The 576,716-nt window shown below is 39.7% G+C and overlaps 1 protein-coding gene, 2 long non-coding RNA genes and 1 pseudogene across 21 annotated transcripts; 2 read left to right on the top strand and 2 right to left on the bottom strand.

The window, feature by feature from the left end:
• The first annotated feature begins 31,656 nt into the window (after positions 1 to 31,656).
• Positions 31,657 to 66,997, top strand: LOC124097091 (uncharacterized). Of its 5 annotated transcripts, none has more exons than XR_006853111.2 (10): positions 31,657 to 31,994; positions 32,350 to 32,424; positions 34,311 to 34,480; positions 43,069 to 43,137; positions 45,327 to 45,407; positions 48,310 to 48,422; positions 48,837 to 48,953; positions 55,547 to 55,747; positions 63,757 to 63,833; positions 65,493 to 66,997. It is a non-coding gene; the product is annotated as an uncharacterized LOC124097091 (long non-coding RNA). The 5 variants fall into 5 exon arrangements; XR_006853112.2 differs by having other exon boundaries at positions 45,327 to 45,411; XR_006853114.2 differs by lacking the exon at positions 43,069 to 43,137.
• Positions 66,998 to 247,714: 180,717 nt separating this feature from the next.
• Positions 247,715 to 535,178, bottom strand: Cobl (cordon-bleu WH2 repeat protein). Of its 13 annotated transcripts, none has more exons than XM_046451290.2 (17): positions 534,941 to 535,178; positions 461,981 to 462,184; positions 447,718 to 447,928; positions 444,626 to 444,854; positions 441,984 to 442,028; positions 437,873 to 437,970; positions 433,618 to 433,692; positions 394,121 to 394,294; positions 337,687 to 337,864; positions 334,094 to 334,264; positions 292,913 to 293,222; positions 270,622 to 270,719; positions 267,473 to 269,349; positions 265,069 to 265,188; positions 263,687 to 263,950; positions 254,564 to 254,640; positions 247,715 to 249,082 (listed from the first exon to the last, which is right to left on the bottom strand). In XM_046451290.2, the coding sequence occupies exons 1-16, from the start codon at positions 534,979 to 534,981 to the stop codon at positions 254,572 to 254,574; spliced, it is 4,164 nt and encodes a 1,387-aa protein (XP_046307246.1). In that variant the 5' UTR covers positions 534,982 to 535,178; the 3' UTR covers positions 247,715 to 249,082; positions 254,564 to 254,571. The 13 variants fall into 13 exon arrangements, with proteins under 13 accessions (XP_046307246.1, XP_058437913.1, XP_058437912.1 ...); XM_058581930.1 differs by lacking the exon at positions 534,941 to 535,178 and adding an exon at positions 534,438 to 534,685; XM_058581929.1 differs by lacking the exon at positions 534,941 to 535,178 and adding an exon at positions 499,944 to 500,258.
• LOC131424458 (dimethyladenosine transferase 1, mitochondrial-like) lies at positions 358,153 to 381,154 on the bottom strand (annotated as a pseudogene).
• A 20,251-nt stretch (positions 535,179 to 555,429) lies between the features above and the next one.
• Positions 555,430 to 562,184, top strand: LOC124097101 (uncharacterized). Of its 3 annotated transcripts, XR_006853124.2 has the most exons (4): positions 555,430 to 555,502; positions 556,465 to 556,541; positions 560,851 to 561,076; positions 562,077 to 562,184. It is a non-coding gene; the product is annotated as an uncharacterized LOC124097101 (long non-coding RNA). The 3 variants fall into 3 exon arrangements; XR_009227480.1 differs by lacking the exon at positions 555,430 to 555,502 and having other exon boundaries at positions 555,529 to 556,541; XR_006853122.2 differs by lacking the exons at positions 555,430 to 555,502; positions 556,465 to 556,541 and adding an exon at positions 557,335 to 559,921 and having other exon boundaries at positions 559,972 to 561,076.
• Positions 562,185 to 576,716: the final 14,532 nt, after the last annotated feature.

The following is a 576,716-nucleotide window of genomic DNA, read 5'->3' as shown; positions in this document are numbered from 1 at the left end:
GATCCTATTAAAGAATATACTAACCTGGGCAAAAATAAATGTTTTATTTACTTCTAAAATATTTCAGGAACAAAATGCCTCTTGATTCCTGTCGAGGATCTTTGATATCTTCCAAAAATTCCTATAAAGTTTTCCTTCTGTCTAGCTTTCTCACACTAAATATTTAGAGTAATAACAGTGACTATTTAGACACCCAACAAATCACAACTTTCACCACAAAGACTTTCATCCTCTTTGCCAGACAGCTCTGGAGTGAAGTCTAGGCTTTCTCAAAAGGCAACAGAATACCTTTAATTTACAAAAATTAAATTCCATATTGGACTGATATCAGAGACAACTGTGTTTTCACTAAGTAAGAAGGCATTTATGAGGACAAATTAAGAAATACATGAATAAAATGAAATTGAAGAAAAGGCTAATTCCTATAAAAAGTAATTATACAATTTCAGAATGCTGTTGCTAAAACTTGTAGACAGCTTAAAAGTGAATCAATAATTAAATACAGGGGTTGGGTGTAGCTCAGTGGAAGAGGACTTGCCTAGTATGTTCAAGGCCATAAATTCAACCCCCAGCACTGCCAAAAGAAAAAAAAAAAAACATTAAATACAAAAAGGCCACACTTCACGCCACTTGTATTGGGGGCACCTTCAGACAGTGCACAGTCTAAATGCTGTAACTCCTCAGAACATGAGGACAAAGGAATACAGCAGAGGAAGTAAGTTAAAATGCAGGACGTTTTTCACCTAACTGCCAATGTCAGACATTCAAATTCAAACACACAGAAAACTTAAGCAACAACTTAGCTTCATAGCCCTTTCATCTTGTCCAACCCCACAAGTGTCCTTCCTTCAGTGACTCATCCACCAGCAGACACCAAGAGAGGTCCATAAAGATGGTGCACCAGGCCAAGGGACAGATGCTGACACAACAGAAAGACCTTTGGAACTGGCCGCCATCACTGAAACCAACAAAACCTAACCTAAAAGTATAGACGGGCCCAGGCTCCACCTGCGTCTCAATTTTAGACTCAAGTAAAACCAACAGTAACAGTTCCATTTACAACTTTCTCTCATACCTTTTTTCCACACAATCCACCAGCCTTTGGATTAGCTTTGGTTGTAGAAGCAAATGAAAGCCACCCACTTCCTTCCATCTCAGTGGCCGCCACCTCTCCCTGACATGAACACTGCCTCATCATCTCCCAGTACCTTCTCTGTGCCCACCCACCATTCTCCAACTCCACAAGGCCTATGACTTAGCAATGGTTACATGCCATGAAAATCCATTTTTGTTGCTCTAACAAAATACTTGAGACCAGGTAACTTAATGTATGGATGGAAGGATTATTTCCAACAGATGAAATTTGGGGGCAAACCTTCAAACCATAGCATTCTTCCCTAGCCCCTAAAATTCAGATCCTTCTCACATGCAAAATACATTCATTCCACCCCCACAGCTAGAAAATTTCAGCTCCTTCCAGCATCAACTCAAAAGTCCAAAGTCCAGAGTCTCACGTGAATCAGTGATGGGTGAGATTCACAGCACTACTCATTCTATGGTAAATTCCCTCCTTCTGTGAATCTGTGAAATTGAAACAAGTCGTCTACTTCCAGACCATAATGGTGAGACAGGCATATGACAGACATTTTCATTCTGAAGGGGAGAAATAAGCAAGAAGAAAGGAGTAATAGGTCCCAAGAAAATCCAAAACCTAACAGGGTAAACACCATTAAATCTCAAAGCTCCAGAAAAAAATTCCTTAACTCCATATCCCACTTCATGGATACATCTAATACAGAGGCAGGCCCCCAAGGCCTTGGACAGCCATAACCCCACAGCTTTGATGGGTGCAGACCATGTATCAGCTCTCTCAGGTTGGAGTCTCATGACTGCAGATCTCCCAGCTCCAGCCCACACTCATAATTCTAAAACTCTAGGGTCTTGGTAGTGGTCCAATTCCCACAGACACTGCCCTAGTGGGGACTGTGTGCAACAAGTCTCTGCCTGGTCCATGGCCATCCACAACAGCCTTTATAATCTAGGGGGGCATGCTCTGAGGATATCTAAGTAGCCGTGCCCCGGAGACCTTACATTCTGTTTTTCTGAAGAATTAATACCATGTGACCTGGCCATCATTTACAGATTTTTTCCCTCCGGAGCAGCAGGTTTAGCCATGCCTGGGGCCACCTAATTCATAGCTGGAGACACCATGGAGCACTGTACCAAAATGCTGAGAGCAGCAGCAGTGCAGACTCAGGTGGTTCTGTGCAGTAAGCCCTTGGAGAATGCCCCAGGCTCATCCCCAGAAACCATTCAGGCCTCTTAGATCTCTGGGAGGGACAGACTTGAAGATCTCTAGGTTGCTTTCTGGGTCCTTCTCCCAATGTCTTGCTAAATAGCACCTTGCTTCCTTCTCTCCCTATTAATCTCTTAAGCAAAAGATCACTTGGCCACACCTTAGATTTTCTCTTATAAAAATGCTGTCATTCTCTACCACATGGGCAGGCTAAGAATTTTGCAAATCTTTCCACCCTTTCCCATGTCCTTAATTATAAATTCTATGTTGAAGTCATCTCTTTGCTCTCTCATTTCACTATAAGCAGTCAAAAGTAGGCACGCAGCAGCTTGACGTCTTTGCTGCTTAGAAATTTCTTTCACCAGATATCCTAATTCATTGCTCCAAAGTTCTACATTTTACAAAGTCCTGGGACATAGACACAATTCTGCAAAGCTGTTCGCCACTATTAGAAAGAATGGCCTTCACTCTAGTATCCTTCACACTCCTCCTCATTTTTGTCTGAGACCGAATCAGAATGCCTTTCTCTAACATCTCTATCAACATTCTGATCATAACCACTTAAGTAATCTTTGAGAAGTTCCAGATTTTTCCTCAACTGCTCACCTCCTGAGTCCTCACCAGAATCATTCTTATTGCTCCATTCATGGCAAAACAGGATTTTTCTAGCCTGCTTTTCTAGATTCTTCCAGCCTCTACTCATTACCCATTTCCAAAGCTGTTTCAACACTTTCAGGTATTTGTTACAGCAAGGGCCTACTTCTCGGTACCAATTTTCTATCTTCATCCATTTTTGTCTTATATAACAAAATACCTGAGACTGTGTAATTTATACGGAAGTTCACTGGAAGCTGAGAAGTCCAAGAGCAAGGCACCAGCATATGCTGGACATCTGGTGAGGGCCTTCCTGATGCATTACCACATAGTGGACAACATCACATGTTGAAGTGACCAAACATAGAAGATTTGCTTCTTGGTCAGTGCAAACACAAAGAGCACAACCAGAAGATAAAAGAATGGAGAAATATTAACCATAGCATGTAAAGAGAGCACCAGAGTTGTCCACAAAGCAATGTTCTCCCAGATTAAAGGAAGCTTGGTGATTTGATTTGGCAATCTATATACATATATTCATTTTAGGGGGAGATGCATTCCTGAGCATGCACAGTTTAGAATGTCCACTTCTGCTCATGCTCTTATCAGCGTCACAGTTCAAGAAGAAAAGATGGCGGGTGCATTCCTAAGCACGCTCACCTCAGGTCAAGGTTATAGAGGACAAAGTAAAAAGTTAAAATGGTGGACAAAAAAATGTAGGGTGGCCAACATGGATGATTCTGGGCATGCTCAGTTCAGGGTCGGAAAAATGACAGACATAAAAATTTCTGGGCATGGGCTGGGGATGTGGCTCAAGCGGTAACGCACTCGCCTGGCATGCGCAGGGCGCTGGGTTCGATCCTCAGCACCACATATAAAAATAAAATAAAATAAAGACGTTGTGTCCACCAAAAAATAAAAAATATTCTCTCTCTCTCTCTCTCTCTCTCTCAAAAAAAATTTCTGGGCATGTTAAGTTCAATACCATAACAAGCCATGTGTTTGCTAGGAAGTTAAGAAGGGAAAAAAAAAAAAAACTTAAGAGTGTCTTCAAGATTTTGGAGATCATGGCTGACTCTCTAAGTTTCTCCAAAAAGTTTTAGCTAAGACAAGAGAAAAGATAATTTAAAGGTACCCCAATGTAGGGATCTGATCCTAAAAGTGCCTCTCACTCAACAACCAATGGCCAGAGCAAGCATACCAGCTCAGGTCTCTCTTTTTCTTCTTACAAAGTCACTAATTCCATCACGGGGGCTCCACCATCATGACCTCATCTAATTTTGATTGCTTCCAAAAGGCCCGCTTCTAAATATCATTAATATATGAATTTAGGGATTCAGTTCCCAACACATGAAATTTAGGGGGACACATTCAACCTACAACACTTGCTACACTCTAAATGCATACAAACACTCAAAACCAGCTGCCATGTATGATCCAAGGGCTCCTGCCTCCCCTCAGACTACCCAGAAACCAGTGTCCCATGATTAATTCACCTTATCCACCAGTCACACTTTTCCCTCAGAGGCTAGGCATGTTTTCTGTTCTCTATCTGGAATTCTCCCAAATATCCAAGCCTCCAACCTCCTTCCACCTTCCTGTCTACAGCCCCACTGTAGAAACCAGACTCCCATCTACTCTGTCCCGTCTCTGTGAGATCTGGCTGCTCTGTGTACTCATGTACAAGTAAGTCCACAGTGATTCTGTAGCTCGGTCAATTGACTTCCTCTTCTTCAGAACACAACAGGTTCGTTGTTGCTGTTTCTTCCTGCCTACTTGTTTTGCAGTGATTTCTCCTCGGAGAACCAACTCTGAAGCTTGGGACCCCTCTGTCCCAATCACTGCTGTATCCTTGACTCTCAGCACAAGATCAAGCAGCTCAAATCTTTGGTGAACAAATGAAAAATGCCCCGATAGGCACCTACTTAAATAGAGTAAAGCAATCCTCCAGAATGCTAGGCATCCAAAAAAAGTATGCAGTGGCCACAAAAAGTATGCAGCGCACACCTTTTATCCTAGTGATTTGTGAGGCTGAGGCAAGAGGATTGCAAGTTTGAGGCCAGCCTGGGCAATTTTGCGAGAACCTATCTCAAAATCAGCGGGGCGGGGAAGAAGAAAAGAAAAAAAAAAAAAAGGCCTGGTATGTACCTCAGTGGTAGAGTGCCCCTGGGTTCAATCCCCACAAGAAAAAACAAAATTTTTAAAAAAACATGCAATAGCCTTTTAAAAGAGCTCCCATAGAAATGAGTCTCTGGTCTGTGGCAGGCAGTTTCAAAGTGGTTCAGAATCCAGCTTCTGCCAGCTCCAGGAAAAAAGGCAGACACAGCAAGGATTTAGTCTCTCAGTGCCTCTATTTTTCTCCTTAACCTGTAAAATGAGGACCACAATCCCAGCCTCATGCAAGAACAAAAAGACAGTAATTTCTACAAAAGGCTTTGCACGGGATTCACAGAAGTTTAACTATGTGAGGAAGAAGGCAAAAAAAAAAAAAAAAAAAAAAAAGCCAAGGAGTAGAAATAAGGAGTTGGTGCTGTGAAAAGATACACGTGACAAGCCTACATGTGTCGTGATTCTACACAAGGAAAAGCTGAAGAACCCAGAACAACTCCCACCCCCACAGAGGGCTGCCACATGGTACAGACAAGAGGCGGGAAGTGGCAATCTCTCACTCTGCACTCTAGGTTTGAATTTTTTAAATAAGGATCTCAAATTACTCGTCAAATCGAAATCTATGTAAAAAGTGCTTTAGTCAAGTTCTGAACCAAAGATCCTGTTTGCTTCTCCCAGCCCTCACCCCAAAATCTACATGCAGATTCCCCGTGATTCTCCCTCTACCCTAGGCCAGCTCTCCCTCCCTTTCTAGGGATTCCAGAGAAATCCCTGCTCTATACCTAAACACAATGAGCCTATTAAGTGCATCAGGCTTAGTCACATGAACATTAACTGCACAGACCCTTCTCTGTACAGGCTGCTTCCAGAAGTGCAGAAGGACTTGGCCTTCTATTTTTCTTGTCTTTTCCTTCCTTCCTTTCTTTGTTCTTCCTCGTCTTTCTTCTCTTAAGGGGTTTAAAACAAGACAAAGACAGATGTGCATACTTGGAAAGTAAAGAAGAAATACACTACTGCTTGTAGATAAATTATATAATGCAATCATTAACATTATTCAAGCAGGAAGTTTTGAGCGAAGCAGGCATAGCAAACAGATAAGATCTTGCCCTCCTCCATGAACAGCTCTCTTGAGAAGTGGAGTCAATGTTGTTCAGATGCTTTATCAGCACACCAAAAGAAGCCTGTTATCAAAACTGGCCAAGTTACCCTGTAAACCCCAAAGTCCAAATATGCATCACTTCTAGGACCCGAACTTCAGATTTTAAAGTTAATCACATCTTTGCATTCTCAGTTATCATTCTTTATATTCATTAAGTAACTACAAAGAGCCATCATTTTTCAGGGTAAAGTATATACATTCATATGTAAGAAAAATTGATCCTTCAGCTCAGAAAAATCAACATTTTAGCAAGAATACTAGAAATACATGGTTCATCCAAATAAGAATGATAAGAAAGTAATTATAAATGGCTTTGAAATGAATTACTATTGCACTAGGCAGGTATGATAAGATATAGGGTATGGACCTAATAAAAATTTAAAGTGACTTTATTTAACAATGCAATCTTTTTATTACTTTTCTAAAATTTATCCATAGTTTTTAAAAAGACTGTAAATGATTCTGTTGTACTTGATACTCTTTGTCCCCAGTTAAACCACTGCAGCAGCTGAGTCCCCACTATCTGGCAGCCCAGTCCTATGAAGTGGGAGACCCTATGGTACAGAAATACTGGACTACCTAGCCCTTTCAGTGCCTGATTAACCCATTACAAAAGTGATATCTGGGTCCTGTATTATGAGAACAGTGACCCTGTTCTGCCTGGTTAGACTTGGGAGAGTCCAAACTGAGTGAGCAAAAGAAACCACGTCATGTTCTACAAACCACAAATTCTCACGTGTGCAGAGGGCCTGGGGTGCTCATCTGCTTCCTATCTCGGGGTTCTGAGAGAGAGCTTTTCCCACTTGTAGGAAGTGATCTGTGTCCAAAAATATCTACACAGTAGCCTATAATGCTGCCCCAGCTGGGACTTCTCAGATCCCAACACCCTCAACCACATGCCATCGCTGATAGCTCAACCCTGCAGTTGCTCTCCACCTGGCACCAGCTCCCAGGATGTAGAGATGGACTGTGGAATGAAAGTGGCAGACATGTAGCAATGCTTTGGCTCTTTTCTTTTGGACTAAATGAACTACACAACCAACAATGTCACAATTTAGGAAAACCAACGTGGGAAGCTGAAATAGCAGATCCTGCACTTATTTCTGGTTTTACCTGGATCTGGTAATTTAGGTAGAAAAGGTAAAGGCTTGTGTTGTGACATCTTTCTATTTTCATGACTCTCAATTTAGAATCAATTGCCCTAAAGGAAGAAAATATTCTTTCTATACCAATAAGGACGCTTTCATCACTTTTCCAGTTCTCTTAAACCTCGGACTCATGGCCATCTGCTGTGTGGTTTGTTTTAACTTCTCTAACAATCTTCCTTAACCCTTTACCTGATCACCTTAAGTCCTGAAATTCATTATTCTTTCTATTCATTATTTCTTTCATTAATTCACTCAACAAACACTTTTAAAGTGCTTTCTATGTTCTCAATCTTAGTACCATCAGTTACACAGCCATCTCCAATCTGGTCCCTAACCTTGTTTCTGTAGGTCTACGGGTTCAAGATGTCAGGAGTATGGCCAAATCTTATCATTGCTCAAGACCTAGGAATGAGAATGTGGAAAGACAAACAACTCGTAGCATGCATGATCAACCATCGCTTTTATCAGTTCTGCAAAAACTACGTGCCAATGTTCAAACACATTCTAGATGAGCTTGTCCTCAGGGGTCTGGAAGGGGACCTTTAGCTTTTGACCTCCCGGCTTCAGGCGCCAGCCAGGCTCACAAGGCCTTTTGATGGGGCACAGCACAGCACATCCAAGTGTCACATGGGCAAGGGCAGGAGAGGAAGAAAGGAGTCGGGACCCTCTGCTTTTTCTGCAACACCCTACCCTCATTTCTCAGCTCACCAAAACCCTCCTTTTTACATGTAAGATAAAATGGGCTACCTGTTCAAACTGTGCAGGTCATTGCTGAGTATGATTAGCTCTTTTTTGCTCCAAAGCACTCTTAATTATGTTAAGTCATGTTCCAGTGCTCCCCTAATTTGGTGCTTAAGAGTTATGGACCAAGTGTCCCCCCGGATCCCTGAGGTTTAAGTTGCTGAGTCTGAAGTTGACATAATAAACAGAGATCCACCAAGGAACCAATGGGTCTGACACTCCATCTTCACAGGAAGGGCCAGGGCTTCAGAGTAACCCCTGGACTTTCAGACTGATGCTCTACTCCCACATGTCATATGAAGCCCAGTGATGATGGATCTCCAACCCTGGGGCAGAACCTCCAGGATCAGAGAGGCCGAAAACTATCTTCAAAACTCTAAGATGCGATCTCTCCTTTTCCTTCTCATTCTCTCATAAGTGTAGGTTGGAATTTTCTGGAGACCACAGGACATGTGACTACAGACGCAAACAGGAAAATCCAGCTGCCTTCTTTGAAACCAGACATTAAAGGAATTTTCAAAATTTTTAAATAATGCCGCTCTTTTTGTTCTTTTTTCTTTTTTCAAAAATATGGCTATTCTTCCAAAAAAGATGTTATTCATATTTACAGATGACGGTTTTGTTTTTTGTTGTTTTTAAATGGAAGGGTTTTTTAAAAAAATTTCTGCCGTAATTTCTAAAATGTTAAATGTAAGTATATATAGTCATATAACCACAAGCTCTTTGTGGTCTTCAGTCATTTTTAAGAGTATTAAAGGGCCCTGGGACCAAAACAGATTAAGAACTGATGCTTCTGATACAACGTCCTTTGCCTCTACAGCCCTGCACGCCTGGGGTTGCTCCCCTGGGAATCATGACCTCACCCAGCACCCAAGACTTCAATGTACATGGGATCATCCACCACCCCCTGGACACTGCACTGCTTCTCAATAGAACTCTTCAGGGAAACTCCTAGCTTTTGTGCAATAAGAACCCATGGAGACTTCTTCATTTAAATAGTTTTTCTTAAAAATAAAATTGACTTCCAGAACTTTTCACCTGAGACCTGGCCACACATCATTATCCCTAGCCAGACCACGTGCAGTGCAGCAAGCTGCACACAGCCTGGCAGGGCAAGGCAGGGCAGGGCAGGGCAGGGCAGGGCATTCCATTCTGCTTCTCAAGGGACTAATAGGGGCCCCAGGAGGGTCAGAGCCTTTGAAAAGTGGCTCAGCTGTAGTCCCTAAAGGCTTATCCTGCTTGTTGATTCTGGCAAGATGCATAACTCTGTCATTTAGAATGTTCTTCCAATGCCTCCTGAATAAGCCACACCAATGGGGAGAGACAGAAAGAAAATGTCACACGTCCAGTATTTCCAGTTTCCCGGCAGAGTTCGAGGCCTGGCCCCGGGTGAAGTGCAGCCGCATGACGGACTGCCTCCTCGGGGCTGCCAACACTCACAGGTGGCCAGAGCCTCCCCATCTTCCCTCTCTCTGTGTGAGAACAGGGGCCAAAAGTGAACAGCACACATCAGTGCCCAAGTTTAGGTCCTCCCAACCACAGAAAGAACAACTGTTCTCCACTTATCCTGACGCCAGCTATCTGTGTCCTTCTGTTCAAACTGTTTGATGTTTTAAAAGACCATAGTCCGCTGCCGGGAAGGAATGATCCGAGGGGCTATAGAGAGCGACAGTGTGTCCCAGGCCTCCGCAGCTCCAGCACGAGGCCCCCCTTTTTGTTCGTGGCTGGATTACTACTCTGGGGACTGGACACAACACTTGAAAGAGGATCTATTTCTGACCTAAGAATGTGAGATGTACTCTTCCAAATGGGGCAAGGCCTTGCTCACACCTCTGACGTCTACCCCTGAGCAGTCAGTATACTGCAAGAGTAAAATGTTCTCCCTCTGGGAGGCCAAAACTGACCCCGAGAAGGTATTACAAAGTGGACCTAACGTGAATGCCTTGTGTACCCTAAACCTGGTACCAAATCAAAGTGACTATGGGAAATCACAAGAGAGACGTGGATCTATTCAGGTAAATTCACTCACCACGGTCACCATTCCTTCAGTCTCAATTGCTCTGAAAAAAACAAGAAGGAACAGGGCTGGGGTATAGCTCAATGGTACACCTGGCACATGAGCGGTCCTGGATATGAATGCTAGGACCACAAAAAACAAAAACAAAACACACACACACACATATATATATATATATATATATATATATATATATGTATATGTATATCTTGTGTATATTTATGTGTATATATTGCACACACACACAACATAGTTGTGGAATTGTGGTACAAGATCTATTTCCTGTCTCTAAAATCTAAAGCCTTTGCTATCACACTCAGAACTACAAAATGGCCGCCACATCTGGAAACAAAGGAGAACTGACATTACTTACAATATAGTACAAAATAATATCACCTATGTTCCCAAACTTACCAGCCAGCTTGTAGTTCTGGTTTCAGACCATTCTCAATTCAAGAGTTCCAGGGTTGTCAAAGAACACAGAATTTTCTTTAAAACAAACAAACAAAAAAACTCCCCCAGGGAAAGGGAACTGAGTACCTAGTAACCCAAAGGGTGCTGGGCATGCTAAAAATCTCTCAGCGAAGCTCATACTCAACAGTGAAAGAAGTAAAAGCTACTCGCCCAAGATTGCAAACAATACAGGGTTTTTACTTTTGCCACTTCCATTCAGCACAGGGAAGTCCTAGCTAGAGCAATTAAGCAAGAAAAATAAATAAATAAAAATAAAAGCCATCCAAACTGACAGGAAGAAGTAAAATCATCTCCTCTCAATTTAAAAAAAAAAAAGGAGGAGGAGGAAATCTTTATGACTTAGAATTTGACAATGACTCCTCAGATATCACCCCAAAAAGCACAGGCAACAAAAAGAGTAAAATTAAATTGAAATTCATCCAAAAAAATAAAATTTTCATGCATCATGGGACACCACCAATACAGTCAGAAGATAACCAATAAAAAGGGACATAATACTTGCAAATCAAATTTGATAAGAGATTAGTATCCAGAATATGTGGGTTAAAAAAAAAAATCCCTACAACTCAAAACCAAAATGCAAATCCAGACCACAATGAGGTACCATAGTAAGAATGGTACCTTACTAAGGATGACCATAGTAAGAATAACAACAGAAAATAAGTGGAGAAATTGGGCCCCTCAGACACTACATTTTACATTCTTGATGAGAATGTAAAATGGAGCAGCCACTGTGGAAGAGTTTGGCAATTCCTTAAAAAGATAAGCACAGAATTACCATATAATCCAACATCACATCTAAATATATGGGGAAGAGGGGGTGAAAGTAAGTACTCAGAAAGATAACCTGTACAACAGTAAGCATAAAAGCACTATTCACAATAGCTGAGAAGTATAAACAAGCTAAATACCCATCAACAATAGAATGGATAAACAAAAAGTGTTGTACATATTCAATGGAATATTATTTGATAATAAAAGGGTATGAAGTGTAAAAAAAATGCTACAACATGGATGAACCTGGAAAACACCATGCTGTACAAAAAAGCCAGTCACGAACACCACAGATGATTACTTTTGTATAAAGTACTCTAGACAAGGAAATCTGTGTAGACAGAAAGAGAGTTCGGTGGGGTTGGGTGGGGTGAATCGGCGGGTGGGGGGCACTGATAGCTAAAGATAGAGGGTGTCATTTTGAGGTCATGAAATCATTCTAAAACCGGACAACAGTAGTGATTCCAAATATCTGGCTAATACATACAAAATACGCGCATGTATGTCTTAATCTCTCCACGCTGCTATAACAACATACCTGAGTCTGGGTGATATATAACGAACAGAAATTTATTTCTCACAGTTCTGTAAACTTGGAAGTCCAATATCAAGAGGTACGCAATTAACTACGAGAGCCCTCTTTGGAATCCTTGAGTCTTCCCATGGTAAAAGGCAGCAGGGCAAAAAGAAGACCCCACCTAGTTCCCTCCAATCCTTTGATATGAGCACTAATCTATTCAGGACCCTTCACCTCCCAAAGGCCACACCTCTTAATACTATTGAATTGGTAATTACATCTTAATGTGAATTTTGGAAGGGATGTAAGCATTCAAACCATAGTATGTGGACCCTCCCCCAAAATACATGTCTTTCTCACAGATAAAATACATTCCCTTCCATCTTAATAGCACCAAGTTTTATCTCACCCAGCGCCAACTCAAATTTTTTTAAAAATATTTAGTTAAACACAATATTTTTTAAAATTTTTCTATTTATTTATTTATTTTTATGTGGCGCCGAGGATCGAACCCAGTGCCTCACATATGCTAGGCAGGTGCTCTACCATTGAGCCACAACCCCAGCCCACCAAATCAAATTTTAAAGTTCATAGTTTCATCTAAGTATCACCCAAATCTGGTATCAGTGAGACTCAAAGGAATATTTCATCCAGAGGCAAAATGTCCTCCAGCTGTGAATCTGTGAAATCAAGCAAGTTGTATTCTTCCAAATTCAACAGAGCAACAGGCACAGGACAGACATTTTGATTCCAAAAGGGAGAAAGAAATAAGAAAGAAGATGTTAACAGGTCCCAATCAAATCCAAAACACAACAGAGCAAATATTAAATCTTAAAGCTGGCGAATAATCTTTGACTTTTCAGTGTGCTCCATCTTCTGAATACACTGAGTAGGAGGCTGGATCCCCAAGGCACTGGAGGGTCCTGCCCCCCACATCTCCGCTAGGTACAGCCCACCCAACAATTCTCATGGGTTGGAGTCAAATGCCTGCAGGTCCCCCAAGCTAGTGTTGCATACTGGTGGCTCTAAAGTTACAGGCTCTCAAGGGTGACCCTGCTACCATGGTACCATTGAGCATTGTCCTTGGAAGGGCTCTCTATAGAAATCCCTATCCCCAAAGCTCCATCAGGCATTAATGTAGCAGGAATTCTACACTGGCCTTGCCCTTGTGGCAATTCTTTGCCTGAGCACCCAAGATCTCTTTGAAATCAAAGTGGAGGTAGCCATGCCTGCACAGATCTTACACTCTGCATGCCAGCAAAGTTCGCACCACATAAAGACCTGCACCTTCAGAGGCAGTCCTCTAGTTGCATCAGGGCTTGCCTGAGCCATACCTGGGACAGCCACGGAGTACTGCACCAGAATGCAGGTACAGAGACTCAAAGGGGCACTAGGCAAAGGAATGCTGCGATCCTGTGGGCACCGCCTTTGAAACAGTTTTGTTCCCTGGGCCTTGATAAAAGCTAGGCAGTATTATTAATCCCCCAAATGCCTTCAAGGTTTTTCTTTCTTTGTGTTGTTGAGTCGTATCTGGCTTCCTTCTGCTGTTCATATATCCTTAGTATTTTCTCCTAAGCATGCTTTTATAATTTAGCCAGGGTGAGAATTTTCCAAATCTTTAAATTCTGTTTCCCTTTTGAGTATAAATTTTCCCTCTAACTCATTTCTGTCTTTTCACATCTTTGTGTAAGCAGTTAAGAGAAGCCATGCAGCACCTTGAATACCTTGCTTGGAGAGTTCTTCTGCCAAATATCCTGCTCTTCAGGTTATCTGAATCAAAGAGTTCACTGCTCTTTCACTCCGCCTTCCACAAAGCCCCAGGACAAGAGCACAATTCAGCCCAGTTCCTTGCCACTTTCTAGTAAGAATGATCCTTCTTCCAGTTTCTAAAAAATACTCCTCATTTCTTAGACTTCATCAGAATGTCTTTTACTCGCTGTATTTCTACAAGCATTCTGATTACAACCACTTTGATAATTTCTAAGACTTGTGCTCTCTATACAGCTTCTCTTCTTCTGAGCCCTTACCAGAATTGCCCATAAGACTATTCACAGAATCTGGTGTTTTGTTTTGTTTTGTTTTTAGCACACACTTCTAAATAATCCCAGCATCTACTTCCCATTTTTAGGTATTAGTTATAGTAACAACCCATTTTATACACAAATTTCTTAAGTCTGTTTGTGCTGCTATAATAAAATATCACAGTCTGTTAATTTATAAATAATAGAAATGTACTGCTCACGGTTCTGGAGGCTGGGAAGTCCGAGATCAAGGCGCCAACAGGTTCTGTATCCTCTGAGTGCTGTGCTCTGCTTCCAAGAGGTGTCTTGTGCTGCATCCTCCAGAGAGGACACACACACCAAGTCCTCACATAGTAGAAAAACAGAAGAGAGTGGATCCACTCCCTCAAACCCTTTTAGAAAAGCCCTAATCCCATTCATGACATCTTTGCCCTCATGACCTAATCACTCCCAAGGACTCCAACTTTGAATACCACCTATCGCAGTGGCTGTTTAGTTTACATATGGATCTGGGGGATGCGTTCAGATTATGTCAACATGTATATATACACACACAAACACATAACAAATTGCACATACCTCTGAACATACTAATTATAATTAAACTGTACATTTTAAATTTAAGTGAGTGAATTATGGTATATGAATCATATCTCAAGAAAGCTGTTTTTTTTTTTTTTAAGACAGAGAGACAGAAAAGCTACGTGAAAAGCTAACCCCATAAAATATCAGCAAAAAAGGGGTTCCTATGTCGCCTAAATTTGGAATCACCATAGTCATCTTCCCCTTTGGATTGTCACAGTACATGGTGTACTAAATTTTCTCAACAGTTCTGCCATAAGAAACCAACTTTAACCCACCATTTCCAAGCTTCTTTGGCTATAGGTGACTATATCTCATAGTACTTATTAACCTGAAGAAGCACTAAGTTGTCTAACATCACAACATGACTAGGAAAATTCTTGTTAAAGGATGACTAGGAAGCATTTTTGTAGCAGAATTTTTCAAAAGGTGGCACTAAGAAGAGGTGATCCACAGAGTGAAACCTTACACAGAGAAAACAGACCTATGGGTACAAGTAAGAGGAACACTAATTTAATGTCACGTCCCCTAACAGGGAAATAATCAGGACACCCAACTCTACCTTACAGGGCACAAAAAAGATCATGCTGACAGAAGACAGTGCAAGGGCCCCAGAAGGCAGCCTCCCTGGGACATCTTTGTTATTTCTCTTCACAGTTTGAAAGCCCTTCCTAGTTCCTAACTATAACCTGAGATGTGGAAGCACTTAGCAGGGGCCTCCAGAAAAGAGAGGCATTAGAGTACCCAAGCTCAACGTAAACACAAATAATAATAATAATAATAATAATAATTAGTAGTAATAGCAGCAACAGCAGCAGTAGTCCTGGAATTGAACAGGGGCGTTTTGCCACTGATTTATATCCCCAGTTCTTTTTATTTTTTCTTTTGAGACAGAGCCTTGCTAAGTTGCCAAAGCTGGCCTCAAACTTACGATTCTCCAACCTCAGCCTCCCAAATTGCTAGGATTACAGGACTGCACCACTGAGCCCCACTACAAATTTTATATTTTGAAATGCAGGCAGGTAGGGCTGCTCAATCTGTTCAAAACATTTCTCAGGGTTCTACCATCCTTATTAAAAAAAAAAAAAAAAAGAGAGAGAGAGAGAAATCACCAAATAAAACCCACAGGAATCCAAGTAAATAGAAAAGCAGGATAATGTGCAAATATTTATTATTAGAATAAAGCATGGGCATATTTAAGAATGTCACTTATAACAACATCGGGCTAATCACAGGAAATGTGTTGGCAAAAATTCCTAAAGAGTGAAGTGACCTGTTCAGAGAATTTCTAGAGAAAAAGAAACCAAAGATAAAATGGAGGAAAGTACATTAAGACCTTACCACACAAAGCCTCCGTCACTAATTAGCTACACAGGCATCACCATAAAGCCAGTCAGAAAAAACATAATCTCACGTCCCATACCACACGTACCAAGGCTGCATTTTAACATGACCCCTAGGAGAATCACATGCATATTAAAGTTTAAGAAGCTCTATTTTCAAGCACTGTTAATATTTAACTTATATCCGACCTGAAATGTGCCTCAAGAAAATAAACAAGTTAAAAAATATATATTAATATCACTACAATAGTCCCTCCTTACTCATGGTTTCAATTTCTAAGGTTTCAGTTATCTGCGGTCAACCAACGGCTGAAAATATTAAGTGGAAAATTCCAGAAATAAACAATTCATCAGTTTTAACTTGCATGAGTAGCGTGATGAAATCCTGTGCCGTCCTGCTCTATCCCACCCAGGATTTGAATCGTTTCTTTGTCCAGCATATCCACACCGTAAAAATTTAACATCCACCTGTTAAATCACTTAGTAGCCATCAGAGTAATCAAATTGACTGTTGGGGCACTGCAGTACTTGTGTTCAAGTAACCCTTTATTTTACTTAATAATGGTCCCAAAGTGCAAATTTTTTTACAGTACAATGTTATAATACTCTATTTTATTAGCAGTTGTTGTTAATCTCAGTAGTGCCATAGCTTGGAACTGGAATGTCTCCCAAAGGGCCACACATTAAAGGCTTGGTCCTCAGTTTGGCACTAGAGGAGTAAGTTGGAAACCATTAAAGGAAAGGGCCTAGTGGGAGTTTTTAGGTCACTGGGGTCGTACCCTTAAAGGGGACTGTGAAATGCCAGCTTCTCCCCAACCCATCCCCTACCCCACCCCACCCTCTGCTTCCCAGATGCCGTGAAATGAGCAGCTTTATTCTACCACACATTCCCCACCATGATATACTGCGCTACCACGGGTCCCAAAGCAACAGGACCAAGCGACCAAGAACTAAAACCTTGAATTCATGGGCCATGAGTCATGAGCCTGAGATAATCACCTTTTTTAGGTAACACTAATGTTGGCACTAATGGAAAACTGACATTAATATTATTTGCAGTTTCAGATATCCACTGGAGGTCTTAGAACACATCTTCTATGGATAAGGGTGGGAATCCTGTATTTATCACTGAGTCATCCTGAACCGTCTCTCTTCTCACTGTCCTTTTCTACACAATGAAAGGTTTTTGTATTTTCAATCTAAGTAGGGCAAGAATGGGCTGAGAAGACAGCCTCAAACAACTCCAGTGACTCCAGGAAGAGTCCCTGTCAAGAGCTGTCAGAGCACTCCCTGCAGTTCTCACCCCCACCTACGTGCTAAACCACTGCGTGGAGTTGCATGGCCTTGAGTGACAAATGCAAATAACCAGTCTCAAGCCACCAGTACTACTTTGATAACAAATAAGTAAACAAAGGTTTATTAGAATATAACCCCATCATGAGTTAAAAACACTGTAAGTTGAAACGCAGTTAAGATACCTACCCACAGAGCATTATAGCAATTTAGTACACTAGGGTGTCTGTCGGCTATTTCCCCTCACGAGCTTGCTCCCAGAATCGCAAAAGAGGATAATAGCACGTATTGCTATCCCAGGAAAAGAACAAAATTCAGAATTCAAAGAACATTTTCTACCAAATGTGTATTGCTTTCACACCATCCTAAAGCCAAAAACCAGGGACCCTGGGTAACGAATTCTATGAAATATGAGTAAATACAATCCACCGCGCCAATTTTGGATGAGTGGCCACGCCAACTGCCAGACTTGCTTCTCACTCTCCTGCACTGGGTGGAGCTGGGGGAGCCCTGGGGACTGAGCCAACTTCTTTTTTTAAGTCTGATGGAAGAGTGAATAAGAAAGCCCACACAAAGGCCTCTTGTTGACACATGTTCCCAGACCTCACAGGGGCCACAGGGCTCAGATTGCCTCAACGCCACCCGTCATTCTGCCCTTGTCCCTCCAGTCAGGCAACAACTCCACCAGACAGGAGCTGCCAACTTTCCGACCTAATCGCCAGAAAGCGGGGTGGTTCCAAGGCCAAGAACATAGCATCGCTTCCCCAGCTTTGTGCCTGTTAAGTATCACCTGGTGTGCCTCATAGAAATGGTGGATGACATTTCCCGGGCCTAGAAAATTAGTAGCAGAGAGCCAAGAGGGGCCCAAAGATAAGCATTAAGCGGCAGGAGTTCAGGGTACACCCTGATGTTCCTGGTCTTTCCCCACATATTTTTCCACTTGGGCATTATCAAAGTGCCGCTTCCCAAGCCTGAAAGGAATATAAAACTGTTCTAGTCCAAGAGAGTTTCCTAAAATATTCTTACTAAGTCACAAGTACATACTGCAACAAGCTGCCTGGCTTTTGTGGGGCCACAAGGGTTGAATGTCAGTGAATTTAGACTGTCGCCTAAATGTCACCTAATTCTAAAATTCAAAAGATGCAGTGTTCTCTGAAAGTTCAGAAGCCCAGTTCTGGGTGGTAATTACATGAGGGCTGGAGGAGTAACTGGTGATGGAAATCCTTAGGAGAGATTTAGGAATAAAAATAACTCACATTTTTATTCTACCAATCTGGAACTTTCCCACCCACTTCAAACTGGTAGTGAATTTGCCATTAACTCCATTTACTGTGTTCTTCCACAGTTAGCATACAATATTCTTAATTCTACAGGGCAGAAACTATTATTCCTGCTGCACTGGTCCAGATACAGGGAAGGACAAGAAGCACAACAGGGATTCAATCCTAAATCCACAACATGATATCACACCCTACACTACTATTAAACTGTGCTTCAGCACAGAGTTGCCTGGAACCTTGAATATAAAGTGTCTTTTATCACCTTTTTTTTTTTTTCTGGACTAACAGAAGAAAGAGAAAAATAAGCTCCTCTACCCTGCCCCCACCCAATATGCTGAGCACAGGGGCCATGGCTAAAGGGGAAATACATGGGCTGCGTTCCCGCTGCAAACAGGGACAGTATAACCAAGATGCTGAAAAGCAAAGGAACAGAGTCAAGCAGTAAAATAAAGGCAGTACCCGAGCTCCCTGACCAACAGGTCAAAATCCCTGCAGTCATTCATTGCATTTCAGACTTAAAGAGAACCGTGACCAAAAAAAAAAAAAAAAGAAAGAAAGAAAGAAAGAAAAGGGAAAAAAAAGAAAGGAAGAAACGGAAAAAGAAAGAAAAAGGAAAAGGGAAAAAAAAAACACCCACTTTTTACTCACTGGACTAGGAACGAGACTGTTAAGACAGTGGTCTCCCCAGCCAACAGCTACCTGTGTGCCGACTCCTCTGTCCAGGCCTCCTATCAATACACTGGCAAGGACTCCTGCCATCAACAGAAAAATGGCAGCTGATGAAAGGGACAGTCAACGTGTAAACAGGTGATCTGACTGTTTTTCTGAATATGGAGGGCATGGAAGACCGACACGTACATATGAACAATTTGTTGAACTCCATCAAAAACGTAAAACCTATTCCAATATCTTCATCACGCCAATTCTCACTAATTGATATTCTCCTTCCATAGAGCAGGACGTTTTTATGGATAAAGATGCAATATTAAAATATGTGTTTAACGAAGGCTTTTTATGCCAGACTATACGCCATCAAGGTTTAAAACACATCCAGGCAGACCTTGGTATTCTGTTTTTAACAGAGAAAACAGGTCCAGTTACCCCGGATGCCCGTATCTGCTCATTTCCCAAGCTGGTTCCCACACGGCTACCCACCACTTGGCTAACAGATAGCGGATGAGATATCTCCGAGTTCCTGTTACAGGTTTTTATGGGGACAGTTATTACTTGTTACATAATATTAAGCAATTAAGATTAAAAATGGTTACATAATACTGTCCTACAGCTAACATCAACAGAGGTTCTCGCGATCCCGGACTGCAGGCGAGCCGGCAGCAGGCGGCGAACAGCGCGGCCGAGACCGCCGGCCATTCGCGTTCGCGAGCTCGCGGCGAACTGCCGACCGCTAGGGCCTTTCCGCAACACGTAGCGCTGACCCTTTCCGACTGACCACCGTGACCTTGGCTGCTATCCCCTACCCCCGGCCCCCCGATGATATCCCCGATGGCAGTGCCCACCTGCGTACCTGGAGAACCCGCTACCGCAGCCTCTGCCGCACGGGGTCGCTGCGTGCGCGCCACCGGCCCGGGGAGGGCTCCGGCGCCCGGCACTGCCCGGCGCGTGGACAGCGCTCCGCATGGACAGCGCTCGGACACGCGGCTCGCGCTAGTTCTCCACGGCTCCGCCCCGACCAGGGGCCTGCAGCGCAGAAAACCAAACCGGAGGGCCGAAGCCCAGGCGAACACCAGGCGAACGCGCGCTAACACGCTAAGCGAACCAATGCCGCCTCCGGGGACGCCATCCCGGCAAGGGTGCAATACCACCCCGCCTCCCGAACATGCCCAACTGGACCCACCCCCATCACTGCACAGGTGCCAGGAGGCCAGTCCAGCCTAGCCGACCCCTGTCCACGACTGCACTCCTCGGCTTCCACGAGACCGGACACCGCTGAGGACAGGGACGCGGCTGGGTCCTTGCGCACTATGGGAACCCCAGGACCAAACCCATGTGACGCGGCCACGCCCCGAGCCCCAGCGGGGGCCCTCTGCTGCCCAATCCCCGGATCCCTGGTTCTCATGGCAACCCTGAAGAACCTCTTGCTCCCAGCATTGCTTCTTCCCCTCCCCCACAGGCCCCCTCCGCCCTGATGGGCAAAAACACGCATGCTGGCCGTTATCGTGACGCCGAAAGTCCTCCATATCCACCCGTTAAACCAGATTCGGAGAACGGGGCTGAATAGTGGGTCCCCCGTAAGTCGGACATGCCACCAGCAGAACCACTGTCCTGAACTGCATGGGGGGGGAGAGAGGGCTGAGTGACCAAGGCCAGCTAGTTCTGTTTTGTCAAGCCCACTTTCGCCTCACACCCCTCCCTCAAAATGTCAGAGCAAAAAACAACCAGGAAGGAAGAGGCTCTCTCTGGAAGCCACAGGCATAATGCTATTGGACATCAACGAAAAAGTAGGGTTCCATTTAAATTAAGAGTTAGTGAGGAAAATAATAGATAGTATATATTAAACATCTGCTATGCTATGCAGCAGTCACTTCTCCCTCTCCCTCCCTCTCTCCCCCCCCCTCTCTCTCTCACACACACACACACACACACACACACACGAACCTGCAACAAAGGAAGCAGAAAAGGTCGGGAGATATTTGTGACTTCATACAAACACACACACAGTCATCCCTCACTATTCTCAGAGGATTGATTCTAGGACGGCCACTGATACCAAAATCTGTGGTTGCTCGAGTCCTTTATATAAAAATGAAGTCGTATTTGCATATAACCTGTGCACATCCTGTATTCTTTAAATCATCTCTTGATTACTTATAATACCTGATACAATGTAAATGCTATGTAAACAGTTATAGTATATTGTGTAGGGATAATGATAAGGAAAAAAGTCTGTACATGTTCAATAGAGATGCAATTTTTTCCTGAATATTTTCGACCCACGGTTGCTTGAATTTGTGTATGCAGAACCCACGAATACAGAAAGCCAATTGTATTTAAACACAATTGTGCAATAAAGGAAGCAAAAAAGAAGGTTTAGAGATATTATTTGTGACTTTAACAAGGTCACAAAACTAGTAAGCAGTAGATTTTACAATCTTCTCTACCAGGGAACATGGTAGAAAAAGCTAGAAGTTGTAGATAGCAGAAAGAACAGTGACAGCCAACAGCTGGCAATGGATTATGAAACTGAGATGCTTCACTATCTTCACATCTACAAAGGGAGCAAGGAGCTTCAAAAACCAAGTCTGAGCACTGTGTGCAAAACAGCAGAAAAGCTGCCCAAATCCAGCAGGCTCAGAGGCCAGCTCCAATCCCTAACTGCATCAGAGTAAGAGGCTATGGAAACTGCAGATGTTCACCCCAGGGAGCCGAGGTTCCAAGGTGGTCAGGATCACAAAATTCCAATATTATAAAGTCGATCAAACAAAAGCAGATTTGAGGCAGGTTCTGAGAAAAGACACCAACAGAACATTAAACCCAAATCAAAGGGCAAAAAGCCCTTCTCTCAATCCTGCGGACCACGAATAGCCCAGCCTGCTCCTGCCTGCTCCTGGAGGCACTGCATTACAATCACCTAAGGTGTGAAGGCTTTTCACTTCAACTGGGCACCACCTAAGTGGAGCTGTTACAGAGTGAACATCACAAGGAATAAAATGGCAGACGGAAGAACAGAATCCATCCCTGAGATTCTTTTAAAATATCAAGCACAGAGAGATTCCATACCTCACTGAAGGCCCCAAGAAAGAGGCTGGCAGGGAGAATCTGTCTTCCTTTGGTACACCAGACTCACTAGAGGCTTGTCTGCAATTCTGACATGGTGACTCCACCCGACCTCCGCAGTCAATACCACAAAGGTGGCTTAGCTGTCCCTAGGCCTCCCTGCTTGGCTGCTCTCTGTCTGCGCGGGTGAACTCCCTTAGCTGAACATCACACCCACCCTGCACGCACTTAGGCTACAAGAGTTTACATCCACAAAGGGCTTCCCTAACACACTTCCCTGATTTGGGGGGGGGGGGGGGAGATCCGAGCTCAATGCAGCTCTTCCTAGATGTGGGAAGAGCAACGGAAAAAGGTCCAACATTGGGCAAGGAATCAGAGAAGTCCTACTCTGCTAGAACAAAGGAAGATAAATCTTTTGAAGATACCAAAACCCCCGTGTTATGGGGGTAACTGACTTAGGAATGTATAAGAGCTGAAAGCTAAGTCAAAAAATAGAAAAAGTTTGCTATACTCAGGGAAGTCCAGAAAATCTCATTAGAGATTAGAACTATCATTAGATTGCCAAAACTATCAGAACTATCTAATAATCCTTAGATTAGTAGAAATATCATTTACCTCCAATATTGGAGGGAAGGCAAGGACCAAAATAAGAGGATGAATTAGAAATCTACTGAAGAGTTAGAACCACAGACTCTCCTGGGCTCCCTCACACAGATAAGTGAAGGGGCTTCTTTTCTGGAATCAATGAGACAGGTCTCTGGACATAGGTCAGCAGGTTCATTCAATTCTTTGGTCCTAGACTGAAAACAGGTCAGTCAAGGGAGCTCCCCAAGCCTCACTTCAGAAGGAACAAATAAGGATTCTCAGAGTCATGGAGAAGAAACCTGAGGCATGGGTTCCTCCTCCACATAACTGGGCAGCTGAGCATCTGTCCATGAATCAAAGCACCCACTCACAAAGACTCACAGGATAAAAGACGGAATTCCAACTTCCCACAGGGAGCTGTGAGCCTCACCTCTCTGGGCCCTATCCTTGCCCACTGCAGAGCATGTTCCTCCCAGGGCTCCCAGGTACCTTGCAGCCTGCATGGGAACCACTAGGTTCCTCCAGGCCCCCAGACTAATAACAGAACAGTACAGATTCACCCCTTGGATCATGACAAGGGGCACTGATAGAAGATACATCCTCCACTCCCACCTGTTCCTCAAGTCTGTCCTGAGGATCAGGAGTTCCCGCCACAAGTCAAACCCACACTGGAGCCCCCCCCCCCACCCTGGGCAGCTTCACTGAGTTCCATGCAATGCGGCTCAGCAGGATCCCTCCTTCCTGCCCCCTCCCCCAGCTCTCCCACCCTCCTTCAAACACACAAGTGTTTGCCATAGGTCTGCTTTCCAGGTAAGCCAGACACAAACAAGCAGAAAAGTTTAAAATTGGAGAGAATAAACTATGCATGAAAAGTTTTTTTTTTAAGTCTCTTCAGCTGAGATAAAAGGGGCTATTATATCTACAGAAAAAGAATATCATGCCACTAAAAAAAAAAAAAAAAAAGAATATTTCCTTCTGGTGTCAAAAATGGGTTAGTTAGCATGGGTTCATTGGCTGTAACAAATGTACCACTCTGGTTTCAAATTTTCCATAGTGGGGGATATCACAGGAGGTCGGGCAATTGTACTGTGAACTTAAAATGGCTCTAAACTAAAGTCGATTAAGAAAAAAGAAAAAAAAAGATCCTTGAAAATTAAAAATGTCAAAAGAAACTTAAAATAAATTGGAAGGTTAAAAAGATCAAATTAAGGATATAATCCAAAACCTAAAACAATACAATCAATATAGAATAGAAGATTAAAAAAAATAGTAAGAGATCCAATGTAGGAGGCTAACAACTTCCATTTTAGGAAAAAAAAAAAAGAGAGAAAATGGAAGAAAACAAATTAAAGATTTTATTCAAAAACATATTCAAGACCAGAAAGAGGGCTGGGGATGTTGCTCAGCAGTATAATGCTTTCCCAGCTTACATGAGGCCCTGGGTTGGATCCCCAGCAAAAAAAAAAAAAAAAAAAAACCCAGAAAGATTTGAATTTCCAACTTGAAAGGAACCTCAACATGCTGCATAATATATGCAGACCCAACAAGACACCTCTTCAAGGACTTCAGAATACACACACAGAAAGAATACCCTAGAAGCTTCTACCATGACAAAACGAAAGGAAACAAAAGCCAAAGCCAAAAAATAGAAAGAAACACTTTGGTATTCTTTCATACTCAGAATCAAGAACCAAATGAACTTTATTCTCAACCCCACAACCCCATACTGCCTAAAGACAGTAGGTGTCCTTCAAAATTTTTGAGGGAAAACTGTCCTGTTTAGAAATTTATAAAATCATAAACTGTGGAATTAGAATCAAGAACATTTTCAGACATGCTCGGTCTCAAAAAATTTACATCCCATGTATTTCCAAATTTTGGGAATAAACCAAGAAAGAGCAAGTCATGAAATCTAAGAGAAAAGCAAAGGGCATTTCCAGGATGATGGAGATGAAAGATTCCAAGATGACAGCTGTGCAGGGCGCCTTCAGAGTGACCGTTCCAAAGGGCACCTGGAAGACTGCTTGCAAAGATAAAACCAGCAGATTACCTAATGCTTCTGAGATTCATATAACTGTGTAAGTTTGAGGGGAGTGGAGTGAGTAAAAACATCTAAGCAGAAACAACTCCAGGATAAAACAAAATAACGTATAAAGAAAAAAAAGTTTCACTATATACTATATGGCTCAAATATGAGCAGCATTTAGGGTACTGTCCCCACTCTGCATAATGATCTTGATAAACTTACTAAGGAGGACAGGAGGAGTAAGCACAGGATATGGCAAAAGGGTGAAACCTCAAAGAAGTATGTGAAAAACTGGGCTCTACTAGGGCAGTGGAACAGGGATAAATGGAAAGAAACTGTAATATATTATTCAGACCTCTATTTAGAAATATGAAGGTAAACATGGGGGAAAAAACATCCTGATAATCCTGGTTATTTCTGGGGAATTAGGTGACTCTCTAAACTATGTCCCTCCATCATTGATTAAACTGAAAAAAAAAAAAAAAAACAGTTCAAGAGTCAAGGAATTACAAAGCCAGGTACCCCTCCAGATGAACACAGTAGAGACACTCATGTGGTAGGGACAGTGTCTCAGCAGAGGGCCACAACAGGGGTATCTGTCTGCATCCCCTCCCTCACAGCCTGCAGGCCTCAGAGTGCAGGGTAGGGCGGGCAGGCAAGGCCTGCAGTTGGGGATGACCCAAGAAGGAAGCAAGGAGCTCCTCTTTTTGCTTTATTCCCTCCTCCTAGGCTCCCCCATCCCAATAAGGAGATGCAGGCCATGGCGCATAATGTTCTCATATCTCTAGGAACATCCTGGAGCAGTTTCTGTGAGACCCACACAATTTTCATTGGAAGAGAACAGGCAGCTCCCTAGAAATGGCAACGTGGAGGCTCTCAGGGAACACACCACAGCCTGTGCTGGGCCAGGTGACGCTGCCAGGGTGGAAAGGAGAGCAGCAGCCTCTGCCTGAAGCCAACCCATTCAGGACAATCAGAGGGTCACTGAACTCGCCTAGTTCTACCTTCTTCCCAACACAAAGACCTTCTAAGGAGAGCTCTCTCAAGCAGAGGCCCAGACTCAAGGAAGGGTTTGTGCTCAGGCACAAGGGTACTATACAAACATTTAAATTTAAAAGTCATTCAATTCATAGCAGTTTTTCATCATTTTAAATTTCCTGTGGTAGGGAATCCTAAAGTTATTGCTCTGGGTAGTATTCTTTATCTAAAATGCCTGGTATCAGAGTGTTTTAGATTTTGATTTTGTTTTTCAGATTTTGGAATATTTGAACACGTATGAGGTATCTTGGGGAGGGAATCCAATTCCAACACAAAATTCATTTATATTTCATATATACTGTATATACATGGCCTAAAGATAATTAAATACGATATTTTTACTAATTCTGTGCATGAAACAAAGTTTCATGATGTAGAATTTTCCACTTACGGTATCAACTTGCCACCCTAAAAGTTTCAGGTTTGGGGACATTTTGGAATTCTGGTTTCCAGATTAGAGATGGTCAACCTGTGTTAGATTTGTGATAGTATTAAGGTTTTTATATTAAAAGGATTTCAGGTTGGAGTACATACACTGAGCTCTTTCCATGCCATGTGCTTTAGTAGCCCATGTTAGTTGGTGAGATGGCAGCTGCTTGTGCCTAGGACCATTTAACTGGCTCAAACGCTGCTAAGACTTCAGGGAGGAGTGGGCTGCCCACCAGTACAGCCCTTGGATGGGGTTCAAAGGCACTCCCAAAGGCATGGTCAGCATATCCAGGATGAGTGGCTCATGTTCATCTCATTCCAACCTCAGGGGCCCAAACACAAATGTCATAGGCTCCACAAGGGATCTCTCTGTTCACCCAAAACTGCAGCCAGCTGAGCTTGTGCCTTTCGGGGGTCTTTGCATCTTTTGCTGCAGGTCACAGAGAACCAATTTTTGATACCTGCTATACACTATTATCTGTTTCAAATGGTTTTCAGAAAAGTGAAGTCTATGGTCCTTCACCTCTCTTTGATCTTAGCATCCTACCTGTGAGGAGTTCAAACTGCCATGCTAAACATAGTCAATAAAAAGATTCTTAACAGTGACAGTGGCCCACAGAACATTCAGATCAATTCAACAAGGTTCTGCACAATGAATGTGTGCAAAGCACAGCAAGACAGAAATACGAAGAGCAGGGTCCCCTTTCTAGCAGACCTTAGAAATGAAGAGAAAGGAAGCGATCAAACATACAAACTACTCTGAGACTGACTGCACAGTACTGTGACACATCACCACCAAAGTCAGCATGTGCCATGCACTGCTCCTATCATTCACACAAACCTAATGTCATTCTACTTTCATGGCAACACTTAGAGATGAATCATCTTATAATTTCTGTTCTATGAAAGAAGTTAATTAACTTTTTCAGGCTCACAAAACTTGTAAATGGTAAAACCAACAGTTCAATTGAGGCAATAAGCCTCATAGAATGGTTAGTGTGAGCCACTACCTTGGTCTAACAAAGCAAAGAGGGAGCAATATGATGGGAAAGGCAACCCGCACCCAAATGCAGTACCTATCTCCACTGCCCTGGTAAATGTTAACAATAAAAACTGGGGTTGTTGCTCAGTGGTAGAGCACTTATTTGGCATGTGTGAAGCACTGGGTTTGATTCTCAGCACCACATATCAATAAATGAATAAAATAAAGGTCCATCAACAATTAAAAATGCATATTTTTTTTAAAAAGTCTATTGTGTTGCTGGACCCAGCCTAAGTAAAAAGCTCTTTGAATTTAAGATCTGCTCAAGGAAAATCCGTATATAAAGCAGATGATTGAAAAATATTAATATTCTAAAATAGGAAGAAGGGAAATCTTCTTATTGTCTATATGCCAAAAGCAGAAACCAGCACCCCTCATTTCTACCTCTGAGATGAGTTTTGATAACCCTAAGAAATGGTTTTTGTTGCTGACTTCTCAAAGGACAATCACACCATTTTTCATCCCATTATTAAAGAACTTGTCAGTCTGCCTTTACATGATTGAGCAGGTGGTTTTACCCTTCCCCCCGCTTTTATGTACCCAGAGTGAACAGGTCCTGGTATCACTAGGAGAGTAGACAAAAGCCTCCCAAAGACAAGTGGCAGGAAAGGTTGCATCTCAGAGTCTGGGAGGGCAGCTAAAAGTCAGGATTTCCAACCAGAAGGGAGAACAAAGAAAGCCCCCTAAAAGTGTACTGCTCAAATAATATTAACACAAATTCAGTACCATCCAGTGCTTAAATAGATCAGGGCAGTCATACACCCATTACTGTGAACACCCTGAAGAACACACCTCAAATCCCAAAGCACCTGTTTGCCAAGCCCCGCCACATAGTTTGACCAACCTAATTTCTTCCATAATCTCCCATATTTCTGAACTGAATTTTATTAGAAAATAACAAGAACAACATCAAAACTTGTGGAATGCAGCTAAAGCAGTGCCTAGAGGGAAACTTCTAGCTTTAAATGCTTACATTCAAAAAGAAAGGTCTAGATTCAGTCCCAAGATTCACCTTAAGAAATGCTTAACAATCCAAGAAATTCTAAGACTCTTTAAGATGCCACTAAAGGCACAATAGATTCCTTTGTTGAAGTAGTAAGTAGTTTGTTTTCTATACATTGTAAAGTTTCTGACCCAGCCAAATCATCAAAATTAAAAACAAGCAAGAAGGAAATAAATTTCCATAGATAAGCAAAAAATAAGATAGATTAAAAAAAAACTCCACTAACAGAAAAAGTTCATTTAAATTTTGAACCTACGACTGAGTACTTAAATCAAAGACAAGGCAAATATTTTCTCCTCACAAGCCCATGCAACTCCACATTACTTTAATAAACGGATTATGCAGTCAACATGCAAATGCACATGCTTCTCTCCTATGAAACAGGACCAAAATCCCCTGCAGTTTGCTCTGAGTTCTGTCAGGTTAGCAACATAATTCCACTTACACTCTCAAATAAATGCTACTATTCTGTAGGCTCTTCTTCCCCTGTAGTTAAAAGGTGGACAGAATTCCAAAGAAATAAGTTCCTTAACTTATGCCACTTTAAAGCATTCGTTTTTTATCAGCTGTTCCAACCAAAAAAAATCTGCAGCTCCAAGATGAAGATAGATTTCTTTGTTCACTCAGGAGTTTGAGTTTCATACATTTTAAAGTCTCTGACCCGTCTAAGTCATCAAAATCAAGAGTTCTGAGCCAGCACTTAGATTCTAACTTTACTCTTTTCTCCTGCTGGAGACTGACAAGACACAGACCCTGTCACTAAAAGTGAGCCAGGGCTACCCTGGGTTCCATTCCTGGCAGTGGGCAGCATACAAAGCCCGGGACAGTTAGCTGCCATGAACTTGCTCAGCTCCAGTTTCCTGGTCCACAAATGAAAACCATTTTAACCAATTCAACACTGCTCCAAAAGCCACGCAGACCACAGATGATATGCAACAGGTGACTTTAGGGGTACTCCGATTTTCTATTTTAATTACCGTAAACATAACTACCATATCAAACTTATGACTTCATGGATATCAAAGTTTCTTCCCAAAACAAATGTGTGTTCAAGTATAAAAAATAAATATCGATAATGGTTTCGCCAATATGGGATTAATCTTGAAGGCTGGGAGTCACCAGATTAAGTAACATCATGCCACAGCCTCTTATTGTCCAGCTGTGTGAGTGGCAGGGTGTACTTCCTCCATGCCATTTCTCCTTCAGCAGTGGATGCACTTTTGCACAAGCATAAAACACACAGGACTAAAAAGAATCCAAAGCTTAGGCTCTAGTGATAGTTCTATCGTTTGCCAGCCCGAACGACCTAAGGCGTGCCAATTAACCTCATGAGCCTCGGTTTCCAGACCTGTAAAATGGGGATCAGGGGGACTATACAGTGGATTAAAAGCAACAAGGCTTTTGAAAGTGTCTTGTAAACTGTGAAATGCTACCAAAGTATCAGTGGCTACACTTCTCAGTTACTGCAATGCCTGCTGGGCATGTAACTCTGTCTGTCCTTAAATTCCCTCCCTGTAATCTGGGGATTGGCCTGTGCAGCCCTTCTCTTTCAAGTGCTCCCAGTAAAACTCAAATATTATGTGCAGGAATCCTGGAGAATTGATTTTTAACAGAAAAACCTGGACATCAGCGATCATTCCTGGTGAAAAAAATGTTTGAATTCAGGACTTTTACTTCGAAAAATACTTTCCTAATAGACACTTCATCATTACCTTAGTCAGAATCCACTCTGCTGTAAAAATCTAGATTCTACCTCTCTGTTCTCCTGGAAAGAGGAGCTCTAGGTCAACTCTTGTTAAAATATTACCATCATTGTGCTATAAACCCTAGTCTATGCCTGTTGCTGCGCTAACAACATGTGTTCTTAGTAAAACAGAGAGAAACGTTAAATAGAACACCATTTCTTGAAACTCAGGGGCTCCAAACAGCTGAATCAGCATTTTGTGAAACAAAGTCTTCTGGGCCTGGCCTTTTAAACAGCAGCAAAGAGAAAGTTGTGCAATAACGCAAATTTACTCACGAGCGCTACTTGTTTGGGTCTTTTCTTTGCATCTCTTGAATGAAACCTTTTTCAAGAAAACATTCTTTCAAAAGCATCCTAAAGATCAAGGCCCCTGTAAAATCACCTGTGGCTCCCCTACTTTACCACAACATTTTATCAAACCAAACGATAAGAAGTTGGCCTTTCTTCCAATCCCAAGAAAATTCGAACACAATAAAAAGTAAAGAATACCCTAATTTCCATAACGCACATGCTCAAGGGCCCTCGCCAGGCAGGCGTTTGGAGAGGCAATCAGCAAAGGCGGAGAGTTGCATCAGAAATTTCCTTCTGCAAACGGTACCGCTCTTATCACGTTTCCACGGCTGGCGGGCGGCTAGTTCGCGAGCCCTCAACTTGGTGTTAGGCCCCAGTGGCGGGTAACAGGGTCACTTCACCGGACCACGAAGAAGAAGAAGAAGAAAAATCCTCCGTCGGAGGCTGGGCCGCGCTCGGGACTTGGGAGTGTCTGGCACCGCTGCCCGGCCCGCCTGGGCGCGCGCGCCGAGGCCCCGCCGCGCAGCAGGAACACCAGGGGCTCCTGGGGAGCCTGGGCGCCCACCCTTCAGGGCGGCGGCCCGGGGGAGCGTGGCCTTGACCGCAGCCCCCGCCCCAACCCCCTAGCCGACGGCGTCTGACAAGATGGTTCAAGAATGCGACGCTCGGACTCCACACCTCCCCCCAGGGGTCGAGAGCGCAGCGGGGAGAGCCCGGCGGGGCGCCCCGCCGCCTCGCCAGCGTACCCGAAGTCCCCGTCCCGCCTCACAGTACTGCCCGCCACGGGCCTAGGGTGCAGAAGCCCCCGGCCCTGAGGCGACGCCCTTCCGTCCGTTGCGCCTCCGCGGGGCCCGCCGTCCCTGGCCGCAGCCGGCCAGAGCGCAGACAATGACGGCGGGGACCCGCCCGGCCCGCCCGGGCCCCGCGGCGGCGCGGACCACAAAGTAACTTGCTGCCGCGCTCCCCGCCCAACTCCGTACCTGCCGCGGCGCCGCTCCTCGCCGCCTCCGCGTGGCCGCCGGCGACACTCAGTGCAGCAAGCGGCGGGCACAGAGTCCCCTCGGGGCGAGGACGGCGTGCAGGACTGTCCCGGGCGCCCCGCACTGCAGCCTCCGCCCAGGGGCTGCGCGGAAACTTTGGGCTCCGGCGGGTCTCCGAGCGCCAAGCTCGCCCGCCCTCTCAACAGCAGCTCCCTTCCCTTCCTGCCTCCTCGGGGCCTCCCCACCCCCTCGAAGGGCTTTAAACTCGCCCGGCCCCGCCCGCCCTCCCCGCCTCCGCCTCCGCCGCCGCCGCCTCCGCCTCCTCCCCCGGCCGCTTTTCCTGCTCCTCCTCCCGCCGCCGCCGCCGCCCGGACCGCTCGGCGGCCGCCAGCGCGGGAGGAGCCGCGGCCTGGGCGCAGGGCGTGGCGCGGGGCGCGCGGGCCCAGCCGCCTCGGGGGCCTGACGCGCCCGGAGCCTTCTGCCCCGGGCCAGCGCACGGGAACACCTCCTGCTGGCCCCCGGGATCCCTCGACACCGAACCGCGACAGTCGAGCAGCCGACAAATCGGACCCGTCCCGAAAGGCATTTTGTAAACGAATTGTTTGAAACTCAAAAAGTGTTAACTGTACAATTCAAATCCTTTAACCGGGACAAAACGAAGAACGAACTGCGGCTGGCGGTCCCTGGCCCGGTGAAAGGCAACCTGGGTTTACTCACAGGCGGCCAAGTCTAGGGCCTCGCTTCTCCGAGCCTCAGTTTCTTCGTCTGTGTGTGTGAGTATTGGAAGGCGGGCGTAGAGAAGCCCTTCTTTTTTCCTTAATGCTGCCTCGAAGTTGGGGAATAAAGCCCGCCTGTGAAGTGATGTCCCGGGATTCAAAGAGGTCGTACCGGGAACATAAATTGACTGCTCGACGGATTCCGGAATTAATGAAAATCACTGCCATAAATGATTCTTAATGTCTCTATTGTGTCAAAGTTGTAATACAGATAGTGTGACTTTGAGTGTGTCTCTTTCTGGGTCTTGAAGTTATAAAAACACCTACTGCAATAAATTACTTTCAGTGAGCAAACACTTTGTGCAAAACATTCAAGAATGCTCGTTTTTAACCCTCACTCTGGTCCTCTTAGGTGATTCCTAGGAAATACCCACTGTACAGAGCCGGAAACTGAATCTCCAAGTGATTTCTGAAGGTCAAGTAGCTGGTAAGTTCAGGGCAAGAATTGAAAACCGTTCATTGTCCCAAAACCCTTTTTAGGCACTTTTTTTTGTTTTAAACTCTTGTTTCCAGCATAGTTGTTCTCACCTTAGACCGTTGTAATCAACGAAAGGTCAACCTTTTCTATAACTGAAACGGGCCTCTCCAAAATTTCTGTCCTTTGGTCCAAGTTCAGAATCCCAGAAGATAAAAATCAAGAGAGAATAATGTGAAAGGATCTTAGATTCCTGGAAGAAAGGAGCACAAAGGACTCTTATTGTAGATAAAGAACACAAAAGAAAATTAAGGAGAAAACTATTTGAGCCAACTTTGGGCAAGTTTATAAGCTTTGAACATTGTAGCTATGCAAGACGTGCTCTGATCAGAAATCCATGCCTGTTCCAGACAGAAAGCCTGACAGGTCATGGGACTTTTATAGATGTTTGAAAATTTCTACATACTTGGACATGGTATTTTTTTCAGAGCCATTTGTGGATAAGTTCCACATTCCATGGCCCCTTACTCCTCGGCACATTGGTGTGTTTTTTTCTACGAGTAGGGAGATTATCTTACACAGCCACAATGCAGTTACCAAATTCATGAATTTATGTTGATAAGATACGTGTATCTAATCTAGGTCTATATTCCAGTTTTGCCAGTTGATCTGATATACTTTACAGTATTTTTTTCCTCTTGATTGTAAGATCTTTTCTAGGGCCAGACATTGCATTTAATTGTCTCAAATTGTGTGAGTTTTTAGATATCACTACCAACTGAAATAAGGTGGAAATAAGTTTCAAGTGTTCTCATCCTGGCATTGATTCCTAGAATTCCTGGGACAGGCCCTCATTCCCACATTTCCTGGCTCACTGAGGACTTCGGTGAGCAGGACCCACACAGTACTACTTTCTGATAAAAGTTCATGAACTTGCCACTCTGGAGTTGTAGAAGCTGCAACTGGCTCCATTCTGTGATCCTGGCTGAGCTAATCCTGTGACAGACTACCTTAGTAATTTCCTATCCCCCAAACTACAAATATCCCTACCTATATGCTTCCTCACAGGAGGATAGCAGCCGGGCAATATAGAAATGATCCTGGAGAACTCTACCTCCTCAGGCAAGACAGTGTGCCTTTATAGTTTCAAGCACCTCACCAAGGGGAAATGTATGAGCTGGATTTAGATCTCAGGACAAGAAACAGGATTCCATGATAGTGAAAAATTCAATTACCCAAATATGAGCTAGAAGATTCGTTCAGCTGAAAGTAGAGAATCTGATAGACTCTATTTTTTTAATTAGTAATGAATTGATTAACATTTGTCTCCCCAGTTGACTGTAAGCATGGTGATAGTGGTAACCATGTGCCCTTCACTAGTGTCCTTCTGGTAGTGGGGAGTCCCTAGCACAGAGAGGGCATTAAGTGGAACAAGTTATGTTGAAAAATAGTTATCATGCAAATGAATTTATCAGTAGTGTAAATGAATGGAATAATGGAATGATTCACTGTGAGCCTCAGGCACCATCTCGAACATTGCCAGTAGCCTTGGCAAAGAGAACGAGAATATGGTGAGTGGCATCCTGATGGCTGCTAGATGCTCTGACCAGCTGTGGTCCTCACTTCTCTCATTTGGTCACAGCTGTCCCTCAGCCCAGCCCCCATCGCACATGGTGCATGCATATGTTGCCCGGAAGGCAGAGCTGGAAACCAGTTATCATCTGTACAAAAGACTACCCACCAGCTCACCTGTGTGGGGCAGGGAGAGATCTGCAATCATAAGACAATCATAGTGCCTACCCCAAGACCAGGAGGAACCTATACACATTGCAAATTCCCATGCTTATCTAAGTCCTACAGCATCCATAGCTGGTGAGTTAATCTGCATTTTTTAACAGACTCCAGAACCATCTACGTGTGCACCAGTATTCCAAATACTTCAGCTCCTCAAACCCTCTAAACCAAAGTCATAGGCTGCCTCTGGAGTCCAGATGTGAGGAGACTCGTCACATTCAAGGACTTTCCAGTGATGGCAATGCCCCCATGGAGTCCTGGAACATCAAACATGGTAAGTAAAGCAAAAAAGGAACTAAAGAAAGGCACTTAGGTCCAGAAAGAGGCATGCACTTTAGACCAAAGCCTGAAAGACCTTGTAGTTACTTAGTCATAAAACTAAGTAACTACATTTAGTCATAGTACTCTGGAGATGGAGCTGGTGGGGAGGGACAGAGTCAAGAAATCTGTCAGAGACCAGGCTGATGAGGTAAGTGTGGACATATTCATTTATACATAACCTAAAAGTGATCAGAGGGTATAAGATATGCCGCCATTGGATTTACCAATATAATCCCCACCCTCCAAACTGGAGCTGCCCTGTGTATAGCCATCTGGCCCAAGTCCAGTTCCTTAGATAGGTGAGTCAGTGGGCAGAGTGATGAGTTGCACCTAGGATTCTGAACTGGAGGGGTTCTAGACCAAGGAGACCAGGTGAGGACAAGGCAGTTAGGCTCAGTATACACAGTTTATGAAAAAGGAAGATCCAAATAAATACTCTTCACCTCCCCTTTCCCTAGGTTTAGGCAGCTCCTGTTTAGAATTTTCATAAAATTCCATTCTTTGTGATACCTTAATATAAGCTCCCATGTTCCTAATAGCTTAAATCAAAATGACTTTATAACCAAAACAGGGGATCTCCGAAGGATGTTTTTACAGTTTGGTAAACTGAGGTATATTTTGCTGAAAGGAAAATTCAGTTATTTTAAAAAAATATACTTTTAGGATTTAGAAAGGGATGCAGCTGAGCAACCAATAAAGATACAGAGCAATTATTACCCCAAAAGTTTGCCTCTTAGTAGTCTCTCAGAGTTGATCTCCACACTTCCAATAAATAGTAATCTACTTTCTCTCCTCATAGTTTTGCTTTTTGAGAGTGTCTTTTGAATGAAATAGGGCAGAATGTCATTTAGCCTAAGTACTTCCCTTTTAATACAGATTAGGATCCCACTATATGAAACTGCACATCAATTTGTTCATTCATTCACTGGTAGAGATTTGGGCTAGTCTCAGTTTTAGGCAATAACAAATAAAACTGCTAGAAGTGTTGTATAAAGGTTTTTCTCAAAAACCTAAGTTTTTATTTGTCTTTGTAAATAACTAAAAGCAAAACTGGGAGGTCATATTGTACGTTTCATTTTATCAGAAACTGCGTATACCATTTGCATGCATGCCAAAAAATGTATGAGTGTTCTAGTTGTTCTGAAAAAACACTGGCTAGTGTCAGACTTTTAAATTTTAGCCATCCTTATTGGTATATAGTGATATCTCATTCTGATTTGAAGTTGCATTTTCCTCATGGCTTATCATATTGAGTTTTCATACACTTACTTGCTAAGCCTATTCATTGTTTTGTGAGAGGTGTATCCAAACTGTGTGCCCATTTTTAAAATTGGGTTGTTTGTTTTCTTACCAGTGAGTTCTGAGGGTTCTTTATATATTAGGGTATTTCTTTAGCATATATATGTCTCACAAAGATTTTTTTCTCAGTCTTTTCATTTTTTCAACAATGTCTTCCGAAGAAAAGTTTTCATATTTTAAATATTAAATCATCAATATATCCTCTCATGGTTTTCATTTTTGGAATCCTATTTAAGAAATGCCTGCCTAATTCAATGAAGGAACAATTTTCTTCTGTGCTTCCCTCCAGAAGTTCTATAGCATGAGCTCTTAAATTTGAATTCTTTTTTTTTTTTTTTTTTGGTAGGGAAGGGGAAAAGTGGTTCTTTTTGCATCTGGATATCTGCTTGTTCTACTGGGTGGCTTGAAGAAGTTAGATGATTCCAACTGAGTTTTTAAAAGCTCCATCAGGTTTTAACTGAGAGTCAAGGAGACCAGTTGAGAGACTTGCAGGTGGGAACCATGGTGTGACACAGGGGATGAATGAGAATGGACAGATTGGGTGAGGGTGGAATAGAAAAGAATTCATAAAGATGGGATACGGGTGATTGGAAGCATTTAGTGGGACTGAAGATATAATATAACCTTATAGAGGGATTTGGAAGACAGGGAATTATTGGAAAGATCAGCCTGGGCAAATGGTCAGCACATTTCTTGGGTTTATGTTGTTGGTGGTGGTTTTGGAGTGGAGGTTGGTTTATATTGTACTTAACATTTTTAGAAAACAATTCAAAGTCTGAATCTTTTCTATGAATCACATAAGTAGCTTCTCTTTCAAAATCAGCAGATCTGGCAATACAGGTCCCCATTTTTATTTAACAGCAGTGATCTTTTCCTGAGCAGCTAAGGCAGCCTCTTCATGGGGTATGCCTGTCAACACAAGTCAGCTTCATATAAAGGCTCAGTGCCTTTCAGCTGGAGCCTAGTGGCTTTGCCAGGAGCTTAGAGAAAGTATCTTTAAGGCTCACTTTTTCACCTGGAAATGGGGATCAGAATTTTCTACCTCTTTGGTGACTCTAGAGCTTAGATGAGACTACAGAGACCATGGGGCAGAGAACACAGTGCCTGTCATATATAGAGAGAATCAGGGTGCAGGGAGAGCTTGAGGTCCATGCTACTGTGGGAAGACGCCATCATAGAACAGTGGCAGAGAGCTTAGTGAGTTTGTCACCTCCCCAGGGCACCCTCTGAGACATCTTAATCTTAGTTGAAAGGATACTACAACCATTAAGATGCTTTGGGCTACAAGGAACAGAGCAAGGCTAACCAACATCACCCAGAAACTAGGAAACTAGTTTTAGAAACCTAGTAACTGCACAGTTTTGCCTCTAGTCAACCCTCAGGCAAAGTTTACCTGACATATGTCCCCAGTGGTGTCAATATCACAGAGCAGGTGCTGCCTCAGGCATCAGTTCTCCTGACTACTGTGTTCAGAGGGTACAAGAGGACATTTCTTCTCCCTCAACTCATGCCAGAAAACTTCAGGAGATTTCTACTCACATGTTAGGATCTAGGATGTGTCATGACATGAAGGACCATCCTAGCAAGAAGTAAGATGAAGATGTGAGCATGTTGGTTTGTGTGTGCATGTGTGTTTAGTATTGGGAATCGAACCCAGGGCATCATGCATGCTAGGCTGCTAGGCAAGTGCTCTGCCACTAAGCTACACCCCAGCATCTGGCATTTTTAACTTCTGTATTTGGGGCACTTTTTATAGCAAGAAAGAAGAGTTAAGGATAGGGGTGACTGGTGAGTGGACAACCAAAAGGACATGGACAAATAAATGACCCTTCTAGGAACAAAAAACCAAGACTTCCATCTCATTTAGATGTAGCTTCCTAATAAAATACAATCTGGGAATTAGAATCCTAGGGATGGCATGCAGTTCCAAATCCCTGGGTATCCAAACCTAGTTATGCCTATAAAACATGAGCAATTTTTCAACCTCAAAAAAAAAAAAAAGAAAGGAAAAAGAAAAAGAGAAAACTCAGCTTTTTAACTCAATTAGAAGTTAATATAACCACTAATGTCATTGTCGTATAAACTTTACTTAATGAAATATATCTCCATCCCCAAACACTTCATGATCTTAATAACTCAAGTTCCATAGCTAATAGAAGAATCCAGAATAAGGGCAAAATTACTTAATTGTTAAAATAAAAATAATGTAGAGCTACTGGAGATTTAATATTAGCACAATTTCCATAGTGTGTGAGGGGGTAAAGGAATGTATGTTTTTAAGGCAACACCTTAGAGTAACGTTTAAATTGTTAAAGCCAGAAAGTATTTCCATTATCAGCATCCACTCTTTAAAAGGATTAATCTGCCTGCAAGGGTTGTGAGACTACACAGAAAATAGGACAGATAATCCTGGAGATGTACTGGCTAAAGGATCATACAGTTGTACTTAGAGTGTTGAGAAGCCCCATCCAGGTGGAAGGTGATAGAGTTTTGGCAGAGAGGATTGTACCTCTGTTAGTCAAATTTGAATTGACTGTTTGAATTGCACTGAGGGACAATTCCGTTTTATAATAATGTGCAGAGAGTCATTCTCTTTTATTTGAAGATTGAGTAGCCAATCGTGACGATTTTTTCCAGAAGAAACTGTTTTCCCCTCTCTTTCTTCCCATGTCTTTCTGTTTCATCATCTTTCTTTTCATTCCTTCTTCATTCTCAAAATCAGCAACATCTTTTAGTGTCTGCCCTACATAGGCAGAGAATATATGTTTGTATGTGTATATGTATATATATATATATATTTCCATCCATCCATGGGCCAGTAAATATATATGTATGCATATATATAGCATATATATAGCACATATATATAGCATATATATGTGTATGTGTGTGTGTATCACATTAGACCAGCCACTTTGAATACATATTTCAGTTGATCCTCACAATAAATGTTTAGGTAAATAGGTAAATGCTTTACTTTTATAATTAGGGAAGCCAACGCAGAGAAGCTATGAGCTATGAGACTTCTCAAGGTCACTTAACAAATAAATGACAGGGCTGGAATTTGAAGGCACATTTGTCTGACTCTGAGCCCCACCTACCTATTCCCTCTATTCTGAGCTGTCTCAACTGTCATTTCTTGTCATTTTATTATTTGCCATGTAACCAGTCATTTCAACATATGACCTCATGAGATGTCTTTTGTGCAAAATTCTGCAATTAGATTTTAATATCATAAACTTCTTGCTATTTAGGATAGGTACTCAGTTATTTTTGGATCATAAAATGTGATCTCATTTCTACTTGTGAATGCAAGGTGGAGGACAGGGAGGGCCAGGAGAGGAAGATATTAAGTCCTTTATTGCTGTGAAAGATTTTAACCTGCCCTGGTCCTCCCACTGACCCTTTGCTTTTAGAGAATTTGAGGACTCAGTCATAATGGCAGCTTGGGAATTCTGACCTCCTGGAGCCCGGAGACATCCACAGGATGGGGACAGCACCTTGTTAAGTAGACCTAGAAATTGACAGTAGGAAGAAGAAGGGAACTAGGTCTGTGGGTAATGCAGCCAGGCAGTAGATCCAAAATGTCCTACAGGTGGGTTACCCCATAGGTGATGCATCACCAGGTGTCCTTTAAAAGTATATCATAGGGCAAGTTGATAGAAAGGGTCAGCAAGGCACGTGCATAGAATGAAGTCCAGGGATAGAGATGCAGTCAGTCTCTGGGCAAGAACAAGATGGACCTTCCATCCAGCAGGAAGTGTATTAGAGTTCAAGGTTTGTTTATAGAAAAGGTGGGTATCCTGCTGCTTGGAATGGGGCATGAGCTGACTTCCTGAACACCTCTATGGGGTTCTATCCTTTTCTCCTTGGGATTAGATGAACCACAGCATCTGCAGAGGTCTTTGAGGAAAAGTGGATGAAAAGAAACCATTTATAAAGCCTGTGCTGTGGAGCATCCAGGGGCCAGTGGCCTTGGAGTTGACTCATTCAGTTAGCAAATGCTGATTAAATGCTTACTATCTGCAAAGCACCATACAGATATAAAGTAATTAAGAAGGCAATTAGAAGGTTGGCATTGATGGTCTTATAAAGGCTTCCTTAACAAGACTCTGGGAGTGTTGGAATAGGCTCCTTAGAGAAGCTGTGATGCCCAGAACAGAGATGCCCCTAGGAGTGCCTCTCACAAGGAGGCCTGCATAGACCCTCCAAACTGTCAAAGGACCTAGAGTATTTGAGTCATCTGGAATCCAAGGAGACAGCTATGGCTCCATACGAGCAATCAGCAAGGACTGCATGTAGCAGCTGCTTTCTTAAAAGCTCCCATCTCTGCATGTCCCATAAACAGCTAGGGGACTCTTCCTGTGGAGGTCACTGGGGACTTTGGAAATAGGGACCATCTCCCATGAAGGCAGCTCTTCACAATGTCCTGGTGGAGGATTGATTTGGGGGCTGTATATTCTCCTCTAAGAACTTGTGCTTTAGAGTCAGAAATGGATACAAATTCTGCCTTTGTTTCTTATTTAGTTGTGTGATTTGAGGCAAATTATATAGACTTTTCAACTCAATTTCTTTAGCTATAAAATCAGGACAATAGTTCCTACCTAAGAGTTGTTTTAATGGATTTTTATATTTTACTTAATTGTTTCCCTAATGATTTAACAATCTAGTGCAGCATAATAAACCAACCCAAACTTAGTGGCATGAAACAATTGTGTATGTAGTATTATAAGTCAGTGATTAAATGATTGATTGATTGATTGATTGATATTGGGGGATTGAACCCAGGGATGCTTAATCACTGAGCTATATTCCCAACCCTTTTTAATTTTTAAACAGGGTCTCTATAAGTTGCTTAGGGACTCTCTAAGTTGCTGAGGCTGGCTTTGAACTTGCAATTCTCCTGCCTCAATCTCCCTATTATTGGGATTACAAGCATGAGCCATGCTGGGGGGTAATTTAGATGCAGCACAGTAAGGATAGTGGTGCTTGCCTCTTCTCTACCATACCTGTTAATCAGAGTAATTCCATGCTCCAGAGATACAATGGTTGGCTTAGCAATGGGTATGGGAATCAATTCAAACCAAAAGAGTAAATTGGGCCAGGGGTGTTTATCAGGGGTGCCTAGAAAAGGAATTTCCTTTTGGACACAAGCAGTGACTGAGAAAGTGTAGAACTGTGGGTGTGCTGGCAACCTTTCTGGCTCCATGGGGCATCTGTTGACAAGGAAGCTGACCATTCGGACCTCAAAGTGGAGCAGCAAAGGAATGTAGACACCCCAGACCACTTAACCCTGGTCCTCACATTCCAAGGGTGGACAAATGTCCCCATTATTTAGTTTTTAAACTATTGTTGCTTACATATGCAGCTTAAAGCATTATGACTAAATTAGTTGTTCATTAAGATAGCATGCAATACATACCTCATAAAGGGAAGGGTCACCTTTCTGCACAGAAGGCTCTGGCCCTTTTGCTATCACAGAATAAGGTACTCCAAATACTCACGAGTTAGGCAGGACTACTTGATCATTAATTCTACTCTTTTATAAGATGTGGATTTCCCTATGTAGGAAAGGTAAGTTTGGAAGCCTAGAAACTGAGAGTGGACCGCAAATCTTCAATGCAGGCTTTGGACCATCCACCCTGCCCTCTAGCTCACCAATAGCCCTGGCCTGAAACAGATTGTGGACATTTTTGGAAGATGCATTTGTCACCCTATAAGATGTTTTGTTTGTATTGTCTTTCAAAAAGATATGTACATACACATGGTAATATATTGCTTTTCAGAACGTGTTAAGGAATAACATCACCTACATCCATTCCTACCATATTAGTCAAATATCTCTTAAAGAGTCTCTTTGAATTTCAATGCCCAAATTCCTCACAAACCCCAAAAGACACAGAATCAGGGACACTGCCCCCCCCACACACACACACTGCATTATTCCATTTTTTCATTATTTTAGGGAAATAATTGAGGTTGAGTAGCTTTATAAAGAAAAGAGGTTTATTTAGCTCAGAGTGCTAGAGGTTCAAGGACATGGTCTGACATCAGCTCAGCTCTGGTGAGAGCTTCATGGTGATGGCATTGCAATGGCAGGAGAATATTTGAAAGGGAGAGACAGGAAGCCAGGGGAGGTTCCAGGTTTGCTATTTTCTTTATAAACCTCATGTGAGCTAAGCAAGATTCCAGTGGAACCTTAATCTCTTTTGAGGGCAAGGTCCCCAGTGACCTCCCATTTCTTAATGTCTCTTCACCTCTTAACACCAGCACACTGAGGACTATGTATCCAACACATGGACCCTTGGTTCACACTGCATTTAAACCACATCTGAACCACAGCAACCACTCAACCTGAGATGAGGCTATCACTGATCACTCATGGTAGGGTCTTTGGGGAATGATAGGTACAGTCCAAAACCCTGCAGAACAAGTTATGCTTCCAGAAAAGCTATCTAGAAATCCCATTGCAGTAAAGAGGACAGATTTGGGGATTTGTGATGGCTGTACCCCCTATTTGCCATGAGGTCTTGAGGAAGCCACCAGCAGACACCAAGCTGAGCATTAAGGTATAATGCAGGGATTATCTACTATGGGGTGGAAAATGAGTAGATAATGTGTCTGAAGCGCCTAGCAAGATGCCAGCCCACAGAAAGTGCTCATCAGTTAGATTTTATTATAACCACTACCCGAGGCACCCTGGTAATACTTGGAGTGTGCTCAGTTCCCACACTGCCATTTGGTGAGACACTTATTCTCATAGTCAGATGACTGTACTCATCTGTAACATCAGGAATCAACAGCTCCAACTTCATAAGGAAGCTTTTTAGGATTAATGGAGTGTGTATACATGGAATGCTCAGCAGTGTCTACCATCAGTAAATGTTGGGAACTACTGTGGATTCACTGTAGTTTGTCCACATCGAGACTCATGTCCAGGCTTAATTCTCCAGTGTAAAAACTTCAAGATTCTGGGTCCCTTAAAAAGTGGGGCCGAATGGAAAGTGATTGGATGACCATTCTCATGAAGGTAATAATGCTGGTTTCCCTGGGTGGATTAATTCTCTTGAGAGTGGGCTGGTAAAGAAGAGCTAGGCTGACTCCTTCTCAGTCTCTTAGTTTCCTGTCTCACCATATGATTTCTCTCTCTCTCTCTCTCTCTCTCTCTCTCTCTCTCTCTTTCTCCTTCTCATATTCCTCCTTCGTCCCTCTCTCTCGCCATGTGATGCTATCTGCCACGAGGTGCTGTGACCAAGAGGTTCTAAGTGGATGCTGGTACCATGCCATTTGGACTTTCCAGTCATCAGAACTGTGAGCTAAATAAACCTCTTTTATTTATACATTATCCAACATCGGGTGTTTGCTATAGCAATGGCAAATAAACTAAGACAGGCACTCTACCTCCATGTGAGCAATCCATATTTGTTGGGGATTACTATGTCTCTCAGCTCCATTGTTGTTTGTGCTCATCCTGCCAGGAAGATAACTTGACCCTCTGGTCCTCAGTCACTTTCTTCCTGGGGAAGAAAAGACTCAGAGCCACAGATGCGTCTGTCAGATGACAATGTCCAAGGAATATATTGTATACCTCCTGCCCAGGACAGGTCACCTGCCCCATCCCCACCTTATTAAGTTAACAGGTCCTTTAAAGGGATGCCGACCAGGTAAGCTTTGAGCTGGACCCCATATCCTCTCACCTGAAGGGGGACTCACTATACACATCCAGTCCTGGGACATTCATGAAGTTCAGATGGTGGAACCTGACATCAGTGACTGTATAACAAAAGAAAACAATGCTGTATGACACCAAACATCTCTTTTTACAGTCACCGGTGAAAGAATAAATATCCTTTATATTCACATGTCTCCAAGAAGAGTTAAAAAAAGTACTTGAAATGTCAACTATTTATATAACCTTTGGCCTTTCCCCAATATGATGTCCACGGTTCCATCTCAACACAATAAGAGTGAGTTTCATGTTCTGTTTTGGCTTTAGCTGCCTTAAGGCACCCCTTTCTATGAATCGATACCCTCCACATGCTTGTCTGTTGGGCATTTGGCTTGTTTCCAGTTTTTGACTGCTGTGAATAGCATTGCAATAAACACCCTCGGGCAAGCTGCTTTTTTTTTTTTTTCTTTAAAAACCCCTTCACATATCTTCCTACAACACTAATGTTTTCCTTTCCTTCTTTTAGCATAGCCAAGGAAGAAAGGATTCACTCAAGTTACCCTAAGCAAAAGGGCTCCTGATGAGGAATCTGCCTGTAACATGTGGACCACAGACTTCTCTTTCCTCCTTGTTATCTGCCTGTCCTTCATTTTACTGGCTGTTCCACTTGTGTAGCATGTGCCCTGTGCCTACCTTTCCTCAGGACTTTGTGGCTTCTTCCACGCTGACCAGTTTCCCTACAGTTTTGATTTCCGTTACCATAATAGGTGCCATAATTCATATTCCTAAGCAAGGCTACCCTCTTAGTCTAACCCACATTTCACACAGGGCTGGAGATCACTGATGAGGCAGGAGGGCCATATCTTGAAGGGAACTCAATGTAATTTTATCTCCAAGTGAAATTTTGCAAATCATTTCCCAAATCTCAGTGATTAAACCCTGACACCCTCTTATTTGCTCAGAATTTTCTGGGCCTCTTTAGACTAGACCTAGACAGGTGGTGCTTCTACCAGCATTAACTGGTGTCCCTCCTACAAAGCAAAAGAGCACAGGTGGGCTTGGGGGCTGCCAGGGGCTTCACAGTCTGGGGCTCCCAAGCCAGGACAACTGCCTGGGCTCCATGTGACTTTATCCTCCAGTGACTCAGACATTGTCTCAAGGTGAGCTCCACTGGGCAAAAGCTTTTCAAGTTTCTGTGTCACATTTGCTGAGGTCATACTGGCCACAGCAAGACAGGAGCCAAGACCAGCATCAGTTTGGGAGAGTGATCCTTAAGGGAACAGCATGTGATACAGTGAGCTTCAAGGCCATTGTTCTAATACCACCACATACAGGCATGAAGCCCTGAATCTCACTGAAAAGGGGTGCTTTTCATATTTCAAAGGTTTCATTTCTGGAACTGGTCACTGTGAATACATATCTTATAATTAAGCCTTGTAGTGTCTCATGAATAGCATGATCCTATTGCATCTTTTGCCTGTTTTTGTTAAAAGGTTCTTTTTGTTGTTGTTGTTTTGTTTGGTACCGGGGATAGAACTCAGGGACACTTCAACACTGAGCTACATCCCCAGCCCTTTTATGTATTTTATTTAGAGACAGGGTCTCACTGAGTTGCTTAGGGCCTCGCTAAGTTGTTGAGGCTGGCTTTGAATTCTCGATTCTCTTGTCTCAGTCTCCTGAACCACTAGGATTACAGGTGTGTGCCACCATGCCTGGCTTTTTATGAAAGGTTTTTATGTCTTTAATGTAAAAACATTGGGAATCTACCACACACCTTTGCAATCCTGCTTTAGTAAATTTTTTTTCTCATTTTTTTTTTTTTTAAAACCAGGTGCTGTACAAATGGAAGTGTCATAGCCCTCGACTGGCCCCTCCCAACCTTGGGTCATAAGCCTGGTAATAGGGTCAGCTGGTAAGTAAGCTGTTCTGGGGTGAGGTGAGGCCAATTCAGAGATAGAGATTAGTGTGCAGGACATTCATTGAAGGGTATTCTTGGGAACACCTGTGGAAGGGAAGGGAGGAAGCAGAATTGGGTGGGGGAAGAAGTGGAACAGCACTGCAGTCATAGGATGTCTTAGCTGGCCCCATGGGGAGCTTTGGTACAATTAATCTGAGCCCTTATTACCAACCCTCCCCCACTGAGCAGCTGTTGGAGGCAGCTGCTCCCAGTAAGAGGACCTAAGGTTGGGCCAGTCTTGAAGAGAGACTCCAGTGGATGATGGCAGCCATCCACACTCACAGCAGCTGGGAGAATGAAGCCCTTAGTCAAGGAAGGGGAACTGGGCCACATGGTCTGGCATCCACATCACTTCCTATATTGGTGTTTTCTGTTGCTATAACAAAGTTCTTGAAGCTGGGTGCTTTTATTTTTTTATTTTTAATTTCAAATATATTTTTTATTAGTTGTTCAAAACATTACAAAGTTCTTGACATATCATATTTCATACATTCGATTCAAGCGGATTATGAACTCCCATTTTTACCCTATATACATAATGCAGATTCACATCGGTTACACATCCACTTTTTTACCTACTGCCATACTAGTGTATGTTGTATTCTGCTGACCTTCCTATCCTCTACTATCCCCCCTCTCCTCCCAACCCCTCCCTTCCCGTCTTCTCTCCCTACCCCATCTACTGTAATTCATTTCTCTCTCTTTTTTTTTTCCTCTTTCCCCTCACTTCCTCTTATATGTAATTTTGTGTAACAATGAGGGTCTCCTTCCTTTACCATGCAATTTCCCTTCTCTCTCTCTTTCCCTCCCCCCTCTCATCCCTGTTTAGTGGTGATCTTCTCATGCTCTTCCTCTCTATTCTGTTCGTAGTTGCTCTCCTTATATCAAAGAAGACATTTGGCATTTATTTTTTAGGGATTGGCTAGCTTCACTTAGCATAATCTGCTCTAGTGCCATCCATTTCCCTGCAAATGCCATGATTTTGTCATTTTTTAATGCAGAGTAATACTCCATTGTGTATAAATGCCACATTTTTTTATCCATTCATCTATTGAAGGGCATCTAGGTTGGTTCCACAGTCTAGCTATTGTGAATTGTGCTGCTATGAACATTGTTGCAGCTGTGTCCCTATAGCACGCTCTTTTAAGTTCTTTAGAGAATAGTCCAAGAAGGGGAATAGCTGGGTCAAATGGTGGTTCCATTCTCAGCTTTCCAATGAATCTCCATACTGCTTTCCAAATTGGCCGCACCAATTTGCAGTCCCACCAGCAGTGTACAAGTGTACCCTTTTCCCCACATCCTCACCAGCACTTGTTGTTGTTTGACTTCATAATGGCTGCCAATCTCACTGGAGTGAGATGGTATCTTAGGGTGGTTTTGATTTGCATTTCTCTGACTGCTAGAGATGGTGAGCATTTTTTCATGTACTTGTTGATTGATTGTATGTCCTCCTCTGAGAAGTGTCTGTTCAGGTCCTTGGCCCATTTGTTGATTGGGTTATTTGTTATCTTATTGTTTAATTTTTTGAGTTCTTTATATACTCTGGATATTAGGGCTCTATCTGAAGTGTGAGGAGTAAAAATTTGTTCCCATGATGTAGGCTCCCTATTTACCTCTCTTATTGTTTCTCTTGCTGAGAAAAAAACTGTTTAGTTTGAGTAAGTCCCATTTGTTGATTCTTGTTATTAACTCTTGTGCTATGGGTGTCCTATTAAGAAATTTGGAGCCCGACCCCACAGTCTGTAGGTCGGAGCCAACTTTTTCTTCTATCAGATGCAGAGTCTCTGATTTGATATCAAGCTCCTTGATCCATTTTGAGTTAACTTTTGTGCACGGCGAGAGAAAGGGATTCAGTTTCATTTTGTTGCATTTGGATTTCCAGTTTTCCCAGCACCATTTGTTGAAGATGCTATCCTTCCTCCATTGCATGCTTTTAGCCCCTTTATCAAATATAAGATAGCTGTAGCTTTGTGGATTAGTCTCTGTGTCCTCTATTCTGTACCATTGGTCCACCTGCCTGTTTTGGTACCAGTACCATGCTGTTTTTGTTACTATTGCTCTGTAGTATAGTTTGAAGTCTGGTATCGCTATACCACCTGATTCACACTTCCTGCTTAGAGTTGAAGCTGGGTGCTTTTAAAGAAAAGGTTTTGTTTTGGTGTTTTTATTTTGCTTAGCTCACAGTTTGGGAGGCTGAAAGTTCAAGATCAGGCAGCCCCATAGATTCAGCCTCTGATAAGAGCTCCTTTAACTGTCATATGGTGGCAGATGGCATCATGGAGAGTGTATGTACAGAGAGAAAGAGAGTGAGGAGGATCACATGGTAAAATAGGAAGCCAGAGAGCAAGAGGGACAGCCCATTCTCATGGGAATTAATTCACTCTGTGAGAACTCAGCCTTTCCAAGGTCAGCACCATCAATGACCTGATTACCTCCTGCTAGGTCCCACCTCTTAAAAGTTCTACTACCTCTTTACATTGTCACACTGCAGACCAGGCCTCCAACATACGAACCCTTGGGGGACACACTCAAACCTAATCTCCTCTTCTTATAAGGACATCATTCCTATTGGATTAACCTTAAGGAGGTTATTAAGGAGGTTATTATACCTTAATAACCTCCTTAGGCAGCCCATCTCTAGATATTGTCACATTGGAATCAGGGCTTGTGGATTTTGGGGGGATACGAGTCAGCCACAACACCTTAGAGTACAGTTTCCATGCATAGCCTCTTGTGATGATGGGTTCCAGCCCTGGCTATGTCTGGTCATTTTCTTTCCTTAGCTACTTTTCAGAATTCTTAAGCTTAAATATAAAGATGTGGTTATAGAGTAAGAATTTTTTACTTTTCTCTCTAGATAAAGATCACAGTCCGATGGTGTGCTGTCTTTCAACATGGTCATCCTAATCAAAAGATCTTGGAAACATCCTCTTGGGAGAAGTCTCAGGCAGAGTTCTTCGGCCACAGCAGGTGCAGCCTCATCCCTTTGTTTTTCCAGAATCCTCTCTGCCTTCCTCTCAGCACTCATTTCTCTAGGTTCTAGAACTGTCCTCTCCCCTACCTAAATCCAGCCTAGAGTTCTCACTGTCCAGTAACCAGGGCTGAGAACTCTAGAGAGGGAGCCAGGGACTGATAGAACCTCCAGGGGAGAGGGGTGCCAGCAGGGCCAGGCCAGATCACAAGCAAAGAAAGGGAAGTTGTAAAGACAATTTCCAAGAGAGCAGGTGCCTGAGAAGTCCACAAACTCTATGGATTATCAGCGCTTAGGAGAATAGTGGACGTGAAAATTCCTGGAGACAAATTATAAGAGTGTTTGACTGTGAGGGAAGATGGGGGAAAGAGAGAGAATATGGCCTTCCTGATCCCATCCTGTAATTCTTCCAGAGGCATGCCGTTTCCCTTCCCACTGATGACTGCAGTCAACATATTCTCTGAACTCCAGACTTGTGTCCTCAACTGTTCACCAGACATTTCCACCTATGTGTCCTGCACACTCTTCAAGTAAGTTCATCATTATAATTTGGGGGACTCAACCTTCTTTTTATTACCCACTCACATACCAGAGCAGTATACAAAATATGCTGCCCAAGGCCACCCACCCAGTAGAGCGATTTTCTCAGAGTTGTCCTCAGACTGGTAGGATCCATCCCTTCTGCAATAGTGTCAGAAATGCTGAGGGTCCTGACCAGAATCAGATAACTCTGGTGGTTCTGCAATGACCTGAGCTCAGACCAGTTCTGGCATGCTGGCCTTTGAGAACTACCAGCTAAGAATGGGAAGACCCAGGACAGGACTCAGCCCAGACAGAGACGGGCCTGCCGGGTCCCACATCTTTTGTACTATTAGGAGCAGATCTTTGTTTCATGTTTATCCTTCCTCTTTGAGCTCTGGGGAATAAGGATTCCATCCCACTCACTTTTCACATCAAAACCTGCACAGTGTCTGTCGTGAGTAGAGGCTCAAATGCTTTTTGTTATAATGAACCGCCATCATGAAATTGTTCAAATGATTAACAGTGTCAGAGATGTCCTGATGCACAAGAAAAAATGGGACCATTTCTGGCAAGTCCTTAACTTGGTTGGGCTCTGCAGCTGCTGGTAAGGAGAAGCTATCAGTTGACACATTTATATGTACCTTTGTAGGACAGCATCTCCTTATAGCCTTGCTATCTCCTGAATATTCCAAGTGTATTTCTTTTTTTTTTTTTTTCTTTTTTTGGTGGTACTGGGGATTGAACCCAGGGCCTTATGCACACAAGGCAAGTGCTCTACCAACTGAGTTATATTCCCAGCCCCAAGTATACTATTTCTTAGTACAGATTTTATTAAGATTATTTTTGAAATTTACTTAAACCACATTTTTTTACTCCTATAAAAATATTAGGTGTGCTCTGCAATTTGTCCTGGCCCCTACATAAAATGGTCTTGTGTGGCAGCAGCTATGAATTTGCAGGTATCCATCCCTTATTCTCCACCTTGGTGTAAGGTCCCTGAAAGTCTTCACCACACTGAGCTCTCAAGAAATAGCACAAGGCATGGTTGAACCCAGAAAATGGCTTAGAGGAAATAAGTTTTGGCTTTGCTGAAACAAGATATACATGGAATTTCTCAACATTTTTTTTTTTACTTCGAAGTCATAATAATTCATCCAATGAATAAACTTACTGCCTACCAATTGCACTATGATTTACAATGTAAGACTACACCTCTCTTCCTCTTTAGTTGACTGGACTATTGATAATTACCTGGCCCAAAGTAGCCAGTTCAGAGGCTAGTGAGAGACCAATGAAGTGGTCTAGATTGAAACAGTGCCCCAGTGTCTTCGATTCTTGCTTTAGAGATTCTATTTGGGAAGTATGGAGAGACTGACTTAGTTTGCAGTGAAGGTGTCAGGGAAACTAATGTCATGAGATCATATCCTCTTGGAGGATGAACAAGCATTCCCTGGCCTACATTCTCAGGTGACTAGAGACCGCTTTCTATCCTCCCAGAGGAGAAAGGAAGTAGCAACCCCCTGGAGTACAGTACTGTCCTTCTCCTGTGTTGAAATAGGCAGGCTTGCACATCACCTGGTAGGCTTGCAAGTACCTCACTGCCAAGTCTCTAAGCCTGAGAGGCTGAACACGATGTCACTAGACAGGGGAAGCAACTGGTACCTTCTGTGCTCAGGAGCTTCAAGGAGCTAGTGGCCCTCTGCTCTGCTCCCTCTAGAATAGGAAGGCTCTGCCCTGGCCCCCAGCAAAGCATCCTGTCTTCCCCGTGGTTATTGCCACCTCACCTACCTGCCCTAGTTTACAGCAGTTTCAAACTAAAGTACTTCTCAGTTAAAAACAAAGCTTGCAACACTAAGGAGTCAGGATATTCTTATTATCAATTTGGGGAAAGAAGAATGTTGTTGACTGAATTCTTCTCATTTTATTCACGTTTTGATACCTGAAAGGCATAACCCTGGTAGGGATTTCTGCTGCTTTAGAAAACTAGAGGAAAATACAAACTTTCACATGGCAATTAATGGATTGATATAAAATCTGTTAGCTTTGAATGGCTTTGGGAAAATCACTTAGCTTCTCTATCTCATTTTTTATTTCCTCTATAAATTGGCATCTTGATGATTTTGTATTGCTATAACAAAATACCTGAGTCTGGGTATTTCTAAAGAATAGAAGTTTATAATTTAAAATAGCATGTAATATTTGTAGCATATTATGAAATATGCTATTTCCTAATTTATAATTTAAATGCTATTTATAAATTTATTATAAAATAGAATACTATGAAAGCTGAAAATAAAGTGAAAAAGTATTACATGTACAATAATGATAAATATGAAATGTCCAATTTGTATTTTCTTAGTTATTGCAAAACACTTTGTCTTGATACTGCGTTAGTATTAAAAATATACCTTCTTATAAATTCTATTGAGTCTTACCACATTGATTCTCAATCTCTGTGGTATATATTGGTCACATTTTAATTGGAAGAATTTAAAATGAAAATTCAGATTCATTATTTATAGGAACGTCCTGCCCTGGCCCCCCACCATGTTTGGGGTATGTTTGGGGTAGGACCTGAGACCTAAAATTTTCAAATGTTTCATGGACTGTACATTGAGCATCAATGGACAGAAACTGCTTTCTCCAATGGCTGTAGTTCAAAAGTGTCAACCAAAAGTCCATTTGTTGGCCATTTATTCCTCAGATTTATAGGTTAATGGTATTTAGAGGCGAGGTCTTTAGGAGTTAATTAGAGTTAGAGGAGGTCATGAGAATGGGTCCCCATGATGGCATTAGTGGCTTTATAAGACAAAGAAGAGAGACTTAAGCTGGCATGCTTCCTCTGTCTCACGATGTGATACCTTGTGCCGTGTTACCATGCAGCAGCAAGACCCTTACTAGATGCTGGCACCAAGCTCTTGGACTTCCCAGCCTCTAGAACTATGAGCTAAATAAGCTTCTATTCTTTATAAACAAATAGACTCAGGCATTTTATTATAGCAGTAGAAAACCATCAAGACACCAAGTTATAGAGGAAAAAAAAATGAGGTTCCAAGAAGCTAAGGGGTTTTCCTACAGTCTTTCAAAGCTCACAGGAAACCATGATTTCAAATGAGTTCCTTCCACTCTGAGCTCAGGATCTTTGTGCAGCATAAAAATACCTTATATAATGTAATACTACCTCACTTCTCATAGATGATAAAAACTTACAGTCATAGATTTCCCATTGTCGTACTCCTACTCCTGCATGTTTTAAACCCTGTACAGAATTCTTACTTGTTTTGTTTTAAGCAATTATCTCTTAATGAATATTTGGAGATTAGACAAAATATCTTTTCTACTTATGATGCTATTTTCCATGACTGATGCCCTTCATTCCTTTGTGTGAATGCAGATTTAATTTTACTATTTTTCTGCTGATGACAATTGCTTTGAAAGTTCTTTAAAATCAGAAAAAGTACTTATTTGCTTTCGTTTCTGAAAACTATTTTCATTAGACATGGAATTCTATGGAGCGTTTTTTTGTTGTTGTTTTTTTTTTTTTTAACGCTAAGGATATATTTCAGTGTTCCTGGCTTGCATATATCCAGTAAGTCTGTTGTTGTTTCATGTTTCTTGTCCCTGTTTTTAGTTGTTTCAGTGGGAGGGTAAATCTGGTGTTCTTGATTTAAGTATCCCTCTTACTACTTCTTGGCCAAAGGTTGACATTCTTTTCTCGATTCTAAGGACCTGTGGCCTCTGTTTGTGTCTTCTCTTAGGTTCCCAGGAACTACTGATCACTTGTAGATAGGAAAGGTACCATGAGCTCACCTGTCTGTGTATCTTTGCTGCTGTGTTTGTGCTGCATGCAAAGCTTCTTCCTGACACTTTCAGCCTTCTCTGGCGTACTTCCCCATTGGTACATTCACTCAATCACACCAGTAGCTTCAATGGTGGAGTTTCATATGTGGTAAAGGACTTAGTCTCTATTATATCCTGCTCCCAGTCACAATGCTCACATCCGGAGAGAAAGCTTAAGATCCCTAATTCTCCTCATCCATATGAGATAGATAATTCATATCGTCATTATGTGAAGCTTAGGGAAGGCAATGGGCACCAAAGCATTTAAAAATCAAAACAATTCATTAAAACATGAGGTATTATCTGGCACTTGCATTTTGTATGATTGTGTCTAACAACCTCAGGTTGTACTTTAGAATATACAGATAAAATTCTCAGTTAGAATTAAGAGGAGCTAGAGATGTCTAGAATTTTTGCCCATGAACCACCACCACCTCAGCCAAGGTTTGGCAAATCCTATCCCTTAGGCAATCATGCCTCTCAACACCCCTTAAACATCTCATTCACCACCTGATGCAATAAACCATTCCCAAATGCTCTTCATCTCAGACTTTGGTTAGGGAAGTAAGATGACCCTAAGTATAAATCTGGACAAACTCTGATGCCTTTGGGAGAATATAGTCCCTGAGTGAGTACTTTTGATCTGCACAATGTTGAAAATGCCCATTCAGGCAGAGCTGGGTTCTCTATAAACAGTCAGTTCATTGGCTCCCTTGTCCTGTATCCATTGATCTGCCTGATTTCTGAAGACATCTGGCCCCAGCCACTTAAGCAGAGACTTCTTTGCTGAGAGAATGGGAATCTTTTTGCTTTATATTTAGGAAAGGAAAGACTTCTGTTGGCATTTTTCTTCAAGGGTGGTGGTTTTCATGTTGTCTCTTAACACTTTGCAGTTTGATGACTTCTCTTATGCAGTAGGTATAGTAATAAAGCACTTTCTCTGGAGTTTCTCATCTTTCTAAGCCTACTCGTTCTTTACTCTCCCATCTGCTATGCTAGATTAACTCCCAGCCCCTGTGCTCCTACTGCTCCTTAAAGCTTCTCTTCTTGTTTCTGTTTCATGAATATTTTTCTTACTTGATCTTTCATGAGCAGATAGCAATGAATACTTCTGATGTGTTTGGGTTTATCCTCATAATAGCTTCTGTGGTAGTAGCCATTATGGATTGTATGGGGAGTCCCCCCAAAGCTCCTGTATTATTAATATGGAGGCAAAATCATTATATTATGAGAGCTGTGACCTAATCAGTCCATACTAGTTGGAATGGACTGACTGGGTAGTAACTATGGGCAGGTGGGTCATGGATAGAGGAGGTGAATCAAGGTGGGCATGACCTGAAAGACTGCAACTGCCCCTTGGCTCCTTCTCTCTCCTCTCTCTCTCTCTCTGCTTCCTGGCTGAGGAGAGAGCTTTCTGCTGTCACACCCATCTGCCATGATGTGTAGCTTCACCTTAGGTCCAGAGCAATGGAGTTTGCCATACATGGACTGAAACCTCTAAAACCATGAACCCCACATAAACTTTTCCTCCTCTAAGTTGTTCTTGTTGGATATTTTAGTCATGGCACTACAAAGCTGGCAAACTCAGTTGTTTTATGAATTTTGATGTTATTTGGTACATACATATTTATCACAGATCTTATTGTATACTGCTCACTTAAGATTGAAAAGTGCCCTTCTTTGTCACATTTTTTTCTTTGCAATATTTCTGTGTTTCTGAAAAACTCTCATCATAGAAAATAATTATCAACCAGATTCCATAATTTTTGAAATTAGTTGAAAGGGATTTAGATATTAATTGTTCTATTCTTTTGACTTTTCTGAAGACCTAAAAATTTTAAAATTGAAAAAGATTTGGGAGGATAGTACTGTGAAAGTCACTCAGAGTTCATGTTCAACATATGTTAATCCTTCTGGTTTGGGAGATGTGGTAGAAGTAAACAGTTTCAGTTACAAAAGGCTTGAATTCAAATTCTACCTCTTACCACCTTAGGCAAATCACTAACCTCTTAAACTAGTTCTTTACCTGTAAAATGATAGATGTGTTGGGGAATTGTTATGAAGATAAGATGTATTGATGTACATGAAGTGACTTATAGTATGTTTTAATTTAAAAATTCACTATTTTTGCCAAATACCAGTGCATGTATTTAGCAAACATAACATGGCACTTACTATGTGCCAGATACTATTCTAAACACTTTTCAAATATTAGTTCAAGTAATTCTCATAACAATCACTGCATAGTGCTCTGGTGATCTCCATTTTACTCATGATGAAATACACACAAGAGATAATTACTTTACCCAAAGTAACACAGCTGATAATTATGAGAGACTGGCTCCAAATCCAAGCAGTTTGGCTCAAGAATCCTTGCTTTGATCTGCTATATCTCAACATAAATATTAGAGAAGAAACATCCTGTTATTGGATAGGGAAGTCTGCTATGTTGTATTATTGATTCACTGGGATCATTTTAATATAATTTAAATGTATATTTTAGATTTTTCGGAATATTGCATCAATAACCCAGCTTCTCTGCCAATTTTGGCAAGTAAATTTAAAAAATTAAATAAATACACCTAGTTCCAAACAAAGCAAACCCAATACAACAGCATGAAACAAACAACATGAAAAAAAAGCCTTCCTGATGGATGAAAATCTAGATGTAGGTCAGTTAAAATTCTCTTCCCCAAATTGACGAAGGACAGTTTCCAGTGGGCAGGTGAAAGCCACTGACTACTGATGCATACCTTTACAGATTCATCTGTCAACCTGGTGGAGTAGGTCTCTGCAAGGCAGGAGAAGATGAAGAGGATGGGCAATGGTTTATTCAGCTTCTTCATTGCTGTGACCAAAAGACCCAACAAGAACAATTTTAGAAGATGAAAAGTTTATCTGGGGCTTCACAGTTTCAGAGGTCTCGTCCATAGGCAGCTGGCTCTGTTCCTCAAGGCTCAAGGTAACATTAAGGTAGAAGAGTGTGATGGATGGTAGTGGCTCAAGAGGTCACACTGAGAAGCAGAAAGAGTCTAAGCTTGGGTCATAAAATACATACCCCAAAGGCATGTTCCCAAGGACCCACCTCCTCTAGCCACACCCTCCTTGTCTGTTGTTATCACCAAGTTAACCCCTATCAGGGGATTAATTCACTAATTATGTTAAACCTTTATAACCCAACATTTCACCTCTAAACCCTCTCGCATTGTTTCACATGTGAGTTTTTGGGAAACACCACATATCTAAACCATAACAGGCAATCAGGAGACTCAAGCTAAAGGATCTTCTCTGTGAATTAGCTCCTCTGGGGCCCAGGTAAATCCAGTAGTCATGTGGGCAAAAGGTACCACCACCATGTCTGTGTTCCCTAAAGGAGAAGTTAAGAGATATATACAATTAGAAGTATTGATATCTGCATGCTGATGAATTATGATACATATTGCTATGGTTTGAATGTGTCCCCCAGATTTCAAGTGTTGAAAACTTAATCGCAAATTCATATGTTATTAGAATTCAAGCCTTTGCAAGGTAATTAGGTTTAGATGAAGTCACAATGGTGGGGCCTCCATCATGGTACTAGTGACCTTATAAGAAGAAGAAAGGAAAACTGAGCTCTCATGCTACTCTTCCTTGCTGTATGATGCCTGCTGCCATGTTATGATACAGTAAGAAGGGTAGTGATTAGATACTGGCACCATGCTCTTGGACTCCCCAGCCTCCGGAACCATCAGATAAATAAACCTCTATTCTTTATAAATTACCTAGTCTCAGATATTTTGTTATAGTATAGAAAACAGACTTAGACACATTTCTACCCAAAGACTATGAAGGAGGAAGGATTGCCTTGAATATCATAATAGGGAACGTTCTTTTCAGGCTGTAGAAGACAAGTCATCTGGGGATCCTTATCATACCATGTTCAGCTAGAGGAGAAAAACTGGCTGCTTAGGGTACACTTAGTTTTAAAGGGTGACAAACTGTTTGACCAACAAACACCAAAAAGGGCTTTTGAGCCTATGGTAAGTTAGTATGAGATCATGCAACTGTTAAAATATAATAGGACAGCTAAGATAGTGCCTTCACTGACAGGCACACAAATGACCAGTGTCACATACTGCCTTTATTTGCAGACAGGCTTGTCCTTCAGCCTGTTCAGGCTGTTGTCTGATGTTAGCACTGGGATCAGCTTTAGAAAAAGCTGAACAGGGGAGAAGATTCATTGGTTATAACTATTGAAAGGAAGACAAAAAGATTCAGAGTCTGTAATTTTCCCACCCACATTAAGTTATTTGGATAAAACTCTGCTGTCATAACCAGACTGAATTCACTAAAAATAAAGTATGTCTGAGACTACTTCCTTAGGTTTGGCCACTGGCTCCCTATGAGAAAGAGCAGAGAAGTTTGGGGGGTCTTTACTAAATACAGCCCCATTTCAGAAAGTGTTAGCTTTTGTTGAAATTTATTGCAGGAGATTTATCGACTCGTGAGATAAATATTGACCAAGTCAAAGTCAAGGTTATTACTTATCTTCAGGAATAATAAATCTTGGTGTTCTTAGTGACACAAAGTCAATATGTACTTTGCTGCATAAATTCCAAATGAAGAGTTTCATTGAAACATCTGTAAATCTCTCCATCATGACCACTAGCATAGCTTTTTAAAATTTACTATTTAAGAAAGAAGAATACCCAGGCCTGGTGGAAACATCTGCTGTTCACCTCTATGAATCGAACTAGGTAGTCCCATTTCCACTGTGAAGAATCTCTGATTCATTCACCAGAAATATAGTCCACTGATTGTGAGTTGATCCCTATTGTCATTGATACTGAGTCAGAAGAATCAAAATTCTTCTCATTCTAAGAAAGAGGCAAAATAAACTCATGGATTACTGACATACTGGCTGGTACATTTCAGGATTAAAAAGCATTTACTTTTTATCTACGTAAAGGATGGATTCTAGCAAAATTGAAGGGAAAAAAAAGGAAAAGGAAATGAAAAGAAAACAAAATCTTGGCATGTAGCAAGGTTTCTGCTTCTAGTATTTGTCCACCTTTTCAGTTTGAACCCCTCTGCAAGCATTCATTAGTCGCTACAGTAACTAGGGTACAAACTTGATTTGGTAAAATTAGCTAGGGATGCAGAAAAATGGGAGACCACTGAATCTGAACTCAAGGAGTACTTCTCCAGGGAGCCTTGGGAGTGGGAAGGCTTCAAGGATCTGTTTTATCAGGGCTCACAATGGCAGTCTGCTGCCTAAAGATGAGTCCCACAATTTTTTTGTTTCCAGGAATGAAGGTGGATTGCATCTGTACAGCTGTGTTCCATTGCATCGTGCCTGGCCTCCACTATAGAATCTTAGACTTGGAATGGGAGTCCTGTTCCCTGGTGCTGCTCTGTCACCTCTCACCTGCAGTACTAAGCTGCTATCTAAGTGGCCTCTTATTGTTCATTCTCTATTTTTAATTTTTTTTATTTAATTAATTTATTTAATGCTGTGCTGGGGATTGAACTCAGGGCTTTGAGCCTACTAAGCAATTAATCTTATACTGAATTATACCCGAAACCCTTCTGGTTCATTCTCAACATGGCAGCCACAGCACCTAGCACAGTTTAAGCCTGATCACACCATTCTTCTGTTTAACCTCCTCTGATGACTTCCCATCTGCATTCGTTTCTTAGGGTCTACCACACAAAAAAATACAATCTGCCCTTCATATCCGCAGGTTCCACAGCCATAGATTCTACCCCGTGGATGAAAAAAAAAATATTTGGAAACAAATTTCAAGAAACTTTCAAAAACAAAACTTGAATTTTCCCTGTGCCAAGCACCATGATGAATCCACTAGAATAAAGGGATGTGTATACATACTTTGACGTAGCCTCCCACCATGAAAGAGAGAAAATGTTATACTGTTGAATCATACTATGTAGTTAGACCTACTGTGGTTGCATCTGTATGACTTTGTACAGACTTTTTTTTTTTTTTTTGGTCAGTATTTCCTAAGTAACATAGTATAAGAACTATTTACATTGTATTAAATATCATATGTAATCTAGAGATGATTTAAAGTACGGAGAAGGATGTGGGTAGGTTATATGAAAACACTGCTCCATTTTCTATAAGAAATTGAGCATCCTCAGATCTTGGAATCCACAAATTGAGCAGCTTAAAACAATAGAAATTTATTCTTTCTCAGCGTCAGACTGAAAGTCTAAAACCAAGGAATCAGCGAAGCTAGGTTCCACCCACAGGCTTTTGGGGAGAATCCTTCCCCGTGTCTTCCAGTGTCTGGTGGTTGCTGCCTGCCGTCTGGGGCATGTAAACACATCTCTCCAGTTCTGCTTCTTTTTCACATGGAGTCCTTCTCCACGTGTCTCTCATGTGTCCTCTCATAAGAACACCAGTCATTGGACTTAGGAGGACCTGTCCTATCTAGGATGACCTCATCTTAATTACTATGCAAAGACCCTATCTCCAAGTAAGGTCACATTCACAGGTGCCAGAGGATAGGATTGAGCCCTGTCTTTGGAGAGGGGGTCACAGTCCCACCCACCACATCATCTTCCTCAGAATGAAACTGAACCTGTGTGCCTTTGCCTCTGGGGTCCCTATCCACTGGCTTCTCCCTCCCTCCCAGTGTTGTCTCTGCTGCTGTCCCCATTGCACACCGTTCCAGCCATTCTTTCTGATTCCTGAGCAGACCAGACTCCTCTCTCTCCTCCAAGCCTTTTTCTTGCTTTTTTTCCCCCTTCTGCCTGGAATCTGTCCTCAAAAGAGCATCTCCTCTTCCTTCAGGGCGCAGAGAGCCTTCCTTGGACACGCGGGGAATACATCTCCACTTCCTCTTTGTCGTACCCCTCTGGATGCTTTACCTCCATCTCAGATAGCTTTTTTCAACTCATATTTATCATTTCTCTTCTTTACAAGAATCTGATTTTCTGAATAGCAGGCACCTTGCCTATCTTGGTCCTTCTTTATGAACCATTGCCAGGCAGAGCAGACCCCTACCTAATATTCTATTGAAGGAAAGAATGCTGCTTCTTCTATCACAGCCCTGAGGAAGGGACATTTTCAAACTTCATGGTAGCCTCTTTATCAGGAAACTTGACTCTTCCTCCTCCTCCTCCTCCTCATCATCATCATCCCTCCTCCTCCTCCTCCTTGTCCACCTCCTTTTCCTCCTCCTCTTTCTTCTTCTTTTTGTACTGGGAATTGAATCCAGGGGGCGCTTTACCACTGAGCTATATCCCCAGCCCTTTTATTTTTTCTTTTGAGACAGGGTCTTGCTAAATTGCTGAAGGTCTTGCTAAATTGCTGACATTGGCCTTAAACTCTTGATGCTCCTTCTTTGGCCTCCCAAGTGGTTGGATTACAGGAGTGCACCACCATGCCTGGCATTGACTAATTCTTGTTGACACTTTCTGTGACACACTTTTGCTTTGTGCCCACCATTTGGAATAAATTTAATCCTGCTGAAAAAGTTATGAATTGCAGGTTTTAAGGAAATTCAGGCAGTTCGTACACATCTGTATTTAGCATTAAATACTCTATTGTAGTGAAAATATGTTGAGACTTTTTATTTGCCTTTCGCTTATTTAAAAGCTTTTTAGAGTTTATTTTGCTTTTTAGAGTTTGTTACACTTCTAAGAGCATAGTGCCTTTCTAAAGTTTTTATTTTTCTACTCAAATCACAAAACAACCCGGGATCTAGAAAAACTCACATTCAAAGAAAAGACTCTCCTGAGCCTCATTGCTTAGGACACCTCATATTTACTCAATGGAGCTGACTTTGTAGAGCTACCTGGGTTTGAGTATGTGCCTATCACATGCTGGTTCCATCACTTTAGGCTAATGGAGATGAATCTTTGTCCTCAGTACAGACAGTAGTACTACAAAGGCCCAGTTTTGTCACCCCGTGTCTCCCTCTTCTACCCAATAATGGAGCTCCTATACTCCAGGGGTAACCTGGCCAACATTGGGTTCTTACAAGTGTGCTTTTCTTTTTCTTTTTATTTGTTCAAATTAGTTATACATGACAGTAGAATGCATTTTGACACATTATACATAATGGAGGATAACTTCCCATTCTTCTGGTTGTACATGGTGTAGAGTTATGCAGGTCATGTAATCATATATGCACATAGGGTAATAATGTCTGATGCATTCTACTATCTTTCCTAGCCCCTCCCCTCCCTTCACTCCTTTCCATCTAATCCAACATGTATCTATTCTTCCCTAATCATCGCCCACCCCGCCACCTTATTGTGAATTAGCATCCACATATCAGAAAAAACATTCAACCTTTGGTTCTTTGAGATTGGCTTATTTTGCTTGGTATGATATTCTCCAGCTCCATCCATTTACCGGCAAATGCCATAATTTCATTCTTCTTTATGGCCAAGTAATGTTCCATTATGTATAGACACCACATTTTCTTTATCCATTCATCTGTTGAATGGCACCTAGGTTGATTCCACAATTTAGCTATTGTGACTTGAGCTGCTATAAACATTGATGTGGCTAAATCACTGTAGTATGCTGATTTTTACGTCCTTTGGGTATAAAATGAGGAGTGGAATAATTGGGTCAAATGGTGGTTCCATTCCAAGTTTTCTGAGTAATCTTCATACTGCTTTCCATAGTGGTTGCACCAGTTTGCAATCCCACCAAAATGTTTGAATGTACCTTTTCCCCCACATCATCACCAACATTTATTGTAGTCTTGATAATTGTCATTCTTACTGGAGTCAGATGGAATCTCAGTGTAGTTTTTATTTTCATTTCTTTGATTGCTAGAAATGTTGAACATTTTTCATATATTTGTTGATCAATTGTGCTTCTTCTTCTGTGAAGTGTTTGTTCAGTTCCTTAGCCCATTTATTGATTGGGTTACTTGGTTTTTGTTTGTTTTTTTTTTGGGGGGGGGAGGTGTTAATTTTTTTGAGTTCTTTATATATCCTGGAGGTTAATACTCTTTCTGAGGTGACAAGTGTGCTTTTCAATCTCTTTGGTCACTATGAGTTTTCTCCTATGAGACCATTATTGAAACTCAATAGCCATTGTGGTGGGGTTGGAATGTAGGGCCATTAGGAGATTGGTAGGCCATGAAGGGGGATTAATGCCTTTCTCGCAGGTGAAAGTTTATTCTTGCAAGAATGGATTATTGTAAAGCAAGGGCACCCCTCTTGTTTTTAGTATTCTTCATTTACCTTCTTGCCATTCCAACTTCACCTGGCATGAAGAGGCACACATCCCTCAGTAGATATGGTTGCCTGATCTTGGAGTTCACAGCCTCCAGAACTGTGATATTAAATAAACTCTTTTCTTCGATAAGTAACCCAGTCTCAGGTATTCTGTTATAGCAATAGAAAATGGAATAAGACAAGGGGTCAGCAAATCTTTTACATATGTTAGTAAATAGCCCTTCCAATTCATATAGATTCAGCTACCAATAGGAAAGCAGTCATACCTGAAAATGGGCAAAGCCGTGTTTCAATAAAACTTTCTTTATCGGCCCCAAAACTTGAATTAGGCATAATTTTCATGTGTCCTACAATATTCTTCATTTGATTTCTTCAACATATATTTAAACATATAACAGCCACTTTAGCTCCCAGGCCATATGAAAACAGGTGATAGTTAGGTTTCGCTTATGACCCTGCTCTACGGGGGGAAAGGGCACAACTGCTCATGGTGACTCAGAGAATTAGTGAGTACATGTTTTAACTCATAGCCCAAGGCATGAACAATAATGGTATTCATTGATCCCTATCACAGAAGAAAACTGGTGCTTTCTGTGACATAAAGCAGGAGACTGAGGCCCAGCATAATTTTCATATGTATAAGTTTAGACCTGCGGCTGTAACACCTATTCCTCACCTAAAGCTCAGAGCAGTTTTCTGTCAACTGCCGATTGACACTGATGAGCTTGATATCCTTTTTATACTTTCCCTCACTTAATTTTACTTCATGTGCTTTGATCTCCCTTTTCTAGCTCTCTCTTTTCCAGGATGTCAGTGTTTCTCTTAGAAATTATTAATATTACAGGGAGCTGGTTAACCAGGAACTGGGATAGTTTGGAGTTAGAAAGTCCCACTCTCAGGAAGGCTCTGAGGAAGGGAACTACATAGAAGACAAGCACTATGAGATGTGGAGACACGAACAGGTTGTTTTCCTATGTATGCACAGGAGAGAAAATAATACAGGGATTACTGCTTCCTTAAAAGTATGTTTTACAGAGTTAAAGACTACAGATTTTAGGCGTCAGAAGCAAACTACACAAGTTCTAATCTCATCTCAACTTTTGCCAGAAGGATATGACTATGGGGGGCAGGGCACATAAACTCAAACCTGATAGCTTCCCTTATACAATTAAGATGATAATCATAACAGTATGATTAAGATTTCCAAAGCTATTATGTGCATATCTCTTGGTTCTGTACATAGTATGGAACATTTAACAATATTAGCCAATTTCTTAAATTAACTTTTTATTTTGGAATAATTTTATTTATAGAAAAATTGTAAAGGTAATACAGGGAGTTGCCATAAACCCTTCAGCCAGTTTCCTTTCATTGATAACATCTTACATAACCCTACGACATTTGTCACAACTAGGAAATTAACATTGTTATATACTATTAATTAAAATCCAGACTTTATTTGTGTTTCTCCAATTTTCTACTCATCCTTTTTTTTTTCTTTTCCAGGATTTTATCCAGGATCACTGAATACATTTTGTCTTCATATCTCCTTATTTTTTTCAATCTATGGCAGTTTCTTGGGCTTGTTTTAATTTCACCATCACCTTCATGAAGCATACTGGCCAGATATTTTATATGTTTTCCGTCAATATGAGTTGGCCCATGCTTTTTGTTTTATTTTTTTCCCCCTCTGTACTGGGATTCACCTCAGGGGAACTCTACTATTGATCTACATCCACAGTCCTTTTTTATTTTATTTTGACATAGGGCCTGGCTGCATTGTCCAGGATGGCCTTGGACTTGTGATCCTCCTGTCTCAGCCTCCTGAATCACTGGGATGACAGGTCTGTGTCACCACACCCAGTTAGCTAATGCTTTTTCACGATTATGTTGGGGTTACGTTTGGGGAAATGAATACCACAGAGGTGAAATGCCCTCCTCATCGCATAATGTTAGAAGTCCATGATCTCAGCGTGACTCATTGCTAGTGAAGTTAACCTTGATCCCTTGGTTATGGTGGTGTCGGCCAGATTTCTCCACTGTCAAGTTGCTTGTTTTTTCTTTACCAATTCTATAGAAAGTGAGTCCTTGGGTCTCTCCCACATTCCAGAGGAGAAGAAATAATCTTCATCACCTGGAGGGGAGAGAACTTTGAAGATATTCCCCTATATTATTTATAGTAAGGAAGATTTGTCCCTTCTTATTATTTATTTATTCAATTTTTTTGTTTGTATCCATCTAGATTTATGAACCGTTACAGCTTTGGCCACTGGCTGCTCTTTCAGGATGGCTCCTATATTCTCTTATATTCGTTTTTTTCCCCCTGAACCTTGCCTAGTGCATGCTAGGCAAGCACTGTACCACTGAGCTACATCCTTAGCCCTTCCTATTTCTCCTAAATTACTCATTTTTTGAAATATTTTTAAAGGAGCCCTTACTTTTAGTGTCATGAATTACTCCAGGCTGATCTGGAATATAATTATTAATACAATCTTAGAACTGTAGGAGGATACATGATTTAGGGGCCTTTTATCATTTGCTCTGGCTGGAGTCCACTTTCCCTTAGATGCCCATCAGCACACAGCTTCCTGCAGGCTACGAGAGAAGGGATTAATTAACACACAGAACTTCTGTCCCAGCTGGACCCGAAGGTCCTCACTTGAAGGGGCTGTATCAAAGCTGAAAAGAAGTTTCTCTTTTCCTGTGTTGATAACCAGAGGCTGCTGGTTACCATATTCCCACCTCTTGGGAGAACTCATCTACAGAAGAAGTCAATACAATGGGAGGCAAAGCTGACCCAGAGAGACAGAGATCTGCCTGTAAGATTTGACTTTCTGTCCAGTTCTACTTGATGATCTTCTGAAGTCTCTAGTAAAGCCTAGAGGTTCCCTTTGCTTTTTAAGCTCACCAAGTGTATGACTTGTTTGAGGTACCCAGGATAAGAAAACCACCCCTCTGCGAACTTCTCCCTTTGCAGAATTAACCCTCCAGTGGACACCACATCACAGTGCCCACACTTGCTCACACATGGACACAATCATTTTGCTTATAGACTGAATAAAGCTTTAAATGGACTTCAGGAAGCTGCATTTTGAAACCTAGTAATCACCCCTGTCTTTCACTTTATGTACATATACATTTCTGATATCAGATTTGTTTCAAATAATGCAATATTTCAGTATATCCTTTTAATAATTTTAATAATAACACTACCTAATGCTCATAAAGACATGATGGAACCCATCCATTCACATATTATAGGAAACAGAGTTAAAGGTTATACAAATCAATCTCCATAAGATTATGGATATTTTGATCCAGTAATCTCACTTGGGGATATAATCTGAAGAACTAATCCAAAACAGATAGAATCATAAGTAAAAAAAAATTATCATTATGATCTGATAATTTAATAAAGCTGGAGAGAGTTGAAATGTTCCACAATAGGGACTTGTTGGAAAAAATAATGAAATCTTAACTCTGAAATGTTATGTGATTTTTAGATATTGCGAATATGAGGATACTCAAGCAAGATACAAAGATGTTCATTATGGAGACTGCATGAGTTGGCATAGATTGTCTTACCTCAGAAAAAGAGGAAGAAACTCCAGGAGTTCGAGGACACAGGAAAGTTCACGTGGGTACAAAGTGAGAAGTCTGCCGCCTGCAAGCCTGGAAGAGAGTCCTCACCGGACACCAGTCACGCTGGCTCCTTGATCTTGGACTTCCTGCCTCCAAACTGTGACAATATCCATTTCTGTTGTTTTAGGCACACAGCCTGTGGGATTCTGTTATGGAATCCTGAGCTCATAAATACAGGAGCAGAGAGATATGAGCCTAGGATATCCTTGAAAATGAGAAACACTGAAAATAATTGATGAACAACAGTCATGTCTACTAAAGAGGGTGAAATAAAACAACATAAACAGAATGGCAGAATACATGTTTGATATAATAAGTATCAGATACTTTCAATTCTCTTTTCCTAGCCTTTATGCTATTCTTTTATTTGGGGGGGGTATATTTTTTATTTGTTTCTTTTTAGATATACATGACAGTAGAATGTATTTTGACATAGCATAAAAACATGGAGTGTAACTTCCCATTCTTGTGCTTGTACAAGATGAGGAGTTCACTGGTCATATATTCACATATGAACATAGGAAATTTATGTCCAATTCATTCTACTGTCTTTCCTATTCCCATCCCCCCTCCATTCCCCCTCTTTCTCCCCTGACCAATGTGTTGAACCTCCACTCCTCCAGACCCCTACCTATTGTGAGTCAGCATCCGCATATCAAAGAGAACTTTGGGCTTTTGGTTTTCTGGGATTGGCTTATTTCACTTAGCATGATAGTCTCCAGGTCTATCCATTTACCAGCAAATGTCATAATTTCATTTCTCTTTATGGCTGAGTAATATTCCACTGTGTGTGTGTGTGTGTGTATATATATATACACACACATACCACATTTTTTAATCCATTAATCAATGTTCATAGCAGCTTGATTCACAATAGCTAACCTATGGAACCAACCTAGGAGCCCTTCAACAGATGAATGGATAAAGAAAATATGGTACATATTCTATTCTTTTTTAAAAGACTATTTTATTGATATAGCTTACAGAGGGCACCTACCATTCAGTTGATGTTTTAGTATTCTCACAAAGTTGTACAACTCTTACCATTGCTCCACACAATGTCTTCACTCCAAAAGGAGACCCTGTGCCTATTAGCACTCTCCCCCCATTTTCCCCTCCTCCCAGTTCATGGAAACTCCTTGTCTATTTTTGATCTTCAGGGCTTTGCTCATTCTGGATATGTCATAAATGGAATGACGCACTCTCTCAGATCTGAAGTTATGGCATCTTCTGGCAGGAGGTTCCTCCCTCTGTGCTGTCCCCTGGAATCTGTATCAACACTAGGGAAGTTTTAGGACTTGCCTAGTTTATTTTGTGACTCTTGGTAACCATGACTTCCATTAAATGATATCTTGTATCTAGGAAACTGATGTTGCTTAATTGTTTTTGTTGTTTTTTTCAGTCTAGGGGATAAATATGACACCTGTCACTCTATGTTGACCCTAAGTGGGATCCCCTCACTACCTGTACACAATTTTATATTTTGTGTTTCACATGAGATTTCATTTGAATAGTGTCTTATGGGGACTGGGGTTGTGGCTCATTGGTAGAGCACTTGCCTCGCACGCATGAGCCCCTGTGTTTGATCCTCAGCACAACATATGAATAAACAAATAAAATAAAGCTATTGTGTCCATCTACAACTAAAAAATATTTAAAAAATAATAGCATGTAATGTGGACAGAAAACAGTTCATACACTTCCGACTAAGAGCAGTGATCAAAGGAAAAGAAGGAGAAAGAGAGCATAGACCTAGGATTTATGGTATACGGTCCATGCCAGAAAACTCAGGTGCAACTTATCAAAATGTCAATTTTTCCTCAGAACTTTCTCCTTGAGAAACATTAATCCTTCCAACTTTGTATTGTCATTTCAATATATTTTGCTATCTTGTACATTAAAAAAAATGTAATATGAGTATACATTTACTCATATTAAAATTATTTTTTAGCTTTGTCTTTCTCTTAGGTAACTGTAAACTCCATGAGGCCAAGAGAATATGCTATGACTTTATCTCAGACTTATCATAATTCCTGGCTCCTGAATGTTCTATATAATCATGTTATACCAAATCAATCATATAATCTCTTTTAATTCATAAATCAAATCCATCATGTAAGCAAGCTGATTTTCTCTTTTTTAGTAGGGAAGAAAAAGAAAGGTAAAGAAGTTCAAATATTCTGCCTAAGATAAATAGTCAAGAAACCGGAGAGCATGGACTAGGATCCGGCTCTGAATCTAAGTTCATTTGCATCTCTGGAATAGTACCCTGCAATAGAACCTTCTGTGGTAATGAAAATGTTCCAAATCCAGGGTGTTCAATATGGCAGCCACTAGCCACATGTGGCTAATGAGTGTGACCACTGTGACTGAGGACAGTAAAATTTAAACTCATTGAAATGTAAATAGCCACCTGTGTCCATTAGCTACCATGTTGTACAGTATAGCTCTAGACCATTACAGATGTACCTCTTTTCTCTTTCAAGAGACAAGAAGTTCTGATCTGAGAATTTTTAAATTGGTTTCTGAACAAAGAAGGAAATCTGCAAAATGTTTCAGCCATAATCTTGCCATAAAAGAAAGAATACTGTCTAAATTTTAAAAAAAGACTGCATCTAAGAGAAACGATAGATTAAAGGTTCAATGACAAAAATGACCAAATGAAAAAGTATTCTCTCAGAAGAAAAAGTTTCTTAAAAAAAAAAAAAACCCACAAATTTCCAGATTCAATGAGGAATGATTTGATCTTAACTATCTTTATTTCTATGTGACTAGCTTGGTAAGAGTGTGCATATAATTAATATATCTCTCTATATATACATATAATTACATATACATACATATAAGTACATATAATTAATATCTCTCTATAGATGTATATATATACATACATAGATAGATATAGATACACATATGTAGATAGATAGATAGATAGATATACACACACTTACATACTTGTTCTTTTAAAATCTCTTTAAATCTTATCCTGCAAAGAGGAAAAATCTCCCATCAGTGACCATCCATGTGGTGAGATATGACCTCACTGATAGTGGTTCATTCATTCTTATCTCTCAATGTTAAGGGCACCCAAAAGATCTCCTCTGTCCTGCCTAACTTGTCTCTTTCTTCTTGAAGGATGATGTGTTAGTTCCCTAGAGCTGTTGTTGCAAATTACCACCAGCTGGGTGTCTCAAACAACAGAAATTCACTCTCTCACAGTTCTGGGAGTAAGAAATCCAAGGTCAAGGTGTCGGCAGGCTTGATTCCTTCTGAGGGTTCCTCTTCCCAGCTTCTGATGACCATGGCAGTCTTTGAATTTCTTGGCTGATCTCTGCCTTCACATTCACATGGTTTGGGAAGAGGAAAGATGGGCAGGGGCTGGCCATCATCATTTGAGGGTGTCTGTGCAATCCTTGCTCTTTGTCCTGCAGTCTGGGCTCCAAGTACATGACATGCACCTGGTTCTATGCCAAACTGGACTCCTGAGAAGAATTGACAGAGAACGTTTGCACTGGCCACTCAGAAACAAGATGGAGAAAATCCACTCAGTTTCTGAACAGAGAACTGTGAACTTGACACTTCAGGGTTGGTTCTATTTGGCCAAGTTTGTGTCAAGGTGAGGGTGCAGCCTCACTTCTATTTCCTGCTCTCCCTTTCCTAGTTCAGCTTCCTCCTAGAATCCAGCTGTGCATCCTTTCTGTGGGTTTACTAAGCTCTCCCAATATTCTTCCCCGAATGCCTTTTTTATTGTCAAAATTCATATAAGGAGAGTTTATCTTTAGCAACTGAAAGTCTTGACTGAGACTCAGAAGATGGAAGGACAGAAAGTGAAGGAAAGATGGTAGATCAGGTATCCTGGGCCGTGCTCAGAGACAGAGGTTACATTTAAGTTGAGAGAATTGCTCCTTCACCCTCTAGCACCCCCAAACCAGCAGTAGGTGCTTTCCCAAGAACAGGTATTGCTCCATGGTTTCCACAGACGGGTTCCAATGAGTAAGATGAGGCTTTGTTTATCATTGCTTCCCCACCCAAACCACACTCAAATAAGCAGTGAAAACCTCCAGACCTTAGTCATCAGTCGAGGTAAATTATAAACTTCTAAGAGTGTGGCTTCTCTGAGATACCACATTTTCCTCGTATAATGAGCCTGCAGTTTGTGGCAAAGAATGACTTAAGAACAAGTGAACTCACTGTCTAAAAGGAGAGTTTTTATCACTATCAATTGCTCTCTGACTGACAGGGCTGTTATTTCTTTCGGTAGGAGAAAAGGCTAAAATACAGAGAGAAAACCTAGAAATAAACACAGCCTGCGTAATGGCAAGGTTTTGTGTTGCCAAAGTCAAAAGAGCAAGTTCCTGGGTAAGAAACCTCATCTACTCCTTCCCCTTTTACAGTGATTCTGTATCATCCATGGAAATTAAAGCAGCTGCCACATCTTCATCACAGTAGCGGCTGTGCTGCACTGGGAGGCAACAGGGTTGAAATGCCGTTCCCACAGTTGAGAAGCTCAGAGTTAAACTGGAAGTGGTCAGCAGTGCCCTAGGCTGCGTATGAAAAGTCCTCCAAAGCAGGTGGACAAATGTTGCCTCATGGACCCAGAGAGCTCCAATGGAATTTGCCTTTGGGGGGACATCAAAGGCTTCCCAGAGGAAAGGGCATTGCGGGTAGATACTGCAGAATGCATGGGAATAAGCATGCGGAGGACATGAAAAGTATAAGGTAGGAGTGGGTGAGCTCAGATAGTAATCAAGGACTTGACCTGAATGGAATGTGGGACATGGGAGAGGAGGCCAAAGGAGAAGAAGGGATGGGGTCCCAGAGTGTACTGGTTGGCAATAGCAGGGAGAGAAAATGTCTCACAAGCTTACTTATCATGCAGTGGTGGACATAAGCAGATTTAGGATTTAGAAAATCACTCTCGCAGGAATGTTGAAGGTGTACGTGGAGGCTGAAGGATGCCAAGTTATACTGGAGCAAATTATTGTGGGAAACCAAGTGAGGTATCCTGACATGACATTGAGGCATGGTTTGTAGTCTTTCTGGTCTTGCAAACCAAAGAGGAAGTTGAGCGAGTTCCCCTTTTTAAATGTTCGCCCCACGGTTAATTTTGTATTGTTACTAGGAAAATTCTTTGAGGCAGCAGCAGAAGGCACATTGCAGATGGCAGAAATATTTTTCACAGCTTTTATGGTGGATAACAATATACTTGACATTTTTCTCATTAAATGTGAGCTTTGCTGTATGATTAAACACGCTAGGCATCTGTGATCTAAAATTACAAATGTGAAAAGCAACAGCTCAAATGTTTCAGTCAATAAATACACAGGAGACAGTCAACATGTAACAACTCCTTCATATGCTCTCTTCAAGGAGCTGCTCCGCTGACATTGACAACGGTTTTGGGAATGGCTTCACCTTCACGCTAAGGACAGCAAGGACACTGATGTCCCAGACTACTAATTACACCCTGGAATTCCAATAGAGGTGAATGGTTTCCATTAGGAAATCTCAAAACGCTGAGGACCGACAGAGCTGGGGAGAGAATGGAGGTTTTATTGAGGCAATTAGGGAATTACCCAAGGGATCCCTGGAGGGGTAGAATTGCACTCAGCAATTCAGACATAATGGAGAAGTGTGTAAGGTTTGTGGATGAGTCCAGTCATCAGTAGCAATGTGCTTGCTGTTTGTTGAGTCAAGTCTCACCAGTGTATGTGTAGGCGTTTGTGTATATGAACCCACGTGTGTATAAATGTGTCTTGCACTCTCTGCCAAGGCGGGAGACAAGGGTTCCTGAGTGACAGCTTTCCTCCCCTAGGCTGATCATGGATGATCCATTGGCACAGGCTGCCTGTTGTCTCCACTGAGAACAACTTTTGTGTCTAAGTTAGCTTCCTGGCTAGGGGTACTGGGTCACTCACTGACATCTGCATGAATGGAGAATAGACTATGGGTGTAACCATGTGGACAGACAGAAAACAGGCAGGTGTAGATCTCAGCGAATGGAAGAGAATCCACACACAGTGATGATAAAAAGCAAAAGCAGAAATTCCAGCTGAAGAGATTCTGCCTAAATCACGGGAAAGGATGCTATCATGCTTGGTGCATCTGCATGTTCTGAAGACATATTCAGTGTACAAGGATGAAGGGACTGAGAGACTGAGTCAGGAGGACAATGGGGGCGGGGGCAGAGGAATGTGGCAAGGTGGCTGAGAGGAGCAACTTGGAATGAATGATAAAATTATAGAACAGGGGTGGAGGCAGCAGGAACATAGTCAGAGTAAGGAATCCACCACCTAGCCACAACACAACCCTGTTTCTGAGTCATGTTAATAGGAGATTTCTTTTCTCTCTTTTTTTTAATACTTAATTGATTTTATTTTTTAAACATGACAGTGGAATGCATTACAATTCTTATTACATATATAGAGCACAATTTTTCATATCTCTGTATATAAAGTATGTTTACACCAATTCACATCTTCATATATGTACTTTGGATAATGATGTTCATCACATTCCACCATCATTGCTAAACCCCTGCCCCCTCCCTTCCCCTCTCACCCCACTGCCCTATGGGAGCATGGGAGGGATAGACAAACTCTAGATTTCTTTTCTTGGGGGCATTGGAGCCAGGCTTCTGCTTAGAAACCCAAATTCCCCAGTGTCCTTGACAGTGTGCCTACATTAGTTTGCTCATGCTGCCATAACCAAGTACCCAACCTGAGTGGCTTAAATTACAGACATTTAATCACAGCCCTGAAAATTGGAAGTTCAAGGTCAAGGTGCAGGCAGGACTGGTCTCTCATGAGGCCTCTCTCCTTGGTTTGTAGATGGCATCTCTTCCCTAAGACCACTTGTATGGTCTTCCTACTGTATACATCTGGATTCTTATCTCCTCTATTAGGATACAGATTGGATTAGATTCTAATGACCTCATTTTAACTTAATAATCCCTTGAAAGGTCTTATTTCCAAATACAGTCATATTCTCAGTTATTGGGGTTAGGACTTCAACATACAAATTTGGAAGGGACCCAATATATCTTATAACAGTAACTTCAAGACCCTTGTGGGTGACCCCACGTGCTACCCCCCAGGGCTTATTCAGGAAGTTTCACCCATCATTTCCTCTAGTTATTCTTCCCTGTCTGGGAGATTCAGAGCCTAAAGTCAAGATCTCTGATATGTCTCTCATTGCTAGAAGAGCTCATCAGGCTGAGATTGGCTCTCAAGTCCTCTGAGAATCAACCAGTAGGTGAGACACCTATTCTCCTACTTGCAGTAATGATGCCTGGAAGAGAGAGAGTGAGAATGATAAAAGTCTCCCTCCTTTCCAGCTAGTGCACATGAAGAGTTGAGCATCTTAAAGACAAAGGATGGGCTCTTACAGATAGTGTGGCATTTAAAGGTGACACAGGCATGTTCCCCCAGCCAGACTTTATTCCTTCCCACCTGGCCCTAAGTAATTGAGCAGCAGGGAAAGTCTGGCCTCTCTCCCTGCATTTGCTTCTGCCTCCTAAGTAGGGGAAGAACAATGGTGAGATATAGACATATTTCTAAATGAAATTTTATTGAGTTAAAGTTTCTCCTTTCAAGTGGCTACTCCTTTATCTTGTGGTTGGCTCACTGAGGTAGGGCTGAATTTAGTTTGTGACCTAAGAAGTCACCTTGGGCTTCTCAGCTCCTGAAGTTTCAGCTGGGGACTCAGTTGTGACGTGTTCTCTCTAGTCCAGTTCTCAGGGAAGCCCTATGCTTTCCTTATCAATTTAGTATTTTGCTTCAGATAAGTGAAGCCTCAGGAGGGGAAGAGGAGTATGGGGTAGTATTTATACACTCAAGTTTGTCCTGAATTGTCAATCATTCCGCTAGAAGGATTTTATAGGTTGTTAAAACAATCAAATAAAATAACATGTCAAGTGCCTAGATCTTGCCTAGGTTTCCATAGAGTAGATATTCAAATATTAGTTCCTTCCTTCTTTTCCATACAAGGAGAGCTCCCTTCAGTGGACCCTGCTCACAGTTTTATTTAGGTCCAGGTCTATCTAGGATCAGGAAATTTAAGCTCAGAGGCCAAAAAAGAACTGGGCTTGAAATCCCAAATGTGATTGGGGAAAAAAACACCTGGAAAGGTGGGACTACAGCATAGGTACCACTCTCCAGGTGTCTGTGACAGAAGACATGGTAGAAGGAACCCACAGATTGGGTAGGAATATTGTCCCACTCTCACTTTTGTTCACGTTTGGTTGTCTCTCTCCATGGCACCCAGAGTGGACTTGTTCAGATGTTAAGTTACAGCATGATTCTTGTCCATTAAATTTCTCTGTTGCATTCTTCCACACCATGTAGAGAAGCCAAAGTCCTTACAATGGACCATAAGTCCCTCCATTCCTAAATGTCCTTGACCACTTGTCTCCTATCTCTCTCCCCACTGATATGCCTTGAATATGCCAGGTAAGCTCCAACTGCTTACCATTGCCACGTGTTCCTTCCTCATCTCTAATTCCCCCCATAGGTGAGGGCATGCTCACTTCCTTACTGCTTGTGGATCTTTATTCAGATGCCACCTTCTTGGTAACCCTTCCTGTCTCCATTTCCTGCTTTATTTTTTCATCATTAGCACTTGCCACCAGCTAATATACTTAACTGTCATATTATTTTTCATAACTTCTCTTGCCTTGAAAATAAACTACAACCATTTTTATTGCTATACCCAGTATTCCTGGTACATAGCAACCCAAAATCGAATGAATTGAATGCACAAATGTTCATTTGTGGAAGGAAGAGAACACAATCTTGATCTGCCCATGCCCATCCAACCACAGAGAGCCAAGACCTTAAAAGTCCAATTGCAGCCCAGCTAATTGCAGTCAAGACTATGAAGGTTATCTATGCCCCAAAACTGTGCTAACCTGTCTCCATTATATCAAGAAGTGGACCCCTGGAAAAAATAACAAAAGCAATTTACTGGTAAGCTATAATGGTTATCATTATATTAAGGTATCAGGAAACTAGCAATTCAATGTGTACTCATGCACCAGGGTTGGGAATAAATGAAAGGAATGAAAGTTCAGTTCAGAGATCCCCAAACACATATTTAAGGAGTAGAAACCTTGATAAATTAAAAATGCCAATATGCTGAAAGAATAAATCTTAAAAAAAAAAGAACATGAACTTGCTATAGGACAAGAGATTCTTGGACATCATTAAAAAAGAGCTGTGAAAGTTCAGCAACTTGGTAGGAATCCAGTGGAACCACAACCAAATCTGTCCTGTCTACATCAGTATCTGAAACCAGAGGTGGCCTCTCTGAATGGCATGTGTGTAGCACATGTAGATGAGTGTGTGAGGGAAGTTTTGCAATGACTGAACACGTGCGTGAGAAAGAACACTCCATGAAGGCAAGGGCCACCTCTGTCTTTTGACCGCTACTGTTGACTTAAAACCCTGCAGGTCATGGATATTCAATTAATATTTATAGAATGAATTCATGCTAAAAACTAGACTTTGGGGTCATTGATGCTTTTTAAAAGTTTTCTCAAGGACCCAATACAGAGAATTGTTAGTGGATATTATATGACATTCTAAAAAAATGTGCATATGTGTTTATGAGTATACGCACATGCAAGAGTCTGGAGAAGGTTTTAGAGCCAACAGCTCAGTTTCCAAGTATCTGGGTGGCTCTCTTGGCTGTTTGATTGTATTGCCTTCTCAGCCACCTTTTGTCAGTGACAGAAAAATGGCCTAAGGTCCAAGGGTGTGGGCCTTGGAACCAAGCTGCCTAGTTTGAATTTCAGCTCAGCAGTGTCCTTTCCATATGACCTTTAGCAAGTTCCTACATTGCCCTAAGCCTCAGTTCCCCCATATATACAGGAATAATGATGGTTCTTCTCCTAGCGTTGATTTCGGGATTAAGGGAGGTAATCCAGGTGAAGCTTTTATTGGTGTGCCTCTCATGTGGGATGTGTTCAGTGAGGGGTCCATTCTCATCATGCCTTTTTTTGAACAGGGAATGTAAGTATGAATCCGTCACCACCTCCATGGAAGCAGGGCAGAGAAGAAAGAGATGGGTCTTGTCTTGCCAAGTGGAAGCTGGGAGTGGGTCAGTCTTGGTCTTTTCCAGGACAGGAGGGAGGGTGTGTTGTTACTTCTGAAGATTTTTCATGCTAAAGAAATGAGCCAAGACTGGGGCTATCAGACAGAGCCCGGTTCCAAATAGGACAGGGTGGTTACATTCTGAAGAAGGCCCAGACACACCGTCAGGGTCTAGGGATGGATCTCAGAGTCACGTAGAAATAGAAATAATGAGAAGTCAGATTAGGACCCTATCAGTGGTGGGTGTAGGGATGGTCCTGAGGTACTACCTGGAAGATTGCCACCTACTGGCTCCATGCTGGTTTGTGCTTGAGTCAGAATTACTTAAAAGGTCATGGACAGGGCACACAAGGAAAGAAAACAGCAAGGCAGCCCCAGGAACTCTCTGGTGAGTTCAGATTTAAATAGCACATGAATAAAACATCGAAAAATGGCATCATATTCTATGGGGAATATGAAAGAAGCGTGAGTTTATAATGCTAGTGTCAGGAAGACTAAGACCTGATGTGCACCAAAGGTTACAGAAATTCCTAACAGCGGCAAAAGGAGCTCAGAAAGAATAGGATCAGGAGGATTTGAGGCTCATAGTACCGTGATGATAGATGGCAAAAACAGACAAAGAAAAGCCAGTGACAACAACAACCACCAAACAACTCTTTGGCCCTAAGTCACGAAGAATGTACTAGCACTAACAGGAAAAATGAAGCCCAGTGGGAGTGTGAGAGGGTCAGGGAGAAATTCTCAAGTAGCTACTCTTAGCATATGTGTCACTGATGAGTTTCTGGGACCTGCGTGGAGTCTCAAATTTAAGGTAGAAACCACAATTTCGAAATCCACATATTTTTTTCCTTAAAAACACTGGAATTCTTGCAATATTAGATGATTTGGCAACGTTGGGCCCTTGTTCCTGGATGGTAAAGTTTGAGGGCTTGCCACTAACTTCAGATGGGCATTCCCAATTCCTCATGGACTCCTTCCCTCTCCCCGCCTCCTATTTGGCTCCTGTGGACGCTTGAGTTTATGTGTGATGTAAGTGCTCTAAGTTCATCCAAGTCTTCACACATCCCAAGGGACTGAGAGACCTTGTAATGACAATATTAAACTTCTGTGGGTGATCTTGAAGGAATCCTAGAAATCCTAATTGGTGTTATGAAATAAAAATGAGCAGGATCACTGCAATTCTCAAAATAAAAGAGAGTGAAAAGTTCTATGAGCAAGTTGCAGAAATACAATTATATTTTGAATTTTTTGCATGCTTGTGACTGAGACTGGAACCCAGGGCCTTGCACATGCTAGGTAAGTACTCTACCACTGAGCTACGTTCCTAGCACATTAGGTATTTTTAATCATCATCAAATGTAAGTCTTGTCATGAAGTTTTTCTGACTATGGCAAAGGCCACATCCTCCAACCTGACCCTCTTCTGATGTTGTGACCCAATGATTCGGATGAAAACAAGTAAGTTATAAATATAAAAGTGCATATAACACAAAGTTAGGAAATAAACTTAAGCTGTTCCAGTGAAATCCTGATGAGGCTAAGTTCCAACCACATCCTTGCATGGGTAGGGGTTGGTGTCACTACAGAAAAGCATATGTGACAGAAAATAAAGTAAGGATTTGGAACAGAGTAGGTCAGCCCAATTTAATAATGCAGCTCCCAAAATGCAAATCTGAGCTTTAACTTCTTAATTGAAATTGTAATGTCTAGAATGAGGAAAAAATTTTCTGTCTTATAGAATAGAACATATTCCCAACACAGCACATGTGTTTATTTCAAACATTTCTGTTCTTCTTTGTATTTCAACATTTTATTACATATTTCAAGTTTTACAGAAAATTTGACAGAAAAGTTGATATTGCACCACAGTGAACACTTGTATATTTGCCACCTAGAATCAATAATTCTTAATAATGTGACATTTCAAAAATTTATTCATATATAAGAGTATGTATATATATGGGTATGTATGTGCACATACACATATGTATGCATGTGTATGTATGTATTTTTCCTGAGTCACTTGACTAAAAATCTGCAACTTCAAAGGATAAGGATAATCTCTTGCATAACCACTATACACCCACCAGTCAGAAGAAAACTGATAGTAATTCCTAAGTGTAATCTAACATCTAGTCCATGTGAAAACTTGCCCAGTAGTCTCTAAGAAGTCTTTCATAGCTTTCTTGATAGTTCTTCAACAAGTGAACTAAATCTGCTTTCTGTTTTTTTCTTTCTTTCTTTCTCACTACTTCCCATTTCAATGAAATAGGTAGATCATCATACAATTGTCTGAGAATGGCCATGTAAGATGAAGAGCAAATTTGGGGGAGGGAAATAATGAGTTGCATCTTATGAATTTTGAGTACAGGTCTGAAGGTCAGCAGAGAGGTATGAGCTACAGACAGACACTTGGGAGACATCAAATCAGAGGTTGTAGCTTGCATGTTGGGAGGGTGTGAATCATCTAGGGACATTGTCACCATCATTGAGACATCAAGCTCTACTTGGCATTGCACTGTCTTTTATTTGTTTAGTTTAATTTTTAACATTTGCACAAATTAATTGTACATATTTATGAGCTACAATGTGATGATTTGAAACATGTATATGATGTGTAAGATCAAGTCATAACAATTAACATTTCCATCTCCTTAAACATTTTTCATTTCTTTGTGTTGAGAACATTTAAACTCTTCTAATTCTTTATAAAATATAAATTTCTGTGAGCTGTAGTCACCCTACTGTGTTGTATAGCATCAGTACTTATTCCCTTAATGGAATTGTATTTTGATGCCTGTTATCAGGCATCGAAAAGCTCATGTGTTGGAAACATGGTCCCCAATGCAGCAAGGTTCAGAGGTGGAGCTTGGAGGCAAAGGATTAATCCACTTCATAGTTGAATGGACTACTGGGAAGTAAGACCTAGTTGGAGAAAGTAGATCACTGGGTCATGTCCAGAGTTTATCTCCTCCCCAGTTTCCTCCACTTCTTCTCTCTCCCCCCTCTTTCTTTGCTCCCCTCTCTGCCATGAGATGATCAACTTTCTTCCTCCATACTCTTTAGCAATGGTATTTATGTCCTGGAGCTGGCCAGCCATGGACTGAATCTCTGAAACCATGAGCCAACATAAAACTTTCTTCCTAAGTTGCTTTTGTAAGGTATTTTGGTCACAGTTAAGAAAAGCTGACTAACAAAGTATACTTTATCCAAACTCCATTTCCCCTTACCTTAACCTTTATAACCTGTAGTGACCACTATTCTATTTCATATATGAGTAAGAACATGAAATAATTGTTTTCCTGTACCTGACATTCCATATTTCTGCAAATGACAGATTTTCATCCCTTATTATAGCTGAATAATATTCTATTGTGATATATACATACATCTCAATTTATTTATTCATCCACTGATGGGTACTTAGGTTAATTCCACATCTTGCCTATTATAAATAGTGCTGCAATAAACATAGGGGTATAAGTATATCTTTAATATGTCAAGTTCATTTCCCTTGGATATATAACCTAGCAGTGGGATCATTAGATCATATGGTAGTTCTATTCCTAGATACTTGAGGAAACTCCATATTGTTTTCTATAATGGATAATAATATCCATTATTTACCCGTTATTATATCTATTAATTATATCTGTTAATTCTATTGCTGTTGAGTATTTTGAGTTTCTTGAATATTCTGGGTATAAAACCCTTGTAAAATGAATGACAGGTGAATATTTTCTTCTGTTATGCAGGTCCTCTCTTGGCTTTCTGATTGTTTCCTTTGCTCTGCAGAAGCATCTTACTTGGTGCTCTATTGAGGTGGGTTTTGTTTGTTTTTTGGTGGTTTTTTTTTTTTTTTTGGTATTTTTGTGTAACTGTGATCAAAAAAACCTGACAAGAACAATTAAAGGAGGGAAAGTTTATTTGGGACTCCCAGTTGCAGAGGTCTCTGTATGTAGATGGCTAACTCCATTGCTCTGGGCATGAGGTGAGGAAGAACCCCACAGTAAAGGGATGGAAAACAGCTTAGGACATGGCACCAGAACGCAGAGACCTCTGCTCAGAATGGACAAAATATAAACCCCAAAGGCATGCCCCCAAGCACCCACCTCCTTCAGTCATACCCCACCAGCCTACAGTTACCACACAGTTAATCCATTCAAGTAGATGAATGCATTGGTTAGGTTAAGGTGATCATAAAACAATGAGGTCACCTCTAAGCATTCTTGCATTGTCTTGCAAAAATCAATTACAAACATTGATAAAAGAAATAGAAATGGAAGGATAGACAGATAGGCATATACCTGTAAACCAGCTACCCAGGAGGCAGAGGCAGAAGGATGGCAAGTTCAAGGATAGCTTGGGAACTTAGTGAAAACCCTTTATCAAAATTAAAAAGGGAATCTGAAAGATAGCCCAGTTGTAGAGCACCCCTGGGTTCAATGCACAGTACTACCAAAAAAAAAAAAAAAAGAAAAAAAAGAAAGAAAGATATCCCATGTTCCTGGATTGAAAGAATTTATATTGTTTTTTTAAACATCAGAAATTTATTAGTTGCTCAAAACATTACATTGATCTTGACATATATCATACATTTGATTCAAATGGGGTATGAATTCTTATTATTCCCACGTGTACAGATTGCAGGATCACATCGGTTACACATCCACGTTTTTACACACTGCCATACTAGTGTCTGTTGTATTCTGCTGCCTTTCCTATCCTCTACTATCCTCCTCCCCTCCCCTCACCTCACCTCCCCTCTCCTCACCTCTCTCTACCCCATCTACCATAACTCATTTCTCTCTCTCTCTCTCTTTTTTCCCCCTTCCCCTCACATCCTCTTATATGTAATTTTGTATAACTATGAGGGTCTCCTTCCATTTCCATGCAATTCCCCTTCTCTCTCCCATTCCCTCCCACCTCTCGTCCCTGTTTGATGGTAATCTTCTTCTCATGCTCTTCCTCCCTGCTCTGTTTTGAGTCACCCCCCTTATATCAAAGAAGACATTCGGCATTAGTTTTTTAGGGATTGGCTGACTTCACTTAGCATAATCTGCTCTAATGCCATCCATTTCCCTTCAAATGCCATGATTTTGTTATTTTTTAGTGCTGAGTAATATTCCATTGTGTATAAATGCCACATTTTTTTTTTTATCCATTCATCTATTGAAGGGCATCTAGGTTGGTTCCACAGTTTAGCTATTGTGAATTGTGCTGCTATGAACATTGATGTGGCTGTGTCCCTGTAGTATGCTGTTTTTAGGTCCTTTCGGTAAAATGTCCATTCTATTCAAAGTGATTTACTGATTCAATGCAATCTCTATCAAAATGCCGATGGCATTCTTCACTGAAATAGGAAAAAAGAAGCCTAAAATTTAAAAGGTATGTGCATGCACACCGACATGCACACACACACACACACACACACAGGTAATCCAGTTCATTGGTGAAGTTTACTTTTAAATTTTTTGTGTGTGAATATTTTGAATGGGATTGCTTGATTTTTTTTTCTCAGCAATGTCTTATTGGGGTATAAATAGTACTGATTTTATTTGCTGATTTTGTATATTGAACTTTACTGAATTTATCAGTTCTAACAGTTTTTTAGTGGAGGCTTTAGTTTTTCTATATATACAATCACACTATTTGGAAACAGGGATAATCTGACTCCCTCCCTTCTTATTGGAATGCACTTTATTTCTTTCTATTGGCTATTCTTCTGACTTAAGACTTTCACGACTATGAGGAATAATACCAGTGAACATAGAGATTCTATATTATGGTTTGCTGGTACTTTGTTTAGAATTTTTGCATCTATGATCATCAGGGATATTGGTCTATAGTTTGTGTGTATGTATGAGTGTACACCCTTGTCTAATTTTGGTATTAATGTAATGCTAAACTAGTGTAAGTTTGGAAGGTTTCCTATTTCATATTTTTAGAATAGCTTGAGAATAATTGGCATAGCTCTTCTTTCAAATTTTTATAAAATTCAGCTCTCAAGCTATCTTGTCCTGGGCTTTTCTTTGTTGGGAGATTTTTCTATTACTAATCCAATCTCCTTAGTTATTATTGGTCTGTTCAGGTTTCTTTGTCCTTGTGGTTCATTTTCGATGGGCTGTGTATCCAGGAATCTATCACTTCTTTTAAGTTTTCTAATTTTTTGTCATATAGTTGTTCTAATAGTCACTAATGATCATTTACATTTCTGTGATATCAAATTGTAACATCTCATTTTTCTCTGGTGATTTTATTAATTTGTGTTAATTTTTTTTTAGTTAGTATAGCTAAAGATTTCTTAATTTAGTTTATCTCTTTTTGAGAAACCAACTATTTCACTGATCTTTTATATACTAGTTTGGTTTTTGTCTTAGTCATTTTACTTTTTCCCCTCTGCTCTGACTTTTTTTTTTTTTTGTACTGGGGATTGAACTCAGGGGCATTCAACCACTGAACCACATCCCCAGCCTTATTTTATATTTTATTTAGAGACAGGGTCTCACTTGGTTGCTTAGCGCCTTGCTCTTTTGCTAAGGCTTGCTTTGGACTCGAGATCCTCTTGTCTCAGCCTCCTGAGCTGCTGGGATTATGGGCATGAGCCTCTGTGCCTGGACCTCTGCTTTGCTCTTTGTTATTTATTTCCTTTACTAATTTTGGGTTTAGTTTGTTCTTGCTTTTCTAGTTCTTTGACTTGCATTTTTAGGCTGTTTATTTGAAGTCTCCCCTGCCCTTTTCTGATATAGGCACTTATTACTATAAACTTCTATCTTAGTACTGCTTTTGATGTATCCAATAGGTTTGGGCATATTGTGTCTTAATTTTCATTTGTTTCAAGAATTTTTTAATTTCCATTTTAATTTCTTCATTGAACCATTGGCCATACAAGGGCATGTTGTTTAATTTTCATGTATTTGTATGATTTCTAAAGTTTCTCTTTTTGACTTCTGGTTTTGTTCCATTGCGGTCAAATAAGATACTAAGTATGATTTCAATTTTCTAAAAATTTGTTGACATGTGTTTTGTGTCTAAACATATGGTCTATCCTGGAAAATGTTCCATGTGTTGATGAGAAGAATGTGTATCCTGCAGCCGTTGGGGTGAAGCATTTCTGCAAGTGCCTCTTAGATCCAATCCTGTATAGAGTATTGTTTAAATCCGATGCTTCTTTGTTGATTTTTTGGTCTGGATGATCTGTTCATTGATAAAAGTAGTTCAGGGGAGTCCCCAATCATTATTTTATTGGAGTCTATTTCTCTTGTTAGGTGTATTAATATTTGCCAACAAAGCCTGGAACCAGGGATTATTAATCATCATATCAAAAAGAACAACAAAACATTGTAAAATCACAAGTGAAAAAAATGAATAAAAAGAGTAAGAAGAGCTTATGGGGTGATAAAATCCCATGGAAACTTGATTTAAGGAGCTTTCCGTTAAGGGTGGCCTTCTCCCCCAGTAGTGGTTTCCTCTTGTTTCTGTTTTTGAGATGGGGGTCTCAGTATGTTGTTAGTTTCAAACTTGTGGGCTCCAGTGATCTTCTGCCCTCAGCCTCAGTGTGTGGCTGAAATTAGAGACACATACCCCCTACCCTTCTCCTCCAGTAGTGTTTTGATAAAAACTCAGCTTGATGCACATGTGAAGTGACTGATACCCATGTGGGCAACACTTGTCAGAAATCTACATGTGCAATACAACTTATTACGTTTTTGCCCGAAGTTGAAAAAAATAAAATAAAGCATAGAATAAAAAGGAAAAGAAGGAAATGTAAAAGCGAATACTTTTAAATTCTTCCCAGGAAACACAGATTTTATTCCTTGGTCATTTTATTACAAAAATGGCTTCTTGATTTATAGTAAATGTCACTCATATCTGAAAAACAACAAAACCAATTCTCACTGTCATGTGAGAATTCTGTCCCTAAACATCATTTAAAAATGATTTGTTTGTTCTGCTAAGCAAGTTAAGTCTAATTCTGTATGAAAGAATGTGGCTGGGTATCCCATACGAGGCAAACACACTGTTCTGTCTGTCACTCTTTGAAGAAGGAATGGGAAAGGAGAAATAGAGGAACTGTTTTCTCTCTGATTGACCAGAGAAAAGTTATTTAATCTCGTTGGTCTTCTTTCCTCAAATGTGGGCTTTCATATGGTTATAAAAATTAACTTCCATCATAGTTTCTAGGATTCCTAAGCCTTGATCCAGTGTAAGATTTAAAAAAAAAGTTTATTCCCTTTTTGAATTTTGTTTTTAACTAGAGGTTATTCTTTTAAAAAATCTGGCTTTGCCTCTTGCAAGATCTGAACTAGATCTTCTGTTCATAGAGGAGGCACTTTCCTTGCGAAGCAAGGAAATTTCTTGTGGCATTTTCCTGCCAACCCCTACGCATCCTCCAACGAGTGGGAGTTGTCTGGTAACCAAACACAGTCCCCATGAAGAACCCAGTGAGAGGTTTCCCTTTGGAGTGGGGGATGGGAAATAGAACAGAAGCAGATTTAATCATGGGTTTGCCTCTTCCTGGTCTATATGTGTGGCTCCATCTGCCTCCGCCCAGGGAGTAGGTGGAGAGGAAAGTCTGATTACAGTTTCTAGCCCTTGAACATCTTCCCTACTGCCTCTTCCAAGGACTTCAGTTCCACCAAATCCAACTAATTGAGTGATATTAAATTAAGAAATTGAAAGGTACCTAATCCTATAAGAGGCATCTCCTGGAAAATATCCATTCATCTGTATTTATTTACGGAATGGCATTTGAAACCCTATCCTGGTTGCTAAATGTGCAAAGATGAATAAAACAAAATCACTCTCTCAGAAGGTGGTAACCAAGGTGGGTGGAACAACTGTAAAGAGAGAAATTGCGCTGGAATGTTGTGGTATAATGGTGATATATCTAAAGTGCATAAGTGGTTAGTTATGGTTTAAATATTAGGTGTCCCCCCAAAGCGCATGTGTTGAACAGTACGACAGAGTTTAGAGGTGGAATGATTGGGTTATGAGAGTCTTGACCTAATCAGCACATTAGTCTCCTGATGGGATTAACTAGGTGGGAAGTGTAGGCAGGTAGGATATGTCTGGAAGAAGTGGGTAACCGTGGGCATGCCTTTGGGGTATATATTTTGTCCCAGGTGAGTGGAACTCTCTCTGCTTCCTGGTGGGATGTCCTGAGCTGCTTTCCTTCATCACACTCTTCCACCCTGCTGTTCTGCCTCACCTTGAGCCCTCAGGAATGGAGCTGGCTGTCCATGGACTGAAACCTCTGAAACTAGGAGCCCCCAAATAAAGTTTTCCTCCTTAAATTGTTCTTATCAAGTCTTTTGGTCACAGCAACAGAAAAGCTGACTAAAACACGATCTGAAGAAGGGGCTCTGGCCATGGAGGATATTGAAGCTGTGTTTTGTAGGGAACTATAAGTGTTCCATGTGGCTAACAGGGGACAGAAGATTCTTGATAAATTCCTAAAGTCTGAAGATAGAACAAAGACAGGTAACCCATTTTGGGATGGCAGTGCTGCCAGTTTCATGATTAGGAGGCAAGAATGATAGTACTGAGGTGTGTGTGTCTGTGTGAGTGCGTGTGTGTGTATGTGTGGTGTGTGGTTCATTTAACTTTCTCCCCTTAGACTGATTTGGAAGAGATTCCCAAAAGGAATTTCACCTCTTATTAGAGTCAGAGCTGCAGGCTGACTCTATTTTCTAAATCCAGTTCTGCTTATTCTTAAGTCTCTGCAAATGGTTGTGTTGTATTGCACCCTTGTATGCCTGGTTAAGTTGGGACAGTTTCCCAGAATCTCCTTCCCTGGGTAGTTTTGAGTTAGATTTGGCCAGAAGAATTTGGGAGACTACCGAGAATCAGAATCAAAGTGGCAGCCATGACTCTAAGTTCATTGCACTTGGATATAGGGTAGACAGATGCGGCTGTGCCCAGTATTCTCCTTGCTCTAAGCTCTGCACCCAACTCTTCTTCCCTAACCTCTCACACCAGAACCCTGAGCACACTCAGAGGGTGTAGTAACCAGCCACGGTGCCAACTTCTCAAAATGTTATCCGTAAGCTACCCAGTGCAGCCCCACTTTGTTGGCTGGACCTGTTATTAGCCTTTTGGATTTTTCTAGAAGCCATCACCTGGCCTGGTGAACTTCCTCACACCATGCCTACTCACACCATGGTCTGGAGCAAGCTGGAAGTGAACCCTTTACAAACCTTCATTCCCTGGCTTTTTTTGCACATTGGGTGAAGCCTTGTTCCAGTAACAAATACCTTGTCCCTGTCAGGGTTATGGTGGGTCTGCTGTCTGCTTTCCTGGCCTACCTGGACTGACACAGTGGTGTCCAGCCGGGGCTTGCAGCTTCTTCCCTGTATTGAAGGATTTGTTTTCCTTCTGCTTCCTGATCCTTGTTCAATTTCAATCTCTTCAGTCCTTCTACCCTATGCCAACACTTCAACTACTAGAAAAGCTGCCACATTTCCTAGTTTTCCTTCAGAGATGCTGATGCAGAGGATCTGGGTGAGGACATGGAATCTGAATTTCCTAAGCAGACTCCCCTCCTGCTTACTGCCAGATGATGTTGCTGCAGTACATTGGGTGAGTTCTAGACTGGTCCTTGGGCCTTGATTTCATTTTCACCTTTGCAGATAAGATTACCATACCACATCTCCTCACTCTGATATTTAAGCAGAGCCTTATCCTATTTCTTATCAGCATTTGGATTTTGAGGAGAGACTTGTTGACCTCTACAGCCTCAGGGAATACTGGTTTCGAAAGACATGTTGCTAAATAAATGAGAAAAGAAAAGAGAGTTGGAGATCAAGAAACAGTGAAAATGAAATGATGGTCCAATCTTGGGGTAGGATCTGACTTCACATGGACCCTAAGGTCAAGGCGGGAGGGATGAAGGACATCTGCAGGGATGGGGCATTTGCCTGACTCCAGAATCCGTTCCATAAGGAGAAGACATCTTCCTTGTCTGATCACAGTCCAAGAAGCCTGCCTTCATGTGTGTGGGCAGAGAGAGGGCTCTTGGGGAAGTCACTTCTTCCTTGGCCTCAGATGTAGGACAGCTAGCTGGGATCAGGCATATCTTAGCTAGCTGAAGGGCAACCAGGCCCAGGAGGATATAGGCACAGGTTCTGGAGTGTGCAGATATGGGATTAACTTCTAGCTGTCACTTATTTGAACCAAACAAAGAAACTGAAATTATTATAATACCTCTCTATCCAAAGGTATTCTGAGGGTAGAGAGGGAATGACAGAGCAGCAAGCACAATTTCTGGCACCATGAGGTTTTCAGCAAATGTCAGATCCCCTTCATGGCTGGCAAACTACTCTACAACCTCTTCAGTCCTGACTAGGCACACCCTTCTGAGCTGCCAGGCACCGAGACAGGTTGCCGCATTCTAAACCTGTTGCCATTTGTACCTCAAATGCTTACCTAGCTTGCGACTTCATGTTGTGGGATGTTCTTTCTTTCTCTCCTACTGGAAGAAAGAATTGATAGATGCCTAGATGTGGCCTAAGGAAGTTCCCAGGCACAAAGGACTTATGGTCAAAGGCATTGGAACGGCTGTTTGGCTATGCATGAGTTACTTGCCTTGATCAAATCTTCCAAGTGGGGACATAGGACAGATTCCTTATATCTAATCCCAGCTATTTCTCTGAGATGTAGCTCAGTGGTACTGTGCTTGCCTAGCATGTGCAAGGCCCTGAGTTCCATCCCCAGACTGCAACAAACAGACAAACATAACATAACCAAGCACAACAACCTATATAAACTGTAGTTGTAGGACCCAAAGATTGGTGCTTTGCTCTTTGGGTGGACACTTCCTTCCCTTGTCCTGCTTTCTGTGACCTGATCCCTGCCAACGATCAAATAAGGTTGGCACATTCCTGGGATACATCAGGAGCCAGCCTACAGACAAGTTTTTGAGGGTTCCTGATACATTGACTGTCTGAAAAAGTGATGGTCCCAAGAAACAGAATCTCCTTCAAGCTCCACAGAGTGACAGAATGCTTGAGGAAACTCAGGTGGAAGACTCCCGAGAGTGAAGACCTATGAGGACCCAGAAGCTGTGGTTACTGCCGCTCTCAAGTGTTCTCAGGGCTTCTTCATCTTTTTGTCCCTGAGAGAGTCTCCAGTTTCATTAATCATGCTCTCTCATTCCTTATTAAAACATGCACCCCCAAACAATGTATTTCTAGCTCCTGCGACCACCAGAGACTGACCTGAGCCTCTTTCTTCCTCAATTCAAATTTCTCATGGAGGAAGATTCTGATTTGCCTTCTCATGGCAGCACAGCCCCACCTACCCACTGCACCCCCAGCTGTCTCCTTCAAATGCTGTGTGGTTCAGGAAAGTCCATTAAGCCATAACCACTGGCACCAACTGTATCATCTCTGGAGGACCAGGGCTCCCACTTAGAGGACAGGCGCTGTCCAGGTGAGTCACTGTGCAGGCCTGCTCTTGGAGGCTCGAGCTAGGACTTTTCACAGTGAACCTTTGAAAATGTTGGGTTTTTATTTACAGTTAAGTATCCTTGAACATGTTGCATTATATTGAGGCACCATATATTAACTGTATACAAGACTGGCCAGCTACAGAGCTGAGTCCCCAACCTGGCCTGCATTGATGTCTATTGTTATTCTACTGGTATAGTAATGACCATCAAACTAGATTTGGCCTGGCCATGAATGCCCATAGGCCTTATGAGCCAAGGACTTGGCTGCTTCACAGATAAAAAGTCTTTTAGATACACCCCGCCACACACACATTGTTTCTGATATCTCTGGGGTGCTTATCTGTAACCAAAAATAAATTCTAGTGGTACAACTCTGGCCACTGCTGGAATGCAGCCAGCACTAAGCAGTTTTGGAGAACCTATAAACACAAAGATATGCCTGTCTGAATTAGAGTTCAGCTCTCCCATCTTCTCCTTATTATTCCCATTTTCTCCAATGATGCTGCCAAAATGAGCTGCACTGTGAGGGGGTTACCACAGGCTCCTGCAGGCTTGGAGGCTGGTCAGCCTGGATCTTTCAGGCAGTTATGGCTCCAATGGGTGAGAGTTAAGACTGCCTTCTTCCTTGGTACCCTTAAAGAGCAGAGCTCCAGTTCCTTATGCAGGTCATGCCACTGATGGCACTTGCTGACACCTAGCTGCCACTACAGGTGTCTTAAATTCAGAAATGAGTTCCCAGTTCAGGTGCCTCATACCCTGAATGAAAGCACCCTAGCAGTAGCAGAAACAACCAGGGAAATTTTTCTAAAGGACCTATAGTGCTTTGGGACAGAGAGGAGACATGAGTTCTATTGCTCCATGGTAGACCATCTTAAACTTTGTAGTATAAAGTAATCACTTCATTATGCTCATGAATTCATGGGACAGGAGTGAGACAGGACTCAAGGCAAGACCGTCTCTGTTTTTTGATGATGGGAATTCATTGGGGAAAAGACAGAAATGACTGAATAATGCAAACACCTGGGACTAAAGGACCCCTTCCTAGATGGCCTCCTCACTGTCTGCTGCCTAGGCTGGGAATGTTGGAAGGGTGGCTAATCTGGGACCAGAGCATTAATGTGGGATCTCCATGCAGCTCAGGGTTTTCAGACCATGGCAGCCTGGCTGGGAGTGGGAATGACCAGAGAGGGGCACTCCAGGGAGCAAACATTCCAAGAGGGCTGCATGGGCTCTTCAGCCCAAGGTGTGATGGTTCCACCTATCACTTCTACCTCAAGCAGAAGTGTTTGAAGCAGCAGCAAGCATCCTCAGATGCAAGGGAAAGGACACAGACCCACCTTCACTGAAATCACACCCAAGTCACTGATATGACAAGTATTGTTATAGCCATCATTGGAAAACATAATATCCTGGAGCTAACAGCTCCTTCTAAGCTTTAGACTGTAGGGTTCAATATCCAGGGTAGCTCCAGCCAAGAGAAGCAGATGGGGCAGTAGTCATCCTGGACAACTGGAGAGACAGGACACAGTACAACTGTCTCCTCCAGCACCAAGGATGTCCTAGCTGTTTTTTCATCTTCTGTTGCAATCCCTCCTGAACAATATGGTTTTGTAAGCTCACCATGTCACTTTCCTGTGTAAGAAGACTATTATGGCTTGGATGTGAGGTGTCCCCCCAAAGTTCATGTGTGAGACGATGCAGGAAGGTTCAGAGGAGAAATGATGGGTTTCTAAGAGTCTTAACCCAATCAGTGATTTAATCCCCTGATAGGGATTCACTGAATGCTAATTGAAATGGTAGGGTGTGACTGGAGGAGGCAGGAATTGGGGTGTGGCTTTGGGGTATATATTTGTATCTGGCAAGAGGAGACCTCTCTCTTTGCTTCTTGATCATCATGAGAGCTGCTTCCCTTTGCCACTCTCTTCCACCATGATGTCCTGTCTCACCTTGAGTCCCCAGGAATGGAGTCTGCTGTCTGTGGATTGAGACCTCTGAAACCGTGAGCCCCAAATAAACTTTTTCTCCTCTATAATTGTTCTGGTAGGGTCTTTTAGTCACAGTGCTGAAAAAGCTAATGAAAACCAAAAAAAAAGGATAAAAGCTTTAAAATGTAGGTTTTGGGGGATGAAGAAGGGTGAATTATTTCAAAAATTTTCCAAGATTGCTGAGTCAATTTTACTTGGGAGTCAGTTCAAAGTCCTTGATGCCTTTCTATCCCCCCAAGTTTGGCCTGCAGGTGTGTATGTCACAGGAGGACAAATTTGTGGTGGTCATTGAGGAGTGAGGAGACAACCTTGTGATATGATAGTATACCCTTTTCACCTATTCACAGGAATTCAAAGGAAGCCTGACCCCTGTTGAGAGGAATCCTTCAGAACTGAGACTGATCAATGCAGGTTCCTGCAAGGCTCAATGTGCCTCCTCTGAGAGACCTTGGGACGCCATTACCAGCTGACAAGGGCAGCCTAGATATGGCTGAATGTCTCAGTTTCTAGAATGAGACAAGATAGCATCATGTGCTGACCTAAGGTGTATTTTCCTTTTAGGAAAAAGCCACTTTGGAGGAGGGTGCCTATTGTTTGTGATGAACTCCTCTCACATACCATTCTGGGTCTACTCAGCTCCCCTGTCCCTGCTGTGTGTTTTTCAGGGATGAATGAGGTAGGGTACCCCAATAGATTATCTTTCCCTTAGGATCACCACCTGGTTCACACCTGCTAGAGACTCATGGAAGGAAGGAGAGAAAAGTCTAAAGTTTATTCCTCTGCTTCCTCCCTGAGACATCATCCTAAGCCAGTCCAGTTAGAAGGGTCTAAATATTAAATGCAGTTGACAGGAAAATTCTGCACCCTTCCTATCTTCTGAGACCAAGTGTTCAGAGAAACATCAGTGCCATATAGTGTTAGTAGGTAAAAATGGCTGTGGCATTGCATCCCTACACAGTGTGGTGACACAACACAAAGATGGACTTGTTGATAAAAGACCCCAGACAGCTCCCTCACTCCTCCCACCATGTGAAGACAGCAGTAAGCTGCAGTCTGTGTGTGCACCAGGAGAACAACTCCCACCTGACGTCAAATCTACTGGTGCCTTGATCTTGGATTTCCCAATCTCCAGAACTATAAGAAATACATTTTAATTATTAATAAGCCACCCAGTCCATGGCATTTCTTATAGCAGCTTGAATAGATTAAGACACCACAGAACCCATTTAGTAGCAAAATAAGCACAATATCCATGAGATCATAGGATGCACTGAACTCATTATGGATCCATGCAGCAGTAACTGGCCTAATAGAAGAGAGGGATGGCCTATGAAGGAACAATTCTAGGGTAAGATGGAGTGATGTTCTGTAAGACTGGGCTATGGCCAGTATTTGTGCTAGGTCCCCTGTAGCTGGATTAAGTGAATCTGAAAAGGAAGGGGTGGAATAATTATTATTTCCAGAAACCTCTCTTGGAGATTGTGCTTCCTGTCCCTATACACTTAGGCTCTTCCGGGTTAGCATGCCTGGTTCCATATGGAGACATCCTTCCATAGAGAGACAGAACACAATAAAATTTCCATGGAATTACAAAGAGCAACTGGCCACTTTAGGTTCCAGTGAACTGGAAAGAAAAGCAAGCATGTCCTGTCCTTGTGGATTCCTGTAAGGAACTGGGGTTGCTGACACACCACAGAGACGGGGGTGGGGATCATGGGTCTAAATATTAAATGCAGTTGACAGGAAAATTCTGCACCCTTCCTATCTTCTGAGACCAAGTGTTCTGAGAATCATTTGATGATGACCTGAGACTCAAGAATGGTTACCCTTGATAATGGCCTGTTTGGGAATGCATCTCCCATTGGTCCTTCACCAATCCTTCACAGGCTGTCCCTCTATTCTATCAGGCCACTTGCTGCTGCGTGGGTCCAGTATGAGTTCAGTGGATCTTGTGGTCACATGCCTATTGTTCTTATTTTGCTACTAAATGGGTTCTGTGATGTCTTAATCTATTCAATCCTGCCTTCACAAATCCTGCCTTTTTTTTTTTTAACTCTGGGTTCCCTGGGCTTGTTTCCCATATCAAATATTAACTTGTAAGCATTTGCTTCAGCCTTTGTTTCTCAGGGACTCAGGCCAAGACAGTATAATGTGGTGAATGGGGCATGCAAACTTGGGGTGAGAAGCTGTGGAGGAGTTAAGTGCTCTACATAATGAGAAGGTCAGAAATTTGTGTTAATGGAAAATTTTGTTTTCTTTACCTCCATATTGAACTCATATTTCAGGAGTGAAGTTTTGAAGGGACATCACATTTTTGGCTTGTTCGTACATCTTTCTGGGCCTCTTCTCATTTTATATCTTATCAAGCTTTTAGGTCACTATTTACAGCACACACATGTGTAATGCTAAGTTCCCACTGGTCTGGAAATTGATATGATCCTTCTTAACATGATGTGATTGTTCTGATATATAGAACATGGACATCCTTGGGAAGGAAAGGTTGCACGTTATGCAGTCTATTCATTGACCATGGTTGTTGGTAAGTTTCTATTACTGTGACAAAATACGTAGCATACTCAACATAAAAGGAGGAGAGGTTTATTTTGGCTCATGGTTTTGGAAGTTTCAATCCCTGGTTGTTTGGCCCTATTGTTTTGGGCCTATGGAAGAATAGTACATCATGGTAGAAGTGTATGTTCACCTTTTGTTGGCTGGTAAGCAAAGAGAGGAAGGAGCTAGTATCCCAATATCCCTCTTAAGGGCACAGCCCAGCGACCTAACTTCTTCCTACTAGGTCCCCCCTCTTAAATGCTTCATCTCATCCCCCAATTACCAAGCCTTTAAAACCCAAGCCTTTGGGGGATGTTTATTCAAACATAGCACATGTGAGAGCAGCAATTGTTTAAATTTTGAGAATTTATCTGGAGATTGTTTTGATCAAATAGATTTTTTTGAGGAGGGAATAGACTCGGGAACAGTTGCATTGCCATAAAACATGAACAGGTGAGTGACTGCTGCTTAAAAAACCAAAAGCAAAAACGACAAAGTGTGAGACAGGAATGCTGTATGAGAAATTAACCTATGGTGGGGCATGGAGGGGGGAAGAGCTCTGGTATCATACCAACAATGCCTATCAGAAACACTTCAACCAGAGCTTCTCAAAGTAGCCCTACTGTCAACTGCCTGGTACCCACAGCAGCTATAGGCCAACACTCCAGTAGAACAAGTTGTGGGGCCTTAAACTCCCACACAATCAGGTTTCCTTTATGCCTGAGCTTATGGTTTTATTCCTGGAAAGAATGTGGCCTTCTAATCCAATGCTTCTGGGTTAGCATCTAACATCTAACCTTTGTTATCCACTCTGGTCCAGCATGCACCTCTCTTAATTCCTCAGGTTCAGGTATGAGAAACTAAGGACAGCCCCTATATCCCACAGCCTGCTGAAACTGTTCAAAATAGCCCATTCTAAGTCCATTTGCCCTGCCTTGCCTATTTCTTCCTGTATAAACCACAGTGAAGGCTCTTGCCATCATTTCCCTTCTCAGCTCCTGACATACCTCAGTGGCTCATGTGCTATGCTTCCTGCCTCCAGGGAAATGTGAACAACAACCTTCTTCCTTCATGACAGTTATCTCCATGCCTACAATTCTTATCATATCTGATTAAAATAAATTCTTGATAGTCTGGAAATGACTTTATAAATTTTTAGTCCTTTAAAACTAGAAGGACACATATAATTTAAAGTGAAACTAAGAAAACCATACATCATGGAATGGCCAGATTTTTAAATTATATTCTCCTTCTCAGTGCTGAATATCAGAGCTGAGATTCTGGTCTGGAAGAACCCCTCTGCCCTTCATCACCATGCATTATCACTTGTACACTGACATATGCTCTTTGCTTCCTTAGCCAGTTCAGCCACTGGCTGTGAGCTTCTTTAAGACATGGTTTCCAGTTTTATTCAACTTCCGTTTTCTTCATGTAGTATGGAGTCCATCACTCAGAAGGCCTGGAAATTGTGTTTAAGAAATGAATGGTTGGGTGACTATGGATCCATTGCTTTGGTGCCATGCCTACCCCTAGCCCTGATGAAATGTAACACCATGATTCTAGACAGGTGTATTCAGCTATTTGGACTTGGGTAGTATAAGAAGTAATATATTTGGTCTTTGTGCCTAGTTCCTGTCACAGAGGAATTTCCTGAGTGATGGGAGTATGGTTTAGACCGCTTTTAATAATAACACCTGAGTTCATGGTTTTTTTTTTTGTTGTTGTTGTTTGTTTGTTTTTTTTTGAGTTTGTATTTTTGAGGTGACTTTGGGCGGGACCACTGGGGTAGTGTTAGGATAGAGCCATTTACCAGAAAGACCATGTGATTAGAGGACTTGATCATTAAAGCTTTCAGCCCCAGCTTCAATTTCTAGGAATGGGGTTGGGGATTGGATATTAAGCTCTAAAATATCTTAAACAATGAGACTGGATGAACATTCAGGTTGGTGAGCACATTCATATTCTGGGGGCATGGTACATCCCAACTCAATGGAGACAGAATCTCCTGTTATTGGGATCTTTCCAGAACTTTCTGGTTTTCATCCATATCCGTTCAATTATTCTTTACAATAAAACAGTAAAGTGATTACCTGAGTTCTGTAAACCATCTTTAGATAATTATTGAACCTAAGCACAGTAATCATGGGAACCCCAATTTATGGCTGGTTGATGAGAAGTACAGATCTCGGCCTGAAACTGGAAATTGTCACCTGGAGTAGGGGGCAGTTTGTGGACTGACACTATCTGAGGCATCTGATACTATCTCCAAGTTGATAGTGTAAATGCTAAATTGAATTATAGGATACCTATTTGAGTTCTGATGAAAAATTGCTTAGTGTATAGGGAAGAAACCTTATATATCAGTCATAGAAGTGTTCTGTTTCATGAGAGTAAAGGAGAAAACATGCTTTCCCAAGAAACAGCTAAAACAAAATAGTAGGTAGCTGAAACAACTGAAGACTATTTTCTCATAGCTCTACAGCCTGTGAAGTTCATCATCAAGGTGCTGGAAAATGCAGTTTCTGGTCAGGTTCCCTTTCTGGCTTGCAGATATCTTCTATTTTCTCGGTTCTCTCATGGCCTTTCTTTTATGCTTGTGGAGAGAGTGGGTGAGAGGAGAGAGAAGGGAGAGGGGAGCAGGGAGCCTGCTCTGATGTCTCTTCCTCTTCCTGTAAGGACAGATACCTGTTTTGTGGGCCCCCACCTCATGACCTTATTTTCCCTTAATCATCTCCCTTCAGCCCTATTTCTAAGCAGAGGAACAGGGGAGCTAGGGTTCACCACATGAATTGGGGGGATACAACTCAGTCCATGACAATAAGCTATGAGGAAAGAGTTTTCAACCCTAGAGTAACATGCTGGTGAGTTGTATTCACTTGTTAGGTGCATCTACATTAGATACTTCAAAGTTTGCCGCTATCTTACAGAAAACCGAATGGAATGAAGGTTAGCCCTTTCATGACATTGCATCATTTACCTGCATCCCATTATACTCTTTTAAGTTGTGGATGCCTCCTCTGGAATTGTGCATAACTTCATATTGCCCAAGGGAGTATGTCTTGCAAGTTAACATCATCAGTATCTGGGTGGATCAAAGAGTGGTTTAGGGGCCATGAGGGCTGTGCGTTTGGGGACTAAATAGGTGTAAACCTGAGATAGCAGAGGTACACGAGTAGGTTCTTGGTTGTGCATGTGTTAAGTAAGCCACTTGGATTCTATGGGTTTTGGCAGAGTATTTCTCACAGGATGCTAATTGTCATTATTATTTTTGTCAATGTTTTGTTGGCTAAGGAAATAACAAGGAAGTAGATTCTGAAATTGGACACAGGATTGGTAAAAGTACTGTGCACATTGGCAGGTGCACCAGTGGGACTTTCCAGGGGCTCTTTCTACACATATTCACTTGCCAAATCAGCCCTTTGAATGGGATGTATCCTGAGGGAATGTTTCCCAGATCCACAGGGAGCAGCCATGGTAGATTCTAACATATGAGAACTAGATTCTACCCTTTAAAACACTTGTTTTGAATTAGACATAGCTTAACATGCCAACAAGATACTAATAGCTTTGATTTCTCTGTATTCCTGTTACTATTTTATTTCCAAAAGCAGAATCCAAATCTTTTACTTGTTTAGTTTTCCACTGCAATTTACTCATATTGTATGCAGGTCAGATTGCTTTCTGTTTAGGTTTTGCAATGACTAACTTTCTAGCTCTTAAGTGCAATACTCTTACTGTAGAAAAACCTATAGAATGAAGGGCTTGAGTCTCCATTGGGAAATGTAGGGCAGGAATCTTAACCTCTTAAAACCATGCTGGCCTCATGTGTATTGGATAAATAATTATGTTCACTCAACTCACACATTTGTTTATTTAGTCAAGAAATATTTATGGCATCAGTTTATAACTCACTGTCATCTGTTGTCTTTGCCACCACTCATTTCTATAAGCAGAATAGCCACAGTGATTTTCAAATTCTGTCTAGTTTAGAAATAGTTTTTATTGTTGTTTTTGATCTATTGCTGACTAATATTCTCATAAAGTACAATAAAAATGAATTGCTAAAGAAATGAAATAAGTCATACAAATGATAAACTCTGACTTTTTATTATTAGATTCAATGACATAAAATTATATTACAATAAGTATAATTAGAACAAATATATTATTATTGTTCTGAAATTTTCTGAACACTCTCACTATTCATCTCAATTGCAGCTTGGTAACAGATGGTTCCTGGATCAGAACCCATCCACAGACCATGTTCCTCAAAGTGCTGAAACTGAGATCCTTCTCTGGACTTCCCATAATAGCAAATGGCATCTGTGTGCTCCAACCAAAATCCTTGCACCAGTTTTGTAAAACTTGTTTTTGTTGTTTTTTTTTTTTTCCAGTTGGTCCTCAATTGGAAGTGTGGACAAAAATGAGGGAGGCTGTGAGTTATTAATCAAGTCCTGGCTGTGTGGGGCTGATTGCTCCTCTAGTTATTGCTTGGCCTCCTCGACTGCTACAGATATTTGGTTGGCTTCCCAGTGCTGGTGGCTGTGGGATATGGGTCAGAGCTCTATTTTTACATATGGTCTAACCATTGTCTGTCTGTATATTTACTTTTTCAGTAGGTATGAGGGTGGGGACAGAGTCTCCCTTAAACACTTCCCTCACCCCAAGTGTTTGTTGCATTTTAAATTAAATCACACATACCAACATGAGCTGCACTAATGACAGACAAAAAAATATTAGATAGCAGGGCTTTCAGAAATGATCCTGTATTACCCAAGCCATGTGTCTTAGTCCATTTGTCCCACTGAAACTGCAGTCTTGACACAGGTAATTTATCAACAACAAGTATTTATAGCTCACCGTTCCAGAGGCTGAGTGAGAGGCTTGCCCCCTCTGCTTCCAAGATGGCGCCTTGTTGCTGCCTCCTCCTCCTGCAGGAAGGAAGGCTATGCCCCCACATGGCAGAAGGTGGAAAGGCAGAGGAACATTGTGTCGGAAACCTCTTTTATGAGCTCCTTAATCCCATTTGGAAGGGGAGGAGCCCTCAAAGACTAATTGCCTCTTCAAGGCTCCACCTCTTAATAGCATCACAGTGGGGATTAAGTTTCAACGCATGAATTTGGGGAGCATTCAGACCATAACACCATGGTTTAGCATACTTTTCCTTTTGCTTAGAGATGAGGCACCAATATTAAAGAGATAATAAAATGAGGAACATTTAAAAGGAAATCAAGAAAGCTCAATATAGAGGCAACACAAAAGACAGTGAATGAGGTAACACAGATTCCTGGGACAGAGGGGTTGGCCCAGTTTTTATAAACTATTGGCAAGAGGAGGCTGTTTAGATGAAGGGTGCTAAGAAAATAAGTGTCTATTTTTAAAAACCTGATTGAGACTTATGATAGATGAGCTCTACATGTGGCAGTGGAGGGGTGGCTCAGACATTAGGCCTTGACATAATGGGGTACAGAGGCAGAGAGTGCAGGTTAAGGAAGCAAGACTGAGGTGATTCTGGGAGCATGAAGCCTGGAAGCTCAGGCTCTCTGGAACAAGACGTCTTATCTCTTTAATATTGGTGCCTCATCTCTAAGACAGTTTCTATGATGTGGGTTTCAATTCATTTTATTCTTCCCATCTGGGAAAAACATCCCACACTGCTTATTGGACTACATCCTTTAGAAATGAATGCAAAATATGCTGAAATATGGAGTTACTGCAGTTGCTTTGGCCTTCCGTCCCCTTCCCAAGTAGACAGTGATTTTTTTTTTTTTTTTTTTTTTTTTTTTGCCAGACTCTGCTAGATCTGCCATTGCCCAGGGACCTGAGGATAGAACAGAGGTGAGGCAGAATGGGAAAGCAGGCCCAGGCAGAAGGAACAGCCAAGGCTTAGTGGCCTGGAACAGCATTGGGATTCCAGGGAGCAGCAAAATGTTCCATGTGACAGAAGACTGGAGTACGTGAGGAGAAATGAAGACGTCTACTGCAGTGGTCCAAAGGAGAGGCAGAATTGTGTCATAAAAGTCAGAGTAAGAAAGTCAGGCTGAGCTGCAGATTACTTCAGGAAAGGATTGCACCTGTATACATCTCTGAACTGTTAACTTTACTGCTAGTTCCTGGAGTGTTGAAGACATTTACCAGGTGACTGTTACTTGAGTGCACCTGCACAGGAGAGGGCCACTCTTAAACGCCCCCTGAACCACGATGTTGTTAACTGGCTCACATTTCTGTGAGATGGGTAGGAAGGAAATGTGATGTGCACAGAGAAGAGGGAGGGGGCAGAGTGTTATTTCCCACAAAGGAACAGAGGGAGTCAACGACGAATTTTATATAGAGTCAAATCTAGCCCTCTGAACAAAAAAGGAGATTTCATTACTAAATCTGGTCAGCTGGAGACAGCCCTGGGGCAGAATATGTAACCTATTAAAGAAACAAAAACCCTTGTAAATACCCTTAAACCCAACACAGTTATGTTTAATTCAATCTTGCTTAATCAGAATCAACAGGGAAGAACAGAGACTTTTGAATCATATTTACCTGGGGGTCATTCCCATTCTTTGCTTTGGTAGCTGGTTGAAGTAGCCAGCCTCTTGAAGCCTCTAGTGTCCCCTTTGGGTCAATGAGGGCAATAATAAGACCCATCTCATCGGGTTCTTGTGAGGGTCATATGAGGTAACGTGCAATACGTGCCTAACATGCCCAACCCATTTCGGTTCATTATTATTAAGAATAAACCTCAAAGTAGGGTTTACTCTGACCTTAGGACCTGATGTCTTCTTACTTCTGATGTCCAGGTTTGGTTTCCTTGCTAATATTCCTTTCGCCACTTATAAAAGAGGTGTGTCTAAATCTCGCTACATCATTATGAAAACATGGCTCACAGTGGATCATGTGGGCGGTAGCCAGACACTGTGTCTTTGTTTGGTCATTTAGTGATGTAACCCTTGAAAAATCCTCTCTCAGATAATTCTGTTGGGAACATTTTCCAAGCCATTAAAATGTTATTCTTCCAAGTCCTCTTGCGTGGGCAACAGGGGAATGGAGACAAAATGCAATGTCATTTGGGCTTTGCCTAAAATGAATTGAACCCTCCAGGCAACACAGAGTGTGACACTGATAATGGATTTCCTGAAATCAGAGCCATGACTTGCTATGGTACCAGTCTCCAGATGCAGGTTGAGGAGTATCTCATTAGCACGATTTTCATGGATTTGGAACCGGAGGTAATTTCAACAAGGTGCTGGAGGAGGAGATTACTGCTGCCGGAACCAGGGGGAAAATTTTTTCTAAGCAAATTAGTTCCTATTGATATTGATATTTCAGAAGAAACATTTGTCTAAGATAGATTAGCATTTTGGGGATACTCATTTACATAGAGGTAATGATAATTAATTACAAATAATCCTTATCTGTTTTTAAAGCAGTTCCTCTAGGGAAAAAATTCTGCAAGGATTGTATGAAGTTATTCTATGCAAAGGGTAGGAATTTGGGGGCCAGAAGAACAAATTAATGCAACCTCCTAATTTTGCAGACCATTAGAAGGGAGGAAGGTGGAGACTACCTGGAATTATAGCGATGATACACAGGAGCCTAGAACAGGAAGAGCAGACAGGCTTCCATTATTGCCCCAGCTCAGTGGATTGGAAGAGGCTCTCAATACCACTAAGAGAAGGACCCTGACATGCCATCCAAAAGGGCATAGCCGCATAAGGGCCTCCATGTGAGTGAGGGCCATTCCTGGACCATTGTCTAGATTACTGTGCTAACCAATCCACATTTATTACACACCGATTGTATTTTTTTAATCTGTGATTGAAAACTATGTATATCCCTGAAGGTATGAATTCAGAGCCTAGCCTAATCGTAGCATATCTTCCTAGAGATTCAATTTTCCTCCATGGCAGGTAATTTATAAGATATTTTCTAGTAAAACAAATGGACTAGAAATCCAAAATCATATGAATTCTAATAATAAAACATGAGGATTTAAGAACACCTCATGGTTATAGTTTTAGCTTCTCTATATAAAATGCACTCAGGTATATTTTAGCAGCAAATCTGAGAAGTATATACAGATAAAGTAGAAAGTCCTGCTTGGATCAGAGTTTATCACTGGAGTCAAACATCCTTCAGGAGACGAAGGACATGAGGATATACTTGACTTAAGGACAGTAGTGCCTCCTGACAGAACTCACAGGGAAGAAAGAAGGAAAGAAAGAATTTTGAATTTATAGTTAGGTATCATGGAACAAGATGAGAACAGCAGGTGATGTTGGACTTCACCTACTATGAAGCAGTCACAACAGAGATTGAGTATGTTCAACATAACTGGCTTTAATAGGTCTCTGATTATGGTAGACCCTCAAGGCCACATGGACTGGCCGACTTTATCGAAGACTACAAAGACCCTAAAAGCCCCATTAGCACAGAATTTGTTCCATTGGAGAGTGGAAAAGAGTGAAGTTTCGGGTGATTTTTAAGTAGAATTTTTAAAATGGTCATGTGAGATTGTCAAATGCCTGACTGAGCCCAGGATATCCTAAGTACTTCTTTAAATTATTCTACTTTTCATATACATCTTGTCTCCCTGCTTTGGCTTCCCTGAGCACTACAGGTTTCACTGTATTTAGAGACAGCTATTCACATTCTCCCAAGGTCCCTGTGATAACTGGGTGGACAGCCCAGAAACTCCAAATCCTCTCCTGGGCTGGAGATAGGGAGACTATGAAATGTTAGGGCGAGGAGAAACCTGCCTGTTATTGGCAGAGCTGAGATTTGCACATCTGCACACCTAACTCCAAAGCTGATGCTCTTTCTCACACCTCATATGCTTCCATCAAGAGGTGTGTCACTTACACACAGGGAGTGTGTAAGCAAAGAACCTAAGGCCACCTAGATAAGAGGCCAGAGATCGGATGGGAGGCTGTGGAGGTTGGGAAGCTGTGGATTGAGGAAAAAGAATAGCTGCTACTGACTATGAATGCCTGGTTTACAACAATGATTCTCAATCTTAACTTGGCATTGAAATCTCTCAAGGAACTTTGAAAACACTCATGTGCCTGGCCATAGCCATAGAATGTATTTGGATTGGTCTGGGAAAGTGCCCATTATCAGCATTTCTAAAAGAGTTCAGAGGTGATTTGAAAGTGCTGTAAGGGCTAACAACTACTGGTTTAGGGGTTTCATTTTCAACCAAAGGTAGGAGGACCTGCTGAAATGCCCACTCCCTCTTCCCAGGGTAAGGAGGTAGTAAGTTTGGAAAATGCTAGGAATTGTGGGAGATGGACTAGAGGAGAAATTTTGAGCAGTTGGATACACAGGAGGCTGGGTGCCCTGTGGAGTGATGCAACCTGGCAATATGACAGCCTGAGGAGCACTAGTTAGGAAATACAGACTGAGTGTGGCATTGGGACTAAGGTGACTCTGAGTGACAATGGGGCAGGGAGAGAAGACTCTGCAGTCCCAAGGCTTAGGGAGCTCCATTTCCTTCTCCCCCTGTAAAGTGGTGGAAAAAAATCCTCTTCTAGGCAGAAGCAGTGGGTGTGGGCAGGGGCTTCACTGATAATTGCATAAAGAGCAATTGGGAAGGGAGAGTGAATGGGATGTTGCATCTGTAAAAGAAAAAAAAAAGACTGCAATTGTCGAGAACATTTTGAGTTGGTGTTTCAATCAGAGTTCCATTAGAGAAAGAGAATCAGTAGGATAAATGAGAAAAAATACAGAAGATAGATAGATGATAGATATATTTGATAGAGATAGGGATACGTGTAAGCTAGAGAATAGGTAGGTAAACAGATAATAAATATAGATAGTTGGTAGATAGATGATAGAGATCTAAATAGATGATGGATGACAGTTGTATGGCCCACATGATTGTCAGGGCTAGTTGGGCAAGTATGAAACTTGGGTAAAGTCTTCAGGAAGGGTAGGCTGGAAAGCCTTGGGCAGGAGTGGAAGTTGCAATCCACTGGTGGGATTTCTTCTTCCTTAGGGAAACCTTGGTTCTGCTCTTAAAACTTTCAACTGATTGGCTGAGACCCACCTAGGAAATGCTGGATAATCTCCATTATATAAAGGCAACCCTATTTACAAAGTACCTTTACAGCAACACCTAGGTTAGTACTTGACCGAATAACTGGGTACTGGAGACTAGTCAAGTTGATACACAAACTGACCCTTTCCAGCAGCACCATTTTTTAAAATCACACCTCAGCCCACCCCATTTCATTTTCAGCTCTTCATCTTCTTTCTGGTGGTTCTTATCATTTTCATCTCCATCTCTGGACTGGTATTTTTTCCATACTTTTTTTCTGGCCCTGTGCTTGGTGATGAGGAGTTATTAGTAGAGTGAACACCTTAGAGTCAAGTAAAATTTTAGCCTGAATTAAATCAACTGACAACCTGGTGAAGAAATTCTGGTGGAAAGAAAACAAGATAATGGAGATTTTTGTCATGGGTTGAACCTTGTGAGGGTCTCCTGTCACTGTTCTTCTGGGTCAGCAGCAGCTAGATGCTAGCAGTTTCATATGGCATGGAGGATGGCAGTGAGTGGGGAGATGGAGTAGGGAAGGTGTCATTCCCCCTGGTTTAGTTTGCTGTGGTTGGTGCACAGACTGTCTGCTCTGAAGGAGTGGACAGAAACATGATGACTAATGGAAACCTCTAAGCCATGGTGCTAAGTGTTGGTGCATGGATAGATGGAAAATACCACCTGGGTCATTGGGGGAACTGAGCTGGCATTGTAAGGGTGTGTGTGTGTGTGTGTGTATATATATATATATATATATATATATATATATATATATATATATATATATATATAAATATATTTTTTTCATGCAAAGTGCATGGTGAATGTTTGACTGTCTTAGCAGTGAAGTTATGGGACTTTAGATTGTTCTCTCTTCTTGCTTCCTTACTCATTGCTATCGAAAACAATATGTAATGGATATTCTATTCTATTCTATTAATTAAATCTTATTCATAATGCTTTTTTAAGATGAAAGCCTAGAAATGGATTTACTTGGTTCAACCATATGAAACATGGCATGGCTGGGGTGCATTGCCAACTGCCCACCAGATTGGCTTGGGACATTTCCTTTCCCCTAGTCATGGGTGAGAGGGCTTGTTTCTTTACTTGTCATCAATACTATTAGCATTTTTGTCCATGTGACCACAAGTCATAGTTTATCATTTTTAATTCACTAGCCTTGTTGGAAATTTATTGTGAACATCTATATTTTCTTTGTAATCCTATTTTTTTTTAATATAGGAAGTTTTAAATATAAAAATGGGCTTCCATTTTTTATACTTTTTAAAACCCCAAATCAGTCAAGTTTCAGAAACTAAGATTCCTATCTAGGGCTGCTGAGGCTGAACTTGAGCTGATACCAGGTGACTTGATAGGTTTTAAGGAGTTTTTCTATCTCTTTGCATTTTTTTTGTTTGTTTTCATTGTGTAGAAAGTTTATCAGGCTGTTTGGATTCATCAGCTAATGTTTGAGAAATGCTTTACAATCATTATAAAAATCCCCAAGTTTACACAATTTTATCAGAATTTTTAGCTGATGTATATGTATATGTAAATATACCCAGAGGTAAAGAAAAGGAAAGAGATAGAGAAAGGAAGAAAGAGAGGGAGAGAGATTGATATCTCGAGGAAAAGATCATTTCCTTGAACACAGGGAATCCAACCAACATGTGGGGCCATTTGGTAAGTGATGTTTGTGGGACAGTCACTGCAGTGTGGATGCCTGGTTTGGTTTGTGGGGGTGAATATTCATCATCCTATGAATTCTCTCCATGTGCAATGGCTTTTAAAGTACATCAAATGGGTCTGTAATGGTCCAGATATGAAGGTGAAAGTACAAGTCAGACGATTGAGCACAATTTGCTTAGAGTGTTTTCCCCCTCTGGGAATTTGGCTATGTGGATGTGAACTTTTAAAAAGAATGTTCTGTCTGTTGATCCCAAGATACAAACATTGACACTATAGCCTATGGGAAAGGATGATTAGAGTTAAAGAAGTCTGGATGAGTTCTTTGCTAAATTAAAAAATATTTGCATAAAATCATTTGAATACTGAACTTATCTTTATAGAAATAACGGCTCTAGTGTAGACATTGGGCAAGCATAGATTATGAAAAGTTTTTGAGATTTCCTACTTACATTTTGGAGCCTGGAATGGGAAAGATTGTCAAGGGAATGCTTGTTTCGTTATATTGAAATGATTCCTTTCCCTAAGTGATTGTATTGATCTGGTTAAGGATGGACTTTTTAGTTCCAGCAGCAGAACTTCTGAGCATGGTGGCTTTTACCAAGAATATACGAGCAAAGTGAACACAATATAGCCTCGTCTCTCGCCTTTCTGAGAATTGAGAGAATCTCTAATAAGATATGAGAGAAGAGTGGTGGTATAGTTTAGTCCTCCTGTAGATCCTGAAGAAACTGGGTTTATTCCTTGTCAGGATGGAGAGGAATGACCACTGCATTGGTGATCTTGGAGGCTGTGCCTTGTTGCTTCAGGATTTCACAGAGAAATATGATTATCTGGCCTAGACTTTTATCTAGAATAGCCAAGCATCCAGGGCAATCTTTTAAATTTTTAAATTTTAAAAATTTTTTTCTAATTAGTTATACATGACAACAGAGCACAACTTTTCCCTTCTCTAGTTGCACACGATGTAGAGTCACACCATATGTGCAGTCATACATGTACCTAGGGTAATGATGTTCATTCATTCCACCATCTTTCCTGCCCGCATGCCCTGTCTCCTCCCCTCCCCTTTGTCCAAAGTTCCTCCATTCTTCCCATGCCCCACCCCCATTATGGATCAGCATCCTCTTATCAGAGAGAACATTTGGCCTTACCTGCAGAAGCCCAGGTAAAGGTGGCTGCCTCAATTCTTACCTCTCCACACATTCTCCAGAAAAGTGCAAGCCCATAAAGACAGAACCGCACAAATTTCACAACTTGCATGCTTTACTAATATAATCAAAAAACAGAAAACACAACTTCCTAACACTTACATGCTAAACATAAACCTCAATTTCCCATGTATTATTTTCTTGGGTATAAACCCAAGACTTTACAGAGAATAAGGTGGAGTCTCAAAAAATAACAGAAGAGAGAACATGGATACCAAGACTGAACTGAAGCCATCCCCTCAAAAGTCCACTTTAAGCACCCAGCCCCGCAAACAAAACAAACCAATAAAACTGAAAAGGAGCTCTAGCGTTTTTGATCACTGGCCTCGGAGCAGACCCAGAGGGCATGTAGGACCTCAAGAAACCACCCTGTGAGGGCAACACTTTTGAGGATAAGAGAGGGAAAACAAAGGGAGAGGCAAATGTTGGAAACAGTTTTGAGAGCAGAAGAAGCCATAGGGAGAAGGACACACAACCATTTCTCCTGACTCCCTAAAAACAGTCACCTAGAAAAAGAAGTTGTACTTTGCTACACTGAAGAGAAAAGTTGTCTGGAGCTAGGACCACGAGCCCCATCCACTCAATGGGGGTGGTTCAAGCAGGTTCCACCTACACAATGCCACAGTGAGAAGAAAATGGGAAAGGACAGCCAAACATGGGGACTGGCATATGAATCCTCCCCAGCTATTAGCCCTGAGCATAAGAAAATATTCCAACATGCCAGACCAAATTAAATATCCCCAAAGAAGTATTTGAGGTAGATATATCTATACCTATGTATCTATACATTAATATATCTATTTACTTACCTATATATAGATTATATTTATGTAATACACACATATGCATGTTTGTATGTAGGTACATAACACACACCTGGAATTAGAAATTCAAAATCTGAGAACACACATGCACAGAAAATAGGAAGAAGTAAATTGAAAGCCTAAGATGGTAAATATTCAATGCAGTTTAATTTTAGATCTAAGCCTATAACAAAGGTCTAGATAAGAGTGGATGCATAAACCTTAGTGTTATATGTTCTGTCAAGTAGAAATAGTGCAATTTAAAATGGTATGAGAAAGGGGAGCATAAGATCAAGTGCAAAAAGCTCATAGATTATTTAATAGATAGAATTCAAGTAGTCTATAAAACACTGATAAGCCAGATGGTAAACTTAAATGCGCAAAGCTATAAATCATATTCTTAAGTAATAAAAATATTTAAATATAGAAAGTAAATAAAGCACATCACAAAAAAGAAAATATCACATATATGAGTTATAACAAAAAATACAGAGTTGAGAGCAAATATAATAATCACATTACTGTGAGTTGGCCCCCAAACAAGACACAGCTCTGGCATATAAGGAACACATCTTACCCCCAGATGATTAGAGCTCAGAAAGACTTCTAAGAATGGAGAAAGTTGTTCTAGAAAAAATGGAAATGAAAATGCAGGAACTGCAATCATAATGTCAGTGTAGCATAATTCTAGCAAAAGAGCAACCAAATGACTAAAGAAGACCATTTTTTAACACTAAACACCATGTTTCACAGAGAATATATAACATTATGAATTAAGATATAACATTATGAATAAAATAGTGCGCTAAAACATAGGAACCACCTTTGTAAAGCAGAAGCTATAGATGACTCAAAGAGACACAAGAGCCCTCTAATAACAGGAGAATGTGGTATGCATTCTTAGTACATGGCAGGCCAAATGGACAGAATGTAAAGAAGGTGGATGAAGGTCTAAATAAGGTACAGCCTTTTCTTTCTTATTTCCTTTTTACATTGATGTATTATAATTACACATAATATTGGGATTCGTTATGCCATATTTGTGTATGCACATAACATAACTGATCAATCTCATCCCCTGCTACCTTCCTTTTCACTCTTATTCTTTCTCTCCCTGATATACTTGCTCTACTTGGAGCTCTCTTATCATTATTACTTAAACAGTAAATTATAATTACAAATATATATGTATATATGAGATTCGTTGTGGTATATTTATACAGTGACATAGCATAATTTGGTAGAGTTCATTCCCATAACTTCCCTCTCTCCTTCCCTTCTACTTCCGTCTTTATCCCCTTCTGCTATTGATCTCTCTTTTAATTTTGAGAGCCCCCCATTTTTATTCCTTTCCCCCTTCCTCTCTAGCTTCTGCATATGCAAGAAAACATTCAACCTTTAACTTTCTGCTTCTGGTTATTTGTCTGAGCATGATGTGTGTTAGTTCCTCCCATTTACCCACAAATGACAAGTTTTATTCTTTGTTATGGCTGAGTAAAACTTCATTGTGTATATTTACATTTCCTTTATTTATTCATTGGCTGATGGGCACCTAGGATGATTCCATAACTTCTCTATGATGAATGGTGCTATTATAAACATTGGTACTCAGGTATTGCTATGTTATGCTGATTTGGGATATTTTGGATAAATATAAGTAGAGGGATAGCTGGGTCATGTGGTGGTTTTATTCCTAGTTTTTTGAGGGAACTTCATATAGCTTTCCAAAGTGGTTGCACTACTTATAGCCTCACCAACAATACATGTGTGTACCTTTTCCCCCCACATCCTCAGTAGTGCTTTGCTTATTATTATTTGTATTCTTGATTGTCATTTTAACTGAAGTGAGATGAAATCTCAGTGTAGTTTTGATTTTCATTCCCCTGATTAATAATGATGATAAACAGTTTTTCATGTATTTTTGGCAATTGTATTTTTTTTTTTTTGAGATGCATCTGTTAAGATCATTGACCCATTTATTGATGGCAATTCTTTTTGGTGGCAATACCAAGCCGTTTTTGTTTCCATAGCTGTGTGGTATACTTAAAAATTAGGGTTTCTGATGCCAACATCATTGCTCAGGATTTCTTCAGCTATTCTGGATCTCTTATTCTTTCATAAGAATTGTAGGACTCTATTTTAGTTCTTTGAAGAACATCATTGGTAATTTGAGAAGGTTCATATTGAATCTGCTTATTGCTTTCAATAATATGGCCATTTTGACAATATTATTTCTGCTTATCCAAGAACTTTAGATGTATTTTGATATTCTAAGATCTTTTTCAATTTTTTTCTTCATTGTTCTATAATTTTCATTCTAGAGATCTGTTACCTCCTTGATTAAATTTATTCCTAGATTTATTTTTTTTTCTTTTTTGAGTCTATTGCTAATGGAATTGTTTTCCTGAATTTTTCTTTTTCTTTTTTTTCTCACCAGATTTATTATTGCAGTACAGGAAAGATATTGAATTTTTAGTGTTAATATTGTATCCTGCTACTTTGCTAAATTTGTTTATTAGCTCTAGAAATCTTATGTTGGAGTTTTTGGGTCTTCTGCATGTGAAATCATGTCATCAACCAACAGAGATAACTTGACTTCTTCTTTTCCTATTTGTATCCCTCAAATTCTTTCTCTTGCCTGATTACTCTGGCTAGAGTTGCAAGAACTATATTGAATAGGAGTGGTAAGAGTAGGCATCCTTGTCTTATTCTGGCTTTTAGAGGAAATGCTTCCAGTTTTCCCCCATTTGTTCTGATGTTAGCTTTGGGTTTGTCAAATGTAGCCTTTATGATGTTGAGGTAAATTTCTTTTATCCTTAGTTTCATCTTTTGTGTGTGTGTGTGTGTGTGTGTGTGTGTGTGTGTGTGTGTGATTAAACTCAGGGGCACTCACCCACTGAGCCACATAACCAGCCCTATTTTGTTTTTTATTCAGAGACAGGGTTTCACTGAGTTGCTTAGCACTTTACTTTCACTGAGGCTGGCTTTGAACTTGCAATCTTCCTGTCTCAACCTCCCAGGCTGCTGGGATTACAGGCATGCACCACCATCCCGGGTTCATTGGTGTTTTTAACATGAATGGATAATGGATTTTGTTAAAGGCTTTTCCTGCATTTATTGAGCTGATCTGGTGATTTTTTGCTCTTTGATCTATTTATGTGCTAGATTACATTTATTGATTTGTATATATTGACCCATCCTTAAATTCTTGAAATGAATCCAACTTGATCACAGTGTAAAATCTTCTTAATGTGTTTTTTGATGTGGTTTGCTGATATTTTATTGTATTTTTATTTCTGTGTTCATCAGGGATATTGATCTTTAGTTTCATTTTCTTGATGTATCTTAATGTGGTTTTCATATCATATGAACTGAATTTGTAGAATAAATTCAGGAGTGTTCTATACCTTTATATTTCATATAATAATCTTAGGAGGATTCACATTCTTAGCTGAGAATTCATCTGATTCCAGGCTTTTTTGTTGTTGTTGGAAGACTTTTCACTGTCTCAATCTCCTTGCTAGATATTGATCTGCTTAAGTTTTCTATATTCTCTTGGTTCAATTTGGGTAGGACCTTTGTGTCTAGAAATTTGTCAGTATCTTCTATATATTGATTGAAATATAAGTTTTCAAAATAGTCCCAAATAATCCTCTGTATTTCAGACAAATCTGTGATGATATTTCTTTTTTTATCTCTAACTTTGTTGATATGATCTTTTCTTTCTTTTAGTTTGGCCAAGAATTTATCAATCTTATTAATCTTTTTAAAGAAGCAACTCTTTTTTACATTGATCTTTTTTATTATTTTCTAATTCTCTCTACTTTTGACTTTGGTCTTAATAATTTTCTGTCTTCTACTGATTTTGGAATTAGTTTGTTTCTACTTTTCTAGAGCCTTGAGATTAGATTTTTTTTGAGATCTTTCTTTTAAAAAATGTAGGCTTTTAGTGCCATAAACTTTCCTCTTAGAACTACCTTCATGGTGTCCCAGAGATTTTGGTACATTATATCACTATTCTAGCTTGATTCTAAGAAATTTTAAAATTTCTTCTCTCATTTTTTTCTAGGACATTCCTCATTCAAAAAGCATTATTAAGTATCAATGTGTTTATTTGTTTTCTATAATTTTTTGTTCTTCATTTCTAATTTTATTCCATTAAAATCTGTAGTATAAAAGAGATTATGGCAACTTAAAAAATGTATTTGCTAAGACTTGCTTTTTGACCAAAAGTATTGTCTATTTTGGAAAACATTCCATGAACTGCTAAGAATTATATATATATATATTATAGATCAGCATTTACATCCTGCCAAATTCAACTTTTCTTAAGAAGACATATACATTGACCAAAACTGATGATATTTGAGTTTTTAAAGAAAGGATCAAGGTGTTCTATAAAATAGAAATATAACTGTCTTTGATCATAAGACAATAAAATTAGAAATTAATCACAATGTAACAGGCTAGGCCTTCTGCACCTAAAAATTATAAAAACAAAAAGCTCCTATTAAATACCTATCAGGTGAAAGGAGGAAATACAACAGACACTGTCTTCTAAAAATTAATGACAGTGAAATAATTAAATATTAAGATCTATAATCTATATTTAAGCTAGTGATCAGAGGAAAATCTATTGCTGTAAACACACTAATAAACATTTAAAAATATAAATAAATAAATAAATTAAAATGTCATTACTGAAAGGTAGAAAAAGAATAACCAAGTTAACTAAAAAGAGCAAAAAGAAGACAAAATAAAGATAAAAGATATATTGAGTTAAATGAGGTAGAGTATGATAAACAGTAAATCTAATTAATAAGTCAAAACACTGATTTTTTTAAACCCATTTTTTTGTAAGAACAAATTAGACCAAACATTAATTTATCTAAACAAGAAAAAGGATGGGGCAAAAACAAATGTACAAACTATGAAATGAAATGACATTGAAACATGGTTGGGGGAAAAATGACATTGAAACAGATGTTTTTCAAATACACAAAATTATTATGAAGATTTATATGCAAAATAATTACAAATATAGATGAGATTGATAAATCTTCATAGTAAAAACGGGCGACTTATCGGAGATGGGGACAGAAGGATCAGAGAAGTATGGAAGAGATGGGGGAAAATGATACTTTCTGAATGTTCCTTTTTGTATAAGTCAGACTTTGGAATTATATTAATGTTTCACATATTCAATATGTAAAATAAAGTCAGTAAAGATGTGGAAAGGAACCCTAAAATGTATACAAAGTGAAGCAAATGTACTTATTTCAGAACCACATTGAAGAGAAAAAGTAAACTAAACAAAGTGATTTTTTGAATTCAGCATTTTGACTGTATATCCCTGGGCTATAAACAAACAATAGTAAATAAAGACTCAACTCCATGTAAGAAGTTTAGTGTGGGTTAGCAATTCTGAAATTATGTTATGTGCATGCTAGTGTATTCTAGAATCAAGCAATACATAAATAGATTGTGGGTAATAGAAACCAGGTTTCTGAGTGCTGGAGAAGGCAATTATAAACGTGAATATAGGAAAAGGTAGAATGAACTCTGTTAGTGGAATGTAACTGGATATTGAAATGGGATTGAAAGTATCAGTAAGAACTCATGATATATCTTATCTACCTATTTATCATTATGTATATGTGTTCCTAGCTCTGTCCACTAAAGGCAAAAAAGCAATGACATCCTGGCAAAAATGAGCAAAACCAGTGCCAAGATCTCAGTTTCTAAATGTACAGTCTGTTAGAAAGAAACTGGGATCCCTGAATAAATTTGCTTATTTTAAAATTGGAACTAGGGAAATACAAAGTAAGTCCAGACTATCTATTGCTCAATAAAGTAAGAAACAGCTGAGAATGATGAAAACATTTCAAAGGGATACATAGGCACATTTAAGGAGCTCTACTGGCTGGAACAATTGATTATCAAAATTAATAATATTGGGAGATCAAAGAGGACAGATTAGAGGAAAAGTGTATTTTTCCAGCTGTTCTGTATCTCAGCAGTGTCTGTATTGCTTCTCAACAAGGTGGGTAACAGCAGAAATTCATGGAAATTTAATATTGGACCCCCGGAGACGTAAAGACTCAGCAATTCGGGTGCTTTGAACAGAGGACATGAAAGAATACATTGGAGTCAAGCTAGTGGTGGCAGTGGTGCTAGTTCACCACAGTAGGGAGGGTAACAAACACACAGAGAGAAACACAGCAAACTAATTTGGCATGGAAATGGGGAACAGAAAAGCAGTCTCAACTTAGCTAAATCACCGGCCGTAGATCAAGCTGATGTTTGAAAAGTGTTCCAAGTTTCTCAATTGGCAATAGAGAGCTAAGGTTGGGAGGATCTCAAAGAGGTCACGCTGTGGCTTGCTGCTGTGGAAGCCCAGGAGTTCACAGCATATGTCACTATACTGTCCCTGTAAGTGCCTGCCATGTTTTCTAGGGTGTACCTAGCAGAATGTGATTGAAATGGGCATAGAAAAAAAATGTGCTCTGGTGTTTCAGTTCCGGGATACAGAAGGGAATACAGCTTGTTTTACCTTGGACTCTGGTGGTTCATGAGACCAATAGAAGAGGGTCAGTAGACTCAACAGGTGGGCATGATTACAGTCAGGGACTGAATCTGGGAAGGCCATACTTATGAGTGGAGGAGTGTGTAAGACTTGTCAAGGGTGGGTTTCCCCACCCTATGAGTAGAATTCTTGGAGCCTCCTGAGACCCACACACCCAGCCCAGATCAACATCTTCCTGGCTCTAAGGGTGTGCTGATATAATCTTTCCAGAGAAGATACCATTCAACAAAGCTAAAAAGCTCCAATTGGAGCAAACCCCCAGCTCCTGTGACTTCCTACTTAGAACTCTTTATCTGCTCTGCCCTGGAGTACATCCACCTAATCTGTCCAGACAAAATGCCAGCTGACAGTAATACCCTTCTGCCCTACCTTATACTGATGTGAAGGAAAGCTGAGCCCTCTTTCAACCAGCTTTGGTTCCAGACCACACCAGCTGGAAGCCTGGTGAGCAGCACAAAAAGAGAATGTGTTTAACAGTCTCCAGCCCTTGCTCTATCTAGGGAGTACTAGTCCAAGAAGAAACAGAAAGAAAGGCACTCTGTCATAGGCAGTGAACATAATCTTTGTTGACAGTTTTGATAACCTCAGAGGAGACAATTTCTTCAATGTTTTATTAAGAATTTTTTGTGTTCTTTGTGCATTTGCTATTTAATTTGTGAATATGCACAATATACATATTTGCTTCTTTTTTCTTTTTGTTTTCATTTTTATCATTTTTTTTCCTTTTAGCACCCATTTGTTAATTTACTTTGTCTTTTGAGGGTTAGGTTTTTAGTTTTGTCATTGTTTTGTTTTTGCTTCTCATATTATACTTCCTTCTTCCCCTGATAGCCAGATTCTCTTGTTGTCTGTCTTTATTTTTGCTTCTTTTATCCATGTTTTCTCCTCTTCCTTTGGAGCCTCTCTTCTGCTTTCTCCTGGTTCATATGTTAATTATTTTAAACTTGCTTCTGCCTTTCTATCCCATTTTCTTATCTCTTAGTAAACTGTAGTTTTATCTTTTAGAACTATTTAGTTCATATATATACTGCCCCTAACATTCATGCTGCTGCAGTTATTAGTACTATGAATGGCATAACTGAAACTTCTTTATACTATATCTAGTTCACTGCTGTCTATCATTTTACTGTTGCTTATTACTGACCATGAAATTTCATTTCTTGTGGTAATTAGTGATGTAGATATCATAGTATGCATCATGTATTTATTTTGATGCGGTATATGGTTCACTGCTATTGTTGTTTTATTTTCCCCTTTTCTATGAGATGCTGGGGATCCCTTGGATCATTACATGTTCACAAGGTAGAGACTCTGCTGTTGAGCTATACCAGCAGACCAGCCAAGAGACAATATACCTTGCTCGATTTACAACTAAACCCCTACTCAAACTTCAACAATACTTTTAACACAAAAAATAGGGGTGGAAAAAAAAAACTTGTGACCGAACTCCAAGTAGGAATGGCTAAAGGGTGTTCTTACGTCCCACTCATGGACATCCATTTCTACAGAGAAAACAAAGGAAATAAAACAAACACAGTGGACACCACACCTTCAAAGGACCTCAACTTAGGTTACTCCCTTGCCTTTTAGAACATACAGAGTAGTCAGGTCTAGAAGAGCAATCACAGAGGGTATACCCCATACATTCTGCTGTATATAACATAATCACTTTATCTACAGAAGGACCCAACTCTTGTGATATCTGCAGGGAAAGTGGGATCCTCAAATCCTGGTTCAACTGCTTCAAACTACACTAAAAATCACTGAAGAACAAACTGGAAACTATACTATAAATCCACTTTGAAATATATTGAAAACTTTACAACAACCTCATGTCCCAGGACAAGAGAAGTCTGTGCCCTAAAACAGCCCACACATAAAAGTAGAAAGGAAAACACAACCAAACAGATACACAAATCTCAACATAAGAATAAGGATTATAAAAATAAAGTTACATGACACTTTCTAAAGTTTGTAGTTCACTAGCAATGAACTTTAAAAATATTGAAGTGGGTGAAGTACAAATTCAAAATGATGATTATAAAAGTGATCAATAAATTCAAAGATAACACAGAAAAACAACTGAATGAATCAAGGACGTCAATATAGGATATGAATAATAAATTTAACACAGAAATAAAAATATTAAAAAATAACCAATCTGAGATTTTGGAAGTGAATGACACAATAAATCAAGTACAGCACTCAGTGGAAAGTCTCTCCAATAATGTAGAACAAGTAGAAGACAGATTCTCAGAGCTGGAAAACAAAGTGGCTGTCTTTGAACATTTACACAGCATTAAAGAGTAGAAAATAAGCAACCCTGATCAAACTATACAAGAATTATGGGAAAACAGTAAAATAAATATAAGAATTACTGGAATTTAAGAGGGTTGTAAAATGCAGGCTTATAGCATGGATACTCTCTTTAGGGAAATAATAACAGAAAAATTTCAAACCTTGGGAATGAGATGGATATTCAGTAAAGGAGACATTCAGAATCCCAAATAAAAATTTTTTAAAAGTTATCCATGATGTATTAAAATTAAAATACCTAATATAGAAAGCAAGAATAGAATTTTAAAAGCCTCAAGAGAAAAAAATATCAGGTCATTTTTAGAGACAGGGCAATCAGAATTATTTATGCTTTCTCAGAACTTATTCTAAAATCCAGGAGAGCTTGCAATAATGTATTCTAAGCCCTGAAAGAAATTAACTGTCAACCAAGTTTGACCTATCCAGCAAATCAATCCTTGAGAATTGAAGAAGGAAAATGAAAACCTTCCAATATAAACAAAAGTTAAAAGTATTCATGACTACTAAGACAGCTATACAGAAAATGCTGCACACAGAAACAAAAAAAAAAAAAAAGAAAGAAAGAAAGAAAGAAAAAAGAAAAACAAAACACTTGACTCCAGAATTTGCAAATGGATAACGGATGAATGGTGTTGGAAGGGAAGCTAAGAAAATGTGAAATAGGACCAAATTAAACACAAAAATAAAATGGAAGGAATTAACAAACATTTTTCTACGATAACACTGAATGAAAATGGTCTCAACTCTCCAATCAAAAATCGTAGACTGGCAGAATGGATTGAAAGACAAGACTCCAGTACATGTTGTTTGTAATAAACTCATCTTACAGGTAAAGAAAGCCACAGGTTGAAAGTGAAATGATGGAAAATGACATTCCATGCAAATGGAGCCCCCAAATAAGCAGTAGAAGTTACTAACTTTCAAAACCACAAGGCAGACTTCAAGTCTAAATTAATCACAATAGAAAAGAAAGTCACTTCATACCCTTAAAAGGAGAATTAAATGAGTAGATATAGCAAAAGTCAATATGCTCCAAATATCAGAGCACCTAAACACTATTAGACTTCAATACTGGGTGATTTCAACACACCTCTCTCATCAATAGATAGGCCATCCAGACATAAAATTAGTGAAGACTCTTCATTCCTAGTCAAATAGATCTAACAGACATTTATAGAATATTTTATGAAATGACAGCTGAAATCAGTTTCTTCTCAGCTGCATGTGGTGCCTTCTCCACAATATACCATAAATTATGCCACAAAGGAACTTTTTGGAAATGAAAAAAAACTATACAATTCCTTGCATCTTATCAGATCATAATTGAATAAAAATAGAAATCAACACCAAGAAAAGGCACATAAAATACATAAACACATAGTGATTGAACAATGTACTTTTGAATGATGAATTAGTGATAGAAAAAATCAGAGAAGACACTTTAAAATCTCTAGAATTAAATGAGAATAGAGGAGCAATACATAAGAATCTTTGGGACATTGTGGAGACAATTTTAAGAGGAAAACTTACAGCTACAAGTGCTTCTAAAAGATAATCAGAAAGATTCCAAACAAACAACTGAATAATGAAGTTCAACTCCCTATAAAAACAAGAACAAACCTATTTCAAAACCAGTAGAAGGAAGGTAATGCTTAAAATCAGAGTTGAAATCAATGAAATAGAGAAGAAAGAAAATACAAAGTATAAATGAAATGAAGTGTTGGTTCTTTGAATAAATTAACAAGATTAATAAACCTTCAGTCAAGCTGAGAGAGAGTGGTCGTGCGGGGAACAAATTACTAAAATTAGAGATAAAAAAGGAGATGTAACCACAGACATTATAGAAATCTTAAGGATCACTAGGGACTAATTTAAAAATTTTATTCCAATATAATTTAAAAATTATAGAATAAATTGATAAATTTCTAGACTCATATGTCCAACCAAAATGGAAATAGAATGCAGAAAACCTAGAGACCAATATCAAGCAAAGAGATTAAGTTAGCAATAAAAACAAAAAAAAAAAATCTTCCAACAAAGAAAAGCACAGGAACAGATGGATTCTCAGTTGAATTTTACTAAACTTCTAAAGACGTACTATTGCCAATACTGTTTAAATTATTTTGAGATAGAAAGTGATGGAACACTTCCAAATTCTTTCTATGAAGTCAGTATCACCCTGGTACTAAAATCAGATAAGGACACCTCAAGGAAAGGAAACTACAGATCAATATCCCTAATGAACATAGAAATAAAAATACACATTAATATATTAGCAAATCATATTTTTCAACACAATAAGAAGATTGTACACTATGATCAAGTTCATGCCAGGGATGCAAGGAAAATTCAACACATGCAAATCAATAAGTATAATTCACCACATATATAGAACTAAAGGCAAAAATCTTAAGATCTTCTCAATAAATGCAGAAAATGCCTTTAACAAATTCCAGCATCCATTCAGTTAAAATCATGAAAGAAACTAGGGATGGAAGGAACTTACTTCAACATCATAAAGGCTACATTTGACAAACCCAAAGCTAACACCAGAGCGAATGGGGGAAAATTGAAAGCATTTCCTCTAAAATTCAGACAAAGACAAGGATGCCTACTGTCACCACTCCTATTCAATATAGTTCTTGCAACTCTAGCCAGAGCAATCAGGCAAGAGAAAGAATTTGAGGGATACAAATAGGAAAAGAAGAAGTCAAGTTATCTCTGCTGGTTGATAACATGATCTCACATGCAGAAGACCCAAAAACTCCACCATAAGATTTCTAGAGCTAATAAACAAATTTAGCAAAGTAGCAGGATACAATAGTAATTCTAAAAATCTAATAGCTTTCCTGTACTCCAATAATAAGTCTGGTGAGAAAAAAAAAAAGAAAAAAACCAGGAAAACAATTCCATTAGCAATAGACTCAAAAAAGAAAAAAATAAATCTAGGAACAAATCTAATCAAGGAGGTGACAGATCTCTGGAATGAAAATTATAGAATACTGAAGCAAGAAATTGAAACATATTTTAGAAGATTAAAAAAACCTCCAATATTCTTGGATAAACAGAATTAATATGGTCAAAATGGCCATATATCTAAAGCAATATGCATATTCAATGTGAACCTCCTCAAAATGCCAATGACATTTCTCAAAGAACTGGGAAGAAGAGTCTTAAAATTCATAGGGAAGAATAAAAGATCCACAATAGTCGAGGAATTGAGCAATAAGAGCAGTGCTGTTGGGATCACAAACCCTGACTTTAAATTATACCGTAGAGCTATGTTAAAAGCAGCTTGGCATTGCCATAATAACAGATATGGAAACCAGTGGAGTAGAATAGAAGGCCTAGAGACAAATCCACATAGATCTGATTCCAACAAAGGTGCCAAAAAATATATGTTAAAGAAAGCCTTGTGTGTGTGTGTGTGTGTGTGTGTGTATGTGTGTGGTGCTGGGGACTGAACCCAGGGCCTTGTGCATGTGAGGCAAGCCCTGACTGAGCTATATTCCCAGCCCTAAAGAAAGTCTTTTAAACAAATGCTGGGAATTATTATTGTGCATATGTAGAAGAATAAGACTAGATCCCTATCTTTCATCCTGAACAAAAGCCAAACCAAAGTGGATCAAAGACCTTGGAATTAGACCAAAAACACTGAAACAGCTAGAAGAAAACATAGGCCAATACTCCAATACATTGGCACAGGCAACAACTTTCTTAATAAAACTAATAAAGTTCAAGAAATAAAACCAAGAATCAATAAGTGGGATGACATCAAATTAAAAAGCTTCTTCGGCACAGCAAAGGAAATAATTAAGAGTGTGAAGAGAAAGCCTACAGAACGGGGGAAAATCCAGCTACTCTTCTAATGGAGTTTAATATCCAGAATATATAAAGAAATAAAAAACAACAAAAAAGTAACTCAATAAATAAAAAGGCAAATGAACTAAACAGACACTTCTCAAAAGAAATAGTGCAAATGGCCAAAAACCAAAAATTAAAAAAAAAAATGTTTGACAACCTTAGTAATTAGGAAAATGCAAATAAAAACTACATTAAAGTTTCTTCTCACTCTGGTTAGAATGTCAATCATCAAGAATGCAAATAAATGGGACTAGAGTTGTGGCTCAGTGATAGAGCACTTGCCTGGCATGTCTGAGGCCCTGGATTTAATCCTCAGCACTGCATATAAAGAAATAAATACATATATACATAAATAAAATTTTTTAAATGAGGAAAAATTATTTTAAAAAAAGAAGGCAAATAAAAATATGTGCTGGGAAGGATGTTAGGACAAAGAATACTTTAACACCCTTGGTTGGATTATAAGCTTGTACAACTAGTGTGAAAAATCACCATGGAGCTTTGTCAAAAGACTAGGAAAGAAACCACCCAGCCATACTAGTACTTGTATTTATCCTAAAGAATTAAAGTCATTATACTACAGTGATACAGGCATGCACATGTTCATAGCACAATTCACAGAAGCCAAATTATGGAAACTGCCAAGTTGTCTGTCAACAGATGAATTGATAAAATGTGGTATAGATATATCATGGAGTTTTATTCAGCTACAAAGAAATCATATCATTTGTTGTAAATGAATAGAACTGGAAAACACCATGCTAAATGAAATATATCAAACTCAGAAAGTCAAAGGTGACATGTTTTTCTCACACATGGTAGCTAAAGGGGAGAAAAAAAGAAACAAATGTCGGGGGGGGGCCTCATGAAAATAGAAGGGATACAAGTATATTTGAGCTAAGGGACAAAGAGGATGGGGGAGAAGAAGATTGAGAGGGGAGATATTTAGGTCTGAAAGTCATCAAATTATATTGTTATATTGTGTGTATTTACAAATACATGACAATGAATCCCTCTGTTGTGAACAATTGTAATGCACTAATAAAAGATGAAATAAGAAAAAGTTAATGTTAGCAGTAGATTCTAAGCTATTGAAGAAAGTAAGATTCTGTAAGTTCATACCAACAAATTAATGGATAAGGAAAGGAATGAAAGGAATAATATTTTTTTACAGACCAACCAATAACCGTAGAAGGGTTGATGGAATTTCAAAAGCACAATTTGGCAAAAATTGTGTAAAGTTGTGCCTAAAATTATAGCAGCTAAAATTAATGAGTCACCAGTATTGGGACAAGGTGGTATCCTGTGCCTCCTGATATAGAGCACTGAGAAGAATATAAGATTGCTATGGTGTTATTCCTTTCAAAATTGGTGATTTGAATCAAATTATAAGAAAATAGCTCAAGCACATTGTACAAAATAACAAATTTAATTTCTTTAAAAATGTTAATGTAATGGCATATAAAACCTGAGAAACTAAGATGAAGGGAGACCGAAGAGACATAGTAACCAAATGTATGTATGATAATCCTATATTGGATCCATGATGAGAAACATTTTTTCCTCTTGCTATAAAGAACATTATAATGATTATTGGTGATATATTAATAAGATGTATAGATTTGTTTGAATTTCTCAATTTTTATAATTATACTGTAGTCATATAGATTATCCTCATTTTTTATACACATTGAAGTATTTATAGATTATGTAAATATGTATTCCCAAATCATTTAGAAAAAAGTAGAAAATAATATAGTTGATACCAACATTTAGGAAATTTGTACAAAGGGTATTATAAGAATTGTTTGTATTATTGCTACTGTTCTGTAAATATGAAATCATTTCATATGGAAAAGTTTTTTTAAAAAGTCCAAAAATAATTGAAAGATATCATTAAGATAACAGAAATTGAAAATATTTACAAAGTATATAATTTACAAATACTTGTAGCTATAATGTATAAAAAAAGTCTTTCACATTAAAAAGAAAACCAAAAATAATGCAATATAAAAAATGGACAAGGGACTTTGAGGCACTTCATAAAAGACAGTACCCAATGACCAATACATATGTAAAAAATATCTCAATATTATTGGTAATGTAAGACATGCAAATTAAAATGGAAGGTGTTGGAGAAGATAATGCTAAGTAAAGTTAGCCAATGCCCCCTTTAAAAAATGCTGAATGTTTTCTCTGATATAAGCAGGCTGATTCATAGTGGGGTATGGAAAGGGAGCATGGGAGGAATAGACAAACTCTAGACAGGTCAGAGAGATGGGAGGGAAAGGGAGGGGGCAGGGGGTTAGCAAGGATGGTGGAATATGATGGACATCATTATCCAAAGTACATGTATGAATACATGAATTGGTATCAACATACTTTATGTACAACCAGAGATATGAAAAATTGTGCTGTATATGTGTAATAAGAATTGTAATGCATTCTGCTGTCATTTATTTTTTAAAAAAATCAATAAAAAAGAAATATTTTCACATTTTCTCTAAAAGAATAAAAATTTACAATATATGGCTACAAATTTTATGTGAATTTTAAATAATATAATACCATGTAGCAATAAAAACAAACACATGTAACAATGTGGATGAATCTCAAAAAATATGAAGTTAAAAAAGCTAAACAGAATATCTAGTATGTAAGTGTCTTTATCTATCTTCTATCTATCTATCTATCTATCTATCTATCTATCTATCTATCTGTCTATCTATCTACCTACCTATCTATCTAATCTAGACTACAGTGATAGAAGTATTTGGAACCTGTTGGGAGAAATGAGGAACCACCAGAGGACTTCTTGGGCTATGATATTATATTCTTGAGCTAGGTGGTATAAATACAATTGTGTTCACTTTGTGATAATTAATTACATTAACTTTTTTATCATTTATCCTCTGTCCTACTATATATGTGACATTCAGCAAAAATTTACAAAAACAGGGAAACTAAGCCAGATGTGGTGTTGCACACTGTAATCCCAGCTACTAGGGAAGTTGAGGCAGGAGGATCTCAAGTTCAAGGCTAGCCTGGGCAACTTAGCAAGACCCTATCTCAAAATAAAAGAAAAAGAGGGCTGGGGATGTAGCTGATTGATAGATTGCTTACCCCCAGTACTACAAAACACCCTCCAACTGCAAAACAAACAAACAAACAAACAAACAAAAAACAGGGAAAACTAAAGAGACAACAAAAATGGAAAAAGCAATTTGTAGAAGTGATTCTGTCATGGAGCTGGGAGAGTGAGTTCTAAAAGGTAGTAATGCTTGTGGATCTAATAATACCATCAAAACTAAATCAAACTGCAGATACACTGTAAAGCCATTCCATCACCCTGCTTTATGACTAAATTATAAAGGCTTCACTTAGTTTAGGGTTAAATCTGGGAACCAGGGGGAAATATCTTGCTAATGATAACATTTGCAGGAGTATACGGAGTTAAGCTCCCCACTGTCAATTGCAGAGACCCCTTACCAAAATGGGTATCAGAATTCCTTATATTCATATAGGTTCATTGCATTTAGTTTTTCACTTGATAAACTTTGATTTTGTACTCACTCTGAGATTTGGTAACCTGCTTTAGTAGAATCTAATGCTGTTTATTCTGTATGCTGGCTTTACCTCCTCTAGAACAGAAGAGTTTCCCATCCCCATTTGTCATGGTAACTTTTATTTTAATATTTCAAACCACAGAACAGTCATTCTTCATAGTCAGTGGCTAATTAAATTTAATGATCTGTTTCTGTGCTCACCAATGTTTCCTTACCCCAGCGCTGTCCTCTGGGTTTTCTTTTTCTACTACAGAGAAGAATGTTCTCAATTTGTTCCTTTAGTGAGCTGTAGGTGGTGAACTCTTAGTCTTTGAACATCAGAGAATGTCTTTATTTTGCACTCTCATTTGAAGAATGGGCATGTTCAAAGTTCAAAGTTCACAATTAATTTTCCTTGGCATTTTGAAGATAATTTTCCATTGTTGCTGATTAGATGTCTACTGCCAATCTGTTATTCCTTTGTGGTGATCTATTTCTTTTTTATTTTGTGTGTTAGCTTGAAGATGTTCTCTTTATTCTTGGTGTTCTGCCATTTCATAGCCATGTGTGTGGGTGAGGTTTTATTTTCATTTACCCTGATTAGAGCTCAGAGTGAATTGTCTGAAAGACCAGGTTATTTCTACAATTCTAGAAAATTCTCAGTCATTATTTCATGAAATAATTATTTCCTGTTATTCCTGTAGCTCGTTTTTAAAAGTGAAATTCCTAAAAAAAATAATATAGTGTGCCCTCTAAATCTATCCTCCAAATCTCTTAACCATTGTCTCATTCAAATAAAATCTTATTTCTCTAGTGAGCATTCTGGATAAATTCTTCATGACTAGTTTCAAGATCTCTATTTTTTGGCATCCATTTGAGAATTCAATCAGTTTTTTTTATTTATTGAATCTTTAATAGCTACATTCGTCATTTATAAAAAATTTTTATTTTTTATGCTATTTTTCTCTATTTCTTTCTTCTTAATTCCCATGTTATAATTTATGTGACTGACTTTAAGGAAATCATTTGATACACTTTGGGTAGCTGTAAAGTCTTGTAACCACCACCACAATCAAAATAGTGAACATTTCTAATACTGCAGTAAGTGCCCTTGTGCCCTTCATAGTTAATTTCCTTTCTAGACTTGGCCTAAGGGGGAACTCTGCTTTCTCTTACTAAGGTTTTGCCTATTTTAGGACTTTAGAAAGAAGGGATCATGTAATATACAATATTTTACTTTCTCTTTCACTTAGAATAATATCTTTGTGATTCACCCATATTATTGCATGTATTAGTAGTTTGTTTCTTTTTATTGCTAGTAATGTCCAACAGTTTTTTAAATTTTAACTTTATTGTGGTAAAAACACTTAAGAAAAAATTTACCTTTGCAACAATTTTTTTAAATACACAGTACATTATTGTTGACCATAGGTGCAATGTTGTACACAGTAGCTTTCTAGGTCTTATTAATCTTGATTAAATGAAATTTGTCATTGCACCTCTAAGCTTTCTTGCATTGTCTCACACATGAGCTTTTGGGGGACACTTCATGTCTAAATCTTAATAATCTCAATGTGGTTTTCTATAGCAACAGAGGAATTCTACAATTCATAAGGTGCCACAGAAGAATACATATAGACAACTTGACCTTGAGAAAGAAGAACAAATTTAGCAGTATCATACTTCTTGACTTCAAAACCTATGATAAAGGTACAGTAATCAAAACAGTAACAAATAAAGACTGGCATAAATACAGATACATAGACCAACAAAATAGTATAGAAAGCCAAGAAATATATTCATTACACAGTCAAGTAATCTTTTAAGATACTGTGTATTGGGCTGGGATTGTGTCTCAGCAGTAGAGCACTCACCTAGCATGGGTGGGACCTGGGTTTGATTCTCAGCACCACATAAAAATAAAGGCATTGTGTTGTGTCCATCTACAAAAAAAAAGTTTCTCTCTCTCTCTCCTTTAAAAAAAAAAGATACCATGTATACACAATGGGGAAAGAATTGTCTCCCCCAAAAAATGTTGTTAGAAAAATTGAATATAAAAAAACCCTGAACTTTTGTTTTACACCATACACAAGGTCAACTGAAAAATGGGTTAAAGACTTAAGTAATATATGACACCCTAAAACTCATAGAATAACACATAGAAAAAGAGTTTCACAAATTGATTTTAAGAATAAGTTCTGGATATGACAACAAAAGCACAGAAAGCAAAAATAAAAACAAGTATTGTAAACTCTTTTCTCTTTCATTCATTGATGGGCCTTTTGGTATTTTTAATTTTTTGCTATTATCAATAATGGTGCTATGAACATTCACATGCATTTCTTTGTGTGGACATGTTTTCATTTATCCTGGGTAAGCACCTAGGAATGGAATTGTTGCATAATGTGGTAAGTGTATGTTTAGCTTTATAAAACTCTGCTAAATTTTTTCTTTTTCCTATTTTTTTTTCCTTTCTTTTCTTTTCTTTCATTTTTTTTAGCACTGGGGAACAAAGACATCACACATGGTAGGCAAGCACTCTACCACTAAGCAACATACCCACCCCTTTTTATTTTGAGATGGAGAATTTCTAAGTTTTCTAGGCTAGCCTTGAACTTGTGATCCTTTTTTATCAATCTCCCAAGTAGCTGGCATTACAGGCATGCACCACTGTGCCTGGTGAACTTTTTTTCAAAGTTTATACATCAGTTTACATTCCAAACAGAATATATGAGATTTTAACTAGCTCCACATCCTCGTGCAATAGTTGATATCGCTAGTCTTTAAACTTGTAACCTCCTTAGTATATGTGTAATGATATTTCATTGAAGTTTTATGTTTTTCTGGTTAATAATGATATTATACATGTTTTAATGTATTTATTGGCCACATACATTCTGGATATGAATATTTTGTCAGTACATGCTTTTCATATATTTCCTCCATACTGTAGTTCATTCTTTCATTTTCAAACTCTCCTTTAAAGAGCAAATTTTGTAATCTTTTTTTTTAATTTTTATTGTTGGTTGTTCAAAACATTACATAGTTCTTGATATATCATATTTCACACTTTGATTCAAGTGGGTTATGAACTCCCATTTTTACCCCGTATACACATTGCAGAATCACATCAGTTACACATCCACTGATTTACATATTGCCATACTAGTGTCTGTTGTGTTCTGCTGCCTTTCCTATCCTCTACTATCCCCCCTCCCCTCCCCTCCCCTCCCCTCTTCTCTCTCTACCCCCTCTACTGTCATTCATTTCTCCCCCTTGTATTATTTTTCCCTTTCCCCTCACTTCCTCTTGTATGTAATTTTGTATAACCCTGAGGGTCTCCTTCCATTTCCATGCAATTTCCCTTCTCTCTCCCTTTCCCTCCCACCTCTCATCCCTGTTTAATGTTAATCTTCTTCTCATGCTCTTCGTCCCTACTCTGTTCTTAGTTATTCTCCTTATATCAAAGAAGACATTTGGCATTTGTTTTTTAGGGATTGGCTAGCTTCACTTAGCATAATCTGCTCTAATGCCATCCATTTCCCTGCAAATTCTATGATTTTGTCATTTTTTAATGCAGAGTAATACTCCATTGTGTATAAATGCCACATTTTTTTTTATCCATTCGTCTATTGAAGGGCATCTAGGTTGGTTCCACAGTCTTGCTATTGTGAATTGTGCTGCTATGAACATCAATGTAGCAGTGTCCCTGTAGCATGCTCTTTTACATTAATGCTTTGTTCTATGGTTTAAATTTTTGTGTCCTGTTTAATTCATCATTGTGTAACTCAAGATCACAATGATTTTCTTGTATGTATTCTTCTGGAAGTTTTGTAATTTAGCTGATATATTTAGATCTAAGATAATCATATAAACTGTGATGTGGGGTAAATGTTGAGGTTGGCCTTATAGGTTGGGCTTCATTTCTAGGCACTATGGCACTCCAATACTCTATATGTGTGTTATTACATCAGTGCCACACTGTCTTGAATCCTGTAGTAAGTATTGAATTAGATAGGACAGACTCTCCACTGAGAGAGAGAGAGAGAGAGAGAGAGTTTTCTTTAAAAATTTCCCTTTTTAATCTTTAAAAATTAATAAGTACATGAAAAGATGCTCACTACCATATGTCATTAGGAAATTGCAACATAAAGTAATTAGGAGATACTACCACATACCTACATGAATGATCAGAATCCCAAATACAACAGAAAATGCTGCTGATGATGTGAAGCCTCAGGAATGCTCCCTCACTGTTGTTGGGGATGAAAGGATACAGCAATGTTGGGAAGCAGTTTGGTAATTTCCTACAAGGAAGGCTAAACCTAGTATGACCATTCAAGTCAGATTTGTGCTACTTGGTATTTACCCAAAAGAAATAAAAACATTGTTTCATGTGAAAACCTTCACATCAATGTCTACAACAGCTTTCTTTGTAATCATCAAAACTTAGAAGTAACCAATATGTTTTTTAATAGGTGAATACATAAACTATGGCAAATCCAAAACAATGGAATATAATTCATCATTAAGAAGAAATGAATTGTAAAACCACAAAAAGGCACAAACTTAAATGCAAAATACTATTATGGTTTGAATCTAGAATGTCCCCCCAGAGACTCGTGTGCTCAGAGCTGGAGCTTTGGGGAAGTGATTCAATCATGAGGACACTGACCTCATCATAAATCCACTGATGGCCAAATCTACTAATGGACAAGTAGGACCTAGTTGGAGGAAGTAGGTCATGGAGGCATGTCCTAGAATATGGGTTAATCCTCTCTCTGGCCCCCTTTTCTCTTTGCTTTCTTGCTACCATGAGCAGAGCAGCTTTTCTTCACCATGCCCTTCTGTCATATTTCTGGGATGGAGCCTGCTGACCATGGACTGAACCTCTGAAGCCAAGAACCAAAATAAACCTTTCCTCTTCTAAATTGTTTCTGTTGGGCGTGTTCATCACAGAGATGAAAGGCTGATTAACACAATTACTAAGTAAAAGAAGCCAATGTGAAAAGGCTACATACAGTAAAATTCTACATATATAACATTCTGGAAAAGGAAAAACTATGGAGACTAAAAAATCAGTGATTGTCAGGGCTTGGGGGAAAGGGAGGAATGAAGAAGCAGAATGCAAAGGATTTTTAGGAGGATAAACTTGCAGTCTATAATGATGTTTGCATGCCATACATGTATCCAAACCAAAAACATATATATGACATCAAAACATGAGCCCTAAGGTAAACTACAGACTTTTGCCATACTGAAGTATCAGTGTAGCTTTATGCATTGTTACAAATGTACCACTCTGGTGTAGTATGTTGACAACTGGGGACACACAGTGCACATGCAGGGGTAAGTGGTCTGTGGAAATCCTCTGCACTTTTCTAGTCAATTTTACTATGGACTGAAAACAGTTCTAAAAAGGGGCTTGTATTAAAAAAATGAACATACTTGAAAAGATACTATGGAGTTCATTTAAGAAATAATTTATCAAAATACAAATAATTTTATTAAAAATATATTTAGTGCACTATCTAGAGCAAAAATCATCTATAATGTTTCCATTGTAGGAAAAGATTTTTTTAAAAAATGTGTTTTAAAAATCTTCTAGAGGACAAGGTATTAAAAAAATCAGAGCTGAAGACATGGCTCACATTATGTATATTTTCATAATCATTCAACTTATGTACATATGTACATGCATGTTCAACCAGTTACCAGTCCATACAGCTGAACCATTTCCCAAGCCATCCTTTCCCATCTTGTCTCTAGAGATATGATACTTGTTTTGATAACTTACTAAAATCTAGGTACAGAGACTATGTACCCATCTAGGAACTTGGTGAAGATGTATGGGCTGCTGATAGTCACTATTTCATTTTCTGTTTTCAAGGCATGTCAGTGTTATGGTTTAGATCTGAAATGTCCCCCAAAAGATCATGTGTTGAAGGCTTGATTTCCAATGCAGCAGTGTGGGAGCCTTTGGAAAGTGGATAATAAGGGCTCTAACCTCATCAATTGATGGATTCATAATTTAATGAACTATTGGGAGATGGTAGAAACTTAGGCAGTGGGGTCTAGTTAGAGGAAGTAGGTCCATGTGGGTGTGCTCTTGAGGTGGATGTTTAGTGCTGGGCCCCTTTCCCTCTGTTTCTCTCTTTTCTCCCTCTGCTTCCTGGCTACCATGAGGGGATAAATTTGCTCCACCACACACGCCCTTCCATGATGATCTGCCTCAGTACAGGACCAGAATCAATGGAGCCAACTTATCATGGACTGAAACTTCTGAAACAGTAAGCCAAACTAAGTCTTTCCACCTTAAAGTTGATTTTCTGAGTTAACCGGTCACAATGACACACTTGAACAACACATTCATCATATACTTATTGAGTGCTTATCATGTGGAAGCCACAGGGGTATTCACCAGGAAGGTGAAATAATCTCTTTTCAAGGGATCTCTAATCTATTGAGTGCATAAATTTATATTATGTAATTAATTTTGCAACTTGGATGCATTTTATAATCACCAAACAAGGTTTATAACTCCTTCAACTTCCATTTTGTTATTATTGAAAATTTGTATTCCAGAATTGCACATTTGGTATATTTACTTTACATCCCCAATTCCTTATACCATACCAAAGACTCAAGGGTGTTTTGGATGTGCCCTGGGCTACATGGCTTGATTAATTTCCCTTTATTATCTCCTAACTTGAGTTTAATTTCTTCTTATCTATTTTGTTTCTATCCAGAGATTTTGAGACGTTGATGAAGATGTACAGGGGAGAGGGTTAGAATAATTTTCTCCTCTCTCATTTATTAAGGCCCTCAAGCTCAGCTCCAACTTCACTTTCCTGTGTTAAACATAACCAAACACCCCACCCCTAACTCAACTATCCTAAATATGTTTCTAAACTTCAGTTTGAGCTCTAGGATTTCAATTAACATTTTTTTCACATCTTTGTCCTTTATAGGAGAACACACTAGAATAGAGATGTGTATTCTATTCTTGGTTATGCCATTAATTTTCTGGGTGAATTTGTAAAATTACTCAATGTTTTTGACCCTCCAGTTTCTTTCTCTTTAAGGTAGGTATCGTTATTCTGGCTGCCTAATATTGTTAGCTTAAGGGTCAAAACCAGGGTCCACAAATGTTAAGATGTCCTTTGAAAACTGTGAAATGTTAGGAAAAAAATGCTGCTTGTTACTTTAGTAAGATACTTACCATTATTTTTTATAACTTAGAAATTGACATTCATAGAAGCATATCACATAAGCAAATGAGTCTGAATCTAATTAAAAGGTGCCGTTCTGCTATTTGAGTTTCTCTGCCTCTGAGATCAGAAAGGCAGGTTCCTCTGTTGGCATTCTTGGCTTGACTTTGAGAGCTGTGTTTATACTCTGCTTCACTGGGGACAATCTCAAAGACACGATATCATGGGAGTTGAACTGAATCACTGGAAAATGTGATGTTAGGAAAAATAGGCAAGCATATTTTCTCAGTTTTATTTGTTCTACTTTTGCCCCTTCGACAAAGTGAGTCAGAAATTAGTAAATACGAAGTTCATTTTTAGGCCCTGTGATTTATTTTGAAATAGCATTATCCCAAATAGCATCAGAGATCTCTTATGCATGACATTTAAAGGCATCTTTTATCCCCTCTCTTCTGAGGCAAAGGCCACAGGAAATGCTTGCCACGTCACCCCTTCATCAGTAGGTGTGGTGTTAACAGATAAGAGATGGCCACCTCCTTTCCTGGATTGAGACAACAAAGTCAATGTTTCTATGTTTTGATCTCATTCTGTTGGCAAGTTAAGGTTTCAGCTATTTCAAACAGTCCCTTTGATTTGTTGATCTTCATTTTGCCTGCAACAGGCACCCTCATCAAAATAATCCTCCAGGTTTTCTGTTAGTTTAATAATTCTTACCCATATCACTCTATTACTATGTTTCTAGAGATATGGCTTCTGTTTATTGTGTTTTTCTTATGGGTACCATAGTTCTTTCCCAAGGCAAAAACCAGTGAAAACCTAATGGGGCGAATTTGCAACCAAAGTACTGAAACTCCAGAGAAAATAGTTGGAGAGTCCTTATACATATTCATTATGCTCACTAAGAAGACAGAATGCTGAAAGGGATGACAAATGATACCTTCCATCTTAAATGGATAATAAGCAGTTCTGTAAAATTACTTCCTCACCATTCCTTACTTGCTAGAAGTGCTGAAAACTCTGTCCAGGAATTCCAATGAGATGTTCGTCCATATTTTTGCTCTGATACAGGTTATATGCAAAGTAAAAGACATTCTCACCTGCATATGGTCCTCCATCAAAATGTTCAATATTTTTCTGATGTTAGGAATTAGAATTTTGATTCCTTTTTCTTAGGTCCCATTGGAGGCCTGATAATCACACATTTAGTGTAGGAATACTCCTGATTATTTTCTAATGCTATTTACATGGATGACTGTTATTAGTCTGTTTTTAGGTCCAAATAGCATAATACTACAGACTGGGAATAAGAAAAGAAGCCATTTTGGCTCACAGTTCTGGAGGTCCAAGGCCTCCGGGCTTTATCTAGTGATGATGTTTTAGATGAAGGGTCCAGGAGTAGTGCAGGTCATCACATGGTGAGAGGCATGAAACATGCATATGTGATTTCTTTCCCTCTTCTCATAAATCCACAAGGATTCAATCATGGCGGCTCCATCCTAATAACTTCATCTAATCCTAAGCACTTCCCAAATTCTCCATCATTAACACCATGGTCAGAGTAAGTTTCCATCCTCTTAATACCTCACAATGGGGTTTAAACTTCAATGTGGGTTTGGGGAAGGGATAGACTATATTCAAACAATAGCTTGAGTATATTGTTTAGTACAATTGTCCCTCATATCCAAGGTTTCACTTTCCATAGCTATAATTACCTATATGGTTAACCACAGTCTGAAAATATTAAATGGAAAACTTGAGAAACTAATAATTCCCAAGTTTTAAAATTAACACCATTCTGGGTGGTTTGATAAATCTCATGCCATCTTGCTTCTTCCTGCTCAGGATGCGAATTATCTTTTGTCCATTATCCACATTATATGCACTACCTACCTGTGAGTCACTAAGGAGTTGCCTTGATTATTAGATCAACTATGATGGTATCACATTGCTTGTGTCCAGGCATCCTGTATTTTATTTAATGATGACCACAAAGCATGGGCATAGTGATACTGACAATTCATATATGCTTAAGGGAAGACATGAACCACATCATTCCAGAGGAAAAAATTAAAGTTTATCACAGCTACATAGGTATAGGAAAAAACAGTATACACAGGGTTGAATACTATTTATGGTTTCAGATATCCACAGAAGGGTCTTACAACCTACCCCCACACAGATAAGGGGGAGACTAATGTAATTCATCTAGTGGCATTCTGAATTAAAAGAAACCCTCGAGATGTGACTGAGAAGGTGCTGAATGATATTTGAATTGACTTACATGGGAAAGAGTCTCAACACTGCTGGACAGGGTCCACCCCAAAGAAGTCCTTCCCTGACGGTGACACTCCTGACAAACCCTACATATCTCATGACCCTGTTCAGCATTTAGGACTGGCTGCAAGTGACACTACGTTCACAAAGGTGACATTGTAGTGGCCTTTCTCTACAATGGTGTAGCCCAAGGTCTCCTTCCATGTACCCAGAAACTTCAGCCAGAAGGGCAATTTCAGATACTGGGATTCTGAACACTTACCTTTGTTAGACCCTGTTCTTTGAGCACTTTACACAATTATGGCATTTACTTCTTACAGTATTGCAATAATATCCTTCAGTCCTGAAATATAAGCAAGCATAATTGTATGGGAAACCAGATTGACCAAGATTTGTTTTCCTTTTATAAATTATGTACAATGTGGTGGTGAGGAACAGATAGGATTGATGGAGAGCCGATGCCGAAAATGATTAAGCTATTTTATAGTTGAGAAAACTGAAATTACAGACGGTGAGTCAATGGCCCAAGGCCCCCCAGATGGTCAGCTCAGCAAGTCTAGTCTATCTACTTTAGCAGTTTTTAACCCTGAAAACACATTCAAATTGCCTAAGGAGATTTTTTTTTCCATGTAACTGGGTCTGAGTTTCACTTCCTGGGACCTTGATCTTGGTGTTCCTGTGGGGGTGACAGTGAGCTTCTGATGTGTGGTCCAGGGTGAGAAGTGCTGGCTTTCTAAACCTATTTCCTGCTCATTGAAGCTTCCCTTGGCATTCTTGCACACCGTTTCTTTGGCTATAGCTGCCATCGATGCAAAAGCTCCAGGAGAGCGTTATTCCCCCTTTCTGCCTTTTTATCAGAGAGCACAGTTACATCTAAGCCAAAGAAAGTCAGGTAGCAGGAAGAGGCACCAGTGGGAAGAAAGACATTCAGTGGTTTTCTGAATCATTTTTTATGCCAATTGTAAATGCTTAGCTGTTTATTTTGTTACTATCTTTTTTCTGTATTTTACAAGATCATTGACACTGTCTTTAATCCGTCTGCATTTTCCCATTCATTCTACACTCTGGGTTTATCTCTTACTGTTTCATAAAACAAAGCAAGTCTCATATTTCATTAAATATTAATATCTGTGTAATCGAACTGAACCATCGGAGTTTTTAATCATCCCTCTTTTGATCATTAAATCCCATTTTGGTTTATTGATGAAGTCAATAAGATGAAATATGAAAGGTACAAATCTGGACTTCTAGCACCACAAGAAAGTTATATTCTGCCATGATTTCATCTCATGAGTTTCCCATAGCTACTCACAACACAGATAATAGATTGGAGTATAAACGTTTAGACAAAATGCTATTATGGGGATGTTTACAAATCTACCTTTATAGCCTATAGCCAATTACCAAACAAAATATGAATTTGATTGATAGAAACTAATGATCACATGTTTCTGTCAACTCAGGATAACTGTATTAGTCAGATTTTCATAACTGTGACAAAATACCTGGGATAAACAGGTTATAAAGAGGAAATTTTTATTTTAGCTCATAGTTTCAGAGATTCCAGTGTGGGATCAGTTTGTTCCATTGTTTTAGGCCTTCAGCAAGGTAGTATATCATGGTGGAATTGCATGGTGGAGCAAAGATACTCAACTCATGGTGGTTATAAAGTGAAAGAGGAATAGAGGAAGGGACCATCATCCCAGTGTCCCTTTCAAAGCATACTTCCAGGGACCTTACTTCCTTTTACTAGGCTCAACTCCTAAGGGTTCCACCACTTCCCCAGGGTTCCACCACCTCCCCAATATCACCACAAGTTGATGGCCAAGTCTTAAACACACAACATCTGGAGGATAATCAAAGTCCAAACTATAGCCATAATTTTCCATTCTGAGTAGTAAAGCATTGAGAAATTCTGATGTTTTCACATTAGAGATTATGTGAGAAAGAAAACAAAAAAGAAGAGAACAACAAGAAGAATTTTGTGGTTAAAAGACCTAAAAATTGTCTCTGTCAAACCCATGCAGGTCAATCTATGAGAAGCGGGTCGGGAAGCTGCAACAGTAATTGTACTCTCAACTCATTCTTGGATGTGGTGTTTTCTTCATGTGACAAAGGCAAGGTTTAATCAGGTTCTCTTCATATTATACAATGAATTTTGGGTTTTCAGGGTTCAAAATTCACTGGGTTGAATTCACTGGGTTGCAACAGAAATATCAGACAATAAACCACAGCCCAAAGATCTTACCAACAAATGACATCAAAAACTTCAACTGCCCAAACATTTCAACAGCCTGACCCAGGGAGCTGAACTGGGAAGCTGCAGTATATGTGATGCACAGTGTGAGAATCAGAGGTGATAAAATTCTATTTGCTTCCAGATATTTTCTATTTGCTTCCAGATATTTTCTCCAGATATTTTCTTTGGATAATTTGGTGCTTTGAGTTCCTTCAAAACTAAATTGCTTCTCAGGAGGGTTAAAAAGGGTGGGGATGAAGGGTGAGGTAACGTAGCACAAAGATAAATTGTTGCCAGATTTTAAATTTCATGAAATTCACCTGTCAAAGGATAAGAAGGAAGAAGAGAAAAATAGAAGAAGACATTTTATTCAAGAGCTAAATCTCCATGAATGTGCGATTCACCCTGAAAACAGATGTTAATTTTTTCCCTTTCCTTCCTTCATTGAGTGCCAACAATGTTTCAGGAACTATTGAAGACACTGGTGTCTGTCCCATGTCACTCCTACTGGAGAGGTAAGGATAGACCAAAACCAAGAATTCAGGAGAGCTGAATTCTTCTACTTTTTTTTTTTTTTAAATTGTGTTACTACACAAGTCAGTGTTTGAATTTAGCTGAATTCTTTAACCAATTTGAACTCAAGTTGGGCTTAGTTTAAAATTTATTGTAGACAAAGTAGAAATTAGAAATTCCCAATTTCTGACAGGGAGTCTTTTTTTTCTGAATGCATACAAAATGATTTGAAATATAAACTAGCATAATTATTTGTGTGTAGAACCTGACAGACCATTATTGGTTGCCTCCTGTAAGTTATGTACAGCAGTGTGGTGTAGAGGACTGAGGGTGAGTGATGGATGGTCAATATCCATAGAGACCAATTTAGTACGAACATTAGAGGAGGGAGGTTATCCAAAGTAATTGGTACTTTTTTTCTTGAGTATCTTTGTGCTAGATTGTGTTTTTACATTAATATCTGTGCCTGATTGAGACTTTTGGAAGATAGAAACAATCCTGCCTTTTAATATGGAGACTGGAATTAACTTTTGACATAAATCTCCTTGGGAGATTTACCAATAAAAAGGAAGAGTCCATCCATTCTTGAAGGAGACCAGACCACACAGTAAAATCACATAATTTCAGGCTTCTGATGTTCAGTCATTAGATTTAAAAACAAATTTTAGGCATTAAAATTATTTTAATTATATAAATTTAAAAACAAATTGTAGGCATTAAAATTATTTTAATTACATAAATTTAAAAACAAATTGGCATTAAAATTATTTTAATTATATAAATCTATGGGGCACATTTATACACATACAGAATATTTGATGATCAAATCAAGGTAGTTAACATTTCAATCTTGAACTTAAAATTTTTTGATTAATGCCTAATATTGAACATATTTATGGGACAAATGTGATATTTAAACACATATGTAATATGTGCTGATAAAATCAGGGTGATTAATGTTTCCATCTTCATTATTTAAAGCTTCTTTCTCCTGGTTATTTATAAAATATATAATAAATTGCTGGGTGTGATGGCACATGCCTGTAATCCCAGTGGCTCAGGAGGCTGAGGCAGGAAGATTGCAGTTTTTAAAAATTATTTGTTTTTTTAGTTTTAGGTGGACACAATATCTTTATTTTTATGTGGTGCTAGGATTGAACCCAGTACCTCATGCATGCTAGGTGAGCACTCTACTACTGAGCCACAAACCTCAGCCCCAATTGCAGGTTTAAAGCCAGTGTCAGCAACTTAGTAAGGCTACAAGCAATGTAGTGAGACCCTGACTCAAAATAGAAAATAAAAAAGGCTGGAGTGGCTTAGTGGTTGTGTGCTCTTGGGTTCAATCCCTGGTACCAACCCAAACCAGAACTAAATAATGAGAATATATTCTTTAAAAAATATACATATATATGTATATATAAATATAAATTATTGTGAACTATAGTTCCCCACCCTTTAAAGTATAGCACTAGAATTTATTATTTCTGTCTAGCTGATTTTTTGAGCTTTGTGGACATTTTTTGTTATGCCCTTGTGTTCATTTCTATTCAACCTGCATTTGCCAAAATGAATTGTTGGCTCAAATGGGCTAGAAGTGATTAAGCAAGGGAAAAATAGCTTCCTGTTAATGTACAGTTGGCTTTCCATATCTTGTGGGTTCAGTATCCTTGGATTCAACCAACCACGGATATAAAGTATTTAGGAAAAAAAAATTGCATCTTACTAAATATGAACAGACTTGTTTTCTTCTCGTTATTCCCAAAACAATACATCTGTTTACACAGAATTTGCATGTGACAAGGAATTATAAATAATCTAGAGATGATTTAAAGTACATGGAAGAATTTGTGTAGGTGATATGCAAATACTAGGTCATTTTAGGTAAGGAACTTGAGTATACATGTTTCTGGGTGTCTAGAAATGATCCTGCAACGCATCCCTTGTGGCCACTGAGGGATGACTGTACATTGGGGAAAGAATACCTTGTGTATTAACCCCAAGAATTCAATGATATTATTAAGAATGAAGGGCTGGGTAAAAAGTGAATGCACCTGAAAGAAGACAGTGTTAAAGTTTAGATCCCAAATGTCTCCCAAAGGCCTTGTGTATTGAAGGCTTGTTCCTTAGCCAAAGTACTATTGGGAAGTGGTGGAACCTTTAGAAGCTGGAGCCTAGTAGAAGGAAATTATGTCATTGGGGGTGTGCCCTTGAGGGAACTATCTGGATTTTGATCCCTACCTCTTTCTCCCTCTGCTTCCCAGTACACATAAAGTGAATGGGCTTCCCCAACCACATGCTTACACTATGTTACAATGTGCTGCCAGAGACCCAAAGGAACAGGGCAAACATATGTGGACTCAAACCTTTGAAATGGTGAGCCAAAATAAACCTTTATCCTTTTAAGTTGATTTTCTCAGGTATTTCATTATAGCAACAGAAACCTGACAAACACAGGTAGGTAGTATGTGATTTATAGTGCGGTTGATACCTGGGCATATCACTTTGTATGTTTTTTCCCCCACAATTTACCAAAATTCCACTTCGCGCTGGCTTATTTCATATGTTTTGTCTCATGAAACAGAAATGTCCAGTAATGGCACAGGATCTAAAACAGGTTGGTCTAGAGGCAATGTGATTTATCGGAGCACCAGCCCTGACTGCCTTGGTGCCTCGCATCTCTTCAGGACATCTTCACTGCTGGGAATAACTCTGGGCTCCTGGGCTACCTTCTCCCTCAGCCACATCTACATTCTTCACTTTCTCCAAGTAGAAAACAAACTCTTGGATTCCCTTTGGATTCAATACTTAGAGTATTTTAAACTACGTTGGAGTACACTTAGAGTAACAATGAGAAACTTGGTTTCCATTGTCCACCATCTATTTACGTGTTGATTAATCCTGGGTTATACAAAAAGTGATTTCAGAATTATGAACTCACAGTTACTTTCTACCTAGAGTTCAGCACTTATTTACATCGTTTGTATTTAACCTAAAGATATATGTGCATGTGTGTGTGTATATATATATATACACACACATATATATATATATATATATATATATATATATATATATATATGTATATGTTTAGCCTAAAGATATGTATATATATATACACACTCACACACACACACTCATAAAAACACACATACACATACACACAGTCCTCCTTTAGTATCAACAAGGATTTGTTCCAGAATCCCTTCCCCCACATCCTAAAATATGCAGATGCTCAAGCCCCTTGTAGAAAATGGCAAACAGTATTTGCGTTATCACCTATGCACATCATCTTGTATATTTTAAATCATCTCTAGGCAACTTATAATGTATCACATAGTGTCAGGACTATAAAAATGGTTGTTGTACTGTGTTATTTAGGGAATATTGACTGTGCATATATAGAAAACTAAATGTAAATGAACAGTTCAAATGCAATTTTTTTCAAATGTTTTTGATCTGAGCTTGATTGAATCTGCAAATGAGGAAACTGCATATATACAGAGCTGAATGTATTGAAAAATTACTGGATAGTTATGAATGTAGCTCAGTGGTAGAGCACTTATCTAGAATGTGCAAAATTTCTGGTTCAATCCCCAGCACTTCAAAAAAAAGAAAGTTACTTAGGTTAGTTCATCTTTTCCTCTTCCATGTGGTTCTGAAATGCAGATAAATTCATTCATTTTACTCTGCATAACTTTTAAAGTTTCTTTCCATAAGCCTTAGAGGTATACCATATTTGATGTACCTGTCTGTTGGCTTACACCTGTTTCCAACACTTCTCTGAGTCCAGGCACAAGTGATAGATTAATATTAACTATAGAGGGATAGAATTGAGGCTCAGTGGTAGAGCACTTGCCTTGCCCATGTGAGGCTCTGGGTTAAATCATCAGCACCACATAAAAATAAATAAATAAGATAAAGGTATTGTGTCGATCTACAACTAAAATTATATATATTTTTTAAAAAGATCAACTATGTGCCGCAGTCTGACTGGGCAAACTAACCGGGGGGTGACGAGCAACTTGTGAAGGTCGATACAGAAGGAGCAGGAGCCGCTTTATTGTAGGACAGTAGGGGTATATATACATACCTGAATACACAGCTTGTTCTTAATTAACATAAACTAGATACAGCAGTCAACCAATAAGGAATCCTCATCATCTTAATGATTACACACAGCTTAACTTAATTGACATAATCTAGACACAGCAGTCAGTCATTAAGGAATCTCTATTATATTAATGGCTTGCTGGCGTTACTTCACAAACCACTCCTCTTGGCATAGTGCCAGGCGCCATCTTGACTTGTCTGTGGCTCTCATCAACTATGGCTGGTCTGGGAGCTAAAGGTGGGGCCAATATCAGCAGCATTAACATGGCCAGGACTATCACGATTGTGTGACATATGAGGAACAGAAATGGGATGCTGGAGAGAAACCAGCATGTCCACCATGGTGCATCTGGAACAAGTTTGAGGTTCTGGCTTGTAAGGTTCACATGCAAGTGTGTGAAATATTTCATTAAAACATGCCTCCACCCCTTCCAAATCTATATTAAGATTCTTCAAAAGCATAATATTAATATAGAGCTAGATGGTAGTGTGCAACTGTAGGGTATCATTGTTTGTGGTTTTTCTGCATTTAAGAGATGAGGAATTTGGACAGGAGGACTTTGTTACAAGTAGAGGAAAGCTTGTGACAAGGAACTGGCCTGGACTGGCTGGACTCTTTTTTGGGATCTTATACATGGCTGTTTGGGTTTGGCCTGGACTCCAAAGCACAGGAGTGTCTAGTGATGTCTAGTGATGACAAGTGAGTGGGCTCCCGCCTAGTAGCCTGAGGCTACCCACCTGGCCCAGAGACATTCTGGTCAGGGGTGTTATATTATGTGTTTCTGTCCCCTGGCCTTTAGAAAAGACTCCTTCTGAGTTCCAGCCCAAGAGGTTGTGCTATGAGGAATTTGAAAGGCTCCTTCTCATCTTCATCTCTATTCAAAAGGGACAGCCATGCCCCCTCACTGGGTTCAGAGAAGGATATTTTGTAGCTGTGTTCAATGGAAGACAGTTGTATCTATAGACTCCCCTGTCTCATTGTGGCACTTGGTGACAGAATAGCAGAGATGTGACCTTGGGGTAAGCATGAAACAGAGGACATGACTGCTTGGTTTGTTTCAACTTTTAAGATGAGGGAAATCCTTCCCGTCCATACATGTTTCTCTTTCCATAGACTATCGCCTCTCCCACTAGAATGTAAGTCAATGTGAATAGGTATCCCTTCATCCTGACCATTCAATCCACAGAATCTAGAATAATGTATGCACAGTAAATATTTGTTGAATAAATGCATAACAAAGAAAGAGGGGAAGGAGGAAGTAGTGATTGATAACCTGTCTTAATATGAAATGGGAATCGTTCAGAAATAGAAACTTGATGTCCAGTCCATAATTTGAATACAAAAATGAATGGTTTAATTTTTCTCATAGTCTTAGGTATATAACATAAGTATTATTAGAATACAGATATCATGGAGTAGAGCACAGCATAACATTGGACAAACTGAAGAAATTTTAAACTATGTCAACAAGTGTTGGGTTTAATTTCAGATCCTCGGAGCTCTCACTCACTGTCTATTATATAAGTTTGGTTTGTATTTTCTATCATGAATATGCGCATGCATGTGGTTTAAAGAGGAAATCAGTTCTGTAAGTTTTGCTATGAAAAACTAGAACATGGTTACATTTCCTCCTCCCCCAGAGGAAACAGCATTCAACTTCTTTACCAATTCTTTTGATGCTTATACCTGCATCTCTAAATAGGGCATGAGTTGCTACTTGCTGAGTCATCAGTTTTAGGAGCTATTGACTTGTAACTGATGGAGGAAGAGGATTTATCTCATCCTGACCCCAACATGCATGCATCTTTCCTATATCTACATCCACTCAACAATTATTTGATCAACATTTAGTGTTTCCACTACTTTGGTTTTATAAATATTACGGATAGCTGAGCTCTGTAGTATTCCATAATTTCTGTTCTATTCCTTCCAAACCTTGTCTTCCCGGGGTTAATAATTTTCTTGTACTGTTTGCCTTTGGCTCGCTCCAACGTGGGTTGGTTGATGTGTAGACTCTTTACACAGATGCTGTCTTGGGATTTCCCTTTCACATTACCCTGAGCATCTGTGTTTCTTTTCGGCTGTCCTTCATGCCATCTTCTTCGATGGTTTATTCCATGGGTTACAAATCTATGCCCTCCCCTTACCTGTTTTTGTAAATAAAGGTTTATTGGGGAACCAAGATGCCCATTTACCTGCATATTGTCTATGGGTGTCTTTGAGACAGAGACATTATGGCCCACAGATTATATCATATTTACTGTCTGGTTGTTAACAGAGTGATTTTGCCAGATCCTGGTTTACTTAATCATTTGATGTGGCATGTTTTCTAAAGTGTTCTAGAAAGTTTACAGGAAGAATGTATAGATTTTTTTGAAACTTCATAATCATTATTATTAGATAAGTGCAGCTTTAAAAGACCCTGCCAAATTGTTTTCCAAAGTATTTTTCCAGTTCCTATTTTCATCAGCAATTTATGATTGTTTCACTCTTCCGACACTAGATATTATCCTGATTTTTAAAATTTTATCCATTCTGATGGTTTTATTTTGTATCTCATTTATTTTGCATTTTTTCTGGTAATCAATAATGTCTATGTCTGTCAATGATGTGACTATCATATGCTATTGATCATTTGGATATCCTCTTTTCTGAAGGGGCTAGACAAGACTTTTGGCCATTTTTGATTGGGTTAGCTACATTTTTGCCTATTTGTGGTAGTACATGCCCATGACATGATTGCTGTAAATTAGATGGCCAAAAAAGTGTGGAGGAGTTCCTGGACTTTGTTTCTTTGGTAGAGTTTTCTGTCTTTGAGCAACATCACTAAAACAATTTATGCAGCTTTATAGAAGTCTTACTGTTGGGTGGCAGAACTGCTCCAGGTTTAGTTTTCTTCTTATCTGCCATTTCCAGCCTTTTGCATTACTGCATACATTTTGAAATTGGCTCATCTTATGAATTTCCACAAGAGTTCCCTTGTATACCATCTGAGATTTCATTGAATACATAGGTCTTTAATATTTCAGTCCTCGAAGAAAATAGAGTTGATCCTCTTTATTTGTGACTTCTAAATTTTGGAAGTCATTTACTTGCTAAAGTTTATTTGTTACCATCATAAAAATACTTGTGATATTTTGTGACCATCGTCAATACATCATGATGAAAACTTTCAGTTGTCTGATGTGTATGGTTTCAACTAAGGTGACACTGATTTTTCATTTCAGCTCTCATGTTAGTCGTACTAAATAAATACCATGTTTGAACATTCTTGTGCTTTTTGTTGATTATTTTTTCTATTTAAAATGGCCTCAAAGTGTATGTTTCTTTAAATACAAAACCACACACACGGTAAGGTTGTATTTGACTGATGGATTAAAATGCGGTGACCAGAGGACTTACAAGAACCTAACCTCACTTCCCCTAGGAGCAATAATTAGTAATCGTTAGGGCAGTGTTTGCAATGATGACTTTAATAGAATATAACTACTGCAGATAGAAAGAATTGATTGTATTTCCCTCTATAAATCTGGGCTTCTTTTAGCAATTTTTGGTTGTGAGTGTGTGTGTGTGTGTGTGTGTGTAGAGGTTTTCACATGTTTTGTTAGATTTACTCCTACATGACTGATATTTTTGATGCTACTTAAAACTTTACTTTCTATTTTTTCATTGGTAGTATATAGAACAACTTTTATATTTGTACACTGATATTGAATCCAGTGACCTTAGTAAATTTACACATAAATTTCTAATAGTTTGTACATTATTTTGGACTATCTCTTTATATCATCATATCACTCATAAGAAATTGCAGTTTTGATTCTTTGCTTCCAATTCATGCATCTGTTTTTCTTTGCCTTTATCACAATAGTTAGACCTTCCTATAAAATATCAAATATGAGTGTTGATAATGGGTGTGATCATTAATTTTACATGTCAACTAGGTCACAGCACCTTGGTTTTGGTTAAACATCAATCTAGGCATACTATGGTGATGCAGCCACATCAATGTTTGGAGCAGCTCAATTCACAATAGTTAAGCTATGGAACCAACCTAGGTGCTCTTCAACAGATGAATGGATAAAAAAAAAGGTGAAGTAAACCATTCCCCACAAAACAAAGGTTGATATATGCATGCTAACACACAGCAAAGGGGGTGAAGAATAAAAGTTCATTGTATTAGACAAAGGAGAATGAAGGGAAGGGAAGAGGGATGGGAATAGGAAAGACAGTAGAATGAATTGGACATAACTTTCCTATGTTCATATTAAAAAAAAGGATTTGAAGGTAAACTTCAAAAAGTCATCAGTCTAGGTATTTCTGTGAATGTATTTTTTAAGATGTGATTAACATTTTAAATAGTAAGCTTTGAATAAAGAAGATGAGCCTCTCTAATGGGGTGGGACTTTTCCAATCAGTTGAAAACCTTAATGGAGAAATGACTGAGGTCCCCTGAGGAAAAGGGAATTTTGCCTCCAGATGGCCTGTGGACTCACGAAACTTGGCTGTCCCCTGGGTCTCCAGCCTGTTGGCCTGCCATGCAGTTACCAGACTTGTGAGCCCCATATCCATGTGAACCAAACCCTTAAAATTTTCCTCACTACTCAACTCATGATTGTTTAACAAATTTTGGACTTTACTGTGCTACAAAATCAGTGTCCATTCAGAAGAATTAGAATTTTTTTAAGTCTTGAATTTTGATCTTTTCTTGGGCTATAGATATGTGGGTCGATTTTCTCTTGTGATGCAGAGCTGTGGCAGTGAGCTGCCCTTCCCAGTAAGCCACATGATCAACAGGATAAGCAACCAGCAGTTTATAGTGTACTGTGTGGCTAAGCTATGATGCCTGGTTAGGGTAGGTGTATTAAGTGCATTTTTGATTTAGGATATATATTCACCTTGGTTGGGTGTATTGGGATGCAACCCCCATTGTAAGTTGAGGAGCACCTATACATGTATACATGTCCTGTTGATTCTCTTTCCCTGGAGAATCCTAACAAAATAAATATCCTTGTCTTATTCCTAATGTTAAGAAGAAGCTTTTGGTATTTCATGATTAAATCTGATGTTTGTTGTAGAGGCACTGTTTATCAGGCTTACAAAATTCTTTTCATTCCTAATTTGCTGATTGTTTTTTAAAATAAAATATGTTAATATACTAGCAAATACTTTTGTTTATTATCCATTGGGGGATCTTTATGATTTTTTTTCTCCACTGATGTGATAAATTATGATTGATTTCAAATGTGAGGCCATTTTCTGAAACCTGTTGATGATATATTATTCTTTTCAATATATTGGCAGCTTTGATATTTGCTTCTTTGTTGAAAGGGATTGGTTATATTTATAATGCCCTTGTCCAGATTTATCAAAAGTATACTGGACTCAGAATTAATTAATTATCCACTCCTTTTCTATTCTCTGGAAGAACGTGAAGATATTCATTTTTATTTCTTCTAATTATTTGAATGCCTAGAGAATATTTATTTCAGTGTTCCACTAAAATAGGAAATAACGATTTTTATCTCAATTACTGTTGCCATAGGATCGCCAATTACATTAGTTTTTCTGGATATTTGGCTTTCTGGATTTTCTGTGGCATACTCATTCATTCATTCATTCATTCATTCATTCATTTTCTTGTTACCTGTGCTCTTATTGGTACTGGTTCCTTCAACTTTACTCCTCTGTTTCTAGCTTCCTGAGACAGACATTAGATGGTTGATTTTTCAGTCTGACTTTTTAACATCTTCTTTTCTTTTTCTTTAGATTTGAGACTCTAATATCCCCTTGAGACCACATTACCAATGAAACCAAGGGAAAACCTGGACAAGTCCTCTAGACTCAACCAACTTTGTCTGCTCTTCGTTAACTGCCATTTTTTTCTTTTTCACATCTTGGGCCTATGAATATCCCCAAACCTTTTCCTTGGAGAGGCAGATCTGAGATGTGGGTCTCCTAGCTTCTCATGCTTGGCTACCTCATGAGTAAACTTTCCTTTGCAAAATTTGTCATTTCATGCAGTGAAATGTCTGCATAGTGGAGAAAATGGGCCTGGTCCAGTAACAATTTGGTGAGCCAGGAGGCAAGTCCAGGTGGACCTTTTGCCTGTTGCTCATCAGCCTCTTTCCAGTATCAAGAGCCTGTGATTGAGTTCAAATTGCTGCCTGGGCTGTTTCTCCAGCTCAGCGTCACCAACCTTCAGTTCATACTCTCCCTGTGAAATGATTTCTGGGTTTGAAGGACATCATATTCAATGAGCAAGTTCAGCATCAGTGACCCGATTCCTGCTTCTTCTTCCTTCTGATTGGCTTTCATTGTGAGGGGCTTGGTGTGGGGATGCCTGACATATGACCTCTGAGAGGAAGCCTTAGTATGGCCTTCAAAGGTCCTGGGTTTGGGAACATCAAATATAGGGGAGAATTAAGGACTCTGCATTCACAGAAATTCTCTTCATTTTGTCTGGTTTCTGTAATCTGATTCTAGCTGCAGCATAAGTAACATAAATATACACTTCTGATCATCCATCCCTAGTTCAAAAGCAGTAGGAAATGTTTATTTGATCCCCATGTGCAGCCCACTGGGCTGCATTCTTCAAAATTGGGTCAACTAGAAATCCATTAAAAGCAAAAAAAAAATAATTTTTTCTTTTGTAATACTGTTTCCAGTATTTTTTATACCTAGGAAATAAATGAACTGAAAATGGATCCAGAGACAGCTTTGGGCAGAAATTAATTCAGATCCAACAAGGTAAATTGTTCTTTGTTAGGCAAAATGTAAACATCTAAGAGTTAACTAATATTTTATACTGTCCCTTTTGTAAACCCCATTAAAACAACCTGTTTAGTCTCCCATAGGGTTGCTCCAAGGGGCCACAATATCCTTCTCTCCTTACCAAAACAAAAGAAGAAACTGAAATGTAGCAAACCTGGCCTTCAATGACACTGGCTAGAGCTGTCCTTCCTATTCCTCAGAGTACTGAAACCATTCCAACAGTCAGGGTTTCTAGTCATCCTATGATCACGCACAAGTCCCAACTCATAATGCTCCACATTGGGGCCTCCTCTAGGTTCTCACCCCTGTGTTCTTGTCCTGTCTACACCAACACATCTTTTTGGTATGGATTTCTTAGAAACTCAATTCACACATTCATTTTCTTCTCTCCAAAGGGAAAATTGTTTTGAATCCTAGAGTAAGCAGAGCAATTAGGAACAACACCACCCTGATTTAGACTTCTATGATGATCTACAAAGCAGAATCCCTTCCTATGAAATTTTTATTTTTTTCTGACATGACTGAAACCTATAATAAAACAGAAAGGGAAAGTTTTAGAAAGCCCCAAGAAGGTTTTCCCAGGGAAGCTGGAGCTCATGCCATGGTGACACAAAGCAGCGGGAGCATGGGTCTGGGCGGGGCAAGCTGCCTGACTCCTCCTCTGTTCCCTGTGGCGTGGACAGCCACTCCAGCCACTAGGTAGGTCTCAGCTAGAGGAGGAAGCGCAAGGCCAGTGCCGCAGCAACTCACGGGACCCAATGTGTGCTTCTGGATGGTGGAACACTGATCTTTTGTTAGAATATTTCTTCTGTGGATGGAATTATTAGATCCTACAAACTTGATCATTTCAATTGAAAAAAAAATAGAAAAATCGATGCATGTATTGTTTACCAATGAAGGTGCATGCAGATTCAATGTGGATGACCAGAGGATTAAAAATGCTTGAAGGAGCTGGGTGCAGTGGCACACTCCTGTAATCCCAGAAACTCGGGAGACTGAGGCAGGAGGATCGCAAGTTGAAAGCCAACCTCAGGAAAAGCAAGGCACTATGCAACTCAGTGAGACCCTGCCTCCAAATAAAATACAATATAGGGCTGGGGATGTGGCTCAGTGGTTGAGTGCCCCTGAGTTCAATCTCCAGTACCTGCCCCTACCCTCCAAAAAATGCTTGAAGGAGAAGCCTTTCAAATGTGCATCCTGACCGCAGCAGGTTGATAATGGTTCTTTTTGGACCTGCAGTGCTCTTGCTTTTCATGGTAGGTGTCCATAACATTTTTATCAATGATGTCAGCAAAAGGGATGAAGTCCATGATTTTATCTCAGGTTTCCTTATATGCAATGTTCACTATTGTCAATGGAAACACAAGTTACATAGTCTACCAGCAAAAATGTTATTAGGAGCCCTGGTATTTGCTTCTTCCATCTTCTTTGGGTTAATCCCTCATTTGGTCCAAATCCAATTCAGGTCCCCTGGATGACCCTTAAATCAAAAGGAGGCTTACGGACTGTCTTTCTTGCCCAAGTCAGTGGAATGAATACTTTTGTTTCTCGGAGTTTGGAGCCCATTTGAGGGATTGAGGTCCTGGACAAAGAAGACAATGTCATAGGCCTATCCAGAAGAGCTGGGAGAAAGGACATTAAAGAACCAGTAATCTCCAGGCTGTGTTGTTTGGGACCTCAGCTTTTATTTCTGAAGTCTTCACTTACTTTTTTTAAAAGAACCCAGTTTTTTCCTGCAAAATCCTCAATCCATATGACTCTAAAACTGTCCTGTACTCTCCTGGCGATGAGACTGATGATACCCTGCCTTTTAGTATGTTTCCAAAAAATAGGACAGATAAAGTATAATAAACTTGAAGAGGAAATTCAGGCTTTGACATAAGACACAGAATTGTTCAACTATGGAGGGTTGTAGGAGCCAATTTTAGGTGACTCTGGCTCCTGCTTGAACACTTTCCTCCCCTCCAGGTTTCAATTCAGAAAATCCTATGGAGTCCCCTGGAGTCCCACAGGTGCTTCCACAGCAGGGTGGCTTCCAGGGATTTGGAGGCTATCAGAAGAAGTTATGGGAGGGTGTCCTAACTGACACCCTCATGGGGCTGCTGAGGGGATGGCGAGGGATCAACATCAGCCTGTACAATGATACTGTGGAACTACTAATGAACTTATCTAAACTCGAGTATTGAAACAGTTACAGGACACAGGCATTAAAATGACATCCCATCTTCAGAAAAGCACAAGCCCCTGAGAGCCCATTAAGGTGTCTGGTCCCTAGCAGCCCTGTTTCCCTCCTTGGCTCACTCCATCCTGGATGACCTGCAAGTCTCAGCCCTGGTGCCCTGCTGTGCTGTACCAGCTGCTCACTGACAGGAGACCCTACTGCCTCCTTCCACATGAAAACCAAGGATATTGGCCAACAATGACCTTCTGGCTGGTCCCAAATCAGCAGACCTCCTCCACTCACACCCATCCTGTCCAGGTAAAGTCACTTTACCCCAGGCTCTAGCTCATCCCTTTGTGTCCAGCGCCTTGCCCTGTAGCCTCTGCAATCTGCTCTGGCCTCAGCCTCCCTCTCTTTGGGTTCCTCCTTAGGAGCATTTAAATTACCTCATTAAAAAAGAATCCCCCCCCCAAAAAAAGAAAGAAGGCTTTCCCCAATTACTTTCAGGTGAAGTGAGCAAAGCTCTTCCCTGTTCATGAAAGTCTATGCCCCCAAAATAAGTCATCAGATTTGTAAACGAGCCAGGTTAGAAGGACTTAAGTAAATTTAGGTTTGAGGATTGTTCAGAGTGATGAAGGAGATGATCAGAAGATTGGTGGTCTAAAGGAGAAGAGAATCTTTTTAGAAGTTAGCAAATGAAGAATCTTAATGAAGATATTTTGTTTTCTGTCTCTATTTTTATGTATGTTTGTGTCCATGTGTGCATTTTATGTGATGTTTACATGTTACCAAATTGTAGAAATAAATGAGTGCTCATAAATCGCAAATGTTTTTTAACCCAAATGCTTTTAAATAGACTTGCTAAATATTGTTGGTTTAACTTTTTTTTAAAGCATCTGCATTTTCTTTTTTTTTAATTTTTTTTAGTCATACATGGACACAATATCTTTATTTTGTTTATTTTATTTTAATGTGGTGCTGAGGATCGAACCCAGTACCTCACATGTGCAAGGCAAGCGTTCTGCCACTGGAATTGAGTCACAGCCCCAGCCCTGCATTTTTCTGATCAATAAAACAACAAATTTATAAAGAAAAAGAAAAATGGGAAAAATGGTTGACTTACACAATTGCTAAGAATTGGTAGCCAAAACCAAGACCAAGAAGGGAAACAATTATCACTTCAGTTTGTGGATCTGAAGCAATGTGAATTGAGAGCTGAAATATGTTTGTGGATATTTTAATCCTACACCAAAGAATGCAAACTGAGATTTTAAAGTGCATCTTTTTTCAAGGGTTATGAAATGAGATGAGTGTTATGAAAACGAAGGTAAACAAAAACAAAGGGGGGGGGCAGAAACTGAGGGAAGACCTGAATACACCTTGCACCCTATCCACTTCATCTCCTCCTAGTTAACCTACAGTCATCTTTTCCCATACCTCAGTCCATAAATACTCTCAAATCCTCCGTCTTCTGTCTCCTTCCAAGCTTACAAATAAACTCTCTTTTGGAAAACCCGTCATTTCAGTTATTGGCATTCAGTGGGAAAATAGTCCTGGTTCAGTAATAGCAGTATCCCACATGTTTTGATGCTTCTTACTTTAATGATTATTTCACTGAGAACACTCTATAATTTTCATTATGATTTCTTCCTTGATACATGGGTTATAAGGAAGAGTATTGCTTAATCGCCAAAAAATTGGAGGTTTTCTTGGTTATCTTTCTTTTTTGGGGGGAGGGATTCCAGGTATTGAATTTAGGGGCACTTGGTCACTGAGTTTCATCCCTAGTCCTATTTTGTATTTTATTTAGAGACAGGGTCTCGCTGAGTTGCTTAGCGTCTTGCTTTTGCTGTGACTGGCTTTGAACTCTCTATCTCCTGCCTATAAGCGTGCACAACAGCCTTCCTGGTTATCTATTTTTTAAATTTCTAGCTTATTTTATTTATTTATTTTTTTGTGGCCAGAGAATCAGTTACGGAGAAGTGTTGAAATTTCCAATTTTAATGAATTTGTTGATTTCTCCTTTTTGTTCTGTTAATTTTTGCTTATATATTGTTGGTAATAACAGACGCATACAAAATTTAGGATTGTTCTATATTTTAGTGTCCTCTTAAAAGTTTTAATATGTATGGACTTAGAGACTCATTGTATAAGTTAGTGTAGGTAGATGATCTCTCTTTGGCTTGAGTTGTACAACATACTTTTTTCATAATTTTACTTTGAACTTGTTGTATCCTTAAAATGTAAGGTGTATCTCCTGATACCATCCTAAGTTTTTAAAAATGCAATCTGACAATGTTATTATTTAATTGGCAGCATTTATTCTACTTATAGGTAATGTAACTATCGATGTTTGCTTTTAACCTACCATCTTACTTTTTTTTTTGGTCTTACCTGTACTTTATTTTTTTTATTCATTCCTGCCTTCTTTTGAATGAAACATGTGTATTTTTTTCTCTTCTTTTATCTTGAATATTATTATGTATTCTATTGCTTTTCTTTGGTTGTTTTCATGGATATCACACAGAGATCATTCTCATGGAGATTAAACATGTATATTTGATCTACCTTAAGTTAGTACTTTTAACATTTCTTGTACAACTACAAAATCTTACTCCAACCCATTTATTCTTTTTATAATTATTTTGATGATTGTCCAATATTTTAATTTTATTTAATATGTTACTCATATTACTAAATAGTTCAATAATTCTTTCATATTTTCTGGCCTGGTCACCCGCTCCCGTGGTGTTTCTTTCTATATCACTGGGCTTCCATGGAGGTCAATTTCTGTATTTACTGGAATGCATGTGGTTTCACTGGGCTCAGAATTCTTGGTAGGAATTTTTTTCCCCCATGTTTAAAGATTCCGTTGTCTTCTGGTTCATAGTTTCTACTGAGACTTCAACTGTCCGTCCTTTTGTTACTTTTTTGAAGTCAATATGTTTTTCTCTGGCTGCTCATAAGATTTGCTCTTTGTCTTCTTAAGAGTTGTAGTGCAAGATTTTCTCTTTAACTATGGTGTGTGTGTGTGTGTCTGTGTGTCTGTGTATGTGTGTGTGTGTGTGTGTTGACATGTGTGTTTTTATTTAGCTTTGAATCGGTTCAACTTTTTGGATCTATGGTGTATAGATTATATTAAATTCAGAAAAGTTTTGGCCATTATTTCTTCAAATAATTTTTTATATTCTTCTTTATTTTTCTTTCTAGAACTCCAGTGTTATGGTTTTTAGACCATTTGTTCTTGTCCCAAAAGTCAGTGAAGATTTTTTTCTTCTACTCCTCCTACTTCTCTACTTATTACTATTTGCCTTCGTTTCAGTAGTTTCTATTGTTATTCCTCCAAGTTATATCAAACTTGTTTCCTAGAGTTTCATTTGATTTTAATCTCATTCAGTGATTTTTTTACTCCATAGTTTATATTTTTTCTCTCTAGATGTTCCATTGTTTCTTTCTTTTTCTTTCCATATGTTATCAAATTATCTACTTTTTTTCTTTTAATCTTTGAGTATATTAAAAATTTTATAGTAGCTATTTTAAGGTTTTTAATCTGCTAATTCTGTGTGTGTGTGTGTGTGTGTGTGTGTGTATGTGAGAGAGAGAGAGAGAGAGAGAGAGAGAGAGAGAAAGAGAGAGAGAGAGAGACAGATTTCTGAGTCTGTTTCTATTGACTGGTTCTAGTGCAGTTCTCTTTTTGCTATTTCATATATCTACTAATTTTTTAAAATTAAGTTCTAGACATGTGAATTTTGACACTACTTCTAAGTCATGAACTTTCAAGGGTTACTACAGAGAAACAGGATCAAGGGAGAAGAAATAGGGGTTTAAAAGGGGAGGTACTGAGAAATGAAGTTAGTTAAATTATATTATGTGCATGAACAAATATGTCACAGTGAATTCCACTATTGTGTATAATTATGATTCACCAATAAAAATCATGACAAAAGTTACCACTGAATGTCCATGTATTCATCAAGGACTCTACTCTGGCTGAGGAGACCTGAAATACTGTGAGTTTTGGGAATTGTTTGGCTTGTCACTTCCCAGATCTTTCCTCCATAGCTATTCATTGTCTGTCCTCCTAATATTTTACCTATACATATCTGAATTCATATTGAGCCAGAAAATTAAATGGATGCCATATCTCTGTACTAGTGGACTGCACTCTTTCTCTATTTAGCTTCCCTCTTTTTGGTGCTCTGTCTATAAATTCTAGCAGTGTTGGATGCCCCAAACTTTAATCTATTTATTCTGCTTATCAAAATCACCAGGCTGTTTGCCTGGAAAAGCCAATTTGGAAAGCAGTATGGGGATTCCTTGGAAAGCTGGGAATGGAACCACCTTTTGACTCAGCTATTCCTCTTCTTGGACTATACCCAAAGGACCTAAAAACAGCATATACTACAGGGACACAGCCACATCAATGTTTATAGCAGCACAATTCACAATAGCTAGACTGTGGAGCCAACCTAGATGCCCTTCAATGGATGAATGGATAAAAAAATGTGGCATATATACACAATGGAATATTACTCAGCACTAAAAAATAATAAGATCATGGCATTTGCAGGGAAATGGATGGCATTAAAGCAGATTATGCTAAGTGAAGTTAGCCAATCCCCAAAAAACAAATGCCGAATGTCTTCTCTGATAATACAGGGGGTGACTCAAAATGGGGAAGAGAGGAAGAGCATGGGAAGAGAATTACCTCTACATAGGGAAGTGAGGTGGGAGGGAAAGGGAGGGAGAAGGGGAATTGCATGGATAGTGGAAGGATACCCTCATTGTTATACAAAATACATGTATGAATATGTGAGAAAAAAAGAATAGCGTTACCCTAGATTAGGAAGAGTGAAGTGATGGGAGGTGAGGGGAGAGGTTGGGGAGATAGGAAGGATAGTAGAATAAAACAGACATTATTATTACTGTGTGTATATACGTGACTGCATGACCAATGTGATTCTACAACCTGTATATTTAGAAAAAATGAGAAATTATATCCCATCTGATTCAAATGTATGACATGTCAAGGTCACAGTACTGTCATGTGTAACTAATTAAAACAAATTAAAAAAAAGAAAAGCCTGTGCTGCAGTCTGAAATTTTCCTTCACATGGAAAAATGGGACTCTCATAGTTTACCTCCTTTCTCTTTACTTCTTGGGTCCAATCTCCCCAAAATTGTTTCATACATCTTGCCCAGTTTTGTATTTGCTTATAAGGGGAGGGTAATCATATATTCCTTCATGTGACCACATGGAAATTGTGCAACTCATCTTGCCAATGTTAATGAAAGGATGCCATTTGTTAACATGATTCAGACTGTTAAAAAAAAAGTCTACCATGAATACACTCCCAAATGACTTAAGAAAGAGAGTCTGTTCTAGAGTCATGTCTTTCTAGGTTTAAATTTTCTCTGACTCTTTAGTCATCATTTCCAGGAAATAGTTCTGAGAGTCACTCTGACTGTAGCCTTAGTGTCATGCACTTGTCTCTAAAGTAACCCCTGTGGCTAGGGACTGCAATGCTTTGATGGGTTCAAAAACGGTCATGTGCTCCACTCCTCAAGTCCTTTCTACAGTGCAGGGGCAAAAACAGAGAATGAGAAGAACTCAAAATAAAAATTTAAATGTTATTAGTAGGGAGGACATGCTGGGGCGGCAAACCACAAACATCTGCAGCTGGTAGTGAAAGGACAGGCAGGCAGCTCCTGACCAGATTAATAAGAAGGAACAAGGCAAGCTCCTCGCCTTCTGTAAATCTCAGTTTTCTCATCTGCAAAATAATTGGAACAATATTCTAATTTCTGGAGTCCCAAACTCTTTTATTTCATGGTTAAGATCCTTTCTCAGAACTCTCCTGGACTTTCTTCTTAACCTTGAGATTTAGACATAGCCCATAAATTTTGCTTGTGGTGGATTCTCTCTCCCCCTTCTATTTCTTAAATCCCCCTTTCCAGGGGTGGTGGCAGACAGTGTAATCCCAGCAACTTGGGAGGCTGAGGCAGGAAGACCACGAGTTAGAGGCCAGCCTGGCCTTCCAGCAAGTCCCTGTCTCAAAATAGGAAAATTTAAAAGGCTGAGGATATAGCTCAGTGTTAAGTGCCCCTGGATTCAGTCTCCAGTGCTGGGCCCGGGGGTGGGGGAGGGGGACCCTTTCAACCATTCTTTAAGGTCAACTTTCTTCCTATTTGTTGCTCTCCAATCATTATGGTCATCTTATGAGGCCTTTAGAGACATCTCAGCCTCCTGCTTCTGGGTCTTGTATTTACAAATATATCCAGAACACCTTTCCTTTACTTCTTTGTTTGCCTAACAAGGGTTGAGTTCCATGTTAAATGTCACTCGTTTAGGGAACTTTTCATATATTCTTTCTTTCTTTCTTTTCTTTTCTTCCCTCCTTCCGTTTCTTCCTTCCTTCCTTTTTTTGTGCTACTGGAGATTGATTGGGACCTCGCACACAAGCTCTGAGCCTCATTCCTAGTCTTTTTTTTTTTTTAATTATTTTGAGGCAGGGTCTTGCTACACATGTCCCAGGCTGACCTTGAACTTGAGATCTTCCTGCCTCAGTCTCCTGAACAGCTGAAATTACAGGCATGTGCCTCCCTTTTCCTGAAATCTCAGACTTGGCAATCAGATTTCCTTTAGGAGCTAGAATGCCTCCTAAATGTATTTAATTTTTGCAGCTGCCGGGCTTAGTGTTGGCACATTTACTAGACTGTAAGCTCCATAAGGAACTGAATTGGTGTGTTTTGTTCATAAACGTAACTGGGACCTAGGTCATCTTTTCACTTACCATGTGTCTGACCCTGAGCTAGTGCTACAAACTGGCCCAAATATTGCCTCCACCTCAGGGTGAGGGGGCAGATGGTCAGGACACAGGTGCTGCCTGCATTCACTCAAGACTTAATCAAGAAGGTGAACCCAAGTGTTGTGAGTCGTACCGGGAGGGTCCTGACCCAGTGATTACTTCACTTTAGCTCTGGCTAAAAAAAAACCCTCTCAACCACTTTCTAAGTATTTACAGTACTTGGATTTAGAGCCTTTTCCAATGTGCCAAATAGCAAGTTTAATTAGACTTTTCCAAGCTACGTGTAGCCTCTTTAATTTTGATGGTGGATTGATTCTCATATTCATGGTTGCTTACCTGAAATTTTCAGGCTTTTTCTTCTCCTTTTCCTAATTACCAGGGAGAATCATCATGGTTTGACAAGAATATTTAATTTTATGCATCTTGTCTCTAACAACTGCCAAAAGTTTCTAGTTCACATTCAATTGCATGCTTTCAAAGATGGGTTTTGATATTACAGTCATTCAATTACATTTGCCTTAAGATTCATGGCAATAGCTCCAGCCATGGTTTGGTAGTGATTATTAATATAAATCCACTTTGGAGATAGATGCAGGTATAAATTACAGAATGTCAGGGTGCAATTTGATTTTGAATGCTTTTTTTTTACTGTTATAAATTATGAAGGATGTTGAAGATGGTTCAGCATATTCAGTTGGATATAATTAAAATCCCAAAGGTTGTGGTTTTTAAAAGCTGCATCTGCCTGTTGCCTGCTGGGATTTAGAGGTGACTGGAAAATTTAAGGGTTATGCTTTCTTCCATTCTCTCTTTCCTATTTCTGCCCTCATTCCCTCTTTCATTCCTGTTGCCCCTCCCCATCCCTCAATCAATTACACAAGCCATAAACTTCAATGCCAAAGAAGGTGCTAGGTCAGGGGTTAATTCCTATTCTTAAGAAAGGGCAGGGACAGATAAGAAAATTAACATCATAAAATGTGATAAATGATAGAGATAAGTACATAGCACCGCAGTGCGGAACAGAGTACTTGACTTTTCCAGGTAAAATCAGGAATCAGAAAGCCATCCTGAGGGAAGACCCATCTGAGCTTGTGGGAAATCAAATCTGCTCTTGTGGGATTTGTCTTCAACAGAAGGTGCAATTAATGTCCTGAATAGGCACTTTTAGATGGGAGGCCCATTTTCCCACCCACACCATCTTTCTAGGACCACAAACTTTTGCAGATTACCATGAGCCATAAGGGAACCCAAGCATCATCCAATCTTTCCCCTCACTTTCTCTCTCTCTCCTCTCTCTCTCATTTGCAGAGTCATAACAGTTTGTCCCATGAGTCCAGCAGAGTCCCACAATATTCCCTTTCCTTCTTAAGTGTCACTCTAATTTTCTCTTTCTATGCCTCAAATATCCATTTATTCTCTCCCTAGGTCACTAATCAGAACCAGCTACAAGGCACAGCTCAGGCCAGCTAATTCTTGCACACATGTAAATGTGTGGTAGGAGTTGGTCATTCCCCCGGTGCATTTTCAGGGGTATATAGAAACCTTAAGCCAGACAAAAGCATCTCTGTTTATGTGAGTGGTGTATCAGAGGTTTGGAGATACCTTTCCAGGTGAAGGAAATGGGACACCAGCAGAGCTGTGTCGATCATGTCAACATAACTATGTTGGCCCTGACATTTCCCTGCATAGAAACCGAAATTCTGTAGTTAGTGGAAGTTGAGTTGATCAAATCTCACATAAAGAACAATTAGCATCAAAGCAATGTTTTTAGGGGGCAGTTCATGGCCCAAAGTTGAAGTCTTTGTGAAACTTTGCTTCACAAGGAGCTTAATATGAGGGATGAAGAGGAATTCTTTATCCCAGGAAGAAGGAATGCAGTTAGACCATGCCTCAAAGAGACCTAAGAATGAATCTTGGTTTCAGCCAGTTTTTATGTACACATTCATCCCTTTGACTTACATCTTTTTTTTTTTTTGGTGCTAGGGATTGAACTCAGGGATACTTGACCACTGAGCCACATCCCCAGCCCTTTTTTGTATTTTATTTAGAGACAGGGTCTCACTGAGTTGCTTAGTGCCTCACCATTGCTGAGACTAGCTTTGAACTCCCGATCCTCCTGCCTCAACCTCCTGAGACGCTGGGATTCCAGGTGTGCACCACCGTGCCTGGTTACATCCTTTTAAAAAAAAATGTTTGTTTTATACAACCCAGTGCAAGGAATTATTTGATTAAAGATAGTAATAACAATTTTACTAGCATAATCCCCCCATTTTATTGGAGAAATCACTGATTTAAAAATAAAAATAGAAAAAATACACTTATGTAGGAATGAGTTCCCATCAGCAAAATTTCACTCTAAATTTTGGAATTTAATTAAAATTCTCCTTAATTTCTCATTTTAAAAGAAATGATTATCTACCCCACTTCTGAAGGTATATGAACAAATCTCTATTTCCTAAATTATAAAAAGAAAACAGGGGATCTGAGGACTAAGAGACATAAACCCATCTTCCCGTCCATGCAATTTGTTGCTGAGCATCAGAAAGAGAAAGTAAAGTCTACCATTGGGTTTTGCATTATGTATGTTAGAATAAAACACAAATCAGTTGTTTAAGAGGATAAGCTTTTAAATTACAAACAAAACAAAATAAAACAAAGCACTCTTTGAGTTTCAGTGTTTGTACAATGAGTCCCTTATACATCCCCTGTTATAGGAAGGGCTGCCATATTAGAAACTTGCTCCTCAGCATCAGGTCACAGCCATCACTTAGCAGTCCCTGGCCCTACCAAAGGTGACTGGGTTCTGTCTGAGGGATGGGGAGGAGGCCGAATCCCATCCCTTGGAATGCTCATTCATTCGTGTCATAAGAATTAGGTGTTTTAAGGCATTAGTGCTTATGTGCAATTGAAAATAGTTTCCCCAGCTGCTGGTCCGCTGGGTCCTGCAGACCAGCTGTTTTCCACAACCACAGAATTGAAATATGACTCTAAGCAGGGACATGTCAGCCGGCCTCTAGCAGCTGTGGAGCATCACTAAGCCATGTTTTGGCCCTTGATGTGGTCAAGGCCAAGAGCAGCTCTTGTTTAGAAGGTTTGAAGGGAGGTGGTCTGGCCCAGAAGCCTGCCTGGGAATGTCTGCTATTGACCTCTGCTCTCTGATGGAGACCTTTGGGGGAATAATGACCAAATTAAAATTGAGCGGAGACCCAGAAGGGTCAAAGGAGGTTCCTGGCTTAAAACGTGTCAGTGATGTTCCCCAATTTATGGAATATATTACCCATAATATATTGCAAGTAAATAATACTACTTTTCAGGAAACGCATTTACTAATAATCTGTGAACTTGCTCTTTTTAAAGGAAACATTTATTATTTTTGATTTTTAATTTTTAATCAATATAATATTTGTATATATTTATGTGGCATGGTGTGATAATTCAATATATGTGCGTAATGTGTCATGATCCAATCAGGGTAGTTAGCCTTTCCATCACCTCAAATATTATCATTTCTATGGGTTGGAAACCTTCAGACTTTTCTTCTGTAGCTATTTTGTAATATACCGTAAATTATTATGGATATAGTTGTCCTGTTATAATACAGAATATTGGAACTAATCCTTTCTGTCTAACTGTACTTTAATACCCCCAAATTTGCCTTCCATGGACTTCAATTTTCTGTAGAATTTGGTCACAAGGTTAGAAGGATGACCAAGTGGAAGTTGAGGTTCCACATCTCTCCATCCTTTCTCTCTCTGTCATGTCTCTTTCTACTTTTGATGTTTTCAGGAGGAGCATTCACTTTTCCAGGTTCTCTGAGACCTCATCTCCATCCACGGTGGAAGTGTAAATTTCACTGGGAGCAGGAGAATGCACAGAGGAGACCTGTGGATAGGTGAGGGTCGGCATGAAGAGCAGCAGCTGGCATGGGAGGCATCCTTGGGATCTCTGGATGATGAAGGATGCATTAGCTGGGTGGTGATGGAGTGGGAAGGGCATTAGAGTCCTGTTGTTTCTACTTCCAGCAGCTTCGGCTGGGCTCTGTGCACAGGCATCCAGTGTATGGAGACCTACTGATTCCCAAGAGTCCCCACCCCACCTTATTTCAGGATTCTTCGGCTTCTTCCCGCTTGTTATTTTATGGACAGCCCGCCTCCAGATTAGTAACTATTTCTGGGATTCCTGCTCCCTCTCTTGACAAAGAGAAGACTTTCAGGCATTTGCAGCCTTCAAAATAACAAAGGCACAAACCTCTTGGCTGTTATTTTATCTTTGGATTCAAGAATGCAACCACGTGTTCAGCAGCTGTGAACTCTGGCACATGCAGGGAGAGGAAGAAGGTTTGAATTACCGGGATTCCAACTCCTTGTCTTCAAGTAGGGGACTGCCGGGAGGCAGGCACGTGGTGGAGCCTTCTGGCTGTGTTGTGCCAGCCTTGGATTCTCAAAACTCTGAGCTCTTGAGCTTCAGCTACTATAGTCATGGGCCCACTACATCTCTCTTTCTGGACTTAAAAGGGCGAGTCTACAACTTACCTTGGTCTACATTTGAGGTTCTGTACCAAGCAAAGATTAATTAAATAATGAGGGCAAAGGAGAAGAACTACAAGGACAAGATCATCTCAGGCATCAGAAAAACATGCTGGGCATGAATGCTCGGGGTTTCTCAACCTCACTGTCCCTTCCCCGTCTTTATCTACAGACATAGACACAGCTCTGACCCTTGGAGACATCTACTCAGGGAAGGACAGAGATCAGTGATCAAACCCCATCTCTGCAATGGATAGCTCAAAGCTGTGCGAAGTGGCTGAGCAGTGAGGTCTGATCGACAGGATGTAGCTCCATCTTCAGTGTTGCAAAGGTGTTGCGATGCTTAAGTGGATACTATGAGGGTATGGACTCTGGGCCAGGTCACTAACAAATGGTAGTGCCCTAGTGACTGGCTGACCCACCTTTATTTATTCAGTAGATGCTAGTGTGTGAGGATTGTGTGTTAGGTACCAGGAATATAGCAATGGACAAGAGGAATTCATTGCCTACATCGGGGAATAGCTCCATGAAACATGTACTCTGCAGGATGCTGGGATGAGAGTGCTTGGTTGTGGAATGGGACTGCCCAGATCAGCTTAGGGAGCACAGTGGACAAGGGCCCTGAGAGGAAGCCCCATCTGACTCATAGGACTAGGCAGACTTCTGCACAGCCCCAAAGGATGTGGAGGCATGGACCAAAAAGCCCCTGTGAGCAGAGTCCTGCTCAGGCCAACACACAACCTGTTCCAGTCCAGAGTCCTTGGAATATGGCTCTGCCCACTTCCACCTGGCCTCCCTCTCCCCACCAACACTTATGATCTGCATCAATTTACCTTGGTCTACATTTGAGGTTCTGTACCAAGCAAAGATTAATTAAATAATGAGGGCAAAATGAGAAGAATTTCAGACATTCAGGAATTCGAACACTTCTCTGACTCTTTTGTAAGAGGACTTTTTTGAGGTTATAATCCTAAGGGGAAAAATTCTACAGTTGTGGAATGTCAGCCAGGCTGTGGTCATGTAATCAGAGACCAGTCATTCAGATACTCCTAGTGGGAAGTTGAATGTTGAGGAGATCATGAAAAGACCCAGGAGCAGTTAGCAAATTGTGTTTAGAGGTGGTGGGTCCCTGAATCTTGTTCTCCATCATCCTCTAATCCCTTGGGAGCTATCTCATAGCTTCAGCTAACCAGAGCCATGGCATCCCTGAGGGAATGATTTACAACACTAATCTTACAGTAGGGGCAGCTCAATTGTGAGAATATCATGAATTTGAACCACCTGCAGGTTGTCTGGGTATGCTGTCAGTACTACAATTAGAGTCATTACCTATTTTTCTCATTCTGCACAAATAAATGTGATCTGTTACTATTTGTCATGTCAATTATTTTTATTCTGAGCCCTTCCTAGCTCTGTCCTTTCTTTTCCTGTACTTCTTGTGCAGAAACAGTGTATCGTTTTCCTAATTCTTTTCATTTTGTTTCTTCCATTTTCCTTTGTCCTTCAGGACTCTAGTTACATCTACGTTATAACATTTAATACTATTTGAAGACCCCTAAGGCTGTGCTCATTTTCTTTTTTTTATCTTATTTCTGTTTTTTACAGTGAGTAATTTATATTGATCTGTCTAAAAGTTATGACTCATTCTTCTATAATCTCTACTGTGTTATAAAGTCCATCCGGTGATATTTTTGTTTCTGAAAATCCAATGTAGAATTTTTCCACTGTTCAATTACTATATTAACAATTTTTTTCCTGTTCTTCTGTTACATTAACCTATCTGTTCATTAATTAAAATCGTATTTTCTTCTAGGTTGTTGAGAATAGTTACAATGGATACTTTAATATCTTCATCTACTATTAACTTTTTTCAACATCTTGATCACCATGAGTTGTTTTCTCTTCTAATTCTTTCTCGTTTTCACTACTGATTCTTTTTATGTTGAAGCTTGGATATTGTGAAGACCTTGGATTTTATTGTATCCCTCCAAAGACTGTTTAGTTTTTGGTTAGACTCATATTGCAAACTATCTCTTGGGGATGCAACTCTAAACTCAGATCAGTTTAATTAGACTTTATTGGGCTTCTTGAAGTCTATCCTGCCTCAGTGGCTTAGGACTCAGCAGACACTGAGCCAGAGTTTATGTATGGGATTCGTGGCTGAAGGCAGTGGTGGTCGCACATTCTACCCTCTGGTCCATCAGAAAGCTGGCCTGCAGGCTTTATTAGAGGTTTAACCATCCTATGCCATGTGTACAGGATCCTTGTCCTCAGGCTAGAAGTGAAAATGAGAATTTCACCCAGTGCTGTGCCATTGATATAAGGATCAAGTTCCTCCTAGAATCTGCCTGCTCTTGTTTATTCTCTAGAGACTTCAAGTAATTGTTTGTTATGTTTTCTTCTGGAGATAAAATTATTGTCATCTGTGAGAGGGTCAGTCTGATAGAAGCTACCTAACAATCCCAGAAATAAACTTCTCCTTACATCTTATAAATTTAAATCACCAAACATATTCACTATGAGAAGTATAAGCCCATAAATATTTCCTTATGTGTTGTAATTATATATCTTTTGATAAATGCATTATACTTAAATTTTTAAAAATATAATCTGTATTATAAATCAAAATGTAATTTAAAATATAGATTTACTATAAAGTTACTTTTATTTTTTCATACTATAGCCAGGTTGAAAGAACAATCAAGGCTCGTCATCAGAGAAAATGCCCGTTATTAAGGAATAGCTCTACATATTTATAGAGCCGGGGGTGGTTTGACAGTTATGACAGTTTAATGGTTGAAGGGTTTGACAGTTGGCATGTAGTGATTTCTGATTGGTGGGTAAGGATCATGTGAGTCAGCAGGGCTAGTCTGATTGGTGGGTAAGGATCATGTGAGCCAACAGGGCTAGTCTGATTGGTGGGTAAGGATCATGTGAGTTAGCAGGGCTCACCATTGGACGGCTCTTCTTGGGGGATGGGGAGGTTAGTCTTTGGAGCTGGGGCGACTCCCAACACAGGTCATCAAACATATTTTAACAATTACATTTATTTGTTAATTGTGTTATTGAGAATTTATATTTGGAACAGTAAAAAAGAAGTTTAAAATGGTTGTAAGAAGCCGATGAATGGATGTGATAGGATCAAGAAATGTTGACTGATGAGGCTATGACCTACTAAAGATGAAGGATGCATACAAAGCCAAGCAACTTACGACCTGGCTTTTGAATCAGAGATTTCTCCATTACCCATATCAGCATTACTTTCAACCATCAGTATAAGATATGGTCTGGGTGGGGCTGGATAAGAGCAATGACAAAACCATTTAATAGAAAGAGCTAAGGAGAGATTCCTTCCAACTCAAAATGTATATTGGGAAGCAAATTCTCAGAAGCTCTTGAAGAAACATAATGACAAAAAGTTCTGCTAAACAACATGGTGAAATTAGTCTTGATAAGAATAAAAGTAATAGAAAAACACAATGTTCTGACAAAAATGTTAAACTGAGATTTTGGAATTGCTTAGAGTTATAAATATAGATTTATGTAATAATCCAAACCAAGAATAGAACCAGGTAGAAATAATAAAAATAAAAGTATATGCAAAAAGCATTGGTTTCTGGGCTGACAAGAGACTCAAATCGCCAAAAAACATTTTCTGGAGCATTTGTACAATGTCCCTGTCCTTGACCAAGTTCCACCTGGCAAGTGCAGGGAGACAAAGACCGCAAGGAAGAACATTCTCTGGAAAGACTTTCCTGCCTAATTTTTCCAGAAAATATCTACTAAAAGGAAAGTCCATGATATCTTAACCTTCGCTGTGAATTTATTCCTTGATGTGAATAATTTGAATTTCTACCCTAGAAAATAATTTTCCCCTATATAGGAAATTGCTTCTACTGACCAACAGTCCTTTTCTGCAGGGCAAAAGCCCAGCCCTCTTTGTAGGAGTGTGACTTCTAAATAGTGTCCTTCACAAGGAAGAACACAGGCTTTGGACTTTGGTAGAAGAGGTTTGATTCTGGCTTTGCCTTTTTCTCAATGCACCGTCGTGGTGGGTAGTATTTCTTTTCTTTTTTATATTGTTATTTGTTTTAGATAGAGTGTATTTTGATATATTATATAGACACAGAGTATAATTTATTCAATTACGATCTCATTCTTGACATTGTACATGATATGGAATTTCACTGGTCATGTATTCACATATAAACATAGGAAAGTCGGGTCTGATTCATTCTACTGTCTTTCCTATTCCCATGATCCTCCCTTCCCTTCATGACCCTTTGTCTAATCCAATGAACTCGTGGGTAGTATTTCTATGCTCTGCATTTCTCACCCACTAAATGGATAAAAATCGCCTACCACTTATCTCCTAGAGACACTGAGGCATAAAGAAAGATCATAGGAAGCCCTTTTTTTACCATATTGCTTTCAGACCAAATAGCATCCCTCTCACTCAGAGGGTTGATCTGGGATGCCTTGGACATTTCTACCTGCTGTCCCTGTGGGGCAGCATTGACCTCTTCTGTGTGCTACTTCATCCAAGGACTGTCCAAGGTAGATGCAGCCAATAAGCCTGAGAAGATGCCAGCTGAATAAAGCCCTCCCCTCCCCACTACTGTTTGCTGTTGTTTGTGGTTTGATAATTCCACAAGTTTGGTACAGACTTTCACTATTTAAAAAGTGCTCTATTAAGCAATAAGAAAAGCCACACGCTCATTAGAAAGCTGATTTTTGAAACTGAGAGCTGGCTGTGGGTGCTGGCATTGGAAGTGCTGACGTAGGCACAGGTAACTGTTGGTGGAAGCAGGGCTGGCACCTGCCCCTCGTTGTGAAACTTGTGCAGTTCTATATGAAGTATTGGAGGCACTGTTTTTGATAGGTGCCATCACATTTTAATTACCACTAAGATGGCTTGGCAATGCATCCTTCTTGGCAGCCTGTGAAAAAAATATTTTTGCAAACTGGAAGGCAGACTAGTGGTTTTAATTCATTGAAAAAGAAATTCCATAGTACCCAGATGGAAATGACATTTCAAAACTTTCCATAATACACCATATTGCACAGAGACAGGCATTTCTCTGGGCTACTCTGTGCTTTACTTTGCACTAGGAAGTTCAAGGCATAAGTTGAAAACACAGGTGTTTCTTCCAGTAGAATTAGGAAACTTTGGGAGTAGTTTGAGCTGACATCCTTGGGCATGAAGGAAAACCCTAAGAAGATTGTGATTTCCACTGACTCCCTTTTCCCAGACTAACATACTGGTAACAGGGTCAGGTATTCTTCTCTCTTCTCCACCTCTCTCAGCCAGTGACTTACTGGCTGAATTGTTTCCCCACTCCACCTGAAGCTGTCTGGACTCCCAGGGTGTGTGAGAGCTTTGCCACTTGCACAGATAACATAAATAAAAAACCTTTTCCAAAGCAGACAGATACTTGGGTAATTCTTTTAGAACATTCAGTTCATGATGTTCCAGTAAATTGTTGCATCAATGGAGAAGAATGATGTGGGTACTAGTAAAAACGTAATTAAACATGTCCCAGAGTGAGTTTAGGCAGATTAGCAAATGTCAGTGTAGTCATGGCCAATGGACAGCCAAGGAGTGTTATCACCCTAGGGAGGTTCACTGTGGGGGAGGGAAGTGCTCTACTGGAATCAAATGCCCCAGTCTTAGAGTGCATGTTCCCTGGTGATGTGGTAAGGACTAGATGGCAGTTTCTCATATTTACATGACACCTGAAGTTATTCAGAGGCCAATATATAGATACTCCATCTTCTCTGTGGCTGGGAAAATGTACTTAGTATTGGGTTAGATGATTTTTTTAAAAAATCAAGAAAAACTTAAATTGCTGCTCTTCAATCCCATCAATAATGGCATAAACATGGGGTGGAGATTGGCAGAAAGGGCCATGGTTCCTAATTCGACTGTGTGTTGCAAAATTAAACTGAAGTAACACCCAGGAAGAGAAGACAATGGTTCCCATAGGTCAGGAAATTGACCTCAGCGGCTTTTCCAAGGTCCTATAGCGAGTGACTGACCTATGATCCAAGCTAAAATGAGCATGCCCATGGGGTGCCTTTCCCACCCCAAAGGCTGGATCTGGCTATGAAACTAAGGCCAGTCCCTTTGCTTTATTTGACTTTTCCTGTTCCTACAGTCTAGACAGCACGTCTTGAATGATTAAGGAAGTTATTCCCTAACATTTATTTAGTTAAACTTCATATTAGGGTTACAGGACGGTATTTAGTTCTTTCTCTTTGAAGGATGCCTTAATGATTTTTTATTCTGATTGATATTATTAGAAAACATCGATTTCTTGCTCTTTTTATGGAAAGGAACAGGCAAATAAGGAAAAAGAAACATTTCAATCTCAAAACCTCTGCAGCCCCCTGTGAGTACTGAGGACACACTGAAGGCTCACCTGGGGGATGGTCCAGGCACCCAGAGGGAACAGTGGTGGAGAATTAAGTACAAGGACCCCAAGTCAGATGCTCAAAGCTTCCCATTCATCTGCTAAGTAATTTGTGGGATGCTGCCTCATCTCACAGGCTCCCTTTCCTCTTCTGAAAAATGTGAGTTATATACACGTTATGTGAGATATATATATATATACAGGACCTATTTCAAAGGGTCATTGAAAGAATTAATGGTGATGGAGCTTATTATAGTTCTTGATCTTCAGCCATTGCTGTTCACTCTATTATGGTATTGGTAATCAAATGAGTATTCATATTTACGTGGCTGGAGGCATTCTACAATAGCAAATCCCCAACTACGAGAAGCAAATTCTGTAAAGAGCGGTGAAGAACCCTCTGCAAAGGGGCTGCATAATGACAGTAGGAAGATGAAGGATGTAATGGGGGGAGATGGAATACTGTAATTATGATCCACACCCAGCTCTGGGGGAAGTAGGAACTTCACTAAGTCCATGGACATGAGGTTCTGTAAGGCCTACTAGAAGGGCCAGACAAATGGAGCAGAGGTTCTGGGCTCTGTCAAGTAAAACCAATGGGAAAATGTCTCCACTGAATCCACGGAAGCCAAATCCCAGGATAGTTGGGGCATAGGAGCATGGAACCAACACTAGTAAAGAGAGAGCTGAAGAGTTGCTCGGAAGAAGAGTTTTCTGTAAGAGAAAGGGTATAGCATGAAAATCTAGCTCATGGTGTACATATGTGGCATATGTACCCATTTATAATTCACATTTGAGACTAAAAGGAAAGATTGTGTGATCAACTCTCATAGAACAAAAGAAATATGTACCCTAACCTCAATGTAAAAAAAAAGGGAATTCAATGAAAATCACAGAATGTTAGCAGAGAAAATACAGTCTTTTTACTGTGGAAAAGAAACAAATGAAAAGCTTAAATTATTTCAACTCTTTAATGATGAAAGTTATCCTCTCCCTATGCATGGTGTTTGAAATACACAGAGTTTTTTTTTTTTAAATATTCACACTTTCAGAATTCCAGTGCATCCTTCTAAGATGTTTCTAATCCCCTGGTTTTGTCAGACTTTGAAGATGCAAGGAAGTTCTAAAAGTTATTCAGAGGAGTGAGAGAAGGAATATTTCTTAGCAAAGAGGAGTGTGAGGATTTTTGCCACTTAATCCCAGCATGAACATTGGTGCACATGGTTTCTGAGGTTGATTTTTCATCCAGATGTGTTATGGGTATTTGTGTTCATGAATGTCTCTTGATAGATAGAAATGCTTAAATTAATGAGTCTCTTCCATAGCATGGAATTCAGGAGGAAGATTGGCTAAGGAAAGTTTGCTCCCCCAAAGTTCCTATTGTCCTGTGCCTGCCCATCCCATGGTCCTGGCTAAGGAACACAAGCAATCATGGTGGCTTTCCGGAAAGTATGCCATCTTGATGAGGATTCTTGGTTGCAAGATATAGTAACAAATCTCATCAGAAGAAGATCTGATGTGAGCACACCAGTGGGAAAATCAGAGAGGGTTCAGAGCAGAGGCTGTCCTGGGTCAGCAAGCAACAACCATCTTCTGGGAAGAAAACAAGTAGTGTGCAAAAGGAAAATGCAGGGGTGTGAAAGGATGGCAGCAGTGGAAGCAATGGCAGGAAGGTGCTCCTTCTGCAGCAAGCCACCCTCCTCTAGGTGACCCAATTCCAAGTGCAGTAAGGTGGGAGATGGAGAGTGTGTCCATCAGCTGAGCTGATGTCTGGCATCTGTGTCCTGGTAGTGGGAAGTGGAAAAAGATGGTTCTGTCTTTGTTTTCAAAGCATGGAGATTCACTGTATCAAATACCTGAGGAAACAGGGGACTTTCTTAATGAAGAACATCAGAGGAGATCTGAGGCTGCAGAACATAAAATAATCAACAAGTGGTCTCTACACTCAGTGAATCTAGAACACAGGGAAGTGTACCTCCCTGAGTTAGGTGCTGATAGCACCAAGGAATTGGTGTGCCTGGTGGGTCTGTCTTCTTTTTTGTATTTTTAAGCCCTGGTTGCATGTGATGAGTGAGAGGAAAAAGACGATTTCCTTACTCATCATCACTGCACCCAGCACAGATCTCAGAGTTGAGCAATACTTGTTCTTGTGGAGATCTAGAACTTTTTGCATTAGGTAACGTGATAATGATTTTGCCCTTCCCTGTAGTGTACAATTAAGGAGATGGAGACTTGAAATTTGTCTAAGAACTCACAGGATCAGAATGCCCCTTCCCTGATCTCTCAATTCCGGGGAGTTCTTTCCCTCCACTTTTAAGAAGTGAAAAGCTTGATACATGTGATCATTGAATATTTCCAATTATGCTTAACATGTCTGCAAAAAGCTTCACACCTTGAAAACTTCTGACTTCCTTCTCCAGCTGCTTTAGAGATACTTTACCTGTGACTTCCTGTAGCTTCACTATGATTTGTTTAGGTGTGAACTTCCTTCAGTTTCCTTCTGGGGATTCACTAGGTTCTGAAATGGGGGGATTAATGTCTATAGTAGGTAAATAGTTTCCCTCCCCACAAATTCATGTCTACCTGGAACTGCAGATTGTGACTTTATTTGAAAATAGAATCTTTGCCAATGTAATTAAGATGAAGAAGTTGTTTTATGGTGAAGCCTCACTTTTTTATAGGAAGTAGAACTTGTCATTGGTGAATTTGGATATTTAGCTGTGATTTCAAAGCAGTTTTGGAGGCACATCCTAGCTTCTCCTTGTTGCCTAGAGTAAAATATGAAAGGAATGAGACAAACTGAGAAGGAATTGTTAAGTAAGAAGGAATAGCAAGGATTTCAAGACTCTCTCTGAAGCTAGGAGAAGGCAAAAAAGAATTCTTCCCTGGATCCTTCAGAGTGACTGGAGACCTACAGACACTTCAATTTTGGACTTCCAGCCCTCGGAAATGTTAGATTAAAAATTTTTGTTGTTATAAGTCAAAAATTTTTTGATAATTTGTTATGGAAGCCCTAGGAAACTAATACAATGACTTTCAGTGGATCAGAAAAAAATATAGCCATTATCTCTTTAACTATTAATTCAGTTTCATTTTTTCCCTGCTGGGATACAAAGAATATTCTAGTTCTTTTCATTCTATTGTGGTGTCTCTTGTTTTCTCATTTGTATTGTTTATGCATATAATCTTTTCCTCTCCCGATTATAAATTCTGTCTGTAGCTGTGTCTTATCTGGCATTAAACCTATTCATTAAATTTTAAATTGGTTTTTTACTTTTTATTTCCCCAATCTGTTTTTTTTTTCAAATCTTCTCTGATACTGTATAATTTCATTTTCCCTGCATAGATATTCAAGTTTGTCTTTCAAACCTGTAAGCAAAGTCAGCAAAAGCTTTTGCAGTCTTTGATAATTCTAATCCTGAAGGTCTGCTTTAGTTTGGATCTGGAAAGTTCCTCAAAGTTCCATGTGTTAAAGGCTTAGTTCTCACCTTGGTATTATTGGAAAGTGGTAGAAATTTGTAAAAGGCAAAGATAAGTAGGAAGTTTTAGGATATTAAGGGCATGCCCTTGAAGGGGATTGTGGGATGCAGATCTCTTCCTCTCTCTTTTTGCAGCCCAGACAACATGAGGTGAACAGCCCACTCCACCACACAATTCCTACAATAATGTACTGCTTCACCACCGGCCCAAAGTAATAGGGCCAATCTCTTATGGACTGACACTTCTGAAACCATGAGTCAAAACAAGCTCCTCTTCTTTTTAAATTGATAATCACAGGTAGTTTGTTACAGTAATGGAAAACAGATTAGCACTGTCTTTGCAGATAAGTTTCTTGTTTTTTCTTGTTCTGACTCATGAAGTCTAGTCTCCATGTCTGTTTGGTTATCTTTGCATGCTGTCACTGCATTTTTCAAAATTATTTGCAGAAATAATAGAAGGTACAGAAAGAAAACAACTCTCTCAGAAAAGATTTGCATTTAAAAGTGCTTGGGGATACTGCTGACCCAAAACCTCTTCTAGACAAGGTCAAAGCTTTGAACCTACTAGATCCACTAACTGAGTCACACCTGTGCTACACTTTCGCTGAGGTCTTCTCTTCTCCTAACCACTGTTCTCAGGGAATGGCCCTTAGTGATCTCTTAGATTCAGTACCTAGTGTGGACCAAGGACTCCTGTGCTCTATGAGACTTTTAAAAACAAAAGCCAAATCTTTGTTTAGTAGATGGCTTCAGGTTCTTCCATGCTTCTAAGAAGACTGACTCATATTTCTCCAGGGATTTTATTATTATGAGCAGTCGAGTTAGCAGTAGGGTTAGTCTAAATCATCTGGGATGCCACGATGGAGGCAGGAACACCTGATTAATTCTGCAGCAGTTAACATCCACAGCACCAGTTTGGAATCAGATCTGTGTTGGAATCCTCCCCAAACCTTACTTTCCTCATCTGTAACATGGGAGTAGCTAGTGGTCTTCACATATAGCAGGATTTCTGTCATGTAGTAGTTACTAATATTAACCTTTCAGATACAAAACCAATTTAAAAAGACAGAATCCTGGCAGCCTTGAGGATATGGATTGTTCATTTCTTCATGAAACTCAAAGGAGGGGCCCTAGATGGTAGGACATACTTATTTGTAAGGTAGCCTTCCAGATGGCATCTCCTCTGTCAGCCAGTTATAGTTTCTTGCAGACATAAAAAGAGAAACCATTCAGATATATGCAAGTGAGTTCACCAGTTTAGTATTTTTAAAAATATCTGAAGTCCGGTGAATCATCTTTAGACTACAAATCAGCCTTTCTAGAGACTGGCACCATTTCTAAGTACAGGACATCTAGAAAGCACATTGTTACTCTGACAAGTTCTGCTTATTCTAGTGAAGTTTTAGTGAGTACATTCTCAGTTCACAAGAACGTAAAACACTTTGAAGCTACCTGACTTTTGTTGCACATGTGTGAATTCATCCTCCAAATAGCATCACCCTTGTTTTAGTCTGCTTTCTGTTACTATAACAGAATTCCTGTGACAGGGTGACTTATTAAGAACAGAGATTTATTTTGGCTTGTTGTTCAGGAGGATGGAAAGTCCAAGAACATGGTGCTGGTATCTGCTTTGCTTATGGAGAAGTCCTCATGCTGTTTCTACCCATGGTAGAAAAGGGAAGGACAGAATATGTAGAAGAAATAAAAGATGAGACGTGGCATAGATATACAACAACCCCCTCTTGCAGTAACTAATACAGTCTTGCCAAAAGCAAGAACCCACTCACTCTTTTGAAAATTAACCCAGCTTTGTGAGAATGGCATTAGCTGCTTCATGAAGGCAAAGTCCTCATTACCTTTAAGGTCCCATCACCTCACAACACACTATTACTTTGAGAATTAAACTTCAGTGTGAGCTTTGAAGGAGATAAACTATGTTCAAACCATAGCATTCTTTGAAATTATCTGTTCACCCATCTCCGGACCTGTCCATCTACAAAATAAGACTTGTCCAAGAAGACGAATTTTCAGGTGATGGGTAGTTGTGGGAAGAACAAGAAAATGTCAGTATTGCTTGACCCAGAGAAGTCTCTTACAAAAGGGAGGAATATTTTCTCTTATTGTCTTGAAAATAGTAATTGGTTGAGTTTTACACCAGTGTAAATTCCAAATTCAGTCCTTACTGTACAGGATAATATTACCCAAACCTAACCAAAATGAAAATCAATGATTTAATGGTAAATCATCCAGTGTTTAAAAATGGCAAAACCTGTACAGAAATACTAAATATGATGGCTACATAAAGCAGATAGAAAGCATCCTGAAGTCAATCAGTTCATAGAAGTTAAAAGACAAAACATTCTTATATTTTCATAGCATGTTTATTCTAATCTTGAATAATTTTCTAATTCTAATCTTGAAATCTGGGAAAATAAGTGCCATGACATGAGATGCGCTAGCCTCGGAATAAATATCCCAGTTTTTGCTATGGGGTAGACATGTCCCCCAAAGGACCATGTGTTGAAGGCTTTGTCCCCAGCCTATGTCATTATTGGGAGGTGGTAGAAATTTTAAGAGGTGGGGCCAAGAGATACTGGGTAGGATCACTATTGTTAGGTCATCAGGAAAGGGCCCTCTGTGAAGACCATGTGGAAGTTATCTTCATAAGAAGGACACAACCTTGAGAAAGCTGGGCACCTGTTCAGTGGAGGCAATAGCATCAGCAAAGCCCCTCAGGGCAGAGAAATTATCCTGTGTTAGAGCAGAGCTTCTCAGAACACTGCTGTAGGTTGCTGGGACTGCTTTCACAGAGCACCAAGGCTCAGCCGTGTAGACAAAAAAATGTGTCATCTTCAATCTGGAGGCTGGAAAATCCCAGAAGAAGATGCTTACAGAACTGATATTCCCTGTGACTACTCTTCTTGAGCAACAGATAACCATTTTCTGCATGTGTCCTCAAGTGGTCATGCCTGCCAGTGACTGTATCCTATAGTTCTGGTAGTATAATTTAAGTTCCGGTATTGTGATGCCTCCTGCATTACTTTTCTCACTAAGGATTGTTTTGGTTATTCTGGGCCTCTTAACATTACAAATGAATTTTCTGACTGTTCTTTACATTTCCATGAAGAATGTCATTGGAATTTCAATAGGAATTGCACTAATTCTGTATAGTGCTTTTAGTAGTATGGCTATTTTACAATATTAATTTCGCCTATGCAAGAACATGGGAGATCTTTCCATTTTCTAAGGTCTTCATCAATTTCTTTAGTGTTATGTGGTTTTCATCGTAGAAGTCTTTCGCCTCTTTGTTAGATTGATTCCCAAGCATTTTATTTATTTTTTTGAGGCTATTGTGAATGGGATAGTTTTCCTGATTTCTCTTTCAGCTGATTCGTCATTGGCTCATAGGAACTCAATTGATTTATGGGTATTAATTTTATATCCTGTTATGTTGCTAAATTCATTTATGAGTTCTAGAAGCTTTCTGTTGTAGCTTTTTGGGTGTTCTAAATATAGAATCCTGTCATTGGCAAATAGAGATAGTTTGAGCTCTTCTTTTCCTATTCATATCCCTTTAATTTTCTTCTTTTCTCTAATTGCTCTGGCTAGGGTTTCAAGAGCTATGTTGAATAGGACAGGTCAAAGAAGGCATCCCTGTCTTGTTCCAGTGTTTAGAGGGAATGCTTTCAATTTTTCTCCATTTAAAAGATGTTGGACTTGGGTTTAGCAAATATATTTTTACAAAGTTGAGGTATGTTCCTACTATCCCTGGTTTTTCTAATGTTTTGAACATTAATGGATGTTTTGTAAAATGCTTTTTATACATCTATTGAGATAATCATGTGATTCTTGTCTTTAAGTCTATGGATGTTCTGAATTATGTTTACTGATTTCTGTATATTGAACTAACCTCGCATCGCTGGAATGAACCCAATTTGATCATGGTGCATTGTTTTTGATTGTGATTTGTCAGTATTTTATTAAGGATTTTTGCATCTATGTTCATCAGAGATATTGACCTGGAGTTTTCTTTCCTTGATTATTTTTTGTATGGTTTTGGTATAAGGGTGCTACTAGCTTCATAGAATGAGTTTGGAAGGGTTCCCTCCTTTTCTATTCCATGGAATAATTTTAGGAGTATTGGTGTAAGTTCTTCTTTGAAGATCTGGTAGAGCATGGCTGACAATCCATCTGGTCCTGGACTTTTCTTGAGTGGTAGGATTTTGATGTCATCTATAATTTCATTGCTTGAAATTATGTTTAAATTTTATATGTTCTCTTGATTCAATTTGGCTAGATCATAGGTCTCCAGAAATTTGTCAATATCTTTGTGATTTTCTATTTTATTGAAGTATATATTTTCAAAGTAGCTTCTGATTATTGTCTGCATTTCGGTGGTATCCTTGGGGATACTTCATTTTTTTTCATGAATTTTTAGTAATTTGAGTTTTCTCTCTTTTTCTTCATTAGCTTGCCTAAGGATTTATCAATTTTTAAATTTTTTCAAAGAATCATCGTTTAGTTTTGTTAATTTTTTTTTACTTTTTTGTTTCAATTTCATTAATTTTAGCTCTGATTTTAATTATTTTCTGTATTCTACTGCTTTTGGAGTTTATTTGTTCTTTTTCTAGGGCTTGGAGAAGTAAAGTTAGGTCATTTCTTTGGTTACTTTCTATTCTCTTAAGGAATGAGCTCAATATAATGAATTCTCCTCTTGGAACTACCTTCATAGTGTCCCAGAGATTTTGATATGTTGACTCACTATTCTCATTTACCTCTAAGTATTTTTTAAATTTTAATCCTGATTTCTTAAGCTATCCATTGGTCATTCAATAGTGTATTATTTAGTCTTCAGCAGTTAGAGAATATTCTATTTTTTAATTTTATTTTCATTATAATATGATAAAATGCAAGGTATTATATCTATTTTTTTGTATTTTCTAAGAGTTGTTTTATGGCCTAAGATATGGACTATTTTAAAGAGGGATCCATGTGCTTCTGAGAAGAAAGTGTATTCAGTCATTGGTGGTTGAAGTATTCCTTATATATCGGTTAAGTCTAAACTATTAATTTGTATTTTTTATTCTATAGCTTCTTTATTTAAGTTTTGTTTGGAACATCTATTGAGTGGTGAGAGAGGTGTGTTAAACTCATCAGTATTATTGTGTTGTGATCTATTTGATTCTTGAAATTGTGAAGATTTTATTTGATGGATGTAGATGCTCCATTGTTTGGTGAATAAATGTTTAAGATTGTTATGTCTTATTGATGTATAGTTCCCTTAAGCAGTATGAAATGGCATTCTTTGTCTCTTTTAATTAATTTTGAATTGAAGTACACTTTATCTGATACGATGATAGAAACCCCTGCTTGTTTACAAGATTCATGTGAATGATAAGTTTTTTTCCATCCTTTTACCTTCAGTCTATGGATGTCTTTGCCTTTAAGGAGAGTCTCTTAGAGACAACATATTGTTGGGCCTTGTTTTTTTAATCCAATCTGCCATTCTATGTCTTTTGATTAATGAGTCTTAGCCATTTTCATTCAATGTTATTACTGAGAAGTGATTTTTATTCCCTTTCATTTTGATTTATTTCTGGTTTTAATTTGAATTAGTTTCTCCTTGACTGACTATTATTCTTTACTGGTTTTTACTTTTATTTTTCATTTCTTCTTCATGAAATATTTTATTGAGTATATTTTGTAGTGCAGACTTTCTAATTGTGATTCTTTTAACTTTTGTTTGTCATGAAAGATTTTTATCTCATTGTCAATTCTGAAGCTTAATTTTGCAGGGTATAGTAGAAATTCTTGGTTGGTATTCATTTTCGTTCAGAGTTTGGTATACATTACCCCACGACCTCCTAGCTTTAAGGGTCTAGGTTGGAAAAATCAACAGAGATCCAGATTGGTTTCTCTCTAAATGTGACTTAATGTTTTTCTCTGGCTGCCTTTAAAATTCTATGCTTATTCTGTATGTAAAGCATTTTCATAATAATTTGCCTTGTTGTAGGTCTGATGTAATTTGGGGTATTTGGGGTCCTGTATGCCTCCTATATTTGATTTTTCCATTTAATTCTTAACTTTTGAGGAATTTTTATGATACTATTTCATTAAAAAATTGTGCATTCCTTTGGTTTGTATCTCTGAGCCTTCATGTATCTCAATAAATCTTGAATTTGATATTTTCATGTCATCCTATATTTCTTGGAAGTTCTACTCATGTCTTTTAAAATATTTTTTCCATGATCAACTTTATTTTCAAGATTATAGATTTTTGTCTTTATTGGCTGAAACTCTGTCTTCCAATTGATTTATTCTGATGGTGATACTTTCCAATGAATTTTTAATTTGATTTTTGATTGCTTCATTTCAAGGATTTCTGCCCCCCCACCCCCGAATCTCTATCTCTTTTCTGAAGTGATCCAGTTAAAGATAGAGTTCATTGAGAGGGAGAAGAAGGGATGGGAATGGGCAGAAAAGAGTTTGTAGATTCAAGAGTTGAACAGGGCAAATGCAGAGGTGATGTAGGATATGTTTATGAGGAGGGAGAAGAAAAATATAGAGGTAAAAGAATTAAAGGAAGAGTAAAAAAGAGAGCAATATAGTTTGGCTATTAGCAAGAGATAAGAGAGAAATAGAAACAAAGGGAAACAGCTGTGAAACAGGCAGTAGAAAATCATTCCAAAATATACTTATTGATAACCCTATCCCTCAAAAAACAGAGTACAGAATAATAAACACCCATAAATCAAAGGCATTTCTGTGTATCAGTGACAAAGCCTCTGAGAATAAAATGAGGAAAACTACCCCATTCACAGTAACCTCAAAAAAAGTAAGATACTTGGGAATCAACAAAGGTGAAAGATCTATACAATGAAAACTACAGAACCCTAAAGAGAGAAATCAAAGAAGATCTTAGAAGATGGAAAGATCTACCTTGCTCTTGGATAGGTAGAATTAATATTATCAAAATGGCCATACTACCAAAAGCACTGTACAGATTTAATGCAATTCCAATCAAAATCCCAATGGCATTCCTCATAGAAATAGAAAAAGCAATCATGAAATTCACTTGGAAAAATAAGAGACCCAGAATAGCTAAAGCAATCCTTAGCAGGAAGAGCAAAGTAGGTGGCATTGCTATACCAGACCTTAAACTATATTACAGAGCAATAGTAAAAAAAAAAAAAAAGCAGCATGGTATTGGCACAAAAACAGGCTGGTAGACCAATGGTACAGAACAGAGAACACAGATCTAACCCACAAAATTACAATTATCCTATATTAGACAAAGGTGCCAAAAACATGCACTGAAGAAAAGATAGCATCTTCAACAAATGGTGCTGGTAAAACTGGAAATCCATATGCAACAAAATGAGATTAAAGCCATATCTCTCACCATGCACAAAACTCAACTCAAAATGGATCGAGGACCTAGGAATTAAACCAGAGATTCTATGTCTAATAGAAAGAAAAGTAGGCCCTAATCTTCATCATGTGGGATTAGGCCCCAACTTCCTTAATAAGACTCCTATAGCACAAGAATTAAAATCAAGAATCAATAAATGGGATAGAATCAAACTAAAAAGTTTCTTCTCGGCAAAAAAAAAGATTCTGTGAGATGAATAGAGAGCCTACAACTTGGGAGCAAATCTTAACATCTCACACATCAGATAGAGTACTAATCACTAGGGTATATGAAGAACTCAAAAAGCTAAACACCAAAAAAACAAATAACCCAATCAACAAATGGACCAAGAACCTGAACAGACACTTCTCAGAAGAGGATATATAATCAATCATCAAATATATGAAAAAAAATGTTGATCATCGCTAGCAGTTAGAGAAATGCAAATCAAAACTACTCTAAGATACCATCTCACTCCAGTCAGAATGGCAGCTATTATGAAGACAGATAACAAGATCTGTTGGTGAGGATGTGGGGAAAAGGTGGAGTTGCAAATTGGTGCAGCCAATATGGAAAGCAGTATGGAGATTCCTTGGAAATCTGAGAATGGAACCACCATTTGACCCAGCTATCCCTCTCCTAGGACTATACCCAAAGGACTTAAAAACAGCATACTACAGGGACACAGCCACATCAATGTTTATAGCAGAACAATTCACAATAGCTTAACTGTGGGACCAATCTAGATGCCCTTCAATGGATGAATGAATTTTTTTTTTAAAATGTGGCATTTATACACAATGGAATATTACTCAGCAATAAGAGAGAAAAAATCATGGCATTTGCAGGTAAATGGAGGGAGTTGGAGAAGATAATGCTTAGTGAAGTTAACCAATCCCAAAAAAACAAATGTCGAATGTTTCCTGATATAAGGAGGCTGACTCATAGTGGGGTAGGGAGGGGGAGCATGGGATGAATAGATGAATTCTAAATAGGGAAGAGGGGTGGGAGAGAAAGGAAGGAGGCAGGGGATTAGCAAGGATGGTGGAATGTGATGGACATCATTATTCAAAGTATGTGTATGAAGACACAAATTGGGTGTCAACCTACTTTATATGCAAACAGAGATATGAAAAATTGTGGGACATATGTGTAATAAGAATTGTAATGCATTCCGCTGTCATGTATTTAAAAAATAAAATCAATTAAATAAAGAAGAAAAACAAAAGCAAAATAATAATAATAATAATAACAACAACAACAATAACAGAATAGTCAATGAGAGTGCATACATGCTGTCTGTGCCAAACTGTCTTTCCCTTTCTCAGCTTCCCTTCTCAGTGGGATGGTGTGAGGAACTGCAGAAGATGCTTTTGGCTTCACTTCCTGGGTATTGTTACCACTGGGTTCTGTGAGATGAGTTTCTGCAAGTGAAGCTCCCAGGGGTGGGGATTTGGTCTGGTATTGCCCCAGGTGTTTTATTGTGTGGGAATGTTTGGGGTATTAATGAATCAATGCACTTCTAGGACTGTACCCCAGTACTCTTCCCAGAGCACCAGTCATGGGAAAGGGGAGTCAGCCTTCACTAGTTATTTTATTTGGGGCTGCTGCTTTTTTTTTTCTTTTGGCTTCTTGAGGACTGGTTCCCAGCACTTAGCTCAGTCACTCTGCCTGTTCAGATTCTCCCCCTTACTGCTCCTACATGCTGCCAGTTTCAAAGGAGCTGGGAAGGGCGGGCTTTCTCTGGCTTCTCTGATCTGTATTACACCCAGGGAAAATTATCTCTAAGCCAGAAATTCTCCGTGCCAAGGAATCTCCTGATTGCTAGATTCAGTTTAGATCTTACAGTAGACTCTGCTGGATTCATGGAGTGGACTCATCCCCAAACTCACAAGTTCCCTGTCACAAGGAGGTACCAAAATGTCTCGTGCTTGGAACCCCCATATATAGCTGGCAGACTGTGATTTTTGTGCACCAGTTTTATAAGCCAAAGAGCTTCTGGGTTAGCCCAGGTCAGGCTGCCCCTCTGGTTCTGGGATTCCCCATGCCAAGACTTTCCCAGCACTTTTGAGTCTTTTCCAACCTTATGCATTAATTTTTCCTGCTCCTGCCAGGAGCTCAGTTCCAATTCTGTTCCTCAGCCTTAACTGATGTACCCCCAATTCCCATGTCTTCAAGGGTCTCTGTCCAGTATTATCAGTGGAGTGTTTTTTTTTTTTTCACTCACAGAGAAGTATTTCTTGCTGTTTGAGTTCTGAGTCACTGAGCTGTGAGAAGAGCCACTTCCCGTTAATACACCATTTCTCTTACTTGTATTCTTAATGGCTGTCATTCTGACTGGAGTGAGAATGATCTTTGTGTAGTTTTGATTTGCACTTAACGATTTTAAAGATTAAAGTTTTTTTATATGTTTTTTTTTTTGACTATTTGTACGTCATTTTCTGAGACATCTATTGAGTTCATTTGTCCATTTATTGATTTGGTTACTGGGTGTTAGGTTCTTTTTTAGTTTTTTATATACTCAGGATATTACTCATCTGTCAGAAGACTAGATTGTAAAGATTTTTTCCCATTCTGTAGTTTTCTCTTCACACATTTAATTGTTTCCTTTGCTGTGCAGAATCTTTTAAATGTACTCATTACATCCCATTTATTTATTCTGGTCATCATTTTCGGAGTCTTACTGAGGAAGTTGTTGCTTAAGCCTATAAATAAGTTGGAGTATTGAACCAATGTTTTCTTCTAGGTAATTGGAAAGTTTATTGTCCAACTCCCAGGTGTTTAATCCATTTTGAGTTGACTTCTGTGCAGAGTGAGAGGTGTCAGTCACTTAATTATTCTACCTAGAGATAATCAGTTTTCCCAGTACCAGTTATTTTTTTAAAAGGCTGTCTTTTCTCCAAGGTATGTTTTTGGTGCATTTCCTGAGGATCAGTTGACTGTATTTGTGTCTGATTATTTCTGCCTTCTATTCTGTTCCATTGGTGTCTGGGTCGATTTTTATGACAGTACCATACTGTTTTGGTTACTATAGCTCTATAGTATAATTTAAAGTGAGTATTTTTCCAGCATATTCCTTTTTCTTAGAATTGCTTTCTTTGTTCCAGGTCATTTATTATATTCCATTATAATCATATTCCATATGAATTTTAGAACTTTTTTTCTAGTTCTGTGAAGAATTTCATTTGATGATGATTGCATTGATCTTTAGATTGCTTTTGATAATATGGTCATTTGAACAAAATATTAATTCTATTCATAAATATGGGAGTTCTTTCCATCTTTTAAGGCCTTCTTCAATTTCTTTAATGTTCTTTAATTTTCATCATAAAGGTATTTCACCTCATTGGTTAGATTTGCTTCTAGGTATTTTATTTATTTATTTTTGAGGCTATTGTGAATGGAATCGTTCCTGATTTCTTTTGCAGAAGATTTATAATCTATGTATAGAAAAGCTATTGATTTTTATATTGATTTTGTATCCTGCTACTTTGATGAGTCTGTTTATTAACTCTAAAAGTTTTCTGGTAGAGCTTTTTGATCTTCTAAGCCTAGGAGCATATCACCTGTAAACAGTGATAATTTGAGTTCTGCCTTTTACTATTTGCATCCCCTTAGTTTCCTTTTCTTGACTGATTGCTCTAGCTAGAGTTTCAAAAACTGTATTAAATGGAGGCGGTGAGAGTGGACATTCTTTTCTTGTTCCTAATTTTAGAGGAATTTTTTTTTCAGTTTTTCTCTGTTCAGTATAATGTTGCCTTTGACTTTGTCATATACAACCTTTATGATATTGAGGTATGTTTCTTCTATTCATAGTTTCTTCAGTGTTTTTATAATAAATGGTAGCTGAATTTTGTTGAAGGCTTTTTTTGCATCTATTGAGATGATTATGTGATATTTGCCCTTAATTCTGTCTATATGATGAACTACACTTATTCATTAGCTTATGTTGAACCATCCTTGCATCCCTGTAATGAAACCAACTTGATCATGATGACCAATCTTCTTGATGAACGTTAAATATCATTTGCTGATACTTAAAGATTTTTTACATCTATATTCATTAAATATATTAATCTGAGTTTTCTTTCTTTGCTCTGTCTTGTTTTGGTATCAGGATGATACATCATGGAATGAATATGGAAATAATTCCCTGCCTTTCTATTTCATGGAATAATTTGAGGAGACTTGATGTTAGTTCTTTTTCAAAGGTTTGACTGAATTCAGCTGAAAATCCAGCTATTCCTGGGCCTTTTGTTGTTGAAGGATGAAAAATTTTTCTTTTTACTTCAATATTATTATTTGCTATTGTTCTGTATTGATTTTCCTATATCTTATTGGTTTAATTTCTAGAAATTTATCAATTTCTTCTAGATTTTCTAATCTATCAGAGTATGTGTTTTCTTTTCTCTTTCTTTTTTTTTTCCTTTGGTACTAGGGGTTTAACCTAGGGGTGCTTAACCACTGAACCACATCACCAGTCACTTTTTAATTTTATTTCTGAGACAGGAGAAGTTGTTGTTCAAGGTCTTGGTAAGATACTGAGGCTGGCTTTGAATTTATGATCCTCCTGCCTCAGTCTCCTAAGCCACTGGTATTATAGGCATGTACCACTGTGCCCAGTGAAGTATAGGTTTTCAAAACAGTCTGGATGTTGTTGATGTCTACAGTTATATCACTTTTTTCAACTCTTATTTTGTTAATTTGGGTATTTTCTCTCTTCTGGTTAGTTTGCTTAAGAATTTGTCAATCTTATTTCTTTTTATGAAAAGAATCAAATCTTCATTACCTTGATCATTTGTATCATTTTTTTAATTCTTTATTTCTTTAATTTTGGACATAATAGTAATTATTTTCTTTCTTCTACTGGCATTGGAACTGGCTTATTCTTGTTTATCTAGGACCTTTGGGGTATGTCAATAGATTGTTTGAGAGTTTTCTGATTTTTTAATTATAAATTTAGGCATTCATATTTATAAAATTTCCTCTTACTACAGTCTTCATAGTGTCCCAGAGAGTCTGATACATTGCATTTTACTCTAAAAAATTTTAAAAATTCTCCCCTGATTTCTTCTATCACCTATTTATTATTCAAAAGTGTTTATCTAATTTCCATAGTTTTTCTTGTTTTTGGACTTCTAATTTCACTGCATTAAAATCTGATAAGATGCAAGGACTTATATAGATCATTTTTATATTTGGTAAAATCTGCTTTATGGCCTAAAATATGATCTTTTGAGGAGATGGGTTCATGAGAAGCTGAGAAGAAACTATATTAAGCTGTTTTGTATGAAATATTCTGTAAATGTCCACTAAAGCAATTTTATTTATAGTATATTTCAGGTCAGAATTGTCTTTGCTGATTTTATGTCTGGATGATTCATATGTTGATGAGAGAGTTGTGTTGAAATCAAAATCACCCATTGTTATTGTATTGCGATCTGAGACTTTATGTTGAGTAGTGTTTGTTTTATGTAATTAGGTAAACAGATGTTTGGGGCATAAATGTTTACTATAGTTTTATCACTGTATTAAATTTCTCCCTTTACCAGTATGAAGTACTCTTCTTTTTTGTTAGTCTGATTAATTTTGACTTTAAGTCCACTTTGTCAGGAAAAAAAAAGAGTACATACACAGCTTGTTTTGAGGCTCCATTTTCATGGGAAATTATTTTTCATCATTCACTTTTGGCCTGTGGATATCTTTGCCTGAGAGGTATGTCTCCTGAAGGCAACATATAGTTGGGTCATGTTTTTAAATCCAAATTCCCAGTGTTTTAATTGAAGAATTGAGACCAGTCACATTAGTGTAATTATAGAAAGATGTTTAATATTTCCTGACATATTGCTCTATCATTTATTTTATGCCTATCATTTGTTTAGGTACTCTTCCAATGAAATTTGTCCTATCCCAAGTTTTTTTTTTAATCTTCTTCTGTGTGTAGAATTTCTTTAACGATCTTTGTCCATGATGGATTATTAGTCATGTATTCTTTTAGTTGATGCTGATCTGGGAAGGTTTTGGTTTCTCCTCTATTCTGGTGGATAGCTTTGCTGGATATAGCAATCTTTGTTGGCAATTATTTTCTTTCCCAGCTTGAAACACGTTTCCCAGCTTGTTCCATGATCTCCTATATTTTATAGTTTCTAAATCAGATATTCCTTCAGTTGGTTTACTTCTAAATGTGACCTGACATTTCCCTCCTTAGGCTTGTAAAATTTTCTACTTGTTCTGTAAATTTGGCACTTTAAGGGTAATGTTTCATAAAGAAGATACTTTTTTAATCTTGTCTAATTGGGGTTCTAAATGCATCCATATCTGTATGTCCATCTCAATCCCAGGGTTTGGAAATTTTTTTATATTATTTTACTAAAAACATTATCATTGCCATTAGGCTCTTTTCTGTTTCTTCCTCATTGCCAAAGAGTCTCTCTCTCTCTCTCTCTCTCTCTCTCTCTCTCTCTCTCTCTCTCTCGGTAACAGGCAAAGAACAGATTTATTGAAGGTGACAGTAGTACTCTTATGGGCAGAGCAGAGTCGGCTAAGTAAGAGCATTTTAAAGTCAGTGTCAATAATTTCAAATTTGGTCTATAAATGTTTTCACATATTCTGATTATAGTTTCTTACTTTCTTCATTTATTACTGCTTTAACATTCAAAACCAGTGGCCACTTTGTATTCAAGCTCTGAGATTCTGTCTTCTGTGCAGTCTGTTAGCTGGGTTGGGGGTGTGACTCAGCAGCATATTATCTACCTCATGAATTTATAATTTCACACTAGATTCCAAGCACCTCACAAGAAAAGAGGAAAAATAAAAAAACAGCAACAATAAAAAATATTTAGCAATAAGGTCAATTCCAGGTCCCTACTGATATTTACAATACTAATAACCACAAAAACAGGACTTGTAGGGTCAAGAAATTAACAACAACAATGACAACAACACCATCAATGAACTAGCTTAATTGCCACTTTAAAGACCCTATCTTGTGGATTTGGGGAAGACAGAGAGTAGAAGAAGCAGCTTTCCGAGTTGTTCTGGGGCCTGAGACCAGGGTGGCAGATACACAGCTTCTCAGTGAGGTGGGTGAGATAGGGATTTCCCTGGGATTTAATACAGGACACTCAGAGGAGCTTGGAGACTCAGAAGGTTGACTATGATAAAATAAATAAAAAATCCACAGCTGCTGCTGGCTGATGGAGCTGACCCACCATGGGCAAAGGGTGGGGAATTAGAAAAAGCTATATTTCAGGTGATGTCTTGGTGTGGAGAAATTTGAGATCAAAAATACTGCTTCACCTTATACTGAACCAAAGGTAGCAAACTGTGTGGATTCTTGATAAGCACACTTTAGGTATAAGTTCATGCTATATACTGATTGGCTGCTGAGAACTGAGGTGAGCTATTTTGGGGCACGTGTGCCCACCATGACAGGCGATCAGAAAACAAAACACACACACACACCTACACAACCACCGTATCCTAGAAGACACCTAACAATGGACCTAGGTTGTGTCTGGCATAACATGAGAGAAAGGGGTATGGAGTGGACTGGACATAGGAGGATTCCAGTTGGAAGGGCAAAGGGGAGCCTTTGTGTCTGATGGCTCATATGACCAGCTGAAAAGGTTCAGGGGTCGGAGTGAGCAGGGGTGAACACATTCAGGAGCTCTACCTGGGAAAACTGCAGTACTGCCCCTCTGCCCGACAATTGGATTTCTTGGGAGGCATCTGAGAACCAAACCTATGGGACTGATTAGCTAAATTCTAGCCCTAGAAGCAGATTAACCTAGTCTTTCTAAAGAATGCACCTTTCATGGTGGGGAGAGGGAAGAAGAGAATTTCATTGGATTAGACAAAGGGGAAGGAAGGAAAGGGGGTGGGGAATCAGAATAAGAAGATAGTAGAATGAATTGGACAGAACTCTCCTATGTTCATACATGAATACACGATTACTGAAACTCCACATCATGTATAACCACAAGAATGGGATTCTAATTAGAATAAGTTATATGCCATGTATGTATAATGTCAAAATACACTGTACTTTTAGGTATATCTAAAAAGAACAATTTTTTTTTTATTTTTTAAACACACCCTTCAACCTAGCCTGGCAACATCCAAAGCCTGAGTAGATCTCAGCGCCACCTGCTGGATCTCCCCCTCACAGAATGTGCTACAGAAGACTTACCCTAGGAGTGCATGGATCTGGTACAAAGGGTCAAAATGAAAACTGACTGTACATCTTAAACCATCCCAGCCCATACTGGCAAGAAGGGAAACTGAGTCTTACATCAAACAGCTTCAATCTTAACCCACTCCAACTGGTAACTCAGAGAGCAACACAATAGCAGGAAGGGGTTAACATCCCCCAAACCTTGTTCTATCAGTACTTTACTCAAGGGTAATTGATAAGAAAGATTTTGGGACATAAACATTCACTACCTATTCTGGTCAAATATTTATTTTTTTCTGAAGCTTATTTTTTTTAATTTATTTTCCAGTTTTGTCAGTTCTTTTAAATTTCATGCTTTGTATTTCTTAATTTCTTTGGTCAACTAATAAACTTTATTTTCCATCAACTTAATTTCTTCTCTTCTAACTCCTCTGCTTTCTTTCTTTTTTTAATTGATTTTTTAAAAAATAAATGACCACAGAATGCATTACAATTTTCATATACATACACAGCACATTTTTTCATATCTCTGGTTGTATATAAATTATGTTGACACTAATTCGTGTCTTCATACATGTACTTTGGATAATAATGATCATCACATTTCACCATCCTTACTAACCCCCTGCCCTCTCCCTTCCCCTCCAACCCCTCTGCCCTGTCTAGAGTTTGTCCATTCCTCCCATGCTCCCCCTCCCTACCCAACTATCAATCAGCCTCCTTATATCAGAAAAAAACATTCGGCATTTGTTTTTTTTAGGGGGATTGGATCACTTCACTTAACATTATTTTCTCCAATGCCATCCTTTTACCTGCAAATGCCATGATTTTATTCTCTTTTATTGCTGAGTAAAATTCCATTGTGTATATATGCCACATTTTTTTATGCATTCATCTACTGAAGGGCACCTATGTTGGCTCCACAGTTTAGCTATTGTGAATTGTGCTCCCATAAACATTGATGTGGCTGTGTCCCTGTAGTATGCTGATTTTAAGTCCTTTGGGTGTAGACTGAGGAAAGGGATAGCTGGGTCAAATGGTGGTTCCATTCCTGGATTTCCAAGGAATCTCCATACTGCTTTCCATATTGGCTGCACCAATTTGTAGTCAGCATCCTCTGGTCAAATATTTTTTACCACTTCAGTATAGAAGTTCCCTTTAGTCTACACCAAGCTATTAAAATGTGTGTGTGTGTGTGTGTGTGTGTGTGTGTGTGTATGTGTGAGAGAGAGAGAGAGAGAGAGAGAGAGAGAGAGAGAGAGAGAGAATATGAATGTAATTCTGGTTGTCCCAATTCTTTGAGAGACATATATTAATACACTTGTCTTTTTTCTCTCAAATAATTAAAAAATGTATTTAGCAATTTTAAAATGTAATATCATTTTCTGTCATTGTCTATGAGGATTCAGGTTCATTGCATTATATACCTTAGTTTGATTTTTTTATTATTTTCATGTGTTTATTTCTAGTATTTCTCTTTCAATCTGATCTCCTACTATCATCCCTATTCTATTGTTCTTTCTCCCTCTCTCCCAATACTCTGTTTTTTAATTTTTTTCTACTTTTCCCCTCCCTCTTTATAAACATTGCTTGGTCTTCTGCATTCTCTCTGTTCATTTTTTGAAATTATAAAGTCTTTTCTAAATGTCTAACACATTTCCTTTTCTCTCAATTAACTATTTTTACTGTTGTTCAGAACTAAATGGTTTATATAACCACAGCTCACACTATTAATACTAATTCGATCATTACCACTGTGGATGATATAACTGACAACTGTTATTTTCTTTAAAGCCAGAACTAGTTCACAGTTATTGTTTTTGCTGCTGACAATTACTAAACCCACTGTCCTTATTTATTGGTGGTGATTAATGTGGATTACATCATAGTAAGATCTAGGTATTTACACTGCTTACTCTTTGTTGCTTCATTTTTTAAAAAAAATGCATTTGTTTTAATTAGTTATACATTACAGTAGAATGCATTTATGCACTTTGGTATAGCATACCTAGATGGGATATAATTTCTCATTTTCCTGAGTGTACATGTTGCAGAATCATATTGGTCATGCAGTCACATATATACATAAAGCAATAATGTCTGTTTCATTCTATTATCCTTCCTATCCCCACATCCCCTCCCCTCCTCCCTCTTCACTTCCTCTACTTAATCTAAAGGTAATTCTATTCTTCTCTAGTGCCCTTTCCCCCTTACTGTCAATTAGCATCCACATATTAGAGAGAAAATTCAGCCTTTGGTTTTTTTGGGTTTGGCTTATTTTGCTTAGCATGATATTCTCCAACTCCAACCATTTACTGGCAAACACCATAATTTCATTCTTTTTAAAGCTGAGTAATATTCCATTGGGGGGATATCTATATCTCTATCTATCTATCTATCTATCTATCTATATTCACATTTTTTAATCTATTCATCTATTGAAGGACACCTAAGTTGGTTCCATAGTTTAGTTATTGTGAATTGAGCTGCTATAAATATTGACATGGCTGCATTACTATAGTATGCTGATTTTAAGTCCCTTGGGTATAAACCTAGGGGTGGGATAGCTGGGTCAATGGTAGTTACATTTCAAGTTTTCCAAGGAATCTCCATACTGCTTTCCATATTGGTTGTACCAATTTACAGTCCCACCAGTAATATATGTTACTTTCCCCCCACATCCTCACCAACATTTATTGTTTCCTGTATTCTTGATGATTGACATTCTGATTGGGGTGAGATGAAATCTTAGTAGTTTGGATTTGCATTTCTCTAATTGCCAGAGATGTTGAAAACTTTTTCATATATTTGTCAACCGATTGTATTTCTTCTTCTGTGAAGTGTCTGTTCACTTCCTTAGCCCATTTATTGATTGGGTTATTTGTTTTTTTTGAGTTCTTTTTATATCCTAGAGATTAATGCTCTATAAAAGCTGCATGTGGTAAAGATTTTCTCCCAATCTGTAGGCTCTCTTCTCACATTATTGATTGTTTCCTTTTCTGAGAAGCCTTGTAATTTAAATCCATCCCATTTAGTGATCCTTGATTTTACTTCTTGTGCTTTAGGGATCTTGTTAAGAAAGTCAGATCCTAGGCTGACATGGTGAAGATTTGGGCCTACTTTTTATTCTATTGGATGCAGGGTCGCTGTTCCTAGTGCCTAAGTCTTTGATCCACTTTGATTTGATTTTTATGTAGGGTGAGAGATGGAGTTTTAATTTAATTTTGCTACTTATGGATTTCCAGTTTTCCCAGCACCATTTTTTGAATAGGCTATCATCTGTCCAGTAGATGTTTTTGGCACTTTTGTCTAGTATGAGATAACCACATTTATGTGGGTTTGTCTCTGTGTCCTCTATTCTGTACCATTAGGTCTACAATTCTATTTTGGTGCCAATACCATGCCATTTTTGTTACTATAGTTCTGTGGTATAGTTTAAGTTCTGGTATTGTGGTGCTACCTGCCTCACTTTTCTTGCTAAGGATTTTTTTGGCTATTTTGGTTCTCTTATTTTTCCAAATAAATTTCATGATTGCTTTTTCTATTTCTATAAAGAATGTCATTGGGATTTTAATAAGAATTGCATTAAATCTGTATAATGCTTTTGGTAGTATGGTCATTTTGACAATATTAATTCTGCCTATCCAAGAGCATGGGAGATCTTTCCATCTTCTGATGTTTCCTTCAATTTCTTTCTTTAGTGTTCTGTAGTTTTTATTGTAGAGATCTTTCATCTTTTTTGTTAGATTGATTCCCAGGTATTTTATTTTATTTGAGGTTATTGTAAATGGGATAGTTTTCCTAATTTCTTTTTCAGTGGATTCATCACTGATGTATAGAAATGCATTTGATTTATGGGTGTAGATTTTATCCTGCTACTTTGCTGAAATCATTTATTAGTTCTAGAAATTTTCTGGTGGAATTTTTTGGATCTTCTAGATATAGAGTCATTTCAACAGCAAATAGCAATAGTTTTAGTTCTTCTTTACCTATTTGTATTCCTTTATTTCTTTCTTCTAACTGCTCTGGATGAAGTTTCAAGGATGATGTTGAATAGAGGTGATGAAAGAGGACATCCTTGCCTTGTTCCAGTCTTTAGAGGGAATGCTTTCAATTTTTCTCCATTTAGAATGATGCTGGCCTTGAGTTTAGCATGTACAGCTTTCACAATGTTGAGGTATGTTCCTACTATCCCTAGTTTTTCTAGTGTTTTGAATATAAAGGTGTGCTGTATTTTGTCAAATGCTTTTTCTGCATCTATTGAGATGATCATATGATTCTTGTTTTTAAGTCTATTAATATGATGAATTATGTTTATTGATTTCTGTATGTTGAAACAATCCTGCATCTCTAGGATGAATCTCACTCAATTGTAGTGCACTATCTTTTTAATATGTTTTGTATGTGATTTGCCAGAATTTTATTGAGAATTTTTGCATATATTTCATCAGGGATATTGGTCTGAATTTTGTTTCTTGATGTGTCTATGTCTGGTTTTGGTATCAGGGTGATATTGGCCTCATAGAATGAGCTTGAAAGGTCCCTCCTTTTCTATTTCATGGAATACTTTGAGGAGTATTGGTGTTAATTCTTCTTTGAAAGTCTTGTAGAACTCAGCTGAGAATCCATATGGTCCTGAGCTTTTCTTGGTTGGTTGGCATTTTCTATTTCATTACTTGCAATTGATCTGTTTAAATCATCTACGACCTCTTCATTCAGTTTGGGTAGGTCATATGTCTGTAGAAATTTGTCAATATTTTCTATTTTATTGGAGTATAAATTTTCAAAATAGTTTCTAATTATCTTCTGTATTTCAGACTTGTCCATTGTGATAGTTCCTTCTTCATCTTGTATTTAAGTAATTTGAGTTTTCGCTCTTTTTCTCTTCATTAGCATGGCCAGGGGCTTATCTATTTTATTTTTTCAAAGAACCAACTTTTTGTTTTGTCAAATTTTTTTTCAATTGTTTCTTTTGTTTCAATTTCATTGATTTCAGTTCTGATTTTAATTATTTCCTGTCTTTTACTGCTTTTGGTGTTGATTTGTTCTTCTTTTTCTAGGGCTTTGAGATGTAGTTTTAGATCATTTATTTGTTGACCTTTTATTCTTTTAATGAATGTGCTCAGAACAATAAACTTTCCTCTTAGTACTACCTTAATAGTGTCCCAGAGATTCTGATATATTGTATCACTGTTCTCTTTTACCTCTAAGAATTTTTTAAATTTCATTCTTTATTTCTTGTGCTATCCACTCATCATTTAATAGTATATTATTGATTCTCCATTTGTTAGAGTAGCTTCTATTTTTTAATTTATCATTTCATTCCATTATTGTGATCTGATAGAATGCAGGTTGGTTATTTTTTTTTCTTTTGACTAAGAGTTGCTTTGTGGCATAAGATAAAGTCTGTTTTAGAGAAGGACCCATGTGCTGCTGAGAAGAATGTATATTTGCTTGTTGATGGATGAAATATTCTATATATGTCTGTTAAACTTAAATTATTGATTGTATTATTTGGTTCTATAGTTTTTTTTATTTAGTTTTTGTTTGGAAGATCTGTCCAGTAGTGAGAAAGGTGTGTTAAAGTCACCCAGTATTATTGTGTGGTGGTCTATTTGATTCTTTGCCGCAGTCTGGCTGGGCACAAATGCCGCAGTCTGGCTGGGCACACAATCACGAGCCACCACACAGCTTGTAGATTCAAACAGCAACTCTTTATTCCCGAACTCACACCAGCCGTCTACAATCACGTTCTGGGGAAATCCACGTTCTCTGCCCAAATCCCCTCCCACTGGGCTTCTGTCTCCCAAAATATACTGTCTGAATCCCGTGAGAACTCAAGGGGAACTCAGGCAGCAGGATATGCCCTATTCCCAGCAGGAATAATCTTAAACCTTAAACCTGGAACCTAAACTGGGAACGCCCTAAACACGATTATCTTAAAACCGGGAACACCCTAATCTGCTTTGGTCCTTGAGCAAGGTCACCTACATTCAATGTCACTGCAACATGTCAGCAACATGGGGTACGCTGGCAAGGAAATTGTCATACCTACTTGGCTAATGGCTCCCAGCAATTCTTGAAATTGAGAAGGGTTTGTTTGATATATATTAATGCTCCATTGTTTTGGGGCATAAATATTTATGATTATTATGTCCTGATGATATATACTTCCTTTAAGAAGTATGAAATGTCCTCTTTGTCTCTTCTGATTAACTTTGGCTTAAAGTCTATTTTATCTGAGATGAGGATGAAAACCCCTGCTTGTTTATGCAATCCATATGAGTGATATGTTTTTTTCCCATCCTTTCACCTTTAGTCTGTGGATGTCTTTACCCATGAGGTGAGTCTCTTGAAGACAGCATATTGTTGGGTCTTGCTTTTTAATCCAATCTGCCAGTCTATGTCTTTTGATTGATGGGTTTAGGTCACAACATTCAAGGTTATTTATTGAGGTATGATTTGTATTCCCGGTCATTTTGATTTATTTCTGGTTTTTAATTTGACTTAGTTTCTTCTTTTTTTAATATTCCTTTTGTGTAGATAATCCCTTTGCTGGTTTTTACTTTTTATTTTCATTCCATCCTCATAGAATTTTTTGTTGAGAATGTTGTGTAGTGTAGGCTTTCTAATTGTGAATTCTTTTAATTTTTGTTTATCATGGAAGGTTTTAATTTCATCTTCAAATTTGAAACTTAATTTTGCTGGATATAAAATTCTTGGTTGGCATACATTTTCTTTCAGAGCTTGAAATACATTATTCCAGGACCTCCTAGCTTAGAGGGTCTGGGTTGAGAAATCCATTGAGATCCAAATTAGTTTCCCCCTATATGTAATTTGATTTTTTTCTCTCGCAGTTTTTAAGATTTTATCTTTATTCTCTGTGTTAGTCATTCTCATTATAATGTGTCTTGGTGTGGGTCTGGTGTAATTTTGTACATTTGGGGTCCTGTAAGTCTCTTGTAAGATAAAGTCTATTTTATTTTCCATTCCATTTTTTAAGTTTGGGAAAATTTCTGCTATTATAACATTGAAAAGATTGTGCACTCATTTAGTTTGTATCTCTGCTCCTTCATCTGTTCTGATAACTCTTAAATTTGTTATTTCATTATTCTTGGATGTTCTGTTCATGGTTTCTTATCGTCTTCTTTGCATGGTCAACTCTACTTTCAAGATTATGTATTTTCTGAGGTTCTGTCTTTCAAGTGATCTAGTCTGTTGGTGATGCTTTCTATTGAATTTATAATTTGGTTTATTTCAAAGATTTCTGCTTGTTTTTTTTCACAATTTCTAACTCTTTATTAAAGTGATCTTTCACTTCCTGTATTTTTTCTTTGATTGTATTCCTTACACTATCCTTTAATTCACAGATCAATTTAACTATATACAATCTGAACTCCTTCTTGGACATTTCTTCTACTGTGTTATCAGTGGCTTCTGTTGTTGGAGCATCTTGGTTTGTTTGGGGCATTTTATTCCCTTGTTTTTTCATGTTGTTAATGTGTTTTCCCATCTAGTAGTATGTATCTAAGGCAGTACAAATTCTACCCTGTAGACTTATAGTCTCCATGAAGGTTTCCAGTGTCTCGCCTTTAATGGTGAGACCAATATCAACAGCACCTAATATACATAATATATAGCCTTAATCCTAATAGCTCCCACTAAGGCATCTACTGCTTTCTCACATTAAACCAAAATGATGAGTTCAACAGCTATCTATAGTATAAACAGAAAATTTGCTAAAAACAATTTGAAATGTCCAATGGTGGATGAGAGAATAGAAGTAGCATGATATGCAATGTTAACAAGAGAGGAAGAGAGACACTAGAAGCAAAGATTCACAGGAAGAGTGGAAGAGGAGCCAACAGAGATTGGCTGTCAGTTGGAGAAAAGTTGGAAAGAGAATCCAAGAAAACAAACAAGTGATAGGAAGAATACAAACAAAGAGAAAAAATTTAAGATATAAAAATACAACAAAAATGCAAAACACCATTCATATATCATTGTCCTCCATACACTAATGCATAAAAAACACCCTGATCCAAATATGGTAGAGATGTTAGCAAATAGAAAAATAAAATAAATCTCGATGGAAAGTCGAACTGTCTCTGTCAGCATTCAAAAGTGTCTTAGCCCTTTCTCTGATGTCTCATGGGATCACAGGCCCAGATCTGCCCTCACAGACTCAGTCACTATCCCACCAATCTGGGCTTCAGATACCTCAGGCTTGGCCACACTGCAGTCCCAAGATGTCAATGCTGCTCCCACTTTCAGAGAGATCACCAGAGATATGCTCATGCTAAGGAGCAATCCTGAGATGCAGCAGGAAGACAGAGGCACCAGCACTCCCAGCAGGAAGACCCCAGACACCACCAAACCCACAGGAATCCTCACACAGGACCTGCAAGTCTCTGCAGGAGTCCCCAGACAAATACTGTGGTGGTAAACCTGCTGGCACCCTGGCCCCAGGCCTTGGTTGGAGCCCCAAGATGGTTGCACCCATGTGAAACCAAACTGGAGTCTCCCCTGCAGCAGTCCTCTAGGGGGTGGTATCAGTGGCAGTGGCAGTGGTTGGTGGCAGCAGGTGGTAGGTCAGCAGCTGTGGTAGTGAAATGTGTCTCCAGGGATGGCTACAACTGCAGCTGTGGGGCAGTGCCACCCAGGCGATTTCTGGGGGGCAGTAGCAGTATACCTCAGGGACAGCGGTGTCTGTGGTGGCAGCAGTGAATGGCTGCAGCTGCATGGGCAGCAGCACCCAGAAAGAAGACATCCAGGTGACCTCAGGGAGGCAGCAGTGGTATCAGAGGCAGTGACAATGGTGGTAGCAATGCAGCCAGCAGATAACTGGAGAAGAGACCCCTGGGTGTCATCAACAGTGACATCAGAGGTAGCATTGGCTGTGCCCAGGGAAAAGACCTCTGGGCACCACAGCAGCATCTGTGGCAGTGGCCTGTTTGTTGTTTCTAATAGTAGTTACTATTGTTTATTTTGCCCCCATTCTGTGAGATACTGGGAACCAACAGGGGCACAGGTAAGAGGTTCTGGTGCAGAACTAAACATTCCCTCACATTGTTTCTATTCAAAGAAGGGAGAAGACAAAAATCCCCAAACCATCAAAAATAACCCAATAACCAGAGAGGGAGCTTAGGTCCCATCTACCTTGGCATCTACTTATACATCAAAAACAGAGAGAAGTCCCATAACAAATAAGATTATCACACACAAAAGGGCATACACCACACACATACACACATACACAAAAGACATAGTGAAATTCACTTCAATTGATGTGCAGGACCAAGACCTCTGAAAACATGAAAAAAACATGAAAGCAAATCTCCTCCAAAATCCACAATTCCCCAACAAAGGAGTCTACTGATAATAGGGTAGAAGAAACCCAGAGAAAGATTATAAAAAAAAAAAACCGATTATCAAAATGTTCACTGAACTAAAAGAAGATCTGTGGAAGAAATTAAGAGAGAATTACAGGAGATGAAAGACCATTTTAATAAAGAAGTAAAAATAGTGCAAAGCAACAAAGCAAAACTCCTAGAAATGAAAGAAAAGACTCAATCAAATTACAAACTAATTTGAAAGCATCAATAGTAGACTAGATGGTGTAGAAAATAGAATCTCAGCCCTTGAAGATGGAACTTCAGGCACTGAAGATAGGTTATATGATCTTGAAAACACAGAAGGCTATAAAGGGAAAAAAATTGTAAAACATGACCAGAATATTAAAGAACTCTGGACAACTTTAAAAGAAAAAACCTGAGAAACATTGTGACAGAAGAGAATATGGAGATACAAACAAGAGGGCATAAAGATAATTTTCAATAAGATAGTCACAGAAAACTTTTCCCATAGCAGCAATGAGATAGACATCCACATACAGGAGTTTTATAGGACCCTAAATAGACCAACTAAATAAGAAGTTTGCCAAGACATATCATAATCAAATTCCTAACATTGAAAACAAGAAAAGAATATTAAAAGCCACAAGGCCACAAGAGAGAACTATAAGATCACATTTAGAAGCAAAATAATAAGACTCACTTCTTATTTCTCTACCCAGACCCTAAGATCAAAGAGGGTCTGGAAAGAGATATTCCATACCCTAAAAGAAAACAATTGTCAGTCAAGATTACTATACCCAGCAGAACTCAGTTTCAAATTTGAGGGGGAAATAAAAACATTTCATGACAAGAATAAACTAAAAAAAATCATGACTACCAAACAAGCACTACAAAGAATACTTAAAGATAAACTTTACAATGAGGAGCTTAAAAATAATTCCCAGGGGCTAGAGTTGTGGCTCAGTGGTAGAGTGCTCACCTAGCATGTGTGAGGCCCTGGATTCAATCCTCAGCACCACACAAAAATAAAAAATAAAAGTATTGTGTCCAACTACAACTAAATAAAATATTTTTTAAAGAAAAAAAACCCCTAATTCCCAAAGCCCTAAAAAGTGAGAAAGTTTAATACAAGAATAGTCCATGAAATGAGAATCAAGATAGGATAAAATATAGAAACCACTCATGCATATACATACTCCTCAATTAAAAGGCACAGATTAGCAGAATGGATCAAAAAACAAAATCCAACTATATGCTGTTTACAAGAGACAACCACAGGTTGAAGGTAAAAGATTGGCAAAAAATATTCCAGACATATGGTCCAAGAAAACAAGCAGGAGTGGCTATTCTCATATTTGACAAAGTAGATTGCAAGTAAAAACAGGTCAGAAGAGACAAAGAAGGCCATTACATCCTAGTAAAGGGAACAAATCAACAAGAAGATATAACCATAGTAAACATTTATTCACTAAATGTCAATCACCTAATTAGATGGAAAAAATACTCCATAATATTAAATACCACATAGACCCCAAAACAATAATACTGTGGGATTTCAATACACCCTTATCACCAATAGACAGGTCATAAAAATAAAAAAACAACAAAAATATCACCATCCTAGACAACACCATAGATTAACCAATACCTACAGAATATTCTACCCCTAAACAGCTGAATTTTCCTTCTTATCTGTGCATGGAATTTTTTTTCAAAACAAATCATATTCTAAGCTATGAAACAAATTTTAGCAAATATAAATAAATAATATAATCCCATGTATCCTATCAGATCATAATGGAGTAAAGCTAGAAACCAATAGCAAGAGAAATAATAGAAACCACATAAACACATGGATATTGAACAGCACTCTCTGAAATAATGGATCAAGGAAGTGAGAACAGAAATCAAGAAATTCTTAGAAATGAATGAGAACAAAAACACAAAATATCAAAATCTCCAGGACAGTATGAAAACAGATCTAAGAAGCAAATATATAGCACTGAGTGCCTACATTTAAAAAAATAGGGAGATCCCAAATAAATAAACTTATACTCCACTTCAAGGTCTTCAAAAAGAAGAATAAACTAAGCCCAAACCAATAGAAGACAGGAAACAATTAAGATCAGAGCCAAAATCAATGAAATAAAAAATAAGAAAACAATACACAGGATCAATGTAATAAATAGTTGGTTCTTTGAAAAGATAAATAAAATTGGCAAACCCTTAGCCAAAGTAACAAAAAGAAAGTATGAGAAGAAACAAATCAATAAGATCAGAAATGAAAAAGGAGATATCACCATAGACCTCTCTGAGTATTATCAAATCCTATTTTGAAAATTTATACTCAAATAAACTAGAAAATCTAGAAGACATGGACAAATTTCTAGACACATATGACCTGCCCAAATTGAAACAGGAAGATATAAAAATCCTTAACAAACTACTATCAAGTAATGAAATTGAAACAGCAATTAAAAGCCTTTCAAAAAAGAAGAGCCCTGAACCCAATGAATTCTTAGTTGAGTTCTTCCAGACCTTTACAGGAGAACTAATACCAGGCTTTCCTAAACTATTCCACAAAATTGAAGGAAAGGAAACTTTTACAAATACTTTTTATGAAGCTAGTATAACCCTGAAATCAAAAGCAGACAAAGATACATCAAGGGAAGAAAACTACAGACCAATATCCCTAATGACCATAGATGCAAAACTCCTAAATAAAACATTAGCAAACCTCTTCAAAAACACATCAAGAAGATAATACACCATGATTAAGCAGGTTTCATTCCAGGGATACAAGGTTGGTTCAACATATGCAAACCAATAAATGTGATTAATCACTTACATGGAATTAAAAACAAAAATCACATGATCATCTCAATAAATGCAGAAAAGGTTTGATAAAATACAACATCCATTCATGTAAAAAATTCTGGAGAAGGTAGGGAATGAAGGAATTTACCTCAACATCATAAAGGCCATTTATGAGAAACTCAAAGCCAACATCTTACTGTATGTAGAAAAACTAAAAGCATTTCCATAAAATTCAAGAACAAGACAAGGCTGTCCACTCTCACCACTCCTATTCAATATAATCCTACAAACAGTAGCCAGAGCAATCAGGCAAGAAAAGTAAATCAAAGGAATACAAATAGGGAAAGGAGAAGTCAAACTATCTCTGTTTGCCATCAATGTTTTCCTATATCTACAAGATCCAAAAAGTCTACCAGAAAACTTCCAGAGCTTATAAATGAATTTATCAAAGTAGTAGGATACAAGATCAACACCATAAATCAACAGCTTTCCTATACTCCATCACTGATTCAGTCAAGGAAGAAATCAAGAAAACCACACCATTTATAGTAAACATTCACACACACACACACACACACACACACACACACAAATTTGGGAATTAATGTAACCAAAAAGGTAAAAGAGCTCTACGATGAAAAGTATAGAACACTAAAGAAAGAAATTGAAGAATACCTTAGAAGATAGAAGGACATCCCATGTTCTTGGATAGGCAGAATTAATACTGTCAAAATGGTCATTCTACCAAAAGCACTATACAGATTCAATGCAATCCCCATTGAAATACCAATGGCACTGTTCACAGAACTAGAAAAAACGATTCTTAAATTCATTTGGAAAAACAAGAGACTTCTAATAATCCAAGCAAAACTAAGCAAGAAAAGTGAAGCAGAAGATATCACAATATCTGATCTGAAAATATACAATAGAGCTGAGTAACAAAAACAGCATGGTATAGGCACCAAAGTGGACATGAAGACCAATGGAATATAAAACACAGAGGGAAAACCCACAAACCTATAGGCATCTGATATTTGACAAGGGTGCTAAAAATATATCTTAGAGAAAAAGATAGAGTTTTTAACAAATGATGTTGAGGAAATTGGATAGCTATAAAATTACATTAGAACCCTGTCTTTCACCCTGCATGAAACTCAGATTGAATTAGGCCAGAAATCTTAACAACTGCTAGAAAAAAACAAAGTCAACACTCCATCATATAGATGCTGGCACAGGCTTTCTTAACAAGACCTCTTAATCCCAAGAAACAAAATCAATAATCAATAAATGGGATGCCATTAAATGAAAAAGCTTCTGCACAGCTAAGGAAATAATTAAGAGCAGGAAGAAAGAGCCTATGGAATGGAAGAAAATCTTGGCCAGCTACTACTCCAATAGGGGATTAATATCCAGAATACTCAAAAGAACCCAAAAAAAGTTAACACCAAAAAAACAAATTACTCAATCAATAAATGGGCAAAAGAACTAAACAGAAACATCTCACAACAGAAGAAACATACACACACAAAATAAATATATGAAAAGCATTCAACATTTCTAGCAATCAGAGAAATGCAATCAAAATTACAATAAGATTTCATCTCACTCCAATTAGAATGGCACTGATTAAGAATACCACCAACAATAAACGTTGGTGTGATTGTGGGTAGAAAGGAACACTACTGATGGGACTGTAGGCTGATACAATTACTGTGGAAAGCAGTTTGGAGATTTCTCAAAAATCTAGGACTGGAACCACCATATAAACCAGCTATCCCACTCCTGAGTATTTTCCAAAAAGATATAAAATTGTTATACTACTGTGACACAGCCACACCAATGTTTATAGTAGCTCAATTCACAATAGCTAAATTATGGAATCAACCCAGGTGTCCACTAATAGATGATGGATTAAGAAATTGTTCTCTCTCTCTCTCTCTCTCTCTCTATATATATATATATATATATATATATATATGTATATATATATATATATATATATATATATATATATATATGGAGAAGAAAGAATAAGAGAAGAATTGGAAGAATAAGAGACCCAGAATAATCAAAGCAATATTAAGCAAGAAAAATGAAACAAAAGATATTACAATATCTGATCTGAAAATATACTACAGAGCTATAGTACCTTCATTATATATATGAAGTTCTACTCAGCCATCAAAAAGAATAAAATTATGGCATTTGCCAGCAAATGGATAGAAATGGAGATATGTGATATTCAGGAACTTATTTAAATGACCTGATCTCATTTCAATGTAAGAAACATCACATCCCTTTGACATTGGTTGCTGGCATAAATGCTCCATATATGATAGCCCTTATTAGCAGAAGCAGAGATAATCAATTTCAATGGGAAATTTAAACCACCACTTTTAAAACACATGACATGTCAACTGCTAAGATTATTCCTTCTTTTCTTCAGGAAAATTCATGCCTGGGGTGGTGTCTCTTGCTCCAGGCTTCTGTTTTCCCAGAATGGGCTGGGTGGGAAAGCAGTGCTGAGTGTCCCTACCTCTGCCCAGGGGTTTGCTCTAGCAGTTACTCCAGCCCTGCATCTGAGTGGGTGCTGGGACATCTCCCCAGGCAGGAGGTCTCCAGGGCCGGCACCAGGTACTGGGAGGAGTTGCACCTGGTCCTGGGCCTGGGCCAGCAGAGTTTGAATCACTCCTCCTTTCTTGTAGAGCTTAGTTGGCTCTGGTCTGCAAGTTTTCCAGCCTTTGTTCCAGGCCATTGGTTTCTGCTGGGAGCCTCCAGCTGCCTTTGTCAGCAGGTTAGCCATTGAGCCTTCTTTTTGGCTCCCCTCTTCTTTGCCAGGTTTTGAGGGCTTCCATCCTTCTTTCTGAGAAAAGAGGGACTGAGGGCACCTCTGAAGGCTGGAAAGTACCAGGTAGGAGAGGTTTTGCCCATCTGGGGGCACAGAATAGCTGAGTCTCAAACTGTGCCCTAATGGATCACTGAGAACAGACCGAGAAGCAACTCATAGGAAAAGTAAGAATATGGGTATAGGAGTCCCAGGCACATGGGATCAGTTCCACTTGGGCCTCCCACGTGGAGTCTGTTTCCCCAGCTATGGAGGGGACTTGTGCCTGTGCAGGCATATAGCTAATGAACAAAATGCAAGGGACACAAGAGCTGGAGATTGAAAACATGATCACTCTTTTCTGTTTTAACTTTAAATTGGAAAAAATACCAATGCTTCAAAAGTTACAAAAATAAAAATAGTGCAGAGAAAAACTGTCTCTTCTTTATGCTTTATACCCTTACTGTTGATAAAAAAATGATAAATATTTTAAATGAATAATTTCAATGTTTAAGCTATTATATTACAGAAACTTTACTGTGTGGATTCAGGGACACCACCCACATCTCCGAGTCTGTCTTTCCTTGCCTGTCAGTTGGGACGAATGTTATAGAATTTATATTATTGTGAGAGCTGAAAAGGAAGTATTGAGAAAACCTGGTGTCAGTAGGACTGATAAACTTGAAAACTTGGCCATCCTGCTCTGAGGATGTGTTGAAGGAAGATTCTAGAGACAAAAATCTAGACCAAGATTCTAGAGGAGCCTTGGTCAGGTGAAGTTTGATGCTGGGATTCTGTGGTAGCTTCTACTCCTGCTCTGGAACTGAATTATGTACTCAATGTCCTTAAATCAAGAAACAGAACTCAATCTGACATGGATTGAATTATGTCCCTCCAAAGTCCAGAGGTTTGTCTTTATAAATTTTTATTATATTTTTTACATTTAGTTGACACATAGCAATTGTATGTGTGTTGTTGTGATACAGGGTGACATTTCAGTCAAGGTCTACAAGAGGTAATGATCAGAGCAGGGTACATCAGATATTTATCTTTTCTTTGTGTTGGGAATATTCAAAATCTCCTCTACTACTATTTTGAATTATTCAACTGATTGTTGTCAACTATAGTTGACCTGTGACATTATAGAATGTTAGAAGTCATTCTTTCTATTCAACTGCACCATTAACCACCCTCTCACCACCACACCCCATCACCACCACACACATCCTTCCTAACCTTTGGTAATCATAGATTTAAGTCTTAATCCCCAAATGTGATGGCATTTAGAGATGAGGCCTTTGAGGCATGATTAGTGTCAGATGAGGTCATGAGGGTGGGGCCCTCATGATGGGATTAGTACCCTAATAAGATGAGGAAGAGACGTGAGAGGGCTTGCTTTCTCTTTCTCTCTGCCATGTGAGGACACAGTGAGATGGCACCTGTCTACAAGACGGGGAGAGAGCCCTTGCCAGAACCCAATCCTGCTGGCACCCTGACCTCAGACCTGTAGAACTGTGAGAAAATAAATGTCTGTTGTTTAAGCCGCCTGGCCTGTGGCACTCAGCCTGATAGATACCTCATACAAAATATCTATCAAATCAAGCACAAAGACTGAGCTGATGGAAACTACCTTGTCACGGGCAATGGCGCTCTCCCTTCTGCACCCCATGCCCCAGCAACATTGGACTTCACTTGATTCTAGAGAACACCCAGCTCTTTCTCCTTCTCAGCCTTGGTCTGCCTGAGAACACCTCCTCCAGGCTTCTCACACTTGACTTTTCTCTGCCTAAATGTCACCTCCTTTGAGGGCTTCCTTCTCTGACCATCCTCTGAGAATGTTCTGCCTGTCAGTCCCTCCTACTTCATTTCTGGCACTGAGGGGAATCTATAATCCCTGAATTCACTTTCAGTTTCTTCCTTTACTGCTCATCAGAGCTGTCCCCTCTCCAGCCAGTTCTCAGAAAGCCAAGTTCAGGTCTGTTTTGGGATCCATTCCAAACCCTTTCCCGATTCTTATCTGCACACACGACTGGGAAGAGACCTGCGGTTTAATTCAGCATGCCCTTTAGAAGACACTAGAGACTTTAAACAGCCAGTTTGATTATCCACCATCCTTCATACAAAGTAGAAATGATTTAAAGAGAAACACAGAAGATTTATAACAGACATTGCCTTTAGCACAGCATGATGAGGGGTGTTTTTTTTTTTCCTCTATACACCTCCTATTTCCCAATTTTCTTCATGGTCATCTATAGTTTTTTTTAATCAAATAAGGATTATTTTTGCACAAAGATCCTGGAGTTGCAGCTGGTCTAATATGAGCTGAGCATCATCTCCTAATATAATTAAGGAACATGGTAAGTGGTGAAAACAAGCTTTTCAAGTGAGTTTGCAAGGATGTTCATAGACAGAGCAAGGTATCTATGAAATAAAGCACAAAGACAAACTGACAGGAAGCAGTGTTTATGGAATAGCATAGGTGATGTTGTTTTATTCCCAGGGTGGAGGGTACATGCACTTGTTATCTCCATGGTATGATTTGAACAAACCCAAGAAGGACCACTGACCCTGCAGGGGCACAGAATGTGGAAATTCTCTATGGAGATGAAATATTTTGGGATGAAACATTTTCGCTTCAAACATCCCCCATGGAAGTGTAGACAACTGGATGGAATAATACAAATGCACTTTCTTCAGCTACTAATGACTCAGCACCGATGTAATTAATTTTTTTTTACTTTTTCTTAATCAAGTCTCAGTCAAGGCGAGCGTGGTGCAGAGCCTCAGAGATTGATCAGAATTTGGGTCTTTTCACAGTTGCACAAGTCAATGCAAAAGATCTTTCACTTGGGTGAGCAAAGAGCTTTTCACCCTTTGTCTAATCCCTTGCCATGACAATTGTTGGCAGTGTGAGTGACACACAAGTGCCAGAAACTCTTGTTCAGTAGTCAGAGTAGGAGCTCAGGAAGACAGCATAGGAACAACAAATCTTTAATTTAAAACACAGAATGTTTGCCAAAATATAAATAGCATAAAGAATCCTTGGTGCTTTTGCTTGGATACTTACTACCATATTTGTAATAAATGCAATATACACGATGTAAATATTGTAATGTAGTAAATGTAATGAAATAGAAATGTACCTTATATTGTATTTCCTCTCATTTGTTTTATTGTTTCTGCCTCTATGCTTTTTTCTTGCTCCAGTTGAGAGTAAATTACATACATCACAAGCCTGAATACTTCAGTGTGTATTTTCCAAGAATGGGCATATTCTCTTATATAACCAGTATCAACCTCAATATGTATAAATTGACACCACACTTTTGCTTACTAGCTCTATTCCACTTTTTTCCATAAACCAGTACTGTCTGAGCATTTTTCCCTCTAGTAAAATCTAGGGGCAAGGGCTGGGGTTGTGTGGTTCAGTGGTAGAGCACTTGGTTAGCATGTGCAAGGCCTTGGGTTCGATCCTCAGCACCACATAAAAGTAAATAAATAAAATAAAGACATTGTATCCAACTACAACTAAAAAATAAATATTCTTAAAAAATATCTAGGGGCAAGCATTGCATTTCTTATCGTGTCTCTTTAGTCCTGAAGCAGCCCTGTCTTCCCTCTTCTTCCATCCCTTTGACATTTTTGAAGATCACAGTTCTCAGAATCTTCTCCCCTTTTTTATTTAATATTCCTCATTTTGGTTTCAATTGGTGTTTCCTTCAGTTAGACTCAAATGATGTATAACCATACGTACTCATGACCCTCAGCATTAAGCTGCTCCCCCATTAATGGAGTAATTGATTAATCAATACATTTATCATTGGTGAGAACTCCTGTACATTCCCCCAGTGGCTTATAACTCGTTACTGCACCTGATTGTTCATATGCTCAAACCAGCAGCCCAGGTTAAACAGCAGGAACTCCTTCCAGCTGGATGCTGTGTCCTTGGGACAGGCTCAGCTTTGATAGGAGAGTTTCCTTATTCTCTAGCATAACAAGCCATTCCAGATTCAACTGACTTTTCTCCGACCTGAAAGCAACCATCTCTCTAAGCAGCCCTGTTCCCTTAGAGGATCTGGCCTTGAGTATGCTGGATATTTCTTACCTTTTTGTGGCCAAAGCTAGGGCTCCAATTCTAGGATTCTTGTCTGTCAACACAGGGGCCTTCTTGCCTCTCCCCATTTCACATTTAAGTGTTGCTTCTCGTACAAGGATATCTGGTTTTCATCAGCCCAGCATGTTCACCCATTTATTCAACGTGATCAAGCACCACTTCATCTCTACCACTACTGTAGCTAACGAGAGCTCAGGATATGCTTGCAATTTCTCATCACCTTCCTGTCCATGCTATTACTCCCATCCATATAGGGAGAAATATCTCAACAAATTAAATAGTGACAGTAAGAAATAGGATACAAGTGATATATGACTATACTCCCAAATTATTTCAAGTTTGGTATCAATGTTCAAAGAAATTAGGCAACCAACCTGGGACAATGGCAGAGGAAAATGGAGATGTGGTGTAGTACTGGGCCTGTTCCCCTGATGGTAGTGGACAAGGGGGTTATACTGCAGCCCAGACAGGTGATTCCTTAAAAGCTTTGCAATGCAGTGAAGACTTGGTGCTCAAATGGACTATTTCAGTTGATTTTGTTTGGGAATGTGTATAAGGCACTGGTCTCAGCTCTACCAATAAAATTCACTATGGGGACAAGACTATGTGAAGGCAATTTTTTTTAAATCAGAGCATTGTAATTATACACAATAGTGGGATTTGTTATTACATATTCATACATTCACAGAGCATAATTTGATCAATTTTATTTTCCAGTACCTTCACTTTTCTTCTTCCCCTCCCTCCCTGGTCTCTCTCTACTCTACTAGTCTCCTTTCTATTTTCATGAAATTCCCTCGCAGATTGTTTTTTCTTCTGGCTTCCACATATGAAAGAAAACATACATCCCTTTGCTTGATTAGCTTATTTCACTTAACATAATGCTCTCAAGTTCCATTCATTTTCCAGCAAATGACATAATTTCTTTCTTCTTTATGACAGAATAAAACTCTATATGTATGCACACCTTGGTTTCTTTATCCATTTAACTGTTGACGGACACGTAGACTGGTTCCATTACTTGGGTATGGTGAATTGTGCTGCTATAAACATGTATATGCATGTATCAATATAGTATGCTGGCATTCGTTTATAAATACTGAGGCGTGGTATGGCTGGGTCATATGGTGGTTTCATTAATGTTTTATAAAGAACCTCTTTACTGACTTCCATACTTGTTGTACTAATTTGAAACCCCATTAACAATGTGTAAGTATTCCTTTTCCTCACATTTCATCAGCATTTATTATTATTTGTGTTCTTGATGACTGGCATTCTAATTGGGGTGAGAGGAAATCTCAGAGTAGCTGCTATTGTCAGCTTGATTGCCTAATTTCATTGCAAATTGGTATCAAACTAGAAATAATTTTGGAGCAATATTCTTATTTCACTTGTATACTATTTCTTACTGTTAGTATTTAATTTGTTGTTAGATTTTTCCCTGTCTGAAAGGGGGATAGTGGCATGGACAGGGATCTTTCCTGATTGCTAAAGATGTTCAACAGTTTTTCATATATTTATTGGTCATTTATATTTCCTCTTTTGAGAAATGTCGGTTTACTTCATATGCCCATTTGTTGATTGGGCTTTGGGGGGGGGGCGGTGTTGGTGTCAAATTTTTGAGTTCTTTATGTTTTCAATATTAATCTTCCATCAGAAGAGTAGTTAGCAAAGATTTTCTCCATTCTGTAGGGTTCTTTATTCACATTCCTAATTGTTTCCTTTACTCTTCAGAAGTGTTCCAATTTGATGCTGTCCCATTTATTAATTCTTGGCATTATTCCCAGAGCTTTAGGGGTCCTATTGAGAGAGTCGTTGCCTGTGCCTATTGCTCGAGTGTTGCCCCTCCATTTTCTTCTAGGAGTTGCTTCGTTTCTGGTCTAATTCTTAGGTCTTTGATCCATTTTGAGTTGACCTTTGTGCAGGTGAGAGATAGGGATCTAGTTTCATTCTTCTACCTGTGGATATTCAGTTTTCCCAGCACTATTTGTTTAAAAGGCTGTCTTTTCTACAAGGTATGCTTTTGGCACCTTTGTCAAGCCTTAGATGGCTGTTATCTGTGTGGGTTTGTCTTTGTGGTGAGGGCGATTCTTGTTGAAGTCTACAACAGTGAGACTCTCACTCACACAGATCTGACTTCCTTTGTCTCCCTCCCTGTGCGTGGCTCTCAAGGATGTGAGACAGCTTGAGGTTTGCTTGAGGCTGTGAGGTGGCTTGAGTTTCTGACACACCTGTCAACAATTTTCATGACCAGTGATTAGTGAAAGAACATGAAAAGTCCTCTGCCCATCCAAGTGAAAGATCTTATTGACATTCCATGTCAATGGTCCCACATCACCTGCCTCTCTGTGAGTTCACCAAGCATCCTAAAAAGTTGTTAGATCCAATCAAAACAGCACTGTCAGAAGTCCTTCCAGAATCACTCTGTAGTCATACATGCAGTTGTTTCATGTAGACAGCAAAGTTTGCTTTTCCTACATTCAAGAACCTGACTTGTCTCAAAGAGACTTATTTTCCATTTTGAGGCCCTATATGTTAGTAACCAAGGATCTCTTGAGATTAGGATGAAACTTTACATCTACCCCATGAAAGGTGTTAAGTAGGATGGGTTGGGCAGATTTTTCTAAAAGAACAATTGAAAGTAGCTGGAAGGAACCCATTATCTTTGCCCTGATCCTCCATCTACATCTCCCTTTGGTCACTAATAACACATCTACTTGAAGCCTGCAAAGCAGGCCACATACAAGGTGTGGAGGGACAGGTGTGGAGCACTGTGGGCTATGAGGCAGCATGGTGACGAGGTCTACCTCACACTGAGGCACAAAAGGCAGAAGAGTGATCTCAGAGGAAGCGAGGTTTAAGCCAAGTCCTCAAATTCAGTAGACAAACAGGAAAAGTGTGTTCTGGGGGAGGGAACAGCACTTGCCAAGGAGGGAAGGGACTGAAAGACAAATGTGCACGGTAGTGAGGTGAAGCCAAGGGGCTAGGGGAAGTGATGCCTAAGAGGGACTGAGGGGAGAACCAAGGTGCTTAACTAGGACAATGAGTTTCTACTCTCTTTTATTTCATTCTCCATCCAAAGAGAAACCCCTAAGGGATTCTAAGGAAGGGAATATCAGGCTCAAGTTGCTGGCCAGTTGTGGTAGTGCATGCCTGTAATCCCAGCAGCTCAGGAGGATTGTGAATTCAAAATCAACCTCAGCAACTCAGTGAGATTCTCACTCCAAATAAAATACAAAATAGGGCTGGGGATGTGGCTCAGTAGTTGAGTGCCCTGAGTTTAATCCCTGATACCCCCCACCAAAAAAAGATCAATATGCTGTATGGAGAGCAGATTGATGTGGGGGAGAAGCTAGTGTAGTTGTGGCCCCCCACCTCTTAGCCTCATTGGAAGCCTCAGTGATGCCTAGTAGTTCAATTCAGATTGGCTCACACTTAGTAAGATTGCATGCTGTGCCAGCTCTAGTTAGGTGCTGTGTTATGCTTATACAATCATTCTTTGGCATCTATGGTGGATTGGTTTCAGAACCTCTCCTATAACAAAGTACATGGATGCTCAAATCTCTTACATACAGTGGCAACTATTTGCCTTTAACCTCCCCTTACACTTTAAATCACGCATAGTTTATTTATAACACCTAACACAATGTAAATGCTATGTAACTTGTCATTGTACTATATTGTTTAGGGACTGTGCCAAGAAAAATGTTTATACATGTTCAGTACAGATGTATTGTTTTTTTTTTTTAGTATTGTCAATCTGCAGTTGGTTGAATCTGTGAATATGCGATCCATAGATATGGAGAGATGTTGTATTTAAATTTCAAGCTCACAACAACACTATCTAGTAGGTATAATTGTTACCTACATTTCCAAAAGAGGAACTCTGATTTTAAAGGGTGAAGTAACTCTACAAGGGTTTCCTTGGCAGGGCCACGTCCCAGAGGCCCGTTCTTGATGGGGATACCACCTTCCCCCTCAGCATACCAGGAACACCACTTGTTATGGGCCCACAGTGCCCTCCCCAATATTCATGCTGAAGTCCTAATTCCCAGTACCTCAGGATGAGACTGTATTTGAGAAAGGGTCTTTAAAGAGGTAATTAAGGTAAAATAAGGTCATTAGGGTGAGCATCAGTACAATATCACTGGTGCCTTTGTAAGAGGAGGATACCCTCAGAACCCATAGACAAAAAACTACATGAAGACATAGGGAGAAGATGACTTAGGAGGAGAAAAACCTCTGGGACCTCCACCCTTCAGCACTATGAGAAAATATATTTCTTATTATTTAAGTTGTTCAGTCCATGGTACTTGTTATGTCAGCCTTAGGAAACTAATACATTGCCCCTTTGTCCTTGATAATGTCTTCTTGCAGGGACTCAGTCACACTGATAGCTCCTAAACTTCTCCACAGGAAGTTTTTTTTTGGTGTCTCTTTTTAGAGGGGAGGTGTTAGGGAATTTGTTTGAAGTCATATTTTAATAACAAATATAGTATTTTTATTGAGGACATATATTCCATTTGTGGTGGATTGAGAATATTTGTAGAGATTTGAGACCCCCCAAATCCTAAAGGTTACTATCATACATACCTCTTCAAATTCTACTGCTACCCGGGCAGGTGCTTACAAGCTGGCTGGCAGGTTGATGGGAATACAGGGCTGTCAACACAGTAGCCATTCCATGGGGCGTTCCTGAAGTCAATCCACTCCAGGGTTTGGCCTAGTTCAGTGACCAGGACCCCAAGTCCAACTATCAACACAACAGTATCTCAAGTGAATAATGACTTAAAATTCCAGCAACGTGGCCAAGTTGAGCAGCAGGTCTGGGGTGCTGAGAACATACCTCTTTCCCAGGGACAGGAAGATTTTTCTGTTCACCTATTTTTTGTGATACAAAGAGTGCTATTTAATACAATAAAATAAAACTAGGGGGTGTTCATAATAATTCATTGTAATATCATTCAAATAAAGCTCAATTCCTTTCTGTGAATGATGAAAAGTTGAAGAAATCCAGAATTTCAGTAAGGAAAAATAATCATTTCTAGTAGTCAACCTCTGTTAACATTTTGGTGTATTATTTTTCAGACCTTTTCTCTCTTCCTAGGTGTATTTAATATATCTTAATTTCTGAGCATCCCACCTTAGTCTAGCCTACCTTAAACATGCTCATAACACTTAATTAGTCTGTAGTTGAACAAAATCATATAACACAAAGTCTGTTTTTGATAAAATGTTAAATATGTTATGTACTTTATTGAATACTGTACTGAAAGGGAAAATAGAACAGTTATATGAGTTCACTTTCACATCACTGTAAAGTGGAAAAGTTGTTAAGTTGAATCATCATTGTGGACCATCTGTGCTTAGTTTACATGAACATTTTCTTCCATTAGACACTTAGGCAATTTCTACTCATATTTTACTTCTCTGAATAGCACTGAAACGAACATAAAGGTTTTGCCAGGGCCTTCTTATACAGTTGCAGCCAGATGTTGGCTGGGATGTTCATTATGGCTAATGTTGTCCGTCTCCATCAGCTAGGAGCTCAGAGAGGACTCCCACTTATGAACCCTCTTTAGTGCAGTGGTGTCAGTGTAGTTGATCTTCTTACACGATGGCTGAATTTCCCAGAGAGAGATTCCTCCCAAAAATCAAGTGACAGTTTCAAAGACTTTCAGGACTTATGCTCAGAAGCTATACTATGTACTTTCTACCTTGATCTATTTTTTCAAATGTCCACACCCGTTTGGTTCAAGTGGACAGGACCCAGATATGGAATTAGGAAGCTCAAAGGCTTAGGGGCACATATTTTCACACTGCCATCTTGTACCCCCTTGGCCCTTTATGCCTTATAATTACAAATTGTTTCTTCTACATGAAAAAATGTACCCCCCCTTCCCAAGAGTGCCTCAAAGTCTCAATACACTATCAGGCTCAGGCTCAAGGGCCAGAATCTCATTATCTTAATCAGGTTCAAGTGTGGCAGAGGTTTCCTGGATATAGTCCCTTATGTACTGTACTTCCTGATGATCTATGAAGTCTAAGGACCCCATTGAGCCAGTATGAAATTGTGGACAGGCACCAATACCTGCTTGTAGTAAGTTGCTTTGTGTCCCCCTCAAAATATATATTCAAGTTCTAACTCTGGAACCTCTAACTATGATCTTACTTGGAAAGAATGTCTTTGCAGATGTGAGTCAGTTGAGAATCTCAAGATGGCATCATCCTAGATTTAGGGATGTTTCTAAATCTGATGATGAGTATCCTTGTAAGAAAAAAGGAACAGGGAGGTTTGAGAGAAGAAGGTCTTATGACAATGGAGGCAGAGACTGGAATCATCTGAGCTAAGAAGCCCCTAGTTTCATCAGAAGGAAAAAGAGGCAAGGGAAGATTCTTTTCTAGTACCTTCTGAGAGAGTGTACTCCTGCCAACACCTTGATTTTGTCCTTTTGGCCTTCAAAATCAAAAGAATAAATGTCTGTTGTTTCAAGTCATCTTTTTTTGTTGCAATCTGTTGCAGCAGACTGAAGAATTAATATGCCACAATTAAGAATCCTATGAAAAAGGAGCAAGGAGACAGCTGTCACCGACCCATAGCAATTCTGAAATTCAGCTAGCCCAGATGGCCAATTCCTTCATTAGAGCCCAATTTGCTCTCTGGCAGTGATTCTCTGTGACTTTTGGCTCTTTCCTTGAGCCCTTGTTTGCCACGAATATGCTCTTATGCAGTTTCTGGGATGCAACAGTTAGGGAATCTAAAGTTCTTCTTTCATTATGTCCCATCTCTGGCTCCTTTTGTCTAAGGTGATGCCATTTCTTCTCCTTTTCCCAATCATAACAACTGGAGACTACAAAAGTATGAAAATAAGAGTTGTAACAGTGGGGTCATACTTAGATTCTCAGAAGGTAAAAAAAAATTTTAAAAAGTGGCATAAATAGAATTTGAAAGGAAACAAGTGTGACTATTAAGTGTGACTATTAATTTATCAAATAAATTGTAATTAAAAATTTTTTCATTAAAAACACATCCTGGGGGCTGGGGTTATAGCTCAGTGGTAGAGCGCTTGCCTAGCACATGTGAGGTACTTGGTTTGATCCTCACCACCACATAAAAATAAATAAAATAAAGGCATGGTGTCCATCTACAACTAAAGAAAAATTTAAAAAATACATCATGAAAGATTTTCTTGGTTTTTAAAAAGTATTACAAAATTAGTATGATATAAAATTTACCACTTTAACTATTTCCAAGTGTATAGTGCAGAGACATTTAGTCACCAACAGCAATCTCCAAAACTTTTTGTCATCTTCCAAAATTGACAATGTACCCATTAAACAACAGCTCCCCATAACCCAATCCCCAGTCCCTGGCAACCACAATTCTGCTTTCTGCTTTCTGAATTTAACTATTCTAAGTACCTCATATAAGTGTAACCATACTATATTGGGGACTATATTTTATTTCATTTAACATAATGTCTTTGAGTTTTATCCATGTTGTTAAATGTGTCTAAATTTTATTTCTTTTTTCTTCATGTGTGCATACCTGCATATGCCACATTTTGTGTATTCATTCATTCACCAAAGGACACTTGAATTGCTTTCACTTTTTGGCCACTGTGAATAACACTGCTATAAACATAGTTTACAAATATCTGTTCAAGTCCCTGTTTTCTTCTTTTGGATATATACCCAGAAATGGAATTTCTCGATCATATGGCAATTCTATTTTTAATCTTTTTAAGGAATAACCATGTTAATCGCCCTGGTGGATGTACTATTTTACTTCCCTAGTAGCAGGGCCAAAGTATTCAAATTTATCCAGGTGAAATAGATTTAAAACTATATAAATAATTATCCCTGTGTCCCCTCGGATAATTTTCTCCTTACCTTTTCAACAATAGGCACATAAAAATATGCATTAATAATATTTGTTCTGCCTTGCGAATCTTAGCTTATCCATTTCCCTACTATATACAGTAAACACTAAAAATTTTTGAATGATGCATTTAGACCATGTTGATAAAAGCTGTGACAGTTGATGGCAAAGATGTGTCATGATGTGGGGTATACACATGCTGGCTCTGCTGGCTCACTCCTCCATAAGTCATTCTGTGAAGAATGCAGGAGATGTCATGTGTAATAGCAACCAACCCTGCACTGGTCCTGAGGAAACTAAATGTACTCTTTCTCTCTCAGAACCATGACCCAAAGTCAAATCATTAGTAACTCATTTATTACCTTCAGTCATTGATCTTCAAAAACTTTGTGTGATAAAGAATGTCACTTTCATATTAAATTGAAAATGCATCCCCAATATATAAGCAGAAGAAACATAATCTACTTTGTTTCCTCAAAAGATAAAGTGAGGTGGGCTGGGACATATAACCCTCTAACTGAGGAATTTCTTCAGAGCATAGTTTGTAAACTAACACTAAATCCAGGTTGGGCAAATTATGGCCCATGGGCCAACCTGGCTCATTGCCTGCATTTGTAAACTAACATTTTGGGAACTCGGCCATGGCCATATGTTTTCATATTGCTCATGGCTCCCTCAATATGGTGGCAGTACTGGGTCATCCCAACAGACCAGATGGTCCACAAAGCCTAAAATATTTACTTTCTGGTCCTTTCCAGAAAAAGTTTGCCCATCTCTTTTCTAATAAGTGAGCTCAATTGACAGAGAGACTTACGAATAGCCATTTAATCAGGGCTCAAGCTCAGCCTGTCCAGGGATGTACTTCCTTAACTGACCAGCTGGGGCACTTGAAATCTGCAGGGAATTAACAGTCCAACCAGGAGCACTTGAAGTAGGATGCTGGTGTTTTCTTAAAGGAAAATAGGATGCTGTTAGCAGAAAAAAACTAAATAGGGCAAAGAGGAACACAATAGGAACACTGGAATATATGTTTTTAAAATAATAAAGAGTGAAATGAAGCCATAGCCAAACAAATGAAAAATAGGACACAGGTTTATTAATATAAATATATTATCATATTATGGAAGCAAAAGAATAAACTTGTGATTTGACATTGGTTAACATACAGAGCGAATTTTCAGTTGCCTGAACTGTCAGCCCAAATAGTTTAATCTATGATAAACACTGTAATCTCCAGCATTGCTTAAACTACCCAAAAGCAGGTGCAAAATCAGAGACAGGACTCTCACACTGGTTCTTAGCACTCCAAAAAGCTAGCAGACAATGCCAAAATTGAAACATAATTTAAGCATCTGAACTCCATTTCCACTTTATCTTGAAGTTGATTATATTGACTGGTAGATGATTAATATGATGTGATTGACTTCTGCACACTTCCAGTTAAGAAAAAAATGGCAAGGGTCTCTCCACCCTTACAACTGCTGTTTGTGTTTGCTGAGGCTCACAATGTGCTTTTTGAAGTCTTTCAGCTCAAAACCCTGCTGAGATCAAAGAGCTTTCAAAAGGAATCCAGACACACCAGTGACACTAACATACATACTCACTTTTGCTTGCTCCTTGCATATTATAATAATCCAGGCACTCTATACTTTATGCCAGGGTCCCACAGAGTAATAAACATGTTCTTTGGAGACAAAGGGAAATTTGAAAAGTAATTTATTTTGATATCACTCCTTGATTACATTCATATTTTCTTCACTACCGTGTAATTAGTAGTTGCAAATGCTTAGCCAAATAGGGATTAGGAGGAGGGGACTTAAATGCTACAGAGCTGACAGAGTGAATTACTTGTTCCTCCTAGCGTACATATGTTCAAATATTTATGGAATTTTACCTATAGTCTTGTTATGGTGGCCCAATATCATAATGTAATATGACATTGTGTTTAATTACTGGGTAGCCAGGTTTTAAAACAGATCCAGCCTTTTTTTTTTTTTTTTTTTTTTTTTAAATTGGTTTCTTTTAATAGGCTGGTTGGTGACTAGAACCTATTCTATGACCATGGTCAATACTGGTGAAACTTTCCCATTGCAAGCATCCCCTTTAGGACAGGAATTCTGAGGCAGTGCATTGGGCCTATGTAATTAGTGTCACCAGTGCCCCATGTTCAACTCACTTATTGTTCTAGCTAAAGCAAGCCAAAGTAAAGATCAATAAAGACTCTGGAGTGTGGCAAAGCCTGTGTCTAGGATCAAATCCTAAGTTGCCCCTTAAAGCCTGGGAAGCACAACCTCAAGCCTCCAATGACACTGACCTTTGAATGACCATGAAAGAGTTGTTGGTATCACACACAAATTCTGTGGGGCTGACTCCTGTCAACGATGTCACTATTCTGTTCAAGATCAAAAACTATAGCAAAAGTCATTGCTATATTTATGTATTGTTATATTGGTTCAAATAAATTTACTGAGGAAAATATTTTACTCAGATAGAACTGTAAGATAAAACATCAAGTTTTCTAATTTCATTTTTGTACTTAATCTTTTTAAGACTTTTTGATGTAAGGAAACTTTTTGTTGTTTGTACTGAAGATTGAACCCAGGGGCACTTAACCACTGAGCCACATCCCAAGCCCTTTTTTATATTTGTTTGAAGACAGGATCTCCCTGAGTTGCTTAGGGCCTTGCTAAGTTGCTGAGGCTGCCTTTGAACTCACAATCCTCCTGCTTCAGCCTCTGGACCATGCCTGGCCTAAGTAAACATTTTAACAACACCATTTTCGATGGCTGAAAGTTTTCTCTTGCATAGCTAAGCAATAGTTTATTTTACCAAGTCTCTCTTATTAAACATATCCTTGTTCATATATCTTCATGCTTTTTTTTCTTCCATAAGAATTCAGAGAATAAAAGAAATACCCAGCATTAGGTATGCATAACTTAAGCCTGAAATATATTTTCAAGTTGTCCAATGGAATCATTGTAATAATTTTAAACCATAGCTACAGAAATCATATTCATCTCCCAATACCCTCAGCAATATACTATGTTTTTGCCTCAGGTAATTTTGTTCCTATTTCTCTTATTTATTTATTTATTTATTTATTTATTTTTTTGAGAAGGAGTCTCGCTATGTTGCCCAGGCTGGCCTTGAACTCCTGGGTTGAAGTGACTCCCAAACTCAGCCTTCTGAGTAGCTGGGACCACAGGCATGCATCAACATACCTGATCTTGCCTTTAAAAATAAAGAATTTTATTTATTTATTGGTGCTGGGGATTGAACCCAGGGCCTTATGCATGGGAGGCAAGCATGCTACTAATTCAGCTATATGTACACCCCTTATTTTTTATTTTGAGACAGGGTCCTGCTAAGTTGCTAAGGCAGGTCTTGAACTTGTGATCCTCCTGCCCTAGCCTCCTGAGTCGCTGGGATCACAGGCATGTGCTGCCATGCCCAGAGCCTTAGGTAATTTTAAAGGTGACACTATTATAATCCTGCTTTTTAAATTTGCATTTCCCATAAACTCCTGAGAACCAATTATTTACTATTAAAACCTGTAGTCACAGCCATATAGGATTTTCTCAAACATCTTGCAAGATCAAGGAGGCTTTGATCTACTTTTCCTCAATTGTCCTGTGTTCTTTGCAGGGTGAGATTTCAGTATTTGGACACCTTCTGCTGTCCCCAGATACCCAACCCAGCCCTGAGACCCCAGAGTCTCCTCCAGGACAGCTGTGACTGTGCAGCATTGCTTCATGTGTGGTGGAAGCTCTCCACCTTCTCCCAGCTATGAATTCTTTGTGTTCACCTGACATATCACATCCCTGCCCCCTACTCTACCCAAAGGTTTCCCATGAGAAAAACATCACATCTGCCCTGTCACACCTATGGCATTCAAACACTGGTATGAGACATCTTTATCCTCTGAACAGTACTACCCTAAGGTCCAATGAATAGTTCCTATTGCTCTGCAGATTTTCTATGAAATTAAACCCTAAAAATGGCCAAATTCTAAAATTATGTTTCCCTGGTTTACCCCAGGCATCTGAAAATGGGCTGGATCTCTCTTTTAGCGATTTTCAGGATTTTAAGCTTCCAAGTTTCCATAAGAGAGAATAGAATTTGGAATATGGAAAGCCTAAATATGTGGCTGTGTCCATCTTCTCCCTGTGCCTCAGTTTCTTTATCTGCCCACCACTTTGGGTTTTTATGAGAATCAAATGCTGAACCTGTTTGTACAATATTATCCACAATAGTAACAACAAATCACAGTGGTTTCTGTTGCCATTTTTGTCTTCTGTTCTCACAGTAATCCTTATTTTTTTTTTCTTTCTGAATGATCCTAGGATCAATTCCCTCCCCAGAAGTAGAAGATGGAATGAAGTTCTGAATGTATTGTTCCTGATCTCTTTCCCACCCTGAAGTTGCTCCCTGAACCAGTACCCCTCAGAGGTCATGGCCTCTGGAGGTAACCAAGCAACACCATGAGGACAAAGGTGTGTCTGCTTTACAGAGTCCAAGGAGATGTCCAAAGGGAAGGTTGTGTCACCTCAAACCTAGCTCAAAAGACTTCATCTATGGGGAGAACAGGGAAGTTCACTCCCATTGCACAATTCCTTTGCTGTACAACTGCTCTGTCATTAGCTGCCTTCTGTAAGCAGTGCATGACATGTGGAGACCAGGAAAGAGGGAGACTGCAAATGATTCTACCTAGTTCCAGGGTGGACATGCTGAACAACCAAACCTTATCTAGTGACCATGAAGGTTAATTTTAGGTGTCAACTTGACTGGGCTACAGGGTGCCCAGATGTCTGGTTAAATATTATTTCTGATGTGTCTATGAGGGAGTTTCCAGATAACATTAACATTTGGATTGGTAGCCTGAGTAAAGATTGGTCTCCTCCGTGAGGGTGTCATTCAATCCAAAAAGAGACAGAATAGAATATGACTGAATAAAAAAGAATTCTCTCTCTGTGACATCAGTCTTTTTCTGCCTTCAGACTAGACTCAGACTGGAACTTAAAACATTGGATCTCCTGAGTCTATAATTCTCAACTTTCATAATTACATAAGCCAATTCCTTATAATAGATCTCTATATCTTTATGTATATACACACAAAAAAATTGACTATGTTTTCTGGAGAACCCAAATATTATATAATTATATTGAAAAAACTGTGGGACAATGGGAAAATTATTTATCTTTCCTAAGCCTCAGTGTCCTCTTTTATACAGTGGAGACATAGTATCTGCCACACATGTAAAAGTGTTGGAGGATTAAAAGATAGTTAGCACTTTGTGTTGAGTTCCTAGGAAGAGCTCAATAAAACACAGATTTTGAAAAGAGGTTTACAAAGCACATTCAAATACACAGTGCATTTTCAAAGCATTTCTTCAGGGTCTGTGGAGTCAGGAAACTATCTATACCTCTGTTAGAGTATTGCCTTGTGCCTCACTGACAGGGAACTGCTAGCTGAATCTGTAACACGCAGGTCTCTTCTGCCTTCAAATTCTGGTTCTCTTCTTGCTAGACAAGTGTTTCTCAAAGTGTCGTCTTCACACACACTAGAATTACCTGTAGATTTACATGTAGAACAAATATGCAGATTCTTGAATCCCATCCAGACCCACTGAATCAGAATACTTTGGCAAGGAGCCAGGGAATTTGCATTTTTAACAGGCTCCCTGGGTGACTCTAATGCAATTAAAGTTTGAGAGCCTCTGCCTTGTGCCCTGCTGAGTCCCCTCACTCCACACAGACATAATTAAGCCTCTTAATTACACTTTTTGCCAAGAATTAACAGAGTCTTAATTATCTGAGAACACTGAGTGACAATAAGAGGCAAGAGATAGTTTGGTTTTTATTCAAACTGAAGGCGAAATTTGAACATCAATGACAGTAGCCATCTCCTGATGTAACTGGGAGCTCACTAGTGAGAATACCATGGTCATTCTGGATAGCTTTCTCCATTCTAGATGGATCCATGTAAGCAAAATGGAGCTCACCATCTTAATTCTGTAGACCTCTAAGGAATTTCATACATAGATTTTTGTCAAGCTTAGTTTTTCCCACATGAAAAAGGACATCACCCTTGAAGTAGTATCCATTTGGGTGTGTGTGGATCTAATTAAGAATCTTGTTATTTTCTAATATTCCTACCTATAAGTCTGACACTAACTATATAAGAACTCTCCCCGCTGGTGAGTAAGTCTAGTTTCACCTGTCATTCATTTCAGTGTTCATTCAGTGCCTATTTGTGGACGATTGTGGACCATACCAATTTACCAGCACGGAAATAGAGGTCCAGTTGCTCTCTCCTTTGAATAGGGTCAAGACTGAAAATATGGTGTCTAATTCTGACTGTGGGTCTCAGGGACATTTTCTGTTCTTCCTTAATCTCCATTACTGCCTAGTGTCTGTTGGTCTTCACTCCAGGCCTGGAGATACAGCTGGACAAGAGTGGAAATTGGTTTCCTTGAGTCCTATTCTAACAAAGCCCTGGATCTTTCCAGAGGTGAAGCACCTCGTGGTTTACGTGGAATAATTCCTCTCCCCAGCTAGTCGCTGCTTGAATCTTTCACCACATCATCTCATCACAACAGAGGCATGGGGCCTTGAGAAGGATGCAGGGGTTCCTGGGAGGTAGAACATCATAGCCATTGGTCCATTACTTGATTTGTGCATTTCAGTGATTTCAGTGAACCATTTTGGTTGAATAAATAAATTGCCATTATGGTTTAGATATGAAGTGTCCCCCAAAGCTCACGTATGAAACAATACAAGAATTCTCAGAGGTGAAATGATTAGATTATGAGAGGTGCAAGCTACTTAGTGGTTTTATCCATTTCATCCCCATGGCCGTGGAATTTATCACCACGCTCAGCCACACAGGCACTCAGATGCTGCTGCAGCCATGGTGCCATGAAACTTGGCTACTACTCAAGATGATGGCATACCTTGGTGTCAACCGTATAATGCTGGTTCTGCAGGAATGCAGGATGTTGGAGTTAGGTGGTCATGGAGGCTTCCACTGAGATTTCAAAGGGAGATCTGGAAAGCTAGGCAAAGTGTGGCAGGGTCACAGTTCCTGTAAGCTGTCCTCAAGAGGGCAATGCAGGAGGATGTGGGAAGGAAGCTAAAGTTGCAGTGGAGACCTTGTGATTAAGAGATGCCATTAACATGGGATATTTGCTGAAGAAAGCTGCAGGAATCAAGCAGAAACAAGCCAAAAGAGCATCCATGTGGGCTGTAACCAACAAGGCCATAGGGGCAGAGCTACACAAGCCCTTTGGAAAGAACATTATGGTGCCACATGACCCAGATGCCGGAAGCAGAGCTACAGGACTTGCTTGCCAGCTGGAACTGGGTATTGCTTTTGTCCCATCTCTTCTTTATATGCCCGTTTCTCCCTTTTGGAATGGAAATGTTTACTCTGTGTCATTATATATTGGATATATGTAATTTGATCATTACAGGAGAAAACGTCCATGAGTTTGCCTTGAGACTCAGAGGAGATTCTGAACTTGGACTTTTGGGTAGGGTTGAAACTGTTAAGACTATGGGGGGAGCTGGGATTGTGGTTCAGTGGTAGAGCACTCACCTAGCACATACGAGGCCTTGGGTTCGATCCTCAGCACCACATAAAAATAAATAAAATAAAGATATTGTGTCCAGCTACAACTAAAATAAATAAATAAATATTAAAGACTATGGGGACTCTTGGAAATGATCTAAATGTATTTTGCATTTGTGAGATGGGCATGAGCTTTTAGGGACCAGGGCAAAATGCTATGGTTTAGATATGAAGTGTCCCCCAAAAGCTCATGTGTGAGAGAGAATACAAGAATTTTTCAGAAGTGAGTGATTAGATTATGAGAAGTGTAACCTAATCTGTGGAATCATCCACTAACATGGATTAACTCAGTGGTAACTGTAGGCAGGTAGGGTTGAGGAGGTAGGTCACTAAGGGAATGCCTTAGGGATATATATTTTATCCCACTCTCTCGGCTTCCTGGTTGCCATGTCCTGAACTGCTTTACTCTGCTGTATGTTTCCACCATGATGTTCTGTCTCATGTCAGGTCTGTAGCTAGGAAGTTGGCCAACTTCGGACTGAACCTGTGAACCTGTGAGCCAAAATGAATTTTTCCTCCTCTACATTGTTCTTGTCAGGTCTTTTGGTCACAGCAGCAAGAAGCTAACTAAAACATTCACCATGAAAACCTCTTTAAGAATGGGAAAGAGACACACTCATTTAGAGGAGAGCTGGGAAGAAAGAGAAAGTCACTGAGCTTTCTAGACACGATTGCAGGCTGGAGCCAGGTGAAGGACGATGGAATGGCATCAGAACAGAAGCTTCATAAGGAAGCTGGAGACATTATTTTAAATCAAATAATTCTTCTGATATCTGCCTATGTTCTTGCTGTTTCTACTGATTCTTCTCCCCAAGGCTGAACAACCTTGTGGTTCTTATGATGGCAGGAATTGCTGAAATAGGAAAACTCTTATCCCTGGATTATTGGCATTTTTTTTTTTCATTCAAGACCTTAGTTATTACCATGGCTTGAATGTCTACATCAGAACTCATGTGGAATTCTCATTGTGATGTATTAAGAGGTGGGACTTTAAAAATGGAATGGATTAGTGATTAGTAATTAATGGATTAATCCAATGATGGATTAACAGATTAATGAGTTAATAGGTCATCTCAGCTGAATATTCAAGCAGACCCTCTGCAGGGCTCTGGAGCTCTTTCTCCATGCAGTAGAGCCTTCTGTGGACTCCAATGGTTGTATTCTCCCTGGACTCTCAGCTACATCTCCTTTACTGAAGGGGTACACCCAACTCTGCCTTGTTCTCTCTTACTGCAACTCATCCGAGAAACTCTCGCCAAACAAAAAACTGGGGAACTTCAAGACTCACTGACTTGTTTCCCTTCATTTAAGGATCAATTAATTGCCAGATATTTAATATCTAGAAGACCCTTGTTTCAAGTATTTGTTTCTTGGTTGTTTCACATAGGAAAACAAATATATGTCTTCTAACTCCATTTGGTTAAAAGTGGAAGTTTGTAAGACATTGTATTTAAATTTAAAATATTTAAAAGAATGGAACCGAATGGAATCCTAATGTTAAGTGAAATAGGCCAGGCACAGAAAGACAAGTACCACGTGATCTCACTAACAAGAACTGATGGCATAGAAGTTGAGAATAGAATGGTGGTTAGCAGAGGCTGAAGAGAATGGGAAGATGGAGTTATGAGGAGACAGTGGTCAATGAATACTAAGAGTTAGATAAGAGTAAGTTAGATAGGAGTATAGATAATGATAATGTGCTATATATTTTTTAAAAGATGAAAAAAAGATTTTGAATGTTTTTACCATGAAGAAATTATAAATTATTTGAAGAGACAGAAATCTTTGGCCTGATTTAAATATTATATAATGTGTACATGTATTGAAACATCACATTGTATTCCAGAAATATGCACAAGTTTTATGCTTTATGTGTCAGTTAAAATTTTTAAAAACTTACATTTTGAAATACAACAAAAAGAACCAAAGATCACATATATTGACTAAATTAATAAATACAAATTGGTTTGACTCACCTAAAAACAGGAATTCTCCTCAGTTTCTACTAACCACCATTCAATTCTCAACTTCTGTAGATTCGCCATGTTAGTGAGATTATGTGATACTTGCATTTCTGATGGATTAAGAAAGGAAAATTCAAATCGCTACTATTTATAAGACAGTTAAAATAAAAGGTTCAGAAAGTTCAAAATAAAAATTGTGAATGTCAATATGCTAGGTACACATAGATGAGAAGAAAGCAGGGTTTATGCTCTGGGGCAGACATGTCGGGGCCTGGCTCATATCTCCTCATTCTTTGTACTTTGCTGCATACCAGCCTAAAGTTCCTCTTCCAGCTCCTTATTTTTTTCCCCATGGTGACTTTCTCAGGCAGTCAGAGTCTTCTTTTGTTCCCTATGTGGTAGACTAGACTTGCTGAAGAATTAATATCCCCTGAGTAGTCCACAGCTGAGTGATGGAAGATGGCGTACAAGTACTCCAGCTCCCTCACTGCTGGACAGAATCACCCTGAGACATTCGAATTCCACAATAGGTGGAGCTCCCAAGGGAAATAAAGCTCCCTTGGTTCCTAGGAGCAAACAGCTTTACAATGTACTATTTCTGGGTTTTCCATCCTTCCCTGACTCATTTTCTTATCTGCTTACTAGTGCTTTTTTCATTTTCTAGATAAACCACTTGCATTTGAATCCTTGTCTCAAGATCTACTCCAAAGAAACCCAAAGTGAGAAGATATCAGAAAACACAGAATGCAGCCCCCCAAAACAAAACACAACAAATACATGCATCAATAATGCTACAGATTAAAATTTGTACAGAAAATACCATCTTTATGAATGCTTATGTATTAAATACCAGAGCAATAACTTTTATGAAGCAGAAACTTGAGGAGATGCAAGGAGAAATAGATTGAAACACATTCAAACAGGAAACATTTCCTCAGTCATAGACAAAACATTTAATAAGGATATAAAATACCAAACCACCAAATCAGTAGGTTATTTTGTCACTATACATGGGATTCTGAAACCAGCTTACAGAAAACACATCTTCTCCCACATGCAAACTGAAGTTTCTCAAAAATTGACGGTATTTTAAGGCACAAGAAAGATCTTACGTACCTCAAAAATAAACTACTGACAGCACCTATGACCACCATACAGTAAATTAAAAGTTAATAACAATTTTTAAAGGCCTTCCAATAATTTAAAAGCAAGTTCAAAGCAATAAAACTCCCTTGAAGCAGTAAGAAAGGGCAATTGCAGGGCTCACTTTGCTTGCTTGCTTTTTCCCTCCCCTGTCCCCTCTTTCTTCCAGGGATTGAAACCAGGGGTGCTTAACCACTATCCACATCCCCATACTTTTTTATGTTTTATTTTGAGACAGGATCTCACTTCATTGCTTAGGGTCTTGCTATGTGGCTGAGGCTGGCTTTGAACTTGCAATCCTCCTGCCTCAGCCTCCCAAGTTGCTCAGATTGCAGGTACGTGCCGCTGTGCCAGGCTTGTTTTCTTTCTTTGTTTCGTCAAGCAACTGTTGGTTATTAAACAGTCCTTGGTTCAAAGAGGAAAAGCAATACTAAATTTCAAAACTTCTAGAAAATAGACATTATGGAAACACAGTACATCAGAATCTGAAATTAACTGTAGTAAATACTTATTTTACTAAAAATAAAATACATTAATAAATTGCCAAGTCAAAATGCTAGAAAAATATTAACAAAATAAACTGAAAGAAAGAAGAAATCAATAATAATATAAGCAGATTAACAAAGGAGAAACCCAGAGCAGATTAACAAGAAAATGTGAAACTTATTCTTTGCAAACAACAGACAGCTTTAATAAAATAAATGCAGAGAAACCACAAGTACATAAACAAGCGTTGACAAGAAAAATAACTACCAAAAGAGAAGAAATAAAAAAGAAGTCCTACATTTAAGCCAAATGTTCTGCAAATCAATTTTATAACTAGATAAATTGGGTACCTTTTTAGGAAAATAGAATTTCTTAAAGTTGATCCCAGGAGAGACAGAAAGTATTATCAGGACCAATTCCTATAGAAGTGGAGGAGGTTGTAAAAAGATCCCTTGTAAATGAGTACCATGACCAGATGTTTTCTTAGAAAAAATTGACCAAATCACTAAAAACCAGAAAATTCCAGGGCTTCCTAAAAGGTCTTTTAAAAGGAAAGACATGAAATGGAATGGATTCCCAACCTCAACAAATCTAATGTGAAAAAGTAATAGAGCAGCTCACCTAAATATGAGTTAATTGTGACCTAATGATGTTTACTCCAGAAAGAAAAAGGTGATTCAATACTGGGAATCTATGTTTCAATATATTGAAAGTCTGTTGAGCTGAGTTTGGTGGCACATGTTGGTAATTCCAGCTACTTGGGAGGCTGAGGCAGGAAGGTAGCAAGTTCCAGGTCAGCCTGGGAACTCTGTGAGATCCCATGCCAAAATTTTAAAAAATTAAAAATTTAGTTTAAAAAATTAAACTAAAAGGTCTAGGACATAGATCAGTGGGAAAGCACTTGCCTAGCATCTTTGAGGTCCTGTGTTCAAATCCCCAATATTAGAAAAAGTCTAATGAGAAAAATCCTATTATCAATTCGATAGATGTTAGAAAAGCACTTAACAAAATTTATGTTCACCATGATTTAAAAAAAAACTTAATAAAAGAAAATGAATAGATTCTTTCTTAAAAATTATATAACATATCAAGAGTCACCTTCCTATAATGCGGAAACCTTAGAGATAGTTCCTTCCTAGAACTGAAAAAGAAGAAGGAGAAAGGGAGGGAACAGGAAGAGGTATTATCTGTGACAAGGTGGTGGTGGTGGCAACAAGTATGTCCACAATCTCCACTACTATTTAACTTGGTATTAGAGGCTTTCAAACAATGCAATTAGAAGCACAAGGATTAGAAGGGAAGAAATAAAATTACCTCTATTTACAAATGGTATCATTGCAAATCTGCAAAACCAAAAGAATTGATGCTTTTGGTCTCAATACTTATGTAAACAATAAAATGACTTACCATTACATTAATAATCTTCATATATATAAAAAACTGTTAGCAGATATGCTAGAATAACAAATAAGAATAATTATGGGGCTGGCATTGTGGCTCAGTGGTAGAATGCTCACCTAGCATGAGCGAGGCCCTGGGTTAGATCCTCAGAACCACATAAAAATAAATAAATTAGTTAAAGATACTGTATCCAACTACAACTAAAAAATAAATATTTAAAAAAAGAATAATTATAACAGCAAACATTTAATAAAATGGTTAGAAGGAATGATTTTTTTAAAATAAAAACCTGGGGGGGAAGGAAGATGGCGGCGAGGGGAGTGCATTACCCCCGTGTGCTGCTTCACTGTGTGGGAGTATGACAAGTCAGGACGGCTAAAGGATATCTTGTTAGGAATTTCCAGCAATAGTGGGGTGCGCCGGAACCTGGAGGAAGGATTTCCATCGCACGAGGATCGGCTACGGGGACTCAAACGCGAGAGGTTTGTTGCACGGAGGGTAAAACTGCTTATTCAGCAAATCGCCCCGCGGCTAGAGTCTGCAACGCGCGCTGGGATAGAGACGCAGGGTTACAGTGCTGCAGTTTCTGCCAGACGCGCAAGCACCGCACTCAGGGCTGAATTCTGGGTTCGAGACGGGGGAAGGAAGCGGTCCATCTCGGTTCTCCACACCGGTCAGACCACAGAGGAGGCCAGCAGCCACCATGTTGGTAAACTGACGTCACCATACCTGTTTTTGACTGACTGCAGCTCATTCAGCCATAGAACAGGTAATTTCAGGCTGCAATTCGCCTGTGGCTCGCAGACAGATTGCTAGGGTTCAGCGCCTGGGTGCTTCTTAAAATCTGATCTTATCGGAGTGAACACCGAGCGCGGGGCGGCCGAGTTCCGGCTCCCGGAACCGTCCCGGAACCGCCCTGGCTCAGGGCTGCGGAGCCCGCGGAGGCTGCTTCTTGGACCCTGCTACTATCAGAGCATACACCAAGCACTAAGAAGCCGAATTCCGGCTCCCGGAACTGAGCCCGCGGGGGCTGCTTCTTGGAGCTTACACTTATAGGAGCTTACACCGAGCACGGAGTGGCCGAGTTCCGGCTCCCGGAACTTCCCTGGACCGGGGCTAGGAGCCCGCGGAAACTGCGTCTCGGTCCGGGTCCTGCTGAGGGCCGGTCAGGACTCACCCGTTGCTTGGGTTGCCCGGCAAGGGGAACGAAATGCTGCCATTCGCATAGGATAACAACATGGCAGAGATCTGATGTCAGCAGAAAGCGGTGGAGGAGAGATCTTCATCAATACCAGCGGTGACATAAGCAGTTGGTCTCCTGGTAAGGGGGGTGAGGCTCTGTCACCCGAGTCTCCTCAATTTGTCCTCGAGCCAGAGGGAAGGAGCCGGGCCGCCGCCAGCCCCCGGAGCAGGCCCAGCGGCTCGCCAGCGTGGTGACCGCGTGACCCCAATTGGAGAGGGGGCGGAGCGGAGCTGCCACCCACACCCGCCAGGTGGGCAGACCCACGACCCAGTAGTACATGGGCGTGGTAGGAGGGGCAGGGCAGAGCCGCCCTTCGCGCTTGCAAGGTAAACAGACCTGTGACAGCCTGGCGGGTCAGGCCCAGTGGCCTGCCAGTGTGGTACACACGTCACCCCAACTCGAGTAGGGGCAGAGCAGATCCTTCTCCCATGCCCGGATCAGGCCCTGCCGGTGTGGTGGTCACGTGACCCCAATTGGAGCGGGGGCGGAGCGGAACCGCCACCCGTGCCCGCAGGGTGAGCAGACCAGTGATCAACCTGCAGATCAGGCCCAGGGGTCCGCAGGCGTGGTAGGAGGGGCAGGGCAGATCCGCCGCCCGCGCCTTCAAGGTAGGCAGACCTACAACAGACCGGCGGATCAGGCCCAGGAGCCTGCCGGCGTGGTACAAACACCACCCTAATTGGAGTAGTGACAGAGCAGAGTCGCCTCCCTTGCCAGGAACAGACCCAGCGTCCTGCAGGCGGGGTAGTCACGACACCCCAATTGGAGTAGGGGCAGAGCAGAGCCCCCACCCGTGCCCGAAAGGTGGGCAGATCTGCGACCGACCAGCGGGACAGGCCCAGTGGCCTGCTGGTACGACAGACACGTCACCCCATTTGGAGTAGGGGCAGAGTAGACCGCCGCCCGCGCCTGCAGGGTAGGCAAACCTGCAACCGACTGGCGGATCAGGCCCGGTGGCCTGCCGGCGTGGTACACTTGTCACCCCAATTGGAGTAGGGGCAGAACAGAGCCGCCACCAGCTCCCAGAACAGGCCCAGTGACCTGCCGGCGTGGTAGCCACGACACCCCAATTGGAATAAGGAGAGAGCAGAGCCGCCGCCCGCACCTGCAGGAAAGATACGCAAGCAGTATGAAAAGACAAGGAAAGAAAGGACCACAAGCAATGCAGGTCAACGCAACTTTAGAAGAGGTAACAGCTGCAGCAGATGGAATGTCAGATAAAGAATTCAGGATATACATGCTTCAGATGATCTGGAGTATCAAGGAAGACATTAAACAGCAAAATCAGACAATGAAAGATCACTTCGACAACGAATTACGCAAACAAATCCAGGAAGCAAAGGATCAACTATACAGGGAGATAGAGGTTATAAAAAACAAACAAACAGAAATCGTGGAAATGCAGGAAGCAATAAACCAACTTAAAAACTCAATTGAAAATACTACCAGCAGAGTAGAACACTTAGAAGATAGAACATCAGACAATGAAGACAAATTATTTCAACTTGACTAGAACATAGACAGCTCAGCAAGACTGTTAAGAAACCATGAGCAGAACATCCAAGAAATATGGGATAACATTAAGAGACCAAACTTAAGAGTCATTGGGATACAGGAAGGTACAGAGCTCCAAACCAAAGGAATGAGCAGTCTATTCAATGAAATAATACAAGAAAACTTCCCAGACTTGAAGAATGAGACAGAATCCCAAATCCTAGAAGCCTACAGGACGCCGAATGTGCAAAATCATAAGAGATCCACACCTAGACACATTATAATGAAGATGCCCAACATACAGAATAAGGAGAGAATTTTAAAAGCTACAAGAGAAAGGAAGCAGATTACATTTAGGGGTAAGCCAATCAGGATAACAGCTGATCTTTCAACACAGACTCTGAAAGCTAGAAGATCCTGGAATAACATATTTCAAACACTGAAAGAAAATGGGTTCCAACCAAGAATTGTGTATCCAGCGAAATTAAGCTTCAGGATGGAGAATGAAATTAAAACCTTCCACGATAAACAAAAGTTTAAAGAATTCGCAGCTAGAAAACCATCTCTTCAAAACATCCTCGACAAAGCATTACAGGAAGAGGAAATGGAAAATAACAATGAAAACCAACAGTGGGAGGTAGGACAGTAAAGGGGGGGGGAAATAATCAAAGAGGAAAACAAACAATGTTTAGTAACAGAAATAAACAAATATGGCTGGAAGAACAACCCATATCTCAATAATAACCCTAAATATTAATGGCTTAAACTCACCAATTAAGAGACACAGGCTAGTAGAATGGATCACAAAACAAGACCCAACAATATGCTGCCTACAGGAGACGCATTTGATAGGAAAAGACATACATAGGCTGAAGGTGAAAGGTTGGGAAAAATCATATCACTCATATGGACTTCGGAAACAAGCAGGCGTGTCCATACTCATATCAAATAAAATATATTTCAAGCCAAAGTTAATCAAAAGAGATAAAGAGGGACACTACATACTGCTTAAGGGAACCATACACCAACAAGACATAACAATCATAAATATTTATGCCCCAAACAATGGTGCAGCTATGTTCGTCAAACAAACTCTTCTCAAGTTCAAGAGTCTAATAGACCACCACACCATAATCATGGGAGACTTCAATACACCTCTCTCACCACTGGACAGATCTTCCAAACAAAAGTTGAAAAAGGAAACTATAGAACTCAATAACACTATTAATAACCTAGACCTAATTGACATATATAGAGTATACCACCCAACATCAAGCAGTTACACTTTTTTCTCAGCAGCACATGGATCCTTCTCAAAAATAGATCATATATTATGTCACAGGGCAACTCTTAGACAATATAAAGGAGTAGAGATAATACCATGCATCTTATCTGATCATAATGGAATGAAACTGAAAATCAACGATAAAAGAAGGAAGGAAAAAGCATACATCAATTGGAGAATGAACAATAGGTTACTGAATGATCAATGGGTTATAGAAGACATCAAGGAGGAAATTAAAAAATTCTTAGAGATAAATGAAAACACAGACACAACATATCGGAATCTATGGGACACATTGAAAGCAGTTCTAAGAGGAAAATTCATTGCTTGGAGTTCATTCCTTAAAAAAAGAAAAAACCAACAAATAAATGATCTCATACTTCATCTCAAAATCCTTGAAAAAGAAGAGCAAAACAACAGCAAAAGAAGTAGAAGGCAAGAAATAATTAAAATCAGAGCTGAAATTAATGAAATCGAAACAAAAGAAACAATTGAAAAAATTGACAAAACTAAAAGTTGGTTCTTTGAAAAAATAAACAAAATCGACAGACCCTTAGCGATGCTAGCGAAGAGAAGAAGAGAGAGAACTCAAATTACTAGCATACGGGATGAAAAAGGCAATATCACAACAGACACTTCAGAAATACAGAAGATAATCAAAAACTATTTTGAATCCTTATACTCCAATAAATTAGAAGATAGTGAAGGCATAGATAAATTTCTTAAGTCATATGATCTGCCCAGATTGAGTCAGGAGGATATAGAAAACCTAAACAGACCAATATCAATTGAGGAAATAGAAGAAACCATCAAAAGACTACCAACTAAGAAAAGCCCAGGACCGGATGGGTATACAGCAGAATTTTACAAAACCTTTAAAGAAGAACTAATACCAATACTTTTCAAGCTACTTCAGGAAACAGAAAAAGAGGGAGAACTTCCAAATTCATTCTATGAGGCCAACATCACCCTGATACCTAAACCAGACAAAGACACTTCAAAGAAAGAAAACTACAGACCAATATCTCTAATGAACCTAGATGCAAAAATCCTCAACAAAATTCTGGCGAATCGGATACAAAAACATATCAAAAAATAAGAACCATATGATCATCTCGATAGATGCGGAAAAAGCATTCGACAAAGTACAGCATCCCTTTATGTTCAAAACTCTAGAAAAACTAGGGATAACAGGAACATACCTCAATATTGTAAAAGCAATCTATGCTAAGCCTCAGGCTAGCATCATTCTGAATGGAGAAAAATTGAAGGCATTCCCTCTAAAATCTGGAACAAGACGGGGATGCCCTCTCTCTCCACTTCTCTTCAACATAGTTCTCGAAACACTGGCCAGAGCAATTAGACAGACGAAAGAAATTAAAGGCATAAAAATAGGAAAAGAAGAAATTAAATTATCACTATTTGCAGATGATATGATTCTATATCTAGCAGACCCAAAAGGCTCTACAAAGAAACTATTAGAGCTAATAAATGAATTCAGCAAAGTGGCAGGATTTAAAATCAACACGCATAAATCAAAGGCATTCCTGTATATCAGCGACAAATCCTCTGAAATGGAAATGAGGACAACCACTCCATTCAAAATATCTTCAAAAAAAATAAAATACTTGGGAATCAACCTAACAAAAGAGGTGAAAGACTTATACAATGAAAACTACAGAACCCTAAAGAGAGAAATAGAAGAAGATCTTAGAAGATGGAAAAATATACCCTGTTCATGGATAGGCAGAACTAACATCATCAAAATGGCGATATTACCAAAAGTTCTCTATAGGTTTAATGCAATGCCAATCAAAATCCCAATGGCATTTCTTGTAGAAATAGAGAAAGCAATCATGAAATTCATATGGAAAAATAAAAGACCCAGAATAGCAAAAACAATGCTAAGCAAGAAGTGTGAATCAGGCGGTATAGCGATACCAGACTTCAAACTATACTACAGAGCAATAGTAACAAAAACAGCATGGTACTGGTACCAAAACAGGCGGGTGGACCAATGGTACAGAATAGAGGACACAGAAACCAATCCACAAAACTACAACTATCTTATATTTGATAAAGGGGCTAAAAGCATGCAATGGAGGAAGGATAGCATCTTCAACAAATGGTGCTGGGAAAACTGGAAATCCATATGCAACAAAATGAAACTGAATCCCTTTCTCTCGCCATGCACAAAAGTGAATTCAAAATGGATCAAGGAGCTTGATATCAAATCAGAGACGCGCTGTCTGATAGAAGAAAAAGTTGGCTACGATCTACATTCGGTGGGGTCGGGCTCCAAATTCCTCAATAGGACACCCATAGCACAAAAGTTAATAACTAGAATCAACAAATGGGACTTACTCAAACTAAAAAGTTTTTTCTCAGCAAAAGAAACAATAAGAGAGGTAAATAGGGAGCCTACATCCTGGGAACAAATCTTTACTCCTCACACTTCAGATAGAGCCCTAATATCCAGAGTATACAAAGAACTCAAAAAATTAGACAATAAGAGAACAAACAACCCAATCAACAAATGGGCCAAGGACCTGAACAGACACTTCTCAGAGGAGGACATACAGTCAATCAACAAGTACATGAAAAAATGCTCAACATCTCTAGCTGTCAGAGAAATGCAAATCAAAACCACCCTAAGATACCATCTCACTCCAGTAAGATTGGCAGCCATTAGGAAGTCAAACAACAACAAGTGCTGGCGAGGATGTGGGGAAAAGGGTACACTTGTACATTGCTGGTGGGACTGCAGATTGGTGCAGCCAATTTGGAAAGCAGTATGGAGATTTCTTGGAAAGCTGGGAATGGAGCCACCATTTGACCCAGCTATTCCCCTTCTTGGTCTATTCCCTAAAGACCTAAAAAGAGCATGCTACAGGGACACTGCTACATCGATGTTCATAGCAGCACAGTTCACAATAGCAAGACTGTGGAACCAACCTAGATGCCCTTCAATAGACGAATGGATAAAAAAAATGTGGCATTTATACACAATGGAGTATTACTCTGCATTAAAAAATGACAAAATCATAGAATTTACAGGGAAATGGATGGCATTAGAGCAGATTATGCTAAGTGAAGCTAGCCAATCCCTAAAAAACAAATGCCAAATGTCTTCTTTGATATAAGGAAAGTAACTAAGAACAGAGTAGGGACGAAGAACAGGAGAAGAAGATTAACATTTAACAGGGATGAGAGGTGGGAGGGAAAGGGAGAGAGAAGGGAAATTGCACGGTAATGGAAGGAGACCCTCAGGGTTATACAGTGGAGGGGGTAGAGAGAGAGGAGGGGAGGGGAGGGGAGAGGTGGGGAGGGGGGAGGGTGGATGATGGGAAAGGCAGCGGAGCACAACAGACACTAGTATGGCAATTTGTAAATCAATGGATGTGTAACTGATATGAATCTGCAATCTGTGTATGGGGTGAAGGTGGGAGTTCATAACCCACTTGAATCAAAGTGTGGAATATGATATGTCAAGAAATTTGTAATGTTTTGAACAACCCACAATAAAAAATTAAAAATAAATAAATAAAAATAAAATAAAAACCTGTATGAAGGAATCTATAAAATAAAAATAGACTTAGGCAAATGAATATCTATATACATATGTATCTACATATATGTATATTATAATTTTTTCTAAAATTTAATTTATAATTTGTTGGTATCATAATAAGTTGAGCAAGTTGATTTAAAACTTGATTTTCAAGAATAAATGATTTAGCTTAGTCAGGAAACTCTGAAATGAAGGGCTCTTTTGGAGGACTAGACTCTCAATATATTGAAAGATATTAATAATTAGTAACTAACTTTATAATTAAAACAATGTGTCTGAGGAAATATTTGCAGATCATCCATATTATTAAGGACTTATGTCCAGAATATACAAATAGCTCTCAAACTGGGGATGTAGCTCGGTGATAGAATGTTTGCCTAGCATGTTTGATGCCCTGAGTTTAATCCACAGCACAGAAAAAATAAAGTAGACCAAAAATTTGAATAGAACTGAATCAAAGATGTGTAAGTGGCAAATGAGCACTTAAAAATCTCCACATTATTAGTTATTATAAAAAAGCAAATCAAAACCAAAATGAGATGCCATTACACACCTATTATAATGGCTAAAATTTTAAAAGTCTAACTATGATTGTTAAATATATGTAGAAACTTGGCTGGGCCATGGGGCTTGGAAAGTCAGTATTCTAGATATTTCTGTGGGGGTATTTTTGGATGAGACTAATATTTAAATTGGGGAATTTTGAGTAAAACAGATTGTCCTCCCCAATGTGAGTGGGACTCATCTCAGCAGGAGAAGGTCTGAAGAGAACAGAAGCCTGACTTCTACTCAGTAAGAGGGAATTCCACAGAAGACAACCAAAGAGAGAGAAAAAATTTGGAAATGAATAAAATTGCATGTGGTCATTTAGAGATTTGTCAAGAGAGGAAAAAAATGAACAGATAAAGTTATTCTTTGTTTTTATAAAACAAAATGAAGCATTTGGGTAATGGATTAGCTTAAAGATGAGAGAGGGGGAGGTGTCCAGAAAGCCTCTTGGTTTTTTGGCTCATGTGGTGGTTGGCATGGCAAAAGGGGACATACGTTTAGCGCTACCTAGAACCCATTCTTAGTTACCTTTGGAATATGGGAATGTGAAAAAAACAAAACAAAACAAAAAAAAAAAACTCTTTTATCATAGTTACCAAAAAAAAAAAATGCAATAAAAGTCAACATAATGCAATCTGTAATAGTTTTGTGTTTTTATATGGACACTGGCAAATCTCATAGCTTCTAAGTTTATGATACTTTATTTACCTGATATATGGCCACTGACCCGGATTCCTGTTAGGGTCATGCACAGGGTATTGGGAGCTTTGTGCCCATGTTCGGTTTCTAGAACTGTCCAGGGTCCTCTGCATCAGCTCCATCTTGGAATTAATCTGGAAGACCTTCTCCCCTTAACCCTAGACAGCCTGTCAATTAGTACTTCTCTCAATTCCTTGGATTGCCAGTGGTGACTTCCCAATGGCTTATTTTCTCATGCTTGCTCTAGTCAGAGAGATGTTTCTGAACCAATCCTGTTACTTCCTTCTCAGAAACTCATGACTTCAAGATGAAGTTCCAAAGTATCAGTTTTCTTCTCTGAAGATTTATTTTCTGGAAATTTCTATCTGGTTTTATTTTTTTCTGTCTTTGCTAAACACTCTGTCTGTACAGAATGACTCACTAACCCCTTCTCATTCTCTGGCCATCAACGCAGTTGCCACTTTCTCTGGATGTTCTCTTGACACCCTAGCTGGAGTTTGGGACCTATGCTCTAGGCATCTATCCCACTCTGCATTTGCCCATCTCTCTTCCCCTCGCCAGCTCCCTGTGAGGAGGGCCTCTGGGTCAGACATGACTGCTCTGCAGTATGGAACCGGCCTCTGGGCAAAGAGCCTTTGGTTGGTTGTTGAAATTAAAAGGAAAGAAGGACACAGTTCCATTGATACCCCATATGTGTGTGTGAGACTTTGTTTAAATAAATATTTCCCTGTCATTCTCAAACCCTCCTAAGGGTCCCAAAGTTGATATATTTGACATGTGGCTATGAAATTACTACTTGGAAATTTATGGTGCTTAATTCATATTTCTGTCATTTTCTAGCCTGGTCCATAGAAATCCCACCTTACTGGTGAAAATTTGTAATTAATCTATTCTAATTTCTTAAACATTTAGTTTTTCTTTTAGCTGGGTTGTGTCAGGTCCTTTAGAGGAATAAAGTATCTTGTTAAAACATCATCATTAAGTATCTGTTGAGTTTCTTAGCCCATTTATTGATTGGGTTATTGGTTTTAGGGTGTTAAGTTTTTTGAGTTCTTTATGTATCCTGGAGATTAGTGCCCTATCTGAGATGCATGTGGGAAAGATTTTTTCCCATCCTGTAGACTTTTTTCTTCACATTATTGATTGTTTCCTTTGCTGAGAAGCTTTTTTGTTTGAATCCATCCTATTTTTTGATTGTTAATTTTACTCCTTGAGATTTAGGAGTCTTGTTAAGGAAGTCAGGTCCTAGGCCCACATGATGAAGATTTGAACCTATTTTTTCTTCTATTAGGTGCAGGATCTCTATTCTAGTGCCTAAGTCTTTGATCCACTTTGACTTTATTTTTGTGCAGGGTAAGAGACAGAGGTTTAATTTCATTTTGCTACATATTAATTTCCAGTTTTCCCAGAACCATTTGTTAAATAGGCCTTCTTTTCTCCAGTGTATGATTTCAGCACCTTTGTCTAGTATGAAATAACCATATTTATGTGGGTTTGTCTCTGTGTCCTCTATTCTGTACCATTGGTCTACAAGTCTATTTTGGTGCCAAATACCATGCTGTTTTTGTTACTGTTGCTCTGTAGTATAATTTAAGTTCTGATATTCTGATGCCATCCGCTTCACTCTTCTTGCTAAGGATTGATTTGGTTATTCGGGGTCTATTATTTTTCCAAATAAATTTTATGATTACTTTTTTTCTAGTTCTATGAAGAATGTCATTGGGATTTTAATAGAAATTTCATTAAATCTGTATAACACTTTTGATAGTGTGGCCATTTTTGACAATATTCAGGCACTTCAAAAAAAATACAACTGATCAACCAACATGAAAAAAATATTCATCATCTCTAGCAATTAGAGAAATGCAAATCAAAGCTACTCTAAGATTACATCTTGCTCCAATCAGAATGGCAATTATCAAGAATACAAGCAAAAATAAATGTTGGTGAGGATATAGGGGAAAAGGTACACTTTACATTACTGGTGGGACTGCAAATTGGTACAACCACTATGGAAAGCAGTATGGAGATTCCTCAGAACACCTGCAATGGAACCACCATTTGACCCAGTTATCCTACTCCTTTGTTTATACCCAAAAGACTTAAAATCAGCATAAATAAGTGAAGTTAGCCAATCCCCAAAAAACAAATGCCAAATGTTTTCCTCTGATATGAGGGGGTTGACTCATAGTGGGGTAGGGAGGGGGAGCATGGGAGGATTCGATGAATTCTAGATAGGGCAGAGAGGTGGGAGGGAAAGGGAGGAGGCAGGGGATTAGCAAGGATGGTGGAATATGATGGACATTATTATCCAAAGTATGTGTATGAAGACACGAATTGGGTTTCAACATAATATGTATATAAACAGAGATATGAAAAATTGTGGTATATATGTGTAATAAAAATTGTAATGCAAAAAAAGGTACATGTATAAAGGCATGAATTGGCATGAACATACTCTATATACAAAGATATGAAAAATTTTACTCCATATGTGTAATAAGAATTGTAATGCATTCCGCTGTCATATATTTTAAAAAACTAAAATCAATAAAACTATTTAAAAATCAGCATAATACAATGATGCAATCACATCAATATATATAGGAGCTCAATTCACAATAGCTAAATTATGGAACCAACCTAGGTGCCCTTCAACAGATAAGTGGGTAAAAAAGTATGGTACATATACACAATGGAATATTACTCAGTCTTAACGAAGAATGAAATTATGGCCTTTGCAGGTAAATTAATGGAGTTGGAGAATATCATGCTAGGTGAAATAAGAGCAAAACTCCCCCAAACCAAAGGCCAAATGTTTTCTCTAATAAGTGGATGCTTATTAGATGGAGTAGGTAAGAATGAAGGAACTTTGGATTATGTGAGGGGAGTGGAATGAGATGGACATTTTTACCCTCTATGCATGTAAGATTACACTACTGGTGTGCCTCTGCGCCATGTACAGCCAAAGGAAGGAGAAGTTGTGCTCCATTTGGGTACAATGTGTCAAAATGCATTTACTGTCATGTATAACTAATTGGAATAGATTTAAAAATAAAATAAATTATCATTAAAACATGTGACTCTTTGTTTTTATCTTCACATTCAGACAAGGTTGCTAATTACAAGGTAAAACTGGAATAGTTTTGGCTTCCTTGAACACATGCATTATGTAGGAAGGGAAGTAAGTAAATGATGACTTTAACTTTTGGTAAATGAGGGGGTGAAGGCACATATCCTCCGTCATGATAATGCAAGAGGAAAAATGAAACTGGAAACTTCCAACTGGTACAAAGAAAGACCAAACACTGTTTTATTGAAAATTTCAAAATTCACACTGAATTTAGATATTCACTGGTATTAATTCAAAGTCATCTTTTCACCTTAAATCATTACTCTTATGATGATGTATTGAGGTTTTCTTTTTCTATCATTAGGCATTAGAAAGGATATTCTATTTGCCCTTCCAGAACATTTTTCTATCTTTCCTTGCTTTCTGCACCAGGGAGCTGACTATTATGGATTGCATCAACAGGTTCCATTGCTCTGTGAAATCTGGTTGCATCTGAACAACAGAAAACACTGGAAGGCACTGGAGGCAGGAAAAGAGCAAGTTGGGTATTTATTGTCAAGCCAGGCTATGGTCTGGCAGTGGCTGTGTCTCCATTTCAAAGGCCCATCTCTTGTCTATGAGACCCTCGTAAGTGTAGAACACTTGCCAGGTTGTGGTCCCTTTACCTTTCCTCATCCTTCATTATGATGGGGTAAAAGACTCTCTTGGTTGCCAGCTCTAGGTTTGTCATACCATCCCTTGATGGTTTCCTTAAACCCTGCCCAATGTTAGTCCGCTTTTCATCATTGTGACCATAATACTTGACAAGAACAATTTAGGGGAGAAAAAGGTTATTTAGTACTCATGATTTCAGACTTCAGTCCATGGTCAGCCAACTCCATTGCTTTGGGTCTGACATGTATGTATGTTCTGCCATGAGGCAGAACATCATGGAGGAAGGGCATGATAGAGGAAAGATGCTGACCACACAGAAGCCATGAAGAGGGGGTAGGGGAAGATAGAGAGGAAGACACCAGGGACAGATCTAGCCCAAAGCCATCTCATTGTGGTTGGATTAGCACTGCCACGATGATCAGCAGTATCAGTGACTTACTTCCTTCAATCATCCCCCAAGTGCCCACAGTTACTACCTAGTAGTCTATTTGAATTATTAATCACCAAATGGATTAATCCACTAATGAGGGCATAGCTCTTACAATCCAATCTTTTCCCCTCTGAACATTGCTGCATTGCCTAACACATGAGTTTTGGGCAGGGGGACATTCCAGAGCCAAATGATAACAGCAAATAATCCTAGCAGTAACATTTCCTCAGATCACCCATTTGAGTAAGTCATTTGTTTCAGGTACTGTGGCTGACATAGCATCAAAGATCTTCCTGCCTAGATAACACAATTGCAGAACAATAGGGTTTTAGAGATACTTTCAGTTCTCATTGCTTATAAGAAAGAAATTGGTGCTCACAGAGAAGAGGCAGCTTGTTGGACTCCATGTAATCATGGACAGCAAACTGGAGACTAGAAACCAGGGCTCTTGTCTTTTCAGACCAGTGCTCTCACCTTGATGCCAAAAGGCATGAATCAAATCACTGAACTCTCTTATTAGTATTAACTATGATCCCTATAACATTAATTAGTTTTTATTAAGGTCTCCTGGCATGGCAGTCATTGTGCTAAACGTGTACATTTATCATCTTCAGTTCCCCCAGTCTCATGATATGGTTCCTGTGTTTTTGCCAGTGCTAGGGATTAGGAAACCTGGGCGCTAAATTGTTTATCCCTGGCCTTGGGTGATGTGTGACAGCATAATTCCCACCTGGGCCTTTCTGAAAACAGTCATATTCAAAACACTGTGTAATTGTCTTTTGGCCAAGACCCATTATTTGGGCTGAATCCAAAACCAAAGCAATGTCCATGACTGAATGTCAAATGATGCCTAAAGCAAGACAGTGGTGTGAAGACAGAAAGGGGAGGAGTGTTCAGACTGTCCACAAGTGTCATGTTCCCTTATTAACACATTCTTTAGTGGTTCACCCAAGAGGAAATGGCCATCATGCCAGGACATACCATGCCAGAAACGCTGTCCTTCTCAGGCAGACACCCTGGGAAAACAGAGGCCAAGAACCGATGGGCACAAGAGCTATCAGGGGCCCCCCAGGAAGGCCCTAAGGTTGGGGCCAAACTAGAGCCCACAGTCAGAACTAGGAAGTTGTCAAGGTCATGGGAACCAGGAACCTAGGAACCCAATAGTACTTGGACATGATTCCACCCAAAGCTATCTCTCTTACCCAGGAAAGTTTAAAGAATTATGCAGCCCTGAGGTTCCCATACTGCCTCCTGAAGCCCTGGGAAGCAGTTAGAACATTGGTCCTAAATGGCTCTGTTTACCAAAGCCCTGTGCTACAGTGTGAGAAAAAATGCTTGATATTGCTGATCATCATGGCAGTGCTAATCCAACCACAATGAGATATCATCTCACCACAGTTACAGTGGCTATAATCAAAAAAACCAAAGATAAGAAGTACTGGTGAGGACGAGGAGAAAGAGAAATCTTGTACATCATTGGTAGGAATGTAAACTGGTGCAGCCATTATGAACAACAGTACAGATCTTCCTCAAAAAATGAAAAAACATTTCTGCCATATGATGCAGATATAACACTACTGAGTATATATCCAAAGGAACTGAGATCAGCACACCAAAGAGACACCTGTACTCCCATGTTTATTGCAGCACTAGTCACAATAGCCTTGGTACAAAATCAACCAAGGTGTCCATCATCGGATGAATGGGAAAAGAAAATGTGGTTCATATTTAGCTATAAAAAAATAAAATTCTGATATTTGCTGCAACATGGATGGAACCAGAGGACATTAAGATAAATAAGTCAGAACAGAAAGACAAATACCACACTTATATGTGGAAACAAAAAAAATTAATAAAAACGTTGCTTTCATAGAAGTAGAGACAATATGGGTCACTAGAGGTAGGGGAAGATAAAGAGGAGAGGAAACAGAGAGGGTGGATAATGGGTACCAAAAGACAGACAGGATGAATAGGTTCTAATGATCTACTGCATAGTATAGTGACCATAGTTTATAATTTATTACATACTTTATAAAGAACTAGAAGAAATGTGCTTAAAGGCTCCCAATAGAAAGAAATGCCAATTTAAACTTTGTATATATGTGTGTTAATCAGCTTTTCATCACTGTGATCAAACCATCTGATGTCAACAGCTTAAAGGAGGAAAGATTCATTTTGGCTCATAGTTACAGAACTCTCAGTCCATAGTTGGGCTGGCTCCATAGCTCTAGGTTTGAGGTGAGGCAGAACATCATGGTGAAAAGGTGTGGTGGAAGAGAGCTACTCTGTTCTTGGCAATTGGGAAGGATGGAGTGGGGGAGAGGAAGAGAAAGAGGGACCAGGGACATCTAAAGGGCACGTCCCCAGTGAACTACTTCCTCCATTGGGCCCTATCTGTCTACAGTTTTTACTTCCCCCCAGTAGTCGATTCACATTATTAATTCATCAAATGGATTAATCCACTGATGTGATTAGAGGCCTCATGATTCATTCATTTCCTAAAAGCCTCACCTCTGGACATTGCTGCATTGGGGACCAAGCCTTCAATATATGAGCTCTTGGGGGACATTCCAAATCCAAGCCATAACAATATTATCACACTGTATTCCATAAATATCTACAATCTAAAAATGATTTTGAGGCCAGGCACAGTGTCACATGTCTATAATTCCAGCTACTTGGAGGCTGAGGCAGGAAGACCAGTTGAGCCCAGGAATTCAAGGCCAGCCTGGGCAACTTAGCAAGATCCTAAATCAAATAATAACAATGATAATAATAATTAATAGTAAATATAATAATGGTAATTTTAAATGGAAGTAAAATTTTAAAAGAATCATATACAGCATATTTTGCATCATCAGGTCAGTATCTTCTTAATAAGGAAAGGTGGGAGAAACAGGAAGTGGAAAACTCACTGCCTTCAGAAATGCTCCCATATTTTCCACCAAAGCCCATGTTCTTGGACTCCATGTTTTGGGGAGAAAGAGCTGGCTTCAGCATAGGGGGGTTCTGGCAGAGAACCACCCAGAAGGCACTGCCATGCCCCTTAGAGGCTGCACATCTGGGCTTTGCCTGTTGGCCCCCAAGGACTCGCTGCCACAGGGCCAGGGCACGAGACCCACCTGGTACACTTGGCTCTCGCTACCCTCACCAGCTCTGCCATTTTCCTGAGTTTAGGTTCCCTCATGTGTAAGGGAGAATGGCAGATTTTATAGAGCAGGTCCAAGCATCTTATGATGCCCCATCCTACAGATGAACTTCTGCTTGGGAACAAAGCTCAGCAAGGGCATGACAGGGGAGCCGGGCACACAGGATCCCTCTCTTCTCATCCTTACACCAGGGAGTGTTTAGTCGGAGAGGGTCCTGGTGGCAGATGCTCAGCTTCTAGTGACTCAAGAATCATGTATTCAAGGTCAGCAGAGCAAGAATCTCCATGGTCAGAAAACCCCCATTAGAAGCCCAGCCATGACAGGACCCATGAAACCTGGGAACTCCCCTCCCCAAGTCCTGTTCCAATGTCAGTCCTTGTGAGGTTTCTTGTGTGAGCCCTCTTGGCCATAATCTTGGTGCTTGGGTATATTTGGATTATGGTATGTAATTGCTTACCAGGAATTTTTCTGATTCTCTAATCCTTATTTATCAGAAGCTAGACCTTTATTGCTCAGAGACCTCAAAGGTACAAGAATGAGATCACCCTAGGACCCCAGCAATCCTGTTGGATGCTGATATTGTCCCCAACTCAGGGCTGCAGCTGTGATTTTTTTTTTGGGGGGTGGGTGGGTACTGAGGATTGATCTCAGGGGTATTTACCACTGAGCCATATTTTAGAGACAGGGTCTCACTGAGTTGCTTTTGCTGAGGCTGGCTTTGAACTCACAATCCCCCTGCCTCAGGCTCTGGAGCCTCTGGGATTACAGGTGTGTGCCACCATGCACAGCTGCAACTGTGATTTTATTTTTTACTTGTAGATGGGCACAATACATTTATTTTGTTTTGTTTTTATGTGGGGCTGAGGATTGAACCTAGTGTCTCACATGTGTGAGGTAAGCGGTCTCCCACTGATCTAAAACCCCAGCCCCTGCAGCTATGATTTCTGAGTGAGGAACTGAAGGCCCTGTGAGAGCCCTGGTTCTGGAATTCCACAATCAAAGATGATCCTCAGGATGCATTCATAATTATAGAAATTGTTCTCTACATTGAATCTAGTGAGTGACAAGCAGAAGGACATTTCCTTTCTACGACAACATAAAAAGCATTTCATGCCTCAATCCCCCAATGCAGGTACTCTTCCTGGAGTCCAATGGATGATGGGAGAGTAAGATTTGGGGGTTATGAAAATGTAAGGAGACCACATCTGTATGACTGTGGGAAAGCCACTGGATATCTCTGGGCCTCAATTGCTTAGATAAAAGCGATATTATGAGATCACATATTTGAGCCCTCAGATCAGTGTCCTAGCATTTAAGGGGAGTCAGGAAATGCTTGTGAGCTACGAGGCTGAATCATCTAAACTTTTAAGAAACCCCAAAGGAAGATAAAAAATAGCCAAGGAAACTAGTGTCAGAGGAGAGAGGGAGCCCCTGCCAGCTTCCCTCTTTGTCCTTGCATAGCTTAGAATGCTGCAAGGGCTTATGAGACCCTCAGAGGTAAGTGATTATGAGAGGTATAACCTAATCATTGGATTAACTCACTGATATAGATTAAGTGGGTGGTAACTGTGGCAGGTAGGGTGTGGCTGGAGGAAGTAGATCATTGGGAGTGTGCCTTTGAGGTTTATATTTTATCCCTGGTAGAGTGCTTGCACGCACTCTCCCTTCCTCCCTCTCCCCACCCCCACCAGCCCAGGTTGCCATGCCTTGAGCTTCTTTCCTCTACATGAGCCCAGAGCAATGGCCTTGGTTGATTGTGAACTGAACCTCTGAAAGTGTGAGACAAAATAAACTTTTTCTCCTTTGAGGTTGTTCTTGTCAGGGTTTTGGTCAGAGCAATGCAAAAGTTGATTAAAACAGGAGAGAATCCCAGGAAGCTTCTGTGTGTGTGTGTATGTAAGGGGTTGCTGGGAAAGATTGCTGTTGTCCCCAGCCCAGGCTCAGGGACTGGTTAGGAGAAAAATGTGTGGTCACCATTGGGTCTGAGAATTTCACCTTTCCACCTTGTCTCGTGATCTTCAAAGTCTTTGCATCTACACACACAATCTAGGATTAAAGTGCAGCAGCCATAATGCAATATATATATTGCAATATATGTGTATATACATATATACACATATATGTATATGCAATGTATACTATATGTATATATGTGTGTGTATATATACATATAATACTTTACATATATATATATGTGTATATATATATATATATATATATATATATATATATCCTGGGGAGGATATATGTATATATTATATGTGTGTGTATATATATATGTGTGTGTGTGTGTGTGTGTTTCAATTGAAAAAATAGTGGGTTGCTTTTGGCTCTGGGTTAGCTCTTGCCACTTGCACTTACCTATCAGTACTCCAATCAGGAGCACAGCCAAACCACTCACCAGCAAGTGCCAACCAAGTTAATCGCTTCTCAGACCAATCCTTCAGCTTTGAATGCATTCACACTTCCAGTGGAGTACATGGGTTGGAAGGCAGTGGCCTCCATCCAAGGAATGTTTTCAATGGTAGAAATAGCCCCAGTGAAGAAACTTCACCCTGAGACACCCGAGAAGTGGACCTGATGTATGATCTCTGCTTCTGGATATTTCCAGGCATTTCTCCCTCTTTTTGGTTGACCACTCCTTGCCCTTTCCACTTGTTAAGCAGGACTCACTCACTCTTGTTGTTCACCTCAGGGGCTTCTGCCCCCGCTCCTCCTCCAGAAAGAGTCCCCAGCCTTGCCTGTGTCTCCCTCTCCTGGGATATGTGTCACATTCACTGATTGGCCATTTCCATGTGAAATTTCCTCTTCTAGTGGCATTTTTGGAAGTCAGGGACTCCATTAAATTCATAATTGTCCCCAGCACCCATCACAGTCTGGTGTAGAGAGGTTTAGCGTTTGTTGGAAAGATAGTGGAAAGGAAAGTGGGAAAAGGAAGGGAGGGTGGGAGCAAGGAAGAGAAGGAAAATATGAATGAAGGAGGAAAAGGAGGATACAGAGAGAGGAAGGGAGGAAGAAAGGAAGAATGGAGGAAAGGAAGGAGGGAGAGAAGAATAGGAGGGTGGGAGGGTTGTGCAGGGAATGGGTGTATCACCTTAGAACTCAAATGCATATGGCACAGGTCTGAGGAACCCAAATGCTTCTGAGGATCCTGGAGAGGATCTGCCTGAGAGTTAAACATCAGACACAGCAGAGCTCCATCTAGCATGCCTGGTTGGAACCAGCAGCACACCCTGGTGTCTTGGGTCACTAGAAAGCTCCTTCCCCGCCTTCTCTCGTTCCTCCTAATTATGTGGGCACCCTGTTCTGCCAACGCCAGATAGGTCTCAGCCTTCCATCTCCATTATCATCACTGCCCAAATCAGGCATTGCTGTCCTCTGCCTGAAACCTTCCACGTATCAACTCCTGCCTCCTCGTGGCCAGTCCAATCATCTCCCATTAATAGTATTTCTTTGTGGTGAGATTTTAAAAAAAAATTTCTCAGTGGATCTCCACTCTAATAAAGTACATTGTCTGAGGCAAACTCTGGGATTGGTCAGAACCTCCAAGTCAATGTCTCCAAGAGGAAACGCACCCACGCTGGGCTGTCAGAACCCCTCTCAGAGCATCCACAACCAACCACACAAGGAATGACCCCGGGCTGTAGCCTGAACTACCAAGGTTTTCTGGGCCTGGAAAGTTCTCTCACATGGAAGCTTTCAAGAGTCAAATGGAGGAGTGGAACCCCCCTGGACAACCTGGTCTTTCTGTCCATGCTTCCACCTGTGGAAGAAGGGTTACTAATGTGGTCAGATTGCAGAACTCCATCTGAGCATTCATATGTCACCATACATCCAAAGGTCCTAGTTCTCCCGGGGTTAGCTGATATGGAACTATGCCTGGGATGGACAGAGGTGCTGCATGCTTACCCTCTTCCCTGTGCGCATGCACACACACACGTGTGTGTGTGTGTGTGTGTGTGTGTGTGTAGAGAGAGAGAGAGATGAGGAGAGAGAATGTAGCCACTGACCTCAGAACACAGGAGGAGGCCATCCTGCTAGGCATTGGGTTTGGTGCTGATATTTGTCTTCCTCTTTACCGTTTTTTGTTTCTTTTCTTTTTTGTTGTTTCTGTGAAGAATGGGAGAACTTCACACTCTTTTGTCTCTTTTAAGTTCAAAACCAATTGAGAGATGTAGTCAGACGTTGGTATGATGATCAGTTTATGACATGGCCTAGTATGCTGCCCTCTGCAGAGCAAGTTTCACCCCTGGCACAGGCGTAGCTGCCACCACAGAAGCTACTGTTCTGAGTTAACTCTGGGTCCACGTAAGGAAGGTGATAAAAGATAAGAGGCTAAACCACCGGGAATCTGCCTAACTCAAAGGTGATCAGACACCATCGAAGTAGAAACAACAGGCTGAACACTTGATGACTGGGACAGGTGAAAAAGAAAAAGGTTTTGGTGATGGGGGAGTTGTTTCCTTTGTTATTCTGAGGGGAACACCCAGGAGGTAGGTTGCCCAGAAGGTATGAGCAACAGGGCAAGGGTATTATCTGTCTGGGTCACGGTCACACAGGACAGTGGGCAAAACATAAAAGTGAGAAGTATTGCAGGTAACTGGAATGTCAGACGAGGAGCTTAGGTGGGAGCCTACCTGGGGACATAGATATGGTCACGATTTGTATAACTGGAAGGCTATGATTATGGAAAGATGCCCACAAGGGAACGCTAGGGAAGCCAGCGTTGAAGAGGCAATGTGAAATCCTTCTCCAGGTTGCAAATGATCTAATCTGGGGCATGTGTCATGAATAAACTCCTGTTTTAAGGTGATGAGCAGGTTTTACAAGCTAGATCCATCAGGGAGAGTCTCAACAGCCTTTGCTGTGGTCACCTGCCTTGCAGGGGTTCTGTAAGGACCTATATGGGTTCTCTTCTGGGCATAATGTATAACACAGAGGCAGAGAGAAACTGCCAAGAACCCCAGAGCAGAGGTGAAGGGACCCAGGCTCCAAATCCACTAGCTTCTCCTTGCTTCTTTCATTGAAACTTTATTGACTACCTCATTTGAACCAGGGCAATAAGAGAGAATGTAGAATTTGCTATTCAAACTGGAACATTTGGGGAGAGAGGGAATGCTATTAATAACGATGCTGGTATAATAGGCAGGCCTTTTCCTGTCTCCCGTGCTGAGACTCTTCACTGTGGTCAGGACAGTCAGAGATGAAGAGTGATGTGTGTGTGGGAAAGAGTTAGGGGAGCCTGGGATGAGCATGCAGGGGTGTGGGGAGAGGGCTGACCATGGTGGATACATAGAGCTGCAGGGTCTAGGACAGGGCTGGATTTTCCAGTTGAAGGAGGTGTGTAGTGGAGAGTGCTGGGCATTTTTGGCAGAGGAAATGCTCAAAGAATAAAGGAGGCACAAAGGAGCTCTTAGGATACATGCAGGAAACAGGTGGATTGACTGCGGTAGAGACTGGGAAGCTAGAGGGGGAGATCTAGGCTACGAAGAGTCCTGTGAACGAAGGAAGCAGTTTAGATCTAACTCTGTAGGCAATAGAGAGTCCTGAAGGGTGGCTGCAGAGTGAGAACTGCAGGATTCCCGGACTTGCTTGATCTTCTCGGGCCTCAGTTTGCTCCCCTGCAAGACGGTGTCTTAATGCCACTTGGGTTCACCCAGAGATGAACCAAAAATAGTTTTGAAAACACTCTGGAAAAAGACTAAAGCATGACCCAGAAGGCTCTAAGTATTCCATATTCCACATCCCAAAACCCAAGGGTTCAGCATGGCTTGAGATGCAGATTATAACACAATTTCAACAAAGAATAAATTTACTATAAAGTGGATCCTTTCTCATATGAGCAAAATAAACTAATGGAAGGGGGAGTCCTCTCCTCACCAAGGCCCATTTCTGGGTCTTTCATGTCTGGCACTCTCTTGGTCTTGCTGGAAAGCAAGACTGTTATGAGAAATGGGGCTCCAAGTGTGTGTGAAGACTTGGGGTGGGGCAGAGGTCAGGGAAAACTACATAGTATTTTTGTCTCTTCTCCCATCTTCTACAATAGCCTCCTTCTTTTTTTTTTTTTGTACAGGGGATTGAACTCGGGGCATTCAACCACTGAGTCACATCCCAGCCCTATTTTGTGTTTTATTTGGAGACAGGGTCTCACTGAGTTGCTTAGAGCCTCATTTTTGCGGAGGCTGGCTTTGAACTCGTGATCCTCCTTCAGAGCCGCTGGGATTATGGTTGTGGGCCACCTGCCTGGCCTACAATAGCCTCCTTCTTATTCCTCTAATGCTCCAGGCAAAGTCCTGCCTCAGGGCATTTGCAGTTGTGCTTCTTGCTGCCAGCTGTGTAGGCACCCAAGACTTCCTCTCTTATTTCCTTCAGGTGTTTGCTCAGACGTCTCCTCTCACTGAGGCCTTTCTTCATTATCCTAATTGAATCTTGCATCCCCTTTCTCCTGATGTTTTTTCTCCTCAGTAGTTATCAGCATCTAAATATAAACATCATTTTGCTGAGTTATCTTGTTTGTGGTTTGACTCCTCTGCTGTAATCTACACTCCATGAGGGTGAAGATGCTTGTCTGTTTTCTTATCTGATCAGAGAAGGAGAGCAGACAGCTTTAGCAGCTGGTAAAGTTTGGATGTGGGGTGTCTCCCAAAGGTCCACATGTTAATGGTTGGCCCCTAGCCTGTGCTGCTACTGGGGAGGTTCAACTTTTAAGGTTTGGTGCCTGGTAGAAGGAAGTTAGGTCAGTAGGGATGTGCTCTTGAAGAGGCTATTGAGATCCCAGCCCCTTCCTCTCTCTTTGCTCATCTCTGGGCACCATGAGGTGAAGAGGCTTCCTCTGCCATGTGCTCCCATCATGATGTACTATACTGCCATAGACCCAAAGTAATAGGGCCCCATGATCGTGTATTAAAATATCTGAAACCATGAGCCAAGACAAACCCTTCCTCATATATATGAGTTCTTTATCTCAGGCATTTTGTCACAGCAATAGAAAGCTGACTAATATAGTAGCTGAAAATATTTGTTGATGGAATGAATGAGTCCTTTCTTCACATTTTGCAGGTGGGGGTATCCAAACACATAGCAGTATGAAATTCACAAAACAGAGCTATGATTTGATTTTTGTTTATTTGTGGCACTAAAAGAAATAGTGGACAGCTGTGACTAAGAGCAATTGGCTGGTAGCTCTTTCCTCACTGAGAAAGTTTAGCAACATTAATCAGACAACGCAAAGTTCCCATTCTACCTGATGCCTGGATCTGAAATAGTTATGAAACATTAAAATGATTTCATCATATTTTGTTTTTTTCACTAAGAGATTTTATTTCATGAACTCCTCTTGATATCTATTACTCTCTTGTTTTCCTTCATTTAACAAAACATTTTAGAGATATAGGTGAAAAATTACGGCTGTGGTTAAACTTTCTTATAAATACTGGTGACTGAGCACCTTGTGCTGCAAGAGGACTATAATATAATACAAGGACAGCTACTGAACTGTTGGGAAAAGCATCAGGATCACATCCAAATCATTAAAACAGAAACACAACTTTGACCCAAACTGTGACACATAGGTACCTAACAGCCTCACTCCTGGGTGCTCTGCAGGATTTCAGAAGGTTCCCAGCCACTTCACCAGGCTCCATACTCAGGTCCCTGTGGAGCAGCCTGCTGTACTTCATAGCCTGCCAGGGAACGTCTGTCCACATGGGGCACTGACCATCCCTCCAACACCATCCTGATACCTTCTATCTACTACTTTGAGGGCCCAGAAATGCCCTCTCCACACAAGTAAGATTGTTAGTTTAGTGGAAGTTGTCGATTTTTTAAAATCTTAGTTGCTCCAATCACAGCCCAAGACCTTCTATGAAGTATTAGCCTCAAAAACTTGAGGAATAAAAATTGAATCGTTTTATTACCCAACATGAATTGTCTTTGGAAAAGCCTCCCAATTCTCTTTTTACTCCCTAAATGCATAGCATCATGTGGCATATAACATTCAGATTGTTTCTCTTGATTTACGGATTTTTCCCCCTAAAATTCAAAAGATTTTAAACAATTCAATAATTTTTAACTGTCTATATGTGGTCAAAGTCTCCAAGGTCCAAAATCAATCTAAGCCATGATTCTTTTCACTGTGCTCATAAATATAATTAAGCGTGAGTGCTGGGCTCCAGCATTTATATTCCCATTAACCTGCCAACAAGAATAGTTTATTGGCAACTTTAAGTATTCAGAGGCAAAACACATTTCCTTGGCACACAAGCCGCATAGCAAAGCAGCATTTTCTCCTCCTTTGAACCATTATGCAGGAACACTGAAAATCAACTGCACGCATTTTGGCCTGTAGACAAGAAAATAACACCAAATCTTGAGGTTCCTTGTCACGTGGAGTCCTTGAGTGATGATTGGGGGTGTCTTATAGGTGAGTTTCTGCAATTCTGACTTTTACCAGTGATTCACACGAGCAAGGGCACCTGCAAAGAGGATAGATGTATGGTTATTCAGGATCTGTGGATAAGCTGAGGCTCTAGACCGATGCTCAAGGACCCGTGTTCCTAACTGTCCTTGTAAACAGTGCTCGTGAAACACGCTGAGACCTTTTACACTGACATCCATGATGCAATCTTTTTAAAATAAAAATATGCCTGAAAGCTTTCTGTTTTTTTTTCTCTTTTAAATTTTTTTATTTATATATGACAGCGGAATGCATTATAATTCTTATTACACATATACAGCACAATTTTTCATATCTCTGGCTGTATACACAGTATATTCACACAAATTTGTATCTTCATACATGTACTCTGGATAATAATGATCATCACATTTCACCATCATTTCTAACCCATGCCCCCTCCTTTCCCCTCCAACCCCTCTACCCTGTCTAGAGTTTGTCTATTCCTCCCATGCTTCCTTTCTCTATCCCACTATGAATCAGCCTCTTTATATCAAAGAAAACATTCAGTATTTGTTTTTTTGGGATTAGCTAACTTCACTTAGCATTATCTTCTCTAACTCCATCCATTTTTACCTGCAAATGCCATGATTTAATTCTCTTTTATTGCTGAGTAATATTCCATTGTGTATATATGCCACATTTTTTAATCCATTCATCTATTGAAGGGCATCTAGGTTGGTTCCACAGTTTAGCTATTGTGAACTGTGCTACTATAAACATTGATGTGGCTGTGTCCCTGTAGTATGTTGTTTTTCAGTTCTCTGGGTACAGACTGAGGAGAGGGATAGCTGGGTCAAATGGTAGCTCCATTCCCAGTTTTCTAAGAAATCTCCATACTGCTTTCCATATTGGCTACACCAATTTGCAGTCCCACCTGCAGCAGTGTATGAGTGTACTTTCCCCCCCAAAATCCTCGCCAACTTATTGTTGTTTGTATGCATAATAGCTGCCATTCTGACTGGAGAGGAAATCTTCGAGTAGTTTTTTATTTGCATTTCTCTAACTGCTAGAGATGATGAACATTTTTTCATATATTTGTTGATTGACTGAATACCCTCTTCTGAGAAGTGTCTGTTCAGATCCTTGGCCCATTTAATGATTGGTTATTTGGTTTTTTGGTGTTTAGTTTTTTGAGTTCTTTATATACCCTAGAGATTAGTGCTCTATCTGATGTGTGAGGGGTAAAGATTTGCTCCCAAGATATAGGCTCTCTTCTCACCTCACAGATTGTTTCTTTTGTTGAGAAGAAGCTTTTTAGTTTGAGTCCATCCCATTTATTGATTCAATGACTTTTTATTGCATTCAAGAAAAAGAAGAAACTGCTGGGGAATCTGGATATATTTGCAGGTTGCTGTCATTCTCCCAGGCTGCGTGCTGTCTCTGTCCCTCCCACCAGTTCCTCCAGCCTGTTTTTCAGTTCTTTGGGTATAGACTGAGGAGAGAGATAGCTGGGTCAAATGGTAGCTCCATTCCCAATTTTCTAAGAAATCTCCATACTGCTTTCCATATTGGCTACACCAAATTGTGGTCCCATCTGCAGCAGTATATGAGTGTGCCTTAGGACACTGTACAATGGTGTCCTAATGGTTTGTCTCTCATGGCTGGAAGCAGGGCTCTCTGAGGCAGGAATCAAGATGGCCTCACCACTCTATCCCCAGCACATGGATATCTGAGTGAGCAAACGTTTGTGGAGTGAGTGAATGAATCAATGGGAACACACAAGTTCCTGTAACACTTGATGAAAAAAAAAATTTCAACTGTTAGTTCAGCCAGGAGTCCTCCTGTGATAACCCAACCAAAAGCTAGATTCCTGGGCTTCTGAAGGAAATAAGTTTAGTACTTCTAAAGGCAAAAATTAAACCATATTTTCAAGTAAATAAATGGATTCATGTGAAAAGACACTGGATCTCTTGCTCTTTCACTGAGTTCGACACATTCTAAGTTGAACTGTACTATAACTTGGGCCACTGCATTTCACTTCTTCAGTGTGCCAAGTGAAGCAAATATTCAAGGATGCAAATAGATTTCTCTTAATATGAATGACCACTGCCACCGCAACAGTACCCGGGATATTTCCTGTGTGCTTCCCATGTGATGAATGCCATTGTGAGCACTGTACAAATCCTATGAATATCAGCTCAACTTAATAAATGATGCATTATTTCCACTGTTAGGGGTATTGTCACTAACATAAAGATGACAAAATTGAAATCTAGGGAGGGCAATTTGCTTCTAATCAAGTGCTTATAAGTAGTGACTCACAGGCCACCCAAATAGAGAGCAGGGGCCCTCTGCCCACTCACTCACACACCTCAAATGCCTCTTGTATTCACAAGGCCCACTAGCCCTCTGACCTCTCAGCTCCATCAGCACCACCTCCACATTCAGTGGTCCCCGCCTCCCTGGGCAGCCTTTTGATGAAGCTTAAGATGAGGTATGTGGTAGCAGCCCATATAATAGCTAGCATTTCTGAAGCATCTTTGCTCCAGGCATTGAGCCACCCCTGTACACACTCTCCTTCATTTTGTCCCTCACAATAGTCTTAACAGGAAAAAATGAAGCCCAAAGGCCCTGAAAACCTGGGAGGGGTATGCAGATAGGCCAGTGTCTATCTGACACTGATGGCAGCTGTGCCCACTTTCCAACATCTCCACACAGCTCTCTGCTCTCGTTTCCCACTCTGGGTCCTTCTTCCAGGACACTCCAATACCACAGCTTTAATGACTACCTGTAGGAACACAAGGGCTCTGCTCTCACTATCCACTCTCCTGGAGGTTTCCTGAAGATCCTACTCTCTTAACAACAGCAATGTCATGGGTTGCATGTTTGTGCTGCCTTTGCCTTTCCCCCCAAATCCATCTGTTGAGATTCTCACTCCCAGGGCAATGGGATAGCAGGTGGGGCCTCTGGGAGGTGAGGAGGTCAGGTCAGGAGGATGGAGCCCTCATGAATGGAATTAGTGCCCTGACAACTGAGGATGGAGGAAGCTCATTCCCACCTCCACCATTATACTCTTCTACCAAAAGAAGCTACCCTCAGTGAGGAAGTGGATACTTGCTGAACTCTGGATCTGCAGCACCTCCATCCTGAACTCTCAGCGTCCAGGCCCATGAGCAGTTGTGTCTGTTGTGTATAAACCACCCAGCCTGGCATTTTCTCATAGCAGTCTGAATGGACCAAGATGGAGAGGCATCACCTTTACTTCCAGTCCTACAGCTTCACTCTTCTCTATATTCCATAAGTACTTACTGGGGCACAGACTTTAGGGTTGGTGCTGAGGAGTCATGAACAAGGTGGGTGTGCATGGTCCTCTGCCCTCCCAGGATGATACTCTAATGGGAAAATGTGCAAATGACAATCCTGTGGGAATGAGTGATGTGCAGGGGAGGCAGAGGTAGTGAGACACTTAGTAGGAACGGATGTCCCTGGCTTTGGGGTCAAGAAAATATTTCCTATAGGAATGACATTTAATTGAACAGCTGTGAGACACACAAATGGGAATTGGCAAGTGGCATTTATGGCAGAAGCAAAAACATGTGCAAAGACCCTGGGGTAAGAAGGATGAAGGCTGGGAGAGGTCAGCAGAGATTTGGTTGTGCAGGGAGGTCCTGTCATGGTACCTGCACTTTGTGCTGGAGAAGAAAGAGCCACCAAAAGTAGGGGAGGGACACTACTGCATTTGCTTGTGGTTGGGGTATGGGGTCAGGGCAGGGAGCCCCAACAGGAAGCTGTGGCCACAATGCACACTGAAGATGGACTCAAGATTTTTGGTGGGAACAAAGTGGGGAGAAGGGCAAAGGTCAAGGGGTACAATGGCCAGGGCTTAGCCTGTGCCCAGAGCAAGTAGATGCTTGACAGAGATGTGGCATAAGGGGAGGTGGACCATGGTTGTGAAGCACGGGGTGAAGAGTGTGGGGGGAGCAGGGCACTGAGGCAGATGGTTCAATTCTGAACCTGCTGAGCTTGAGCCTGTGGGCCACATAGTATGAATGTCAGGGAAGGGCTGAAGACATGGGTATAAGGCATAGCCCAGGACCAACTGATTGGGGATAGAGAACTTGGGGTCACTGGCATCCAGGTGGTGATGAGAGTCACAGTGGAAGAAGGGTATTTCTGGAGTGGTGAGTAGATCCAGAAGAGAAAGAGGCCAAAGGATCAACTCCAGGGCTATAAATAGGATGGACAGAGGAGCCTGTGCCCATGGAGAACACATGTCCAGAGAGGAGGACAAGCATAAGGGGCCCTAATCATCGCCTAAAAGCCCCACCTCTGAACTTTGCTGCACTGGGGATCATGTTTTCTAAACACAAGTTTTCTGGGGTGCATTTCAGATCTAAACCATAACAACGAAAGAATCATACAGGTTTGAGTTCCATAAGGTTAACTAAGAATGGGAAACGAAGACTTTAGGCTTGCTTGCTTGCTTGCTTGCTTCCTTCCTTCCTCCTCCCTCCTTTCCCTCCTCATTCCTTCTTTCCTTCCCTTCCTCCCTCCCTTCCTTCCTTCCTGGCCTGACTGCAATGGCTGGAACTTTCATCAGTGTGCTGAACAGAATCAGTGAGAGATGGACATTCTTACTTTGTTTTTGTTCTTGGGGAAAATATTCATTCTTCCACTGTGAACTGTGAGGTCAGCTGTCAGTTTTTCCTTGATGCCCTTTATCAGACTGAGCAAGTTCCTTTCTCTTCTACTTTATAGAGTTTTTATCAGAATGGATGATGAATTTTACCAAATACTTTTAATGTGTATATTGAAATAATCATATGACTTTTTATGTTTTTTAGTTTTTAGTTTGTTAATGTGGGGAATTATTTTTAAATGTTAACCAACCTTGCATTCTTGGGATAAGTCCCTCTTGGCCATCATATATTATCCTTTTTATATACTGTTTTCTTCATGTAATATCTTTGGTTTTGGAATCAATAGTAGTGGCTTAATAGAGTAAGTTGGGAAGTCCTTTTTCATATTCAATTTTAAGAAAGAATTTATACAGTAGTTTGGGTGTATGTTTGTGAACTCCTCATTGAAGTCATCTGGGCCTGCAAAGTTGTGTTTGTGTGTGTGTGTGAGAGAGAGAAAGAGAGATAGCACATGTCCATGTGTTGTGCATATGTGGATTTCTAATTTAAAATTAAACTTAAAAATTTCTTTAACAGATACAGAGGTATTCAAATTATGTATATCTTCTTACATGAGCTTTGTGTTTAACAGTTTTTGTTGTTTGCAGTTTGTTCATTGCATGAAGTTGGTCACATTTTCCTTATGATGATATTCTCTATTTAATATTGGTAGAATTGATAGTGATATTATGCCTCTCCTTCCTGATATTGCCAAATTGTCTCCGTTTTTTTCCTGCTAAGTCTGGCTACAGGTATATCAATTTTATTGGTTTTGTTAAAGAACAAGCTGTTGGTTTAATTGATTTTTCTTTATTACTTTTCTCTTTTTATTGCATTGATTTCTGCTGACCTTTACTACTTATTTTTTTTCTGCTTACCTTGGATTTTAGTTTTGCTCTTCTTTCTCTAGTTTCTGAAGGTGATGGTGAGGTCCCTCCCAGGAGACTTCTCTTTCCTAATGGAACAATGTAAGACTATGGAATTTTCATTACATACATCTTATATTGTGTTCAAGTTTACATTCACTTCAAAATACTCTTTCTATTTTCCCTTTGATCCTTTTATTTTACCTGTGGATAATTTAAATCTGTGTTACTTCAATGTTTGGGAATCTTCTTGAGATGGTTTTGTTACTAATTTCAAATTTAATCCTGTTTTAGTCACAGAATATACTTATTTGTATACTTTAAATAGAGTTATATTAACTGTTTAAATATCCTCATCTGCCAATTCAAACACCTGCGTTAATTTTACGGCAGTTCTAATTCATTTTCAATCTATCAGGTTTCATATTATATTGCTCCTGTGCATGCCCGATCATTCCTGAATGGATGTCAGACATGGTACATGCCTTGCTGGGTACTGGGTGATTTTATATTCCTATGAATATTCCTGAGCTTTGTCTGGGATGCAGTTTATTAGGACATAGTTGGGTAATTTCAGGTGTTGTTTTTAAGATCTGGGGGGGCAGCACAGGAGCCAGGTAAACTACTGAGGCAAGACCCTTCTGAGTTTTCTACCCAATGCCCAAGCATTGACATCTTCTCATCTGGATGGTGAAAACAGGTACTATTCTCAGACTGTGTGAGCTCTAGATACTGCCCTAGTTAATCCTACTTGCCGGTTCTATTCCCTCACTTGCATGGGATGATGAGTGATCCACGGAGTCTTCCAGAGGGGCCTCTGGAGGCTTCTGGAACCCTGTCTTGGTGCTATGGTGTCCTCCTCAGTATCTACTCTGCCCACCTCAGCTCTCCTGGCCTTGGCAGACTCTGGCACTGCTCCTCAGTCAGGGAGCTTGTGGATCTCTGTCTGGGTTCCCCTGACTGCACCACAGCATAGGCAGGAAGGAGAGGGACTCACAGGCCTTGCCCCTTTGCTTCATGTCTCTCACGGATCAGTGCTCCATCATTACTGGAAATGATGTTCAGCAACCTAAAGATCATGTTTTGTCTGGATGTTTGGTTGTTTCAGGTAGGACTGGAAATCCAATCACTGAAACTATATTTGGGCCACTTGCTGAAGCTCCCTGGGGATTCTTGTTAAGCAGGTGAGAACTGAACATATTAAAAAACTTTGTTTTGTCCCTATTTTTGCTTTGAAACTGTCAGCAGCATTAAATGGTCCACATTCACTGCTCTGGGTTAGCTGAGTATCTTCTAATGCCACCAGATCTTCCCTTTTCCAACATCTTACGTACAGCTGTGCTATCAATCTCTCCCTTCATCCAGATGGTATAAGTGACCTAATCACTCCAAAATATCTGTGTGTGCATGCATAGCTATACATACACACATATATACATCCTGAATCTAGAAATTCTATATAACTAGTTCTGTTTCAGCTTTATTCTTCTAATATTTATCCAAAACCAAACTCAAAACTCATCAGGGATATTGAATGTTCAAATGAGTTTCAAGCTACTCACATGTGACCCACAATATGTGTACATTCCACTGAATGTGCATTCTATCTGAAAAACAACCATAAAAAATAAACTCCAGTAACATGCATATTACATTTTTAGCTGTGATACATACTGATATTGGCAATGCATTTTGAATGCATAAAAAACAAAATTCCATTTGGATGGTAGAAAGATAGATAGGTGGACAGATCTAATATCAAACAAATACAGAAAGATATCATCATAAGCCCTTGGGGGTAGGTGTAAGGGTGTTTACTGTACAATTATCTCAATTTTTAAATATCCTTGACATTTTTCATAATAAAATGAGAGAAATGATCTTTTATAAAATGAGAAAAAAATCAGGGCTTGTTAAAACTTAATTTATCAAAAGTCATAGGAACAAATGGCTGTGAGGCCTAGGTAGATTTCCTAGCCAATCTACCAGCTGACTTTGTACACTAGAAAACACAAATTATTCCTGGATTTAAAATAAGAATGTGTAGAAGTATTAATAGTGAGTACACACTTTGGAGTGTGGATTTTCATCTTGGCTGGTTGTGTCTAGAGAATTGCTCACCCACTCTCATCTTTTCCTTCTTTCACTGGTAAAATAGGAATGCTAGCCAAATTATAGAATTCCAAAAGAGTGGCTGAGATCATCTGCATAGGGTCCTCAGCACAAGGATTTTGCAATACCTTCACTATATCATTTCATCAAGCTTGCAGTTTTAGCCAGCCTCCCATTAATGTAACAGAATACCTGAGATAAGTCAATTCATAAGAAAAAGGTTTAGTTTGGTCCACAGTTTTAGAGGTTTCCCGTGACTGGATTGCTCCATGGTTTGGGGCCTGTGGTGACACATTGTGGTGGGAGTATGTGGCAGATAAAACTCAAACCCATTCACCTCATGGCAAGAAAGTAAACAAGAAAGTGGAAAGGGCTGGGAATATCCCTTTTGAGCACCCACCCGCAATGACTGGAAGACCTCCCACTAGGCCTCACCTCTCAAAGTTATGTGCCCCCCCGCCATAGCACCATGAGCTGGGGACTAACCCTTTTAAAACATGGGCCTTTGGGGGATACCCCAGACCCAACCTACAGCAAGTAGCCAGAGGATAGGTTTAGTGAACCTATAATGAAGTTTTGGAGATAGGGCTGCAGAGATGCTTGAGCATCTCTGGTTCATCTAACATCCAGCACAGGCAGCTAATTCTCTTTTGGGATGCTCTCCCACCTTGCCAAGGAAAATCTCTCTGAGCCTGTAACTGGCAGGACAGGCCCAAGAGGGAAACTAAGGGGCAAGTCAGTGAAGCAAGGAGGGACTGATCAACCTCTGCTCTCAAGGCAGCAGCCCTGCTAGGACTGGCCTAGCAGTCCAAGTATCAGCACCAGGATACTTACATATCAGCACCAGGCTGGGAATGACCAGCAAAGGGTGTGCACAAAGGAAAGAGGAATGTACCTGTTCCTGAAGGAGGCCATGCTGCAAAGCAGAGCTCGGAAGTGTTCCCTGGCTTCCCACACATTTCAGGCTTTCTAAAAGATTCTCTCTTTATTTGAGTTGAACAAAGAGAAAATTGGTGAAGGGTCAAGGCTTGCCAAGTGAGGCCCACAAAGAAAGCTGTAAAAATATTCCAATTTTGTTTACTTCTTTGCTGACTAAGGAGAATAATCTTTATGTGGGTAAAAGGTAATATGAACAATGATGATAGGGAAATGGTGCTGAGGAGAATAGAGAAGTCTCTAAGATAGCATTCAAACTCTCTAGCTAAATTCCTCCCTTCCAGCTTGGGTGGAGAGGTCCAAGGCACTGAAAAACTCACATGGAAGCCTGCTACGCAGCACTGGCTGGCTCTGGAGGATGCAAATGGAGCCTGTGATAGAAACCTGGAAATGTACAAATCTTGTCTTATTTTCCAAAAGGAAAAGAAGGTGGATTCTTAAAGCTTGAAGTGGATTCCTGGCATCATTGTATAATGATTATGAAATAGAGGAGTTATGAGCACATGGACAGCAAGTTGTACTAGGACAGCCAGGAAGCATGGTGTACAATGAATGAATCTCTCTCTCCTCCCAATAAATAATTACTGAGTTCTTACTCTGTGCCAGGAACTACAGAAGGTGCTGACTATTCAATGGGCAAGACTCACAGAGCCTATGCCATGGAAGGAGAGGTGCACATTCAACAAAAGTTACACCAGTTGTTAGAGAAATCAGAGCTGTGATTTGCATTATGAAGGAAAAACTATGTGATGTTGTAATGGGAAGCTTAATCAGTTTGGGGAAGAAGAAAGGTTTGCTGAGGACTGGGTAAATATGGAAATATGAAGAATGAGTAGGAGTTTGCTGGTAAAGTGTGGGGATGTGGGGAGTGGTGTCTGTGAAGGCCCTTGGTGTGTCGGGGGCAGTCACTGTATTCAGTGGTCTCATGAGAAGCTTTCCCACCACCTTTCCTCTTGTAGTAAGGATAGGCATCTTGGAACACTGTCACAAAAAGAACGATTCTGCATAAAGAAGTGAGCAAGGACAAAATTGACCCCCTGTACCTTGATACCCTTCCAACTCAACCAGAACACAATAAAGGCTTACATAATGAGTTTCCAAACCCAGTGTGTGACACAGCTGTACTTATGAGTCTGTTTGTGTCCTGACATAAATCATTATTCCTTAGTCCCAGAACTTGGAGTTCTCTAGCCACTTGTGATAGTGCTGAGGCTTAGAAGGAAGGAGAGCTGTTGCTGCTTCTCATTCCTGGCTCAGGGCCTCCTGATAGTGTCATACCTCTAATCGTTACTCACAGGGACTATGGTCAAGGCCAAGTGGTGTGATGTGTGCATGTCTGCATCCATTAATTCCTGCAGTGAGAAAATGGGCACCTGTGGGGGCCCCCACTGTGAGACTGGAACTTGGCATGGCTCCATGGGGCATTTCCCAAGGCAGTCAGGAGCTGATAAGATGTCTGGATGCTGTGGCAGCACTGACCTGGGGAAGGGTTAGGATTAGTCATTGAGGACATCTACACCCTACGCCCATCTGTCAACTGGAAACTACATCCTCGCCTTCCAGGAAGGTCACCAGTTGGGGCTCGCACAGCTCCTCTGTGAGACAAAAGACAAAACATGTCGGCAGAAAGATATGGAATTTTTTACCAAGTCCATACCTTCTGGAAATTTTCTCAGGTCAACCACAAACCCTGCCCAGAAACATGCAAACACTCTCTATGGGTCTTTCTCTGGCTGAGAACTTCTGCAGGCACAATGATGCTTCACTCATCTTTCTATGGACCCTGGTAGGTTCACTGAAAAGGCTTATGGAATGAGTGCTGGACAGACCCATGTGTTACATCTAAACACAGATTTAGAGGGTACTCGGTGCATATTCCAGGCCCTCTGAAATGATACATGTAAAGCAGATGGGCAAAGACACACAGACACACAGCTTTACCACTGATGTGTATGACGGGAAGAAAGAACTGTATGTGGAGGTGGGTATGTACTTAATATCATCTTTGGTAAGGGTGGACATTCTGTGAAGAAGCAAGAGCAGGTTATAACAAAGGTGTGCATGCCCCTTTGTAAGCTGGAGGAAACCCAGACAGCTGGGGACTTCTCTGACAGCCACAAACAGAGGTAGAGACACTGCTCAATTCACACTGTTAAGGCGGATGTCATTTCAATTATCTTGAAAACTGACAAACTCGTTTTTAAGGTAATCATTCTTTCTCCATCAAATGTACTCTTCTATGTTTTACCATAGGCAGCATTACTGCCTATGCCTATATGAATTACAGGCAGGGTGACCAAATGTTGCATCTGGGACCATCAGGTTTTTAGTGCTGAAAGTTCCACATCCCAGGAGACATCGCTAGGGTGACTAGGAACCCTGGTTAAAAGGAGAAGGTAGCATTGCAAAGGGAGGAGGGGAGCCTGCAGACATGCACTGCAGCCCTCAAAACTGCCTTGATAAGGCCAGACCCAGGAGGCTCACCCAGCAAAGCCTGCTCAAGAGCCCCCACTAACACCTAAAGAGAAGAAGGAAATTCTGCTCAGACCAACTGTCTAGGGAGAGCTCAAACCCACACTGGACGGATATGGATGTCTTTATGTTTACTGCAGTTTCCTCAAGGTTAGCAAAACTTCAAAAGCCCAAACAGGTAAAAGGAAGCTAAAGAAACAATAAGAGGCAAAGTTCAAAAGATGTGATGCCCAAGGGCTATAAAACATACCACAGTATTTTTGCTTCAAAGACAACATAAACCTTCATGGCCCATGCATAGCAGGAAAGTGCCATCTAACCAGCTTGTTAGAAAAATTACAAGTCATTGCCCGAACTGAAAATGTTTCCCTGATGACATGGTCTACTGTTCAACAACAATGATCCAATGGGGCAAGCCCCCAGGACACAAAGGCAAGTAAATATTGGATTCAAGGGAATCCAACATGGTCTCTGGTGAGGCCAAGTTGGTCCAGTGGCAGCTGTGTACCCCTGAGAGAGGCTGAAAAGGGGTGGCTTAGGTGGAGGGGCCACCCCATTCTTGGCCTGCTCAGCCACATTTTCTTCAGCAGGTTTTATGTGATGAAATATGCAGAAGGAAGAGAAGATCCCAGGTCATTCAGGTATAGTAGTGATAGAGTGACACTCACCCCTGTCACTCAGGGCCTAGCTTTCAGACTGAGAGCAACTTGTAAACTTCTTAGAGCATCCAAATCTCAGAAGTGTCATAAAAATATTTACTGACCAGAACTTTCCAGGGTGGACATGGTGGGCCGCATCCAAGAAATAATCAAAACTTCTGAATGCCATTTAAGTAGCTGACAGAAAGCTGAGACTGTGCTAGAAATGACTGACTGGTCTCACACTCCAGCCAGGATGTTCCAGCCATGGTGACCTTTTCTCCAAGCATGACTGGGGCTCACGCCACCCAGCTTCTTCCTAGTCCCTAAGTGTGGGACTGGCCTTGTCTAGTCTGGGCCCTTCTCATCTCCTGTCTTTTCATCTCTCCCTACTTTCTTTCTCACAGCACAATTTCCTCTGTTCTTTTAGACTATTCCCCAGCATGTGTTTTCTTTCTGGAAAGCATTCTCAGAGAAAGAAGATGTATGTTTAAATTTGTAGCCCACCAACTGCTAGTTATGACCCCAAGCAAGTCTTCACCCTCTCTGGGACCAGGACCCTCATGACCCCAGCAGGATGGAAAAAACAATTTCTATTTTGAAAAGCTTAAAAAAAATCAGACAGAAATGATGTATATGAACTAACAAGAACAGTGTGTGGTCACAGAGAGAAGAGGAGACACATCCTAAGACCCCTGATAGATGCCTGAAACTGCATCTAATGTAGTACTGAACCTTACATGCATACTTATTATGCATACTTACGGCAAAGTTTGACTTATACATTATGTACAGGGAACAATTGAAAATAACAGTAATAAAATAGAGCAATTATAACAATATACTATTGAACAAGTCATTTAAAACTTATGAACTGCTTATTTCTGGAATTTCCCATTTAATATTTTTAATCCTGGTTTACTGTGATGAACTGAAAGTGTGGGAAGCAAAACCACAGATAAAGGACAACTACTCTAATTCTACTCAGTGTTATTCAAAGTAGATCAAAAGCTTCAATGGGATATTCTGATAATTATCTCAAATCTTAATGTAAAGTCACATGGTAAACATTTAAAAATGGCAGATGTGTTGGTTGAAACTTCCAAAAAAAACTTGATTCAGGATGTAGCTGTCTCAATGTGAAGTTCATGTTGAGAAATATGATTTTTAAAACTCAGATTATGTGCCCTGGGGTCAGCCAGACCCTTGGAGCTGGTTCCAAATGCATCACTCACTTTGGACTTTTCCAGGGAGCCTTAGAAACAACAGCCCTTAAAATCTGTCAGAGGACATCCCAGGGCCTCTTTTACATCTTTATCAGAACTTATGCAGTCTAATTTTTATCATCCCTTTGTTACCCTTCACTACATTTCCTTTACTTCTCTGTCATTGTAAATAAGCATGTGAGGTCATTGATGCATATATCCCATAGAAGAGGGAAGCACAAAGCACAAATAAACTCAGAAAGCCCTGAATTATTTTTAACTTTTCCCCCTTCTGAGGAGATGGCATGAGATTTGGGATGTTTCACTGCCATTCAGTTAAGGATGTGTTTCCCCAGTATCCTGAGGTGAGGTGTGCTTCCATTGAAGACTGACTGGCCTCCTGGACAGATGATGGCTTGTGTCCCTAATCAGGGCCAGACATACACTGGCATGAATGCCTCACACTCAAATCAGGATGAGCCCTGGGGAACTGACCTGAGAGCTGGCACAAATGCCATCTGGGGGACATGGAAAGCCACAGTCTTTGGGCATCGAGGCAGCTCTTGAACAGGGAAACAGAGCTGAGACCTCTGAGCACCCACAGAGCCCTAATCAAGGAGGGACAGCCTTTACAGCCATGTTGCCTGGGCAGTCCTCTCCTCTGTCTCCTCAGGTTCCTATGTGTGAAATAAGTGGAGAAGTCTGCCTTGTTAATGGCCACAGCAGTGCAAGTGGCCCACATCCTATTTTCTGAGTGACCTGCTCTCTATAGAGCACACAGCTTGTTACCTAATGTCAAAGACCTTCAGTGCTTAGTCCAAAGCCAAGACACTTGGCTCCTCTGAGCCTTGTTCATTTTATATAAAATTGAGAATAATCTTTGGCTCTGACCTCTTGAGAGAAAACATAAGCTTAGTATATAGAAATAATCTCTCAAAAAATAGAAAAACATACCCAAGACTCCTTATTATTAGCATAATTCCAAAACCAGCAGGAATGTGCAGGAATCAAGGGTCAATGGATTTACAGAACCATTTTGGAGTTGAAACACATCTCAGAAGCCATCTGGTCCAAGTGTTCCTTAATTTCTGAATCCTATTGCAGGAGCCAGAGATTCCACTGGGACCAGGTGGGCAACCGACTTGAAGACCAGCATCAGACTGTACAGAAAGAGGAACTGGGGAAAAGAATGCTCTGCCTAGGAGACTTCAAATTAGATCACAATTAGGCATTATGCTGGGAGAAAGAGAAGATAGGTAGACGGGGAGCGGAGAGGAAGGAAGGAAAAAATGAAGAAGGGCAGAAAGAAAGAGGAGAAAGGAAGAAGGGACCGAGGGAGGCACATAGGCAGAAAGGAAGGAAAGAGAAAGGAAAAGAGGGAATAAGGAAGAGGGAGGAAGGCAGAGAAGGATATTAGAAGGAAAAGGAAGAAATGAAGAAAAGAGGAGAGGAGAGGAAAGAAGCAAGGAAGAGGAGTGTGCTAGCAAGCCTCACTGAAGGCCGAGGGCTGTCTGTGACGTGAGCTCTGTGGAGCCCATAGTGAATTATCTTCTCTAGCCTATCCATAGACCAGTACACTTGTGAGTTCAGGTGGGGGCTGGAAGTGGGGTTTGACCTTCACCTGCTGAGGAGCCAAGGGCTGGGCAGGCAGTGAACATGCAGGAAGCTAGCCTGCTCTCTGGGGCCAGCTCTCACCTACCCACATCTGACTGGCCTGAGGCTCTCCCACAGGCAGGTGCACCTCCCTTTCTCTGCCCCCACACAGCACTCACCTTTCTCAATCTTGCAGCCCCTGTGCCAGAGCGGATGGCATCCATCAAGGCTTGCCTGGCATCCACTGGGTTGCTGAGGGTTCCTGAGCTGAACCTGGAAGATGTCCTTGATGCAGAGAGAGCCTGGGAGTTCGGTGGAGGAGGTGGCGGCAGGGCCGGTGGGGGTGGAAGGCCATGATCTTCTTGCTGAGGATTTTCCACACCCAGTGAATTGAGCGCAGCATCTCGAAAGCTCTGGAGCTCTTCAGAAGCAGAGGAGGACACCTAACAATGAGACATTTAAATGATTGCTCTAAAGGTTGAGTATCCATGGCCCCCCAAATTTTCATGTATGAACTCTTTAATCCCCAAGGTGATGACATTAGGAGGCAAGACCTTTGGGAGATGATGAGGTCAAAGGGTGGAGCCCCCATGAATGTGATCGGTGACCTTATAAAAGAGACCCCACGGAGTCCCTTGACCCTCACAATGTGAAGACACAGCAAGAAGTTGCAATCTATGAACCAGTAAATAATCCCTCACCAGACAACAAATCTACTGATGAGAAATAAACTTCTGTTGTTTATAAGCCACCCGGCCTATGGCATTTTGTTATAGCAGCCTCAAAAAGATAGTGTCAGTGTCTATACAGGTCCTTTTCAAGAGGGCAATGCACAGCTTACTGTCTTACCCTTAGACTTCAGATGGCTTTTCTGTGCTAAGCCCAGGAAGTCTCTCTGCCCAAGGCTTAGACACTTGTCCCTGTGTCCTGCCAAGTCACAGATCACAGGGACCAGGATTTGGCAGTGATGTCTTGCTGAGAACTTTCTGATCTCGTAACTTTTCTTGGCATGTGAGGAAAGAAACAGGGGCAAGAAACACAAATCTGACCAGATTGGAGGGTGGGGAAGACACACACTCAGAACCCTCTGAGTAGTAAGTTATGTTGTTCTTTGAATTCTCCATGTGGAAGCCATGGGTGATACCATGCTGCCCTAAACTGAAGACCATGTTGTTCCTGCAGTTATGCAAAAACCAGCACTTTATTCATTCCAGCAGGTGTGCAGTTGTATGCTGCCTGGTTATCAAAGCCCTGAAGCCATGCGGGTGCCAGAAGGAACTTGGAAAAGTGTTCCATGCTAGGTGCAGGCAGGGGTTATGTTTTTGGAAGAGGGTGGGAGAACCTCTGGGTAGTCTCAAGTCTCCTGTGCAGTGGCTGCCCCAGCCTCAAGTAGTAGCGTGCCTGCCTCCAGTGCCAATGTGCCCAGCAGGAGGGGTTGGCTGCTCTGAAGCTGGATCACCACCCTCTTGGAATAATGGCAGTTTCTATGCCATCTACATAGGATGCTGGTGGGGAAGGAGTGGGTGGGCACTGGCACCCATCTCACCAGGGTCTTTCTTACCTTCCTCAGGCTGTGGGCACCGCTGTGCCCGCGGATGGCGGCAAGCAGGGCTGATCGCTCGCTCTCTGCCTCTGTGTAGGATGGTTTCTTTGGCCCTCCCTCCAAAGTGTGTTCTGCAGTCTAGAATATTAATAGTGTCAACACATTTCACTCCAAAGATGGAGAAATATTAACTGTAAAACAGCTTGAAAGAAAAAATACTGCAGATCAGTTGAGGCCTCTAAGATCAATTCCCTGTCTGCTAAAAGGTGCATACAGAAGGACTCCAACTTATTATAGTTCAACTTTATCATGTTATGAAAGTATATCAGAAGACCAGTTTCTTTTTACATTAGTAAAGCATTTAATAAGTTACATGAGATATTCAATACATTTTATGAAATAGAAGATTTTGCCCAAATGGAGGCCAACCTAAATATTCTGAGCACGTTTAGGGTAGGCTACACTACACTATGATGTGTGCTGGGTATGGTGTATTAAATGCATTTTTAATTTCCAATATTTTCAACTTTCCATGGACTTACCATGACACAACCTCATTCAAAGTCAAAGACATGTAAAAAAGAATCAAATATTGTATATTTGGGGTAGCATCAAATGTTGCCTCTTAATGACAGATCACACCTATTATCTGTCCTGTCTTCCCAAGGCTGAGATGTGTGGTGATTTCCTGCCTACCTGAATAAGAATCCTGGGTCCCTGCTAGTGAGTGTGTAGCATTGGGCCAGGACACTTAGCTTTCCTGAATTTCAGTTTCCTTATCTGCAAACTGGAGGAAATTATACCCAATCATTAGTGTTAGCTTCACAGGCAATATTTTTGACATGTTAAATGCTTAGATAATAGAGGAAGAATGTCATAAATCTGCTTCTTTTGCTATTGGAGAGTTACAACATGCTGATGCTACAAATACAGTCATGTGCCACATAACAGTTCAGTCAAGAATGGATCACATACACTGGTCCCATAAGATTACAGAGCTGAAAAATTCCTGTTGCCTGGAGACACTGTAGGCACCCTGCCATCCTGTAGTCTTTGCTCACACATTTGGGTGATGCTGCTATAAACAAATCTATGTGCTGCCAGTCATATAAAAGGATAGTATGGACAATTACACATGGCACATAATTCTTGATAATAATAACAAATGACTAAGTTATGATTTATGTATTTACTATACTATAATTTTTATGATTACAGCAAACTCCTACTTGTAAAATAATGTTTTGTATACAATGTGCCATGTTACATCAGCAGCAGTCTCACACACCTTGTGTCTACCATGCCTTTTTTCCTTGGTACTAGGGATTGAACTAAGGGGCACTCGACCACTGAGCCACATCCCCAGCTCTATTTTGTATTTTATTTAGAGACAGGGTCTTACTGAGTTGCTTAGGGCCTCACTTTTGCTGAGGCTGGCTTTGAACTCATAATCCTCCTGCCTCAGTCCCTTATACTGCTGGGATTACAGATGTGTGCCACCATGCCCAACCTACCATGTCTCTTGATGCAGCAAGAGGCCATGTCTAGTGACTGATCTATACCATACAGTTTTGTGTGAGCCCACTCCATGATGTTTGCATAATGATGATAACAATAAGCAACACAGTTCTTAGATTGTATCTCCACTGCTAAACAACACAGGATTGCAGAGTAAAGCAGTGGTGTTGTCTGGATTTTTTATTTGCCCACTTCAGTATGCTATAATTTGGGTCTTAAATGTTCCAGAGGCTCATGTGTTAAAGGCTTGGTCCTCAGCTTGGAAAGTGGGGGAATCATTAGGATGTGGAGCCTAGTGGGATGTCCTAGGTTATTGGGGAGTGGCCTTCAAGGATATATGAGGTGCTGGTCTCTAATTCTCTCCTTTGGCTTCCTGGCCATCAGGTAAGCAAATCTGCCCCACCATGTACTCCCACCATAATGTGATGCCTTTCCACAGGTCCAAAAGTAATAGGTCAGCTGACTATAAACTGAAACCTCCAATCTGTGAGCCAAAATAAACCTGTCTTTTATTTAAGTTGGGTATCTGAGGTTTTATGTCAGGGTGCTAGAAAGGTGACTAACACACAATGTTTGAAGTCCAATATGTGCAGGGTCCCACCATACAGCATCTCTATTTCTCCTGCCGGGTGGATGGACATTCATTGACTGACATCTTTTACTCTCATGTTTGAGCCTGAAAAACCAAAACACATTCATTTTAGCCTCTTTACTAGTTCTATTCAAATATTCTTGAGGAAAGGAGGAGACAGACATTCTAGTTAAAAATGAAACCTGGGTGTTAATCCTTATTGCTATGCTTTTCCTGTCTCTCCTCTGATCCTCTTATAAAAATCTAGGACAGGTGTGGGTATTCTGGTCAGGACATCCCTTCACCTGTTTCCCCCATGGCCACTGCATTCACCTTGCGGAGTTTTTCCTTCCCTCCTGCAGAGTGGATGGCTTCCATCAGGGCGCTGTGCAAGGATGTATCTTTTGGAACTGGCCTCTGGACAACAGGTTTAAATTTTTTCTTTGGCCCAAAAATGCTGGGTGGCAATGTACCATCTGTTTCATGCACATCTGTAGATAATGAATTGGGTTTTTGTTCCATTTCTAGGACAATGTGGCTACTAGTGCTGGGCACTTTGGGAGAGTCAGGAGGCTTGCTTTTGTCTGGGGCCCCTGTATAGCCATTCACCAGTGCCCTGCTGGAGCTCTGAGCATCTGCCAGGCATGGAGGGGGCGGGTGTGCCCTGTCCAGTGTGAGCCCAGGGTCAGATGCTGAGCTGGTCTTTTGGTTACTCGCGCCTTGCTTTTCATTGAAACCACAGCTCTGTCCCACAGAAACATGATCCTTCTGGGAAGATCTGACTAGTGGGAAATAAGAGCTTCTGTGGACAGTGGCAGGACAGTCTTGAGTAGACAACTTCCCACATGTGCTGCTGACCTCCCCTCTAGGCTGGGCTCCCGCGGCTGACTCTCCCCCAGCATTGCTGGGAAGGCTGACGCCAGGCTGCTTTGCCTCATGTGTATGTCCTCGTGCCTCTGAGTACAGGTTGGGGGCTGTATCATGCTTCAAAGTGACAGGCTCTCCTGGTAGCTTTGGTACTCTACCCACATGACACTTTTCCACATTATTGTGCTGCCTCACCACATCAGTATGGACTTTGGGAGGTCCGATCCGCTTGGCAATCGCAGAGGCCACATACTGGCTGGATGTTCTTCTCTGAGGTTTGAGGAATGTGACTTCTGTGGTGTTAGCTGCTGGCACTTTCATGTGACAAGTGACTGAGGAAGGTGGTCGGCTACTCCCCTCTTCCAGGTGTGTCCTGCATTCTTGGGGGCCAGCCTGCTGCTGGGGTGCAGTCAATGTTGGGGCCACCTGGAGTCTGTTATTGGGCTGTGGCTTGGCTGGTATGGTGGTGGTGGTGGCGGAGGGGTTCCTCCTGGCTGAACAATCTGTGGGCTGGTTCAGCTGCTTCTCCAATGAGCTGCACCTCCAGAACTCCTTGACTTTCCCAATGGGTTGAGCTTCTGTTTCAATAACAGATGATGAGATGGGTATGGTCCTGCTGCTGTTCACATGGGGGCTCACTAGGTTCCCCAGCTCATCAATCTTAATGGCGCCCGTGGAGAGGGACACATTTCTGTCATAGCATCTCATCTCTGACTTGGGAGGAACAATTTTGTAGGTAGTGAGGCCGCACTTCAGTCCGTAACTTCCCCTGGGGGTTTGGCCTTGCTGATACCATGATGGTGGTACTGAGACAGTGGTTTTTCCGTTGCTTTCCTTTTCACTTTTTGGCTGTAAATTCACCCTCTGGGCAGGATGTGTTGTCTCACTAAAAGCCAGAACAGGCACTTTCCCTTTCTCCTTTGCATTTAGGCCATCTATTTGAAGTTTTGAAATGAAAGAAGTCACCTTGGGCCCTATTTCAACGAAATTCCCATCTTGAGAGGTACTGGATTGGGTTTCCTTTCTGAGGTCATAGGAAGGAGTGTAGGGGTCAGGAGCTTCTTCCCTCATCCTTTCATGAGGCTGGCTGTGCCCAGCCTGAAATGAGGCCTGGGGGTCTCTTCTGCAGGCAACGCTCCCCACGTCAAAAGAACCAGCATTGTTGTTTCTATTGGAAAACAGTCCTGAATCTATAGGATCATCTGAAACTTCCCCGATGAACGTCACTGGGATGGAATCTGCGTCACTGTTGGGGATGATGGCATCCTGCATACTGTGGTGGGACACACCATTTGTGGAGCTGGTTAGTGAGCTAGTGTCTGTTTCATAACTCTCTTCCATTTCTGAAAGAAAGACAAATGCAAGTCACTGGTCAACATGGCATGCACAATCACCATACTGATGACCTAATCATGACCATGACTTTGACTTCCCTAGAGCGACTTTGAGTAAACTACTTACACTTGTGTTAAAATTTATTTTTTAATTGTAATCTACATTACCTGGGGCCAGAATTTCAACTTTCATAAACTACAAAAGATCTGTTTGCAGATCTATGATGCTTCCAGGTAATTGTTCAGTTGTAACATTTTGCCAATGCTGTTCAATAAGAAATAGATTTCTAAATCCAAGCTTCTGGAAAAATCTATTTTCAACACAGAAGCATGAAAGTGAACTTGACCTCTGCATTTCTGGTGCCCACCAGGAGCATGGCAAGACATACAAAACTTGCTCTAGCTTTAACTTCTTAAAGAGAGAATGACCAAGCCTGTGTTCCACAGAGTCATCAACTCTTCTAACTGCTGAGTGAGGCAGTGGGTTATGTGTTCACAGATTGTGGGACACTGTACAGCTACGTCAATCATAGCTGGGAAAGAAACTGGAAAGCAAGTTGAACGCAACTACTGATCAGTTTTATAATCTGTTTCCTCTTTCTTGTTTTAAGGCATCAGCAACATCAAATTTCTAGTTTACTTTCAATTTGTGCCTTAGAGAAAGTAACATAGCTCTTTTGTTTGAAAGATTTTTTTATTTGTTTACTGAAATTATTTGCACCTGCCCTGACCTTAATAGTATTATTCCCTGCCCCCCATATAGCAACAGAATAAAACGTTCCATGGGATGCTCCTATATAAATGGGTCTAATGGACAAAACTTTGTGCCTTTCCTTTTTAGCAAGTAAAGGGTTACAAGTTTTAATAAAAACATCTATTTATCTTTGTGCACCTTCTGTTTCCCTATCCAGACCTTTTCATTTTCTTAAATGTATATGGGATACTTTTTAATGTGCAAAATTAGTATTAATCAGAGCACATTAATTAAGCACATCTTAAGCAGTCATTCAGACATTTCCATGTACTGCTTGGAGCCCTGATGGAAAGATGTCCATTAAAAACCATGCTCCCCTGAGAGCTCAGTCCTCAAGTCCAGTTCAACCTTCAAGTTCAAGACCTCCTGAGAGTTCAGCCCTCAAGTCCTATCTCTAGGATGATGCTGTAAAACCCTCTGAAGACTTCTTCCCTGGGTACTTATACAAAAGTGTACTCAGAAATACTAAACTTCAACAGATATGGCCACATAGTATACCACCAAAAGAGTAGGTTGGTGGCTCTTACCTTCTAGGTCTTCATCAAGTTCTGCCAAGGTCTTATGGAATTGTCCAGTAATGAATAGTTCTTCATCATTATTTAAGACTATTATAGCTTTCTCAGATCTAGGGAAGTCCAAAGAGTAAGAAAAAGCACTTATTTACTTCTCTCAGTATTGATTTAATGAACTCCTTTCTAGAAATATTTGAGAATGGGACAGTTCATCAAATTCAAGCAGTCACGTACTGTTTAGCCCACCATTGCCCTTGGAACTACTGACAGATTGTGTATTTGTGAGTGATGTCTATGTGCATATGTATGGTATGAGTGTATATGTGAGCATGTGTGTATTGGAGATGTGTATGTGGCATGTGTGCATATATGAGGTGAATGTGTTGTATGTGATGTGGTTTGAAGGTGGTATTTGGTATATTTGGGGTATGTGTGTGCATGTGATCCCAAAGTGTTAGCAATACCCAAACCACACAAAGTGCCATTCAGTCTGCAGCCTGAAGTCCAATTTTAAATTCTGCTGCACAATTCTAAGCAGGAAGAGTGAATTAGGCAGTATAGCGATACCAGACTTCAAACTATACTACAGAGCAATAGTAACAAAAACAGCATGGCACTGGTACCAAAACAGGCAGGTGGACCAATGGTACAGAATAGAGGACACAGAGATCAATCCACAAAATTACAACTATCTTATATTTGACAAAGGGGCTAAAAGCATGCAATGGAGGAAGGATAACATCTTCAACAAATGGTGCTGGGAAAACTGGAAATCCATATGCAACAAAATGAATCTGAATCCCTTTCTCTCGCCATGCACAAAAGTTAATTCAAAATGGATCAAGGAGCTTGATATCAAAACAGAGACTCTGCGTCTGATAGAAGAAAAACTTGGCTCCAATCTACATACTGTGGGGTCGGGCTCCAAATTCCTTAATAGGACACCCATAGCATTATGAAGTCAAACAACAACAAGTGCTGGCGAGGATGTGAGGAAAAGGGTACAATTGTACATTGCTGGTGGGACTGCAAATTGGTGCGACCAATTTGGAAAGCAGTATGGAGATTCCTTGGAAAGCTGGGAATGGAACCACCATTTGACCCAGCTATTCCCCTTCTCGGACTATTCCCTAAAGACCTTAAAAGAGTGTACTATAGGGATACTGCTACATCGATGTTCATAGCAGCACAATTCACAATAGCTAGACTGTGGAACCAACCTAGATGCCCTTCAATAGATTAATGGATAAAAAAATGTGGCATTTATACACAATGGAGTATTATTCAGCACTAAAAAATGACAAAATCATGGCATTTGCAGGGAAATGGATGGCACTAGAGCAGATTATGCTAAGTGAAGCTAGCCAATCCCTAAAAAAACAAATGCCAAATGTCTTCTTTGATATAAGGAGAGCAACTAAGAACAGAGCAGGGAGGAAGAGCATGAGAAGAAGATTAATATTAAACAGGGACGAGAGGTGGGAGGGAAAGGGAGAGAGGAGGGAAATTGCATGGAAATGGAAGGAGACCCCCATCGTTATACAAAATTGCATGTAAGAGGAAGTGAGGGGAAAGGGGAAAAAAACAAGGGAGAGAAATGAACTACAATAGATGGGGTAGAGAGAGAAGATGGGAGGGGAGGGGAGGGGAGGGGGGGTGATAGTAGAGGATAGGAAAGGCAGAAGAATACAACAGACACTAGTATGGCAGTATGTAAAAACATGGATGTATAACCGATGTGATTCTGCAATCTGTATAAGGGGTAAAAATGGGGGTTCATAACCCACTTGAATCAAATGTATGAAATATGAGATGTCAAGAGCTATGTAATGTTTTGAACAACTAATAATAATAAAAAGAAATTAGCCAATCCCCAAAAAACAAATGCTGAATGTTTTCTCTGACATAAAGGCTAATTCATAGTGGGATAGGGAGCGGGAGCATGGGAGGAATAGATGAACTCTAGATAGGGCAGAGGAGTTGAAGGGGACAGGAATGGGTATGGGGTTATTAGTGATGGTGGAATGTGATCATCATTATTATCCAAAGTACAGGTATGAAGACATGAATTGGTGTAAATATACTGTGTACACAACAAGAGATATGAAAAATTGTGCTCTATATGTGTAGTAAGAATTGTAATACAGTCTGCTGTCATATATAAATTAAAAAAATAAAAATCTGAAATAAAAAATAAATAAAATTAAAAATAATTCTGCTGCACAAAACAAGTTCATGTGCAATGGGAAATGCTTGCATACTTGTGTCACCTGGCGCAGTCACCTATACCTAGCACCTGGTAATAAGGAGTAGGAATATGAATCCCCGGTATGCACATGTAATATGGTAGCCAGGAGCTGGTCCAGCTCATTTCTATGTGTTAAGCTGTCCCTGAGCACTTGGGTTTTCTCTCAGTGACCCTCAGGGCCCCAGTGATGAAGGCTATAGGCTCTGGCACAGGACATGGTCATACAGTTCACATTGTCAAGAGAACAGTGGGGAGGACATTTCAAACTCCTTGGGTGGTTTCCAGAAGCCCTGTCAACTTTTTAAGCTCATACCTTCATCTGTGCCGTCCCTAGCGGTGACCTACCTGCCAAATTCTGAAAAAGGATAGACTTGCCATTCCTCTATAATAAGGGGCTTTTATATATTCTTTGATCTGTTCCTTTGTCATGCTTTTATTCTGGCTTAGTTCTTGTACTGGGCAGGTGATGGAGGGGACAGGAGCATGAGGGGGAGGGCTGATCATGCCACCCACAGAGCTGTGCTTCCCTGGCCTGCCACTGGGAACATGAAGATAATGGCAAAGGTGACACCAAACATGTAGCCACTGTAACAGTACAAGAGCTCCTATCCTTGCCTCTCATGCTCTTCCCCGATTGCCTCCTCTGAGACCCAATAGGAGGAGATGGCCTGGCAAGCCTTTGTTTCAGAGCAGGTGACCGTCTCATGCCAAGCCCTGAACAGACCTCTTTATTATACATTATCTTATTAGAATCCGCACAAGCAATTTATGAGATAGGTAGTGTTGTTATCATCATTGTACAGATAGGAAAGTATATACAGAGAGCCTCAGAGATCTGCACAAAGTCACACCAGCATTCAGAGCTAGGTGTACCTGCTCCAAAGCTTGGGCTTTGCCAACCAGGTGGTCTGGCCATGTCTGAGGCCAAGAGGCACAATACATCCCCCTGTGGCTCAGAGTGTCCCAGAAGATGTCAGCCCGCCTGCTCAGGAGAGCGGGGTGGTGCTTGATTTGCGTCAAGAGGACAATGGCATCCGTGAGACAACTGCTGCCAAAACAATTTGAGAGCTGTCTTTGCAAGGGCTATTGCCTCTATTTTCCTATTGTGCAGAAAACACAGAGACATGTCTAAGGCAATTGTCTCTCTTTAGTGAAAGCTGAAGGTTCTTTTCCGCTGATTGTTAAAATTGAGGACCAATCTCCATCGTTGCTAATCAGGCCCAGATAATGATGCATAAAATATGCCTTGCACAATCCTCACTTACGCAGCGAAGTTTTTATTCTGATAAATGAGTCTTTCTTTCTTTCTTAGTGACTATGTCCATTTGGGAGCCAGGAAGTGGCTTCAGAATCAGTCTCAGCTAATGTCCTCTGACAAGCCAGACAAAGGCGGCTGGTCGGAGATGTGTGTGCATGTGGACCAATTAATAAGGACCACAAGAGGTGCACAATTGTCCTTCCCATTGCTTTGGCCTTAGACTTTAATTATTTGAATGCATTTTATAAAAGCATTTTCTCTTGCATGGAATGTGATGGTATAAATAAATTTAAATATTTAATAAAATACATATCAGAAGAAAATATGGAAATTGATGGACAAAATAATACTTGCAGTGGAAAACAGAGCACTTTTAAAATGATTACTCTTGATTTAGGATGCTGAAAGCCCAGCCAAACAAAATTAATTACATACTTTTACTTCAAAGCATTTGCCTTTATTCAGGGTATGTGTGATCATATCACTCAAGGAGGAGCTGAAAAAAATAATATTAATAAGAACTAAAAACAAATTTAAAATAAAAATTACACTGCTTTTGAAAACATTAAAACTAGCAAAAATATGTAAAAATATATCATCTGGGGCTGATAAAGTTGCAATGAAAATGAGACATGCACACTTTTTACTGATTTTAACTGGAAAGAAATGTAGAAATATACACCAAAATACAGAACAAAAATCACTTTATCTTTGTAGCAACTTTGGTGTGTTAAGTCTCTGTTTTAACAATGTATCTTCAGAAAACAATCCAAAAGAAGGAAAAATATAAACACAACAGTAGTCATTGTATTTATGTGAAGAATTCTAAAATGTCCAGCAGCAGGGAAAACTGTCTAAATCACTGCATGTTGTAAAAGTCTTTAAAATCCGTAACTGACAAATCATGAAGCCTATGTAGAAATACAGACCTCTGTGTCATCTAGCACCTTTTGTAAATAAATTAAAAGACTTTTAACTATATGTAGGATAATTACGATGATGTAAAAATATCATGTGCCACTGGATATAGTGGTAAATACCTGTAATCCCAGCTACTCAGGAGGCTGTAGCAGGAATGGTCACAAGTTTGAGGTCAGCCTCAACAACTTAGCCAGGCCTTGTCTCAAAATAAAAACATATAAGGGATGGGGACGTAGCTCAGTGGTAGGGCTCCTCTGGGTTCAATCCCATGTTTAAAAAAACATATATGTCATATGCCTGTGGACAAGGGTGGGATAAAAAATCCAGACATCAACAAACCAACCAGTATGATTACTAAAAACGATGGAATTAGGGTAAATGTTTTGTCCTTTTACTTTAGAATTATACTCGTTTTGGTAAAAAATGGTTTGAGTGATAAAGTATTTTTAGCAAGCAAAATTTTAAATAACATTTTCATTCTCCAGTTAACAATAATTCTTCCTTTTTTTTTTTTTACAATGGAGTTTACATTTTTTTATACCATGCACAGTCTGCACGACCTTGTTTCCTTACTGTGAGCCCCATGATGCCAATACATAGCTATTAGTCTGACCACCATTGTGAGAAGACAGCAGCAGACCAGAGCTGTCTCAGGCCTTTAACATTCTCCTACCCAGGCTTGGCTGCAGCTGCTCCACAGAAAGCATCAGTAGCCAAGCTCCAAAGACTTGGAGATTCTGAGCTGCTTTCTTCCCTACCTTCACCCAGCTCCCTGCAAAATAACAGCAGGGAACCATTCTGTCCAATCAGCACCAGGAGAAATAGAGGGTTTTTTGATATTTTGTTTTCATTGACTTAAAAAGTGAATCTGAAATTCACAGATTTATAAGATCTATTCATAGCACACTGGAGTCAAGCTCTCTTGTCAAAGTATGAGGACTCAAGCTTAGTCCTGTCCCCTTGTGTCTGTATTACTCTTTACTGCCCTGTCCCTTCACAGGCTTGTCTAGGGATGGTACTGCTCAGTCCCAGGCCTTGATGACACATCCTCATTCTACCATGGCCTTGGCCTTGCTCCTTGGCATTCTGCTGTGGGTCTGAGTCTCTGGGCCCTGCTTGTCTCAGAAGAGAGTAGACATGTGCCAGAAGCAACAGTCCTAGGTGCATTGTGGAGTGAAGGAGAGTCTGAGTTGAGACAGGGCCTTGATTGGTGTTCCTCTGGAGTCTGCCAAACCTCTGGTATATCTGAGGGAGGGCAGACATACCCTGTCAACTGCTTCTGCAACTTGTTCTTCTGTTGACACAACTCAGGGGCTGCTATGTTCTGGGTCCTGGGCTTCTGTGTGAACAGATTATCTAGCCAAAGCCAAAGTCAGAGGAAACATATCTATTTTGATTTTCAACTCAAGATTTGCAGAGAAAGAGATTAGTGATATTTGCTCTTCTTCCTCATTTTCATCTTCTTTTTCCCAAAGGGTTGCTCGTAGATTATAATTATTCCACCTTCTTTGAAAAACTACCAGATTCATGCACTTAATCACTGGGTTTGAAGGGAAGCTCCCTGTGGGCTCAGCAGGGAAGCCTTAAGCATGTCTTCAAAGTCAACAATGGGCAAAAAGCACCATCTCTGTTGGTAGGAGTAAAGCAAATGGGCACAGATGTTCCTCTCCTAGGCTTCTTCTCCACCCCCAACCTACACCTAATCTTCAGATATATTTCTTGTTGACAGTTTTGTTTATTTTTTAAATGGCTGAAGATCAAGAAAATAAATCAGACAAACACAGGGCAGGCATTTTGCTATCAGGCTGCACACACTGAATAAACATTGCCAGAGCTATTTTCTCACAGTCAGTGACTGCAGAGAAGGTGATAACGTTCAAGCCACTGCTGCATAGGATATGAGGGACAGAGAACAGCACTGAGGGGTTTCAAGCCACTCTTCTCAGAGGTGGAGCTGCCTTCTGGGGTCCACTCCCTTGCCTCTTGGGGTCCATTTCTGGGGTCCACTCCAGGGTACAAGCAGAGGCCTCCACCCAGCGGAGGGGGCACAGGGCACAGGCCCTGCTAGTCTCCTGCTCTTGGTTCATCCAGCTCCCTGCAAAAATGACAGCAGGGAACCATCCTGTCCAATTAGCACCAGGAGAAATAGAGGGTTTTTTGATATTTTGTTTTCATTGGCTGAGAAAGTGAATCTGAAATTTATAAGATTTATAAGATCTATTCATAGCACACTGGGTCATGTTTGTTTCTGAAGTAGTTAAATTAATGAAAAAGAATGAGAGGAAAATGATGTTGCTTTCAGGTAGTGATTCAATTTGCTGATGACAATCAGTCCAACAACACTGTGATTTCAGAATTCGTGACTGGACAAACTAAAGGCAAGAAACCTGGGAAGACAGAGGAGGTGACAGTCACATATGCTTAACTTCCCATTTGTAAATGTGCCTGTGTTGACAAAGATACACAATGATGTCTAATACAATAGGAGCCACACATAGTTTAAAATCTCCTTGAAGTAACATTTAAAAAGTAAAAAGAAATAGGTGGTTTAATTTTAGTTATATACTTCAAGTTTAATTTTATTTATTTCCACCTATATATATATTTTTTCTTTCAGTACCAGATTTGGTGCCTATTTTACTCTAACAATATATTTCAATTTCAACCAGTCACTTGGCAAGTACTTAGTAGCAAAATCATTGTCCTGTAGTATAGCCAGCCACTAAGGAAACCAAAATCCCATATATCAAAAATATTCTTCAGAAAAGAAGGAAAAATAAATACATCTTCATATAAAGCAAAGCTAAGAGCCAGAAAAATTGTTACAAAAATAATACTTGGTCCTTCATAATGACACTGGAAGGAAATGTGGGCATCAGGGATATAGAGAAAAAAAAACAAATATATGGGTAAATGGAAGAGGCTATTTTTCTCTTTTTAAGATGTTTTGACTATTGAAGGGAAAAACTGAGAAGATATCTGGAACTGAACAACAATTAAAATACATCATATCAAGTTTGTGGATGCAATGAAAACACTGCTTAGAGAGAGATTCATAGCATCAAATGCTGACATTAGGTAAGTAGAAAGTTCTCAAATCAATAATCTAAACTTCCACACTCAGAAACAGAAAATAAGGATCAAAATAAACCCAAAACCAGCACAAAGAAAAAAATAAACATGAAGACTTAACATCAGTGATACTGTACAAACCCGTAAAATACGGATGAAGTGGAAAATTTCTGGAGAAGCGGGAACTACCACAACAACAGGAACCTTTAGGTGGCTGGGTAACTATCAAGAAAATTAAGTTCCTAATGAGAAAAGCTCCACAAAGATCTTTAGGTATATAGGTGATATCACTGGAGAATTCTGCCACATATTTGAAGAAGGATTAATACCAATTTATATAAACATTTATTACAATGTATTTCATGAAGCTGGTATTACCCAGCCATGAAACCAGAAAAGACGGTTCCAGACTAAAGCCATGAACAAAACCCCAAATTGACAGACTCAAGTCCATCATGAATGTAGATACAAATGTCCCTACATAAGGCACTTCATGGACAAACCAAGAAAGACTTATGATGATATAGATTGATACAAAATAATTATATGAAAAAATTCAACACCTATTGGTAAAAACTCTCCTATAGGAAGGACCAGGGAAGGTTATGGATTAATACTTGGTCCTCCACTTCCCAAAGACATGTGTAGGTTCAAAACTCCACATTTAAGGGTAAAGTCTTTTATTTTTAGAAGTGGCATTATTATGATATAATTACCTATGATGGGGGGTCATAAGGGGCTGGGGTGAGCTCATGATTCAGCCTGGCTAGTGTCCCTATATGGAGAGCCGGTGGACTCTTGGTTTGGCGTGGCTTTCTTCCTGATAAGGAGATTAGGGCAAGATTTGATTCATTGTGACTTATGTCTATACATGACTATCTTCTCTCCTGTTTTGTTAATGTTTGTGCTGAAACATTTTAATTCTTGTATCTCTCACTTTGTGTATGTCTATAGGTATTTCTTTGTGCTTCCCATTGGGGATTCCATTTAACATGGGAAAGGGACACCACTCTGATGCAAATCTGCAGCAGGGCAACTTCAGTAGTGTAGAGAAAGCTTCTGCTACTGATGTCACAATATGACGTGTGTATGCACTATGTGTTCAATACTACAGAATATAGTTGGGGTTTTCTGCTACATTATTCTCTTATATGCTGTAGAAAACAAAAGTGGCACTAGCTTTTTAAATTCTCATAAATAGGCTTTACCAGAGATATTTCTGCCTTCATGGAGATCTGAGTTCCTAATCTGGTGTCCTTCAGGTCAACCTGAAGGACTCCCCTCACACAGGGCACATCTAGTAGGGACCAACTCCTTGGGCTCTTGTTTATCGGGTGCTGTGGTTGGAATGTGTTTGTCTCCAAAATTCCTGTTGAGCCTCAATTTAATGGCATTGAGCAGTGGGCCTTGAGCAGGTGGTTAGGCCATGAGGCTCCAACCACAGGGATGTGACGTGAACCTTAAGAGTGCTTCTCCAGCATGCACAAGGACTGATTCACTTCCCAGCACACCCCCTTGCACATACACATAACACACACACACACACACACACACAAAGTACATATGTCAAGCTGGGCGTGGTGGCTTATGATGGTGTTTTAATGAGCTTTTCCATTGCAGTGGCCAAGACACCCAACAAGAACAACGTAGAGGAGAAAAAAATTAGCTGGGGATCCCAGGTTCAGAGGTCTCAGACCACAGATGGCTGACTCAATTGTTCTGGGCCCAAGGTGAAGCAGCCCTCATGGGGGAGGGGCCCAGTAAAAGAAAGCTGCTCATTTCAGGGCAGCAAAGAGGCACAGGAAGGGGCAGAGAGAAGATGGAGCAAAGATCATAGGGACGAAGCACCCTTCCAGGACATGTCTCCAGGCACCCTTCTCCTCCAGCCACGGGGGCATTCAACATACATGGACTCTCAACTCGGGACATGAGGAAGGAGGATCACACATTGAAGCCCAGTCTGAGCAACTTAGAGAGACATCATCTTCCAAAAAAAAAAGGAAATCTGGGGGGCTAGGGAAGTACTTCAGTTTTGTACAGCAGTTTCTTGACATGCCTGAGGCCCTGGGTTCAATGGCCAGTATGTCCAAAAAAAAAAAAATACAAAACAAAACAAAATGCAGGGCTTGAGAGAATGTGGTCAACCCTTCTGGCCCTCCCATCAAGTGAGAATATAGCAACAAGCCCCTTTGATCTTGGACTTGCCAGTTTCCAGAAAGGTGGGAAGGGGATTTCTATTATTAATAAATTACCCAGTCTAAGGTATTTTGTTACAGCAGCAGGAAGGGACCCAGGTATGTGGGAATGCCTCCATTTCTTCCGCTAATGGGAAGGACACTTTTGCTGGTTCTTGGATTCTCGGTTTGCATATTTTCTCCCTTATCATTTTGAATATATCAACCCACCACTTTTCACATTCCAGGTTCCTAGCAAGAAACCTGATGAGAACCTGGTTAAATGATGATGAACACTCCTACCCTCTCAATCCCATAGGTGTTAATGCCTAGCTCTGGAAGAGTCCTAGGGACCAGAGCATTTTGTTACAGCATCACAATATGAGTGAAGTGCTACCATCCCTTGAACCCCAATCATTCTGAGTTGGAAGAAAGAGGAATTAAATAGTTTGAGTGTAGATATGATGAGATCTTTGAAAGTTGAAAGGTCTTACAGATTTTCAGACTCAAAAAACCATTGAAGTATCCTACTGGTTTTAATCTCTAAACATGTAAATATCAGTCTCCATGACCCACAGATACAAAAAGCTTCCAGAGTCCTTTCCTATCTTATCATGAAAGTCAAAAAGGTCCTGGAGGCCCCAACATGAGATGACACCTAGGGTGCCTGGGTCATTTCTTGCTCTGACTTCACAAGGAGCCACTGTGAGACAATCTCAAACACCAGCTATATAAGAGAGTGGCTGTGGGTGAGTTTTTGTCCATAAGTACTGGAAGCTCTTGGCAGTGACTTGTTGGACTCCCAGATAGTTAGCGTGTTTGGTGGTTGGTGGTTGGTTTTTGTGGTGATTTGCTGTTGGTTTTTTGATCTGGGTTTTTTGTTTGGTTGGTTTATGTTTTGAGATTTGGTTGTTGGTTTTCGTGTTTTGTTTGGGTTTGTCAGTTTTTTTTTTTTTTTTAAGCTAGCATTCTTCATGGATATTCCAGTTTAGGATGTGCAGAAAGTAGCAAGAGTAGTGTAGTGGTGCAGGGGCCCAGCTCCTGCTACGAGAAGGCCCTCATGGACCATTATCATGTCCTGAGGGCCATTGGGGAAGGGGGCTTTGGGAAGGTGGTGCCAGAAAGAGGGGAACAAGCCTGTGCTGTGTGAACGGGATTTGTTGATGGCCCTGGAACACCAAAATGTGATCCAGCTCTTTCAGGTCATTGAGACCACCCACAATATGTGCCTTGTTATGGAGCATGCAGATGGAGGACAGCTATGGCGTCACATCCCGAAGGATGGAGGCATAGCGGAGGAGACAGTCTGCAGAGTGTTCAGGGAGATGGTGCATGTTGTGCACTACTGTCATGTGCACACCTGGGCCTCAAGCCAGAGAACTTTGTGGTGGATGCCAGGGGTCAATAAAGCTCATTGACTTTGGCCTGAGCACCAGCTTCATGCCTGGGCTGAAGGAATTCAGGGGCACTCTCCTGTACTGCACCCCTGAAGTCATCCAGGGGAAGGGAATCAAAGGTGCCTCGACATATGTCTGGAGCCTGGGTGTCACTCATGCTCACAGGGCAAAGGACATTCATGGGCAAGCACCACTAAGGGGCTGCAGAGCAGATCTTGCAGACAAGCTACAACATTCCCCCACATGTATCCAAGGGAGCACGCAGCCTCATCCAGCAAATCCTGACAGTGGACCCCACACAGAGGCCCACCCTGGAGCAGGTAATGGGACACCCATAGCTGAGCCAGGGTGAGGACTCTTAACCCAGTCATCCCAGAGAGCCACTCCCCAAGCAGCCTGACCCCGCCATCTGACCATGATGTTGACATGGGTTACAACCTCTATAATGACTGGTTGTCTCTGGCAAATCATCAATTCGATGAGGCCATGGCTACCTACCTCATCCTCCAACACCAGAGAAGCCAGGGGACAGGCTGCATGCTCTGGGCAAAGCCTGTGTGTCATCAGGTGGCTGGGCCTCACCCAGGCCCCACAGTGGATCCTCCCAGTGTCCGCCCCAACAAGGGCACCAGTGAGCCTGCCTTTCCCTTGCCCTGTGAGCAGCAGTGGCCTGAGGAGGCCAAGCCGTGAGGGCAGAAGAGCGTGTACGTGCCAATGTGCCTGCCATTCCTCTCCACTTCCTCCATGTGAAGACACCCCCTTCCAGCCTGGCCTCCCAGCAGGACCCTGGGCACCAATGGCATGAGGCCCAACCCTCATAGGCGGATAGCAGAAGATGGCAGCTCGGCCTCCCAGGGGACCTCGACAGGACAGTCCCATGAGAGAACCTGGGGCTGGAGAGGGGTCAGTAGGAGGATTGCGACCTGCCTGAATAACTCTGCTGCTGTGTGCAGTGCTTTCCTGGGCTCCACTCCAGAAGAGTGGCTCCCTAGGTTCCAAAACAGATACCCTAGGTTCCAAAACAGAGTAACTTCAGTGAACCTGCACACGTGAGAGACAGACCAATGGATAGCCTGAAAACCCCGAGCTCTAAGCATCCTGACATGGCTAGGGCATCAGTCAGGAAGTGGACTCAAACAGCTGTAGGAGTGAGGCATGCCAGCTGGCTCAGGCTCCTCTGTGTGGATTCTGGCCAGGAGCCATCTGGATCCACAAGGACTTTCCTGTGCCCCCACCTACCAGAGACATCAGAGACTCTTTTCCCTGGGACACTTTCCCCTGCCCTGCTCTTCTCTGGGATAGCAGACGTGATTTTTAATAAATTTCTGTTTTCTTGCACTATAGGAGTCTTACTAAGGAAGTTGGGGCCTAATCCCACATGATGAAGATTAGGGCCTCCTTTTTCTTCTGTTAGATGAAGGATTCAAATTTAAAAGTTTCTTCTCAGCAAAAGAAACAATCTGTGAGGTGAACAGAGAACCTACATCCTGGGAGCAAATTTTTATCCTTCACACATCAGAAAGAGCACCAATCTCTAAGTATACAAAGAACTCAAAAAACCTAAGTACCAAAACAAATAACCCAATCAACAAATGGGCCAAGGACCTGAATAGACACTTCTCAGAAGAGGATATACAATCAATCAACAAACATAAGAAAAAATGTTCATCATCTCTAGCAATTAGAGAAATGCAAATCAAAACTACTCTAAGATATCATCTCACTACAGTCAGAATGGCAGCTATTATAAAGATAAACAACAATAAGTGTTGGTGACCATGTGGGGGAAAAGACACACTCATACATTGCTGGTGGGACTGCAAATCGGTGCAGCCAATATGGAAAGCAGTATGGATATTTCTTAGAAATCTGGGAATAGAACCACCATTTGACCCAGCTATACCTCTCCTCAGATTATACCCAAAGGACTTAAAAACAGCATACTATAGGGACACAGCCATTGGGTAGTAGCCATTGGAGAAGATACATCAGGAAAGGCACTAGAGATTCTGCAGTATTCTGTGGCATCAATGTTTATAGCAGCACAAATAGCTAAACTGTGGAACCAACCTAGATGCCCTTCAGTGGATGAATGGGTTAAAAATGTGGCATATATACACAATGGAATATTACTCAGCAATAAGAGAATAAAATCATGGCATTTTCAGGTAAGTGGAGGGGGTTGGAGAAGATAATACTAAGTGAAGTTAGCCAATCCCCAAAAAACAAATGCTGAATATTTTCTCTGATATAAGGAGGCTGATTCATAGTGGGGTAGGGAGGGGGAGCATGGGAGGAATAGACAAACTCTAGATAATCAGAGAGATGGTAGGGAAAGGTAGGGGGCAGGGGTTAGTAAGGATGGTGGAATGTGAGGGACATCATTATTCAAAGTACATGTATGAAGACACGAATTGGTGTCAACATACTTTATATACAACCAGAGATATGAAAAATTATGCTGTATATGTGTAATAAGAATTGTAATGCATTCTGCTATCATTAAATATTTTTTTAAAAAATAAATTTGTATTTTCACAAGTTGTTTGAAAAATTGATTTTCCAAAGATTTATTGAAAAAAAAATCAGGTTTAAAAAAAGACAGGGGCCCATAGAGGGAGGTCTCTGGGCAAGGGCAAGAGCCCAGTCCACGGCCTGGACCACTTTGCCTCCCTCTCCTATTCAGGGTAGATACTTCTGTGCCTTGAGCCAGTTTAGATGGTGACTCACTTGGCTTGAGCTAATATAGACAAGGACTCACTCCTCTTGACCTAGTGTAGGCAAAGGTTCTCCCTTGGAGCCACTGTAGAATTGATTCCATTTGAGTGGATTGCTTTGGCCTGTCTTCAGGCCTCTCCCTGTGGTGTGTAGAAAGGGCGGAGAAGACACATCAGGAAAGGCACTAGAGATTCCGCAGTATTCTGTAGCATCATCTCCACAATAGACTCTTCAGGGAAGAAAGATGTGGACCAGTGGGCAGGATGGGCCTGATTGCAAGCAGTGGCTGGGTTCACTGCATGCCATGCAGTCTCTGTACCCCAGTCTCTTCCTGGATGCTGCCAGAGGTCCCAGGGAGCCAGAACATGGGCTTGGGGAACTGGAGATGCTAAATGGTCTCAGGGTTGCTACTGACATAATAGTCACGTACACCCATGTGGAATTGCCCTTTTGGGGGATTCTAGGGATACCAAATTTTGTAAAATTAAGTGTGCCCAAATAAAGAGTTAGAAACCCCCAGGGCAGTTGGGGGGAGGGTGGGATATTTGGGTCCGTGCAAGTCCACACCTCAGAGGAGGTTATGGGTAGCAGCCAGAAACCTAGAAATGACAACCATCTTCACAGACTCTGAACAGAAGCAGGCCTTAGTGATCAGTGAAAGCAAGACCGTGGCCCTGAGAGCCACCATGTGTACAGTGCCCAGGATGATCTGTCAACAGAGTTTGATCCAAGAAAACAATGGAGAGAAGAAAGTTTGTTGTTGCTACTGCTGCTCTTGTAATTTTTCATGAATATAGCTTTAGGGACCTATGGGATGGGCTAGTGTTAATGTCATCAGAGATGTAAAATGAGAGGATAGAGTACAGCACAGAAAGAAAGTATGGTTTAATTTTTCAAATGTGATGAAAGAACAGCTTAGCAAACCTCAAAAGGAAAAAACCCAAAGAAGTCCATGCCAAGACACAACAAGAGTACTTACAAACCGAGGATGAAGGAAAACAGATGAAGAAAACCAGAAGAAAATGATACTTTACCGACAAACATGGAATCATTTAAAAGACTGTGGGATTCTTATCAGAAATTTGATAAGACAGAAGGCAGTGAATTGACATTGAAGTGCCTTAGTGGCTGCACTACTGGACAGTAAAACTCTCAAAGTTCTTTTAAGTATTTTAAATGCTACTTTTGAAAACATAATTACAGCTCAATTCACAATAGGTAAACAGTGGAACCAACCAAGATGCTCTCTGACAGATGAATGGATAAAGAAAATGAAGTACATATACACAATAGAATATTACTCAGCCTTAAAGAAGAATGAAATCATAGCATTTGCAGGTAAATGGATGGGCTAGAGAATACCATGCTAAGTAGGATAATCCAATTCCCCCCAAATCAAAAGCAGAATGTTTCCTCTGATTATCAGATCCATAGTGGCATGGGGGATAGAATGAAGGAACTGTGGTTTGTATAGAGGAGAATGAAGGGGAGGGGTGGTTTTGTGGGGATAAAATGGTGGTAGAAAGATATGGACATTATTACCCTATATACATGAATGGTTATACTAGTGGAGTGACTCTGAACCATGTACAGCCAGAGGAATGAGAAGTTGTGCTCCATGTGTGTACTATGTATCAAAATGCATTCTACTGTAAAATAAATGAATTAATTTTAAAAAATTAAAAAGAAAACATAATTACAAAGTTTCAAGGTTCTAGAAGGCATCTAAACTGCACAGTGTACTTCTAAATGCTCTAGTAGTCACAAGGCACTAAAAGTTATGGGGTTTCAGTGGTCTGCACGATGTTAAATGTTCCAAATGCTCCTGTAGTCAGAACTCAATAGTCACAACATTTCAGGGCTCAAGAGGTTGTAGTGACCAGGAAATCTATGGCCTGGGTCTCTTTTCAGCTTCTCTACTGTATGAGCTCAGTCTCCTGATAGGACTTGAGTCCACAAGCCCTGTAGGCAATGCAACCATTGCTTACTAAGCACTTCTGAAGTCATCATCTCTACCACCCATGGACAAGTGGGGGCTGAGAAGGAACTTTTAGAGTTGCTAGATAGAAGGTGAGGCCCCCTTTACCCGGAGAAGCTACATTTTCTATCTTTGGGGTCCTGCATGTGTTTGAATTTGGTCCTATGCTAAAAGAGAAGAAGAAATAAGAAAGAAGAAGAAAAAGTGTTTGAAACCCACTCATTTACTCTATATTACTTCTTACAGCATTTCTGCAGAACTGATGTTCCCAAATGATGGAACCCCAGAACTCAAAAGTTCCACAATATTTAAACACAAATAGATAAACATCAAGTTTGCCTTTGAAATTCAAGTGTTAGAAACAAGCAAATTCCACACTTATTTCATCTCCGGTAGAAGGAGGCAATTCCTCTCTGTCTCTCTCCATATCAGTTTCATTTTTTTTTCCAAACATAGTTGTTATAAAGAGGGGGATAATCAGAGTTAGATATACTTATACATCAAAATTTCTCTTCTTCCTCCACCAGTTGGTAAACAGATACAATAACAAGAATATCAGCTACCAGTTTTGAAAGCTGGCAATGTGCCAGGCACAATTCTAAGGGGGCTATACTACCCATCTTAATTTTACCAAAAGGAAAATTGAAGCAAGAGGTGAAGTTGTGGGGTCCCAAAGTAGGCTGCTATGAGCAACGGGCAATGTGACCATAGGCAGTCTAACTATGGAATTTTAATCTTCACATTAAGCAGTTCTTTAAGAATTAGGAATTTCGGCCTGGATCATAGAGGACAAATGCATCTGAGGAGACATTTGTAAGTCAATGTACCATGAGTGGCACACTTGCCCAGGAGAAAGCCATTATAGAGGCTCAAGCAATCTTCCCTGAGGCTATTCTATGTGTTCCCAGAACAAGGGGCAACCACCAAAAGCATATCTCTGAATTCTTCTTGAGGAGTTTATTTACTGACTGAACTAAGTTTAGAGGAAGACTATGTCCCACTTACAAGGTCAAGTTAGAATTGAGGTACAGACTTATTTTGCAGTGAAAATTTACAATTGGATTCAATCAAATGACTTTATGGAAAACATATTCATTTTAAACTGCAGCACAACAACATATTGCCATCATTAATAAGCCTTCACACTTATTCTTTTTAGAAGACAGGGATTTACTCTTGAGACTTTTCAGTTTAAGTCTTTGGCCCCAAAGGAATTGGGTGATGACCACCAATGCTCCCATTGGTGAAGTAGCAGCTGCAGCAGCAATGAGCTGAGCCTCTAAATATAAATGCACAGAACCACCTAACTGCATAGAAGAAAAAAAGATAGCTGTAGCTGAGGCCAAACTGCACAGCAATCTTTGGACAGGTGGCAGAAGCACTGACGGAAACATATTTGCCTCCAATTTCCATATATGTGAACCCAAGCAATCATAGCCCAGAAGTCCAGATGACTTTGACATGTATAGGAAACACAGAGAGCCAAGAAAACTCTATCTGAACCACACAGATCTTACACACTTGGGCTTTCTCAGATCATGAATAACTTACTGCTATTTCCAAACAGTGTTCCGTGAATTATCCAGTAACAGAGGGTGGCAACAGAAGATACTACATTGGCAAGTTGAAACCTATGAGCAATAATTCCTTTCCTGGTGACTGACCCCATGGTAGATACTTCCTGCAAGCTGACGGTGTCTGTGACTATCAGGGATATCTTCAAAATTTAGCAGAATCCATTCCAAGCTGAAAGGTATGGCCTTGCCAGTTGTGGAAAAAGCTGACTCTGCTTTGCCTGAGCCCCTAAGGGCTAGAATCCAAAAGGAATGGAAAGGGCGACATCACAGTCAGGCCCTGGACCTTTGTCATGCAGGATAAATGTTCCTCATAGAATATTCAAGATTAGATAAAGAAACCAGGTATTAGAATCATGTGGGATAGGGACAGAAGCTGCTTTCAGACACCACCTGGCTTTTGCCACCCAAAACAGGAGTAATGCCCTTGGGGCATATATTCAGGGTCAAATAAAACAGAGGCTCTACATTGGGCAAGGACACTGTTCATGCTTCCTGGGAATGTGAGTTGTCAGAAAACCTATTCATTACTATGTTTCAATTTCCAGTGTCATATTCTCTGAATATGGATGCCACTGGTCTGTATTTTTGTTTTTTTAAGAAACTTTATTGTTCTTTTTAGTTATATATACTGTAGAATACATTTTGACATATTATGCATACATGGAGACTAACTTCCCATTCTTGTGGTTGTATATACTGTGGAGTTTCGCTGGTCGTGTATTCATATATGAACATAGGGGAGTTCTGTTCCATTCGTTCTACTGTCTTTCCTATTCCCAGTCCCCTCTCTCTTCCCCCCATTCCCCCTGTCCAATCTGGTGAACCTCCATTCCTCCCTCCCCCCATGCATATTGTGAGTCAACATCTGCATATTAGAGAGAACATTCAACCTTTGGTTTTATGGGACTGGCTTATTTCACTTAGCATGCTAGTCTCCAGCTTGATCCATTTACAGGCAAATGCCATAATTTCATTCTTCTTTATGGCTGAATAATATTCCATTGTGTATATGTACCACAATTTCTTAATCACTGTTCTGTATTCTGATCTGGTTTTTCTGTCCAGATGGCTACCGTTAATACCACATTCTCACGAATAGAAGTGGGTTCTCCTCTCTTCCAGTGTCAATTGATTCTAAGTCACCAATCCCTCCCATGGGTTCTCATTTCACTGAATTTGACCATGGACAGTCTTGGACATCTGTTCCACTATGCATTACCTATGTTTTACTGACTGGTGAGCCCCCTGCAGTCTGTCTGGACCAAATCCTTCCCCTTCCATCTTTCTCTACCTTTGTGTATTCCAAGATCTCAAAATAGTCTTCTGTAGATATGAACACAAAGCTTTTCACTGGAAGGCACCATTTTCATCAAAGGAGACATATTCTTTCTATAGCCAGATAACTGAAGTACTTGTATCTGCCCCAAGTGTGACCTGTGTCAGGGAACAGACATAGAAAAGCACTTCCCAAGAGCCCTCAAAGGAGCACTCATCCAAAAGAGCATTAAGAGGTGTTCACAACAAAGACATTTGAACAAGTTTCTTTGTAAGATTTGCAAAAAGCCTTTTATATCTCATTGAGGCTAAAATAAGGACATAATGGGGGGCTAGGGTTGTGGCTCAGTGGTAGAGGCACTGGGTTTGATTGTCAGCACCACACAAAAATAAATACATAATAAAGGTATAGTGTTAACTACAACACACACATACACACACACACACGTGTATATTTTTTTTCAAAAAAGAAGGATATAATGGCTTTCCAAACTATTTGTGAACAGATATTTTTCAAGTGATAAGCCACAGGAAATACCCACATCAAAGTTGGCAAACAGGAAAGAAGAGTATGCTTACTTCTCTGGAAGAGAAGTGAAATGACCAAAGCATCCCTTAATCCTCAGATGAGGGCATATCTGGGAACTGGCACACCCAGCTTGCATGTGTGCTTAGTCTGGCCCTGAATGTCTGAGTTGGTAGCCAGCAATGAAATTTTGGGAGTCATCACATAAAAACCAGGATGCTTGGCTTCTCCACCCCAAAACAGCCACATGTGGTCTATAATCTCCTCACAAGATGATGACTGGAAGGAGGAAAGGCTGCTGTCTTTAAAGAAAATCCAAACTTTCCTCCACTCTGGAGGCTGCTCACCTCTCGAGTTCTCCTTAGCCTTACCATCTGCCCAGCCCTGAGCAATTGAGTTCACAACTTCTCTTAACGCTATAGACATTGCTTTCAAGTCATCCTGAAGTGTACTGAAAATCATGTATTTGTAAATAAATGTGTGATAAACAGTGCTAAATCTTGGGGTATGTTTAATTTGTCATTTGAGATAATCCCTGTAAAATAATTTAAAAGTCCCTCCAAAACTATAGTGTTTTATCTCATGAAAAATCACAGGCAGAGATTTGATTTCACCCCTTGGGAAAATAATGTAGTATCATAGACAGGGATGAAGGACTCATTTTTATCCTCACTTGATTCATGAGCTTGCTGGAAACCAGTGAAGAAAAGTAATCTGCTGCAGAATCAATGGTGTCCCCATTTCCTAAACTAACAGGAGCCATTTTACAATGTAGAAGATTGCTTCATAGCTATGCAACATGTCCTACATTGTACTGAGCTGGGCTCTTCACAGTCATGACGCCTCTGCTGGGTCAGTGTCACTATCCATATGCGTCATCAGAACATGAGGTTTGGCAAAAGTTAAGCGAACTCTCCAAGGTCAAGCAACTTGTTGGTGGGATTCTACTGTCAATCTTTCAGGCTACCAAACTCCTTCCCTTCCTACCAGGATATTGTCAAAATTCAGGCATACCTAGGAGATAACAGTAGAAAAACATACCCTGTTTGGAAAAAGTTCCAAACACTCAATGACTACTATCCTTGATGCAGCCACAGACAACATTCACTCTTATATCTGAATGATTTTAAATAAGTCTCAGCACCAGCAAAACAAACTATGAGTCCTATGTGCAGTATCCCTGGGGCCCAAAGTTTAAAATGCCTGATTAGTTTTAGGTGGAGGACTCATATATGTATAAGTCCCATGCAAACAAACCTAGAGATTACAAAAGAAAAAGATTTTTCTTCATGTTAAATGACTGAAAGGGAAATGCCATAATTTTGATCTTCTCTCAGAGCTACAAACAACAGAGGCTAAGTTCAGTTAAAGGCATCATGAATGGTACAGAGGTAGAAAGGAAACAATTGCTGCTTTCTAATTCCCTCCCTGATGAATATGAACTTGGTTTTGGAATTATCTTTAAGATGGAAGATTTACATTTTTAAATTATCAGAAAATATGTATGATAACATGGGGAAATACTCATGATAAACTGTTAGGTAAAAATAAATCAAAACAAATATGATTGATTATATAATTACTTAAAACATGTGAAGATTCATGTGTTCATATGGGCTGGGTTGGAACAAAACATAGAAAATACAAAAGCAATCATTCATTTTGATGACTGACTTATGCACTATTTTAAAAATTATTTTACTTACTTCTTTTAATGTTTCCAGAATATTGTTTATCAGATTAGTTTTTTTAAGTTATGTAAAAGGTAAAAAAAGTTGACAGGTGAAACAGAAGTAACATGCCTTTCCATATGAAAAAAAAAAAAGAATCAAAACTGTGATGTTGGTGCAGGGATTGAGAAATGAGCCAGTACTATGCTGAAGGGCACTGAAACAGACCAGTGCATATATGAAAACATAATATCCAGTCACAGTCAAAGTAGGAGCCTGAAAAAAAATAGATTCTTTCTTCACACCACACCCAAAAATAGACCTCAGGTAGAGGAGAGCCCTGATGTGAGAAAGCAACATTAAAACTTTTACAAGAAATTCAGACCATCTTTAGTCCTTTAGGGTAATGGTAAGCATTTCTTAAATATGCAAAGATAATATAAGCAACATTTAAACTTTTACAAGAAATTCAGACTATCTTTAGTCCTTTAGGGTAATGTTAAGCATTTCTTAAATATGCAAAGATAATATACATTTGTGAGATAAAGGATATATTCAATGATATTAACATTAAAAGACAATTATTATACAATAAAAAGATAAGTGCAGGTCACAGACTTAGAGACTCTTCATGAGCAAAAGCTGACAGAAGAAAAATTAATAATTGAAAAAAGGTAAACATATAATTTTTTTTAAAAAGGGCAAAGGCTTTGAAAAGCAATTCATTAAAGGAGAAATTCAAATTGTTAAAAACATAGACAAGATGCCCATCTTTACTAATAATAAAATTGTAAACTAAAGCCACATGAAATGCCATCAGACACCCAGAGGATCAGCAAAGCTTAAGATGTCTACTAATCTCAAATATTGGTACAGATGTGGAATGATAGGATGTCACAGACCAAAAAACAGGACAAACATTTTTGACAGCAATTTGCCATTATTCCATAAAGCTGAAGATGACTTTTTCTGATTGTCTAATTAAATTTTTCTTCTACAAAATTCTATTTAAATAAAGACTTATATGAACAATTTGCCCATTGTTCCTAGCCCTGAAAAACTGGAACAACCTAAATGTCCATTAACAGAACATTCTACTGTCATGTGTAACTAATTAAATAAAAAACTTAAAATTAAAAAAAGAAAAATGAAAAAATAAAGGAATGAATGATACATATATCATTATGGTTAAATCTTTAAAACATGCTGTTGAGTAGAAAAATAAACTAAGAGTATGGTTCAAACCATTCGTTTGAAGTGTCAAAAAATGCAAAGCATTATTATGTATTACTTATAAGAGCCTGCATGTCTACAAGTGGCATGAGGATAGGACTATAGGTAATAAAACTATCAAGTCAGGGGTGCACATTTCTGCAGAAGGCACCTGGTGTTTGGATATTTATGTATTTTAATTGGCTTGCCATGACAAAGAACCCCCTCCTTAGAACATGGGATGGAAGTGACTTGCTTTCCCAGACATGCCAAGACTCACCTCAGATGTGAGTTCCCACAGCCATTTCTCTCCCAGAAGGAGCTCTTTTGGGGGCCCAGTTCTGGGGTTCCCGTGAGGTCCTGGTCACTGCAGTCTTCTTGGTCTGTGGCCCATTTATCCTTGGACTTCAAGCTGTCGTGTTGTGAATCCAGAGAGATGATATCCGAGGGGGAGCTGACCACCCCCGAGTCCTCGGTCGTGTCCTCTGATGCAAAACAGCTGCCAACGGACACAGTCTCCTCAGCTTCTGATGGCACCAGTGGGACTCCATCCCCACTGCAGTGACTGCTGGGACCCAGGGGAAGGCTCACTAGACAAGACAGGGCAAGGATAAGTCAGCAGAAACCACTCCAGGTCCCACGCTGCCTAACAAGAGCAACATCCTTCTGTGAATATTGCTGAAATATGAACTTCAGGATGCTCCAAATACGGAGGGCATGACTTCACCCACACCCTCCTCTGGAAACATTCTCAGAAAGAGCCCTATGTACATATGCAACTGAAAGCAAAATTTTCTCTCCAAAACTCAGGATTTGATTAAATTAGTCCTTTAAATATGTATTCAAACACATTTAAATGTTTAAAGGAATGATATGATAAATGAGATTATTTCTAGTCTGATCCTTGGTTTAACTGAATTTGACTTAAAATGAGTTCTTTATAAGAAAATTAAGAACAATTAGAGTTTTAAAAAATATAAGCAAACTTAGAAAGCAGTAATGCTGGTATGAGAACACTGACAAATCAAGCCACACTTGAAAGAGAGCCTAAAATATGAATGAATGTTTCCTCAGCATTTGGTTCTCCCTTAATTTTTATATTTTAGAGAGTAAGTTTAGATATCAGTAAGATACAACTGGGGGGAGAAACTTCAGGTAAAATTTAAAAGAATCAGAACAAAAATAAATCTGTGGTTGAGGTTTTCTGGCCCCTAGGCCCTGTGTTGATTGCTGTAGCAGGAATAATAAGATGAAGAGAGCTATAACCCACTTTAAAGTTAAACTCTGTCAAACATTAATATTAGGGATCATCTCTTATTTAGCCATCCTGTACGTCTATCCACCCATTTGGAGATAAACTGAATATAAGTAATGTGTAAGGCTATTATTTTTTTGAAATATTTATTTTTAGTTGGACACATACCTTTATTTTATTTATTTTATTTTTATGTGGTACTAAGGATCAAACCCAGGGCCTCGCACATGCTAGGTGAGTGCTCTACCACTGAGCCACAACCCCAGCTCAAGGTTATTATTTTTAATTCCTGAGTTTCTAGGCTCTCTAAAATCAATGAAAGCTCTATGCACACAGCTTGAGTTTGAAGAACAGGTACACACAACTATAGGGCAGCTATAAACAAAAGTTGTTGTAAACACTAATGTAGAAACAGATTTTAAGTTTCAAGACACTTTAAGGCAGATCATCTATGCACTTTTACTTTAGTCCTGGAAAGGAGGACAGTGTCCTGCTGCAATTCAGTGTATTTTGTTCTAAGTTGCTGCTCCCATTATGTAGTCCCTGGATGCCTAACATGAATGGAGGCAGCAAGGCACTCCCAAGTGCCCACTCCAATGGTATGACTGTACACCAGTCGTAAAGCAACCTTGGAATCGCACTTGACATTGCCAGCATTCATCTGGACAGCAGATCAACATCATGTCATTAACAAAACCAAGAGGAAATCCCTTCAGGTATCAGTTTATATGAGATCTTTTTTATTTATTTTTATTTTTTATATGAGATCTTAACAACAAAATAAACAGAAGAACAAACATTCAGAAGAAAACACATTCCACAAGAATTCAAAAGGAAAGAATAGAAGGAGGAGGAATTGTTCAGAGAAACAAATGCACAAGGCAATATACTGAATGCAGTGAATGCTTTTCAATAGTGCCTATTATCTAGATTTACTCCCAGCTTTTAGTAGCAAAACTCTTAACTGGAAGCCAAACAGAAAGAAGAAACACTGCTTATGGATTAACACAACCTGAAACTTTTTCTGCCCATGATTTGCTGATAAGCTGCCACCTCTGAGTGAGTTGCCTATTGCTCTGATCATGCCACCTGTCAATCAGCACAGAGATGTCATTCCAGAGAACATCCCAACTCAGAAGTCTGCTCCACTATAACTGTGCCAAGAGCCCACAGGGCAAGAACCTATTGCCTGCCATTCCTCTCTTACCTTGTGTTTTGCCACCATCACTGAACAAGTAGGGAAATTAAGTTCAACATGTTTTTCTCTTTGTTGCATATAAACAGCATGACACGATGCAAAAGAGCACATAGCATGACACAGTGCAAAAGAGCTTTAGGTCACAGAGACCTGGATTCAAGTATGAGCAGAGCAGCTTCCTGACTGAGCTCTGGAAGGTGGGGTAACAATGCCACCCTCAGGACTGTGACAAAGACTGGACTTCAGGGGCTGGGGTTGTGGCTTAGTGGTAGAGTGTGCACCTTGCATGTGTGAGGTACTGGGTTCAGTCCTCAGCACCACATAAAAATAAATAAAGGTATTGTCTCCATCTACAACTAAAAAAATGTTAAAAAAAAAAAAGACTAAACTTCATGGGCAGGTCCTCATTGCCAGGTGGCTGCCTGGATGAAACAGATCCTGTGAGTGAATCTGGGGACTCGGTTTTTGAACCCAAGAGTTTGAGCTTGTTGGCAACTCAGTTTATGAGGGGACAGACAGACCCACAAAGAGTGGCAGTGCCATCTGGAATGCCCACTATGCTTTCCTAAAAGGATGGCAGTTGACATAAATGCTCAGTCCAGTTCTCCCCTCTGCTGTTACATAGGTGTGAAGCCGTCTTCCCAGGTGGTCCCTAGGGAGGTACTCTGACTACCTGGGGCAAGGAAGTTTTCTGGCTCATGCATCTCAGGGAGGCTCAGAGCACATGAGTGGTGGAGCGGGGACATGAATCTATCTCCACACATTTTCTATCTACTTTTGAGATAGGGAAGCTTGTTTAGGCTTGTTTTAGATCCCTCAGAAATTTTGAGGCCAAGAAATTTTTAAGAAAACTGAGAGTCAGCAGTTGAAATTAAATCAACTGCCAATCCTTAAATCAACAGTGTGAGAAGTCCTGTATTCAGGACACATGTGTTAAGCCACTTAAAAGTGCATAATGTGAGAGCCATGGCCACAGCTCCCCCTCTTGCCCAGGCAAGTCCTCCATTTCTCATGGTAATCTTCCCGCAGGCCTTTGTGGCTTGGTCACGGCCACATCACACCATCTGTGCATGTGCCAGGGAATGGGCAGACAGGGCTGGGCAGATGCAGGTAAGGAAACCCTCAGGGGGGTTGCCTGAGTCTCAAGAACGAAGTCACATAGGAATCGAAAGGGCAACTTTGCTCAGAGTTGTGAATTACTCAAAGGAGCAGGAAGGGAGTGCAAGGCTTGGACAGGGCACACTGTGGATATTGATGCCTAACCTGCACTCAGTCTGAAGGGTGGCCAGAAGCTGAAGGCAGCTGAACCCGCAAAGCTTTGCAGCTGGGTGGGGTAGGGGGCCAGGCTATGACAGCAACTTTCTAGAAAAGCTTCTGGAAAGGCATTTGTATCAACTGCCACATGCAAACCCCTCCCTCAGCATCGATTTATAGATAGGAGCTAACACTCTGAGGAGGACCGAACCTGGTCGCCATCAGTTTCCAGGCTACTTCTGATTCCTTCTTTCCACAGTGGCTCTGTCAGGAGAAGAATCTTGACCGAATCAAAGGTTCTGTTTGTCTCATCCTGTCCCAGTCCCATTTCCCTTTTCTTCTTTTGGCTTGCCCCAGTGATTAACTCCAAGAACCATAACGTATTTTGAAAATTTTTAAATGATATCATGGTACAGGAAAACTGCCCTCCCCCATCAATTCTAAACAGAAAAATCCAAATGTAGAAGGAGAAGTTGGAATTGCTTTGCTCTGAGGAGGGCTGGAGGACCCCTAGAGGATCCTGTGTCCTCCATCCTCCATGTGTCCTGTTTTCTGCCTTTGCTGCCACTTCCAGGTAGGACCCTGCCCTGAAACCAGGGGCAGCAGGTGGAGGTGTACTGAATTAAAAGTCCAAGTACCATATTCCAGCCAAAGTCTACTTGGAACTTTGGACATTCCTTTCCCCATTTTCTAACATGAGCAGATAGTTGTTCCTGTTAAACTCTCAGATTCCTTCCCGATCTTCCTGAATGCCCTTTGTAATTTCAAACTAAGATATGGGTTATCTTGGGGTTGGGCATGATGGCTCAGCCCTGTATTCCCAGCAACTCAGGAAGCTGGACAGGAGGATCACAAGTTCAAAGCCAGCCTCAGCAACTTAGCAAGGCTCTAAGCAACTTAACTGAGAGTAGTCTCAAAATAAAAAATAAAAAGGTCTAGAGATGTGGCTCAGTGGTAAAGCACCCTGGGTTCAATCCCCTGGTACCAAAACCAAACAAACAAATAAAAATTCTCCCTCCCCAAAAAACTAAACAAAAGTACGAGATGTCTTCTACATTTGACTGTTGATAACTTAGAAATCTTAAAAGGCATATGACACTAACTTTATCCTTTCTGCTATTTTCTGTCTGCACTGTCATTATTTTTAAATTAATGTGCTGGCAAGTTTGCTCTTCTCTTAAAGTGTGAACAACCTTTTTTGAACTCAAAAGTTATTGTAGGATTTTTTCAAATGTAAAAACATGCACCTACTTTGTCTTTAGCAGAAGCCCAATATAAATTCATGATTAAATTATCTTCCGACTGAGTAGACACAGAGCACAAGTAAGAAATATTAACTCTTCCACTGTCCACCTGCATTACATAATCCCATAGTTCAAATGTCCCTGAATCTAAATGAGAGCTTTGGAAAATTCCCTAACTCAAATACAAAGAAGAAAATACTCAGGGCTCTTGGTACTTCAAGTTGAACACAATCATTCTCAGTTCACTACCAGCTCATTAAAATTTTTCTTTTACAAAGTAACCAAAGAAAATTTCAAACATTCAATATAAATATCTTCCAAGGACAGATAGCCCCTGGCTTATAATGGCTTGTCTTACAATTTTTCAAATATACCGCTGAGCAAAAGTGATAAACACTCAGTAGAAAGCACACTTTGAGTTTTGATTGTTGCGTGGGCTGGTGCTATGTGGCCTGATGCTCTCTCAAGATGCTGGACAGCAACAGGAATTGTAGTTTCCTGTCAGTCACAAGATTAAGAGGGAAACTACCAAAATTCTACAGTGTGCTGTGTTGCTAAGCTAGACTGCTGGTAGGATAGGTATATGAAATGCACTTTTGACTTATGATATTTTCAATTTACCATGTGTTTCCATGCATTTATCAGGATGTAACTCCATTGTAAATCGAGGAACATCTGTACTTTTTTATGGATTCATTTTTATTGCTGTTTTATTGAATGCAAATTAAAGGTCTTGATGTTGCATTTCTGCTGATCATTGAGAAAGGAGATTTCTCAAGAATCAGTTTTGCCAAGTTTATATGGTGTACGGAATATGCCTCATATGTCTTTTTATAGACAAAATGCCTCCCCATCCAACACTGGTGCTTATGGGTTTCACATCATTTGCAGTAACAAGCAAAGCTTGTCCTTCATCTCAGCCTACATTGGCTTAATTCTCTATGTTTCAGGCATTAGAAGCAAAGGAGGAAACAAGATAAAGTGTTCCTGAGTTAGTGACATAAGTTGACATGATGCATTTCAATACTTGTTTCATGTAACCCCCCAAGTAATTCTGAACAACCATGTACATGCTTACATTTTTAATCAAAATCTGAAAATTTCCATTATAGGTTCAATTGGTTGCAACAGATATACAACATTGTTCGACTTGTTCCATCATTTAAAATATGTAATCCAGGGAGCCAAATATCAGAATTTTCATGCCCTGTACTCTCCATGAGAAAATGCATGAACAAGTTCTTCCTTTGACAGGCAGGGTTTTCAGACGTATCTTTTCTTTCTTGAACTTATTTCCATTCTACCACTCAAAAGAATCTCATCTTAATTGAATGTACTTTATGCTTCAGAGATTTTTTATTGATAAAATCTCTTCATATGAAATATGTATGTAGATTAAAATTTAATTTTTAATCTCCTCTCACCATAGGGCAATAGTGTTAGATTCTTTTTTATGTATTGAGTTATCATTGTGATAATAGTCAATAAAAATTGCATAAATATTTTTTTTGGCAGCGCTGAGAAATCCAGGGCTTAACCTATGCTAGACAAGCATTCTACCACTGAGTTATATCCTCAGCTGCATAATATAGTAGAAATTTTGACATTTGTTAAATAAGAAAGAAAAATGTCATTGAAAATGCATCTTATAATGAGTTAAATGAAGCTTTTAAAAAATTAATTCCTTAAAAATGACTGGAGTCCTTTTTTTGCTAGAAGCAGGAGGGTTTGGCATAAATTCAACTTGTATTTCTTATTCTTATAAGATGTAAGCACCAGAAAGCCTTGTTTACCTAAGTAAGTAGAGGTACATTAAGGGACTTTTGTTATAGCTACATCATTACACTCAACTTTTAAAACTCTTTACATGTTATATGTCAAATATCACTTAATTGGTCTGTCACAAAAATTATGCTTAATTATCTATAATCTGACAACTCAGGTTCTTTGCCAAATAATTTGGTTGGAAATAAAAATTGGAAAATTACCTGATGTTCAAAAGGATTTGTCACCAAGCCACTGGAGTTATTTATCTGTTCAACCTTGTGCAAATATGTCCATCTGCCTTTCTATTTTGGCACTGGGAATAAGATTTGTCTACCTGAGGAAACTGTACCCATAAGCTTCCCAATGGATAAGGGGTATACATGCCCTTAAGAGGGAGGAGAGGCACATTTATAGATCTTGGCACTGGGACTGGAAATGGGATGAGACTACTAAGTTCTCCGTTACATCAGTTCTGGGATAAATACATGTGCAGGAGAACCTCTACAAATGGACTCCCTTGGAAAGTCCTGGTTTTCTCCCAAGGGAATACACACTCTGGTTTAAACCCACAGACAAACATAATATATTTGTACCAACTTAAGAGTTAAAGTGATGGGGTTCATGGAGAACGCTACAGGAATATAGAAGTTGAGCCATTCATTCTAATTAGAGGAGAAAGGAAGCTGACTATTGAACCAGGTCCTGGAACAACCATAATTTTGGCAGGTAGAGAAGGACAGTCAAGTTAAAGATGAGCCAAGGTATACACATGGGAGGCTGTATAGGAAATGTTGGATACTAGTGAGTGGCTGGGATCCTGTGTTTCATGCTATGTATATGACTTTGTGCACACAAACATGTGTGAATGCTTAGGAGGTAGGTGTGGAGAGGTGGGGTCTAAAGATTAGCCTTTTAGAGACCCTTTGGCACCAGCATTATATGGATTCGGCCCTGACTGTTGACCCCCAAATTTGCCACCCTCTTTTTATCCCTCAGGTATGGTTTCCTCAAAGTGAAGTCGTCTTCTTTATTACTCTTCAAAATTACAGCCTCTTTAGTGTATTTAGCATTTTATATGAATGTACTTGTCAAAAACAAAAAACAAAAAAACCAACCCAGATGTCAGCCCTTCAAAGACTCTGCACAGTAAAGAAAATAGTTCAACTGGCTCATTGCTATGTTTTATATTTGTATCTTTTCAAGAAGGCAAGATGAGGAAGACTTGGAAAGCATTTATGGATTTAAATACACCTGGATTTTCAGAAGACTCAAGTAATATATTCTTGGTATGGACCTATCCCAATTTCTCCAAAGCTTGGACCATAACTCTAGTATTAGAATCATAATGTGCCCAATAGAATTTCTGGGCAGATAAAACTCCAACTTATCCCATTTTAAGACAAAGCCATGCACTGTTCTTCTTTTATAAACATATAAAGGAAAAAAAATTGCTGCCGTTATCTGTCCAGTACCATCTCTCCCTTTTTGTGTTACATGAATTCTGTACTCTTGTAGGTAAACTATTTTTCATCATCTGCAAGAGTCCTTCTGCTCTTAACTGTACCCAGGTAGGCAAAAAATAAAGCAAAGCTTGGCCAATCTGAAAACTCACAGACAGTGATCCAGTGACTGGGCACGTGGTCATGTGTCCTAAACTGGTCGAATCAAAGCTTTTTCAGCACCTTTTTCTCAGAGCTTTTGAGGAAGCTGGTCTCACTGTGCTGGGATCAATGGATAGGGGTGAGTTCTGGATAGATAGTGGCCATTCAAACTGGCACTCGAGGAGGTTTTCCATTGGTTGGAGAGGAACACAGCCCTTGGACTATTCAGATTATGGAGTCAATCATGCTCCTAATAAAGATTTGTCTCTTGGAATTCCCAAGTATGTGAATGCAAAAGCTCCACATATCCCCCATTAACTAGTTGAAGATACACTTCTATTCCTTGGAACTAAAGTGTATCATCTAATAAATATCTCAATTTCCCTGATTTGGCATATTTTATACACACATATACTATAATATATAAAATGATATACAATATCATTATAGTATTTCTATCAGAGGAACATTTATTTTAAAACTACAAGAATTTGACAGCTGAATATGTCTTTCCCTTTTCTAAATTTGTTTATTTTAGGCAAGAATCAAGGGTTCATTCCAAGGGTATACTCTTGCAACCCTGCCCTATTTGAATATTAACCTCACTTAATCCTCATTCTTTTTAAAAAATTTATCATTTTTAGATACACATGACAGTAAAGTGTATTTTGACCTATTATACATAATGAGGTATAACTTACTTTAATTAGAATCCTATTCTTGTGGTTGTATACGATGTGGAGTTTCACTATTCATACATGAACCTAGGAAAGATTATGTACAATTCATTCTAGTCTTTTCTATTCACACCCTCCTCCCTTCCTTTTATTTCCCTTTGTCTAATCCAATGAACTTTTATTCTCCTCCTCCCCACTCTCCTTTACTGTGGCTTAGCAACCACTTATCAGAGAGAACATTCAGCCTTTGGTTTTTTGGGACTGGCTTATTTCATTTAGCATGATATTCTCCAGTTCCATCGTTTTACCAGTAAGTATCATAATTTAATTCTTCTTGTTGGCTGAGTAATATTCCATTGTATATGGATGTCTAAATAAAAATATTACTCAAATGAAAATTCTTCCTTGAGACTATATTCTCACCTCCTCTGTTTCCTAGCATCTTTCCTCATAAACAGAAATTGTATGCTAGCAGAATTTCTTTCTTTTTCATTGGTACTTTTTAGTTATACATGACAATAGAATACTATGGCATAATTACAAAATCATGGAATATAATTTGTTCTACTTCAGTCCCCAGTGTTTCCCCTTCCCCTCCTGTTCCCTCCTCTCTACTTTACTGTCCTTGCAGAATGTGTTTCAATAATTTATTTCTGGAAGCTGGTGAGATTCTCCTTTTAGCTTATGGATATCACAGCTTTTATCAAAATGTGGCTAAAAGTGTGTTTTTACAAATGAATATTTAATTTACCAAAATGTTTGATGCTTGTTTGGTTATTTATTTATCTATCAATAATAGTCTACTCTTATTTTATGTTTGTGAAAATTATTGAAATTTGTTGAGGCAAAGACTAAATATATTTATTTTAAAGTGCCACCCTGTTTCCCAAATTCTAAGGAACTGAGATAAGACCTCTAATCAGTTTGTTATCTCTTTTATGCATTTATAAAGTGGTTTAATGATTCTTGACTGTGTTTCATGTGTTTAGGTGAGGCTGTCAGTGATGAGAGACAGTAGGTTTCTTTGGCACACATGAACATCACTGCTTCCTTACTTTGGGACAGAAAACCTAAAGACAGCAGCTCTGGATATGGTATATGGATGAGGACCTGGCTTAGTGGATTCCATGGGGGCAGAGACAGAGTTTGCTTCCTGGGGCAGAGACTGCATTTGTACAGGGTGGCTAGTTTTTCTCACTGGCCACAATGCTGACTTTGGTGAGTGGTGCTGAGACTCAATCACTTTATAATCGAAGTGTCAGTTTGTTTTAATGTGCCTTTTTAAACAAACAAGTAAACAGGATCCCTCCTCTATGCTGATGTTGTGGCTTTAAGAGTAGTCTAAAATATTAGAATATTGGCTAATCACTATCATATAGTTTAGATCTGAAAACCACATTGTGAAGGTTGGGTTTTGATATTCTGCAGTATTTACATGGCTAACATTTACTTACCTCCTTGTTTAATCCACATGCCCTATGCAGCATGGATATCGTTATTACTATTTTGCAAATTATAAAAGAAGCCCAGGCCATCAAATTATTTCACCTATTCCCAAGGGGATGTATGGCAGGAACAACTCTGTTAGGCTCATAAAAGGGGCAAGTCTATCCAAAATCACACAAAAAAATCACTTCTCAGGCAAGAGTCAAATTAAGGTTCTTTTACCAAGAAAATGTTAACAGAATCTTAGTGAGAATAACTGCACTAAATTTTGCTAATCCCAAAGATTTTCTTCAATATTCTATGAAAGAAACCTTGTTCCCATTTGCCCAGGGATTTCTATATATTTGAAACTATCTTTTAAGTGTCCAGGGTGGGGCTGCTCCAGTAACCTTTTTGTGCACTTTTGGGGCCTCACCTTTGAAGGGAGCAGAGAACTTTGGGGAGTTGATGGCAGTCTCTAGCAAGAACAAAGCTGTGCCTGAGTTTTCATTGTCAAAATAGAAGCCCTCTCTCCAGAATGTCTCGCAGATCAAAGCATATGAATTTTATTTAATCAGCACCTCAGAAAATTTGACATCCAGGATGTGCCGAGTTGCCACCGGACTCGAATCTCAAATTGACAGTGGATCAGGTATGGCCATGAGGCACGGGTGAATCATCATGCAATTTGAGACTAATACTGCACGTTTCTTCCCCAGCTTCCTCCAAGTTCTATCTTTTTTTTTTCTTCTTCTTCTTAGAATTCTAGAAAACCAAGTTTATGTCCTACTTTTTATTAAGTTTCTATAATGTACAGTTCACCCATTACTCTTGATCTCAATTTGATATAAAAATAACCAAATAAGAACATTTTTGCACATTATACAAAACTGTTTTTGAAGATATTATCTATTATGGGCTCAATGTCTTTTACAAAGGTATCTTTCTAATTTGTCCCCCAATTTAGATCTTCATTACCTCACCCTCTCCCCATTTTAATTAAAGAAATGAGGGCTTCTTGACCCAGGTCATCCCTGACTCCTATTTTGCCTTGGTTCCTAGGATGTTTGAGAGTAAATCAAATTTTTATTACTACTCTTGCATAGATCCCTTCTTTCTCCCTTTCTATCACATATATTTCTGAATTCCACTGGTGTTTATTTTTAAATGTTTTAGGAAAATGTGGGTTTCAGCAAGAGCATTAATTGATATATTTTTATTTCCAGACATGTAATAGAAAAATATTTTTTCTACATTCTTCTAGATTTGAATAATGCTGATGAAACACACAAAAAAGCTGCTTCAAATCACCTTTGCAATTCCTTGTGGCTTAAATTAGAAACAAATTATATCCTCTTGATTCATAAGAAAGAAAGGTGCCAGACCATTCTTTCCTGACCTGCAGCAGCCACGCACACACTACCAAGCCTGTGTGTCTGCCCTCCCCGGCTAATGTGCTGTCCTCAGTGACCACAGCCCTGGCATTATAAAAAGGAGGAGTGTTTGCGGTATGGTATCTCACCCTGGAAGGACAGTCTCCTTACACAGGCACACTATGTGACTTAAAGTCTTGATGAAATAATGAACATTCTCGTGTCCACTAAAAGAAATAAGCATTCTTAGACAAAGAATTTAGGTATCTGTTGTGATGGCGAAGATACAACATTACCTGCCACCTTCCATGTCTCAGAGAAGCCATCAAGTGACCTGTAATGCCACTCTAAACTTCAGACATTCCAGGTTCAGAATGGCCTGTGCCACTCCACCTCCCAGGGGTCCTCCCAGGGGCACGACCTGAGAGCCCCCATCCAGCATAACATTCCTCACCCTCTCATCCTCACACCTCTGCCTCTTTTCCAATTATATCCCAAAGTGGGGGTCAGTGGTGACAGACAAAATTGGCACTGCCCTTCTGCAAAAACATCTTATTAGGTGTCTTGAAGGCAAATTAAACATTGATAAGGAAATTTTTTTCTTTTCATTTAACATAGATTACAAAGTCTTTCTTGGCTAGCTGTCCTTTTATTTCCATATTGATGGCTTAAATTTTACCATCTATAAAACCTACAGACACAAGGACATTTCCAGCTGATAGTGTAAATATACCCATTTGTCCATGTCTCCCATCTTGCATTCAGGCCATCTTCACACTCCTGGAGACTGAAGAGATTCTCGCAGTATCCCTCGGTCATATAGGTGGCTGGCCACATGAGACACTGAAAAGTGTCAGTTGAATTGAGGATATTATCATCTTTTGTCTCTTCTAAGTGGCCTAGAGATATGTGTCTCTGACACTTTTTCTTCATGGCATCTCCCTGGGATGGTTACTGCTTCTTTCTACTCCTCTGGAAGGGTCCCATAAGGGTTCTTTCACCTCTGCCATATAGGTGGTCCCAGCCCTGGTCTGGCCAATGACAGAGGCCCCTAGGTAAGGGATACGCCTCCAGGCCCTTAGAGCTGGAGGCATATCAGCTCTCCCTTGCCCGTTTTTCTTATAATTGCCTCATTTGCTATCCAACACAATATGCTGGAAGTATAAGGAAACAAAACTTACTTTGAACTTAAAATATATTTCCCCTCCCAGACTTCCTGTTTCAGCTGTGGGAGAAGGTTGCCGGCTATGGAAGCTCAAAACCTTTCTTCCCCTCTGTGGAGCAACCAGGGTAACTGCAGGGAACAGAAAGAGAATCAGGAGGAAGAGAGAGAGAGAGAGAGTCATATAGAAGCTTACTTCACGGAGAAATAAGTTCATCTGTGATGTCAGGATTGGCTGTTCCCTGTATTCGCACTTCTCTTTCATCTTCCAAGGGCAGCACTGAGTCCCACTCCTCCATGAAGCTGAGCTTCCCTTCAGCCCCAGCTCACATTCCTCCCCTGGACTCAGAATGCCCACATGTCTCTTTTCTGTCACCTTGATATGGTGTCTGTCTAGCTCAGACTAGGTCCCTCATGAGCTCTTAATGGCTTCATCCATAAGACTGGATTCCTCTCCCTAAGGTCTCAAAACGGGTTCAGTGCAATGGATGATACAGAGGAGGAGCTAGCACCACTCAGGGTTAAGGCTCAATCAACAAAGCTCTTCTAATCCCTCTTAGGTGCTGGGTCTTGTCACCTGACTGGCCATAAACATTCTAAGTTTTCTTAGAAGATGGTTCTTGCACTTGGCCTGCATCAGAATTCCCAGAAGGTTGTTAAAGTAGTGAGTGCCCAGCTGCCCCTGCACTGTGGATTTCTCACTCCACAAGGACTACATTTCTCTTCTTTTTCTGGGTCATGCTAATGCTGCTGGCCTGCATACTTGGGAAGGGCTTCCTTCTACTTCACCCAGGCTGAGTGGCTGCTCGCTCTTTCTCCTCTAGCTGAGCTGCAGCTACAAAAAGTCTGCATTTAAGCTTTGCATCATCATGTAGTTTTCTTTCCTCGTCTTACTAAAATCTATTTCCATGCCATATTTCAAAGGCAGCTATTTCCTAACCAGTTTTTAAAATTCATCTTTATTCTCTATTCTCAAAAAGCAGAAGTGCTTCCTCTTTCCTATATTAACAGATATCATTTCCCATTCCTATGCTCTTCATTTATCTACCATTTCATGGAAGATAACTGTAAAAGATTACCCTAAAAATACTCTAATGTGCCCTTAACAGAGTTAAAAGTAACATTTTCCCCTAGATCAGGTAGAGTTGAAATAATTCATTGTGGAAAGTATAATTTCAAAAAGAGAATGAGGAAGTGACTTACAAATACAAAACACATCCTGAATACTTATGAAGAATGTTAAAAATAAGAATAAACAATAATACTGGGAGCCAGGCAGGGTGGCACATGCCTGTAATCCCAGCGGCTCAGGAGGATGAGACAGGAGGATCGAGAGTTCAAAGCCCCAGCCTCAGCAACAGTGAGGCTCTAAGCAACTCAGTGAGACCCTGTCTCTAAATAAAATACAAAATAGGTCTCCCATCCAAGTGCTGATATAAGGTGACTGATTCATAATGGGGTAGGGTGAGGGAGCATGGGAGAAATAGGTGAACTCTAGATAAGGCAGAGGGGTGGGAGGAGAAGGGAGGGGGCAGGGGGTTAGCAATGATGGTGGAATATGATGGACATCATTATCCAAAGTATATGTATGAAGATAGGAATTGGTGTGAACATACTTTATATACAACAAGAGATATGAAAAATTGTGCTGTATATGTTTAATATGAATTGTAATGCATTCTGATGTCATTTATTTTAAAAAATCAATTAAAAATACAAAACAGGGCTAGGGATGTGGTCCAGTGCCCCTGAGTTCAAACCCCAGTACCACTACCCCCCAATAAAGAATAATACTGGGGATGTAATGAAGGGCCAGGGGAAGGAGGGCTGAGCGGGGCACACCTCCAGAGTGAAAGCAAAATGGGATCCTGAGACACTGGAGAAACAGGACAAGACGTAGTAGCAAGGTTCAGAAGCCACAGCTGTGAGAAAAGCTGTCATACCGCAAGAACAGCATGCAAAGATGCAGTGCTGGAGTGATGGGTCTATAAGCCAGGATCACTAGTAGACCACCAGAAGGTGGAAAAGGCAAAGAAGGGTCCTCCTCCTGCAGGTTTCAGAAGGGGACTTCCAGCATCCAGATATGAGAGACAAGGAGCATTTGTTGTTCTATTGTGAAAGAAGAGAAAAGAAAGGGAGAGAAGGGAGGAAGGAACAAAGGAAGAAATGGAAGAAGAATTGTTGTCATAAAACTCATGAGAGATGTTTGTAAGAGTTACTTGGGGAAAATAAGCCCTCAACAATGACAGAGTGAAAACTGGAGTCTGTCTCAATATGTTCTATATTTTCCCATCAGTGCCTCTGCTTGCAACCTTGGTCACATCAGTTTAGTTGGCAAATTTTATTATTTTTGTTTTATTAATTATTTGTATAAAGTGCCTGAAGTTTGGGACATATGGAATAGCAAAAACTATGAAAGACAACTTATTCAAACTGTTACCTGGGTCTGGACTGATGAATAAACATATATGTTGTTTAATAATGAAAAGACATTCTATTGGGTACTTGTTTTAAGACAAGTCCCTTTCTAAATAATTTTACAGATCACACAACATTAATACACCATAAAAAGAGAGTGGAGGAAAGTTAGTGACTAATAACTATGCTTATAAGTGGAGCTCTTATGAGAAACACAAACAGCAATATCACTAAATAAGGGGCCACTTGAATCCTATAGCGTGGTTACCCTAAAGACAATGAAAAGTAACACCATGATTTTCCCATAGAGCCCTCCTTGCCCATGTCCAGCCTGCCTTGGTAATGTGCATCTGCTTGTAACAATGACAAGATCAGCATCGGAGCCCATCATTTGGAGAAACTTGTATAGAATTGTTTCTAGCCTTATCCAAAGTCAACAGACTACACAGCCAGTAAATTAAATGTTTCACACACAAACCACCTGTCTAACTCACAATTATGGTGGCCCAAAATAACTTGGCTTTATTGGCCAGAAAACACTCACCTCAGCAAAACCCACCAATACCCAAAATAACCTCCATGAGATGTTGAGACTCAGCCTTAGAACTTTAGCATCAGTCTGAAGAACTTGAAGTTGGATGCCATCTTCTTGGGAGGCAAGGCAACCCCCTTTCCCTGCCCTTCCTGAAAGAACACCCCTGCCTCCCCACAACCTCTTCCGTTTTACTTAAGTTTAGAGCCATCAAATTTTACCAGTGCTTTTCTGTTAGGATTCTTTTTAATTTTAAAGTAAAATTTATTTTTTCTCCTCTAGAATAGAAAGTAAGGAAAGTACAAATAACTGAAGTAGAAATAATCACTCATCTTCAAGATAACTATGGTTAACATTTGGTTGCTTTTTCTTCCTCGTCTTTTTTGAAAGAAAGTTTTAAGATATACACACAAATCCTTAGCATAGTGATGCTTATGACAATGCATAAAGTTCAAAGACCTTCATTATTAAAGATTACTAAAATAGGAGCTGAGTAGGATATTTATTGTCTATGGTTGTTTATTGAATCTTAAGTGTATACTTCTCTCGTGGGTATTTTTTTTTCCATTGGACATTTTGAAGGTGAAAACAAAAAGATACATGTACAATAGAACTTCTTACATGTGTAAAGAAAACCACACACATCACCCCATTGTCATGTCACCCCATTGTCATGTTAACATATTCACTTTATATTCAACAGATTCAAGACAAACACTGTGCTAATTCCACTTTGATCTTCAGCACCTGAGTCTCTACAGGCATTAACTTTCTCATCTGTAAAATGGGGGTGTAAATTCATGATCATTACTCATTTAGCAGTTGGCATTTAGATGCTTGCATGGATAATGCAAGTAAAGTCTGAGAACAGCACCTGGAATAGATGGAAGACTTGGGAAATGTGGGCTGTTAATGATGAATCTTATTATTGTTACTTTAATCTGTTATTTGTCTACAGGCAGATATGACCATTAGCAATCATAATCTCTTAAGACTCTGACAAACTAACTTGAGGGGATTTTAGAAGCTGCAACTTTCAGAATCTGGAGAACTATCCCTGAGGAAGACACATTTCCACTCCCCAGGGGACGAGGAGAGGGAGAGCCCTGAAAGTGCTAGGTTCCAGGAGGGAGGCCCAGGAAGCAGTGGAGGTGGAAATAATCTGTAGCTCAAACAAGCTTGGAGGAGATAAGGGGCTAGAATGGTCCAACACACAAGACAGTCCCAGCAAGATACCCAAGGAGTTGGGGAAAGGACTGCTCTGATCTGTGTGTGCTCCCATCCCAACTATCCTACACCTGTTACCAGCATCAAATCAGTGGAGAAATATAACCCTACAACGTGGTCTTCTCTATACTATTTGTTTCAACCCCTGGAGTTTTTCTACTTTGCATCACCCCATGTGGTCCATTCTTTTTACTCACTGCTCACACATTCAGAGAGTGACAGACAGATACAGATCCACCTAGGTACTTTTTGCCAAAGTAGGATTTGAAGGGAGACCTTAATCCCCATTTGCATGTGAAAGGTCCTCCACAGGCTACTCCTTCACTATAGACCGGCTCCTCTGCAGTCTGTTTTGTGTCTCCCACAAGTCAGAGTCCTCTTAACACACATATTTTCACTCTGGCCTGCCTGAAAGTCAGTCCCAGCCCAGGGAATACTCCAGTGCTTCCCCAAACCCAGTCCATGAGCACATGAACATCATGTTCTCAGGCATCTTAATAGGTCACATTTTCTGCATGATTATCATAGCAGAGGCTCCTATCTGTAAGGGACTTGTTCCTAGGAAGAAAACATTCTTACTTGCTTCTGTCAAAGCCACCACCTATGGACTCACAGAATGTCTTATCTACCATCACAGTATTCCACACAGCATCGCTCTGATGAGGGAACTCACTTGATAGCAATGAAATGTGGTAACGGGACCATGCTCAGGGAAGTCACTTATCTTTCCACATTCCCTATCATCCTGAAGCTTGGGAGAACTATGGCTGGGTGTGGTGGCACACACCTGTTATCCCAAGAAGATTGCAAGTTTGAGGCCAGCCTCAGTAATTTAGTAAGACCCTAAGCAACTTGGTGAGACCCTGTCTCAAAACATGAAAAGTGCTGGGGATATGGCTCAGTGATTAAGCGCCTCTGTGTTCAATCCCTGATACTGAAAACAAGACAAAACAAAACAAACAAAAACTGTGGAATGGCTTTTTGAAGACTCAGTGAGAGTACCAACTAGGTGGCAATATTTTGCAAACGGGCATGGCTCTCTGGAAGGCTATATATGGTCTGAATCAGTGTCTAATATATGGTACTGTTTCTCCCATACCCAGGATTAAGGGTTCCAGGAATCACGGGATGGAACTGGGTTTGGTACCACTCACCATTACCACTCCAAGTGACCCATGGCCTTATGCTCTGCTATCTAAGGCTCTTCGTTTCAAAGGGAAAAATGATTCTGTCTGTAGAAATAACAATGATCTAACTGAACTGGAAGTTAAGGCTGCCACCCAGCCCCTTTGGGCTCCTCTCAGGGGAAAGCAGACTAATGTGCCACAGTGAAGGTAAGGAAGAGTGCATCTGGAACACAGGAGTTCTCTTATGGCATCTCTTAGTTTTATCAGGCCCTGTGATTAAGGGGAATGGAGAACTACAACCCCAACCAGGCAGGACTACTAATGGCCCAGACCCTTCAACAGTGAAGGTTTGGATCACCCCATCAGGTGAAGAATGATGACCAGCTGAGATTCCTGCTGAAGAGGAATACAGAAGGGCTAGAGAATACAGTTATAAATGCCAGCTATGATCATACGACCAGTTACAGAAATGAGGACTGTAAATGTCATAATAATTCCTTCTTACTTTGCCATGAACATACTTGTGTGTAATACATACATATGTTATACACACAAAATCAATACTTTTGTTTTCTCTCCTCTCTTATTGCCTTAATAAATAACATAATTTATTTTATGTCAGTGTGTAAGTTATATTAATTTTACATCACAGTATGTTATGGGCTATCAGGGAAAGAAAATATTAGTCAAGGATTTTACCTACTCCTCTGGGGATAAGATTCATGTGTTTTCAATTGTTAGCAGGATAGTTGTATCATGTTTCTTGCAATTATAACCTTGTTTTTCTCTTTATTTGGAGATTAAATATGATTTAAAGACATGCATATGGGTGCCATGCTGATAAGAGGTGGGTGTATGATGGTTATTTTATCTGTCAGTTTGATGGGAATAAGTAAGATAGACATTATTTCTGGGGGTGTCTGTGAGGCTGTTTATGGCAGAGATTAGCATTTGAATTGATAGATTATATAAAGAAGGCAGCCCCTCACCAGTGAGGGTAGCTGTTATCCAATCTGTAGAGAACCAAACAGAACAAAATGATGCAGGCAGCTGAATTTACTCTCTCTGTTTGAGCTGGAATATCCATCCATTCCTGCCTTGAGACATCAAAGTTCCTGATTTGTTGTTTTTGGACTTAAACTGAAACACAACAGTGATGATTCTGGGTCTCCAGCCTGCACGTGGCAGATGGTAAGATTTCTTGGTCTTCATAATTGCACAAGGCAATCACTATTATCATTTTCTCTCTCTGAGAGAGATAGAGATAGAGATAGAGAGAGAGAGAGAGAGAGAGAGTGAGAGTGTGTGTGTGTGTGTGTCTGAGAGCTACAGTCAACCCTCCACATACTCATGGGTTCCACATACATGTATTCAACCAACCATCCATCAAAAATACTAAAAAAAAAAATTGTATCTGTACAGACTTTCATTTTTCTTGTCATATCACCCCAACCAATAAAGTAAATAACAATTATATTTAATAGTACTTAAGTTGTATTAAGTATTATAAGCCTAGAGATGATGTAAAGTATATGGGAGGATTGTGTAGGTTATATACTGCACCAACTTGAGTATCCACAGAGTTTGGTATTCGTGGGTGTTCTGGAAAAAATTCTCTGTGGATCCCAAGGATTCTATTTATGCCTTTAGGGCTAAACTGTAAGGAGCATTAAAATACCCTTTAAAAATAAAACACCCTTTATTATCTTTCCATGCTTTGAAATTGTTCAGAAAGATACATTTAGCAATAGTCTGATTTCTCATTACTTTAAATCTACTAAATTAGCTTTCCTAGGGTCTGGGGATATAGCTCAGTGATAGATTGCTTGCCTAGAATTTGTGAGGCCCTGGGTTCCACCCCAGCATTGAAATAACAAACAAACAAAAAATAGCATTGCAGTACGCAACTCTGAGAGCAGATCCAGCATGGATTTTTGGAATGGCATAACCACAGAGCTCATTTTCCTTTCTTTTTTCCCCTCCCTTCCTTCCTTCTTTCCTTTCCTTTCTCCCTTCCTTTGGAATTTGTTCTGTAAGGTGGCAAGAACCCCATCCAGGGAAACTTCCTTAAAGGCACAGCTGCCTCTTTGCAGCTTCCTTAATCCTGAGCTCTGGGTCAGACCCTGTAGCATAGCAAGACTATAAGACAAAGGCTTAAGTCTGAGCCTCCTTGTGGAGGCACTAAGCTTGTCTGCTGGGGCTTGGGGAGGGGCTTCGAGTTAGCAGCAGTGGTTTCTCTGAAGTGGCCAAGGGGCAGTGGCTCCAAGTGTCTCAACTACACTGGGCTGGTTTAAGAGCAGCCTCACTGACTGAAGTGTTCCCAGACGACACCAGGCGTATTTACTTCTGTGTCTCATCATCACATGGAAATGTAATCTGCAGGGCTGGAAGAGAAAATGACCTTTCCCTTGTCAGCCAGGGCCATGGCTCAATGCACTGTCTGAGGCAGCTCTGAGCCTATCTGTCAGCTTCATGCCTGGCCAGCACCGGGGCTTGCTCTGGGAGGTGGTGACAGGGGCAGGCCTGTGGGCCTGGCTGGGCTGTCCTAGAGGAGGCACTGAGACATCTGTGGACATCTCTGGGGCATAGGGAGAAGTATATACAGTGGTACTGACTTCCACCCTTGCCTAGGACCAGCAGCCACTAAAATAGTGAGAGGCACACCCCTGAGAAGGTGAGGGGTTCCACAGGTATTGGGCATTTCACGTTTATGAGCTGCTCCAGGATGTATTTTAAGAGACATCTCAAAGGTGATAAGCATGATTATTTCATATTGGATAAAAAAGGAAGAAGACAAAAATAGTCCTGCCATCACTCAGGAGGGGATATGAAGGAGAAAATTAAACATTTTATTTAAGGCTAATTTGACAACAAAAGATCCTATCTTTTTTTTCCTGATCTTTTAAAATGAGGGGTTGAATTCCTTCATCTCTCCACTTTAACTAAATTAGGGAACACCAACTGGCACAGTTACAAAGATCTGTGGAAATCAGCAAGAGACAGAGACTGAGGGCCAGGAGTGGCCTGACGGGGTCCAGAGGGGACATGCAGTGACAATGGCCATCTATATGGAATAGCTACACCATAACTCACACTTGATGTCATGTAGGCAAACTGACGTTGCTTTCTCTTTCAAAAACAGAAGTCGGATGAATTTTAATGCATAAAGTCACCTACATTTAAAAGTGTGCCATTTTTATTTTAATAAAAATAAAAAATTTGTTTAGTGCTGTTATAAATTGTTCTAAATATTTTATATGTATCTGCATGTGCAATTCTGGAAACCACTTTTCTTTTCAAAAGAAAGAAACTATGGCACAGAGAGGTCAAGCAAGTTACCCAAGGTCATCTAGGAAAAGAGCCAAGAACTTAGTAAAGCAGCCTGACTCTAGCCTACTCTCCTGTTCCTCATGTTGTACTTCAGCACACAAGGCTGTGATTCCTCAGCATCCTTTCTGTCCCCTCCTGTTTGACGAGAAGCTCAGTTGTCCAGAGGCAGACCTTGATCATTCAAACATGGCAATCTCATCCTCCTTGCTGTTGACTGATCCGTGAATGCATAGTATTTCCTCAGCCACAGTGATTGGTTTAAACAGCTCACATGTGACTTATTTTGGGTAAATCAGTTGACCCAACCTCTAGAAATGAAGTCACAGGAATCTATAACACATCAGGAATTACCCCTTACCCCATATAAAACATATTTATTGATTCACCAGTCACCCCATTTCTGAGTATATATCACAAAGTATTGAAAGCAGGGTCTCAAAGAGATATTTGTACACCTGTATTCATTCCAGCGTTAGTAACAACAACGAAGAGGTGGAAACAAATGTCAATCAATGGATGAGCAGATAATGAAAATGTGGTATATACATTCAATGGAATATTATTCAGCCTTAAAAAAGAAGGGGATTCTGTTTTATGCTATCACACTTGAAGACATCATGCTAAGAGAAATGAGTCAATCACCAAAAAACAAACTGTGTATGATTTCCATTTACATGAGGTATGAAGTCATCAAACTTTTAGGAACAGAAAGTGGAATTGTGGTTACCATTTGTTGGGGAAGGGAGCAAAGGGGACTTGTGGTTTAATGGGTATAGAATTTCAGATATCGAAAATGATGAAAAGCTGGGGATCTGTTACACAAACAATGTGAATATACTTAACACCACTGAACTGTTTGAAAATGGTTAATTTTGAACTTTTTTGTTATCATAATTATTGTTATTATTTTTAATGGTACTGGGGATTGAACCCAGGGCCCCCCTACCACTGAGCTACATTCCCAGTCCTTTGTAATTTTTGTTGTGAGATATGGTCTTGCTAAATTGCTGAGGCTGGCCTCAAACTTGTGATCCTTTGGCCTCAGCCTCCTGAGTAGCTGGAATTACAGCATATGCCACTGCACATAGCATTTTATGTTATTTTAAAAATATAATAGGAAAAAGCAATACTAGCTGATCCAGCAGCTTATTCAAACAATATAAGAAGGCTTGCATAGGTCAAGCAAAACAAAGCTCAGCAAAACACAGAGGCTGCCCAGGTCTTGGAGCAGAGTCTCCTGAGCCCATCTGCCTGGAAGGTCTGTAGCATGATCTCTGGTTAATGGTTAATATTTGGGCTCTGTTTCCTCAGAAGCCCTATTAGCTGGGAGAAACCAGTGACAATATGGCAAACTGTAAGATAGATAGAATTCATTACACTAGCATGGTGTGAATAACTGTGATTTCAGGAGGAACATTTAGAACTCCATACATATGAAAGATCTTCACAGAACTCTAACACACATACAGAGGATAAAGAGAAAATAAATGATGAATGCTGGGTTTATTAATAAATAAATGGTCTCCAAAGCCCCAATAGTTCTGATGTAGCTAGAACACAAGACAGGTTTCATTTGTGTGTGTGCATGCACACACTTGGGTGTAAGTGTGCACATGTATTCCCAAATGCTTAAAAGATCCATATGAAGGCTGAGAGGTATGTAGGGAAAAGGAGAGACAACAAACAGGAACCCTTGATCCTGGCACTTTGTAGAAAAGTACAGCCCTCACTTATCCTCAGTGAAAGTGTGTCTTATGGGAATTCTTGGCTTTGCCCTGCCTGGCAGAGGTGAGAATCAGAAACAAGCTCATGAGTCTTATCAGGACTATAGATACTCCATAAACTGTGGGACAAAGATAGCATTAATAATTGGGGCAAAGACAGATTGCACACAGAACAGGTGACCATATCATGGGCAGGACAGCATGGTCAATGGATGACTTTGGTCAAAATCAGTACTGCTTGCTGGGAAGGGGCAGTGTGCAGGCATCAAGTGGGGCTGGAGCCCCAGAGTCAGAGTCCAGTGCTGTTCTGCTTCTGCTTGGATAAATCATATGGTCTCCAAGCTCTGTCATCTCCTCAGCAACCCAGGGATAATACACCGCAGTTGTTATGACTGAATCGTGTTCCCCTAAATTCACAGTTTAAGGTCTGAACCCCTAGTAAATTCAGAATAGAACATTACATGGGTAGGGTCTGAGTTAAAATGAGGCCATGAGGATGGTCCCTTATCCAATATGACTGGTGTCCTTAGAACAAAAAGAGATCAAAACACAGATGTCCACAGAGAGAGGATCCTGTGAGGATACAAGAAGATGCTGACTATGAGCCAACCAGAGAGGTCTCAGAAAGAGCCAGTCCTGCCGATGCCTTGATCTTGGACTTCCAGCCTCTAGACCTGGGAGGTAATAAATATCTGCTGTCTGAGCCACTTGGAGTATTCTGTCATATTATGTTATCGCAGTCCCAGCAAGCCATCAGTGCACAGTGTTTCTGTGAAGAACACATTAAAGTAATTAAACAGACCAGCATAGTGTCTGGTCTCAAGAGGCATTGATGTGTGGGGACCACCAGAATCTTTTTGAGGTCTCTGGCCTCCCCTCTGGTGTCAGGCCTTCTTCCTGGTGTTTCTGCTCAGCCCTGCATTTGCTGTTAGCTGGGGTTTTAATAAACATTCAGGTGGTGGCTATTGACTCAGTGGGGTGAGCGTCTCATTGACAGGGGACCACTGCGCACAGCTCCAACAAGGCTTACGGTCCTCCATGTTCTCTCTCTGTGGCCACAGTGAAGGCTCCTGGGGAAGTGAGAGCAGACACTGTGTGGGAGCATGGCAGCACCTGCCTATTTACTGAGCGGGACACAGGGAAGGAAGCAGGTAGAACAGAAGTTAAGCAAGTGTGCAGGGCCAGACTGGCAAGGGGTGAGTCCTGGCTTAAGGATTAACTTGCTTTTGGCCTCAGATTAATATCTTATTGTCTCTCTGCCCTATTTTTCTTACTTGTAAAATAAGGAAGATAATAGTACCAATCTTAGAGGATTGTGATACAGATTCAAGGGTTAAACCATAAAAAAGCACAGGGGACAGTTTTAGCCATTATCACCTCTTGCTTTCCCTTTGCCAGTGATAAAACCATGATGACTAAGAGCCCTGGCCCTCTCCAATCATATCCTCCTTGCAACCCCATGATGACAGCATGGGCACAGAGGCCTGCATGAATAGGCGTTTTCTGACTTAGACAGCCAGAGGGATGCTGATGGAAATTCATGGTTGGAGATGAGTGATGAGGCCGGAGTTCACTAATATAACAGGGTTTCTGCCCTACCCACTATCCATTTTGATAGTTTGAGTGTGTTCTCCTCAATTTGAATCCTCTTCCAAGTGGTAAGGCACCAAAAAAGGAGTCTGGCAATGATTTGTGAGAGGGCTAAGTAGATAAGTTCACAGTCTCTACAAAGCTTGCCAATCCATAAACCAAATACTAGGTACAGGAATATCTTGTGTGCATGCGAGTGGGGCTGGACTTGCAGCACCAAGTACACCATGCACTTTATTTACCTTACATGTTTTCGTGTGCATGTGCACAAACATTGTACATATGTACACATGTGTGCACATTATGTGTGTGTGCATGTACATGTGTGAACATCTATTCACCCAGGCATATGCACGTTTATGCACTGCACACATGTATGAACATGTGCTGTATGCATGTGCATGTGTGCATAATATGTGTGTGTATACATTTATACAAATTATATAAATGTACACTGGAACACTGTGTATGCAGGCATACTTGCATACACAATGCACACAAGTATATGTGTATATGCATGTACCATGTGTTAAAATGATATATACGTGTATGTGGATGGATACATGAATACACATACATCCTTCCTTGAATCCACTAGCAACAGTGGGTGAAGAGTCTGCCAATCTAAGCACGGACTTAGCTTTGTGATTTTAGACAAGTCACTAGATACTTCTGGCCTCGTTTTTCCTTCTTTGTAAACTGAGAGGGCTCAAATCCTATGATTGTAGTCACGCAGCACACTTTTCATGTTACTGATTGCTGCATAACATGGGTACATCGGCAAAGCCTTGATGTTTATTTATTTGTACCTTTGTGTCCATTCTCTTCAACGCTGTCCATCAATGGGATAACCAGGGCTCCCCCTGGTGGTTAAAATATGCAATTAGCGCCACTTGTTACCCAAGAAGATGCATTCCCTTAACACTCCATTTAGCTTCCTGCAAACCCAGCCCAGAGGGAGTGAGGGTTCACGTGGAGCTGGCCCACTGCTGTGGAGCTTGGGAGGACACTATCCTGACACCTGCTCCTGCCTATTCCTAGATGGGCAGCCAGTTCCCTAGTGAGCCGTTTCCAAACTGGTCTAGGGCAGCAAAGATGTGGATGATGTAGGTTTAACACAATCATGCCTCTTCAGCAGTAGAAAATGAGCTGTTGAGAACAGTCTTTTGTTTCCTCTGGAAAACTTGGACAGGGGGACAAAGGTCAATGTCATGAGTGTGAGCTCACATATCCACATTTTCATTTCACAAATAATGCTTTCAGACTACTGCTCAGACCACAAGCATGCTGGGGCAAGTTTTCCTTCTCCTTAGATCAATATGCAACTTCATCATTAAGGTCCTAAGTTTTAATCACTTAACATTCCACATTTAAACAATTTCTTAGTTAGCTATAATGGAGCTTTAGTTCTCATTTAGAATTTGTCATTAAAAAGTATATTTTGCTAACTTTTCCTATTAGATGTCTGATACTATCATAAGTTAGTATATATAGTTGCATATATTTGTGCATAAAAACACATATACAGATTAAAAACAGTTACAAATGAGAAAAGGAACTTTTGAGGGATGAATGTGTTTATTATCTTGATTATGGGTGATACACGTGTTAGAACTCATTAAATTATAGACTTTCTTTGTACACACAGTTTGTTTTTTTTTTTTGGTGTGTAAAGCTGTTAAAGTTATAATATAAAAATAGAACATAAAGCCTTCTAATTCCCATCAATCTCCTTCTTACCTTTCAACTTGCATTATGAAATGGGGATGTATAATTCCACAACTAGAGACTAAAATTCTCAATTTAAACCATTTAATATGATTTTATATTCACTAAACTAATTAACTAATTAACTTAGTCTTCACACATCATATTTATGTCAGTAAGCCCAAAGATTCCAAAGGTAGGCCAAGTGTCCAGTGAGTGACAGGTCATGCTTAGCACAACCTGGCCCTCAGAATGATCATGCTATACTGAAGCACACAGACTGTGATGGGAAAGTGCAGAACAGAAGACCACCAAACACAGAAGGGCATGCCTTTCCTAGCCCTGTGGAGAGCACCACTGTGGGCACAGTGTAAAGTCTGCCTGTCCAAGACTGAGTGGGAGAAAGAAATGATTGACAGAGAAGTTGCCAATGGAATGCTACAAGAGCTTGGGCAACAAACTCCACTGAGAGAAACAGGCTAGAGATAGATATTCCTTATTTCACCAAGAGCTACTTTTGCTTCTGTTGGAACTATATCTCTATCCATTTGTGCTTTATTTTCAAGTTCTGTCCACTTACAGCCACAACCATGAGATACCATCTTTTTCCCCTTAATTCTCTTACTGGAAACATAACAGTCCAAGAGTAACAGACTCCAATGTCAGTGTTGGGCCATGGGTATTGATGGATTCTACAGTGCTTGGAGAGCTCCCAGCCCATGTGCAGGGAGCTTCCACTGCCAGCCATATTTAAGGACATGATCCCATAGGAAAGCCTCTTTACAAACATTCTATCAGGAAACAGCATCTGAAGTCAAATCCGACTTTTAATATTTGCAAAATTACTGGACAAAGAGGATATGTCTATGGGCTATATAGACCAATCTGCCATCCATTTTCATCTTTTGATTTATGACTTGTACGATGTAGAAAACCTTTATATTCTTTGTTGCCACTTCTCATTCACACAAAACATGAGGATGTATTTGTTCTTAAACCCTCACCTCTCATAGGTCAAAGAAGAGTGATATAAACCCATTCTTCCATTTTGATTCAAGTTTTATGTTTTGGTAAATTTTTTTCCTCCCTAAGTCCTACAGCAGATATACCAACCTGGAAACAACATGTCCAATCTAAATAATCTCAAAGCTCCAATCTCCTTTTGGGTTGTTCTCCTCTACCTCTTTCTTTTTTTTCTTTACTAAAGAATGTAGGTAGATATGGCCTTCTGACTTATACAGCTTCATTTGTAGTAATAAAATTCTATTCTTAAGAGATGAAAAAAAGAAGGGTTTTAAAGCATTTAAGGATAAGACAAATGAAGTAATAATAGATTTAAATCACGCAATTTCTAGTAAAGAAGGTTTTTGGCATATGAGTTACCAATCTTGTGTTGCTATTGGTGACAAATAAGGCATCAAAACCTCAAAGTACACAGTTAACCCATGAGCCTCATTTTATTTAGCGTGCAGAGCTTCATTTTTCCCTTAAGTGTTTGAAGTTTGCTTGTTGTTGTCTTACCATGGTGACTAACAAGGGGTAAAACTATTTTAAGTTTTTTTTCCCTGCTCCACATTTCTTGGGTGGAATGGAGGAACAGTTCTCTCTCTCTCTCTCTCTCTCTCTCTCTCTCTCTCACACACACACACACACACACACACACACACACACACCCCTCAGAGGGAGACAGGAAGCCAGTGTTCTGTGGGGGATTAATTCCTGTACCTGGACAATTTGTAATTGCTGGCGATGACTGGAGACACCTTGATGTTTAGAAGGCCTGTATCTCCTTATGTCACTTTTAGAAGATATAATCCTATCCCTATTGTAGAAAAGTTGCTTTGTTATGAGAAATGTTAGTTGCATGTAGAAATGTTTTGAATCTGATTACATGAGCTATGAAAATTGTGAATAAACTGTATCATATTATAGATCCAAATTAACATGAAAACTGTGAAAATTAGCAGCTGATAAGCACGACAACACAGATGCAATGTGTGATTGATTATAATCAGTGCTAAAATGAAATACCAGTGAGTGAACAGTTTTAAGATTTCTCCAAATCATTTCATCTATGGAACTACGAGTGTTTATTTAAAATTGAAAAGATAAACATCATATGAACTGGATTACAGTTTAGAAATTACAACACATTCCACTGTGTCCTGCTGGCATATGTAGGAATTTTGGCCAATTATACTTAAAAATATTATATAGTCATTTTTTTTCTTTTACCTTAGCATTTGTTACAGAACTGGTATTTCCCAGGAAACTTTTTTATATCATGAACTTCTATGAATACAAGCCAGTCATCAGGTCTGCTTAACTTGTGTGTCTCTTGTCAGGAAACAGAAACTACCATGTCTTCTGGATAGCATGTGCAACATTAAGAAGAAAAAAACCCAATAGTTCTGTTGACTTACCAGCAGAAGAAATGATCAATAATTAGAAATGGATTTTGTGTTAAAAAAAAAAAGCTTTCTGAAATTCAAGTGCTTTGGGGGAAAAAATGATTCCTGAATTAGTCTGCTTCCTAAAAGACGCTAATGCTGGTTAGCACAGTGACCTGGCATGCGTCTATCATCTATAAGCCTTTATCATTGAACTGCCTTGAATTTTACCCAACTGCAGTTGGATCATGAAGTGATGGGTCCCAGAGATCAGTCAGGTATTGTCAAGACGTCTCTGGTGAACTTTATGATCAAGTAAATGGAGAGCATTAGTCAAATAATAGCTGCTATGTAAACTGACTAGTTTTGTTGAATTGTTTTTTCCCCCTACATATCTATAGCCTCTGGGTTCAATGAGTTTATATATATATATATATATATATATATATATATATATATATATATATATATATATTTTGCATTACACTTTCTCTCTCTCTAATAATTTGATGGGCATTATCACCTTCCCATGGTGTGTGTCATCTTTTGTCTTTATATTTTCTGCTGCCATCTCTCCTCAGCATAATAGCTATTTCTTACATAAATACTTATTGCTGTAATTATATACAATCTTTGACCATCTTTAATGTTTGGGTCATAAATCCCAATGCTTTTCCCAACACTTAGGTAAACATAACCTTTTCTTGTTTAGACTTTCCCCACTCAATGATTTGAGGTCAAGTGACTGCTACTCATTAGACAAAAGTCCTTTATTTCAGTGGGAAAAAAGGCACTTTCTAACTTGTTCCTGATGAATAATTTCTGTTGTTTTTTCAACAACACATGGCATTAAATTGATTATATACACATCTATTTATATTTCTTTATTATTCATACTAATATAAGCTGTAATAATTCCTCTAGTAATCAGCTAACATCTTCACTGTGAGCAGACAGACAGGAGTTCTACAAGTAAAAGATAAATTCTTTTTTCTTACTTTGAGCAATAACATTTAGAAAAATCTTTTGGAAAGAAAAATGACAGGTCAATCCAGTTCAAATGTGCCTTTGCATAATAATAGCAGTTAATCAAAGCGCAAGCAAGAGCTTCACACATGTTATTCTTACCTACTCTGCCTTAGGACTGCTGAGGTTACTGTTCTCTGTAGCTGGGCCAGTTTTCTTGAGATAGAGATTATGCATCCAAGGAAGAGCTGGCAGCACCCCTACACAAACAAGCTGTATACCCTCAGGCACCTTTCCCACCTGTACAAACCTTCTGACCAGCAGGTATCAAGTGGAACCATCATTTGTTTTTTTCCACAAGTATCAGGAGCCATTGATAAGTAAAATCCACATATATGCTCTTCATTCTTATTTCCCCCAAGACTGGCACAATATCTAGCACCAAGTAAGCACTCAATTAGTGTTTGGTAAGTAAACGAATGAAAAATGAATCAATGAAGTGAAACACATCCCTCTTTTTCATTATGAAAACTATCCAAATAGTGGAGTGCACAAGAATAGGAAAATCAAAACAACACAGAGAAGTTGGGCCCTTTGTATCCCTGAATGGACAATGTGTATATTTCAGGTTGTGAGTTCCCATGAATTGTATTTATAGTTCATGTGTTTAGGCACTTGGTTTTACCATGTAGATAGAATATTTCAGCTTTATCCAAATTGATGACACTGAGCAACTTAATGACACAATCTAGTTTTAAGGAAAATGGAGACTAAATTCTGTAAAAGAATATCTAGAAAGAAGAATATGAATTGAGAATGAGTTAAAATGAAGAAATATTCTTCACAAGAACAGATCTATGTATCTATGAATGTCAGACATGTCAATATTATCAACCTAGAATTTACTTTAAAGAACCTCAGCCAAACAAATCTCTGCAATTTATGTCTTTATATGTAAATTCTAAAGAAGGTAAATTTCGGATGTACAAATGAGCTCTTTTATCCTGAGAGGTGGAAAATGATAGCAGCATCAGAGCCAGGACAGCAGAGACACCAGGAAAGGTCAGGGTCAGGAGGAGGCCTGTCCATCAGAAGCGCTTGGCATGAGTAGGGAATGATGCACAGCAATAAACTGCAGGGGAAAATAGATGTCAAAATATGAACACAAACTTGTGGTGAAACAAATGTGTGCCAGTATCATTCATCTTCAAGCCTCTGGAGATTTAACACTGCATAGAGAGCATTATGTCAATCAAATCATATTATCATTGTTTTCTCATTTCCTTTTAGTCTTTTTCTAGGTCCATTGTTAAAAGGGCCTATTGATCCATCATATAGAATTCTGTCTCCTGTAACAACTATATCATAGTCATCACTTAAGCCCTTGTAAGTCTTTCAGATTATTAAATAATATTCTTTGAATTTGATATGAATCTTTAAAGGCAGAGATACTGGTAGACTTCTTGAAATGAAGCCTATGCTATTTGGACAATTCTAAGGAAAAATAGATAACACTGTTTCACAATGCCCTCAGTATCAGATCAATATGCTCCATCCTAATTATGTCACAGTGAGCAGGATTCAAGTATAAACTTTGAGACTACTATTGATCTACTGGGTTTGAGATAGACATCACCTGCATGTTGAGATTCATGGTTTTTAAGGAGCAAGGTCCTCTGCAGTCCTGCTCTTTTGTCTAGTGGGAGACTGGCCCATGGTATGAAGAAAACATCATCACACAGAAGTGGCATTAAGTTTTTGAAGGCCTGGGGAAAAAATGAATAAAATAAAGAAGGCCTATGCCTAAATTCACAGTGTTGCATACAAATCCCTAAGACACACAGGTTAGAGGAATATTGTCAGTAAGGAGATGCTTGATTCTTGAGCCCTTACTATTTTTTAATATATATATATATATATATATATATATATATATATATATATATATATGTAATGATACATAATAAAAACTTTGAACCATATTTGAAAAATCATGATGTCCATGCCTCATTTCTGAGAAAACCTTAAACTTACATGAACCTAGAAATAAATTCTTGTAACTCTTGATATTAAAAAAAAGGTTTTATGCCTAACTTGACTTTATGCTGCAAGTAAAAGCTTCAAGAGACACAGACATCATTTTTGTCAACTTAAAAGCTGGATTAACTTATGAAAATAAAAAAAAAATGTTCTCACTTTAAACAATTTTACTGCTTTGAAGCATTTCTGTTTATGTTTGTTATTCCTTTGCAGTGGCATGCTAGTAAATAGTAACTAGCCACCTAGAAAAATGTGTATAAATAGAAGTATTAGTCTCACTGATGTAAAAGACGGGAATCACAAAATTTACAACTAATAAGAAAACACGGAATTATGTATAACCAACTGATTCTAATAGAATGTTTTCATTATATCTTGTGAAATTTTTTATATATAGCCAATCTGTTATTACTATTGACAAATAAGTGTATCTTCAACATGAATGCAGATCAATAAATTAAGTTTATGTTAAGGAGTAGGATGAACAGGAGATATATGTTGGAACTTTCCTCATTTGTCAACCACATGAAGACTTTGTAGAATCCATAATGGTTTTTGAAAAATGGAAGAACAATTCTTCAATTTTTTTTGCTATTCATACTGCATAGGCTACAGATATGACATCATTGTAATATAGTCATCTACATTATTAACATTTCCCAATCTCTTTTTTATACAGACAATTAGCAAAACAATCAAGCCTTGATTTGTAACTTTTTCCAGTTTCTTACTCCATGGTTGATTTCCTGCTATAGATGTCAGTCACTAAATGTAGTAATATTATACTTTATAACAGTAGCACATGGTTACTACAGCCCTTAGTATTTTCACTGACATGGAATATTGAATTGTATACATTCAAATATGTGAATAATATGAAAAATAGAAATAGTAAAATAATTTAAAAGTGATGAGGTTTTACTATTTGCTACCATTGTTTTTAATATTATTTATTTAATTATAAGCTCATACGATGTCCTTTTAAATAATGGTCCTGTTTAGAAACTGGGTTGCAAAATTCCTAAAGTTTTAACAGTCTGCTTTTATGAACTGGCATAGTGCAGGTCTATTCCATGAATTGTCACTAAATTCTTTAATTCTTTCTCACGTTAGGGACATATTACCTTATAAATAAAGGGACAATGAGAAAAAAATAAATTTCTTTAAAAAAAGTTATACACAGATTCATTGTAGTTTTCTTTTTGTAATAGATGGTTGCAATATCTTTATTTTGTTTATTCATTTTTATGTGGTGCTGAGGATCAAACCCAGTGCCTCACATGTGCAAGACAAGCACTCTGCCACTGAGCCTCAACCCCAGCCCCATCATTGTAGTTTTCATTGCTTCCCTTCTAAGTAGCATCCAATCTTCAGTCAATACTAGGTGACTCTGATGATTTTGATGGCCCCAAAGTAACAGGCTACAAACTTAGTTCCTCTTTTTTCTAATGTCCTTCTAAGTAGGGAATGACTGCTCCCATGGTTAACAATTTCCTGACATTTTATAAAAAGGGCCACTTGTTCATGGTCTGCTTCTTGCTTCTCTGGATGGTCGCCTTTTCCCATGGCATCAGGAGCAGTTGCATGGCTGGCTCTCTTGCCATGAGCAGTGAAGTGGCAAATAAACACTAGACAGGACCAAGAGTCCTTCCCTGGACTTGCTCTGATCTCCACACACCTTTATAGCTTCAAGCCCACTTTTCAAGAGAAACAGTCCCACAGTGTTGTGTTTATGTCACAAGCTTTAGAATTAATTGGTTTTTGTTTGTTTGTTTCGGTTTGTTTTTTACTGGTAGTAGAGATTTAACCCAGGGGTACTTTACCACTGAGCCACATCCCCACTTTTTTTAATTTTTATTTTGAGACAGTGTCTCACTAAGTGCTGAAGTTGTTGAGGCTGGCCTTGAACTTGGTGATCATCTTGTTTCAGCTTTCCTAGCTGCTAGGATTACAGGTGTGCAGCCTGTACTCAGCAACTGTTTTGTTTTGAAACAGGAAAAGTATTTAGTTTGGGCTCAAATTTTAGAATAAGATCTTAGATGACTTTAGAAGACTGGACCAAGTTTAAGAATGTTTGCCAAATCCCTGCTCTATCTTCTCCCATTTTATGCTCTCGGATAAGGAAACCCATGGCTATTCACTGAGCCAGTCATCCTTACTGAGCATCTGGTCCTAGAGTACAGAGTTTATTTAGACACTGTGCCAGTACTACCTAAGTGTGGCCTAAAGTTTTCTAGTTCTTAGATCCTCTGCTGGATCACTTGCCTAAAAGGTGAATTATTGTTATTATTTTAATTTTGCACTAATTGAACTAAAATCATCATTTTCTAATTAAAAAGTGGCAGCTCTTTTCTCCTATCTTATTGCCATATTTTAGAATTTCTTTAAAGTTCTTTAGACTGGGACACCTGTTTGCAAATTTAAAATCAATCATTCAGAAAAAGCACGATGGTTGGCTGTGTCAGTGCTGATCATAGGAGAAAATGACCTATCTCTTCTCTATGCTCTCACAATCCTTTGTCAATTTCCCAACAAATGTCCACCCAAAGAAAGATTTATTTGCTCAAGCCTGGTATAGGAAAATATGTAAGAAAATGACAGTCATTGGATAGTTCAATTTTTTAAATTTAAAGCAAATCAAGATCTGCAATTTGAGCTCCATATGCATTGATTTTTAAATCCCCAGGGTCCTCTGATTGGCATAAGTGATTGACAATTTGTTAATAGCCTAATTATAAACAGAACTGTAAATCGTGTAAACAAACAATTCAATGCAGTTAATGGGATAGGTTCCATTACTGTGATTCACAATGAATGTTCGTCTGAAATCAAATGTCAGCAGAAAGCAAGTTGATTAGAAAATAATGGGGCAAGATCCAAATGCACATAATTCTATTGGTTTTGACATGCATAGAAGGCACTTAAGTATACGGTTAGATATCTATAAGTTTAGTATGAAAGCTTATTAATAAGAAGCAAAAATATTAAAGACTAGAGAGCAGAGAGCCATTACTGCATTGTTCTTACAATTATGCTGAAAAACTTCACATGCAGTTCTGAAGCCCATCAAGGATGATCTTCATGCCACAAGACTGAGAGGTTAAATAGCTTAATCATCTTCTTTTACATGTGCAAAATGTAAAAAGGGTTTACCAACTCAATCTACAGGTTGTCTTGACCAGGAAGAAGCAGACAGCATGGACCATGCAAAAGGAACCTCAATGCTACATAAACCAAGGCACAGATCCAGGTCTTGATTTTTAGGCACACACAACTTCACACTTGCCCTAAATTAGCTTTAAAAAAGCCAAAGAATTCTACAATAAACTTACTTTTGAAGACATAAAATTATGCTTGTAACAGAAGAAAGTAATTTTAAGTGAGATTCAGGGTTCTGAAGTCTCCTAAGCTGAACATGGAACTTCACCAACACTATTTTGTTACCTTTTTATTACTAAGATTATCAAAAACCCAGACCTTTAGTCTCTATTTACTAATTAAGCATATAGTTAGTAGTTTTCCCCATCTATGACCTGCAGTAGATTCCTGAAAACACAGATAGTATTAAACTCTATAAATAGTATGACTCATTCTTACCCCTGAGCTTAGCATCCTCAGCCTGTGATACGTTTTCTTATTAAGTTAAGAATTTTTACCTTTACACTTAAAATTATGAAGCATATCTGAATTGCCACATATTTACTCTTGCACTTTGGGGCCATTACTAAGTAAAATAAGGGTGACTTGAACACAAGAACTGCAATACCCTGACTACTAAATTACTATTGATCCATTATTGTAGCATATACAGTGGGTATTACAGTGTGGACAGGCTTGGTTAATTCATTTATATCCTGGGGCGGATGGAGCTGGATGGTGAGAGATTTTACCACACTCCTTAGAGTAATGCATGATTTAAAATGCATGAATCGTTTATTTCTGGAATCTTCCATTTAATATTTTCCAACTCTGGTTGACTGGGTAAATGAAACTATGGAAGATGAAACAGATTAAGTGGTGATGGTGGGGAATCATTGTATCTTAACACTAGGAGAATTTTTCTATAGTTTTTCTGGTCTGTAAAAGCAAAAAATGAGAAATGTGGGTTGAAGTCAGGCATGCACTGAAAGTGTCCCTCAAGAAGAACATTCCCCAGTGATTTTTGATACTTAGATGCTTGACTGTACTGTCCTTGAGCCCAGCTATCCACCTGCTCTTCACTGTTGGTATACCATCCCTTCTCTGTACCTACTCATGGCAAGTCTTATGATCTCCAGACTAAACCAAACTGAAGTTCTCGTCTAGTTTGGTGGACACTGCTAGCTATGATCACAGCATACCTTTCCTACACTTCCCAATTAACGCTGATCCAGAGTTGACCAGCAATATCCATACCTGAGGGAGAACTGACCCCATCCCCACCTGTCAAGATGGACCTGGCTTATCTACAATGCCTCCATTCTTGCCAGGAATTGGGTCAGTGGATGGCCCAGTTTTGGTCAATGAGACATGGGAGAAACCTTTCAGTAAAGTTTCTAGGAATGATTTCCTTCTTACTATGAAATGATTAGAAGAGACAGTCTCTGGAAATTGTGGTATCTGGATATGACACAGAACAGTCACAGATTCCCTTCTTCCAGCTTGAAGAGGAAGCTAACCTCAAAGATAATATGGAGAGAAAGAAAGAACATAGATCCTTGCTGACCAATTTAGGCTTCAGATTCAACTCATACTGAAGTCTTCCATACTCTGGGATTGCATATGGTAAGATATTCCTTCATTGTTGAAATAGGTTTGGGGGGCTGGGGATGTGGCTAAGCAGTAGCATGCTTGCCTGGCATGCGTGCAGCCCAGGTTCGATCCTCAGCACCACATACAAAGATGTTGTGTCCACCAAAAACTAAAAATAAAAAAAAAAAAAGAAAAGAAAAGAAATAGGTTTGGGATGGGTTTCTTTTATAATAAAATTGCCCCAGAATAAATTGCCCCAATCCTTGAAGGCTTAAAACAAGCAAATATCATCTCATGGGTCCTGTAGGTCTGGATGCTAGGAACAGCTTAGCTAGGGCCTCTGACCCATGTCTCCCACAAGGCTGCAATCAAGGCATCCACCAGGGCTGTGGTCTCCCTGAAGGCTCTGCTGGGGAGTGATCTGCTTGCATCCTGATTTGAATGACTGTTGGCAGGACTCCATCCAAAGGGTCAGTAGATTGAGGGTCTCAGTTCCTCATTGGCCTTTGACCAGAGTCTCTCTCTCAGTTCCTTGCCATGCAGGACTCCAGAAAACAGACCCAACGTGATATCTGACTTTCATCAGAGTAAGCAAATAAGAGGGGGTGCCCAAGATAGAAGCCACTGTCTGTCTCTCTTCTCATTATTCTGGAAGTGGCAAGTGACTTCCTAGTACTCTACCACATTGGATTCCTTAGACATGAGTCACTAAGGCCAGTGTTCAAGGGGAGAGGGTTGCACTACAGGGTGAACATGGGAGGTGCCCACATACAACCAAAGAATTAGGAACCAACTAAAGAAGAAAGAAGCCAAGTTTGGTATGTTGAATTCCACTGAACTCTTCACTCTTTCTCAATGTAACTGTAACAAGTCTTTTGTAATGTTGAGAATATTGAGGGCATCCTATAGATAGACCTAAAATCCTGGTACTGGATGCCTTTTAGCCTAGCACACATCTTCTCAGTTTAATGATGTAGAATGGAATAGTATTTGATACTTAAGATTCACATAACGAGACATATTCTGTAACATTTCTTTATTGAATATATACCATGTGTCAGGCACCAATCTGAATCACAGATACAAATAGAAATGAATCTTAAAGCCTCCAAGTAACTAAACTCATGGAAGAGGCATCTAACAGGTGCATGTAATACAGAATGATAAGTAAATGATAAATGCCCAGAGGATGATAAGAGAAATTCAGAGTGGGGAAAATTGGCAGGTTTTGCCAAAGATGATTTCCTGAGATGGCAGCAGAGTGTGCACAGAGTCTGCTTAACTGTGGCTGGAGCATATATTCAGGCTGGGTCTGTCTAGGGTAGGCTGGAGAACAGGCTATGGACAGGTGGTCTCTTACAGCCAAACACATATTAGTGCATGACTATTCTGTCTCTTCTATAACTCCTAAATACAAACAATACATTTGTTCAAAAAGTTCCCGACATATGGGAACTGAACACAATCTTCTCCATTTTACCTTGGTTTCAGGTAAGTGTTGGTCAAGTACTGATAATGATTTAAGCACTGAAATGGAAATGAGGGGTTTGTCCTCAGCTGAGTTCTTAAGAAGGCTTGCAGAAGGCTGTTCCCAGGAGGAATGGCAGGCAGTGGCCAGCAAACACCTCAGGACTGGGACTGGGTCAAGATCCCAGATGTCAGGGAGGGGATGAAGGTACATCTGGAACAGAGCAGGAGACGCAAAATGCAGGGTGGATGGAGTTCTGAGGACTGACTTCATGTCTCCCATCACCTTCTAACACCTGTGTACAAATCTGTTCTCCACTAGTTCTTTGCATCTTTTCATTGTATGAAGGTCAGCTGTGCTTATTGGTTTCAAGAAAGTGTATTTTCTTATTTTATTAACCTAAGTGATGTATTCCATTTGTATAGATCAGAATGGATGCACGAAAGCTATAGGTGTTCCCTGGGAGTTCTAGCATAGTGTAAGAAAAGTTCAGGTGACAAATGGGGCAAGACTCAGGGTCTGAGATCCTATAAAGAGAAATCCCACTGAATCACTTACAGTGGGACTCACATGAGACCTTTTACGTGGGATTCCTGCTGGACTGTCCAGCCTTCATGGTACTTCAGGGGAAGGTCCCACTAGGAACATGGAATCTCTTTATTAGGAACACAGTCTTAAAATTGAATTTGAGAGGTGGTATGGAAGAGCTTGTAGCTGGTATAAACATTTTTCTATATAGCACTTGGACACAGCCAAAAATACTTGTCTAATTGGGACATGGGATGCAAATGACATGAACACAATTCACACTCGATTGTTTATGTCAGGCACCTATGCCTCTGTCAAGAAAGATGAAAGGAGTACAAAGATCTCAGCACCATGGAAAATAAATAAATAAATAAACAAACAACACAGAGGGTTCATTTTCCTGAACTATTCTTAAGTCCTGAATCAAAGAAGGCAAGTTGCATACTGCCTGGCTGGGCAGGCCATCCCAGTTTTTATTCTGTAAACAATGGGCAGGCCAGTTCCACTAATTAGGTAAGAAAAAAGCTCCAGGTTGGATGTATGGAATTCTAATTCACAGCAGCCAGGACACAGGGGCAGGGGGAAGAAGGAGAAACTTTGATTGAACCCCAGCTACCCCCAAGCTATTGGACTGGGTTCAGAGTAGGACACTGCCCTCTAAAACCTCAGGGGTCATCTCCTCTCTAGATCTCTTGTTCTTCTTCACTCTATTATGAGCATCTCCATGGGCATTAGAGGAAGGAGGAGGGGATATGTGAATTGTGACAAGGAGGGCAAAGGAAGTCCCACGTGACATGTACCCAGCCAGGGAAATAAACTCAGGCAGAGAGTTGTCAGTGGGCATAAGTGGGGAAATGGGGTCCCCAGACAAGAATAAAGAGAAACTGGTCTTTCACCTGCTGCTTAGTTCCACTCTCCACTCAGACCTCTTGGAAAATCTGATGGCAGGTAGAAAATGCCTTCACAACACCACAGATGCCGGAGAAAGCTTCCCCAAATAGAGGGAGGCTGGGGAGAAAGCTGGCACTTGTGAATCCACATGAAGTCAGATGTGAGAAAGTGTTCTAGGTCTTATGCTGGGCTGCTCCATCCCAAACAGACCAAAAGATATGGATCCTGTGGCTGACTCTCGATTACCAGTGGCTATAATAAGCTCTACTCTTTTCATTCAGCAACTGCTCTCTCACTTGTCCCCAAGGAGGAGAGGCTATGGGTGAGGATAGCAGCCACCAGGGTGGCCACTGAAAGCATGTGGCCTTGGTGTAGATGGCTTAAAACACTACTCTCTTCAAAGATTAAATAATTCTGGAGTCAGCTATACCACAGCTGTCATCTTTTTGACTGGTATGTCTAATTAATCCTTAATTGTTGAATACCTTACAACAATTCATTTCCATTCAAAAGCATCTCCAATGTCAAGATGATCAAAAGTATCTGAAGGATGTAAAAAAAGTATTTGTGGAGAAAGATAAAATAAATCAGGATTATTTTGCCTCGAGAAAGTAATAAGTAAGTCAACAATTATCTTCTCTACCCAGAAGCCAGCAGGCAGCTAGAGCTATTCATCATTTCCAAAGAAGACAGAAAAAGATAAGATAGTCCAATGGCAGAGAGGTATGAACTTTCTCACCATGGGGTTGTACAAACTTACATGGGCATCAATCAGCTGGTCACAGGGCTATGGCCATGTGATGTCACACTTTTTGGAAAATGCAGTCCAGGTGCTGGCTTTATTTTTATTTTTTTTAAGGGTAGGAATTAGTTTTATTTGATAATTACTTATTAGGACTTGCATCAGGGTAAATTTACACAACCAGACAACTTAATTCTTAAATTCTTCAGTGGTGGATCTTTCATGTTTAGGTACATAAGTATATATAAAAGTATAATACACTTGCCCCAGTTGGAATGTTCTACATTTATTGTAATTCACCACCATGAACAGTGTACAGAATCTATACTCTCCAGGTGCTGGCTTTAAAAAGAAGTGACACCACATGGCTGAGACATACTGAAGGAGGACAAGCATAGGCCTGACATGCATGTGATGCAATCTGAATATATATATTTCATTGTATAAAACTATTACCCACCAGGAGGCAGAAGGCCGTATATAGTACTTATTAAAGTTCAAAAGAAATCCCAAGAAACTAAGAAAACTCCCATCTCAGGGTGTGCTAGGATGTAGAAGCAAAATAGAACTATTATTTTGGCTTTTGCTGGACTCACACAGTTTCCCCTTCTGGTCCCTCAGTTTCTTTTCCTTCAGAAAAGCAGAATGCTGGGCTGCTGGCCATGAAGTTCAAGGCTGACTTATAAACTAATCCTCCCAGCTCTTGGGTACAATATTATTGTGTGCACTCACGGTGAGCCTTCTAACAAAATCCCAAACAATTCTTCCTCTACAGACTTTCTGAGGTTACTTCTATTGTGAGGAATATTAGCTCCCTGCTGACTGTTTCCACCCACAAAGCATAACTTAAGTCTAACCACAGATATAAAAACTGACTGGTAAAATCCTTGCTATGGGCATCTTCATGGCATTTGGAGAGCATTCTCTGTGAAGTCAGACACATTGCATTGAGCATTTAGAGGAAAAGTTGGGAAAGAAAGGCACAGACATTCAAAGGCAAGAATGGAAAGTCTGGAAATCCATCCACAAAACCAGTAGTGATGAGAGAGATTAACACTCAACACACAGTTTGAATGGAGACAACAGGCACATACGTTTGGGTCTCAGTTCTGAGGCCTCGGAACCAGCACCTTCCCCGGGCAAGCTGAGAGGCTCCACTACATCTGTATCAGGAGGAGGATATGGCGGGGGCGGGGGAAGCACTAGCTGAGGTGGGCCTCGAGCAGTACCTCTGGGAGGCTTTTGTGGTACCTGCCGTCCAACACCTATGTGGAATCAATGGGAGTGACTTCAGAAGTTAAGCCAAAAGAGTACCTATCTTCCATCGGAGGGCACCATATCCAACCATCCAAACGCCAAATCCAGTCACACCCAACACCATATCCAACCTCATTCTACACCAAATACAATCATACCTAATACCAAATCCAGTCATATCAACACCAAATCCAGCCATACCCAATACCAAATTCACCCACACCCAACGGCAAAATTAATCATACCCAACACCATATCCAACCTCACTCTACACTAAACATAACCTCATTCTGCACCAAATCCAGCCATACCCAATACTAAATTCAGCCTCATTCTGCATCAAACAGCCACACCCAACACCAGATACAACTTTGTATTTTTTTAAACCAAATCCAAACTTGCCTATCACCAAATCCAATCTCAGCTGATACCAGATCCCATCACACTTGTATGTATGTATTGTCCTACAGCCAGGCCAATTTGTAAATATCTGCCTGGTTGCAATTTATTTCTGGGAGGCTAATGACATAAATACTGGGCCTGAAACTATTCTTAAAAGCCCCCTAAACAATACTGTCAGATTAAAATAAACTCCTGTTCTTCACATTAGTCTTTTTCAGGTTCTCAGATCTGTTCTTTAGCTAATTTTTGCTACTTTTCCATATCCACTGAACAATATAATAATAGATAAAGCACTAATTTAAATATTCTTTTCAGCCTATTATACTGTCAGCCTCTTTCATTGTTTGGGGTAATGGTTTCCAGAGTTTGTTTTGAAGAGGGTTCTGAGTTGTGGACAGTTGGGTGAGTGTGGTGAGTCCAGTTCCATTTCATCAGTGAAACCCTCATGTATCTTGTTTATATGTTGGGGATGCATTTATAATTTTATGTGAAAATCGCATGCTAATGAAATTTTTGGAAGCTAATGTAAAAAATGACATGAATTACCAGTGTTAGGTCACATTCACTATAATTTTTTTAATAAACACTTTATTCAAGCTTTGGAGTTCTGGGTCTTTGAATAATACATATTCAACGCTTTATGTCCTTTACCAGATTATTAATAAAAATACTAAGAAACAGCATTTTTTCATTGAGATATATTCATTTATTCCTTGTTTTGAATACAGTTTCTCTAGATGTGGTAAAATATTAATTTCCCCATATAAAGCAACATTTTTTTCCTTAAAGTGAAAATGAGCCCAAATCAGTCTGGGTGGTACTGTTTATCTGGCCCTGGCAGTGTCATTAAAAGGGCAAAACAAAAAGGAAGGATGCTTTCCATTCCAATAAAGTTGAACTAAGATCCAAATCCAGCTACTGGTAATACTGTTTAGTACAAGTTCTAAAATAAAATTTTCTTTATATCTACATGTCTGTATAGAAAGAGTCACTTGATGTGGATAGGGGTTACTTGTTTTCCTTCAACCTAAGGTTTGGTTACATCTTCTGTATGGTATACATTTAATGAATGGGGACTTCTGATGGGGATGGAAGTCTGCCATGCCATTGCTTCCAAGGCCTTTTCCATCATCTCCTGTCCTAAAAAACATTCCAGATTATTTCCAATTATTGTCAGCAAGAGAGAAGTTTTTGGCCTTCTAAGTCATCACAAATGATACTTTATGGACCAGAAAGACAGACTTGTAGCAAATCACGATTATTTGTTACTTTCCTCTTGTAATGTTTCTGAGGAAACTGTGAAATTTTCAATTTTAGAACTCCTGCCTCTCATCTCCTCAGGCATCTGTAGGCATCAGTTGGCCCATCAGATGGGCAGGTTCTCCAAGCCCATCAGACACAAATACTTCTTCCTTCTTGGCTGACTCGGGGTCGGGGGTCCTTTCCTAGCTTTAAATGGGCTGCTTGGCGAGGAGTTTGTTTGGTATGACTCGACCACATCTGCATGGCCACATAAAGTGGTTGCTTCTGAGAATTTCAACAAGGATATCTCTAAATCGGGGGGGGGGGGGTTTGTCTCCCTTTCCAAAGAGAAGGGAGGGAGCTTTTCTCATCATAAAACAGGAGAAAACCGGTTTTATTTTAATGGTCCAATGATAATACTGTCTTTAAATCTGACAGTATTTTCCCCTATGAAAGAGGATGAACTGACATGAAATACAGGTCATTTCTCCTTATGATAATTGATTCTCAGGCTGTGAAATGCTAGGGCATTAAGTGAGGTATTGATTAAAGGGGGGGAATGCTGAACAACCTAGTAGAACTTATCAAAGTTTTCAGACCTTGACAACAAACACTTGTCCTCAGGTGTATTTTCCCTTCTGGAACCACATATACTGGGCCACAGGTAAAAAGCAGGGCCATGGGACAGTATTAAAGGAACCAGGAGTGGCTGTCTGCTGGCTTCAGAGGGGGCTCTGATGTGCTTTCCATCACTGGGGTCTCAGGCTCAGGAGTGGGTGATTCCTATGCTGCTCTGTTCCAAATCCTTCTCTGAAAGAGCTGTTTCTGTTTCTAATTGATGAAATAGTTAACACTGAAGGACTTTAAAATAAGATTGATTATCCCTGACTCACAGGCCTATAGACCTCCATCATTCAGCATCTATCTACCTCACCCACACCATAAGATGTAGAGATATAATCATGTCATAATACCTGGTCAAAGCATACCAGAGTCTTTGCTAAATATATAAAAGTTATATAAATGCAGTCTAACTTCAAACAGGAATGTCAGAAAACTAACGAGGTAACTCATTTATAGGCTGGGTATCCCTAAAATGCTCACAACCAGACACATTCTGGGTTTCAAATATTTTTTTTAATTTTAGAACATTTGCATATACATAATGAGATATCTTGGGGATGGAACCTAAGCCTAAATATGAAATTAATTTATGCATCATCTACACCCTACATACACACCTGAAGGTAATTATACAGTATTTTTAATAATTTTGTGTGTGAAATAGTTTCATGGTATAGAATTTTCCACTTGTGCATCATGTTGACACTCAAAAAGTTTCAAACTTTGGAGCATTTTGGATTTTCATATTAGAGATGTGTACCCTATATAAACTACATGGGGCCTAAGCTGTCTTTCAAGTGCCAAATATCTTTCAAAACAACCTACAAGGATGTCATCTTAAGAGCTTATCTTTTTTCCACCAGAAAGACACATATCACACAGTCACACTCATTCATGCTCCACTTGTCACCTTCTCCCAGATTATGCAGCCACTCTCCATCCTTCCCATTATCCCACTCCTCAATGCCTGTAATGTCCATGAAAATAAGATATTAAGTGAACACACAACTACTTATTTCCAGACTTTCTTTCTTTAGCATAAATATTTTCTGGGTTAATACTATTATGTATGAGTCCACTGTGAGAGTTAAGAGCAGTGCTAGCATTCCACACACAGCAGGCATTCCAGAGGTATGCAGACAGCAAGCCCAGTCTCACTCACCCACTGTGCTCTTCCTGTTCTCCTCCTTGTCCTCCCTGCGGTTGGGGACCAGGGGACTTGGTGGAGGTGGCTGTGGCAGGGGACTTGGTGATGGTGGCTGTGGTGGAGGTGGAAGTGGAGGTGGAGCTGGTGCCCGCCGCTTCTTCTTCTGCAAATCAACCTGTGAGCCCAGAGACATCTGAGAAACAGAAAGAGGAGAGACAGGGTTAGGGGAATTTTTGTATGGGAGTGATGTGTTTGTGGGACACAGGACCTATGGAAACAGATAATTGTGGCATGGGTGTCATAAGGAAGGCTGTCAGATTGCCATCCTCATTCTGGGTCCTCTCAGGCAGGTGGTGGAGGCAGTGGTGTGAGGCCTGCCATATTCTCTAAGCAAGGCCCTGAGGTGACACAGTGATGTTCATGGTCACTCACAAGTTCCCCCAAGCACAGGTAACTCATATTTTCTAGGGATCCAGGTAAGTAATTCTGGAGCCTGAGAATCTTTCTCAGGGCATAAATGAGAAAATGATCCCTACCCCTTAATTAAATGCAAGAGTACTCTTTTTCCCAGGAATAAGGGGGACTACCATTATTTGTGTCCACACATTAGACGAGATGGGAGTAGTTCATGCTTCCTGTGCCCTGTCTTGCATGTATTTCCCTGCTTCTGCAAGCTCATACTCCAGAGTAGCCAGGACTGACATGGTTCACAAGCTGCCAACTCCTGGATCTAGAACTAAGGTTCTGTTAAATGGGACATTAGATCAGAATAAAAGACATCAATCTCCCATATAAAGCAGAAATCCAGCTCCTACTTAAAGACTCTAACAATGAAAAATTCACAGCTTCTAAAGGCAGCTTGTCAGTATTAGGTAGGTCTAAATGTTGAAAGTGAAATCTGTTTTGTTTCATCTGTAAAATTAAATACTATAGAACAAAATTGACCAATATTTTTTGTTCTATTGTGCACAAGAATAAATATGTAACAACTAATCTCTCTATTATGTGAAATTAAAATGCACCAATAAAAAATTGAATATATTGATTCTAGTTCTTTTGTTTCTAAAGGACTCCATTATTCTCTGCTCTTAATTACAGCCAAAGTTCATTCACTTTCTTTCAATAATTAAAATTCACTTAAAGAGTACTGAGTTGTGTGCAGAGCAGTGAAATGAAAATGATAATTTCACTTGTTCTTGCCCTCAAACTGTTCTCAGTCAAGTTTTGTACCACTCATCCAAGCATTCCCTGACCTTTCAAGGGTCCATTACAGGGATGGCACTGGCCCACACCACCATTCTTTAGTACCTTGGTTTTGATCAGGTGCTCTGGTTTATTAACTCATGTTTGCACCACGTATGTGAGAACTGAGCATTCAGCTCACAACCCAAGGAACACAATTTCCTTTTCTGGACTGGACGTGGTACTACATCCTTTAAAATTTTATCAGTACTACACTATTGCAAAAAACATATATGTAAACAAAAGGAAGAAAATAATCATGTGATTGACTTTATTAATCAATATAAACTACTAATGATTAACATATTTTTTAGTCTTTATCTTTTCTTTTAAAACTAATGTTTTCTCTCTTTCCTTCTACCACAACATTTTATAATCATCTCCCATATCTTTAAAGTTTTTCCTTCTACCACAACATATTATAATCATCTCCCATATCTTTAAAGTTCTACAAAATATTTTGCATAAAGCAAAAAATAACATAAAATCAAAAACTCCTACAAAGCTCAAAGTCAAAATCAGTGATTCCTTGTCTACCACCTTTGCAATGGCAAGAACCACTTCAAACACATTTTTCTTTTGGCATTTACTGCCTTTTTCTAAATAATAAGTTCACTGTGCTACTCCTTGATTTTTGCACATTAGATGTTGGCTTTCTACTCCTGAAAATGGGGATTTATTCTTTGAGACATGCACACACACATACCCACATGGACACATATGCACACATTTTTTTTCCATCTTTTCCAAAATTATAGCATGAGATGTAAATTACTTTTCACTAGTCATATAGTAGTCTACCCTTATTTGCAGTTTCATTTTCCACAGTTTTTCCATTATCTTCAGTCACCTGCAGATAAAACTATTAAAGAGAAAAAAAGTGACAATTTTTAAATTGGGCAGGGTTCCAAGTAACCACCTCCTGTACTGCTCCATCTCACATAAGATTAATTATCCCTTTATCCATTGTATCCACACTATATATGCTACCTGTTGGTCATTTAATAGCCATTTAGGTTGTCAGATCAACTGTCACAGTATCATAGTCCTTGTGTTCAAGGATTCCATATTTCACTTAATGGTTCCAAAATGTAAGGGTAGTAATGCTGGCAGTTTTATTATAGTATATTATTATAATTGTATTTTATTGTTGTTAATCTTGTACTATGCCTAATTAATAAATTAAACTTTATCATCAGTATGTACATATGTGTGTACTGCAAAAAAAAATAGTATATGTAGGGTTTGGTACTTTCTAGGCTTCCAAATATCTTCTGGGGATCTTCAAAAGTTATCTCCCATGGATAAGGGAGGATAGCTGATAATAGATATTATAATAACATAAAATAAAATTTTTTCAGCAGAAATTTTTCTACTTGAGATGTATAATGTATAGGATGATTACACTTTCTTTCCAGAATAAATCTGCTTTTTCCTGAATTTAATTTTTTTTTAAAATTTCCTGGAAATTTACATTTTTCTACTCAGTTCCAGCCCCTGCCTCCATTATGGACAAGATGCACATAAGTAATATTTTTGAGACCTTGAGAATATAAAAGTGATTTTATCCTATTATACTGAGTAGTCCATACAGATGCCTACAGGAACCTTGAATGGAAAGAACAGTCTCTACAAAGGCTGAAAACAGTCATTACTCTGTTGTCTCCTAAATTGTACTGTGCAGTCAAGACACCCCACACCATGCTGGTGCTCAATCTTTCACAAGTGATCTGCATTCCTCCTGTAGGCTTGGAAGACCCACTCTTTAATCCTTTATGCCCTGACATTTGGTGACAGCATGCTCCAGGGTGGATTTCTTTTGGTCCACTCTCTGGGGCAAGGGCTCACCCCTGCAGGCTGTGTACCTGAAGAATTTTCTAGTGTTCTTCCTTTTTACTTCTTTCTTCCCTTTGTTCCCCTCCCCTCCTGAGGATTTTAATGAGTTGAACACTGAAGATTCTAACTCCTGCCTATTTTTCCCTTTCTTGGAAACTTCTTTTACTTTATTGTCCAACTCTTATGAATTTTCAAGTTTCTTTTACTATATTTTGGTTTCCAAGATCTCCTTCTTCTTATGTGTTTTAGAAACAGTATCATGGTCTCCTTTTCTGGGTGTACTATCTTCTCTTTTCTCTCTGACACTATCATTTAAATATTTTTTTTATTATTTTTTTTAATTTTTTTATTGGTTGTTCAAAACATTACAAAGCTCATGATATATCATCTTTCATACATTTGACTCAATTGGGTTATGAACTCCCATTTTTACCCCAAATACAAATTGCAGAATCACATTGGTTACACATTCACATTTTTACATAATGGCATATTAGTGACTGTTGTATTCTGCTACCTTTCCTTTCCCCTACTATCCCCCCTCCCCTTCCCTCCCATCATCCCTCTCTACTTCATCTGCAGTTGTTCAATTCTCTCCCTTGTTCCCCACCCCCTTTCCCCTCACATCCTCTTCTATGTAATTTTGTGTAACATTGAGGGTCTCCTACCATTTCCATATGCTTTCCCTTCTCTCTCTCCCTTTCTCTCCCCCAACTCGTCTTTGTTTAATGTTAATCTTTTCCTCATGCTCCTCCTCCCTGTTCATTTCTTAGTTGCTCTCTTTATATCAAAGAAGACATTTGGCATTTGTTTTTTAAGGATTGGCTAGCTTCGCTTAGCATAATCTGCTCTAATGCCATCCATTTCCCTGCAAATTCTATGATTTTGTCATTTTTTATTGCTGCGTAGTACTCCATTGTGTATAGATGCCACATTTTTTTTATCCATTCATCTATTGAAGGGCATCTAGGTTGGTTCCACAGTCTAACTATTGTGAATTGTGCCGCTATGATCATTGATGTGGCAGTATCCCTATAGTATGCTCTTTTTAAGATCCTCAGGGAATAGTCCGAGGAGGGCGATAGCTGGGTCAAATGGTGGATCCATTCCCAGCTTTCCCAGGTATCTCCATACTGCTTTCCAGATTGGCCTTACCAATTTGCAGTCCCACCAGCAGTGTACAAGTGTACCCTTTTCCCCACATCCTCGCCAACACTTATTGTTGTTTGACCTCATAATGGCTGCCAATCTTACTGGAGTGAGATGGTATCTTAGGGTGGTTTTGATTTGCATTTCTCTGACTGCTAGAGATGGTGAGCATTTTTTCATGTACTTGTTGATTGATTGTATGTCCTCCTCTGTGAAGTGTCTGTTCAGGTCCTTGGCCCATTTGTTGACAGGGTTATTTGGTATCTTATTGTTTAATTTTTGAGTTCTTTGTATATTCTGGATATTAGGGCTCTATCTGAAGTGTGAGGGGTAAAAATTTGTTCCCAGGATGTAGGCTCTCTGTTTACCTCTCTTATTGTTTCTCTTGCTGAGAAAAAACTTTTTAGTTTAAGTAAGTCCCATTTATTTATTCTTGTTATTAACTCTTGGGCTATGGGCGTCCTATTAAGGAATTTGGAGCCCGACCCCACAGTATGTAGATCGTAGCCAACTTTTTCTTCTATCAGACGCAGTGTCTCTGATTTGATATCTAGCTCCTTGATCCATTTTGAGTTAACTTTTGTGCATGGCGAGAGAAAGGGATTCAGTTTCATTTTATTGCATATGGATTTCCAATTTTCCCAGCACCATTTGTTGAAGATGCTATCCTTCCTCCATTGCATGCTTTTAGCCCCATTATCAAATATAAGAAAGTAGTAATTTTGTGGATTGGTTTCTGTGTCCTCTATTCTGTACCATTGGTCCACCTGCCTGTTTTGGTACCAGTACCATGCTGTTTTTGTTACTATTGCTTTGTAGTACAGTTTGAACTCTGGTATCGCTATACCTCCAGATTCACACTTCCTGCTTAGAATTGCTTTTGCTATTCTGGGTCTTTTGTTTTTCCATATGAATTTCATGATTGCTTTATCCATTTCTACAAGAAATGCTGTTGGGATTTTAATTGGCATCGCATTGAACCTGTAAAGAACTTTGGATAATATCGCCATTTTGATGATGTTAGTTCTGCCTATCCATGAACAGGGTACATTTTTCCATATTCTAAGATCTTCTTCTATCTCTCTCTTTAGGATTCTGTAGTTTTCATTGTATAAATCTTTCACCTCTTTTGTTAGGTTGATTCCCAAGTATTTTATTTTCTTTGAGGATATCGTGAATGGAGTGGTTTTCCTCATTTCCATTTCAGAAGTTTTGTTGCTGATATATAGGAATGCCTTTGATTTATGCGTGTTGATTTTAAATCCTGCTACTTTGCTGAATTCATTTATTAACTCTAGCAGTTTCTTTGTAGACCCTTTTGGGTCTGTTAAATATATTATTATGTCATCTGCAAATAGCGATAATTTAAGTTCTTCTTTTCCTATTTTGATGCCTTTAATTTCTTTTGTCTGTCTAATTGCTCTGGCTAGTATTTCAAGAACTAAATTGAATAGAAGTGGTGATAGAGGGCATCCCTGTCTTGTTCCAGATTTTTGAGGGAATGCCTTCAGTTTTTCTCCATTTAGGATGATGCTAGCCTGAGGTTTAGCATATATAGCTTTTACAATGTTGAGGTAAGTTCCTGTTATCCCTAGTTTGTCTAGTGTTTTGAACATAAAGGGATGCTGTACTTTGTCAAATGCTTTTTCTGCATCTATCGAGATGATCATATGGTTCTTGTCTTTAAGTCTATTGATGTGGTGAATAGTATTTATTGATTTCCGTATATTGAAACAGCCTTGCATCCCGGGGATGAATCCTACTTGATCGTGGTGCACAATTTTTTTGATATGCTTTTGTATTCGATTCACCAGGATTTTATTGAGAATTTTTGCATCCAAGTTCATTAGAGATATTGGTCTGTAGTTTTCTTTCTTTGAAGTGTCTTTGTCTAGTTTCGGGATCAGGGTGATATTGGCCTCATAGAATGAATTTGGAAGAGCTCGTTCTTTTTCTATTTTTTGAAATAGCTTGAAAAGTATTGGTATTAATTATTCTTTGAAGGTTTTGTAAAACTCCGCTGTATACCCAGGTCCAGGGCTTTTTTTGGTTGGTAGTCTTTTGATGGCTTCTTCAATTTCTTCCTTTGTTATTGGTCTGTTTAAATTGTGTGTGTCTTCCTGACTCAATCTGGGCAGATCGTATGACTTAAGAAATTTATCGATATCTTCACTATCTTCTATTTTATTGGAATATAGGGTTTCAAAATACTTTCTAATTATCTTCTGTATTACTGTAGTGTCTGTTGTGATATTGCCTTTTTCATCCCATATGTTAGTAATTTGAGTTCTCTCTCTTCTTCTCTTCGTTAGTATGGCTAAGGGCCTTTCGATCTTATTTATTTTTTGAAAGAACCAACTTTTAGTTTTTTCAATTTTTTCAATGTTTTTATTTGTTTCAATTTCATTGATTTCTGCTCTAATTTTAATTATTTCTTGTCTTCTACTACATTTGCTGTTGTTTTGCTCTTCCTTTTCTAGGTTTTTGAGGTGTAGTGTGAGTTCATTTATTTGTTGGTTTTTTCTTTTTTTGAGGAAAGAACTCCAAGAAATGAATTTCCCTCTTAAAACTGCTTTCATTGTGTCCCATAGATTCCGGTATGTTGTGTCTGTATTGTCATTTGTCTCTATGAATTTTTTTATCTCCTCCTTTATGTCTTCTGTAACCCATTGATCATTTAGTAACATATTGTTCATTTTCCATGTGATGTAGGATTTTTCCTTCCTTCTTTTATCATTGATTTCCAGTTTCATTCCATTATGATCAGATATGGTGCATGGTATTATCTCCACGCCTTTATATTTACTAAGAGTTGCCCTATGGCATAGTATATGGTCTATCTTTGAGTAGGATCCATGTGCTGCTGAGAAGAACGTGTATCCACTTGATGATGGTTGATATATTCTATATATGTCAGTTAAGTCTAGGTTATTGATTGTGCTATTGAGTTCAATAGTTTCTTTATTCAGCTTTTGTCTAGAGGATCTGTCTAATGGTGAGAGTGGTGTGTTGAAGTCACCCATAATTATTGTGTTGTAGTCTATTTGACTCTTGAACGTGAGGAGAGTTTGTTTTATGAACGTTGCCGCTCCATTGTTTGGTGCATACAAGTTGATAATTGTTATGTCTTGTTGGTGGATGGATCCTTTTAACAGTATATAGTGTCCTTCTTCATCCCTTTTGATTAACTTAGGTTTGAAGTTGATTTTATTTGATATGAGTATGGCCACTCCTGCTTGCTTCCGAGGGCCATGCGAGTGGTATGATTTTTCCCAACCTTTTACCTTCAGCCTGTGTATGTCTTTTCCTATCATATGAGTTTCCTGAAGGCAGCATATTGTTGGATTTGTTTTTTTGATCCAGGTTACTAGTCTATGTCTCTTTATTGGTGAGTTTAGGCCATTAACATTTAAGGTTACAATTGAAATATGATTTGTACTTCCAGTCATGTTTATTTATTTATTTATTTTAGTTTGGCTAGTTTTTACTTTTTGGTTATTTTCCTCCCCCTTTACTGACATACCTCCCGCTGTTAGTTTGGGGCACTATTTTTCAATTCCTCTTCTTGTAGTATTTTGCTCAAAATGCTTTGCAGTGCTGGTTTTCTGGCTGCGAATTCTTTTAGCTTTTGTTTATCGTGAAAGATTTTAATTTCATTGTCAAATCTGAAGCTTAATTTTGCTGGATACAGTATTCTTGGTTGGAATCCATTATTTTTCAGCGTTTGAAATACATTGTTCCAGGATCTTCTCGCTTTCAAAGTCTGTGATGAAAAATCAGTCGTTAACCTAATTGGTTTACCCCTGAATGTAATCTGCCTCCTTTCTCTCGTAGCTTTTAATATTCTCTCCTTGTTCTGTATGTTGGCTATCTTCATAATTATATGTCTTGGAGTTGGTCTATTACAGTTTTGAATGTTTGGGGTCCTGTAGGCTTCCAGGATTTGGCAATCCATTCCATCTTTCATCTCTGGGAAGTTTTCTAGAATTATTTCATTTAATAGGTTGTCCATTCCTTTGGTTTGATTCTCTGTGCCTTCTTCTATCCTGATGACTCTCAAATTTGCTTTTTTTATGACATCCCATATCTCTTGAATAGATTGCTCGTGGGATTTAAGCATCTTTTCTGTGTTGACTATATTCTTTTCAAGTTGATAAACTTTGTCTTCATTATCTGATGTTCTGACTTCTACTTGATCTAGTCTATTTGTAATATTCTCGTTTGAGTTTTTAATTTGATTTATAGTTTCCTGCATTTCTAGGATTACTGTTTGATTTTTTTTTAAGATCTCTATCTCCTGGTAAAGCTCGTTCTTTGCCATTTGAATTTGTTTGTTTAATTCATTTTCAAAATATACTTTTATTGCTTGGACTTGCTGTCTCATGTCTTCTCTAATATTCCTTTCCATCTGAGTTAGGTATGCCTTGAGTTCTTTCCCTATCCCTGTTTCTGATACTTCTAGGTCCTCCTGTAGATTTAAGTTGTCCTGAATTGTTTGTACTCCTTTTTTCCCTTGTTTTTTCATGATGTTCACGCTGCTTTCCAGTTCTATTTGATTGCTGTGTTTCTGCTCTCTTCTATAAACTTGTTTTGGTTTTTTATACCTCTGTTATCTCTCTTTTGTGTTGGTAGACTATGCTTGCTAAAGTGGATTCCGCTGAGAAGGAATTCCTACGGCCGAGCTCCAGTGACGTCACCTCCCTGCTATGGCGGGCCCCAGGCTCCTTACTGGGGTGTCCGAATGGAGGGGTTGGACTGGACTGTCTCTGGTTGGTTTCAGCTCCCGGACGCCGGCGGCCGGGCGGTCTCCAGCCGCCCAGTTGTGCTGGCAGCCGGTGGGCGATTGGTCGCCGGCGGGCGGGCAGACTCCAACCGCCCAGTCGCGCGGGCAGCCAGCGGGCGATCAGTCGCCGGCTGGCAGGCGGTCTCCAGCCGCCCAGTCACGCGGACAGCGGGTGGGCTGTCGCTGGCGGGCGGGTGATCTCTAGCTGCCCAATCGCGGGGTCGGTCGCCAGCGGGCGGGCAGTTTCCAGCCACCCAGTTGCGCAGGCAGCGGGCGGATGATCAGTCGCCGGCGGGCGTGCGGTCTTCAGCCGCCTAGTCGCACGGGCAGCGGGCTGGCTGTCGCCGGTGGGCGGGCGGTCCCCAGCTGTCCAGTCGTGCTGGCAACCAGCGGGTGATTGGTCCCCGGCGGGCATGTGGTTTCCAGCTGCTCAGTCGCAGGGGCAATGGGCAGGCTGTCGCTGGTGGGCGGGCAATCTCTAGCCGCCCAGACGCAGGGGCAATGGGCCAGCTGTCGCAGGCGGGTGTGCGTTCTCCAGCCACCCAGTCGCAGGGGCAATGGGCCGTCTGTTGCTGGTGGGCGGGCAATCTCTAGCTGCCCAGTCGCGCAGTGGGTCAAAGGCGGGGGGCGGACTCCAGCTACCCAGTCATGCAGGCAGCCAGCGGGTGTGAGGTCTCCGGCCGCCCAGTCGCAGCTGCAATGGGCTGGCTGTTGCTGGTGGGCGGGCGATCTCTAGCCGCCCAGTCGCAGGGGCAATGGGCTGGCTGTTGCTGGTGGGCGGGCAATCTCTAGCTGCCCAGTCCTGCGCCGGTCAAAGGCGGGGGGAGGACTCCAGCCACCCAGTCTCGTGGGCAGCGGGTGGAGTTTCTCCAGCCGCCCAGTTGCGAGGGCCTGGCCTCTAGTCCCCTGGTTTCTCCTGCTCGTCCTGGTTTATCCTGCTAGACCAGTTTTCCCCTGAGTGATGCCTCTCGGCAGTTCAAACTGTACTCTGGGCCTGCCGTTTGTTGGGCGTGGAGGGTGGCTATTGAAAACCCCCAGCACTCTATTGTTTTGATTTTTTCCGCTTGCCCCTCCCCCCGCGCTGGCAATACAGGTTTCGTTTCCCCCGCTGATGGGAGGGGGACTTGAAGGTCGGGTGTCTCTAGTTCTCCCCGCGTCTTTATGCAGGCTTGCTCTGATAATCCCTCCCCCGGAGAGCCTAGGAGAGATTTTTTGCGAATTCCCCGCTGTATGGGAGAGGAGCTGAGTAACACGCACCCGTTTTATTGTTGCAATCTGTCGGAGAGTGGCAGTGGTTACTTCAGCTCTCCAAGATGGTGGCTGGTTTCCTTGGTGGAGTTTCCATTGTGGGGGATAGAGCTGTCCCACTTCCTTCCCCGACTGAAATCCCGAACTCAGCCCAGGGCTCCGTGAGTGCTCATGCGGCAGGATTCCACAGAATCTGCAGGAATCTCAATGCTTGCTGGTCGCTTCTTGGCGGCTTCTCGGCGGCTCCCCGCAGTCTGTAGCCGCGGGGCGGGCCGCGCGGATCAGTCAGCCCGGATCTCCGGTGGCACAGTTGGCTCGTGTATGAGACTCAATTACAGGACCTCGGTGCTGGAAATCCTTCCTCTAGGTTTCGGTGCATCCCCATTTTGCTGTAAGTTCCTAACAAGATAGTTTTTTGTTGTTCTAACTCGTTATTCACCCACACAGTGGCGCGGTACACGGGGTGTGATGCACTCTACTCACGGCCATCTTGGGACTCCCATTTAAATATTTTTAAAAATGCTTTTTAAAATATTTTCTTTAGCTTTATGCATTATATTTTCCCGCAAATTTGTTTTATCTCTTTGTGTCTTGGTTTTTGTTTATCACCTTTTGATCTTTCTCCAAATCTCTAGTGATCCTTGGCTTCTTGTTTATAATACAGTGTATGGATAGAGTTCGTTCATACACTAATGGACAGAAAGCTGATAGCTGACTGGAAGATCCTCAAATATCTATAGCAGCAGGATTCTCCTTTATGTTGGTTGGCCACCATTCATTCACACAGGGAACTGTCCTCTCTTCTGCAGGTTGGAACTCTGTCCTGCCCTGGAATCTATTGAGAAGACCCTGAGGCTCTCCTACAGCATGTGGACATCAATTATACCCATTCTGGCACAGACTCAGTTGAGTCTCACAGCCTGGAGTTAAGAGTTTCCTGTTTCCATCACTTCTAATATTGGGAATGCAGATAACTTGGGCAGAAAGGCACCTGAAGGTCTTTCTGCTTCCCACGCACATATTCAGCCAGTCTTTATTAACAGCTTATTCTATACTTTTGTATACAGAGGAATATGTACTCCAAATTCTTGAGCCTTTTGGGGGTTCTGGGCTCTTCTGATGGAACTCTTTCACCCAATGTTCAGGTTTCAGCTACTATTTGCTAGGTATTTATCACAATCAAAACACATCTGAACTTCCAGAGTGTCCACTGAAAACTACTACTGTTTCACTTCTCTTAACCACAGTATGCTAATAATTTTGTTCACTTTGGTGGAGTTTCAGGATAGACATAAACTAATTTGCGTTCACACATTTTGCAGCCTTACTGAATAGGAAACACTGCATATATACTTAAGGTGTACAACTGATGATTTTATACATAGACACACTGCGAAATAATTGCAATCAAGCAAATTAAAATATCTACTATTTCACATAGTGGCCATTTTCTACCCTCTAAATACACTTTCAAGTGTTTTTTTTTTTTTTTAATTGTTGACCATTACTTCATTGGATAGATGAGCCACAATTAAAATAACTCCTTTTAGTTGGCCCAGTGCAGTGGTGCATGCCTGTATTCCCAGCGGCTCAGGAGGCTGAGACAGGAGGATCCCAAATTCAAAGCTAGCCTCAGCAAAAGTGAGGCAATAAACAACTCAGTGAGACCCTGTCTCTAAATAAAATACAAAATAGGGCTGAGGTTGTGGCTCAGTGGTAGAGTGCCCCTGGGTTCAATCCCTGGTACCAAAAAAGAGAAAAGAAAAGAAAAAAAAAAAAGAATGGTTTTGCTTGTTAAAAGTTAAATTTCTTAAAAAGCTCTCACAATTTTTTTCTCTCCTATTTCCCTTTTTCCCAAGTTTGTGATAAAACCGTTTATTTTTTTTTTTTGGGGGGGGGTAAAAAAAACATGAAAATTTCAGAGTTAAGACAACAGATTCTAAAATTTGGAGGAATAACATCAGCAAGAGGGCAGAACAGGAAGTCCCAGACCTTGCTCCCCACAAAAGCAATAATTTAACAATAATTTGCCATCCCAAATGCTTTTGCAGAACTTCACAAAACAGTTAGGGAATATCACAGAACTCCAAGGCAAGCTCAAAGCCAAGAGCAACCTCACCAAGAAAAGCCATTTCATTTCAACTATGATAGCCCTTCCCCCAAGCCTGTACAGCTCAGTACTATCAGGGGAAAAAAAGCCTCATTCACAGTTCTCCCTTAGGAGGAAAGAGAAGAATGGATCATAAGGCCAACATTACAGCTTTTCAGAAGGACTGCCTGAGGGACTGGTTTCTGTCTTGACTGACTGGAGCACTGATGAAGAACTGGCATCTTTTGGATGGGGGGAGGGCACTGAGAACATAAGAGCTTAAAGTCTAGTTGCTGCAGAGCTTAGAGATTTGGCATTGCCACTGACAGAGGCTGGCACAGCTTGGCAGAACCAGGAGGAAGCAATAGCTTGTAGATTATGCTTTGAGAGGGAGTGAAAAGAATGGAAAGTCCATGCAATAGTCCAGATTCTTGGAGACGCTGAGAGACTGGTTTCTACCTCACTTGTCTGGGAGTACAGAAAGAACCAATACACTTTGGATGTCTTGGGGCTGCAGAGAACAAAAGAACTCAGAGACTTATGCTGAGGCACACACTTGTAATCTCAGTTAGGAAGCTGAAGCAGCAGAATTGTAAGTCAAAATAAAAAAAAAATAATTTTAAAAAATGACTGAGGATTAGTTCATTGGTAGAGTAATCTTGGATTAATCCCTGGTATCTAGAGAGCTGGAGGGAGAGGGGGAAGAGATGGGGAGAGAAATAAACAGAGGTTGCCAGCAGTGCCAGAAAATCTGCAGTAACACAGACAAACACAAGAGGGATCAAGAAATTATAACCTTCTAAAAAAGGAATCCATAAACATTTCTAAATAGGAATTACACACACAATCCCAGAGAAGATGCATTGCAAGAAGAGTTTTGATAGGTCCCAGCCACCAAAAGCAATTCTGACTGATGTGATGTGTCCTCTAAGAAAACAGTCTGTAAAGGCTGGGAGAGGTGATTGTTTTCTAAATGCACAATTAACAGTAAAAAATAATGATGACAAGAATGTACATAAAAGAAATAGGAAATCTTGGTTCAATAAAAGGAACAAAATAAATCTCTAGAAAATAACCCAAGGAAAAGGAAATCTATGACCTGAAAAAGAATTTAAAATAATTGTGTTAAAGAGTTAAATGTACTATAAGAGAATACATAGATAGCTTAGCAAAATAAAAACCATGCATGAGCAAAGTTATTATATCAACAAAACCATAAAAGCCATACAACGAAGACCCAAACAGAAATTATGAAAGGCTTCAACAGCAGAATTAATTAAGCAAAAGAAAATTCAGCTAAGTTGTCCAGGTTGGCCTTGAACATGTAATCCTCCTGTCTCATCCTCTTGGGTGGCTGAGATTACAGGTATGCACCACCATGCCCAGCCACCAAAAGCAATTCTAAGAGGGAAGTTGATAAAAATAAATGCCTACATTAAAATAGAAGAAAGGCATCATCAGCAACCTAAATTTATACCTCAAGGAACTAAAAAAAATGTACTATAGTCAAATTTCATAGCAGAAAAAAAAATAAAAAGCAAGCAAAAATAAATAAAATAGAAAATTTGGAAAATACTAGTGAAACAAGAGTTACTCTCCCCATCCCCCAAGACCAACAAAATTGGCAGATTTTTAGTTTCACTAAGAAAATATCAGGGAAGACTGTAATCACAATTTTTTTTTTAAAAAAAATGAGAGTGGAAACATGATAAATGATGCCTCAGAAACAAAAAAGAATATAGGATGCTAAGAGCCAAGTATATGATGCATGGCATTTTTGGTCGAAAGGTGATGCCAGCTAGCCATTGAGATGATATGATTATGTTAAGATTTGCATTCATATGGATATTGGACTCCTGCTGTTCACCTAGGCCGGCTACTGGACTCCTGGAGAGTTCCCATTGGTTGGGGAAGTACAGTAGGAGGGAGTTCCGGGGGAGGAGCTCTCTCTGTGGGTCCGGGAGGAGGCCGCGTGGGTGGAAAAAATCTGCCCGGCGGTACGGACATTGGCGGCAGTTTCAAAAAATAAACTTTGTTCCTGCTTGAGTGGCTCGTGATTTTGTGCCCAGCCAGACTGCGGCAATAGGAGACTACTATGAACAATCATACACCAACAAATTGGACAGCCTAGAAGAAATGCATCCTACTAAAACTGAGTCATGCTTCTCAAAAAACTAGAAATGGAACCACCATATGACCCAGTATCCCACTCCTTGGTACATATTTAAAAAAAAAAAAAAAAAAAACACCTAAAATCAGCATACTGTAGCAATACAGCTACTTCAGTATTTATAGCAGTACAATTTATGACGGCCAAATTATGGGATCAACCCAGGTGCCTATCAATAGATGAATGGATCAAGAAAATGTGGTATATGTACACAATGTAGTTGTACTCAGTCATATAGAAAAATAAAATAATGACAATTGCTGGTAAGTGGATAAATGGAGAAAACAACGATCACTAAGTGAAATAAGCCAGATTCAGAATATAAAAGGTTGAATGTTTTCTCTCATATGTGGAAGCTAGAACAAAATAAGGAAAAGAAGGCAGTAGGGGAAGGAATATATATTATAACATATATTATAATATAAAGACATAGGGAAGATCAGTGGCGTATAAAAAAGAAAAGAAAGGGAAAAGAAATATGAAATACATTTAACAACATCATGATACATACACTTATAAATGTACCCCCAAAGAATTTCACTTATATGGTTATGCAGTAAACACCAATCAAAAATAAATAAATAAAGGAGTGAAAGGAAGAATAGAGGAGAGAGAATGGGAGAGGAAAGAAAAGGAGGGGAGAATTGGGGATTAAAATTAAATTTCTTGATGTATCATTTTGTCAAAATGAACCCAAATACTATGAATAATTACAATGCTCTAATAAAATGTCAAATAAATAAATAAAACTGAGTCAGGGAGAAATAAAATGTAAAGTAAAAAACTTGAATAGTGTCTATAACTAGTAAGAAAATTGAAACTGTATTTAAAACATCCTAACAAAAAAAGTCCAAGACTGGGTGGCTTCAGTGGAGAAATCTATCAAATGTTTAAAATAGAAATAATAACAATCCTTCTCAAACTCATCCAAAAATATCAAGAGGAGGAAACACTTTCAAACTCATTTTTTAAGCCAGAAATACCCAGATATCAAAAGAAAAAAGATACTATTAGAAAAGAAAGCCACATGATCATTACAATTGATGCAGAAAAAGAATCTGACAAAATTCAAAACCCTTTCATAATGAAAACACTCAATAAATTAGTAAGGAAAAGAAATCACCTCAATATATTCTCATGTATATATAAAAATCTCAAAGCTAGTATGTGAATGTTTTCCCCCTAAGAGGAGAAACAAGGCAAAGGTGCTCACTCTCACCACTTCATTCAAGATAGTGCTGGAAGTGGTGGCCAGACCAATTATGAAAGAAAAAGTAATAAAATCCATCTTAATCAGAATAAAAGTGAAATAATCTCTTTTGCATATAACATGATCTTAAATGTAGAGATTATACCCATGCCCACACACAGTTTAAACCAATAAATTCAACCAAGTTGTTTCATACAAAATCAATACAAATAAATTAGTTCTGTTTCTCTACATTGTAACAATAAATAATCTTAAAATGAAATTAATAAAATTGTCCTCTTTACAACAACATCAGAAATAGCAAAATCTTAGAAATAAAACTTTAAACAATGAGATGAAAGATTGAAAACTATAATACATTGTTGAAAGAAATTAGAATAAATGTAAAGATATCCCGTGTTCATGGATTGGAAGTTAAAATGTCCACACTATCCAAAGCAATCTACAGATTAAATGCAATCTCTATAAATATTCCATTGGCATTATTTTTGCAGAAATAGAAAAAAAATCATACTGAAGTTCAGATGGAACCGCAAATAACTCCCAACTGCCAAAATAATCTTGAGAAAGAAAAGCAAGGGTGTATACCTCCACTTCCTGATTTCAAATCATATCACAAAGCTAGAGTAATAAGAAAGAGTGTGGCATAGATAAAGAATGATTTTTTTTTTAAGTTTTCGGTGGACACAACATCTTTATTTTATTTTTATGTGGTGCTGAGGATCGAACTCAGTGCCCCACGCATGCCAGGCAAGCGCGATACCGCTTGAGCCACATCCCCAGACCAAGAATGATGTTTTGATTACTACAACTGAATGAAGAGCCCAGATATAATCCCTCATATGTGTGATCAATTTATCTTTGTTAATGCTAAAGCTACACAATAGGAAAGGATAATTTCTTCAAATAATAGTGCTAGAAGAACTGGTACTTACATGCAAAAGAATAAAGTTGGATCTTTATCTTATGCCATATGCAAAAAATTACTTCAAAATAGATTAAATATCCCAATATAAGAACTAAGTCTATAAAATTCCTAGTAGAAAACACATGGGGAAAGCTTCATGATATCTTATTTAGCAATGACTTCTTGCATATAACAACAAAAGCACAGACAACAAAAGCAAAAATAGATAAATAGGACTACATTAAATTTAAAAATTTTCACATAGCAAAGGGAACAGAGTGAAGAGGCAAGCTATGGAATGGGAGAAAATATTTGCAAACTAAACATCTAATAACAGGTTAACATCTAGAATATAAGACTAGCTATCAACAACAATAAAAAGCAAATAATTCAGTAAACAAATAGACAAAGGGTTTGCACAGATATTTCTCCAAAGAAGATATACAAATGACTAATAAGCATATGGAAAAATGCTCAGCATTACTATTTATCAGGGAAACGCAAATCAAAACCACAATGTAATATCACCCCACTTCCATTAAGAAAGCCAGAGAGAGAGAGAGAGAGAGAGAGAGAGAGAGAGAGAGAGAGAGAGAGAGAGAGAAGGGAGGGAGGGAGAGAGAGATAACTACAGTGGATGACAGACAATTCTATAACATTTACACATTTTTCTAGGCTGGGAACATTGCTCAAAACTGTAATTTGGGGCTCATTTGGGGCATTCTTTTTTTTTCTGTGAATCTGTACTGGTTAACAGAAGCACTCTAAGCTCTCACTGATATCTGTATAATGATGCCATGTCCCAGAATTCTGTTGAGCATCCACATTAAGTTGGAGATAATTAGAAGAGGGGAGCAGGAAAGCATTTCTGGTTTATCCAATTTGGAAAAGCAATTTCACCTGCTGAAAGACAGTTCTGGCTTGCTCCTTGTTATAAGATTTGGAGAAGCATTAAAGTCCTGGAGCCTTTGCCAAGATTGCCCAGTGTTCCCAGGTGTAATTTTTCAGCAGAATTAATCACACCCATTCAACAACCACTTAGGGAATACCATGTGTTTTCCAGTCATGGTGCCACTCCTAGTAAATTAATTAAGGTAACATGCTTGAAAATTATTTGGCAAGGTCTGAGACCCTCCAATAAAGACAAGAGCCAATGGGCAAAAGTGCAAAAATGTTTTTCTGAAGCTTTTGGGTGTTTAAGGCACTCAAACAAAAGGGTTCAAGTAGGTGGATTTGCAGTCTTCAAAAAAATATTAACACTGGAAGCTGCAATGATTTACCAGACATTTATTGAGGATGCCAGTCATATTTCATATGATTATTCCAAATCCCACCCCCAAAGAGGTAATTTAACTATTTCTATTTTTAAAAGTTAGAAATGGAGGCTTATAGAAGATGACTTACCCAAGGTCATGCGGCTAATAAATGAAAAGAGCTGCAATTTAGTTTTGGTGTGAATGGTCAATGCTCTTAAGTCATTTCCTTATATTGTCTTTCCTCTGCATGAGGTTAATCAGTCAGGAAGAAATAGCTCCTGCAGGTGGAATGGAAATGTCTCTTCCTAGGCTACACTAAGTGCCTGAAACCCATGGAGTTCTCATTGTCCCATGCAGTAAAACACCTGCCCACTGGGCCAGTTTGTGCTTGAAAGTATTGCTTTGTAAACCCAATGCCTACCTTCAGTGCATTCTTGGAGGAACACATAAAATCTAGATCTACTTTTGAAGTTTACTTCTTTTTTTTTTCCTTCCTAGAACCAGGAAATGTAGTGCCTCCTTAATACAGACTGAATATTTATATGCTCCCCACAATTTCATATGCTGACACCCTAACCCCAATGTGACAGAATAGGGAGGTGGAGGTGACTGGATCATGAGGACAGTGCCCTCATGAATAGCATTAGGGTCTTTGTTCTTTCACCCTTTTACCATGTGAGGACACATAAAAAGACAGTTGTCTGAAACCAGGAAGAAATCCCTCATCAGAATCAGAACTCCCATCCCCTTGCTCTCAAAGTTCCCAACCTCCAGAACTGTAAGAATAAATTATTTTTGCTGTTGTTGTTATGCTATTTTGGCTGGTCAAAGGTGATTTTTATCATGTGTCTTGATTTCCTGATCTTTGTAGAAAGTACTCATTCTCCTTTGTCCCCTGTGGTTTCTTAATCTCATTGTGCCAATTATGTGTAGTGTCAGACTCCAAGCCAGGAAGAACTTAGAGGGGAGGGAAGTTCCAATTTAAAGAAGATAAATATAAATTCTCACCCTGGGAAACACAGTTTCTTGCTTCTGTTTCCCCACCTTGACCCTCATTCTCTGCTCAGGGCATGGCACTTTATAGAAACTTGATAAAAAGTAATCAAATGACTGTGTTTATTTTCCATGTTCCTATATAGCTTTTATCTATAAACACATATTATGTTTCATATTATTCTTAAGACAGTTGATACATTTCTCTAGGTTTCCCCTGTTTAGCTGAAGAGCAACATTGATATTAGGATCTGTATATGATGTGAAGTAAAATGAATAGGGTCCAGCACTTTGCATCCATTTATATGTTTGTCCATCTGTCCATCCATCCATCCACCCATCCATCCAAGGAGTCAAATTAATAGAATCAAAGGATGGAATTGGGGTTGCCAGGGGGTTGAGATGGTTTCATGGGGGTTGAGATAAATAAGCACTAGAGAGCTAGTACAACACTGTGCCCTTAGTTATCAATACTGCATTGTGCATTTAAAAACTTGTGAAAGGGGAAGATGTCATGTGATATATTCTCATCAAAATAAAATAAAATTTATTTTATATGTGATCTGTGTTGCCAAATTGGACTTCAGAATGGCTGTATGCATTTAAGTTCTCATGAATATCATCTTCCCCCATTAACAAGAGTGTTGATACCCAATCTTGTCTTTATCAGAATAAATAAAAAGTATTCTAAATTCTTTTAAAATCTAAATGTTTTGAACTTTAGGATTAGCGATTTTTAATGATTATTGTTTACATTGCTGGTTGTTTTCATTCTTTTCAGTATGATTATTATAACATAATTTTCTTTAAAGATACTTATATTTATAAAAAAATGATCATAAAGATTATGAGCCAGAACAGCCTCAAAAACTGTAACAAGAGGTGAGAGCACAGCATGGTGGTAATACTTGGTCCCTGGAGCCAGACCACTAGAATACTGTGTCCACACTTAGTTGTGTAATGTTGGATGGGTTGTTTAATCTGTCTGATCCTCAATTTATCCATCTGTAAAATAGGGACAAACCTAAAACCTGCCTCTTTTGGTTACTGTAATGATCAAATGAATAATAATATGAAAAATGCTGAGAATGGGACCCTTACTGGTGGACAGGTTGTAAAGACTTTTTATCATCATCCCAATCACTCTCCCAATCAAGAGTAGACATACTGATGGGAACCTGGACACCTAGCTGATACTGTCAGGATTAGACTTGGACCGGCTAATTTTTGGCTGTAGCTCATATGAAGAATGGCAGGGTCTTAAAAGAATTCAGTCCATCTTTACCTTTTTAGTTAGATTTCCTGAAGTTAAATATATAGATAATAACACTAAAGAAAACTGAGGTACCACAAACCAACCTGGCCCACTGTTACCTATTGGCTACAGAATCCTCCTAAAAAATTTAACCTCTCTTTGCCTTGGTGTTCTTGTTTCAAATGGAATAAATACCTCAGAGGGTTGATTCACAAAAGTACATACAAGAGGAAGTGAGGGGAAGGGGAAAAATAATATAAGGGGGACAAACGAATGTCAGTAGAGGGAGCAGAGAGAGAAGAGGGGAGGGGAGGGGAGGGGAAGGGAGGGGAGGGGAGGGGGGATAGTAGAGGATAGGAAAGGCAGCAGAATACAACAGACACTAGTATGGCAATATGTAAATCAATGGATGTGTAACTGATGTGATTCTGCAATCTGTATATGGGGTAAAAATGGGAGCTCATAACCCACTTGAATCAAATTGTGAATTATGATATATCAAGAACTATGTAATGTTTTGAACAGCCAACAATAAAAAATTAAAAAAAAAAAAAAGAATTGAATGAGTGCTTAGGAATGTCTCTGGCTGCTCCAAATGCTGTTAGAAAAATTATATACATATATATGTACATATACATAAACATATAATATATACACACATATACATATATATACATGTACATCATATATGTATATATACATATACACATGTGTGTTCATATGTGCTAAGTAAATAGGAAAATAAGTTGAATAACATGAAGGAGAAACAATTCTTAGAGCTAAAATTGCAGCTCCTATATTTTATATGTAAGAAAACAGAAGCATAAATGGATGCATACATTGGAAAGCTAATGTTAGGTGATATTTCTAAGACCAACCCTACATTATGTACCCTGATTGATGAAAGAATAACAACGGGCATATAGCTTAGTTTTCTAAACACCTACCACATGCCAAGGGCAAGCTCTGTGCTCAGGGCTGGCTTCCTGTGAGTCATAATGTGCTTAAGCATGGAAATGACCCCATAAAGTAACACTGCTGTAACTTTCACTGTACAGTAAAAGAAAGTGAGATTGGTGGGGTCGAGTAAATTGCTGAAGGCCACAAACAAGGGTACAGCATGACTGGCTGCTGCCTGACCTCCTGCACTACCCTTGCTTAGAAAAAGGACAAGAGTGGTGGGAAAGTACCTGACCAGCCTGTGTGTTTCCCATTCAATATGCCTCCGTGAGGTAAGAGGCTGTGATGGATTCACTGCCTTCTCATCAATGCCTGGAACATTCCCTGACCTGTTCTGGGTGTTCACTCAATATCTGCAGGATCAAAGAATCTTGTTACCAAAAGCATTCATATGATTAAAACAATATTTTTTTGACAGATGCACTCATTTGGTGGCTTCATACCTACTGTATGTCAGATGATGCACTTGGCACTGAGAATAATAGATGAGCAAGGAGGGCATGACATTTGTGACTGGTTGGGTTGGAAAGGAGGAGTTATAGGTGATGAATAGACACTTTGTACTGGCAGCAGATGGGTTTTGCTACCTGCGGTTTCTCCATGCCTGGCACAGTGGTTGACCCAAATTTGGTGCTTAATGAATATGTGTTGAGTGAATGACTACAAGCAGGTAAATGCAGCCACATTTAAGAGGTGAAGGTGTAGTGGAAGATAATTAAGAGGAGGCATAAAAGAGAGAGCTGTCTCCCAAGAAAAAGGGATACTGAGGTTGGGCAAGGGAGCAGACTGCAGCTGGAGGACAAGCATTTGCTTCTCTGATAGAAAGATGAAGGTGGGACAGATAAGTGTGCAAGTTGAGTGGTTTGGGAGGCTGAGGTGTCCTTCCTCATTTTCTTTCCACAGGGGTGGAGAGAAAGCATTAAGGAAAGGGGGGCCTTAGAGGTGAAATGCTGCTGTGAAAACTGTGGGTCAGCTGGGAGAGGGATCTGCCCTGAGACAGCCTCAAGTTGTGAGACTGTACTTTTGTGCTCCAGCAGACTGCTAAGCTGCCCCTGAGCCCAAGATGCCAGTATTGGGATGGTCAAATGACAAGATTATTTTCTGGGCACATGCAGAAATAATGAAAGAACCCAGACAGGTAGTGAGGACTTCAGGGAAGAAAAGAAGGGTAGAGATGCAAAAAGGATAAAGCAGAGTTCCAAGTTGGGGAGCTCTGGACCAAAGAACAGAATGAGGAAACAGGAAGTCTTGAAAGACTTTAGCTTTGACCTATGATTGGGTAGGTAGGCTTTAGGTTTACTGGATTGTATTTATTGAGGCTGGGGTTTCCCAGGATGAATGCATGCTCAGCACCAGCCCGTTCAGCTGAGCCATCATCCCAGGGACCTACAACTTTGTGGTCCCTGAACTCCTTCCTAGCTTAAAGATAAGCCTGATGGACACCAGGTGGAAATATTAATGTGAAAGATTGACTATAACTCCTGGCAAATGAAGGAGGGCAGACAAAGACAGTGAGGTCCTACGCTGACCTCAGAGGGGAAATTTAGCAGCACACAGCACCTTGCAGTTTCCCCAAATCACACCATAAAGAATATATTCAACCAGTCACTAGGGAAATATACAGTGTGGCAGATGCTGAGACTTAGGCATCCCTGCAAAGTGTTCATTTCAAAACTTAATCTTCCTCTCAGAGGATAGGCTTCCATTTATTTTGGACTCCACAAGTAAAGTAATAGTGATCTGTGTGCTTAAATGGCACATGAGGCAAGTGGAATTCCAGCTGGTGTTATCCAGGAACATGGAGGGCAAATTCTAATTTAACTGATAATGAAACCATTCCAATCATTAAAACAAAAAAGAGTCCTCCCAGGAACTGAACAAGCCACACATCATAGGCTATACCCAAGATGTGGGAAAATTTTAGGAATTATCTGCTACCCTTATGTCCATATAAAACGACTATTTTCTACAATAGAAAATCCAGTATGGATAAAGTGTTTACAGATCCTGCTTTATTCTTAGGATCCTGTGAAAAGATGAAAAACTTCTAACCAAATGCTAGAGACTCAGGCCAACTAAATGGCTCTGTCTGGTTGTTCACATTGCATTAGCTAAAATTAAAGTTGTTTTCACAGGTGAGCACAGGAAAGCAATAGGGAAAACTCTTTCTATCATCACCATATTTGGTAATTTCAGACAGAAGAACTCGGGCTATGCTTTCTGGAAAGTTATAAGAAGAAACGAAAGTTGGCATTTAAACACTTTTTTCCTACCTGACTTGGTACAAAATGCCCTAAGACAGAACACTAATGTGCTCCCAGCTTCTAGGTGGAGATTTTAACAGTGAGTTTGCCAGTCTCAGTTCCCTTCACATTGCCTATTGTTTGCCATTTCAGCAGATATTTGTTAAGGGTTCATTTTATTTTTCTGCTAAAATTGTCTTAGCTAGAAATATATGAAAAGAGTTTTTAATCTGTTTTACAATTGAAAATAATGAGGAAAAATCCTTTTTTCTTGGAAAATTCACACCAATGTGAGTTAAAAAAAAAAAAAAGAAAGAAAAAAAGCTGCCAGTCACTGATACCAACAGACAAAGGGCAAATATTTCACCTCTCAGAATGATGACCATGCTTAGGACCCTGAGTAATCATAGCCCAAGGAATCCTGAGAGGAAAGGGACAGGATTCCCTCCCATCCACCCACATAGAAAGTGAGGGAAGACCTTACAGCTGACAATTTAGAAAGTAGCACCAATACAGGATGTAAGCCCAGCAGGGAATCTCCTTAATAAACAGAAGTGGCAATGTGCAAATTAAGCCAGGGTATTTAACAGCATCTCCCACTAATAGAAACAATTCCCCAGTCCAAGAGAATGAATTTCCTGCTAGGAGCCAACAAGTACTTCCAACTGTGTCTTCTTCCTTTTCAGCATCATCTGTACAATGTTACCATCCCTCAGCAGGAGAGCCTGTCTCCATAGGAAAAGCAGAAGTCCTTGCCCACACCTCTCTATCCTGCCTCATGCCTGGAAATCAGGGGTCTTTGGGACTCCTAGGATTGTTGTCCTTCCCTGGTCACTGTGGCCAATAATTTCAAGGAGGCTTTGGCTAGCATCCCAATTTCCCCACAGTTACCCAAAGAAACCACTTTCTTGGCAGCAAGAATTTAGATTAATTTTGCCACATTTGTACTTAATATAACTATGTCTGGCTGCTTTTGGAGAGATTCATCTGTTGCTGTTCATTTGCATTACTGCCATGAATAAACCTCCTTTATTCACCCGTCTGTAGGTAGGTATTTGGTTGCTATCTGGTTTGGGGCTATTGTGAATAGTACTACTGTGAACAAATACACTTATGGTTTGGTGATGGTGCTAGAGGTGCACACAATGGGAGGTGCTTGGGTCATAGGGTATGCATATGTCCAGTTTAGTGGTTGCTGGCAAGCAGTTTTCCAAAGTGACTGTTGAGAAATCTTTTCCTCGTGTCTTCTCTTTGCTTTCCTTATCTCCAAATTCCAAAATTCATCCCTATCCTATGGCCTCCTCGGTTATCCTAATTTCTCTGTTAGCAGATGATCCTACCCCATATGCCAGGAAAAGCACAGGTCCCCGGGTAATAGCCACTCTTCTCACAGGACCCCATTATCTGAAGGAAAGCTGATTTCCCAAAGCTCACTCCTCTTTGGGGAGCTAGAGCCAGGCTTGGAGTTCAGTGTAAACTCCCGTGTGGATTTCCGGCTTCTCTTTAATCACAGACACCCCCTCACACCTCTCCTATCAGAGAAATATCACACAATTAGCACTGATGTGAACACACACATAGAAAAGTCTTCCCCTTCTCCACCAAGTGCAAGGCAAGTTGCCCCCTTCAACTTCTTTTCCCCTGGCCTTAAGTCACCCTGCTTTGTGGGCTATCTGGCCTCCCCTTCAGGGTAGCAGCCTGGGGAAACATCCCTATTTTCCCCATGGTTGTATCCAATGGCCCTTTTGGTCTTTACATGGTGTGGATCCAGTTCCTACATCATCATGAGTTTCTGTAGGTTCTCCTCCCACTCCCATTCCTCTTCCCCACAGCATAATGCTCCTATGACTGCTTTCTTCTTCCTTTACCATTTTGTTTTTCACCCACTCCTATATCCTCAGTTACTACCTATATGCAGAAGATTCTCAATTATCTGTGTGTCTGTGCCTCCTGTGGGCTCCAGGCAGACCTGCTAGCTGCCCTCTCTACATGCAATTCCTGAGGAACCTTCCACAGCTTTATTCAAATCAGAATCTGGATCTATGGACTTTTTTCCAATATTCCATAAATGCTACATTTTTCATAGTTGCCACTGGCCTTTCTCCCTTGCTCACATCTTTATCACATTGCTCCTGAAGTCCTACAATTATTGTGTGAAATCTGTCATAGGTTTCCCTTCTGCCCTGAGCGAGATCTCCTGCCTGAGTTATGCTAAATGCCTCTTTCCTCAGTCTCCCCCTTCCCTGAGTTGGTTGCCCCAGTAATGTCAGATTTGATCACTCAGTTATTTATTGAAATTTCAACCAAATACTGACTGCACACCAGGTACCCTTCTCCACAAAGAGATGGAGTCTCCAAAAGGACACCAAATTTCTCTCTCCACTCAGCTGACATCTCAGTGAAGGAAGGCAGAAGTAAGAAATTGGATAACTAGGAAGGGACATAATTTACTAAACATAAAGTGGTAGTGACATGTCCTTGTGGGGCTGATGATGGTCAGCTAATATGGTGACATAGACAGAGAGACATGAGAAGCCACTTCAAAGGCCTGGATTTTCCCTGGAATGATGAGAAGGTACCACCTCTGTAAAAGGCAAGGAGAATATTCCAGAGAGACAGAAAGAGAGAACAAGAGGGTAGAGACGTTATAGTCTGTTAAACACTCCAAGAGGAACAAACTGTGAGCCAGGGTGGTATTACTGGTGCTGTTATTCATTATCACTGTTGACTTATACCTACACACAGAATCTTTCATGAGCAGCACAAAATCCCACTCCTTAATTCAGCCCTAACTCATGCTGGTCTCAAGCACCTGGATGTCAACGTGTACAAGGTCTCTCCCATCAGTATTGTCCTGTCCTGTGCCCTTCAACACATCCTTCAAGATCCCATCTCAATCTCAAATCTCAAGAAAGTACATGACTGTGTATTCCACATTCCAGGGTACCTACATGATCCATAGCTTCATGGTAAGGTATGTGTGTGTCTTTCTAGATGGAGGCCTCCTAAACACCAGTTTGTTTCATTTTATTTTCTCTACTACCTTTCTGCTTTTTACTTCATAAATTTCTGCTCACCTTTATTATATTATCCTGCACCCAGGGGATTTTTAGGTGGGGGTCTATTCCAATTTCAATAAAAACTGTCCATCATACAAGGATCAACTGCTTAAGCTTGGAAACAATAAAACGATTGAAAAACATAAGAAAAAAGAAAACAGAATGCCATGAGTTGGGTTGCAAAGTACATAGTACATGGAGGAATTTTTCTTGCTGTGGATAAGCACTTTAATTCTAATTTTTCATTTATGGAAATTGGATTGCTTTTCTGAATGTTCTGTGGATTTTTTTCCCCAAAAGAAAATTGGGAAGCAAGATCTACAGAGAATTCCTGATTTGGGCCATTAAAAAATATAATTTCATTAATAAAGAGTAACTTAAAAACTACTTATTAATATGACATTATCTCCAAGGGTAATCCAGAGATAAGAAAGGACCCGAGAGCTGTTTCCTCCCTAAACCTCCTATTAACCCAGGGATTCCCTGGGTCGTGTAAACCACGGCATCCATTAGTACACTTTCAGGCAGTTTCTAGCCGTTGCTTCCCTGAGCACCAATCAGAGTTTTCCAAAGGGTTGAAGTCCTTTTACTGTTTAGGTCCTGGGGAGGGACCACTACTCTCCTTTGAACCTCTGGTGTCATGTTATTGTAGCCCATGCTGAGGAGTCCTGCATAAGAAGACAAATGTCCTGGGCTTAGGTTGAGGCCACACAATTTAGGCACGTTTGGGCTTGTCCTGAACAAGTTTCTCATTAGCTTCAGTTGCCCTCATCCACATCTGCTTTGAACATAATGACAGTGCATGTATCAAAAGTTTCAGGGCTGGGGTCGTGGCTCAGAGGAAGAGTGTTTGCCTACCATGAGTGAGGCCCTGGGTTCGAGCCTCAGCACTACATAAAAAAAATAAAATAAATGTATTGTGTCCACCTACAATTAAAAAATAAATGTTTAAAAAAAAAGTTTCAGACACTCGCTAGATAATCCCCCAACACTATACTCCTTATGTATGCACCAATGCAAATGAAAATACAAAAACTCCTAAAAGCAAACATGAATTATTAATATAATGATTAATATTATGATTATTATTAATATTATAGTTCTTCCAAGAGATGTGGGCGATGCAAACATTTTAAGCTGCTTGAAGAAATCATAAAGAGTCCCTGGCACAGATCTAGTCTGTGAAATGCATTTACTCTACACAGTAACATTCCCTAGGGAGGTACTGGTTCCCCTGCAACTAGGCATAGACTTCCAGTGGATGACAGCTTATTTACAACATCTATGCTTCATCACAAGTTTTGTTAATTTTAGGTATTGGATTCTAGCAATAGTCTTAAGAGAATGACACAGGAAGATGTATCAAGTGCAAATGAATACTGAGAATATATGAAGGGAATAAGGTATGAGCCATACTTAATAAGGTTTTATTATTCTATTGACTATTAGAAATATGTAATAAAAAATAAAAACTTTTATGAACTACCATTGTTATTAGTTATAAAATTTCCATTAAGAAATCAGACTTTTCTAATTTTTTATAGGTGCACTAGAATTACACATAATAGTGGGATTAATTATGTTATATTCATACATGCACATAACAAAATTTGATCAATCTCATTCCTCTGTACCTTCCCTTTTTCTCCCCACCTCCTTCCCCCTGATCTACTTGTTCTATTCTACTGAACTCTGTTCTATTATTATTTTAATTTAATTGGCATTATAATGATATATAAAAGAGGATTCATTGTGTTATCATACATAGACATAGCAAAATTTGGTAGATTTCAATCCTCACACTCCTAATTTTGTCTAATCTCTCTCCGATAACATTCTATCCTCTGTTACAAAGCATATTTTATTAAAAAGTTTTTAGTGATGGGAAGTTTTTACTTTAACCCCAATCCCTAAGTCAAAGTTGCCAAAGTGTCTCCTTTTTTTTGTTCCTTAGCAAAATAGAAGGCTGAACAGAAACACACACACACACACACACACACACACACACTCACCACCTATAAAGAATATTGTGTTTCTTTTGTTATTGTTCTATCTACCAAAATAATAGATTTTGAAACAAGACTTTTTCTATGGCTGAATGAGTTCTTTATAAAGAAATCAGTCCTTTTCAATATTATTCAAAGTAATTTCTTTTCCAAACCAAAAATGTGTTATTTGCTATTCTCAGCAATTCTAGTTTACTAGCAATGTTTCAGTTAACTACAAATATGAAACAAACTTTAATTTGTTGGTATCAAGTGTGCTTTTCTCCGCATAACCTAAGTCTGTATATTTTACACTTATTGTCTAAAAATAATTAAGAGCCCATGATAGGGTTGAAATATTACCATATGACCTAAATCTAGACACATGTTGCTCTTTGACCTCTTCAGTTGTAGGACAAACAAAATGCAAAGAGCAACACTGGTAGATGTGCCTGTTTTCTGGGGTTTTCTATCTGATCTTCCCAACACTCAGTGATGTACATAGTAAAGGTCTGAGGGCTGGTTCTCATGTGTTCCAAGTCCAGAAATAGTGTTCTGCATTGAGCATTTTCCAAAACAAAAACCTCACACTTGGAGAAAAATTAAATAATGAAATAAATCCTAGTTAGTCAGAAAGCCACACTAACACTACTTCTATAAGATTACAATACTGGAGAGTTTTACACAAAACTTATTATATTATTGCAGTTCAAAAAGGAACCATACGTTATTTCTACTAATGCAGTGCCATAATTTGTTCACAAGGAGGCATTAAGAAAATGCTCAGCAAGGCTCAGTATAATTTTAATGTATTTTCCTATTCGAAGGAAATGCATACAGCAGTGGACAATGTCATATAGCTGTGGACAATGTCATTAAGTATTCCATGGCCCTAACAAACAATTTCCATAACCTGGTCTGCATCAGTGATATATACAACTATTAAATATTTTCATGAAGTTCTCCTCTTGTCACAGAAATGTTTGTGAAGATCTTTTTAAATCAAAGATGTGAAAGAAAAGAGGTCAAATACAGGAAAAAAAAAACAGAATCACCTTCCCTCTTCTTTTTTTTTTTTTTTCATCTAGCATGTAGCAAAAAAAAAATAGCAAAAAAAAAAAAAAAAAAAGAAGAAGAAGAAGAAGAAAGAAAGAAAAAAGAAAAGTCTAACCCTGTAAAATTTCTGACAAACACTATGTCCACCAGTCCTTGAACCCAAGTTTATCCTGATTTTCAGCCTTTGTAGTGGGGTTCCTCTGCTTGGAATTGGCTCTCCTGGGGGTGTCACATGGCCACTTATTCCAAGCATTTAGTTCTTGGCACAGAAAGGAAATCTCTAATAAAATCTGCCACACTGTTATATCACTGTTAATAATACCTTCAATTGAGTTTCCTTTTATCATGGTAGTATTTACTATTACATGTCTCTACTTCTTTACTTTCTATTTTCTATACCTCAACACCACCTCCATTTGAATAATCTTAGCTCTCCTCTTCGGCACATAACAGGCACTCAAAATATTTGGCTGAATGAATTAATGATAAATATTCACTGCAATTGCTATTACCACAGTACTCAACATGCAATTCAGATATTTTTTGGTTTCAGCTTATGTCAATTTTGATATGTTCTATTGTTCAATAAGTTTGTTCATTTCATGTAATAAATTTGTTTTTATTTTGTTCTACTTTTTTATCTCAAGGTGGAATCACACACTTTTAACCTTTCTTCTGTTCTAATATAGCATTTAAAATTATAAATTTCCCTCTCAGCACTGCTGTAGATGCATTCTACAAATTTTAACATGCTATATTTTCATTTCCATTCAGTTTTAAATAGTTTGTAATTTGTTTTGTAATTTCTTCTTTAGCTTGGGTTATTTAGAAGTGTTATTTAGTTATTAAATGTTTGGGGTTTTCCTAGACATGTTACTACTGTGGATATCTAATTTAATACTTCATATATTTAAATCCTTTAAATGTATTGAGCTTTGTTCATGAACACAGCATATTTGTACCAAAAAAGAAGGTACATTTTGTACTTGTTACGTATATTGGTCTATGAATTTCATTCAAACTGGAAGTTGCTAGCATCATTCAGATCCTCTATCTCTTCACTGATTATTATTATTATTATTTTGTTTAATAATAATAAACTGTTCTGAAACACTATTCTATTTGAGTTTGCCATTTTCCAGTGTGACAGTTAGTTTTTCTATTTCTCCCTCTAATTCTGTCAATTCCTTTGCTTTTTGTACTAGCTGTAAGTTTCTTTGCCATTTCCTTTTGAAAAGTCAAAGCCATCTGAGTTCTACAATAATAAAAGACCATCTTTGCAAGAAATATTTTCAAGCCACTTGAGCATTAGTGGGCATTCACACAATTAAACTTAGGTTTCCAAAAATGTGTACACTTGGAAGATCAACCCCCACACACTGTCTTTTACTACTCTGAAAAAGTCTTTTCTGTCTTAAATGTCAACATACTTCTGTGGACATATCTCAGTTTTATGGGTGCTGCATCGAAAAGCATCTGCAGTCCAGGAACAAGTAGAGTGTCCTTTTCAATGAAGCTCGGCAACACTGGCATGGAGAATGAATCCTTCAATTCTCCCTGGCCAAGGGCCCACTTCATAAACATAAGCATTTGTCAAACTGCCAGTTTTTCTTACAATTTTATCTGTCAACCTCAAATCCAGGAGAAGCATCTAGGAAAACCACTTCTCTGCTTATAGTCTGAACAACTTAATAATTTCTTGAATGGAGAAGTGCTGAGTTTCTGGAGGTAGCAATGAGTCAGCCCCTGGAAATACCACCTGCACCTTTTCCATTCTAAAATCTGATAACACTCTTTCTTAAAGTATATTTTATATGCTATCCATATAGCCATGTCAGTCTTCCTAAATGTATGGTTTATCTAGTTTCTTTTTCTACCCATTCATTTTTAACTAATCTCCATGTCTTATTTAAAACAGGTTTCTAATAACATTTTATGCATTCTGACAATCTCTTTTTTTTTTTAGGTGGAGTATTTAGACTACTAACAAGAAATATAATTATTAGTATGGGTGTATTTAGGTACTATTTTATTGTTTTCTGCTTGTTTTATTTATTTATTTTGTTCCTTTGCCCCCACTTTGCCTTTGTATTTTAAAAAAAATTATCCACTTTTTTTTTTAAGTTGTGACTCTTCTCATTATTTTATCTAATGACTGCTCTGAAGATTGTTTAACTTCTACAGTCCACTAAGATTAATTACAACACTCCATATCAAGCGTGGACACATGGCTATCATGAGGTCTCTCCATGCTCTGTGCAGTAACTGTCATATATATTATGTTTACATATGTTTTAAATCCCAAAGGAAAATTGTAATCTTTTTTAAGCAAACATTTATAGAAGAAATGAAGAGGAGAACTAATCTTTTATGTTTACCCAGAATATGATTTACCTTTTGAATGCTCTCCATTTCTTTCCGAGAGTCCAATTATCCACCTACTATACTGTGCTTTCCACCTGAAAGTTCCCCGTTTATATTTCTTTTGTGGAGCTCTGATAGCGATGGATTATTTTTCTTTTATCTGAAAATGTCTTCATTTTGCCTTCTCCATGAAGGACATTTTTGCTGGATATAGATTTCTGAATCTATGGTTGTTTGGATCTTTTAGCACCTGAAAGTTTTTCACTGCCTTCTGCCTTCAGTTGTTTCCGATGGAAACAGTTTATAAAATGTTGTTGCTCTGTATAATTTATAACTTTCTCTGGTTGTTTATAAGATTTTCTCATTACGTATGCTTTTAAGCAATTTCACTGTAATGTATCTTGGTGACATAGTTTTCCTTTATTCGTTTTTATTAAACTTTTGAACATATAAATTGTTTCACAAAATCTTTGAAAATTTTTGCCTTTGTTTCTTCAAGTATTTTTTTCTTATCTTCTTCTGGGACTCTACTGACAACTACCAAGCCTTTAGGTAATGCTCCATAGGTCTTTGGGGTTCAATAGTTTTTTTTTTTTTAATCTCTTCTCATAATTGAAGATTTTAATTTTGATCTATTTTCAACTTCACTGCCTACATACTGTTGTTAAATATATCCATGAAATTTTTATATAAAATATTATGCTTTTCCATTTTAGAATCTTTTTTGTAGTTCTTATTAATTCTGAGATTTTTCTCTTTTTTCCTTTATTATAAAATAATTTTCTACTCTGTCATTAACCATAGTTACAAGCTATAGTAAGATTCGTATTTGTTAATTCTAATATCTGGGTCATCTAAAGGTTAATTTTTGGTGACTGTCATTTTCCTTGGAAATGGTTCACATTTTGATGCTTCTTTGTGTTTTGCCTTGTATCCTAGACACTGTGAATATTATCCTTAGGAGATGCTAGTTTCTCTTATATTCTGAAAAGTAAAGAATATTTCCTTTTCTTTTCTTCTCTTTTTTTGACAGTAGCCTTGCCGTAAATGTGAGCTGGTAATTCTTTTTTGTTCGCAGGCAGTTAGCTGGTTGGTTTCACACTTAAAATACTACTTCTTGGTTGGCTAAACAGTTTAACTCTCCTGTCCTTAGCTTGGCTGCTTAAAGCCTGTCCCTTTCATGTAAGATTCAAGGATTAGCCACTAATCTGGGCAGAATTTAGCTAAAGAATTTATGAACCTGACTCTCTTCTTTTTAGTATTTTCTCCATTTCCATAGGCTGATGGTTCTCCTGAATTCTGACTCTGAATTTTCAAGCCAGAAGAGTTGGGGACCATGGATTATTTTCTTGAGTCTACATGTAATTCAGTGAGTACTGTATTAACTTTCTAATGATGCATAACAAATTAGCATAAACTCAGTAGTTTAAATGCACGTGCACATATGTGTGCGTGTGCACACATACACCCATTATCTCATAATTTTCTGGGTCAGGAGTCCAGGCACAGCTGATCTAAGGCCTCTGCTAAAGGTCTCACAGGGCTGTAGTCATGTGTGAGTTGGGATGCACTCCTATCTGGAAGTTCGACTGGGAAAGCTCATTGAGATTGCTGGAAGAATTCCTTTCATTGCAGCTATAGGACAAGGGTCCTGGCATTTAACCAACTATGGACTGAAGGCTTCCTCAGGTCCTAGAGGCCACCTGCATTTTCCTCGCACATGGCCCTTTTCAAAGTTAATAATATGACAGCTTGATTCTCTGATGTCAGCAGAAAGAGTCTCCTTCCAGTCTGTTAAGGTAGAACCTATAAAATAAACTGTCACCAAGTGGGGCTAGGGTTGTAGCTCAGTGGTAGAGTGCTTGCCTCGCACATGTGAGGCCCTGAATTCAATCCTCAGCACCAAATAAAAAATAAAATAAGTAAAAGTATTGTGTCCATCTACAACTAAAAAAAAATATTTTTAAAAATGTCATCAAGGGCAAGAGATTCAAACACCTTTTCTATATTCTATAGATAGAAACAAGCTGAAAATCACAGTGCACTCAAGATGAGGATATGAACTACTGGGGGTCATGTTAGGGGATGCTGGCAACAGAGACTAAAAGTTCTAAGAGCCCCTATAATCTGGGGCTCTTAGAGGGTAAGTAACTTCCTCAGGATTGTACAGGTTAGTTTTAGTGGAGACTGGGATTCAAATCAAAGCAAAGCCTATGTCCTCCCAGTATCCTGTCCACATCCAACAAGCAAGGCTATGCTCAATACTGTTGGGACAGTCTGGATTCAGCCAGAGGTCAGTCAATAAAAGAAGCACAGCATCTGCAAATCAGTGCTGCCCAATCTTTCTGGAGCCATGTGAGATGTCAGAATGAAGTCTGCAGCTTACAATACCCAAATGTGAAAGTAGTTTCCTAAGTCTCAGATTCACCTGAACACATTTTATTTCCTAAAATATAATTAAAATCACCAGAGGTCACATTGCCAGGAAAGTTCTACAAATGTCAAAGTATACTTCAGAGAAATAAGTGTTAAAACACACCTTCCGAAGTTAGAGGGACATTATCCGGCCAGCACAGGTTGTATGAGGATGAGAATAATATTGAAACAGTGTGACTCTATAACACAAGGCCCAGCTTTCCATTCCCTCCAAGCCATGAAAATGTCAATGTGCAGGAAAGCAGCCAGCTCACTTCTCATTTTATCAAAGAAGTCCTCCCTAAAATGCCACACTCTAGTGACAACTAAAAATAGATAAGAATCTAATCTCCTTCAAACCAACACTTGCTTCTTTAACCACAAGTATCAGAGCGGAAATGATCCATAAACAAAAGGTAGATGCTAAGCAACTAAAATAGCTGCCATTTCCTTCCACAGCACACTCTCAGGATCAGCCGCCCTGTTATTTCTACCAAGGAACTTCCCTCGTGGCCTGTTTTCACAGGCTCTACACTGGGAGGCGAGACGCCACAGGTTCTCACGAAAGTTTGTATTGGAAAAGAGCTCAATTTCCTCCCATGCCCCTGGACACAATGCCGTCCTCACCTTCACCATCTCCCAAACAACAGAGACACTCCTCTGCACCTCCTCTTCCCCAGCATTTTAAAAATGATTGTTCTGTACTGTCACAAATGTTGTGTTTATGTTTCCACAGCTTAGAATATAAACAAAACCTCTATTTGGCTGTTTATTCCAAAAGAAATCGGTACAAATTCAAATACATAGTTTTGAGCTAGTTTGGTTAATTTACTAAAAAGGCAGATATACTTTATATTTGGAGCATTTATAGTTTACATGACACAATTATTATTTGTAGAATGGAGGCCCAAACACAATTTGACTAGACCCAAAAGAATCCTATTTGTTTTATTCTTCATCCCCTCAAGACTTGTGAAGTCTCATAAACTATATGAGCATATAAACTGAGTTTTGGAAATTAGATGGAGCTAATAAAGAAAGAAGGCAGAGAATGGACAGATATCCACATTTAAGTTACATTTGGTAGGTATATTTACAACATATTTGACTTTGGTACTTCATACCTTTTAATATGAGTTTAATATGAGTCTCAGACTTGTTGAGTTTACATATCTTTGGAACTAGAAAGCCAGATGAAATTACTTCATTTATTTAATAGTTCCATCAAGAGAATAGTGTTCATAGAACAAGAGCCTAACATCCCTTACAATATCTTGCCAGTTTTTTTTATTAGTTGTTCAAAACATTACATAGCTCTTGACATATCATATTTCATACATTTGATTCAAGTGGGTTATGCACTCCCATTTTCCCCCCATATACAGATTGCAGAATCACATTGGTTACACATCCATGTTTTTACATACTAGTGTCTGTTGTATTCTGCTGTCTTTCCTATCCTCTACTATCCCCCCTGCCCTCCCCTCCCATCTTCTCTCTCTGCCCCATCTACTGTACTTCATTTCTCTCCCTTGTCTTTTTTCCCCCTTTCCCTTCAGCTCCTCTTATATGTAATTTTGTATAACGATGAGGGTCTCCTTCCATTTCCATGCAATTTCCCTTCTCTCTCCCTTTCCCTCCCACCTCTCGTCCCTGTTTAATGTTAAATTTCTTCTCATGCTCTTCCTCCCTGCTCTGTTCTTAGTTGCTCTCCTTATTTCAAAGATAACATTTGGCATTTATTTTTTTAGGGATTTCTTGCCAGTTTTTTAACAAAATACCATGTATGAAGGTGAACCAATTTTATACCATTTCTGCCAGATGTTCTAACTGTATTTTTTTTACCTTCAGAACAAACAGAATGGACTATTGAGAAAGAGCTCCATGCACTGACAGCAATAAGAAACCATCCTATTAAAAAATTCATTGAGCCAAGGACATTGGCACATGCCTGTAATCCCAACAAAACAGAAGGCTGAGGGAGGAGGATTGCAAGTTCAATGCCAGCCTCAGTAACTTAGTAAGGTCCTAGGCAAGATAGCAAGACCCTGTCTGATAACAAAACATAAAAAAGGGTGGGGATGTAGCTCAACAGTAAAGTGTCCCTGGGTACAATCCCTAATATCCATCACCCCCACAATCTAGCGAGCTGTTAATATTGAAGCAAGAAGAAATTCTTCCATCAGGATTTGTATAACTGTATTTAATATGTGAGTTTTGACCCTTACACAGAAAACACATGTCTTCCCTGTCAGTGATGGATAAATAAGTAAGCTCCTCTGCTTCAAACATTCCCTGTGTGAGAATTCCCATGTTAAAAAAGGTGAAGTTGGAGCAGAATACAACAGTTACTAATAGGGCATTATGTAATAATGTGGATGTGTAACCGATGTGATTCTGCAATCTGTATTTGGGGTAAAATCGGGAGTTCATAACCAACTTGAATCTAATGTATGAAATATGATATGTCAAGAGCTTTATAATGTTTTGAACAACCAATAAAAAAAAATTAACAAAAAAAAAAAAAAAGGTGAAGTTGGAAGTCATTTACTGAGATGGTGCGCTGTGTGTCATGCCGTCACCTCACTTACAGCAGCCCTGGCAGAGGCTGCAGGACCAGACTCACCCTGCAAGATCCCCACTCATTAACTGACATTCATGGGACTCTCTTTAAACTGATCAGCATCAATGCAGATGGCTCCATGCAGGAAAGATGTCAGATGAGCCTGTAATGTGTCCCTTACTAGGTGTGGTAGCAGCACAATGACCCCAATTCACCTTTTTAAATTCAGTGCCCTCACTGTGTAAAATGAAGACAGCAACTGCACTGACATCATAAATGTAAACATTAGGTTACATGAGATGATGTACATAAAGATCTTCACATAGTATCTGAGAACACCACAAGGACTGAACTGTTGTTCAGTCACTGTAATTGCAATTATATTTGCCATGGAACCTTCACCCTGGGACCAGCTGGATGAGGGGGACTTTACATCCAGCAGCCATGGAAAAGTCCTGCTAGTGAACGTACTTCTGACAACAGCATTTCAGGGGTGTTTTGTTTTGACCTTTTCTTTCTAATTAACATATAATAATTGTACATATTTGTGGGTTATAGCTTGGTAGTTCATTACATGTATACAAATATAATGATCTAATCAGGGTAATTAGCATTTCTATCTCCTTATAATTTATTTCTGTTTGGAGCCTTTAAACTCCTATTTTCTAGTTCTTCATAGAACATATAATAGGTTGTTGTGAATTATAGTCACCCCACAGTGCTATAGAACACTAGAATTTATTAATCCCACGTAAATGTATTTTGGTACCCATTACCTTTCATTGATTTAATTTCTCCAATTGATTTAGCAATTAAAACACTACCAGCCAGGATGGATACTCCTTCTTTCTAGGATTTTATCCATGATGTTTATGTCACCTACTGGGAAAGACTTTGAAAGGACATCTTCACCCAGAATAGTCTCTGACCCCTGATCATATGGCAGATAGCCCTTCCAATATGGATGGTTTCCTGGGGATGGGGATATGAGTGGGATCCTAAAAACTATTGGGAAATTCTTATGGGTCTGGCCACTGACATTCTTTGTTGCACATGCCACCATCTCTCAGGGCAAAGGCCATTCTTTGTGTTTTGTAGGCATAAATTGTCTGCTCTACCTAAATACCAAAACTTTTAAAGGATTAAGGTTTATTCTTCCTAGAATTTCTTTTGATCAATAAAACTGCTTTGCATATAAACAAAAACTCAATTTCCTCTTACTTATGGACTGAATTGTGCCCTCCCAAAATTCATACACTGAACTCCAACACCCAACACTCTGTTTGAAGATAGGGCTTTTAAAGAAGTAATTAAGTTAAGCTGAAATCATTAAGATGGGCTCTTATGGCTCTTATCCAATATGACTGGTGTCCTTATAAGAAGAGGAAGAGACACTAAGGATGGGCATGCACAGAAAAAAGGCCACATAAGGACAGAGCAAGACCAGGAAAGAGACCTCAGAGAAACCAATCCTGCTTATACCTTGGATCTTAGACATCCAGCCTCCAGAACCATGAGAAAACAAATGTCTGTTTTAAAAACCACCCTAACAGCCTGAGAAAACTAATACACACTAATTTTACTTAGTTTGGTAATGGTAAGGGAGTCATATTTGGTAAAAATTCAGACTGTGATGTTTCCTACAGAGTTTTTCCTTAAGCTAATGCTTCAGCTTTGCTCTTTAGATTGCTGTCATTACTTTGGGCAGATCACTGTGCCCTTCTGTGCCTTATCACCCATCATATGAAGACAAAAACCCTATCTAGTATGGACATGGGGAAGATTAAAGGAGACCATTAGTCAACACTAAACATCACTTTCACATCGTATTTTGCCCACATATTAGTAGCTCCTCACTCCAGCTCTTCCTGTCAGAAAATCCTTTCCTATATGCGACCAAAACAAATTATTCTGAATCTGTCCTCTGAATTATACAATGAGGCCCATCCCCCAAAACCCTCAGGACAGGAACTTAAACATCTTAATGTAGCTACTAAATCTCAATGAATCTTTAGTTTCTTCAGCTAAAATACAGTGCCCTCCATATCTGTGGGTTCTGTATCCACAAATTCTATGAACCACAGATCAAAAATATTCAGAAGAAAAAATGTGCTCTAAACATGCACATATTTTTTTCCTTGTCATTATTCCCTCAACAATACAGTATAATAACTATTTACATAGAATTCACCTTGTGTTATGGCTTAGATATGAGGTGACCTCCAAAAGCTCATATGTGAGACAATGCAAAAAAGTTTAGAGGTGAAATAATTGGGTTATGAGAGCCTTAACCTTATTGGTGCATTAATCTACTTGAATCGATTAACTGGGTGGTAAATGTAGGCAGGAAGGGTGTGGCTAGAGATGGATCCCTGGGGTATATATTTTGTCCCTAGCAAGCAGCGTTCTCTCTGCTTCTTTGTTGCCATGTTCTGAGATGCTTTCCTTCCCCAGTCTTCCACTGTGATGTTCTGACCCACTAAGGGCCCAGAGCTATGAAGTTGGCCATCTATGGGCTGAGACCTCTGAAACTATGAGCCAAAAAAAAAAAAAAATACACCTCTGACTGTTCTTGTGAGACTTTTGGTCACTGCAATGAAAAAAATGATTAAAACACATGTATGAATTAGGTATTATAGAGGTAATCCAGAGATGATGTAAAGTATAATACAGGATATGGAAAGGTTATACACAAATACCACACTATTGCCATTTATATAAGAGACTTGAAGTATCTGTAGACGTTGGTATCCATAAAGGGACCCTAAAGCCAATGCCCCATGGAGACCAAAGGATATCTGTATACTAATCTCTGCTATTTTTAAAATAAATGATAATTTTCAGACTCTTCAATTCCCAGAATATTCTCCTCTGGCCTGCTTTTAGTTATTTTCCTCTTAAAAATGGTTTTCAGAAACCCACTTTCCCAATGCGTAGATATAAGCTGCCTTCATAGACTGTGACTATTTACATCTGAATCTGATAATCAGTCACACTCTTATTAGGAGCAGCTAAGGCTCCTATACCTCTTTTGTAGCCTCAAGTAGCTGCCAACACTACCAAATACCTGAACTATTTTAACTTTTGATGTAGTCAGTTAGCTGGGAACCTCCATACTTACACTTGCCACCTAAAGGACCCCAGGGTCAGCCTTGAATTGGGGAACCTGGGAGGGATCTAGAGATGGGCTGACTCTCATGCAGAGTCCAAAGCCTGGGAAGGAATACAGGAGTGGCTGATCTGGAGGCCATGAGAGACCCTGGCTCAGCCTGCACAAGCATAGCTATGAAAGCTGTCTCACTTTCACAGTGAGATTGGCCCTGCTTATAGAACCCTCTGCCCTTCCCCTGCCTCATCTATTTCCCTCCACCCACCTGCAGTTAGATCAGCATGTCATGCCAAGTCACAGACTGGAATAAGGTGTACCCTTCATGATGTTTTCTTGACACCTCCCTCCAAAGGGGTGATTCGTTCATCATAACCACAATGGCACCTGAGTATTCTTAGCTGTTTTATCTTTGAAGTAATTTATCTGCTCATAAAATGCATACTGAGGGTCCACTGTGTGCAAGGTGTTATGCTTGAGGCTGGGACACAGAAGGAACAAACTATGGCCCCAGTTTGGGAAGTTAGTGAGCCATGTGAATGGCAAACATAGGCTGTGTGCTCAAGGACATGGGGCCAGGGGATGGGCTGTGGATCTGACAGAACATTGTCACTGGTGGCCCCACTACATGTTGGTATGCCAGAAACCTCTGCTAAGGAGAACTCTGAGATGAGCTAACAACATGAGCCATCAGTGCAAAGACAATGAAGTAGAAAATCACAAATAAAAAACACATTCAGCATCACAATTCCTTGAAATAGCCCATCATGCCAATGGGGAAAGATAGCAGCCAATGAAAGAAATTATGCTCAAGTTCCTGGGCTTGTTATGCTGCCATCTACAACCAGAAAGCAGAGGATGGCTTGTGCCTCAGGAAAAAATTCTGTTATTATCTTGAAGGAAACCAAAATACCAGGGAACAAATCAAGAAGACTCTGCCCTCTGCTGAAGGAAAGACAGTGGGGGAAAGTGCATTTTCTTTGGACACAGAGTCACTTGCTGAATCTTGCTTTAGACAAAAAAGCAGGGGGTGGGGCGGGGGACATTGTTGTGAGAGAGAGCACTTGGCCTCCCTTTTGTTCAGAGTCAGACTTTCAAATTTTCCAAAGACAGAAACTTTCACAATAGGCGCCCAAAATCACAGAAACAAACACAGACAAGTCAAAAGGTCTGCAGGGGGGCAAGATGCCATGAGGGAAACCTCCCTTCCTGCCTGAAGGCTGAGTTTTGTGGAACTTGGGGAGGTGCTTTTTCAGTGGAAGCTGCCAGAGTAAAAAGCCTGATCTGACCCCCTCAACTCTTGTGGGGCGACAATGTGTTGCTGAGTTACCATCCTCTGGCAAAGCACCAAAGGCTAACACCACTCGTGCATTGTTTCTGACCTTCAGGGAATACAGCCACTAGAAAATGAAAAGGAAACATTGCTCCCACCCCAGGTGTTTCAGAACATAAAACTGAGTCATTCAAGTAAGCTTGGGGGAAATGGAAACACTTGTGCCACATCTGAAAGGATATCTTGACAGCTAGTGTGTGTATAATTTGAGGTAGATTCACCCTCTAAGGCAGGTCCCTGGGTATAAAGAGAGCCCCATTTTGATGCAGATACTTTCTTCTTCCTAAGACTTTTACATTTGTATACAAAGTCTGAGAGGGAATGGGTCCCATGCCCTAAAGCCAGATTCATTCAGCTGCTCTGCTTTTGCAGGTGGCGGAGGAAGTGTCCAGGCTCCCAGGCTAAGACAGCAGACACCCTGAGGGGCCCAGCAGGATAATAGCAGCTCAGAGGCCCTTGGCTGCAGGTCTCAGACTGGAGCTTGCCTAGTCTGGGACTCAGTTTCCTTGACTCAATGGAAGAAGGGACATAATAATTAAGAAACTTTCCAGGTTATGTCAAATGATTTCTGTGGAAGCATTTTATAAATGGCATAAAAGGTGGGACTCAAACTCAATGAGTATATGCTATTTTAAAGAAATAATATTAAGAGGCACTGGAAGGCAAAACTGAATGGAAGGACTTGAACATCCAGAAAGGAAAGGGAAAAGGCTAAGGTGGCAGGAAAGCATCAAAAGAAAAGAGAGGAGGACTTACCAGGGCTTCCCATTAAGTACCCTCCCACTTCATTTTCAAATGGTGTGCAGCTGTTATCGTGCCCACTCCACAGATGAGAAAGCAGAAGCCCCAGTTAATTGTACAGCAAGTGGCAGTGTCTGGCCCATTCAGGCTCTTCTTCCCACCTCCCCTCAGCTGTCAGGACTCTACCTCCAGCCTTGTGCAGGCTCAAGGAAACAGGGCTGTGTGTGACCCTTCCTGTGCCACTTGCCTTCCTCAGGAAGGATGGAACAGTGAGTGAGTCAGGAGCATCTTTGAAGGGCTGGTCACTCCCTGGGGCCTGTCCCAGGGCAGCAGCCAAGGTCTGCCCAGCATGCAAATGTGACTCTGCTGTGTGCTTTTCCCTCCTACCTGTTTCCATATAAGCTGCCCTTACACCTCCACACATCTAGACCAATAACATCATTCTCTATTTTTGCCAACTGAACTTTCTGGGGCTCACTGACAGCTCTTTTCTGTAGTGAGAATCCAATATTCCAAGCATTGGCCAAATCCAATACCATATTATTTGAATACTTAGTTTCCTAGGCAAAGAGATTTCTTAGCTTTTTGCATGTAAATTCCTAATATTAGTATTTTTTACTTAGAGATTGCCTTAATTTGTCAGGCCACAATAACAAAATACCATATAGGCTTGGAGGTTTACAAACAGCAGAAATGTATGGAAGCCCAAGATCAAAGCATCCACAAACTTCGTGCCTGGTGAGGGCTCACTTCTCAGTTCACAGATAGCACCTTCTTCACATAGTGGAAGTGGGAAGACAGTTCTCCAGAGTCTATTCTTATGAGGACACTAATCCCATCACAAGAGTACCACCCTGATGACCCAGTCACTTCCCAAAGGTCCCTTCTCCTAATTCTATCACCTTCTGGGTGAAAAGATCCCTATAGGGACAAAAACATCCAAACTATGGCAAGGATGATCTTTAAATGTGTGTTTGAAAAATAAATCATACATATGTGTATTAATAAATGTTTACTGATAGGAGAAACAGAGTGTCAGATACAGGAGATGTACCAGTAAAAAATGTCCTACCTCACTAGAGACAGGTAGGGGGCTAGAAGAAAAATTGAACCAAAGAAAGTAATAGAGAATAAGGGGAGGGGTGGCCACTGGAGTCTATACTCTTCCTGGCCAAGTGGCCTTTGGTGGCTGCCAGGCTGTCCCTCTACTGGTGCATCCTCTCTGTACAGCAGTGACAAGAGCACACCAGAGTGACTCCACTTTCATAAACAGACTTTAAGCTTAAGGATGATCAAATGGACACTTCCATTCTTGATGAAATGCATCCTGGGAGTCCATTCAGCAGAGTTTCATGATTTCCCATAATATTCAAGTTACTATATCTAGAAAATGGAGTTTTAAGTAGCTTTCAATTAAATTTGTATCCTACGAGAATCATCCCAAATGTAGGAAATGTTGCATTTCTGTGTCTATATTGCAGTGATATTAATGAATATCAATTCATGCTTTCAGGGGCAGGGCCTTGCTGGGAGCCATTAGCCAAGTAAGTATGACAATTTCCTTGCCAGCGTACCCCATGTTGCAGTGACATTGAATGTACTTAACCTTGCTCAAGGACCAAGGCAGATTAGGGTGTTCCCGGTTTTAAGATAATCTTGTTTAGGGCGTTCCCAGTTTAGGTTCCAGGTTTAAGGTTTAAGATTATTCCTGCTGGGAATAGGGCGTATCCTGCTGCCTGAGTTCCCCTTGAGTTCTCACGGGATTCAGACAGTATATTTTGGAGATAGAAGCCCAGTGGAGGTGAATTTGGGAGAGAAGGTGGATTTGGGAAGAGAACGTGGATTTCCCCAGAACGTGATTGTGGACGGCTGGTGTGAGTTCGGGAATAAAGAGTTGCTGTTTGAATCTACAAGCTGTGTGGTGGCTCGTGATTGTGTGCCCAGCCAGACTGCGGCATTTGTGCCCAGCCAGACTGCGGCATTTGGCGGCTCGTACGGGGAACTTCTGAAGCTTAGAGGTAAGTGAAATTGCTCGCCCCTGAGGAAGAGCGAAAGAATGGGTGACCAACTCAAAAAACAATGTGTTATTGTTTTGATTTATCTTGTTTTTGTTTCAAGCTGCCTATCCCTAGAAATTTCTCAGGCAAACTGGAAAAAATGGTTGACTAAAGGTTTGAAGTTTGTCGGCCCTGAGGAAGAGAAAATTGATACAACGATTTTTTATTCCGTTTTTGTTTCATTCAGTTTCGGCTTTGTTTTGTGCTATCTTATTGGGTTGCGTTATCTTTATAGTAGATTAGAAATTAGTAAAAAACAAACCGAAAAGATGTTAAGTAAATTGTTAGAGGTTCAGACCATGGAGAAAGACATTTTAGATCAAGCAAAAGAGAAGGTCTCTCGAGCTAGTCAGACAGAGGAAGAAAATTTAAAGGAAAAGGGGTTGTTAGGAAAAAGGCCACAACAGGAGGCTGTTACCAACTCCATTTTATCACAAGAGGGCGTAATTCAACCAACAGCCCCACCGATGGAGACAGCTGAGTGGCCCTCAAACCCCGTAGTTGATAAATGGGATCCTGAGACAGGACCTCAAAGATTAGCATGCCCTGTACTTGAACAGGCAGGAGGGCAGCGAATTCACCGTGCTTTAGATTTTAAAACAGTGAAGCAGTTAAAGGAGGCTGTAACAACCTATGGTCCCCAAGCTCCCTTCACGGTAAGCATGGTTGAGTCCATTACTAACTTGGACATGACGCCAGCAGATTGGGCTAGCATGTGTAAATCTGTACTAAATGGAGGACAATATTTGTTATGGAAGGTTGCCAATGAGGAATTTTGCACGGAGACAGCTAGGCGAAATGCAGCAGCCGGTTACCCTCAAAGAAATCTAGATATGTTGTTAGGAAAAGGACCTTATGAGGGTCAACGGCAACAAATTGAATATGATCCTGCTATATATGCACAAATTGCTGCAGACGCAGTTAGGGCATGGAAGACTTTACAAGGACATGGAGATTTACAAGGTCAGCTATCTAAGGTAATACAGAGAGCTAATGAACCTTACGCTGACTTTGTAGATAGGCTAATTCAAATGGCTGCCAAAATTTTTGGGGATACAGAACAAGCAATGCCATTAATAAAACAACTGGCTTATGACCAAGCAAATCGTTGCTGCAGAGAGGTTATTAGACCATGGAGACATGAAGATTTAAACACATATATTAAATTATGTAGAGATATTAATGAACAAGGGCAAGTCTTGGCAGCTGCAGTACAACAGGCTTTAGATGCCAGGCCAAAAACATGCTATGATTGTGAACAAACAGGACATTTTAAAAGGAATTGCCCCATAGGAGGAGGGTTTAACAAAAGTAGGTATCAAAGGAATAGAATACCAGGTATTTGCCCACGATGCCGTAGAGGGAGACATTGGGCTAATGAATGCCGTTCTCAAACCACCATAGAAGGTACTCCCTTATCAAAAAACGGACAAAGACCAGGTATTTATCCAAGATATCGTGGAGAAAGGCATCAGGCTCCATTGCCAAAAAACGGACAGGGGGGCCCAATGCTCCGGGGCCCACAACCACAAATATACGGGGCAGTGAGGATCCCAGCAACACCATCAGGGTAGTGCCCAGGACACATTGTCCATTAAATCCCTCATCAGACAAACCCGAGGGAGCGCAGGGTTGGACATCTGTGCCTCTGCCAGAGCAGTATTAACTCCAGAGATGGGAGTTCAAATCATTCCCACAGGAGTAAAAGGACCTCTTCCCCAAGGAACAGTAGGCTTATTACTGGGACGTAGTTCATCTACATTAAAAGGACTTATGATAAGTCCTGGGGTAATTGATCCCGATTATGTAGGTGAAATAAAAATTATAGCTAGTTCTCCAAGAGGTATATCAGTAATTTCACCTGGAGATAGAATAGCACAGTTGTTAATAATACCCAGCCTACATAATAAATTTCCTAGTCATAGTGTAGAAAGAGGTTCCAGGGGATTAGGCTCCACAGGTGTAGATTGGGCTATGTTGTCTTTAAATTTAGATTCTCGCCCAATGCTAAAACTAAATATTCAAGGTCATGAGTTTAATGGGCTACTGGACACAGGAGCTGACCTTAGCATCATATCTCGTCAAGAATGGCCAAAACATTGGCCATTACAACAAGCCACTCAAACGCTTCGAGGCCTAGGAGTGGCGACTAATCCCCATAGAAGTTCTATGATATTAGATTGGAAGGATCCTGAAGGATGTGAAGGAACTATACAGCCATATGTATTGGATCATCTTCCTATAAATTTATGGGGACGAGATGTCCTAGATCAATTAGGTTTGACGTTAACAAATAATATCAATCCTAATGTGCCCACTACTAGAGCTAGACAAGGCTTTAGGAAAGAAAAAAGATTAGGAAAACAAGGGCAAGGTATAGCAGCACCAGTACAAATAGATCAAGGAACAGACAGACATGGGTTGGATTTTCAGAAAGGGCCACTGAGACAATCAAAATTACTTGGAAATCAGAAAGACCAGTGTGGGTTCCTCAGTGGCCCCTGACTAAAGAAAAGATACAAGTAGCCCATGATCTGGTCAAACAACAATTAGTGGAAGGACATATACAACCTTCCATATCTCCCCATAATACTCCCATTTTTGTCATCAAAAAGAAATCTGGTAAATGGAGATTATTGCAAGATTTAAGAGCCATTAATAATGAGATGGTTGTTATGGGACCTGCTCAATCAGGGATTCCTCAATTGTCTGCTTTGCCAAAAACCTGGCATGTTTTAGCTATAGATATTAAAGATTGTTTTTTTTCAATTCCAATTCATCCCGAGGATAGTCCACGTTTTGCATTTACTATCCCTGCATTAAATCATGAAGGTCCTGATCAGAGATATGAATGGAAAGTACTCCCTCAAGGGATGGCTAACAGTCCAACTATGTGTCAAATATATGTTAACAAAGCAATCCAGCCACTTAGAAATCAAAATCCTGAACTACAAATATTTCACTATATGGATGATGTATTATTGGCACATAAAGATAAAAACATATTGCTGGAATGTTATGCCACACTTACAAACTTATTAAAAAATTATAATCTAGAGATAGCAATAGATAAAGTACAATTAAATTTTCCAATTAATTATTTAGGAGTTCTATTATCCTCAACCATGGTCCGTCCACCAAAAATTCAAATACGAGTAGATCAACTCAAATCACTTAACGACTTTCAAAAGTTATTGGGAGACATAAATTGGATAAGGCCTTATCTAGGTATACCAACAGGAGAATTGGGACCTTTATTTGATATTCTAAAAGGTCCATCAGATCCAAATTCACCCCGCATGTTAACTCCTAAAGCAAGAAAGGCATTAAAAATTATTGAAACATATATGGAAAACATACATTTGGATAGAATTGATATAAGTTTGCCTTTATTATTTATTGTACTACCAACAAAAAATATTCCTACAGGAGTATTTTGGCAAGAAGGTCCATTATTGTGGATACATTTATCTTATTCTCCTAACACTATTCTTACTAGGTATCCTGAGGCTGTAGGACAATTAATACTCAAAGGAATAAAAGCAGCAAAGGGAGTGTTTGGAATTTCTCCCAATAAAATTATTACTCCATATACTATGGATCAAATTGATGAGTTAGCTAATGAGTTAAATACTTGGGCAATAATCATGTGTAAATCTAATGTTTCATTTGATAATCATTTACCATCTAATCCTTTGTTGTCTTTTTGGTCTAAGCATCCTGTAGTTTTTCCTAAAATGACAAGAAAAACACCTATCATGAATGCTCCAAATATATTCACTGATGGGTCAAATAATGGTACAGCAGCAGTAGTTACCCCTGATCAAACTTTTACATTTTTAGTACCCAAACAATCAGCTCAAAAGGTAGAGCTTAATGCAGTTTTACAAGCTTTTGTGATGTTTAAAGATTCTGTATTTAATTTATTTTCTGATAGTCAGTATGTAGTTAATGCTATAGTATCTCTTGAAGATGCTGGTAGGATTTCCCCTTCTTCTACTGTTTTCTCTTTGTTTTCCACTATACAAAGTCTAATCTGGGACAGAAAAGATCCATTCTTTATAGGACATATTAGGGCACATACAGGATTGCCTGGAGCCCTTAGTTTAGGCAATGATTTAGCAGATAAAACTACACATGACATACATATTTTCTCTACATTTGAAGAAGCTACAAATTTTCATAAAAGGTTTCATGTTAATGCTAATACTTTACAAAAGCGTTTTAAAATAACTAAGGAACAAGCCAGACATATAATAAAACAATGTCAAAATTGTGTGACATTTTTACCACAAGTTAATCTTGGAGTCAATCCTAGAGGACTGATACCTAACCATATTTGGCAGATGGACGTCACACACTTGCCAGAATTTGGAAAATTAAAATATTTACATGTTACAGTCGATACTTCTTCTGGATTTTTGATGGGCTCCCTTCATGCCGGAGAAAAAACTAAAGATGTTATAGCTCATTGCTTACAAAATTTTGCCACTGTGGGCGTTCCTAAACAGTTAAAAACCGATAATGGTCCTGGCTATACCTCTACCTCTTTTAAACAATTTTGCTCATCATTTGGTATTACTCATATAACAGGAATCCCATACAATCCACAGGGACAAGGCATAGTTGAAAGAGCTCATCAAACTATTAAAACATACTTATTAAAGCAAAAAGAGGGAATTGGAAGGGGGTATATATCCCCCAAAGATAAACTTAAAATAACGCTTTTTACTCTAAACTTTTTAAATTTGGATTCATCAGGACTTAGTGCTGCGGAAAGGCATATGTATCCAAAAAATGTACATAAGCCTAAAGTACTTTGGAAAGATATTCTAACAGGACAATGGAAAGGTCCTGACCCAGTGATTGTCTGGAGTCGGGGGTCTGTTTGTGTTTTTCCACAGGGAGAACAGCAGCCCATTTGGATTCCAGAGAGATTAACTAAAACAGTTTCTACAGATCGAAAAGAAGATGATTTGACTCAAATCCATAACAGTTGATATCCAGAACTCCAGCTTGGCCATTCTTACATCTGCGACAGTGATTAACCAGGATGCTTTTTTCAATAGCTATTTTATTATTGCATTTTTCCACATCATAAGGTTCTATTTTTATTTTTTGAGCTCATACAAACCTAGGTTAATGTTTTTCTGATCAGTTTTATTTTTTGACTGTGGAGTTTTTAAACATTGCAATGGAGATTTCACCTAGGTAAAGCTACAAGGCCTTTACTATTTTCTTATGTGTTGTACGTTTGTGTACACTCTTGTGTTTTGTGTTGTATGTCTGTATGTGCGTATGTCCATATTTCTTGTATGAGGAGCGCTCATGAAAAAATGGATCCGAATTATTATTATTTTTTTATTCACGTGATTTAAATGGTTTAATTTAAATTATGTAAACAGCTGTTAAGGATTGTTTTTAAAGGTGGTTAACAGATCTGTTTGTTTACTAATTTAAATTAGGTAAAAAGCTGTTAAGGATTGTTTTTAAAGTAGGTTAACAGATCTGTTTGTTTACTTTCACCTTTCCTTTTCATTATATTTAATAATTCTTTTCAGGATAATGTCTCTTTAGCATCATTGCCAGAATTCCTATCTCCATCCCAGTGCCGGTGAAGAACTCAACAAGTAATGCTCAATCAAAGAGTCAACTTACTTTGGGAGGAAACGGATTTTGGGAGGAAATGGACATATTGATAGATTCCTCTGCTTTGAACTGCTTGCAGAACTTGCCTGGACTATGTAACTATCGTTTGGTGCAGCGAATTGTGGTAATGCTGGCATATCTTTGCTGATGGTGTCACTAGTGATGCAATTTTTCCTTGCCGGTGCACCCCATGTTAATTGTGGTAGTGCTGACATATCTTTGCTGATGGTGTCACCAGTGATGCAATTTTTCCCAAGGAGCCGTCAATTGGCTTGGTGTCGTGGCATTTCTGTATCCTCCTCCCTTCTGCTAGTGATGGTCTAAAATTTGGGGGCCAATGGCTTATGCTGGACCGGTAGTCAGTGACGGGTATGATCCAATTGCAGTGGTATCAACCTAAGACAGGAGGCTGACGCCTAAATGTCAGTTTTCCGATGACGGGTAAGAACCATATGTTGAATTGGACAACCTACCAGGCACGGTCCATAAGCCACATTAACCTCACTCCCCCACTGGCACCAAGGCCAAATTTGGGGGCCAACAGAGGTGAGGCAAAGAACCTCACCCCCCCACTGGTGCATAGACCTATCCACAAGTATGGCTGTATGCTGGACCGGTAGTCAGTGACGGGTATGATTCAATTGCAGTGGTATCAACCTAAGACAGGAGGCTGACGCCTAAAGGTCAGTTTTCCGATGACGGGTAAGAACCATATGTTGAATTGGACAACCTACCAGGCACGGTCCTTAAGCCACATTGCTTGTTGTTTAATTAATCAGAAGGGGGGAGATGCTGGGAGCCATTAGCCAAGTAAGTATGACAATTTCCTTGCCAGCGTACCCCATGTTGCAGTGACATTGAATGTACTTAACCTTGCTCAAGGACCAAGGCAGATTAGGGTGTTCCCGGTTGGTTTTAAGATAATCTTGTTTAGGGCGTTCCCAGTTTAGGTTCCAGGTTTAAGGTTTAAGATTATTCCTGCTGGGAATAGGGCGTATCCTGCTGCCTGAGTTCCCCTTGAGTTCTCACGGGATTCAGACAGTATATTTTGGAGATAGAAGCCCAGTGGAGGTGAATTTGGGAGAGAAGGTGGATTTGGGAAGAGAACGTGGATTTCCCCAGAACGTGATTGTGGACGGCTGGTGTGAGTTCGGGAATAAAGAGTTGCTGTTTGAATCTACAAGCTGTGTGGTGGCTCGTGATTGTGTGCCCAGCCAGACTGCGGCATTTGTGCCCAGCCAGACTGCGGCAGGGCCTTGTGCACAGCAGATGTTCAACAAATATTTATTGAATCCATAAGCAATTTTTTCATAGAAAACTCCATATTGGGTTATACTAATATCTGATCATAACACCAACCTCCATCATTTCTCATTTTGAAAGCCAACATCACTAGTTACTTTAGTCTTAAGGCAATAAACCTGAGATAACATAAAAATGTTATCTCATGGGTGATCTTACCCTAGATCATGTAGGAATTTTATGGTGTAGAATATAATGAATGCAATATTTCAAATAACTTAGAACAAAAGGAATTACTTTTTATTACAATAAAATGGATTTATACTTTGATATTGGCACAAAACAGGTATACAATAACTATTGACTAAATAAATTAATAAATAGCTGCTTATTATATCTTTGTGCATAATGATAACAAAAACTAGACAGCATAGCACTGTCTAGCAAATTTCTACAAGTTACTTATTTTAATCAACTGATATAAATTTTAAAAATATGGGAAAAATAGCTACTGTGATATGCACAGTGTTCACACAAATGTAGATGTAGTCCAGGATGATAATTACAGTTTAATTTCAATCTTTACTATATAAATGGAGTCATTTCAGGAAGGATCACTTGATAGTATTCTATCCTCCTTAAAAAGAGGATACTTAGACTTATATGATGGGCAACTTGCATCTCTTGATTCTCTGAAAGTATGCAATACTGAGTGGAGTGTTCACAGTTTGCAGCTAAGAAAGGAAGATACCACTAAGGAAGGAAAGATGCTGGTATTAAATAACAATAACACAGTGAGTCTGTTCCAGGGGCTTGATAATTTTTTAATTGTACATTTGGTCCCTTTTTAAATATTTTTAAAATATACTTTGCCATTTAGTTGACTCAGGATCCTGCCCTGGGCCATAGAGCCCTCACCCCTTCACTCAGCCCTTCCTGCTCAGGAACAAGGCTGCTCCTGTCCCTCAGTGTACATGGCCAGCACTCACCTTCTCCTTTGTACTGACTACAATCCTCATGACATGAGGTACATGGGTGATCTTACCTTAGGTCATATTTCCGGTGACAGCAGAGTTAGGATCTGTACTCAGTGAAGTAGAACCAGGGCCACATCTTACTACCACAGCAGGCACCTGTCGATGCTGCTTATTGCTCTTATGTACAGAGGAGGAGACTCAGTGTTGGAGAATGAGTATAGAATGCCCACCAGGCATGTGCATAAGGGGCAGTGACCAGAGTGCAAGTGTAGCATGCAGAAATCCCAGCAGTTGTGCAGGGCCATGTTCTGGGTGGGAATCAACTATAGCACAGGGCAAGGTCAAGGGAGGATAATGTGGGTCCTCAGAAATGAGATGAAGGAAAATCCTGCCCAGAACAGACAATGCCTTTGTCCCCCGCAGAGGAATATTCCTTCAGTCCCAGAGAGAAGTGAGAGCTACTTACATATTTAAACATATAACTTTAGGCCTCAGTTCCTCTATGGTAAACTGGATACTCATCCCTGGGTTTCCTCAGGGAACTGGTTCTAGGCTATCCAGGATACCAAAATCTGCAAATGTTCAAGCCCTTTGTACAAAGTGGCAGTGGTGTTATGCACATATAATCTACTCACATTTTCAGAATACTTTCAGTTATCTCTATATTCCTCATAATGCCTAATATATCGTGAGTGCTATGTAAACAGTTGTATCTTTTAGAAATAATGACAAAAAAATCTGTACGTGTTCAGGACAGATGCATTTTTTTCCCAATTATTTTTTATTGAGATTGGTTGAATCTGCAGATGTGGAACTTGTGATGTATGAAGCCAACTCTATAAAATTATTATTCTGCAGCATAGATTTATCCAGACAACTTTCCTGCTGCAGAATCTCTTCATAGCTATACATTTGATTAGTAAAACTTCTGGGTAGGCAGCTAATGGACATAGCATTCTGCAGAGTGGTGGTTCTCAAAATGGGGTTGGCCAGAGTGGCAGCTGAGGTGAGTCACTTGCGGACTTGCTAAAATGAAAATTCTCCCATCCTTCCCAGACCAATTGAATCAGTACACTGGGGGGGCCTGGAAATGTGTTTCATGGTCCTGGTGTCCACCTGTTCAAGTTAGAGAAATACTAACCCAGCATATGGCCTGTAAAGTAAACAATGTGTCATTTCTAGCTGAGAGGCAGAGGGCAGAGCAATGGAATGCCAAAAAGAGAAGCTTAATGCTAGCCTGAAAGAAAATGTGGCCCTCTACCCAACCACCTACCCACCATCTTCTTAATTGCTCCTCAAACAGGCTTACACATGGGTACCAACACTGATCTCTCAGATTCTTACACCTCTGGGGAAATCTCTTCAGAATATACTTTTAGGAATAACAAATACTAATGATCAAATTATGAGTATGTCATAAGGTAGCCAATACTGATATAACAATTATACTTTTAAAATTTGTATGTATGTATGTATGTATGTATGTATGTATGTATGTATTTATTTATTTATTTAGGTGGTGCTGGGGACTGAACCCAGGGCCTTGTGCATGCGAGGCAAGCACTTTACCAACTGAGCTACATCCCCAGTCAATTACATTTTTTTTTTTTAAGTTTCTGATGAACCAGAAGATACCTAAAATTATTCCACCTTTAAGGCCTAAATAAATTAGTACTGAATTTTTCTATTGACTTGATAAGAAAACCCAAGCATCCTCATTTTCTTCTAAACTAGTAATGCACTGGAAAATAAACCTTTTCTCCTTATTCAGGATATTGGAGTTAGTAACAGTTGCATAAAAATAAGGTTTTCCAAACAAACATCTTATCTTTATATGGAAGGAAGTTCATGAAGAAGGAATTGACGTTTTTCCCCAACAACAACAACAATACATTTTTGGGTTCCTTTCCCAGAAATTAGTAAATAACAAAATACCTTTCAATAAAAAAACACGCATGTTCATAGCAAATACTTAAATCTAATCCATATGCCATTCATATGCTTAAAAAAAGAGATGGTTTCCATGAGCCAATTTCTCCACTCATTCTGTGCCAAATGAAACAGATTTCAGTAAAAAGCTTTTACTGCCTCAGAGGGAACTCTGTTCATCCTACAGAGCATAAAATACTATTTATTTTTCATTCAGAATTCCCCACTCTCTACTTACTGTACATTTTCCCACTCAAGCAGGCTTTACCTACTCTGAGTAAGTGCAGTAATGACAGAAATATACAACATCTTCTTTAGATGGAAGAAATTTTAAAAATGCTAATGGGGCTCAATATCTACCTTCTATCTCATTAAGAAAGTGTAATTTTTATTGAAAAAGAATCCTTACATAATATTGATCCTAGAATTCATAATTTTCACTACTAAAGAAGTATCTGTCCCAACCAAAAGCAAAAGGACATCCCCAAGAGTATGTAATTGAAAACATGTTGTTGATATGGTCTGTTTGTTATGAAAAAGTTCAGAATCTAAACCGAGCAAATTAAAGAGATGCGCTGTGGACAATCACAGGAAATAGCTTCATATTCTGTTTCCATCATTTAATAATGCAAGTGAACAATAGAATGATGTACCATTTCTAAATAAATTTCCTTTTATCAAAACATAGCTACAATATCATGGAGAACTAAAAATAAATGATTGGCATTAGAAAATGTCTGAGATATGAAAATAAAAATATTTTCTCGTAAAATGTATTTCATTACAGGCTTTTGAGATGGGTTTCTAAGGACACGAATAAAGGGTCTGCATATGGGAATAGGGGGTCTTTAAGACATGAGGTTAGGGACACTCCTGGAAGAATAAAAAAATATGACCAGAAGATACACTTTCAAAGCAAGATGGAGATAGATGGATACACATCCAGACTGATAAGGGTATCAAGCAAGATGTCAAAACTCTGCCACTGAGATCTACTACTGCAAGTCCTAACCAAATTTAGACAAACTTAGTTTCTAGTACATTTTAAGGAAACACCACTTCATAAGCAAAACAGTATCCAAACCTAAAGATTAGCCATGCTGTGATGCTCTTGTGTATTATGATGCAACAGGCAGGAGTCAGAAAATAAAGTCCATAAAGAGAATGAGCAGACCTTCAGTGTGCCTCATGTGATGGTGTGCAATGCAAGGCATTCTGTCTGCCCACAAAGTGGGAATTCAGGTCATCAGAAACATGCTGTTCTAAAGAAGAACAAGGCATCTTTACCTCACATCTTGACGGCCTTGGGAAATTCTGCTTATCAAGAGTTTAAAGCATAAGTCCAGCCTTCCTGTCCCTGGATGTGGTCTCTGCCACACTTCGCCCAAATGAGGACAGGTTGAGAAAAATAAAAACTTTATGTTTTGTTATGGTGCCACATTTGTTATGGTGTCACATTCTAAGCTAAGAAAAGAGAAGTTGCTATTGTCCTCCCTTATGTGTGAAGGAAGGGCTAGACCCCCTAGTAGATGCCTGGAACCCCAGACAGTATCAACCTCAATATACATTATGTGTTTTCCTATGATAAAATTTCACCTTTTCAATTAAAGGAAGGACTTTTCAGCTTCTCTTTAGCATATACTAACTGCCAGCATTGCTGTCTTTGTAGTTTGGGGTCATTATTAAGTAATAAAAGAGTTACTTGAATACAACAGTGACAGTCAATCCTGACACAGCTACTGTTACTAATGGGCAGGTAGCATATACAGTATGAATACAGGAATATCCTGGACAAAGGGATGAATCATGTCTGAGTCAGGACAGAATGTAACTGCAAGAGCTCTGCTATGCTACTCCAAAGAGCATGCAACATAAAATTTATAAATTGCTTCTGGAATTTTCCATTTAATATTTATGGATGTGGTTGACCACAGGTAACTGAAACTGTGGAAAGTGAAACCACGGTTTGACTGCACTGTCAAATAATGCCCTACCCTTGGAAAGGGAGGGTTTATAGTTCAAATAATATATCCTAGCATCAGCAGGAAGCTGAAGGAAAGATAGCTGAGTGAAGACCTCAGGGAAGGAACTCAGCTGCTGAAGACAAGGCTTTCCCCATCAGTACCTAGGCATTAAATTGCTCTAGAAATAAACATCAAAAAGAAAGCTTCTTAAATACCAGGCCTCACAAAATTAATTTCATATGATACAGACAGCAACTTGATAGGCAAAAATATTCTCAGCTTTCTGTGAACCTAAATTATTTGGGGCATCACTATTATATATTATCTCTTTTACAAGCTTCAGATTCCTAAAGGCACCTTTTTATCTGTGCACATTTCTCATTGAGCAGTCACACTGATGCCCTCAAAATTTCACTGTGAAAATAAAATATATGTTCATCAACAGGCATAGATCTTTAATTACTCAAGGCTCCAAAATAGTTTCCTGCCTTCAATAACTGAAGGAGAGTGGTATCTCACCTTTATGTCTAAATAAAGCTCAAATGTTCGCCCTGAACACTCTGCTTGCTAAAGCCACAAATATGAAGTGTTTCCAAGGAGATGCTGAGAGTCAACTGGGTCACTGAAGAGGCTCTGATCATGACAGTCAACCACACTCACTGCCCTACCTTTTCAGATGTCTTGTCTTGAACCAGTGGCCCTGCCCTTGGAGGAGGAGGGGCTCTGCGCTTCTTCATCTCCGACTTCACAGACACCCCAGAGATGTTGCTCAGGGAGAGGGATGGACCCAGCGTGAGGGAACGTGAATGCACTGATGGGGAGTTGGGTGTTGTTAAGCAGCCCTGTTGGGGAGAGACAAACACAATCTTAGCAATGAGTTGACCCTTCTGGACAAATGCCCAAACCTGAAAACAAAGCAACAAACCATTCACTCAAAAGTCTAATAGCATCTATATCCACTGAAAGGCTTGAATGACTAGAGCAAAACCTCTATTTTCACTTTCCTTGGAAAATTATAGAGAACATTACCTCAAAGACTTATGCTATAAGGTTTATATTCTTACCCATAAAGAAAATGGCAAACTTTTTAAAGCTTTGAGAACCTTTTGTGGCTAGAATCATTTCAATATTCCCATTCAACCCATAGGTATGAGCTAGCTTCCATAAAACTTTAACCTATCATCAGATGGAGTCGTGGACACCAAAGAGGGGAAGGAGCAGATCAAAATGTACATCTTACTGGAGAAGAACACTAAGAAGTTTTTCACCTTCTGGTGGTTTCTTCTATCAGAAGTTATGAAAAGTGATGGTACAGGGTAAGGGTTATGTTTTAAAGACTCTTTCTGACCATCAGAAAGAGGACTGAATAACATAACAATGAAATGAAAAAACTGCAACCCAACATACTAACTCAATGTTCTCAAGGAGCAATCCTCATACCAAAGGAACAGGCTAAAGGACCCAAAACATTTTTTTAATCCTTTTTCTTCCTAGGGTCTGCCTGATAAAAAACAAAAACAACAACACACACACAAAAAAAAACAAAACAACAACAAAAAAAAAAAAAAAAAAAAAAAAAAAACCAAAACATGTGTCTATACAGAAAGATCAGCTAGAGAACTAGCAGTCTAGGGCCATGCTCAGCCCTGGTACTTCTACTTATACACATTTACTGATGTCTTAGCACTTGTAACCCTGGACATAGTCCATAATGAATCAACACAAAAAGGTGGTAAGCCACAGATTGTGGAGCAGTCAAACTGTCCATGTTTGATTTCTGGTGTGTCACTTATAAGTTATATGACCTTGGGCAAGTTTTTTTTTTCCTCCCTGTCTCAGTTTATGTCCCTTAAAATTGGGGAAAATAGTCTCTATATTGCAAAGTTTTATTGTAAACTAAATGGGTTACTACATGCAAAAGAGCTTGAGGGAATCCTTGGCACAAAGTAAGCACCCAATATGTGTTAACTACTATGATTATTCTAAAATGGCTTATTCAGAACTTTCTACCCATTAAAATGTGAGCTCAGCCAGGTGCAGTGGTGCATGCCTATAATCCCAGCAGCGGCTCGGGAGGTTGAGGCAGGAGGATATTGAGTTCAAAGCCAGCTTCATCAAAAGTGAGGTGTTAAGCAACTCAGTAGACCCTGTCTCTAAATAAAATATAAAATAGGGCTGGCAATGTGGCTCAGTGGTTTAGGGTTCAATCCTGAGTTCAATCCCCAGTATCCCTCCCCCAAAAAAGTAGGCTCCATGAAGACAGTGATTATCTCCCATTTTAACCCATTCCTATACCCTGAGCTTCCAAGGGTGCAGCCTGGAGGGCTCTTGAATTCCTATGTGTAAGAATGAATGTATGGTGTCTTAGCCTTTGAATAACTCTGGCTCCACATTTTATATAATAAACTTGTGGGTAAGATTTCATGTGAACAACTAGATGTTCATATTTCAAATGAATATACAAAGGATAGCTATCCTAGTAAGCAACAGCCCTGTAATACTTGTACTCAGACACAAATTCAATTATGCTCAAACACAAATTCTACTATCATTTGGTTTCCTGAGAAAACGTTTGAGACTCAGAATTTCTTGAGCTTAAATATGAAAGCCAAAGGACAAGACACTCCAGGAAGGTTGCTTTTTTAGTCCGTTCATGCTTCTTTATGAGATGCTGAGTGTCAAAGACAGCCAGTTGCTTAGTCATTACACACAGAGTTCCTAAAGGAAACAGGTAAGGGATGGTGTAGAAATTAGCTTGATACCTAGAAAACTTGTCAATGCCTATTTCGGCTTCCATGGGAAAATAAATATAATTTCCCCTAGTCCCTGAGTTTTGCAGCCATCACACTTATCACTAAGCCAACAAGAAAATGCAAAGTGAGCTCCACTCAATGTTTTTCTCTGCCTTACGTCTTACCTCCATAGCAACCAGGAGGATTCAAGGAGACAGAACCTGATGATGCAGTACTAGATGACCAAATGAAGTGCATGAAGCAAACCAGAGAAGTGGGGTGCTCATCAAAGCACTGGCACAGTGAAGATATTTCACTGAATGGCTAATTCACTTAAATACCCCCAAATTCAGGGACAGTGCAAACCTCAGCTTTTCTCATTAGCAGCCATCCAGCATTTAGCCAAAAGCATAGACACTGGGCTCTCTCATATTCCTTGATTTCTTTATCTATGTCTGCTAACAGTGACTGTATACACACAAATACACACACATACACACACACACACACACACACACACTCTTAATTCATAGGACATGCACATGCATACAAGTTTATATTTGGGAGGTTGATTAAAGCTATGATACCCAATGGAGAACCACACCCCTACACTATTCGGCATCCCAGAAACACCCTGCTCAGGACAATGCATTTCACAACCCTCTATCTAATTGCTTCTCTTCTCCACCCTGTCTAGACATGGAACTTCCAGTTTCCCTTGTCCTCAGTTCTCACCACAACTATGTGTGCCTGACTGATCACTCAACACTGCTGTGAATTTATCTCTGTCCTTTAAATGCCCTGAGCTTTTCATAATTTCCTTGCAGACTACTCCTTTAAAAGCTTTTTACAGGAGCACTTATAAATTTTGATTTTGAGTTTGAATTTTACAATCTGTTGCTCTCATAAGTATCCTGATACTCCAATAGTATCAATTCCTAAGGTAAGGAAAGTCCCTAGATTTTATAGTAGATAACACCATCATCTTCAAAATGAGGCAAATTCCTTTTACTTCAAAGTTGTTACAAGCATTAAATGAAGAAATTTAGACAAAGCACCTTGAAAATTTTTATTATATTAGAGGTATCCAACACATGTGATTTCCTGCACTTCTGACAAATATTTTTTATAAGGATGACCTCAGGCCACAAGGAGATAACCTTGAACAGCAGAAGCCAGAAGTGCATCCAACCCCAGAACAATTTCTGCCTTCAACTATCTCCAGGCAATAAGCATGTAAAAATCTCTATCTCTGTAACTTAACTGAATTTTGACACAAAGGTGTGATTTTATCTCAAATATGCTCTACAGAGTCAACAAACAACTCTTTCCTCACCATACTCCTAAGGAGGTGGAGTTCAGGGTCCAGCATACCCTCTCCTTAAGTCTGCTACTCTGCAGTGCTTCAAATCAACCTTCCACTTGTGGGCAGCCAGGGATACTTGTGATTTAACTCTTATCTTTATTCTTTCCCCACTGCTGAACTTTGTGCACAGAATAGAAAATAATCCAAGAATAATGGATGAGGAAAACATCATTAAGTATTGGATGCCCTTGAAAATACTGAGTCATATCAACACTGAATAAAATGGAAAACCAAGAATTTATTCCATACAGTCTGGAGGCAACACAGATTGGTTCTCATCCTTTCACCCCACTTCCCTTGGCTCTGGCTGAAAAGTTCTATGAGGAATGGAGCACCATTTGCTTGCAAGAGGGATTTGGTTTCCTGTTCCTTGTCCAAACTAGTCAGCATCTTTTTTTCCTTGAAATATCAAGTCCTTTTCTGTAGGGAAGTGAGTCATGCCTTCCTCCAAAGGTTGGCATCACAATCCACAGTTTCATTATTATAATCTTATCAGATTTTCTCAGGAGTTGCAAGCGCAATCAGATAGATCATTAAGAAAAAATGATGGATAAAAGAGAAAAGGAACAAAGCAAACACAATGTTCTGTTTCAGGCTTTGTGTGACATTGATTTGCAGGGTATAAACTTCCACCTGAGGAAGCTGCTGTCAAGAAGAACTCTCCAGACAAAGAAGAACACCCTAGCAGGGGGTGGTGGAGTATGCCCCCTGTAATCCCAGCAATTCAGTAGGATGAGGCAGAAGGATCCAAGTTCAAGGTCAGCCTCTGCAATTTAGTGAGACTCTCAGTAACTTAGCAAGACATGTCTCCAAATAAAAATGAAAAGGACTGGGGATGTAGTTCAGTGGTAACATACCCCCAAGTTAAATTCCCAGTAACAAAAAAGAAAAAAGAAAGAATCTGTATTCACATCACATCCTCATGGAGGATAGCTGATGAATTCATTACTTTTGGCAAAAAATATCAATGATCTGACTCTATTATACACACATCTAGAGAGGCAGAAGAAAACTAGTAATTTTAAAATCTGAGTATGGGTTCAAAATGAGAACATCTTCATCTACAAAGATAATTTTGCCACAAGTCCTAATTTTAAATTTAAAAAAATACACACATACACACACAACATTGATTGCCAAGTACATTGGTACAGGCCTTTAATGCTAGCTATTCCAGAGGATGAGGCAGAAGGATTGCAAGCTCAAGGCCATCCTCAGCAAAATAGTCAGACCCTATCTCAAAATAAAAAAAATAACAAGCCTTAGGGATGGGATTTAGAGTTCAATCCCCAGTACCCACTAACATACACACACACACACACACACACACACAATCACCACCACCACCACTACAACAACAACCATGGGCTTACAAAGGAGATCTGTTCCTCCTTAAAGAACTCTGAAATCCCAAAATGCTGGGACCAGTCACTGCCTCTAAACCAATTCATACAGGCACAAGACTGCAGAACCAGCACTGGGCAGCAGGGGCACTGCCATGAAAGCATAAATGCCTAGTGGGACCTGCTGATATAATTCTGGAAGCACTAAGTGTCCCTGGATTAACTTTGGGATTTATAGGTATCACACAGACCATTGACTCATTGACACTCATTGACTTAGGTCAGAGTACGTCAGAGACCAGTGGACAGGGAGCTATGTCAAAGTTAAGCATTACTGTTTTCAAGTGAGTATAAATTGCCAGGTTCTAGCTACCTGGGTTCCAGCTCTTCACATGCATATGTGCACAGCTGCTTGGCTTGTACACCACTTCACACAGCATGAGGATGGCATTGGTTCATCCATGTTGATAACAAAGGACTAATGAATGCTGACAACACACGTCTCCAGGGATGCATGCAAGATGCTGTACTTAAAGGTTTTCTGTTAAGATAAGTTGACTTTAAAAGTAATAAGAATGACAACTGTTTCACTTCCATTTCTCAAAATTGTCTTCTGGCAAATATGATTATAACTTGTGAGAACAAATTACTTAATCAAGTCTACCAAAAGTTGGAGCAGATCATTTCATATGGCTATTGAGCAACTCAAAAAATAGGTTTTGTTTAAAGGTTAAGGGAAATATTTTGGTTTCAATAAATATACTCTAAAAGAGCTGTCCACAATCCTATCAGTTGAGACTCTTCTATATATAAAAATGTTCAGAATTTTCTCTAAACATTTATTTATATGCAATATAAATAAATACTCCTCTATATTAGATAACATTTAGAGTTTTCTATAAACATTTATTGTATTGACAAAAAATAAAAATTATCATTAACTATAATCACCTATTAATGTGATCAGATACCAGATATTATTCCTCCTAACTGTAACTTTGCACCCATCAACTAACTTCTTCCCACTCTCCCCAGCCTTTGGTAATCATTATTCTATTCTCCACCTATATGAGATCAACTTTTTTGGATTTCATATATGAGTGAGATCATGCAGTATTTGCCTTTCTATACCATATAACATATTGTATATATTTTTGTCAATGATGGGAAAATTTGAGGTCCAAGGAGGTTGACAGCCTGATAATGGACTGATGTTCATAGTTTTAATTATGAGAAAAATCAAAGCCCCAGGGGATTGACAGAGCGACTCAGGTTGGCTCAGCTCCTCAACCATGGCATTAAACTAGAACTATGCTCCCTGTCCCTCTCCTTGCACCATGCTGCCCTCTTTTGAAAAGCTTTAGTATTTCTTTTAATACTCTATCAACAGTATGGATATTCCTCAAAACACTAGAAATAAAACTGTCACATGACCCAGCAATCCCGCTCCTGGGTACAGATCCAAAGGAAAGGACAACAGCATCTTTTAAAGACACCTGCACTTCTACATGTACCACAGCACATATTTTGGCTATTTCACAGGAGCCAAAATATGGCTCAACCTAAGCATTCACTGATGGATGAATAGAAAATGCAGCCTACTGCTCTTCAATACAGTAGGGTTCACAACAACCTAGTAAACAACTTATGAGGAACTACAAAAGAGGAGTTTAAAGGCTCCAAACAATAAGAAATAGATGATAAACATGAAAGGAGATGAAAATGCTAATTACCTTGATTTGAGCATTATACACTATACACGTGTATTGAACTATCACACCATACCCTATAAATATGTATGATTATTATGTGTCAATTAAAAAGAAAAATGTGTTTTTTAAAAATAAACACACACATATACACTGAAATATTATTCAGCCATAAAAAGAATAAAGTTCTATCATTTGAGATAACATGGATGAAATGGAGGTCATTAAGTTAAGTGAAATAAGCCAGCACAGAAAAGCAAATTCTGCATGATCTGTGGAATATAAAAAATCAATCTCATTGATGTAGAGAGTAGAATAGTGGTTACCAGATGCTGGGGAGGGCAAAAGAGGTTGGTCAATGGATTCAAAGTTAGTTAGATAGGAGGAATAATATCTGGTGTCTGAATGCACAGTAGGGTAATTATAGTTAACAATAGTGTATTATATATTTCAAAATGGCTAGAAGAATTTTAAATGTTTAACCACAAATAAATGCTGCAAGTTTGAAGTGATGGATATGTTAATATATTTTGATCTTTGTACAAAACATATTTGTATCAAAATATTACAACGTGCCCCAAGAGTCTGTACAACTAGCATGTGTCAATTAAATATTTAATCTAGCTTAATTTAATTTAAAAAAATAAGAATTAAGTGGAAAAGATTTCATTCAGAATCTGTTATCCACATCACCTTTTCTTTGGATAGTTCTAGAGAGACCATGTGACAGCAACCAGGTGAGGCAGCTGTATACCCATATCTTGGCCTCACTCCCTGGGATCAATAGGCAGAGTGACCAGGATCTGTTAATTGGCCTGATCTGATCATTACACAAAGCATATGTGTATCAAAATACACACAGGTTTATCAAAGCTCCTGGCATTTTCTGGTAAGAACGAAGAGAATCTAGCTTTCATGTCCATGCCAGCACAGTGCTGGGCAGGGGTCAGGCAAATTTCCCTTCCAAGGAGTGCTTTCTGTCTTCTGTCTCTGCCTACTTTGGCTTATCCCTGAGTGCAGCCTTCAGGATAGACACACCAAGAGATGGAGCTCTCAGCCAAACCACATGCAGTTGCTGGCATCCTGGAAATCTTGTGTCAATTCTGAGTAAATGGCACACTGAGAGGCATGAAGTACACCAAGTACAGTTAAACTAGTTGGCATGGACAGACAGGGTATAGGAACTCTCAAACCTTGCTTGTTGTGTGAGATGAGTGGAATGTGATTATTCCCTTTTGGGCCAGTACTTCTGTAGAAAGCTGGAGAGTGGCATGTTAAGTCCTTAGAGAGAGGGAAGCTGCAGAAGCTACTTGGTCTGAGTACTTATTTTAGCCATAAAATACCATGTCACATAAGCTCTCTTAGGGTGATAAGCATCAGAAGAGTTTTAGATCATTTCTGTACTGGTAGGATCTTTTCTAAAAATGAGCAAACAAAGAGTAAACAAACAGTGTTTGATTTTCTCTTAAGAAAACTCAAAGAAGAGATTGAAGGTAAGCTATTATACAATACTTAAAGCTTATGAAGGAGGTCCATCTGAAAAGCAAGAATGAGTGCTTAGAATGCTTAACAGTGGTGATTTTAGAAAGACAAAAGTTTCTGAAAAACTTTTGAATTAAAAGGAAAAGAGCCTCTGTGTTATTCAGACATCTGACATGTGATACTTGTCCTGAAATAGGTCATGATCCTCTAGAATGTTGTTATGGTTTGAATATTATATATCTGCCAAAAGCTCATGTGTGAGACAATGCAAGAAGGCTTAGAGGTGAAAGGACTGGGTTATGAGAGCCTTAACCCAATCAGTGCAATAATCCCCTGTTAAGGATTAACTAGGTGGTAAATGTAGACAGGTAGGGTATGCCTGGAGGAGGTGGGTCACTGGGGGCATACATATTGGGGGTATATATTTTGGGGTACATATTTTGTTGTGATGAGAAGAGCTCTTTCTCTCTGCTTCCTGGTGCAATGTCTTGAGCCACATTCCTCTGCCACACTCTTTTGCTGTGATATTCTGCCACACCTGGAGCCCAAGGAATGGTTGGCCATCTGTGCACTGAGACCTCTGAAACTGTGAGCCCGCAAATAAACTCTTCCTCCTCTAATTGTTCTTGTCAGGTCTTTTGGTCATAGCAGCGAAAAAAAGATGACTAAAACAAGCATAAAGGCCACAAGTAAAAGAGCATGACATGGGCTAAAGACAGCATACTACCAGTCTCAGAGAGTGTGTCACGACCCAAAGAGAGCATGCCATGAGTCACATCCTAAAGATACCATGAGTCACATCCCAAAGGGTTGTATTTTGTCTCCCTAAGGAGAACATGCACGAGCTCACTCTCTCTCTCTCTCTTTTTCCTGGAGAGAAAGCCACTTTCCTCTGCCACACTCTTGCTGTGATGTTCTGCCACACCTGGAGCCCTGAGGAATAGAGTTGGCCACTATCAAATAAGACCTCTGAATAAACTTAAAATAAACTTTTCCTCCTCTAATTGTTCTTGTCAGGTCTTTTGGTCACAAGAGTGAAAAAAAACTGACTAAAACAGAAATTGGTACTGAGAAGTGGGGTTGTTAAGACTAATTTGATGGTATAATTCAGAAGACTTTGGAGTTTTTTGGACTTTTGAAATGTTTAGAAATATAAGCTAGAAAAAGTTTTATATTGTTATAAGCAAAGTTTAATGGGTGATTCTGGTGGGAGTTCAAAAGGCCAGAATGTCAATAGCACTGTGGACAGCAAAGATGCGTCAAGAGGTTTTAGGGGAAAAGGAGGACTCTGTTGGAAACTGGACTAGGGGCCATTCGTTTTATGTTCTGGCTAAGAAGTTGTCTGTGTCCTGGGACTTTCGGTGAGGCTGAATTTAAAGATGATAGACTTCCTAATCTAGTGAAAGAAATTTCTAGGCAGCATAGTATTCAAGCAGTGTCATGAATATTGCTGGAAGCTCTTAGCCAGTTTATTGTGATAATTGGGAACCAAAAGCAAAAACAGGAAGATTTGAAAAACTTGGAATTTGGCCAGAAAACTGTGAATAAAACTGAAGCTAAGTCCTTATAGACATTAAAGAGATATTACTAAGTACTCAGAGACAATAGGAAAGATAGCTTCAGGGCATCTCAGGAATTGGCAAGACCACACTATCTCAGGCTCAAAGGAGTAAAAGTAAAAATTCCTTTGAGAAGAGACCAGCAGGGCACCTTGTTTGCACAGAGGGTCTAGGAACTTGTTTGACCATGCTCCGACACCCAGGCACTCAGAGGCCTAACTACTGCTAGAGATGACGGCAGACCTTGACATCAACCACATGGTGCTGGTTCTGCAGGAATACAGGATTCTGGAGTTAGGGGGTCATGGATCAAGCTGGGAGACCAGGCAAAGTGTAGCAGGTTTGGAGTCCCTGAGGGCAGCTCCTGAGAGGGCAATGTGTGGAGATGCGAGGAAGAACCTGAAGCTGCAGTGGAAACCCCAGAGATTGAGAAATGCCAGTAACATGGAATGCCTGCTGAGGAAAGCTGCAGGAATCTATCAGAGACAAGCCAAGAGAGAGGCCCATGTGGGCTGCAACCGTGAGAAATAGAAAGTCCAGTGGTCCATTTTCAGCATATAGTATTTAGCCTTAATTGGGATGTAAGATCCAATTGTAGCCATTTTGAGCTTCACAAGTTGAATCCAATTGTGGCCATTTTGACTACTGACCCTCACTTTGCCTGCCAATTTTAAAATTAGCTAATCATGTAAATTGTTTTTTTAAATTTATTTATTTTACTTGTTTTTTTTTAGTTATACATGACAGTAGAATGTATTTTGACATATTATACATACATGGAGTATTAATAACTTCCCATTATTGTTGTTATGGAGTTATATTCTAGAGTTACATTTGTTGCAGTCATGTAGATTGTAACCCCAAGCTCCTCCTATTAGAGCAAGGAGCAGTGCTGCATTAGGGATAAAGATAGGCAAACTGCCCACCCAGGAGTGCTAGCTTGCCAGCCTTTGTTCAGTAGCATGCACTTTTGCAGAAGCTTGCCTTGCTGAGATACTTTGGAGCACAACTTCTGAGCACATATTTGATTCCTTGTGGTACCTGGTATTTCTCACACAACTTGCAAGGCCACAGGGGCAGAGCTTTACAAGGCCTTTGGAGAGAACATCATGGTGCCATGTGCCCCAGATGCTGGACATGAAGCTACTGGACTTGTTTGTCCTGCTGGATTTCAGTCTTGCTTTGGTCCCATTCCTTCTTTCTAAGCCCCTATGTTTTCACATGAAAATGTTTAATATGTGCCTTTATATATTTGATATATGTAACTTGCTGTCAGTACAGTACAGTACAAATTTTCAGGGGCTCACACTGAAAGTCTGCGTTGAGTCTCAGAAGAGACTCTTAACTTGGGACTTTTTAGCAATCTTGGAACTGTTGAGACTATGTGGACTCCAGGAAATGGACTAAATGTATTTTGCATTGCAAGCTAGGAATGAGGTTTTGAGGTTTAGGGGCCAAAGGCAGATATTATGGTTTGAATATTAGGTATCTGCCAAAAGCTCACATATGCAAGAAGGTTTAGAGGTTAAAGGACTGGGTTATGAGAGCCTTAACCCAATCAGTGCAATAATCCCTTGTTAGGGATTAACTGGGTGGTAACTGTAGGCAGGTAGGGTATGCCTGGAGGAGGTGGGTCATTGGGGGCATACATATTGGGGGTATATATTTTGGGGTACATATTTTGTTGTGATGAGAAGAGCTCTTTCTCTCTGCTTCCTGGTGCAATGTCTTGAGCCACACTCCTCTGCCACACTCTTTTGCTGTGATATTCTGCACACCTAGAGCCCAAGGAATGGGTGGCCATCTGTGCACTGAGACCTCTGAAACTGTGAGCCCCCAAATAAACTCTTCCTCCTCTAATTGTTCTTGTTAGGTCTTTTGGTCACAGCAGCGAAAAAAGGTGACTAAAACAAGCATAAAGGCCACAGGAGAAACAGCATGACAGGAGCCAAAGACAGCATGCTACCAGTCTCAGAGAGTGTGTCACAACCCAGAGACAGCATGCCATGTGTCACAAGTCACAAGTCCAAAGAGGATGTCATAAGTCTATGGTAAATATGTCATGGGCCACCATGGGCCATGGGGAGTGTGCCACAGGTCACAGAAAATGTTCCACATGTCACTAGAGTGTGCCATCACGCAGAGAGAGCACACCACAGGGTATAAAGAGTGTGCCGCAGCCCAGAGAGTATGCTGTGGGCCCATGGGGACCATGCCACAGGCCATAGGGAAATTAACTACAAGCCAAGAGGGCCTAGTATGAGACATCAGACACACACAAAAAAGCTAAAAGCTAAAAGCTAACAGGGGATAAGGAGGATGAAAAACAAGAAGAGGATATTAAAGTGGAAGAACAGGATTATAGGAAGTTTCAGGTCACAATGTGCAGTTTCATTAAGGGTAGCAATAAAAGAGTGAGGAAGATTAGGGGCCCCACTGCCTATGGCTCAAGGGAATCAGTAGCAGGGAATTATAAGAATAACAGTGGCAGAAAAAACACCTAAGTCTGTATCCATGTATATGTGTGTGTGAATGAAAGACAGAAAGAAATGGCTTATGGTTAGATGAGAGATTTCAGATGAGGCAGACTCAAGTATAGTATTATGGAAAAAAAAATTCCAAATTATATAAATAAAATATCAAACACTAAGGAAGCAAGTAAAGGTGGTTTTTTTCCCCCTTTCAAAAGTACACATAAGTTTTCCTGTAATTTATTGGTGATGCTTTGAATATTGACTTAAAAGTTTACTTTTCTATGTCTCATAAAAAGTATGATTTCACAGGTGGCCTCTTTTAAGATAAATGTATTTCTCCAAAGAAAAGCAGGCATTTTTTACTTAATGGCTCATGAGTACTTTATCAGTACTGTGGACTAGACCATGAAAGGGAATTAGAAACCTAGTGGCAGGCATGAGCACTGCCTGAAAAAATACCTCCTCTTTGGAAGAAACCTGATTGTTTCTAATACTTATATCAAATCCAGAAGGCTTCTCTGTAGTTCCAAGCAACTGAGTCATTAGATGGAAGAAAAAAGTGGGTTAGATTTCTTTCCTGGCATAGTTTATGTTCAACTATGCTTAAGAAGCAGGAAAAGTAGTTATGTGGTTCAATAGTCTATATTTCTTGGTTGAGGGGACCTCTCCTCCAAAGCACTATTCAAAACATGTCTGCAATCCCAGTGGCTCAGTAGGCTGAGGCAGGAGAATCACAAATTCAAAGCTAGCCTCTGTAATTTAGGAAGACCCTGTCTCAAAAAAAAAATTAAAAAAAGAAAAGCTGAGAATGTGTCTCAGTGGTTAAACACTGCTAGGTTCAATCCCTGGTATCAAAAAACAAAACCAGCCCCCGCCCCTTAATTTGCTAAGACATTTAGCAATCATCACTATCTATAAGTATCATGCTGCAGATGAGGGCAAGAAGTGACTTTATAATTTTTTCTCCAAAATGGGATTCTTTCCCAAGTGGTCTTTTAAAAATGCCAAATTGGAAAGAACACAGGGACAACAACAGCATTATTGAGATTGTTTCTGACAATTAGAGAAATGTGGGCTTCCCACATAGAGGAAGGATATGAGCTGACATCAGCCAAGTACAAAGAAAACAAGAATTTTCCTGGTAAGGGAGGAGATTCAAGCTCCAGGCTCAGGAAACAGCAGTATATGAATCTACCCACATTAAACCATATGGCTCTCATAAAAACTCTATAATATAGACAACAACATGACCCCCATTCACAGCTAAGGTAGCAGAGGCACAAAGAGTTGGTGGTTTGTCCAAGGTCATGCACCAGGAAGTGGTAGGGCCACATAGTCTGGCTCTAGAACAGAGGTTCTCAAACTCCCTGGAAGCTTTTAAAGATAGAAACACCCAGGCAGCACTTGGATCCAAATACATCAGAAACTCTGAGGTATAATCAGGTATTGGTTATTTTCTTTCTTTTTAAAATGACAGTAGCAACAGATGCATAACAAAAATTTTCCATTTTAACTCTGGAAGCATATGATTCTGTGGCATTAAGTCCATTTCCACTATTGCCCTGCCACCACCACTGCGTTGTTCCAGAACTTTTTGATTATCCCCTAAGCAAACCCTGTAATCATTAAGCTGTCATTCCCCCTTCTGCCCATGACAACCACCGATTTGCTTTCTGACGCTATGGATTTACCTATTTTAAATATGTTAAATGAATGGACTCAAACAGTATGTGGTCTTTGGTACCTGGCTCCTTTTACATGGCATAATATCTTCAGGATTCACCCATGTTGTAAAATATCAGTATTTCTTCACTCCTTATTATGTCTGAACAATACTCTTTTGTATGTATGCATCATGTTTTTTATTCATGTACTGATGGATATGTGGGTTGTTTTCACCTTTTGGCTACTGTGCATAGAGCTACTATGAACATTTGTGTACATGTTTTTGTTTGAACAATTCTGTGTATGTACCTAGGAGTAGAATTGGGGGTCACACTGAGGAATTGCCAAAATGTTTTCACAGCATTAACAGCATTTTACATTCTCATCCATAATGTACAGTTTCTCTATATCTTTTTTTTTTTTTTTTTTTGTGGTGCAGTGGATTGAACTCATGGCCTTGTGCATGAGAGGCAAACACTCTACCAACTAAGCTATATCCCCAGCCCCACATTTATTTTTTTATTTTTAAAAAAATCATGGCCGTCTTTAGCAGGTATGATACAGCATTTCACTGTGATTTTGATGTGCATTCCCCTAATTATTCATAAGATGGAGCATCTTTTCATGTGCATGTTGCCCATGAGACATCTACTTTTGAAAGCCAAGGTTGAGAACCACTGTTCAATCTTCACCCCCAACCAATCACACCACATTGCCCAGATGGAGGATGGCTCACTTTTCATTCTCTCAGGACAGTGACTTATCACATCAACAATAAACATGTTCCTCTGGCCTCTAGTCTCATGATTACACCTGCATGGGTTTCACGTACAAGATATTAATTCATACTCAATGCTTGTCAGGAGATTCAATTCCAACTTTCTGTCTTCCCCACAGAAAAATTTTGTTGTTGTTGTTGTTGTTGTTGTTTTTAATCAGAAAGTGAATGCTACAGCTTATCCAGGAAAAATTCCATGTGCTTTAAGTAAATCATTCACAAACTTGGGTACTTGAATTAATAAATTAGCAGTGACCTCACCCCTGACTTCTCCTTGGGGATCTCTTGCTACCTGGATTAGGAACTGTTGCAAAGCACACACCACTGATCCATGGCAGGGGCCACTGGGCATATAGACCTCAAGGTCATTCATGAAGTTTACCTTAAAGCACTTAACAGATTTCTTTAGGTCCTCCTGGTAATCTTTCCTGTTCCTGGCCTGATCTTGAAGGCTGAGATTCTGTGTTCTTCTGACATGCACCCAACATTCTCCCACTAAGAAATATAAAAAGGAGACCCAGGAAGGTGACAGCAATGGAGCTTCAAGTGTCAGAGCATAGGAGGTGGCAAGAGCCCAGAGTTCCAGGGAAGCACACAAAACTAGAAAAAAGGCCCTGGCAAAAAGAAAGACAGATGTCCTTCTCTGAAGGCAGTTGATGCTCAGGGTGAGACAGGGCAAATAAATGGAATTATACTTAGTCTTTCCAGTGCATTGTGAACAAGCAAAAGCAGACAGGAGGAAAGTTGAACAGTCACAGAAAAACAAAACACTCATATAAATATCAAATATAATTGCTATACTCCATCAGGAATTGGAAAACAGATATATCTGTTGATACACTATAATCGAAGAAGACGAGCCAAGTTCCCATCTTTCTTGCATTGGTAATAGGGAGCCACAGGGGAGCTTAATTGGGACATCAGCAGGATAGGCCCAGAGTTCTGCAGAGCACTGACAGCAGAAGGTACTGCACAAGTCCATGGACTTGGGCAGATGCAGGTCACTGGGGCCATCTTAATGGGCAGGCTTCTCCTTGAATAGACCAGATCTTGGCCAGAAGACAAGCAGTAGCAAATTCTCTGTCATTGACCCACAGCCATCACCCAAACCCTGCTTATCCCTGGGTCAGAATAAGGTCCTTAGGCATACTGTGAGTCATTGTAGAACACATTGGGTATGGGGGGAAGCAACATAAGGAAATGTCTCTCTCTTGCCTTCTTACCTCTTTCTCTTAGAACTGAAGCTGCACTTTGACTCCTTCAGAATCAGATTCTAATTCGGATTTTAAGGGGAAACTCCACTAGCTTTTAAACCAAAGAATAGGTGCTTTGCAATGCTTTCCACCTGCCAAATCAGGGGATCCCCTGAGCTGTCCATTGGGGTCCCATTTTCCTCCATCCTTTCTCTACACAGCTGGTTCTAATGCCTCCACCCAGACTCTGTCCATATATCTGAGGTTTTGTTTTGGCCTCTCTTCAGTCTATCCAACATAAATGCCTTCTGGTTTGCCACAATTTATTCCCAAATTTCCTGGTCTTCCTGGTCTGTGAATCCTTCCAGTTGGAAATGCTTATCCCTCTTTGACCATACCTCTCATTTTTCTGGCCTTACCTGTCCAAGATCCTCTTGTTCAAATAACCCTTCAGAAACTAGGATCAGCTGTTCAAATCTACCCCATGGAGCATCAGTGTTGGTCTGTATTAAACAATGCCTCCAGCCCTCTATTCATTTACTATGTTTGTGTTCGTGTGTGTGTGTGTATGTGTGTGTAGAAATATGCATACATTCAAACACAGAACTTGCTTCTTCCACAAAAGAATCTCTTATCATTGTTAATACTTGAGTCCATAATTCAAATTTTTATACAAAATCCTCAGTTCCTTATTTTTCTATTATTTATTGTTCCAAGTCTCTGAGAAAAACTTCACATTCCCGTGTTAGATTTTGACATAAACACCATGCCTGAGGATGTTTATCTTCCCTTAAATGGCTCATTGGGATGGACCACATTGTTCTGCCTCTTGGCCTGATTTTTCTCCATTTTCTATGAGACAATATAAAATAAAAACTGCCTGCCACTTCTCATGAATAAAGTCATCTCCTAACTATTGCCAGAGAGGCCAAATATTCCAGCATTCTTAATACCACAGAAGTGGGTCATTTCTCCTGAAAGGACAGTAACAGGAGCTATACACGTGGCTTCCTCACCTGTGGTCATACCCAGATTTGTCTGGATCCCAGCTTTCTCTCAAATCATACTCTTTCAAGTGCCATGTGTTCCTGAACCTGTCACCACAGCACAAGCAAAACGCCTTTCCCACGTTGGCTATAGAGTGATTTTTTAAACTGGCTAGTATACTCATTGAAATGAGCAAATAAACTGATATTTTATGTAACTTCTAAAGTGTTTGATGGATTAGCTATTTCTAATATTTGAGTCACTGCCCAATTTGTTACTTCCTTCTTTTCCCTAGAATGTTTAGGATATTAATATGCTTGCTTACTTTAGTACTTCTCCATTTTCTTTACTTCCATTATAAACCCTAGTATGTTGGTGTTTTCTTGGGTATGCTTTTATGCATGTGTGTGTGCACATGCACACACACACACATTCATGCAAATACAGAAAACAAAGTCTTATGACTCCACAGAAAAGTCTTATGGCTCTTACAGAAACCACAGGCACTGAAGCGAGAAGGGAGGGAGGAGGGGAACCCAGCCCTGCTAACCCGCAGAATGGCAGGCATGCACCTTGGTCTAGGTCACCAGGTAAGTGACCTGTGTACTTGAGAAGTGCCTCAGGAGAAGTTATTCAGTGACATAACCCAGGCTTCTGTCAACCATGAACAGCTGAAATGCTTAGTGTATACTGCTCTTGTTTGGCAGGCCTATAATCTAGGCATCTTTCTACATTTCTGGTAAAGAATATGGTGGGATGTAGGTCCTAGAAAAGAAAGGGAAATAACAAGGCATGTCTATTGTGGTCGGCCCATACCAATACAGGCATAACTAGTCAATCCCAGAGACCATATTCATTCAGTGTTCCAGGAAGCACCCCTGAAATACAAAGCTTCCACAGATTATCACAATTATCTAAAAATGATCACATTCTTCTTCTTGCACTTTGATTATTCTCCACATAACATTGTTAACACGTGTAAAAAGGTTTCCTGGAGAAACAACAGGAGCCGGATTATTATCCAACTCTCCAGGAGAAAGCAGAAACTCTATCTGCCTTTCTTTCAGCCTGGATGGTGCGACAAGATTGATAAAACCAGTTGGCCACTTTCAGAAGATGATTATGGATGGCTTCATGGTCCAGATGGAGACCATCTATGGCTACTCAGGGTTAGACAGAGATAATAAGCTCAGCAACTCAAAGGGTGAAGCTTCCATTTCTGGCCAAAGGATAACGGCTTTTGGGGGAGAGTGCTCTAATTCTCCCAGCACCAAATTATAGGGTTTTAAAGTTGAGATGTTGGTTTCTGACATGAGCCCATGTGTAAACTCGTCTCAAATGCCCAGTGGTTCTTTTTTGTAGGAAAAATCCCATTCCTCAGAGAAGAGAGTCACTTGTTCTGCAGCCTAAATTAGCACTTGAAAATTCTCCCCATGTTGATCTGATCACTAATCACCTTGGGCAACATAGAATAAGTCTAGTAAGAATCCTGTGTTTACATTAAGCACACAAAAGTAATGCAGATCTCTCAGATGTTGATCTTTCAGCCAACCACAATCATCAGCTGTTTTCCATATAATACCACAAGATCTGTTCTTACCTCAGCTGCTGGACTTTCCCTTAATGCACTGATTGATGTTGAAGTCCTCTGGCCCTGTATTACAGAAAGCCTAAAAACTGGATAAATGTTGCATGTCAGCTGCTATCCCAGCCAGTTCTATGTCACCCACAAACTATGGCCCATAAGTATGTTAAGTTTCTGTACCCTGGAGTGCACATGGATATCAGTCTTACTCTTCTAAGGATCTCCACAGGTTATTGACAAGTAAATGATGTGGCTGAAAAAGTAGAAAAAGGTGGGAAAATAAATATTCTGATTTTTTTTAAAAATGACTTAAACTTTGTTAGCTGTATAGCATATGTCCTTCATGATATTGTGTGCTTCACAAAACCATAGAAAGGAAGCATAGATATTTAGGGTAAATTATAGCTGACCTGCAACCAAGACTAGCAAGTCCTGTAATTTCTCAGTTAAGAAGCTACCAAGAGAATCCAAGATGATGGGCCAGAGGCAGGCAGCATCTTGTGTCGCTCTGTGACCCAAATCTCACCTAGTTGGAATACTGCATCTCAGAGAGTGTAAGAGGACCCATACATAGCTGATTTCCTCAGAAATCACCAGTGCTGTGATCCCCACACAGGGCTCAGAGCCTCAGCGTTGGAGCAGGACTCCAGACCTCCAGCACCCAAAACCCAAAGCCCACAATTCTAGCTCACGCAAGGCTCTCAAGTGGCTTAGCAGAATCACCTATCAGTATCTCTGCAGAACTCCAGACTGTGCTCCACTCTAACGCAGGTCACTCAGCAACTACCTGCCCACAACACAATGTCATCGCCTGGCTCCCCCCACCCAACCAGATACCACCACCCCCCCGCCCCGCGCTGGAAGCAGACTGATTCCATCTTGGATAACCTTTCTCGCCATATTTGATGGGGGCAGCTCTCAGCTCTCAGATCGGATCTCCATCTGGCCAGGTACTAGGTATCCAACTCGCCACCCCCCCAGTGGCAACCTCTGCACAGTGACCACTCAACACAAAAACAGCTCCTAATTGGGCAAGTGTGCAGTGTGACCAGGGCTCCGTGTACCTAGTGTGAGCCTGGCTATGAGAGGTACAGCCGGTGGGAACTGCTAAGTGAGAAAGAGGGGATGGGACTAAAGTTTGGAGCCTAACAGAGAGACCAGGAGCTGGGAAATCTCTAGGCAAGAGAGGGAGACAATACCGGGTTCTTAAGTCAGATGAGCTGTCCCAAAAGAGACCTATGAGGTGCAGTCTCCCTGTAGAGACTGGCGGGTGGCACTCCCCGCTTTCAGATGCCCTATACTGGGATCAGTCCTCCCACCCTGATTATATACACCATCCTGAAGACAGAGACACCAGCTTAAAACAGACAGCCCCACCTACTGGATGAGAAGAGAAATAGAAAAGAAATGGATCTCTAAAACTAGCAATAACCCTGGTTTCTTCTTTCGAGTATTTTTTTTCTTTCTCTTCTACCTCTCTATCCTCTGGCTCTCACATACCCAACATATGTGAAATCAGGAACTTTGCATAAAGTAGGATTTTAAGGACTGAGTCATCTGAATAATATAATATAGAAGTGTTGTATATGCCTTTTCCCCCCTCTATTTTCTTCTTTCATTTTTCTTTCCCCCTCCAAATTTTACTATTTTAACATCCTGTATTTCTCTAAATACATATGTGTGTTAGTTTTATGTACTCTACTGTCTTCTCCTGTACTTGTCTACCCTAAATAATTGCTGTCTATTCTCTTGCTACTAACCCTCTTCATTAGATTTCTCTTTCACATTTCCTAAGATATACTAACTCTATACCCTCACATCTTTCCCCCTCAACATACTGTCCTACTCCCCACTCCCAGTTCATTGTCCACCATCAGAAACTGTAAACCTTTTCACGAAACTACTGATTATATTTTAGATAATAATTGAATCCAACATTTCTGTACATTGATACTAAACTGTAAATGTCTTAATAACAAGAAATTGTTCATAGGTGATATACTGTGGATACTGGGATCAGTTAATATTGTCCTTCCCCACAAAGGAGGGATCTTGGAACCCTACAAGAGCACTACAAACCTATAAGGTAAAAACAATAACACCCCAGACCAACAGAGCTGGAAAGGAAGACACATGAGCAACATGAAAAGAGAAGAGAAGAAAGTACCACAAACAAACAAATCAAGACACCACATCATTAGAATCACTGGCAGACACAGCAGGAAAAAAAAAAGGCAGAGAAAGAGTTCAGGATTCTGTAAACTCAAGGAAGATATAAGAGAGCAAATACAAGCAGTGAAAGATCACTTTGACAAGCAGCTACATAAACAAATCTAAGAAGCAAAAGATCACCTCAACAGGGAGATAGAGGTTCTAAAAAACAAACAAACAAACAAACAGAAATCCTTGAAATGAAAGAAACAATAAACCAAATTAAAAGCTCAAATGAAAGCATCACCAACAGAGTAGACCTCTTAGAAGATAGATAATCAGACAATGAAGATAAAATTATAATCTTGAAAAGAACTTAGACTACACAGCATAATGGTAAGAAACCATGAGCAGAACATTCAAGAAATAAGGGATAGCATAAAGAAACCAAATTTAAGAGTATTGGGATAGAGTTCCAAATCAAAGGAATGAACAATCTATTCAATGAAAAAATATCAGAAAACTTTCCAAACATGAAGAATGAATTGGAAATCCAAATTCAAGAAGCCTACAGGATGCCAAATGTACAAGATCACAAAAGACCCACACCAAGGCACATTATAATAAAAATGCCCAATATAAAGAATAAGGAGAGAATTTTAAAAGCAATGAGAGAAAGGAATCAGATTGTACATAGAGGAAAACCAATTAGGATAACAGACTCTGAAAGCTAGAAGATCCTGGAATGACATATATAAAGCTCTGAAAGAATATGGGTGCCAACCAAGAATCTTGTATCCAGAAAAATTAAGTTTCAGATTTGAAGATGAAATAAAAACCTTCCATGATAAACAAAAGTTAAAAGAATTTATAGCTAGAAAACCGGCACTACAAAACATCCTTGGCAAAATATTCCATGAAGAGGAAACGAAAAACAACAATGAAAATCAACAGAGGGAGGTAGTACCCTAAAGGAAAAACTAATCAAATAAGAAAATCAAATTCAGTTAAATAACAAAAATACACATCAGATGCCATCAGAAGCTTACCAACCAAGAAAAGCCCAGGACCAGACGGATACACAGCCGAGTTCTACAAGACCTTTAAAGAAGAACTAATACCAGTACTCTACAACTTATTTCAGGAAATAGAAAAAGAGGCAGCACTTCCAAACTCATTCTATGAGGCCAATATCACCCTGATCCCCAAAACAGGCAAAGACACATCAAAGAAAGAAAATTTCAGACCAATATTTCTAATGAACATAGATACAAAAATTCTCAATAAAATTTTGGCAAATCAAATACAAAAACATATCAAAAAGATTGTACACCATGGTCAAGTGGAATTCATCCCAGGGATACAAGGTTGGTTCAACATATGGAAATCAATAAATGAAATTCATCACATCAATAGACTCAAAGATAAGAATCATATGATCATCTTAATAGATGGAGAAAAAGCATTTGATAAAATACAGCACCCTTTCATGTTCAAAACACTAGAAAAACTAGGGATAACAGGAACATATCTCAACATCATGAGACTATCTACGCTAAGGCTCAGGCCAACATCATTATAAATGGAGAAAAATTAAAGGCATTCCCTCTAAAAACATAGTTCTTGAAACACTGGCCAGAGCAATTAGACAGACGGAAGAAATTAAAGGGATATGTATAGGAAAAGAAGAATTTAAATTAGCACTATTTGCTGACAATATGATTCTACACCTAGAAGACCCAAAAAGCTCCATCAGAAAACTTCCCCATTTACATTAACCTCAAAAAAAAATAAATAAGATACTTGGGAATCAATTTAACCAAAGAGGTGAAAGATCTATACAATGAAAACTAAAGAACCCTAAAGAAAGAAATCAAAGAAGACCTTAGAAGATGGAAAGATCTACCTTGCTCTTGGATAAGCAGAATTAATATTATCAAAATGGCCATACTACCAAAAGCACTATACAGATTTAATTCAATTCTGATCAAAATCCAAATGGCATTCCTCACAGAAATAGAAAAAGCAATCATGAAATTCATCTGGAAAAAATAAGAGACCCAGAATAGCTAAAGCAATCCTTAGCAGGAAGACTGAAGCAGGTGGCATCATTATACCAGACCTTAAACTATATTACAGAACAATAGTAATAAGAACAACATGGTATTGGCACCAAAACAGACTGGTAGACCAACAGTACAGAATAAAGGAAACAGTGACTAACCCACAAAATTACAATTATATTATATTAGACAAAGGTGCCAAAAATGTGCATTGAAGAAAAGATAGCCTCTTCAATAAATAGAACAAAATGAAAATCCATATGCAACAAAATGAAATTAAACCCATATCTCTCACCATGCACAAAACTCAACTCAAAGTGGAAGAAGGACCTAGGAATTAAACCAGAGACTCTGTGTCTAATAGAAGAAAAAGTAGGCCCTAATCTTCATCATGTGGGATTAGGCCCCAACTTCCTTAATAAGACTCCTATAGCACAAGAATTAAAACCAAGAATCAATAAATAGGATGGACTCAAACTAAAAAGTTTCTTCTTAGCAAAAAAAGCAATCTTTAGATGAATAGAGAGCCTACAACTTGGGAGCAAATCTTAACCCCTCACACATCAGATAGAGTACTAATCACTGGGGTATATGAAGAAAACTCAAAAAGCTAAACACCAAAAAAACAAATAACCCAATCAACAAATGGACCAAGAACCTGAACAGACACTTCTCAGAAGAGGATATACAATCAATCATCAAATATATGAAAAAAATGTTCATCATCGCTAGCAGTTAGAGAAATGCAAATCAAAACTACTCTAAGATACCATCTCACTCCAGTCAGAATGGCAGCTATTACGAAGACAAACAACAAGAAATATTGGCAAGGATGTGGGGAAAAAGGCACACTCAAATATTGCTGGTGGGACTGCAAATTGGTGCAGCCAATATGGAAAGCAGTATGGAGATTCCTTGGAAATCTGGGAATGGAACCACTATTTGACCCAGTTATCCCTCTCCTCGGACTATACCCAAAGGATTTAAAAACAGCACACTACAGGGACACAGCCACATCAATGTTTATAGCAGAACAATTCACAATAGCTAAACTGTGGAACCAACCTAGATGCCCTTCAATAGATGAATGGGTTAAAAAATGTGGTATATATGCACAATGGAATTTTACTCAGCAATAAAAGAGAATAAAATCATGGCATTTGCAGGTAAATGGATGGTGTCAGAGAAGATAATGCTAAGTGAAGTCAGCCAATCCCCAAAAAACAAATGCCAAATATTTTCTCTGATACAAGGAGGTTGACTCATAGTGGGGTAGGAAGGGGGAGCATGGGAGGAATAGATGAATTCTAGATAGGGCTGAGGGGTGGGAGGGAATGGGAGGGGGCAGGGGATTAATAAAGATGGTGGAATGTGATAGACATCATTACCCAAAGTACATGTATGAAGACACGAATTGGTGTCAACATAATTTATGTACAACCAGAGGTATGAAAAATTGTGCTGTATACATGTAATAAGAACTGTAATGCATTCCCTGTCATTTATTTTTAAAAAAATCAATAAAAAAAGGACTTAGTGAAAAAAAATAGAGTACCATGTCCAACAACAATAACAACAACAACAATGAAAGAAGCTACCAAGCTCTAAGACAAATGGAAAAATAATCATACCAGCAATATTTTATTAAAAGGGATATGTCTCAACTCCCTTGACAGAGATAGAACTTTGAATCATTTCTTCAAGAGAAGAAAGGGATATGTGGGCCTGGCTTTAGACAGGGCACAAAGACTCACACTGGGAGCCCAGTGGACATGCCTGGTCACCCCACCACCTGCTCATCAATGGATTTTACGTTCCACGGCCTGCCACCATTCCTTCACTCAGATGTATTGGCAAGATTTTTTTTAATGATCTGATATGGTTTAGTAACCCAACTCTGACTCATGTATCATGTGTTCTCAGGACAAAATATATTCTTATTCAGAAAGTCATAATTTTTAATGTGTATACTCTGCAACAATTCCATAAATATTTACACAGCATTAGAAGGAACTGCTGATCTAATATTGCAAGGCGGAAGACAACACCCAGGAGAGTTGCCTAGGCATTAAGATCAATAAGCAGACATGACAAGTGCTCCAGAAATAGCTGTTAATTTTCTGATTTAAGCGAGAATTTAAGAAGAGGGGCTCATTTTAACCAGAAGTCAAACAAAAATCAATTATTCTGCAAAACTAGGAAAGTCCTTATATTCACTTGTTTAATAGGTACCCTATCTTCTACCTCTCAGATAATCAAGGTATTTAGGTATTTTAGTAGGTGCCATGGCTTACTTTGTCCCATGAACAGTTTATCCTAGCTGCTCCAACACTTTCGTTTGCAGGCCTGACTGCATTTTTATAGAAATATTCTCTCCCAGCATCTCTTATTAGCACCTTTGCCAGATCAAAAGCTGTCAATTAATAGTTTAAGGATTCTCAAGTATTCCTTTGCTTTAGTTAAATCCACCGCTTTGGGCTTTCTCATAGGACTTTGTGGCTTCCTACAGCCCTGTTTTCTGTTGCTAAGGAAGAGTTGTCTAAAGCCAAAAATAATTCCAAAATTAAAGCAGTTTCTTATTCAAAGTAAATTAGCAGTGCTAATAGACTTGGAAACAGCATTTTTTTCCTCCTTGACATATGATTTTTTGTGGTGGATTCAGTGCCCTTTCAAGGGTAGAGGTTAGAAATGGTCCTAAGGGTATTTCTCTTTCTTATGCCTAGGAATAACTAGAATAAAGTAAAAATAAGAAGGAATCCAAGCTCTAAGTCTAAAGCAAATGAAAACATAATTTTCCCTATATTTACCTAAATAAATAATAATTCATCACTGAGATGCTGACTACAAATATATGCTCCTTAAATAACATTGCTGAAGATGTTTTGGCTGCTGCTGTGTTCAGCTAACAGCATGCTCCATTACCTAAATCCTCATAGACAAGCTTATATTCTCCTATAGAGCAAGTGAGCAGTAAGACTGCTATCAGCCAGTTCACTCAAATTGTTTCTTTAGTTTCTCCTCTTTCTTGTCTCAGGAAAATGAGGTGAAGAACAGTACAGGTAGACATGGCAAGAAGGCTATAGGGTCTTTTGCCCCATATAAGGGTAACATCAGTACTGTCAGCTGGTCATCCAATGTATTCTCCCTTTCTTTGATTCCAATATTGGTGTTTTTACATTGTGGACAGCCAAGTACTATAATCACCCAGGCTTCCTTGCAGCTCTACACAGCTATATTCTCTCCAGTAAAACATGGGTAGACAAAATATGCATGCAACTTCTAAACTGGTCAATACGAACTTCATAGGACATGGACATGTCCTTCCATGGTCAATTTTAAATGGCAGAAACAGATGTCCATGGTCATTTTAAAACCCTGTTTGTTGCAAAAAGATTAGTGCCTCCATTCCTGATGACTGTTGGGTGGTATGAAAGGAATCCAGAGCATCTAACCTAAGCCTCTGAATTTTGGGAACTTACTTGTTGGAAGCTTACCCTACCCTTATTAATAGGGTAGCCATTTAAGTGTTACAGATGTTAACATGATGGTGAAGGAAGACTGAAGAGAGAGCAGGGCTATAGTTTTAAGCTATCATCCTAGGTAGAAAGTCTGTGAAGGGTGATTGCTGGATCTGACAAGAACAGGTATAGATCAATGCATGTGACCCTCACTAAAACATATCATTTATAACCCCATTGTACTACTAGTATTTGCAGCATGTGAAGCATCAGTGGGCTAGCTTTATTAAAGCCACTGTGGAAGGCCAAGATGTAAAGGGGCTTTGGCTTCAAGAACCTCAGATAAAATGTGCCACACACTGTCATTGCTCATAGCTCCAGTGGAAGAGGTGTTATTCAAAAGGAAAGGTAGCAGAACCTGGGAATGATTGCATTTAAAGAAAACAACATCATCATGACTCAATAAAGGAACTAAAATGAAGCTTTTCCCTCCTCTGTCTCTACCCCATAAACTCTCTACGGGGAGTTGAGCACTCTTCTTCTCTTGAGAGTCAGCATCCTCATCATAAAGCAGGGCTGGGGCTCATGGGTGCCATTAGGGTCTGCCATCATTAGCACAGGTGGCTAGATCATCCAAAGCCCAATCTACATGTACAGAGATAGCTCATGGGGAACAATGGACATTGACAATTGCCCCAAAATACCCAATGGAACTAAGTATACTATCCCACCCTTTCCAATGAGGGAGTCACCATCACTCAAACTCTCTGCATTTAAAAGGTAAGAGTGTGGGCAACTGGGATAGATGCTTCAGCATTAATCAATATTTTCTAATTTTCATGTGTTGATCCTAACTTTGCTTAAACTCCTGGGAACTGTCTGTTTTAACATAGAATATAAAATATTAACAAACTGAATCAGAAATCAGTTCTCATTGACTGCATCCTGAACAGGACATGCCTGCATTTAATGGCTATTCATGAGCTCTCTACTCTTGTTTCCACACACTAAAATAGTTGATACAATCAGGAACATTACTGACACTAATCATTGCAGACCTTAAAGTCATTTCCTTTGTTTGCTACCAATAACTCCAATGTTTCAACAAAACCAGGCTGCAATAACCTCAGAAAGAAATAGCAGAGGTGGTTTCTGGCACAGCCAAATCATTGGTGATTACTGGAAAGAAATTAGAAGCTACTCTTTGCCAGTGTCATAAAATATACAATATTTAGAAAGCAGATAATTTCATTTGGTAGTAACAATTACAGCACAGTTAATATGTACCCTTGGCTTCATTTCTTCAGATTTTCATCACCCTTTCTCATTATATATTAAGGAAAACTCAGAAACCAGAGGGTAGCATGTTCAATAGAGTGTCATCCAAGTCAATCAATATTTGATTTAATAGAACCTAAACAGAAGACCACTATCTGTAATGACATGTAAGTCATACTAAGTTATTTAGAATTGACCTGAAGCATCTGTTCTAGGTCCCATTATACAGATTTCTGTATCATCAGTCATGAAAATGCCAACATTCTCATCTGCCAATCTCCACACAACCAATGGGATTCTCATTATACCAAGAAAGATCAGGAAAATTCAAATGCAAAAGAAAGTCTTTTTTTCTATAAACCATTGTACTTCCAAAGGAATAAACTTAACAATCATGGGCATTTATAATTGTCTCAGAGATACACACACAGTCACACACACACACACACACACACACACACACACACAATTTGCTGAAAATCATCTAGACCACATTAAGACAAAAATCCATTAGGGTCAAAAAAAAAATAACTACCAAAGACAATACACTTGGGAATTATCACTAGATGTTTTTTAGTTCAATCAGAATACTAGGACTGAAAAAATAAATAAATAAAACACACATGTAATATATATAAATATTATGTTCAAGCCAAGAATGCAAAATAATTCCTTTCTTACCCTTTTATTTTTCTTGTTTTCTTCTTCTTTTTTTTTTAAATTTTATCTCCCCACAATATCCAGGCAACAGGTATTGTCCATGTTTATCAAACTATCTCAGATGAAGCTCAGGATGACTCATCTGAAAAGTTCTTTCCTGAAAGCTCATCCATGTATCACCTCCACAAGGAGATATGAGGTTCCTGGGAGACATCTAGCAGGAAGCATCACCCAGAATTATTCAGCTTTATGGGAGGCCATCCTTCAAAGGAGTTATGCTCACCAGGTAATTATAGCCCCACAATATATCATCCAGAGGAGTGAATATTCTCAGTCAAGCACATAAGGGGATTATTCTCATTATGACATGAAAAAATTTTTCTTACACTTCTCACTCTAGATGTAGGGTCAAAAATTTAGCAGTAGCAAGTCATTTGTTCAGTCTATCTCTAGATATACATATTTACAATGTAGAGTCATAAAAAGTTGCCTTGCACACACTTGGGCAAACTCACACATGTGCACACACATACACCATGGACAAAATTAAGTGCATTAGGGTCAAAAGAGGATTGCTGAAGAACTGGAATTTTGCTTCTTAACCCTTTTCCTATCTCTTCCCTTTTTCACCTACAAGAGAAGCACAGATGCCCCTTAAGTTGGAGACCCCTGTAAGAGGCAAATCACTCCATCTGAATGCCAGCATAGACCTCATCTTCTCTGTCCAGAACTTCCTCTTTGTTTCTTACAAGGGAGCTGCTCTCTCCTCTGGCTCTGCTGGGCCCCCATGCCTTGATTCTTAGCAGCACCAGCTTGTATGCCCCAGAGCCCTGAGTCAGAGCTTTAATGAGGCTCAGTGATGTCTTGCATGTGGCATTTGAGCAGAACTGGGTGAGGCAATCCCTAGAGTGTCTTTCCTGAGGGCAGGGGCTGGGCTTAGCCCTCTCGGTGCTTCACATCCTCTAGCCCACAGAACCTCCTACAGAAGGAGATCAGTCTGTGTGCCCAGCAAGTGGCAATGGACCAGAAGCCAGGGAGAGGGAGTACAAGGGAAGAGCTGTGCCTAGCTATAGTAGAGGAGGCCCTCTGCTCTTCTCTTTCTGTACTTCTTGTCTCTTTTGCTTTCTTTTCCTTATTATTTCCTTCCTTCCTTCTTCTCCGCCTCTCCCTCCCTCCTTCCCTTATCTATTTTTTCCCTTAACATTAGTTGTTTTAATTCCATCAGTCAAGATTCAGACTTTAGAAAATTAATTATCATTTCAGGAAACCTATTTACCATACATCATGCTGACCACAGTTAACAATAATGTACTGTAAACCTGAACACTGCTGGGATACTACTTTTTAAATGCTCTGACCACAAAAAAAAAAAAAAAAAAAAGTGCATGAGGTAAGGGATATGTTAATTAGCTTGATTTAGCTCTTCCACATTGTATACCTTTAAGGAGACATGATGTTGGGCACAACAAATAGATATAATTTTTATTTGTCAATTAAAATAAATGTATCGCATGTGGTTAAATATACAAAATATTGTGTATTATATATGGACATAAATTCTTTTACCATATTTATTAAATTTTAAGATCCCAAAAAGGATCTTTACAAACAAGTACCTTAGCCTGTGCCTGCAATTCCAGTCACTTGGAGGCTGAGGCAGGAGAATCATAAGTTCAAAGCCAGCCTAGAGGACCCTATGTTCAATTCCCAGTACAGCCCTTCCCCAATGAAAAAAGTCCCACAACAATAACAAAATATCATGGTTATTACCCCTGAGGAAGAAGTAAGGAGAGAATAGGATCAGTTGGGCTTACAGAGACAGTATCAGCTGTATTTCTTAGAAATTAATAAAAAAAGATATGATGAAAACATCAACCTTTATTAACAAAAATATGACCATTTTTCTTTATTTTGCCCTTTTCTATGAATTAGAACTAGTGAAACTATGCAAAAAAAAAAAAAAGAAAGAAAGAAAAAAACCCTCAAGTGCAGCAGTATTTGAAGAGTAGAGTCCCCAGGGTAGAGGTGGGGCATTAGAGATCAGCAGCTCTCCTCACACATGCATTACCCACATACTGTAACCCCTGCTCAGCTACAAGAAAGACAAAAGAATGTCTATTAACATGGGGCACATTAAGATGGAAAAAGATATGACTTAACCTGAGAAAACAGAGCAATGGCCATGGTAGAGGCAGAAATAAGGCCCAAGGGAGCAGCAGAGAATAAAGGGCTAGGTCTGCAGGTGGTAAACATCCCAGAGGTACATCCCCTTTGAACCTGAGCCCTGAGCTCATGCACAATCATGAAGCAAATCCTGTTCTAATACCATAGAAAGTATGGGCTACAGGCTCAAGGATAGTCCTCAATTTCTTCCTACCCTGCTGCTAAGCCCAGGGAGAAAAAAGAAAACTGCCTTTGTCAGTTTCAGGAAGAATAAAATTCATTTTCTATGAAACACATTGTTATTTATCTGACTGTTACCATGGGGAGACAGGAAGAATGTCTGGCACGAGCTGGCTTCATGTACATGGCCCTGGACATTCGCAGCCATGTGATGGAACAAGGTAGCAAGAGGCCCAGCCATGGGGTGGATACTGAAAACCAGATGAACAAGGACATATCCGGGGGAGAGCCCCAGTGCAGAAGGCTCCATCTTATCATGGATTTCCTTTCTTAACAATCTAGTCCAAAGCAAAAGCCAAAAAGTGTAGGAGAATGGAGGACACCACAGTGGGAAGAGATGAGGTCTGAAAGGTGAGGAAGCCAGAGGAGGATCTGCCTTCCTGCAGCCAGCCAGGCTGGTGATGGCTCTAAGCTCTGGAGGACACAACTGGGCTTGCCTCTGGGCAACATCTGTCTTGCTACGAAAGGGGTGGAACAGGACCACAAGCCATAAGATCAGGGAGAAGGCTGAGGAGGCTGTGAAGACTGCACTGGGAGGCAAGCTGTCCAGAGGTCTGGGCAATGTGGCAGCAACAGGGCTGTGCCATGTGATAAGAGTACAGATGTTTCCTAATGGCAGTGGATGTGACTCAATGGATCACAGATGTCGAGGGAGACAAAAGAAGAAGCAAAAAGGTCTCCAAGCCTTTTGCCTAAGCATGGGAGATGGCAGAGGTACCATTTCCCAGAAGAAAAAGGATGCCCAGGGATTGGGAGCTATAATTTTCATCTCTTCCTTGTGTCTGAAGCAATTTAAACCAATCTGCATGAGGTAAGTAAGATTCTAGTTTTATACTCACCTATCAGAAAGCAGGGAGAAATCTATAAAGGAAATAAGGACATTAGAAATAACAGAGGGTTTTAAGAGAACACAGGGGAAACTGGTGTTTGAAGGGGACACTGTCTACCTCCAAAATCCCTAAAAATATGACATTTTCAGTCAAGAGGTTAAAAATATACATGTCTTTGCTTCACTTTGAGAGCTGGCAGGAATTGTCTGTAAAGTTCAGGCTCAAGTTACATACTATAGGCTGAGCACCTGATATAGTTCAGATCTGGAATATGCCATATAAGCCCATGTATTAAATACTTGATCCTCAGCTTGGTTTCATTGGGAGATTGTGGAAACTTCAGGAGGTGAGGACTAGTGGAAGAAAGTTAGCTCCCTGGGAGCATGCCCCTGATGGGAATATTAACACCCTGACCCCATACCATTTTTCTTTGCTCCCTGGCTGCCACGAGGTAAGCAGCTTCCTCAACATGTTCCCCCTTTAATAGACTACCTCATCACTACCCCCCCCAGTCAAGGGGTTAACCCACAAAATTCTGAAATATACAAAACTGTAAGCCAAAATAAATTTTCCTTTTTTTCCTGTTGATTATCAGGTATTTTGTTACAGTAACAGAAAGTGACTAACATAGCATCTCTAATCAGAAAATATGAAATATAAAATCTGCAACCTCTTGGGCATTGACATGATGTTCAAAATGTTTCAAATTTTGGAACATTTCAGATGCCAGACTTTTAAACTAGGGATTTGAAACATGTAAAGTCTACACAAATATTCCAAAGTATGAAAAACTGCAAAATCTAAAATGCTTCTGGCCTTAAGCATCTTGGATAAGGGAAACTAACCACTGTAAAATTTGAGTGCTTTCTGGAAAAAAATTATTGAAGCTTTAAACACAAAACCCTTCTCTTATGGTTTCCAGATTTGTCTAAGAAATGTATGATGTAAATATTTTAGGCACGCTACTGTCAATGGCCAAACAGGTATGCAAAGAACCTTGGGATAATTTTCCTGCATTGCATACTGAGGTCTATTTTCTTCTCATACTTTGGTAGGAGTTTTATATGCAAGGTGCTAGATTAGAAATGGAAACTTGAGCAAGTATCTTAAGGTACTGATGGCTGATGGCACAATTCTTGTCAAATGTATTATGTTAAAAGCCATTATAATGCCATACAATTTGATGCACTAATACCTTTGCAGGTTTTTTTTTTTTTTCCATAAATAGAACCTCCCAAAGAGGGGGAAAAGGCTTCTGGGACAAAGGTGGCCTTTCACATTACTTAAACCTAAGAAAAGAAGCCACAAGTGACAGGTAGAGATAAACCTTTACTGAATGCTCACCATAAGCTCATCTGGTGTTTCATGCTCATTTGGTATTGTTAAGTCCTCCTAAGGGCATTGGCAGTGAGGACCCTGAACTCATTGTTTAAATGTCTAAGATGAGGTTCTGAGAGATCATAGGGATGTGTGAGTGCTTAAGTCAGAATCCAATTTCAAGCAAACAAAACCAAAAGCCATGCTTTTCCTTTTTACACCTGTGTTGTTTTGTTGTTTGTTTGTAGTGCTGGGGATAAAAACCAGGGCCTCTATAAAAGTACTCTACCTCTGAGCTACACCCTCAGCTTTTCTTTTATGGAAGATCGATCATCCAGCCTTAACTATTAAGAGATCACAACAGATTGCAAATGACCTGAGATAAATTAGGAAAAGCACAACAGTATGCATGCCATCGTCGGTATGATATGAAGTCCAGATGTACATAATGAGAAAGGCTAGAAGTGACAAGAAATGGTGTTAACACCAGGCATTCAATATGATTCCTTCACTTGACTCTTAAAACTTTTCACATGCTGTTTATTTAATAATTTAAAATATGAATCACTTTCTAAAAGTACAAGCTATAGTTTTAAAGTAACTTTACAAAATTGATTTCTAACAAAAATGAGTTCTACCCCACAAGCATGTAGCTCAACCCTGGGGACATATTTTCTGGTTTTCAATTTGTGAACATTCCAAACACAAAGTGGATTTGAACTTAACCAGCCCTGAGCATCCTGAAGGGCTGTGCTGTGGAAACACTGACACCGTGTGGCAGAGTCTGCCCCATACATGCTGGAGACCAGTGCCTAATGGAACAGATAAAGGCTGTCCGGAATACATGGGACTCTGTGCAGCTAAAATGAGGGAATTTCCTTTACAATGTATTTTTAAATAACTTTTTATGAAACTGTCCCTTTACTACTGGGCTCCTGAGTGCCTGAGCCCAACATTGCAACAGCCTCCTTCAGAGTAATGGCTCCTGAGGGAGTGGAGGAACACTCCAATATGAACTCAAGAAATCTTATTAGGGCTTTTGATATGAAAATCACTTCTAAAGGAGAGACTCCTTCACGGTAGGGAATTGAGCACTGGGAAAACAGACTACTCCAAAACTTCATGAACAGGGTCAGCAGACAAAATGCCTCCAGTTTATTTTTATTTTTTAATTGAGGCAGTCATTTTTTTTAATCATTCATCAAAGGACTGTGAATTTATGGTAGCAAGTAAGACCATGTTATTTGATAAACCTCACATTAACAAATTTCAGATTGTTCATATTTAAAGAATTTGTTTTTAACCAAGGGATGGGCCCCATATTAGGTCAGTTACTTCCAGTGATTAATTTTTAGAAAAAGGCCCATTACAACTTGCTCAACAATGCCTGTTAATAACTGATACCCTAGTGAACATTTCCTTTCATGGATACAGAAAACAGAACTTCCTAGAAAATTTAAAATTCCAGAAAACTACTGGAAATTATTTGAAAGGTGAGTACATTTACTATGATACAAGCAACCTTTGATTAAGAAAATGAAGGTATATCTTGGAATAGACTAAACTTCATTTTCCAGGAAATTAACTTTTCCAGGGAAAATAGGATTACTTTGACCAGTGTAGACTAGGGTACATTTTTTAAAATGCAAATCTACTCTCTGATTATATACAATAAACCACTTAAACTTTTTCAAGAAAAAATAATTGAACAATAATGCCAGCAAATTTTAATAAACTCAGTCAATTTGACTCACCATTTCAGAATGTTTCCTATGGATGTTAGGTGAGTTATATAATTGCTAGTCCTTAAAACGAGCCTGCAGGGTGGAAATTATTTTGCAGATAGAGGAAAATGAAGATAGACAGGCTCCCCTGCTGGGCTGGAATCCCAAGGCTCAGCTTTCACACCCTTATTGCTTAGGCCTGCATTCAGCTTCCCCCAGGTGCTGCCTCTCTGCTCCTTAAAGGGGTTGTCTTAGAGGCTGAAACAGTTATCATGTTTGCCTAAAGGCACAGTTAGCCCAACAGCAGGGGGAGCCCCAGAGCAGCAAATAGTCATCACTGCAACTCTTCTTGTAAAGCACAGCCCTACTCTTTGTGGGTCTACAAGAAGGGGGAAATTCATAAGGAGAAGGAACTGGTTTACCTTTTATCACTGGATCTACACACTAGGAGTTAGTCTCACAGAGCACACAGTAGAGGGGTGGGGAGAAGAGTTGCCTCTGGACCCCTTAAAAGGGAGGATTTTGAAAGCTACTAAAGTTCCTATTGACTATGCCTGCTAATGCCTTCCCATTCTGAGTCCATTCAGGATGTACGGATCAAAAAAATCTGCATACTAGAAGTCAATAAAAATTTTTATAGAAACAACTAGTAGAGTGTTTTGGGGGGGCAGGTGTGGAATACCAGGGATTGAACTAGGGGCACTCGACCACTGAGCCACATCCCCAGCTTTATTTTATATTTTATTTAGAGCAAGGTCTCACTGAGTTGCTTAGTGCCTGGCTTTTACTGAGGCTAGCTTTGAACTTGGGATCCTCCTGTATCAGCCTCCAGAGCCGCTGGGATTATAGGTGTGTGCCACAGTGCTTGGCTAGAGGGCTTTAAGAACTGTTATATTTGAGCTTGGTGGAACACTCCTATAATCCATTAATTGGGAGGCTGAAGCAGGAAGATGGCAATTTCCAGAACAGCCTCAGCAACTTAGTGAGACTCTCTGTCTTAACATTAAAAATAAAAAGGCCTACGGAGGTAAAGTGCCCCTGGGGTTCAATCTATAGTACCACACACACAGAGGGGAAAACTTTTTTTTAAATAGAAAGAAAGGTTATATCATCAACACACTTGATAGAAGAGGAACATGGTAAACAAACATGTCAATGAACTGGATTAACCAATCAGCTTCTGGAAATGGAATTTTTCTGTCTATATAAGAAGATTAAATGAAATCATATAATGAGTGCCTAAACTAGGCAGGATTGGTATGGCAGTTAAGGTCAGAGCAGCTATCATTGTTTTATTACGTATAGTCCTTCCCTAAGTTTGAAATCATTAAATTCTTAGGTCCAAGCCAATGAATAATCTGCCACATTGAAGTTTCATTTATGGACTTTGACTTACAGAAGAGTCACACTTAATATTTCTAAATAGAAAAAAATGCATCCTAGAGCACATTCCATATCAGTGTATAATGATCTCCTGCCTCCTCTTTCATACTTCACAGTAGTTCAACCATGTGACTATACAATAGTTTAATCTACCAATCCCCTACTGATGAGGCAGTCATTTTATCTCTTATTATTATAATACTATAATAAATAATTTGTGCATGAATCATTTTAGATTTTTGCCAGTGAGTTTTTCTGACAGATTTTTAAATATAGAACTTCTCAGCCAATGAGTAAACCCATGTATAATATGGCTAGATATTGTCAAATTCCCCACTATAAATGTTATAGCATTTTGCATTATTCTCAGCAACATATATAAGGGTCCCATAGCTTAGTCAACAGAATTTATTGACAAACTTTTGGGGTTGCCAGTCTAATAGGAGATACTTGGAAGTTTATTATAGAGGTAATTAACATTCATCATTATGTGTAAATCTAAACATTTTTTATAGATCAATTTTTGTTTGTTTTCTCTGAATCTTTTGTTAATACCTATTTAGGGCAGGATGTCATCATCTTCTCTTTCTAAAAGCTACTCATCCTCTTAGCATTTGAATTTTTACTTTTAGAATACTATTTCTTCTTTCTCTTTCCCTCTGTCATTCAAGAAGATTTTTTTGTTCCTTTTCCCTCAAGTCTAATTTATCAATGTTTTTCCTTACCACATCTGGATTTTGAGTCCTATTAGGAAAATATTTCCCACTCTCAGTTTAGAGATGAATTAAGCTTTCTGCTTAGTAATATGCATGGTTTCAATCTGTACATTTAAATTTCTGATCCACTTGATTTTTTTCCTGGCATATTCTGTGAAAATATACAGTTTTATTTTTAATGGCTATTCAATGATCCCAACTTTATCTATTAATAAGTTCATTTCCCTCCACTGACTTGATATGCAGACTGATTTCTTTGTATACCATGTTTCTGTATGTAATTGTTGTTAGATTTTCCTATTCTATTGTTTTACTGCACTATCTACCCATTTTAATTAAGAAAGGCTTTAAAATCTATTCAAAAAAGCTAGTAAGGCTTATCCATCCCTCATGCTTTTCAGAGTTTTCCAGGCTAATTTTGCATGTTTATTATTCTAGTAAACTTTATAATCAATTTATTTAGTTCTAAAACAAAACCTCAGTGATATAATGATATTGAGTCATCCTAGCTAAAAGTGCAGTATAAGCCAGGCATGGTGGAACATGCCTGGAAACCCAGAGGCTCTGGAGGCTGAGACAGGACGATCACGAGTTCAAAGCCAGCCTCAGCAGAGGCAAGATGCTAAGCAACTCAGTGAAACCCTGTATCTGAATAAAATATAAAATAAGGCTGGGTGTCCCTGAGTTCAATACGGGTACCAAAAAAAAAAAAAAAGCAGCATGAGTTTCCATTTTGTGCAGTTCTATTGTTCTATATATTTGTAGAATTTTTTTATACTTTTTCTCATACTGTTTTGGATAATTCCTATAAAGTTTTTGCTTAGGTACTATCTATCTTTGTATCCATACATACATCCATTTATCCATGTCATGAATGTATTCTTCTGTTCTATGTGGCGGAGGGGGGGGGGGGGAAACAACTCACACAAATTAGCACTGCTCACTATAAAATTTATGATGACATTCATTTCTGTAGAAAAAGTTATAATACTTGGTTACATTATAATAGCCAAAAGGTACCAGATGCCAAGTCCTTCAATGAAATTAAATAGATTCCCTACTGAAACACAAGAAGTTTGTAGAGTATCTGAAATACTGAAAAGTTTTCCAACAGTTCTTGGATGAAATTGAGGATAATGAAAAACAAGCCCTACACACTAATGAGTCAAAGAGCATATCAAATCATCCTCAAATCAATTTAAGTCTGTTTTATAGCAGAGAAAACAGCATTTCTTGGTGTGATTAGTTCAGGAAAAGAAGTGCTTAAGATTACACCTAAAAAAGCCAGTGAGAAGGCTGAGGCAGGAGGCTCCAAAGTTTGAAGCCAGCCTCAGCAACTTAACAAGACCCTGTCTGAAATTTAAAAATTGAAAGAGCTAGGGATGTAGCACCCCTGGGTTCAATCCCCAGTAGGTTAAAAAAAAGGGGGGAGGAGGAGGAGGAAGAAAGAAAAGGAAGAGATTTTCTTTACAAGCTTTCATTCACGCTGATATGGGTTCCCATGGAAAAGGTCATGAACACATCTATGTACAGCTGCTCAATGCACGGGCTCAAGATAGGCCTTTATTTCCAGTACATACATTAAATCCTTAAGACTGAAAACATTCACCAACAAGATTGATTGTAACGAAAACTCAGGTCTAATTTTCCCACAGTGCATTAAAATGAGGCCAATAGAAGTTTAGGGGAAATGACATTAAATGCAAAGCATTAAATTAATGTGCAAGGAAATTATATCAACAAACCTTCTGGATGCAAAGTAAGATCACTTATCATAGGTACATCTTAGTAACTTACATTTAAAAGCATAATTAGACTTTTGGGAACCAAAGTAAATTTGACCTTTTTTTTTTGGTCCAACAAAATGGGCTTATTTTCCCAATTAGCTTATGTGACAGAGATTTTCCATAAACTGAATGAGTTTAATCTGATTAACCCAACATTTTGTTAAATATAAATCCAAGCTCTTGACAAAAACAGATTCCCAGTTTAAAATAACAATTTAAAAAATCATTAAAACACACGTATTTGCAAAAATTAGTAAAAGCTAACAAAATTACAAAATTACTGATGAAATATATGGTTCAGAAAGTATCTATTAGCAAAAGAACAATGAGTATAATGATCATCAGAGAAGTCTTGATACTGTATTTTTTTCATATACCTCCCAGAACTCAATAATTCCAAATCTTGGCTAATGACAAATTTTAAAGACAACTACACATGGCTAGGAGAACATTAAAAATAATTTTGATCACAGAGCACTTTGCTTTTGGTCTATTATCTTGAAAGACTCCAAAAGAATTGAAATGTACTGACATAACAAAACTTTTCCATTTTCATACACTATTTACATAAAATGTTCCTGGAGCTTATATCAATAAAACTGAAAGGAGAAATAGAATTAATGTTGAGCCTTTCCAGTTTTATTAATATATCCTGTTCATCAATAAATGGAATAAATAAAAAACCGTAATTTTATTAAGAAACATCTTTTCAAGAAAAATTTACTTTGTGTTTAACAATTATGTATCAACAAATATATTTAGAATGTTTTAATTTACTTTACAATTGTTAAAAGAACTTAATCCAGAAAAAATATTTTATAGATTTATGATGGGGGAATGACAAAATTTAATTTAGATTTTTTATATCATGTTTTATTTCAAGTCTCTATAAAAGATTTTTGAGTGTAAAATGTATGTTGAATAGAATAAAATTTGACAAGGGCTGATGTGGAAATGTGAAAAATAAACTAATAATGCAAAATTTTATTCTGATATGGAAAAGTTTGTTCAGGTAACTTTTAATGGGAAAATATCTAACTTTAATTAGATATGTATAAAATGTCAAAATTTATAAAATATCATGAATTATATTCTTTCAAGTATTTAAAATTACAAGGAAGTTTTTTTATATGCCAAATTTCAATTATGAGGGCATAGCCACTTTAAAAATATTCTTTGAGAAAAACAGGACTGTGTGGCTTTCTATACCATCAGGCTACTTCTGATAATGCATGAAAATAATTTCAGAAAGTATAAATTCAATTAACCTAGTGAGGGATACTCTTGATCCTGCTGATAGGGAAAGAGAAGAAGAGAAACTAAAATACTCTACGTTTTCCAAAAATAGCGTGGGCAACTAAGAAAGAAGCTATATGCTGCTTTGTGAATCTATCAGACCACAAAAGTCAAGCCAAATGAAACCAAAGTAGTCTGTAATTGCATTGTCTGGAAGGCAGTGCAAAGCAAGGAGAAAGAAGTTCCATTGGGTTAGCAGAGGCACTTGCTGGCTGTTAGTACTTACATTCATGCCCCTTCCTGAAGCCAACTTCGAGGTGTCCTCATCGCTGTCAGGGCCTGACTGCCCAAGCTGCTCAGCCTGGAATACAGATAAGCATCCCACCATCAACTCCAGGTGGAAGTAAGTTCGAACAAAAAGCAAAGCCCTCCATAGCAATCATGGAGGCCAAAAAGGCCAGTGAGGCCCCAATTCCAAGCTTCAGAGTCTGCATTTGTGGTAGTAATCCAAGCCACTTCCTTCACCTTTTAAACTTGAAAACTGTTTTAAAACAACTCCTAACCACAGGGCTCCCGGATTTGAAAAATCACAATTTTTAAACCCAAAACTCATAAAAACATGTTTTCTTTCTATTTCGCCAAGCATCTCCTTTAACTTTTAAAATATGCAATTTTCAAACAGTAGTGGGCTTGAACTGATGGAATTATCTAGGCAAAGCAATTAATTAATTACATTTTTAGGATTTCAAAGTTTTAATGTCTGCATAGCTAATAGAAAAGACATGAATAAGTCACCAAATATATCAGTCCTTATCGACAAAATGCAGATGATAATACACCATTGGCCATATAATCACCTGGGGTATAACTGCAAAATTCAATCTCCAGGCCTGAACCTGGCCTCCCACATGAGAATCTTTGGGGACAAAACCCAAGAATACAATTTTCACGATAGGTCTTAAACAGCCTCTGAAGTACTTTTGAACCATTGGTTTAGGAGAATAAATAATGTCAAAAATGACAAAACTCTGGGCTGGGGATGTGGATCAAGCGGTAGCGCGCTCGCCTGGCATGCGCACGGGGTGCTGGGTTCGATCCTCAGCACCACATTATAAAAAAAAAAAAAAGTTGTGTCCACCGAAAAATAATAAAAATATTTTTAAAAATGACAAAATTCTCATGCTTTAAACATATTAAAACACAAAATTTCAAAACAAAAAAATATGTTTGCCCTCATTTGTCCCCAAATTATGTCCCTTCAAGTATATTCTTTACTGAGATTTTACACACACACACACACACACACACACATATTCATACACACACACACATTCATACACATTCCCAACACCCACACAGGTATGTATTTTTTTTTCCTTAAAGGTGATAGCAAATGTCACTTTAGTTTTAAATGTTCTGATAATTCTCCAAGAGTTTGTTCATTATTAAGTCACATGCAGATTATGTGGCATCACAGGATTTTAGAAATCTGTCTTTTCTATTGTGGTAGTAGAGGTGGAACCCAAGGCCTCAAACAGGCTAGGCAAGTACTCTTCCACTAAGCAATACCCCCAGCCCTTAGAAATAATTTCTAAATCTATTTACTCCAAAGTCTTTTTATTATTGAAGACACTGAAACCTATATTTGTTAAGGACTGTACAATGTAAATAGAAGTTATTAGCAAGGATTATGGAAAGTCAGGCCTGGGTTTAACTTTCAATGTTTATGAATTCTGACAATTATGAGTACTGTTATTAGATTTACATCATACATAAAGAAATTGCTTAACCTTAGTTTGTTCACCCACATAATGCAACTGATAATACCTTTTTCATCAAGTTCCTAGGGGATGAGGTTATATTTAGCACCAAATCTCAAACAATAAAAATGGAGAAAAACAAGGAGTTAAGAAGTTTAGCACAAAACTTTTTTTGTTTTAAGTTAACCATAAAAAAACCACACAGAACAAATAATCCAATCATGACAAGACTGAAAAAGGGATGCCTAGGTAAAATAAAATTAAGAGAAAGTTATAAATGAAAGATGAAGTATGAAGGAAATAAAAAATAATTTTACTAAGTCCAAAACAGAGGAAAGATAGGTATGACATAAAGAAAATCCCCTTATAATGAGCAGACTAGACTTGCTGGGGTCTACCAGGAACCCCTTATGAACTCCCAGAAGCCATGTTAGTTGATCTCCAAGTCTCCAGCTCTTTAAACTCTTATTGTGCCAAAACAAAAGTATTCCTATATCTTTGACTTGCTTTGCTCCTAGTTCATCTCTCAGAAAGAAGAAAATGCAGAATGAGTGTTTGGTATCTCAGTATGAGGAATGAGGATAGGGAGGGGTTTACTGTGAAGTGGTAATGTGAAGACCAAGGAGGACACTGAATATAGTATAAGCAAATCTCTCACAACAGTTTTAGAAACACCAATAAACTTCATGAAGTGATGGAAAATGTAAACACAAAATTCTGATTCTGCAACTTCAAGTAATTCTGAAAGGAAAGGAAAAGAGGTCAGGAGGGCAGAGAGAGGAGAGGGAAGCATTGAAAAGAGGGAAGGAGGGAATGAGAGAGAGAGGAGTAGGGAGGGAAAAAGAGAAGGAAAAGAGAGAAATGCTCAAGGCTCAGAGATCTTACATAGAAAGATACACATCGAATACAAATTTTCAAAGGACACACAGGAAAAAGGGAAGAAGCACATATTATGGGTGGTAAACACAAGGGAATAACAAAACTACTACCAAAGCATCAGGTAGATGAAGAACCAAAAGCTGAGGTTTTAAGAAGGTCTAAAGACAGGAGGTCTCAGCTGGCTCAGCCTGGGTTTCACCACACCTTCCCCTTCAAACTACTCCTTCCTAACTTCCAATCTCCCATTTCCTAACAACCACCACCAGCGGGGAGGGGTTGCCTGGCTTCTGGTCAAAGACCTGCCCCTAACCCTGGGACCCTGAGCAAGCTATACTACTTCTTTGAACTTGAGCATCCTCATCAGCAAGCCCGGGGTGAATCATAGTTCCAACTCCTCAGGTTTCTGATGGTCAGGAAGTGAGATGTGCAGCCTCAGCCACAGATGCAAAGGAGTACAGATCTCCTCAATGGCCAGAAGGCACCTGAATGAATGTGAGCTTTTTTTGTCACCTCTTCCAAGTACACTGATGGAGGACACTTTCCAGCTAAGCTGACGGTATCAAGGCCTACCATTCAATGCAACAACTTTAGTTGGGGGGTAGGGGGTGTCTAACTGGATATTAGTAAAATATGCCTATAAACAAATATAATAGGGATAATAAGTATGTTCTTTTCTGAAAGTTAGTTAGATGGTTTTGAGACTCTTATAACTGATTAGAAAGAAAATCTTCATTTTTACTCTTTGAACTATGATTTAATGCTATAACATTTGATCTGAAATATGACTTTCAAGACTTATTTAAGAAATAATAACAAGATTCTTAAATTAACTTCTCATGTGGTATAGTCCCAAATTATATAATGAAGACCAAATACCACCTAAAAATCTAATCAAAAGCAAACAGTCTAGTTTGACAAGGGACTCGGTTACAAAGTGGCCTTAACGCTAGCTCTTAGATACCTCACATGCTAAGTTTCGATGCTATAACTTATTTGAAGGAATATTTACCATTGTGTTTCAACTGAACTAAGATGTGCATTCATTCATTCACCCATCCTAAGGTATGTACTGTGCTTCAACCGCACACCAGGTCAGAGTATATACCTGGCAGGAGAAGGGCTCACAGCCTGGCCTCAGGCCCACAGGTTTCTTGTTCCACTAGTGAGTGAAACATCTTCCTTCTAGATACCTAACTGCTTTAGAGATCAAGTGTAGAAGCACAAAGCCACTCATTCCACACATTCCTTTTACTTGAAGGAATTAATATTCCTAAATATGATTATTTTTAAAAATCATAAGATAGGTTCAGTATGAGTGAGGTAGAAATTCAGGAATACAGAAAAAGAAAGGCATACTGAGTCTCAAAAAAGAAGTATCCATAACCCTTACAAAAACCCATGAACTGTCAAAATGTAAAATAAGAAAGCAGGTGAGCAACCCAACTCAAATCCTTAATCCATGACCTAGGCTCCTGTCCTTGCCTGCAAAATGTAACATGCCAGGAGGGCGATACATAAACACAGGAAACACTGGCACAAAATTATGTAGACTCCACTTCTAGTTCAGCCCCTATCCATTGTTCCTCTATAATTATTAACACCCTACAACAAGGGTGTGCTGCTTCTCACTTTGGAGATTGTCCCCATTATCTCTTGAATATGTATTCCTTGCTTTTTACTATAAAGACAGCCCATATTCCCCTCTTAATATTTATCTCCTTTCCTAAATAAATGTGTCTGTGTCTTGGACTGGCACATTCAGAAATTCTTTTCTGTAACATATGCCAAGGACCCCATTTGTCTTGAGTTGAGGTCCCATCTCTGGAAAGAACTCTTGTGACATAAGCATCTTCAGACACTGTTTTACATTATGCAAAGTCATGTGCATATGCAATCCATTACCTTGCTACTGCTTCTTTTATTAACTTTGAAAAATCCCAGAAATTTTTTCTTCTCTTTATCTGTCTCATCATTGCCAAGTGATGATTTTCTAAATGTTTCTGGGGGGGGAAAAAAGACATACTAAGTTATTTTTCAACATTTGAAATAAGAGATTAAATACTTTAAAAAACCTTAAGTAAATCCTTTATTCTTAAGCTGTTAGATCTTCTACAGGGGTAAATCACCAACTCTTTCTTGGAGCCACATCAAAGCTCTAAGACCAATTTAGGAAAGCATTTAAAGGTCTTACATATTTTTTTTGAGGTAGAATTGTCTCTGGTATGCTTAGACCCTTCTGGATACTAAAAAGTAAGTAAGTAAATCAACAAAAATAGGGAAGTGCTATCAATAGAAAGCTAATATGAAGCATAAATGTAATTTTATGTTTGCTAGTAGCAGCATTAAAAACGATGAAATTAATTTTCACTATACATTCATTTGATTTAATATATATAAAATATTATTTTTCACATAATGAATATCAAAGCTACTGATATTTTACATTTCTTTTGATGTAATCCAGTGTTTGCCTCAGGATGATAGTACATCTCTGCTTGAACTGACCACCTTGAAGTGTCCAAGAGTCACATGTGGCCTGTGGCTGCCCAATTAACCAGCACAGCTCCAAAGACTATGCCTTTAGTGTAAAACATCTGCTTTAAGAACCATCAGTGAGGTAAAAATGCTAACCAAAAATAAATACAGAGTCTTCCTGTTCATTTCTAGAACATGGAATACCAGTGATAGTTTACCCAGGTGGTATTTGAAACAATCACATCAGATCTCCAGGACCCTCATTTCCAGATTTTCTTTCCACTGTTGTAGTCAGAACATTTTCCTTTTAAGCTACATTCCCTAGTAAACCAATTGTTTTCTTCATCTTCTTTTACTTAATTTATTTAGTGATTAATTGATTGTTGAGCTCTAAGCCCTTGATCTCTCTTTCTGGTGTTTTCTTCCTCAGGATTTTTAGAGCTAGGATGGGCTCTTTTTTAGCTATAGAAGAGGACAATAAAGCCTAGACTTGGCAGGCAGCAGATCAGCAATCAAGGGTGGTTCTCATGAGGCAGGACAAGAGGCATCAGCATCACAGAAACCTGTGAGAGATAAAATCCTCAGGCCCGTTCCAGACATCCAGAATCAGAAACTCTGGGAGAGTTTCCAACACTGTTTAAAAAACACCAAAGTGAGCTCTGAGGGACACCTGAAAAGTCAGTGTAAAGGTACAGAGACATACTTGTGAAGCACAACTGGACAAACGGTTTAGTCTCTCCAAGCCTCAGTTTATTCATCTGCAGGTTGGGGGTAACTATGCTCATCATGAGGAACTGTGTTAGTCACTAGCATACACAGCTCTATCTCGACTACTGATTATTATCACTCACTGATTTGCTTGCAAAGGCTATTCTATGGCTGTGCCACTTATTCATCCATTCTTCTCTTCCAAGGCATACAGACATGACAATATGAGGGAAAACTAAGGTGTTCCTGAAGGATAAAAAGATGAATTTTCCCATATCACTGCCAACTGCTAGACAGCAAGACCTCTAATCCACTAGTGGAAAAATCATGGACTGGGATATTACATACCTACCACCAGTATATCAGCCAACCCAAACATGGTAAACATTCATTAACTTCTTTATCTGCTAATATATAATTTCATATTTGAGTTAGAGAAGAGACATAAAAGTAGGTGCATTAATAAAATATGCATGACCATTAAGGCCATCTACCCAACGAAGCAGAAACCAAGTGTACATGTTCTTTAAACCAATCTGTAGAGAACAATGGCTCCTGTTTAGCTCACCAGGGTCAGGGATCTGTATTACATGCAAGGCTCTAACCAAGGAGATTAGTGGGCAGCACATCATGCAACATCCAAACCAGAGGACCCATATCACAAGATGCAACTACACAGACCGATGCATGTGCACACACACACTTGAAGGTCACACAAAAACCTTTTACTAAGGTTACAGTAAAAGATAAATTAGCTATTAAGATAAAACATACCATAGAGTAATACCATACCTAAACTACAGCATAAATTAATATGTATATTTCTAGTCTATATGGTTTCTACAATTGAATGATGTGTGACATGGATATATTAAAATGTATGATAATGTAGTACCCAAAAATGAAATGAGAATGTGTTACTAGCACACAGGCCATATTACACCAACCACAAAAATAATAAGACTAGGAGCTGGGGTTGTGGTTCAGTGGCAGAGTGCTTGCCTAGCAAGTGTTAGGCACTATGTTCAATCTTCAGCACCACATAAAAACAAATAAATAAAGGTATTATGTTCATCTACAACTAAAAACAAAATTTTTTTTAAATAGACCAGTCCAGAAAACTGCAATGAAATTGAACCTCTTGTTTCTATCCCTGAACAGGAATAGTGGCTGGTCACAAGACTGTGGTAGCTTGGCTCCAGAACTGAGACTGGGGAGGCACATATCAAGCTGTTAGAGCCTATGGATACGTGAATGTGGCAGGGGCTCAAAACTCAGAGTCCTGAGCTGGGATCTAGAGCACACAGTCTATTTTTAGAGCACAGGCTCCTGAGAAACCCCTGAGGCTCAGGAGTCATGGAAGAAGGGTCAGTTTAGAGCAAAGCAAGAGAACTCAGGACTTACATCAGGCAGAATATCTACAGGAAGCTATGCTGTCAGAACAGCATAAACAACAAATACATAGTTCAGCCTGGAGAACATACACATTTAAGACCTAGAATCCACAGTTTCCAAGGGTGATCATTTGAGCATAAAATTTATTTTGTTTGAATGTAGTCTATTTTATAAGAAATTAAACATCAATAAAAGTATTTTGCAGGGATCATATTTAATTTATAAGAAAGTACTTCCTGTTTGGAAGCACTAAAATTATTTCAGGAAATGATAAAGAGGAACTGAGGGGTACAAGGGGTATAGAAAACTGAAGGAACTCTGAAAGACCAATTAGTCCAAATCATTCATTTGTCAAGAAGAGAACATAAAATCAGGGCAGTTCAGTGGCCAGAAAACAAGACTACTGAGCAGCACATGGAAAAGGAAGACCCATGGGCATTCTAAGTTTCAGCCACATCATTAGGCTACCTGCACTCAGGGTAATAAAGAAAAAGCCCTTCAGTTCACCTTATCCCAATCCTTAGTCAGTCCAAACCCCCAAGTAGAATCATTCAATAACAACTCCTGCATTCATATATGTGAGTGTCCTGCTCACAACAACTGCTTTTTCATGGTGTTTCTTAACAAAGAATGCTTATCTTTTTAACCTCCTTCTGTATTATTGATGAAGTACATCAATTACATATCAGAACATCAAGGATGTCTCCAGACCAACGCTGAGTTTCTTTCAAAAAGTTTTATTTCTGGAAATAAAATCTACTGTCAAGTACTGTAACAAGCATGGAAAAAATTCTGTAGAATGCAAAGAGCCTGGGATTCTAACAAACTTTTTGCATGAATATATAAATATATGTATAACTATATATATTTGTTCAAGAAAATACCATATATATGCATATGTATATGTTTAGTATGTATGTGTGTATGTATGTGTAAAAAGAGGTGGAGAAAGAAAAAAGATTTCTAAGAAATAGGTGTCAAAATACATGCTAAATCTGGACTAATCATTTGCATAGTTGCTATAATAGCTAAAGTTAATACTGAGAATTCTGCTGCATGCAGGATGGTCCTGGAGGACAGGTAAGCTCATAGATAATACAGGCAAGCAGAAATAAAAATACATCAGTGCTCTTTTAGCACCTATCACTTCTGCTCTGACCTGAAGTTGTGGGCAATAGAATGTGCTACAACATCCTCCCTCATTACTTACCAATTAGAGGCTCACAGCAAATTCTCACACAAGGGACATTCTTCTCTGAACTAACCAGGGAACAAAGAAATCAAACCATAACCTTGTGTCAACCAGGCAAGACTCACATCCCCAGAGGTGTTGCAAGCCATACTCATTTCCTTCAAGTCTCACACAAAAACATCACCTCCATGCATCTTCCTAGCCCAGAGCCATGCAAAGTGCAGCCCTGCAGGCTCACTGTACCTCTGAAACTCAGGGAAGGCTCGGACTGAGTTTTGGTCAGAAGAACTAGAAAAGGCAGGCAAGAGAAAGTGAGGACCAGCTTGTAGACCTGAGCTACACCCTACAGAGCCCTGGCCTCTCCTAAAGCCTTGGATGGACTTACACATGTGCATGTGGCAGTGTCAAGGCCTGATGTGAGAATGGTGCCTGCCTCTCCAGGTCTGTCCTCCCAAGGACCTGCAGCTGTGCAGGCTGCTTGGCCTACTTGTGGACCTAGGTGGCAGCAAAGCCTCAGGCTTTTTCAAGATACCACTGCCTGGGATTCCAGAGGGCAGGCTTTTGCCAGCAGAGTCGCTCTTCCTTCCCACACCAGCTGTCCTCTGGGATCTCCAGCATTTGCAGGGCTAGGGAGGAGCAGGTGGCCATCCTGAGTGTAAATTAAGAGAGACAAAGGAGAGGCTGCTCCATCAGGCCCTGGAAGTCCTTCCAGTTCAGCTACAAAATAGAAAGGGAACCTCAGGGACCCCTCTGGAAGACTTTCTTTTCTTTTAAGATATCAGATGGTTAATAGAAAGATGTGAAAGCTTGTGGCAGGGATGATTATCAAGCACTGACAACTAGCCTAATCTAGGTTAAAGGAAATCAACCTGGTCATGGGGTTGGAGCATGTCTTTCCCATGAGCTGGGGAAATGAGAGTAGGATTTGGGGGTTTAAGAGCAGCTAGTTCCCTCAAAGACAGAGGTGCTTCAAAATCCAAGTTGGTTGCACCATGTGTCCTGATGCCTGGCCCTGCCTGTGAATCACAAAACACAAAATCACAAGGTGTTAGCCTGCTGACACATTGGAGGGCTTTGACTCTCATGTGCAGATATTCACGGGCCTGCTGGGTCCTCTGCTTAACAGAAAAGCAGATTTTGTATGACTTTTTTAGTAACCATATTCTATACCTTTCAAGATGTATCCAACTGTGGGAATATAATGGAAACACTCATTTGTGAAACCCTTTTGCTTTTAGCTTCCTAAATGTAGCTTTTTCCATTTACTTTTCTTTTTTTTTTCTTTCTTTCTTATCTTACCAAATGAAAGCCCTGTTTTCAAAGAGTCACATAAACCAAAATAAAATAAAGCAGATATATCCAGACAAATATACACACAGTAACCCAGTCTGTGTGGCTGATGCTGAAGTATTACTGTCTGTTTTAAAAAGATACTGGACAGCTTAGCATGTGCGAGGCTCTGGCTTCAATCCCAACACCATAAAAAAAAAAAAAAAATACTGGACAAAACACAAGACCATTATTCTCAAATGTCATAGTAGTATTTTTTAAGGGAATAAATAGCCCATGTATTTTATACCCTATGTGACCAAAACCCTCTCTTAACTGTCAAATAAGACCCAAGGACTCAGAAGCTAGGCTGATTTGGGAGGAGGTATAAACTGGAGAGGAATCCCACTTATGACCATTGATTTCACAATACCTTTAGCAATAAGAAGTAGTACAGGGGGGATTTGTGGATTTGCTTTTTCTTTTTTTCCTGGGGTGGGGTGGGGTGTAGGGTGGGTGGGTTGGTCCTGGGGATTGAACCTAAGGTTCAATCTTTACTGCTGAGCTACTTTTCTAACCCTTATTATTTAGTTTTTGAGACAGGGCCCTACTGAGTTGCTGAGGATCTCACTAAGTTGTCGAGGCTAGCCTTGAACTTAGGGTCCTCTTGCCTCAGCTTCTCAGACATGAACCACTGTGCCCAGCTGAAAAAACAAACAAACAAACAAACAAAAAGCAGAAACCATTTTTACTGAAAGAAATAAGGGAAAAAAAAGGTATAGAAAAAAAAAGAACAAATCATGAAAAGCTTTATTATACATCTATTTTAAAAGTCTAGCCTACTTAATATTTTTGGAACAAATAAAATGGCCATCAATTATCAAATGAGGCTCATTAAAACAGAAAAACAGAAACTTTAATGAAGTTCATTTTAAAAATTGTAGGGTCAAGAATTATAAATTATCTTTTTGCCTGAGAGTGGTTTAGCTACATAGTCAGCTCTTTATATCAATCAGAAAAATCTGCTTACATAATATATTTATGTCTGTACCAACAGCAACCTAGGGACTGCCAATCACCAATGGCTCTAATTGTGACTCATGCTAAGGTACCAAAATGACATCACAGTAAGATATCTGGCAATGAGGGTAAGGAATCTAAGAGGGTACCTAAAGCTGTCTTCAGGAATTGATCTCATGGACTGTAATTTGGTCAGTTTAAGAGAATAGCTAAATGCATTTTGATACTGGTCTTGATATAAGCACTGTTTGAAATCTGGGAGCAGCAATGAAAACTGAAAAGAAAAATCAACACTATGTTTATGTGGTTTTTGCAGGGTTAGAGCACCTGTTTATGCTTTAACTTATGCTGACATTCACAAAGAGACAGAACGTAAAAGTTGTAACTGGGAGGAAAGAGGCATAATCACAGTGGAGGGGAATAAAAACAGCCAGATTTCTTTTGCAGGCCAAAGTTCTCTTTTGCCCATATCAACCCTGGACAAAATTTTGAGTTGCCTATCACTTCACATATCCATCTCCATCTAGTACTATAGATAGTCACAAGGAAAGGGAGCAGGCTACAAGCAGGGTGTGTAGAGCATAGCAGGGTCTCACCTCTTCTGTTGTCCCAGGCATAAAGTTCCTTTATCCCCAACTCATTCAGGGACTTGGATAGCTCCAGTTCCTCTCCAGCAACATTGTCCCTCAGCAGAATCACGTGATCTGGGCTGACCTCACACTTTGCACAAATGACTGGCAGAATATTCTGGAGTGGCACATCTGGGCTCACCCTCACAACAGCTTTTTGTGTTCGAAGGTAATTCACTACCAAACGCACAGATTTCTGGAAGAATAAATCAGAGACAAAGAATTCTATGAGCAACCTCTTCCCACAATAGCTCCAACTTCTGTTTTAAATTTAGAATTAAGTGTGGCAGGATTTTGTGCAGCTCTAATCCTTCTTCCATAAATTCAGTGAGTCACAAGGGAAATGGAATAATGAATAGTGAAAAAAAATGTCCAGAATAATGGATTTATCTTATAGAGTTTCTCTTACTAATTAACAAGCTGCTAGGCAACATAGGGAAATGGATGTCAGTGAGGGCTCTAAATTTAAAAACCAATACGTATACTGCCTTTCAAAGACTCTGACCAGATTTGAACATAAATATATATCTTTCTAAAGGAAAACAGTTTGGAAGTAGAATGAATAATTTCATTAAAAGAAAAATTCCCACTAAACAAAACATAAAATTTTCAAGAAGCCAAAGTATTCATATAAATACACGAATATTTATGTACATATGTATTTATATAAATAAGACACCATATGCATACATGTGTAAGAGTATGTAAATAGATGTGTATTTATATATGTATGTGTTCTCACACACACACACACACACACACACGGAGTATACACATATTTTCAGCCAGAAATAGAGTCTAACTTTTTCAAATACCATACATACAATCAAGAAGAAAACAATAAATTTGACTAAGGCCAATTCTAAATGACTGCAGATAACGTAGCCCACCAAAAAAACTATAGTATTCAAAGTTTCACTCAGTTTACTGTAATTCAGCCTTCCTGATCACGGCATAGTGCAAGGGCACTAAGAAAGTGAACAGAGTAAACATGAGTTGCACAGAGTGACTGAGAAAAGCTTTAGGCTCCTTTCTGGTCTGAGTGGCAGGGCTTGGTGGCCATAATAGTGACAGAATGTAGGAAGAAAGAAGAAAACGAGGAAAGATGAAATTCTCATCAGGTTTCTCAAAGAAGACTCATGCTCATACCCTGGGCCTAACTATCCCTAAGGACTAAGAACGTGAGGGAAGCCACAGGGTTCTTTTGGGTTGAACATTGATTTTTATTTGAAGAATAAGGGGAAATTTTCTTTGGACATAGTATAGAAGGACAACAATTAGAATTCATTTTTTTATTTGCCTTTTAGTATATTAAGATAATACATAATAGTGGGGCCTATTTTGACATATTCATTTAAGCATAAATCAGTTTTCTCTATTTCAATCCCCAATATTATCTTCTTTCCTCCTCTCCTCCCTCCCACTGTTCCCCTTTAACAATAAGAATTTATTAATCATTGAAATCTAGAAAGTCAAAGGAGACAAACTGTTGGCCACATTTTAAAAGCAAGAAAATTCAGATCTTCCAAGAATCTGAAAGAATGAAGTGGAACTACTTTTAGCTGGACTGAAAGATCCATGGCAAAACCTTATTAGTACAATGAGAAACAAATTAATTTTAATCAACAATCAAAAGGCTGCATAAAGCTGTGTATATAAGATATTCTTCAAATGCAATGAGTAAATATTTCTGACGAAAATTTTTTCAAAAAGACTCTCCCCCTCACCCCCAGGAGATGGTAAGAGTCTTTTTTTTCCCCATACTAGTGTAAGGGTAAAAGAAATTGAAGTTAAAGTGTAAAAGACCAGGCATTGTAAAGTTTCTAAGATGCAAGGCCTGAGTTAAAATGTAAAGGACCAGGTATTGTTAAGTTCCTATGCTACATGCAAAACCTAAAATTCCTGTAGCTGTTAAGACAATACTCGAACTGCCCAGTAAATATTCCCCCTGACTGCCTGGTTGTTTAATAACTTAAGGCTCTGTGTGGCCTTGCACGTAGGCATCGCAGGGCCTGGACCAATCAGTTTGAATGTGTACCCCGCTTTAGAACTGACCTATCACCCCCGCCTGACCTGTTCCCGCCAATGAATGAACTAATCATGTCTCAGAATTGTTGTTTGATTTTCCCACGGTGTATGATGATTTGTTAAAGGAAACTGTGATGTATGTAAAGTCCCACCCTCCCAAAAAAGTATACTTAAGCATTGCACAACCCCTGCTCTGGGCTGCTCTCCCTTCTTGAGTGGGCACGGAGCCCTAGCATGCTGGATCAATAAATCCCCTTCTGCCAATTGCATGAGTGGTCTCTTGGTGGTCTCTCCCTCCGACGCTTCGCCGGTCCCTTACACTAGTAATTGAAATCAGTGGCTCTCTAACCATTAATCTACATCCCAAGCAACCCCCACACCACTTTTTTTTTTTTTTTTGAAACAGGGTCTCACAAGTTGATGAGGCTGGTCTCAAATTTATGATCCTCCTGCCTCTGCCTTCCAAGTGCTGGGATCACAGGTGTGTGCCACCATGACCAGCTGAGATGGTAAATCTTTTACAGATCTGAACTACTTCCGAGAGATGAAAGAACTCCAGAACTGCACAATCCAAAATTGCACAGTCCAATTAATAGCCAATAGCTAATTAAAATTCAATAACATTAAAAAAAAATAGTTTCTCAGTCACACTAGCCATATTGCAAGTGCTCAAAATGTACATGTGCCCAGTGGCTCTTATATTGGGAAGTGTAGAATGTGGGACCATTTCCAGCTTCAGAGACAGTTCTATTGGATGGCTGTGTTCTTCATTAATTCCTTTTCTATAATATAATACATACAGGAGCAATTTTACAACAATGAACATTATTAAATTCTGGAAATTCTATCGCCTATAATAAACCCAGTGTATTTGGCACCCTTTGCCCAGCATGGCAGCAGAAACCTCAGCCACAGCTTTCTGCATGTGGTATTTAAAAAAGCAAAGCAGGCTCTCCTCAGCATCTCCCACACACTCACTCATAGGCATGTGTCCATGTATATCCTCTCATCACACATAGGCATCTACTGACCTCAGGCACCTTAGGTGGGCCAGGCTTCACCTTTTCTTCAGGAACTTTTTCTTTCAGAAACACAGTGTGCACATTCAAGGTTCCAACCAAAGTATTTGGCTTAAAACTCAAAGGCTGTTGGGTTTCTGAAGACCGGATCTCAAGGGCATGGTGGGAAGGATTCAGGTGATTCTGAAGGCAAAGTTCAACCAATAGGTCCATCATTGCATGGCTGAAAACGGGAAAACAAATCATGATTATTAGGAATGTCTGCACTCTCCCTCTGCCTAACTGAGTAAGGGCAGAAATGGGTGAGTGAGGAAATTAGACGTGCTTATAAACACAACACAGGCTCATTAATTTCTTATGCATGATTGTATAGCAATGTTACCCTTCTCAATGCTAATGAACAACATTACTGAAAGAACAGAATCATAATAGCTGATCAAAATCATAATAGCTGAGAAAAACAGTTGTAAATCCATGAGTATGTTGAGTTGAATAATCTAAAGCCTGATAACACAAATCATACTACTTATAGGTACAAGACACTAAATCAGTGATTTGTAAGTATAATGTATCAAGAAAAACTAGGCTTTAAGTTACAGAATTTGTTAAGCATTTATGAATAATAATGCACCAATGAATTGGGGAACTAGAAGAAATGCTAAACTCCTAAACACATGTAACCTACTTGCTGAGAGCCATTGCCAAGTAGGAATGACGCATGGCAATTTCTTTGTCAGCCTACCCAATGTTGCTTACAAGGAGGACTCTCCATTGTGGAAATGGGCTTGCCTTGGACCCAGGTCATTTGCAGTGACATTGCATGAATGTTTGAGAAAGGTGACCCTGCTCAAGGACCAGGGTGGATCCGGGTTTAGGGAGGATCCTGCTGGATTAGGGTGGGTCCAGGTTTAGGGTGTATCCTCTGGGAATAGGGAGTATCCTGCTGCCTCAGGCGCCTGCCTGCTCCTGGAGTTCCCGTTGAGTTCTCGCGGGATTCAGAGAGTATTTGGTCATGCAGAGCCGAGTGGAGGTGGATTTTCCCCAGAACGTGCATGTAGAGTGCCGTGACAGTTCAGGAATAAAGAATTGCTGTTTGAATCTACAAGGCTGTGAGTGGCTCGTGATTTTTTGCCCAGCCAGACTGCGGCACCTACTGAAACTCAATCAAGGAGAAACAGAAATCCTGAACAAATAACAAAGAAATTGACTCAGTAACTAAACCTTGCCAAAAAGTCCTAAATCAAATGTATTCAAAAGATTCTCCCAAATATTCAAAGAATAATGCCAAAGCTTCTTAACTCTTTCAAAAATTGAAGAAGAAATATTTTCAAACTTGTTTAATGTGGCCACCATCACCTTAATAACAAAGAGAGACTCCACAAAAAAACTTATAGGCAAATTTCCATGAGGAACATGGATGAAAAATCCTCAATAAAATAATAACAAACAAAATTTAACACCACATTAAAAAGATTATATACCATGTTTCATCCAATTATTGGATGAAAGGATGCAGGAATGGTTCAACTCAGCCAACCAATCAATGTGATACATCACATTAAAGAAATAAGCCTTATAAAAAGGCATAATCATCTTGATATAGACAAACCAAGTGACAAAATTCAACATCCATTCATAACTTAAAAACTGTCAACAAAATAGAAGGAACTAACTTCAACACTATCAAAATTATATGTGAAAAGCCCACAGCTAACATCATATTCAAAGGGGAAAAAAAAAATTTCCACTTAGATACTTATAAGGCAAGGATGCTCCCTTGTTACTTCTGTTCAACATAATACTGGAAGTCCTAGCCATAGGCACTGCACTGCCCAAGAAAATAAATAAGAATTCATGCAAATCAGAAGGAAAGAAGAAAATTTTTCCGTGTATAGATGATGTGATCATATATGTAGAAAATCCTGAAAATTCAATAACAGCAAAACATGGTTAAAATAATAAACTACTCCAGGAAAGTTGCTTGATACAAAACTGCATAAAAAATTAGTCGCTATATGGGGGAGGGGGGCAGTTACTGGGGATTAAACCCAGAGGCACTCTACCACTAAACCACATCCCCAGCATCTTGTTTGTTTTGAGATAGGGACTCACTAGGTTCCTGAGGTTGGCCTCAAACTTGCAATACTTCTGCCTTAGCCTCCCATGTTGCTGAGATTCTAGGCATGTGCCACCACAACCAGATAAAACTAGTGGCATTTCTGTATACTAACAATAAGCTATCCAAAAAGGAAATTAAGAAAGCAATTCTACATATAATAGCAGCAAAAAGAATAAAGTAGTTAGGAATAAACATAATCAAACATTTGAAAGATTTATGAATTACTGGATGAAAGAAATCAAAGGAGATGGAGATAAATGGAAAGATACTCCCTTTTCATCAATTGGAAGAACTAAAACTGTTAGTGTCCACGCTACACAAAGAAATCTGCAGATTCAATACAATCCCCACCAAAACCCCAATGAACAAATAGACAAATAGAAAAAAATATCTTTAAATTCATATGGAACAACAAATAATAGAAAAATATATCTTTAAATTTATGTGGAACAACAAAAAAAATAGACAAATAGAAAAAAAAAATCTTTAAATTCATATGGAACAACAAAAGACCTTAAAGAGTTAAAGTAATCTTGAGAAAACAAAGCTGGAGGAATCACATATGCCGATTTCAAAATATCTTACAAAGCTACAGTAATCCACACAGTAATGTACTTGCGTGAATTTAGACATGTAGATCAATGGAACAAAATCAGCCCAGAAATAAATCCATGCATTTATACTTAGGCAATCTTTGACAAGTATACAGAGTGCACAGTGAGGAAAGGACAAACTCTTTAATAAATGGTGTTGGGAAAACTAAACATCCTCACGTGGAAAAATGAAATTGGACACTTCTGTTATACCATACACAAAAATAAACTCAAAAAGATTAAAGATTTAAACTAAGACTTGAATCCATAAAACTACAAAAATAAAACAGGGGAAATCTTGCTGATGTTGGCCTGAGTAGTGCTCTTTTTGGATATGACACCAAAAGCACAGACAACCAAAGCTAACAAAGGCAAGTGGAATTGCATCAAACTAAAAGCTTCTGTGCATCAACAGGGTGAAAGGAAAACTATGGAATGGGAAAAAAATCTTTTCCAACCATATATTTAATGTGGTATTAATATCCAAAATAGACAAGTAACTCAAGACAACTCAATGGCAAATAACCCAACTAAAAGGAGGGCAAAGGACTCAAATAAACATTTCTCAATATAAGTCATACATATAACCAATGGGTATATGTAAAAAAAACATGTTCAACATCACTATCAGAAAAGTACAACTCTACCACAATATCACCTCACACCTGATTGAATGTTTATTATAAATTTAAAAAAAGATAAATGTTGATGAAGTTGAAAAGGAACTCTTATACACAGCTAGTGGAAATGTAAACTGGTATGGCCATCATGAGTGGAGTATTACTAAGCTGTAAAAAATAAAAAATTCCTGCCATATATAAAAACATGAATGAACCTGAAAGACATATGCTAAGTGAAATAAGCCAGACACAGAAATACTGAATGATCTTACTTATATGTGGAAGCTAAAAATGTTAAATCCATAGAAGCAGAGATTAGAAGAGTGGTTATCAAGGGCTAGGTAAAGAGGAAATGAGGAGATAAATGCCTATCAAAAGCACTAAGTTCCTATTATGTGGTAGGAGTAAAAATCTGGAGACCTAATGCACATCATGGTGACTAAAGAAACTGTGCTGTATGTTTGATATTTGCTGAGAGGGTAGAAATTTATGGTTCTCAACATGTGTGTACGCACACATACACATACAAATATAAGTACATGAGTTGACAAATATATAAACTACTTTGTGGTGATCATTTCAAAAATATACATGTATATCAACATCATGTTTTATACTTAATACAAAGTTTATATTTGTCAATTTTGCCCCAGTGAAACTGAAAAAATTAACCAGAAAAAAGGAAGTAACTCTTCCCAACAGACACTTCATACAATGGATACTTATTTTTTGGTTAAAGAAATGTAGACAAATGACATAAAAGTACATGTTTAACTCAGTAAATATTATAGATAACCTACTGGGTGCAGTGTGTTACAAAGAAATTTAGAAAGCTTTAAAATAAAACAAACCTGGTTTTTGTACTCAAATAAAATAAAGCCATAGGTACTTATCCTAGTCCTTCACTCATTCCTCCCTGATCCTGAGCATCCCAGCCCTGTGGGGCCCTGATACTAGATGGCAACCCAATGCCAAAACAAACAAACACAGCAACAACAAAAGCCCAAGCTACCCCATTTCTCATCCAATTGCTATAAGACTACCAATGATGTTCTTATTGATCCAAAGCAATATTTCAAAGTCATCTTCAAAACAATATTTACCTCATCCACTATCCAGGAAGTGACTGAGTGACAGTGTCTGCCAACCAGTGAGACCCAGGGATCCCCAAGAAGCCAGTGCCCTATGAATGATGGGGCATTTGGGGGGACCAGGGAGTTCAAACCCTCACATGTACCACAGGTGGATAGGCAGGCTAATACCTACAATGAATTCTGGTTGTTTCAGCCCCTGGTCAAAACTCATCTTTATCTCAACAAGGAGCTTAATGAAATAAAGCAAGGAGGTACACACCATGCACTCAAAGACATGCTAGTCTCTGCCTAGAAAACAGACTCTTTAAAAGTGCTAAAATAACACCATCATACAGACTCTCATTCACTGTCTACCTGATAAGTCCAGGGCTCCATGGTGCCTCTACACTTTTCTCTAGTCTGAGTGATGCAGACTGTCGTCCTGGGGTTTCTACACAGGGGGAGTGGGGCTGGGATTTGATTTATACTCTTGTCCATGGATGTGACTCTAGCTTTGTTTCTGCTATCCCCACCCAGAGTTTATTTCCACCAAGTACACATATAAATGGTCAAGAAACACAAAAAAGTACACAAACACTGCTAATGTTTCCTTCTAACCTTTTAGTCCAATAATTGGCAGCATATTTGAAACATCTAATTAGAGAGTTTACTGTGGAAGGCAAGTACCACAGGGCTCCCTAGCTTTATTCCACTACAAAGAATACACCCATCTTGTCAGAGCAGAAGCCAGTGGTTACAATTTAATGCGCTAGCAAAGTAGTACACTAGTTAGGTCTGAATAAATAGCTGGGTGTTCAAATTGCTACCTTCTGTGTCACATGGAACTCTAGGATTCACTGATCCATGCTCCACAGCAACACTGTCCTCCATATTCCACATACCTGGGGAAGGATGAAATTCTCCTCAGGAGTGCTCCCTACTGGGAAGCAAATGCTCCCTACTAGGAAAGCTGCAGTTACATTTTAACAGTTAAGGGTAGATGTAGTTTATGAACAACCTCTTGCTTAAATTTACTATTACTTTTGAAAGTCAGCAAACAAAAGCAAAAACCCAAACCTCTATTGGAATATGATGGAAAATCAGACATAGGTTATCACACATGTTAAGTACTTGAAGAACACAGAGCCATTACTAATCAATTCAGGGAAGCAAATGGGACCCCATTCCTTCCTGGTTGTTGAAGCAGCACCCAGGACAGACAGTTTCTAAAGGAGAGTGAGAGTGAGGAGGTCCAGGAAGCTCAAGTGGCTGTTTTGCCCTCTCTCCACCCATCTCTAGCTGTGAGCCTCAAGTGGACACAGCTTTCTCATGAGGACTGGCTCTGCTGCATTGATATAACCTTGGTTCATGAATGTCTTAGGAGAACCCAGGTCCAAAGACATAAGCTCAACTTAGTAAATGTCCTGCAGGGTTTGGCTTGCTATTTAAAAGATGACTAACTTGAAATATTATAATACTCACATTTTTACACTACACACTCTGTGGGAACCAGTCTGTGTGAGGTAAGGTACAAATGGCTTTTGCCACTTTTCACTATACCTGTTATACCACTATTGACTGAAATTTTAAAATACCAAATTGCAAACAGCCATCCAGTTTTTTTAAGGCTCCTTTGATCTGCTGGAGAAACCTATCCAGAAAGGAGGAGGTAATCCTTGGCACAGTGGCAGTGCCCAACAATGGACAGAGAGGTACCAAGCTGCTACAGTCCCTGTGGGTTTTCTTTACAGCTCCATCAGGTTCCAAAGGCCTAATGACTTCCCTAATTAGGTGTTATGTGTATCTCTCCATGAGGTCTTAGTAGGTCACTGTGCCACTGGGCCAGGTAGAACTTTCCAAAGACTGAATGAGGCTGCCTAGTGGCTCCTGTTCTCAACACCTGCTGGGTCTAGTCTCCTCCTTATTCCCTGTGGAGGTCTGAAGGAGCAGCCCCCACCTCTGATCTGCAGCTCTGTGCACTCTGATGAGGGCCTGTCCATCTCTGCTGTGGCAGTGCTGTGGGTCAGTGGAGGCACCTGGGGGTAGTTGCCTGGAGTGGAATCCCCATGCACTGCTGCTGACTTGTGAAACTGTGCCTCTTGGTGCCTCAGTTTCCTTATTGTAAGGGCATTATGATAGGGCCCACTTCCCAGGGTTCGTAGACTCTTTAGGTGAATTAACATCTGTAAGGCAGAGTACTCTATCAGTTTCTACTAAGTTAATGAGTTACTTTGTTGCTCTCCTCTCTATTTGGATTCTACATAGTAAGACATTCACCTGGCTCAGGTTGACAGTCACTTGTCTGTATTTGGCTTGGTAACAGCCACACAGGGATGTTAGATCCTTTAGATGAAACATCCTTGGAGCATTGCAGAATAGTTCCCCACATTTTACAAGGAATGAAACTGGGACTATTAGATACCCTCTGAATATTAAAGGAAAAGTCAGGTATATTAGGAAGCTAAGGAGTGCAAAGGACCTCCTGGCCTTAATAAAAATCCCATAGGAATGTCACTTTTAGGCACGTTAGGGACCCCAAGAAAATCTCACTGTCTCTCTGTGTGTATCGGTCTCTCTCTCCCTCTCTCTACATATATATCTATATATATGAATCATCATCACCATCATCATCATCTCCATATATATATTTTTTTCAGTATACATCCCAGGTACAAAAGAATAGAAGATAGTAATAAAAGGGATCAATCACTCCAAAACCAAGTGAACAGGGGTGAAGAGGTTGATGAGAATTCTCTTAGGTTTTCTCTCCCATTCCTCCTCAGTAGGCCTTTTTCCTTCCAACTCCTTTACCTCTGTTCTCCAAATGTCTTTTAAGTGTTTATAATGTAGAGATGAAATTTGCTTTTCAGCATCTGTTTTGGTCTCTGTTTTTAAATTCTAAAAATGAGTAGAATTTTTATACTATTTTCTTTTAAAAATTACTTTCTAATTGTATACAGATGTCAACCATTGTTTTTGCATGAGTCAATGACTTCAATGAGAAACAAACTGGTCTTTTTTCATAAGTGGCTCTTTTTTGAAATCCTAGCAGATAGCTAGATGTAGAATAAGAAGCTTGTGCCTATATCCACTCTCAGAGCTGAGGGGCAGAGAATAGAGGGCAGCCCACAGGCTGTTTGCGGAGCATATAATTGGGACACAGAAGTCAGACAGGCTGCATCCTGGACCCTTCAGGCTGTGGCTGATTAATGAACAGTCCTCCTCTAATCAGGGGACTTCTCTCTACATAACGAGCTTGCTCTCTTGCTAGACCTCAGATGTGTTCACTGGAAATGGATGGGCAGATTCTCTTCATCTGTGATGACAATGTGCATCAGGACCCTTCTTGGGCCTGTGAATTAATCCTTCTCATAGTTCCCCTCCTCTTGCCAACAGGACCATGAGGTCCTGGGCTCATGCTCAGGATTATGTGCCTGACACCTAGAAAAGCCAGTGGCACACACTCAAGCAGGGGATCTTGACTTGTAACATGCAGTCTGAAACTTCAGGGTGTTTGAAACACAGATTGCTGGACCCCATCCCAGCATTTCTGATCAAAGGGTCTAGGGTCAGGCTAACATATTCTCAAGAGATACTAATACTGCAGGTTCAGGGGCCCCACTTTGAGAACCATTAGACTCCAAGGACTCAAGATATGCACATTAGAACTGATGTGTTGACTGAAATAATGGCTCACTCAGTGCCAGGTATACAAATTACTTTCAGGTAACTACCATCTAATATGCTCTTAAACTGAATTTGCATGTGCTATGAAATCTTAAACTGGTTCAACATGGTCCAGATTCTTATGTGAGACCTAGAGCACACTCTGGTGTAACAGAGTCAGAGCAAGCCTGGGAAAAAGTCCAGTCTGACAGCTTTTCGTGGCACCAAAAAGGCATAGCAAGATGCAAGCAGGGTCCTCTGAAGGCAGCCAGTATTAACGAAGCACCTCACAAGTGAACATGTGAGCACAACACAAAAAAGGTTAACAGCAACTCAGGGAATAAGAAGAAGCCCAGAGCCACACAGTCTATTAGCCAGAGGAAGAACTCCAGGTTTGAGGTTGGGGTCACCAGTAAGAATTCAATTTTAAAGAGGCGATCTACTAATGCTAGAGTAACAACCAGAAGAACAGTGTCAAATTCCAGATGGTTGGCATTTCAGAGCCATGCGGCTGCCAGGAGTCTGTAAAGGCTTAATGATGTAAATTTAGGGAAAGATAGAGATTATCAACTTATGAGGGCCTGTTTTCTTAGTGGCAAATTTTAAATCTCTGTAAAAGACAATATTGGTTAGAGTCCATTGACCTGGAGATATGCAAAGGCTGGGAACCCAGGAAAATCTGACAGTTATTCTACCCAGAAATGATGCCATGAGATGAGTTACCTACACAGGTGTGGACTGGTGATCTCAAACAAAGTGCATTCTGGTGAAGATCAGCCCCCAAAATATCCTTAAGCTGACCACAGTAACCCATGCTCTTTCTTAACTATGATCTTATCATCTTTGACTTTTATCTTTTTTTAAATTTCATTTTATTGGTTCTTCTCAGTTATTGAAAAACCAGCCTCTACCTCAGAGCAAAGCCTGTCCAAGGAAGAGACATGACCTTTGTCCTTGGAAAGACCCACAGAGCACTCCTAGGCACATTCCCACCCTAAGTTGTTTATCTACAAATGAGATCTGCTGCGCCAGGTGTCCCTGACTCAGTCAGGCTAGGTGGGGACCCATAGCAACCCCCTAGCAGCCATCAATCAGCACGAGACAGGGAAATACCTGGGATGCCAGATGACCCTCCCAGTAGTTTATGGTGGTTGATAACCTGTTGGGAAACCATGTAGTTCATCATGTACACCCCTCTTGGCTTAAACCAATCAGTTCAAACGAATACCCCTTTTGTACTGACCAATCACCCCTATCCAACTTGTTCCCGCCAGTGAATGTGCTAATCATGTTTTAGAGTTGTTATTTGATTTTCTCTAGGTATGTGATGATTTGCTAAGAGATGCTATGACGTATGTGGGGGTCCCTGCCTTCTCCAAAGAATGTATAAAACTGCTGCAAACCCTGTGTTTGGGGCCTCTCAGCGTCACCAGTTGCTGTGTGTGCGTGGAGGACCGAGCTAGCTCACAATAAACACCTCTTTGCTGTTTACATGGATCTTGGTCTCTGGTGGTCTTTTGGGGGTCCTGATTTCAAGCATAACATTATACAAGACAGTAGAATCCATTTTGACAAAATTATACAAGCATTGGATATATCTTACTCTAATTAGGACCCCATTCTTGTGGGTAGGCACAATGTGGGATTGATTCACATAGGTAATTGTGTACTAGGAAAATATGTGACAACAGGAAAATTATGTTAGATTTATTCTGTGTCTTTTCTATTCCTATTCCCCTTACCTGTCTTTCATTTCCCTTTGTCTAATATACTGAATTTCTCTTGAAGGTCACTTTATTTCTTCTGCATTTAGGTTATAGCAGATTAGGTTCTCTATCTGATTCTCACTCAGTAGAAGAGTCAATGAGTACTACTGGGGAACCTGGATATAGCCCAGTGACACTCAAAGTCACCTGCTATTGTTGTCTTAAAATTTCACATAAATTTTGTGTGCTACTTTTAATATCAGTCGGCTTACCCATATGATTGAAAAAAATTAATACTCTGATGCAAGTTTGCCAGTGACTTGTCAAGCCCTGGAATAGAACCACCAAGTGTCTAGACCCATTCTCCCCAACCCAAATACTCTAGGTTCTTGTAAACTGGAACTACCAGCCTCTTATACTGGTCATTTTAGACAGGCTGTGCATTTCCTCTGCTGGCTGAGATGTCCACTTCCTAGTGCCGCAACAAAGTTAGTGATTGAATACGTATATTGTCAATGAATAAATGAATATTTTAGTATTTTTTAATTTATCAAAACCCTACCACCCATGTGATGGATACATCACCACTACCACAACAACCATAGCACCTTCTGCAATTTGGTGAACAGTCAGTGAGAACAAGCCTGCCTTTTGCTAGTATAGCAAGCATTTTATAATCTATAGCCAATGCCTTAACCTAATTATTTCCTCAAAAGAAAGAGTCTTCCTTTAAAAACTTAGAAATTAAATATGAATGATATCATTCTATAAATCAAAGTGATTTTTTGCGGGGGAGGGGACTTCTCCTGGATTTAGGCTAAACACACAAACAAAGCCTCAGTGAAGAAGCACACCATGGGGAGTCTGGGAGAGGTGGTCATTAGAAGGGTGACTTGTCATCCCGATTATCACAAATAGTCTATGAGCTTCATAAAAAGGGCTGCTGAACAAAATTCACCTCTCTGCCCTACGGTGCCATTTAGGACTTTATATCCCAGGAATTTACACTGTTTAAAAGGTATTCTTCAAATGAAAACATAAGCAAGCCAAACCATACCCAGCTGCCAACCCTGTTATTTAAGGATGGCCTCCCTCTGGCTGACTCCCCAGGCCAGGACACAAGAACTGCCTCTTTAACTGTACTTCCTTCAGCCCCTAAGGCCAGAAGCTCACCATGGGAGCAAAACCAAATCAACAGGCCTTCTGGAAGCTGCCAAGGACCACACATGTACTCTATCAGCCCTTCATAAGACAGACCAGGGATGAGAACATCTCTCAGCCTCCCTTCCTGTGAGTATAGAAACAGGGGGCCCCTCTATAGAAGGAACCTGGAGGCCCAATACCTGCCACTGTGAGGTTCCTGCACCGAGACCTACAATTCCCTGCATAGGTATAAATGTATCTGTTGTAAAGGGGTGACAAGGCTCACAGAGGCTGGAAGAACCACGAGACAGAACTTGGGGGAGATTTCTTCTATACTGTAAAAGAGAGAAAAGAAAAAAAAAAAACCTTCCCTTTCCTGCCCCAGACCCTTAGCTATGTGAATTAATGTGGATGTGACTAATTTACTACATGAAAACCTCACAGCCCAATACTAAACATCTGACAACTTTTACAAAGCTCCCTTTTGACTGAGGGCACTGTCTCTTTCAATATCTTCTCTTTGCTTGTACACCAATTAAAGTAATGGAACTGGTGTCCTCCCTCCAGCTGCTGTGTGGGGAGGGGAGACACCATTCATAAAGGTCTGTCAGGCCATTTTTCTTAAGAACAGCCCAGAGCCCCAGTGCTCACCTCCCAACTTTAAGAACATATGTGCACTTTTATTTGTTCATAAATTCAAAAGAAGCTCAGGAAAAAAAAAAAAAAGATTGTCATTTGCAGAATGGGATCATGAGCATGCAATTTCTAATATACTGTCACTTATGAGGATCTTTCATGTCAGGAACTCTACAGTTAAGGGCTGGTTGTGTTTAAAACTACTTGCGTAGCTGGTATAAAGGTAACCTCGTCTTTTACTAAAACACCTGTTTAAACAGAAGGAACAAACCATTCTGACAAAAAACAAGTAGATCTGTTTTAAGCAAAGGTTAAGAAGTGCCTCAATACCAGTGGGCCATTCAATACCCCCTCATAGCTCCTTGATATCGTCTTAATATGTGATCATCCAATCTAGGGTCAAAGTGTGCTCCATTATAAAAGTCATTCAAGAAATCTGCTGGCATCAATTCAAATCCTTGACCTCCAACCTCTAAAGCCCTGTCCCAAGGGAACGCTTCCTTCTATTAATCCTGAACCCCTACCATGCTTCACAGCCACAGCTATAGCCAATTGCAAGCCCCTGCCAACCCAGATATAAGCCTTCTCTGAAAGTATTTTTTCTCTGTATTCCTTCTTAAATCACTCATTCTGTCAGACCTCAGTTTCTGAAACAATAAAATTAGCTGGGGATGGGGGGTGGGGCAGACAGTAAGCTGGGGTTCTGAAAAGTTCAACTGCATCAGAATCACCTGGAGGACTTGTTAAGGCCCATGTGGAAGAGTCTCATCTTAAGGAGGGTTGGGTGGGGCCTGAGAAGTAAATCCTAATAAGTTCCCAGGTGATGCACATGCTCCTGGTCCAGGGTTTCCACACTTTGGAAACCACTTCATGAACTCATCTCTGAGGCATTATCTCACAATGCCATTTTCTTAAAAAAAAAGAAAGAAAGAAAAGAAATTAACCAGAAAATATAATAGTGTACAAACCATAATACATTCACTGGTAAAATTTCATGCATATTCAAAAATCATTTTGAAAACTATAATTAAATTATAAGGCCATGTGTACTTAAAACAATGACTACTCTGTAAAACAAAGAAATGCAGAAAATCTCTTACAACTCAACTATCTGGTATATAACCCCTGGGAGCCAGACCTGAGGAAAAGCCCCAAGATACCTGCTTCAAGGTAGGCACCTACCACAATAGCACAGTGTGATGTATTCAGTCCTACTGGTATAAACAACAGCTACAAGGAGAACACACACACACACAAAAAAAAAAAAAAAAACACTACTCCTGAGGTCACCCTGGTAACACTACAGTGGAAAACAGTATAACCTTGTCTAGTACAGGTAAAGACACAGTACTCTATAATCCAACAGTTCCAATCCTAGGTATATACTGAGAGTGGCAGTGATGTTCCTCCAGTTTTTGTTCACATGTCCTACAGAGTATATGTGAAAATTTATGTACCCTTTTGCCCAGTAAGTCATCACCTGGTGCAGGGGTACAGCCCAATGGTAGAGTGCTTGCCTAGCATGCTCAAGGTCTTGGGTTCCTTCCCTAGCATTAAGTAAAAACAAAATAATCACCTAGAGTATTCATTATTAATTAATTTATTAATTTGATAAAATAGTTGCAAAGGATTAACAAAATTCAGGTTATCATCCAAACACTGATATTTTAAAATGAATAAAATAATAAAGCTCTTGCATCACTTTTTAAAAGGTGTCCACGAGAATATAAAAACCCAAAGTATTGTAATGTTCACCATTATCCATTTTAATAATTCTTGAGCAAAGTGTTTCTAAGAGTTAAATATGTTATACCATTTCTTGTTCCATTTCTCCTACAAGTACTACTTCCATTCATTCTTCTACCAGATATGCAAATACGTTTTTATGCTTGAAAGTTTTCCATCATATTTATCTACAATATAATATTTATTAAAATTTCAAAATTTTCCTATGATTTTTTTAACATTTTTATCATGGATTGAGTTACCAGACATAGCAACAGTTATAGTAGCACAAGACTTCTTAACATAACTGTTATGTATTTTGATCAACATCAAACATAAAATATATAATTCTATTGGTAATAAAACTCTGAGTACTATGAATGAAGGAAGCTGTGCCAATATTTCATTTGTACTCTCTGTGTACAAGCAGCATTTCAGTTGTCCACAGGCATATCCACTGGCAAGTCTGTGCTATGAAGATGATGTGAAAATTAAGGATATGGAAATGAAGCCCTTAAACCTGAAATCCATGGATCATGCTTTCATTTGCAAAAGGTGACTGCCAATTGCATGTATACCTGCATAGATAAGGCTGTAAGTAGTCCCTAGAATGGTTCATTCAGGAGGCTGCTCTCCTGGCTAAGTAACTTCAGAACCAAGGATGCTGGGGTAATGGTCCAACCCTGGGGCCAAAGGTCATTTCCTTGGAGTTGTGTCTGGGACTCCTTCCCACCCCTTCTTTCTGAGCCCAACCTCTCACATGCTTCTTTAGGATTCACAGGAGCCTGGCTGGGCTAGTCATACCCTCAATCCAGGTGGACCAGTGGGGAAGTCTAGATGGACACCTAGACCTTCACTGATATCCATATGGCCCTCACCAGTATATGAGTTGGAAGAAAAGGGCAATAAATCAACATCCACTCTTCAGTTGTCCTTCTGGCATCCGTACATGGGAGGTCAGTGGCTCCTCCCACAGCACAAGCCTCTTACCTACCTTCCATTGACCACACTCTGCTTCTGCAGCCCACTGGGAAGAACTACAGTGATGGCCAGAGTACTGTTTCGCAGTGCCTCCTTCATGTGGATCAGATTCTGCTGTGAGCTGAGGGCTGCATCACAGGGAGGTCTTTGATCCCCATGAACATTCAGAGGAACAGGCTTTCCAGGAGGTGGGGGAGCACGAGCCTTCATCTTCCTCCTTAAAAAATGACAAGACAAAAGAACTGGATGAAGCAGAAGTTTTCATACTTGCTTCATAATAATTCATTGTCGTAAGTGTTCATGCCTCTCTCCAGAAATAACTTGCGAGTGGCATGATCTTTCTAAAGTCAGCATAGCAATAGCATTCCACATTTACAGAAGACACCATCAAGAAAATAAGCCAGTGAAAAGAAAAATAGAGGAAGCATTTTTGAAGAGTTCCTGGAAAGAAACACCTGAAAAATGTGGTTACCAGCTGGGAGCAGTACTGTACTATTTTCTACAGGATCCTAACAATGCAAAGGTAGAGCTGAGATTACTTGGCCCTTTCTGAGTTACAGGTGGGGTTCACATTACAATTTAAGTCAGTGGGCTCCCTTGATAGTCTGCAAGGGTTGTGCTCAACCTGCCCCAGAGCAGGAGCCAGGACCAGTTCTGAAGGTCTGGAATCCATGGGTCCATGATATTGAATATACTGGGATGATATCAAGCCATATTAAATCAACCTTGGTCTAGCACTCATTGACAAAGCCACTCTGAGTGGATGCAGCTGTTTGGCAGTAGGTGATAATGTCATAACATGCAATCCTTTCATCTTGATTTATATCAGATTTCAAACTGTGTTTTGAATGTTCACATCACTTTGTAGGAGATTCCTAAACCCTTGCCAATGAGTCACTTACTCCGATGAATATTTTTACAAATTCTTGTTTCCTCCAGATTAGTAAGGAAAGAAAACTGACCATTTTTTTTTTGTGTGTGTGTGTGTGTATATATACATATATATATGTATATATATTTTTTTATTTGATATGCAGAATACCTATAGTATATGTGTGCAGATATGTATAAATATATACATTTATGCATATACATTATATGTCTATATACCTACATATAAGCATATATATATATATATATATATGCTTATATAGCTGTATCAGAATAAATACACACACATACATGTAGTCATTTATACATAAGGACCCTATTTTACATAGATCCTGTATATTTTTTTATAATAATAGCTAGTATTTACTCCGCACTAAACATTCACTATGTCCTATGCTAATAAAAACCTTAGTTATTTACCTAATAACTACAATATTCAGTAGTTACATCATTCAGGTCTCAAAATATTTTGCAGCTCAGAAAATTCAGTCTGAGAGAAATCCATAGCTCACCCAAGGGCATACAATCATTGGGTGTCAGGCAGAGCTAGAAACCAGATCAGCTGACTCCCAAGGGCTTGCTCCTGCCCAATCCTCCCTACCCTGCCCCACAGGGAGGCAATATGAGCTCTCCATGCCCCATAAACTCTGCTGCAAGGTAACCTTCTTGGAGGTACTATGGCAGGAGGTATCAAAGATACAGGAATTCTATTTCCAGAAATTTATTCTGAAGAAATGACAGTATTGCAAGACCACACTGTGGGAGATTCAAAGACTCTCATTATGGCATAACTTCTAACAGCAAACAAGCAAATAAATACATAATCTAACTAAACATTCTTAAATAAATCACCAAACAAATAATATAATCATACACTTATAAAAGACAATGTCAATAAATAATGGTTTAACATTACACTGGCACTATTTAAATATATAATCTAATGAGCAAAAATGTTCAACAAAGATTTTTGGAAAAATGAGCTTCAAAACATTATTTGCTTATGAAAATTTCATTTTTCAAGAGAACAATAGATCACAAGACAGTTTTAAAAAAAGAATTCACTGACATCTAAGTAATGTAAGGCATGATATACATTTTGCTATTTTATTCTGTGCATTTTTAAATTTTTTAATTTTTTCTATAACACTGTCTGCATACTTACTGCTTTTAAAATGAAAGAGGTCATTAAAAATGGGGGGAACCAGGGGCTGGAGATATAGCTCAGTTGGTAGAGTGTTTGCCTTGCATGCACAAAGTCCTGGATTCAATCCCCAGCACCAAAAAAAAAAAGTAAAATGGGGGAATGGGCTGGGGTTGTGGCTCAGTGGTAGAGTGCTTGCCTAGCACCTGAAGGCACTGGGTTTGATCCTCAGCACCACATAAAAATAAATAAATAAATAAAAGGTATTTTGTTCATCTATAACTGAAAAAAAAATTAATGTTTAAAAAATTAAAAATTAAATTGTGGGGGGAAGAACAAATGGGATTCAGAAGAGGCTGTAAACTTACTGATATTCAGGTCACTAGTTTTAGCAAGACTTGGAATAATATATCTTATCCTCTACTATGATAATTAGGCATAAATTAATTCTTCTCTTTTTCTTGTTAAAAGCCCTGCACTTATAAAATTGTGCTGTATTTTATCTTGCTTCCTTTCATTTTATAGAAATAAAAATGAAATAGTCAACATTTTATACACTAAAGACTGAATATTTATTGATTCATGTATTCTTTTTTCTGTTTTCTGAGGAGGAATGACTATTACTTATATTTTATAGATAAGAAGTGTAGGTACACCATTTCCATGTTACAGACAGGCAGAGCTAATAACAACTACAGACAATTTGATTTCAGAGCCTGAAAATTTAACCACTACACTGTCCAGTTTCTATGAGGAAGGAGAGATGTCACCCACTTTAGAGATAGAAAAATCAAGACAGACAGACTCAAACAATCTTTCACTAATCAACATTAAGTCTAGGGTTACAAGTCTTGTCTATGATTTACCTGCTGAAAGTTGCCTTCAAGAAAAAAAGTGTTTATTTGACAATTTTTAGGAAATGAGTATATATTTCAACTTTGCTGGTTTGAACTCCTTCCAAACATGGAGTCCAACCAGAAGCAGCTAGTAATGCATTCTTTTATTCAGCCACCACTATGCAAGAGAGCATGGGGCTGAAGAGAGACAGAAGTTTTAATTGCCCCCTTTGTTTGCCCCAAATCTACACTCTGTCCCCAACTACCCAAAGTCACCTCAAGGTATCATTCCATCCACGCTTCTCTGCTGTGGTCCAAATTATCATTGCTAAGGGACACACAAATGCAGAGTTGTGTAAGAATGTTTTCTCTCTCTTCAATACAGCAACTTCTCAGTCAAGTCTACTGCTGACATGGACTCCTTCCTTCCTCAGTGTTTACTGCACATGAGGGCTGTCCATCTTCTCATGCATTCCCCTGCCCACAGCACACCCACTACCCACCTAGTAAGGCCCATGGACTAGGAAGGTGCAAATCTGCAAGCTGCAAGGACACCAGGGAGATTTGTTTGCCTAGCAGAGCGTTGTGTGTGTGCATACATGTTTATCATGCATGCACATACATTGTTGACAAACATTTTAAAATATGGAATATTTCAATATTTCAATCAATAATAAATATATGAAAACATGTTCATCATCTCTAGCAACTAGAGAAATGCAAATCAAAACTACTCTACGATATCATCTCACTCCAGTCAGAATGGCAGCTATTATGAAGACAAACAACAAGAAGTGTTGGTGACGATGTGGGGAAAAATTGGTGCAGCCAATATGGAAAGCAGTATGGAGATTCCTTGGAAATCTGGGAATGGAACCACCATTTGAGGGAGAAGGAAACTGCATAGACTGCAGCTATCCCTCTCCTCGGACTATACCCAAAGGAGTTAAAAACAGCATACTACAGGGACACAGCCACATCAATGTTTATAGTAGCACAATTCACAATAGCTAAACTGTGGAGCCAACCTAGATGCCCTTCAGTGGATGAATGGATATAAAAAATGTGGCATATATTCACAATGAAATTTTATTCAGCAATAAAAGAGAATAAAACCATGGCATTTACAGGTAAACAGATGGAGTTGGAGAAGATAATGCTAAGTGAAGTTAGCCAATCCCCCAAAAATAAATGCTGAATGTTTTTTCTGATATAAGGAGGCTGACTCATAGTGGTGTAAGGAGGGAGAGCATGGGAGAAACCGATGAATTCTAGATAGGGCAGAGGGGTGGGAGGGAAAGAGAGGGGGCAAGGGATTAGCAAGGATGGTGGAATGTGATAGACATCATTATCCAAAGTACATGTATGAATTGATGAATTGATGTGAACATACTTTATATACAAAGGTATAAAAAATTGTTCCATATGTGTAATAAGAATTGTGATGCATTCCACTGTCATGTATTTAAAAGAAATAAAACAAATTTTTAAAATATGGAATATTTAACACTCACAAAATAAATTGCTGGCTCCTTTTGGAAAAAACTGATAAGGCCCTAAACACCTTCACAGCAACAATCAGCTATGTGCTTTCTGCAAGCCTAATGGCTCAGCAACATAACACATCTGTCCCCTGTTGAGCTATAAATCGACATCCCAACCTCTAGAGTCTAGACATCTGCACTGACTCTGACTCTGAGCTTGGACCACTCTCCAGTCTCCTCCATTATTCTGGCATTGGGTCTCCAGTTCACTGCTCCTGGAAAACCCACCAGCAGCGCCACCTACCTGTGCCTTGTCATACTCCTTGCCTTCTATGTTTGCTCTTCTTGAATACTACATCTTCTGAGAGTTCCTCTCACCATGCTCCTCTCAGGCCTAGCTGAGATCAGTGCACTCACCTGGGGAGCTTAAAAATGCCCTAAATCCATCATGGACTGGTTATATCCAAATATCTGAGACTCAGTTTATGTTAATGGGTTGCAACATTTCTTTAAAATTGCATAAAATAAGAAGTTTCAAATGAGCAAGGATTTCAGAGGGAGAAGGAAACCGCAGGGATATAACATCCACCTAAAAAGGAAGCTTTGAGCAGTCTTAAAAGTTGCCAGCATTAAAACAGCATGATTGCAGCTATAATTTTTTTATTATTAAATGAAAGCAATTAATATATTGTACACGACCTACATTTAATAGATATATTAATGAATTTAAGAGTTTGTGTTTTTATTTCACAGAATGCCAATTTAGAGAACTACACATGAAAAATTTTTACTTCAAAACAATGTCTGAGTATATGTGCAGTAGCTCTACATCTGTGAGTGGAGAACTCCAGGTTGAGAAAACTGTTCTGGATACCAGGCACATGGGCTTACCTCACCCCACAGACTGCCCACTGTGGGAGCATACCTTACTTCTTTATTATTTAACATCTCTGGGAAGCAGGAGATGCTAAATTAAGACTATGTTTTTAATATGTGGCATATTTTTCTCTTTATATATATGGACTGAAATGCTTGGGTCCAGAAATGTTTTGGATTTCAGTTTTTTTTTTTTTTTCAGACTTTAGAGTACATGTATACACTAAAATAGTACAGTGGCTTCTCTAAAAATTAAATATAGAAATACCATATGATTCAGCAAGTCCAATTTTGGTTTTAGTGGTTTTAAAACCATCCCCCCCCCAAAAAAAAAAAAAAAACAGTAAGCAAGATCTTGAAGAGAGATTTGTATACTAAGTTTATAGTGGCATTATTCACAATAGTCAAAACATGGAAGCAACTCAAGTGACCACCAATGAATGAATGGATAGGTAAAATGTTGCAAATATATAAAAGGAAGCATTACTCAGTCTTAAAAAGGAAAGATATTTTGGCATGTACTATAACATGGATGAACATTATGTTCAAGGAAATAAGCCAGTCCCAGCAATGTATGATTCTATTTACATGAGGACGGAGTGTAGTTAAATTCACCAACAGAAGACAGAATGGGGGTTGCCAGAGGCTGGAGGAAGGAGAATGAGGAACTGTTCAATGGGGTCAGAGTTTAAGTTCTACAAAATGAATAAAGTTCTGAGACGGATGGTGGTGATGGCTGTACATCAATGTGAATGTACTTAACACTTCTGAACTGCACCATGGTTAACAGGGTCAATTTTCGTTATGAGTTTGCTACCACGATTTAACAACAGCATTGTCAGGGCACTATGGCCCACCCTCACACCCTCATTGGTTTCCTTCTCAGAGACCCTCAAATCTCTACCTATCAAGCCTGAGCCCCATAAGCAGCTTGTTTTGCTGAGCAGGGTGAAGTACAAGAAAAGGATGCTGAGCATGATGGAGGGGAGAGGAAAGTCTAAACTTCCCCTTGTGGGAAACAGAGGAGGGGCAAAATGTGTTTGCCAGGAGAGAGAGCCTGCTGGGGGGAGCAGGACAGATGGTAGGCACAGTGGTGTCAGTCTGGCTGCAGGAGAGTGAGGAAGCATTATCCTGGATCCCTCCTACGCCTTCTCCACCAAAGGATTATGTACAGATACTCCTAGAGTCAGGTTTGTGTTTGCCAAGGATGTATGCATGAGAAAGCAGAGACTACCATGTTGGAGGACCAGACAGCCTCTGCCAGACTGTTTCCTCCCTCCTTGTTTTGTGCTTGCAGTCAAGGCTTCTCTGAAAATAACCACTGACCTTTGTAGGATAGACTCACAGAGACAAATAGAAAATGTCCAGCTTCCCTCCACCTGGGAGTGGTTCATCCTAGGAAAGAACTACTGTTGTTCTCTTGAGAGCCTTGACTGATTTCACTCAGTGTTGAAAAGTCATGAGCATTACCAAGCGGGTGGCGCTGTTCTCAAAATGCTGTGCCTAGGTGTCTAATTGTCAGGAGTATGGGGGCAGTTTAAACAGCAGGATTTCGCACAAGTCTAGGAAACCATGGGATTCGGGCCATGCCTGGTTCCTCCTAGGAGCACCCAAGACAGGTGTCCCTGGCTGCGTCCAGGCTGGGCAAGCAGGATTTGTTTCCTCTTTCCCAGCACCCAGCAGGTGCAGGGCAGGTCCTCCAAGCCCTTCAGGAGATGAATCATGGAGCACATAACCCAAATTCCCTCTGGCCTTCCAGGTTAGAAAGATGGGTGTGCCTCAGCAGAAACTATTTACAAAATGAGAAGTAGATACAAAAACATTTCTGGAATTTCAAAGGCCATCAATCTTAGCTCCAAATGATTTCAGCTTAAAACCATCACACATTTACTGTTTCTGGGCAATGTTTGCTAATTCTCACATCAGCTGGGTGACTCCCAGCTGGGTTTTATTTTGAGAGCTCTTCAATGTGTAGCAGAATGCTTGAAATCTGCTCCCTGAAAATCAGAGGAATAAGAAGAATTATGCGGGCTAAATGGCACAGGGAATGCAAATCTCAGGCTCCTACCACTGGCAGCTGAATTAAAACCAAATTCCACAGGTGCCAGCAGGCCCCCCACTAGGATGGAGTGGCTTTGTGGCCTGCAGATTGTCCCAGGGAAATTCATGGTGTTCTGTACTCCCCCAGACCAAGAGTCCAAAGGGCTTCTTCTGCTTTACATTTCTTTCATGTATCCAATCAGAAATGAAGGCATAACATTTTCTTAGGATCCAAGAATACTGGATGCCAAAGTCAATGGCCACATTGACAACAACTTACCTGAATGATGTACCTATGTGATTTATAAAATTTACCACGTTGGCTGCTCTGCTGGCTCCTGGTAAACAACTCTGCTCACAGAAAACTTCAGAGAGAAACCAGACACACCCCGGCCCCTCCTGGTTACCGATCTAGCAATGAGGCAAGCCAGGCTACATGGCCTGTTTATGCCACAGGAGGAAGGGAGTCACCTGTCTCTCCCATGAGATTCTTCAGTATTTGCATGTTTGCTTAATTTGCTGGAGGAAAACCTAAGAGATATAAATATGCTACTCCTGGTTTTGTTTGGCTATTTAGTACCAGCCATAGCTCTAGATTCTGTTCAATTCCAAGAGAACACAAATTGATTGGCCCAAACAAGATAGGTAAGTTCAGTGATCACCTCATGAGTAAGTGAGTATGGGAGTGAGTCCCCTGGGACTCAGTTCCACATGCTCAACTCTGGACAGACCGATGTCCAGGAACTCTGATCCACTAGCACTACATAAAGCTGTCAGGAGTGTTGCCAAAGAGGTGGATGAGGCATTCTTACAAATAGTATTGGCTCCCACATCTTTAATTCCAATATTAATCAGACTTTACACTGTCATTTTCTGAACAATGATGAGCCAGTTATCATACCAAACACTTTGTGTATATTCAATCCTCACAATGACTTCATACTACAAGCTTATTCTTCCCATTCTACAGATGAGATGTCTGAGGATCCAACAGCCTAAGTAACATTCTTATGCATAGCTGGAAAGGCTGGAATTCCAGCTGAAGTCTTTCTGAGCCTAGGATACTATCCTGACCATTATGTATCGTTGCCCAGGATAATCAGCAAACCCTGTGCTAAGTATCAGAATGCTGAGCTTGAGAGGGGGGACAAGATGGGGGAGCAACCTTTGGAAAAGGTTTCCATCACACATTCAAAGAGACACATCCTCTTCTCCAATGTGTGGTCCAGATAAGTTTTGTTTGTAAACAAAATTGGAGTCCTAGAGAACATTATTCATTGTTAAGGTTCCACATGGTTCACAAAGAATCTCAGGGACTATGTTCAACAGCTTCAGGAAACAGAGGGAGAGATGGAGAAGCAGGGAGATGGAAGGACATGTCCAGGGCTGATGTCAGGTAGCCAGCTGAGCTGGGATAAGCCTCAGGTCAGTCTGGAGAACTCCTCTATGCCTTTACAGTCAAGTACTCCTTTGAGTATCTAAGAAAGCATTGGACCTTCTACATAAGCAAGATGCCACAAGACTACTTCATGGACACAGATTGCTACAAACCACCTTGAAAGACAGGGACCCCAAGTTAAACATCCCTGTAATACTTTCTATCAGAGCTCAGCACCTCCAAAGCTCAGAGCAATATTACTTCTAAAACAAAATTTCCTTCTAATGAAGGAGAGATCAGGAAAAGTCCACCAAAACTTTCTCTACTGTCATTGCCATTAAATATAAAACTTAAAACCAGAGAATCAATCATCAGAAAAACCCAGATAAATAAAGGCTAAAATATGTGTCTATGAAACAGGCAGCTCTCAGAAAAACTGTGGCATGAAGACAATAAATATCACCCTGGCTCAGTAAACTTGGGGATATTGCTTTACCTATAAAAACATCATGTCCAGGGCAATTTAAGGTCACTGTTTTTTAGAAATCTGCCCCAAGACATCGTCTTAGAGCTATAAGGCCCTGGTTCCATGTTCTGGAATCAGAAAGATGTTAGAGCAAATCCAGCCAAGAGATTGCCAAGCTGTCATCCTCCAGCAAATGACTTAATTTGGGCAAGCTACTATGATTTGTAAGCCTCAGCTTCCCTGGGAGTTGAACAGAGGGCAATTTGGGGTTTATCAGTATGGTCTGCATGAGGATTAAATGAGCTGACTCCCATGCATTTTCTGGTGTGGCACTCAGACATAGCATAGGTAATGCTCAATGACTGGTAATGAATTACAGTTATTTTTACTATGACTAGCAGGTTTACTGTTTGGGATTAAAAAAGAAAATATCTTATCTCTGCAAGTGTAGATTAGAAGCCAGTTCCTCAAGATGCCTAATAAAAGTGCACTGATACAGAAAATGCATTCAAAACTGACTATGGAATCCTACTCACAATGGAATTTCACAGTTTTGACCTGGGTGGTGGAAGAAGCTTTCAATAAGGCAACATAAAAAGATTAGCTTTATAGATAGGATTCTCTAATACATAATAACAATAGCTATCCATAACATTAACCAAACTCTAAACTCAGGGGCCTGAATACCTGTGAACACTGCTATCTCACCACACATCAATACATATTCAAAGAGAAACATTTGAGAACTGAGTCCCACAGCTATTACCCAACTTCCAGGAAGTTAACAAAGAGCCAGGAGATGTGGATCACTTAGCTGTGGACAAATACTCCATGCTCAGGCTAAGCAGGGCAACTCCTGCTCCACGTATCAGATAAAAAGTAGAGCTGCTGCATTGTTGAATATTTCAGAAAAAGAATAACCATTTTTTTTAAAAAAATAGGCAGTGTTAGTTTACTAAGGTTTGAACATACTTAACAGATGAAATGAAATAAATCAGAGGAGAAAACTTACTGACTCCCAAACCACCAGGCAATGTTTGCATACATGGCAAGCTGTCCCCTGCTCTCTGCTGGAGCTGGCTTGCTTGGGCCCCTGAAAGGACAACAGGGGCTTTCGACTGGAGCCAGTGCAGTCCCAGGAGTTCAAGGACAGAAACAGCTCCTTATTCCCTGCTGGAAGAGCAGAGCCTCTGATCCAACCCAGGTGCCACCTGACACAATGCTTTCCAGGCAGCTGGTGGCTTGCACTCCCAGCCATGAAATCACAAGTTGTTTTGCAGAATGACAGTGAAAAAATTATCTGGATTCCCTTGTTCAAAGTAACAAACTCTCTAAACTCAAAAAATGAAAAGTAAGCAACAAGAGTTATATGGGAGGAAGGACAGAGCTCGTCATAATGAGGATACCTGGAAGTAACCTGGCTTCTTTCTCCAAAAGTGGGTTCAACAACTTCTGGGAGTTGGCCAGTATGGGATGCAGGCGTTCCCTTGGAGAGAAAACCTAATTATTCTTGGAGAAACAAGCCAGCTAGCTGTCTTAACATAGCCAGCTTTGTGCACTTAAGCATGTGTTAAATTTGCATAAAGCAATCCTTCCTATCATCTCCTAGGCATGATTTAGCACCTTCTTTTCCTGAGTTTTGATTCTGCTTTACTTCCTCCCAAAGCTAGACAACCAGAAGCTCATTGTTTTCTTGCAACCAGTTTTTTATGTGACAGTGTCACTTTCAAGCTTGAAACACATATTTGGTTTCTACCAAATAACAGTGTCACAGGACTCCCAGGACTCCTGCCAAAATAGATGGACACATACAGACTGACATGCCCACTGTGCTCTTAGCTCTCTTCCAAGCCAAGAGCTTGAGGAGCTCAAAGAGGGTACAGCAGTCATGAAGATGGAGGGATCTGGTCATCCCCTCCAGATCGTCCCCAACTTTGGCTACTGCTGTCATCTCTGTGAAGGCTGCAGTATCACTGGAATCAAACACATACCTCGCCAGCAGTCTTCAAAGTTCTGGTCAACCTCTCTCTCCATGAGGGAGGCATGGTCCAGCTAGCACAACCCTGAGGAAGTCCAGCGTGTACCTCCAGCTATCTCCAGTAAGACAACTCCTCCAAACTTCCTTATTACACAAAGATCACACCACACCTGCTACCACCTGGCTCCACAATTCCTGGAGACTGCACAAGGCTTTTGGACTCTAGGCCCTAAGGATGCCCAGCAAAGAGCTCTCTATGCAACACTGTCTTTCCTCCCTCTATGTTTCAGCTGATGGCTTCATTATTTTGTGAAGGTTTCTACCTCACAGTGTTTTCTCCCTCTTCTTCTCTTCTTCCTTTCACTCCTCCTCCTCCCCAAGTCCAAAGAATGTGCCAGGCTGATTCTAACTCTGTCAAAGCACTCTATCTATGGCTCCCTTTCTATCTCCAGTGCACCACTGCTGTTGAGACTATGATCTTCTCTCCCCCAGACACTTAGACAAGACTCCCAAGGAGCTGCCTCCACCACCTGCCTCACTCCCTTTGAGTCCCATTTCCACAAGCTGAAGATGAATCCTCCTCAAGGAACTTTCCCTCCAGCTATGGCCCCTGATGCAAATGCTCAGTGCCCCCTCCCTCCACCCACTAGGCTAAGTTCAAACAATTTTGTCTGATCTGTATCAGACCCTTGTGCTGCATTGACCACTCCCCACTTCCCTATGATGTGACCTTAGCATTTCTACACAAAGGGTGTGTAGACCAGCAGGAGGTTAGAGTGTTGAGAACCCCAGATCTACCTGGCTATTAAGAAGGACTAGAATAGGGCCATGCTAAAGACCTACAAAGCTGAGTTAGGAAAAATCCTGGGCCCTCCTGCTGCATCCCTGAACTACAATTTGGGTAGCAAAGGGTATTTTATTTCCTTAAGAAATAACAACCAGATTTTTTATGACTAAATATCATTTAGTTACATTTCTTCCTGGGCTGTTTGCCCATTAATAGCCACATCCCAAGAAAGTCCCCAAGAAGTTATGTGTAAGTTCATTAAATTTTAAATAATAGATAATTGTGGAAACAACCAGGAGTAAATTATATAACATGTAACGATGGAAATGGCAAATGGTCCGCCAGAGGTACAGGAAAAAATAAACACAAATAGCAATTAAGTTCTTGAGTAAACCAGAATGAAATTTCACTGACATTGGTTAAAATGACATTCTTTGAAGATTTCATCATGTTTTGGGGATATAACAGGTATCTAGTTATTTTCGGCTCTCACCTTTGGTTTTACATTAGCATCAGAAGAGACATGCTGGCCAAACAGTACCGATTTCAACTCAGAAGTCCTATAGCAAAATCAAGCTTTCCTCTGGATTCACTTAACAGAATTGGCAAGGAGCAAGAAAAGTCAATACACCCCCTATCACAGACAGAACAGAAATGCCACATCTAGAAGGCAAGAAAATATTAAGGATACTTATTTGCTTTTGACAAGCCACACAATGTGGGATTTTTTTTTTCCTCCCTTCAGTGGGAAAAAAAGAAACAGATCTGTATTAAGTTCCTTTTAGCAAAGTGTGAAAAAAGAAGTAAACTGAACAGGAATCCTAAGATAAAAACTGCAAAACCAGGAGTTAGATAGGATGCCATACACTCTGAAATGCATCTTGGCTGCTGACTGATAAGCCCGCTCTATTTCTATTTACTTTTGTAAATAAATGAAAAGCAGTGAAATCTGACGAGCCAGCTTTCCACACAACCAGTAACTGATGGGAACAGAACAGGGCTCAGAGAATTTCTCAGGAAAATGAACCCAGCTCCATACACCTGGGGCCATGGACTCATGTAACATGGTGGTTCAGAGAAATGATCATCCACATAATGCCCCCCAACACTAGTGTCTCACGGGAAATGTCTGATTTCTGGACTTGCATTTTGATGACTTCATTACAACCCTGCTTACAAATTTGTGCAGTATAAAAGCAGCTAGATCATATACTTACTACCTCAAATTTAATCACCTCACAGTCTTATTTCTGCCTGTATTAATAAACAGAACTTTCACCAACTAAAATAGATGGAAATGGCACTTTTTTTAGGGTGACATTATTCTATAATCCAAGATACCTTCAGCAAAAATAGCAGTGAAGAGGGAAGATGTGAAAACATGTGCAGAAATAGAGGCCCAGAGTTAGCCTGCTTCCATATGGACATTTTTCTGGACTAGGAGCTAAGTGTTAGGTGCCTTTAATTCTCCACTGAAAATATGACACTTGATAACCTCATTGAAGCTGTTTCTCAAAATAGGGCCTAGGCCTCCCAGCAGATGTCTGGGCTGGCGAAACCCGAGCTGAGCAGCCAGCACAGCCTCTCCTCCACCCTATGACTACACTCAGACCAGACCCATTCATCTGAGGTGCCGAACTGCCCAGCGATGTCAGGCCCAAGGTTTTGTGCTTGGCCCACTCACTTCCCAAACAAAACCAATAGCAAGAATTCTAAACAAGAGCAGTGACAAAAGGAACCCTGAGAAACGCTATGCTGAATTAACAAGGGCACACTGTGGAGACATGTGCCAAGTGAGAGAGACCACGCCTGTGCTCTTGATTAGGCTAAACGGTAGACACAGGCCTTGTGGACCGCATTAGGTCTGCTGGGCCTGTTTCCTTTGGAAAGAAAAGACAGAGAGGAGTGGGAGAGTGGGGGGGCAGGGCAGACGGAGGGAAGGAGGAAGGAAAGAAGGAAGGGAGGGAGGGAGGAGGGAGAGAGGGAAGGAGGGAGAAGCAGAGAGAAGGGAAGGAAGAAAGAAGAGATTGATTGGCTCTCTACCCCTGGCTGACACACTCTAAACTATCTCCTCCCCAATCCTGTTTCTGGTAGTCCAGGAAAACACAGACTTCAAAATGTTCCTAAAGTAAGCAACTCAGTGAGACCCTGTTTCCAAATAAAATACAAAATAGGCTGAGAATGTGGCTCAGTGGTTAAGTGCCCCTCATTTCAATCCCTGGTACCCCACCCCCACAAAAAATGTTCCTGATTGTGCTTGTGTATGTCTCAAACCTCAGCAAGGCATTTTCTCCTCCATTGGACTGCATCTCCATCTCCACCATTCTCTTAAGTCTGACCTGTTCACAACTCAGGAAGAAGCACACAACCTTTTTTTTTTTTTTTTTGTCCTATCCTTACATTTCTCCAAGTTAATTCCTCTGAGTTTCATATCATGGACCCCAGATTCGGTGGGTCAGTGGTTCCTTGCTGTATTTATATTGTTCCTGATTTTCTGTGGCTCTCTGGGGGTTGGATCTGCCACTCTGTGACAAGTAGCAGGCCAGGACCTGAAAAGGTTCTGTCTGATGTTGCTATGGAAGTCCAGTCACTTTATGTTCCCTTCCTACCTCCAAGGGCACCCTTTCTTTAGCTACCACCTGCCCACAACTGGACACACAAGCTATGGTAGGCGATTTTATGCACAACTTTTATATGCATAACTTTTACTGTGAGTGTGTGATTTCCAGGGAGAAATGGAATCACCTGGATGGCAATCCAAACATTTAAAACACTCTCAGATATCCTTGACCTTACTGTGACCACCACCCAGGATTTCTCACTAACTGTGACAACTCACCTGCCCCCAGGGCAGATCCTGGTTTGAAGGGGCTTGAAGACTGTAAGGTCTGGAAAGCTCTCTTTATGAGAAAGAACACAAAAGCACAATACAAAATGAGAAGTCAGGCCCCTGGCTTCGGTGAATACGGGGCACCTGGGCTTTTAGCTTGGCAAGGGCACATACCACCCTTGCACCTGATTACCCTGCACATTTCCCTTCCTCTTGCCACTGGCCCCTCTCTAGCCTCATCTTCTTCCTTCTGTTCCCTGCAGAGGCAGAGCACTTCAGTTTAAATAAACCAAAAGGCCATTCAGCTCCTATGCATCAAATAAAAGCTTAGCAGAAGCTTGGACATTTCCTTTAATAGGAACTGTGTTGTGTTTCCAATTGAGTTTCTCCTTTCTTATGTGAGCACAGGCCTGATCTAACTCAGTTTGTCTTCCAAGAGAGAAGGAAACTAATACTTACTGAAACTCAAAATACCAGGAATTTTCTAGTACCCAGTGTCATCATTAAACAGATGAGGAAACTGAGGCTGGAAGCCTCACAATGAGTAATAATAAGGAAACCCCAGTTCTTGTTTGCAAGTGACTTAAAATAGAATGAGGAATTCAGACCTACAGAAAGAATAGTTCAATAAGCCCAAGCAAAAGAAATGTGAGATATTATAAAGCATACAAAGGGAGAGACAATTCTTCCAGTGAAGATGCAGAGAAAAGTAACAGAAGAGAGATGCTGGGGGAGTAACAAACCCAAGGAAGAGGAAAGAAGCAGGAAGAGTATGTGTCTGGACAGTGGGGAAAGGGCCAAGGGGAGCTCAGCAGGAGGGCACTTGCCTCTGAGTGAGCAAGGTTTTGAAAGAATTCAGGGATATGCCTCTTTCTGAAGGAAATAGCTTATGATTGGCAACTTATGCTTTCTCTCGGTTAGTATCAACATAGGCCAGAATCACACTCAAAAGTCCTTTACATAAGCTGCTTAAATTCAGGGCAGTGCTGTGGAAAAGAGCTGGGGTGCTGCGGAGGAGCAACCAGGTTGCCAGCGGGCTCTCTGCAGCTCAGATTCCTCAGCTGAAAAGGGAATCAAAACTCCAGCTCAGGTAAGGTGCATGATACATAGAATAAAGTGGTCCACAAAGCTGGTACATGATTCTCTCCACCAAAAAGATATGTATATAATGAATACAGGAGGAGCATTCTAAGACTCCTCTCTAGTTCCCACCCTGCCACCCTCAGTAGTGACCCCCACTGGACACACTCTCTAGCACAGATAGCAGTGGTCTTGCTTCTTTAAATCTGAGCTTGTCAGGACCACGCTAGCAAATTTCAAATTTTGTCCAACAGACTCGGGTTCCATTCTGCATGCAGCTTGTCCAAGTAAAGCCCAGGGGAAAACTGAAGTTTCTCTCTGATAACTCCAATTCCCGGCTGTTTTCTTGCGAATCAAAATGGAAATAATGAAATAAAGTGCTGAGCTCAGTGCTTAGCCCAGGGAAACTCCTAATACTCACAAACTCAATCCCTCTCCCACCCCATCCTACTCCCCAACACTGCAGAATCTGCGATGTACTCAGTAAGGAGATTTGTAATTCTTGTAACTCTTTAACAGCTGCTGAAAGTTAAAACTTCATTTTTCTTTAACTTAATTCTTACCTACTAAGATAAACAAGGATTTAAAGCAGTATACTTCTCCACATCCTCAAAATTTGTCTACAAACCACATTTTTGCTTTCCATGTTCAATAGAATGTTACACTGAAACTTTACAAAAATTCCTTTAAAGAGTAAATGTCAATAATATTGAAATAGAAGTTCAACTAAGATGGAATTCACTTTCAGGCTTTGCTGAGCTCAATGCACATGAATATCAATTAAGTTGCTTTACTAATTTTTTTTGGTAAAATTTCACACACAATAGGATATGGTAACAAATTATGCCACAAGTCCACACAGTTTTGCCACTAGCTTTTGAATATATTAATGTGGTATTATTTAAAAGTATAAATTTATTATCATATGTCCTTTCTGGGATACCTTGGGCCACACAATCTGTGCTCATTATAGAAGACCAAAAAATCCTTTCAAGGGGAGTATCCTAGGAGTTGCTGCTATTTCAGTTAACAATCACACGATGAAAACAAAGGATGTATTTGAATACAGCAATATAATAATGATGTCTACACAGTGTTTTAGATAGTGACCAGGTCCCTAAGAAAGCATAACAGGCTTTCAGTCCTTGAAGCCTGGGGGTTCATCTACTCTCTCTGAAAGCTGTGAGCTGTCTGCTGAAGTCTAAGCATCCAACCCAGGAAACTAATAGCTTTGTCAATATCCTTACACCATCCCAGGGATTTACTCCTCAATGGCATTCCCCAGGTGCACCAAAGGAGAATAAAGAAAGAAAGGAAATTCCACTTAATCCCAACTGATGAGGTGGCTGGGGCTCACCAGGTTAACAGGTGACTATGACCCAGGAAGACAAAGACCCAGTGACCAAGCCACATAGAATTTTGAGCAGTATTCTAGGGCAGAGAAATTATAACCAATTATGAATGATTCTTTGCCTGCCTGCTCCAACAAAAGCACATCCATCCACCTCACTTGTACAGGAGCTTTTGTTACTCTCTTACTCTGGAAAAACAACATTTTCCTTTTCCTCTAATTTGCATGAGAACAGAACATGACTAAACACTAAAACCCAGCAGGCAGGCACTGAGCCTTGATACTTGGACAGGACTTTTTTCACCCGGGAGCACTGCTCAGACAGAGAGAAGGGAGTGGGCATAACATCCCACTTACACATGATCATACTCACTGGGTATTTCTTCACAAAATGGCAACACAAGGTATGTTAGTTTTCCATTGCTGTGATAAAAAATACCTTATATAAACAATTAAAGGAGGAAAGATTTATTTTAATTCATAATTTCAGTCCACAGTTAGTTGACCCTGTTGCTTCAAGTCTGTGGTGGATAAAACATTATAGTAGGAGAACATGATGGAGGAGCCTGCTCACCTCATGGCAGCCAGAGAGGAAAAAGGAGAGAAAAGGGCAGATGGGGAGTACAAATATCCTCTTCAAGGGCACTTTCCCAACGACCTAACTTCCTTGCACTGAGCCCCACCTGCTAACAGGTTCTACCACTTCAAAATAGCACAAGAGGCTAATGACCAATCCTTTACACATGGGCATTTCTTTTTTTTTTTTCTTTTTTTTTTAATTTTTTATTGTTGGTTGTTCAAAAACATTACATAGTTCTTGATATATCATATTTCACACTTTGATTCAAGTGGGTTATGAGCTCCCATTTTTACCCCATATACAGATTGCAGAATCACATCAGTTACACATCCATTGATTTACATATGGGCATTTCAAAGACAAACTATAGTCAGGGTTTTTTTCTTAAGTTAAAGCAAAGGGGAAAAAAAATTGATACTGAATATATACCAGAGGTTTGTGATTCACTTGCTTTTTTAAGCAAGGCTTTTTCTTAGGAGGTAGCACCCTGCCTATGATGCTCCAGTCCAATACCCTGACGGTGCCCTTGCTCACCACTATCACTCTGATATCTGCTCTTTCCTCTGTACAGAATGCTCACTTCTTATTTCCCAAACAAATCTGCCTGATCCCTAAAGATGAAGGTCACAAAACTTTTCTTCCAAGGGTTCCTAGAGAAACAGATTCTTCATTGCCAGATCAGACACTAAGAAGGGAGGAAGGCATAAGAAGACAATGACCATGTCCTTATCCATGACCCCTCCTGAGCTTCTTTCAAAGAAATGACACATGTTGAAGTTGAGCCTTTGGTCACTAGAGAAGTCCAAAGATGCTACATTTTTGGTGTGAATGTGATTGACTAACTTGGTCCAAAAGCAAAACATAGTGTTTGTATGGTATATATATATATATATATATATATATATATATATATATATATATATATATTTATGATTCCCCAGCAGGAATGCTGGCTTCTTTATGCATCATTTAATCACAATTCAACAAAGGGATGACTGGCCTACAAATAAAGGAAATGTTCCCTTCTGTCTCCAATCACCAATAGACTCTCTACACAGAAGCACTGGTGCTCCCCCTACCCTGACAAGGCCATGCCCAGCCCAGAGGCAGGCCCAGGGTGCTATAGCTTGTTTTCCCTTTCTTCCCAGATGCTGTCCTTTCTCCCTGTTCCCTTCAGAGACTCAGATTTTCAATTCATGATGGAGAGAATTAGGACAGGTGAACACGCCTTCAAAATCAAGTACACCTGGTTTTCTTTGAATAATACCACATAAAAGAAGAGAGTTAACACCAAGTAAAAGAAAAGGCTATCTATTAGTAACAGCAGACTGTGCTGCCAGGTGTCATAACCCACACTGTGGGTCATGAGGCACACAGTGGGTCACACCCTGAATGCTAGGTCTCCATCTCACTTCACTCTCTTTCTATTCCATCCTTTCACTGTATTTCCTAATAGATGAGCTGAAAACAAGCTCCAGGATTTCTGAATGGTACAACCCATCAATGGAATATGATAGTTATAAAATTATAATTATGAGGATGGCATGGTAACACAGAATGCTGAAAATTAAAACAGAATTATAATTCATTTAAACTATGTCCAAAACGTACATATATAAGGGAACAGAAGGGAATGAATAAAAGCAGTGATTCATGAGGAATGAGACTATAGATTATTATTTTTCTTTATTTTAAAAACTTTCTATAAAATGTTTCATATTACTCTCATGATTAAAAATAAGCCAAGGTATACTTTCACATATATCTGCAAAGACACTGTGCAAAGATTTTAGAAACTAGTTCAGCTCTAGCACATCCATCCCATGGGATAATTCTGAGCAATAAATAAAGGCAATGCAATATGGAAAGGTCCAGAGGACATTTTTTGAAGAAAAAAAGAAATCTCAGATGGTCATATAGGGTCAGGGGTGTGGTTCAGTGAGAGAGCACTTGCTTCACATGTGTGAAGCCCTGGGTTTATCCCTATCACTGTGAAAGAATAAAGAAAGGAGGGAGGGAAGAGAGGAAGAAGGAAGAAAGAAGAAGGAAGGAAGGGAGGGAAGGAAGGAAGAAGAGAGGAAGGGGATAAAAAAGAAAGATCACATACCTTCCATTTATATAAAATTTCAAAATGACAAAAATTACAGTGATGAAGAAAAGATCAGTGACGGTGGGGGTTGGGGACAGTGGGAGGAAGAGGAGGGGTGAGACTAGAAAAGGGCAGAGGGAGATTCCTGCATCTTGATGAGGGCACTCACATCAACATCATCTTCTTGGTTTGGGTTCTGTTATGGTTTTGTATGATAATGACAGGGTGCTGGGTGAAGGCTCACAGGATCTCTGTACTATCTTTCCTGTTTCCCATACATCTTCAATATTAAAAGTTAAAGAGAATAAGCTAAGGAAAAAAATGAAAAGTATGTGAAAATGCTTTTCTCATGCTGGTCCCAGTTAAGTGGGTTCACTGTTGTCCTACCTCACAGTGCAACTTTCTGCACGGGTACCTGTGTCAGATTCCTACCTTGATGTCCTCTGCTCCAGCATAATGCCCTGCACAAAACCTGTCAGTACACCTTAGATGATAAACAAGATCCTGGTACAGAAGGGAAACATAAGAAAAGGCAACAAGAATATTCTAGAAGTCCTCTTACAGACTTCCAAACTAGTATTCGTCTGTATGCCATGATTTCAGTATTTATTTTGTTTTATTGCTTATATATTAACCATCCTCCTCTAAGATATAAACAATGGCACAGTCAGTTGTCCCCAGGTAACCATGCAGGATAGACTGATTCTAGGACCCCTAAGGATACCAAGATCCACAAGTAAATGACATAGTAGCTGCATATAACTTAAAAATGACAAGAAAGAATGTCTGTATATGCTCAGCACAGACACAGTTTTTCTCCTAATATTTTCAGTCTATGGGTTGGTTGAATCCACAGATCAGAACCTGTGAACACCAAGGGCCAAGTGTACTGACTTTTGCAAATACTTTGACTTTCAGTCTTGTTTAAATCACATTGCCTTTGCCAGGCTACTGTAAGAGCTCTGAAATAACCACTAACAGGTTCAAAATCTTTCAAAAATTTTCTGGCTACAAATCCCCATGTCTGTTTTTTCCCATAGACTTTGCTCTTTGACAAAACAGAGGTGCATTGCCCCTGTCACATGCAATAGATCAGGTCTCATGAGGCCAAGCCTCTGCTGAATCCACTTGCTTCTGCTCCCTATGTGGTCAAGTGTCAAACAATATATCCTCTGTGCTTTCTCTCAGGCTAACAAGCACAGCTAGAGGAAATGGGTCCCTTTCCACAAAGTCAAGTCTGATGTCACCAACAGGTTCCTCAGCTACTCCTCATCACTGTCAACCCTTGTCACAACAACCACTGCAGCTCTTCCATGATGTCTGTGACCTTGCCAACATGATCCTGTCCTAAGCTCCAACTTTACCCCCACCCCAATTCACACGACCACAGGGAGACCATGAGGGAACATGGATCTTGGAGAAGACAGACTAATATCTTTTCTGGGCTTTGCTCATTTCCTATCTTTCTCCTACCTTCAGAATCTACCCTGATTCACTAGCTGGAACTATTCTTTCCTGTCTTTTTTGACACTTCCTTCCATTCAAAACAGGAAACTTGTCCAAAGGTAGCCCTATTCTCACTGCTCCAACTTTCTCATTCCCTCTGAAACTGGTGGCCTTTGAAGCCAGACTTCCACCTCCAAGCCAGATCAGTCACTTCCACCTCTGCAGGAAGACCCCATGATTACTCACGATGCACCCCTTCCCAAGAAGGCCCCTCCTCCTCCAACCTCCAGAATGCTCCACAGCTGCTTGCTGCCCTCATACCTCCAGGGTTCATGCTGTTCCAGGGCCTGGAATGCATCCAAGTCCAACAAAAACATCAGCTCTTCCAAAAGCCACCCCTGTTCCTTTAGTCCTTGCCTCCTCCTCATCCCACAGCCCCCTGCCAAATTAGAAGTCATTTCTGGAACCTCTCACTTGGGTTCCAGTTCATGGTTCTGATCACTTTCTCCATTGCTCTGCCACATCTAATCTGATCCCCTCCCTCCCTGAGGTATAAGCTTTGCCCTCTTATCAAACTCTATCACCAGAGTAGCCAAAAGCAACTTGCTTAAAATGTGAGCTCAAGGCATATCTGCCAAATGAGTGAATCACACCCACAAAGTTACATCTAAAGAATATAAAATTCTTAATACAACTTTGTGAATTCTGTAAACATGTACAGTTGGCCCTCTGTATCTATGAGTTCTGCATCCATGGATTCAACCAACTGGGTATTGAAAATATTGAAAAAAAAATTGTTTCTATACTTAACATATACAGATTTTTGTTCTCTAAGCAATATGATACACCTATTTGCATAGCATGTACAAGTATCAGGTATTATAAGTAATCTATATATGATTTAAAGTATATGTGAAGCTCTCTGGAGGATTTGGGTAGATTATAGGCAAATACTACCCCATTTTACATAAGAGACTTGAACATATGAGGATTATGGGTATCTATAGGGTGGAAGGGAGGTTCTGGAACCAATCCCCCATGGATACCAAAGAATGACTATATTTGGGCCTTACCATTTACAGGGCATTTCCCAGGCAGTCTGTAACATAAATGATCCTCTGTTGTATGGTCCCCAATCACAAAAACCTAATATTCCATCAGAGGTGATAAGATACACACATAACTGTTGTGAAAAAAAAGTTTGCAATTAAGTATGTGAAAAAAAACAACAGGCACATTATAAACCAGAAAGCACAATTCAAATATGAATATTCAGAACAATTATTGACATTAAATTACATAAAATAAAGTTAGATAAAAGACAAATGTTGCCTGCAGAGTAATTTTAATTTTGTAAGAAAATTATTGTAGCATAAATAATATATTATCTAAAGACTTAATTTATAATATGGCAAAGTCTCTGCAAATATGAAATAAGATGTCTAAGAATTTTACTCTGTGGTATATATGTGCCATTTATTTTTAAGCAGAAAGTACTAAAAATATCTAGTAGCATTTAGAAAATATTTCACACTTCTTATCATTCTATGAATTGAAAACCAAAAACATTTAAAAACTAAAATATCCTATATTAATGAAGAACAAGTATCTAAATGTCCTACTTGAAATAAAAGGATTACATACAGAAGGTAGCATTTTACTACATCATTCAGACCAGGGCAGCAAATGACTTGTAACATGTCTATCCAGGAAGGAGCTGCATCAAGCAGAGACCCCTCTCCTTCTTTGTCCCTGACAGCTCTGGAGTCCATATACTTGTGGCTATAGGACACATGTGCCAAATAACCCCTCCTCTGAGCTTTCTGCCAACATTCTTTCACTTCTAGTCATGAGCCACTCCCCAAAGCTCCATGAGTGAACTGTGCCCCTAGCACACAATCCAAACCTCACCCTAACCAGAGACCCTGTGTCCCAGTTGCCATGGCTGTATGCCCAGGCAGGGCTGAGGAAAGACCAATGTCCATATCTAACTTAGCCTGGCACAGAGGTGTGACATGGATCCTGGCCATACAACTTCTACATCCTCCTAATAAAGTGCACTATATGCTGACTGATGGAACTTTCATATGTTTATGAAGGAAAGGTACTGGTAGTTGTTATTCTATGCAGTTCTAGTCCTGATTATAGCCCCCAATGTGGACACACACACTGGCATACTTGTATATTTCTCCCAAAGTATAACAAGAACACATAGATTTTTTTGAGCAGAGGACTCACATGCATTTTTAATTATTTTTAAGCTATATGAAAATTAAATGACTATATGGATGAATTGCTCCCAAAACAATCCAGAGAGGATACCATCCCACCCTGAGTTCTAAGCACAAGGGCCCATCAGGCCCCAATATCTCCCCACAGCCAAATCATTCTCTGGCATCTCTGCAAACAATAAGAATTTCAGGCATTCAGGACCAGAGGACACCTTTGAAAATCAGCTAAATCTTATAGAAACTGTACCCTCCAATCCTGAGGCAGGAACATCACCTTCCTTGTCCTTCCCACCCTCCATGCTGAATCACAGATCTTGTACCTGAAACACCAGAATTCAGATGATTCCCAACCAAGACTGGCCCTAAGAAATACAGTGAGTGAACGTTGGGTCCTTGTTCCTTTGGAGCTATTCTGCCTTCTGCATGATGCTGTCTCTTATGTTACCTGCAGCACATGGGATCATGTTCTCTCCTCCCTCTCAACTACCCTAACTGGCCTTTGGTACAGAATCTCCCAAGGTTCTTGTTCACCAGGTATAAATGACAGATAAGACTACACCTCCCCTGGGAGAGCTGCAAAATGAAAAGGAAATAGGGATTCATTTTTTTAAGTTCTAAACCTTGACACAGAACTACGTAGCTGGATGGAAGAAATGGTGGTCTTTCTTTCTTTCCTTTTCTTTTCTTTCCTTTACTTTCCTTTTCTTTTCTTTAACAGAAGAGAAGAAAGATGGACCCCTGGGCAGGTGAGGTGAAGTGGCTTTGTGAACCACTTAGTTCAAGGCTTGTACCTGTCTCCTAGAAAATGAAGTCCTTTCTGGGGCTACACATCTTTCTTCAACTTCTCAGGGCAGGTCCCTACAAGGTCAGCACCACTTGAGTGAATAACTACCAGGCCAGTTCTTACTAAATTTAACCATACCAAAATTATTCTAAGATAGATAGGTCAGTTGAATTACTGTTGAAATAAAGTCAGAATGGGTATTTTATTTTTCAAGCAAGCTTTATACAAAATGATAACCTTGAATTTAGTGCCTTGAAGCATATAAATGGACTGAGTTTAATGTAAAGAAAAATTATCCTACTGTATAGCCTTGATTATGAAATGGTACAGTTCTCAAAACTGACATGTAAGGCAATATTGCTCTCTCCCCTGGATCTTGAATATGAAATAGGAGGTGTGATTTAAGGGAAAATTCCACTTAGAAAGGGACAGAACATCAGCATGCCCTGACCCATCAGAGTCACAGCAGCAAAGCACTTCAGACCTGGGCAAGCAAAGCCTTTCAACACACCACCAGACAATTTACTGGCTCTTTCTATTCTTCCTCACTTTCAGTTGGATGCTACAAAATGGGTGCAGGAGTCTAAAAAGAATGTGTATTTTGAATGAACATGATACACAAAAGATACATTGCTCTCCAGTTTTTACAAACAGTGAACAAATACTTCTTGGATGATTCTTTTCCTTTTAGAGATGAGGTCTCCCTATGTTGCCCAGACTGGTCTCAAACTTCTACACTCCAGAAATCCTGTCTTTGTCTCTGAGTGCTGGGATTACAGGCATGTGCCACTGCACCCAGCTGGGAACATTATTTTCTAATGATGCAAAATGTTTTCACTTCAGTTTATATTCATCTGAGGGCATATAAAGAAAAAACAACCCAACTCAGACTCACTGTCTCTTACCACACATTCACAAAACAAGTCACTTCTGACACCAAATATGTTGCAGAAACAAACGAAGTGTCTTGTGTTTTCTCCTGCTCTCATACCAAAATCAACACGGAAGACTTATGTGACTTTAAAGGGTATGGGACTTTCTCCCCACCAGCAAGCAATTCTGCAGTGGACCCCAGGAAGTCCTCAGATTCTTCTACCTGCACATAGAGTTAGATCCTATAAGTTGAAGGCTGAGTCCCCAAGATTGCCGTCATCCCCACTCCAGATGCCAGCCTCCAGCCCAGGTGGGTATGCCTTTGCCTCTCACCAACTGGCCAGAACTTGGGCGCCCACAACCTCCCTCAGGTTCAATTAATTTGCTTGGGTAACTCACAGAACTCAGGGATATCTTATATTTACCAATTTATTATAAAGGCTATTACAAAGATACAATAAAAAAATGCCTAGGGTAAGTTATGGGAGAAGGGGTGCAGGCTTCAATGCTCTCTCCAGGGTGTCACCCTCCAGTAACCTCCCCGTGCCCAGTTATCTAGATGCTCCCCTGCAACCCTGTCCTTTGGGCTTTTGTGGAAAATGTACTGTACAGGCCTGATTGCTAAGGGCCTAGGAGGAGAAACAAGCAAGGCCTATCTACTCAGATACTGGGCCTCCCCTGTAGCACTCCTTCCTACTGTAGTTTGGATCTTCAGTGTCCTCCAAAGCCCAGGCATTAAAGGTTAGATCCCTGGAGTGGTGCTGCTAGGATATGGAAGAAACTCTAACAGGTGGAGCCTAGGGGGTGATTCAAAAGGGCATGCCCTACATGGGGATTGTGGCACCCTGGTCTCTTCTCTCTTCATGTTTCTGTCAGGAGCTGAGTGGCTTTTTGCTCTGCCACTCTGCCCTGCTAGGATGTGCTTCCTTGCTACATACCTAAAAGCCAAGCAAACATGGATTAAAACCTCCAGAACTGTGGGCCAAACTAAACCTCTTATTTTTATAAGCTGATTACTTCAGGTATTTGTTATGGCAACAGAAAGCTAAATAACACACCTCCTTCCAGGATATGGGACAGGACTCCTTTGGAATGAGGAGGGTTTTATGATCTACTTTAAGACAAGGTAGGTCCAAGAATTTCCTCACAACCAGCAATAAGACAAAGACATTTGGACAGGGGAAGATTATAGCACCTCTGACCCACCCTGGGAAAGAGAAATGCTAGTTAGTGTCTATGGCTTTCCTTGGGAAGAGGATTTTAAATGAGAAATCATGAACAAAATCATAGATAGGTAGATAGATCATAACATCACAATCCATTTAATATGATTTAATTTACCCCATTTCTATAAATATGAAATTAGTTTAAATTTAAAGAACTAGAAAACATTTTAATTGCAAGAAATTTTTTTTAGTAAAAATTTTAAAAGCCTCAAAACAATGACGATAGACACAAAAATGTTGCCTAGCAATTCAGTTAAATTTTTAAGGAGAAAGTTATTCTGTTTATCTCCAAAGCTATCAATGTCTCTCAAAAATCCAATTCAGTGAAATTTTGCTACCTTTGTCTCCTGGAAAAATACTCACATTTTCCAAGTTGATATGGGAATACCCCAGTGGCCTAAGACTTGTAAGATATACTAGAATAAACTGGGTTGATTAAGACTCATTCTGTGTATGTTCTCTTTTTAGAAAGTAAACAGTATTTACTTATCCAAGTCTGCTTTTATACTTATCCAATACACTTAAATGAGGGATCTTTTAAACTAATTTGTATTTCCTCATCTCTCTGGGCTGCTCTGTTTCATATCCAGATTCATGATGTTCAAAGTCAGGATCTTTGTGAAACATGGAGAAAAGAGAGCTAATAAGAAGGAGGCCTGGTCCAGAAGCCATCCAAAGGGAGACGTGAGTACATGCAACTCAAAATGGAATTTTGAAAAGGAAGGGAAGGAGTGAAACCCAGCACAGACAACAAACACAGAAAATCTGCTGCTCAACCATAACCATGAGGCATTCCTGGAAATACCTTCTCATTATCGTTTCCCCAAGTCATATGCCTGGAAAGATGAAAGTGAATCCATTTTTATACAATGAATCACACTTTCAATGAGGGCACAGACAGGAATCCGGAAATGAATTTCTTAAATCCTTCAACAATAGATCATCTGAATTATATAAAACAATACAAGTTCACTCACTCCCTTTAGTTATATTTTTCTCAATATAATAAACTTCATAACATCACTTCTCCAAGCAGGGCACACCCACATTTCTGTCTCCTCCTTTGTTCCTATTTGACATCTTCCTTTCTTTTTACTTATGCTTCTCAGGAAAAGTTTTATTTTTGCACTTTGACCATTCTGCAATTCTTTCATTTATCAGAATAACAGGGGATTTCCAGAAAGTGCTGCCAGGAGCCACTAGACCTAGACCATGAGAAGAGTCAATGCTAGTCATATTCTAATAACAGATTATATTATACATTCTTGATTTTAAATGATCAACATCTTAAGCAACGATCACCAGCTCAGTGTCACCTGAATGGTAGAGATCCAAGGCACGCAAATTAGGATATGTAAAATATATTGAAGACACCAAGAAATGAATATGCCATGTCAGGCATCTTGTTTTCCTGTATACTACACAGCTGTTTATTCCAGAAGCATAAAGAAAAAATATACCCAACTCTATTAGCTCGCAATATTCCAGGGGTGAAGGTGGAATGTTACCTACCTTGCACTACCCACAGGAAACTGCTGATGATAGAGGATTCTGGACACTTTTTCAGGAAGGTGCTAGTTACAAAGGCACACCCACATCAGCCAATTATGAATGATTATTCTCAAGTGACCCACATGAAGTGATTCTCTACTACTGGCTTAAAACAGTTAAGATTCATTTAGAATATATTTTTAAACTAGTTATCAAGTTTTAAATCTAACTGTAACAAGCTCCTCAGATGTAAGGATCATGTCTCCAAATTACACTGAATTTTCAGTGCTTCATAAAGTGCTGCATGGTATGGACAATATCAAATGTACTTTCCTCACTGCATACTCACATCACAGACAGTAACAGGCATGGATGGAGTAGTTAATCCATGTTTGACATACTGAGGCTCTACCAAACCTTTTCAAGATGATTGCACTATTTTAAATTCCAATAACCAATGTATGAGAGTTCTATCTGCTCCATATCCTTACTGACCTTTGCTATTGTCTTTTTTATTAAAGTCATTTTAGTGGGTTTGCAGAGGTAACTCATTTGGTTTTGTTGTTGTTGTTGTTTAAGTTGTCAATGGACCTTTATTTCATTTATTTATATGCAGTGCTGAGAACCAAAGCCAGGGCCTCACATGTGCTAGACAAGCGCTCTACCACTGAGCCACAACCCCAGCTCACTTGGTTTTTATGTGCATTTCCTTAATCATTGTTAATGATACTGAGCAATTTTCATATGCTTACTGGCAATTTGGATGGTTTTGGGGTAAATATCTGCAGAAGCTCTTCGACTGTTTTCCAATGGGGTTATTTTTTACAATAAAGATACAAGAGTTCTTTATATATTCCAGATACACGTTCTTATCACAAAAAATCATGTGCAAATATGATCTTGGGCCTTCCCAGCCCAAGATCTCAAAGATTTATTTCTGTTTTCTTCTAAGAGTTTCAAAATTTTATCTCTTAGATTATGGTCTGTGGTTCATTTATAGCTAATTTTTCTGTATAGTGTCAATAGCGAACACAATTTTGTTCCTTTGCATGTGAATATACAATTGTCTCAGCACCATCTGTTGCAAAGACTATTCTTGCCCAATAAATATAAGAGTTTATTTTTGGACTTTCAATTATGTTTCATTGTCTCTCTCTATCTCTATGTCTATATATACTCTCTTGATTATTGTAGCTCTGTTTTGAAATCAGGAAGTCTAAAACTTTGCTCTTTTCAAGATTGTTTTGGCTATTCACAGTCTCTTGCATTTCCATATGACTTTTAGTATCACAACACTGAGTTCTGTGGAAGACTTCATTGTAGTTGTTTAAAAGAATATTCTGAATTGTGTTATCAACTTTGTATACATACTTAGGTTCATTTGTTTCTGTTTAACATCACCTTTATGATTTCCTTTTTTTCAGTTTTGATACTATCTTGTTTCCTAAATATGTAAAAAAAAAAAAAAAGAATATGTGGGATTCAAAATCAAAACTATGTAAAAAGGTATGTTTAAAGAAGTCTCCCTGCTATTTTATGTTAGATATTCCCCCACAGACCCCTATCATTTTTTTGTTCGCTTTTTTTTTTTTTTTTTTTTTGGTTGTTTTGTTTTGCTAAGGAAAGCAACTGTGTTTTTATTCCTATTTTTCCTTATTCCTTACCCCCACCAAAAGTAAACACACCAAAGACAATTTCCATGTGCTCTTTTCATATGACAACAATTAACAGAAATCACTCTAATCATGATTTTTTTCTTTTCATTTGTTTGACTGATGTGAAGTAACTTTAAAAGGTAAAACTAGACTGTGAACAATTTTTTGGTACAAAAGGATAGGATAAGAGGCATATGACCTTTGGTGATTAAACTGTAGTCCTGCCATTACAGAATTAGATGTTATGTACATTTAATCAAGTACTAATGCAAACCATACATTATCACTTAAAAAATACATTATCACTTAAAACAAATAGACAAACAAAAAGTGTCTCTAGCATCTAATCAGGAACTTGAACCAAATAAAGCCAAAACAAATTGACCAAGCTTCACACAAAATCCAGTAATACCCTCATACAATACTGTATCCATCTTGTTTCACTCTCTATTCCCCTTTCTTCCATCTTGTTTGAGGTAATCACATAATTCCTTCAATGATAATACTCTTCTAGATCTGATGCTGAAACTACTGAGTGCCTATAATTTTCTAGAAAGTGGCCTGCTGTGGTCTTTTGAGTCCCTCATTAAAGAGGAACTGATCTCTATAACCCTTGGCCTTTCCAGAAGTTTGCAGCTGCCATCTGACCTTGTGGAAGGGACTCCACCAGGCGAAAGCACCAATCTTTGGGATGCTGAGCTCAATTTGTTTTGTGTCCTCACATGCTTGCTAAGACCTCAGAACAGTGCTTGACAAATGTGGTTGATTTATTGGTGTCTTACTCCTTGGGTAATGTATAAAAGTTTTAACTGAATTTTAAAATGCCCTAAAATGTACTTCAATTTCTATGTATCCCTCACTTAATTAAAAATAATTTCATCAAGCTGTTAGCCAAATATATATTTCTTTAAACTACTAATAAGAAATTAAATCACAGGATTCTTGTGAAGCCTGAATTAATTTGAATATTTTATTCTATTTCTGACCCTGCTATTTAGAACATGTCAGATTCCTTTTCCTAAAAATAAATATTTAATGAATAATGTAATTAAAAGAGGGATTATCCTTACTACCTCATACAGCTGTTGTGAGAATAAAATGAGAAAATATCTGTCGGAAAGCCTGGGGTACTGTGGGGTGCATGGTAACACTTAATCATTCTGTGTGGACTTTTCCACATCATTTTCTGAGAGAGAGTCAAAAAGTCACATTGAAGTCTTTCTTACGTATGTCTCTGTTATAAGATTATTAATGGGGACAGGGGTTGTGGCTCAGTGGTAGAGCCTCCCATGTTCAAGTCCCTGGGTTTGATCCTCAACACCACATATAAATAAACAAATAAAATAAAGATTATTAATGGGCAGCCTTAAGAGTCACATGAAATAGCATCATCTACAGATCAACTATTCATAGGTAGGCTACTTGCTTCATTCTCATGCATGTCCATTTACATGATGAAGAACGTCTTCATCTCTGAGAAGCACAGAGTTACATAGAAGTTTGGCCAGACGGGCTCAGCCATGATAAAGAATAAACAAGAAGACTAAGCATATTCTAGGAATGACCAGTGGCTTTTTTGGTCATTTTAGAGAAAATCCACTTGTTTAGATCCACTTCCTGCTGACAAGGACAAGGTCTTATGGTATAGAAATGTGGGAATCACAATGAATCATGGCTGCTGTGAGCCAGGCACTTGATATATGTCATCTCGTGACACTCTGATCACATATCAAGGTGGGAAGAACTATCCCTATACAGCCTCCAGAGGTTGCCTCGCCTGGCCACAGACACTCAGCTGATGTGCCATGACTCCAGCCCAGTCTCTGTCTCTGAATCCCTGCAGAGAGGGAGAGGCTCGCATTGTCGGGTGCGGCCACAATGTGATCAATGGCCTGGATCCCACGGCCAACATGTGCAGCCATCTCCCCTCCAAGGGGCTGGTGGCTATTTTTACTTCATGCTCTAACACATCCACGGTTAGAAAGCCATCTGAATCATGCTCTGAAAAGCTAGGAGGCTTAGCAGAGACTCCAGGATTTCAGTCATGGCAGCTTTGTACTGAGTTCCCAACACAAAGGCAGGAGTGTTCCCAGGCAGCAAGCCCAAGACCCTTCCTTTAAAGTGACTCTGTGTCATATCACCCTGGGTATTTTATCTGACAAGAACAAATTAGCATTCTCCCTCTATATATACTTGAGGAGCAAACTAAATGAAGGACTGAAGGAAAGGCACAAAAGGAAAGGCCATGAAATTCCCTGCAGGAGCCCCCTCCGGCCATTCTATTCCCAGGATCTTTTGAAAGCTAACTCCCAGTGCCACAAGCAAGCCATTGTGTGTCAGAAAAGGCCACTGTTGGGGCCTTTCAGCACACACAATAACTTGTAGGCTGGGTCCAATTTTAGAACTTGATGGAGAGCAATGACTGCATCAACATGGATCTGCAATTTTTTTTTTAGAAGCCAGAATCCCCCAAGAAAAGCTGTGCGGAAACTGGGAACTGGCAGGACTGTTTCTGGGGGAGCACTATTCACTTTTAGTCACCCAGATGATCCTCCTGTGTGCACTCTCCCCAGCATGCAGATGGAGTTATACATGGTCTTTACACAAGGATCCTCCGGGAGGCAGGGCCAGTTCCACCCTCACTGTTGACTAGTGAGGAATGGAAGCCAGCCCAGAAGCTATTTGACTTGATGAAAATCTCCAACTGGTTAAGTGATGACAGGTGCTCTAATAAGAAGTTTTGTTACCTCACTATATTGTTAAACTCAAAAATATTTCCTTTCCAACAGTCTGCTTCCTTGAGTTATTGCTTTATGTAAATAAATAACACTTTTTCTAGACATGAGAATTAACCTACAGTGCAAGAGTTAAGGTTTTCTTGACTAATTTTACTTGTTATTATATTGTATGTGATACAGATACAGAGGGACTGAGAAATTCCAGAAGAGCAGAAACTAAACAAGTCCACTAGAAGCTTAGCATCTCATGACACATGCCTTCCAGATCTCTACAGTAGCAAGACAGACTCCAAGCTTCACAGTGGTCACAGTAAAGAGGAGAAGCACCCCAGATTTAACCCCCAAAAGTCCCAAGGTTAAAATACCAACAACCTGAGGGAGACATGCACAGTCCCTGGCAGTGACGATATGGTGAGAAGAAAAGTCATTCACCTGAAACATAATGCACTTATTTGCTAATTTTAAAATGACTTTCCCTGGAAATAAGAGGGGTCTTTTTGAAATAGACTTTTTATAACTAGAAGCAATATTTTGTTGCTTAACTAACAAACATAATTACAATTTATTATCCTAAACAAATTGTGAGCATGTTATTATTTGGAAGAGTACAATTCTTCCCTTCAAAGTTAAATCCATACAGTATTTTTAAACATCTAAAACAAATTATGAAATGGCTTTAATGTATCTTATTTATAGAACAACCAAATATCTAAAATTGGAATTGAAAATGAAAAGGGAGAAAGACTACATGATGTTTATTCACTCACTTAGAAGACATTTACTAATTCTCTTCTGTGTTCCAATTTCTAGAATAGACTTTGAATATCCACAGATGAAGATGACTGGTCCCTCCCTGGGCAACTTCCCTGCTTGTAGGAAATAGAGATAAACAAATGTGCTACGGAAAGGCTCAGGCAAATGCTCTCAGAGCTCAAGATAAGGACATGGATTCTTTATACCTCAGGAAGAGAGTATTGGCCTCAACACACTCCCAGTTGAGATAAGGGTTGAAGAAACAACATAGACAGTCATGTGCATCACATGGAGGGAAGAGTATGTTCTAAGAAAAGATGGGGAAGGTCAAGAGCACATGATCACCTTGGATTACAGGGATGTTGTGGCTGGGTACTGGCAGTGTGCATCTGGGCCTGTGGGGAGGGATGTAGGGATGAGGAAACAAAGTCAGAACCCAGAGAGGACAGAAACCCACAGAAGACTCTACACAGAGTAATGATGTCATTCATTAACATTTATCCATGACTTCTCCGAAGGCACAAGAGGGTGCTCAAAGCATACCTTGCCTTTCCTTTATGAGGGCATCTCATAAAGTGGAAAAACTTCAAACCCAATTCCATACTAGAGCTCACCTCCATTCTCCCCCAAACCCAGAGACTGCAGCAGCAGTAGCTACCTTCCCACTCCTCACACCTACCAAGCTCAGCCATACCTCAAGACACTTTTGCCTGCTGCCCCACACCCTAGCAGCGTGGCTCACTCCTCTCTTCACTGTGCCCCTTGTACAAAGACAACCCCCCAAACAGCAGTTGTTGTAACTCTCTTGTAATCCAATTATTTCCTGAAACCATATTTCATATTTATTTGAATATTTACTATATCCCCCACTAGAACATATCACATCAGGGTTAAGGGTGACCATGCCTGTCATATTTATGGCTATATTCCCAGGTGTACAATGCTGTTGAGTAGCAAGCAGGTGCACAATGACTGCCTATTCTGTGAATTAACAAAGGTGAGACTATGGTTGAAAAGCTACTACCAAAGTCCACAACACCAATGGCAACTTTGTCTGAACTGAGCACACGTCTACGTGACAAGATATCAAGTGGAAGAGTTGATATCCAAATAAAGAAAGAAAACCTGGGTGACTTATGCACCTCCTCACTTGCCACAGAGTGTGGTAGGGCCCCATTCGTCAAGCCCAAAAGCACATTGGGAAAACGGAGGTGGAATAAGAAGTCCAGTCTGAAACTGGGGTTGTAGTTCAGTGGTAAAGCACTTGCCTGACGTGTGTGTGGGGCCCTGGGTTCTATCCTCAGCATCATATAAAGATAAATAAATAAAATTAAGGCATTTGTGTCCATCTGCAAAAAAAATAATGTGTGTGTGTGTGTGTGTGTACTCCAGTCTTAGCTGAGTTTAGGTTCCTGGGTGGCACCATTTGGAGATATGTTGGAAGGGTAAATCCTAAGCTGCACAGAGACAGGTGAGGAGACAGAGCTAGAGGTGACAGTGGGAAAGTGTCAAAGTCCTGGGAACAATGACTCTACTGGTCCTGCTTAATTTCAGACTACACTGGCCATATCCCATGCTGCTTCACCTCAAGTCCTTCCACTGAAAGGAATGCCTTGCCCAGGGCTCATGGCAAAAAGTGCTGTCTGACAGCAAGCCCTTCCTTCTTGGGAGGTCACATCCCCTGGGAGGAATGCAAGGCATGAGAAGAGATACTGGGTAAGGAGAAAGCCTGGGGAATCCCAATAACTCCAGTGTGAGAAGAAGAAAAACCTTCAAAGCAGTTGGAAAGGGCAACAACAACAACAAAATGACAAGTGAGGCCTTGACCAAGGAGGCCAGAGGGGAAACTCTGAAGGAAGAAACAGTCATCAGAATAAACAGCAAGTAGAATAAAGGTTGTATTGACAGTGTCGTGGCGGTGGCACTCAGGAGTTAGTGTGACAATGACTGCAAACAACTTTGCGAGCAAGGGCCAGGCATGAGGACATTCGTAGAAGGCAGGACTGGAGAAACTGTGCCAAGTCAAGCCAAGCACTGTGCCCAGGCATCAACAAGGCATGAGGCAATGTTTTATCTTAATCACACCGAAGCTTGGAGAAAAAAGCAAGGTCACTGAAGTGATAGACTGGACAAGCAGCCAGGGTAGCATCTATTCAGTAGCTTTGAGGGGGCAAGTACTGGGACCTGAGGATGGCAAAGGTGACCCTCTTTCTTGGGATTCATTATCCCACAGAGCAGGGCTGAAGTGGGTGCCAGGAGCCCCAAAGGAAGATCACTAGAGCACAGAGGTACCACCAACTCTTCAGAGGAGCCTGATGCTTCTGGGAGGAGGGTAAGAGATTTGGGTTGCATCTGGAAAGAGGAGTTATAGTTCCACTCAATGGGATGAGCAAAGCGAGACCAAGTCAGTCAAGCTAAGAAAGTCATTTCTTATCTTTTTTCCATGTCCCCAGTTCTCTGGCAGCCACCTGCTCACTTGTTTCAGCTTCTCATTGATTTTTCAAGGTTAGTCTGGCATCTGTATTCCCATTCTAGTATAAGGAAGCTGAACACAAGGTCAGCAGAAAAACCTCAGCACTGTGTCAGGAAGCGATGAGGTCTCAATAGCTATGTTCTTAGTAATAGTAGAGTGATAGCATATGGAATCATGGAATTACCACCAATTCTCCAGAGGACAACCCTGGGAGATGTTCCTGACTGTGAATGTCATCTGTCATCTACACTCCACTGGGACACAGGATAAAATGCCTGCTCCAGCCCAGAGCTGCTGTGAGCATGCACCACGCAGCTGCTGAAGTGTGTGGTGCAGTCCACAAACCCACACTCTAACATGCTCCCAGGGTTGCTGCTCTTAGGTAATGCTATGACAGAAAGAGGGGACAAATGAATGGTTTTAACAAGGGCATAGAAAGTCAGAGGGATAGAATTCAAAATGTGTTTTTGGCAGCAAGTAGAGGGATCAATGACAAAGTATGAGGCTCTAAGCAAGGAAATCAGAAAAGGCTTTCAGGAGCACAGGAAAGAGCTGGCAAGGGCCTGACCTAAGAACCAAGGCTGCACAAATGGGTACAGAGTGGACTACAATGGTGAGTGCAATATAGCCTCTAAGAATCTGCAGGGTGGATGCTGGGGCATATGGTGTCCTGTACCAAGACAGGGAGAGGGAGGCAGAGGGGGTAGTTTAGAGAATGTGAGAGCTCAGTGGAACATGGCAAATGATAATTCCTTCCTCTCCCAGCATGATCTGGCCCCTGACAATCATTCCCTAATTCTACTGTCCTGCATGTGTGTCACAGTCACCAATTCACTTCACCTTGTGGGCAGCATGATAAGGAGGGCAGAACTGATCTTCGAGGTTTCTCCAAGTTCAGGCTTGGAATCTTAACAGCTCTAGGCCCTGCTGCTGCTACAGAATCCACACCCCACAGTGCAGTCCAGCCTTCCCAGGAGAATGGCCCATGCCAGCCACACCAAATAGGATCTCAAATTAGTCACGGTATTGAGACTTCATAGACTATTTGGAGGTTGAAAGATTAAGGGAGTCAATGACAGATAAGCTGGGGATGGGGCCAGAAATATTCATAATGGTAACTCTTAACTTCTTCTTTGTGGACAAAATAAAACAAATTTGGTGGGTGACCAGCAGATGGAAGGCCCTTAGTTTTAAACTGCAGAACCCCACATCAGTGCTTTTAGTTGAAATTTCAATTCCTGTAAAGATGAAGAGCTCCCAGGTTGGCTGTGGGGTTCACTGGTTCAGCACTGGCCAGCCTAACTACAAGTTCAAGGGCTGACAGGCAAGGCCTGGGAGAAAGAACTAGCCAGACCGGTCCTGTTGGATTGTGTTGCTGATGGTGACACAATCCTAATGTCACTGAACACCTTTTTGGCAACTATCAAACATTTCATAATGATCCCTATACAAAAGTAGTTGACATAAGGAGTATTATCCCCATTTCAGAGGAAGCAAGGCAGACAGTTACTGTCAGTGGAATGCTAACTATGAATTTGGTGCTAAGGTAGGCACCTAAACAATAGTGCCTCGCTTCATTTTCATGACAGTCTATAGGGAAGGTGCTATTATCTTGTTTTTGCAAAAATGAAACTGAGACTTAGATTAAGGAACTGTTAAAAGAAAACATAATCAGTAAGGGATGGAGCCAAGACTCCAGCAGGTCTGCTTAGCTCAGTCACCATAACATGCTAATTTAAAATATAATTTTTAAAAAGCAATAACATTTGACGCAAAAAAAAAAAAATCAGATGCTTTAATGTATATTAAATTGGTGACATCAAAACACTCCAGGTGGGGTGGAAGCAAATGAGTACAGGATGAAACAAAACATTGTAAAGACTCACAAAAGGTTGCTTTTACATACATTGAAACTAAATTTCATATCTACATGAAACATTCCATAAATAAACTATCAGAAAATCCGAAAAGCATTCAGTTCCATAAATAAATTGTAGGAATCAAGTCCTACCTTCCTTCCAGTCCCAGAATGTCTAGGAGACTGCTTGGGCCTTAGCAGATCAATCATGGTCTTGTTTCTAGTGTGATGTTCTCCTAAGGGGGCATGTGACAGCAGCCCAAGGTCTGACAACCCACAGCAGCACTTCTAATACCCCAACCAATAAAATTCACCAAGTAGAAACTCAGGGTATTTTCCATGTTCTCAGTCCTCCAACAGCCGCTTGCTCACCTGTTTCAGCTTCCCATTGTTTTTTTCGAGGTTAGTATGGCATTTTTATCCCCATCCCGGTATAAGGACACTGAACACAAGGTTAGGTTTAAGCAAATCTGCAGACACAGGGAAGAACCAGAGGAACTGGATTCCAGAGAACCCTATAATGGGGCTGGTCCCCCAGTTGCTGACCCCAGTATACCAGCTACGCCCAACAGGCAAACTACCAAGAGGATTAGAGCAGAAAGCCCACCACGCAGTGGCTGGATGGTGGCAGGTCTTACCTTTGCTGCAGCAAGGTCACAGGTAGAGATGAAGCAGGTTATTTGAAGTCCTGGAACAGAACTTGTCAGTCTGAAGATCCAAAATGTGGATGGACAGAAAGGCATGAAGGGAGAGACCACACAAGGGCCAGAGCTACCTGTGGATTCCCACTACCTGAGAGTGCCCTGGTATGTACTGGATGCCTGACCTGCCCAGGAAGGAAGGGTGGGGAGTGAGGGCCAGACAGCCTCCTCCTGCCAGGGAGGCTGCTGTTTGTTCCTTCTGTAACCCTCCCTCCTCCCTGCTGTGATGAGCTCAAAGTCCACACAGATTAACTGTCCATGTGGATGGGCAGATTTTTTTTTTTTAACCATATAAGAAAATGTACATCCAGTATCAAATCCTAAGGAAAAAGCCATCAGAGGATTTCCATCACATGAAATTTATCTGTGAACTTATAATAAGAAATTAGGAGGAGATATGATTCATTGTCTCAGGGTTCCCTAACTTTTTTCTTTCTACATAAAATCCCCTCCACAGTTATGTATAACCTCACAAGCTTTCTTGAGCTAATGTAATTCATTAGACAGAAAGACAATTTTTGAAATTTTAAGTAACTAGTGAGAGATCTTGTTAAAGTATTTTAATTTGGTGAGTACAATGTTACAGGTAGACAAATTACAAAATAATATATATTTCATTTTCTGTATGGAAATCAAATGTATAGTGAAATATAGAAATTGACCAAAGCTACACATATAAACTGATTTTTTTACTCTGATTTTGCTTTAAAGATCAATTGACGCTCATTTTAAGTGAGAACAAGAAATCGCTTTTCAGGCGGCTGCATGCAAACTTTTCTGCACAAATAACAGAGTGTGTGAATACAGTCCTCACAAATGGAAAGCACAATAAATTCCAGGCAGATGGGTGGCACCAGCGTGTTAACTACATTTTACTTGGTTTTGAGCTCTATGTACACCTGGACCAAAGAGGGCAACACTTTCATTTAGATAATTCAACTTAGCAGCTTTGGGAGGGGTGTAGGAAAGCAAATTTGCAAAATGACACCCATATTTAGTATATCCCCTATTCATTTACATTTCAACATCCATGTCCCTAGGCTTCTTAATTTCAACCTGTGGTTTGTTATGGAGCTAAACTGAATAACAAATCATTGCAAATAAAAAGTTCATCAGCTTGTTCACATCAAGATTTCCAGAAGGGTTTTGTAATGAACCCCAAAAGGGTCAAAGGTAACCTCTCAATTTGTGTGTTTGGGAATTGATCCCAGGGGAGATTAACCACTGAGCCACATCCCCAGGGCTTTCCTTTTATTTTGAGACTGGGTCTCACTAGGTTCCTTAGGACCTTGCTAAATTGTTGAGGAAATTACAGGCATGAGTCACCTGGCCCAGCTAGGCTCTCATTTTGTAAAATACCCCTTTCTCCACTATCCTCCTCATGAGGTGGAACAATACAGGGGTCAGTGTTAGGAGGAAAATAATCCAACAAAAATTCCAATAAAAATAATTACTCTACTTGCTTAAATCTGGTTTTACAGTAACTAAAAATTTGAAACCATTGCTATTTTTCTTTTTTTTTTTCTTCTTGGTTTGGTAGTGCCCAGTGGATACACAGGGCTTCGTAGATGTGCCAGGCAAGCACTCTACCACTGAGCAATACCCCCAGCCTTGTTTCTACTTTTTAAAATAATGTCAACCCTGGTACACTTTCCAAGCTCCCTGTATAAGCCACTATCTGAAGTATTTTCAGCTAATCAGGTAAGTACTCTAGCCTGAGAGGGCCAGGCCCTGGGGCACACAAACAAGCTGGAGACAAAACAACAGCATGAGTCCAATCAAATGACAACAGCCACCCTGCTGCTAGGGAGTATCCCTTCTTCTGAATGAAAGCAAGCCCTGCTGAATGAAGGCAAGCCATGAGAGAGGTCAGGCAACTCCCCAGTCTACCACAGCTTGTGGTAAAGAGGAAGATATCACAGGACTTAACATCACACAGGTCCAGTGGTGTTTGACCTTTCACCTATGGAACACCATACAAACAACAAGGATGACACACTGAGGACAAAAACAACATTCTCATTTCTGAAAAGCCACCTCAAAATTTATAAACCTATATACTCTTTGTAAGTTTTTAACATACATTCTAGCTTCCTAACATACATTACTAAGATAATGACATAGGAGATACCACTACTTAAAATTCCCCATTTATCAAAGCAGAAACCCAAATCTACAATGGCATTCCTGAGAATTGTAATAAGTCATTAGGTAATAAGGACCTGGGGCTAACTTACCTTCCAACATTGGCTTCTGCTTTCAAACTGAAAACTACTCCTGGATTGTCAGCTCCTGCCTGTCTCAGTGGCTAGGCAGCTACATCTGCTGCATATTTATAGTGGCTAGATCTAGCTGGCATTTAAAATTAAGATACTAAAAATGAATGACAAATTTCACCAGAGAGACACACTAATTTTACTTATTTGAAAGTAGTTAACTTGCCTAAATAGTTTGATAATCAAATACAATTCCCAAAATACCTAAATGCTTCAATGATCTTAGAATTCCAACTCCTCATAAAACTTATTTTATTTAGATATTTATTTTTAAGAGTGTCACTGACCCACCTAGTTCACGTACTGCGCTCATTTCTCTGGTGAAGCTAATTCCATCTGGAATCTCTGCCTGCACTTCTGTCACCTATAGGTATGACCTTCCTCAGCCACTTGTTCTTGGCACTCTTCCTTTACCTGTAACCCTCCCATTTATATGCCTCACTGTAGCCCAAATACCCACCTTCTTCACAGCAATTCCTTGTGTGTCCCTGCAGCCAGGCACTTCTCCTCTCCCTGTGAAGGATCTCCATTTGCCTGCTGTCCCTGCTGTGGTTTGCCTCCCAGCTCTTTCTGCCCCTTCAACACATTAGGCCTTCAAACTCATGCAGTCTTATTTCAATATCACTCCCAAAGACACTGCACACTACCCTCTCTGTGTCCCAGGAGAAGAATACACTCATTGTCCCTTCTTGTCCCCAGGTCAAAGTCAGCACAGGCCTGATGACAGCACCCCTGCAAGAACCTCCTATATGTCCCTTCCTGTCCGTGGCCACTGCTACAACTCTCACTGAGTGGCTCTTTATCTGTTCACCCCACTGTGACAACAAGCTCCTAACTCTATCCCAGTTCTTAATCTTTTACTTTCAAATAAATAAACCAAACCAAGACTATTAATTATCTATGATAGAAGGACAGAAATACATCATGGGGTGGATGTCTGGATCTGGGAGCAGAAGACAATTTTTACATCTATGTGGCAACTTTACTCAGGAAAGTGCAGACTATAAAGATCAGTTGAAATACTGCCACTAAGAAACCTTTGAGCGCAGGTTCAACACAATCTTTCATATTCACACAGTAAATTTCATAAAGAAAATGTCTTTCAGTAGGAATTCTATGTTCTGTGGTGCTCTGCCTCAGACAACACTAGCTCCAGAAGACATAAGTCTAAGTCTTAATTTGTCTATTAACCAGTTGTGTTTTAAAATAAAAGACACAAGAACTGTATTTTCAAGGAATGCTGAGACACTAGTAGTTAAAAAAAAAAAAAAAACTCTTCTCTCATACTAATTATTTGAAGGTTTGCATTTTGGCGGGCGGGGCGGGAGGGGGGCGTGTCTGAAATGGGAAACACCAATGTTAACAAATGAAAATGAAAATGATCTGCCTGAACCCCAGCTTCCTGGGCTGGTTTCCCCAGGAATAGAGAATGGCTGGGAGAGTGATGAAGGCAGGGCTGAGGAGGAGGGAAAGGATCCAGAGCAAATGGAGAGGAGGCACACACAATAGCTAAATGTTTACACCACTCCAGACACTGGAGAGGCCAGGTCAGGTCCAAAGGAAAGGATGAGAAAGGCTGGCTGCAGAAAGAGGCCCCACCTCCATCCCCACCCCACCTCCACCCTCACCCCCACAGAGTAAGCTCTAATATGCAAGAACAAGGCAAAATTTTTATGTAAATTTTGAAGCACAAATCCCCTGGAACCTCCTATTTTGTTTCACTTCCTACCAGTAGTGCTGCGAGAAATTGAAGAGGACCTCTGGTATCTAGGATCAGAATTCCTTTTTTGTGATTAGGATTTTGTTTTTTACTTTTTGGGGAAGGGCTGGTTCTGGATCCACAGGGCAAAGGCATGGATCCACAGGGCTATGTGTGTTCCAGTGTTCCGGTCCTTACATCCCCATGTCCATGGCTTCACCTCTTTGCAGAGCAGATTTGCAGAGAGGGAAGGATCGGGGGCAAGACTCTACCAGAGCAAAAAGCTGTCTGAGAGGATGGAGAGGAAAAGATCCTTTTTTGGAGGAAACATCCTAATAAAAACAGAGCAGAAGGCCTGGGAACTGCTATGGCACAGACCCAGGTGTCCTCACCTACAGATGTCCATCAGAGTCAACTGGGAAACTTCCAAAAATACCAATGCCCTGGGCTCCAGGCAGCATGGAGAGCTGAGGGATTCCTAGAGGTGCTCCACACAACCAGTCCCCAGAAACTGACCCCAGTATCAGTGAGGCCCACTCTGGGAACTCCTTTGGCATCCTCCTGGCCAAACCCTGATGCAACAAAGGTAAGAACACAGAACCATCCACAAGGCATGCAGAAGGCTGGCAATTCCAGCTTCTTCATCACCTTGGAAAAAAACAAAATAAGCGTTTCCACTTCTGATGAGGATGTTTCTGAAGCCTCACTAAATGCTGCAATCCTCTCTCCTTGTTCCCTTCTTCCTCTAACCTGCTCACCTAGAGTTTCAGACTTTGTTTTAATAAAGAGGTACTTTAGCATTTTTTAGATTAATCTTCCATGACAATGGGCCCTATTCTTTTCCCTATGAAATCCACCCTGGATTCTCCAAATAAAAGTCACTGTGCTAAACGCAGGAAAAGAGCTGGTTGAAGAAGCAAATATCAAGCAGCATCCTGAAGCTCAAAATGCAAACTTAGGCTCTGAGGCCACAGAACTACTTTTGATTATAATAAAACAGGAATTTGAAGGATCCATTTTAATCAGCCATTTTAATCACAGATTGCGAAAGATGACTCACACTTGTCCCTGGAAGATTTGGAACCTGTGATTAAATGTTCCTTGACTCCATTAAGCATCATTTTCACAGACAGCAGCAAGAGCTGTGCCCATGTTACCCATGTCAATTTCTGGGAGCCCCTTGCCCTGAGGCTTCTGGGAAAGAAGAGCATGACCCAAAGTACTGAGAAAGGAATCACTCCAAAGTACTGGGAAAGGATGGAAGGGTCCACTTTGCCCCTCAGAGTATGTTCACTTGGGGCTTTCTTGCATTGAGGGCTTTTCCTCCCCATCTAGCCAGCACTAGTCCTTCTTGTTTAGTCATTCAACCCTTCCACAAGCTTTAAGAATGCCTGTGGAAGGTCAGGGACTACACAGGGTAGAGGAATGAAATCAGGGGACCCATAGCCACCTCCTGCAGTGAACATGGGCCAGGGGTGAGGAGACTGGCTGCGAGCTGAGGCCAAGTGAGATGTGAATGGAACAGAAGATACCCCCCCAGGAAACGAGAGGGAAAACTCTGGTGCACTGGAGGGACAGGAGAGTCAACCTTTATGTACACTTGGGCCAGATGGGGAAGGGCTGTCAGCTCCACCATGAGCCTGGCCTTTAGCTCACAGGGGAGAGGAGTCATTTGAGACATGCAGGTAAAAGAGCAAAACCTGGTAAAATAAGAGTTATGAAATACAGCTAGGGTTCAGCACCAAAGTCAAGGAAACCCTGGAAACACTGACATGCCAAGATGGGAGGGCCTGTGGCAGGCAGTGCAACAGGCCCTCCTGGTCAAGGCCCTGACATCAGTCTCTGCACAGGCAACAGCCAGGAGAATGGACCCCAGGCCAAGTGGCTTCGTACAGCCAGGATAGGATGCCTATTGCCAAGGTCAAGGACAATGCTTCATCTGCCACCACAATGACCACACCAACTCTGAGGTTCAAGTCTACATCACATTGAGCCAAAAAAGTACTAGTTCTGCTCTACTTTGCTGTGGGACAGTCTCACAGTCAAGAACTGCCTCCTAACACTTCCCCCACTGTTTGAAGAATGCAGTTCCATTAAGTCAGCAGCAGCTGGGCCTTGACTCCAAGCTCTGTTTTTTTCAGTGTCAGCAGACAGGCCAGCAGTGATCCACAAAGGACCACATGCTCAGTCAGCAGCTCCACAGGTTCCAAGGCCACCTTTACATGACTTCCCTGGAGAATAACACTAGTAAAATTTCCATAAGAAAGGTTTATTAAACTTTAGGTCCTGGGAATGCTAACGAAAGAGGCACATAAGCTGGTAATTCTTGCCTGCAATGATTTGCCTTTGACCTGAAATTTTTTGAACACTTTTGTAACTTAAAACCTCACAAAATACACAAGTGAGTTGTACGTTATGTGAAGCAGATCTCAATAAAACATTTTTTTTTTCTTACTGGGGAAATAGAAATACTCTATCAAAAATTCTCATGTCTCAAAGTCAATTTCTAAAAGTTCTGGGACTTTTACAGATTAGTGCAATCTTCATTGTTTCAGTGGGAAAATGAACCTTTTTTTTAATCTCAATAATTCTTTAAATTGTGGTATAAACGTGTATTAAGAATTGTAAGGCAATAATAATAATAATAATAATAATAATAATAATAATAATTGAACCTTTCTTTAAAAGGTACTTTTCCCTTCCTTTCTTGATTTTCTTTTCTTTAAGAAGTATGGTTGAAAGAAGCCGAGGAGAGGCTGAAATGGCTAAGAGGCTAATTACATACAAAGAACTAAACAAATAAGTAAATCTACTGAAGGACTGGGAGCCAGGTCTCCTGCTGCCAATGAAGGAAGTTATAAACAGAGTGTGGGACAGGCTGAGATTTGCATGTGTGCAGATGCATAGATGGGACTATGAGGAGGGTGAGAGAGAATGACACAGCACGTGTACATGTTAACAACAGAAATATCTGCAAAAATATATGGTTCTTTAACTGTGTAACATTATTCCAAGATAAAAAGTTAAAAATATATATACCGGTAAAAATGGAGAGGATTGTTGATCCACATAACCACAATGGCATCATTTCCATCTGATAATTCAGACAAGTGTTCTCAGTCCACCATTCAGCATTTCTCTTAGGTCTCCCTGGCCTCCTGCCCTTTCTGTCCACCTATCTGACTCCAACCTCTGTCTCTTTTCCCTTCTTCCTTACTTCCACGCACTGAACCTCTTTCTCTTTCCTGGCTCTCTTCTCATCTACTGAGCCTCAAATTCAATTTCCAAATGGGATTAGAGTATATCTTTAATTATTTAGGATGTATAAGCTACAAACGTCTAAGAAGAACTAGAAAAACTTTATTTGAAATAATTTATTTTTTCCAAATAAGAGTTATGGTCTCATTTTTTAATTCTAAATGTACAGTAATTTTTTTAAAAAAATCTCTCTGGATAAAATTAGAAAATTATATTAATATAATATGTGGCCTTTTGTCTCTGTGGGTCAGTCATCTTTAACTTAAAAAAAGACGATTCTGTAGCCTTGGCTAATTCACCTGAGTGACCTGTGTGTATATAACTAACAACCAACAAGATGGATGGATGGACCAACAGGCAGAGAAACAGACTGTCTGACAAATAGGAGGACGAAGCACTCTTTCTCCATTGCAGTTTCTGTACTGTCAATGCAGGTGATAAGAAGGCCTCCCTTACACAGCTGCTACAAGAATTCAACATGATAACCTCTGAGAGAGCAGAAGCGCATGCAGAGACTGAGAGATAAGAACACTCAATGAAGACAGCAGATGGGGAGAGAGATCATCTCACTTGTAGCCTAGACCCTCAAAATGCTTTCTAAACTCCCAGCAATATTCCAAAGCTGCCTCTGAGGAACAGGAAGTGAGGGAGAGTGTATCTGTGGACATCACAGGGCAGATCCATTTCACATTATTTACTGATCTTCTCTGTCCCTGCATGAGATGCCACAGGAACACATCAAGTCAACAGCTGGTCCCTAGAGACTTCTCAACTACAATCATAACTCTGCACTAAAAACACAGTGGCCTACCTGGAGTGCCAGCACCACAAATACTAGAACATAAATACCCATATCAAGTGATGAGTATATTTAGAAGCTCCACATTCACAGAGACTCCCACACACACATGCACAGCAAGCAGGGTAAATCTGATCTGGAGATTAGCTGAATTGAGAAGCAGGGAGGGAGGGAGTGCACAGAAAAGAACACAGGGCCTGGTGGACAGCAGCCCATGTATGGTCACTCAGATTGCTTCTTCCACCCACTCCAGAGACAACGGTGCTATATTTAGATGGGTCTGAGACTCCAGCTTCCAAAACCAGTGAACTGTAGATCACCACTTCCATGCCATTCTTCCAAAAGTAAGAATAACAAGACAACAAAAACTATACCAAATGAAAATGACAGCTGTAATTTCAACAACAGGAAAACAATCTCTCAACATGCAATGTCTGTTTTTCTAGATGATTTCAATTTGGAGATAATTGGCAGTTACAGAGCCAGCAGAAATGCTGAACCTGTGGAGCACGCACACTTCCCAGGCTGCAGGTTGTGACTAATGGCAGTGCCCACGCAGCATGCGGCAGGCAGCAGAGAAATACTTTCCTCCAAGACACTTGTGGTCCTGTAGGGAAAGATACAGCTGCTGTCATTCTCAAATTACCACCAGCCCCGCCCTATGTTCCAGCCCAGAACCAAGAGGTGAATGATCTATGCTTAGCTTTTTAAAACCCAATGATTCAGGGAGAAGACACACCACAAATTTATGCAAACGGCATTGTACACACCTTAACTTTGTTGAGAAGTTTTGGCATCTTTAAAATTATCTAAAAAATCCTGATGATTCTAATAAAGGATATAGCCCAGAAAACACATAGAAGAATATAATTAAGAGCCATGTTACAACTATTAAAAAGGAAATGGGGGACATTTACAGGTATATTTTCAAAGTACATTATGCTTTCTTCAATAATTTTATTTCCTCTGTGTTTCAAATAATCATGTGAACTTTCAACTATATTTACTAGCACCTCAATCATTCCATCATCTGATCTTTGGCACATACGTTATTTTTAAAATAACTTTTCTTTTAGCAGTTTTAGGCTCACATGAAATTGAGAGGAAGGCACAAAGATTTCCTACATTCTCTCAGCTACCATGTATGCACAGCTTCCCCCAATGTCATCACCCCCACACCAGTCATGTATTTGTTTCAACAAACTCAGTTACACATCATCATCACCCCAAAGATCACACTGTATATTAGAGTTCACTCCTAGTGTTGTACATTCTGTGGGTTTGAACAAATGTATAATGACATGAATCTACCACTATAAGTATCATACAGGATAGTTTCACTGCCCCCCAAATCCTTTGTGCTTTGCCAATCCATCCATATCTCTCTCTCTCTCTCTCTCTCTCTCTCTCTCTCTCTCTCTCTCTCTCTCTCACCTCTGGCATCTGCTTTACTGTCTCCATAGTCCTCCCTCTTCCAGAATGTCATATAGGTGAAATGATACAGCCTTTTGAGATTGGCTTATTTGCCTTAGTGATATGCATTTAAGGTTCCTTCATATACTTTCATGGCTTGATTCCAAACAACATTCATTGTCTGGATGTATTAAGCACATGCATTTTCAAAGAAGAAAAACAATTCAAATAAAATAAACTTACTCCTCTCTGTCTCTCCCATTCAGTGCAACTATGAAACCTGGCAGAATTCAGGGAAGACTATGAGAAGTACAGTGACGGGCTCCTGTAATCCCAATGGCTAGGGAGGCTGAGGCAGGATTCCAAGTTCACAGCCATCCTCATCAACTTAGCAAGACCATCAGCAACTTAACAAGACTTTGTCTCAAAATAAAATATAAAAAGGACTGGGGATGAGCACTGTTGGATTCAATCCCCATTACTAAAGAAAGTTAAAATAAAAATAAATAAGAGAGAGACAGAGAGAAGAACAGTGAAATCAGTTTTGAAAAAGAAAAATGTTGGGGAAATCACAGTGCAGAGTTTCAAAACTTCCTATACAGTTACAATATTCAAGACAGTATGATATTGGTGAAGGAATGCTTACATATCAAGTAAACAAAATAATCAAGAGATAGATCCACAGAAATATGGCCAAGTTTTTTTTTTCTTTTTGATAAAGATGCAAAGGTAAGTAAATAGACAAATGAGAGCCTTCTCCATAAATGGTGTTGGAACAAGTGAAGACTCCATGCCAACAAGTAGGAAGAAGAAGAGTGACCCAAACCTCACATCTTATATAAAAATTAACTCAAAAATGAACATGCATGTAAATGAAAAGTAAAAGTAATGAACCTGTAGTAGAAAATCTAAGAGAAAGATTTCTCATGGCCTGATGTTAGGCAAGAGCTCTCGGAAGGGGCACTTAATGCATGTCTAAAGCAAGATGTCCATAAGAAACTGAACTTCCTCGCAGTTGGGAACTTCTACTATCAGGCATGGTGCTGCGATTGGAAGGCTGAAGCATAGGGAATGAAAGTTCAGGGCCAGTCTCAGCAACTTAGCAAGACTCTGGCTCAAAAGTTTAAAAAAAAAAAATTAAAAAGGGCTGAGGATGTAGCTCCATGGTAGAATTTCCTGGGTTCAATCCCCTTTAGTGCAGAACAAAAACCCACTTCCACTCTTCTGAAGACATTGCCAAATAATGAAAACACAAGCTATATAGAGTAGAAAAGATAAATTTACAAATCAGATATATGACTTAGGAGTTGTACCACATTATATAAAGAAACTTCAAAACACAACATAAGAAAACAATCCAACCAAAAATAGATAAAAGACTGCAACAGAGAGATTTTACCAAAAGATACATGGATGGCAAATAAACAAAAATTCTTAACATTATTAGCCATCAGGTAAATGCAAGTTAAAACCATGATGGGATACTATCCTGTACTTATAAAATGGCTAAATTTTTTTAAAAAACTTTAATACTACCAAATATTGGTGAGGATAAAAAGCAAATGGAACTGGAGTGTTGCTCATGGGATTGTAAACAAACTTGGAGGATCCACAGAATGGAAGGTTATTCAGCAATGAAAATGGAACAAACTGTTCACACATGCAAGGAGCTGAGTCTCAAAGAGGGTATGCTAAGTGAATGAAATTAGGCTCAGGTGTTACTTACCTGGCAGACTCAGAAAGTTACAGAGACAGAGAACAGATCAGCAGTTGCCAGGAAGACTATTTAGAAGAGAACATCATGCAGTCCTGTGGTACAGCTGAAGTGAAGGAACTCTATTGTACCCTGATTGAGCTGGTGGCTACATGGATCTACACAAGTGTGAAATCCACAGAACTATACACAAAATAAGTCAATGGGATTCTATGTTACTTTAAATATAGTAATAAACCAAATAGAAAATAAGAACTGGATTTAAGTACCTGTCTTCAAGATGGATGTCCATGGAAAGCGGTCCTCCCCCACTTTATTATATGCAGTGATATATATCCCTTGTAATGGTGTGGGTTGGTATTGGTTCCAGAACCTACCCTGGGTATCCTAATCTTCAATTGCTCAATCCCTTATGTAAAATGGCAATGGTATAGGATTCACATATAATCGATACATACTCTTCTGTGCACTTTAAATTATCTCCACATAATTTATAATACTAAATTCAATGCACATGTTACTGTAGTAGCTGTTACCCTTTATTGTTTAAGGAATAATGCCAAGAAATAAACTCTGTATTTTTAAATATTTTTGATCTGTGGTTGGTTGAATCTGCAGATGCAGAACCTGCAAAATATTGCGGGCCCACAATATTTGTTTTTTCAACCTGCGCTTAATAACAATATAAAACAATCAAAAGTTATTATTCCCCCTTGTAATAACAATGGCATACAGACATAGCCTGAATAAGAAACAGAGCAGAGAACTGTAGATAATATGAACCACATCTCCTCCAAGTGTGCCCACCTCATTTGGGATTCAGAATTTGGTCCACCAATTGGTTTATACCAGTGTTTTGTTTTTTTTCCCCCTAACTTTTCATTCTATTCAAGTAAAAAAGGAGTCTATCATTTGATTATTTTGCAAAATATTTGATCTCCTTTCCCAACAGATGCCTTCAGGAAAATCAATAACCACTCACAATCTCCTCCTTATCTGGCCTCCTAAACTCTTGGCCAACTAGTCTCTGCCATCTCCTGACTGACTCAATGAGGTCCCTGCAGCATCTGGGCAGGCTCCTTCAGCCCCCCTTCCCTCATCTCAATTTTTGATGCTGGAGCATTCTGGGCTATCTCTCAGGGAGTTGGTGCACCTTAGAATTCACTGGGCGCCCTATGTCCTCACTTCACACACTTTCCCCTGGACACCTGCTCACTCTCACAACTGCAGTACCCACCAGCAGCAGATTATAATAGCAAAATAGCCAGTTAGGTTTTATAGATCATCTCTTGGTTCCATGACACTATGCTATGGAACTCAGTGTTTGCATTCCCCTAAAAAACCTGTTGAAACCTAATGCCCAAGGTGATGGTATGAGGACATGCTTAGGTCATGAGTATGGAGTCTAATAAATGGAATTAGTGCTACTATAAGATCAGATAGACAACAGAGAGCTTGTGCATTCATATTCATATTTATTTTCTCTCTTCTCTCTTTCCCTCACTTCCTCCCTCCCCCACTTCTTTTTCTCTCTCTCTCTCTTTCCTCTTTCCTCCATGTGAAGAAATGAAGATGACAGCTATCTGCAAGCGAGGAAGAGAGCTCTTAGAACCAACCATACTATACTAGTACCTTAATCTTGAACTTTACAGCCTCCATATTGTGGGGGGAAAAAATGTTTAAGCTGCTCAGTCTGTGGGGTTGTTGTTACAGCAATCCAAACTAAGATAGTGGGTTAAACAGCAAATAAAAATACAGGAAGCCTAGTTCAATAGGAAATTTGGACAGAATTATGGTAGTATTTTTTTCCATCTTAAGTTCTTATTTAACTGGGCTTCTTGTATGTTATCTGGCAACCCTAGACACTGGGTAAATTCTTAGTCCTCCCATGATATGATACCCTTAGGAAAACAAGGTAAGGAGAACATCAGATGAAAATGAAAGAGGTTGTCAGAGTAAAGGAGCAGTTCCTACAGTGGCATTAGCAGGCCCTGAATGGAAGTTAGTGCCTCCTGTACCTTGATGATTTCTAAGGCCCCTGAAGCCTGGTCCCCTGCAGTGCAAGAAGCCCCTCATCAGAGCATACCAGGGTGGTTGCCCTCATCAGCCCTTTGTTATACTCTCACCCAATATGGAAGCTATTCTTTTGTTCCTTATTCCAAACTGCAGGCCGGCTATACATTCCAGATCCCACTTTGAGAAGCACTCAAAGGCCCCATGAGTCAGCTCCTCTGGCCTGAGGATAGCTCCCACCATTTTGGTTGCAGGACTTTGAAAGAATCTCTGAATCTTCCTCAGTCACACTATGAAATGAGCCAATAATTCTTGTCCTATCGTCTTCACACTTTAAAAGGACAACTGTGCCTTCATGCCTGCAAAGGCAATTTGTAAAAGGCTCTTCAAACGGTAATTGTTTTTATGGTCTTCATGACTAACCAAGTCCTACCATCTAGAACCCCAAACTCATCTTTTCTTCCCTCATTCTGTTCCTACCACTGGTCACCACTCCTCTCCATTCCACCACTGACAGATGTCTTTAATGCCCTTCTCTTCCTGTTCTGAGCCCACAGCTCCTTCCTATAGCAGCTCAGAACCTTCTCCTTTTGCATCTGGGCAATTACCATGGCCTAACCCACCTGTCTCTCTGCACCATACATCCCCCGCTTCACACAGCTGCCAGGGCTAGTTTTTTTTTAAGACAAGAGCCAATGATCTCTCATGGATCCTTCACTGTCTATGGCTAGGGCTCCTGGTGGGCAGCATATCAGTGTGAATGTCCATGCGAGATCTTGTCCAGCTGTTCTCTCTGCTTGACTTCCAACACTCACCACTGTATAGATAAGTCTCCTTTCTCAAATACCTCTGTGCCTGGTTCCTTCTATCCTTCCATGAATTTCCTACCCAGAGCTCCTATACCAGTCCAACTCAAGGACAAGCAGCCCTGGGCTCTTGCCTTTGGGATGCTCAGCAGATGCCCTCTGCCCACAGTAACGTGGTTCCATGCCCACACTCTTTGTCACAAACTCCACATGCAGTTGGTGTGCTTAGTGTCTGTGAATTCCAAAGGAACATTTCCAGTAAGCCACAGAATTAATGTGAGCAGCAGTGACCAGAACAAACAAAAAGAAGTAATTACCTTTTAGTGCCAGAAAAAATGATGCCCTCCTTTGAGAAACCAGAAAGTGTCCTACTTTCAATAATGGGAACCATGGAAATTATTGTTTCCCTTTTGCCCAGCTTGTAAGACACACAAAGACAAAACTGATGCTCAACCATGGCACACAGCTTTGCTTTCATGGTTAATATCTCTCCTCACTCTGTCTTTTTTTGGCTTGGTATCGTGTTTCTATTTTTATTAAACTTCTTGCATACAGGCCCTATACCAAGGCCTTGGCAAAACAGATGGGGTACAGAGAAAAATGGCAGCATGAATAAGGGACAACAGATGGAGATATGAAGGTGCTGGAAAGAGAAATTCTCCACTTGAGCAGCAACAACCTTAGGGTAGTCATATTTCCTTCTGAAATGGAGAGGGAACAATGGTTCAAGGTGGATCCTTGCACTGTGCAAACACAATCAAAGGCATATGCCAATCATAGAGACAACAGAACAGGCAAGTGGCAAAGTCAACTGTACATATCACGTCCTATTAGCTACCAAGGGACAGTAAGTACTACTAGCATAACTGATTTCTCTTTTAAATCTGATTGTCCCAGGCATGATGGAGCATGCCTATAATCCCAGCAGTTCTGGAGGCTGAGGCAGGAGGATTGCAAATTGACGCCTTGTCTCAAAATAAAAAAATAAAAAGAGTTGGGGATGCGGCTCAGTAGTAGAACATTGCTGGGTTCAGTCCCCAGTTATATACACACACATATGCACAGAAAGAAATCTGATTGTTAATTATTGGAAAACATGGGTTCAGAAAGGTCCATCAAATTAGAAGGACAGGCCAGCTGTTCACTAGGCTCCTTCCTAGCAGGGATCAAGTGAAATCCAAAATATCACAGCTCAGGTAACCAGCATGGGAAATATTTGTTGTAGTTATTAAATGATTTGTGCTCAGTCTACCTTTAAGTCTTATTCAACCCAGAAATTAGTTTAACCACCTACCCTTAAGTAAATTCAGATACAAAGATCAAGGAATATGAATGATGTGCTTCACCTTTCTAAAGCTCAAATGTGAGTCTTGTCACCATGCTACCTGAACTATTCTGGGGCTCCCTACTGCCTGTACAACTTTCCCAGTGCCATCCTTCACAATCTCAGCCTTCTCCCTTCTTTGTAAGCTTTGGGAAGACTAAATTACTAAAATAATGACACTCACAACCCATACACTAAATGATACTCTCCAGAGACATCTGGGATAACTCCCTGCCTGCTGTCAAGCAAACACCTCTCTCTGCCTGTGCATCCAGACCTCCTGTCCAAGCTCCAGCATACTTCCTCCAGCAGTGGCCTCCCATGAGGTATGGGTGCCCCACCTTCTGGTCTTGTCTCTCCCATAGCAACATCACATGCACTGCACAAAAGAGACCCTGCCTCTGTACTTCTCCCTCCTCACAGAAGGCCAGGTTGCCAGCATCTAGCACAGTGTCCCTCTCATGCTAGGGGATGGATAAAAGGTCATGAGTGAGGGAACAGGTGGCTGACTAGCTACAGGGAATACTAAGAAAAGGAAAAAGGAAACCCCGGCTGGAGCAAATGAGCCATGTGAGAAGCAGAGATCACAGAGTAAGATAAGATGCATCACCCATAGCATACCAGGGAGATCAGTACAGAAGCCACAAAGACAGAACAGGCATTATCAAGGGAACTATAAGTAAGGCTAAGCCACATCTGCCACATATGACAAGAAGATACAGACATGAAATATAAGGGCATATACATAATATAACCAGAAGGGAATTCATGAAAACCAACTGTCTTTGATAGTCCCAGCCTTTGATAGTTCCAGTTTAAGAATCATGATCACACAGGCACAGTGGCACACACCAGTAATCTCAAAGAATGAGAAGGTGAAGGCAGGAGGATCACAAATTGGAGTCCAGCATGGGAGATCTAGCAAGACCCTCAGCAACTCAGCGAGACCATGTCTCAAATAAAAATAAAAAGGGCTGGGGATGTAGCTCAGTGGTAAAGTGCTCCTGGGTTCAATCCCCAGTACTAAATATAAAATAATGATTTCAACTATAAAAAGTTGCTTTAAACACAATCTTGGAAATGTACATATACATAGGGACTTAAATGCCACTGAGGACCTCACTGTTGGTTTTGTCACAAGGCTAAGGAGGTGATTGCCATGAGGAAAGTCATCCTTATTAGCTGGCACATGGGAGTATTCACACACACACATTAAAAAAAAAAAAGACAGCTTGTGGGTTTTTTATTTTAAAATGTTCAAGACAAAAAACATAAATAATCAGATGATATTAACAAAATATTAAAATTTGTCAAAGCTTGTAAATGGGTACATGGTGTCGGTACGCCATGTTCTTTATTTTTAATGAACACTTAAAATTTCCATAATCCATTTTACATCATTTAAAGACATCCACTGAATAGAATTAAATGAATCTTCAAATCAACAGCTGTTTATTGATTAGTAAAGTGCCCTGAAAAGTCATCTGTTCTAAAATTTTATTCTAATTATCTAATCATTTAGAGAGAACATTGTTTAAATATGAGTGATAATAGTGAAAAAAGAAAATTGCTGAATTAGAGGCTGAAAAAGATAACTTGGCCAACCTAATTCAATTTGTATTCTTTATTTTTTAATTATTTTTATTTGTTTTAATTAGTTACACATGACAGTACAATGACCTTGACATATCATATAAAAATTTGAATCAGATGCGATATAATATCTCATTTTTCTGAGTACACAGGTTGCAGAATGGCATTTACCTCCTAAAGCCTGGTATTAGTAAAACACTTTATTTGCTGAAGCAAACAGCTTTCTTTTGTACTTCCAAGAATTGCTCCCCTCTGGTCACTTGAGGAAGGTCTGCAAACCTGGGCAAGAAAGCTCAGAGTGGCCTGTGGGGAGGCATCCTAATAGCCAGAATTGGAAACCACCCAAATGTCTGTCAACAGGAGAATAAATAGATAATTGTTGTGGTGAGTGAAATCCTGCTCATCAATAAAGAGAAATGAACTCCAGAAATACCACAATACGAGTAAGTATCAAAACCATTATGTTTAGTGAAAGAACTAGATGAGAGAGAGAGAGAAAAAACTACAGTACAATGCAATATAGGAGAGAGGTGAGGAGAGCAAGAGAGAGATATCAATGGTAGATCCCAGGGCAGAGGAAAAGGAATGGATGAATTACAGAGAAGCACAAGGAAACTTTTAACAGTGATCAAAAAAAAAAAAAAAAAGAAAAGAAAAAAGAAAAAAACCAAAAACCTCTGTATCTTGCTTGTGATTTTGAGAGTGTAATCATATGCTAAATTCAATATTCGTCAGATTGTATACTTTAAAGATATGTAGTTTATTGTACATAAATATACCTCACCAAAGATGTGTTAAAAATTCAGTGTACCTTTCAATCACACAGAAGAAATTGCTTGAAAAGAATCTATCCATGAGATTAATTAATTCATTAATGAGAGATCTATCTATGAGAACCAACCGAAATTCAAACTACAAGACTATTCCTCCTTAGTAAGGAGTAACTGGATCATGCACTGTATTATCAGTGTATGAACCACAGTCCCTTAACCTGTAGTAATTTATCTAAGTTTTTCATCCATCAATAACTACTTTAGTCTTAACTTTGTCTACATAAAGTTTAACACTTTTCTACATTTGCTTCTCCTAGCTTCTAACTAAACCACTGACATCCTTGGGGCCCAGGAATATATACATATTTTTGTATCTACTCAGATTTATAGAGTTATACTTTCATTCTTATAGTCTGTGCCCAATATACGTAGAATTAAGAGTACTAAATATATCACTTCTTCAATAAAATCTATTTGAAGGGTTTATGTTAAAAAATACTGCTCAAAAAAATTGGGCCGAAAAAGTCATGCTGCAAGTTTCTGAACTTGCATAGTTAATGAGGTAGCCCTTTAGGACTGTCACTGATAGGGCTATTTTGCAATGTAAACAGGACATGCTGGGACAATAAGGTGTATGACATACTCCTGGGGCCAAGGGTTCACATTCTTTTTAACTCTCATGTGCCCCTTGCCTTCTGCTAGTCAAAGAGTTATCATGTGCAAGAATTGCCAACACTGCAGCACTCGATCTCACAGGTGTCTGCACTTCTCCACACCCTTTACCCTCCTTTTTGATCAAGAGGAAAAAACAAAACAAAAAAAAAAAAAGCCCCCCATTGAATAAGTTTCCAAAGATCTATTTACATGAGCTAATCTCAGGATGATATTCACAGCTACAGCCTGGCTGTGATGTGGGTCAGAAGGGATGTTATATTTAAGAACTGCTTTAGCAAAACCATTTTCTGAGAATGCCTTTCATAAAAATAAACTGGACTTATCTGAGCCCCACCCTACAAGTAGAACTCACTGTTCCTCCTTCTTTGGATGTTCTTGATGTACTTTGCACACATTTCTCTGACAGTCCTTGCCCTAATAACTTGTTAAGAGACCCATCTTCCCTTCTGTATCAACCGACTTGGGGCAGGAACACTCAAGATATAGTAGATACATGAATTCTAATTGATACTATTTTTTTTTAGAAAAATCATATTCCAATTAAGTAAATTTTAAATGGTCCTACATCAGTAAAAATTAGTCCTTTAATTTTTAAACCTCCATAATATTTAGTATAGAAGGAAATATGACAAAACTTTAAAAGAGACAATCACACATGTATCATTTTAATTTATAGTTTGTTTTAAGAAGGAAGATGATTGATCAAATAAGGGCAGTCAAAATTTAAAAAAATAAGTGTGGCTTTATGTTCCTTTTTTCAACCAAAGTATTATTTTACACAAGCTATATATCTCATGTTGAGAGCTGGACCAATATGTTAATAGGCATTTCAGGGATTGATGGGAGGATGAAACACTAACAGATGAATGAATTGATCATATTTAGCCAGGACTGGGCATCTGAATCACCTAACAACTCTTTGGCACTTTTAGAGTCCCACCCCCGTGCTGGCTCCATCAAGATTAGGGAGGAACTTGTGTCTTTATTCAAAAGCTGCTCTGTAACTTTGAAACAGCTCTGGTTAAAAATCACCAGTGAGGAATGGAGTACTCATATTTATTTAGGCAGACTCAGCATCAAGGCTGAGTGATCATAACATTCTTAGTCCAGACAGGGCAATTTGGTGAGGGAAATGGAGGTTATAAGGGATTAACCAGGACAAGGCATGTCCCAAACTGAGACATCTGGTTATTTTTCAACATGACATTGGGATGATATTCACAGCTACAGCCTTGCTGTGATGTGGGATTGGAAGGGACGTTATATTTAAGAACTGCTTCAGCAAACACTAACCGATGAATGAAATGATCATATTTAGCCAGGATTGGGCATCTGAATCACCTAACAACTCTTTGGCACATTTAGAGTCCCACCCCGATGCTGGCTCCATCAGGATTAGGGAGAAACTCATGAAAAACCTGTGTGTGTGTGTGTGTGTGTGTGTGTATGTGTGTGTGGAAGAATACATTTTTTAAATGGCAGGGAAATTTTTCATCATTTTTAGAACATATATAAACTACTTATATAAAAGAAATTGCCACATGTAGCCTTCATTACACAAAAAAAGCCAATCTTTAGAAAAATTTGTATCAGTGCCACCATCAATGGAATGTGGACATCAAAGCCTCCTCTTCAGAGGTCCCTCCAAACACGTTCTTCATGAGCCTTCAGTTCAACCAAGTTGCTTTAGAAAAGGCACGTTTTCTACTAACCTCTTCAAAAGAGGAGCCTAATTCTCCTCCACTAAATGAGGACTGGACTGTCTTTTGACATGTAAAATATGAGGCTAGTGAATGTGTGACTTCTAAGGCTACATCATGAAAGGCTTCGAAGCTCAGCTTTTTCCTTCCATTCCTGCTCTACAGGAGTTGGCCACCACATTGTGAGTACTTGGAAACCAATATACAAAGAGGTCCCATGGCAAAGAATGAAGAATCCTACCAAAAGTTAGCAAAAATTGAGCCAGCTTCCAATTATTTCACATGACTCTAAGCACAGCTGCAATCTCATGAAAAACCTGAGTCAGAACCATCCAGTAAAACTGTTCCCCTATAAGCTGCTAAGATTTAGGGAGATTTTACTGTATAGCAATAGATAACTAGTACTTGCAATCTTCAACCCTATCACCTTTGTGATAACGCATGCTTTATGAGGTCACCTGCTAATTGAGGCTACCTGTGCAACTTGTTGCCCATGTAGGGGCATGAACAGGCCAGGTATCCTTGTCCCAACATCTCTGATCACCTAGAGAAATGGGCTCAGACCACACAAGGTCAGCCTTGGGAACCAGCATCAATGTAGAAGACATGAGCAGAGTAGACCACCTCATCACTCTTTTTTTTTTTTTTCAGTGCTAGAAATCATACCAGGACACATCTGAGCTACAACCTGAGTCCCACTTCATTATGCTTTTTTTTTTTTGGGGGGGGGGAGTCCCAGGATTGAACTAAGGGGCACTCAACCACTGAGCCACATCCCCAGCCCTATTTTGCATTTTATTTAGAAACAGGGTCTCACTGAATTGCTTAGTGCCTCACTTTTGCTGAGGCTGGCTTTGAACTGTTGCTCCTCCTGCCTCAGCCTCCCAAACTGCTGGGATTACAGGCATGCACCACCACACCCGGCCTACTTCATTAATCTTAATTAGTGCATGGGCCATTCTCCATCAGGAAAATGAAGGGAAAAAATGCCTGCCTGCAGGCTCATAAGCTTGTCATGAAATTCAGACAAAAATACAGGTGTCAGCACTTTGAAAGCTATAAAAGATTACATAAATATAAGGTTAGAGTAAATAGATCCTAACACTGCATATAGCATATTTTTAGCCTACTTCAGTAGGTAATAGTAATGAACAGGACACATTCTATGCAGAAAAGCAAGATACTGTGCTGTCCAAAATTCTGAGCAATCCTGGAGTGGCCTTATTGGAACAGAATACAGAGGACACAGAGGCTCAAGGATCCATGCCATTTCTCCTAGCATGTAATTCTTTTCTCCTATCTAAACTTTCCTCTCCCTTCCCTATGTCAGGATACTCTCCTCCCAGATTCCCCTCATCAAAAACATTGTTCATAGAGTCAGGAAGTGTCATCTGAACAGCACTACCTAAGCTACAAATGGTATGGACAAAAAAAAAAAAAAAAAAGACCCAAGGCTAGGTATCAGTGGTGAGCACCTAGCAACATTCCTCTATCCCTTGGGGTCAGACAGCCTACTTTCCCCAAAACAAACAGCACCTCCCATGGTCTACACACCTGTGTGCATGCGCACGTGCGCACACACGCGCGCGCACACACACACACAAAGTCATGGGGCTGGACATTTTTGGGGGATGAGGGTCACTGGTTATTGAACCAAGGGGTATTCTACCACTAAGCTGTACCCTGGCCCCCTTTTTTATTTTAAGACAGGCTCTTTCACTAAGTTGCCCAGGCTGACCTAGAACTTGTGATCCTCCTGCCTCAGCCTCCCAAGACACTGGGTTTAGAGCTGTGCACCACTGTGCCCAGTTGGGGTTGGGCATTCTTAAGACACTGAGGAATGCAGTGAGGCTGCTGGGAAATGTTACATGTCGCCACTTCCCACTGCCTGGCTGCTTGGAAGGTATGGAATTTGCTGTTAAGAAAGTATTGTTTCAAAGAACTTGTGCAAATCCTCTACTTCAACATTGCTTAAGGAACAAACAAGACAAATTGACAGAGACTAAAGTAATCCAAATTTTACTTATCTTCTCCTGTCTGCCTCTCTTTCTTCTTAAAATCACAAGTTTCAAACTGACTATATGATTAATAATCTCCAGGGTATTGGCACAGGCTGCAGGGGGACTGACCCATGGCTTGTCTGGAATCTGCTGAAGAATATGTGTGGCTCTGGGCTCAGGGGTGGCTGACAGGCCTTCCCTAAGAAGGACAGATCCTATTAACAATAGAAATGGTGGCCAAAGAGGGGCATCACACTGCTTCCTGGTCACAGGTGTAGGCTTTCATCCTCCTCCCAGTGACACTAGCATTCCAGTAATTTAGAAGGGAATGGATTTCTTCAGACTCTTCCCTCCCCTCCACCCAACTCTGTCCAGGACACTGACCTCACTCTAGCCCAGCCACACTCTCTCCACCATGTTTTCCCAGGATTCACTAAGCAGAGCTTCAGGACATCAGCCCTTTCTTCCCAACTGTGATGAAGGTGGTAAGGCCAAGTCCTTGTCCCTCGAAGTTGGGTCACTGCCATCTCAGCTGTCCCAGCTGGTTCACCCTCTCTTCCCTCTTCCTACCCTCTGGCATCAATGAAATATTTTAAGGACAACTTTTGTCCACCAGTGTGGTGGTGGTGCTCTCCCTATGCCAAGAGATGCTTATGAAATAACCACAGACTGCTTTCCTAGCTAGCAAAGGCCAACAATCTGGCCTCATCCCCAGCATCAGTTTGTAAGGGTCACATAAATAAAGCAAGGACACCATCATTCCCAGCAGTTAAGTCTGATAAGAATTTCTACTCTAAGGCATATTGTCTTAGTTCATTTTCTGCTTCTATAACTGAATACCACAGACTGGAAAATTTACAAAGAACAGAGGTTAATTTATCTCATGATTATAAAACCTGAAGTCCAAAAGCACAGCACCCCTATCTGCTTGGCATCTAGTGAGAGCCTTGTACTCTATCCTAACATGGCAGAGAGCATGGAGAGACAGACCAAGTGTCTAGCCGTGGTCTCTCTTCCTCTTCTTACAAAACTATTAATGCTATCTTGGGGACCCTACCCAATGACCTCATCAAACTCTAATTACCTCCCTCAAATCTCAACCTCCAAACACCATCAATATATGATTTGAGGGATTAAGTTTTTTCAACACATGAAATTTGAGGGAACATTTTCAAACCACAGTCACATTCTAATGCTAAAGTACAATGATAAGACCATTATTTTTTTTCTAAAAATCATAATTCTGGTGATAATCATGTTTCCAAACTACAAGAACTTAAACCTGAGTTCTTTTAACAACTTGATACTGAAACACTACTACTATCTTAGAAGACATTACACAGGACACAAAGCATAGTTATCAGAGCATGTTTAAAACATCTTAACCTTTGCCAAACAGTTGGGGAATCATTTTATGATATGTATTAAACCACTAGTGCAAAATTCCCAGAGTAATGCTAAGCTTATGATAAAGATACATCACTGATAGGGTTGCATTCTCAGAAACAAGCCCCCCTTTTTTTCCATCACTGCCACAGAAATCTGTATTTCCCAAATCAGAATGTTATAAAATACAATATATGCTGAAATTTGCCCAAGCCTTAATACAAAGGTAATACAGAAGACCATAATTTCAAATTAATGCTTTCATATCCATTGCAGAACACAGAGATATGTAAAAATGCTTACTACCTTTTTATAAAATCTGGAAACATAAAACATAGTTGAATGTGGAATAGAAAGTCCATTATTCAAAAGCAGCCATCAAATCACTGTGCCCATCTGACTGTAAAGAACTGCTGGTGGTGATTGGGAAGGGATGCCACTCCCAACCCTCTTGGTCAGAAGGAGACACAGATACAGAGGAAAGGCAAACTCTTAATCACTCCTGCTCTTAGATGTTACATGTGACAAACACAGATATACTATTTTAGGCAGCTTTTCTGCTCTGTGACTAAAAGATCTGACAAGAACAATTTTAGAGGAGGAAAAGTTCATTTGCAGTCTCACAATTTAAGAGGTCTCAGTCCCTAGACAGCCAGCTCCATTCTTCGGGGCTCGAGGTGAGGCAGAACATCATGGAGGAAGAGTGTGGCAAAGGGAAGCAGCTCACATAATGATCAGAAAGCAAAGAGAGAGTCTGCTCACCAGATATCAAATATATACCCCAAAAGCATACCCCAGTGACCCAGCTCCTAATCCCTACAGGGGATTAATTTATTGATTGGTTAAGGTTCTAATAACCCAGTCATTTCTCCTCTAAACCTTTTTGTATTGTCTCACGCATTAGCTTTTGAGGGAAACCTCACATCCAAACTATAACACATATCCTTCAAATTTAGCTTATTTACTGATATAAATCAAAGTGGAATATACACATGTCCTCTGATCTGTTCTGTCTGGGTCCTTTCTTACACTTTTCCCAGTGGATCTATAGATTTGCTCAGTATTTATAGAATATCCAGATAATCATTTTTAAGAAATTATATACTACATTCAAATGGTTAGAATAAGTTAAAACATGTCACCACACCAATGAATGTTTAGTGTTATAAAAGCACTGCTCCATCTAAGTTAAAATGTTATGCAAATGCGTAGCCCAGCCAGAACATGAGTTTATCTTTAAAACCAGCCCAGTTTAAAAACAAGCCAGTCATTACTTACCATCAAGCTCCTTAGTTAAAGTCTCATCCTTGATATAAGAGCACTGCATAAATTTGGACTCAGAAAATAGAAAAAAAAATCAACATTAAGAAAAAAATTCAAATATGCAATTTTCCTCTGGGGTTACCATGGCTCATCTAACAAGCAATGTTTTCCATAGACCAACAGTTAAAATAAGGAGTCAGAGATATATTCTTCCACCTTTGCCTAAGTCATCTACAACAATCAATTATAACAGCACAGTAAGTCACACTTCATACAGAGGGATAAATTACTTTTATGAAGGTGATTAAAACCAGTGTTTAAAAATAAATAAATAGTTTGGGGGATGTACCACTTGCATGAACCCTGGGAGACTCAAGAACATGCTCAGGAGGTTCAAAACTGGGTGCTTAATACATTGAACTTAAAGAAAGAAAGCCATGGTTTCTCCATCCCACATGTCTAAATGCAAGACGTAATACTGCTATTGTTTGGATCAAGAATGTCCCCCAATGGCCCATGTGTTAAAGGTTTGGTCCTAAGCTTGGTAGTATTGGGAGGTGGTATAACCTTAGAGAGGTAGAAACTAGTGGGAGGAACTTAGGTCATTGGGGGCATGCCCTTGAATGGGATCAGGACCCCACACCTTCCCCTCTTCTACTTCCCAGCTCATGAGATAAACAACTTCCTCTGCCATGCAGTCCTCCCCATGATGTGCTGCCATAGCCCAAAGACCCTGGGGCCAAGCAATGATGGACTGAAACCCATAAAACTGTGAACCAAAATAAAACTTTTATCCTTATAGGTTGATCGTCTCAGGTATTTTTGTCACAGTAACAGAAAGCTAATACACATAAGGACCAATGGACCAAGGAACAAAAGCAACACCAGGCATAATAACCTAAAAAGCACCTCTTCATCCCTCTTCTGCTCAGCAAGTCTATCCTAAGACATCAATCCTTGGAATCCCTGCAAGTGTCAAGCAGAACCCACTCACCTGGAGGGAACAGGCAATGAAAGAATCATCTAGCTCATTAGTGAGACACAGCTTAATTCAAGGGCTGTCTAAAGTTACCCATACACACACAAGAAAAACACAATTAGCATCTGTGAGTTTGGGTTCTGCACAGCTTCCACTTTGAAAGGAGCTCATTTATTGGGCAAAGCAGATCTCTGTGCTTTCATTACATGTATCAGCACAAAACAAAGTGAGCTGAGTCACCTCTTCTACAAAAAGGGAGGCTTTTCAATGTTTATTAATTCATAAGCCAGGATAAGGCAGAACCTCTTGCTGCAGAGGGCAGGAAAGTCTGGGATAGGTTCAACTGCTGATTATTAATTGATAAATGCTTCATCTGTGCTCAGCAATTGTTGAGTGGTCCTTTTCTACCAAATACCATATATTTCTTTTAAAAAGATAAAATTCCTCTTAATTTTTAGGAGTTACACATCCTATAAACGTAATAGTACTATTACAATCAAACATATGATTGTAAGGAGAGTAGGAGATACAAAGTTCCACTTCTACCCAAACCAATTCTACATGATAATTATAGGCAACATATGAAGACAGGAAGCACTTTATGAGGAAGAAGTCATGAGGACACTTGAAGGTAATTGTTTCTTTAGCAAAATGCTGTGAGAAACTCTACCAGTTCAGAAATACAGCAGAAAGATATCATCAGCACCTCTGCAGGAAGCCAGAGGTGATCACTCTCCAGGAAATTGTGCTTCACTGCTTGGTTCATGCATTTTCAGTTTCAGCTTAGTTCAAGGGCTGCCTAAAGTTACCCATACACACACACATACACACACACACACACACACACACACACACACACCATAATTAGCATTGAGGCTTTGGAGAACTGAGTTCTGTGTTCCAGTTAGAGTAGTAGAATGGCCAAAGGGGTGAGGTTTTAGACAGAGGACTCCAGACTGAAAAGTCATGTGATAATATAGCCTACAAAAGGAGAGGACAGTTACTGTTCTGCTGAATTCAGAGGACCCCTATGGGAGGGTCAAACCTCCTCCACAGGCATGTGAGGACCATCCCTGTCAGCAAGAAAGTAACACCCCCACAAATGGCAGAAATGAAGAGAGTCCTCGTGAAGAACATTCTCATTTCCTCCATTCAGAAAAATTTATAACCAAAACATCTATCATTCAAAAATGTAAAATATTAAGTAAAAATAAATTGACAAATAATAAAGTCATATTCCAGAGAAATATCTTTGCAATTTAGCCTAATTTCCAAAGTAGCTTTCATCACTTTTCAAAACATTGTGAAATTCACATGCTCACTTCATTCAGAACATTTTCTTTCACTATGGATCATTCTATTAAAACCAATTGAGTATATCTGAGAAGCGGTAAGGAATAGCAATTTAGGGAACCGTTACAGTCTGAGAAATACTCAGACTTCAGTACCCTAATTAACACCTTTTAAGTCAAATCTGGTGATTAGGGAAGATATCTAAAAATCCAGCAACACCTATAATCCCAGCAGCTTGGAAGGCTAAGGCAGGAGGATCTCAAGTTCAAAGCCAGCCTCAGGAACTTAGCAAGGAACTTAGCAACTCAGTGAGACCCTATCTCTAAATAAAATATAATAAAAGGGCTGGGATATGGCTCAGTGGTTGAGCGCCCCTGGGTTCAGTCCTCAGTATAAAAAAAAAGATACCTAAAATTCATTTTTCATGAGTGATGTTGTTAAAATCCTGGTAGCCATTATGATGTAATAAGTGGTTTAGGCTGAGAGTAGGACGTACAAAAAGTTCCACTTCTACCCAAACCAATTCTACATGATAATTACAGGCAACAAGATAGATGGGTGGGCAGACGGATGGGGCGTCTTAGCAAGAACCTATTCTCTGAGGCAAATGTCTAGATCGGACTACAGCTAATCCATCTATTTCTAACCTAATGGTTTGTTTATGAACATGAGTGGATTTTTCTCTTAATTAGTGGAGTTGTAGCCAGCAAAACTATATTCAGAAACTAAAAAATTATCCATCTGAACAAAAGTGTGTACTTCTGCTCAATTTTCATTCCCACCCAAAACTATTTTTAAACAAAACTCCCAAACCATTAAGCTTGGAAAAACACTGTAAGAATTGACTTGGGAATCTGTGCCTTGCAGCTTTACCAAGTGCTAGAAGTTAGCTTTAACCTCAGGCCAACCCATCAGGTACGTGTACACACACACACACACACACACACACACAACGGGGTTTTCTCATCTAATTTCTTAACTGTGGTTTGCCATTTGGGTATTGTTTGAGATATTCATACATAATTATAAAGTCCTCTTCAAGTACTCTCACACTTAGGGCTACACAAAGCATTAAGATGATGAGCAGTACAGATGTTCCCCATCATTTTAACTCAGGCCTCAGTCCTACTTATCTACCTCCTCCAGCCAAGAGGAAGGCAGGAGACTCTGACTTTCCCAGGCACAACTACCCTATGGGCTGGGGCTTAGGGATCCTCTTCCCCATATGTTCAGGTTGGCACCCACTATGAAAAAGAAGAAGTAGAAGTGACATTGACAAGAAAACAGAGATATCATGAAAAGCACGTTAGCACCCTGATGTGTAACTGACAGAAAGCCCTGGTAATCACCAGTCTTTAGGATTACAGTCTAGATTTCACTTCCTCCCTGTGGATGGATGGGGACTGTCTGCTACATACATCAGGGCTCTACTGGACACAGAACTGAGTGAAAGGTCTGTACCTTGTCTGTACCTCTCCATGCTCAGGACTGTCATGGAGATGCAGTCAGAAATGCCTGGCCAAACAGACCTAAGATACATGGGGTCTTTCCAGAACCCTGGTGGGAGGAAGAGGAGCCATGTATTTGCCATAATCACATGTTCTACCACCTAAAGTCTGAGCTTCTCCTGGCCCTCACCGAATGAGAAATGAGATTATATTGGCAGAGCGCTTTGTTCCCCTGCCTCCAAGCCTCTCTTTTAATGACCAGGTGATTAAGGTTGAATGGAGGGGTCAGGAACCAAGGAATATGTGCTATTTGTGCCTTGAAGGAAAGGGCAAGTGCTGGAGAACATGGCAGCCATCCAGCCATGGCAAAACAACAGAAGAAAGAAGCAGCAACTGGGCAGTGGCACATGCCCATAATCCCAGCTACTCAGGAGTCTGAGACAAGAGGATCCTAAGTTTAAGGCCAGCCTAGGAAATTTGGTAAACCCTGAATCAAAATAAAAAATAAGAAGAACCAGGATGTAGGTCAGTGGTAGAGTGCCCCTAGGTTCAAACCTCTGCACTATAAAAAGCAAAACAAATAACACAGTAGCTCCCCGAATTTCTATGTGGACTTTAAAAACTAAGAAAGACACTTTCTCCTCTTGATGCTATCATCACTTTATGATCCTCAAAATAAGGCACTAACACCTCTCAAATCTGCAAAGAACAAGGTTGCATTGCTGGCAAGCCAAGTTAGAGCATACCCGTTAGAAATATTTTAATGCCAACTGATCTGTCTGTTCTCATGTAGTCTGGCAAAAAACAAGATTAAGCAGCAATTTAAGAAAAAGTCAATTTTCTGAAAGAGGGATCTAGTATATTCTGGGAATTCTTAGAAACATGTGATTATAGGGCTCATGTGAGTCCCAAGATCATTTTATCTGACTCGCTCTTCCACTGAATGGGAAACAGCTCATTTACTGGATTATGTGTGTCCTATGCCATTCTCTGAAGAAACCAAGTAGGATGCCTGCCTCTGAGGAGCTCAGAAAGGAGTGGGTAAGAGATGAGCAAATGGAAAATCATGACCCCAGCTGAGGGATTCTGACAGGCGAAGGCTTGGGGCCATGAGAGACAGGTGTCAGAGAGCTAATCCCTCTGGAGTCCTGGAAGGCCTCAGATGGGAAGCCCCCAGTGCAGCCTTGAAGATTGACAGGAACCATTCTGGCAAAGGAGAAAAGCTCCTCCCACCCCTCCCCCAGGGCAAGGTGAGAGAGAAAGTATGAGAAAGTGAGAAGAATTGTGGAAGGGAAGCTGAGATGGCCAAGGGAAAATAAGAAAACCAGAGGTTAGAACCTCACCATCTACTATGAAGCCATCGTACACACACAATTAAATCTAAATTAATCAAAAGTTAATAAGGTGAAAACTTCAGTTCCTCAGTTGCACTAGCACATTTCAAGTGCTCAGTATTTCCCATATTGGGCAGCACTGACAGAGAATCTTCACTATGACAGAAAGTGTTATTAGACAAAACTGGGCTGCGCAAACCTGGAGAAGCCATACCATGAGATGTATGCAGGCCACACTACGAAGGGTAAATTTAATTTTGCATGACTGGCACCAGGGCCTAAATCTCATTCCTAACCCAAAGTTCTTTCCACTCCCCCTCCCTGTCTCCTTTGATAGAAGAAAGTCAAATAGGATTAACAAACAAGCAGAAGGCATTTTGAATCAGGGAAAGTTACTCTGCCTAGCCCAAAAAAGCAAGATCACCTCACCTGCACTAATTGTGGGTGTTGCTGCCCTAGATCTGAAGGGACATATGGGAACATCCCAAAGGCAATGGCTCCTCACCTGTGATTTCAGGCAGTGAAGACTGGACCATGGTGAGAAGAAGAGGGGAGAAGAAAGAGCCAGAACTCCTGATTCAGCTGGCTCCTTTTGGAGATTTGTGTCATTTTTTAAGGGATAAGAACTTCAACGATTTTTCTAAATCTGTCAGAGTCATTTACAAAGGCCCTAAATGTCCACAGTAAACTATAAGCTAGAAAAATGAATATTAGGTATTGAAAGCAATCACCAGTATTAGTTTTGTAAAAAGCAACTGAAACCATATAAAGCAGGCATGATAAAAATTGTTTAATACTACTTCAGGAAACAGATGAAAAATAAAAAATTATGGAAACATGAAGGGAAAATGGTCTAGGACAATGCTACTCATCAATTCAGTTACTGAAAACCAGTGAGAGGCCTTTGATAATTCAGAAACACTTGTGTGAAAAGGTAGAAATGAGACAGCAAAGGAATGGAATGGGAAAAGAGTAGACTTAAAATTTATAGCTCACATGAAAACTATGTTTCTTTACATTTTAAGAAAGAAAAAGTACAACAATGAAAATAGGTAAAAATTTTCCATGTGTCATGAATTATCAAATCTATGTTCTGCTACAGTGCAGAGCAACTGAAATGCATCACTAAAATTAACTAGCACATAAAATCCACAGAAGCCATAATTAAATGTGGATGGGGAAAGAAGCAGCAGTGTAGGGAAACACCATATAATAAATAACTCTGTTAAATATTTTTACATAGTTCAAGTCTAAATGAAAACCAAATGTTACTGTATTTCGATGTGCACATCCTCTATCTAAACACTACTTTGATATCAAATATTTCTGCTCACTTTTTAAAACTTTTTATCAACCGCAAAATCAAACTGAATCATAAATTTATCAAGAAAGTACAAAAGGCCTTAGAAACCTAAACTAGTTATTATAGTGTACAGCTATATCCTATAATCATTGCTCTCTTAATAACTATGGAAATACACTTGAGTGCACACAGTTATGACTTCATCTACCATATCCCAAATTAAAGAGGCCACAGAATTCAGGCCTCCATGTAGATGGGGGCCATCACCCCTCCTGGGTCACAGTGTCACAAAAAAAATCTGTTCTACTTATTCAAGGGAGGAGGTCATAAGAGAAAAACAGGAGGGGCAGCAGACAGGAATCCCAGGGCAGGAAAGACTCCACATTTTACCAATATCTTTATATCAAGTTATAATTGTAGTTTAGCTCCATCATGTTGACACAATCACTGAGAAATACAAAAATGCTGATTATTTGATATCATGACAGGAAACATGCAACTACTCTTATTTAAAAAAAAAAATTAAGACTACAAAAGAATCAAAAACCTAGGCATACTCTCCACTTTATGTGGAGAAATCCCTAATCCTTAACATTTGACAGTTTTAAATGAATTGCCAAAATAAAGAGTAGTTCAGAAGTAATATATTTTAAAAATAAAGTTCAAATTAAGTGGTTTTATGTAACAGATAATTATACATGCTCTCACTTAAAAAAAATGTAAACACATTCACTAACATGTTAGCCAATAGCAAAAAGGCCTAGAAATCTAAACTACTTATGATAGTGTATAATTGCTAATATTTAATATCTATTGGGCTTATGAGAGTTTGAAACAAAATGTGATTGTGGCTGGCCCCTGGTACAATCAAGAATAGGCCTTCTCCATTTGATATTATATTGGCTGTTGACAGTAGTAAGAATAGCTCAAGTTACCCACTTCGATTAATTTTTTTCTTTCAAATTACTTCTTATTATAATAACTTAATTAAATATAAATTTATGTTATAACTTTATTTTATTTATTTAGTTTTATGTGGTGCTGAGGATCAAACCCAGTGCCTCACACATGCTAGGCAAGCGCTCTAACATTAAGCCACAACCCCAGCCCAGATTTTTATACAGAAAAATGAATAACAGTGTGAAACCCACTGATTTTTACATATGCAAACTACCTGAACACAGCTTTTGATCAAATGTACCCACTGTTTTGACATTTCATGTCATTAGAGACTCCTCTATTCTATATAAATTTTTGTTTCCTTCAGGGGGATCAACAAAACAAAACAAATAACCATCATCCTGCCAAATCGCAAATCTTCTGTTCCTTATACATACAAGGTCCAATGCAAAATTTAGCCGGAGTTTCACAACACATGACTACTGGGATGGATCCTATAAATATTCAAACAGATAAAACAAAAGTAAACAGATAAAGTTTGGAATGAAATATCTTTTAAAACATCTCCAAAAGGCCATTTTCCTTTATGTTCTAAAATATTCTGTCAATTATTATCCTTCAAATTGTTTCAAATTGAGCACTAAAATTCCACAAACAACGGTTGTTAGATACTTGTTAGATATTGCTTCCTCCTTCCTAAAAGAACATTTTTCCAGACAGATGTTAGTCACGGCCATTTAATTAAATTACTAATAAAAAATATAATTTGAGTCCAAGTAACAATTGTAACTATATTAATGATTACTAATATAAAAAATCAGTAAGTTTACATTCACCAAGCCAACTGTCCCTCCAGTAATCCTCAAGAAGGGCTCCACAGGCAGTATTTTAAAATATGCCTTCTCCTGAATTCACTGTGCCTATTCCAGCCTAAATCTACACAACCTAAGAATGACACAGAGTTTTAGTCAACTAACAAGGACAATAACAAATTCATCACATCAGGTGTTTGTGATCATGTGGGAAAACACCTTACAAGAAGTTTGATTTTATAACCAACCTTTGCATATAGAAAATGTTTCCCTCAAGCACACTGCAAACACTGTCTTATTCACAAAACACGGAATAATAGAGAGTAATTTCAGCAACAAATCAACAGAATCTTACTGCTCCAGATTATGTACTAAAGCCAGAAATTCCACAGCCCTTTCTATCCTTTATGATAGGCAAGCAATACATCTAAATAATAAAAATATTCAAAAGCCTAATGCCATTTCTTTCCTCAGATTCTAACACAAAATACCTTATTATTAAACTCATAATTCTTTCCTGATAAACATAAATTCTTAATTTTTCTTTATGTCTTACATGTGAAGGCTAATCTGAGCTCTGCAATTTTGTGAAGAAAGACCTCAGTTTACGTGTTGGTACATAGTTGCAGATTAGAAAAAGTGGTTTCACTTCTATAATCAGGCTCCTTTAAAGGTTTTACTGGGTAGTTTTTGGACAGTTTTGGTGCTCTCTTAAATGTTCTCCATATTTACTTATAAAGTGACATTGATAAGATAATTCAGTCTCCTTAAACACATTTAATAGACTACTAAAGTCACAGGCTTAAAGGTAATTCTGTTCCACATTTTCCAATGTTATTTTGGGATACCCATTCCCATGGAAAAGGATTTTCCATATTTCTTTTTTTTGTGGGGAGGGAGGAGTTGGTTTGTTCAAAGCAAATTAATTACATAACCACAACAAAGTACACTGCAAAAAATTTTTTTTAAAACATTCCTCAGTTTCAAGATTATTTGAACTACTGGCCTGGCACACTCTTTGCTGGCAAAAGGGAGAATTAATAATAAAGAACCAGTTTTAAAACCTTTTACACACTTGGGCAACACATCGCCTATGAGCATGGGACCAGTGTGAGTCAGTGGGACAAAAGAAAAGAGATTTGTTGTCCTCAAAGCTGCTTCCTACAATCCAGTTGCTATAGTGGAAAGTGGGCCCACTCGGTGAGCAGGTGCAGGGCCCACCCCAACCACTCATTCCATTTGCAAGACTCATAACACATTTGCTCCAGGCAAGAGAGGGAGGTCGAAGATCTGCGGCCCACATGAAATTCACCAAGTGCGCAAGGACTGCGCAGACCCAGCGGTGCAGCAGAAGGCGCCCTGGTCTGGCCAGGCATGGGTCAACCAGTTTCCAGATCCCGCTAAAGGGTAGAATTGTTTGTCCGGTATTAGGGAAGTTACTCTTTCTGCAAGTAAAAACACTGAAATGGTAAATAATCCCTATCCGAAAGGTATGGGGATGGCAAACAAATACCCAGATAGGTCTGGGCAGAGTGGAATCTGGAAGACAGGCATGCAGGGGTCTGAGCCCCGCAACGATCTCAGCCCTGAGTCCCGGACACGGTCAAGGGAAACCCGAGAATAAAGGCATGGGAGGGGCAACAGATGTCAGGAACACCTCCAGTCAGTACCTTCTGCATACACCTGCTGAGATCGCCCGGCCAACTGGGCCTTCGAAGTCGCGGAACCCTCCGCTTCATATGGCAGGGAACAGCGAGCTATCTCGGCCCGTGACTGCTGACTTAAGTGGAACACCACAAGCTAGTGACAGAGCTGGAGCCGGAGGCCCGGTGTCCCCCTGCCTCCACCTCAGCCTGTGCGTGAACACTCGGAGGGTCTGTGGAAGGCTCGGAGCAGAGTGGGGGTTCTGCCAGAAAGGGCTCTCGCACACAAACCCAGCCCGCGCCGAAAGTGCGCTCGGGCCTCTGTCCGACACGTTACCTGAGCAACGACCCCGGCGCCCCAAGTACACAACACTTCCACCGCTAGAGCCCGCAGGCGTGGGCCCGCAGGCCGGGAGCGGCGCCCCTGCCCCGAGCGCGCGGCACGGGCGCGGCACCTCGGTCGAGCGAACCCCCGCCCCAGCCCGCCCGCCCGCCTGCCTGCCCGCCTGCCCGCCTGCCCGCCTGCTTACCCGGTAGGGGGCTTGGCCGCCAAGGCGCGCGACGCGTCCATGGTGCCGGCGGGCCGCGGTGAGCGGTGCTCGGCCAGGCGGAGTCAGGCTCTAGCTGCGGCCGCCGCCGCCGCCGCCCTCATTCACTTTTTCCGCGCTGACCCATCGTCCTCCCACGCGGGGCAGACGGAGGACAGCGGCCAAACAGAGAGGACGGAAGGGGTTGGGACGGTCCCGGGCGGGCGGGGGCACTGGGAGCGCGGGGAGGGGCTGGCGTCAGCGCAGGGCGGGGGCGCGGAAAGCAAGGTGCGCCGCGCCCCCGCCCAAGCGAGCTCCGCCGCGCCCACCGGTGCCGCCCCCGCTCCTCCCGCCCTCCCGTCCGCGCGCCGAGGCTCCCAGAGCGTCCCGCCCGTCGCGCATCCGTCGCAGCAGTTGAACGCCACCTGGGCCCCAGGCCCACACCTCGCGGCCCCCACGAGGGTTTTTTCCCACACCCAAGAGGACAAGTGCCAGTCTCTGGATGGTGGGAGGGGGCTAATCCTGAGGTTGCCCATGCCCCCGCTCGAGGCTGAGGGGATGTGGGGGAGAGAAACACCTGGGAACCTGTTGTGTGGGGCGTGGTGGGCGGACAAGCCCCGGAATACCAAACGGGAGGGAAGAAGGGAGCGTCTGGCGCCCCTCTCCCAGCACTAGATCCCAAGAGAACCTTTATAATGTGCAACAAAGATGTAGTTCGCAGGGTTGGGGCTCTCAAAGTGGGATGCCTAACAGGCTGCACTTGAGAACTTGTGAAACTCTTCCCACCAACCCGGTCTTAGGAATCACAAATGATGGAAGCCAAAGTGTGGCCGCGCTATGTCAACAAAGACTCCACTTTGGTTGGGTGCACTTTCAAGTGTGCGGGCCTGGTCGGCTGCTAGGAGCCACTGTCGTCCAACCCTGATTTCAGTGCCTTATGGTAGGCAGATAAGCTGGCAGAGGCAGCCAGTTCTGGGGCCACGGAGCAAGTCAATCAGTTAGCAAATCTGCCGAAGTCTCACCTCCACTTTTTCTAATTTACCCCGAGAATACAAAAATGATCCCAGTTGGTATGAATGTCTGGCCTACAACGATGTAAGATAAATAAGATGTAAGATAAATAAGATGTAAGCTCAAAGAGTCTGCTTACCGACCTGTGATCTGCTTTGGAGTTCCCCCTGGGGATCCTGTAGCAGACTAATGAATCCAGAAACCTTCCAGACTCTTTCTTCGATTCCTCTCTTTAACTAAAAGAGGAGAACTGTGTAGATACTAACTGCAAGTTCTGCCATGGCAGCAAGGCCGTGGGTGCACCAACCCTTGTGCCCACCTGAATACATGTCTCACTTTACTCGCCCAAATCTCCAAATGCAAAATACACAGAGCACTTTCCCATCAGGAGGATGAGGGTATTCCTCCCAGTACTCTTCTCCTGCTGTTTCTCATCCTGTGGACTCTGCTTAGATATCAGCTCCTTGTACTTTCCTGACACCTCTGTATGGAAGCACACCCTCAGTTTAATCCCCTTGTTGCTTCTCTTGTTCTGATTTATATTTCCTTTGGGCATTTATTACTGTGTGTACATGCTTGTGTGTGTGTGTGTGTGTGTGTGTGTATTTATTTATTTATATCCTTACACACATATATATTTTTGTATGTATACTTGTAAATAGTGTTACTTTTGTGCTTGTGTATATAAAATTATATATGGGTGTATACATTATATATGTGGAATATAAATATGTATATGTACATATCATGATATACATTTTCTTCATGTGTTTGTCATGGATCACCTCCCCTAGAATGTGGCCTCAGTGAATATTTGACCTTTGTCTATTTTATGCACCACTCTGCATTTCGGATAGTGCCTGGCAGGTGGAGTGAGGGCTCACTATAGAGAATACACTGAATGGATCAGTCTCTAGCACTCTTTCTGGGTATGGGCATCACAGTAGAGAGTCCTTCCCAGGAACTCCTGAGGCCCTTCCTTACTCTGAACACTAGTATGGGAAAGGGCAACCTGAGAGAGGTCAGAGTTGAGAATCAGGCACTATGGTCCTAGACCCCACGAGGTCCCCAAGAAATTAGGCTGGAAAGCAACATGTGATCCAAAAGTCAGGCAACAAGCATAAAGTCTGGTGGGGCCATGGGATAGAAGTACAAAATAACCTAGTGTCCCAAACAGTAGGCAGAGACAGCAATAGGAAGTCATAAACAGTGGTTGGTGGAAGGTTTTTCAGAGTGTGTCACAGGAAAAGGATCAGAATGTTCATCTCCAAACTGAGCTTCTTGTTGCTTTCCCAGAAAGGAGGTTCAGGTGGCCTCAGGCCTGAACAACCTCAGATTCTAGGAAGGCTACTAAACATCTCAGACCCAGAAACTCAGCAGGGATCTTTGTACAGAAATGGAGTAGAGAGTGAAGTCTCAGAATGTTTGTCACAATGAGGTAGAGGCAAGGGTCAGGCTTACAACCAAGAGCAGGGGTGATCTCCAGAGGCCCTTGGAGTACAGTCCAAGTAGACTGGGTTTGGTAATCTCATTTGTCTTATCTAGGGGTGGGGCTGGGGCCTGGAATCCAGCTTCTCTGTGTATTGCAACCCCCACTTCTCTTACTGATAAGGGTCCCAGGAAATCCACCCACATGTAGTTGTATTTTGCAATTCAACAGATATTTTTGAGTATGCACTATATATGTCAGCTATATGTGCAATATGTAGATGGCCACCTAATAGAGCTAGACAAGGTAACAAAAGTAACAGACAGGGACCATAGTGCTCTCAGACAGAGGGTGAGATTCAGAAATTAGAGGGTGAGAAAGACAAAGGTCTTGGGGGGAGAGATCATGTATCAGTTGCCATGACTGAACTGACCTTTGTAGTCCCTGAGTAGGACATTCTCATTTTTGTACTCCCTTACTTTGATTAGGGCAAATGGCACAATCTCAATTGGACCTAATTCAAGGTTAAGGGTGTTCTTTACCAATTTTCCCCTACACGAACTTTTAGAAATCCTTCATAAAACTAGCATTTTCCAGATATCCACCATCACTAAATCATTTATTTTATAGTGTTGTAAATACCCAAGAATATGCTGATAAATTCCTTAAAATTACTTTTTTTTAAAAAAAGAGGCTAAATACATGTTTTCCAATTTGCTTGATGTAAGTGGTACAAATGGGCTGATTTCAAGCTCATACATGAAGTCACTGAACATGGAGTTAGAAAGAGGCTGCCTGGCTCCTCCAGGACTCACCTTCCTACATAGCATATGAACATTGTACCTGTTATCCATAGAAAATAGTTGAGCACCTCCTGTGCATTCCAGGGCCCTGTTTGTATTTTATGCCAGCTATAACTGGTGGGCCTGGCTACAGCTCTGGATTACAATAGCAGCAGCGCCTGTCTCATGGAACAAGAGCTCTCAGTGGTGCTGAGAACCAGTGTAAGGCTCCTTGATGAACAATCTTGTCTTGCACTCTTCCTCTTTTCTTTCTAAGTCTCCTCTCAAGCCTCATATTTCCCCTTGCAGAGCCACCCTCAACAGCCCCTGTTAAGGCACACTCAGTGGGGAAGCAACAAGCCTGGGTGCCTAGGATGGACATGAGTCACATCAAAGACACACCAAGACAGAGGCAAAAAGAGCCAGCTCAGTGCACAACTTCCTGAACTTGAATATGCACAAATGCTTCTTGGGATCTCACTAAAATGCAGATTCTGATTCAGTGAGCCTGAGGAGAGACCTCAGAGTCTGCATTTCTAATAAGCTCCCAGGAATAGGGAGGCTGCTGGTTTAGGGACTTTGAGCAGCAAGGGTATAGGGTCATAAGCACTATCTTTTGGCCTAATCCTGCACTTAGTGGTGGTGTTTCTAAAAGCAAATTACTTCTCTGTAGGCTTTTTCCTCACACTAATATGTTGCTTTTTGTCAGGACAAATAGCATTGGAATAGCCCTACCACATTTGTCCAGTAGGTAGGATCCACAAATTTGTGTCAGATGTTAGCAACTGGGGAAGACATTCAGAAATCCTGAAACTGGTATTAGGGTTGGGGGTTGGAGCTGCATTCCTGAGGGGAATAGGAACCAAGAGAGATTAGATGAGGCCATAACAGAATTAGGTAGGAGGTGATTGATTTGGGGCAGTTTTTGGTTGAGATCTTTGTGTAGATCTATATGCTGGGTCTCAAAATCACAAGTTTGTGAGCTGAGTTAGTTTCTCCACATTCTCTAGTTTATTTCTTTTGAACCACTCCTGGCACTTAAACCAGTAGACATACACATCTGTCTTCTCCTCTCTTTGAATAGTAGTTATAATTATCAATTCCATGTTCTTAATGAGAAATATATATCTATTGACTGAATTACCAACTATATCAATAGTTAACATTCAAAAACAGTGACTAGGGCTGGGTTTGTGGCTCAAGTGGTAGCGCGCTCACCTGGCATGCGTGGGGCACTGGCTTCGATTCTCAACATTACATAAAAATAAAAAATAAAGATATTATGTCCACCTAAAAAAACTAAAAAATAAATATTTTAAAAAATAAAAATAAAAACAGTGACTAGAGGGCTGAGGTCGTGGCTCAGTGGTAGAGTGCTCACCTAGCACATTCAAGGACCTGGGTTCAATCCTCAGCACCAAATAAAAATAAATAAAATAAATGTATTGTGTATTTTAACTGCAGCTAAAAAAAAATAATAAACATTAAAAGACAAACAAACAAACAAAAAAAAAAACAGTGACTAGAGCCGGGCACAGTGGTGCACACCTATAATCCCAGCAGCTCCAGAGGCTGAGACAGGAGGATCACTAGTTCAAAGCCAGCCTCAGCAAGGGCAAGGAACTTAGCAATTCAGTGAGTCTCTGTCTCTAAATAAAATACAAAATAGGGCTTGCGGTGTGGCTCAGTGGTTGAGTGCCCCTGAGTTTAACCCCTCCCTCCTCCCTCCCCCACCCCGCGCCCAAAATAACAGTGACTAGGTTCCAAGTACTATGGTAAAATGTTTAACAACCCTAATTATTTATTATTTAAAGCAACTCAAAAGGTTCAATGGCAGAGTGCTTACCTATCATGCATGAGGCCCTGGGTTCAATCCCAAGCCATCATTGCAAAAGAAAAATCAACCCAAAATATAGGTGCTATTGTTGTCCTTATTATATAGTTGGAAACATTAAAAATTAGGGAACTTCATAAAGTCACCAAGGTTACACAGAAGAATGATTTGTGCTGGGCAACCTTTCCCTAGACTACATTCTTCTGCAAGCACCAGTTACTTTCACTTATGCCTGCCACCCAGCTCTCCTGTAAATGATTCAATACAGAAGCAGTGCCAGCACTTACTATTTGTCAGCAAATGTGTGCTGCGCTCACTGCCAAGCAGCAAATGGAGAGAATGTGTAGGTCTGGCTCTCCTGCCACTTTGTCATGAAGCTTTTATTTAAGCCACCAGCTGTCATCATTTTTCTCCTGGTGAGATCACACTGAGAGCTCCGCTTCCCTTGAGGGGAAGCCTCTCTTCACCTCTCTGCCGAGTGTGAGGTCTGTGAGCTTATGTAACATTGCACCTACACCCTCAGCCCACACAAGAATTATGCAACTGCATGTAGGATTCCTTGCAGTGTTTTCTGGAAATACAAATCTCTTCAGTACACACATGGAGTTTAGACTAAAGCGGATTTTCTGACCTGGGCTAATTTGAATTCTGTCTTTATAAATGACTCTGCCTCAGAGAATTTGCCTGGTCCTAAGTGAGATGGAAGTGAAAGGCTTATTACTCTACAAATAAAACAATGTTATTCATGTTTGTTCAATTTCATCCCATTCTGATGTCTTTCCAAAAAACAAACTGGGCTTTAGCAGTATTCCACTTTCTCTTTCATACTATGTTGTATACTACATACTCTATTTTCTAATTTGGTCAAGAGAAAAGTAATCAGCTAATGGAATATAACTACATTCCTAAAGTCTTGATTTATAGTTTTGAATATTATTGGCCAAACCGTGGATCCTTCCCAGAATGATAATTTGATTTTTCTATGGGCTACATTTACCAAGAAGGAGAAAGAAAAGGGAGTAGTTCAGTATTCCTACATTATCAAATTTTAATTATTTAGGAGGGCTCCCAGCTGACACCTATGCTATTTACCTTTAGCATTAGGTCAGTCCAGTCATGTTCGAGGGTCAGAGGAGGTAGACTGCAAGAACTCACATCCCATGAGGAGCTAAGAAGTCTTCTAGAAGGCACTCATCCTAGGGGTTAGGGTGGAGAATGCAGGGGATAATCAAGGACTGAAGGGTCTTTCAGCCTCAGGGTTGGGGGATTCATAGACTCAGGTGGTGTCACGCAGATTGTGACCTATTTTGGTATCTTGTAGCTCTAGCAGGTACAAGGTGGAGCAGTGTCAGAGCCACATTACTGTGTCCTATAGTTATGAAGGAAGGCCCTAGCAAAGAGGTAGCTATCAGCAAGAGCAGCCATATATAGTATCTGCAGCAAGGAGGGTCATAGAGTGGAGAGGGATCGGGGAAGCCACCAGGTATGGCAGGAGTACTGATCTGTGTAGTACAGGAGGAACATCTTAGGGAAGATATCAGTGACTTACATTTTCTTAGGGTGATGGATAGCAGAGAAACATTCTCACTTATCACTCTAGTTGAACATTATTTTTAAGCTAGAGTAGCCTAGGAAACATGGGTTGTACAATGAACAAACTCCCTAGAATTATTTTTGGAGGCCTTTAAGGATCAACGGATACATAATAATGAAAATGGTAGTGGAGGCTTCTGATTTTCTCCATGACAAAATTTCAGGGAAGACTTTTCTGTTATACATGCATGGATTTATGACAAAAGTTCACTGTCTGTTCAGTTGGCAAATTTTCACACACAAACAACAGACTCAAATGCAACATTCTTTACCTAAAGAGCAGTTTAAGCTGTCTACTGAGTCAGAAACATCATGACAGAGGGGAGATGCAGCTGCCTGGAGGTGATGGGATATCTTGCCAGCCAAAGGTTTCTCTTGGTATGCATCTCCTCTGTGTTCAGCAATATCATACTTTCTTCTTTGATGGGGTCTTCTTATACATTTCATCTTACTTTTTTTCCCTTTTTTAATGAAAGCAGAATGGACTGTCAGAACTGGAATTGCTTCAGGGATACTGTACTCAATTTTCTAATCCCATTTTTGTCTTTTGTTTTACTCATTGAAAAAAAGCAAAGATGGGTGAGGTCACAGAGAGAAAATACCAACATAAGCAGGCATGATAAACTGTGCAGAAATAGTACCTTCCCACACTTCCAGATTAGACATTAACTCAAGTGAACAGATCTCTCAAATGCAGGCAGCTCTGGAATGTTTACTCCTCTGTAGGGTATTACATTTTTGTTTTTCCAATTGATCACTTAAGCATCACATGCCTCCTTGGCAGATGTCAGTTTTCTCCATCTTGGGATCAATACCCCTGTTGAATGATCCAAAAATCCCATGGGGTGAAAAGGGGAGGTAGGTGAGGCCTTCCTGATCACCAGCCTCAGAGACCACAGGAGCCCATAAACACAATGATTGATCATTGCCAACCTGTACAATAGGGGGGAGCTGCTGGGGTCTCCAAAACAGGTTGATTCTAGCTGGCCATAGGAATTCACTAGGAATACTTGGGTGAGGATGGGGAACGCTTGTGTTTATACTTTCCAATGACAACTTTTTCTAGGCCTGGACAGCTTTTTCAGGGCCTGTTTCCAGGACACATACTTGATCCTGGGAACCAAAGAAGAGGGTGGGGAAAAGAAACCAGGCCACTAGAATCAAAAACTAAAAAAGGAGAAGCAGTCATATCAAGAATTTACCAACCTACTATGTGAGTCAGCTTTCCATTACTCTGACAAAATAGTTGAGAGATCCTTAAACTTTTAAGGAAAAAAAAAGATTGATTTTAGTCATGATTTCAGAGATTTCGGGTCATGGTTGGTTGGCCCTGTTGCTTTGGGCATGGTGGAGAACTCTTCCCCTTATGGTAACTGGGAAGCAGAGTCAAAAAGGGCCCAGAGTCTCAATATCCACTTCAGGGGCATTCCCCCAGTGACCTAACTTCCTCTCGCTAGGCTTCACCTCTTAAAAACATTCTACCACCTCCCAGTATAATTACAGACTGGGGAAAAAGCCTTCAGCACACGGGCCTTTGGGGGGCATTTTAGATCCCAACTATAGCACTTACTCTATTTGTACTTTTGTTCATTATCAGAGAGTAGCAGCAACACCCATTTGAAGGTACCCTTTGTTCTCTTGTCCTCTTTAGTTCTTGGTTCAACTCTAAGAAAGCCTCCAGTATGCCCACCCTAAAATCCAGTGCAAAGTGTAAATATAGTGCCCTTTGCCCAAACATCAAGATGGAAATATAGTGCCCTTTGCCCTTCCAGATACTAAAACACATAGCCTTTTCCTTTTATTCCATGCTTTCTCTCAACTTGTCATGGTGTTTTCCACTTGCTATTTACTGTCTTTCTAAGTTAAAAAAAAAGAAAAAAAACTAAAAAATTTCAAATCCTTGGCATGAATTTTACTGTTCATCTTTTTATTGTGTAGTGCTGGTTTTAAATGCAAATTGTAAGATAATTTAACCTATCTGTGGAATTACTGAAATGACACAGTTTGTATTTTTCAGCTCATACGTGCCTATGTATTTTATTCATACCACAGAGTAGAAGTGCTTCATAAAACAAATTCAACTATGCTTACTTCATTTCTGCCAACTGGTGAATAAGGAAAGATTGAATGAAAAGAAACTATGTAACTATGCCTTATCTTTTTCCTTCTATGTCATTATTTTCAGCACTAAATGGCTGGATAATACATAAGTACCACAGCAAAGGTAAATCAGCAGATGTTTCAGAAAAGAGATGAAATTCATGGTTTTTCTACTTGCCAGGAGGGTTTGCTCTTTGGAATCATCAACACAGATACCTGTTAGCAAGGAAGAGAGAGAGTTTGTGTGTGTGTGTGTGTGTGTGTATGTATGTGTGTGTTTATGTGTATTGCTCCCATCAAACTCACTCAGAACATTGAAGAGAAGAAATAGTTCTGAATTTATTTAATGAGGCTAGAGTTGCCCTGATACTAAAACCAGAGAAAGCTATTAATAAAGAGTGGGTATTATAAACAATGCCCCTTGTGAATATAGATATAAAAAGTCTATATTAGTCAGGGTTCTCCAGAAGAACAGAGTCAATAGGATGTATTTAGAAATAATAAATATATAACGAGAAATTGGCTCCCATGATTATGGAGGTCAAGGAAACCCGCAATTCATCATCTGTAAACTGGCATCCAGAAAAAGCTGGTGGTATACTCTAATCCCCAAAGCCAGAGAGCCAGGGGCATTGATGGTATATGTCCTGATCTGAGTCTGAAAGCCTAAGAACTAGAAATCAATGTCCAAGAGCAGAAGAAAATGGACATCCCAGCAAAAACAGAGATAATTCATGCATTCACCACCTTTTTGTTCTGTGTAGGCACTGAATGGATTGGATACCATCCATCCATATTGGTGACAGCAATCTTCTTTACTCTGTCCACTCATTCAAATGCTTACCTCTTCCCCAAATACTCTCATAGATGCATCTGAAAAACATCTTTACCAGCTATTGGGCAGCCCTTAGCCCAGTCAAGTTGACACATAAAATTAACCACCCCAATTCCACCCCTTCTCAACTTGACATTGGATCATATTTCCTTAAGCCAGACTAAATCTCCAAAGACTATAGGAAGGTCAGAATTCCACCAAACACAATACTATCCTGTATACAACCCCAAATGAACTTAATCCCTTTCCCAGAAGTGGAGGTGAAGTCCTTGAGTAACATTTACTCTTCTCCTGATATAATATAACCTTGATACTATGATGTTAAATTGACAGTGCTTAAATATTGACTCATATAAAGCCAATACCTTTTATACTACATGTTAAAGGAATAAAGCAAATGTATTTGCTTTAATATATGTACATATACACACAAACACATTCATAATAAAATAAGGAGGATGTAGATATTCATGACAATTGGAGTCCTCATTTCTATAACCAGTCACATGGTCATAGCTGGTGCTTAATAATTACTTTGAACTATACCCATTCTATATTCTCTCTGGAAACACATCAGTGGGTTGTGATTTTTTACCTGGAAACTTGAGATGACTTATTTACCTGGGAACTCAGGGTGACTCAGAGCTTCATTCCTGAAGGGGAATTAGTAGTCTTGCCTGGATTGGGTTGTTATAGTTTTCCAATGATCTTTATCACAGAGCATGGTCTGAGAGATGCCCTAAGGGATCACCCGTGTTCCAGACATACTGTTCCTCACCCCTATATAGAGTAGTAGTCCAATTCTCCCTTGGCAGTCTAGATAGATCATACATGCCTGTAGATTCATTTCCTTCCTGGCCTGTTGTAGCCATGTGCAGCCAAAAGTAGCCAGGAGGCAGCCTTAATTTCTATTTCAATGGAATCATTGTCATGTTTCCTGATGGAATAATTTTCCCATCTGGAACTAGGAACTTTAGACCAGCAGAGAATAAGGTTGGTAGAAACAAGACACAAAGATTATGTTAGTGGGTTACTTAATTCCTAGAGCCTGAATCATGTCTAGGGGAGAAATAGCACTGTATAATCAGCACCAATTCAGAACGTTTACAGCTTCCTAGAAAACCAGGCCCAGCCCTGCAAGGTACTGACACCTACCTGGTGCTGTCACTGAGTCTTTAAAAGGCCATTCCACCATTCTTTTAAACTAGCTTCTTCGGGCTAGTGGAGAACATTAGAACAGTGAATTCCATGAGCATTGGCTCATTGCTACACTTCTTTGACTATGAAATGAACTTCTTGATCAGAAGCAATGCTATATGGAATAATTGGTGGAATATTGGTGGACATGGCATTCTCCAAGTCCGTGGCTGGTAGATTTGGAGGAAGCATTGTATGAGGAGAAGTCAAATCTTACCTACAATTTAAGAAATACAATCAACTTAGTTGATTAGTCCAGTGTAATCAACCTGACACCAGTAACTAACTGGCTAATCACCTCAGGGAATAGTTCCATAATAGGATATCAGTGTTGGTCTCTGCTGCTAGTAGATTTGGCATGCAGCAGTGATCATAAGGTTAGTCTTGGTAAGTGGAAATCACCTCCACTCCTACCACCAGAGCTACTTTATTCAGGGATGGATGGGAGAGGCTTATTTGTGTCCATAGAATGGTTTATCTTATCCACTTCATTATTAAAATCTTGCTTGGGTGAAGTCATCATTTGTTGAGCATTTACTAGGGACACAAATATCTTCATGTCCTTTGCCCATTTAGAAAAGACCTAGTAGTAGACCAGGAACTTTCTCCCCAAAAGAGAGTGGCTGTCTGAAGATGATGGCATGCTTTGCTTAAAAATCCTGGGGTCCTATGCTATAATTCAGTCATAAGGACCTGATGAAGGCCCCAAACAGCATCCCTATCTGCTACTGATATTTTGAGACCAATGAATTTGCAGGCATCATATGACCCAAATGGCAGAGCAACTTATATAAATAATAGATACTTTTCTTACTCTAGGCCCCACTCAAAACTAGCAGCTTGGGGCTGGGGTTGTGGTTGAAGTGGTACAATGCTCACCTAGCACATGTGAGGCCCTGGGTTCAATCCTCAGCACCACATAAAGATATTATGTCCATCTAAAACTAAAATAAATAAATAAATAAATAAATACTAGCAGCTTGGGCCTGGGGTTGTGGCTCAGAGGTAGAGTGCTCACCTACCATGAGTGAGGCATTGGGTTCAATCCTCAGCACCACATAAAAATAAAATAAAGCTATTGTGTCCACTTATAACTAAAAAGTGAATATTTTAAAATTTAAAAAAAAAAACTAGCAGCTTTTAGGGTCATTTGGTAAATGGACTAGAGTAATACACCCAAATGGGGACATGTTGCCTTCAAAATCCTAAGAGGGCCACTAAATACTGTACTTCTTTCTTGGTTGTAGGAGGAGCTAGAGGCAAAAATCTTACCCTTCACCTTAGAAGGGATATCTTGTCATGCCATATACCACTGGAACCCAAGAAATGTCATGAGGTAAAAGATACTTGAATTTTAATCAGATTTGTTTCCAACCCCCTGACACATATATGTCTTACCGATAAACCCAGAGTAGGTGACACTTCTTGCCTATTAGATCCATACACCACAGTGTCATCAAGTTAATGGACCATGTTGATCTTGTAGAGAGGAAAGACAATAAAAATCCCCGAAAACTAAATTATGGCAAAGGGTGGAAGTGTTGAGTAGGACAAAGAAAGCGTATTGCTGGCCTTGTCAGCTCAAAGTGAACTGTTTCTGGGTGTCTTTAACAATGTATGGAGGAGGAAAAAAGCATTTGCTAGATCAGTAACTGCATACCAGGGGATGTGTCAAAGCAATAATTGCTTTTATTGCCAAAACAATAAAAACACATCTGGTATGGCAGCTGCAATTAGAGTCAACACTTTGTTAAGTTTATGATGATCCAGTTCTTCTCCCAGATTCATCTGTCTTCTGAACAAACTAAATAAGAAAGTTGAATGGAGATATATTAGGAATCACCATCTCTGTATCTTTCAGGTCTTAGATGGTGGCACTAATCTGTAATCCTTCTGGAATGTGGTTTTGCTTTTGATTTTCTAGTTTTCCAAGTAGAGGCAGTTCTAGTGATTTCTATTTGTCCTTATCTACCATTATAGCCCCTGTTTCATATATGAGGGAACTAGCTTGTGTATTGTGCTAATTGTTGGTATATCTAGTCCAATTATTCATTCTGGAACTAAAGAAATGACCACAAGTTGGGTTTGAGAGTTCACTGGACACACTGAGAAAAGGAACTAGATTAAAACTATACTGATCACCTGACCTCCATAAGCCCTTAGTCTGAGTGGTGGGCCCCAGTGATGTTTTAGTGTCAGATCAGAATGAGTGTTACATAGTCCCTGAAACCTCTGATTGCTTCCTCTTCCTCAGTGTGTGGGTACACTGGTAGAATATTGCAGGTCTTTTGGGGGAGGGATAGGAGAAAGATTAATGGTATATATTCTCAGCATTGTTTGAAGATTCTTCCTCAAGAGAACATGGGCTCCTCTCCATTCAAGGAGATTTGGGTCTAAAAACTGGACCAATTCTGAGAGTTGATTGAAGAGCTCCACATTCATCTTAGGAAAGAAAAGAAATGAATTAAATATTGATTTTATATTCAAAAATCAATCCGTGTATTTCATCATATGAAAATATAAAAAATAAAAATCACACAATTATCCCGATGCACTGAAAGCATGTGATAAGATTCGAATGTACATTTCTGAGATTATGAGTACTCCACTAAAGTAGTAAAAGGACATAAAATGTATTCAGATTGTAAATGAAAAAATAAAACTGTCTACATTCACATATATGATATACATGGTTATTTATATAAAAATATGATGGATTCTTCAAGAAAAGCTATTAGAAATAATAAAATAGTTTTTTCAAAGGTTGTAGTAAAAAAATAACATAAACATTTAAACCTACTTAGATATTATAACAGCATACAGTAGAAAACTGAAATTAGTAAAGCAATACTACTTAAATTAGCATAAAACATGAAATATATAGAAGTAACCTTCACAAACTATGTATGAGACCTGAAAATTATAAAACACATGTCAAGAAAAATGAAAGAATAACTAAATAAATGAAGTCCCACACTATTCTCAAGGCTCATAAGACTAATACTGTTAAGATGTCAAGTTTCCCCTAATTTACCCATAGATTTAATGGAATCCTAATAAAAATGTCAACAATTTCTATAAGAAATTGAAAAGTTAATACTAAAATTCGTGTGGAAATGTTTAAATGCCTGCTACAGCCAAAAGTGTTTTGAAAGTTTGGAAAATTAACAATATCTTATTTTTAGGTTTATCACAGAGCTATAATTATTAAGATTTTATGGTTAGCATATCTCATGAAACATAATTAGCATAATTCTAGACAAGTAGATCAATATAACAATATAAAGAATCCAGACACAAAACTACACACGTGGATAAATGATCTTCAACAAAAGATAATTCAATAGGGAAAGGATATAGTTTTCAACAAATGATGATAGAACAAGGAGCTATTCATATTTAATAAGATTGACTTTGATTCTAATTTATACACTCTCAAAAATTTAATTCAAAACTGTATATAGACCTAAATTTATAAAGAAAAATTTTGTGGCTGTGGGCTAGGTGAAGATTTGTTAGATATAATGGCAGAAAGACATTCCATAAAAGAAAAATGTACTTTATTAAAATTAAAATTCAGCTCATCAGAAGACAAAAACAAAAAAAACAAAAAACCAACCACCCAAACAAACAGACAAACAAAACCACAAACCAAACTACAGTCTGAGAGAAAACATTGGTAACAGCCATATCTGATAAAAGGTATATATACAAACTCACGTACCTATATACATATGTAAACTTAAGACAAATTAATAAGCCCCTCCCAAAAGAAAAACCAATCAAAGTAGACAAACAATTCAAGGAGACATTTCACAAATTAAAATAGATCAACTGACAATAAGCAATGAAAAGAGATACTTAAAATCTCGGTTGGCCATCAGGGTGATGAAAATTCAAATCAGTGAAATGCCATATCTATTAAAAGAACAAAAAACTAGGGGGGCTGACAGTGTTGGAGAGATTGTGAATGAACCAGAACTCTCATCTACTTCTTATAGTGATGTGAAATGATGCCAACTAGAAGACAGTCTGGAGGTTATTTAAATGTTAAGCTACATCTACCATATCTTCTAGCCATTCTACTCCTAGGAATTTACCCAAGAGAAATGAAAGCATATATTTATACAATGACTTATAGACCAAAATTCTAAGCATTTTTATTTATAATTGCTTCAAACTGAAAATAACCCAAGTGTACAGAAATGAAAAAACTAATTATAGTATCTCTAAACAATGGAGTATTATGATCAAGTAAGAAGAAATAACTATTGATAGTGTATGCAACAACATGGAAGAATCTCAGAACAGTTCTCCTGAGTGAAGAACACATCCTGGGTGATCCCATTTATATAAAACTTTAAAAAGTGCAAATTAATCTCCAGTACCAAAAGCAAATGAATAGTTTTCTGGACATAGCAGGTAGAGAAAGGATTGGTAGTAAGGATAAAGTAAGGGAGCAAATAAAAAGGGGTGACAGGGCCTGGGGATATAACTCCGTGGTGGAATGGTAGAGCAGATACTAAAATTTACCCAAGTATACATTTTAATACATGCAGTTCATTGTATGTCAATTACACTTCAATAAACTGTTTCAAAAAACAATCTAGGACCTAAACAAACATACCTACAAGCCAAATATAACCCAGGCTGCCAAGTTTCAATTTCTGACAACAGAATGCTTGAGAAAAAAAAGACACTTTACAGGTTATTATTCCCCTCACTGTAAGTCAAACCATATGTCCCCAAATGAAAGAAGATGCAGGAAGACTGAATCTAACCAAGGCACACTTTTCCACTCAGTCTGACTTCTTGTCATGTTCTTGGACTTGTTAAACAATGATCCCCTATAAAGTACTCAAACCCTGCTAAATATAAATATTACGTTTAAACTACTTCTAAAAAATTTTTACTGCTTCTTGAGGAAGGAGAAGGAAGGTTCTTATCAATGTGCAGACAGCCCTGCTTGGTCCTCACATGTCCTGAGTTTCCATTCGTTATCTCAGTTTGCACGAGCTCATGCTTCCTTTGATTTTTCATGTATACTTTGCTTGGTATTTATCATGATATTCTTTTCACACTGTTTACTAAGAACAGCTAGGTCTGGTATTAGAACTGATTCTTAGTGGCCCTGTACCCCAGCCTCCTCCAGTATAAGGTGATGACAAATTCCTGAGTTGCATACAAAAATGCAATGTGTGAGAGAAGAGCCCCAGTAGTAGAGTAGTGTTGTTTAGTAATTACTTGGATGAGTGAAATACCTGCTGGTTTTCAAATACTGATGTTTAAATTTTTTCATACAAATTTAAAGGGAAAAATAATGAGAACCAGCTTCATCTTAGGAAGACATCAACTGAGTGGTTTCAGATTAGTGAAACTCCTAGGTGAACCATGCACTAAATCCTGACCCATATTTCTCATCTGACTTGCCAGCAATGCTTGTTCGGTTTGTCTTAGCAACTCCTACCCCAGAGTTCCTGCTCTTTGTTTGGATGGGGCTCTGCTTCATCTTATGAGGATGTGAACCCATTCCCAGCAGAGTGCCAGGGCCTGACACATAGCACATACTTCAAAGCCACTTGCACATAAGCCAGTGAGTGGAGGAGATGCTGATCTTCTCAGGTGGCTCCTTGTTAGCTGCTGCCCTGGTGACCTCTTCCTGCATGCATCCTAGCAGGTAGTTCAGGAACCATGGCAATGAGAGGCAGGCAGGCAGCATGGGTCCACATACTCTCAGAGGCAAAGCTTTTTAGGTTTCCTTTGTATGAGTTTTTAGGATGTGGCTTTGTCTGGTCTCACAGTGGTGCTTCTGCTGATGATATTCATGTCTGAAAGGCCCCTTTGATATCTCTTACCATGTTCTCATGACTGGCATACAGCCCTGAGTTTGTCATAGATGACACTCTCACCAGGGGGGTATGTTGGTGCTCTTCCCTTTTTTCCTCAAAATGTAGATGAAGGAAGCATAGGAGATCACTGATATGTCATGGGGACACAGACAGTATATCAGGGAGGAGAGGTACAAAGTTCTGCAGCCACGGGATGGGTGGTGTGTGCTTTTTGCACAGGATGCTGTTGCCCCTAACTATTATCTGGCTCTGTGCCATATAGCATCCATTGCAAGTGTCTCTAGAGAGAATGGTTTAAGAAACTGAAAAAGGGAGAAGAGTTTTGAGGTGCATAGTTGGTTAATTATGGCAGGAGCCTGATGACTCAATTCATACCTGGAACTCAAAGAATTGACTATGGTAGAAACACAGATACTGGAGGAACCAAACAAAAGCAAATGCTGAAAACAAAAGAAGTGACCCAGAGCAACAATGTTATTGGTTGCCCCAAAGAAGGTATGAGCTATTGGTACCTTTCCATAAGAAAGGAAGGAACCATGAGCTCAGGGTACCAGAGATGATTCTGGCCAGGGACATAAATAAATGGTCATTTTCTTTGCCTTATATTTGCCATTGTCTGATGGATTCAGAGAAAGAAGAGTATACCTGGGGGAAAATATTCCAACTATAACTCATTATACTCAATTACTCTTTATTATCATCTCTTAAATATACATCTCACTTTTGGTGATTCTTCACTCCTTCTTTGCAGGTCCTTCAGGTTCTGATTTGGCTGTAGCTGCTGAGATATTCCATGTCCACTTTTCTCCCATTTGTCCAAGCTAGCAAATCTATCCCCTGGCCTAATGTTAATGTGATGAACTCTTTTCTAGCACATTTTCCATTCTTTGAATAAAAATGTATCCACACCGAGTATGGTGGCACACGCTTGTAATCCCAGTGGCTCAGAAGGCTGAGGCAGGAGGATCATGAGTTCAAAGCCAGCCTCAGCAGTTTAGCAAGGCCCTAAGTAACTCAATGAGATGCTGTCTCTAAATAAAATACAAAAAGGGCTGGGGATGTGGCTCAGTGGTTAAGTGCCCCTGGGTGCAATCTTAGGAATGAAAAATAATATTAATAAAATTAAAAATGTATCCACAAATGTTGATTTTGGGTTGGGGATTGTGGTAAGTGAGGGAGATGAAGATGAATTGGAAACTATCTCTAACCTTGCTGGAGTAAAGTGAAGAAAGGTCTAATGGATATTTAGGGTTATAGACCAACTGTTATGGTTTAGATATATGGTGTTTCCCCCAAAGCTCATGTGTTAGATAATACAAGAATTTTCAGAGGCAGAATGATTGGATTATAAAAACCTTGACCTGATTAGTGGATTAATTCCCTGATATGGATTAAATGGATAGTAAGTGGGCAGGTAGGGTGTGATTGGAAGAGGTAGATCACTGGGGGCATGCTTTTGGGTCTATATTTTATCTCTGGTGAGCAGAGTTCTCTTCTCTGCCTGAATGTCATGTCCTGAGCTGCTTTCCTCCTCAGGAAAGCATCAGGACTGCTTTGCCTGCCCTGATGCTCTGCCTCATCTTGGGCAAGCTCAGTCCCTGGTTATCTGTGATAGAAAGCAGACAGTTGGGGATGAGGGTGTGGTGTATCATCCTGAATGTCTGATTCCCAGGAACTATGAATGGAGACAAGAGCCGGTTCTAGAAGCAAGTTGCTAAAGAGAATAAGGTCCTCATCATGTCAAGCATTTTGAATATGGATGTGCAAAGCTAAGTGTAGCTGAGGAGAATCAAAATGCAAAATATGCTGTAGCTAGAAATCCAGTACTTCAGGGCAGAAACAAATGACCAACATCATGAATAAGAAGAGTAGAAACCTAATTAATGGGAAGGCAGAATTGGTGGGCCACCCAGCTATTCCATCTTTGTCTTGGAATCAAGACCCAAACCCAGTGCAAACTACCATACTCCTAAAAAATGAGATGGGTTGAGACTTTTTGGATGTCTACATGTAGATTCTCCCTTGCAAATCCTAGGCACATACCCTCTTCCCTCATCCTTCCCTCCCACTATCACTACCATTAGGAAAACAAATACTATATGATATCACTTATATATGAAAACTCTAAAATTTGATCTCAAAGAAGTAGAAAGTAGAGTAGTGATTACCAGAGCCTGGGAGAGGTAAGAGCAAGAAGAGAATGGAGAAAAGATGGTACTGAAGAGCAGTTGGATAGTTTCTAATATTCTATAGCATAGTAGGCTAACTATGGTCAACAACAACTAATTCTACACATCAAAATAGCTAATAGAGGGTTTTGAATGTTTCCAATACAAAGAAAAATAAAATGTTGACAGTGGTGAATATGCCAGTTACCATAATCTGGTTATTACACATGGTATACATGTGTTAAAATATCACATTATATGCCCAAAGTATATACATGTATTTTGAATCAATCAAAAAAGTAAATTTTAAACAGAATTAGAAAACAAAACATTTTTTTAAAAAATCCAGAGCATATATGATTCCATAAATGTTTGTTAAAGGTGTATTTATATATTTTGAATGCTTACAATAGGATACAGAAGGATACATGCTTATGCATCAAACCATTACTAGTTAAAAACAACAATTATTTTAAAAAAGAAAAATACAGATCCTCTTAACGCCTGGGATGAGTCATTCATTCTTACCTATTTTGCCTATTCTGAGATTCCACAGATTATAGGATATACAATCTAATTAATAAAGGCATTCAGGAGTGGAATAAGGGCAGGAAGAGAACAGTACACTAAGTATCTGCAACTCAAACAAACAAACTGAAAGTAACATAGTTCCTCTTTTTCTGAGTTTCCTTCTTTTGACCCACTGGGTTCTCTTCAGTCACCATTATGTACATGAGAATTATTCCTAGGTACATACCATTTTCCGTCACCCTTCCCTCCCACTATCACTACCATTAAGACCCTGGCTCAAAGTCTTTTCTGTTCAAAAAACTGAATGCAGTTGGAGAAAAACAGACCACAAGGGAGAAAGAATTTATTTAAATTTAGGAACACTCACCTCAAGGGAACCCTGGATACTGATCATGACCTTAGTGGGCTCACTGGCTCATCCTCCCTGAAACCATTCTACATAGTTTTGAATCTCCCAAGAACCCCTCCAAACACCTCTGTTCCTCACTCTTCATTTGTATGATGGTTAATTGTATGGGTCAACTAAGGAATCCCCAGATACCAGGCAAAACAGAATTTCAGATTGTGTTTATAAGGGTGCTTCTTGAAGAAGTTAGCATTTGAATTAATAGAATGAGTAAAGAAGACATACCCTCACCATTATGGGTGCACATCAACCAGTCCATTAAGGGTCTGAATACAACAAAACAACAACAACAAAAGTGGAGGAAGGGCAAATACTTTCTCTATTTAACTGGGACTTCCATCTTCTTCTATCATTGTACATCAGCATTTCTGGGTCTTGGTCTGTTGGTTTTCTTTTTCAAGTCTTTGGACTGCTACAGAATTATACCATCAGCTTTCCAGTTTGCAAAAGGCAGATCATGGGATTTTTCAGCCTCTATAAATATATGAGTCAATTCCCATGATAAATCAATCTGTGTCTAATCCCCTTCCCCAAAACATAAACATACATAGTCATTCCTCAGTGTTTGAAAGGGGTTGGTTCTCAGACCCCCAAGGATATCATAATCTGTAAACACTTAAGTCCTTGGTGTAGTACTTGCATAGGGCGTAATGCTTAAATCATCACTAGATTATTTATAATATCTAATACAATGTAAATGACACATAAATGGTTGTTGTGAAATTAAATCATTTAGGAAATAATGGGGGGGAGAGAAGTTCAGTGAAAACTTGTCTTTTTTTTAATCCACAGTTCTTTGAAACCATGAATGTGGAACTCAACGTTAAGAGGTACAACTGGGCTCTGTGTGTGTGTGTGTGTGTGTGTGTGTTGTGTGTGTGTGTGTGTGTGTGTATTACTCTGTTCTGTTTCTCTGGAGAACAATGACTAATGTTCCCAATATATTATCTTATTTTTTATCATCATTTTTGTGGAGATTTAAGTATAGGTGCTCTTTAACTAAGGTTGGAGTTATTTCACAATCAATCCATTGTAAGTTAAAAATATGATAAGGAAAAAATGTATTTACTATACCTAGTCCCCTGAACTTCCTAGATTAGCACCACAGTGCTCTGTAGCTTTGATTGTTTTCCACATGATCACAGGGCCAACTGGAGCTGCAGCTGCTGCACTATTCAGCATTCTGATAGAGTCTTGTATGGCACATTACTAGTCTGGGAAAAGGTCAAAATTCAAAATTCAGAGTACAGTTTCTACTGCATAGGTGTTGCTTTTACACCATCATAAAGTTCAAAAATCATGTCAAATCAGCATAAAGTTCGGGACCATTCATAACTAAAAAGCCTTTTCATCATCTCTCCCAACCTCTCAGCTGACTATCTGTGTGCCTATAAGCCTGCCTTTCACCTTGTTAAAGAGGAACTGGGGCTGGCATTGTGGCTCAGTGGCAGAGCGCTTGCTTACCATGTGTGAAGCACTGGGTTCAATTCTTAGCACCACATACAAATAAATAAATAAATAAGCACATAAATAAATAAAGGTCTATCAACAACTAATAGAATATTTTTTTTAAAAAAAGGAGGATTAGAGCTCCCTGCTTCTAAGGCCCACCTCTCTCCAACCCAGGGCTTTATTCCTGCAGCTCCCTCTGCTCCACCTCCATCATCACATTTTTCCCTTGTATTAGATTATTATAATGAACAAACCAATATGCTGGAACAGATTTCATCTCCAAGGCCCTCTCAGGTCCCCATTGTCACTGATGTCTTGGTCCTTTCCTCCTTCTTTTCAGAGCCACCCTCCCTGAAAGCACTGCACATGCCTGCTTCCTCCATCCATGTGTCCCCTTCTCCACAGAGCCCTTTCCAGGTAGGCTTCTGACCCCAATACAGCTGCCTTGCCAAGATCAACAGTGTCGTGAACATGGGCAAAGCCAACAGCCATACTTGGTTTCCTCTTTCCACAAAGCCTCTTTTATGACATCAGTTTACAATGATAAAAATGTAAAAGATGGCCCCAAGAACAATAGGAGGTAAAAGAAATTATACTAAAAATGTGCAGATTTTATAAAGAACAAAATGGAATTTAAAAATTTTTTTACAATAAAAAAATTTAAAAAAATAAACTCAGAAATAGTTTAATATCTCATTTTCCTACAAGTGGAAGCATTCATAAGAGAATCACATGCAGAAATTTATTTTTCCTTCCAAAAAATGTCTATATCTTTATGTCATTTATCTACCACTCACCTAAATGCCCTATATCATATAAACAAAATTTCTATCATTTTTGGAAAGATGTTATTGAAAGAAATATTTAATTTTGTATCTGAAAATAAATAAGAGAGTTAAAATATCAGGTGTGCTTTAAACTATTAGACATATAATATCTAACTTTAACAGTATTACTTGTTATAATTATTTTCAGATAAAATTCTGAAGTATATAGTCTCTGCTTTCTACTAGCCCTAACCTCCATATCTTCCCAAAGGTAATTCTATTTGTATATTCTCCCAGATCTTTTGACAAATATTTATATTCAAATGTGTATATATATCTCAAATATATGCCATACTATTTTGTTGAGTTTTAAATAAATGTTAAATAAATAAATTGAAAACACTTGAGTTTTAAATAAATGTTATATAACACTGAAAAATAATAACATTTTGAAATGTTTAAAAATGATTTAGACATACAGATAAGTTGCAAAAATAGCACAGAAGATTCTTGAGTATGCCTTACCCAGCTTCCTCTAATGTTAATATCTCATATAACAATGGCATCATTATCTAAACCAGGAAATTAACATCAGTACAATGCTATTAATTTAACTGCAGTGTTTATTCACTAATATTGTTTTTCTCTTCTAGGATCCAATCCAGGCTCCACACTGCATTTAGTTATTATGTCAGTATATTCTCCTATACTGGGACAGCTCCTGAGTTCTTTTTAAAACAAAATATCCCTCCATTCAGATATATCTAATGTTTTCTCATAAGTAGAAGAAAGTATTTTGTGCAAGAATATAATACAGTTTCAGCATTCCTAACCTGAAAGTCTGAATTTTTGAGAGCAATATGACCTCACAAGTGGTAAATTTCACACCATGAAACTGTTTAATGGACAAAATTATTAAAAGTAATATCTAAAGTTACCTTTGTTTCAAGTTTATAAAGTGTATATGAAATCTAAATGAGTTTCATGTTTAGACATGGGTCTTGTTCTCAAGATATCTCATTTGGAATATGCAAATGTTCCAATACTGGAAAAAAAATTGAAATCTGAAATGCTTCTGGTCCTAATCATTTTGGATAAAGGATATTCAAGCTGTAGAAACTCAATCTTGTAAAGTTTTTTAATCTGTTTACCATGAGATAGACAAGATTCAGGTATTTCTAAAAATATATTGGTTTAACAAACCTTTTAAATCCCTCCAAAAAGTAATACATATTTTTCATTTTACAGATGAAGAAACTGATAAACTAATTAGCTGTCCAACTTCTCACAATTATAAAGGACAAGGTTGAGATGAGAGCCACAGCTCTGACTCAGCAGCCCACATAATTTTTGCGGTGGTGAATATGGGTGCATTTTGGGTGGGTAAAGGAAGGATGAAGGAAGGAGAAACTTCTGACAAAGCTCTTTAAAGAGGAGCCAAGTTATACTTAGTGTTTGTGATAGTCACAGGGGTAGGGGGTCTTCAAGAACAGGTAAAATACCTCTAGGCAGCTTTCATTTGACCAGGTTTGTCAATCATAAAATAAAACTAAAATCCTAAATGACACTGTTTATGCCATCCATCCCTGTTCTTAGGACCCAAATCTCTTTTTTATTTAACCTTGGGTTTCTTTTGTGTTTAATTTTATTTTAAGGTGGGGTGTCAACCTAGAAAGACTCCATTGCATCAGAATTACAAGCTACTAGATAGAAAGTAATGTTAAATAACAAAAACAGGCATGAGAAAAAATGAAGAGTCTGTTGTGAAAGTCATTGATTCTGTACTATCCTCAAAAGTGAATCATAATGTGCATGTTATAAATATCTCGTTAGTAAGCCTTAGAACTTTTTAATAAGTAGAGTGCAAAGATTGAGCTATTCAACATTGCTCCCCTGTACAATAATTAATTGCCTTATTTTCTCTTACATGCAAGACATATTAAGGAACCCTCATGGTCCTTTTATTTTACCTAGCAAATGATTTAACATTCTATTAAATATTAATCTATCATTATAAATGTGCTTGTATCTTGGTCATGAAACACCTTTGAACAAGCAACTGTTTCCAGATAGATACATGAAGTCACCAGGGGGGAAACCCATTGTAGGCATCACAGGGGAATTGGCTGGAGGTCTGTACTGAGAGTGGCTATCAGTGATCAGTGATACCTGGAGTAAAAGAACAGGTGTTTCCCCAGTGCCTGGGCCCTGGCCTATTATTGTTTAACAGCTTTATCAATGTACCTGGGTGAGATGGGATGGAAAGCATGCTTTGTGCATTTGCAGCTGAGACAGTCACGTGGGGACAGATAGGGTCCTGGAATAGAGGACTGAAATTCAAATTGACCTTGGTGAACATGGCTCCCATAATTCAGCAACATGCATTGACTAGGTTCTGAGGATAGGGAACAATCTTAATGAAAAGAGAGAACTGAAAAGAAAGTAGAAAATGTTTTCTGTTTTTCCTCAGTTTGCCAAATGATGGGAAGAAAAGGCTCAGCTCATAGGTAATGATGTAGCCCCAAAGAACTAGGAATGTGTGTGTATGCACAGTGAACAATGAGCTTGACAGTACTCAGAGATCCCTGAAGAAATGGATTGGGTGGAGGGAGATGAAACCAGGTGTGGGTGACCTGACAGTGGGAACCAAGTATCTCAAAGTGAACCTGGGGGAGTTTTGCTTATGTAGCAAGATGATCTGCAATAAGAGGCTTTATCAATACTATGGAAAATAAGTAACAGAATCAAGCAAAAATAAATAAATTGATTCTTTAAGGTCATGGAAAGTACATGCCAATAGAAACAAAAGGCAAATTGTATGGGAAATGTCAAGCTAAATATAAGAAGTAAAAACTGTGGATAGGAATTATGATTGGAGAGAATCAAGGGTTCTACATTTGGAGATGGAAGAGAAGCAAAAGTGTTGCCATTGCTGGGAGATGTTCTTTATATTACTTGCACTGTATTTCCTTTGAAAGCTGAACAAACAAGAACACACAGAAGTAAATGCATGCATGCCTACATACTTAGGTAAATAAAGTGTGTGTATGTAAAGGGATGCTGCATGCCTACATACTTAGGTAAATAAAGTGTGTGTATGTAAAGGGATGCTCTTTGTCACTTTTTAAATTGAAATGTAATTCACATGTAAAATTCACCCCCATAAAGTCCTTTGTAACCTATGCAAGAGGTAGCAGAAAACCACCAAAAATAATAAAATAAACTGTTTATCAGTGCTTTAGAAGTGCTTTGATCCAGTACCTGGTGGATAATGTATAATTTTCGAAGTGGAGCAATCGATTTCCTAATGGAACTATGGTTGCTAAAGGAGGTTATGAAGTTTCCCCCCATAAAAACCTTTGAAATCAAGATCCATTCTGATATTTCTGGTGGTCTGAGCAACATTAAGATCAGCTCTTAAGACTTCAGGGCCATGTGTGTGTCATTCACTTCTGGTGTTCATCAGTTCTCTGTGTTGTGTTGAGATGTGTAAAATAATAGAGATGAACAGTTGAGAAGTGCTAAAACAAACAGTCATTAGCCATTTGGGCCAGTGTGAAATGTAAATGTCTTCTCAGATTCTGACAAAATAACTAAATAAGCAGCTGTGTGTTCTCTACTATTCTTATTGAACAGTGATGCTCCACCTTGGGAGTTTTAAATCAGCCACCATGATGAAACCAGATGGCATAAAATAGTGAAATGTCAATAAAATGTGAAATGTCAATTCTTCTGCCAGTAGGGCCAGAATCAAACAGCTGTCAATCTCAAATAAATAAGATGGATGAAAGAAACTTTGATGATCTCCCTTGCCCACTGTCACAGAGCTTGCAGCCCTGGTGACCCATCCTGCCATCTCTGACTAGGGATATCCTGCCATCCTGCCTTGAAAAGAAAGACCTGTCACTCAGTTGCATGATAACCATCTGAGTATCCCCCTTTTCTCCTACTTTCTATAGAGGGGAAAAGCAAAATGTGGACCGCAGCTGTGAGGAGTATTTCACAGATGGTGCCAACTGATCCACAAAAGCCTTTTGTTTTCATGTACCCTGCATCTGTCAGGTGTTGATCCAGTGGACTCAGTGATCTGCATGCCGTTGACCATCCTCTGAAAGACATTGCTCATTTGATGGAGGGCTGGGCTCCAACCAGGGGAATTAAGCGGCTGTTCAATTTCCACCTAAGGTAATGGGAGAGGATGTTTCTCCTTTTATCTATTTCACATGTGCAGTTTCTTCCTAATAAGCTCTATCTATTTAGATGGACCTACAAAAAGGTGTCAACATGCATTAGACTGACACATGAGCCTTTCAAAACATGCAATTCTCTCGCTATATTTACAATCATCAACCCTTAAGGTCTCTTCCTCCTGTTTGCTTTTGTGCACATAGTGAATAGAATGGATACAAGCATCCACCTAGCAGAATTGTGTAAAATTCCCTGTCTAGTGTAGATGCTACTGAAATTACCAAAGGTTAACAAAAATAAAAACAGTTGTTCCCTCACCCCCAGTTAAATGAGAGAACTATTAGAAGAGAGAATCGGGAGGCATTACTCTAGGATTTAGCCTGCTTGTAAAAGAAAGCTGTCTCTAAAATATCAACACTGAGATTTGGGGCCTGGTGTAGACCTTTCTTCCACAGCTAACATGCTGATATATTTAACTCACTAAAAAAGTCAATTGTGCTTATTTGGACATTTCCAAAGAATATTAGTTTATTCCTTTTCAACTTAATATCAGCACTTTAATATACCTTTAATATTTAATATAATGTCTAACCAAATTCTAATAACTGCAGATTGGAAATGGTTGTGTTGTTATTATGACCTCAGCAATAAATTCTCATTAGAGAATTTGCATATGACATTGGGATCCAAGCTGAAATATAATATGATGAAAATATAATCACTGCTCAGTTATCTTGGCCATTTAATATGCCTTTTTGCATGTAAAATTCTTTCACTGAATTACTTTAATGACATTGTAATCATTATACCTTTCTTTTAACTTGGAAGGGCATGATCTTATATGTGAGCTTATATACATAGTGTGACTTTAAATAGTTCAAACAAATGTTGAGAATGCTTGCTTCTGATATTGGGGTTTGTGGTGATTTTAATCTTTTAAAAATTTTTGCATTATTTCATTTATATTTCTTGTTTCATATATATTTCTTGTTTTCAGGTACCCTGCCATCTGACAGGTGTGGATCCAGTGGATCAACATAGTGTATATGAAATTAAATTTTTTAATAAAATTAAAGTTATTTTTGAAATTGCTTGAAAATATCAACTAAGATTCAGTCTTCTTCATTTTTCAGTGATGAAAATAAGGTAGCAAATGTGTTACAGGGACATTAGTAAGTTATTAAATTGAGGAAACAAGCAGTTTTCATTCATCTGTTCTTTGGAAGTTTATTTGGTCATTCACGGCATGCCTACTACATGTAGAAAAATAGAATTGTTAGTGGGTATAGTTAGTCAATAATCCAGAACCCCCACATTCAAGATTGTCTGTTAAAATATTAATCTTAAAACAATTGTACAATTGCATATAACTTCCAGAGGGAAACTATTGCTCTGCAAACTAGCCCCTCATCACAAGTAGTGGTTTGTGAATCAGAGGTCTCCACAGAAGCCCCAGTTTCCATCTATAAAATGGGATGATAAAAATGCCAGTGAGGCTGAGGATGTAGCTCAGTGGTGGAGCACTTACCCAGCAGGTGCAAATCCTTGGGTTTAATCCCCTGAGTTGCAAAAATTAAAAAGGACAAGGCAGTCATATGGAATCATTCTAAGCATAATGTTAGTTGTTCATATTAACAATTATGTTGGCATATGAAAGAATCAGCAATTAATACATGCAAAATTCCTTTTAAATATTTGCTTTATGCTAAATGTATCTGCAACAGATATTTTGATTTAGTTCTTATAGCCCGCCAATCAGATGAAACTTTAAATGGCCAGGATAATTTGAAAAATAAAATTATAATTAAAACTTGGTTATAATGTGCTTTATATGCCTTTACCTGAATTAGTCTATCATATGAATAAGATATTTTCCTGAGAATATTAAGCCCTGAAAAAGCAGGGAATTTAATTCTTTACTATGACAGCAAATGGAAAAATAGAAAAGAAATAATGCAAGTGATTGTCCTTGATCTCCACTAATTTCTGTACCTTCCCTCCTCAGCTCTGGCAATAGATGGAAAGATTTTCCCGTCTCAGACCTCACTGATATCTGGACATTTAACTTTTATTTTACATGTGTATTTCTGAATGGGCACAGGTTACAAATTATCTCTCTCTTCCCTTCGATGGGAGGAAATTGGAGAAGATAACAGGACATGGGATCTCTGACTTCTCTGGCCCAAGATATAGTAATTAAACTCCATTCCTCTTTCTCATGTGCAATTTAGGCCCATTTCCAAAGAAAGAGAAATAGATTTGATTGAAGAGAAGTAGTTATTAATTGACTAATAAGTTTACATTGATGAGATAAAACAAGGAGAAAAGATATTCACTATCCTGCTTTTTGCTTCAGCAGTAACTGCTGGGCAACACTTCCTGGTTAGCTGTCTTATAGTCATCAGTGCGTACAGTGAAGCATATTCAGACAGTGGTCTCAAAGTTAGAGATTCCCAAATTGAACTTTCTAGAATACGGAGCACAGAGGCACCCAGAGTGTCTGTGGTCTCTGGATCTGATGTTACCAGGAAACACAATACAGCCTGTCCAGCCGCAGGGCTGATCAGGTTTCAAGTCCACACTGTGGTAGCACCTTCCAAATAAGGAAAAGGATAGGCCTGCTGTGCATTGTGAAGGCAGGTGTTGAGTTTCAGTCCACAAGGAAGAACGTATGGGATCCCTGGTGTCGAGTTTGGTTGGCATCCTTCCCTTCCGGAACTCCAGATACTCAGGGGCCTGTACAGCAATTTCTTGTTGCATTAGCGAATCTTTCCCAAGTGTGGAGCAGCCCCGTGTCTGGGTGACATGTGTGGAATGTACACTGAGCTCTATTTTATGACTTTATAAATTTAAATCTTGTTTTCTGTACATACTGACTGTACTGATTTAAAGCCAAATGATACAAAAACAAATTGGGCCGCAACTGCCTATAAATTGTGAAAAGGCAAACACAACAGAACGGCATATCCTTTGCTTACCGGCAAAAACACAGGATTTGAAGCTGGAATTCTCCAGATCTGACCCACAGCTTGTAATTATCAGGGCTAGAAACTTGGACACATCATTTAAAACTTCTGATGTGACCTTTTGTAATCTGTAAAATAGGGATGATGATAATGAATACCTTACATAATTGCTATGAAGCAGCAATATTTTGTAGGCTGGAAATTTCCAAACTGATCTAAGGAATCATTGTATGACAAGAAGTGAATTACCTCATGTGCAGTTTAACTGGTAGAGAGAGTCTGAACAGAAAATTCACAGGAATTGTTCCAAGAAGAAATGGAGTACAACTCCAGTGGTATCTGTGCAAATCCTGTATTGTAGGAATATGCAAGTATTTCTCCTTAAGATCATTGACCTTTAGCTATTTTGTCTAAATTCTAAACTGTATGCTAAAATTTCATAGATTACATAGCTTTGGTCTCCAAGGTAAATTGACTTGACCCAATCCCAGAGCTACTTAGTATTGGATTGAAGAGGAAATTGTGGACAATTTATAGTGTATGATTACTATGAGTTGCTCCTAAGTCACACCTTGAGAATTCAGCAAATAAAATCAATAAAAAATGTGAGCCCAAGGGCCTACAGAAGTTGTCCTGAAGGATAGACATGTCTGCATGTACAAAACTCTGGGTCCTGTTAACATCTGTGCAAGAAGATTTAATAGAAGAAGCAGTTCCATGCATGCCCTGTATGGGGGCCTCAGGGTCAGACTTGGTCAAATCTCTCCAGCTTTGTGCAGAGGAGATGGTGTCTGACCTGTATGCTCGGTGTCAACAGGGGGAAATGGTGGCCTTAAGCTATGTGAACTCTAACACCTTTGCCTTCAAACTGACTCTGGCTCCGTTTTTCTGGTTATGATATAGGCTTTCATCATAGGACCAAGGAAACTTCCTATTGGATGTGATTAATATCACTTCTTGATATCGATACATCTTGCCATTATTTATTAAGTTGGTATCTGATTTTTGTATCAACCTCTTGTAGTTTTCGGTTAATGGGACTTCTTTAAACAGATCAGTATTGGGCTCACACATACAAGAAAATTTCCCCTTGAAGACTGGTGACAAAGACCCCTGAATCGAGAAGACTTGGCAAGGACAAAAAGAATCTTGAGAGGTCATACACAATTGGCCATATACTCCTCCCTCACAGTCTTCTTTCTAGAACTTCTTTAGAATCATGCCACCTGTTTTCAGTCTTGTCCTTGTGGCAGTACCAGGGAGTACCAGAGGTGGCATCCATTCTCACCCAGCTGTCCCATTGCTCTTGCAGGTTTCATTAGTTCATCAAGCCTCACTTTTCTCCTGAGCCTGGAAGTGGCCCACTTCAGCAGCCACTGCAATGAGATGCTCGTGCTTCTCAGTGAGAGTCCCATGGGTTGAGACTGTTTGCCAACCCTACCTCCCTGCTATATATGACCGTGGCCCTGACGGTTCTGAGCTGATTGTGTAGGTGTGGTCACTGAGATTGTACAATTTACACACTGGAGCCCGAAAAGATAGAAAACCAAATAAACATAATATTTACAAGTGGCTTTTCCGTATGACAATGCGATAGTTCCGGTCATTAAACAGCTTTTCACAGACAATTGGATAACACTGTGTCATTGGATGAGATGTTATTTCTCCAAGTTGTAGCATGTGGGAAACATTAATTGGGATTATTCCACCTGTACTGTGTTAAATAACCATTTTCTGTAATAGATGGAAACTGGCAACATGGGAGGATTTTCTGTCCAAGTTTCCACACTCTCCCTGCTAAGCAGGTTTTACTAAGTTGGAGAAGTTTGACAAAGGCGGCCTTTATCCATCCCTTACTGTAGTTTCAGTATACTGTTGTTCATTTTGGTATCATTGATTTTTGGCCCAAATCCAGTATTTCCGGATTGAATTAAAACTTAGTTTACAAGGTTTCCCAAATGTATCAGATTTATAAAAATTGAGTCAAGTTGTATTGGAGCCACGAATATGAGCCTCAATTTTACTACAAAGAATAAACTCATTAAAAGAAAAACTAATTCATATGAAGAGAGAGGGAGCGAGCAAGCTACCAAAGCACTATTTTTGCTTGTTGTTTCTCCTACTGGTTTGAACTAACTTCTTAATCTCAAAACACTACTGCTTTGTGTTACTTAATTAGATCTCTTTTGGTTTATTAACCCTGTTTATTAATTACTATATATTTAATGAGGCCCTACTATGTTTCAGAAACTTGTCTATGCATTGGGTGCATCATGCTACATTAGAAATGGCTTCTGGGGGCTGGGTTGTGGCTCAGTGGTAGAGTGCTTACCTAGCATATGTGAGGCACTGGGTTCAATTCTCAGCAGCACATAAATAAATAAATAAATAAATAAATAAAGGTCCAGACAACTTAAAAAAAATTTAAAAAATAAAAATAAATGGCTTCTGCCTGGTAGGGGCTTCTGATCTCATGACATTTCATGGTTCATCTCTTCAGGGTTCTGTTTTCAATGGAACAGGTCTTGTTCTTCTAATAAAATCTTGGTTTCATTCTATAACTCCCACTGATCATCTAATTAAGCTTTTTTACTTTTTATTTTTATTTTTGTTAGATGTCACACATATTATCAAGTGCACAGTTCTTATAGAGTTTCCTGAGTCTTAAGAAATGTATGTACCTGTGTTCGTACACTGTAAACCCAGATATAGAACAGAGAGCATTTCTAATACTCTGAATGGTTCCTTTGTACCCCTTCCCTATCTGTTCACCAGAGGAACCTATGTATTCCTTTGCATGTAGTTTCCTCTTGCTGTGGCTTTGTCCATGTAGTTATAGTTCTTTGTACTCTGTACTGCTCTGCAATATTCCATTGTATAAATATATTCCAAATTACTTATCTAGCCTAGTCTTGGTTTGCTTTTGGGTTGACTCTAGTTGTTGACTGTTATAAGTAAAGATGCTAGCCCCATTCTAGTTTGTGTGCTTCAGTGGACATGTACGATTGTTCCCCTTTGTGGTATATCTAGGAATAATAGAGTAGGCATATGTTTAACTTTAGAAACTACTGGTAACTTTCTATAGTGGATGTGTTCCACCAGCAGAGTAGGAGAGATCCAATTGACCCATATTCTTGTCAACACTTGATTTTGTCAGCTGTTTTAATTTTAACCATTATGACTTGTTTTTAGAGGAATCTCTTGGTAGTTTTCATTGCATTTCCTTGATGACTCATTTTCACCATAAAGGAATAATTGGACATTTTGTTTTCTACATGTGGCTTTGGTGAATTTAGTGAATGTGCATCATTGTCCTTGATCAAATCTGTGGTGGGCTCATAGAAAAAGTGGTGTTTTTATTTGAACTGAGACAATGATAAGAAAATCTCCAGAGACCGCATCACAATTTTTTATTTGTACCAGCACTGTGCTTGGTCAATTGGATATCCACCCTCTCAGCTTACTCCTTTTCTTGTCCAATTTTTTTCAACCCATGTCATCTAGATACTGACCTGTCTTCTGTGTATCCCTATCTCCTCAAAACCTTATCACATAGGCCCCTCTCCTCTATTAAAATTTCTTCATGTAAGAAAAAAAAAACATTAAAATATCCTTTGTGAACATTTTCAATGCCCTCTGCCTCTCTTTAATGACACTCTATGCTCCACTAATGGAAACACACTCCTCATGAAGCCAGGCTTTCCTTACCTTCCCCTTGCTGACCTCTCTACTTTGTCCTTTGATGGTGTTTGGTTCAGTAACAGATCCTTACATGGAACCCCCAAATCTCTTTGGCCCTGTTTCCCTCTACATACCTACCCTTACAGGAAAATATCACCTTAGTTCTAGTTTCCATATTTATACTGAAGACTGTTAAATCTGTACCTCCATCTGAAATCCAGGGCTGGTTTTGAATCAGCTTAATTATACAGTATTTAATGTTTTTCCTAAAGCAATTGTGTAAAGTAAGCACATTGTCTCTCCTCAACTGTGATTTTACTTTCTGTACTTGGAGTTTCCTATGGTCAACTGCAATCTAAAATTATTAAATAGAAAGTTTCAGTAATAAACAATAAGGTATAAATATCTTGTTTTCTAGTGTATTGTTATACTTTTTAAAATATTTTATTAGTAGTTATTTTGGTTAATATTTTACTATGCCTAATTTATAAATTAAACTTTATAATAGGTATGTAAATACAGTTGGCCCTCCATATCTGTGGGTTTTGTAGCCACAAATTCAATCAACCATAGATTGAAAATATTAAATAAAAAATTGCAGGGCTCAGTGGGAGAGCTCTTGCCTAGCACGTGTGAGGTCCTTTCCAACCACCACATACACACATACACAAAATTGTATTGAATACACAATCTTTTTCCTTCTCATTATTTCCTAAACATTTAGTTCAACAGCTATTTACATAGTGTTTATATTGCATCAGGTATTATAAGTAATCTAAAGAGGAATTAAGGTATACATGAGGATGTGCTTAGGTTACATGCAAATACTATACAATTTATATGAGGGACTTGAGGATTTATGGATTTTGGTGTCTGAAGGAGTTACTGAAGACAGTCCCCCATGGAAACAAAGGAATGATTGCATAGAAAAAAAAAACAATACAGAGATAATTTGGTACTCTGAGCTTTCATGCATCTCCTGAGGATTTTGGAACATATTCCCTCCAAATAAAGAGACATTGCTGTATTTTGTGTACTGCATGTCTCTGCCTTGCAGCATGCTGAAACTTTATATTGGGTAAAAGGGACACTTTAGAGATGGTTTCATCAACACCATAGGATTTCAATTTGGTCTGGACATAGTGGAAGTTTGTGGGAAAGTTGGTAAGAAAGGAGAATCTGAGGCTGAGAACAACATGTATACAGTTATGGAGGAATGGTGGCTCGGCTGTGCTTAGAAAACCACATCTCACAGGTGCATGAGGACAGCTCACATTCTTTTTGTGCTTGACACAGAAGCACAGGCCCCTTGACACAGCCCCTTGCAGTCTCTATTAATGCATTTCAACACATGGAGTGTCTTAGGTCCCCTGACATGGTTCCTTGGGGACTGTGGCTCTCCCATAGTGACTGGGTTCCACTTAGGTCTCTAGTTTCTATTCTTAGAAGTGAGCTGCCACATACTCTTAGAGGTGCAGGCTCAGTCTTATGCCTCTCCCTTTTGAGGGCTCTTCCCTTACCATGTCCCACCTGCCCCTGTCTCTCCTGTTTCTGACTTCCTTCCTCCTTCTCTTTCTGTCTCTGGTCCTTGGATCTGGCCTGTTGTGTTCTCTTTCCATCAGAAACTTTAGCCTCCTACAGAATGGTTTAGCCATTCAATTCACGTTCTATCCCCAGATGGCTGGGGCAACCCTTTTTCTGGCTCAGTGCAGCCTCAGGTTTACCTAGTCTAGCTTAGTCCCCATAGATGGACTTTCCATCCATGCTGCCTTGACTACACGGGCAGTAAGGGTGCTTAGCAGGATGGTCGGGACCTTACTTGGGGAAGGCAGAAAGTGCTGAAGATGGCTGAGCAGAGTGTTGTCATGATATAGATGGTTTCAGAATCAGTAATAAAGCTTAGTTATCTTATGTGGGATTAGAACAAGACAGATTGATGCTAGTGGGAAGTGAATGGGTTGCAGACATTGGGAAAGAAAAATGAGTTGCCTGTTTATAATCTTGGTGACTGCTACAGAGAACAGCCATGAAGAATCCACAAGGAATTCTGGGATTTACTTTTAAGTACAAGTTTGCGAATATATTGGTTGAGCCATGGCTATGAAATAGAAACTCTGAATTCTTATCTTCATACAGAAAGGGGAACACTTTCTTACTCACTCCCAGCCCCTGATGGTTTGGATTAAGAAATCATGTGTGTTTTTCAAGATTAAAAATTTTTTTAAATTACTTTCATTATCTAGTGGACTTTGTTCTTAGCCATACATCTTATGGAAAAAAAAAAAAAAAAAACAGTTTGCAAGATGGCACCTTGATGACAGTCACATGGAATACCTGGTGGGGACTTGTGGGCTCAGCTACTTCTTTTTTTTTTTTTTTTTTTGCTTCAGTCTAAGCAGCATTCACCTTTATGGGTTTGTAACTGGGGTTACAGGAAAGATTTTACTTGAATTCAATTTTTTTTTCTACTACTAAAAGAAGCTTAAAACAATCAGGCTTGTTTGTTATTACATATACCAAATTTTAAACTCTAGAATGATGATCATGATGGTTTTAAATTTCCTCTATTTGTTGTCTGATTGACATAGCTACCATAGCACTATTTTTAAACATTTTACTTTATTTGCTGCAATCTTTTTTTTTTGTACCAGAGATTGAACTCAGGGGTGTTTAACCACTGAGCCATATCCTCAACCCTATTTGCTACAAGTTTACCTTTTTCTATACCAAGAAAAAAATACCCAACCACATATTGAAGTGTTTGGGTCTCCTCACCCTGACCCCAGAACTCATGGGAAGTGTCAGTCTCTTTGATTCTTCCAGGGAAAAGCAAACCAATGAAAACTGTTTTTGTCTTATAATATTGCTAGGAACCTTTCAAGGATTTCAGAAAAAGAAGCATTTCTGCCAGTAGAGACTTTGCTTCTATCACTCTGTAGGTGTAAACACAGGCATTGTGTGCTGAGCACAGAGCCATGTGTTGGATAAAATACGTCCTTGATCCATTGCCTGGTTCTCTTCCTTGTTCATGCAGATGCATTCCCACAACCTCATGTCCAAGGTCACTGAGGGAAGAATTGGTATCCAACCAGGATCTGAGACTACTTTTGCCCTCTCCCCCTTTATTACAACCGTAAGGACAGGTGCTTGTAGTTCAGAGGCTGCTCTGGGACATTTTAATTACTACAGAGGCTGGTGAGCAGGGCTGAGCTGTTTGCTACTTGTAGCTTATGGGCAGCATGTCAGGAGCCAAGCAGTCTGGCTGCCAGCAGTTCCCTTCTCAAGGCACTGCTCCTGGCCAGAGATCTTGTATAAATCAACCACTCCCTTATTCTTTTATTTATTTTTTTATGGATAATAAATCACCCTGTAATTGTGAGACTTCCTCCCTCATTTCTTCTGTTCCTCCTTCATGTTTAACCTTTTAATGTATCACACATGGTTAATCATTCCTTCGATGTGGCCTCTGAGGTAAAAATTCTCTTGGACATTTGTTACCTCTGATCATCCTACACGTCCTTTCTAGGAAACTGTAACTAGGTGAAGAGAGTGCCAAGGGTATCAAGGGCCCTTTGTCACACTGTGACTGTGCTCTGCTGTTTCCTGAGGATAAAAGAGCCATGGGTGACCACGATCCTCTAGTATTAACTGATACGTACCTTAACTCATGTAGAAACAGTACGGAACATTTTGCCTACCACTTGAATAAACATAGTAAGTGAATGTTGGGTTGAACTTCAGCAAAGAATGACATTTCTGCTCATTCTGAATATGTCAGCCTTCAAATCTTCCTATTTGGTATGGCCTGACATAAATGTTTTCCACATTGAAGAATGCCAACATCATCAAATGTAGTGTCTTGTACATTCCGTTCTGGGTTAGAACACCTGGCTTTTTGGCCTAACAATCTTCATCATTTTATCAGATTTGTTTAATCCCTTCTTTCAAGACTGTAAAACAGGAGAAAATTAGTTTATATTGCCCTCTAGTGATTAATGATGGCAAACCATCATTAGAGGATGTATAGTATTGTTTCATTCTGCATCTGAAGACCATGCATATTTGTGTTCGAGATATAAGATGTATCTGGGTCTCTCTTCTAAAACTCAAGTGTATTTATCCAAATACCTACTGTGTGATTCCATCTGGGGGTCTTTGTGACTCATCTCAAGCTTGAGTGACTCCAGCAAACTTCTCTGCAAAGAGTACTCCTTTCTTCTCTTGTTGTGGCTCAAGACAAAATCCCCAAAGTCATCCTCCACTCCTCCCAGTCTCACGCATTCTCCAATTTGTGCTGGTGTCCCTATTTATAAAATAAACGTTCCAGAATTGAATCCTTGTCAGACAGCACCAGTTCTTTCCTGCTGAGTAGAGAAGCTGTTCTTTCTTGCCTGAATTCTAGCCACAGCCTTTTTTTCTGTTCTCCCTGCTTCCAGACATATGCTTTGTGAGTCTATTTCCCCTATGTACTGCATTGAGATCTATTTAAAACACACATGCAATAATGTGCCCTTTCTCTTCAAGTCCTCCTAAAGAATTTTCCTTAGGAAAGGGCCCATGTCCTTGCAATGGCTTTCCAGCCCACAGGATCTGTCCTGGCCTTTTCTCTGAACTCACCTCCTGAAACTCTCCCCCTGGCTCTCTGGTGCACTGTAAATGTTTAACAACTGGGTCCCCTGGTGAGAACACACTATGATTTGTAGTGTTTGCCAATTTCCGAGGTGTAAATACTTCAATAATAGCCAATTTCAAGCTACTGATATGTTGTCAACTTGCACACAGATTTCTTTAAACGTTTAATTGCCTGCTCCTGTGAGTCAGGCAAGTAGCCCCTAGCATATGACCAATGTCCATGCCAATAACTAGCATCATCCTCACTGCTCCCCTGGCTCCTCCTGGAACATAGCTGGTGGCTTTCTTTTCAGTGTCTTTGCATTGGATGGTCTACTGCTTGAAATACTTTTTCTTTTTTTTCTTTTCTGATAATTCTGTAGCTTATTCCTCTTCTTTCTTCCAGTCACTTTATCAGAGACATTTCTTGCTAGTGTATTTAAAGTTACATTTCCTAATCTAACTTCCTGCCATATTTTTCCTTGATATTCAACATAATTTGTTTAACACATTTATTTATTGTTATGGGCTGATTGTGTCTTCACATCCTGACCTCATATGTTGGAAATCCTAATTCACAGTACCTCATAATGTGACTGTATTTGGAGACAGAATTTTTAAAGAGTGAATTAAGTTAAAATTAAGTTGATCACAAGGGTAGGCCCTAATCCAGTATGACTTATGTTCTCCTAAGAAGAAAAAAGAATTGACCCAACAACTACATTTTCAGAATTTGTCTTAAGAAAAAAATAACTAAAATATATAAAAAGTTGCATGTGCAAATACATTCATTGTAGTATTATGTACAATAAAAGTTGGAAATAAACCCAGTGTGAATGTCCAAAATATGAAGGAAATGGTTAAATTGACTTATAATGCTTATAGCATGTTTTTATGGTGCAGTTTAAAAACAAAGTTTTTGGAAAACTTTATTGGGAAAAAGTGCATGTTAAAAGAATAGCTATGTCAAGCACAATATCAAAGAGGTATATAAAAGTAGAAAAAAACTTTGAAATGAGAAAATTAGGTGATATAAATTGGTTGATATTGGTAAAAATACAGGCAAAATGGATACTTTCATATATTTCTGACAGAAGTGAATAATTGTAAAGTTACTCTGGACATACTTTTAGAAAAATAAACAAAATAAGAAAAGTGAAAAGCAAAAAGAAGAAATCAGGATACAGAGGGATCACCACTTTGTGAGGACAAAGGAGGAAAGATACCATCTGCAAACCAAGTGGAGTGGCATCATAGAAACCAATCCTACCCCCACCTTGATCTTGGATCTGGGACAATGAAAGAATAAATTTCTCCTGTCAAAGCTACCCAGCATTCGGTACTTTTTCATGGTAGTAACAAACTAAAGGAAAGATCTATGCTTCTCTTTCCCCTACTGAAGATTAGCTACATGAGCCCAAGGGCTTAGTTGATTCAGATTAGTGCTGTGTCCCCAGTGCCTAGAACTGATTGACATAGTCACATACTATCCATCAATATTGGTTGTGTAAATAGTTCAACTGCAACATAAAAGCTAAATATTCCCTATAATACCAACAACCACCACTTGTAGTGTTATTAAAAAGTTACTTATGTTTGTAATTACTATCAAACTGAGACCATAATATATGTCATGATTTTTTATACTATGTGAAATATCATGTGAAAACTGAGAAAAAAAACCCCACATATTTACAATCCCTCTTTAGTGCCATCTCAAAAAAAAAAAAATCACCAGAGATGAAATTACAGGGTCAAAGACTTTTAACGAACTTAAACCTTTAAAAAATAATGCTTCTTTTTCTGTTGCTAAAAGTAATATCTGACCACACCATTAAAAACTTTATAAAGTATAGACAGGTAAAATACAAAGATGATGTGAAATGAAAACTAACTAAAATATCATTAAGCAGGGTTATTATGGGTCAAGAATCATGAACTTTTTTTCTAAAACTGGGGAAAGTAGTTGTCACACGGTTTCTTAAAGGATAGAAGCAGCCAACTATTTCCCTAACTGATTTAAGGTAATTTATGCAGTAGTGGTACTGCTATTAAAGAAAAAAATGTTTTGTATTGATATATTAGGATACATTCTCCTTACATCATTCTTTGACAACTGGAGAGGGCTTATATTTTTTCTTATGCTTTTATTTAGCATTTTTGAGCTGTTTATGCTACAGGAATCACATCCCACTTGCTGCATGTGTTCAGTCTCCCTAGGAAACTAAAGAGGAAGAGACTGAGAAAGGGAAATTCCTTGTATTCCTTAAATGGGGTGCAACCTTGCACCTGTGGGCTGGGCAACCCTGATTCTTGCTAGTGAACGAATGTGTTTCCTCTCTGAGCAAGTCTAGCTTTTGAGCAGAACAGACATGCAGATGGTGAAGGAGTGCTGTGACATTATAGGAGGGCCAGAGGAGCAGACTCTAGGCCCAGTAGGCCTCCTGAGCAGTCCTGCAGAGCTGGGGGATGTGAGGTGGGGTGGTTATTTGCTGTAGAGCCACAGACTCCATATGGTCAGGAAGATGGGGAGTCCTGCCAGGATTGTGGAGATGAAAAGCTCATTGGTCTGTTTGTCCTCCAAAGCACAACACTGGAGTGGAGACAGAAGGACACTGAGCCTGGGCCTTGTCACTACAGCTGCTGTGCAGTGTTCATGAAGCCATGAAGCTTCTGACAAGATCCTGACTCCGGGACCCCAGAGGAAGGAGGCAACATGGACAGCCCCATCCTCAGTTTTGCCTTGCTCATTGCATAAAAGTGCATCAGATTGGAGGAACCTGATTTCCACTCTGAAATCACACTGAAAGAGAGATCTAGAAGTATAGGCTTTGACCATTCCAGCCTCTTCAGTACGGAAAGGTGTTGCTATGCTCAGCAGGTTTGTGTCCTTCTGAAATCAAGATGCTGAAACCTAACATCCAGTGTGAGGGTACTGGGAGGGGGTCCTTTGGGAGGCAATTGGATCATGAAGGTGGAGCTCTCATGAATGGGCTTGGTGCTCTTATAAGAGGACCCTAGAGACATCCCCTAGCTCCTTCCACCATGTGAGGATATAGTAAGAAGATGAACAGCTTTAAAACAGAAAATGGGTCCTTATCAGATGCTGAATCCGCTGTTATCTTGATCTTGGATTTCCCAGACTCTAGAATTATGGCACATTTTTGTTGTTTCTAGGCTACCCAGTCTGTGTTTTTTTTTGTTAATTTTTTAATAATAGCCCAAATAGACTAATGCAGGCATGCTGGAGGACTTGGGGGATGGGCTCTGGAATAGGGCCAAAGTCTGAGGCAAAGACACCAATTGACTCTTAGTGGACAACCCATCCATCCAGCACAGAGGAATTCTTCTGATGAAGAATGTCTAATGTTGCCAGATTATAATAACCTCCAGTTTGTGTTCACCATCTGAGGCTAGGCTGACCCCCAAATTCCTGCACCATCTCCTTAGTGTGTATGCATGTACAAAATTAAACTTTCAAAGTTCCTCCAACCCCATCTGTCTATGAGGCAATGATGAATACAGGAGGTGACTTCTATACAGGGTCTACTCAACATCTGTCTGTTCTAGCTTCCCGGTCATGTGGTTTCAGAGTCATCTCTAGCACTTGATTAACTAACAATTGTATAATCCCCTTAGCCAAGAACCTAGAAACCTCTTGGACATTATCCCAAATGTTTATGTGTCCCTTTCTGGTGAGACTCCAGAATGACCTAGAGATGCCTTGATTTTTTTTTTTTTTACAATAACCATCTTGAAAACTAACCTCCCAAACATGAGAAAATAATTTATTAGTCCCAAGAGACTTTCCCTGGAGCATTGTGTCAACTGATCAATGAATTCATACTGCCAGTGCTTTTTTGTGGTGAACCTCTGCAACTCACTAGTGAGTGCTGCTGTCTGAGTAGGGTCCTCCACTTTGGTGCCTATTTCTTGGGTCTCCACTGCAGAAATCAATTGAACTTCCTTGTTGGAAGTACAATTTTTCCCATTATCAGAGGCTATATAATGTTGACAGGTTACTCTGACCCTGACCCAGGGCAGCTGTGGCAAACCCTGAAGCTCATTTCCTGTTGGTCAGGTAAGAGCTAATTTTGGAACTTAAGTCTTTCCATTCACTGTTCAGAGTTGGGAGATAGCCAACACTTAGAAAATGCTGTGTTCATTTAGTTCCACTCTAGCTGCTTGGTGATTGCTTGTGGGCATCAAGCACCCTCAGCTATTGCAGAGTGTCTGAGGGACTTTGGAGCAAGGAGGCCCACTGGGACCTGCTGTATGAAAAGTGGGCAGCTGTGAGTCTGCTAAACAACTGTGCATGGCTCACTTGCTCATGTGACCCTAGAGTATTCATCTGTTTTTCACATTTACATTTTGGATAA

The sequence above is a fragment of the Marmota monax genome, unplaced genomic scaffold, assembly GCF_021218885.2.
Source record: "Marmota monax isolate L192 unplaced genomic scaffold, Marmota_monax_Labrador192_F-V1.1 WCK01_AAM20220418_F8-fsc00430, whole genome shotgun sequence".
In the NCBI taxonomy this organism is placed as follows: domain Eukaryota; kingdom Metazoa; phylum Chordata; class Mammalia; order Rodentia; family Sciuridae; genus Marmota; species Marmota monax.
This window is presented reverse-complemented; position numbering and strand designations above follow the sequence as displayed.

Excerpts from the sequence above, each read along its gene's own strand:
- Cobl (XM_046451290.2), bottom strand. The coding sequence starts at position 534,981 with ATGGACGCGTCGCGCGCCTTGGCGGCCAAGCCCCCTACCGG. Across the intron at positions 442,029-444,625 it reads TGCCTGGGACAACAGAAGAG|TTCTTCTGACCAAAACTCAG; the intron begins GTGAGACCCTGC and ends TGCCTTTTCTAG. Across the intron at positions 433,693-437,872 it reads ATAAAAGAAGCAGTAGCAAG|GCTGAGCAGCTTGGGCAGTC; the intron begins GTAATGGATTGC and ends TCTGTATTCCAG.